This window comes from Elephas maximus, chromosome 4 (genome assembly GCF_024166365.1).
Source record: "Elephas maximus indicus isolate mEleMax1 chromosome 4, mEleMax1 primary haplotype, whole genome shotgun sequence".
In the NCBI taxonomy this organism is placed as follows: Eukaryota; Metazoa; Chordata; class Mammalia; order Proboscidea; family Elephantidae; genus Elephas; species Elephas maximus.
Window position 1 is genome coordinate 104,960,084 of NC_064822.1, and position 567,665 is coordinate 105,527,748.

The window sequence follows — 567,665 nt, forward strand, 5'->3', positions numbered from 1 at the left end:
CTCCACTTTTCTGACAGCTCTGGCTTGCAGCGGCATCTCTCTACTAGCAGCTCGATCCATTTTCCAGAGGGTCAAGCTGAGGCTGAGAAAGGCTTGGATACCCAGACGCTATGTTCAAATGCTCCCCTCCCGCCCCAACACACACACACACACACACACACACACACACACACACACACACACACACACACACACACACACACACACACACACACACACACACACACACACACACACACACACACACACACACACACACACACACACACACACACACACACACACCCCTCCTGTGTGTGCAGCTGGAGCCCCTCTAGGCGCGCCAGGAGTAATCCCCCGCCTCTGCCAAGTACAGGGCCTCCTCCACCTCCGCCAAGTTGCCCAATCCCCCTTCCCATTACATTTTTCCTCGGAGAAAGCGTCTTCTATACCATACACCCCCCTCCCCTACCCTCCTCCGGTCCCTACGGGGGAGGCGAGCCTGCTAGGACACTCTCTGAAAACCCCCAGGCTGACGAGAAAGCCGCCTCGCCCCTGCGCCTGAGTCAGCCGGAGCGGGACAGGGCACCCGCTAGCTGTGCTCCGAGGGGCGGGCGGGGCGGCTGCCTCCCTGCCCCCCGCCCCAGGTCCCGAGGGAAGGGGGATCCCTCTGCGGGAGGTCTGTCCCTTTAAGGAGGCGGCCCTGACTGGGTGTGCCCCGTCTCCATGGTTACCCCGGTGCAGGCGGCGGGCGCAGGAGGTAGGGAGGGAGGCTGCGGCTTCTCCCCGACAGACGGAGGGAGCTGCGGGGACCCGGCGCCGCGCGGAGCCCGAGCAGGAGCTGACCCGCAGCCGGAACGGAAGCCGCCGCAGCCGCGAGCGCGAGGTGCGGCGAGCGCAGCGGGCGCGGAGCCCGGAGCTCGTGGGTGGTGAGGGCGCAAGGGGCCGCGCGCCATGCTCTGGCCCCCGACGGCGCGGACGTCCCCTCGCGCGCGGGCTGCCGGCGGGGCCTGCGAAGCCGGGCTGGGCATTGCTCCCCGACGGCTGCGCTAGGGGGCGCGGGGCCCGGCGGGGGGCGGCCGAGCTGGGCGCCCTCCTCCGGCGCTGAGCCCCCGCGCCCCGGAGGGATGGGGCGGGCGGCCGTGGCCGCCTAAGATGCCGGCCATGCGGGGGCTCCTGGCGCCGCAGAACACCTTTCTGGACACCATCGCCACGCGCTTCGACGGCACGCGTGAGTCCGACCCTCTCCCCACTAGCTCCCTGACAAGCCGTCCCTGTCAGGGCTCCCGCCGGTTCTGTACCAAGACCATTTCGGCCTGGAGCCCGCCTGTTCTCACCCCTTACTGCCCCGCTGGAAGCTAGGACCACCGGCTCCTTCCAGGAGCTGTTTCCCTGAAAGGTTCAGGGTCAGCACGCTCCAGGCGGGGCCAAACGGACAGAGGAGGCTTGGGGCCTGGGGAGCTCCGTTCGCGGGGGCGCGGAACCGGCCCTAGTCAATCTCCCCCATCCCATCCCTGCGTCTGGCGGTGTCCCAACGACTACCCTTGGGGTTGGCAGGGGGAGGGGATCAGTGCTCAGGGACAGCCGGGAGGGCTTGGAAAACAGATTTAGAAACGAGGTTTGCGAATGCAGATCGAGTAGGCGAGACTCAGAGAGAGTCTCGAACTGTTTGCCCGAACCCACCTCATCCCCTAAACCCACCAGCCTTGGGGAGCCCGTCTAGACCCTAGAAAAAGGTTGGAAGACTCCCACAAGGACTTGTGGCGGGGGAGGGGGGGGTGGAGAATGCGTCCTGGGCCTCTGGATCCTGGGATACTGAGCACAGAGAAAGTCGTGAAAGCCTCCTCCTTCACACTCACCCCCAGTGGGGCTTCCCAGCTCTGTGCCTATTGTCCTCCATGGTCTCCGATCCTGACTGGGACGGGGAGCCAATCACTGAGCCCCCCATATGCACACATACAGGCTCCTCCATCTGCTTTGCCTATGCTTGGCTCCTGCAGCCTACTGATTCAGTACCCCCCACTCCCCAATACATTCCTGGCTCCAAGCACCTGTGTTCAGCCACCACTCTTACAACCCCATTCTTGATGGCACTCAGTAATTCCTGAGCCAAGTCAGGCAGCTGGGGCTCAAACAGAGAAGGCAGGATGAAAGGTGGCCTGGGCTGCTTTCCAGTCCAGGTGGGTCCCAGTGGGAGGAGCAAGACTGCCAACCTGGCTACCTAGTGGGTGAATGAGCCTGGCAGAGATAAGAGTGGGGCTGAGGCTAGCCTAAAGCTGGTAGTTTAGTCCTTTGGGCATCCCCACCCCACCCCTTACCCCAAGCTGCTCAGGACACACTCCGAAAGGCACATTGCCTACCCAGGCTGCCTTTACCAACCTCAGTGTTCACACATGCTGACTGGCGAATGCACTTATGTTCACGCTGCTAGGAGCCAGCCCTTGCAGGGCATCGGCAGGATCCCTGGGCTTTGTAACACACACTCATCAGTTGCAAGCATTTGGGAAAGGAGGGGTGGTAGGGCCTCCCCGCTCCTTCACCTCAAGCCTCCTCTGAGAGGTGCTCTCTTACAGACAGTAACTTTGTGCTGGGCAATGCCCAGGTGGCGGGGGTCTTCCCTGTGGTCTACTGCTCGGATGGCTTCTGCGACCTCACCGGTTTCTCCCGGGCTGAGGTCATGCAGCGGGGCTGTGCCTGCTCCTTCCTCTACGGGCCAGACACCAGTGAGCTTGTCCGCCAGCAGATCCGCAAGGCCCTGGACGAGCACAAGGAGTTCAAGGCTGAGCTGATCCTGTATCGGAAGAGCGGTGAGGGGCCACCTGGTCAGCCCACCTCACCTGTGCAGCCTCCCAGCCTGGCACCCACCCCATCCACTGTCCCTGCCTACTTTCCATTCCCATCTTCTCTGTCTCCCCAGCTCTTCCCATCTTCCCATACACCCATCCGCCATCTACCCTCTTCCCTCACCCACCTCTTGTCCCCAAACCCCCTCTCCCATCCTCACCCAGCCTCAGCCTCCACAAAATTTCCAATCTTGGGTTTCCAACCCCAACAGAACAGACCCCCTGCCATCCCCCGTCTCAGCAGGACAGATCTATGAACACACATGTGGGCAGTCATTTCTGCTCCCCCTTGCCTTCCCCCACCCTGTTCCATCAAGCCCTGTCCCATGTGGAACTGGGCTGTCACTCCCTTCCCAGGAAAGTCCTAGGGTCCTGCTTGGGGCTTGGCCAAGGGTGCCACTGGAGCAGGCCCTTGGGCAGGGCAGGGAATGGAGGTGGACTGAGTCTATCTCTGTGCTCAGGGCTCCCGTTCTGGTGTCTCTTGGATGTGATACCCATAAAGAATGAGAAAGGGGAGGTGGCCCTCTTCCTGGTCTCTCACAAGGACATCAGTGACACCAAGAACCGAGGGGGCCCCGACAGCTGGAAGGAGACAGGTGGGTGCCTGTGGGGACATTAAGTTAGCTGCCGTGGCTGGGGGTGTTGGGTAGCGCAGGTCTGTGAGGGGCCTCGGTGCCCAGCCTAGGCTCAGCGTTTCCTGGGTCCCCCCCCCTTGTACTTACTGACCCCAACTGTGGCAAGCTGAGAGGTCTGTGCTGTTCTCATCTCTTCATGGCCAAGTATGGAAACATTTTTCCTAAATAGACTAGTTGAGACAAAGTTGAAGTTTTTAAAAGTCAGTTTTACTAAGAAACTGAAAGCAGACAAACTCCACTAGTGCCTGTAAAGTGCCACCTTCTGACCAGATAATGAGATTGAACACAGACCCACCTGCCCGAAGACCCACAGGCCTGGTGCCTTTTCCTCACAGCAAACCTGACGGGGAAAAAAAAGCCCTGCCCAAAGCCTCTTTTAAGTTCTTGGGGTCTTTCTCCTCCAAGGGTTGGGGCAGGACTTTGGGCAGGTCACAGAATTGTCATCAAAAGCTGCTCCAAGGCCTCTTTGCTACTTGGGGGTGCTGGGGACACTCACCGTTGCTGCTCCTCCATCCCCTGCCACGGGTCTGCCTCTCTGCTGTGTAAGTCTTCATTATTCCCCTCTGACCCCTGTGCTGGATGCAGGGTTCTTGCCCTGAGCCCCTGCACTTCTGCTTGATGGCCTTCCGCTGGCTCTGCCCTCGGCGAATGTACTCACCACTATGAACCACCTCCCCACTCTGTCTACCTATGGAGATAGGCCTTTCCCTGTGGAGATTCTCTCCTGCCCAACCTTGACCTCAACCTCCTTCTCTTGGAAGCAGGCCCTGGGAGAAGAAGTATCTGTAAGCCTCCACGGGACTGCCCAGCACCGGGGTTGGCAAGTGTCCATGGGAAATAAGGAATGCCTGAGCCCCCAGTTCTGAGCAGACTGACTGGTCAGTAGTCAACCAGACCAGTCAACGGACGAGCAACTGATGTCCTAACCCGAGACCCTGTGCTGGGTGTGTGGGTGCTCCCCCCATTTTCCTCACGGCCCCTCTTTTGCAGGTGGTGGCCGGCGCCGATATGGACGGGCTGGAGCCAAAGGCTTCAATGCCAACCGGCGGCGGAGCCGAGCTGTACTCTACCACCTGTCTGGACACCTGCAGAAGCAACCCAAGGGCAAGCACAAACTCAATAAGGTGGGTTGAGCGCTGGTGAGGGAGGGGTAGAAGAGGGGCAAGCTGAAGAGCTGGGGGAGTGAAACTGGACCAGTCACAGAGAAGTGTCCAGAAGATCAGCTGGAGCCAGTCAGACCCCTCCCGCAGTTTGGGGGCTCGGCACTGAAGGAAGGGTGTCAGGGAGGGGAGTCTTGGCCTTGGTTCAATCTTGGTTCCTCCCCTAAGCAGCTATGCAACCTCAGCTAAGTTAGTTGACCTCACTGGTTCTCAGTTTTCTTGTCTATAAAATGGGGGCTCCAATGCGTATGTCAGAGGTTGCTGTGAGAATGCAGGGGAGAACGCCTGTCCCAGACACTATCCAAACTCAGCCTATGCCAATCTCCTTCCCTCCCTGCCTGGACCTGCCCTGCCTCACCCAGGGGGTGTTTGGGGAGAAGCCAAACCTACCTGAGTACAAAGTAGCCGCCATTCGGAAGTCACCCTTTATCCTGCTACACTGTGGGGCACTGCGGGCCACCTGGGACGGCTTTATCCTGCTCGCCACGCTCTACGTGGCCGTCACTGTGCCCTACAGCGTGTGCGTGAGCACAGCCCGGGAGCCCAGCGCTGCCCGCGGCCCCCCCAGCGTCTGCGACCTGGCGGTAGAAGTCCTCTTCATCCTTGGTAAGTGTGCTCTGTGCCCCCACCCTGCCTCAGGCCCAGTGCCGCACCAGGCCCAGCCCTGGCCTTGATGGGGGTAGTCTGCATGGCTCCCAGCACCCCACAGTGCCAGCTGTGCTCTCCCCAGTGCCCCCACCTGTCTGTGACCTGTGAGCTCTGAAATCAGACCTAGGTTTCAAATGTGCCTCTGCCACTAAAGTGTCATATAATCATGAGCCAGTAACACAGGACTCCAAGCCTTAGTTTCTCCCTTCTTAAAATAGGCATAGCAATGCCTGCCCTTTTGAGTACTCTAAGAGCTAAATCAGAGGACCTGGGACAGTGTTAAGTGCTGAGGAGGTGTCCAGTAAAGGGTGACCCCCAACCCTGTGGTGACTCCCACCACAATTACCCACAGATATTGTGCTGAATTTCCGTACCACGTTCGTCTCCAAGTCGGGGCAGGTGGTGTTTGCCCCAAAGTCCATTTGCCTGCATTATGTCACCACCTGGTTTCTGCTGGATGTCATCGCAGCACTGCCCTTCGACCTGCTACATGCCTTCAAGGTCAATGTGGTCAGTGTGGCTGGAATGGGTAGGTGGGCTTTGGGGTGGGACAGGAGGGACCAGCCAAGGGGTGACCACCCTCCCTCCCTGCCCCTTTCTTAGTATTTTGGGGCCCACCTGCTAAAGACTGTGCGGCTACTGCGGCTGCTGCGCCTGCTCCCAAGGCTGGACCGGTACTCACAGTACAGCGCCGTGGTGCTGACCCTGCTCATGGCTGTGTTCGCCCTGCTCGCCCACTGGGTGGCCTGCATCTGGTTCTACATTGGCCAGCGGGAGATTGAGAGCAGTGAATCCGAGCTGCCCGAGATTGGTACTGAACGCTGTGTGTGTGTGTGTACATGTGTGTCAGAGGAACATGTCTACTCAAGTATGTGTGTGTGTGAGAGAGACAGAGAGAAATATAAGTACAAATGTGTATCTGTCAGGGGCATGTTTTTGTGCTGATACAAGGTGTCAAGGATACGTGTGTAAGTGTGCAGATACGTGTGCCGATATGTATGTACCAGAGGAACATGTACAAGTAGGCATGTGTTCATTAGGGCAATGTGAGTGCACGCAGGTGTGTGTTTGTGAAAGGAATGTGGGGCTGGTGTATGTGTGTGGCAGAGAGAATGTGTGCAGGTGTGAGTGTGACAGAGGCACCACCACCCATCTTGGCCTCCTGGTGGCCAAACCTTTGTCATATTCCTTAAGCCGTTGCCTAGCCGGAAGCCCCACCCCTCTCAGCGGAGGGCTGTGCAGCATTCCTGATGCCCAGGGCTTCCCACTACCTTGACCCCAAGGTCCCTGCCCCATTCTTGCCCTTTCTCTCAGCTCCAGTCCGAATCTCATTCAGCTACTTCTCAGCTCTCTTCCAGCCCCAAAATCTACCTTTTCTACATCCCTCTGGTGTCTTCGCTCTCCTTCATTTCACCTTCACTTTCACAGCTGCCTCCCTCGGCTCACCTCCCACTCACGTCTTAACTCCTGCCAGGAGGACTTCCACCCCCACCTCTCCCCCCAAAATGTCACCTGGAAGGTCATGGTAACCTTCTGGGGCCAGGCCTTCATTCTCCTTGAAGTCTGTGTAGCACCTGACCCTGCTAACCCTGTTCTACCTCTTTGCAGAGTGCAGACCTCCTCTTCATCCAACCCCTTGCCCCGTTCGTCTTCCTTCCTCACCTCTTTCTCCCTTGGCCATTCCACTGGTGCCACTATGAACATCTCAACTTCCATCTTTTCTCTCACCAACTCCGAACCTCATTTCTAGCCATTTCTAACCCCCGAAAACCTACAGGTCCAAAATTGAATTCACTTTCTTTGCCCCAAATCCCCCAGCCCTCCGTCAGCTTCCCAGTAACTGGCTTTATCCCTCATCAGAGAAAGTCAGAGAGGAGAGGCCAGCCGCTGAGATAGCCGCTGCTCATGGACTGTCTGCTCCTTGGGGGTACCAGGCATCCAGGGTCAGCCTTAGAAACCCAAGCTGATTGATGTTCAGGAATGCTGAGGCTCCTGTGAGCCCTCTCTCCCTCCCAGCTCCCAGGAGACTGAGTGTGCCCCAGGGCCCACTTGGAGATTTGCCCTGAGCGCTGGAGTTGATGAGCACAAGGACCAGGACACTCCTTGGCAGTGTTAGGTACTTGTCGCCTGCCCTTCCCAGTGAGAGTCTGGGGTCAGGCTGCCCTGGAGTCAGACATCCACCAGGTGAGCACCGAGTCAGAGAGCCTAAGATGGATAGTGGTGCAACAATTGACAGAGTGGACAGAGACACCTATGTCCCCAGGTCAGCCCCTCCACCGTGGCATGCCCCAGACATCCTTGGTCTTGGGTACATGCAGCCCCTCTCTTCCTACCACCTTGCAGCAGCTGCTGAATGATGTTAAGAACACCTTTGTTTGTGGTGTGGTGGCATGGGGGGCATGGGGGCTGGCTGACTATAGATACACCTGGTAATTCTTTCACCGTTAGACTCTAAATTCCGGGGTGGTTTCATTCTATTTGAAGCTGGCACTAGTCCATATTTGGGAAGTTTCCAAGTCCCTCACATCATCATCTCCCCTTCTTTCTTCAGGGAAACTGCCCCCGCCCCATACACTTGTCAGCCAAACCCAGCCCTCCCAAGGCTGAGCCCTGGGTGGGAAGAGCAGTCCCATGCGGGCGCAACTCTGTGGGGGAGTCTTCCTCACTTAGGTTCCCCATCTCCACTGCACGTGATGTGGACACCAGATTCCTTCCCCAGAGTCCCATTAGCCCATTGCTAAATACTAAGGATGGTAAATTCAGAGCATCTCTGAGTACAAGAGCTACCAGCCTCCAGAACCCCCACACCCCACCCACATAGGGGCTCCACAGTCAAGACTGAAAGAAGCCACTCTGCCACCCTCCCCCATCCACCTCAGCCTGCTTACCCTCCTCCCCTGGACAGTTGGCTTCACTCTCAGAACCAGCAACCAGCGGCTGAGTCGACTCTGACTCATGGTGACCCCATGTGTGTCACAGAACTGTACTCCATAGGGTTTTTAATGGCTGATTTGTGGGAAGTAGATTGCCAGGCCTTTGTTTTGAAGCGTCTCTGGGTGCACTTAGCCGTCAAACCTTTCGGTTAGCAGCCAAGCACATTAACTGTTAGCACCACCCAAGGACTCCCTCAGAGGCCCAACTCAATCGTGCAGGTGACAGGTTTTGCACACTCCATTGCATTCTCACAGCACACCTCAGGTAGCTGGAAGGCGAAGTCTCACCTTGGTTCAGGCCTTAATACATTCCCCGAAGTTCCTTAGCCTGGAATTGGATGCCCCCAGCGCGAACCCCACATTCTAGCCAAACTGAGCTAGTTGCCTGTACTTTTCTTAGAATTTTGACTTCTGGATTTGGCTCATGCCTTTTCCTCAATCAGAAATGACCCCTCTCAGTTTCTTCTTATCAAAACCCTACTCATATTTTGAGGCCAGGCACAAATGTCCCTTCTTCCAGGAAGCCCTCCAGCCCTAGCTCCTAGCACTTTGCTTTGAGCCGCTCATATGGCACTTGGGATGTATGCCCCTCTGAGATGTCCTACCTTACGTTATCTGCTCCTTTCCAACCGGAAGTTTCTTTGAGTCCCTCAGCTCCTGGCACTCGGTGTTGCTGAATGGATGGATGGGTGAGAGGCGGGGTGGGGATCATAGGGATCAGCATGCATAAGGTGTTGGGGAGAGTGGGGGGGGGCAGATTGCATGTGGGGGGGTGGGGTCACCATGCAGTCTGCAATCCAGAGCCACACCCCACACCCCCTGCACTACCAGCTGTGGTCTCCAGCCTAGGTCAGCCAGTCTGCCCTCTCTCTCTTGCTCCCATGGCCCCGAGCTCTGCCAGGACCCTGGGACTTCTGTGGGCCCTGCGAACCCCTATCCTAAATCCTAGAATCGCACAACCTCTGGCTAAACTCCGAGTGACCGCTGGCAGCCATGGGCTCATGAGAGACCCCAGTAAGGCCAGGCCAGAGAAGGTGGGGTGAGGCCAGTGCTTAGCATGGGGGAACTGCGGCAGTCTTCAGCCATAGCCCGCTGGCCCAGTGTGGCCTGTGTCTGATGAGTGCCAGAGTGAGCCCAGCGTGTCCTCATCCCTGTGAGTGCGTGGGGCCTGCCTGCCTGTGGCCTTTGAGGGTGTCTTCTCTTGTGTGCTTGTGTCCATACAAGTGTGTCCCTACCCCGCCGTGTGTCAGCGTGCAAGCACCTGTGTCTGTCACACGCCTTTCCATGCAGATGGCTGTGGCTGTGCCCTGTGACAGTGTGTGCACAGCTGAGTGTACATGTGTCCTTGTCTTTGGACCTTGGGAGGGCATGTGTGCAGCCTGAATGGTGTGTAGGAACATGTCTGTGTGGTGGGCGTGAGGGTGTGTCTGTGAGATTGGGGTTATGTGGCTGTGGGGGAGGGGATGAGACTGAACGTGTACATGGGTGGTGCTTTCTGAAGCAGGTGGGCTCAGAGAAAGAGGAAGAGGAGGGTCTTCACCATCTGACCAAGAGGACAGACTGTGGTTGTGCACAGTGATCCCCTCTGGAGCCAGGCCGGCTACCTGGGATTAGTGCCAGCCACAGGCAAGAGGGGCATAAAACCCCTTGCTCCATCCTTGGCACCAGTGGAAGCCAGCTGGGGATATGGCAACTTGCTTTGTTGGGACTTGGGGAAGTGGACTGAGGGGGGAGTGAGGTGTGCTGGGCTGACAGAGAAGAGGTCAAGTGGCAGGAAGCCATGGGGAGGTGGATCCACATCTACATGTCCCTCACCCCCTGGGGTCCCAGTGGGCACCCACAGTCCGGCAACGTGGTCCCACCTGCTCAGGCCCTCTCCCTGCCCGTCCCCAGGCTGGCTGCAGGAGCTGGCCCGCCGCCTGGAGACCCCCTACTACCTGGTGGGCCGGAGCCCGGATGCAGGAAACAGCTCTGCCCAGAGTGACAACTGCAGCAGTTGCAGCAACAACGAGGCCAATGGGACAGGGCTGGAGCTCCTGGGTGGCCCGTCCTTGCGAAGCGCCTACATCACCTCCCTCTACTTCGCACTCAGCAGCCTCACGAGCGTGGGCTTCGGCAACGTGTCCGCCAACACGGACACGGAGAAGCTCTTCTCCATCTGCACCATGCTTATCGGCGGTGAGTCCGGGCCCGCTCGCGCCCACACACCCTCCTGCCCTCCCACCTCCGACTTCTGTCCCCTCCCTCCCCACCTCCCCCAGGGGCCAGGGGCCAGGGGCCAGAGGCTCTTCTGCTTTAGGGGGTCTGTGGCACACGAGGCTGGAGCGGGGTGAGTCACAATTGTCTGCAAGACTCCCCACCACCCAGCAGCCCATGTGCCCTGTCTAGGAGTGTGCCAGGAGTGGGAGAGGACAGACATGTCCAGCATGGTGTCCGCCGGGCCAGGCCAGGCCCTGTGGGTGACCCCCTCTCGCCACCCTTCCCAGCCCTGATGCACGCTGTGGTGTTTGGGAACGTGACGGCCATCATCCAGCGCATGTACGCCCGCCGCTTTCTGTACCACAGCCGCACCCGTGACCTGCGCGACTACATCCGCATCCACCGCATCCCCAAGCCCCTCAAGCAGCGCATGCTCGAATACTTCCAGGCTACCTGGGCTGTGAACAACGGCATTGACACCACTGAGGTGCGGCGGCTGCCTCCAGGGCTGGCCCTTCTCACCTTAGCTTCCTCAAGGGTTTGAGACTTGGCCTAATATTGTCTGGAGTGGGCGTGGGGAGTTGAGGGATGCAGACTTTTGGCCTCCTTGCTTTAGCTTTCTCCTGGGGGGATACCAGCACAGGACACAGAGCAGCCACAAAGGCTCAGAGGCCCAGCCCCAGCCTTGTGAGGGCCAGGGGCTTTGTGCTCACTGAGGTACCAAGCCTGAGGTCTAGAGGAGGAAAGTTGGGGTGCTCGTGGGGGGCTGAAGTGATGGCCCGCATAGCTGGCTGTACCCTGTGTAGAGCATGATGCTGGCAGAGGCGGCTTCAAGGCCCCTCCCACACCTGCCCTTGCTCCTGAGGCCTGCTGGTGGGAAGGGGCTGACTGGAGGCTGCCACCCCCAAGCTAACCCCCTGCCTGCCTGCAGCTGCTGCAGAGCCTCCCAGACGAGCTGCGTGCCGACATCGCCATGCACCTACACAAGGAGGTCCTGCAGCTGCCCCTGTTTGAGGCAGCCAGCCGCGGCTGCCTGCGGGCACTGTCCCTGGCCCTGCGGCCTGCCTTCTGCACGCCCGGCGAGTACCTCATCCATCAAGGCGACGCTCTCCAGGCCCTCTACTTTGTCTGCTCCGGCTCCATGGAGGTGCTCAAGGGTGGCACCGTGCTCGCCATCCTAGGTTTGTGAGGGCAGGAGAGAGGGCAGGGGGCTCTGGGGGCTGTGGAACATGGCCCTGATCCAAAGGAAACCCAGAGAGGGGATGCACGCAAGGCCACCTGGGGAGAGGCAGCCAGGATGAAGCCAGGAGCAGCCCTGGGGTCCTGGGCAAAGCTCAGAGAGGACTCAGTGGCCACAGGTGGTAACACAAGGAAGTAGACAAGGACTCGTGCGTGTTCTTGGGCCTCAGTGAGTGGAGGTCAACCTTGCGTTTTCCATGAGTTTGGCTTCTAGACCTAGATACAGTTTATGGCAGGACTCTGAGAAAACTTTGTCCTGACCACTTGAGTGTGTTGGCAATCTTTGAGAAATTATGAACAACCGAGGACATTCAGAAGGGCAGAAAGATCAATTTTGACAATTTCAGACTGCTCAGTCCAAAGACTAGAATGGATTATTCAACAGCTGGTTTTCAGGTGTGGAGACAAAGGAAGCCATGTGGCTGGAAGCTGGCTGGGTTCTCTGAGAGCATCTCTTCACTGATGTCAGGCACCATGTCTCAGAATAGTCACGGTCACTATTCAGCAAAGATGGAGCCACAAGAAAGACCATGTCCTGTGCCCCGGGCATCTCCTCCAGAACGTCCCAGCACCAGGACTTATGCCATTTTATCCATCCTGTCCCTGCCCACATGTTTTAGATGAGCTATTTCCCCTCTTAACTTGGAGGCTCTGGATACCCCAGTGAAAGCCTGATTCCCTGACCCAACCTGGTTTACTTTTTGCCGTCACCCTCCCGTGCCTCCGCCTGCCTCCTTAGCAGCAGCACCCAGGTATGGCCTGCCTGATCTTGACAGCTAAGGCTCACCACTCACTCCCCCAGTGTTATTCTGGCCCCTACCTCCACTTATGAACTGGCTCCACCTGAGCGTATGCAGTCAGTTGTGAGGGAGAAAGGAGGCAAGATGGAGAGGTGGGCTGGGCGACGGTGACATGAGGACCTTGCGGGGGCTTGATCACTGAACCTGGAGGTTGTGGCTGAGATGCCTACCTGGAGGGCAGTCGTTGTTCCCCGGGACCACAGTGGCACAGGGCTCTGTCCTTCGTCCTGTCTCGTTTCTCATTTTTATCTCACCTCTTTCAAGAAGATAAGAAACACACTTCTCCCACTTCCAAATGACAAAAAGGAGAAAAGAACTCATCCATCAGGTGATCACACTGAGATCCAGACAGCTCTCAGAAGGAACCAGAAGAATGGGCTGAAACCAAGGAAATAAAATCTAACAGGGATGGGTTTTGCACTTAGGCTTGAGCAAAAGTCCGTGGATATTTATGTAAAGGAGGCCACTAAACTCGGTGTGTACTGCTGGCAGTGTAATGCGCCCACGAGAGGGAGCCGTCTTACCCCCTGAGGATAAGGAAATGCTTTCTAGTCCTGTGAACTGTCAGTCAGCAGGTTAAACTCCTTGTGAGGGAGTGAGTGCTCTGCCTAAGACCAGAATGCTGGCCCGTCTTTGTTGGGAGTGACCTATAGGGGACTCTTGTCGGAAGGGGAGACAGGGAAATTAGCTTTTACCAGTCATTTATAAGCTAGACATGTTATCTACTTGAGCTCACTTAATCCATGTCCCTGGACAGAGTCACCCACTTTTCTTGATTCTAAGACACACGTTTTCCCCACAATTTAACATCACTGCAATTGGGATACAGATTGTAATCGGTGCCACTTTTACAATCGTTGTCAGCCAGGTGGCAGTCTCAGCCAAGTGGTGGGAAGACCCTCCATTGACACCTGGTAAGATCAAGACAGTATCATGGACTCAATTAAACGGCAGTCGGGAGGATGAAGTAACTTGGCAAAGGCCACCCAGCTCTGATGTACCATGGTGCCACGCTGGCCATCACACTCCACCGCTGGTTCAAACACTGCTCTGCACAAGCTGCCTGGATTCCCTGTGGTGCTTTGAAAGTCAGATTAGGGAGTCTCTGTGGATATTATGAGGGTTGTAAGGTTGGGTTGAGGCCTGGGACTCTCATTGTTTTAACTTCCCCAGAAATTCTGGTCTACAGATTTGAAGACCACCTTGTCTCTCAAAGCTAAAATCCTGACGTGTTTCAGCACAGTGGTTTTGATCTTAAATTTATTTGGAAGTTCAGGGCACAGACCTTTCACTCCTAGCCTGTCTCGGAGCCAGTCAGGCAGGGAGCCACTTTGTTCCTGTCTGTCCTGGCTCTGCCCTGGCTCTAACAGGGCTCCACAGTGGGTCCCTGCTGAAAATGCCCAGCTTGGGGAATGGTAGCTCACTGGCCTCCAGCTATCCTTCCCTTCCCCTGTCCTTCCCTCTTCTTTACTTGGTGTTGAGGGCGAGGCAGGCTGACCTCTGCTTCCCCTCTCCAGGGAAGGGAGATCTGATCGGCTGCGAGCTGCCCCGGCCGGAGCAGGTGGTAAAGGCCAATGCAGATGTGAAAGGGCTAACGTACTGCGTCCTGCAGTGTCTGCAGCTGGCGGGGCTACATGAGAGCCTCGCGCTGTACCCTGAATTTGCCCCGCGCTTCAGCCGTGGCCTCCGAGGAGAGCTCAGCTACAACCTGGGTGCTGGGGGAGGCCCTGCGGAGGTGAGGGCACTGGGTATGTTCATAGAGGCATGGGGTGGGCAGAGGCTGAGGCTTGTGGTGGTGCAGTGTGTGAGGGCATGGCTCTCTGGGAAAGCCCCTGCACACGGGGGCAGCACTCTGCTTGCCTTTTCATACCCTCCATCTGTCTTTTAAGGCTCCTACCCAACCGTGCTTAGCCGCCCCTGCCCTCCTTGCCCCATCTGAGACAGCCTGGCCCTGTCCAGAGTGAAGTCTTGGGGGAGGGAAACGAGTCCACTGGTAACAGGCAAGGAGCCTCAGAGGCTGCAGGGATGTAGCACTGAAGATCGCCCTGCAGCTTCCCCTGCTCCTTCAAGGTGCAACAGGGCTGTTCTGAGGGGCTTTGGAATTTTTCTGGATTATGTCATTAATTTCAAACCAGTGTTCAGTATGGAAAATTCAGTCAGCCTGAGGTGTGTCCACATTTGGCTAGAATTTTGAGGGGCTTGGCAGCTTTGTGGTGGGAGCACAGAAGCAAGCCACCCCTCCTGACTGGGCCTCTTCTTTAGCAGAGTGGCAGACGCTAGACGTTATCTCTTCTAGGGGAGCTGAGGGTGGGGGATGAGTGGGTGGCAGAGTGGCCATCCAAGGCTGATTCCCTGTCCCCACTGCCCCCAGGCAGATACCAGCTCCCTGAGTGGCGACAACACCCTCATGTCCACACTGGAAGAGAAGGAGACGGATGGGGAGCAGGGCCCCGCAGCCTCACCAGCCACAGTTGATGAGCCCTCCAGCCCCCTGCTGTCCCCAGGCTGCACCTCCTCATCCTCAGCTGCCAAGCTGCTGTCCCCCCGGCGAGCTGCACCCCGGCCCCGTCTAGGTGGCAGAGGGCGGCCGGGCAGGGCAGCAGCATCGCAGGCTGAGCCTGGCCCCTCTGCTCACCCACGGAGCCTAGAGGGGCTGCGGCTGCCCCCCATGCCATGGAATGTGCCCCCGGATCTGAGCCCCAGGTGAGTGGTGGAGATGGTGGGCCAGTGCCCTGGTGCCCATTCTCCCAGCTTACGCCTTCCCAGACTGCCTGATCCTTTAGGAAATCTTTCTTGGCTCCTCCATTCTCCCTGCTGCCCCCAACCCACCTCCCGGCCAGGTGCACGGTCCCACACTGCGCTGTATTCTCTTGCTGCTTCATGTTGCTTGGCTCCCCAGCCAGACTGCCTGTTCTTAGGGTGGGGGCCACATGCTACCTTCCTCTGGGGCTTTGTGGCCTCTGAGTGTGGCCCTGGGGTGTCCTGTTGTGAACACCACAGTGGCTGCCTGTCAATTGATTAGTTGTCCTGGTGCCTGGGTCTGCAGGGTAGTAGATGGCATTGAGGATGGCTGTGGCTCCGACCAGCCCAAGTTCTCCTTCCGCGTGGGGCAGTCTGGCCCAGAGTGTAGCAGCACCCCCTCTCCAGGACCAGGTACAGGCTGGCGGGGCGGGGAGTCGGGGGCTGATTGATGGGCAGCCCATTTTCCCTGTGAACTTGAGCACTGTTGGCTTGTGAGCCACCAGTGTTAGAGAAATCAGCAGGGTACAAACTGCCTGAAGCCTCTTGCCCTCACCCACCTCTGCTGTTTCTTGCATTTGGTAGTTAAGGCCAGGCCCTTGGTATCAGGCATACCTGGCAGCTGGGTTTGGATCCTTACCCAGCGTAGCTTCTCTGAGCCCCCGTTTTCTGTGTATGAAATGAGTGGTTGTGCATGTAAAATAAGCTAAAGTAGCTAAAACAGCACAATGCCTGGCTCACTGCCGAGGTGGGGGGGGGGGGGTGGCGGGGAGATAAAAGGCCTGGGAACCAGAGCTGAAATGGCCCCAGGCCAGGTTGCCTGAGAAGCGGCAGGTAATGAGCTCCTAGAAATGGCCATTTCCCTGGAGGACGGAACCTGAGACAGGTACAAAGAACAGCTTCGTGAGAGTGAGGGGAGTACCAGGCAGCATGACCGAGGTTGCTGGGAGGTGTTTTCCCTGCCCCTGGCGATTTGGGCAAAATTTAGCAGCTTGGCTAAGGCCAGACATTGCCATGCCCTGTGGTCTGCTCTAACTGGGCAGAGACCTGGGACCTCACCCTGTCTCTCCTACCTGCCTGGTTGTTAACCGTTTCACTGTCCACAGAGAATGGCCTACTCGCTGTCCCCCTTGGGCCCAGCGAGACGAGGAATGCAGACACACTGGAGAAGCTTCGGCAGGCGGTAGGTGAGGGGCAAGGTGGCGGCAGGGGAGGGGGAAAGGGGCAGGCCTCGCTGTTAGCTGAGGGCACTGACTCCACTCTCAACTGCCTCCTCCCTCCCCCCGCAGGTGATGGAGCTGTCTGAGCAGGTGCTACAGATGCGGGAGGGCCTGCAGTCACTCCGTCAGGCCATGCAGCTGGTCCTAACGCCACACGGGGAGGGGCCGTGCCCAGCCAGCAGCTCTGGGCTCCTGCAGCCTCTGTGTGTGGACACTGGGGCATCCTCCTACTGCCTGCAGCCCCCAGCTGGCGCTGTCTTGAGTGGAACTTGGCCCCACCCTCGCCCAGGGCCCCCTCCCCTCATGGCACCCTGGCCCTGGGGCCCCCCAGCCTCTCAGAGCTCCCCATGGCCTCGAGCCTCGGCTTTCTGGACATCTACATCAGACTCAGAGCCCCCCGGCTCAGGAGAACTCTGCCCTGAACCCAGCACCCCTGCCTCACCTCCCCTTCCTGAGGAAGGGGCTAGGACTGGGCCCCCAGAGCTTGTAAGCCAGGCCGAGGCTACCGGCACCAGAGAGTCCCCGCCAGGGCCAGGAGGCCTGGCCTTGCCCTGGGACCCCCACAGCCTGGAGATGGTGCTTATTGGCTGCCACGGCTCTGGCACAGTCCAGTGGACCCAGGAAGAAGGCACTGGGGTCTGACTGCAGCCCCAGAACTCAGTGTTGCCAGACATGCTGCCATCTGCTGTCTGCCCAACCTCAGGGTGGAGGAAGGGGCAGCAGCCACCCCGGACTCCAGGCTGCCTGCTGGCTCAGGGCAGTGACCAGGACCCTCAGCACAGAGTGGGCTGGAGCCTCAGGGGCAGGAATCTCTGGGCCCTACGCCTGGGCCCCTCCTCAGCCTGTTGCCCTGACCTCCCTTCTTCCTCTGCAGGCTGGAGGGGTTCTGCCATCTCCTGCATGTGCCCCTGCCTCCACCTGTCCCCATGTTTTTTATATTTAAAAATAATAATAATAAAAGAAACTACCTTTGGAACTCAGTGCTTTTTATTTACAAAAAACAAAACAAATGAAAAGTCTAAAGCTAGCTGGAGACACAGGAGTGGGGCTGGAAACCTTGGGGGAAGAGAAGAAGGGCAGCCTGCAGAAGAAGGGGGGGTTCTGGCTCTAGGGAAGCTGGGGGGTCCCAGCCTCTGCCTGGCTTCCCAATGGCCAGCCCTACCCTCCCCAAAGGCTCAAATCCATGGGCCAGCAGTTGGGTCTCCTGCTGCCAACTGAGCAGAAGGCTGTTCCGGGAGCAGAGTTCCCAGTTGAAGGAGCTGGAAGGGTGGGGGAGAGCAAGGCCAGTGAGGGCCCAGAAGCCTGCCACCATCCCTCACTGTGGTGTGATCTTGGCAGCCTCAGCCCTGATGAGGGCAATGAGGTCCTGGTTGATGAGGAAGACGAATCGTAGGCTGGCGATCTGCAGGTGTGAGAAGGCTGGCTCAGGACAGAGTGGGGGGCTAGAGGCCAGGCCCATTACTGGCTCCCCACACCCCTAGTCTCATCCTGGCCCTTCCATCTCCCTCCCACCCAGCTCACCTCCACCACAGAGTTGTTGCTGAGGCGCCATTTGGAGCCACACAGCACAGGCCGTCCATCGATGTAGATGGGCCGCCGGCCCTCATTGGCAATGAAGAAATCACCGTTGTTCTTCAGCTTGATGACACCTGTGGAAGCAGAGGGGAAAAGGGGGGTTAGTCAATGGAGGAAGCCAAAAGAGAGCCAGAACCCTCCATGTACCAGCTCTGCATCTGGAGCAGCTTCCTGGGGACAGAGCTGGAAGGAACATCCTCACACTTCTTCCTACTGGGGGCAGGGGTGGAGGGGTACCTTGCTTCCGGGAGATCTTCCAGGCTGGACCCTCCAAAGACAGGTCCACATCAATCTGGTTATCCTTGGTTGCTCTGCCCAGGGTGATCTGGGGAAACAGGGCGGGTGAGGGGTGGGACCTGAGGAATGGGGTCAGGGGTCCACGTAGGCAGGGATGAGTGAGGAAACAGGGACTAGACACAGGAACGGCAGTGAAGGAGAGGACTGCTGGGAGGGCCTGCCTCACCTCCCGAGAGCGCATCAGGTACCGCACCATGCGGCCCCGCAGCACTGCCAACGTCTGGTTGTCGAAATCCGGAGAGCTCATGCCTAGGAGAAGAGCAGGGTTAAGGAAGGGCCCACCCCAAAGGACCCAGGGCAAGGTCTACTAAGGGACAGGAGTCAGGGGCCTGGGAAATGACGGTGTACTCAGCTAGGTGACAACAGGGGCTCAGGATGGGCTGAAGGGTGATGAAGACTGGCCCCTGGTCCCCTGGCCTCCTCACCTGTGATGCTGTCTACTAGCACCTGCCACTTGTGCAGTTCCTGCTCCAACTGCCGAATCTCTCGCTTCTGACGCCGGTCAGCCACCGTCAGCTCTGGGGTGAGGTGGGGTGATAAGGAGACACTCCAAGGTCACCAGTGCCTTGTACTGGTTCCCTGCACTCCGGCAAGTACTTCCATCCCCTCACTGCACCCCCCCACCCCCACTCACCGTGTTCTAGGACCTCATCTCGCATGTCCCTGAGGAGTGAGAAGGCAGTCAGAGGGGGATGAATTAGAATTAGGCTCCACTTCTAGCTCACCTGCCATCACCACTTGGGTCCTACCTGGCTCATCAGGGTATTCCCTAAGCCTCTTTGGCCAAGTAACCTAGACGGCTGTTCCTCCAGCCTCAGACTAGCCTCCTCCCCTGGACCTGGCTAAGACAGAGGAGACTAACAGGGTCCCAACAGGAGGGGAGGGGCTCAATAGGGGACCAAACACCAACAGCTATGGCTAGACTCTGAGGCTGAGTCAGTTGCCAGCAGCGTGGTGGGCTTGGCAGCCCGGGAAGCCTTACCCAGTGGGAGGATATAAGCTCCTCTCCACCCCTGCCGGCAGCCCCAGCCACTCACTTGAGTTTACTGTCATCTATCAGGTCCTCTGCATCAGAGAAGTTCAGTACTTGGTCCCCCTTGGGCAGCGGCTGCACTGAACAAAGGACAGAGGAAGGGTCAGCACCGAATCTCCTACCAACCCCAGGATGCTGAGCAGACAATTGAACTAAGCGGGCACAAGCGACGAAGACCGAGCACATGTAAACAATTTAGTGCTGAAATCAACAAACGTTAACCTGACATCGTATCAGGCTGCACCCCAATTTGGCACAAAGCATTCCTGGGGTCAGCTGAGGGCAGAGGTGATTCTAGAAAAAGAAGGAAATTAAAACTGACCTTTGCATGTGGCTTTTCAATGTGCAACTGGCTCTCATTTCCATACTTTTCAGTTAAGTAAGGAAGACACTATTAGCTCCGTTTTGTAAATGAGACAACAGATATAGAAGGCTTGAACTATTTCACTGTAGTTTGTGACAGAGCCAGAAACCAAGTCCTGCTTTCCTGGTTCCACACCCAAAATGTTCCTTCTACTACATCATATACCCCCACATCTTCCGCCACGCCCGTGAGGGGCTGAGAGGCTTGTGCTGGTCAAGTACCACTCAGGAAAGGAGGCAGCCTCGGGGAGCTGCTCCACCTTAAGCCAGTGTTTGTCATGACTCCTTAATGGATTGTGAAATTAATTTCACTTTTCAAAAGGTGAAATGAAATAGGAGAGTTAATATCAGAGTCCATGACATATGTTCAGGATAAACAGTGTTTCATGAAAGTTTTTCAGGTTTTTTCTGATCAAAATGTAAAGGGTATTGGTGTCAAAAAAAGATCTGAGAACCTGTCTCCAGGCCTGCCGTTCCCAGGACTTCCGCGTCAGCTCTGTAGCAGTGCCACCAACTAGCGCCCATGAAACTCTCCGTTGAGGGATGTGAAAACAGCTGAGGTGTCGTTACTGCCTGCAGGGTGGTGCTGCTGCTGTGTAGGAGCCTCAAACGTACCTTTTCCTCCCCTTCCTCAAGTCAGACTACAAGGGGAGACAGGGTGCTTGGGGGCCAACCCCACCAGCCCCTCATGGTTACCTGAAATTCTACCAATCTAAAATTCAACTGACTTTTAACAGCTAAGCAGTACATCCTCTCCGTTCCTGGAGAACCCTAGCTCTAAACAGCAAAGGAGACATCGAATCCCCATATAAAACTCTGGAAGGGAAAAAATTAAACCTCTAAGTTAAGGCTTTTAACTAAGAAATAAGTTTACACAAAATAACTTTTGGATTAGGAAAGCACTTACAAGATGGTGATAAAGGAGCTAGCTGATTTGTTGGCAATGGCAGCAATACTCAACCTTATCTGGTTTCTCTTCTCTCTGGGAATTCAGTGACACCTGAGCCCTGGGCAAGAACCGGAAGTTTGGATGCTGCAGGACTAAAGAGGGCTGCCCCATGGCACTAAATCTGGGGGTCTTTCAGAAGGAAAAACAGGGCTTCGCTTAGGTAAGCAGCTTTGTAACAATTCCCCTGTAAGAATGTTTCTTGATAACCAGAAGCCACAGGGACAGTTTCATGGTTGCTAGCTAGTGGGAGCTGCTACAGAGCAGACACTAAAGTCCTGTTAGCAAGGCCAAGCGGTAGAGAACAAAAGAGCTAAAATACTATGTAGTGAAAAGTTTTTCAATAAACAGTGAAAAACTATATCGAAGGCAGTGTGCAATAACGTTCAGAACGCAAGAGCTGAGTACGTACTGTGAAAATCTGAGCCTGAATCACAAACCCAACTGAAGAGTGTCTACTTGTCACAAGGAGAGCAAGAGCTTTCTTGGGGAGGAAAGAAAGGAAGCAGAGAGCATGCTCACCCTGAGGAAGGCGAAAGACAGAAGTAGCTGGCCCTGAGGAAGGGGACAGACAGCGGGAGCCGGCCCTGAGGAAGGGGACAGAGGGAGCTGGCTCTGAGGAAGGGGACAGACAGAGGGAGCTGGCCCTGAGGAAGGGGACAGACAGAGGGAGCTGGCCCTGAGGAAGGGGACAGACAGAAGTAGCTGGCCCTGAGGAAGAGGACAGAGGGAGCATGCCCTGAGGAAGGGGACAGGCAGAGAGAGAGCTGGCCCTGAGGAAGCGGACACAGAGGGGGCTGGCCCTGAGGAAGGCGAAAGATAGGGTGTAAAGTCCCAATGGAGACTTCTGGACGGCCTGAAGCAGCCTGACAACACTGCCTGGTGGGAGAAGATATGGGACACGGCTGAGCTTAGAAAAAGTGGCAATTATCCCAGGGTGGGAAACAAAGAGAAGACCGAGCAGAAAGTAGACTTTCACATTTTGCTCATATGTGAATTGTCACTGAGAAAGAATATATTCATGTATTATTTGTGTAACAATAAAATGTGGTAGGAAAAAATACCCAGAAACAGAAGTGGTAGACAGCTCCACTATTTAGGCATTTTGCTCAGGACTCCAGGCAATTTTCGCCCCCCTTACCATGATGCTGAAGGCCTCTCCAGCCTTGTTCGCTCTCTCTAGAAGTAGTTTTTGTTGGAAGTGAGGTCAAGAAGACACAGGGGCCACTGAGGGATTTGTTACAGGACACCTGAGGGCAGCCGTGCCCAGACCACTTCGTAAACATGCATGCACGCACATACATGCTCTGCCAGCTCCAGCGGCCAGTTACCTGTCTGGTCCTCCAGCAAGTAATACTGCTTCATGAGCTGCCAGTGGGCTTGCAGAGCCTTGGCAGTCCGGGCCAGGTAGAAGGCATCAGGGTGTCTGTGCAGCAGGTCCTGGAAGGTCTCCAAGGTGGGCTGGCTGGTCTGGAGGGCAAGAAATACACTTTAAGCTCTGCAGTGTCTGGGTTTCCTTATTCCCACCAACCAACAATACTCACGAGGAGCTAGAAGGGGGACAGATATAGTCCCTCAGGGAACCAGGCTTGGCTCTTCCCCAGAGCCCTGTCCACAAAAGCCCTGCAAATGGATGTGTACCTGAACAGCACACCCCAGTCTACTCAGGCAACGGGGTCATCCCACATGAGTAGTTTCCCAGGTAGTCCTACTCCCCACCTAACCCTCAGCCTTACCGATCCCACTTTGCTCAGCAGTTGCTCTTCAGCCTTGCTAAACAGGGCCTTGCTCTGGATGGCTGCAATGGCTTCTGGGTGCAGCTGCCTCATGGCCTGGCAAGCCAGCCTGGGCAGAGGGAGAGGCAGAGCTTAGGGCAGGGTTGAGGGGAGGATGTCAAGCAATGTGGGCTTCCTTATTTCCCCCGAACCTACAGGCCTTTGAGATCTACCCCCTCAATAGGAAGAGTCCAAGGCTTAGCATAGCACCTGCAGCCTCATTGGTTTGTCAAGTAAATGAACAGGGAACTGAAGCTCCTATGTTCAACCCAGTGAAGGAGATTCAAAGGTACAATCCCTGGAGGCCCAGTCCTGGGGCAGATCTTGAGATCAGTGCTGCTCCCTCCCCAAGACATTCCTCCTTACTTGGCCAAAGCTGCCACCCACCAGCCACTGCCTGCCACCTCCCATTTTCCTGAGCTGAGCCCTGCCCATTTCCTGGTGTACCAGGGCCATGGCTATAGCTTAAGTGGCAGCAGGAGCTGTGGAGGAGGATGAGACGGGTGTTAAGCATCCAACCAAACTCTGAAGACATTAAACTAAATGACTGCGGAGGAGGAAGAGTGTGTATTGTGTGCTCATGCACATAGATTTATTTGGAACCCTGGCTGCCAGAGCTGGAAGGGGCTTTGGTGTTCTTCTCGTCCAATTCCCTCATCTTATGGAGGAAAAAACTGTGGGAAGTCAGCGAGGAAAGGCTGGGAGGAGACCTGCCCAAAGCCGCACTGCACATTGTAGCGGAGCCTGGGCTCCTGGTGCTCATTCTGACATTTTCTCCACGCTATCTCCTCTGCCTGCAGTTGCTCCTGGCTTCTGGCATTATGCCAGGACTAGCAGGGGTGGAAGTGGGAAGGAGCTTCCCTCTGAAGCCTGGCAGGTCTCAGAATCATCTCAGAGAATGCAAAGCCCCAGAAGCCCTGCCTCCTAAGCCCCTCCCTTGGGCCCCGGTACAATTCTCTTTCCTCCAAAGGCTGAATTCTGGTGTCCCCAGTACCTCCCCAGCGCTGGAGTCACCCCTACTCACTTGGAGATGACAGGATCGTAGAGCAGGGCATACCAGCGCTCCTGGACTTCCCGAAGGGTAAAGCGGCAGCTGAACTTTACGCCCAGGTGGACAGATGTCAGGTCATTGGTCTGCAAGGCCCCAGAGGGGTTGTTCCAGCCTTAGAGCTGTGAACCCTTCCCTTGCCATCCACAGGGCATTCCCAGGCTAGTTTGGGGGCTGGGAACTGGAGGCTGGGGAAGGGAGGTGGTGGCAAGCACTACCTGCAACACAGCATTAATGAGCAGGAGGTCATCCGCAGGCTTCCAGCGGCCCAGATCCTTGGTCACCTGAAGTGGCTGTTTGCTCTTTTTCACACGTTTGGTGAGTCCAGGTGCGGGGGCTGGGCTGGGAGGCACAGGAGTGCTGGGGGCCTTGGATACCTGGGCAGAGGATAGGAGCAGAGTGAGTGCAAAGCCAGCACTGGGCGGCTGGGGCTTCCGGCCTAGAGTTTGATGTAGTCTGTGGCAGCCCTAGCCCCAACAATAGGAAGCACAAGGAGGAAGCTCAGCTTGCTTCCTTCTAATACCCCCACAAATGACTTCTACGTAGTACTTGACCATATGGGGTCTTCTCTGCTGATGGCACACCTAATCCCACAGTGGAGGATGGGAGGGGGATACCGGGAAAACACTCTTGCTGCTACGGCGTCTGGGGCCAGAGCAATGCCACCTGGGGGTTATTTTTACACCCAGCAATGCTGGGAACAGACTGCTTGCTCCCAGAATAGATGCACGCTCCATGCCTCCCACACGGAATGTGATACAGGATGCACTGGCAGGGTGGGGGGGTGCAGCAAGAAAGTGGGAGTAGGGAGAAATGGGCTCCCAGTTAGAGGCATCAGAGGCTGGAGCTGGGGTGGCTTGGTCCTCTCACAAGCCTCCCTGTAGACCTCCTGCCAGCTGGCAAATGTTCTGGGGAAACATGAAATCTGGGATTGCCCCCCACCCCTGCACCCCCAAGCCCTCACCTTCTTCTTCTCACTAGAAGAGGGTTCGCTCCCTGAACAGCGGCCGGGTTCCACCCCACTGGCCCCCTTTGCCCGAGTAGAGGACTTGGCCAGGCTGCTCTCCACTAGCTCATCATCAAACTTCTTCCTCTTGATGAACCTGGGGAGGATCCTGCCCAGTGAGCATTCCTTAACCATTCCCAGTACCCACTCACACACACACACACCCCTTTATCCCAGAGCCAGGCTCAATGGGGCACAGAACTGTCTACTCCACCTCTGAGATCCTAGGGTACTGCACCACAAAGATTTCACATCAAGGCCTAAGATCTACCCCCTCACCCTTAGTCCCACAGGGAGGGATTTGTAGGGACAAGAAAACCCCAAGACTCTGCCAATGCTTAGGTCCCAGAGGGGCTCAGTTAGCTATTCCCTACAGGAGAGAAGGCAAGCAGCACCTAAAGCCACAGATCTTCTTCTCCTTCCCAGTCCCCGGCCCTCTTAACCTTTACTACCTGGAGGAGCTTCTCCGTTTAGGAATGGTGCCCAAGGCCTGGGAGGAGGCCCGCTTCTGCCCTGCCAGCGACTCTTCATCCTCTGAGCGGCTGGCAGTGCCTGATGCCATCAGGGATGAATCTAGCAGCCCCTGGGAATCTAGAACAAGAGAAGTGGTGAACTCAGGCCTAAGTACCTAGCAGGCTATAAGCCCCTGCATATGGGACCCCTCCTCAGTCCCTTTTGCCTGCCAGCCTCCCACTGCCTCCTTGACACTTGAAGTTTTAAGGTGGGAGTTCCTCAGCCATCCAGATCCCATCTGGGCTCAGACCTGGCCCAGACCTTCCATGCTGGGCAGTTCTCCCGGTGCCAGTGTCATGTCGTGCAGCACATGGTGCTCAGGTCAGACTGGTGATGCCGACACACCGGGCTCTGGGCATAACTGCTCCCTCTGCCATCAAAATGCAGCCATGCCAGACAGCGGCAGCTCAACAGCGAGTCAGTCAACTGTGGCCTCTGCCGAGAGGTACGTGGGTGGTGCTGGCCCAGGGGGAGGTGGCAATGCCCAGCCAGGACCGAAAGACACACATGCCAGGCACAGGGCGGAATCAGCAGATGTTTTGCGCCCAAGCGTTTGGGGAGCTGGCCCGGCCTCATACTACCTTTGTCCATTCTCTTACAGTCCCAAAGCCACTGGTTCCAAACCACAGGGCCAGGAGGAAGGGTCCCACAGGCTCATCCAAGGATTCTGACCAGGTAAGCGTAGAGGCTGAGAGGAAAGTCTGCAAAGGAGAAATGTGGCTCTCTGAGCTCAAGTTTCCAGCCTAACCACCTTACACTGGCACACGCTCCCCAAACCAAAAACCAAATCCACTGCTCTCAAGTCAATTCCGAGTCATAGAGACCCTACAGGACAGAGTAGAACTACCCCCATAGGGTTTCCAAGGCTGTAATCTTTTTTTTTTTTTAATTGTATTTTAGATGAAGGTTTACAGAGCAAATTAGTTTCTCATTAAACAACATACATATTGTTTTGTGACACTGGTTGCCAACCCCACATGTCAACACTCTCCCCTTCTTGACCTTGGGTTCCCCGTTACCAGCTTTACTGTCCCCTCCTGCCTTCTTGTCCTTGCCCCTTGGATGGTGTGCCCATTTAGTCTCATTTTGTTTCACGGGCCTGTCTAATCTTTGGCTGAACGGTAAACCTCAGGAGTGACTTCATTACTTAGCTATAACGGAGTCTGGGGGCCATACTCTCGGGGTTCCTCCAGTCTGTCAGATCAGTAAATCTGGCCTGTGTGTGTGTGTGTGTTAAAATTTTGTTCTACATTTTTCCCCAGCTCTGTCTGGGACTCTTATTGTGCCCTGTCAGAGTGGTCGGCAGTGGTAGCCAGGCACCATCTAGCTTTGCTAGACTCAGTCTGGTGGAAGCTGTGGTAGTTGTGATCCGTTAGTTCTTTAGACTAATCTTTCCTTTGTGTCCTTGGTTTTCTTCATTCTCCCTTGCCCCAGACAGGGTGAGACCAGTGGAGTATTTTAGATAGCTGCTCACAGGCTTTTAAGGCCCCAGACACTGCTCACCAAAGTAGAATGTAGGATATTTTCTTTATAAACTATGTTATGTCAATTGAGCTAGATGTTGCTGGAGATCATGGTCCCCAACCCTCAGCCCAGTAATTCGGTCCCTCAGGGAGTTTGGATGTGTCTATGGTGCTTCTGTGACCTCCACCAAGGCTATAATCTTTAGGAAGCAAAATGTTACATGTTTCTCCTGAAGAGCCCCTGGTGGATTCAAACTGCTGACCTTTCCTTAGCAGCTGGAGCTCTTAACCACTACTCCACCAGGGTTTCCATAGGCTCCCCAGGGTCCCATAAACTAGGGAAGACACTGGGAGAGGAAAGGGGCACAGGCCCTATTATGTCAATACAACCCGTACAAACTAGTAACGAACGCCACTGGCATTTTTGAGAACATGACAAAAGCTATGGACTCCAGAAAAATGTACAAACACACACTATTTTAGGGGGCTCACCGACCCTCTAATGTTATGCATGGCCCCTAAGTTAAGGGCCTTGACTATAAATTAGCAATAAAGGATTCTTGGCTCACTTTTTCTTTTCCTTAGCTGCTCGCTCAGCTCAACAGCACCACTTTTCCCCTCCAGACCAAAGTAGGGAGAAGGAAACAAACCGGTTACTACCCCTCCTGAGAATCTGCATTTTCACCCCTGATATACTGATCAGAATCTGCATTTTAACAAGATCCCCCCAGGTGATTCTTCCAAAGACCAAACCAAACCCAGTGCCGTGGAGCCGATTCCGACTCATAGCGATGGCTATGAGGTGATTCTTCCGTATAACAAAATTTGAGAACCACTGTTCTACTCGGCGGTTCTCGGAATTGGTCCCTAACAGCATCATTAGCATTGCCTAGGAACTTGCTAGAAATGCAAATTCTCAGCAGGGGTTTAACTGGAACAAACTGGTTGAAGCCCTGGAAGGAAAAGCAGATTGTACTCCAACCAGTCCAGATCGACTTCCCCGCACCACCCCCCCCAATTGTAGCTCTGGCTAAAGATTTAGTGGGTGGGACAACAACAAAAAAAAAACGCCGTTTTGGAACTGCGTGAATACCACCCGCCCCGGGGGCCCTCATTTCTAGCCCCCGGAGAGCTCAGTTACAAGGCGGGGAGGTGGGAGGCGGGCGGAGGGGCGGCTCCATTTGCGGGTCCGCCCCGTCTAACCAGTCCGGTTCTTAGCTTAGCCTCTGGTCCTGCTCCCAGGTGCGCTGGTCGCGCCGCTTGAAAGGATTTCGCTAGGAATCTCGACACCTGGGGAGAGGGCAATGGGACCTATTCTTGCTGGTAGACTGAGGCTAGGTGTGCACCCATTTCTCTTCCTCGGCCCTCCGCCCCTCGTTCTCCTCCGAGACCACACCCATGGAGGGGAGATGTCAGTACAGGTCTGTTTCAGGGGCTCAGAGTAGGAGTGGTGATGAAGTCAGCTCTACAACTCAGAAGAAGCGCACCGAGTGAACCCTGCTGCCCTCCTCGCAGCCATGGTTTAAACGCCATCGGTTGGGGGTGAGGTGGCAAATTCCAGGTCAATTCTCATCCCACCTTCTACATGTCACACTTGCGCATGCGTACCACCTCAGGCCAGCTTCAAGCCCACTCCGGCCCACGCATGCGCAGGTTTTCGGGGCGCTACCGGGGCGGGGCCCCAAGCCTTTTGGGGGGTCGTCCCCGGAGGCACTCTGAGAAACTTCTTTTCACCCCCTAACTCCGCTCCAAACCCTCAGAGGTGGACCACGAAGTCTTACCATTCCTAGGCTGCCAGCTCCAACAATTTCTCCGCGGCGACAGCAGCAGCCGCAGGGCCAAAGCCGGCTTCCGTGAGGTACATCTACTTCCGGGTCTATGAACTAGGGGCTGTACAATCTCTTCCGGTTAGTGCCGCGTGAAGGAGGCGTAGCCATGGTAGTGAGGAGGGTGTCACCTTTTTGCTAATAGCCTAAAGTGAAAAAAAAAAAAAGTAAAGGCTTCCCGAAATGGGACATCATGTAGGGAAATGTCAAGGGTCATAGGCTCCAGAGAGGAAACCCGGCTTCGGAGAAAGGGAAAGGCGAGACTGGGAGCGGAGTGGGCTCACGGACGAGGCGGCGCGGCTGAGCGACGGAAGGGCGGGGCGAGCCGAGGAGATGCTGGGTGGTGGGGCGCCGCTGAGGGCGGGGCGGAGGCGCCTACTCAGTTTTTGATGCCGAATTACTCGCGGTATAGGAGTCCGTGTGAGTTCCGCAGGACAAGTTATGTAGTTTTAAAATTCTACCAACGGTTTTTGAGAAACCACTCTGTGTCAGGTCCTGTGCTAGGCACAAGACAGATGATGTTGAGCTTGCTGTAGCTGGGAAGATGCCACATACCGAAGGGGCAGGGAGGTTGCTGCTTAAGGAGCAGGTGGAGGGTTGCATTCCTAGAAGTAGAGAACCTGGGAGATGGAAGGGGCCGGAGTCCAGCGGCTCCCATCGGCCCGACCTGGACTGCTGATGGGGGGTGGGGGGAGGCTGTTTTGGGCTCCGGGAGGTAAGAGGGAGAACCTATGGAAGCACCTTTAGAGGAGAGTGCTCCGGAGGATACCTTGGGATGAGAGAACGAGCCTGTTAGAAAGGTTGGGAGACTGGGGCTGTGAGGCTGCCCTGGGAAACCATAGGAACAGTTCTGTCAAGGAGGGGTTTTATGTTGCCCTGGAGGTGCGCAAGAACGTATCAGCTCCAGAGAAACAGATTTCAGCTCAGAATAAGAAAGTTCCAATGCTAAAGCTGTCCAGCAGCTAGGGCGGGTCCTTTCAATGGAGATATCAAGCACACATCACCTGGATGTTGCCAGGGGATTCAGGTGTTAGACAGGAGACTGGCCCTTCTGGCCCTGACAGTGTATGATAGCCCTCTGCTTAAGAGTCCCCACCTCGTTTATTGTCCTGTGATCGTGCTTACGATATATGTACTTAATTTTCCATGAAAGATTGTAAGCTTTCTGAGACAGTGTGTGGTGGACTGAATGGGCTATACTAGATCAAGGAGGCTGTGAAGGAGGCCTTCTCTGAGGAGGTGACAGTTGGCTGGGATTTGACAGTTGATAAGGAACCTGTCATGAAAAAAAAATAGGGTAAGATGACCCGGGCAGAAGTGACAGCATGGCTCGGAGGTGGGAAAGAGTTCAGTGAGCTGAAGAACAGAAAAAAGCCCAGTGTTGCTGGAGCAGGGTGAGCAAGGAAAAAAAGGAAGGAGATGAAAACAGAGAGGTCATTAAGGGCAGATCACATCAGCCCTTGTTCATGATATGGATTTTAAGTCTTTATTCATAGTTACTGGAAAGCTCTTAAAGGATTCCAATCCAGGGCTTGATATGATTAACTTTTAAAATAATCCCTCTGGCTGCTTGTGGAGAATGGATTGTAGGGGGCCACAGAGGAAGCAGGGAGATCAGATAAGGTGCTGTTGCAGCAATCTAGGCCAGAGGTAATGGCAGTTTAGCTGGGTTGTGGTGGCAGTAAAAATGGACAGAAACTGACTTTGAGATAAATTTTGAAAATAGAATCACCAGGACTTGCTGATGGATTGGATGTGGGATATAAGGAGAAGGGCAGAATCAAGGATAAGACCTAGATTTTTGGCCTGAGGAACTGGGTGGATGGTGGGGCCCCTTTCATAATTGATGCAGAATCTCACAAGCTACCTCACAAACTCCTCCATGATCCCAGTCCAAGTCCCCATTGTCCATCATCTCTCACCCGGACTACTGCAAGAACTTCCTAACTGCCCTCGCTGCTGTCATCCTTAAATTCCTTCTCCAAAGTCCTCATAGCAGCCATGGTACTCCTATTAAAGTGGAAGTTGGCTCATGTCATGCCTTCATTCAAAATCTTCCAGTGGTTACCCATCTTCCTCACAATAAAACCTCACAATCTAGCCCCCATTACCGCTCTGACTTCATCCTTTGCTCCTCTTACTTGCCTACACCACCACCCTTTTTATAATTTCAGCCCTATCCACTACACTCCCTGACCCCTGCTTTGTTTTTCCCCTGGCACTTACATTGTCTAATGTATCATTTATTTATTTTTATGTTTAATATATGTTCTCTACCAGTAGAAGTAAGCTCTATGAGGACGGGAATTTTTGTCCTGTTTACTGCGCTAGTAGGCACTTAATAAATATTTGTTAAATTAATTTACTGAAGGAGAAGTCAGTGGGAGGAGCAGGTTTGTATTGAGCCAGAAGTGAAGAGTTCTGTTCAGACATGTTAAGTTTGAAATGGCTTTGAGGTATCCAGGTGAAAATGTTAAATAAAGAGGTGTACTCACAAGTCGGGATGTCAGGGAAAAGGCCTGGACTGGAGATACACTGTTGCTGTTGGTAGCTGCTGTTGAATCAGCCCCCAACTCATTACAACCCCAGGCACAAAGGAACTAAATGCTGCCTAGGCCTGGGCCGTTCCCATGATCTTTTGCAGATCAGACTGTTGTGATCCGTAGGGTTATCATTGACTGATTTTTAGAAGTAGATTGCCTGGCCTTTCTTCCTAGTCTGTCTTAGTCTGGAACCTCTGCTGAACCTGTTCAGCAACATAGCAATACTCAAGCCTCCACTGACTGACAGGTGGTGGCTGCACGTGAGGTCCATTGGGAGGACATGCCTCAAGGAGATATTTATTAGGAAATAATTTTGAAGATCTAGATGCCATTGCCTAGGGAGAGAGTGTAGATAGAGAATGAAAAAGGCATAAGACATGCCTGGGGCACTCCAATATTTAAGTAGAGGAGTAGCCAGCAAAGGAACAAAAAGAAAAGTGTGGATAAAAAAGAAAAGCTAGAAATGGCACCAATCATTCAGCCTCTAAGTAACCATCCCTGGTTCCAGGGTAGGAGTCTTTCACAGTTCCGGAAGTCTTTTTCCCCCACCCCCATAGGAACAGATGTGGCTTACAGTGGAGGCCATATTGATGATTTCTCTTGGATATTTGCTCAGCTGCTCAGGGCCCCAGGCTCCTGGAGGATTAGAATACAGTGGTTAAGAACACAGGCTCTGGAGTCAAACTGCCTAGTTTTAAACCTCAGCTTTATCACCTACATAGTGTTCAGTGGTGGAATTCTCACCTTCCATGCAGGAAACCCAGGTTCTATTCCTGGCCAAGGCATCTTATGTGCAGTTGTAGGAATGTACCAGTTGTGCATGAGCTACATTTCTATGCCTCACTTTTGTCATCTGTGGGGAAATAATAGCACCCCCTCCACAGAAAGGTTCTGAGAAGTAAGTCACTTCTTAAACAAGTAGGTGGTATGTAGCAAGTGTTCAAAAATGTTAGTTTTTGTTACTGTTATTAGGATTTGTGTCTCAGTATCTCCTGCCAGGTGGTCTGAATCTAGGACCCAGGTTTTGAATCCTTGACCCAGGTTTGACAGCCCTTCCACACTCCTGTGCCCTAGAGCAAGCTCCAGAGTTTCCCTCTCACCTAAGGCTGTTACCTCTGGAGACCCAGTCAGAGGATACTACTTTTGCCTCAACTGTTTTATTATCTTAGCAACTCTAGTTTAATAACCAGTACAAAATAACCAGTTGCTGACCAGTACAAAAATTACCTTTGGATTCACAATGCATTTTAAGTCAGTCTATAATACTTGATATTGGCACACTTTTTTCCTCTAAAGGAAAAGAAACTATTTGCAAAGGAAGATTCTCATACACAGACTGAAACCCTGCAGAATATCAACCCCCAGGTTAGAGAGTCACAGATGAAACTTTAAGAAATATACTTCTTTAATATGACATAATTTACACTCTCAATCCAAAGCCAGAATCATGCTTCACGAGGAAACAGATTATCCCCATGAAAGCTATGGCCTCCGTTGTAAACCACATCTACTCAAGGATGGCCCAGAATTATTATTTAGCATTGCTTTGTAGGTGCTGGCCTGCATGGTCACAGAATAAAAAGCAATGAGATACAAAAACTAGATGATAAGAAGTTATTTATAATACGATAGCCTACCTGGAAAATCGAAATGCATTGAAACACTAATACAAACGGTAAGGTAGTTTTAACAAAGTGTGTATAAATTAATATATAAAACTAATCAGAGTGATGTAAGCAAAATTGCAGAGTAGGCAGCTCCAAGCTTCAGTCCTTCAGACAAGCACTGAAAAAAAAACCCAGCAACTGTCAGATTCAGTTTTGTCAAAACTCTCGAACAAAGAGTGGAAGGTTTGCAGCAACCAAGCAAATGCTGAATCAAGAAAAAGGCAACTTCCAAAATGGTAGGAAGAAAGATCTGGAAATAGTAGTGGTGGTTACACAACATTGTGAATGTAGTTAACACCACTGGATTGTACACTTAACAGTGGTTAAAATGGTAATTTTTATCACATTAAAAAAATTTTTATTGGTCGGAAATAAGCTGTTCAATTAAAAATTGTAGGCCTTCAAGAGCACTGCTCAACCACCTAATTTCACTGACCCAGTGTGAATGTGTGGATGTCTGGTGCCTCCCAGGCCCTAGGCTGCTGGGACCCAACTTGGGTTTCCTGTAGCTCAGGACTTTTACCTTAGTCCAAGGGTCAGAAAAAGCAGCAGATATTCAAGAAGGTTAATAATTTGATAACCTCCAATTAATATTCTTGATACACTTGTTCAAATTTATTTGCTGAGTGCAGGGAATGAAAAAAATTCTCTATTAATAAAAAAATGTACACCTCCTCTAAAAAAAGTAGGAAATCGTTGTGGCATTTTTACTTGCCCTTTTCCCACTTCCTCTCCAGCTCACTTTCTCCACCAGTTCTCTGTCAGTGGAAGCTTTCCTGTTGCTGTGATGCTGGAAGCTATGCCGCCAGTATTTCAAATACCGGCAGGGTCACTGTCTTAGTTATCTAGTGCTGCTATAACAGAAATACCACAAATGGATGGCTTTAACAAAGAAAAATTTATTTTTTCATAGTCTAGCTGGCTAGAAGTCCAAATCAGGGCATCAGCTCCAGGGGAAGGGTTTCTCTCTCTGTCAGCTCTGGGGGAAGGTCCTTCCCATCAATCCTCTCCAGGACTAGGAGCTTCTCCGCACAGGAACCCCAAGTTCGAAGGATGCACCCTGCTCACAGTGCTGCTTTCTTGGTGGTTTGAGGTCCCCTGTCTCTCTACTCATCTCTTTTATATCCCAAAAGAAACCGGCTCAAGACACCATCCAGTGGTAGATTGAGTCCTGCCTCATTAACACAACTGCCACCCATCCCCCCTCATTAACATAACAGAAGCAGGATTTACAACACATAGGAAAATCATATCAGATGATAAAATGGTGGGCAATCACACCATACTGGAAATCGTGGCCTAGCCAAATTGATACACACATTTTGGGGGACACAGTCCAACCCATGACAGTCACCCAATGTGGACAGATTTTAGGGGAGCTTCCAAACTAAGACAAGGAAGAAGGACCTGGCTGTCTACTTCTGAAAAGACTGGCCAGTGAAAACCTTATGAATACCGGTGGAACAGTGTCTGATATAGTGCCAGAAGATGAGCCCCTCAAGTTGGAAGGCACTTAAAATATGACTGGGGAAGAGCTGCTTCCTCGAGGTAGAGTTGACCTTAATGACATGGATAGAGTAAAGGTTTTGGGACCTTCATGTGCTGATGTGGCACAACTCAAAATGAGAAGAAATGACTACAAACATCCATTAATAATCAGAACTTGGAACGTACAAAGTATGAATCTAGGAAAATTGGAAATCATCAAAAATGAAATGGTATGCATGAAGATTGATATCCTAGGCATCAGTGAGCTGAAATGGTTTAGCCATTTTGAATTGGACAATGGTATGATCCTCTTTGCCAGGAGTGACAAATTGAAGAATGGTGTCACATTCATTATCAAAAGGAACATCTCAAGATCTATCCTGAAGTACGGGGCCCTAGTGGCTTAATGGTTAAGAGCTCGGCAGCTAACCAAAAGGTTGGCAGTTCGAATCCACCACCGCTCCTTGGCAACTCTATGGGGCAGTTCTGCTCTGTCCTCTAAGATGGCTATGAGTTGGAATTGACGGCGATAAGTTTGATTTTGGTTTTATCCTGAAGTACAATGCTGTCAGTGATAGGATACTATACATACGCCTACAAGGAAGACCAGTTAGTACAACAATTATTCAAATTTATGTACCAACTACTAAGGCCAAAGATGAAGAAATTGAAGATTTTTACCAACTTCTGCAGTCTGAAATTGATCAAACATGAAATCAGGATCATTGATAATTACTGGTGATTGGAATGTGAAAATTGGAAACAAAGAAGGATCAGTGATTTGAAAATATGGCCTTGGTGATAGAAACGGTGCCAGAGATCGCATGATAGAATTTTACAAGACCAACGACTTCTTCATTGCAAACTCCTTTTGTCAACAGCATGAACGCCTACTATATACGTGGACCTCGCCAGATGGTATACACAGGAATCAAATTCATTACATCTGTGGAAGGAGACGTTGGAGAAGCTCAGTATCATCAGTCAGAACAAGGCCAGGGGCTGACTATGGAACAGACCATTAATTGCTCATATGCAAGTTCAAGTTGAAGCTGAAGAAAATTAGAGCAAGCCCATAAGAACCAAAATACAATCTTGAGTATATCTCACCTGAATTTAGAGACCGTCTCAAGAACAGATTTGATACATAGAACACTAATGTCCGAAGACCAGATGAGTTATGGAATGACATCAAGGACGTCATACATGAAGAAAGCAAAAGGTTACTAAAAAGACAGGAAAGAAAGAAAAGACCAAAATGGATGTCAGATGAGGCTCTGAAACTTGCTCTTAAATGTAGAGTAGCTAAAGTGAACAAAGAAAATGATGAAGTAAAAGAGCTGAACGGAAAATTTCAAAGGGCAGCTAGAGAAGACAAAGTAAAGTATTATAATGAAATGTGCAAAGGCCTGGAGTTAGAAAACCAAAGGAGAAGAACACACTTGGCATTTCTCAAGCTGAAAGAACTGAAGAAAAGATTCAAGCCTTGAGCTGCAATATTGAAGGATTATATGGGGAAAATATTGAACAACACAGGAAGCATCAAACGAAGATGGAAGGAATACACAGAGTCACTGTACCAAAAAGATTTGGTTGACGTTCAGCCATTTCAGGAAGTAGCATATGATCAAGAACTTTTGGTACTGAAGGAAGAAGTCCAAGCTATACTGAAGGCATTGGTGAAAAACAAGGCTCCAGGAATTGACGGAATGCCAAATGAGATGTTTCAACACACTGATGAAGCGCTGGAGATGCTTACTCGTCTATGCCAAGAAATTTGGATGACAGCTACCTGGCCAACCGAGTGGAAGAGATCCATATTTGTGCCCATTTCAAAGAAAGGTGATCCAACAGAATGCAGAAATTATCAAACAAAAATATCGGTAATATCACACACAAATAAAATTTTGCTAAAGATCATTCAAAAGCAGTTGCAGCAGTACATGGACAGGGAACTGCCAGAAATTCAAGCTGGATTCAGAAGAGGACATAGAATGAGGGATATCATTGCTGATGTCAGATGGACCTTGGCTGAAAGCAGAGAATATTGGAAAGATGTTTACCCGTGACTTATTGACTATGCAAAGGCATTCGACTGTGTGGCTCCTAGTAAATTATGGATAACATTATGAAGAATGGGAATTCCAGAACACTTAGTTGTGCTCATGAAGAACCTGTACATAGACCAAGAGGCAGTCATTGAACAGAACAAGGGGATGTTGTGTGGTTTAAAGTCAGGAAAGGTGTTCATCAGCCATACTTATTCTACCTGTATGCTGAGCAAATAATTTGAGAAGCTGGACTATATGAAGTAGAATGGGGCATCAGGATTGGAGGAAGACTCATTAACAACCTGCAATATGCAGATGACACAACCTTGCTTGCTGAAAGTGAAGAGGACTTGAAGCATTTACTGATGAAGATCAAAGACTATAGCCTCCAATATGAATTGTACCTCAACAAAAATAAAACAAAAATTCTCACAACTGGACCAATAAGCAACATCCTGATAGATGGAGAAAAGATTGAAGTCATCAAGGATTTCATTTTACTTGGATCCACAATCAATGCCCATGGAAGCAGCAATCAAGAAATCAAAGAGATTGCATTGGGCAAATCTGCTGCAAAAGACCTTTTTAAAGTGTTAAAAAGCAAAGATGTCACTTTGAGGACTAAGGTATGCCTGACAAGCCATGGTATTTTTGATTGCCTCATATACATGGGAAAGCTGGACAAGGAATAAGGAAGACCGAAGAAGAATTGATGCCTTTGAATTATGGTTGTTGTTGTGTTCTTGTTAGGTGCCGTGGAGTCGGTTCTGACTCATAGCCACCCTATGCACAACAGAACGAAACATTGCCCTGTCCTGAGCCATCCTTACAATCGTTGTTATACTTGAGCTCATTGTTGCAGCCACTGTGTCAATCCACCTTGTCGAGGGTCCTCTTTTCCACTGACCCTGTACTCCGCCAAGCATGATGTCCTTCTCCAGGGACTGATCCCTCCTGACAACATGTCCAAAGTATGTAGGTCGCAGTCTCACAATCCTTGCTTCTAAGGAGCATTCTGGTTGTACTTCTTCCAAGACAGATTTGTTCATTCTTTTGGCAGTCCATGGTATATTCAATATTCTTTGCTAACACCACAATTCAAAGGCATCAGTTCTTCGGTCTTCCTTATTCACTGTCCAGCTTTCACATGCATATGATGTGATTGAGAATACCATGGCTTGGGTTAGGTGCACCTTAGTCTTCAAGGTGACATCTTTGCTCTTCAACACTTTGAAGAGGTCCTTTGCAGCACATTTACCCAATGCAATGCGTCTTTTGATTTCTTGACTGCTGCTTCCATGGCTGTTGATTATTGATCCAAGTAAAATGAAATCTTTGACAACTTCCATCTTCTCTCTGTTTATCATGATGTTGCTCATTGGTCCAGTTGTGAGGATTTTTTTCTTTATGTTGAGGTGCAGTCCATACTGAAGGCTGTGGTCTTTGATCTTCATTAGTAAGTGCTTCAAGTCCTCTTCACTTTCAGCAAGCAAGGTTGTGCCATCTGCATAATGCAGTTTGTTAATGAGTCTTCCTCCAATCCTGATGCCCCATTCTTCTTCATATAGTCCAGCTTCTCGGGTTATCTGCTCAGCATACAGATTGAATAGGTATGGTGAAAGGATACAACCCTGACGCACACCTTTCCTGACTTTAAACCAATCAGTATCCCCTTGTTCTGTCCAAACAACTGCCTCTTGATCTATGTAAAGGTTCCTCATGAGCACAATTAAGTGTTCCGGAATTCCCAATCTTCACAAGATTATCCACAATTTGTTATGATCCACACAGTCGAATGCCTTTGCATAGTCAGTAAAATACAGGTAAACATCCTTCTGGTATTCTCTGCTTTCAGCCGGGATCCATCTGACATCAGCAATGATATCCCCGGTTCCACATCCTCTTCTGAAACTGGCCTGAATTTCTGGCAGTTCCCTGTCGATGTACTGCTGCAGCCGTTTTTGAATGACCTTCAGCAAAATTTTGCTTGCGTGTGATATTGATATTGTTCAATAATTTCCACATTCAGTTGGATCACCTTTCTTGGGAATAGGCATAAACATGGATCTCTTCCAGTCAGTTGGCCAGGAAACTGTCTTCCATATTTCTTGGCATAGACGAGTGAGCACCTCCAGTGCTATATCTGTTTGTTGAAACATCTCAATTGATACTCCATCAATTCCTGGAGCCTTGTTTTTTGCCAACGCCTGCAGAGCAGCTTGGACTTATTCCTTTAGTACCATCAGTTCCTGATCATATGCTACCTCTTGGAATGTTTGAATATCGACTAATTCTTTTTGGTATAATGACTGTGTGTATTCCTTTCATCTTCTTTTGATGCTTCCTGCGTCGTTTAATATTTTCCCCATAGAATCCTTCACTATTGTAACTCGAGGTTTGAATTTTTTCTTCAGTTCTTTCAGCTTGAGAAACGCTGAGCGTGTTCTTCCCTTTTGGTTTTCCATCTCCAGCTCTTTGCACATGTCATTATAATACTTCACTTTGTCTTCTCGGGCTGCCCTTTGAAGTCTTTGTTCAGTTCTTTTACTTCATCAATTCTTCCTTTTGCTTTAGCTGTTTGATGTTCGAGAGCAAGTTTCAGAGTCTCCTCTGACATCCATCTTGGTCTTTTCTTTCTTTCCTGTCTTTTCAGTGACCTCTTGCTTTTCTTCATGGATGATGTCCTTGATGTCATTCCACAACTCATCTGGTCTTCGTTCACCAGTGTTTAATGCGTCAAATCTATCCTTGATATGGTCTATAAATTCAGGTGGGATATACTCAAGGTCATATTTTGGCTCTTGTGAACTTGCTCCAATTTTCTTCAGTTTCAGCCTGAACTTGTATATGAGCAATTGATGGTCTCTTCCACAGTCGGCCCCTGGCTTTGTTCTGACTGATGATATTGAGCTTTTCCATCGTCTCTTTCCACAGATGTAGCCGATTGGATTTCTGTGTGTTCCATCTGGTGAGGTCCATGTGTATAGTCGCCGTTATGTTGGTGAAAGAAGGTATTTGCAATGAAGAAGTCGTTGGTCTTGCAAAATTCTATCATTCGATCACCGGCATTGTTTCTACCACCAAGGCCATATTTTCCAACTACTGATCCTTCTTCTTTGTTTCCAACTTTCGCATTCCAATCACCAGTAATTATCAATGCATCTTGATTGCATGTTTGATCAACTTCAGGCTGCAGCAGCTGATAAAAGTCTTCTATTTCTTCATCTTTGGCCCTAGTGGTTGGTGCATAAATTTGAATAATAGTCATATTAACTGGTCTTTCTTGTAGGCATATGGATATTATCCTATCACTGACAGCGTTGTACTTCAGGATACATCTTGAAACGTTCGTTTTGACAATGAATGCAACACCATTGCTCTTCAAGTTGTCATTCCCAGCATAGTAGACTATATGATTGTCCGATTCAAAATGGCCAATACCAGTCCATTTCAGCTCACTAATGCCTAGAATATCGATGTTTATGCATTCCATTTCATTTTTGATGATTTCCAATTTTCCTAGATTCATACTTCGTACATTCCAGGTTTCAGTTATTAATGGATGTTTGCAGCTGTTTCTTCTCATTTTGAGTCGTGCCACATCAGCAAATGAAGGTCCCAAAAGCTTTACTCCCTCCACGTCATTAAGGTTGACTCTACTTTGAGGAGGCAGCTCTTGCCCAATCATCTTTTGAGTGCCTTCCAACCTGGGGGGCTCATCTTCCAGTACTATATCAGACAATGTTCCGCTGCTATTCATAAGGTTTTCACTGGCTAATGCTTTTCAGAAGTAGACTGTCAGGTCCTTCTTCCTAGTCTGTCTTAGTCTGGAAGCTCTGCTGAAACCTGTCCTCCATGGGTGACCCTGCTGGTATCTGAGTACCAGTGGCATAGCTTCCAGCATCACAGGAACACGCAAGCCCCCACAGTATGACAAACTGACAGACACGTGGGGGTGAATTATGGTGTTGGTGAAGAATCTTGAATATACCATGGACTGCCAAAAGAACGAACAAATCTGTCTTAGAGGAAGTACAACCAGAATACTCCTTAGAAGCAAGGATGGTGAGACTGAGTCTTACATACTTTGGACATGTTGTCAGGAGGGATCAGTCCCTGGAGAAAGACATCGCGCTTGGCAGAGTACAGGGTCAGTGGAAAAGAAGAAGGCCCTTGACGAGGTAGATTGACACAGTGGCTACAACAATGAGCTCAAGCATAACAACGATCGTAAGGATGGCACAGGACCCAGGCAGTGTTTCATTCTGTTCTGCATGGGGTTGCTATGAGTCGGGACCGACTCGATGGCACCTAACAACAACTACATGGACTGCCAGAAGAATGAACAAATCTGTCTTGGAAGAAGTGCAGCCAGAATGCTCCTTGGAAGCAAGGATGGCTAGATTTTGTCTCAAGTAATTTGGACACGTTATCAGGAGGGCCCAGTCCCTGGAGACGGACATCATGCTTGGTAAAGTAGAGAAGTAAGCAAAAAAGAGGAAGACCTTCAACAAGATGGATTGACACAGTTGCTGCAACAATGGGCTCAAGTGTAACAATGATTGTGAGCATGGCACAGGACCGGGCAGTGTTTCATTCTGTTGTACATAGGGTCGCTTTGAGATAGAACCAACTCGAGGGCATCTAACAACAACAGCCCCAGCTCCATGGCAGTCTTGAAGATGGCAGCCACTGAAGTGTGGGACCCGGGTCCTAGAGGGAGCAAAACAGACCTTATTTGCAAATTATTGTGTTTCTCTGTTTTAACCTGAAGGATTGACACAGGCACTTATCAGTGTTTTGGCTAACATGGAACCCACTCAAGACAGAAAAGCGGTGGGCCTTGCTGGAAAGCATTATAAGGCATTCAGAAAATCCACAGCTACCTGGGGCAAAAAAATTACAGTTGAGACAGACAATGTTCTTAGTTGCCACAAGTTGATTCTGACAATTTTACAGAGTAGAACTGCTCCACAGGGTTTTCTTGGTTGTAATCTTAACGGAAGCAGATCGCCAGGCCTGTCTTCTGAGAGGTACCGCTGGGTGGGTTCAAACCACCAACGTTTAGGTTAGCAGTGAGCCCAAACTGTTCGGACACCTAGGGACCTACATATAATGGACTGCCTAAAGCCAGGAGAAAAAGCAGGGAAATTAGGGCATTCACAAGCAGGAGTGAGTCCTGGGGGATTTAGAAAATCACACACAAGTCTTGGAAATGAGGCATGCTCAGAAAAGACCTGAGAAGACCTATGCATCACCACTGGCTGATCTATATGCTCAGTAGAAGCAGGAAGTGAAGGGTGAAGCAGAATTGTAAACAGCCTGGTTAAATGTTAAAGGAGTGTCTCAGCTCAGAGCCAATCCACAAAGACTAGGAGAGGTGTTTTTTATTTTATTTTTAAAAAAGCAGGATCTCAAACATAGGCATATGCCCAATGTTCACTGCAGCATTATTCACAATAGCCAAAAAGTAGAAACAACCCAAGTGTCCATCAACAGATGAATGGATAAACAAAATGTGGTATATACATACGATGGAATATTTTTCAGCCATAAAGAGAAAGGAAGTTCTGATACATGCTAGGACATGGATGAACCTTGAAAACATTATGCTAAATGAAATGTCAGACACAAAAGGACAAGTATGATCCTACCTGCATGAAATATCTAGAATAGGCAAATACATAGAGACCAAAGACCCTCAATGAGATGGGCTGACACAGCGGCTGCAACAATGGGCTCGAACATGGCAATGATTGTGAGGATGGCACAGGATTGGGCACTGTTTCATTCTGTTGTATGTAGGGTCTCTATGAGTCAGAATTGACGGCATCTAACAACAAAGACAAGGTAGACTGGTTATGAGGAGCTGGGAGGAGGAGAGGATGGGGAGTTATTGCTTAAAGGATACTGAGTTTGTTTGGGGTGATGAAAAGTTTTGGAAATAAATAGTGGTAATGGCTGCACAGAGGAGCCCTGGTGGCATAGTGGTTAAGAGTTTGGCTGTTAACCAAAAAGGTTGGCAGTTTGAATCCACCACCCATTCCTTGGAAGCCCTGTGGGGCAGTTCTACTCTGCCCTGTAGGGTCGCTATGAGTTGGAATCAATGCAACAGCAATTGGGTTTAATGGTTGCACAACATTGTGAATATAATTAATGTCACTGAATTGTACACTTAAAAACAGTTAAAATGGCAAATTTTATGAATACTTCATCACAATTAATAAAGAAAAAAAAACACTAACAGTCAATTATACAGTATAACAGAATAACCCCTTGCCGTCAAGTTGATTCTGACTCACAGCAACCCTGTAAGACAGAGTAGAACTGTCCCATCAGGTTTCCAAAGAGCAACTGGTAGATTCAAACTGGTGACCTTGTGGTTAGCAGCCTTAGCTCTTAACCACTACGCATCAGGGCTCCGTAACCGAATAAGATGTATTATTTACAATAATAACAAAATTAACTAATCAAGAATAATCTTTACAATAAATGTGACAGATCTAGGTGCCAAAAACTGAAATGCTGTTGAAGGACACAAAAGGTAGCTTGAGTAAATGGGAAGACATACCCTATTTTCGGTAGGAAGACTCAGTATCATAAAGATGTCAGCTGGCCATAAATTAATCTATAAATTTAATACAATCTAAAAAACATACCAACAGACCACATAACCTGAATCTAAAGTTCATATGAAAGAATTCACCTCAAGAATAAATAGCAGGAACATTCTGAAAAAGGTTAATAAGGGGGGAATAGCTCTACCAGATATTAAAACATAAAAAGCTACAGCAATTAATATAATAAAATATAGGGAAAATAGCACATAGGCAATTTGATCAATAGACAGAATAGAGAGTCCAGAAATAGAGACAAAACATTTAAGAATTTAGTATATGATAAAGATAGCACTATCAGTAGGGAAAGATGGATAATACAGTAAAGGGTATTGAGACAATTGTGTAGCCACCGGGAAAAAAAGAATGTGTTATCTCTACTTCAGTCCTTACATGAAAATAAATCCATATGAATCAATTGTGGTTAAATAAATATAAAAGAGTAAAACCATAAATTTATAATGTTATAGTAGAGAAGGTATTTTTCAGAATGACACAAAATTTCCCAAGGCCGTAAAAGAGAAAGATTGAAATTCTGTCAACATAAAAATCTATAATTTCTACAGAGCAAAAACACTATAAACAAAGACAAATGACAATCTGGGGAAAATATTTGCAACTCATACCATAGACAAAGGGACTAATTTGTGTAATATATACAAAATCTCTACAAATCAATATGAAAAAGAATGGAAGTCCAATAAGAAAATGTGGTGGTTAACAGAAAAGGAAATATAAATGGCTCTTAAACATATAAAAAAAATGCTCAGCCTCACTCACAAGAAAACTGAAAATTAAAACTACATTTAGATATCATTTTTCACCTATAATTGGCAAAAAATACAAGTGTTTGAGAATATACCCTTGGCATGCTTGTGGAGAAAATAGGCACTCATACATTCCGGGGTAACTGTGTGTTGTCAATACTTGTCAGAATTGCAAATGCATATACTTTTGGATTCTATATACTTGCACACATGAAAAATAAACTATATACAAAGTTATTAACTATAGTATTGTAGCAAAAGTTTGGAAACAACCCAAACGTCCATCACTAGAGAATTAGGTAAATAAATTACAGTACATCCAGAGAGTGGGATATCATACAGCCAGGCTGAAGAGCTCTCACGAAAGGCTTTATAGGCCATTATTAAACTTTATCCTAAGAGAAATGAAAAGCCATTGAGGGGTTTTTAAGCAGGGGAATAGCATGAGGTGGGCATTTTAAATCTCTGTGGCCTAGTGTCTTAGTCATCTAGTGCTGCGGTAACAGAAGTACCACCAGTGAATGGCTTTAACAAAGAGAAGTTTATTTTCTCCCAGTCCAGTAGGCTAGAAGTGCTGGCTCCAGGGGAAGGCTTTCTCTCTGTCTCGGCTCTGGAAGAAGGTCCTTGTCATCAGTCTTCCCTTGGTCTGGGAGCATCTCAGCGAAGGAACCTCAGGTCCAGAGGATGTGCTCTGCTCCTGGCACTATGAAGTCCCCCTGATTTTCTGCTTGCTTCTCTCTTTTGTATCTCTTAAGAAACTATCTAATCTTGTAGTCCTCATCAATATAACTGCCACTAATCCATCTCATTACATCATAGTGATAGGATTTACAACACATAGGGAAATCACATCAGAAGATAAAATAGTAGACAATCATACAAGGGAATCATGATCTAGCCAAGTTGACAGATATTTTTGGGGGACACAATTCGATCCATGACAACTAGTATGGAGCACAGATTTAAAGAGTAAAACTAGGGGCAGTGAGACCAATTGGTGGCTTAAGTTAGGATAGTCACTGAGGTGGTGGAAACAGGTAAGATGTAGATTCGATAGGACTTGGTGATAGACTGGATGTAGGAATGCAAGAAAGGAGGCATGGATGACTGGTTCCTGATTTAGGCAATGGATGGAGAGTGATGGTTATGCACTGAGATAGGAAGCACAAGTGGAGAAGCCGGTGTGTGGGGGGTGAGAAGGAAAGATGACGAGTCTGAATTTGAATGAATTGAATTGAGGGTACCAGTGGGAAACTATTTGAGATGTTTGGTTGGGTGTTAGGATATATAACTCTATGGCTCAGGAGAGAGATTGGAATTGGGAATAGATTTGGGCATCATCATCAAATAGCTAATGTTTGAAGCCATGACGGGGGAGGATGAAGTCATCTTGGAATATCTGTCACAGGAGGAGAGGAGAGAATCCAGGTACCGGAGTGACCCCTAGAGAACCCAGGCAGAAGATAATGAGCTCCTAGAGGAGATAGAGGAGTGTGGGGAAGGTAGGAAGGAAACAAAGAGTACCACGTCACAGAAGCCAAAGGAAGAATGCAGGAGAGTTTGACTGTCTGTCACTTGTTTGTAACATCTTTGGAGACATAAACTGGGTTGTATTTTTCTTTGTTTTTTTCCCCCCATCTGTCCTACCCTTGCCTTCAATCAGCACAAGATTTTGCACGTAATAAATACATCTGTGAACAAACAAGGGCACGAGGGAGTTGATCCAATGATAGTTGGTTACTTATACCCTTTTAGTGCAAACTTTCATATTGCCCCTCTAATTGGGCTCTTGTATCCATTCTGTAGATTCTCCATGTTGCCAAAGCTACCTTTGTAAAATACAGATCTGGTACTACCACTCCCCTCCTCACAAATTATCAGGGACTCTCCACTGCCTACAGAGGAGAGTACTCTGCTTGGTCTTCAAGCCCATCCCAAATCAATCCCAGACCAGCTCATCTCCTACCATACCTAGGTTCTGCTGCACTGACCACTTTCCTTTCCATAAACACACTCTATACTTACAGTGTTCAATTCCCTCAGATTTCCCCACTCCTGCCACCTGTGGGAGTTCTACCCACCCTTCAACATACTGTTGAAATCCTATGTAGCCCTGAAGGCCTTCCCAGACCTTTTCTGCAGTGAACATTTCCTTCCTCTGTTCTCATGTCACTTTGTGCCTCACTTACAACACTTGCCCTGTACTAAGTTATATGTGTCAGCTCTGCACTATTTACTTCTCTCTCCCCCACACTGGAGCGTTAGGAGGGATTGTGTCCCATTGTCATCACCACACATCCAGCACCTAGCACAGCGCACTCAGACAATAATTATCGAGTGAGTGGATGGATGAATCAATGGATGGATTGTGAGTCCTTGGAGGGCAAGAACCTTGTTCTACTAACCTCTCCAGTGCTTTGCATAGTATGTTTGCAATGAGATCCTTGAAAGTTTGTTTTATTCACTTTTCTACCCACACAGCATGCACAGCATGACACCACAGTAAGTGCTCAATAAATGTTTAAGAAATAAATAAATGAATAATGATTCATTTAATTTGCTCTCAGCAGCCTCCTGAGAGACCAACAGCTTTGACAAACAATGTTTCATGAGTGCTCCTGCCACCTCTGACAGGCTGCCTTTGCAGGCCAGTGACAAGCCTTGTCATGTAAACATGGCTGTACCGAGGGATTGTGAAGTGTGGCAGACAGACCGCAGTATGGCTGTCATGGTGGTTAAGCATTTAACACAATGAGACGTGGCTCTCCAGGCAGAAACACAGCCCGGAAGAAGCCTCAGAGGCAAGAGCAGCTCAACTAAGGAAAGAAGGGATCATCTACTCTTAAGAGAAAAGTCTGATTTGATTCCTAATTTTTTTTTTTTTTTATGTGCATAGCCCTCTGTGCTGGGGGTGACTAAAGCTGTGAAGGCAACTGGGCACCTGCTCTTAAAGAGTTTAAGGCCTGGTGGGGCTGAGAACAGGCCCATCAGTTATCCTGGAGCAAAGGCGAGATTGGCCAGTGCTGGAAGAGAGCCCCCAGGAAGGAGGGGGGTCTCGGGGAAGATTAGGGGGCGGCTTCATGGGGAGAGGTAACATTTGAGCTAGTCTACTAAGCTTTCCTGAATGCAATGAAAATTATTGCAATAGCTTTAACTGGTCTTCCTGCTTCCCCCTCCTGGTGTTCGACCTGTTCTCATTCTGTGGCCAGAGGGATGCTGTTGAAGTGTAGGTTAGATTATGTTGCTTTTCTCCTTAAAATTCTGCAATGGCTCCCTATTTCATGTAGAGTAAAAATGAAAGTCCTTACAATGGCCTACTAGGCTTTATGTGCTCTATCCCCCAGTCACCTCTCCAGCATCTTCCTTCCGTCCTCCTACTCACTGTACCACGCCAGCCACGCAGGCCACTCTACTGTTCTGTGAAAATGCCAGGCATGCTCCTGCCTCAGGCTGTTCCCTCTGCCTGGCACACTTTTCCCCCAAGATATCTCTATGGCTTTCCTCCTCACCTCCTTCAAGTTTTCATTCAAATGTCACCTTCTGTGGAAACAATCCAAATGTCCATCGACAGATAAATGGATAAACAAAATGTGACACATACATACAATGGAATATTACTCAGCCATAAAGGGAAATGAAATCCATGCTACAACACGGATGAACTCTGAAAACATTATGCTAAGCAAAGTCAGTCACAAAAGGACAAATGTTGTATGATCCCACTTACATGAAATATCTAGAATAGGCAAATGGATAGAGACCACAGTTTATTAATGGTTACCAGGGGCAGGAGAAAGGAGCCCTGGTGGTGCAGTGGTTAAGCACTCAGCTGCTAACTGAAAGGTGGGTGGTTCGAACCTACCAGCCACTCCATGGGAGAAGGCTGTGGCTGCCTGCTTCCATAAAGATTACGTCTTGGAAACCCTGGGCCAGTTCTACTCTGTTCTGTAGGGTCGCTATGAGTCAGAGGAATCAACTCAATGGCAACAGGTTAGGTAGGGGTGGGAGGAAGGGGGAGAGGGGAGTCATTGTTTTGGAAGCACTGAGTGTCTGTTTATGGTGATGGAAAATTTGGCAACGAATATTGGTGATGGTTGCACCGCATAATTAATGTAGCTGATGTCACTAAAGTGCATAGGTGAAAAATGTTAAACTGGTGTTACGGATTGAATTGTGACCCCCCAAAATGGGTATCTGCTTGGCTAGGCCCAGATTCCCAGTATTGTATGATTGTGCACCATTTTGTCATCTGATGTAATTTTCCAACGTGTTCTAAGTCCTACCTCTATGATGTTGATGAAGTAGGATTAGCAGCAGTTATGTTAATGAGGCAAGACTCAATCTACAAGGTTAGGTTGTGTCTTAAGCCAATCACTTTTGAGATATAAAAGAGAGAAGCAAGAAGAGAGACATGGGGACCTCATACCACCAAGAAACAAGAGCCAGGAGTACCCGTCCTTTGGATTCAGGGACCGCGCACTGAGAAGCTTCTAGGCCAGGGGAAGATTAATGACAAAGATCTTACCCCAGAGCCAACAGAGAAAAGACTTCCCCTGGAGCTGGCGCCCTGAATTCAGACTTCTAGCCTCCTAGACTGTGAGAAAATAAATTTCTCTTTGTTAAAGCTATCCACCTGTAGTATTTCTGTTATAGCAGCACTAGGCATCTAAGACAATGACAAATATGTTACATATATTTTTATAACAACAATTAAAAAAAATTGCTTAGGCAAAAAAAAAAAAAAAGTCACCTCAGTGAGGCCTTCCGTGACCTCTCTATTTTAAATTGTAATTGCTGCATTCTGGCACGTTGTCCCTCTTTTAAAATTTGCTTTTCTCTCTAACACCTTTTTACCATCTGACATGGTATGTATTTTACTAATTTATTTTTGTTTGTTGCCTGACTCTCCCCAGTAGAATGTAAGCTCCATGAAAGCACTTTTTAAAAAAATCTATTCTATTCAGTACTGCATCCCTGACACCTAGAACAGAGCCTAGTATTGGGTGTCCAGTAGACGTTCGTTGAATAAATGAATGAGGACATGCATATGTTTGGGGAAGTCTGCAGGAAGGTTCTCCTGGTAGAAGGTTCTCCTGGTAGAAGGTTCTCCTGGTAGAAGGTTCTCCTGGCAGAGTGCCTAAACAATGGTTGCCTGAAGAATCATTTGCAAGGACAGATCTCTGAACTGCAGAGCTGAGGATGTGGTGGGGGTGGGAAACAACCCTAGGCTGAGGAAGAGAAGACTCTGGCTGGCCACTACCAACTGCCTGCAGAATCCAGATGTCCACAGGGTGGGTCAGGAATCCCTTGTCTCTTTCCCCTACCTTTGGCAGACTTACTCTACACATCAAGCCAACCATCTTCTCAGACAAATCCCACCCCATTTCAGTTGTATCCATCTTTTCAGTAGTTCTATACTTTTAATTCCATCTATCCTTATCTTTTTATAAGGATAAAAAAGAAAAAAAAAATTTTTTTTTCTTTTTTATCCTTATCCAGGCCAGCTGAAGCCCTTTAAACAAGCACTTTGCTGCCTCCTTGTGGTTCCTGTGGTGAAGGCATGCTCTTCCAGAAACTGAGACAACAGGGGCCTACACAGGAATTCTTGGAAAGGGGGCTTCAAGAGAGAGGTGGAAGACAAACCTGCGTCTTCTTGAGCCCATGGTGGCTCTGAATTATTGACATCTGCCACCCTCACACAGACACTGCAGCCAAGAGCAATGACCATCTTCTCCAGCCCTGACAGGTGCCAGCTGAACTCAGACTTTGGTGATCTCTGGGGAAAGAATTTGAGGCAATAGATTCCAGAGCCTGCCTTGAGTGGTCTTCAGGTCAGCGACCAGTATGTCCAGCCTCCATCTACTCTCAATTCAAAGCATAGTCTTTGAGGGATGATGAAGTCACACCAGGCAGTGTGTGCAAAGAGGGGATGGGATGGATGTCACACAAGAGGGAGGGGTAGGGGCTGTGAAGAACTGGAGAGCCCATACTCTATCGAAAGGATGCTGCTCAGTTGAGCCACTGTAGTTCCAGCCAATTGTTGTTTTTTCAGGTAACAGAAACCTACCTAAGCTAATATCAGCCTCCAAAGGGGGACTGTTTTAGAATGCTACTCAGTTATGTTGTGGACCCTTAAGGCAGGGATATAGCTGGACCTCAGGAACCATCTGGCTGGAAAAGTTTCTGATGAGAAGACTACTTTATTTCTTAATTTTCTCTGTAATTTTTTCTTTCTGATTGCTTTCAAGCTTTGGTTTTCAGTTTTCTCTTATCTTTTTGGTTTTTAGCAGTTTGCCTGTGATATGCTTAGGTATGTTTTTCTTTGTATTTTCTTACTTGGGCCCTCTGAGTTTCTTGCATCTGTGGTTTATTGTCTTTTGTGGTGCGATGCATCGCTTTTGTTGGCTTTTCTAGCCATGGTCTTCTAACTCCCACCAAATGACTGGGCAGGACTGTGCAAATAGGGTAATTGTGGCCCACCAAAGGGTTTGGTCAGTCTTTCCATCCCACTGGGCTTTAGGTGAGCCATCCCAGATGCAGGAGAGAGAGGATCCCACCACCACTAAGGAAGAACAGCCAGGAGTGGAGAGCACGTCCTTTGGGTCCAGGATCTCTGTGCTGAGAAGCTCCTGGAACCAGGAGACAGAGGAAGAGAGATGTGGTGGCAGAGAAACAACAGCAGGAGACAGCATGTTGGGCTTCCTGGCCCATGGAGCAAGAAAGCTGAGTGCCTTTGGGCAGGAGGCTTGCTGGCAGAGTCGAGTGCCTCTGGGCACTTATTGGCAGGGCTAAAAGAGCTTTGTAATACTTGCCTGAGCTGAGGGCCAGAGAGAGGCATACCTTGGCCTGTTGATCTTGATTCTCTTTCCCCCTTGTGAAGTTAGAGGTCAGACACTGCCCCCATGCCATTTTTACATCTTTCATTAATTCTGGAAAATTCTCAGGATTATCTCTTTAAATTTTTCTTCTGCCCCATTTTGTCTACGGTCTCCTTCTGGGAGTTTAGTTACATATATTGTAGACTATTTGGTATTGTCCCATACCTTTTGGGTGCTCAATTTGGGTGTGCTGTTTGTTTTTACTTTTTTTGGCTACAATTTGAGTAATTTCTGTTGACTTATCTTCAAGTTCATTGATTATTTCCTCTGCTTTTGTCCAGTGCACTGATAATCAACCTGCTGAAGGAATTCTTCACCTCTAATATTATGGTTTCCACTTCTAGCATGTCCAGTGAATTCTTTTTTATAATTTTCTACTCTCTGCTCAAATTCCCTATCTTTAATGCATGTTACCCATCTTTGTCACTAGACCAGGTCCTTTAACATATTAACTATAGCTATTTCAAAGTCCCCAGTGATAGTTACATCTCAGCCATATCCACCTCAGGTCATAGAGTCATGCTCCTCTTTTTTCTGATTTCTTCCCTCCCTGGCTCTTTGACTGGGTTGTTTTCAAAAGGATTTTCTCTCTTCCACCTCATCAAGGCCTTCTTGAAGGTCACAGTTAGAACTAAAGTAGACTCTTCCCTCATGTCTCCTTCTACATTAGTGTTGGTTCCTCATCTTGGAGGCCCCTGAGGCCATGGTCATGCAAGCAGAGCTATGGCCAACCCCCAAATCTGTCTTGGAGAAATACTCCAAGAAATAATACTTCCTGTGCCTTGGCTTCCCTAAGGTTTTTTTTGGGGGGGGTGGGGTGGGATGGGGTGGGGCGGAGGCAATGTTTTGTTTGACCAGATACATCAACTTTGCTCTGAAAAAAATGGGACTTGGGTATTATATCCGAGAACCTCATCACAAGAAAAACACTGTATATATATACACATAAAACAAACAAAAAAACCCATACATACATACAACTGGTGTATGTATATATACCACTTGCTGGTCAACTCTGACTCATGGTGACGCCATGTGTTTCAGAGTGGAACTATGCCCCATAGAGTTTTCAATGGCTGTGACCTTTCAGAAGTAGATCTCCAGGCCTTTCTTCTGAGGCACCTCTGGGTAGATTCAAACTGCCAACCCTTTGGTTAGTAGCCAAACATTTAACTGTTTGCATCACCCAGGGACTCCAATGTGTATACACACACACACACATAAGTATACATACACATATCTCCATGGTTTTCAACTCTCTTTGCTTCACGTCTCAGCCCATCCAGGCCTTCTTTGCCTTCAAGGAGGTGAAATCGTTGACAAAGCAGGAGAAGAATCTGTCAGGCACTCTGCTTGACAGGGAGCCTGCTAGAGAACGTCCAGAGAGTCGAAGTCCTCCATCATCAGAGCAGGCTTAGCCACTAGGTACCTGAAGCACAGTGCCAAAGGTCTATGAAAACATATGAAACCTTTAAAATGTTATTGGTGCCAAAATACAAAAAAAAAAGTAAAAAATAAAAATAGTATCAAATGCTTATAAAATATAATGTTGTTAGTTTCGTTCACTGTCAAATTTAATATTCAAAATATTCTCATTACATTTATAAAACTTATTAAATTTGTCTCTGTGCACGATGCTTGCTAAGAAGCCACAGCCACCTACACATTAACTAACTTACTCATAATTGAATAATTTCCAAAGCAAAGTTACAAAAATCCTTTCAAACTATTTACAGCAATAAATTTAACGTGAGGACATGTTAATATGTCAGATATGAGAGGGGTGAGGTGCCTAAAAAGAATGAGCCTGGGGTCTGGGAGGCTGGAAATGGCCCTGCCCTGGACTGCCACAGCTGCCCTCTGTGCCAGCTGTGTGACCTGCATCAGGACTGCCTCTCACCTTTTGCGCCTCACCAGGATGGCACAGGACCAGGCAGTGTTTCGTTCTGTTGTACACAGAGTTGCTATGAGTCGGAACCGACTTAACGGCACCTAACAACAACAACAACAAGGCGTTCCTGTGGTATCTTAAGACATGGCCCAGAAACCAAATCCTGCCCTGACATCATCCCACGGCCAGCTGTTCACCCCCCACATCTCCTTTCTAGAGTCTCAACCTTGACTTGGAAGCAAAGATGGGTGCCCATCCTAAGAAACCAAATCACTGGACTGGATTCTCTTGAGGACAGCCATCATTTCTTCCTTTTTTATTGTTGTAAAAAGATACATAATACAACATTTACCAATTCAACACTTCACATAAACTAAAACCAAGCCCAGTGCCGTCGAGTCGATTCCAACTCATAGCGACCCTATAGGACAGAGTAGAACTGCTCTGTAGAGTTTCCAAGAAGCGCCTGGCGGATCTGAACTGCCGACCCTTAGGTTAGCAGCTGTAGCACTTGACCACTACGCCACCAGGGTTTCCACTTTTCACGTATATACAGTAATTTGTTGTTGTTAGGTGTCGTCAAGTCAGTTCTGACTCATAGCAACACTGTGTACAACAGAATGAAACACGGCCTGGTCCTGCGCCATCCTTACAATCATTGTTATGCTTGACTTCATTGTTGTAGCCACTGTGTCAGTCCACCTCGTTGAGGGTCTTCCTTTTTTCCGCTGACCCTGTACTTTACCAAGCATGATGTCCTTCTCCAGGGACTGATCCCTCCTGACAACATGTCCAAAGTACGTAAGGTGCAGTCTTGCCATCCTTCCTTCTAAGGAGCGTTCTGGTTGGACTTCTTCCAGGACAGATTTGTTTGTTCTTTTGGCAGTCCATGGTATATTCAATATTCTTTGCCAACACCACACTTCAAAGGCATCAATTCTTCTTCAGTCTTCCTTATTCATTGTCCAGCTTTCACATGCATATGATGCAATTGAAAATACCATGGCTTGGGTCAGGTGCACCTTAGTCTTCAAGGTAACATCTTGGCTCTTCAACACTTTAAAAAGGTCCTTTGCAGCACATTTACCCAAAGCAATGCATTGTTTGATTTCTTGACTGCTGCTCCCATGGGTGTTGATTTTGGATCCAAGTAAAATGAAATCCTTGACAACTTCAATCTTTTCTCCGTTTATCATGATGTTGCTCATTGGTCCAGTTGTGAGGATTTTTGTTTTATGTTGAGGTGTAATCCATACTGAAGGCTGTGGTCTCTGATCTTCATTAGTAAGTGCTTCAAGTCCTCTTCATTTTCAGCAAGCAAGGTTGTGTCATCTGCATATCACAGGTTATTAACGAGTCTTCCCCCAATCCTGATGCCCTGTTCTTCTTCATATAGTCCATCTTCTCAGCTTATCTGATCAACATATGTATGGTGAAAGGCTACAACCCTGACCCACACCTTTCCTGACTTTAAACCAATCAGTATCCCCTTGTTCTGTCCGAACAACTCCCTCTTGATCTATGTAAAGTTTCCTCATGATCACAATTAAGTGTTCTGGAATTCCCATTCTTCGCAATATTATCCATAATTGTTATGATCCACACAGTCGAGTGCCTTCGCATAGTCAATAAAACACAGGTAAACATCCTTCTGGTATTCTCTGCTTTCAGCCAGGATCCATCTGACCTCAGCAATGATATCCCTGGTTCCACGTCCTCTTCTGGAACTGGCCTGAATTTCTGGCAGTTCCCTGTCGATATACTGCTACAGCCGTTTTTGAATGATCTTCAGCAAAATTTTGCTTGCGTGTGATATTAATGATATTGTTCAATAATTTCCACATTCAGTTGGATCACCTTTCTTGGGAATAGGCATAAATATGGATCTCTTCCAGTCAGTTAGCCAGGAAGCTGTCTTCCATATTTCTTAGCACAGATGAGTAAGCACCTCCAGCGCTGCATCTGTTTGTTGAAACATCTCAATTGATACTTCGTCAGTTCATGGAGCCTTGTTTTTTGCCAATGCCTTCAGAGCAGCTTGGACTTACTCCTTCAGTACCATCAGTTCCTGATCATATGCCACCTCTTGAAATGGCTGAACACCGACTAATTCTTTTTGGTATAATGACTCTGTATTCCTTCTATCTTCTTTTGATGCTTCCTGCGTCATTTAATATTTTCCCCATAGAATCCTTCACTATCGCAACTCGAGGCTTGAATTTTTTCCTCAGCTCTTTCAGCTTGAGCAAAGCTGAGCGTGTTCTTTCCTTTTGGTTTTCTATCTCCAGGTCTTTGCTTATTTCATTATAATACTTTGTCTTCTTGAGGCGCCCTTTGAAATCTTTTGTTCAGTTCTTTTACTTCTTCATTTCTTCCTTTTGCTTTAGCTGCTTGATGTTCGTGAGAAAGTTTCAGAGTCTCCTCTGACATCCATGTTGGTCTTTTCTTTCTTTCCTGTCTTTTCAATGACCTCTTGCTTCATGGATGATGCCCTTGATGTCGTTCCACAACTCGTCTGGTCTTCAGTCACTAATGTTCAGTGCGTCAAATCTATCCTTGAGATATGGTCTCTAAATTCAGGTGGGATATGGTCATATTTTGGCTCTTGTGGACTTGCTCTGATTTTCTTCAGTTTCAGCTTAAACTTGCATATGAGCAATTGATGGTCTGTTCCACAGTCTTGTTCTGCCTGATGGTACTGAGCTTTTCCATTGTCTCTTTCCGCAGATGTAGTCAATTTGATTCCTGTGTGTTCCATCTGGTGAGGTCCATGTGTATAGTCGCTGTTTATGTTGGTGATAAAAGGTATTTGTAATGAAGAAGTCGTTGGTCTTGCAAAATTCTATATTTTGATCTCTGGCATTATTTCTATCACCAAGGCTGTATTTTCCAACCACCGATCTTTCTTTGTTTCCAACTTTCGCATTCTAATCACCAGTAATTATCAGTGCATCCTGATTGCATGTTCCATCAATTAATATACAGTAATTTAGTGACACCGATTACATTACATTAAACATGTTGTACAGCCATCACCAATATCCACTGCCAAATTTTCTGTCACTATAAACAGACACTCAGTGCTTCCTAAATAACGAGTCTCTCTTTCGACAGGGGTCATTGCTTATTTGACTTTTTTTTATTATACCTCGTCCCTAGGCAAGGTCTGGCTGGATGAGTGGAGACTGAGTGATAGACCTGGCGGATAGCTGTTTGGGTAACAGCGAGGGTGGGAAGGTGCTACATAAGTGCTAGCTGAATGAATTAACCAAAATAGTGTCTTTACTGTATTGATCAGCCGATTGCAGAGATGGATGCCTTAGCTACCATCTAGATCTGAAGCCTCCACGTCTCCATTTCTTCCACTCTTGCCTCCCACCCAGGGATGCCTGGCTCTGACTTGTATCCCGTGTCTCCTTTTGTTTTTATCTTCTGAGTGTTCGTGCTCATCATCTGCATTATCAGTTATTTATTTGTCCATGTTTTGATTACACGAAGAGTACTGACGCCTGGCTAGTCCCTGGGTAGGGTAAATGGTTAATGCACTTGGCTGCTAACAGGAAAGTTGGAGGTTTGAGTCCACCCAGGTGCCTCAGGAGGAAGGCCTCACAATCTACTTCCAAAAAATCAGCCATTGAAAACCCTATGGAGCACAGTCCTATTCTGACACACATGGGGCTGCCATGAGTTAGAGTTGACAACTGTTTTTTTCATTGACACCTACTATGTGCCAGGCACTAATTATGACCATCTTGGCTCCCTGGTTCCCAAAGGACAGAGACAACACTTGGGAAATCTTTTCAGACTGGTGCCTAGTTCAGCGTCTAGATGGTACTGGACCTAGTTCCAGAAATGAACCAGGAGGTGTGGGTTTCAGAAATGAAACAGAAAATTGTAAAAACAAACAAACCTCTATTTTATTAAAAATGTACAGTTTGGGGACTGAAGGAGGGAAGTAATGTTTCTCAAAGTTCTAGGACCACTTAGCAACACCCAGTGTCTGTTTAAAGGCACCCAATGGGCACCTGCATTTGTAACAAGCTTCCCATGTGATTTTTAGTCACCCTGAAGTTTGAGAATCACTGGCTATGGGATAGGGTTTGGACTGGTACTGTCTTGGTCCTTCTGCTTTTTTAGGGTTCCAGGCAGGGAATCGCTGGATTTTTTGTGTACAAGCTCAGCTGACTCATCTGTGGATTCCTGGCTTTCCTTCCTTTGGGTTGTTGAGGCACTGAAAGAGTTAATACAGTTACAGGTGGAGGAGCAGCCAGGGAATGTGAGCACCCATTCAGCCCACCCAAGAGCCTCCCTGGTCATCTCTGAAAGACAAGCCCCGAGCTGGGCCAGAGGTGACCCGGACATGGAACTGCTTAACTCAACATTTCTGCCAAGTCCTGGAGACTGTGCTTCTCTTCTTATGAATCCTCCCTCTTTTTTTTTTAATTTTTATTGTGCTTTAAGTGAAAGTTTACAAATCAAGTTAGTCTCTCATACAAAAATTTATGTACACCTTGCTATATACTCCTAGTTATTCTCCCCCTAATGAGACAGCACACTCCTTCTCTCCAGTCTCCATTTTTGTGTCCATTCGGCCAGCCCCTAACCACCTCTGCCCTCTCATCTCCCCTCTAGACAGGAGATGCCCACATAGTCTCATGTGTCTACTTGATCCAAGGAGCTCACTCCCTACCAGTATCATTTTCTATCCCATAGTCCTGTCCAATCCCTGTCTGAAGAGTTGGCTTTGGGAATGGTTCTAGTCTTGGGCTAACAGAAGGTCTGGGGACCATGACCTCCAGGGTCCTTCTAGTCTCCGTCAGACCATTAAGTCTGGTCTTTTTATGAGAATTTGAGGTCTGCATCCCACTGCTCTCCTGCTCCTTCAGGGTGAATCCTACCTCTTGTCTTACTTCACAGAATACCTTTCTTGCCCATCCAGCTAATCTCTTTCCCAGATGCCAAGACACCAAGCCGTCTCATCTGTCCCGAGTGTTGGACATGTGGGTAAGTCTACGCTTGAGTGCATCTTGGAGCACACACGTGTACCGGCGAGTACTCCACTGTGCAGAAACAGGCCCTGAGCAAGGCAGGGCCTCGCAGTTAAAGATTTTCTGCAACTGCAGACAGCATTTGGTGTGTGCAGACACACACAACTACCTGACCTGTCAGGCAGCGAGCCCCAAGGCTGATGCTTGTAAGGCAAAGCAGAGAAGCCCTTGGAGAAGAGGGCCTGCTGGGTTTTGAGGGACAGAATCTTCCTAGTGTCCCAAAGAGGGAGAATGGATAGCCCTTCCCCACATGCTGAGAGTGTGTCCCACTGGGCCTGGAGATGGGATGGGCTGTCAGTGACATCAGACTAGGAAAACAGGGCAGTCAGTGGGTGAGGTCAGTCCTGCCTATGACACTGGCCTGTGCTGTGAACAGGACAGCATAGCCAGGGGAACTAGTGAGGTCTGCCACGCTGCAAAGTGTTGAGTGACCTGGACCCGCAGAGGAAGTGGACATGAGGACTCATGGGGACCAGGGGCAGGTGGCCAAAGAGAAGATGCACTTTGGAGAGTGGATGCAGAGTGTCTCCAGGACACACACAGCAGGCTCACAAGAAAAGCAGTACAAACCCCACCCCTGAAACAACAGTAGCCCTGACAGTGTCAGAGAGCTTCTGTTAGAGTGGCAGGCCCTTGGGCCATAATAATGGGATTCCAAGAGAACATGGGAAGCCCTTGCACTGAAACATTGGGGACCAGCCTGACGCCCAGGTCGGGAGCGCCAACCTGGGGTGCAGATAAAGAAGCAGGGGCAGCTAGACTTTGCTTCTATATCTGGTAGTGGGATAAATTGAATAAACTTGTATAGAGTTGGAAAAGAGGAAGAAAATTGTATTCACCTAAATTCCCTTAGAAAGGAAAAGCTGTCTTTGCTGGGAACAATATTTTGATACGTGCTTAGGCTAGAAGCTGAGATCCCGGTGGAGGCCTGGGTATGGGAGGAGCAGCTCTGCTTGAGACATGAAGAAATTTTAGAATTTGGCATGCTACAGCAAAGAAGGAGGGGATGAGAGAGGGAAAGAAAGAGGGCCACTCTGAAGTGCTGTTCCATATGAATTCCTTTCCCCATCATCCCCTTAAATTTTGAGTTACTGAAATCATGAAATGTTTGGGGTCAAGCAGAGTGTGTGCACGCATAAATTTACGTGTGGGAAGGACAAAGGGGTTGGCCTCAGGTTCAGACAAATGCTGGGCAGAACCCAGACACTGGAAGGATGCAGAGATGAGAGGCAGGAGGCGCTCAGAGAGGTGAGCCAATGCTACGGGGAGGATCTTGGGCAAGTTTAGCCAAATCTCCAAGAGGTGTGACCCCAGCTGACTTCTGTGCTACTGAGCTCTGCCACTGTGTTGTTTTTATTATTCTCCTTTCTGTTTGCTGTATCCAAACCTCCAGTTAAAAACAAACAAAACAATTAACAACATACACACACATACCTTGGGAACTCTTCAGAAACTGAAAACCAGGTATTTATCCGCTAGGTGGGGGCAGTGGTAGTTTAGTGGTAGAATTCCTGCCTTCTGTGCAGGAGACCCGAGTTCAACTCCCTGACAATGCACCTTAAGTGCAGGCACCACCCATCTGTTAGTGGAAGCTTGCATGTTGCAATGATGCTGAACAGGTTTCAGCAAAGCTTCCAGACTAAGACAGTGCAGTGCGATGGATTGTTTTTATGTGGCCTTTCCCACCATGGTCTTGTAACATGGTGCAGATAAGGTAATTGTGGCCCACTAAGGGTTTTTTTTTTTTTTTTTTGGGCTTGAAATAAAGCATCCCAGAGGCAGGAAATAGAGGATCCCACCACCGCCAAGGTAGGACAGCCAAGAGTGGAATGTGTCCTTTGGGCCCGGGATCCCTGTGCTGAGAAGCTCCTGGAACCAGGAGATGGAGAGAGCTGTAGCACTGAAATGGTGAGAAGTGGTAGCAGAGAAATGGCTACAGGAGGGACCAGCAGAAGACCATGCAGTGAGTGAGCTTCCCGGCCCACAGAGCGAGAAAGCTGAGTGACTTTGGGCAGAGGGGGCCCTGGTGGCATGGTGGTTAAGTGTTAGGCTGCTAACCAAAAGGTCAGCAGTTCAAATCCACCAGCCGCTTCTTGAAAATCCTATGGGACAGTTCTACTCTGTCCTAAAGGGTCGTTATGAGTTGGAATTGACTCGAAGGCAATGGGTTATTTGGTTTGGGCCAAGGCTTAAGTAGGGTGCCTCTGGGCACTTAGCGGCAGGAGCTAAAAGAGCTTTATAACATTTGCTGAGCAGGGCAGAGGCTGAGGGGCCAGAGAGAGGTGTACCTGAGACACGCTAGGAAGAAGCTGTCCTGATGGAAGAACTGTATCTTGAGTGTCCCTGAATCTGAATTGTAACCTTTTACTTCCCTAATAAACCTCAAAATCATGAGTATTGCCTGAGTTCTCTGTGTCCATGGCAATGAATTATTGAACCCAGCTAGGGAGTAGAGTGCCATGTGAGGGATGGTTGGTGTCAGAATTGGTAAAGATAGTGGAGAAAGGAGGCATATCTGACCTGCGCCTTATGGGAATCAGCCTTGGGCTATTAATCTTGATTCTCCTTCCCCCTTGTGAAGTTAGAAGAGGTCAGATGCCACCCCCATGCCATTTTTACAGACAGACTAGGAAGAAAGGCCTGGTGATTTAATTTAAAAAATCAGCCAGTGAAAACCCTATGAACTCTATGCACCTGGAACAACAGAGGACAAAGGAGAGTCAGGAATAGGAGGAAGATATGGAATGTGTGGCTAACTGCCTCCGTGAACAACTGCCTCCTTTGCCAGGAGATCAGAAGAACTGATGGTGCCCAGCTACCATTAATGAACATTTTGACAAAAGATTCAAATTTTCATGGAAATCCAGACTTCTTGGAGCCATGAAGGTTGAATGAACCCCTGAAACTGTCATCCTGAGATAATCTTTAAACCTTAAACCGAAAATATCCCCTGAAGACTTCTTAAAACCAAGTAATAGTTTAGCTTAACTAGCGAAAAATGTCTGCATTGAGCATTATGCTCTTTTAATAACTACAGGAGATTAAACTGACACCACGAACTTGAAAGATTGTATAAGAACCTTAGGGGGCAGTGAATTTATGTTAATGGGGGAGGAACAACTCAGAAAAGGAGGGTGAGAATGGTTGCACAACTTGAAAATAAAAGTGACGTCACTAAATGGTACATGTAGAAACTGCTGAATTGGTGTATGTTTTGCTGTGTATATTCTTAACAACAAAAAATAAATTAATAAAAAAAAACCCTATGGATCACAACAGCCTGATCCCATTGTGCATGGGGTTGCCATGAGTCAGAGCCAACTTGACAGCAGCTAACAACCACAGCAATCCATTAGGTGGGCTATAATGCTGATGTCCATCTGGGACTCTCAGGCCTGTTTCATAGTGGAGGCATAGCCAGAGACTGACTTTCTTTGATGCTCCACACCACCCTGACTTAAAGAATGCCCTATCCTACCATTGATGACTGCCCTGACAGGGAACACAACAGACAATCCCTGATGGAGGAGAACAGTGGGATGCAGACCTTAAATTCTCGCAAAAAAGACGACTTAATGGTCTGACTGAGACTAGAGGGAACCTGGAGGTCACGGCCCCTCTGCTAGTCCAAGACTGGAACCATTCCCAAAGCCAGGATTGGACCGGACTGTAAGACAGAAAATGATACTGGTGAGGAGTGAGCTTCTTGGCTCAAGTAGACACATGAGCCTATATGGTCAGCTCCTGTCTGGAGGCGAGATGAGAAGGCAGAGGGGGACAGGAGCTGGTTGAATGGACATGGGGAATACAAGGTGGAGAGGAGGAGTGTGCTGTCTTATTAGGGGGAGAGCAGCTAGGAGTACATAGCAAGGTGTATGTAAGTTTTTGTACGAGAGACTGACTTGATTTGTAAACTTTCACTTAAAGTACAAATTAAAAAAAAAGAATGCCCTATCTGGATGGTGGCAGCAGTACCAGCATCTTGCATCCCTTGGTTCCGGTTAGGTCTAGTCTGGCAGGCATCAGTGCCCTCTTCCTGCCGGGGATCTTTAATTGGGCCATGGCTGCAAGAGCAGACAGGATTGGTGATCTAGAAAGGTTCCTTGAAAGAACCTTGAGTTCTCAACCTTCAAACCAAGGTATCAATAGTGACATCTTCAAGTTTAACCTTCGAGCCTCTTGTTGGCTTCCTGAGTCCTGCCTCCCTCCTCTGAGCTGCTTTTCCCAGGGACACTTCTTGAAGACAGTGAGGAGATGAAAATGTCAAAGATGGCCCCGGCCCGAGTCTCTGATGTATCATCTGACTCAGGGTCTCCCTCATCTCTCCATTCCTATACCTGGCTCTCCCACAGCTCTGGGGCAAGATGCAGCTTTTGAGCAATTCATATGCAGCCCAGGAAACAAGTATGAAGGAAAAACTTCTGTAAAGTAATACTATTTAAGTCTTTTGAGAAAAGTAAAGTGGTACTGATGTGGGGACTCAAGCTGATGGCAGGTAAGCATCTCTCTGCTGATGTAGGACAATATATGATGTCATGGATTGAACTGTGTCCCCCCAAAATATCTGTCAACTTGGCTAGGTCATGATTCCCAATATTGTATGGTTGTCTACCATTTTGTCATCTGATATGATTTTCCTATGTGCTATAAATCCTACCACTATGACATAATAAGATGGATTAGTGGCAGTTAGATTGATGAGATCTACAAGATTAGATAGTGTCTTAAGCCAATGTCTTTTGAGATATAAAAGAGAGAGGTGAGCAGAGAGACATGGGGACCTCATACCACCAAGAATGAAGAGCAGGAGTGCACGTTCTCGACCAGGGGAAGACTGATGACAAGAACCTTCCTCCAGATCCCAGAAGAGAAAGCCTTCGCCTGGAGCCAATGACTACTAGACTGTGAGAGAATAAATTTCTCTTTGTTGAAGCCCTCTACTTGTGGTATTTCTGTTATAGCAGCACTAGATAACCAAGACACATGCGGTCGTTACTAATGTTTGGAACAAGACCTTTTGGTTCCTTATACAGGGACAGTGTGCACAGTGGCCCCTGCCCTTGGCGGGCAGGTCCCCCTGAATCCAGATGGACCATCCAGGCTTGCACTTACCAGGTCTTGAGGGACGTCAAACTTTTTTGGTAGGAGGAATGGACATCCAGTGCCAACAGCCGGGGAATGTCTGGGTACCCCCCTAGCTGGTCCCACTGCAAGCTGGGGGGAGTCTTCTTTTCTATTGGATGGCTGGAAGAGGCCACATCAGTCTTCCAGACAGCCTCCATCTGACTCCCCTGGTGGCTGAGGGGCAGAAGGGTAAAAGATACAAGGAGTTAGACACAGAAAGAGACTCAGAAGTAACAAGCTCTCCAGGACCACAAGGCCTTGTTTTCTTCCCTTCTCAAAAAGAATTTGTCACCACCCTCCTTGTACCCCTCACCTCACACACTGACTCTGTTTCACCTCCCTGGGCTCCTCTGGCTGAGGAGCTACTGGAAGAGGCCGCCATGGTAGCCCTTGTGGCTTCAGTACATGCTCTGGGGCTGGAGCTCTGAAATAGCCACACTAGGGTAGTTGTGGAAGTGGATCTTCTCAGCTGCCCAAAGGCTCATAACTCTGAACTAGCCACACTAGGGTAGGTGTGGATGTAGATCTTCTCGGCTGCCCAAAGGCTCATAGGCATCTCTTTTTAAGCCTGTGGGAGTCACATGGTGGGAAGAATCAGGCTTGTTTATATGGACAGACCAATGGCAGGTGCTAGATGGATGCTCAAAGTAGAAATTGCCATCAGTTCTCAGCTGTGGGTCCTCAGAGTCTTTCAGTTGCATAGTTTGAAACACTCTGGGTCAGGTTGGCCCCTGAGGCCCACAGACCATGACATACATGCTTCTCTGGGTCTGTGGGCCAGAGCTGGGCAGGGCAGTGGAGAAGACAGATGACTTGCAACTCGTGGCAGTGAGCTCTCCTTGTCTGTGCCCTTGCTGAGCCACCAGCCCCCCAGTCTGGCCACCCCTGTACCTTGCCATCTGATATCCCCACTCATCCAGCTGGCTGCCCCCCTGGCTTCTCTGTACCTACCGGGCCATCCTCAGGGGCACACATTCCCGCTGCTTGGACATAAAGTGCTCCAGGGGCTTCTTGCAAGAGGGGCCACTGGAACGGATGTGTCGGGGGAAGGCTGGGGGCGACTTGCTTTTCCTTGGCTTTGGGGAGGTGACCACAGGGGTGTTTAGGTGAACGTTCCACTCCAGCTGGAGCTAGCGGGACCAGCAGAGAGGCATCAGGGAGACAGAAAGTTATCCGCTCTCTAGGGTGGCAGTGGTTAAGAGCTACAGCTGCTAACCAAAAGGTTGGCAGTTCGAATCCATCAGGTGCTCCTTGGAAACCCTATGGGGCAGTTCTACTCTGCCCTATAGGGCTACTGTGAGTGGGAACTGACTCAATGGCAATGAATTTGGTTTTTTTTAGGGTGAGGGGAACCATTGCCTGACTGTTGGTGTCTGTGCTGGGCTTGGGCTGAGCAGAGAGGGTAAGGCCTAGGGAGTCCCTCAAATTAGAAACCTTGGGGCCCTGGAAAGATCTCTGAGAGCATCTGCAGGGTACATGGCATGATGTCAGGTTGTGTCTCGAGTGCTCTGTGTATATTTTCATGTGGTTCTGGCCCTGGCATTGGGTGAGGAGCTAGGGAAACCCTCATAACCAAAGAATCATCAGATGGTCCCTTTCCTTCTCAACTGCAAAAGCAATTTTGCAAGCCAAGACACCTATAGGAGATTATCAGGACTGATATAAGGTGCTATGAAACTGAGTTCGAAAAAATTTCCATGCCAAGGCCCTTCCAACTGCCTGATGTCAACACTTGCACTGAATCCCGCGGCATCCTGCCTCCCCGTCTTAGGCCAGTGCTCCTCAGGACTCCGGAAGGATACCTCCTGGCTCAACTCTTGGGGAGATATTAGCAGGTTCTGAGGTCACTGCTTTGAGATTCTCCAATCCCTCCAAGCTGCTGGCTATCCCCCTGGGACCATGTCTCTGTCTATTGTAGCAGAGGAAAGAGTAGAGGAAACTGAAGCCAGCCCTCCTTTCCATAAGCTTCCTGAGCCTCAAACCAAGAGCTGAGGGCTGCTCGTCCCAAAGATGTTATGCTGGAGGATCTACAAATGAAAGATTCTAGCAAGAAAAAGTCCAATATACCATAGCTAGTGCAGAAAGCTTTTCCTGCCACATAAAAGGATAGCTATGGATGTAAACTTAGTGCTTGTATGGTAGGGACACAATTATTAATGATCCCAAAGAGTATTCATTCTTACTTGCTGGGTTAGTTCCTGTTTTCTCCTGTGTGAAGAATCTGGACAATGGGCAAAACAGCAAGGAAAAAACTAAAAGAACCCAGAGAAGAAAAGTCCATATATACCGTAAGGAATCATCAAGATAGGGAAAGACAGGAGTCTTCAATTCCAGTATCCAAAAATTTTAGCTATTATCTCTTTGGCCTTGTGGGTTTTGGCTTTTTATAAAATTTTCAATGTAAAAAGGACTGCCATATAGTAAGTTTACTTTTAAAAAAATTCAGTGTATAGACAATTATTGGTAAATACATGGATCCATTGTCCCTCAGGGGTCCATGGCCCATAGATTAGCAATCACTTATCTAGACTAAGAGAATAAGGAATTTGGGTATCAGAGAATTTTTTGGACTTTAAGAGGTTTTCTGAATATGGAAGAATGGGAGAGTAGAGAAAAGGAAAGAGAAAATAAGCACTACTAGGATTACAAATTGGACCTCTTTAATGTTTTGAGTGACACAATTAAAGATTGGGGTTATTTTCTAATTATTTTTTGTTGTTGAGCCTTGTATTCCTGAATGGGATACAATGGCAAAACTGGATGATGTAGGGCCCTAGGATGTATTTGAGTTACACTTGATATATGAATGCTAGAACCATGCCTATACATTTTGAAAGGTTATCCTACTGAGCTCTGCTAAGGCAAATTGGGTGAGTTCTTATCTAAAGAGTAAAGTTTTTCCTAGTGTTAGTTCACAGTAGGAAAATATGGGTTCTCAGCAAGGAAGTGAAAAAGATGAGGGTAGGTGTTAGGTAGAAGGAGCGAGGAAGTGAGACCTTCCATATCTGCTGACCTAGACCAATAGTTCCTAACTCATGGGCTATGGTTCCTGAGGAGCAATAGATTGTTTTCAGAGTCCAACAATTAAAGTGCATACCAAAAATTGTTTACTGAGTAAATAAAAAGTAAAATTATAGTACTATTAAATAGGAATCCTTGAAACTTTTAACATTAAAAGTGAATCTTAATAGTACAGGAGTTTTTTTAAAAGACGTGTTGTTAGTTGCTGTTGAGTCAGCTCCAAATCATGTTAACCTTATATATAACAGAACAAAACATTGCCTGGTCCTGGCTATAATGGAATAACAGGGACCAGATATACCTTTCCACCTTAAACAACTAATGAACCAAAAAAAAATATATGAAATAATGATTTTCAGACATTGGACAATAGGCAGTGATGGTCAGTGATCCTTGACTGAAGGGAAACAGTGAGGTGAGAGCTACTATTGCCCCAGCTTACTGCCTGGAGAGAGTGTCTAGGCTGTAGCATAAGGAAGTGGAACTCAAACAGAGCTCAGTAGCCTTGCTGAGTTGAGGAGACAGAGATCGGAGTTCAGGGAAGCCAAGGTGACTAGAATTTGCAGAGTAGAATGAGAAAATAACAGAAATTGTGCAGAAGGAAAGCTCCAAAGCTCTGAAGAGGGGTCCTCTCAAATCTCTGTGCATGTATCTGAGGAAACTACCAAGGCTGGAGGAGGAACCACTGGAAAGGAAAAGGCAGACAATCTTCAGAGTTCACACATGGCCAGGAAGAATGTGTGTCCACATATCTTTAACAGACTAAAACAAAAAAATGTCAACCTAGAATCTTATACCCAGCAAAAATATCTTCCAAAACTGAAGGCTAAATAAGGACTTTTTCAGTCATACCAAAGCTAAGAGAATTCATTGCCAGCAGACCAGCACTATGAGAAATGTTAAAGGAAGTCCTTCGGGCAGAAAGAAAATTATGGAGCATTGGAATAAAGTGCATTGGGAATGGTAAATATGTGGATAAATAAATTTCTTATTGTCTAAAAATATATTGATTATTGATTGTCTAAAGCAAAAATAATAACAATGTATTATGGGATTTGTAACATATACACAGCTAAAATGTCTGACAATAGGACAAAGGCCAGGAGGAGGAAAGGGATGTACACTGTTGTAAGGGTCTTATGTTATATGTGAAATGATACAATAATATTTGAAAACAGACTGTGATAAATTAAAGATTTATATTGTAAATCCTAGAGAAAGCATTAAAAATAACAAAACAGAGTGGTATAGCTAATACATCAAGAGTGGAGATAAAATGGAATCATTAAAAACCCAATTAATCCAAAAGAAGCCAGAAAAAGAGGAAGAAAGCAATTAAAGAACAGGTGGGACAAATATAAACATAGAGCAAGATGGTAGATTTAAACCCAACAAAATTGATAATCACATCAAACATAAATGATCTAAACCCTCCAAACAAAAGGCAGAGATTGTCAGATTGTATAAAAAGCAAGACCTAACTATATGGTGTCTACTAAAGACTCAATTTAAATATAAAGACATTGAAAGGTTAAAAGTAAAAGAATGGAAAAGATTTGCTACACAAATACTAATCAAAAGAAAGATGGAGTGACTGTATCAGTATCAGACAACAGAGAATTAAGAATAAGGAATATAACCAAGGATAAAAGGGTTATTTCATGATTAAAGGCCATTTTTTCAAGAGTACGTAACAATCTTATATGTGTATACCTAATTACAGAGCTTCAAAGTATACGGAACACAACTTATAAAACTGAAAGTAGACAAGTCCATCATTGTAGTTTGAGATTTCTACACCTTTCTCAATACTTGAGAGAACAGATAGTCAGAAAATCACATAGAAGACTTGAACAACACTGTCAACCAACTAGACCTAACTGATATTTATGAAACATGTCACCCACCAATAGCAGAATATGTTGTTTTCAATTACATATTGAATATTTACCAAGAAAGACCATATTTTAGACAAAAAAAAGTAAGTTTTAATAAATTTTAAATGACTGAAATCAATGTATGTTCTCTGATCACAATGGAATTAAACTAGAAACCAAAAAGAAAGATGGCTAGAAAATCCTCAAATATTTGTAAATTAAGTAACACATTTCTAAATAACCTACAAGAAAAAGAAAAATCATAAACGAAATTAAAAACTATTTTGAACTAAATAAAAATGAAAACACAACATATCAAAATTTGTAGGATGCAACTTTGGTGAGTGGCGCCCGGGGTCTTAAAAGCTTGCCATCAGCCATCTGAGATGCATCAATTGGTCCCAACCCACATGGAGCAAAGGAGAATGAAGAACACTGAAGCTACAAGAAAAATATTAGCCCAAGACATTGTGCTGAGTGAAATAAGTCAATCACAAAAGGACAAATATTATGAGACCACTACTAGAAAAACTTATGAAAAGGTATACACACAAAAAGAAACAATCTTTGATGGTCACGAGGGAGGGAAGAGGTGGAGATGGAAAAACACTAAACAGAGAACAGCTAAGTGGTAACTTTGGTGAAGGGTAAGAGAATACACAATACTGGGGAAGCCAGCACAACTTGACCAATGCAAGGTCATGGAAGCTCCACAGACACATCCAAACTCCCTGAGGGACCAAATTACTGGGCTGTGGGCTGCGGGGACCACGGTCTTGGGGAACATGTAGCTCAACTGACATAACAGTTTATAAAGAAAATGTTCTACATTGTACTTTGATGAGTAGCATCGGGGGTCTTAAAAGGTTGTGAGCAGACATCTAAGATATTCCACTGGTCTCACCCCTTTGCGAGCAAGGGAGAATGAAGAAAACTAAAGACACAAGGGAAAGATTAGTCGAAAAGACTAACAGACCACAACTACCACAGCCTCCATGCCATGGATTGGATTGTGTCCCCAAAAAGTATCTGTCAACTTGACAAGGCCACGAATCCTAGTATTGTATGATTTTCTACCATTTTGTCATCTGATGTGATTTCCCTATGTGTTGTAAAACCTATCACTATGATGTTAATGATATGGATTAGCAGCAGTTATATTGGTGAGATCTACAAGATTAGATAGTGTCTTAAGCCAATCTCTTTTAAGATATAAAAGAGGGAAGCAAGCAGAGAGGTGGGGACCTCATACCACCAAGAAAGCAGTGCCAGGAGCAAAGTTCAGCCTTTGGACCCAGGGTTCCTGCGTGGAGAAGCTCCTGGTCCAGGGGAAGATTGATGACAAAGACCTTCCTCCAGAGTTCGCAGAGAAAGCCTTCCCCTGCAGCTGACGCCCTGAATTTAGACTTCTAGCCTACTAGACTGCGAGAGAATAAACTTCTGTTTGTTAAAGCCATCTACTTGTGGTATTTCTGTTATAGCAGCACTAGATGACTAAGACACTCCACCAGACTCAGTCCAGTATAACTAGATAGTGCCTGCCTAGCAGCACTGACTGCTCTGACTGGGCTCACAATAGAGTGTCCTGGACAGAACTGGAGAAAAAGGTAGAACAAAATTCTAACTCACAGAAAAAGACTAGACTTACTGGCCTGACAGAGACTGGAGAAACCCTGAAAATATGGGCCCCAGACACCCTTTTAGCTCAGTAATGAAGTCACTCCTGAGGTTCACCCTTCAGCCAAAGATTAGACAGGTCCATAAAGCAAAATGAGACTAAAGGGGCACACTAGCCCAGCAGCAAGGACTAGAAAGCAGGAGGGGACAGGAGAGCTGAAAAAAAAAAAAAAGAAAATATTAGCCCTAGAGACAAAAGAGCCACATAAATCAGAGACTCCATCAGCCTGAGACCAGAAGAATTAGATGGTGCCCTGCTGCCATCAATGACCGCCCTGACAGGGAACACGGCAATGAGTCCCTGATGGAGCAGGAGAAAAGTGTGGTACAGAACTCAAATTCATGTAAAAAGACCAGACTTAATGATCTGACTGAGATTGGAGGAACCCTAGAAGACATGGCCCTCAGATGCTCTGTTAACCCAGAACTAAAACCATTCCCATAGCCAACTCTTCAGACAAAGATTAGGCTGGACTATAAAACATAAAATAATACTCGTGAAGAGTGTGCTTCTTAGTTCAAACAGATACATGAGACTAAATGGCCAGCTCCTGTCCAGAGGCAGGATGAGACGGCAGAAAGGGACAGGAGCTGGTTGGATGGACACAGGAAACCAGAGGTGGAAAGGGAGGAGTTTGCTGTCACATTATAGGGATTACAATTAGGATTGCACAACAATATGTGTATAAATTTTTATATGTGAAATTGAGCCGTAAACTTTCGCAAGCACAATAAAAAAAAAATTGTGGGATGCAACTAAAGCAGTGCCTAAAGGAAAGTTTATAGCATTAAATGCTTATATTAAATAAAAAAAGAAAGATCTCAAAGCAATGATCTAAGTTTCTAATTTAAGAAACTAGAAAAGGAAGAGCAAATTAGGCATGAAATAAGCAGAGGGAAGGAAATAATAAAGATAAGAGCAAAAATCAATGAAATGGAAAACAAAGAAATGATAGAGAAAAATCAGTAGAACCTGAAATTAGATTTTTGAGAAGATCAATACAGTTGTTAAACCTCTAGCCAGACTTATCAGGAAAAAAAGAGAGAAGACATGTTACCAATATCAAGAGTGAAAAGAAGGAATATCACTACAGATTCTGCAGACATTAAAAGACTAAATAAAGGAATATTATGAAGAACTTTATGGCAACAAATTGAGATGAAATTAAAACAATTCCATAAAAGATACAAACTACCAAAGCTAACTCAAGAAGAACTAGAAAACCTGAATATCTCTATATCTAGTAAAGGATTTAATTTGCAGTTGAAAACTTTCCCAAAAAGAAGACTCCACACTCAAATTCTACCAAACATTTAAGGTAAATTAAACTACACATTTAAATAAGGCATAATACTCATTTTACACAAACTATTCCAGAAAATATAAGAGAAGGGAACATATCCCAGTTCATCCTATGAGGACAGTATTATCCTGATACCAAAACCAGACAAAGACATTACAAGGAAAAAAACAATATGACAGACCAGTATCCTTCACGTAATAGATGTAAAAATTTTAAGCAAAATTTCAGCAAACCAATTCTAACAACAGATAAAAAAGATAATACATCATGACCAAGTGAGTTTATCTCAGGTATACAAGATTGATTTAATATTTTAAAATCAATAATATGAAAATTGAAAGCTCAATTTGTATCATTAATAACAAATAGTAATGTCGGTTCTTTAGTTTTTTTCTTGTTTTTTTTTTTCCTTTTAAGTGACAGGCTTGCTTCATTCACTTTTGAGAAAATATCTGCCTAATACAATCTTTCCACCTTTCTTTCAAGTAAAAATGGTGCTCCATGAACAAAGCAGTTCAGTTTGCAATTCACACAATCCCTTTTCCTCGAGACAGTCCTTGTACTTTTATATGCTGCAGAAGTGCTTTAGGCATATTTCCCATGTTTCCACATAGAACATTAAAAAGAGGTGTACTTAGGCATTGAGATTAATAATTTCTAATGCTTCATCTATGTTATGGATTGAATTGTGTCCCCCAAAAATGTGTGTCAAGTTGGCTAAGCCGTGATTTCCAGTACCGTGTGGTTATCCACCATTTTGTGACCTGATGTGATTATCCTGTGTTATAAATATTAATTTCTGTGTTAATGAGAGAGGATTAGAGGTAGTTATGTTAATAAGGCAGGGCTCAATCTACAGGATTAGACTGTATCTTGAGTCAATCTCTTTTGAGATATAAAAGGGAGAATCAAGCAGAGAGGAGAGGGACCTCATTACCACCAAGCAAGAAGAGTCAGGAGTGGAGTGTGTCCTTTGGACCCAGGGTCCCTGCGCTGAGAAGCTTCTAGACAAGAGGAAGATTGATAACAAGGACCTTCCCCCAGAGCCAACAGAAAGAGAAACCCTTTCCCTGGAGCTGGCACCTGGAATTCGGACATCTAGCCTCTTAGACTGTGAGAGAATAAATTTCTGTTTGTTAAAGCCATCCATTAGGTATTTCTGTTATAGCAGCACTGGATAACTAAGACTAATATGCCTAAGTAAAACATTTGACATTCCTAAGTGAAAATGCCTTTTTTTTTTTTTTTTAAATCACGAGTTTGTGGGGGAGACGAATATAATGACCACTGGTACAATTTGGTGCCACTGCCTTGATTTATGCTAAGGTGCCACTGGTTTTACCCACTACTGCTTTTGCACCATCAGTGCAAATGTCAACTCAGTGAAAAAGGCAAGTAAAATCTTATTATCATGAAAATAGTTCTGACCTCACGAAGCCCCTCCAAGTGCCTAGGGATCCCCAGGGGCCAGTGAACAACACTTTGAGAACTGATGATCTAATGTATAATTTGAGAACACATTGCAAACTGAAGGACAAAAGTTTCCAAACTGAAAGGACCGACTAAATGCCCAACAAAATGGACTAAAATAGGCCCACATCAGGCACACCATCATAAAATTATGGAATACTGGAGACAAAGAGGATTCAGCCAACTTGCAGAGAGTAAAAATAGGTCAAACCTAAAGGAGTAGGACTCTCAACAGCAACACCAGAACCTGGAAGACCATGAGCAATGCCTTCAAAATTGTGAGGGAAAATTAATTCCAACCTCGGATTCCATGCCCAGGAAACTATCAATTAAGAGTGAGGGTAGATATTAAATAAAGACATTTTCAGACAACTAGGGTGTCTCAGTGATTTTACCTCCCATGCATTCTTTGTCAGGAAGTGAGTGGAGGAGGTGTTCCACCAAAATAAGGGAGTAAACCAAGAAAGAAGAGACCTGGAATCAAGAACCTAGGGGAGCTGACCCAAGAGAGAAGCAAAGTGAGTCCCCAGCATGAGGGTGTAGGTTGATCCCAAGATGACCAAACCAAAAAACAAACCCGTTGCCATCAAGTCAATTCTGACTCATAGTGCCCCTGCCCCTATAGGAGACAGTAGAACTGCCCCATAGAGTTTCCAAGGAGGGCCTGGTGGATTCGAACTGCTGACCTTTTGCTTAGTAGCACTTAACTGGTATGCCACCAGGGTTTTCCCCAAGATGACAGTCATGCAGTAAACCCTGGAGAGCAAGCCAGGAGCAGGGCGGACATAACCACTGGGGAGGGAGAATTCTAAGACAAAGTCAGTACTGAAGGACAGCTACCCCCACCCCTCCAGGAGGGTCTTTTCTTCCATAGCTCTTTTTGAAGGGTCCCTCTCTCTTTCTATCTTTCAAGATTGGAGGAAGTCACCCTTCCTTACACTCCAGTTGCCCACCCCCCCACGTCACCTGTGGTTCAGAGATTTTAACCTGTGCCCTCATTTCCCATCTGTTTCAGGCAAAGTCACACCCCCAGATCCCCACTAGGCTCCATCTCTCCTGGCTGTGCTTCCTTTGCTGACACAGAGGAGTCGCAGGGCAGGAGGCCCACCTTGGGGAATATGGTCACCATGCTGCTCAGACATTCTCGGCGCTTCTCCTCCAGGTCCTTCTGTTTTTTTGTCCAGGTCTGCAGCCTGAGGTTCTGTAGGCGGTCAATGTTTTCCAGGAAGATATAGAGGCTCTGGGCCTTGTAGGTAGCCCCAGTTATTCTCATGACTTGTATGTGGTTGATCACTTCTTGTCTAGGAAGCGAAAAGAGATTAGTGGGTGGAAGCCAGAGGACCGTGAGTTTAGGAGACCCTGCTCTCAAACCACGGACACCTCAGGTTCCCATTAAACTCTAGAAATCATCCTCCTTTCTTGTCACTGGGACATTCGTCCAAAAGGTGACCTGGCCCTCCCCGCCCCAAGTCTGTTAACCAGGGATGACTCTGTTTTCTGTAATTCCAGAAGCAATAAGAAAAACAGAAGTAGGTGAGAGCTGAGGAAAATAGGGAGCAGGGAAGTGGGAGGTGGTATCAGAGGAAGAGCCCCTAGGAAGAGAAAGTAAAGGAAAATGGGGAGCACATATCAGGTGGGTTATGGACAGGGTGATAGGAAGGAATAGGGAACTGGGCTTAGAGGAAAAGCTCACTATAGGGAGGCAATCTATAAGTGCCCTACCCCCCCATACCTTCAAGGGTTGCCCAAGGCCCTGTGGCCAGGCATCCCTTGCCAGTCCCCTCCCTCAGGGAGACCTTGTCCAGGCCTCATCCTCCCTTGCCCCACTGTCTTCTCTCCTGTTGGATTTTGGCTCTGTCTACACATCGCAGTGGGTGTGGGTGGGTGCCTGGTGGGTGTGGGTGAGCCCGACCTACCGAAGCCTCTGGAAGCGTCTGTAGGTGGCGTACTTATGGCATAGGTACTGCAGCCTGAGCAAGTTCAGCTCCATGGTGGTGGTGGTAAGCTCCAAGGCCTTGTTGCGCAGGTAGTGGGGCAGCCCCAATTCAGCCTCCTTATTCAGGATCTCTAGGTTCTTCCTCTGGGCCTCCATGTCCATTCGGTACACTTTCTCCTTAGGAGATACCAAGGATGCCTGCAAAGAGGGCCTGGTCACCTTTCGGATGGATGTCCCAGTGACAGGAAAGGAGGATGATTTCTTGGGCTTTGTGCGAACTCGAGATGTCCGTGGTTTCAGGGCAGGTTCTGCTGAACTCACGGTCCTCTGGCTTCCTGGGGCAGACTGCGGGATACTAGGGGATCTGGGCAAGTATGACCTCCTGCCCTGGCGAGCAGACTGGACCCGGCTTGAAGGAGGTGCCAACGATGGCTCTGCCTTCTCCAATTCCCTCCATCGACTGGTGGGCATGAAGATCATCCTCTCTATGTCCTCCCTTGGCTTCTCTGACTCCCTCCTTGGGCTCTCTTGCTCCTTTTCTGGCTGGATGAATCTCTGCCGCTGCTCCCTCACCGTCTCCTCCATCTCCCACTGCCGCAACTTCTCCTGGTGCTCCTGCTCCTGCAGGAACCACTTCTTCTGCCGCTGCAGCCACATCTCCTCCTCCTCCAGCCACTGCTGCCTCCGCCTCTGCCAGCTGAATTCCTCCTCCCAGGGCCCCTCCTCACTCTCTGAGGACACCTTTCTGGAGCTCTCTGGGGACTGCTGCTTCCTAAAATTGACCTTAACTTGGAGTTCTCCCTTCTCCTGGGCTTCTTCCTGGAAGAGATCCTCCTGGTCTTCATCTTTGTGATCCAGCCTTTCTTCCACCGGTCTCTCCCCTGTCTCAGGAAACTTATAATCCACCGAGGGTGGTGATGCAGGTGGGAGGCTTTCAATGTCCTTGCTGCGGTACACATCTGCAATCCTTGAATGTGTGGCCATGGTGGAAAGTGGCTGATATGCTGAAGGTGTACCATCACTGTCCCAGGCTGTAGCCATGGGACTTGGAGAATGTGGTAAAAACAACTGTTCCTCCTTCTTGGGCTCCTGTTGAGAGACCAAGACTTTTGTTGGGAGCTCCATGACTATTTCTTTCTTTGGAAGGGTCTCTTTCTCAGGAGGACCTGGAATGTCAACAAAAGTCTTGACCAAGTCTTCTGCTTGACCTCTAGCACTCTGAGCTTTCTTCAGCTGGAATTCTAAGGCATGCTTAATCAGAAGAAGGTCATGGTACTTTCCCCCGAGAATTTCTACCTGTTTCAGGAGGGCATCCCTCTTGTTCTCAAGGATTTTGAGAGACTTCTGGAAGTACAGCCTCTGGCTGCTGAGCTCTTTGGTCATCTCTATTTTCATGTACCTGTACTTGGTCTCCAGGGTCCTATTCTCCTGATGTTGGAGGATCAAGGCTTTGTTGAGGTTCTCCACCACGGCAGACATATACCTGATGGCCCTGACCTCCCCCTTATTGAACATGGTGGAGTCCAGGAGCTCCTGCAGCATGGACTTTACCTCAGAGACCCTTGAGCAAGTAGTTTGCTTGTCCTGGAGCATCTCCTCTGGGCTCAGTGGCTGAGGTTCAGGCGGAGATTTTTGCGGGCTCTTTTCCCGCCAGCCCTGCCAGAAGGTGCGTTTGGACACTGGGGGCGGGGGGGGGGGGAGGTGAAGAAAACAAAGGCAACAAGCTCCCATGGGGCCCAAGGATTATACTGATTCTCCAGACCCTGCTTGGCTAAAACTCCCATCTAACCCTCTTAGGGATTTGGGAAGAATAAGGTACTGGGGCTGTACTCAGGCCAGGGAGGTGTTATCAGGAATGCTCTCTGCCAAGCCCAGAGTGTGCCAGGGCCTACCTCTCAGACTGTGCCAGTTCCACAGAACCACAGGGTCTGGGGTGGCTGGGACTAGTCAATCCAGTTCACTTCAACTCAACATCCTCCTGATCTGCCATATTCCCCTGGAGTAGTTAATTTTCTGATCATGCCACCTTCCAGGCTCAGCATCTATATTTGGCTCCTTATTTCCAATATCCAAACTCTGGAAGCCTACCTGACTCTTAAGAGTCCACAGGACCTGGAAAGCTTCATTTGTCTTTTCTGTTAATATTGGACTGTGTTTATAAAGAATTTATCACATTGTCCTGCAACTGTTCACATTTTTTTGTTTGTTTGTTTAATTAGTCAAGTTTTTTGTTTTTTTTTCTCCCTGATTTGGAGGGTTCTGGATTCCTCTGATAATCTGACAAAAGCAGTGTACCCTCTCCCCAGGAAAATGCACACAGAATGTGCACGCTGGGCTCAAATCCATTCACAAGCCTTAGCTCCTCAAGGGCTGGATCTTGGTCTAGGGCTGGTGGAGTGCTGGCCTCAGAGCACCTATTCATTTTACCATTCAACAAAAATCACTGGCAGAAAACACAGTGGCTAACTTTGGATGAGAAGCCAAAGGAAATACGGAAATTAAGTGATATTGAAGTTAAGCTAGCATCTAGCTAGTATTATCAGGGAGACCATATGTCCTAGTAAAGAGCTTGAACTCTCAAATCAGGTAACTTGAGCTTAATTCCATTCTTCCCACTTGCCTTGATTGAGCAAGTCTCCTAACCTCTCAGTGCCTCAGTTTCCTCATCTGAAAAATAAGAATAATCATAGCATCTACTTCATAGGACTTAATTAGATCATGCTTTTCTACTGCCAAGCACAGTACCAGGTACCTAGTAAGTGCTCAATAAATAATCCCTTAAAAAAAAAAAAGACTGTGTTACAGCCTTTGCCCTCCAGGATTTTATAATCTAGCAAGGAAATAAATCGACTATACAGATAACTATATTCCAAGATATAATATGGCAAGGATTGTAGAAGAGATTGTCTCCTTCTCATTGACCTTTCCCTGCCTCTCCCTTGACCCCCAGTTGACCTTTCATGACTGATAATGAACTAGCTAGTGAGAATCAGAGTGGTAACACACTAATATTAGCTACTGGTTATTAAGCCTCGAGCATGTTCCAACCATGTTCAAAGCACGGTGCCCGATGACTCACACTGTATTAAAGCCTCCCTACAAACTTGCAAGTAGACAATATCCTCCTCATTTTACAAATGAAGAAACTGAGGCTCAAAGGGATGAAGTAATTTGCCCAAAGTCACACACCCAGAAATTGGCAGAGATGGTATTCAAACTTGAGTCTGTCTGACTCTGAACCCCATGCTCTTGAATAAGATTAAGAAACCAGAAAACCTACATGTGGGATAGCTTTCTTTGTGGTCCCTTCTCTAACTTTCCAATTTCTCATCTGCAAAATGTGTTGTTGTTAGGTGCCATCGAGTCGATTCCGACTCATAGCGACCCTATGCACAACAGAACGAAACACTGTCCGGTCCTGCACCATCCTTACAATCATTGTTATGCTTGAGCCCGTTGTTGCAGCCACTGTGCCAATCCACCTCCCTGAGGGTCTTCCTCTTTTCTGCTGGCCCAGTACTTTGCCAAGCATGATCTCCTTCTCCAGAGACTGATCCCTCCTGACAACATGTCCAAAGTATGTAAGACGCAGTCTCACCATCCTTGCTTCTAAGGAGCATTCTGCTTGTACTTCTTCTAAGGCAGATTTATTTGTTCTTCTGGCAGTCCATGGTATATTCAATATTCTTTGCCAACACCACACTTCAAAGGCATCAATTCTTCTTCGGTCTTCCTTATTCATTGTCCAGCTTTCACATGCATATGATGTGATTGAAAATACCATGGCTTGGGTTAGACGCACCTTAGCCTTCAAGGTGACATCTTTGCTCTTCAACACTATAAAGAGGTCCTTTGCAGCAGATTCACCCAGTGCAATGCGTCTTTTGATTTCTTGACTGCTGCTTCCATGGCTGTTGATTGTGGATCCAAGTAAAATGAAATCCTTGACAACTTCAATCTTTTCTCCGTTTATCACGATGTTGCTCATTGGTCCAGTTGTGAGGATTTGTTTTCTTTATGTTGAGGTGTAATCCATACTGAAGGTTGTGGTCTTTGATCTTCATTAGTAAGTGCTTCAAGTCCTCTTCACTTTCAGCAAGCAAAGTTGTGTCATCTGCATAATGCAGGTTGTTAATGAGTCTTCCTCCAATCCTGATGCCCCGTTCTTCTTCATATAGTCCAGCTTCTCGGATTATTTGTTCAGCATACAGATCGAATAGGTATGGTGAAAGAATACAACCCTAGCACACACCTTTCCTGACTTTAAACCAATCAGTATCCCCTTGTTCTGTCCGAATGACTGCCTCTTGATCTATGTAAATGTTCCTCATCAGCACAATTAAGTGTTCTGGAATTCCCATTCTTCGCAATGTTATCCATAATTTGTTATGATCCACGCAGTCGAGTGCCTTTGTGTAGTCAACAAAACACAGGTAAATATCCTTCTGGTATTCTCTGCTTTCAGCCAGGATCCATCTGACATCAGCAATGATATCCCTGGTTCCACGTCCTCTTCTGGAACTGGCCTGAATTTCTGGCAGTTCCCTGTCGATATACTGCTGCAGCCGTTTTTGAATGATCTTCAGCAAAATTTTGCTTGCGTGTGATATTAATGATATTGTTTGATAATTTCCACATTCGGTTGGATCACCTTTCTTGGGAATACGCATAAATATGGATCTCTTCCAGTCAGTTGGCCAGGAAGCTGTCTTCCATATTTCTTGGCATAGATAAGTGAGCACCTCCAGTGCTGCATCTGTTTGTTGAAACATCTCAATTGATATTGCATCAATTCCTGGAGCCTTGTTTTCCGCCAATGCCTTCAGAGCAGCTTGGACTTCTTCCTTCAGTACCATCGATTCCTGATCATATGCTACCTCTTGAAATGTTTGAACATCAACTAATTCTTTTTGGTATAATGACTCTGTGTATTCCTTCCATCTTCTTTTGATGCTTCCTGCGTCGTTTAATATTTTCCCCATAGAATCCTTCACTATTGCAACTCGAGACTTGATTTTTTTCCTCAGTTCTTTCAGCTTGAGAAACACCGAGGGTGTTCTTCCCTTTTGGTTTTCCATGTCCAGCTCTTTGCACGTGTTATTATAATACTTTGTCTTCTCGAGCCACCCTTTGAAATCTTCTGTTCAGTTCTTTTACTTCAAACAATTCTTCCTTTTGCTTTAGCTGCTTGATGTTCGAGAGCAAGTTTCAGAGTCTCCTCTGACATCCATGTTGGTCTTTTCTTTCTTTCCTGTCTTTTCAATGACCTCTTGCTTTATTCATGTATGATGTCCTTGATGTCATTCCACAACTCGTCCGGTCTTCAGTCACCAGTGTTCAGTGCATCAAATCTATTCTTCAGATGGTCTCTAAATTCAGGTGCGATACACTCAAGGTCATATTTTGGCTCTCATGGACTTGCTCTGATTTTCTTCTGTTTCAGCTTGAACTTGCTCATGAGCAATTGATGGTCTGTTCCACAGTTGGCCCCTGGCCTTGTTCTGACTGTTGATATTGAGCTTTTCCATCATCTCTTTCCCCAGATATAGTCAATTTGATTTCTGTGTGTTCCATCTGGCGAGGTCCATAGTCGCCGTTTATATTGGTGAAAGAAGGTATTTGCAATGAAGAAGTCATTGGTCTTGCAAAATTCTATCCTTCGATCTCCAGCATTGTTTCTATCACCAAGGCCATATTTTCCACCTACCGAGCCTTCTTCTTTGTTTCCAACTTTCACATTCCAATCACCAGTAATTATCAATGCATCTTGATTGCATGTTTGATCAATTTCAGGCTGCAGCAGCTGATAAAATCTTCTATTTCTTCACCTTTGTCCCTAGTGATTGGTGCATGTATTTGAATAATAGTCGTATTAATGTGTCTGTCAGTTTGTCGTACTGTTGGGGCTTGCGTGTTGCTGTGACGCTGGAAGCTGTGCCACCGGTATTCAGATACCAGCAGGGTCACCCATGGAGGACAGGTTTCAGCTGTGCTTGCAGACTAAGGCAGACTAGGAAAAAGGACCTGGCAGTCTACTTCTGAAAAGTATTAGCCAGTGAAAACCTTATGAATAGCAGCAGAACACTGTCTGATATAGTGCTAGAAGATGAGCCCCCCAGATTGGAAGGCACTTGAAAGATGACTGGGGAAGAGCTGCCTCCTCAAGCAGAGTCAACCTTAATGACGTGGATGGAGTAAAGCTTTTGGGACCTTCATTTGCTGATGTGGCACGACTCAAAATGAGAAGAAACAGCTGCAAACATCCATTAATAATCGGAACCTGGAAAGTACGAAGTATGAATCTTGGAAAATTGGAAATCGTCAAAAATGAAATGGAACGCATAAACATCGATATCCTAGGCATTAGTGAGCTGAAATAGACTGGTATTGGCCATTTTGAATCGGACAATCATATAGTCTACCATGCTGGGAATGACAACTTGAAGAGGAATGGTGTTGCATTCATCATCAAAAAGAACATTTCAAGATGTATCCTGAAGTACAATGCTGTCAGTGATAGGATAATATCCATACGCCTACAAGGAAGGCCAGCTAATAGGACTATTATTCAAATATACTGCAAAATGTAGGCGTTGGATAATCTCAGATCCTTCCTAGGCCTGATAGGAGTAAAGTTCCAAAGTCCAGCCATGTTGTTGACTGACCGACTCTAGAGCAGCCAAATTCTGGAAAGTTCTGGAAGGGTGTCTGGCTGAACTTCACCAGACTTCTTGGTGCTACAGCTGTTTGGTGTGAGGAAAGAATGTTTCTCATGTTCTAGATGCAAACTCCAGCATTCCTGGTCTTCTAGCCTCATTCCCCAGAACCACTGAGAGGCCACAGCTCCAGGGAGCACTCACAGAGGCCTGTCTCTACATCACCCCTACCTCTGGCCCTGATGGACAGCTCAGAACTGCTCTCACCACTCCCACCCATCTCAGGTAAAGCTTTTGTTATGGAGGAAGGTAGGAGAGACTGCTATAGATGCTACTGTGTGGCTTCCTCCCTGAGATAGCATTCACCCCACCCCCACCAAGCCCCTTCCCAGGTGCTCCGAGAACATACTTTGTGTCTTTTTCTTTTGTTCTTCAATGAGAGTGGAGCAAAGGGAAATAAGAGACTCAATGCCACCCTTGGTGGCGATGAGGGACAGAGGCAGTACTTTCTCCATCACCTCAATCCATTCATCCAGGGCTTCCTCTTCCTTCTCACTCTTTCTGTTCCTGATCTCGTAGGTCAGACTGTCACCTGGAGAAGGAGTGGGAGGTTCAGACTGAGAACAGTTAGTCCTCTAGGGAGCCCCAAGCAGCCCTAAGCAGCCCTACAGCACAGAGGTGACGCTGGCAGTCTTTGAGATTGGGTTGGTTTTCACCTCGTATTAACTGTACGATGTTGGGCAAGTTACTTTATTTCCCTGATCTTTAGTCTCGTTGCCTGTAAAATGGTTGGGTGAGGATTGAATGAGATAATACATGTGAAATGATTACTATGAGGTCTGCCATGTAGAAAATACACAATAGATATTAAATATGCACTGGTGGCTCAATAGTGAAGCTCTGACTGCTAACCGAAAAGATGGCAGTTTGAACCCACCCAGCAGCTCCATGGGAGAAAGACCTGGCAATTTGCTCCTGCAAAGATTACAGCCAAGAAAACCCTATGGGGCAGTTCCGCTATATCACAGGGGGTTGCTATGAGTTGGAATTGACTCAGTGGCACCTAACAACAACAACAACATAAGGGCAGGTATGTGCCTGTCTTGTTATTGCTTTATCCCCATCGCACAGTCTAATAGCTGGACATTCAAATAAATTAACTGGAGTTGACAGCCCTGCTTAGTTCCTGGGGGCCATACTCTCAGGGTTTCTCCAGCCTTTGTCAGATCGGTAAGTCTAGTCTCTCTTTCTGAGTTAGAATTTTGTTCTACGTTTTTCTCCAGCTCTGTCCGGGACTCTCTATTGTGATCCCTGTCAGAGCAGTCAGTGGTGGTTGCCAGGCACTGTCTAGTTGTGCTGGACTCAGTCTGGTGGAGGCTGTGGTACTTGTGGTCCATTAGTCCTTTGGACTAATCTTTCCCTTGTGTCTTTGGTTTTCTTCATTCTCCCTTGCTCCAGTGAGACCAGTGCAGTATCTTAGATGGCCACTCACAAGGTTCTAAGATTGCAGACGCTACTCACCAAAGTAGAATGTACAAAATGTATAAACTATGTTATGCCAATTGAGCTAGATGTTCCCTGAGACCATGGTACCACAGCCTTCAGCCAGTAATTTGGTCCCTCAGGGAATTTGGATTATCTATGGAGCTTCCATGACCTTGCCTTGGTCAAGTTGTACTGGCTTCCCCAGTATTCTGTACTGTCTTACACTTCACCAAAGTTACCACTTATCTATTGTCTATTTAGTGTTTTTCTCTCCGTACCCCTCCCCTCCGTCGTAACATCAAAGGTTGTTTCTTTTTATGTATAAATCTTTTCATGCGTTTTTATAGTAGTGATCTCATACAAAATTTGTCCTTTTGTCATTGACTTATTTCGCTCAGCTTAATGCCCTCCAGATTCATCCATGTAGTAAGATGTTTTGTAGATTCATCACTGTTCTTTAGCTAGTGTGGTTTTGAATTTAGTTTCTATCTTGCCATTTAAAAAAAGGTCCGTGGGTGGCACAAATGGTTTACACTCAACTACTAATGTAAAGGTTCACACCCACCCAGCAGCTCGTGAAAGAAAGGCCTGGCGATCTGCTTCTATAATGATTACAGCTAAGAAAACCCTATGGGGCAGTTCTACTCTGTAACACAAGGCCACCATGAGTCAGAATTGACTTGGTGGCAACAGTTTTGATTTTGCTAAAAAAGTAAGATGTCATAACTAATCCATAACTTCATATATGCAGCTAATGTCACAATCTATTATGCTTTGGACAATTATGTTTGTCCCCCCTGGGAAGCAGGTATGATGTGTAGTGACATGTGTGTGGGTTGTTTTACTGGGGGGGGGCACCGCAATGTGTCTGTTCTCCCTGCCCTAGGCACTCCCCTCCTAGCGAATGCCAACCTAGGGGGGGAAAGAAGGAGACTGAGCTGGGACCAGTGACTTGTGGGGAAAGCACCGGCCCCAGGATTGTACCCAGCCTGTAAACTCACCCCAGTCACCCAGCCAGCGGAGAATTTCATACAGGTGCTTCTCTTTTGTCTTAGCATCTTTGGAGAAGGAGGCAATTTTCTCCAGCAAGATGAATCTGTTCTTGCCCTTTTGCTCCTTCTGGTGAGATTTTGCCTTTTCTTTTAAATTATATCCTAATTCTTCCTGGAAGCGGTTGATGACACCATTGACATTGTCCAAGATGTCTGCAAGCTGAGTAGAAATACCCTATAGGGGAAGCAGCAGATTATAGTGTTTAGGGGTGTGATGGGAGTGAGATGCTACCTGCTAGTAGTGTGACCTTAAACAAGTCACTTATCCTCTTCAGCCATCCTATTTGTAAAGGGGATCATTATAGCACCTATGTCACAGGGTTGTTTTTTTTTTTTTTAATGGTGCTTTAAATGAAAGTTTACAAATCAAGTCAGTCTCTCATATAAAAATTTATATACATCTTGCTATGTACTCCCAGTTGCTCTCCCCCTGGTAAGACAGCACACTCCTTCTCTCTACCCTCTATTTCCGTGTTCATTCAGGCCAGCTTTTGTCCCCCTCTGCCTTCTCATCTCCCCTCTAGACAGGAGCTGCCCACAGTCTCATGTGTCTACTTGAGCCAAGAAGCTCACTCCTCACCAGTATCATTTTCTGGCTTCTAGTCCAGTCCAATCCCTGTCTGAAGAGTTGGCTTTGGGAATGGTTCTAGTCTTGGGCTAACAGAAGGTCTGAGGGCCATGACCTCCAGAGTCCTTCTAGTCTCGGTCAGACCATTACGTCTGGTTTTCTTATGAGAATTTGAGGTCTGCAGCCCACTGCTCCCCTGCTCCATCAGGGATTCTCTGCTGTGTTCCCTGTAAGGACAATCATCGGCTGTAGCCCGGCACCATCTAGTTTTTCTGGTCTCAGGCTGACATAGTCAGCCTGATTTATGTTGCCCTTTCTGTCTCTTGTGTCATAGGGTTTTTGTAAGGATTATATGGATTAATATTTGTAAAGCACTTAGAACTGTGCCTGGCACATAAGTTATCGTGATGATTATTGTTATCATTTTTATTATTAAGACCAGGTCAGGAAGGGAAAGCAATATTAAAAATCTACAGCAAGCCTTTCTTTAGAATATCAGAACTTGCTGGCAACTTCTGGACAGAAGATTGGAAAAATCAGGGCCCAAGAAACCCTCAGGGTCAGACGCTCAAAAGATGCTCAAGAGGCTCATGTACAGGGTGCTTCAAGCCTTTGGCCATTCCCTCTGCCCCTTTGAGCTTCCAGGTCTCAGCTTTGGTGATGCCAGACAGGTTCCCAAGAACAGACCTCGAATCAAGAGCTCTGGGCCCCTCCTCCTCCCTTTCTAGGAATCAATCACCACTATGTGTCCCAGGGCTATCCTGGAGCTTCCTGCCCCCTTCCTTCGATTCTTGCCCCTTTCTGTGGTCTACTCCCTTCCTGGTACCAGCCCTGTCTCAGGGGGGTGGTTTGACCCCAGCTCAGCCCTAGACGGTCCAAGTCTAGGAGGCGGATATTTCGTATTAATCTATCTGCAAACCCAGGATGCCAAGTATCCTAGGATCACTGTGGGCCCAGAGCTGTAATCTTACTCAAACCTGGGGTCATTCCTGTCATGGATTGAATTGTGTCCCCCCAAAATATCTGTCAACTTGGCTTGGTCGCGATTCCCAGTATTATATGACTGTCTGCCATTTTGTCATGTGATGTGATTTCCCTATAGTGTTGTAAATCCTATCACTATGATGTTAATGAGATGGATTAGCAGCAATTATATTGAAGAGATCTACAAGATCAGATAGTGTCTTAAGCCAATGTCTTTTGAAATAGAAAAGAGAGAAGCAAGCAGTGAGGCAGGGGGACCTCGTACCACCAAGAAAACAGTGCCAGGAGCAGAGCATGTCCTTTGGACCCGGGGTCCCTGCGCCTGATAAGCTCCTCAACTAGGGGAAGATTGATGACAAGGACCTTCCTCCAGAGCCAAAAGAGAGAGAAAGGCTTCCCCTGGAGCTGACACCCTTAATTTCAACGTGTAGACTATTAGACTGTGAGAAAATAATTTTTTTGTTAAAGCCATCCACTTGTGGTATTTCTGTTACAGCAGCACTTGATGACTAAAACAACTTCCCAGCCTTCACATCAGACCCCAACAGAAGGGTGCCTCCCTCATCTCAGGGGTTACCTCCTGAGCCCGAGTCAGCTGAGCAGCCTCAATCCTCGAGATGATGGCTTTCACTGATGTGGGGGTCACCAACTGTGGGGAGTTGTCCTTCTGCATCTTGGGTCACTCTGAAAGTCACACAGATGTCCTGTGGCTCGGGTACACAAGCCTGGATGTACGATGTTGGCTGTTTTGGGGTTAGGGGCCCTGAGGTGGCTGCTGGGCACCCTCTGCCCAGCTACAGCTCCTCCCGTAACTGCCAGACACCGGGTTCCAACTGACCCTCCTTTCCCCAGTGACATTGTTTAGTTGGAAGAATGACTCCCTGTCCATTATCTGTCACCTAGTATATATTAACCTGACTTGACCTTTTCTTTAAACTAATACGTTACGCTCCCAAACTAAACATTAATGGCTACGAATAGGAAAAAGTAATTAGAAGTTCCAAAGAGAACTTGCTGTTTAAAAGTGTGTTTTGTTGTTGTCGTCGTTTTTTCTGCTAATTAGAGCCAATAAATAAATGGGAACATACTTGCATTTTGCACCAGGGATCAAGGCTCGAGCAACAGTTTAACTTACTAAAGGTGGTAACCATGGAAAAAGATGTTAAAACAAATGTTTTAAATGGTCCTAGAACTGTACCTGGCACATAGTAGGCCCTTAAAAAATATTTGTTGAATGAATGAATGTATAAGTACAAATTTGTATATATACATGCAAATTATTATTCCTTAACGACTAAAACAATTCTCATTTAAATTAAATATTGTAAGTTCGGTCCTTAGTTGTACCATGACAACTCAGTAACTTGTCACCTGACACTCACCTCTCAACATATTATTGTCATGGTCATGTTTCACATATTATCATTTTATGTAAAGTAAATTCTTTCATTGGCTCATTCACTCAACATTTATTGGTGACATTCTATGTGTCAGACATGGGGCTAGATGCTGGAGATACAGAAATGGGTGAGACCTAGCTCTGTTTTTGAGGCACTCACACCCCGGCTTATGGATACCTGTCTATCTCTACATCCATCTATCTGGTACTAGATGATCCTTTAATCCCTGATGATTTCAGAGAAGGTTATAATTTACAAACAACTTGTTCAGCCTCAGAAACATGTGTGAGCCAACTAAGGCTTAAAGGGTGTGATGGTTTTAGGTTGTGTCTCAGCTTGGCTGGGCCATGATTCTCAGTGGTTTGGCAGTTATGTAATGATGTAATCAACTCCATGATGAGATTGGCTATGAGCAGCCAATCAGCTGAAAAGGAGTTTCCCTGGGGGTGTGGCTTGCCTCCAGTGTATAAATGGATGTTCCAGCAAGGCTCTGGTTCTGGATCCTGCATCTGGCTCATCATCATCTGACTTCTGGTTCTTGGGACTTGAGCTAGCAACTCACCTGCTCATCTTGGGATTCAACAACCTCTGCAGCTGGTGACCCAGCAACTTGCCATATTGCCTGCTGATCCTGGAATTTGTCAGCCTCTGCAGCCCGTGAACCAGCAGCCTGCCCCCTGACTTCCCAATCTTGGGTTCATCAGTCCCTACAGCTATGTGAGTCGGGAGAAGCCTCTAGTCTGACCCATGGACTTGTGACTTGCCAGCCTCTATAATACTGTGAGCCAACTCCTTGAACTAAATCTCTCTATGTATATACATGTACATGTGTGTGTACACACACACACACACACACACACACACCTCTCACTGGTTTTGCTTCTCTAGAAAACCAGCCTAAGATGGAGAGCAACAAGATTTGCCTAAAACTACCGAGCTGGGAAGTAGAGTCAGAACTTCAGTCTGGTTTCCTTGCTCCCAATCTGGGTCCATCCTTCCTTTCTTTCTCTTTCTTTTCTCCTTCAAAAAAAAAAAAAAGTTTTTATTTATCTAATAAACATTCAGTGAGTGTTAGCTAATATATTATTTTCATTATTAACTACATTTTGATTAGCTGACAAGCTCCCATTTCCTCTGACGGCAGAAAACTGAAACTTACCAATTCACAGTACACTGTCACTTCCAGTTTTAAATTCAGTCTCTTTAGACTAAACATTCAGTCGGTTCAGGAGTTGTGCCTTCTCCCTTCTCCTTCCCTTCCTTCTTGTGGGGATCTAAGTTTTTGCCCTCTAGAAAGTGGAGCAGCTTCTTATTGGTAGTCCTTGGCTTTTTTATTCATGTTGACTTCTGCTAAGATACGTAAGGATCTCTTTCCATTGGCCTCTGATTCTGCTTTATGTATTTCCTGCTATATTTATATTCCTGTGGCTGTATCCACAGACCTCTGATCCCTTCTTGTCTCAGTATTAGAGAGTCTCTTCCAGAGCCCAGGTCTTGCAGAAAAAGCCTGCCCTGCCTCAGAGAGCGATGCTACCCATGCAGCTTCTGTTCCAGAGAAGCTCAGCTCTAAAAGCCATTGCTGTGAGCATGTGGCCAAGGGGCCCCTAAAGATGATTTAGCCACCCAGGAGAAAAGAGACAAGAGACCATTTCCCAGCTATACAAAGGGCCACACAAAGTGGGGCTCCAACATGGGTACTGAGCAGATCCTGGACAAACAGGAATATGAAAGGGAAAACAAAATGCAGTTTTTCTTACCTGAATGCCCATCACCATTCAATAAATTGTGGTATATTCCCTGGGGTAGAAAGGGAGCATAAAGGAAGGTGCTGGGCATGTTTTGTCTTGAGCAAGGCGCCGGCTTCACAGGTGGGCTCACTTTGTTAAAGTTTAGCCAGAGTACCTTTGTTCTGTGCACTTTTTCTATATTCATATGTCAATAAAAAGGTTAAATTACAACAAAGGCAGAGGTTTCCACTTCTAGCCAAGGTGGAATAACAGATTTACCTTACCACTTCGCATTAAAACGGAATGAATGGTGCGTGCGATTTGACCAAGAATTCGGCTGTCAGCACGAGCACCAACTCCTCTGAGGCACGCAGCCGTGCTCCCCTCACCCCATTTGCCCCCCCGAAGTCCGAGAGGGAGCTGGCTCCCGGCGGAGCGGGGGCGGGGCGGGAAGCCTGCCTGAGGACCGGGAGCCGGGACCTTCCAAGCCCTGCCACTCCGCAGGGCTCGGGAGAGGCGCACCGGGAGTCCAACCCCCAGCAGCCCGCGACGGGGGCCTCCTTAGTCACCTCCTCCCGTCAACATAGCGGAGGATCGAGTTCTGAAGATCAGAAAGCTTCAAAAGTGCACACGCCTATTGATAAGGAAGAAGCCCTTCAGCCTCCCGGCAAGAAGAAATGTGTGTTAAATTCACATGATGTAGACTTCAGTTGGCAAGCCCAGGCCCTGACTCTACAAGAGGCGACAGAAACCATTTGAGTTAATCTCTTTGAGGACACCAATCTCCTCTATTTGGAGCCCTGATGGCAACGTGGTTAAGAGCTACCCCTGCTGCAGCTAAGCAAAAGTTCTGCAGTTCAATGCAGTTGTAATCCATCAGCCGCTCCTTGGAAACTCTAGTCGGAATCAACGGACAGCAACGGGTTTGTTTGCTTTTTTACCTCCTCTCCTTAAGGAATCCCTAGGTAGTGCAACTGGTTAACAAGCAGGTCTTCCCCGAAAGGCTGGACGCAGGATAAGTGCATACCAATAAGCAAAGTACGCAAGGTCCCTGTTGTGCCTTCCCACCAATCTGCAGTGCACAATTTCACCTGTTCCCCACCGCATCAAAGATGTTGTGAAACCCATGTGAAATTGCTCACCACAGATTAGCCAGTAAATACAATTAAACCCATGCCTACCTCACTCAGCGCAAGCCGATGTGTACCGTGCTTACTGGTTAACCCTTATTGGTTAATCCGCCCCTGGTTGGAGGGTCAAGTCTACCCAGAGATGCCTCGCAAGAAAGGCCTAGTGACTGAAAACCCTATGGAGCATGTTCTACTCTGACACCAGGGGGTCACCATGAGTCATGGTCAACTCAACTCCCACTGGTTACTGGTTACCTCCTCTCCTTACTCTTTTCCCAAGGATGTGCAACTAGACAGGGGGATGGGAGGCATTCAGGAAGGATGCAGCTGAGCTCCTTCAGCCAGTGTTCTGGATGATAGGAAGGACTCTTCCTGGAGCTGTAACCAGCTTAATGGAGAATGAGGTGCTGTCTGGATTTAGCTGCGTGTGTGTGTTGCTTTGCTTTTTCTTTTAAGAAGGCTGCATGACTTTCCTCTGTAACATAGGTAGTATATGAGACAATCAACACAATTCCAAAAGCCTGAGAATTATTTTCATATAGAGACTCCAAGATTAACTTCAGTTTGCATACTATTCCTGAGTGTTTTAATTATTCTGAAGACATCAAATTTGCTGAGTTATAGGAGGAAAGAATATTTACTTATTATTTTAGACCTGTCTGTACTGTTTCTTTCTTTTTTTTTTTTTAACCATGTGTACATTTACTTTTTTTTAAATAATACTACATGATCCCACTTATATGAAATATCTAGAATAGGCAATTGTATGGAGATCAAAGTGTATTAGTGGTTACCAGGGGTGGGAGGGGGAAAGGAAGACAGTGCCTAAGGGGAGACTAAGCTGTTAAAGTCCGTGGAAAAATTCACAAACGGTTAATAGTAATGGGTGAACGTAGGGAATATAATTAGTGTCTCTGAGCTATAAATGTGAAGACTGTTGAAATGGCAAGAGTTTGGTTACCTATACATTTACCACAATTAAAGAATAATTAATTAAAAGTTATGTAACGACAACGACAAAAACAAAAAACATAAGGGAAAAAATTAAGAGAAGATCCATTAGTTGCATGGAAGGGCCTGGCGTGCCTAGCATACCAATCTCTGTCCTTCCGATTAATCTCATTTTTAGTGGCAGTTACCGAGTGGACCGTGCCTGTCAACAAGTTTGTAGCTTTTCAAAAACTTAGTTGGTGTTGAAATAGAAAATATTTAAGGTTTGATGTTCTAGTTCTTTCAGTAAATTCCTATCGAAATCATTCAGAAACTAATTTGTAGAGTGTAACATTGTTTGTAAGTCACAGAAAATGTATGATGATTTATATTTAGAATTTTTCATCCCAGGATTTTAAAGTGCTTTTTCAATTTTTTTAGCAAATATTTTTATAACTTCTTTGTAGTAAGATGATAAAAATAATTACTTAATGAAAAAATTTAAAACAAAGGTTATTGCTATCATATATAGAGATTATACTGTATTTTTTCCTTTATTGTTGTAAAAATATATATAACACCACATTTGCCAATTTAACAATTTTCAGCTGTATAATTTAGTGCTATCAATTATGTTAATCATGTTATGTAACCACCACCCATAATCACTGCCAAATTTCCCATCACCATAAACAGAAACTCACTGTTTTAATGTATTTAAAAAATATATATACTTCATTGTATGTTTGGAGAAAATTTACACAGCAAATTAGGCTTTCATTTTCTATATATATTATTCAATGACATTGGTTACATTCTTCACAATGTGTCAGCATTTTTTAAAATAATTTTTATTGTGTTTTAAGTGAAAGTTTACAAATCAAGTCAGTCTCTCACACAAAAACCCATATACACCTTGCTACACACTCCCAATTACTTTCCCCCTAATGAGACAGCCTGCTCTCTCCCTCCAGTCTCTCTTTTTGTGTCCATTTCGCCAGCTTCTAACCCCCTCCACCCTCTCATCTCCCCTCCAGGCAGGAGATACCAACATAGTCTCAAGTGTCCACCTGATCCAAGAAGTACACTCCTCACCAGCATCCCTCTCCAACCCATTGTCCAGTCCAATCCATGTCTGAAGAGTTGGCTTCGGGAATGGTTCCTGTCCTGGGCCAACAGAAGGTCTGGGGGCCATGACCATCGGGGTCCTTCTAGTCTCAGTCAGACCATTAAATCTGGTCTTAATGAGAATTTGGGGTCTGCATCCCACTGCTCTCCTGCTCCCCCAGGAGTTCTCTGTTGTAGTCCCTGTCAGGGCAGTCACTGGTTGTAGCCAGGCACCATCTAGTTCTTCTGGTCTCAGGATGATGTAGTTGCTGGTTCATGTGGCCCTTACTGTCTCTTGGGCTCGTAATTGCCTTGTGTCCTTGGTGTGCTTCATTCTCCTTTGATTCAGGTGGGCTGAGACCAACTGATGCATCTTAGATGGCTGCTTGCTAGGGCTTAAGACCCCAGGCACCACTCTTCAAAGTGGGATGCAGAATGTTTTGTTAATAGATTTTATTATGCCAGTTGGCTTAGATGTCCCCTGAAACCATGGTCCCCAGACCCCTGCCCCTGCTACGCCGGCCTTCGAAGCATTCAGATTATTCAGGAAACTTCTTTGCTTTTGGTTTAGTCCAATTGTGCTGACGTCCCCTGTTCAGCATTTTCATTATATACTTTTTTTTTTTTTTAAACAGGTGTAAGACAGGGAAACAGGAGAGGAGATGAGCAAAAGTACTTTTGGAAACTGGGAAGCAGATGGATGAGTCGTTACTGACTTAGACTAGAGGAAGTCGGAGCCTAAGGCAGCAGTGGGCAACCATATGGCAAACGGAATTGGCTGTGCCAGGCCGGAGATTGGCAGAGTCTCATCTGGGGTGTCTGACAACCCCCAGAAGGGAAACCTGAGGTGCTCACATCAGAGGTTCCCAGACAGATCCCCTTGCAGTGAAGCTGCCGACTGACAAGGCCCGCCCATGTACCTGAGTCAATGAAGCACAAACACTTCCAATCAGCTTTCTGATGACTCATCTTTAAATTTAAGTGGACACCAAGAAAGACCTCCAATAAATGAATCCAACATGAAAGACCAAAACAACAGAATGAAGGAATATGGAGCAAAAAATACAGAGAAGAAAAAAAAAAAAAAATCAAAACCCCAAAACTATCATTAATAGCTCCCAAGATAAGTTATTGCAACCATAAAGCAAAAGAGACTCTGTAGAAAGGAATATTAGGAGAATAAAAATAAAGTGAGAGCAATAACAATTCTTAAAATATTGAAAAAACTCAGTAAAAGAATGGGAAGATAAAGTTAAGGAAATCTCCCAGAAAACGAAGAAAAAAGGTGGGAAATAGGAGAGAAAAATAAGAAATTAAAAGGACTAGTCCAGCAGCTCCATCATTCAAATTATAGGAGTTCCAAAAAAGAAAGAAGAGAGAAAATGGAAGGGAGGATATCATTAGTGGGGTGATTCAAGATTATTTCCCAGAAGTGGCAGAAAACAGCCTCTCACCAAGACATGTTGTTGTTGTTAGGTGCTGTCGAGTCAATTTCCACTCATAGTGACCTCATGTGATAGAGTAGAACTGTCCGTAGGTTTTCTAGGCTGTAATCTTTCTGGAAGCAGGCTCCCAAGTCCTTTTTCCCATGGAGCCGCTCAGTGGGTTCAAACCGGTGACCTTTTGGTTAATAGCCCAGTGCTTAATCATTATGCCAAAAGAGCTCTTTCACCAAGACATATCACTGTGTAACGCTGGAGACAAAGAGAAGATCAGAGAGGGGCAAAAAGTCACAAAGAATAAGGATTCAAAAGGCTTCGGACTTCTCAACAGTAAAGATGGAAACTAGACAATAATGTAGCAATGCCTTCATAATTCTGAAGCAACGTGATTCCCATCTTAGAATTTAATACCCAGCCAAACAATCAAGTGTCAGGATGGAATGACAATGTTAAACATGCAAAGTTTCAAAACAGTTTATCTTCCAAGTACCCTTTCTCAGGAAGCTTCTAGAGGATGGTCTCCTCCAAAAAGAGGGAGTAAATCAAGAAAGAGAAAGTCAAGGGATTTGGCAAATAAAAGATCCAACAAAGAAAAAAGGCAAAAGAAAGAGGCAAAGAAAATGCCCTAGAGGATATGAAAGGAGATGATAGGATACCAGAGTTATTATAGAATTAAATTTGTCACATGGGAGGCAGATGGATTCCCTGTGGGGAATGATGTATAATTGATGGGCAGAGGGGAAGCAAAAATAGCTAAGTCCTCAGCCCCCTGCCCCTGTTATTTGTGGGGCTAGGACAAGACTATAAATGGAGACTCACAGACTATATGTCTAAATATTTTAGTGTTATAAAATATAAATAACTATAATATTTATATAATCACCATATGTATAATTAATAATTACAATATTAAGGAGCCCTGGTGGTACAATGGTTAAGCACTTAGCTGCTAACCAAAAGGTTGGCAGTTTCAATTCACCCAGAGCCTCCACCTTTGAATTGCGGTGCTGACTCCCAAAAGAACAAACAAATCTGTATTGGAAGAAGTACAACCAGAATACTCCTTGGAAGCAAGGATGGCAAGACTTTGTCTCACATATTTTAGACATGTTGTCAGGAGGGATCAGTCCCTGGAGAAGGACATCATGCTTGGTAAAGTAGAGGGTCAGCGAAAAAGAGAAAGACCCTCAACGAGACAGAATGACACGGTGGCTGCAACAAGGAGCTCAAGCATAGCAACAATTGTGAAGATGGCACAGGACCAGGCAGTGTTTCCTTCTGTTGTGCATAGGGTCATTATGAGTCGGAACCTACTCGATGGCACCTAACAACAACTCTGCAAGAGAAAGGACCTGGCAATTTGCTCCTATAAAGATACAGCCTAGAAAGCCCTGTGGGGCAGTTCTGTTCTGTCACATAGTGTTGCTGACTCGGAATTGACCTAACGGCACACAACAATTATAATATTATAAATATAAAATGTTGTAAATCAAGCTAACTGTGAAATAAAATATGTTCTAAATTCCTAACTCTACAAATATACCTTCAAAAAGACCTGGAAGGCCAGGTTCAAAATTACTATCTTAGAGTTCCAGGCTATAAAATGGCCACCCCCCGGCCCTGGCTTAATTCCCTTTCCTTCTGTCCTTGGCTTCTCCTGCACTGAGAGCCTCGTACAGGGTCCAACTTGTGCTCACACTTCGTGCAAACAGCTGCCCATTGGCTTCCCCTCAGGCCTAGGAATACCCACATCATCAGCAAGGTCTCCTGGGGAGGGCAGATCCAAGGAAGAAGCAGAGAACTCCAGGAAACTCAAAATATGGTCTAGTAGGGAGTAGGTGGGCTTTGGATGGGCCTATCCCCTTGGACTCCTCACCCTATGGCGTGGGCCAGAGATATGGAGGTAAATGCCAAAAGAAACAGCTAAAAGAGCTGAACATGATTGCCTCTGGGGAAAGGAAGTGATGGGAGGAGGATTCTGCTGTTTTTCTTAACAAATCTTATACAATTATTGAACTCCTTAAAATATGTGTCTGTATTCTATGAAATTCCTAATGAAAAAAAGAAAAACTAAAAAAAAAAATGCAATTGATAAAAATGTATGGAACCTCTGAACTACTTTTGCTATACCTAGAGTTCTCAGTAAAAGTTTTTGAAAACCAGAAGACTGGCCCTTTATTTAAGGAGTCCTGGTGGCATGCAATGCAGCCCTGGTGGTACAGTGGTTAAGAGCTCAGCTGCTAGATAAAGGTCCTTAGTTCAAATCCACTGGCTGCTCCTTGGAAACCTTATGGGGCAGTTCTACTTTGTCCTATAGGGTCACTATGAGTCATGACGAGTTTTGTTTTGGGTTTTTGGTGGCACGATGGTTAAGCACTAGGCTGCTAACCAACGGGTAAGCGCTTTGAACCCACCAGTTGCTGGTGACAATCTGCTCCTGTAAAGATTACCGGCTAGGAACCACTATGGGGCAGATCTGCTGGAAAACAGTATTACTATCAGTTGGAATGGACTGGACTCCACAAAACAACATGGACTTCATTTGGGGCCATCTAGTACTGTTGTGATTGAAACCAAAATGAAATTCCTCTCTACAGCAGCCCCAAGAATGATAGGCCCTTCTCATTTGTCACCTTTAATTGAGGACTTCTTCGTACAGGTTGTTCTCTTAGCTCTCCTCTCCTAGATTCTAAGCTCCTTGCAAACTGGAAACCTGTTCATACCTAGCACGGTACCAGGCACAGAGTGCAGACTCAGATAAGTGTTTCATGAAGGAAATAGGAAGCATCTTTACCCAGGCTTTGGAGGGAAGGTGTGCTATCCCTTTCTCTACCCGTATGCTTGGAACCCCGCCAGTTATTAGCCCTGAGGCCTACGGCACAGTCCTTAATTAAATAGCTTTGAGTTTGTTTCCTTATCTGCGCAACGTAATAATATTTACCTCACATTTAAGATTGAGCCTCTGTTTTCTTCGAGTTCGCCGCTTGGCGGGTGAGTCAGATTCCAAAAGGAAGAACTTCAGGTTCGCGCGAGAAGCACGTGTGCGCTCCAGGCGGGCAGGGATTTCGCTTCCTTTCAAAGAAACTGCTGTATGCCCAATAACTGGAACAGTTTTTGGCACATAATAGGTGCTCAATAAATATCTGTTGGATGAATGAGTCCATTAAAAAGTTCTAAAAATAACTACGCATCAAATTAAAAAATGCTTTGCGAAGAATAAAGATAGCCCTATGTAGGAAATGAATGCTGCAATCCAGCCCCGATCTGGCGGACCGAGGTCTGCAGGCGGCCGGCGAGAAGGGCGGAAAGGCAGGGAAGTTGCCGAGGCGCTCGTCGGCCGGGGACCCGCGCCCAGCGCCGCTTTGTTCAGCCCGGCGCTGGGCGTCCAAGTCGTCATCGGAGGCCTGGAGCAGGCACGCCCCGCCTCCCGGGTGGGCGGGCTCCGACCCCGACGATCAGGGGGCGGGGCCTTGCTCTCCGTGCCGGGGGGCGGGGCCGGGCCCGGGCGCACCGGGCCGGTCGGGGGCTCGACTCGCCGGCGGGAGCAACCGGAGCCGGCCACGAAGGGGTGCGACCCCCCACTGGCCCCGCCCTCCCGGCACCACCCGTCCAATCAGAGCGGCTTTTACTGGCGGGTGGGCCGAGCCAGCCCAGCTGCTCGGAGCCTCTGGCATGGTAACGTCCCTGCGCGGGGGTGGAGAGGCCCGGGGCGGTCCCACAGCGCCCCCTGCGGCCCGGGTCGGGGTTGGGGGGGCGGCGAGGTCACCAGGGGTACCCCGAGACCCCAGGGGAGGGCGAAGGGAAAAAGGGGTTAGGGAGAGAAACGAGGGAGGGGGATGGGGCGGGGATTTGGGGGAGAAGGGGCGGGGGAGGCCATGATGGAGGATGAGGGGGGGTGGTGGTGGTGAGGGAATTGAGGGGGACGAGAGTTGCTGGACTGGGTGAGGAGGAGGATGGGAAGTAAAGGGTGGGTTTGCAGAAAAGGTCGGGAAAGAAGAGAGGGGGCGAGAGATGCGGGAACCTCGGGACAAGCGGAAAGCTGGGGACCACAGTTTCCCCTCCTGGAATATTTGGCGTGCCACATGTCCTTCCTCCAGACCCAGCGCTTGCTCTCTCAGGAAGCCCTTGAGTACCCCTTAAGACCATTTGGGGTCCATTTCCCCGCATTTGCAAGACATTTTCTCCTGAGGTGAGGAAGGGGCTACTGAGGAAAGAGAGGCTGTCGTCCCCACCCAATTCTTGGTGGTCCAAAAATGGAAGTGCAGAGGCCCATTGGTCCCAAACCTGGCTCTGCAGTCAACAAACTGTAACAAATCGTGTGTGACCTTGGGCAAGTCACTGCCTTTCTTTGGGCCTCGATTTCCCATCCATTAAAAAAAAAGAAGAAACTGAATGAGAACGGTATCTCAGATCTCTTCCAGCACGAAAATGAGGTGATTCTTGAGGAGGAAGTTCAGGAGTAGGGGTTTTAGGACATTGGGGAAGCAGAGGAAAGAAGGGTGAAGATGGGGGCGAGGCCTCCAGGTAGGGCTGGAGAAAATCCGCAGGGATGTGGGGGGTTCGTGGGCACAAAACCTGCAAAGCTGGCGCAGGTTAGCCTTGCCTTGGAGTCATGCTGGAGGGTGGAAGAACTCCAGGAGTAGAGGAGGAGGTTGAGTCTTAACCGAAGGATGAAAACCAGAAGTGACATTCTGTTCTGCAGAGGGAGAGTGATGAGGAGATGGCAGGATCAGAGGGAGGCAATGGGGAGATATTTTCTAGTAAGGTAGCAAGTATTCTTGGGGAGCAGGAGGAATAAATACTAAGGCTGATACAGAGAAGTGGGGACTAGGATGGACTTAGAAATAGCGAAGGAGGGGTTGAGTTACCAAAGGCAGCAGGTAGATAGACCTCAGGGTAATCAGCTGGCCCCCAGCCTCCATGATGTCTTTTTTTTTTCTTTTTCTTTTTAATGATACCTATCTCTCTCTCTTTTTTTTTTTTTTTTATCTCTACCTTACAAACCCCTTCAGGGGTTGAGTGAGACCAGGCCTACCTTGAGGTCACCTGGTTCCCTGAGGATTTCAGGATTGTTTGAGAATTGGATTTAAAAGAAAACAGGGAAATGAATCTGGATATGGTAGAGATATTACCTGTGGTACCACCATCCTTGCTGGGAAGTAACTTTATGGAGTAGTTGAAAGCATAGGCTTTGGTGTCAGACTTCTTGGATTCCAAACCTGCCTCTACTATTTAATCTCTTAGAACCTAGGGCAAGTTACTTAATCTCTTTGAACATCAGTTTGTTTATAATAGTGACCTCTAGGATGGTTGTGAGAATTAAATGAATGGCAAGGTTTGGCTCATAATAAGTGCTCAATAAATATTAGTTATTAAATATTAGCCGTCGTTATTTCCTCTTTTGATTCTCTTTCTTCTTTCTCTCCATTCTTGTCCTTTTCTCCTTTTGTTCTTCTGAATCCTCACTTCTAGGCTGCCCCTTAGATGTGGAGGCAGAGAAGAATTGATTGGTGGGGGGCGGGTGGGGGGCGGGGAGCTTTCACTGGCCCAGGTGGACGCACGATGATCAGGCAATCGTCTCTTCATTGTCTCTTCTTAACCCACAGATGTGTTTTTGTTCCAGAGAAAACACAAGATCTGCTATTTCAGCTCCCTTTCTTATTCTTCAGATACTTCAGTTACTTCTTCAGATTCCCACCCAGAAGTGTAATAAGGCCCAAAGTCTTACTGTCACTACAGCAGGTGGAGTAGGGGCAGAGATGTTTCAGGAAAGAAGGAAGGTACACACACGTAGTACAGAGGGACCTTAGGGAAGGGAGGGCATTGGATGTTCTGTGGTAATTTACATATCCCATGATTCTATCCTCTGTGGGGTACTGTCCGACATAAACCAGCCAGGATCTCCATCCCAAGTTGGAGATGGTCATATGCAGTCCATTTTATATTACTTATAAGTAGATTTTCCCATGCCAGAATTTGATCCCAGTTCTCTTTTCCCAGTCACACAGACCTTCCAAACTGCCTCTCTCATTAGCTTGTGCTCATACAATTTATGCAAGTGTACGTGGGCACACATGCACGCACACATTTGTTTCAGGATATTCTAGTATGTAAAAATGTAATAAAGTTAAGGGTGATTCTGCATTTTATCACAGCACTTTGTGTGCAGGGCCATGACTAGGCACTCAGGAGGTTTAAGAGAAGGAAACTCAATCCCTAATTATAGAGAAATCCCCACCTGAGTGGGGAGAGGCAGTTGTAGCTGAAACATCTAGCAGACATTCACAGAGTAGCATGTCATTCTGTGCAAAGTAGTACAGCGTTTATCCTGAGGGAACCCAGGTAGGAGTGTGTATATGTGTGGGGGGTAGTCATAAAGATACGGGAAGGAGGTGAACACTGGATCATCTTGAAGAAATTAAGACAAAAGTGGAATAAAAGAAACACACAGGTGTAATCTAACAATTCCTGTGCAAAGAGGAGGAGGGAAGCCATTGAGTCCGGATGAGTAAAGAAAAGTGTAGGGTAGGCCTTTGTTGAAAAGTTTTGAATGCTTGATGAGATATTATGTAGGGTGGGCAAGAGGAAGCCACTGTTGGGTCTCAAGCAAGAAAATGTTGGATACTTGCTGATTTAACCATATGGGTTGCAAGGAATATGCTAGAATAAAAACAGACCTGCTTCCTGTGGCAGGGACTGTGCTTTTAAGGGAGGAGGGCTGAAGGGCAGATTGGATCCAGTCCTGTCTCGATCCCTAACCAGCTATGGGACCTTGGACTGATTATCCCTCTTAGCACCTTGGTGGATCCCACCAGCTCTGACATTCTGTGTTCCCAGAATAGCTACTAGGCCTTACCAACGGCCCCTGCCTATGTTTTGTGGGACCTGCCAAGACTGTTCAGTCATTCAGTCAACAAATATTGATTACCAGCTACTGTGTGCCAATAGGGAGTAGTGAGGAAAATACAACAGAGATATCGTATTAAGGTGAGTGAAAACAAAGTCTCTGTCCTCATCTTAGAGTTTTCAGTCTAGCAGGGGTGGCACTATTTCATTGATTCTGAGACTCACATTTTAACGTTTCTAAAGGAAGGATGCATCTTAGAATCGATGAGGTATCACAATTTAATTACCTTCCTGAGGAATCGATGATTGCTAGGAGATGTGCAGAATATGTACATGAGGTATGTGGAGTTGAAGACTGTAACAAGCAGAGGTGGTTGTCTGAGGCAGAAGGACAGAGAAAGTCAGTGTGGCTGGAGCAGAGCTGGGAGCTCTGTGGGTGAGGCTGGTGAGGCAGATAGGGAGCAGACCCCACAGAGCCTCACAGGCCCTGTGTGGAGTCTTTGGTTTTTACCCTAAGAACAGCGGGAAGCCACTGAAGAGTTTTAAGCTGGGAGCAGCGTGGTCTGATGTGCATTTTGAAGAGCTTATTATGGCTGCAGGTTGGAGTGGATGTGGGGAGACCAGCTGGGAGGCCATTGCAATAGGTCAGATGAAAAACAATGGTGGCTTGGACAAGAGAGGTGGTGGTGGTAGAGGCAGAAATGGAGAGAAGTAGATGGATCCAAATCTTTGGGAGGTAAAATTAACAGGACTCAGTAATAGATGGTGAGGAAGAGGGAGGTGTGGAGAGTGATCCACACGTTTCTCTCTCGGACAGCTATATGGATGGTGGTACCAGTTTCTGAGGTGGGGATCCTAGAGCTTGGTAGGACCCAAAGATGGTTACATAGGATCTGGGAGGTTACACAAATGATAAAATACTGTACACACACTTTGCTTTTTTCACTTGATAATATATCTTAGAGATTGTTCTGTTTTGAGATAGTAGCATCTTCATTCTTTTTTATGACTGCATAATATTCCATTTTATGTTTGTGTATAATTTTATAGTTACAGTCCTTTACTGATGGGTACTTAGACTGATTCCAATCTTTTGTTACTAAAAATAATGCTGAAATGAAAACCCTGTACACACATCATTTTGCCCATGTAGGGCTACATCTATAGGATGAATTCTTAGAAGTGGAAGGTTCTTTATAGAAAGATTTGTTCATTTATTACTTCATTTGATATTTACTGAGTGCCTTTTTTATTATGTGCCAGATACCATGCCTGGTGCCAGGAATCCAGCCACTAATGAGTTAGATATGAACCCTGCTTTCATGGAATGGTGGTAGTGGGGTACACATATCCAGGCAAACATAATAATTACAAGGTTGTGTACATTTTTTTTTAAGAAATCAAAAAGGTGAGGAAATAGAGAAAAAAAATGGAAGAATCTACTTTGAACAGTCAAGAAGACCTATTAGAGTAGGTAGTATTTGAGCTGAGAACTAAAGGACAGATGTGGCCAGCCGTTAGGTATAGGAGGGAAAGACTTCGGCTCTTCCAAGCCTGTACCCTCAGGGGATAGGTTGAAGATTTATAGGGGAGTGGGAAGCCACAAAGAGGGGAGCAGCACTAGAGAGTTGAGGTAGGTGGTTGGGAGTGGATGAGATCAAAGAAAGTAGGTAAGGTCAGATAAGGGAGGAGGCTGGTAGTGAAGAGTTACGGAGACTAGTACTGTTTATGAAGGATTAGTGAATACTTGTGTTTAGGGGGTTTTGGGATTAGATCTCTGTAACTGGGTTGATTCAGGTAGGGAACAGGAGAAGTGGACCCTCCCTCTCTGGATACTTGAGAAATAAAAGAGACCTCTGCTGAACTGGTTTGAGGAGGGCATAGCCTTGCCCACAGGCAGAATGGATGAAAAAGCCTTGGGAAGAGCCAGTCTGTGCCTGAAGTGAAGCCTGTTCCATCTTTTCTGTGACTTTAAAAAATGGAAACTTCCAGAATGAGGACGGCATTGGAGAAGCCCAGCCAGCTGGCTCTGGCCTGGCAGAAGAGGGAGCAGACCTACCCAGAGCTCAGAGCTTAGGATGGGCAGGACATTGGGCTTGGAGATTCTTCCTCTGGCCTTTGTGCTCCTTTTTCATCCTCACCCCTTCTGCTTCCCATCTGCAAAAGTCCATCTCTGTGCCCATCCTGGGTCCTATGACTTTTCTCTCCCTCAACAGTCGGTTCCCGATTCTGGTCCCCGGCCCCCAGCAGCGCCTGCCCCCTTCCCACCGGGGCCCCCCATGATGCCACCACCCTTCGTAAGTTTTATGTCTTCCCCTGGGCTTGGCTTTTCCAGCCTGCACCCCTAGCTCCCCAGCCCCTAGCCACTGCTGCATCACCAGCATGGTGTTCGTGGAATGCCCCTTCTGCTGCGTTGGAAGAGGGATGGTTTTGCCTGGGCCTTGGGGTGGGCAGAGCTGCTGTCAACCTCTTAGTTCATAAGGTTGACAATTCCCCCTTTGTGTTTTTGTCCTTGAGACACTCTGGGGCTGGGGTGAGAAAAGTGGAAGGGAAAAGACCCTATTAGTGTGAGGGCAGGGTGGGGCTGTCTTTCTCTTTCACTGCTCCTTATCTGTGCTCTTCAAATATGCCATAGAAGTCGGGCTGGAATAGCACTGGTGGTCATCGAGTTGGAGAACGGGGTTGGGAGGCTGGGGATTGGGGAATTTGGGTGCCTGGACACCTGCCTTCTGTCCCTTCATCTGAGAGGACCTCTTTGGGGAGAGCTGCTGAAGAGGTAGAGCCTTCTAGCTGCAGTCTGGTGGCTGTTACACTTGCCTTTTCCCTCTCTCCTCCTTGCCTCTCAAAAGCCACTTGCTTGCCTGTTAGATTCAAAGGATCCCCCAGTTTTCAGTCTTTCTCACTGGTGAGGAGGGAGGCAGTTCCTGTCTTGTGCTTCTCAACGTACAACCTGAGTTGTCTCAGAGCCAGGGACGGGGGATGGGGTGAGACAAGTGAGCATTTTCTGACAGGTCCAAGGCAACGTCTTCTCTGCTTAGTGTCTCTTTCTTTCCTTATTTCCAGATGCCCCCGCCAGGGATCCCCCCACCCTTCCCTCCAATGGGGTTACCCCCCATGAGTCAGAGGCCACCAGCCATTCCCCCCATGCCACCTGGCATCATGCCCCCAATGCTTCCACCAATGGGGGCGCCGCCACCACTCACACAGGTAATCCTTCTCTTTCTACCGGGGGCCTCAGAAAACTGTCAGTTTAGCTGGGGGTAGAGATGAGAATGGGATTTGGGCTTTGGAAGTTGGGGATGGGAGGGGACTTTGGGCCAGGCGCATATGCATTTGTCCGCTGAATGACTGGAGCAAACTCTCAGGTTCAGCTGAGAGCACAGAGCCCAGGGATTGCCTGAGGAAGTGCCCGAGTGAGGGGTCATGGCCCCAAAGGGATCTCTGAGGACCCGTCTGGGCAATTTGACTCACACAGACCCTGTCCAGCCTGTGCCTTTCCTGGCCTTACCTCGGTAGCAGGTTTTTATCTTCTTTGTATCCATAGATACCAGGAATGGTACCTCCCATGATGCCAGGGATGCTGATGCCAGCAGTGCCTGTCACCGCAGCGGTAAGAACCGGGGGCTAGCAGGAAGACCCTGTGGGTCTGACTTGCAATACAGGGGAAATGGCTGCCATTCTTTCTCTCTTCTCATCCTACCTACCCTGGTCCCCAGCTCAATCCCCTGCACTCAGTTCCTTCTCTCCAGCTGTGTACTTGGCTCTTCAAGTTTCCCACTCATCTCCAAAGTCGCGTGCATCCTCTCTTGTTACTTCCCTTGCTGTGCCCAGCTCCCTGGGACTGCAGCATGCCGAACACTCTTTACCCTCACAGAGAGGTGCTCTGTGGACATCCGAGTACAGTGTCTTCTTCCACATCTTCTTTGTCTCTGGAGGAGGCAGCAGTACCCAGAGATCTGGCTGTACCTTCTTGTGCTGTTGTTCAGTGTAGAGTCTGGGTAGGATGTAGAGTGTGGCATCCACTGTGGAAGAGATGGGCTTCAGGAGTCGACTCAACAAAGTACTTTTGCTTGAGGAAAGGAGCTGCCGTGTGATTGTTCCCGAGATCCTAGAGCCGTGGCCCTGGAGGGTGGGGGAAGTCTGTTAGGGAGCAGAGATCCCTGGGAGCCAGGACACACGGATCCTGGCCTGGCCTGCTTCTCTGTCCCCATGGCCTGGGTCCTGGGGGCCACTGGGCTTGGCCCCAACCCTTCCCCCTCCTCTTTCTTCGGCAGACGGCTCCGGGTGCGGACACCGCCAGCTGTGAGTCTTCTGGGGGCCTGTTCCCCCCAGGCTCGGAGGTTGGGGGGTACAGGGGAAAGGGGACCGTGGACTGGAGCCCACCCTGGATCATGCCTGTTGGGATGCCAGGGAGCCTGGGATGTTGATGGGAGTAGGGGATATTTATTGGGATGGGATAAGGGAGGATGAGGTGGGGATAAGATGGGGGTTGGAGCAAGGACTTAGGACATTTTCTTTGGCTTCTTTTCTAGCTGCTGTGGCTGGGACAGGCCCTCTGGTGAGTTCTTCCAGCTAGGAGGTTTCTGGGTAGAAAGGCTGAAAGTGGGTGGGGGTAGGGAGGCTGATGGTTACGTTTTTGGGGTGGGGAGGAGAGCCTTTGGGAGAAGAGCTTTGACTACTGTTCTGTGCCCCCCTCCCCACCAGAGGGCCCTGTGGAGTGAACATGTGGCCCCTGATGGGCGCATCTATTACTACAATGCTGACAACAAGCAGTCTGTGTGGGAGAAGCCCAGCGTGCTCAAGTCCAAAGCAGAGGTCCTGAGCGGGGCTTTCTGGCCCTTCCTTTTGGCTTCCCTGACCCTTCCAAGTCCTTGGACTCCCTTGATCTCTCTAATCCTAACCTCTGACTGCCCTCCAGCCTCCCTGGAAATGTCACCTAATATCTCAGGAAGCCCACCTTCCCCCAGGTTGAGCCAGGCCAGACGGCAGCTAAAGACTCCTGTGGCCTCTACCCATTGGGTCCCCTTAGCTCCCCGACTGTGGCTGGAGGGTGTGCCCAGCCCGCTGATACCCCCTGACCCTCCTTTTGCAGTTGTTGCTGTCCCAGTGTCCCTGGAAAGAGTACAAGTCAGACACAGGCAAACCTTACTACTATAACAACCAGAGTAAGGAGTCCCGCTGGACCCGGCCTAAGGACCTGGATGAGCTGGAGGGTAAGAGGTCTTGGGGGTCAGGAGAGTATGGGCCTTGGCAGGGGCTCTGGTGGGGGCCTGGCTACCCTGTGACTGACCTTGCTGTCTTTTCCCTTTGCAGCTCTGGTCAAACAAGAGTCTGCAGGGTGAGTGACTCAGCTACCTTACCCACCTGTCCACCCATGCTTGGGGCCACTTGAGGGGAGGGGTGAGAGCAGATTGTCTCTTCCATTATCCCTGCTCCATGGGATCAAGAGCCAACCCTATGTTTCTTGTGGAGTGGTCTCCCCTGACCCAGTCTTTCTCGGGATGGAGAGACCAGCCATCCCCTGACCTCCTCTTTTTATGCTCTACTCCTGGGTACTGCCCTTCTGGCTCACCTGCAGGAAACAGCAGCAGCAGCCACAGACACTACAACCACAGCCTCCTCAGCCACAGCCTGACCCCCCACCTGTGCCTCCTGGTCCCACCCCAATGCCCATGGGCCTTTTGGAACCTGAGCCAGGTGGGAGTGAAGATTGCGATATGTCCGAGGCTGCCCAGCCCCTGGAGCAGCAGCAGGAGAGCCCCAGCAGGTGAGGCCTGTGCCTCTGTGGCATCCCAAATGCTGGCCTCAGGCTCCCAACCCCTGATCCTGGTGTAGTCCTTGACTTCTCCAGGGCTTCTCTTGAGGGATGTGACCATCTGGGTAGGACTTCTAGAGGGTAGAAAGAGGTTACTTGGGGAAGCAAAGGGAATGGTATTACTGAGAATGCAGGGCACTGGAAGCTTTGGGAGGTGGGGGGTCCTGTGGCTGAGTCCCCTCTGTCCCCTAGTTCTGCTGGACAGCATCAGCCACCACAGCAGGAAGAGGAGGAATCAAAGCCAGAACTAGACAGGTCTGGCCTCAGTTGGAGCAACCGGGAGAAGGCAAAGCAGGCATTCAAGGAGCTGCTGAGGGATAAGGTGCCAGGGGTGGGTGGGGCTCCCAGGGAAGGTCTGAGGACTGGAAGTGGGCAGGCCCCATGACCTCCGCCTGCTCCATTCCAGGCTGTCCCCTCCAATGCCTCGTGGGAGCAGGCCATGAAGATGGTGGTCACCGACCCTCGTTACAGGTACTCCTGGGCCGAGGGAATCAGGCCTTCCAGACCCTGTTCTTGAGAGCACCTGGGCCAGGGACTCCCTAAGCTCAACATTCAGACCCAAAGAGGCCAGAAGCAGGAGGGTGACAGGCTTGGGTGGGGGTGCCAGGGGAAGAAACGGGAGGGGAACGTTCTGACAGGAGACTTCAATAAATGCTTGTTGAATTGAATTGAATTGAATTGCATTAATTGGGGAAAGAGGGTTCTGGATAAGGCAGAGGCCTGACTACAACTTGAGAACCCCCCTCACTACCTCTCACCCCCACTCACATCCCAGGGATCTGTCCTGCCTCCCTGTGCCCTTGGAGCCCCTGCAGCCCTGCTGTGCCTATGCATGGAGCCTCACTCAGCTCTGTGGAGACCCATCCCCATGTCCCCTGTGACTCCACGTTGTGAGCTGTGCAAGGTGGTTTAGGCCGGTTCCTTCTGTCCCACTCCACCTTCTCCACCCCAGTGCCTTGCCCAAACTGAGTGAGAAAAAGCAAGCATTCAATGCCTACAAGGCGCAGCGGGAGAAGGAGGAGAAGGAGGAAGCCCGGCTAAGGGCCAAGGAAGCCAAGCAGACCCTGCAACATTTTCTGGAACAGCATGAGCGCATGACCTCCACTACTCGCTACCGGTCAGGGGCCTGGGCTGGGGTGGGGCCTAGGAGACCTGAGAATACAAGGTCCAGAGTCTTCTAATCTCTGCTTGACTACTCATAGTCCATGTGCTTCACAGGCGGGCAGAACAGACCTTTGGGGAGCTGGAGGTCTGGGCTGTGGTCCCTGAGAGGGATCGAAAAGAGGTGTATGATGATGTCCTCTTCTTCCTGGCCAAGAAGGAGAAGGTAACGGTCACTGGGCCGAATCCTTCAGCCCCAGTCTCACGCCTTTGCTTTCTTAGGGCCCCTAGTCATTCTTCTCTTCCCCAGTGTCCCAGCTCCTGCCTCGGAAGCTGGTGTGGCATTTGTGTATCCCCCCGCTTTTGCTCTGGGCCTACAACCCTAGGTAGGGGAGGGCAGGAAGCAGCCTCAGAGGGGTGGTCTGCCACCTGTGCTCCCTGCCCTCTCTGGGACATGAAACCCTTGAGCCGGGCTCTCCTCCTGGGATTTCTCAGCTGACCTCCTTTCCCTAGCTCCACCCCTGCCTAGACCCACCGAGTAGCTTTGACCTGACCTGCCTCACCCTGATCCTGTCATTCCCTAGGAACAGGCCAAGCAGCTGCGGCGCCGCAATATCCAGGCCCTGAAGAGCATCCTGGATGGGATGAGTAGTGTCAACTTCCAAACCACATGGTCTCAGGCCCAGCAGTACCTCATGGATAACCCCAGCTTTGCCCAGGACCATCAGCTACAGAGTAAGCCTGGGTCTCAGCTCCTACCTGTCCCTTCCCCTTTCCTCACATACGTTCCTCTGCACCCGCCACCTTCCAGGATGTCCTAGGAGTTCCCAGCACCCACTCAGCCCGTGTACCTCTCGAGACTCTGAGGATCCCCCTCCTCCTGGAGTCTACTTGTTGACCTGGACATTGTGTGTCCTTGGAGGAAGGGCTTGAGGATGGGAGTCAGAAGACCTGAGATGATGATTTTTATAGCTCATGTGAATATGGTCTTAAGTTGTCATAGCATTGTGGGCCTTAACTGGCCACATATGTTATAATAAGCTGTTGTTGGCCTGTAAACACTGGCAAAGTCAGAAATTGACCTTCTGAAGTTACACCAAAATTTGATTCCCTGAGACGTGAAGCCTTAGGCCCTGAGATAACCAGCTTCTTGTGAAGACTTCTAGTAACTGAATTTGTAAGAGCCGAATACTTGCTAACTTTCTCTTATACAATTAATGATCCCCCCCCCCCACCCGCCGCCAAAACTACCCTGTTCCGGTAGTCTTTCCCATGGGAACCCTCTCCTCCCCATTTTCTGCCACTCTGGGTGTCTGCAGGGGCAGCATCCTTGGAACACCAGGGGTGCTGGGGTCTGAGAGGGTGTCCCTGCTGGGGCAGTCCCTCTGAACTTCCTCTCTGTGGTAGACATGGACAAGGAAGATGCGCTGATCTGCTTTGAGGAGCACATCCGAGCTTTGGAGAAGGAGGAGGAGGAGGAGCGGGAGCGGGCCCGGCTTCGAGAGCGGCGCCAGCAGCGCAAGAACCGGGAGGCCTTCCAGGTATCTTTGCTGCCCTTCTAGATAGAATTTCATATCTGCCAAGAGCATGGCCAGGCCACCTGTTTTGTCTACGTATATCCCTCTCCATGCTCCACTCCAGGAGGCTTCCCTGCCGGGATCTCTAGCCCCTCTAGACCGCACCATGCAGGAACTACCAGCAGAGGGCACCCTAGAGGCACAGCTTGGCAGCTAGGCCATATTTACAGTATTTCTTTTTGGTGTGGGGACTCAGTCAGGCGTAGCTTATCTCCCTCCTTGAACTGTCAGGTTTCTGTTTCTTTGCCTCCCGAGCTGGCTCTTTCTCATTTTTTTGTCTGTCTCTTTCCGTATATTTACATTCACTCCTTTCGTATCGCTCCTTGCCTCCCCATCCATATCTTGTATCTCGTCACACCTGCCTCCTTGCCTGCATTTCCTCATCTGGATTGCCCTGCCTCTCCCTCTGCTGTCCCTTCTTTCCCTCCCATGTTTTTGACACTGCTCTCTCCCTATCTCATTCTTTCTATAACTGGCCTCTCCTTGCCCAGACCTTCCTGGACGAGCTACATGAGACAGGGCAGCTGCACTCTATGTCCACCTGGATGGAGCTGTACCCAGCGGTCAGCACTGACGTCCGCTTTGCCAACATGCTGGGCCAGCCGGGTAAGGCAGCTGGGCTCCCCCTTCTCTGGCCTGGCTTCCTGCCCCGCTGGCCTCTTCTGCACCCCCACTCCTTGGTCCTGTCCTCGACCCTACCCTGGGCCTTGGGAAGCTGCCGCCCGCCAGGCCCCCCTACCTCCCTCCCTCGCAGGCTCCACCCCTTTGGACTTGTTCAAGTTCTATGTGGAGGAGTTGAAGGCACGCTTCCATGATGAGAAGAAGATCATTAAGGACATTCTTAAGGTAAGGCCCTAGGGTTATGGGTGGATCCAGGCTGGGTGCAGGGTCCACTCCCTGAGTAGGAGTCCCAGTAAGTCATATTTTATAGAAGCATTGCATCTCAGTTCAGCAATACCTACTATGATTCCTTACTATGCACTAGCTAAGAACCCGTTGCCGTCAAGTCAATTCCGACTCATAGCGACCTTGTAGGACAGAGTAGAACTGCCCCATAGGGTTTCCATCTTTTTCCCACAGAGTGGCTGGTGGTTTCAAACCACCGACCTTTTGGTTAGCAGCCAAGCACTTTAACCATTGTGCCACCAGGACTCCTTTTTACTGTGCACTGGGGAGACAGAAATGAATAAGACAGTTTCTGCCCATAAGGAGCTCATGATCTAATAGGATGGTAGATATGAAAACAACCATGCTGAGGGGCAAGTGTTATACAGAGATGGGGGGTCAGGAGATTTGACATTTGAACTACACCATTACGAATGAGTAGGTGGAGGAGGGTGGAACATTCTGTGCACAAGGAGCAAGGGCGGGGGGTGAAAAGTGCATGGTGAGTTTGAAGAGCAAGAAGCACAGCTAGTGTAAGCTGGTAGCCTACAGGTACGTTCTTCCTGGCCTATATAGTATACAGTGTTTTAGGAAAAACTTGGAATTCATTGCTAACTTTTTAAAATCAAGAGATTGCAAATAAAAAATCTGGATTTTTTTTCATCTTGGGAATTTGGATTATCTAGCTGCACTAGGCTGGTTTTGTAAGGCATTTGGTGGACTCAAGCTGAGGTGCCACTTCCCTTTTAGAAGGGGCAAGTCTCTTTATTTTTGCCACTGTTTGTTGCATCCCTGACAGAGGCACATGTCCGCTGCCTTTTGCAATTGGCGCTGTTGCTTTTCTATACTGGAGAAATATTTCTCAATATCCATGTTTATCGAAGGTAGAAAAATGAGGAAATGAGTGATAAATGAAGAGAGGCTTGTGTTTCAAAAAGAAAAAAGCAGGAGGAAGCATATGTCTTTGTGGAAGTGAAGAACATTCAAATGCATTTGATGAGACGCTATAGTACAGTTGTTAGGAGTAGACTGCCCAGGGACCTGCTTACTAGTTGTGTGACCTCGGACAGGTTACGTAACCATTCTGAGCCTCAGGTTCCTTGTCTGAAAAAGAGTTTTTCCACCAAAGTACCTCTAATTTCAGAGGAGGGTAACCTGGTACCCAAGGTGAACGGGGTCTAGGAATGTACCTAGAAATGTCCAATTGCACATAAAGCATTTTTCTGAGGTCCTGTGCTTCACCTTACAAATTCATGCAGGTTTTGCACTTTAATATCATCTTCCTGCTTGATTAATATAAATTTAATATTTTAAAATTACTTACGTTTAGGTAAGATGTATTGTCCTGTGGCTTCCTCAGTTTTTCTGGAACCACATACCCCAGTTTATAAGCAGAGCCCTGGGTATAAAATGCCTTGACTGCTAAACTAAGAAATGTGGATTTTTATCTCTTAAGTAGCAAGGAGCCAGCGCATGATGTGATCAGATGGCTGTCTTAGAAAAGCCACTGGTCATAGTGTAGAGTGGTGCCTCTCAGATGGGGGTGCTTGTATCCTTACAGGGTGGTGGTATTTGCGGTGGTAGGAGGACAGTTTTTGAAGCTACAAGATCCTAAAAGTAGCAAGTAATTCAAATAACTTGAGCTTGAGTTGTCCTCTTCTGACACCCCTAGACGTCTCCCCTGCTGTTGGGGCTACTTGATAGGAAAGTCTAAGAACCACTGGATGCCAGAGGCTGGGTTAGAGGTGTAGGAGAGGTGAGCAAGGATACCCGTCAAGAGATTGTTGTGGGAACCTGGGTGGGAGATGAGCTAGGCCTGAACTCGGGCACAGACAGTGGGGATGGCAGATGGGGAGAGAGCTTTAGTGCCCAAATTGTGTTTCTGAGACTCCCTAGGTTTCCTCAGAGGTACCTGGCGACAACCAAGGGGGCACTGAGTATGTGGGGGCTCTATGTTCCTTTCCTCTTTTCAAGTAGAGCAGCTCTTATTTGCATCGCTATTATGCATTGAGGTTCTACATAAGATTTTTATTGAAAAAATGTCTCTGCTTTTTTAAAAAAATGAAAGTTTAAAACCAATAGGATAGAGCCACTCAAAGGTAGAGGTGACAGATTGTTTTGTGAAATTGAGGAAAAAGAAGGATTTGGAGCTAGCATGGGTAGATGATGGCATCATTGGGAAAGATTAAGCAGGAAGACCAGGTCTGGAGAAAATAGGAATTCCATGTGGGGAATTAGTCTCAAATGCAACCTGGGGCAGGGAAGAATAATTAAATACTATATTTTAAATAGAATGATCATAAAATGGAAATATCTCGTCCAGGATGTTCAAATTTTATGGAGTAGCTAACTTTTAACCACTGAGTGGCTGGTACTGCTCAAGGCCTGCAGGGGTTCTGTCCTCGCTGAGTCCTGTCTCTCCACGCCACCCAAGAAAGAAACTTCTTTAGAGTCACCTCCCTGCTCACCCTCTCGGGCTCCGACCTACCAAGGGGAGACAAGCCCAGGAGCCCCTGTAGCCCCCAACCAGCCAGGCGGGCTATGATGGCACCTCTCATTCCCAGAAGATAATGGAGAGAGTCCCGGACTTGGAGCAGCAACAAAACTGAAGATCTGGGCCTGGGAGGCTCATGGAGTGGGGCAGGGGCTCACAGGACATGCATTCTCTTGGGATCTGCTGAATTTGAAGTGTCTGTGAAGTATCGGTCTAGTAGGGGTCTGAAAATCAGGAGACAGGTGGGGAATGAGATCGCTGGGGAGCGCATAGATCAGGTAGTAGAATGGTACTAAGTGCCCTTCTCAAGGGAACATGCACATGCAAGAGAGGGTGGTAAAGAGGGGTGAGAAAAGGGAGGCCCCTCAGAGAGGGGCATGTTGAAGAAGTCAGTCAACAGCAGAGGCCCAGATTAGTGAGGACTGAGACAGCGCCCTTGGATTTGATATTAGGACATGAGTCACTTTGGGGGAGCAGTGCCCATGAAGGGGGTGGAGTTGGGGTAGAACAGGCTTGAGTCAGGTAACTCCTTGCTGTTTGTTGGCTCCAGGCCCTCAGCATAGTATCTCTGAGCCTCTTGTTTCCTCATTTGTAAAATGGGAATAATCTACATGCAAGATTGTGAGAAATAACATTTGTGAAGTGCTGTGCTTATAGTAGGCCCTCCACAAATTAAGTGTTTATTCCTTTTCCTTTGTGCTTTTCAAGAGATTTTGAAACAAAGGGAAAGAGGCAGAGGTTATCAACTTCAGGAAGGTATGAACAAGATGGAAGAAGGATGTTCCAGGTGCAGTGAGGTTTGTGTGTGATGTGAGGAGCCAGTGAAGAGGATGAGATTGAAGTTTTCAGTTCCCTAAGAGAGAGGGAATACTGTGTGTGAGAAGGACTGAAGAGTGTGGGTTTTGAGGAAGTGCTCTTGGGGAGAAGCAAGAGCACAGCCTTGACCTCAGGGGGAGGCCAGAGAGTGGAAAGGATCGGGGCCTGTGCCCCAGCTGAGGGGACGACCTGACTCAGGAACCACACATCAGACTCCAGTCATACCACTTACCTCTGTGTCATCTTGGGCCAAATTAGGGAGCTTTTCTAAACCTCTACTTCATCGGGGAGTGCTTGGAGAATGTGAGGTGTTTTAATGTTGAGTTGCACACCTGATGGCCTTGATTTCTTCCGTGGAATGAGAAGTGGGTGTGGCTGTAGTGCTTAGACGTACCGGCTTTGGTGCTAGAAAGATTTGGGGTAGATTTCTTGCTCAACCATTTATTAGCTATGAGACCTTGGGCAACTGCTCTAATTTCTCTGAACCTTGGTTTCTCCTTCTGCATAAAATTAGTATAATAGGACCTACTCTTAAGTTTAGATACATATGAGAATTAAATGAGATAATGTATGTAAAGCACTCAGCCTGGTACCTGGTACATAGTAAGCACTCAATAAACATAGGCAAAAGGTGCTTGGGAGAGTGAAGTTTGGGGACAACGTGGGGACCTGCAACAGATGGTGAGAATGCACGGAAGCATTACTGAGCAGCAGGACAGCCCAGCTGGGGCCTCAGTTTTAAGCCAAAGGAACAAAGAGCTAGTTGTGAGACTCAGGCGTCAATCAGCAGACAAGGAAGGAGAAGCAAAAGGGTAATGTCATGGAAAATCTTGGGCCCCCCACCCCCATGTAGCAAACTCCCTCAGCTTCGTATGGCTGGAGGTATCCAAACTAAGGGTAGGCATGGGGGCTGTTGTCGGATGAGAAGGACCTGGACAGCTTGGTTTCAGGGCATGTTCCAGGCCTGTGGATCTCTTCTGGGGGAAGGTGGCTTTCTGAGCACCATGCAGTCCAACAACTCTGCCTGCCCAGGAGGCCAGCTTTGGGCCTCAGGTGGTGGTACCCTCAGCTTTACGCGCTGCTGTACCCACAGGACCGGGGCTTCTGCGTGGAGGTGAACACAGCCTTTGAGGACTTCGCCCACGTCATAAGCTTTGACAAGAGGGCTGCTGCGCTGGACGCAGGCAACATCAAGCTGACCTTTAATAGTGTGAGGGGCCAGACTGGGCTGGGTGGGCCAGGGTTGTAGCTGGGGCTCAGTTTTCTAACTCATCGTAGTGTCTTGTTCCGCTCCTTGCTCACTACCCAAGTTGAGGGGGATACAAGTAGAAGCCCAGGCTCCAACTTCCCACCTAAGTTATGCCTGGGTGGGACCTGGGCACCCACCCTCTGCTGAGTGTGTTCTGTGTCCTTTCTGCCCTCAGCTGCTGGAGAAAGCGGAGGCCCGGGAGAGGGAGCGGGAGAAGGAGGAGGCACGAAGGATGCGGCGCAGGGAAGCTGCCTTTCGAAGCATGCTGAGGCAGGCCGTGCCTGCCCTGGAGCTGGGCACTGCCTGGGAAGAGGTCAGGACCGCAGCCTGGCACCAAAAACCAGCCCCTCAACCCTGAGGGCAGCGGTACTTCTCGACCACTGAGGGCCCATCCCAGTCATAAGCACAGCTGCGGGCCAGCTCCAGTCCCCTCCTTTCTCCATCCCAGCCCTGCCCTGTGCTCGTGGCTGTGTCCAGGCTGGGCCAGGCCGGGTCTCATCAGCAGTGCTCTCCCCGTTCAAGGTCCGTGAGCGCTTTGTGTGCGACTCAGCCTTTGAGCAGATCACCCTGGAGTCGGAACGGATCCGGCTCTTCCGGGAGTTCCTACAGGTGCTGGAGGTGAGGCAGGGCTCCTGTCCTCTGGGTCTTTCTCAGGTCCTTGACTCCTTAGGCCAGCTCCACAGATACCTCAGTGACTTCTCATCCCTAGGGCCCTCCCTCCTCTGGTCAGTAAGGAGGAAGGACAGTTCTTAGAGGGCCCTGGGACAGCCACAGGCCCTAGCCTGAGGGAAGGAGACCAGGCCAGATTTTAGGTGCTAACCAGGGTGCCTTCCTCACCCCCTGTGTCTGCCAGACCGAATGCCAGCACCTCCACACCAAAGGCCGAAAACATGGCAAAAAGGGCAAGAAGCACCATCGCAAGCGCTCCCACTCCCCCTCAGTGAGTTGTGGGTAGAAGGGATGTGGGGTGAGGCTAGATTGTATGGGGGAAATAAGAAACATTTTTCTCCTTTTTTTCTGTATATCGCCTCCCTTGGAGGGCAACTCGAGGATTCCTTTGTCCCTGGATCCTCCTCTCTGCCCTCAAGTCCCAGACTTCAGGGCCCCTGGAGGCTAGAGACCTGCGCTGACATGGCGCTGAGGTGCTCAGGGTCTGCTCATCTGCCCAGGGCTCCGAGTCAGAAGAGGAGGAGCTGCCCCCACCGTCGCTCCGGCCCCCCAAGAGGAGGCGGCGGAACCCTTCGGAGTCAGGCTCTGAGCCCTCTTCCTCACTTGATTCTGTTGAAAGTGGGGGTGCTGTCATTGGGGGACGGGGCTCCCCATCCTCCCACCTCCTCCTCGGATCAGGTAAGCAGTTGCTAGGAGCCTGGGAGCTGGAGAAGTGTTGGGAGCAGAGAGGGAGGGGCCAGGTGAGCCTAGGAGGAGAGGAAGCCTTTGTGAGCCCCAGCCTGCTGGAAGGTAGAGCAGATGGGGGAGTTGAACCTGTGGGAGAACAGGAACAACTTCCTATCCCTGGCCTGGCAAGATACTGGGAGAAGGAAGGAAAACTGGACTCACTCAGACTCCTGCCTTAGACCATGAGGTCCCCTGTCTGTGAAGAATAAGAGGGTTTTTCTTCTGTGCAGCAGAAAAGAATGAGCTCTCCCTTCTTATTAGGGATTTTTCCATCTTTAGATCACGGCCTTCGGAAAGCCAAGAAACCAAAAAAGAAAACCAAGAAGAGACGACACAAGTCTGTGAGTAGAGAAGGAGCTTCTACCCAAGGTCCTGTTGCCGTGTGAGACCTCCGCCCACCCCCTCCTTCCACTGTCCCTCACAGGGACTGAGCAGGTGGGCTCTGGGCTCTTACAGAACAGTCCTGAGAGTGAGACAGATCCTGACGAGAAGGCGGGCAAGGAGAGCGATGAGAAAGAGCAGGAACAGGACAAGGACAGGGAGCTCCGGCGGCCAGAGCTCCCTAACCGTTCCCCAGGCTTTGGAATCAAGAAGGAGAAGGTGAGAGGCAGGTGCCCTGGCCCCACCCCTGCCAGCACTATGTCTCGGCCTCTGTGGCTGTGGTCAGCCGTGCCTTTGCCCCAACAGACCGGCTGGGACACATCGGAAAGTGAGCTGAGCGAGGGTGAGCTGGAAAGGCGGCGGCGGACACTCCTGCAGCAGCTGGATGACCACCAGTGACCCACGGGTTGTTTTCTGCTCCTAGGTCATTCACACCATCTGCCCCAGGCTCCTCCTCAGCTGGGTCTGTGTCCACTTTTCTTAAAGTAACCCCCCCCAACCATTGTTGGCACCTCTCAAGGTTGCTCTTGGTATTCAAGGGCCCCCCACCTCCCAGAAAACTAGTGCAGGCCTTGCCCTCAGCCCCAGACCAGAGCTTGGTGGTATATGCTCTGTGGGGCGGGTGATGCCAGTAGATAAAATGTGAGAAAAGGTCTTCACCGAAGAGTGACAGGCTGATGGACACAGCCTGGGTGGCAGAGGGCAGGGTCTTAACCTCCTTCCAGCATCAGTGCTTGCTCCTGCCCGCCCTGGCCCGGGGCTCCACCACTCCTTCCTCCAGCCCCAGGGCCCAATGTATGTGTGGTTTTTTTTTTGGTTTTTTTTTTTTTTTAAATAACAATATTTATAACATGATCAGTGGCTCTGTCTTCTCCATATGCTCCTGGGGCAGGCTGGGGGCTGGACAGGTGTACGCATGCCCAGCAGAGGGCGCCAGTGTCCCACAGGCAGGCCTGCCTCCCTTTGTGTGGTTGGCGCCCACCCAGCCTGGCTCCCCTTCCCCCATGCTTCTGAGCTCACATCCCGTGAAGCAGATGTGGCTCCTCCCAGTCTCCTTTCTCCCTGTCAGCCCAGGTCTGGCTAAATGGCTACCCTAGTTTGCCAAACTCAGAAAGAGGAGACAAAGTCAGGCCTAGTGCTGGGGTTTATGTACAAGAGAGAAGGGGAGGTACATGTACAAAAAGGAATGGGCCCTGCATTCCTCTCCAGGGGCTGAGAAGGAACTGGCAGGGAACTGAGCAAGTGGTCAGCTAAGACCACCTCGCCCCCTCCCCCCACAAAAACCTAGTTGGAGAAAGAAGGTAAGGATGCTGTTGGCACACCCTTTCTCTAGCTGTCCTGGGGCTGGTGCAGAGAAAAGCCCTACTCTTTTGCCTACTTCTGCCAGGACAGAGCCGGCCTAGACTGAAACAGGCCAAGGGATAGGGCAGCGAGCTTGGCGTCTGTCCTCTGCCCTTATCACTAGGGCACAGCTGGCTGGGGCTCAGGCTATGGAGGGCCTTGCTCCTGGTAAGAGATGATTTGAGATTGGCAGGGGCTTGGGTACTAAGCCTGGATATTTCTGGACCAGAGCTGACCCACAGAGCTGGGAAAAGAAAGGAGAAAAAGAGATGTTGCTTTCTCCTCTCACCCCTCTGGGCTCTAGCGAAGAGGGGACGGTGCCCTTGTAGAGGCTAAAGCTGGGAATGGTTTTTCCCAGCACTGCGTTGACCCTTGACAACCCTTCGGGAAATGAAGTTAAAGGCCTTGGGGCAAAGTGCAGTACTGGAGGCACCAGGGAATTGCTGGGCCCCTAGGTTGAGAGACCGGCACAACCTCTGCTTGGTCCTTGGCTGATTCCAAGGTTCCAGGTCCACTGTTTGGACTAGCAGGACTCTTTGAGAGTTGAAGTGCTTCTGCCCCTCCAGAGGGTCTCAGTGGGGGCCTGGAGCCCGAGGTGGGCTGCTGGGTGGTACGGCACTCCTGGCTTGATGTCGAATGACAGTGGGCTGGCAGTGGTGGCCTGCGGGGAAGACAGAAGCCTGTGAGCAGGAAGGGAGGCTGGGCCTGGCCCACCCGCCATAGGGCCATAGGAACAGCGCCTTTAGGGACAGCCCCACAGGCAGGGCCAGGGAGGAGCCAGCCACGAGATGGTTAGGGAGAAGCTTAAAAAGGCCCCGGAAGGAAATTGCTGGGCTCCATCTTCAGAGAATCAGGTGGAGGATGACCAGAGGCCCTTGGGCAGTAGGCAGAAACAAGGCAGACTCAGCAAGAGCCAGAAGCTAGGAAGAGACCTTGGACTGACTAGCTATCAAGAAACAGGTCCAGGAATATCTGATTGCCCCTGGGCAGGAGCTACTGCCAGAGCTCTTGTGAGAGGAAGCCACGGGGAAGTGAGGATAAAGGCTACCAATGGAGCCCCTCAGCCAGAAACAGGGCTGGTCCTACCTGCTCTAGCCTAGCTTTCAACCCTTGTCTGGCAACTCCCTTCCCCTTGGGTCTTAGTAGAAGCCGTGACAGCATTAGTGGGTAAGATACCATTCCCCTGAGAGCACATGCAGGGGACAAGCCATGCTTCTCAGAGCATGGAGCATGCAAGGAGAGAAGTGTGTGTCCCCAGCAGCGGAAAGCTGCCAGAGAACGACTCCAAGTCATGCAAAGGAGGGCGGAGCCTGTGGGGCCCAGCAGGAGTCCTTGGCGGTGGGCGTGCAGGGGGCAGCTGTGGTGCCCAGTACCTGTCAGGGGCCCCAGCTTTGGGGCTTAACAGTTTGACTCATCATGGTGGGCTGCATCGCAGAAGAAACGTGAGCCCCTCTTGGCAGTACGGGCCGTGAAGGGAACACTCTTCAGCACTATGGCCCAGGAGAGAGACAACAGTGGTCAGGTCCCATGGAGGTAGGGGTGGGAGGAGAGCCTGAGACGGCTGGGCTGGGCTTTGGTAGCCGGGGTCAATGGCCAGGCCCCAGGGAGGGAAAAGGGCCCCACCTGTGATGATGTCCTCAATGGTACCATCCTTTCCCTCATACACAGGCCGGTGTTCCTTGGCCTGGCGCCGCCTCAACTCTGCAATGAGCTCCTGCTGCTGCCACTTGTTCCGCTGGGATGGGGTCTAGGGCCGAGCATTTGAAGGGGAAGGGAGTCATCACTACCCTATCATAGGACTGGTTCCTTCCCCTAGATGCTTCTGAGGATGCCCCTGATGGTGCACTGCAGCCCCCACCCCCACCACTGCTTCAGAATCCTCCTCCCAAACCCCCTCCCACTTCCTTGCAGCCCCATCTCCCCTCCCTCCCTTTGGACTCTAGCCTTCAGGCCCTCTGGGTGGTCTCTCTGCTTGGTTTCTATCTCCCTCTCTAGTGTTCTGCTCTACCCCCTCCTGATCCTTTGTCCTGCCCTCCCCGCCAGGCCCCAGCTCTTGGTCCCACCCACCTTGGCATCCAGTTTCTTGGCTTCCTGAGCCAGCTGCTTCTCCCGCATTACCTCCTCCTGCTTCTTCCGGGCTTCATTTTCTTGTTCTGCTTCCTAGGAACCATGAAAGGTGGGTGGGGGTAAGGCTTACACGCTGCGAGGGGTGGGGCTAACACTGAGGGTGGAGAGTGGGTGGCAGTGGGATCAACTAACCCCAGGTGGCCGTCCTCTGGAGGGGCACTTCCTGCCCCAAACAATGACAGGAAGGGCCTGGGCCTCTACCCTGCCTACCAGTTCACAGCTAAGAGGCCTGTCACCAGCTTGGATCACTCCCTCCCCAGGACTTAGAAGAGGAGCTGGAAAAGGTCTAGACTTGAAGCCCTGCCCTCTCTCCCTCAACCAGTTCCAAATTCCTCTTAAAAGTCTCTCTTCTGCTTACCCTGTAAGAACGAATGAAGCGGACAAACACTGGGAAGAATACAGAAGGAGGTGTAGTCTTGGGACTCTCACCAAAGTATCGAACAACTGCATTGTAGGCCTCCTGGGGAAGAAGGGGCCAAAAGGGTCAGCGAGGCTGGAGGGAGCACCCCAGCTCTCACACCAGAGACACGAAGCCCACGGGAAGCACAGTCCAGGACCAAAGGGACAAAAACCAACAGCCCCGAGCCCCTGTGAACTGGAAGGAGGCTGGGGCTCCCAAAGCACCTAGAGTGGGTGTTTCTAGAAGACGACTCCCTGTCACCCCCACGCAGCCAGCCACTTGATAAAAGTTCTCTGATGCCAAGAACCATAACTTAAGCCCACCTATAGGGGCATTGCCCCTTAGCCCTTGTGCTCCCACCCGCCTCCACCCTGTGCTCGCCTCAGCTGTCTTGGCATCTCGCTGGAGTTTGTCCAGTTTGCCTTCATTGGTGCTGAGGAAGTTCCGGAGGACGCTGTTGTCGTGTAGACTGCACTCCCGCCGAATCAGGTCCATGCCCCGGCCCAACTCCTTCACATCTAGCAGCACGTTCTCCAGGGACACTGTGGTCATCAGAGCCCTGGCTGAAACCTACCCAGGGCCAGGCATGCCCACCTCCCAGCCCAGGGCTACAGCAAGCTCAGGCCCTTCTCACACTCCTGCTCCCCGAGCCACCCTTAGGGACATACAGAGCGGTACACGAAGCTAGCTGAGCTAGCCTGATTTGAGGAAGCAAAGGAATGGAGGCTGCGACCCAAAGAACAAGTTGGCAAAGGATGGCAAGCCAAGAGACTGCTAGTCTCCAAAACGTAGCTGCCTCTGGCCTGCTCCAGTTTTCATGGGTGGGGCAGAAATAACAGCTACCTTATGTCTGCAGGCCTTTATGGTTTTTCTAAACTGTTCATGTACGTTATGGAGACGCCCAGAGTCTCCCGGGGTGGGCTTGAGGGAGTTGGGAGTAAAGAGGCACTGCCCCCTTCCTGTTCCTGCTCCCACCATGCTGAGCTGGGAAGAGCTGGGCCAGGCCTGGAGCCCAGAGGAAGGCTCCCTCTAGGCTAGCCCCTGTCCATGGCCCCTGCAGAAAGCTTTGAGGTGATCAGAAAGAAGAAACAAGCAGACCCAAGTGTTCCCTCTCCTCATAGCTTCCTGGGATTGTCCTGGGTTAAATGTGAGAACAGGCTTGCCCGGCCAGGCTCCCCTCACCTGCTGCAGCCTTCTCCACAAAGTGCAGCTCATGCCAGAAGTTAGCCAGGTCTGGGTATTTCTCCTTCACCGTCAAGGCAATGAAGTGCAGCAATGTCATCTTCCGGTCAGTGGACTTGGTGTCCAGCAGCTGGTAGGGTGTGGGGACAGTTCAAGATGACTGAGCACCCTGCTCCACAGCCCCTGCCCCTCGGGCTTCCTGGCTTCATGCTCCCCACCATCTTACCAGATCCAGGCTCTGGAGCTTGAAGCCATACACAGCTCCCCTCTTGCTGCTGTTCATGTAGTTCCCTAGAGCAAGTATGATCTGTCCAAAAGATGCATGGGAGGCAGGTCAGTCTAAGCCCTGAGAGGCTCCTTCCTCCTCTCCATGTAGCCCAGGGCCCCCACCTAGGACCTGGGAAGCACCAGCATCCCCATCCATAACCTCTGCCCACCTCCAACATCTGCTTCAGCTTCTGTGAGGACTTGACGGAGGCGGAGGCAGCAATGATGGCATTGAGTTGCTGGAAGGAGAGATGAACAGCTGATAATCCCCAGGCTGGGACAGGGCAAAACCAGAGAAGGGCTGGAAGGACTGGGAGCACAGGGGAGGTGGAGGAGAGAGGTCCAGAGGGGCATGAACTGGGGCGAGGATGTACCGGTGTGAGCATCTGCAGGTTGTCCTGGAAGTTGCCCAGGAAGGCCATGCCAGCCATTCTCTGGGTCAGCCGCTCCACCTTGCTGAAGAGCAGCATGAAGCGGTCCTCAGCCGCCAGCTCCTCCAGGGGCTGCCGCTCACGCTCGTATTGCCGCAGCAGCTTCACCTCGGCCTCTGTGGGCAGGAAGCGCATCAGGCACTCCACGAAGTCCACTGGTAGGGTCTGTAGGTCAAATCTGTGTAGAAGGGGGGGACTACCTCAGATCTCATATTTGCCTACTTTTCCCCTTGTCCCTTTTATTCTCCAGCTTCTGGAAGGACTTGGGATGAGGGAGGATTGTGTACAGTACCCAGGGCACTATTTTTCTCCCTCTAGGCCCTGAAGTGGACCAACTCTCACACTTCCTTCAGGTCCTAGTTGAGAAGGCTCTAGGAAGCCTTCCTCAATCATGAAGCTTGGCTACACGGTCCTGCCTGTTCCCCAAAGCTGCCTGTACCTCTGTCATCTTGGTGGTTATCACTCAGTGTTACAGGTCTGTTACCATAGACTGAGAACTCCTGGAGCGAAGGTCTGGGCCGAATCCCTAGCCCCTCATACAGTGTCTGGTACATAGTACAGATGCAGTAAGTTCTGACCAAGCCAATGAATGACTTAAGAGGGGTGAGGCAGTTCTGTTAGATGCCCTAGGTGGAGAGCTGGGCTGCCATCTGAGTGTGGAGCAGGGCTAGGTCAGCGGGAGCCTCACGTGTGGATGGCCCTGCAGATCTCCTCGGCTGAGCGGCCGGCCTTGCGTAAGGTGATGGCCAGGTTCTTGGCACGATTGGCTTCCAACAGGGTCACCTTACTGGCAGCCTTTTGTGCTGTCTTATTCTTGGAGCAGATGAGGTCAAGGGCAGGGCCCTGGGCTTTCGTCTTGAACAGTTCTTCAAATTTGTCCAGGTCGAGGTCCTAGCAAGAGTAGACAAGAAAGGAAAATGCTGTGGCCTCATGCAGAGGAGCCCCTAACAGCACTCCCAGCACTGGCCCAGTTCAGGTTCATGGAGCTGGCCCTGGCCCCACCCTGAGTTTGAGGACTCTTCCAAGGTGAGGAGATCTGGCTAAAAGGACAAACCTGGTCCCAAACCCAGCCCTCTGGACCCCGGCCCTGTTACCTCTAAAATCTTCTCATCATCAAGCTCACTGAAGACAGTGCCGCTGATCTGGTTGGGTTTCAGTGCTGTCCAGTTGAAGACAGGCAGCCGGAACTTGGTCTTGATAGGTTTCTTGATTCGAATGGCTAGTTTGGGGACAGGATCAGTGAAGCAGGGGCCAAGGGACATGCTCCCCTGGTCTCACAAGCACTACCCAGAGCCCTGGGGATACTCACCTGACAGGCCCACTGTCAATACCACAGAGGGAGCAGCACCAGGGAGAGGTGGGGCTGGGGGACACTTGTCTAGGGGAAGAAGAGATGGCATAGTGACCCAGAGTCCGAGAGATTCTTCAGAGGCTTCCCCACACTCCTGCCATTCCACCTGTCCTTAGAGACTCGCAGGGAAGGATGCTGCATGGCCTCTCTGGCCAAGCTGCTCAAAGGAGTCCCAACTCTTCAAGTGTGGTTCTTGCTAGTCTCCGACCCAGTTTCTCCTGCTATTGTCTAAGGCTTCTTGCTGGCTGTCTTCAGAGGAATTAGGAGAAGCATCTTCACAGTCCTTACAACAGACCCACATCTGCCCTTGGGCATGCCTTCTAGTAACTTCGTTGTCGTGTGCCATCGTGTTGATTCCAACTTGGTGACACTGTAGGACAGAGTAGAACTGCCCTATAAGGGTTCCAAGGCCATAAGCTTTACAGAAGCAGACTGCCACATCTTTCTCCCATGGGGCCGCTGGTGGGTTCAAACTGCCTATCTTTCGCCTCCCTCAGTTTCTAATCCTCCCTAAGCCTTCTCTCACCCTGATTTTATATCCTTCCAGCCCTTAAATGATGCTGTTTTCCCAGTTTCTTTCTGAGGAAGGCACTGCTGACTAGGGTTTTGGCCTGGCTCCCACATTGGGATTGCCCACCCCTCACCCCACCAACTCCCAGGGGTCTCGGTTACCTGGTAACGGGGGAGGTGGAGGGGGCAAGGGAGGAGCTGGTGGTGGAGGCAGAGGTAGGGTCTCCTCAGGGGGCGGGGCTGGGGTCAGGAGGTCCAGATCGGAGGGCAGCATGCCCTCACTCGGCTCTGCAGGGCCTACCCTGGCCAGAGCCTCGCTGCCCAAAGACTCCAGGCCCTGGACACTTGGCTCCAAGTGGCAACGGCGCTGGAAGGCCTCCTCCTTTTCTTTAATGAGCCTCCGCAGGGTGTGCACCTGGTGGCTTGTGTTCTCGTACGTCTCCTATTGGGCAGACAGCACCATTAAGGAAAGAGTGGGCTGAAGGGACAGTAGTCATTGCCCCAAGGAGTGAGACTGGGCCAGAGGATTTCCTCCCAAGGATCTCTTGACTAGGGTCTCTGTAGGGTGCCCAGAAGCAGAGTGGCAGAAATTCAAGTCGGGGACAGAAACTGGAGTATAGCAGAGCGGAAGAGGTAAGCCTGAGAACCTGCCTGCCTTCACTGGTACCTCAAATGTCCTTCCTCTGTTCCTGCCTTATTCTAACTGCACTGGTCCTTCAAGGCCCAGGGAAAAGGCTACCTTTGGGAAACTCTCTTGATCTACCAGCCATCTGATATAACTGCTCTCTCCAGAGATACTGGAGCTCTCTAGAGCCCTTTCTGCCTCATTATCGCTTTTGTCTCATTTGACCTTGTATAATCCCTAAATGGAAAGCTCCCTACGGGCAGGACTCTGTCTTATCTAGCTCTGCAACTTCCATAGCTCCCAACAAGACCCTTAGCAGGAACTTGGCAAAAATATATTGCATTCAGTGGAGCCAACATAATTGTATTATGGAAGAAAAAGTAGGTTGAGGGCACAATTTTATAACTAACAAAGTTAGGTGAGAAATCAGAAGAGACTGAAATGTGAGGAGCCACTGTTCTCCCGATTTAGGACACCTGGGTCCAGGGGCTACTTTGACCCCTTACAATAAGCAGGCAAGGAAAAGGCGGCAGGATAGGCTGGTAGGGGAAGCCCTGGACTGGGACTCCGGAGTGCACTTGGGGGCCCTGTCTGCTCCCACCGTCTTCTGTGTGTCTCTGGTCCACTCTGGCTTCTGCTTCCCTCTCCAACTAAAAAATAGGGTGCCTCAAGGGTAAGCCAGATTCTAGAGGACTTGACATGCCTCAGAAAATAAAAGTGAGATCACCAGGCACTGAACCAGTCAGGGCCTCACTCCCCGTGATTACTTGGTACCTTGATGCTCTCTAGCTCCTTCTCCCGCTGCAGCAGCTGCTTCTCTAGCTCCGCCACCCGCATCATGTTCTCATTTTCTAGGTCCAGAAGCTTCTCTGTGAGCTGCAAGATGAGAAGGGCAGGTTTGGGACTCGCCCTAAAGCCTGGGCACTCAGCACAGCCTGCACTCCAGCCAGGACCCCAGCCTAACCCCTCCACCCAGAGCCCCAAAGGCTGTTTGGCCAGGTAGCTCCCGTAAAACATCCTCATGGGCCCAGAGTCTGACACCATGTAAAAATAACAGCAGAGACCAGGTAAATGGCCATATCCTGGCTCTACGAGCTTGGAGCTGCCTCATGCCCAGCCCTGGCAGTCAGTGTGTGTTCAAATCTGTGAATGATCCGGGGCATCAGGTCAGAGCATGCACTAGAGCCCCAATCAGTTCTGAAACTTCCCTGGGGCTTAATCTGAGGCCAGCGGCTCGGTTCAGGATTCCTGGAACTTAGATGGTCCCATTGTCTCTCACTCCCCCCAAACTTGGCTCTGGCAGGCAAGACCACTCACATGGGACACGTGCTCTTCCAGCTCCTCCACCTTCTCCAGGGCCACATTCTTGGTCTCTGCATCCTCCAACAAGCCTCCCACATCAAACACGTTGTCCAGGTATGCCTGGATCTGTACCTGCAGCTTCTCGCTCTCTGTGTGCCTTGACTTCTGGGAGAAAAGCAGAGACAGTAGTAGTTGGGGGAGCAGGCAGAGGACCAAAGGACCCTCCTGAGAAAGACTTCGTCCTCATCATCCTCCACTGCCACTTCTACAAAGCTCAGGGAGCTCCTATTGCTGGCCATCTGTCAGATTCTCGCTCCATGGAGCTGCCTGACTGGGGAGCCCTCTGCACAAAGGCCTGAGTCCCAGACCACAGAAGACAGGTAGGGTCCCAGGGGCATGCAGGACCAGGATCTTGTTTAAAAAACAAAAAACCAAAACCTTTGCGATATGGCTCTGCTGCTCTTCTGACCCCAGCTCACCTTGTGGGGACCACAGCCCAGCTCACCTGCAGGAACTCCTCCAGCCCCAGCTTGGTGAACTCATACTGCAGGTGGACCCGGAAGTTCATATCCTCCACTGAGTGCACCACGATGTTGATAAACTGCATGCAGGCCACCTGGGGAAGCAGCAGCCCAGAGGGGCAGAGATGAGAAGGCAGAGGGGAGACCCAAGAGACAGGGAGAGAAGGCAGCTGTTAGAACCATCGTCATCAAGAACAGATGCACAAGAACAGATGGATAAATCAAAAGGAATGAATGAAAAAAAGTTCAGTCTTTCTGGGAGCAATACAGTATTTGAACTTAAGAAACATCAAACTTAATATTCAGCATATGAAGATAAAAGTTACGTGAAACATAGATGTAAATGAAGACACAGCTCTCTGGTTTCCTTTGTACGTCATCTGGTGATTCTTGAGACAACCCTACCTAGCTAAAGACCCTGGGCTGAAGGGAAGAGCCTGGGAAAGGGAAGGGAGCTCAGAAAGGATCCGACCAGGAACGATATGGGCATGGTAAAAGAAATAGATCTGAGACACCCAAATGACACCATCTTGAAGTTTCTAGAAGCTCTCTGGGGTGTGCAGGTGGACAAGGTGCATTTACTGGCTACAGAAAATCCTTCTGGGTTCTACACAGAATATCAAAATACAGTGTTGGTCTGGCGCCCGTCCTCAAGGAGCACGTGGCCCTGGCTCCTCACCATGAAGTCGATGTTGCTGTCCTCATTCCGGAAATACTCCATCAGCTTCTCAAAGCGGTGCAGCTCCTTGCACACCTGAACAGGCAAACTTTCTCAGTGAAAAGATCTGCCCCAGTCAGAACCCAAGCCCCTGAGCCCCAGCTCCCAGGAACATTAGTGGAAAAGGTACTGGTTCAGACCAAGTTCAACCAAAACTCTATGAAGTGGGCCATTCAGGACACTGTCAAAGAAGACCTGGGACCTGGTCCTGGACCCCTTTGCGGAGGGAGCTCAGTAAATCTGTGCCCTTAGGCTGGGTTTTAAGTGCCTCTGGGCTAGACCAAGAAGAAACATGTGAGGTCTGATATTGCCTAGGCACCAAAGGCAGGAGGAAAGCAGGGAAGAAGACAGTCAGGCACTAGCTGGGGCAGGCATCTGAAGTCCTAGGAGGGATGGAGGGGAGGGCCAGTGTACAGGAAAGCCCCTCTGCTGAGAGGGGTCCAGAGGCTCCTCTGAGCCTCTAGGCTTCAAGGAGGAAGAGCTATTTCCTGGCTTGAACAATGGAGGCTAGGGAAGAGGTCCAAAGAGGAGGAAGGGGCGGGATCAGCAGCTGTGGCTGGAGGTTGAGGAATCCTATGTTCAAGCAGATGAGGGTTTCCGAGCCAGGCCCAGAGGCTGGGGCAATTCCAGTAGGAACTCCCTCTCTGCACCCCAAGAACAGCCGACAACCCAGGAGCCAGCTCTTGCTCGCCTTCTCCCCCAACTGCAAACACATCTGCTTTGGGTTCTACCAGTAAGTTTGCTGTATCAGAACCACCTGGGGAGTCTCTTAAATACAGATACCCAGTCCTCCAGTGGGTCTGCAGTGGGGCCCAGCGATCTATATTTTTAACAAGCTCTCCAGGTGATTCTGCTGCATGGCCAGGTTAGGACCACTGACTGGACTTCTGAGGGCATCCTTAGCTGGCTAATCAGGAGCTTCCCTGGCACAAGATCTGGTAAGACTGATGTTCTGGTTTTCGCAAAAAAAGAAAAAAAGGGGGGCGGTCTTGTAGGGAGGGCAGGCTGCTTAGCCAAGCACTGGGATGTTAAAATCACTGAAGATCACAGGAAATAATGCTTACCTACCTGTCTTGTCAATGTCAGGTAGCTCCCCTCCCCACAGGCACACATACACACAAATGCAAGAGACTGACCTCTTTGAAATTGTCAAAGGCAGCAAGAATGATCTCGTGTCCTCCCCGCACCAAACACACGGCTGCCAGGAGCTCCAAGACAAGGGCTTTGGTCCTAAGGGGTGAATGAGAAAGATTAACACCCTGCTCCCCAACGTGGCCACTACCACTCACTTCCACAACTGGGTGAGCCTTTTCTGAGAGTGGAGTCAGTCTCTGTGGTGAGGGGAGGTTTGGGAAAGAACGGAAGGGAATGAAGGCTTCTGCCCGCACTAAGCAGTGCCGACCAGAGGGAGGCCAGAGATACCACTTCTCCTCCAGCAAGGGTGAGGTGGCAGGTCTGGGCTCTGAACCAGCTACAGGATCTCAAGGCCAGGCAGGGCTTCTGTCAGGGACAAGTGAGCCCAGACCTCCAGAGTCCTGGGCAGGGGAGGAGGGGAGGAGAGGGAAGAAGCTCACCTTGGATTCTTGTTGTTGAGACTGAGTGCAATTTCATTGACAGCATGGGGATGGGACATGACCAGGTTGAATCCATACTGCAAGGGGAAAGGACAGGAGAGGAGGCCTCGATGGTAGGGAAGGTAGATCCCATGGGAGCTCCTTGGCTGTAGACCCTCCAGCAAGCCTGCCTTTCACAGGTGGGTGCCCTCCTAGCTCTCCTGGTTGGCAAAGCAGGCCGACAAGGTTGAGCACTCATGGCTAGTGCTGCCCCCTTACCTGATAGTTCATGATGGCTCTGAGACAGAGGATGCAGACGTGGACATCATCCTTCTGGCTCACCAGGCGGGAGTTCTTCAGGGCCCTGCGCCCAGGGAGAGTGCTATACCTGGGGGAGAGGGGCCAGGCAGTGAGGGGGTGCCGAGGCTGCTGGGGAAGTGTCCAGGAGTGCTCACCATCACACAGATAGCAGGCTGCCCCTTAGACCGAGGAGAAGAGGGGGAAAGGGGACTGTGTACCAACAGCCCAGAGAGCAGGGTGCAGGCAGCAGGGCAGTCAGTCCTGAAACAGGCCTCTGTCAGCAATTACCCAGGATCCTGGCTTTACAGTCAGTGCCTAAGCCACCCTAACTCACACAGATCCTCCAATAGGTTCAAAATATAAACAGTAGGTGTACAGGCCTTTTTGGTCCTGGAGATGCATCCACAGACACATTCCTTTGAGCCTTCCCTCCTCCCACTTCCAATTGCTGCATCTTCCACACATTGCCTGGGGCTCAAGCACCTTGGCTCCCATCCGACTTCTATGTGCCAGAAAAGACAGAGCAGATCCTCAGAGGGCTACGGCTGACTCTGCCACCCCTTCAGTGATGCTTCATGAAAAAGAGAGGAAGCACCAAATAGTATCTGAGCATGCACGACTGAGGAAACATGACTAGAACGATGAGCAGTGTCAGAGGGACACAACCCAAAGGCGTGCAGGAGAAAAGCATGGCCACGAGAGAGACAGAGACCAAGGGAAGGGCCACCAGACCCTGGGTGGGAAAGGGCTCTGAGAAGTCATCTGGTCCATCCACCTGCCTCCAGCCAGGACGGCTCTTAAGACACTGCAGACAAATGAACACGTTGCAGCCTTGGAGAGAAAAGGCCTAAAGGAAGACAAAGTGAAGGGAGGTAAGGGGCAAGCATGTTGGGTAGAAGCTGGTCTCTGAGCAGCAGATGGAGCAGAGTGAAGAGCTAGAGGGAGACAGACATGAGGGCAAGAGCTGGATTACCCAGTAAAGACCAGGAGCTGTGTGAGGACAAGCCACTGCCCAAAAGGCCCGGGAGGAAGGGCAGTGAGAGTGAGGAATGGAGGGGCCCCAAGAGAGGGGGCAAGGAGAGGGAAGAGCTGGGACCCCAGATGGGGTGGGTACAGCCAAGGACTATGTACTTACCCAGGACAGATCGCTGGGCAGTCAAGGAGACAGAGAGGACAGACCAGAGACAGACTGGCAGGCAGAGGGCAAGAGAGCTGAGCCTGGAAGCAAGAGTGGTGGGAGATGCATGAGGACTCACCGCTGCTACCCAAGGTCTGGACTGGGGACAAGGGTGAAGGCAGGCGAGCAGAGCGAGCACACACATACCGGAGCACAGACTGGCGCGCAGAGCGAGCGAGGCTGTTGGTGAAGGGGGCCGACAGGGCGCTGGGTGGCTGCAGGTCCTCGATGGACCTGCTCCAGGACCGGAGCTTGTCAAACGCACCATCGTCACCGCTCTCCAGACCCTCAAAGTCAAACCTGGAGCATGAAAGGACACACAGGCGCACACACAGGCACATACACAAGAGAAACTCAGTGCCGGCCCCCCAGCCAGTCCTCCCCGGCCTTAGGCCTCTAAGGCAACAAGAAGCAAGGGCAGCAAGAAGAGAGAGCAGAATTGGGCAGCAGAGACCCAATCCTGGTCAGAAAGCCTCTGACACAGGACAGGTCAGAGCAGGACAGATAGAAACCAGGAGAGGGATCTGAGGAGATGGAAGTGCTGACTGAAGCCAACTCCTCTGCCTCCCTCAGTGGCCAGGTGACTCCAGGAAGAGTGCTTCCCATGGGCCCAAAGGGACGTGGGCAGCTGGCAGGCTTTCTGCACTCCCAGCCTTGGAATGACTATCTCAGAAGGTCTGTAGCTCCCATGAAGAATCCGCCCTGTGGAAGGGTGGTGGGGAATGGGCCAACAACAGGTCTTGCTAGCTGGCAAATGGCAGCAGCCAGAAGGGCCTCTCACTGCCCTGAGGGAGCCCAGTTGGTTCTAAATTGGGCTCATGAGGGCAGATATGAATGGAAGGGAATGGAGCACTTGGCAAATCCAGAGTAGGACAGTCCTCTATGTTCAGGAGGAGCACATGACTCTATCCCAGCACTAGGTCTCAATGACCATGCTTTATGTGCTCCTGGTTACTTGAGTTTTCTACATTTTTCTGATATAGTGGCTCCTTGGGCTTCAGCTTCCCCAGGGGAAGAAACTACAGCCAAGGACTTGGACTGGAATCCTGCAGTCTAGTCCCTGCAGGAGTTGGGATGGCTTCTCTGTCACTTCCTGCTTCTGGGACCAGATGTCTCTGCATCAGCAGCTAGTGAGTGTAGTCAGGGTAAGGAGGGCAGCCCGAGAACACAAACCCATGTGGCCTTCTCCCTTCTACATCCTCATGTCAGGATACATCTGCCTCTGAGAAAAACCCCCACTCCTCTTTCCTGTCCTTCTTTTGCCCATAAGTCACTGAGGACTAAGTGAGCATCTCCTACAGGTTCTTCTCCCCAGGGAGCCTTCTGCTCAGACATGCATATCCCTGAGGTCAGAAGGCACAAAGGCGGAGGCTTTCTGAAATAGAAATGACATCTGTATATGACTGAATGTTCCAAAGGACAGCTTGCCAGTGGCTTCCCTCCATCAATAATAATATTCCCTAGCACTTGTACATGCAGCTTACAAATAAATGCCTTCACTCAAACCCTATTTGGCCTCACCCTTTCCTCTCAACCCTTTCCCAAACACATACTCTACCTTTTCTCTAAATCTTTCTTTTTAAAACAGAGCTGAAGGTGCTGCCACGGATACTTCAATGCTAAGGTTCCAGTGTCTTTCTGGTTTAAAGCAGCTGGGATTTATTTGTTTTTCAAATAAGACAGATAGGCTTATTTGGAAAAAAAATGATCTACATCTTTTTACTATAAAAGCTCTGAATTAAAAAAAAAAATCACTTCAGCAAATATTTTTCATTTCTTTCTATAAAAAGAGTGGTTTTTAAAGGCTTAGGGGCATCATGAGGCATGCCTTGTAGGGAAGGGAGCAAAGAGTGGGCCACTCTTTGGTTTTAACAGGGACTGACTTTTTTTTTTTTTTTGACCTGGAAAGGCGATAGAGGCCAAACCTAGGTGAGGTGTTGGTTTGAATCCCTAAGGATATGAGACTAAAGGCCTGCTGGACAAAGAATGGCCAAGGGGACAGAGACATAGTAAGAAAAGTACAAGTTTAAGCTAAGGCTGAGTCCCTGGATGGAGGGGTTTCCTTGGAGGAGAGGCTTTCAGCACCAAAACTGGAAAAGTCATGGGCAAACAGGGATGATTGGTCACCCTAGGACTGAATTACATCTTAGGTGTAAGTCTGAATGTGTTAGCCATCCCGTGAATTATCACTAGAATCCCTCTTTCCATACAGTCAGGTCATTATGCTAGTGTATGCCACCTTGAATAATAATAATTAATACTAAAGAGGCTACCACAGTACAGACCCGGTGTGTTTCAAACACTACTAAGTGATTTACACACATTATCTCATCTAATCCTTACAACAACCTTGGAACGTATATCCCCGTTTATAGAAGAGGACACAAACTTGCCTGAGGCCACACAGATAGTGAAGGACAGAACTAAGACCTAAACGGTTTTGTATGATTCCAAAGCCCTTGTTCCTCCCCCATACTACAAGGACTCCTGGCTGCGCTTACTTGCTCCCGGCAGCCTCCAAGCCCCCAACCTGAAGGAGGCTCCTGGATGCTTCACGTTCAGCCCAGGTCAAAGGTCACGCTCACTGCCCCTGCGGCTCTTCAACAACCACCTGGAGTAACCCTCTCAATTCTGGAGACCTGAAGGGGCTTCCTGAAGACACAACTTTCCAAACCCAAAACTCCTTGCCGTTAAGTCAATTCTGACTCATAGCGATCCTATAGGACAGAGTAGAACTGCCCCCATAGGGTTTCCAAGGTTGTAATCTTTACAGAAGCAAACTGTCAGATCTTTTTCCCACAGAGCGGCTGGTGGGTTTGAACCACTGACCTTTCAGTTAGCTCCTATGTGCTTTAATCACTGTGCCACCAAGGCTCCTCAACTTTTCAAAGGGGAATGAATTCTACCCGAGCATCCCTCCCAGAAGCCAGGATACTTCCTTAGATTCTTCATACTCTGGCATTCAGATCCTTTGGGTATGACTCTAAAATCCCTGTCCATATCTCTTTCCCTGTGCTTCCCAACACCGACCTACTCCAGCCAACTGGTGTTCTTCATTGATTCCCAGACATCCCTTGGCTTGCCTGTCCACTTCCATACCTCTGTTCAGGCTATTCCCTCCCTTCCTGGGATTCCCATTCCCGTCCTCACCCTTGAAATAAAATCTCACCCCTCCTCATCAGATAAGAATGAGACTGTGAAAAAAAAAAGAATGAGACTGTGCCCTGCCCACCCTCAGCCCCAGTGGTACTCACATGACAGAACATTGGGCAAAGGACAGGTAATCCACCAGCACATCGAGGCCTTTGTTTTCATCATTCAGAAACTCCCGTACCCATCTGCAGGCAAAGCAAATGCAGTGGAAGGGGTCTGCTGAAGGAGGTCAACAGTGAGGAAGGTGAGGGGCCTTTGACCCAGCAACACCTCCTCCCAGTTCCCTTTGGGGCTTAGCACCAGGCTGGAAAACTCCTGGAAATCAGAACCCATAGCAAACCCATCCATGGTCCCATCACTGACCTGGACCTCCCCTAGGCAGGGGAGCCAGGAAAGGGGAAAAGTACAGGCCTTATTTCTTTTTTCTAATACCATTCGCTTTGTCATGTAAGCGTTCCAGCGAACAACCTTCCATGTACTGCCTGCTTAAGGGCCAGGGCCCTGGCTCACTCGTTTTCTGTACCCTTGGTGTCTAGCACGGGGCTAGGCACATTGTCCTCACTCAGTGTTTGATGGAAGAATTGGGGAGGTATTAAGAGCATCCACACAGGCCCGCAGAACTGTATTTGAAGGATGCTTGGCAGAGGCCAGCAGGTCCCAAACTTGACCAAAGTCTCAGTCAAGACACAGGCAGGAAGGGATACAGAGAGAGCTCTGCCATATTTGGCCAAAGGGCTTTCCACTGAGCTCAAGGAATGGTGTTTTGGGAAGTAGTGAGCAAGAAGGATGTGTGGAAGCTCTGTGTTCAGTCAGTGAGTTTGGCAGAATGAGCACAGGCTGGGGAACAGTCATAAACTCAGATAACTCCAGAATGGCTATGGCCACTATGAATCAGATCGAGGACTTGGACTCCTCCTCCGAGGAGGCAGGAAGGTAGACAATAAGGTACCCAAGGATAATGTACTAGGGTATTTTCACCCTTCCTCCTTCAGGCCTTTTGGGCTGAGATATCCCTGGAATGAAAGTCAGGAGGAAATCAGGAGGACCGTCACATAACAGGTTCATCCCACAGAGCACAGAAACGTAAAACTCTCAGAATGAAACCCTTACTCTGAGTGCTCTGTTCCCTCAGAATGCCTGGGGGTCTTTACAGACCTGCTGCATCCAAACTGCCCTCCAGGCCCGCTTCTTCCCCACAGCTGGGACAGAGCACCATGTCTGTCGGCCACACCCTGAGCTACAGAGCGGGCTGGGGTCCAGCACCAGGCCTGGCTGAGATTTGGCAGCAGGCTAAGGCTGAAGCGGACTGACACTGGAGCTGCCTGAAGTTAGCTTCCTCTCTGGGGGCTGACAGGCCTCCCGTTTCCTGTCTGTCTGCTCTCCAGCTCCCCACCCCCTTCTCATTTCCTGTCTGAGTCTACACTGCTATTTTCGGGATCTTGACGCTTAGAGGAGAGGTTAAGGGGCATTTAGGCAAGGCAGAGAAACCAATACAAACCAGTAAGAGAGGAGTAAGCTGGCGAGGCTCTGGAATCCCACTTCCCACCCCCACCCTGTTCCAAGTCCTGAGAGCTCCATCCTCCTGCCTCTGCACACCCAGCTTCTATAGGCCTGGGCTGATCAGGCAATGACCCACGGAAGATCATCCTCTCCCAACCCTGCCCTGGGTTCCTACCACCTTGGAACATCCACACACCAGCCTGACAGCCTGACAAGCTCTTCCTGCCCAGAGATCCGGGAAGGATCCTGGCCCTCCCACATAAATTTACCCAGAGAAGCCACAGTTCAGACAACAGGGAATCTTGAAATGCTAGCACTGAGCTGTTCCCTGGGAACCAATGACCAGGTCCAGACCTCTAACTTGTGTGCCAACTGCCAAGAGGCCCCAAGGAGGCCCTGGGCCTGGGAACAATGCTACTCTGGCCCTAGCTGCTGGCCAGCGGCCAGAGGGGTAGGCAGCAGGTAGAAGGGGTGGGCAGAGGGGACTGTCACGTACTACTCTGTGGTCCTCTCCCTACAAGGGCAGACCCCCGTCCCCAGCAGGACTTAATATGGAAGACAGAGGAGGGCCTGAGAGGGAGGGAGGAAAGGTCCTGTGGAGTAACACAGGGTGGTGGGTTGTGTTCAGAGCTGCCATCTGTGCCACTCTTGCCCTCACACACAGGGTAACTGAGGAGGCCCTGCCAGTTTTTCCTTCTGTGAAGGATTCACCAAATAAAGGTGGAGGTTTGGTCACACATTTCCCAGTAGCTTGGCTTTCAATGTCTGTTTCACAGATGACATATGGAAGCCATACTCCAAACACAGCTACCAAAGCCAGGAACCATCCTTTTCCTGTTCTCTCCTATGCCATTTCCCCTGTGACTGCTGCTGTTGCAGCTGGCTACATACAGGTGTCTCCTACCCTACACAAGAGCCCTGGGCAGGCTTGGCCTGGGGGAAGACAAGTGGGCGGCTGCGGTGAGCAAAAGTGGAAAGACTGATGATGTCACCTGGCTCTTTCCACCCTGGTCTCAGGAAGCCTGGGAACCTGGGGCTGGCACCTGCCCAGAACCCCTATCCCCACCCCAGGCTTGACTTCTCACCACTAGGCTTTCGACCTTCATGCCAGGCCCCTCTTTCAGGGCTGTACCCCTGCCTGCAGGTGTCAGGTGTCCCTCACTGCCCTTTGCACACATGTGCACGCGCACACACACACACAAACGCATACTCTCTCTCACTTTCATTATACATACTCTTGCTGGTTACAGTTTTATAAAACTGAGGCCACTGTCCTCTTTCACTGTGCATCATGCACGAGCCCCTCTGCCTACACAGCAAGTCCTGGTTCCCCACTCCACCCACCCACTGCCATCGAGTCGATTCTGACTCACAGTGACCCCACAGGGTTTCCAAGGCTGTAAATCTCTACGGAAGCAGACTGCCACATCTTTCTCCTGTGGAGCCGCTGGTGGTTTCAAACCGCTGGAGGTTTTGAACCATCGACCTTTTGGTTAGTAGTAGATTGCTTTAACCATTGCGCCACCAGGGCTCCTGGTTCCTCACTCAGAAGCTGGAAAAAAAGACTCATAAAGTTCCTTGGGGCCTTGGCAATGGGTTGGTATCACTGGGGTCTGTGAACTCAAAAGACATTCGACTCCTGGTCCCCACTACCCTAGATCTTCTTTCCTAGTGCCTCAGGATGTTTCTTCTGCTCGTGAACTAAGGTTTTGTCTTCTCCCAAATAAGCAAATAATCCTTCTGGACACTGAATAGTCCAGGAACTAGGCCTCAGCTTCCCAGTGTAATATTTTACCCCCACTCTCAGCCTTCTCTAGGCCTCCCCTGGCCCTGCCCCAGGCCACAGGCAGACTCCAGTCTCAGCTGCTATGAGAATGTCTTCCACTCAAAGCCACAGGCTGAGGCCCCCAGGAGAGGCCCCAAGCTTGCCAGCAGAATCCAGTCAGCAGCTGGCAGAGTTGATGGGGCAAAGAGCCAGAAAAAGGAAGCTCTGGGGAGCCAAAAACCATTCAAGGGGCAACTCTGCTCCACGGCAGGGAGGAAAACCAAGCCAACCATCCTCAAATAGATGATACTAGATCCTGCAGGGCCAAACAACAGGTTGGGACCAGGTAAAGAGGCTCTAATGGCCAAATCCGACTCACCCAATGTGGTTGGTGCGAAGCGAGATCTCCAGCTCCCTTAGTACTTTGGTTGACTCCTGAACTCTCCTCCTGAACTTCTGTAAACATTGAATTTTCTGTCACAGATGGAGGCCCCAGTCCAACTTCATAGTACAAACAAAAGGGGTGGAAGAGGAAAGGAAGGGATGCAAGGGGGCAGCTATAGGCCTTCCTTCCATGATTTGCCAGCCGCTCCAGGCCCATGGTCTCAAGACCCAGAAACTCAACTCCCATTGCTCAGAAGCAGGTGTCCTGCCCCCAAGACAAAGGGCTTGGCCCCAGATCCCCCAGAATGACAAAAGGCAGCAAAGCCAGGCCAATCAGCTTTGCACTTCACCTTCCGAGTTACACTGGGGTCCAAGAAGCTCTGAAGTTTCTGGATGTAAGTGTGGGGAGGATTCTTCACCTGGAATCGTTCCTGTAAGGGAAACATGCACATGTGTAGACACACAGACACCCAAAGTACTGAGAAGGGTGCTCAGGAAGCAGACTCCTCAGAATGTTCACGGTAAGGGGAATCAGCCTCCCTAAGTTGTTGCCTGGCCCTTAACGTGGCTCAAACCATAGGTTCCCGCTGACTTATCCTCAGGTATTTCTCGTCTGTTATCTTCCTCTCTTCCAATAACTGCTCCTTGAACATAAATTTTCTTCTATGTCAAAAATAATTTTAATCACGATGGTTGTACAATATTGTGAATGTAATTAATGCCACTGAATGATACACTTCAAAATAGTTAAAACTGTAAATTTTATTATATATATTTTACCACAGAAACCCTGGCGGCGTAGTGGCTAAGTGCTACAGCTGCTAACCAAAGGGTCAGCAGTTCGAATCCGCCAGGCGCTCCTTGGAAACTCTATGGGGCACTTCTACCCTGTCCTATAGGGTCACTTTGAGTCAGAATTGACTCAAAGGCAATGGGTTTGTTTTTTTTTTTATATTTTACCACCATAAAAAATAAAATAAAAAAATCATTTTAAGAGTCTGCTGCTTGCTTAGAAGATGAAGGGATGATAGAGCTGTGAACAACCCTAAATAAAGATATCCTTGGGAAAGTTGTTCACTGCCTGGCCAACTGATGAACAGGGGGCTAGGAGGGGCAGGCCAAGGGGAGGGGAGTTTGGCCTTGAAGAATCCAGTTTTTTCAGCCCTGAACCTGAAGTTGGGACTGGACTATTTTTGCAGTCAACACAGTTCAGGGCTGCAAACACACTTTCTGCCTCTTGCCCAGGCTCCAAGCCCCAACAATCCAATGCGACCGCAAACGCTTAAGAATGCTTTCACTTAGAGCTTCTGTTAAGGGTGATGGAAAAACCTGGGAATTAGTGACGGTTGAACAACAGGATGAACACATTTACTGTCTCTAAACTGTACACGTGAAGACCGTTGAAATGGCAAATGTTTTGTTACCTATATATTTACCACACATACAAAATATATATACATAAAAAGAAAAGAATGCATTCAGCAAGTATCCCCTCCACCCGCTTCTACACAGAGCATGGGACCAGGGCTCTCTCACTTCCCCAGAGCTGGGTGGGACCTCAGGCTTCAGAGATCATTGGGTCCAACCCCCTCATCTGATCCAGAAGGAAACTCAGGGCAAATGCTTAAACATTCTGGTCCTACAACTGAGATATCTGAGGAGTTAGAGGGCAGAGGGGCTGGAAAGGGTGCAGGAAAATGGTGTAATGTTAGAAAATAGCACTTAAAAATAAAATTAAAGACCCACCTGGAGCAAAGGCAAAGGAAGAACACCAAGGTCACACGACAATTAAGAACCCAAGAGACAGAAAGGGCCACATGAACCAGAGACCTACATTATCCTGAGACCAGAAGAACTAGTTGGTGCCCGGCCACAATCGATGTCTGTCCTGTTAGGGAGCACAACAGACAACTCCTGAGGGAGCAGGAGACCAATGGGATACAGACCCCAAATTCTCATAAAAAGACCATACCTAATGGTATGACTGCGACTAGAGGAATCCCAGAGACAATGCTCCCCAGAACTTCTGATGGCACAGGACAGGAACCATCCCCGAAGACAACTCATCAGGCATGAAAAGGACTGGTCAGCAGGGGGGAGAGAGATGCTGATGAAGAGTGAGCTAATTAAATCAGGTGGACACTGGAGAGTGTGTTGGCAACTCTTGACTGGAGGGGGGATGGGAAGATAGAGAGAGAGGGAAGATGGCAAAATTGGCACGAAACGAGAGACTGAAAGGGCTGACTCAATAGGGGGAGAGCAAGTGGGAAAAGGGAGTAAGATGTATGTAAACTTACATGTGACAGACTGATTGGAATGGTAAATGTTCACTTGAAGCTTAATAAAAATTAATTTTAAAAAATAAATAAAATTAAATTAAAGAAAATAAAGGAAGATTTGAGAAAGAACTGAAATTATGCAATCTAGAAACAATGTCCAGGTTATCAGTTAATGAACCTCAATACCAAAGGGCTATTGTTCTCCAAACTCCAAGGAGGTGCAGGTGCTCACCAAGTCCTCTTAGTGCAGAACAGACTGGAGAAGGGACTTGGACTAGGATCCCTAGCTTAGGTCAAGCAGCATCACTTGGGTGGCCACATAACTTAATGGTTAGCACACAGACTTGGAGTCAGCTGCCTGAGCCCAATCCTGGCTCTACCACTTACCAGTGTTAGGTAATTACTAAGACTCAGTGTCTTTATCTATACAATGAACAGTGCCTTCCTCATAGGGTATTTTGTAAGGATTAAATGAGATACTTCAGTATATATAAAGTGCTTGGTTCATAACACCAAAAACCAAACCCATTGCTGTTGAGTCAATTCTGACTCATTAGCGACCCTATAGGACAGAACAGAACGCCCCATAGGGTTTTCAAGGAACACCTGGTGGATTCGAACTGCTGACCTTTTGGTTAGCAGCCGTAGCACTTAACCACTACATCACCAGGGTTTCCTGGTCCATAACAAGTACCCAATAAATGTTAGCTATTATTATTTTCTTTAGAGCTTGAAAAGAAATACAAAAAATTACTTTGTGCATGACAAAGCTCCATGACAAAGTACTGGGTAAATAACACCTGCCCACACTCTGTGCCAGGTATTTCTGTACCTTCCAAGAAGTAAAATTAGACTCTCCTAGCCCTGCAGACAGGCCTGCCTGAGTTCATGGACTCATAATCTTCAAATGCATGCAGGGGAAGGAGCAAGGCCATGGGTGTGAAAAGATCTCACTTCTGAGCTAAGAAATGATCTCTACATTCTCTTGCAGCTCTAAACACTAATCATGTACGAAGAACTCCTAGTCCTTGACTGTTCTGAGATTTGTAACAGGAGACCAGGGGGTTGGCGCTTCCCATTCCTAGAGGCCTGTAAATATAACGAGGAAAAATCCTGCTATTTGCCAGGTCAGCGCAGAGAGTGATAAATCATCTTTTGGCATAACTCTAACTCTGGAGAAGGTAGAAAGAGGCTCCACTGGGAAACATACCAAACTCCTCCACAGAAGACCCTACGTCCCAGACCTACATAAACCACTGTCAGGCCACTATCCACTGAGAAGAAATCAAGGTAGCTGTTTGAGGGAGCCAGAGGGGAGCTTGGGAGGACAGGTAACCCAGCACTTCCAGACTTTTGTTTTCATCATTCAGAAAACTCCCTTGCCCAACACCCTGTCTGTTATGAGAGTCCTCTTGGACTAGTTAGTAAGCACAGACTGAAGCCCTGCACAGTGGCAGCCCAGATCAGGGTTCCCCAAGGGACCCCGGGACTGCAGTCAACACTTTTGGCCCTGTTGCCTCGTCCATCCCAAGACAGAGCTCCCCACCTCCCTGACCTTCCCCGAACTCCATACCTGGTCACAGATAAGATCCCACTTCTTCTCGTTGTCATACTGCCGCAGCAGCCGGGCCTTGTCAGGAGGCAGGTTCATGGAGCTCTGAGGAAAGAATCTCAGTCAACAGAGCTAAAGCCTTGACCCCACCCAGAGGGCAGAAAGGCTACCTTTCCCCTCCTGGGCCCTCAGACTTCACCCTGACATGCCATCTCTGATATGGGAGGCTCAGAAACGTGTGACAGTCCTTCTTCCCCTTCATATTGCATTGAGTTTGGTGGAGCAAGGTTTCCCAAACTGCAGGTCATGGAATCAATTTAGTGGGTCAAGATTAACTTAATTTTAAATGAAAACAAACAAAATAAAACAGAACAGAATAGGACACAAAATACCAGAGTTCAGTGCAAATAGTAAAGATAGTGTTTTGTTGCTTTTATAGTTTATACATATACATACATGGGTCATGTTGTAAAATGTATTTCTTAACATAGGGCAGGTCAAAAAGTTTGAAAGTCAACATTTAAAGCATAAAAAAAAAAAATTTTTTTGTTTTTTTTTACTTTCAGTCTGAGAGATGGTGACCTTCCAGCAGCAGCCACTTGCACGGGCAGATCCTGGAACACACACAGCCTGTGAAGCTGTTGCAACGCCCCTCTTTTTCTCGTATCAGCACACGAGAAGCACATTAGCATAAAGATAACTGCTCCAATTTTTTAGGAAATAACTTATAAAATTATAGTACTCTGATTATTAGTAGCAAATTACTTATGACACACCTCCCAATTAAGACACAGCAAAGTGTCCTGACCTTTTGTTAAGACATTCTAACGCAGTCTACATCATTGACCAGGAATCATTTTATTCTGCTCACTCTTGCTTATGAATGAATGAATGAATACAAGTGTAAGTTAAGTGAGTGAAGCCTAAGGCATCCATGAATGAACCCCACCCATGCCAGGAGCCCCGCCTTTACCTCCCTCCAACCAAGCCTTTCTTCCAAGCAGCCAAGCTGCCTTTGTTCCAGGTCACAGCCCTGCCTCTAAAGGCAGTCTGACGCTTTAATGGAATCACTACACCACCCCCCTACTCCTGAATCAAATATGATCTCCTACCTGAAGTATCACAGCCGTGCGATAACCCACGTGACTCGCCACAAATCCAGCCTCTACACCAACACACCAAAGGCCACCCAGAGGGCCATTCCTCTCCTCTACCTGCTGCTCCAAGTTCAGCAATAACTCCCTGGTAACCCAAGCATGACCACTTGGTTTACCAATGTCTACTCCTTGACAGCCTCGTCCCTGAGGACACGAATGGTGTGTGCCCAGGGTCCCCAAGGAATCACACAGGCCTTGCGTTATTCCAGAAGAAGCTGAAGTATCCTGGTAATGGTTCCTCCATTTTCTAAGAGACTGAAGGAAAATTCTTAAACAGCATTTATTTCTGTCATACTAATCCATTTTATTATGCACTTATCTACACACATACTACAGAGTCCCTGGGTGATGTGAAGGGTTAAGTGCATGAATACTAGCTGAAAGGCTGGCAGTTTGAACTCACCCAGAGGCACTTCGGAAGACAGGTCTGGTGATTTGCTTCCAAAAGGTCATAGCCTTGAAAACCCTATGGAGCAGTTCTACTCTGCACGCAAGGTTGCCATGAACTGGAATCTACTGGACAACTAACAACGACAACAACACGCATACTATTAAACTAGCTGTATACTCATCCTCATCCAGCCCCTAAAGGACTTTGTCTATTGTAGTGTCCACTCCCCACCATAATGTCTAATGCTATGACATTACTCCTGATAGAAAATAAGTTAGCGGTAAATCTATAGTTAGGACCTCTCAGTACCGAGCTATGGGCCCATCTGCTGGCTGGAAACAGGGTCACTATGGCTCAAAAAAGGAAGCAGGGTTGGGTTCTCTGGTCAGAGTTTAGAAATGGAAAAATTTAGGAACACAGAAGGGGGGCAGGTGAGAGAAGACGAGAAAGAGAAGAGACCACCAAATCCCACCTCTCCCCATGGTTTTTGCTGCCCCTTGAATCTGCCAAACCTGCTGCAACGTAGCATAGTTGGCTGGACAAACACAACCCCAAAATGTGAAAGTGGCTTCAGAGAGAGCCGCTTTCCCAAGGGCCAATCTCAACATGTCTGTGTGGATAGCAGGACAGGAGTGGGAGGCTTCAACAAAACAAGGACCCAAAGGTCAAAGGTGGGCCCAGGGCAAGGTCTCCAGCCTAACCAGGTCCAGCTGCTGCCAGTTGAACCCAAATCAGAACTGAGAAGAAACAGTCCTCAGGACTGGTTCTGGCTGTGTGCACATCCTGAGCACATCACTGTCATCTGTCTGTTTGTCCCAAGTCTATACCATGCAAATAGTTTTCTGTTGTCTCCCCTGGAGGAAAGCTGCTGGAGGTGGGGGCGGGGGAGGGGAGGCTGTCACTACTGAGGCAGACATCTCTTCCTGTCTACACCAACTTCCTCCCTCAGCCACCTCACTGTCAGCTGCAGTGGCCTCACAATTCCCCACCAGGCGATTTGGTGGGGAAACTCTTGGTCCCCTCTGAACTTCAAAGACAGAGCAAAGTCACCCACTTGGGCTCTCTAGTCTAAAAGCACGGAAGAGGCACATCAAAGACCTGGTCAAACTTTAGGTCCTCAGGGATGATGGACCCCAAAGAACAGAAGCAGGAGACAGTAGCAGAATAAGATTTGACCGCAGACCCACATCCTCCAGTCTAGAGTTCTGGGTGGCACTTTCTGCACAGTATTTCCCAGCCTTCTATGCTTCTTCAGGGCTGAAGCGTGGTGGGGAAGGAGGTAGCTATGGGGAATTCCCCCAGCCTCCAGTATTCTCACCAGAAATGGTTCGCTGACTGCAGAGTGGGAGCCGCCAGTAAGGGAGGCAGGACCAGTCCCAGGTTGGGGCAATTCTCTCCCTGCCCAGACAAAAGCGTCAGGGCTCTGCCTCCACCTGATAATGTGCATGAGTTGGACAGGGCTCCAGTGTCCTGAGGAAGCCATTCTGCCCTTAGGAAGAGCAACTTCCTGAGTTCCGGGGACAGCCAAGGAGGAAACGTGGCAATGGTTTGTTCTCCTTGACATTTTTCTTCAGTGGTTCAGCTATGTGCAGAGACTGTGGGCTCTCAGAAGGCAGAAAATGAGCTTTGTTCTTGCTAACTCCTTGTTGAGACCCAGTAGTTGGGCCCATACCTCAGAACTTTGAGGTCTTAACCACAGGTTTACCACCAACTTAACCTCCACTAGGGGCATGTCATGGTATTAGACATTATGGAGGCTGGAAGAGCAAAAAGGAGACCATAGTCTTGGAAAAGAGAGGGCACTGAATGTAAGGTCAGGGGGCCCAAGACCAACTTTGGGCTCTAAGAGTTATCGAACCTCCATGGAGTCATTCATAAAATGGAGATAATCTCACAACCTCACAGGGTTTTGTGAAGTTTAAATATTTTATGGCTATATGTGTCTAGAACACTGTGAGTGTTCAACACAGCTCCCTTCTCCTTCCTCCTGAAAATTGTGGGTAACGTTCTGACATTCCAGGAACCTGCCCTCTTGCTTTGGGGTTTTCTCTGTCTCTGGCACTGTCCTTCATTCAGCAACTGCTTCTCAATGCTCTGACTACAGAGCAGTCCTTTACCCCTTCTTTGACCCCTCTCTGGTTTCCTCTAAGACTAGGAAGCAATTTAAATACCACCCTTGGGTGAGGGGGACAGGGTAGACCCGGGGGAGGCAGTAAGGGAGACAAGTCACAGCCCACACAGTCACAATGGGAGATGGGAGAAAAAGGGCAAGATGAACTCAAATTGAAAGTAACTCTGGGACTGATTCCTAAATCAGAGCGAACCAGTGAGAAGTCTAACAATAAAAACCTATAATGGGAAGAAGCAGAGAGGGGTGGATGTGATGCTTCTCCAACAGCGCTGCTCTGGTTTCCTGCCAGTTTGAGGCCAGACAGATCTCCCTGCTCTGTGGCCAATCTCCTCCTGGGTTCTGTGTGAACAAGGGCCCAGTCCCTCCAGCAAGCTTTCCTTACTCCGACCCACCCCTGCTCCCTGTGCCCCCACCCCCCGCCACAATCAGCCTCAATGAAGCCAAGGAGGAGGGAGGTGGCTCTGGTAATAGAGGTTCCCTTCGCTTTCCTGCTCTGCACCCCCAGCCCCGCTGGCCCCTCCTCATTTCCTTCCACTGCAGGAGAAGGGAAATGCCGGCAGGGTTTGGAGCTTCCTTCAAAGCTGTGGTCCCTGCTCTGGGACTCGCCCCTGACTCTGCCAGCCTTCTTGGGCCAAGCCTGGGGAAAACCCAACAGAAATAGGAACCACCAAAAAATCCCAACTGTTTCTGTTGGTCCCTGTCAATTATGATAAATCTTAGCAAGAGAGACAAAAACCCACAGCTCCTCTCAGAGATGGGAGAGAGATGTCTAAAACTTTCCTGCAAAGGGGATTTTGGAGGCTTCAGGAAAGATAAGCAGGGGCTGTTTATTTTGAGCAGATATAAAACATGAGCTGATGGTGTTATTAATGTTTTCCCCTGTCAGAACTGCCTCCCCACCAAGTTTCCTATGGTTGAACACTTCTCCCAAGTAGGGTAGCCACAGTCCCCCAGGCTCAGCCTGGTGGGGTGGGGAGCCTTAGGAAGCTGAATCTAGAACTGCCCCAGGATGAAATGAAGAATTGTCTTGGGTACCACATACTTCTCAGCATGCTGTTGAACCCTTGGCCACAGCTGTCACCAAGTCTCCTCTGCGACCCATAGATCAGCCCACTGTACAGATGAATAGAGATGAAAGGGAGTGAGGAGACAAAAAGTTTGGGGTCCAGAAGCATGCTGTAGGAGGAGCTATAGCACCGTGTTCCCGCTCTGACATTCTACCCAGGGTCCCCTCACAAACTAACCAATCTGTCCCCAAGCCAATGGCGAAGCAGGCATCATAAGGCACAAAGGCCCATCCCCAGCTGCCAAGAGGAGAGAGCAACAGCAATGGCTCAGCCTGCCCTCCACGTGTCTACACTGGTGGGCAGTAGGCACAGCTGTGGCCATCTGGGCACTGCTCCGAAAGGGCAAGAGCCCAAGGTGGGAGGTACCAGCTCCTGCTGCCTTGGCCCCCTTGGTGGCCACAGCCAGCCCTGCTGCAGTAGCAACTCCCAGACAATGAGAGTTATTTTCAGCCAGCGCTTTAACACAAGCCAGCTGGCCAGTGTGCAGGGCGGGAGTCCTCCTCCACCCAGCCCGCCCAGACGGCAGGCAGGCCCAGCCCACTGCCTACGCTGCTGCTGGGGCTACGCTGCTATGGCCCCTGCGTCACTGTTTTTGTTTATCTCCTTGTTTCAGCACAGCTCCTCCTAACGTTCTCCTCCCCCCCACCACCAAAATTGCAATCCTATCAAAAGGAACAAGAAATCAGGGACTTTGATCAAAGGTCCAAGAGCTAAAATTAAAACAGGTCCAGACATAGGAAGCACAACAGCGCCTCCAAACACCCACACTTTTCCCCAGTGCTGTGACTGGCTGGAGCAGTGCAGGGGGTGGAAATGGAATGTATCAATGGCCAGATCACACTGCAGCCCCCACTGACCAAGGCCAAGCCTGGCTTTGCTGCCAACCCAGGGTGATGAAGTTCAAGACTCCTCTCCGGAGGTCAGGTTTGGAGAAGATGCCTTGAGACAGGCAACCTGCAATGAACCTGAGTCAGCTGTGAAAGGTTTTGGGAGAACTGAATCCTGTGGCAGAAAGGAAACCACAGGAGCAGTTAATGACACTTGGCTGGAGAGAGAGGTAGCCCCCTTGCCTAGGTGGTGTTAAAAACACTTGAACCATCCCCCCTGCATTCCACAAGGCTCAAGACAAGGAAGGGATGGGTGGAAGTGAGCGGTTACCTCCCTGGTTCTGCCTAACTCCTGGCCTCAGCATCTTAGCTCCCTGGTTTCCCCTCACCTCCCTCCTCACATGCCCCATGTACAGGAGCGCATGGATGCAATTCAACTCTACACACAGAGTTTTCTGTAGGCCTGAGCTGCCCTATCTGCCTTATGGGAAAGTTGCTGGGGCACCTAATGACCAAAAAAACCCCAAACCTGTTGCCATCAGGTCAATTCCGACCGAGGGTGATCCTATAGGACAGAGTAGAACTGCTCCATATGGTTTTGAAGGAGTGGCTGGTGGATTTGAACTGCCGACCTTTTGATTAGCAGCTGATCTTAACCACTGCGCCACCAGGACTTCCTTTGTGACAAAAGGCACCATAAAAGTGGGTGCTTCTTGGCTTAATCGTCTGTAGGTGCTTTGTTGTTGTTGTTAGGTGTCCTCGATTCGATTTTCAACTTATAGCAACCCAATGCGACAGAGTAGAACTGCCCCAAAGGGTTTTCTAGCCTGTAACCCTGGTGGCATAGTAGTTAAGTGCTATGGCTGCTAACCAAAAGGTCAGCAGTTTGAATCCACCAGGTGGTCTTTGAAAACACTATGGGGCAGTTCTACTCTGCCCTATAGGGTAGGTATGAGTCGGAATCAACTCAACATCAAGGGGTTTGGTTTTTAATCTTTACAGAAGCAGATCACCAGGTCTTCCTCCCATGGAGCCACTAGGCGGGTTCAAACCATCGACTTTTTGGTTAGCAGCTGAGTGCTTAACTGGTGTGCCACCAGAGCTCTTTCTGTAGGGGCTTAGGTCTGGTTTTTTGTTTTTAATTGAAGCTATCACTTTGAGGATGAGCTGCCAGGGAAAAGCTAGGCACAGAAGCCGTATCTGGAGAACGTGCTTCTGTGGTCACTGATGACTCTATAACCAGAAATGACTTGCTGAGCAGTCACAGGCCAAGTCCCTGAGCAGCCTGGAGGAAAAAAGAAATGGTTTCACCAGATGTCTGTCTGAGTTCTGTAATTCACACCAGGGAAGTCAGATGAAAGAGAGGTCCTTGAAGGCCAGCATCAATCAAACAAAGAGATGGCTTTTTCCAGATACAACTAACTATACCCATGGGCCCTTTTCTTCGCCCTGGAGGACTCCTTCATTGGACCCTGAAAAGGCAGAGGAATCTGGTCATGTCCCCAGTGCCAGCAAAGCTCCCAGTTCTACCCCCTGCCACACCGTTGGCCTCACACCTGACAGGAGGTAACCCATGCAGGGCTCCCCCAGACACTGGCTGAGGATCTTCCCCCTGGCCAACTCAGTCAGGAAGTACACAATCTCAGAAAGAAGAACTCCTGTTAGCATTTCTTGACTAAGCCCCCAGCCCTAACTGAAAAGCCACTGCCATCGCAACACGATCTCTCTGCTGGCTCCTCAGCCCCTCCTCGCGGTTAGCCAGACCTACACACTCCCTCGTTACGCAGAATGGAAACTATTCCACTGGGGGCAGCCGGTTTTCCAAAGCCAAGGAGTCATGGGGCACAGCCTCACATTCCCTGCAGCCACTGAAGGTTCTCCCTTCTCTTCATGAGATTCTGCTCTTCTGCCTGGAGGGCCCTAATAGGCAGTGCTACCTCTCAAATGACACAGTATTTCTGGGATTACATTCCACAAAGGTGTTTCCTTCTCTCCCCTACGACAGCCACTGAAACCAGTGAGTCTCCCTCCCAGGGTCTCTTGTCCATGCTTTCCTCCCATTCCCATTGTCACCACCTGGATGGGCCCTTAGTGTTTACTCCTGGCCTTCTGATAATCTTCTAGTGGGTGGTCCTACTTCCAGTCCTCTTCTCCCCTTCTACCCTGCACGTAAATCGTGTCTCTTTTTCAGTTCAGAAATCTTCTCTGGCTCCTTATCACAAAGAAAACCTGAATTCTTTGGCTTGCTACTCTTAGTATCTTAAAGTTGCAAAGAGCTTTAAGGCAAGAATCTCTCCAGTCTGTCCCCAGAATCTCTGATCAGCCTCATCCTCTCCTACTCCAGACTCTCTCTCCTGAACAGCCGCTTTTGCCCCTGATTCTGGAATATACTTGCAACTGATGTTTCCCTATCTTCTGAATCCCCACCTGTTACTATGGGGCAGTGGTGGTTCAGTGGTAGAATTCTCACCTTACATGCGGGAGACCTGGGTTCTTGGCCAATGCACCTCATACACGGCCACCACCTGTCTGTCAGTGGAGGCTTGTGTGTTGCTATGATGTTGAATGGGTTTCAGCGGAGCTTCCAGACTAAGACAAACTAGGAAGAAAGATCTGGTAATATATTTCCAAAAATCTGCCAGTGAAAACCCTATGGTTCACAACGGTCTAATTCGTAATCAATCGTGGGAATGGCACACAATTGGGCAGCGTTCTGTTCCACTGTCAGGGGCTGACACGACAGCAGCTAACAACAAGAACCTATTACTACTTGGCTACCTGACCACTCAGACTAAAATAATCAGCCCCTTTTCTGAGCCCCAAAGCATAATCAATGAGATGAATGACATGGCAGAGACCTGCCTGTTATCCTCCAATCTATTCTCGTCAGTTACCTTAGTAATGAATCGCCAATGTTTAGTTGAGCCCTTTGCAGCCCAGAATTAAGACATTTCCAAGTGTCCCTTGCATTCAGATGTGGCTATGTGACCATATGGGATGTAAGCACAAGTTGTGTGTATAACTTCCAGAAGTGTCCTTAAAGGGAGGGAATATATCTTCTTTTCTCCTTTATGCTTCCGGCTGGTTGGAATGCAGGGGTAATAACTAGAACTTCAGCAGCTATTTTGGACCATGAGGTGACACTAGAAATGAAGTCCACACAAGGTAAAGGAATAAGAGAGAAAATACCTGGTCACTGATACTATGGACCTTGAGCACAAGTTATATACGTCCCATATAGTATCTGGTATTGTTAGTTATATTTTCATGTGTGTGCTTCCTCTATTTCCAAATAGAACATAAATGTCTTAAAGTCAGGAGTCATACATTATCATTCTGATTGACCCTGCTACTACTTCTCCCATAAGTCCCTTGTTGATCCCCTGGTTATTTTGAAGGGGCTCACCACTAACTTCTCGCCAGTCCTTGACACTCCTGGGCTCTCTCTCCTACAGTCTGCCTTATGTGCTATAGCCCAAATCACTTTATATGTTGCTTCTCCCTCAGCAAACTCCCATTTCTCATTCTGTCCTTCAGTTCTTGCTAAAAATCTGAGCCACTCCCCTGACCACTTTTCTGTTTAACCAGACTCACCTTATAGCCTTATAGCCGGTTGAGACTACAGCCTCCCTGAGCACAGGGACCACCATTAGTTTGTAGCAGGTGCTCAGTAAAGATTGGGTGAATTGAATTTCCTCTTCCCCCATCCCGAAGCTTTCTACTCTATTATACCCCAGAGAAATCACCTCCATTCCAACTGCCAGCCATGCCCCTCCTCTAATTCACAACAGGTGAATCCCACCTTCTCTAGAAAATCTTTCATAAGTGGGAGTATCTCCACATATCTAATAATAACTTTAAAGTGTGTTCATGGAGTTGTGACTTAAGGCTAATGTTTATTCACCTTTTCCTGGATATTCAATAAATATCCTTACCACAAACCTCAGTGACACTCCCAGAGGTACTTAACCAGTGTAATAGTTACAGCACTGACTGCAGAGCCAGACTGCCTAAATTTAAATCCTGGCTCCACCACTTATTAGCTGTGTGGCCTTGGAAAAGTTATTTCACCTCTGTGAGCCTCAGTTTCTTAATCTGCAAAATGGAGGTAGAAATAGTACCTACCTAATAGGGTTGCTGTGATGATTAAATAAGTTAATATATGTTAAGCATTTAAATCAGAAACTACCTAGTAAATATCACATATAATGTTAGCTATGTTTTTTGTTTGGGTTTTTTATTCGACGTTATCTGGGAAACAACTACAGCCCAGGGAAGTAAAATTTAATTAGGCCAAGGATTCAAGTAAGGCTTCCTAGAAGAAATGTTACCAGAACTTAGTCTTAAATATCAAGCAGGAGAGAGCCAAAGGCAATGGAGGACAGGAAGATGGTGATATTCTAGGCAAGGAGACAGCAAATATGTGGAAGCATAAAATACCATAACAACCAGGAGTGTGCTATAAAGTGATTCGCTATAATGGAAACTACAGTAGATAGGCAACAGCCAGGTGGCAAAGGATCTTACAAGCTAAGGTGAGTAGGTGGGCATGAGTAGTATAAAAATGATATAATGCTATTAAAATGAAAATAGCAATAAGGACAAAAGCTAACATTTATTGACAGAATTGTGATAAGCACTCTACATGAATTATCTCATTTAAATCTTACAACTCCCATGAAGTTGTTGTTGTTAGGTGCAAGCGACCCTATGTACAACAGAACGAAACACTGCCCAGTCCTGTGCCACCTGCACAATTGTTGCTACTTTTGAGCTCATCGTTGCAACCACTGTGTCAATCCATTTCATTGAGAGCCTCCTCTTTTTTGCTGACTCTCTACCATACCAAGCATGATGTCCTTCTCCAGGGACTGATTCCTCCTGATAACATGTTCAAAGTATCTGAGATGTAGTACTGCCATCCTTGCTTTTAAGGAGCATTCTGGTTGTACTTCTTCCAAGACAGATTTGTTCTTTCTTTTGGTAGTCCATGGTATATTCAATATTCTTCACCAACACCACAATTCAAAGGCATCAGTTCTTCAGTCTTCCTTATTCATCGTCCAGCTTTTGCATGCATTTGAGGCGATTGAAAACACCATGGCTTGAATCAGGCACATCTTAGTCTTCAAGGTGGCATCTTTGCTTTTTAACACTTTAAGGAGGTCTTTGGCAGCAGATTTGCCCAAAGCAATGTGTCTTTTGATGTCCTGGCTGCTGCTTCCATGGTTGTTGTTTGTGGATCCAAGTAGGATGAAATCCTTAACAACTTCAAACTTTTCTCCGTTTATCAATGTGTTGCTTATTGGACCAGTTGTGAGGACTTTTGTTTTCTTTATGTTGAGGTGTAATCCATGCTGAAGACTGTGGTCTTTGATCTTCATCTGTAAGTGCTTCAAGTCCTCTTCACTTTCAGCAAGCAAGGTTGTGTCATCTGCATAATGCAGGTTGAGTCTTCCTCCAATCCTGAAGCCACATTCTTCTTTGTATAGTCCAGCTTCTCAGATTATTTGCTCAGCATATAGATCAAATAAATATGCTGAAAGGATACAACCCTGATGCATACCTTTCCTGACTTTAAACAAGGCAGTATCCCCTTGTTCTGTTTGAACAACTGCCTCTTGATCCATGTACAGGTTCCTCATGAGCACAATTAAGTGTTCTTGAATTCCCATTCTTCGCAATGTTATCCATACTTGCTATGAAGTAGGACTATTATTATCCCACTTCACATTTGAGGAAAAAAAGGCTTGGAAACAGTGTGTAACTTGCCCAAGGTTATGTAGGAAGTATGTGGTGGAACTGGGATTCCAACCTGGGTCTGACTCCAAAGCCTGAGCTTTGCAAACACCATGCAATGAAACCTCTGAGACAATGAACTCTCTTAGCCCTTCTCTTTACCTTTCCAAATTGTATCCATCTTTCAGGACAAATTCAATCACTCTTCCTCATGAAACCTCCCTCAAACACCTCCAGACCTCTGAATACTTCTTCCTCTGAGCATCTGCAGGGTTTACTGCCTATAGTTCTCGTTGGCTTTCATATTCAATCATTCTTTCAACAACACTAGTGTCTTCTGTGTATAATACACTGTGCCAGCTGGGACACATAGTCTGCCTTGTGACAAGTCTTGTATTTTTACAAGGAAAGGGGAAATTAAGGCTTATGAACATCTGCTCTACACCAGGAACACTTTATTTACAAGGTTTCACGGAAAAATCAATTCTCTCTCATATAGTCATTCATCTTTCATATTTGTGCATTATTAGATCCTTGAGGGTATGGACTTTGCCTTGAACACAATTGTTCCTGGATAAGGATGCCTGGCCCATAGAAGGAGCTCAATAAATACAGAAGTTTGCCCATGCCAACAGCAGAGGCCGTATGGGTGGGACAGCACTCTATCTCAGCCAGTGTACTGGCCCAGGGCCAAGGCTTTGAACCAGTTCTTCCCAGTTCAATCATGGGCAAGGAAGCCACACCAAAAGAGACATAAATTTTTAAAATTTGGGTGAACAGGAACCATACCAGGAAAAATTACGGGTCGAATTCCTGCTAAAAAACTTAATCTCCCTCTTAGAAAACAAGGGCAGCATACATGTTGCATAGCAACGAAATCTCTTGCCCGCTGGGTTCTGCATGGAGTTAGAAACAGTTGTACTGGCTCGTAGATGGCAGACACTGCATGGCTTTGAATGTGTGTCACTCTCCTCAGTCCCAGCAATAATCCAGTCTCATGCATCAGGCTCCTGAAAAGGTTCACTATGCCTCTTCCATTCCAGGGCTTTGACCCATAGTTTTTTCCAATCCAGTTCCAGTTCATCTAAACTTAAAAAATTCAGGTCTCTTCTGGTTTTGCTTTGTCAGCCATGACTGAACCAGTTCGAACCAGTTCGAAGCCCTGCCTGGGACTGAGCTTTGGCTTTCCAGGAGTCTCATTATAAATCCAGGAGCTTATTATCAAGTCATAAAATTTAACGAATCCCTTCCCACTTCCAGACTACTTGCGGGAGGAGCATGACTCCTGCTTTACAGAAGCATAAACTGAGGCCCAGCACAGACACACATTTGTCAAGTCATATCAGCAGGGGAGAGGCACCACAAGTCCTCTCCCTCTCCTTGCTTTTTCAATTGCTCTCAAATGGGGGTATGTCTTTAGTGTCTCAATACTCCTGTCCTCTTTTGGGAGGAATCATAATAACCCCAATCTGCTCTTGATCCATGAGCTGTTCTTCCCAACGTTGTCTCCACTCATGCCTTTAAGGCCAGAGCTTGACACAGAGAGCATGGCTGCCCACACCTCAACTCCTTTATTGAGTTGTCCCCAGCTTCTTCATATCTCATTTAATTGTCTAGCTAAAAAGAAACACACAAATAAAAAAACACTTCTTTGGATTTAGCCTTCTGAGAGTTCCCCCTCCCTGACTCAAAGAGGCCCAGAACCTCTTCTGCTCCTCAAATGTTCTAGCTTCTTAAGTGCGATATTGACTCAGGGGCTAGGGAAGGAAAACATTACTGAACATATATTATATGCCAGGCAATTTTCGCACATTATCTCACTTACTGGTCTCAATAACCACTGAAGGTAGATGTTATCACACTTGTTTACAAATTAAGAATTAAAGTAAATTAAGAATCTGGGGTCAACTGACTCAAGGTCATACAAAAAGTGGCAGAGCCCACATTCAAACCCAGATGTGTACACTTCAACATTCAGGCTTTTTCTACCATGTCCTGCCATCTCCTTACAAAGAAGACAAATCTCCATTTCTAACTTGGGAAGGTCCAACTGAATTTGTCTGACTGGTTTTGGCTGGTCATTAAACAGTGCTTCCCTGCCTACAGGATTGGGGTGAAACCAAGTAAATGAAGTATGTGTGTCAGGCATCTGAAATTCAAGGCTTCTGTCACAGAGCAAGAAGGAGACTATATAGAGCAAAGAGATATCTTAAATCTGAATGGCATGTTAAAGTTTTCAAAGTACTGTAGATAATAGCATGGACTTTGGAAGCAGGAGTGACCTGTATTGGAATCCTGATACTTTTCATGAGACAACTGGAAAATTATTAAATTTCTCTGGATCTCAGCTTTTTCATCTATAAAGTGCAGATTATAACATCCACCTTTTATTTAAGGAGTCCTGGTGGTGCAATGGCTAAGCATTCAGTTGAAAACTGAAAGGCTGGTGGTTCGAACTCATTCAGCAACTCTGCGGGATAAAGACCTCGCAATTTGCTTCTGTAAAGATTACAGCCTAGAAAACCCTACGGGGTAGTTCTACTCTGTCACGTGGGGTCGCTATGAGTCAAAACTGCCTCAACGACACCAAACACCGCCTCTTATTTGTAAGAATTAAGGGGTGAATGTAAAGGATTTTGTATCGTGCCTGCCACAGAAGAGCTCTATAAATGGTAACTAGTCCAGGAGTCACATCTGACTCGTTAGCTTCTAAGTACATGTGCAAAATACAATTTCATAGTATTTTAAAATAAATAAAAGAGAGCATATATTGTTGAATAGCATAGGTTAAATGTATGTAGAGTACAATTCCATTATCTCACGGCCCTTCGAAAGACTGAAGCACTGAGACACCGACAGCAACCCAGGGACTTCACAGTAAAGCTGAGGACAGAACTCGGGGGGCAGGGGGGGGACACATGGTAGAGTCTTTTGAGGCCACAGTTTTGTTATCTGTGGAGAGATTTGTAGGAGATTTTGCTAGGTTATCTCTAGTGTTCCTGCCTGATCTAAAATCCTCATTTCCCCAGTGGTTTACTGACTTTCTCAGGTTAATTCTGTGGTCTGCAAACCTGAGATTCAATTTGTCCCCTAGCTAATTATTCTTCTCAACAACTGTGCTTCTTTCCTTGTGAAATTACATAAGATCTAAGAGCCATCTTTCCCAGTCACCAAAGGTCTATGCTGTCTGTAGGAATGTGGCGAAAGGCATGAGAAGTTGCAGCCTCATATTTTATTCGACCAGTAGACATTGATGATGCTCAAATACGTACTTCTAACCCAGGCTTCTCTTTTGAGCTTCAGTTTTAAATATCCAACTGCCCATTAGACATTCAGACTTCCACAGGCTCCTCAACCTCAAGGATCTCAAACTGGCCTCATCCCTTTCCCTTCTAAGGTACTTCTCCTGTGTTCTCTTAACTGGACCTTACTAACTGTTCTCTTTCCATGGGCCTTAGGACCTCCAGAATTAGGGTAACCCTGGGCTTCTGTTGGCCTGCGCTTTAGCACATTTAGTCACTGGTGCAGCTGTAGAAGGGACTGGCTTTAAGTCTTCTGAAATGGGAGCTTTTACTAAGGTCAGAACAGCCAGCACAGGCCCGCCAAGGTCCAGACCTGGATCTTCTAACTAATCTAACCAAAACCCAGTGCCATCGTGTCGATTCCGACTCATAGCGACTCTGTAGGACAGAGTAGAACTGCCCCATAGAGTTTCCAAGGAGCGCCTGCTGGATTTGAACTGCCGACCCTTTGGTTAGCAGCCGTAGCACTTAACCACTACGCCACCAGGGTCTCCCTAACTAATCTAGCAAGCTAGAAACCTGCATTTCCTCATCTCCCCAGTCCCAGTGTCAAATCTAATCAATCACCAACTCTCGAAATTTAATCTTTTTAACTACTTATCAAATTGATCTCACCAGCTCCATCATGCAAACCAGCCCTGGTTCAGGCTCCCACTGTCGTCACCATACTACCATAGGCTTCCAGAGGACCACCTCCAATTCTGATGCCCTCCTTGGTTGCCAGAGTACCCTAACCACAACTTAAGATATGGGCCCACCACGCTCCTACATAACGCTTTACTGGAAGTTGCAGTCTTCAGCATACAGTCTCTCCAGCTGGCATTGAAGCCCTCCTCACCATGTTAGCCTTTACCTCCCACCACTCTCTGCCTCACACTTCAACAGCACTGAGAAGCTACGTTAGGATTCTCTGAACACGTCATACTATATCTCTCCTTGATGCCTCTGTTCATGCTGTCCCCTCTATCTGGAATGTCTTCTCTCCCACACTTCTTTTTGACTCCTAATTACCCTTTTAGCCAGATTTCCTCCTACAGGCAATACTCCCTGAGCCCCACCTCCCCTCTGTGGTCTTCTGATGCTTTCTGCATATCTGTACCATTGCACTTACCAAGCTGTGCATTATAATTATGTTTAATGTGCTTGCCTCCCCCTCTAAACTGAACTTCTGGGGCAGGCACTATCTTACTCATCTTTATTTCTTGGGAACTTAACACAATTCTAAACGCTCAGTAAATGTCTGTTGAGTGAATGAACACTAGGCTGCATTTGGTGAGTCTCTGAAGGCTGGTATCTTGTCCCTCTCCCTGTCTCCAGGCAGGGAAGATGACAACGTAAGCACTCTCAGTTCAGTGCCTCAGAGTACTGATGTGAATCTTCACCTGTCTCGCCACAGAATAGGGTGGGAGTAAGTTCTCTGCCCATTTGTCTCCAAGACAATCAGAAGCAGCCAGTAGTGTTATTATAATTTAATGACACCATCTAGGCATTCCCCTGAGCATTTTTAGGCCACACATGCTAGATTGTTTCTTTAAAATCCTTGGAGAGAATCAACTGGGAAGCCAAATGCCACCAAACACTCTAGCTGGCTATCCCTCAACTCCCGAGGTTATGCTCACAACTTTTGACAAAGACATTCTGGGGAAATGATAGATAAATGCTTTGGGAGCCCACCAGGACCTGTTGCTCCATAAATGCAAAAGAGATTCTTAATTCCTTAGTCACCCACGATGCCAGCAGTAATTAGCCAAGCCCAAAGGGAGGAATTAATAGCTGGTGGCAGAGTGGTTCAGTGCTACGGCTGCTAACCAAAGGGTCAGCAGTTCGAATCTGCCAGGCTCCTTGGAAACTATGGGGCAGTTCTACTCTGCCCTATAGGGTCGCTATAGGGTTGTTATGAGTCGGAATCGACTCGATGGCGCTGGTTTTTTTTTTTTTTTATTGGACCATCAATCTGGACCTTGTGCTAGATGCATCAGAAAATAATCTGTAGACGTGTGCATTTCACAGGGAAGCAGGATTCACCAAGTGCCCTGCCTGCCAAGGGCCTGGGTATAATGAGTGCTTGTGTGATGCTGATTCTGCTGAGCAGCAAGTAAAAACAAAATAACCACAACCACAAACAAGAAATCTGTCCAACTGAGGGGGCCTAAGCACACTCTGGATACAGAGTTTCAAACAAAGATGGTCTTTCCCATTTAGATATCTCTGTTCATTCATTCTAGAACATTGCCTCGGCCTTACTCCAAGGCTGGCATTGAAAGAAAGGCAGCGTGTGGTCTCCAATCTGCAAAGCCCAGAGTACGCCACCCCAGAGTACAGGTCAATACAGTCCCAGGAGCACTGGTCTGGACCTTAGCAGGCCTATGCTGGCTGTTCTGACCTCGGTAAAAGCTCCCAGTTCAGAAGACTTAAAGTCAGTCCCTTCCACAGCTGCAGCACTGACTAAATGCACTAAAGGGCAGGCAAACAGAAGCCCAGGGCTACCCCAGTTCCAGAGATCCAAAGGCCCATGGAAAGAACATGACAAGGTCAATATCATCAAGGAGGAAAGCAGGGTGACCAATGTATGGTATTCAGTTCAATGATTTTACAACTTTAAGATACATAGAACTAATCTTTATTTATCAACAATAATTCACATTTCTTGAATATTCTCGTTAGACTCCTCAGTACCAAATCCCTGACTTCAAGAGGTTGATAGTCCTGGAATACTTCTATTTATAATTTATTGAGCATTCACTGTGTCGGATACAGTCCTAGTTCCTTTGGATAGCCTATTTAGTCCTCACAAAATCCTAAAAGGTAGGTGTTATGATTCTGAGATTCACGGAGGTTAAAGAACTAGCCCAAGGTCACAGAGCTACCAAATGGCAGAGCAAGGATTCAAATCCAAATCCACTGAGCCCCAAAGTTCTTGCAAAGAGCCTGGCTGAGTGCCCAGTCACCAGCTGAAGGAATTGCTGCACTCCTTGCAGCTGTTTCCCCAGGCCAGACTTCATATTCCTCTTTTAGCTGCAAACACAGGGTGACTTCAGGAAATCTTGAGAGAATCAAGCCTGTCGGGCCCTGGACAGACATTTACTTACAGTTAATCAGCACCCTACCCAGCCCTGCAGAAAGTTCTGACAATTTGAGTGGGGAAGAAGCAACCATGGGCTCTTATTGGGGCCCACCTGGGGCTAGAAACCAGCTGGGCCCCCAGCCGAGCACTGACTCTGACCTCCCGCCCAGACTGGCTGCGCTGCCATAAGAAGCCCTTTCCTTGCAGACATGGCCCTTGACTTTTGGCTTTTCTCTTGGACCTCCAAAAGTGCCTGGCCATCTTATCTAAAACATGGCCCCCATTACTCTTTATCCCCTTACTGTACGTTGTTTTTCTTCAGCCACTTATCACTACCTAATATTATATATTTGTTGTTCTCTTCAACAACAATGTATATTTTATAGCACATGAACTTTGCGTCTTTTGTTCACTGTGGTATCCCTAATGCCTAAAGTACAGAGTAAACACTTGATAAATGTTTGTTGAACGAATGAATAAATGGACAATCAAAAGTTTAAAAATTCTACTTCCATCCCAGTGGGCTACATGAGCAGCAAGCCTGAATTATGCCTACTTCCCAGGAAGCCCCATCAAACCTGTTTTTGGACTCTCATGGCCCCTCCAAATAGCTGCCTAAAGTATCTTACATCTCACCTCCAGGCCCACAAACCCGAAACCCGCCCCAGAGCAGGTACTGAAGGGAGAAAATGGAAGCAGATCCTAGGGAGGAGACACATTTCCCCTACAGTTAAATACAGCCCAGGACCTCTGCAAATTAAAAGCTCCCACTTTACTGAATCCACTTGGCTTTAGTTACAGGTCGCATTTTTTATTTTTGTAACCAGTCAACCCACCAAATTATAGGGTCAGACCACTGGGCAGGCATGCCAAACACTGGGGCCAGCCAAGCAGAGGCACTGGGCTTTCTGCCCTGAGGGTGAATACAGGACCCAGGGCTCAGCACCAGTCAAACCTGAAAGGGCAAAGGGCACCATCACCCTGCTGGGCAGATTAGTGAGCAGCCAGATCTCACTCAGGCCAATCTGCTGTCCAGAGGGGAGACAGATTCCAGGATACTCTCCACACAGCCACCAGTGAACTTAGTACTCTAAAGCAGATGAGGCCACTCCCATGCCCAAAGCTCTCCCTACAATTAATATCCGAGCTCCTTACTAAAGCCTATAAGGTCCCACATGATCTAGCCCTGCTTATCTGTCTTATACCTTCTTCGACCCCTACTCAGCATCCTTACTAACAATCTGGCCTTCTTTCAGTTCTTCCAATGTACAAAGTTCTTTCCTGTCCCTAGACTTTGCACATGCTGGTCTTGCTGCCTAGAAGACCCTTCCCCTTGATCTTTACGTGGCTATGATGATGGACTAGGGTGGATGGATCTACAAGACTGGGACAAAGAGACCACTGTGGAGTCTATTACAATAGACCAGGCAAGAGATGAAGACTCAACTACAGCAGTGGCAGTACAGACGGAGAGGTGAGAGGGGTGGAAGTCTAGACTGACTCCCAGTTGTCTGGCCTGGATGACTATCTGAGAGAGGGTGCCATTCCCCAAAATACGATGTGGAAGAAAACATTAGGAGGTAGAAACTGGTTCACAAACACTGTTAGTATGCAATAACATATATTTACTAAGCACCTACCATCAACTAGGCATTGTTAAAAACACAAATTATTTGGTACAAGACAACATTTTACCCTGGAGGAAAGAATCAGCCCAATAAAAGTGGTGACTAAAAATGTAAGTTTATACATTTTTTGGATTTCTACAGTTTAGGGGTAAAATGTAGGATAATTTCCTATCCAGTTTTTCTTAAATCAAATTAATCTGATTCTCTAACCCATGGGGATTGAGCATTTATTTCTCATATATTTCAATTATTCAACTTTTAATGAGCATACCCATGAATGGACAAGGACCACTTACCCACCAATTTCTACAGGCCTCCACCAGCTTTTTCCAGCATCAGGCCCTCTTCAGACAAAACTTTCGGTGAACTAACCATCCACCCTGATCCAAGCTCACCTGTCTGTCTGTAACTAGGCTCCCCTAGGGAAAACACTACATATACGGGAGGCACCTGAGGCAGAGTTCCGGCTGCCCCTCACAGAGCTGCTGCACTGTTCCTCTTTAATCCCCTTCTCATGCTGCTCTCAGGCCTAGAATAGCCTCTTCTCTCCTGATCCACATCTGTCACCTTTAAGACCTGACTTAAAACCCATGTCCTCCTAAAAGCAGTTCCTGATTAGAGATCCTATCCCCTGCTGATCCTTCCCTACCTCTCCAATCCCTCTGTGCTTATAGCTATGCAGTACCCCATCACCTCATGATCTCATTTGGTCTTCATAAAAACATGTAATTGGGCAAGACAGATAGTATATCCCCATGTTATGGATGAAATACCTAAGGTACAGGGAGAGCCTCATAAACAACCCAAGGACACACATTTCACATACTTGTTTTAATTCTCCAACTCAAAATACAGTTCTAAGTGTATATTTTGTCTCTCCAACTTAGATAGCAATCATCATCTTCTAGCTCCTTGGTTTTCTCCAAATCAGTCAGCAATGTGCTGTGTATACAGCAAGCACACAAGACATATTTCTTTAATAAGTCAAGAATAGAAGGAAAATTCAAGTAGAAAGTCTCATAGACTTCTAAGGCCATCTCTGACCTTCACTTAGAGTTGAGCTGTTACTTCTCAACCTAAATCAAGTCTTCTTTGTCACGCTCTCTCTTAGCAACCTGTTCTCTTCCTTCCAAGAACATATTATAATTTGTAATTAAGTATTTATTTGTTTAATATCTGTCATTCCCTCTAAACTCCATGAAGACAGAGGCAACGTTTGTTTTTCACCACTACATTCCCTGTGATATCACTGGCACATAAAAATACTTGAACAGAATGTCCTAGCACCATACCTGGGATTCAAACCCAAATCTGGCTGACTCCAAAGCCCAAATCTTTCCATTACATCTCCTAGCAAAGGAAAACTTGTTCTGGAACTTCCTCTATATTCACAATCCTCTCCAAAGCAGTACTGAGGGCAAGAGGGGACCAACCCTGGAAAGAAGAGGGGATTGTAGTTAAGAATGTGGGCAGAGTCAGAAAGACTGGATTCAAATCCTGATTATACTGCCTACTAGCTGTGTGATCACAGGTGAGCTATTTAACCTCCCTGGGCTTCAATTTCCTCATATAAAATGGAGATAACAATAATAACTACTTCGTAAGGTTGTGATGACTAAATGAGATAACGTATATAAAGTGCTTTGCACGGTGTCTAACCACTAAAAAAAAAAACCACTAACACTCAATAAATGTTAGCAATTAAAATTATTAGCTATCTTTAACTCCTGGGAGAAAACAATCCAGAGAACTTGGCTTACACAAGGGTCAGAGCTACTGAACAGACTTGACTTTGAGAAGTTTAGCTGTAGTGAAGCTCAGAGCTCTGGTAAATGATTCTCTTTGCTGACTGCCTGCTGTAGCTCTGCTAAAGCTGAAGGCACAGCTTTTGCAGGCCTGGGAATGAAAGAGGCTAAAAATATACAACCTCTCTACATCTGGGGGGCCAGAATCATGCCTACATTTAAAGAATTTAAAACACAGTCTCAGGGCAAGACAGTATCTCTTAGGATTCTTTCTACTGTGAAAACTAGTGCCAAGCTCAGTAGAGGGCAGGGAATGGGCTGTGGCCAGTTGTGGACCCCACTGGTGTCCTTTCTCCCTCTTGCTCTCTTCTTTTGACTCAGTACAGAGAATTGAGAGTTTTCTTTCTTTTTTTGTATTAAAAGCTGAATTCCCTTCCCCCTCATTTTTATACTTCCTTTTCCTTTAAAGGAGGAATAAGTGTGTAAGAACATACTTGCAGAAAATTCAATCAACTCAAAAGCTTATAGAATTAAAAAATGAATCACTGTTCAGCCCCTAACCCTATCTGTTCCCCTCATAGATCACAACAGTTAACAGCTTGGTGTTGATTTTTCCAGACCCTTTTTCTATGTATTACATACAAGCAAATGTACATATGTAGCTTTACAAAGCACTATATATATAAAACCTGCTGCCTCCAAGTTGATTTCAACTCACAGCAAGCCTATAGGACAGAGTAGAACTGCCCCATAGGGTTTCCAAGGAGGGGCTGGTGGATTCAAACTGCCGACCTTTTGGTTAGAAAGCCGTAGCTTTTAACCACTGTGTCACTAGGACTCCACTATATATACAGTGTTGTATATACATGCATCTTGGAGATTTCCATTAGCCACAGCCATGTACTGAATGCCTCACCCTGTGCAGGTATTTGACCATATAGTGATAAGCAAACATACAGTCCCTGCTCTCATCGTGTCAACAGTCTGGAGGGACAGATAGTAAACAAACAATTTAAAAGTGGAAAATAAAATAAAAGAATCGAATAGGACGCTAAGATAGAGAACGATAAGGGAGGGCCTCTCTGAGAGATGGCATTTTAAAAACTTAGACCTGAAGTAAAACCTGGACTGAGCCACTGGAATATCCAGGCAAAGGGTATTCAGGAGAGGAAACAGCTTGTGCAAAGTCCCTGACACAGAAAGGAGCTTGTCCAAAACTGAAAGAAGGCTAATGTGAAGCTTGGTAAACAGGAGGACAAGCGAGATTAAAGAGTCCAGCAGCAGCCAAATGATGTACAGCCTTAACAGACAGGGTCAGGAGTTAGCTTTTTTCTTTTTTTAAGAGTGTAAAAAAACCCAAAAACCCACTGCCGTCAAGTCGATTCCAACTCATAGCGACCCTATAGGACAGAGAAGAACTGCCCCATAGAGTTTCCAAGTAGCGCCTGGTGGATTTGAACTGCTGACCTCTTGGTTAGCAGCCGTAGCAATTAACCACTACACCACCAGGGTTTCCAAGAGTGTAAAAGGAAAGATATTAAAGGTTTTTAAGCAGAGGAATGATGCTATTTGATTTATATTTTTAAAAGATTATTTTGGCTGTTCTGTGAAGAAAGGATGGGAGGGTAGAGAGAGGGGTAATAGAACAAATTGGCAGGTCAGCTGCTTGCCCCCCCGATTCATGAGGACCCCATGCACAATGGGACTAGACCATTGTGATCCAGAGAGTTTTCACTGGCTGATGTTCAGCATCACAGCAACATGCAAACCACCACAGACAGATGAGTGGTAGCTGCACTTGAGGTCCACTGGCCAGAATCAAACCCAGGCCTCCTTTTTGGAAGGGGAGAATTCTACTATTAAACCACCACTGCTCCTGCAAAGGGATATACCTTACCACAAAGGGTCCTTAATGGAAGTTCAATCAAAATGTCTAGGGACCTGAATATCTTCCTCTGAATGGGAATCAGCCAAGTTTCAACAAGCTCTCTTTGTTGGAACAAGGAACAGAGGCATCATTTTATCTGAAATGATAACCAGGGCTGCATCCCCTTACAAAGTATCAACAGTACAGCTTCTATCAAGGAGCTCAGCAATAGCCTCTCCTCGCCTAGCCCTCTCTTCCCATTCCCCCAAGATAGAAATCAGGGCTTCCCTAGCAGATCCAAAAATGAGCTTTAAACCCCCAAAATACTGGGTACACATATGCATTGAGGAGGAGGTTAGGGGACACAGATTTAATCAGATTTTCAAAGAAATCTATCACCCAAAAGATCAAACGCACTGTTAGAAGATCTTCCAAACATATTCTCAGAAGAATTTTTACCCTGGCTTAAGGAATTAACCCGGGGGTGGAGGTAGGTCAGAAGTCTAGTACATATACCCCAAACTGCTCCTTGATGAGTTTTAGGGGAGAGCCCACAGTGTAGTACAGGCACTAAACCTAAGGAAAAAAACCAAACTCAAAAGTCACTTGTGGTCAAGTAGAGTCTGACTCACAGCGACTCTACAGGGCAGGGTAGAACTGCCATATAGGGTTTCTAAGGTTGTAATCTTTATTGAAGCAGATTGCCACATCTTTCTCACGTGGAATAGCTGGTAGGTTCAGAGCACCAACCATTTGGTTAGCAGCCCAGTGCTTTAACCACTGCGCCACCAGAGATCCTAAACCTAAGGATCCAAAAACCAGATCCATTGCCATCGAGTCAATTCGAACTTACAACGACCCTACAGGACAGAGTAGAACTACCGCATAGGTCTTCCAAGGAGCAGCTGGTAAATTTAAACTGCCAACATTTCAGTTAGCAGCTGAGCTCTTAATCACTGCACCACCAGGACTCCAACCTAAGGTTCAAAAAAAAAAAGAACCAAACCTGTTGCCATCGAGCCGATTCCGACTCATAGCAACCCTACAGGACAGAGTAGAACTGCCCCATAGGAGTTGCAAGGAGTGGCTGGTGGATTCGAGCTGCTGACCTTTTGGTTAGCAGCTGAGTTCTTAATCACTGTACCATCAGAGCTCCAACATAAGGTTCCAAAAAAAAAAAATTCAAACCCGTTGCTGGGAAGCCAATTCTGACTCATTGTGACCCTGTGGGACAGGGTAGAACTGCCCCATAGGATTTCCAAGCAGCGGCTGGGGGATTTGGACTGCTAACTTTTGACCTTTTGGTTAGCAGTCAAGCTCTTAACCACTGCGCCACCAGGGCTCCAGGGTTACAGCTAATAAAAAGTATACCTTTTGTCTGAGGGCATAATAAACCAAAACCCATTGCTGTGGAGTCCATTCTGACTCATAGCGACCTTATAGCACTCTCACAGGACTGAGTAGAGCTGCCCCATAGGGTTTAAGGGTATAACAGGAATTGGGAAAAACAAGAGAGCACCAAAAACAATGGATCTACCTTCACTTTTACTGCTCTTGAAACTTCATCCCCAGCCGGAACACAAGACAGCAGAGAAGTACAAGGTGATTCTCAACAAAGATGCTATCAGCATTTAGGGCAGGATAATTCTTAATCATGTGGGACTGGCCCACACATCTCTGGCCCTCAGGCACTAAGTGTCAGTAGCACTCAGCCTCATTGTAAGAACCAAAAACACTCTCACTTGTTTCCAAAACACCCTTCAGGGATAATCCCTCCCCCAGCTGAAAACCACTTTAACTTATGGAACTTATACAACAAACATTTGTAGAACCTTTATAAATTACAACATGTTTTCACTATGTTATCTACTTTAAAACCAAACTTTGCCTTCAGTCTATCCCAACTCAAAAGGGACCCTATAGGATAGAGGGGAACTGCCCAGTAGGGTTTCCAAGGAGTGACTGGTGAATTCGAATGGTTGACCTTTTGGTTAGCAGCTGAGCTCTTAACCACTGCATCATCAGGGCTCCACGGTATCTACTTTAAGCACCCTCGAAACCCTGTAACATAGGTTTTATCATCACCCATTTCATAACGGATGAAATAGGCTCAGAAAAATTACAGGCTTTGCCCAAGGTCATTCAGCTAAAAGATCGTAAAGCTGCATTAGAACTCAAATTTTTCTGATTCCAAAACTAATGCTCTTTCTTTCAAGTCACCCTGGGCCAGTGAGAGTCTTAAAACCAGCTACTTCCTCCCAGAACAGATTTTTTTTTTTTTTTAGGTTTCACAAGAAACCTCATCAAAGTATCCAAACAATCAGGCTCACACACAGCTCTTAGAGAAGGGCTGGGCAGTTGGAAGAGGACTATGACACTCCCCATTCTGGATTTGAACAGAGATGAGCAGGTACAGGAGGCAGAGTACATACCCTCCCTGTTAACATTCATTAGGACCCAGAGGCAAGACCACCAACCTCAATTCCAAAAAAGATGGGAGCAGGAGGAAGAGGTGTGGAGAACTGAGCCACCACTAGTATATAACAGCCTACCTTCCTCTACTGGCAAAATCTGCCATTAAATAATTTGGTTAGGCCCCTCTTGGTTCTGAACATTATTTAAAATACCTTTCAAGGACCTCAAAATACTTATAAATTAAGGAGAGTATACATATTAGTTAAGCTGGGCATAGGAGAGAAACTCCTCAAAAAAAACTGTATTCAGATCCTCCGCTACCCAACACAGTCTCCTGTCCCACCACTTTGTTGTGAGGTGATGGAAGACAAAAAAGAGAATCCGCAATGAGGAGGATTCTGAAAGAGAACAGAAGTAGAGAAGGTGGGAGGAAAGGACCACAAGAGCATCTCAAGGACAGGGAGGCAGCTTGACACCTCCACACCTTTCTGGGGGACTCACTGTCCCACGTGAGAGGAAAACAAGATACAAAGATGTGGCTTTGCTGAGGCAAAAAAGACAAAGACAGGAAACGGGAACTCGGGATTTCTAGCTGCTGAGCTCAGCTCTGTTCCAGAATCCACTTTTATCTTTCAGAGATGACAACCTTAAAGCCCCCAAGTTCCCATCTTTAGCTGCTATTCAAACTAGGAGGGAACCCTGGAGTACCCAGTGAGGAGATGGGGAGGCTGTGTAGAGACAGCACCCTCTTATATTAAAAAAAAAAAAAAGTCCTCCCTCTCCTCTGAAGCGCATTTCCGAACTGGAATGAACCCCCAGCCTTTCCCTAGCATTGCTTCAGCTCGCTCAGACTTGGGAGAAATGTTTCCCCCAGAATGGAGGTGACCAGCCCAGCCGACCAGATGACACCAAGCCTCCTACAGCCAACACTGTTCTTTGAGCCCACCTGAGCCAGTTCTGGGGTGGATACTTTGGTCTCAACCACTGAACCAGGGCCCTGACTCTGGCCAGACTTCCCAGGCACTATCAGGGACAGGGGCGGATCTGTGGTCTCATTTCCTCTCCACCTTGGCTTCTTTTTTCACTTCACTGAAAAGATTAGCTATTTCCACCTAGACCACTTCCTGTTCTCACCAGTTGTAGCGCCTGTTTCCCTAGAGACAGAGCTCTGAAGCACTGCTGTGGCTGCCACCTGGACTGTCCCAGCTGTGAACACAGACCCAACAAGTCCTGAGCTAAGGGGCTTTTTCATACCAGATAAGGTGGCAGGGAGAAGAAATTAAGGGGCAGGAAGAAATTCTAAGAATTTCACAGTGAATACACTGGTGTTCATTTTATTATTATTTTAACCTTATATAATAGTTATAGGAAACCCTGGTGGCGTAGTGGTTAAGTGCTACAGCTGCTAACCCAAGGGTCGGCAGTTCAAATCCACCAGGCACTCCTTGGAAACTCTACAGGGCAGTTCTACTCTGTCCTATAGGGTCGCTATGAGTCGGAATCGACTCGACGGCACTGGGTTTGGTTTGGTTTTGGTTATAATAGTTATAAACGCTTTTTCATATGTGAAAAATATTTTATAATAAAAAGCGTGCAAAATGTACACATTTATTACACAGACATTTGAATATGTAATAAATGCCCCACAGTGAGCAATGAACACGAACAAAAAATGGCCAAAACCCTTATGATAAAATGTTCAAAGAAATGCAAAGTAAAATAAGGTAGCATTTCTAATTAATTGAGTTGGCCATGGTTTTAAAAAAGTTAAAGCACCCAGTAATGGTTAGTTTATAGAGAAAGGAAGACATTCATACACTATCAATGGAAAATCTAATCGGTATAACTTTTTTATAAGGCATAGGTCTCCGAGGCCTTTAAAAAGCATATAACCTTTGAGCCAATAATTCCACTTCCAGCAATTTATCCTAAGGAAATAATCAGAGGGGTGTGCAAACAATAATGCATAGGACATTCATCACAGTGTTATTTATAATAGCAAAAGAAATGAATGAAAAATGCAAGGAAAGGCAGTAATAAAATACCGTGTATCTATATTATAGAGTGCTACGCAGCCATGAAACCATGACACAGGAATATTTAAAAAAGAAAATGATTAAAATAGTAAATAAAAAATCAGTTTATAAAATGATATGAATGCTAATTGTAAAAATATATACCTATACATCAAAATGTTAATAGTAGATGGTGAGATTATAGGTGATTTTAATTCTTCTCTTTATACTTCTCAGACATTTCTAAATTTGCTTAATAAACATGTATTATTTTCATAATCAGGAAAAAAGTTTTTCTCAGTCCTTCTTCCTCCCTTAGGGGAAACTCACATGCATTACTCCCTTTTAAAAAAGCCATTTGGAAATTTGTATCTAGAAGCTCAAAAAAATTTATACCCTACAATCTAGGAAATCCAATTTTGGGTTTCTATCCTAATGAAAAAACTCTAAACGTGGAAAAGGCTTTGTACACCCAGCTGTTCATCACAGCATTGTTTATGATAGCAAACAGAAGCAAACAACATTTGTTTTTTTTTAATTTTTTATTGTGCTTTAGGTCAAAGTTTACAGCTTCAGCTAGTTTCTCATACAAAAATTTATACACATATTGTTATCTGTCTATAGTTGCTTTAATGTGACAGCACACTCCCCCTTTCCACCCCAGACTTCCGTGTCCATTCAACCAGCTCCTATCCCTCTCTGTCTTCTCATCTTGTTTCCAGACAGGAGCTGCCCATTTAGTCTCATGTATCTACTTCAACTAAGAAGCACACACTTCACAAGCACTATTTTATGTTTTATAGTCCAGTCTAATCTTGTCTGAAGAGTTGGCTTCAGGAATGATTTTAGTTCTGGGTTAACAGAGAATCCGGAGGCCATGTCTTCTGAGGTTCCTCTAGTCTCAGTTGGACCATTAAGTCTGGTCTTTTTACTAGAATTTGAGTTCTGCACCCCACTTTTCTCCTGCTGTCAGGGACTCTGTTGTTTTCCCTGTCAGGGCAGTCACTGGCGGTAGCCAGGCACCATCTAGTTCTTCTGGTCTCAGACTGACGGTGTCTCTGGTTTATGTGTCCCTTTTTGTCTCTTAGGTTAATATTTTCCTTATGGCAAACAATGTTTTATATGTCCAACAATACAGAGTTGGTTAAGTAAACAAGGGAGCAGTCACTTGATGAGCCATTGTACAGCACTTTAAAATGCTTACAATGACTATTTTAAGAGCCTGGGAAAACTAGAGAAATAACAGAAAGAATTAATATATATATATGTATATATATACATATACACACACTATATATATATTTGTTGTTGTTCTTAAGTGCTATTGAGTCGGTTTCTACTCATAGCAACCCTATAGGACAGAGTAGAACTGCCCCATTGGATTTCCAAAGACTGGCTGGTGGATTCAAACTGCCGACCTTTTGGTTGCAGCCAAGCTCTTAACCACTGTGTCACCAGGGCTCCAAATATATGAATATATTATTATCACAAACCCTATGCAGGGGGAAAAAATAAGGTTTTGAAATACACTGGCTTCGTTTGGTAAAGAAAGTAGAGAAAATATGCATGTTTTGCCACATACTTTCTTTAGACAATGAATATTACTTTAAGAAAGAAAAAAGTTGAGTCTCTCTCTAAGCAACGAAAACATTCCCAAATGACAGGAGTCTACTCCATTGGCTCCAGCCCCCACCCCCTGACCTCATCCAATCTGAGGCAGAGTAAGATGGAAAGGTCAAGGTAATGAGGCCCCTCTCTGTGGCCTAGGGTCTTCTTGGTGGGGTCTCTGAACAAGAAGAGGGCTCCTCCGACCAGCTGCTGTTAGGGCCCTTTTCCTCCCCCAAGTCCTATTCCAGCCTGAACTAATTCACCATAATCCCCAAGACCAGGAAAAAAATTCCACCATGGCGATGTGGAACCTGATCTTTAGCCCCAGTTTTTCCCAGCCCCTCTCTGTGTCAAAGGAGGCCCCTTAAAGCCTCTTAGACAACCAGCACCCAGGGCAGTTTAGCTCCCACATCAACACTACACTTAGAGCAAAGGCCCTGTCCTCAGTCAACACCAGGGATACGTGAGAGGAGGAGTCACGGCAGGGACAGCACCCCCACCCATCACACTACCCCACCCTCCTGCTCTGGAAGCCTCCTTCGTAAGGGACATCCAGAGCTTTTTCTGGCGTCAGAACTCAAATTTCAGTTTCAAATCTGTGGTAAGTCACAAAAAGAAAAATTAGCAGTACAAACACAGGAAAGGCAGATAGCTGTCCTTTTAGAGCCCTTAGAATCCTCTGCCTCCCCTCTCTCTCTAAAGAAAGCCCAGTATCAGCCAAAATACTAGCTTTTGAGAAACTGGGCATGGGTAGTAGTCTAGTTGGGACCAAAACACAGGCTGGAGCTTTATCAGAGCAGAGATTGGCTCCCATTCTCATATTAATAAAGAGGAGCTCCAATAATTGTCCTATCCCCACACTCCCCAACGCCTGACAGAATGGAGCTGCTGCTCAGACATGGGAAAAAAGAAGGATCACAAAGAAACAGCATAACACAGCAGCTTCACAACCTTTTTCACATCAGGGCACACCTAGAAAATAATACTATTTGTACAGAGTTGTTGTTGTGTGCCATCAAGTTGATTCCAACTTATAGCAACCCTATAGGACAGAGTAGAACTGCCCCCATAGGGTTTCCAAGGCTGTACTCTTCACAGAAGCAGACTGCCATGTCTTTCTCTCACAGAGCAGCTAGTAGGTTCGAACCGCTGACCTTTTGGTTAGCAGCAGAGCACTTAATCACTATGTCACCAGGACTCCATGGTACACAGAGTAAATGGTGGAGACTACTCCCAACTAGAGGGGACCAACCGGGGACCTCAGTTACCCCCAGGGATGAGGGGAATCAATATCTCAGTACACCTGTGACTCATCCGCATCACACATCACACAGCAGGGAAGCCTTGGATTAGGTTGTGGGCTGGGTTAGGACTCTCGAGATTGATGTTCTGGACAAATCATCTCATGGCCTGGGACCTCGAGCTCTCCAATCCAGGTTGACAGGCCTGCAGGTCAGATCATGTGTCTGCAACAGAAAGCTGGGAGCCTGTGGTCTTGACTCAGCACTGACACAACTTCCCCCAGCCATGGTATTTTTCAGGGGGGTTTCCACAGACACATAGTGGATGGGGAAGCCCTCCCTGACAGCAGCAGGCATATCCTGAGGCTGAGTATGCAGAATGGGGTAACTGGCTTCAACAGATTTCTGAGCTTAAAACCCCTTTTTGGGAATACAAGTGATCTCATATTTGAGTCACTGCTGAGAGCAGCAAACTTAAAAGCTACCATTACTGAGCATATAGTAGATGCCAGACTCTGCTAACTAAGCACCTGATTTCCAATTTCATATAAATCCACACAACCTCATGTGGGAAATACTATCATTATCCCCTTTCTAAGAAGCGGAAACTTGGACTCAAAGAGATTAAGTAATTTGCTCAAGGTCAAATATCTCTAACTGGATACTATGGAAAAGTATCGCACTTTGAACTGAAAGTCCATATACTTAGCCAGGACACCAGCATGTTGCCTCAACAAACTCCCAAATTGCTTTTCCATAAACCAATCCATTATGGTGAAGCCGATAAGAAAAAGGTGAGAAAAGGACAACTTCTTTGAATGTTTCACGCCATGAAAACAAGAAGCTAATTCATACTGAGTATCTACTAGGTGCCAAGTACCGAACATACATGGGCTCGTCTAATTCTCACAACCTCACCAGGACATGAATTATTAGCCACATTTTACAAATGAGGAAATCTAGGCTGAGGGAGGTTGAGACATTTGCTAAGACAGAGCTCTTGCTTTTTCTACTATGCTATGACTTTTCTTAACTGCTTAGGAAATACACCTGAGCCTGTTTCAGGGCCAACCATTCAACTCACAGCCAGTACTATTCACAAAGGATAGGAGAAACGGCACCTATCAAGAGCACCCAGAGAACTCAAAACCTCAAGAAAGCATGATTAGCCTGTATTGGAAAATTGAGGTAAAATCCCCCCCCCTTTTTTTTTTTACCCCTGAAACAGCTAACTAGCCCTGGCTTTCCCTGTTCCAACCCCCATCAGTAGCAGCTCAGGCACACAGAAACAAGACCAAAACAAAACCCACGAGGAAAGAAATCAAAACTTTATACAGAAAGGAAGGCTTGTAAGTAGGTGGTCCAGTTCCCTGCTTGACTTGGGCTCTCTGGTTAGGAACCAGGATACTACATGCATTTTGTGAATATTAAGCCATCAATCTACCAACTAAACAAATTGGTCAACCAAGCTCCGATGCTATGTGATGGACTTTGGCTCTGAGCTCTCACAACAAACGGCCCCTAGCTAAGCCAGCCCCCCCACTCAGCTCACCTCAGGCCATCCCTTTCTCTTTCTGTGGCTAGCTCATGCCCATTTGCTGGGGGTTTTCACGCCCCCACTGGAGTGCATATTCTCTCCCACTCTTTTCCCCAACAGTTGAGCTCTTGTTCTCAAGGGCACCAAGTCCCAGTCTCTCCTCCTCAGCCTCTGAGATGGCCACAGCACATTAGTAATCAGTGACTCACCCCACCCCCCTGAGGAGGGTGGAGAAATGTGGAGGGCCTCAGGATGTGTGCCCCAGATCCCTGTGCCCCTCTGCACAGCTGGCGGTCAGAGAGGTGCCAGCAGCACCACTTCTCCTTGGAACACCATGGACCCTCTCTGAATTGGCTTTGGTGCCAGTGGGCTGATGTCAGGCTCTCCAACACCAGAGAAGCCAGGATCTCTAGACAGCTTCACTGTTGCCAGTAGATCTAATCTCTCTATTCCAAGGCAGATGAAATCCAATAAGGCTGCTAAGTCCACAACTTACCCCTCCTCACAGGGAACGGCAAAGTTGGCCCATCAGGCCATACCAGTAATAACATCAGCATTAATACTGCCTCTTAGAGAGTTAAGGGAACTGGGAAATATTTCCCCAAGTTTCTCAAAGGTTTACTTCTGTTCGCAAATGTCCCATCAGCTGGTTCACTTTCTATCTTTCTCCAAAACTTCATTTTCAGTTCCAGCATATTCTCTAGTTCTATCCCAATGATACCAGCTCAGATCCTCTCTATCCATTCACCAACCAACATCAATGTCCAATCCCCACACCAAAGAACCCCAAAGTCAGCTCTAAAAATCCATCTATATATATTATTTGGAAGCTACAGTAACACTGAAAAGATGCACAGGCAAAAGAACACAAACCAGCCACTAGGGCTCAACAAGAGAACAAAATGAAAAAAAAAAAGGAGGTGGGATGGTTTGTGTATTGTTTCAGTTGGAAAAATACACTAGTAAAATGGCTTATCCACATGTTCTGCCCTTATAGCAAATCCACTATAAGTTAGCAGGACGCCAGCAGGCTTTAGTCTGAAAATAAGTAGAATGGCATCAGGCTTTACTCCAACCCCTTCAAGAGCTGCCAGCCCCCTCCCCATTCCCTCTCCCCACCTCAAACATCTGGTCTGGGCTGGAGTGGGACCCACTCCCTGGGAACATTAGGGGCGCTCTTCCTTACTTAGGATGAGTGGGCCAGCCCTAAGCTTCAGAAGTCCCCCGCACGAGCGAGAAGAGGGTTTAGGAATGAGAATTCTATGGACCTGGGGCGACTGACTGGGAAGTAAGGAGAGGTGAGAAGGGCAGCAGAAGGGGGACGAGGGACGGAGCAGTACTGATCGGAGCGGGGTACGGCCTGGGGACCCCTCCTCCTCTTAACTGTCCAGTGGTTGAGGCGTCGATCCTGAGCGCCCCCCACCCCCACCCCGAAGATCCTGAGCGTCCCCACCCCCACCCCGACGGGGCTGCCCGGCGGCCAGCGGCCGCGGTGGGTTTCCCAGAAATGCACTGAAGGCCGGGGTCTGTCGGGGGCCCTGAGGGGTAGGCCGAACCAGGGAATCCGCACCAAGTCCCACCCGGAGCGTCGGGACCAGGGGTTGGTAGGAGGGGGAAGGCGCCGGGCTCAGCTCTCTCACCAACACCAGGGCGAACCTCTCCTCCAGCTCACAGGGCTCAGGCATCGGCATCTTGCCGGGCGGCAGCGGCAGCGGGACAGAGGGCGGCTCGCCCGGGCCCCCCTCGGCGCTCTCCAGGTTGCCCATCCCGGCGGGGCCCCCTCGGGGGCCTCAGCCTCCCACCTCCAAGTCCGGGGACCTTGGGCTCGGCCGCTCGGACCCGGCTGCTCCTTCAGCGGCGGCTACCCCTGTCCCGACTCCTCGGCCCCGTCGGGGGACGCCTGGGGCTCTTCGGGTCCCGCAGACGACAGCGCACGGCGAGGGCGGAGGCGGTGCAGCAGATACCAGCACCCAAGAGACCCGCACAGCAGCGACCGGCTCCCGCTCACACTCGCCGCCTCGCCGCTCTCGGCTAGCTGTCCCGGCGCTGCCCCTTCCCGCCGCGCCTCCCCCCCCCACGCCGTGCCTTTTTCCTCCCCCGTCCTAGCTTCCTCCCACCCACTCCCGGCCTGGACTCCGGCTCCCCCCGCGTGCGCCGACTGCAGCCCGCGCCGCGCGCCCCATTCATGCAGGCCCCGCCTCCCGCCCACAGGCCTCTTGTGCGACGCGCCCCGCCCCCGCTTTGCCCGATTGACAGTCCCATTTGCCAATCACAGCGCCTCCCGCCCTCTGCGGCCTCGTGCCTGGCGCTGAGCGCGCCCTAGTGGCCCGGATGAGCATTGAGTTTCTTCGGTTGCAGGCGGGTGTGAGGTGCTGGAGTGGGCGCCGAGAAATGGACCCAGACGTTTTTCACAAAGAGCTCACAGTGTGTGCAAATAAATATAGGGCACAGTGTGCAAAGCTAACTACGAGAGAAGTAGAAACTATTATAATACTCAGAAAAGGGCAAGAGACCACGTCTGTTGGGAGTCATCATGAGGGAGGTCATAGTTGAACTGGGTAGGTTATCGAGGGATAGGGAGGACCTTAACTGACAGGTGAAAGGACATATCGGAGGTGAGGCTCTTAGCAAAATTCAGAGGTTCCTCTGACTGGATGTGAAAATGTACGGGAAAGAAAAGAATCCTGTTCCAGGCTAGGCGGGCTGGTAGGTTATCATTGATGATATGGTGGAATACCTGTTGTTTCTGCCAGCATAGCACTAATCCACCTTCTTCCAATGATAGCGCCCGGTTTCCTTTTAGGGAACCACAGCTCCCCTGTTCTCAGACCAAGTGGAACTGAACTCCGCCCCCATCCCATGAGGCCCCATGACTTAGTCTGAACAATCGCAGCATTTTCTTACCCTACCTCAGAGACTGGCTTAGGGATTGACATTTGACCCAAGCCCAGACTATAAGACTCATTTCCAAGAGTTTCACAATCAGGAAAGGGGCTCTCTCTTTCCATTAGTGCTGCTGAATTGTTCAAATGTAAACGTGGAGTTATTGGTGGCCATGCTGCCATCATACACATTTCTCAAGCTTGTTTGTTAATGAAGCCGAATGCAGAGGAAAACAAAGCTGAGAGAGACAGAGTTCTAATGACATGTTGAGAACCATACCCGAAATTATCACCTAGACTTTTCATTAATTTAGACAACAAACACTTGTTGAAAAGCATACTATATGTCAGATATTGTTTTAGGGGTTGAAGATACATTTGTGAACAAAAAGGATGTACATTTTGTCCCCATGGGATTTACATTCTGAGGAAGAAGAGAGGTAAACAATAAACTAAATAAGTAAAATGTATGGATGTCTGTGATCAGCGCTAATAAAAATAAAACTGAAAAGGGGACAGATGTAGGAAAGGAGTTACAATTTTAAATAGAACAATCAGGGCAAACCTTACTAATAAGGCAACATTTGGGTAAAGATCTGAAGGAAGTGAGGGAGTAAGCATGTGAATATCTGGGAAAATAGTCTCCAGGCAAAGGAAATGGCAAGTGCAGAACATGCCTAATATGTTACAGAAACAGCAAAGAGGTCAGTGTGGCTGGAGCACAATGAGAAACATGACCAGAAGCCACAATGTGTAGGGCATTGTAGGCTATTGTAAGGACTTTGTTTTTCTCTGAATAGATTGGGTAGCCATTGCAGGGTTTTGAGCTGAGGAGTGACATGATCTAACTTATGTTTTAACAGCATTACTCTGGCTCTTGCATTGAAAATAGACTGAATAGAGGCGTGGTGGGAATACCAGTTAGGAGGCTATGACAATAATCCAGGTGAGAGATGAAGGTGGTTTGGACCAGGGTTGTAGCTGTGTAGGTACAGAGAAATGGTCAGATTAAAGCAGAACCGATAGAATTTCTTGGCAATCTGAATGTGGAGGGTGAATGAAAGAGATAACTCCGAAGTATTTGACCTGAGCAACCAACTGGAAGGATGGCGTTTTCACTAACTGAAATAAGAGAAGATTATGGGAGGGGCAGGTTTGATGAGGGAGAGTTGAAAAGGGAAGATCAGAAACAGGGTTTTGGCTATGTTGAGTTTGATTTCCCTATTGGACATCCAAAGAGAGATAACCAGAAGGCAATTGGATATATATAACTCTGGAGATCCAGGCTGGTAACGTAAATTTGGAAATCATCAACCTACTTATAGATGCTATTTAAATTCTTTGAGTTGGGGTTCTGTTGTTTACAACCAAAAAGTGAAATCCCTATCTTTCCAGACCAATGAAACCTTGTCCCATGAAGCTCTACCTCTTCCAGTCAGTTGGACAATCAATCAACTCACAATCTTACCTCTCTTTCCTTCCTTCTACCATAAACATACACTCTCCCAGCTGCTGTAACAGACTCTTCTAGGACAGAGGGGTTATAAGAAGGCTGAAGACGTCTACCAGACAAAAAAAAAAAAAAAAGTAATAATTCAGGAGGAGACATAATTCATCTATCATTTACCCTGGATGCTTAAGGAACATCTAGCAGAAACAAGAGACTTGAGTGGACAGTAAACAGCAGTGTATTCACTCTTGTGTGCTCTCTTGGTTTCCAACCTTTTATTTTCATTTTTGTTTGCCTCGAGCTTAACCACAAAATGTATATACAGTACTCCAGGGTCTTCGGGGGTTTGCTAGGGTTACTGCTTTCATTGTTAACTTCCTGCTCACACACCTTCAATGCAGCCGCACCTCCTAAAGGATAAAGCCAAAACTTCTTAATCTGGTATTTAAGGGTCTGTATCATCTCCAAGCTTCAGTGCCTCTTCAACCAGCTTTTTCTGGCTCTAATCTTTCAAAATTAACTCTATACTTCAGCTAGAAACGTCCATCTCCAAACATTAGTTGCTCATTTTTATGTCTTCAACTTTGCTGCTTGCAACAGCCCCAAAAGGTGTCCACGTTCTAATTCCCAAAACCTGTGAATATGTTACCTTTCGTGACAAGAGTAACTTCGCTGATGTGATTTAAGTTAAGGATCTTGAGATGGGAAGATTACAGTAGATTATCCAGGTGGGCCCAATGTAATCAGAAGGGTCCTTGAGAGAAGGAGATGTGATGACAGAAGCAGAAGTTGGAGTTATATGGAGCCACAAACCAAGGAATGTGGCAGCATCTAGAAACTGGAAAATGCAAGGATTCTCCTCCAGAGCCTGCAGAAGGATTGCAGCCCTGCTAACATCTTGATTTTAGCTCCGTAAACCCATTCTCAGACTTCTGATCTCCAGAACTGTAAGACAATAAATCTGTTGTTTTGAGCCACTAAGTTTGTCGTAATTAGTTACGGCAGCAATATGAAAATAATGTAATCCTGCTGTGTCCCTAATCTGGATCCCTGCTGCCTTCTACCCCACCTATCCAAATCCACCAGGCTCAGCATAATCTTCAGTTTTTAACACAATTCAACAAACAATTATTGGGTACGTATTAAGGTGCAGTAAAGCGATTGACTGCAAACTGAAAGGTCAGCAGTTCAAAACCACCAGTGGCTCCATGGCAGAAAGATGTGGTAATCTGCTTCCATAGAGATTTATAGCCTAGGAAACCCTATGGGGTCGCTATGAGTCAAAAGCAACTCAATGGCAGTGGGTTTATCATGTGCAAAGCATCTAGCTAGAGACCAGTAGATAAAGAACATAGGACACAAAGATAAACAAGAGACACCCTGACTTCAAAGGACCTCACAATCTGAGGCAGGTAAGTCAAGGTAGAGAGGAGAAGGAATATGAATCAAGTTAGAAGGCACCAGATGGGGTCGTTGGTGTTATATTGGTGGGTGCCAGATTTTAAATCTCTTTTTGGAATTCTTCCAAATTTACGTGATCATTACTCATATTTTCTCTGCTATCCATTGGGAGCTTAATTCAACATTCTTCTATATGTAAGATACTGTGCTAGGTGCCATGGAGAATATCCAGATATGCAACTCATGGTTCCTCAACTGCCTTGTATTGTTTAATTTTTGTGTATGTTTTGTCTGGGCTGTGGGGTTATCTGTTTGTTTATTTAAGAAATGTGTATCCAGTGCCTACTTGTTTCAAGTACTTAGAAAGAATCAATAATGAATTGAAATCTTTCTTCCAGGTGCTCACAATCTAGTAGGAAAGAATCTCAAGCTAATGTTTACAGAACAGTGTAATAAGTGTTGCAATAGGGGAGTGTATGAAGCACTACTGAGAAAACTGAGGATGGAACTGTAAATGAAGGCTTCAGGGAGAAGGGAACACTTGATCCAAGGCTGAAGGACGCAAAAATGTGCCAGATGGGAAAGTGAGAATAGTGTGATGAGAAGATGATGAGAGGAGAGATGATCAGGAAGAGAAGAAGGCATTCCTGGATGGGGGAACAGTGCACATGAAAATGGAGACCTATGAAACCAGGGAATGTTTGAGCAATGGTAAGAATTCAGTGAGGCTGAAGCATAGGTGTATAGTGGGAGGACAGGAGATAAAGCTAAAAGTAGGTCAAATGAAGTTCAAGAGGAGCCTTGGGCTCAGCTGAGGAGTTTGCCCTGTATTCTGTACATAGTTCTGTGTCCTATACAATTCTTAAGGATGCTCTTTGGAAAGATTCTTTACTCAAATGTGGGCTTGTTTGTTTGTTTATTTAAACATTTGAGAAAACAGAGAGGTCTACAGCGACCATATGGAGATGATGAGGGCCTGAACCAAATCCGGACAGAGGGACGGAAAGAAGTAAAGTTAGGGAGAGAGATATACCTGAGAGAAAATCAACAAGACTTTGTTACCTATTAGATAATAGTGATATATTTGTACAATGCTTTATAATTTACAATATTTTTTCACATCCATTACCTGATTTGATCCTTACAATAACAATAGGAGGGAGATATTATCATTATTCTCATTTTATAAATGAGTAAATGGACTAAAAGAAGTTAAGTAATATGACCAAGGTCATATAATTAGTAACTGATGTTCCTGACTGAACCCAGGCCTAGGACTCAGGATTCCATGCCATTCTGACTCTCTTGTGAGAAGTGAGGGAGTAAACAAGACTGAAGAGCTGAGGCCACCTCAAGGATGCCCTACTCTTAATCTCCAGAGAAGCCCAGAGTCTCTCTTCCTTCAACTGCTTCCACCACCTTACTCAAAGCACCTTCATTCTTCTGCCCCTCCCTCCCCCACTTCCAATCCAGGAAGTTCCTACATTAATCCCTAGCCTCGTCCTCTAAAGTCTTTAGAAACACACACCTTTTTCTCCATCTCTTTCCTGGAAAGTGTGGGGGGAAATGGGAACACAGATATTTAAAATTTTTTCTTAATAACTTGTCCTGTTACAGATAGAATGTTGGTCCCCTGCTGGTTAATTCCTACCTAGCCATTAAAACCAAGCTTAAGGATTGCCTCTTCCATAAATTCTCCACCAAGTCTGATTGAGAACATAGTGTCCTGAACATACTGCTGTCATATGACAAAATAATCAGATAGTATAAGATCCTTCAGGGAAGGGAGATGCTCCTAGTGTTTAGCAACAGCACGTACTTCATGTCTATTGCTTGCTCATTGAAAAAATACATGACTTCCCACGTATTCACATTCTTCTCACTTGATGGAAGTCCTTTTATTTTTTATCATTCCTCTCAGATACTTTTTTTTTTAATTTAGTTGTTGTTGAGAAAATACACAGCAAAACATACACCAATACAACAGTTTCTACATGTACACTTCAGTGACATTTACAATATTCTCTGAGTTGTGCAAGCATTCTCACTCTTCTTTTCTAAGTTGTTCCTCCTCCATTAGCATAAACTCTCTGCCCCTTAAGGTTCCTGTCTAATCTTTCAAGTTGCTGTTGTCGCTTTGATCCCATGTAAATAGTTCTTAAAAGAGCATAATACTCGAAGCAGCCATTTTTTACTAGTTAAGCTTCACTATTGTTTTTAAGAAGACTTCAGGGGACGTTTTTGGCTTAAGGTTTAAAGATTATCTCAGGGCAATAGTTTCACGGGGTTCATTCAGCCTCCATGGCTCCAGGAAGTCTGGACTCCATGAGAATTTGAAATTATGTTCTGCATTTTCCTCCTGTTGATTAGGATTCTTCTATAGAACCTTTGATCAAAATGTTCCGTAATAGTAGCCGGGTACTATCTAGTTCTTTTGGTCTAATGACAGAGGAGGCAGTTGTTATGGAGGCAATTAGCCACACATTCCATATCCTCCTCCTCTTCCTGACTTTGCTTCTTTCTCTGTCGCTCCATGTGAATAGAGACCAGTTATTGTGCTTTGGATGGTCATTTGCAAGCTTTTAACACCCCAGGAACTACACAACAAACTAAGAGGTAGAACAGAAGCACTAAACATATTATTAGGCCGATTAACCATGAAACCATGACCCTAAACCTCCAAACCAAGGAACCAAATCCCATGAGGTGTTTGGTTATATATAAGCAGCCTCAGCAGCTATACTTTTTTTTTTTTTTTGTCATTGTTGTTAATATATCCATCACACAACTTTTGCCAATTCAACTTTTTACAGTTATACTATTTGTTGACAGCACTTACAATAATTGGCTGTACAACCTTACCCTTAATTAATTCCAGAAACCTGACCGCTAGTATCATTTAGGGTTCAGTATAGGAATCATTGTAGGAAACAGAAGCCCCTGCAAGTATTTTAAGGATACAAGGAAATAAGTCCTTATGAAATCATTTGGAAAGTCTGGAGGAGCCACCTCTGCAATGGAACACGGGAGAAGTGCTCTGTCAGGGAAACTGCTACCTCTGCCACAGTCAGGGAAGGCAGGGTCCTTGGAGATTTCCACTGATAACGGGGTTTTAAAACAAGCAGCTGCAGCTGCAATCCAAGGATCTGGAAGCTCTGATCAGGAAACTGTCCCTGCTACTGCTCTGATGCAACCACCTCTCAATATTTGCAAAGCTAGAGAGTAGACCCTGGATCTGCTATAGAAATATTCCACGTCATACAATACTGGGGAAGTCAGCACAACTTGACCAGGGCAAAGTCATAGAACACATCCAAACACCCGGAGAAACCAAGCTACTGGGCTGAGTGCTGAGACCACGGTCTCAGGAGACATCTAGCTCAATTGGCATAACATAGCCTATAAAGAAAATGTTCTACATTGGACCGTGGTGAGTAGCGACTGGAGTCTTAAAAGTCTGCTAACGGCCATCTAAGATACATCTACTCGTTCCATCCCAGCTGGAGCAAGGAGAAAGAAGAAGACCAAAGAAACAAGGGAAAGATTAGTCCAAAGGACTAATGGACCACAGCTACCACCACCAGACTGAGCCCAGAACAACTAGATGGTGTCTGGTTATCACCACCAACTGCTCTGGCAGGGATCACAGTAGAGGGTCCCAGACAGAGCAGAAAAAAAATATACAACCAAATTCAAATTCATACACACATACAAAAAAAAGAGCACGTTTGTCTGTCTGACAGAGACTGGAGAAACCCCAAGAGTACACTGGAGAAACCCCAAGAGTACACTGGAGAAACCCCTGGACACCCTTTTAACTCACCCTTCAGCCAAAGATTAGATAGGTCTATAGGGCCAATGATAACATATGTGAGGGATGTGCTTCATAGTTCAACCACATATACTAGACTAATGGGCACATCAGCCCAAAAGTAAAGATGAGAAGGCAGGAAAGGACAGGAAAACTGGACAAATGGAAATGGAAATGGAAACGGGAGTAGAGAAGGGGAGAGTGTTGACATATAGCAGAGTTGGCAACCAACGTCACAAAATGATTTGTGTACTAACTGTTTAACAAGAAACTAATTTGCTCTGTAAACTTTCACCTAAATCACAATTAAAAAGAAGAAATATACCATGTCTACACAACCTTGCTGGCTAAGAAAAATAGCCAAGGTAGCAAGATGGCCTTTGTCTCACTTCTGCCTTCTAAATCCCACTGAGTACATCTGATTAGCTGCAAGACATTCTGAGAAATAAAATCCTTGGCTTTTTAGCCTCTGCAATAAGGAAAGCACACTAGAAGGAGATGAGAATGGCTGCTGAATACTAATCAACTATATACACCACATTGCTTGTCTGAAAACTCACCCACTGTCTCTAGGATTCTTCTCTTTATCATCTGCTACTAGGTCTCTTTCTCCTCTCAATACCCCTCTTGCCCAATGCCCACCCCATCTCGGTGGTTGGCTTAGTCTCTGGTCCTGGCCACAATAATCTACCCTGACTACATTTTTCCCTTTTCTGCCCCCCACCTCTGTTCCAAGTATTTAGCTCCAACTGGCCGATAGGAAAATTAGAGTGAGGAATGTGAAAATCAGCAGACACTTATCATTGACCAGTTCCCTCTTCAGGAGCCTCAGTTACAGCTTGCCCAGTCACTTCTATTTCCAGTACCCAAAGGTCAGCTAAAAGAGAATGCGTTGTATTTGTACTTGTTGTACAAATTATGTGTGCGATATAACCAGAGATTCAATTATATGGAAATTGTCAGCCATACACCTTGGAGGGAACTTTAATGAAAATCCTGGCAATCCCTGCCCTACAAATCCATTAAATATATATTTTTGACTTTTAGCTTGGAATAATTTCAAGCTTACAAAAAATTTTCAAGAGCAGCACCAATAACTCTGTATAGTCTGCACCCAGATTTGCCAACCGCTGTTACACACAGTTTTTTTAATCCAGATAAAATGACATTTCTTAACATTCAACAAGCTAATATTTATTGAGTGCTGTATGCCAGGGACTCTGTTAAGTGCTAAGGTGGATGAAAGACATAGTCCTTCTTCACCTCCATGAGCAAAACCACAAGGCAGCCAGCCATTACTATTATAATGGCCGTGAGTAGGGCCATTTGTGTGATAAAACCTAGGGAAGTCATTCCAGGCCCTCTGTGTCAGAATTACACAAGCCAGAACTGCATTTTGGAACCTCATTTTTTGTTTTCATTTGTTTTTTACAATACAGTCTTATTTTACTACAGGCAACCATTCTATCCTGTTTATGGTGCATTTTTTTTGTACTGCAGGTCTACCAAAGAACCGTTTGGTGTGCATGCATTTTTAATTTATGCAATGACATTGGTTATGTATCATTGTGTTTCTTATTTTTCTCACTAAACACTTCGTTTTTAAGATCCATCCATGTTGCTGTGTGTACATCTAATCAGTTGTTTCTAACTGTTGCATAGTCCTCCCTGGTATGCATCCCTCACACTTTTCCTTTCCGCTCTCCTATGGGCTTCTAGGTTGCCTCCAGCTCCTGGACATCACAAATAATGCTGCACTGATCATCTCTCACAGCCTACACCAGACTTATCTGAGAATTTGTTTAGGATAAAGACCCAGGCAGGGATGGAATTGCTGTATCCTATAATATGTGTATAGTCCCTGAGTGGTGTAAACGGATAATGTCCTAGGCTGCTAACTGAAAGGTTGAAGGTTCGAGTCCACCTAGGGCACCTTGGAAGAAAGACCTGCTGACCTACTTCTGAAAAATCACCCATTGAAAACTCTATTGAGCACAGTTCTACTCTGATACACACTGGGTCACTATGAGCTGAACTAGACTCTACAGCAAGTGGCACACTGGCTTAATACGTGTGTACTCAGTTTACATAAGTATTGTCAGAGCCCTTTCCAGGCTTGGCTGGATCAGTCTTGGAAAAATGGTGTGGGGAGGGTGGTGTCTGACCTCCTTTTACTTCACAAAGGGAGAGGAGAATCAAGATCAATAGCACAAGGCTGATTCCCATAAAGTAGAGGTCAGACATATCTCCTCTGTTTACCATCTTTACCAATTCTGACACCAACCTTCCCTCCCACGGCACTCTCTACTTCTCTGCTGGATTTGATAATTCGTTGCAATGGCCACAGAGAACTCACAGACCACATTCACAGTTATGGGGTTTATTAGGGAAGTAGCAGGTTATAATTCAGGTTCAGGAATGCTCGGGATACAGTTCTTCGATTAGGACAGTTTTTATTCAGCCCTGCCAGCAGGCAGGTATCTCTCTAGCCTTTGGCCCCTTGGCCTGGCTTCTGCCCTGCTTGAGCAAGTGTAACAAAGCTTTTTTAGCTTTGCCAATAAGTGTCCATAGGCACCCCACTCCACCAGTAAGCCTCTGCCCAAAGGCACTCAGCTCTAGCTCTGTGGGTCTGCAGCCCTAGCTCCGCCAAGTGCCTGGAAGCACCCTACTCCGCCAGCAAGCCTCCTGCCCAAAAGTGCTCAGCTTCCTTGCTCTGTGAACCAGGAAGCCCACTGAGCTCTCTCCTTCTGGTCTCCTGCCAGTCCCATGCTGCCATTTCTCTGCCACTGCTTCTCGCTGTCTCCAGTGTTACAGCTCTCCCTCTCTGTCCTGGTTCTGCTGCCTCGCTCTGTCTTCTGTGTTGCAGCATCTCTCTCTTTCTCTCTCTCCCCTTGTCTTCCTTGAAGCCTAGCAGGATGGCAAAACTGACCAATCCCCTGGTTAGGGTTCCACACACCTTATTTGCATGATCCCACATCCACGAGGGTGCCACAACTTACTTACATTATTAGCAAGCTATCCAATCCCCTTGGTGGGATACAAGCACCTCATTTGCATAGTCCCACCCAGTCCTTTGATGGAAGGTAAAAAGACCATGGCTAGAAGGACCATAGTAATTCACTGCATCACAAGTCTACTCTTCTACCAGCAAAGTATGAATATTCCTATATCATCACATTCCACTGTCACTTGACATTTTCCATATCTAATTCCATCGCTAATTCTTGGCAGTCTAGTAGGTTAAAGATGTGTCTAATTGTTTTAATTTTCATTTTCTGACTAGTTTGTTTCAACTTTATTGAGGTATAATTTACGTATAAAATGAATCTATTTTAAGTGGACAGTTGGATGAGTTTTGACAAGTATATACACCTGTGTAACCACTGCCACAGTCAATACATCAGACACTTCCATCACCCCTAGAGGCCCCCTGGTGTCGCTTCCCAGTCAATCTTCACATCACTCCCAGCTCCAGGGAACCACTGACCTGTTTCCTGTCATAGTGGCTATTTTATTTTTACCATCTCTTCACGTCCTTGTTAGTTTTGTTCTCTCTTATTGCCTGTTCATATCCTTTGGCCATTTTTAGAAATTAAAGCACTACGGTTTTCTTCTTGTGAGGCCAGTTCGTTTCATGGTCAACCATCACTTGGAAAATACTGGAAAAAACAAAGGACATGGAGAAGAATCAGAATTAATATTTCTTAGTTTGTTGTGTCGTGTAGCTAAATGAAGAATCTACCTAATTTTTCCTGAATGGCAAGTGAAAGGAGGATAAAGGATAGAGAAAGATGAAACTTAAAATGATTCACTTATTGGCACAGAAAGTGACTTAATCAACTCTTATACGGTATGTAGTTAAAAGCAAAAGCTCTGGAATCACACTACCTGGGTTCATTTCTCAGCTCCCACACCCTTGTTATATGGCTTTGAACAAATGACCTCTTTATTCTTAGTTTTCTCATCTACAAAATAGGGATAGTAATAGTATTTGCCTCATAGGGCTTATTGGGGAATTAAATAAATTAATCGATATAAAGCATTTGGAGCCCTGGTGGCACAGTTGAGAGCTATGGCTGCTAACCAAAAAGATGGCAGTTTGAATCCACCAGCCGCTCCTTGGAAACCTTAGGGGGCAGTTCTACTCTGTCTTATAGGGTCACTAGGAGTCGGACTTGAGGGCAATGGGTTTTTTTTTTTGGCTTTATCGAATGAGACAGATTATGGCTTTTCTTCTTCTTTTGCATAAATACTGTGATAAGTGCTAAATTTAAGCTATGCATTGAGTTTTATGAGATTACTAAGGAGCAGTAGCTAAACCAGGGATCTCAAACTCATAAGTTTACAGGAACCGAGTAAATAATTTAAACGAGAAAAGTGGGCCAGTTGTAATAAAAACGTTACTAGAGAAGCGAGAACAAGAAGTATTTCGTTTTTCTCTTAACACTTCCATACAATAGCACAAGCTAAAGATAAAATAACAACTCACTGCTTCATCATCATTCAACACATATTTGTTGAGAACTTACTGTTTGTCAGGCACTTTCTAGGTGCTGGAGGTAAAGCTGTGAACGACACAGACAAAAATCTTTGTCTTCATGGAATTTACATTCTAGTGGGGAAAGACTAACAAAAACAAAATAAATAAATATGTACTATGTTAGAAAAGGATATGTGTGATGGAAACAAGTTGCCAATCTAGTCCAAACTCCCATTATCTTGCATATGTTCTATTCCAAAAGTTTAACTCCTCTCCTGGGTGCCACTCTTTTTCCATCACAACCCACTTGACACAAACTAGCTAGAATGATTGTTTTAAAACACTAATCAAGTTATGTGCCTAGTTCTTTCATGCTAGTTCCTTGTCATTTAGGTTCCTCCTTTGTTTCAGTGATTAGCACCCCTAAAAGGCTCAAGCTGTGAAACCCTCATGTCCTGACATGTCTTCAGCTGGTATCAGGAAACTAGGTAAGGGTAATCATACCATATTACTCCACAACCATCCTGTCAATTTGTTGTACTGTGGTGGCTTGTGTGTTACCATGGTACTGGAAGCTATGCCACCTGTATTTCAAATACCAGCAGGGTCCCCCGTGGTGGACCGGTTTTAGCAAAACTTTCTAACTAAGATAGAGTAGGAAGAAAGGGTTGGCCATCTACTTGCAAAAATTAGCTAATGATAACTTTATGGATCACAATAGAATACTGTACAATATAGCGCTGGAAGATGAGCCCCCTAGGTTTAAAGGCCCTAAACAATGGCCACAACAGTGGTCTCAAACATGCCAAAATTTATGAAGATGGCGCAGGACTAGGTAACATTCTGTTATGTTGTACACGGGGTCACCACAAGTCGAAGCCGACTCAACAGCAACTAACAAGAACATATTGCTGCCTAACAAATTACTCCAAAACGTAGTAGCTTGAAACCAAAAACATTATTATCTTACACAGTTTCTGAGAATCAAGAATTTGGGAGCAGCTTAGCTGGGTGCTTCTGGATTAAGGTCTCTCAGGTTGCAATCAAGCTATTGGCTGGGGCTGTGGTCACCTGAAGACTTGACTGCTTTCAGGATGCCTCACTCACATGGCTGTTGGTAGGATGCCTCAGTTCCTTGCTAGTTGTTGGCAGAAGGCCTCAGTTCCTAGCAACATGGCCCTTTCCACAGGGCAGCTTGAGTGACATCATGGCATGGCAGCTGGCCATAAATGATCCAAGAGAGAGAACAAAGAGGAAGCCACAGGGTCTTCTATGACCTAGATTACAAAGTTGCACACCATCACTCCCACTTTATTCTATTTCTTAGAAGTAAGTCACTATGTCCAGTTCACACTAAAGGGGAGGTGTGATGGTTAACGTTGTATGTTAACTTGGCTAGGCCATGATTCCTAGTATTGTGTAATTGTCCTCCATTTTGTGGTGTTGTGTAATTATCCTTGATTTTTTGTGTTGTAAATCTTAAACCCGTTAATGAGGCAGGATTATCATGGGGTATATCTTGAGTCACCCCGTTAGTAAAGGGCATGACCTAAGTTACATTCTTACTCAAGTCACACCCGTGTTTGAGTCACACCTTTTGTCTTACAAGAGATAAAAGGAGAGAGAAGGGGCCTCACTACCACCAAAAAAGAAGAGATGGGAGCCAAGTGTGGCCTCTGGACCCAGGGTCCCTGTGCTGAGAACCTGCTAGGCCCAGGGGAAGATTGGTGCCAAGACACATGGAGATCTCCAAGGAACACTGGGCCTACAGATGTTGAAAGGAGGCAAGGACCCTCCCCTAGAGCTGACAGAGAGAGAAAACCTTCCTCTAGAGCTGGCACCCTGAATTTAGACTTCTAGCCTCCTACACTATGACAGAATAAATTTCTGTTTGTTAAAGCCATTCACTTGTGGTATTTCTGTTATAGCAGCACTAGATAACTAAGACAGGACAGAGGTTATGCTTCACCTCCTGAAGGAGGCATATCAAAGAATTTCTGGACCTATTTGAAAACCATCACAGTAATGCAAGGAAAACAAAGTATACCAAAGCTTTAAGGATGAAAAAAAGATTTGGGACATCAGTTATGAATAGTGATACAGAGAGTCAACATAGTAAGTAACGGTTATACAAGCTAAAGATAAAATAGCAACCCTTTGCTTCATAATCATTCATTCATTCAACATATATTTATTGAGAATCTCTATTTGCCAGGCATTTTCTAGGTAGTGGAGATACAGCCGTGAACAAAATTGGCAAAACTCTTTGCCTTCACAGAGCTTACATTCTAGTAGGAAGAGGCCAACAATGACCAAAGTAAATAAACACGTAGTATGTTAGAAAATTATCTGTGATAGACACAAGTTGACACTCTAGTCCAAACCCTCATTATCTCACATTTGTTCAATTCCAATAGTTTAGTGCCTTCTCTGCCTGTGTACTATGTGACAGAGGCAGGACCAGAGGAAGCAGATGAAGGTCTGGCCAAGTGTTTGGGGCTTGAAAATAGTGATACAACAGAGGAGTACAGAGTGCTGGGCAACACTGAAGTCATGGATCTGAAGCTCAGAATGAACCTCCAGCATGATAAGTAAAGAGCTAATTACTTCCAAGAATGAAGTAATCTGTGGTAGCTCTTTAAGGAAACTAACTTAATCTATTAGTGTTTTCTGTTCCTCCTCTGTAAAATAGAATTAATAATGCCTGCATTACCTTCTCCATTGAGTTCTTATGCAGATAAAGTGAAATACCACCAATAAAGTGAAATAACAGATGGAAAATTACTTTAGAAAAGTGTGAAGCATTCTTCTAATGCTATTATTGTTATCGCGGCATTCCTGAAAAGTTAAAAGGGGCTGAGCTGGGATTAAAAAACATTGTGAACTAGATTTTTTTGTTCCCATGATCCCCGCCAGTCTTCAGTCATAAAAACAGAATTGGAAAAGAAAGCTCAAATCTCTTCATTTCCGTCCTTCAGATTTCGATAGATATGCAAACGAATCTGAGAAGTGAAAAGGCTCCACCTGAATCTTAAACAAAAAGTTAAACACACACAGACACAGACACAGACACACACACATTTATAGGTAATGGTGTGGATTTTAATGTGTCTCATTTCTGTTAGCTGTTTGTTCTCACGACTACTGGAAAGAACAAGGTCAATGGGTTTGAGAACAGACGGAGGGATTTGTGTTACAAGCAGACAAAGAAAGGTGACAAAAAAAGTGACCTTGGGAAAGCCAGGTCTATCCCTATTTTTGGGGGAATCATGCTGGTCTCCCTAAAGTTTAGACTAGGGCTCCAAGTCATTCCCAAGTTGCCTCCCCGTTCTGTCTAACCTTGCCTTTGTTGTTGTTAGTTGCCATGGAGACAAAAGTGGTGACTCTTCACCACTCCACGTGTGCAGAGTAGAACTGCTGTGGGTTTTCAAAGCTGTGACCTTTTGGAAGAAAGTTGCCAGGCCTGTCTTTCAAGGTGTCTCTGGGTGGGTTCAAACCACCAACCTTTCAGCTAATAGTGGAGCGCTTAAACTTTTGCTACACTTTCTTAAGTCCTCTTTAACTCTACCATACCCTCCTCCCCAACTTCTGGAATGCAGACTCTCTTGCAGTCTTCGCAGCTCCCTCCTCCCCTCTTCTTCCACTCTTCCCTTAAACTCAGGAGCAATTGCCATTTTCTCTTCAAGTTTTTTTTTATTAAAACAAAAAAAACTTAACATTACAGTACATGCTAATGAGAGTTAGTATAGTATATAAAGATTAAGCATATGGGCTCTAGAACCAGACACCCAGAGCTGAAATTCAAGCTCTGTGACATTGGACAGATTATGAAACTATTTGAGCCTCAGTTTCCTCATCTGTAATATAATAATTACTTTTGCCTCACAAGGTGATTGCGAGGATTAACTGAGTGAATACGTGTTAAGCATCTTGAACACTATGTATAGTAAGTCAAACACCATACTTAGTATTGTAGAAAGCAAAGCAAAAGAAAATTAAAATTACCTGTAACCACAAGGGTTTTACTTCTCATTAATTACAAATAGACAAAAAAACCCAAGCCAAACCCATTGCCATCGAGTCAATTCTGACTTATAGCAACCCTGTAGGACAGAGTAGGACTGTTCCATAGGGTTTCCAAGGAGCGGCTGGTGGATTCGAACTGCCGACCGTTTGTTTAGCAGCCAAGCTCTTAACCACTTTGCCACCAGGGACCCAGAAACAGATAACAAATTACAAATACGAGGAAGTTGCAAAGCTTAAGAAATCTTCCAAAAGTCTTTTAATTTTGCTTCTTAGTCATTAGTGGTATCTATGCTCTCTGAAGTAATTGGAAACTCAACAGGCTTTTCCTCCAAATTCGTTTCTGTGGGAGGAGCTCACCAAGCTTTCTCCTCTCCTTGTGAGATCTTCCCTACCTATGCCTCCACCCCCACTCCTTCCCATGTTTAGGGTGACCCACCATCCTGGTTAGCCTGGGACTGTCCCACTTTTAGCACTGAAAGTCCTACATCCGAGGAAACCTTTCAAACCCAGGTAATCAATGGTTGGTCACCCTACATGTTGTCCCCTAACTTCAGGTTTGATATATGCATGCTAAGGATTTTCAGAGTAGGCTAGGTGATAGCCATTTCCCTGGGTCCCTGTCGTACATAGGAATAGTCTCCATGGGCCATTTCCTAAGAGTATTTCTGTAGTTTATGAAAGCCAGATTTTATGATCCCTTGTTATATATAATTTAGCTTGGCATTGTTCTTGTTGTTAGGTGTCGTCAAGTTTATTTTGACTCATGGCAACCCCATGTGATAGAGTAGACCCCATAGGGTTTTCTTGGCTATAATCTTTACCGAAGCAGATCATCAGGTCCTCAACAATTTGTGCCAACAGAGCTCGAAGCTCGGCATTGGGGGGGAAATAAGAAAATAAAGTATGTAAGAAGAGTAGACAGTGATGTGTACCAATAAAGAAGCAAGAGAAACGAAAAGATGAAGACCAATTTAGGAACCTTGTGAGTTTAGATTTTATAACATTGTAAAAGATCTAGAGTACAGTGCATAATACATAGTGAGCACTCTGAGCGTGGTGGCTATAGTCGGGTGCCTCAAATAACATTTCGAGATATTCGCTTTTACCCCCTTTCTATTTGCTCTCATCAAGAAGTTAGTTGGCTTATTGTCTCAGGGGAAATGTGGCAAGCAGGGTAGAGTTGATGGGCAAAAGATACCTGCTAAATATTTTGTTTTCTTGGCAAGATATTCAAGGACATAGGCAAGGTGTTGTGGTCAGAAATACCAAGGGGAGACAAACTTTCACCAAACTAAAAAGGGTTTCCCTCCTCTGGACTGGTGAAAGGACAGGAGAGAGAGGAGAAGGTATGTAGGATCCTGAGAACAGAGGGTTTAAGGCCAGGCAAACTCAAATACCTTCAGAGGTCAGGAGGATAATATGGCTGGGTGAAGCAGGCAGGGTTTGTTTTATAAACATACCATCTCATCTTCCTAAATTGAATTCCATCCACACAGATCCACTCAAAACAGATGCACTTAACGCATACCTAAAATAAGGAGGAATATTCTTTTTTTTTTTTTTTTTTATATTAACATCTTTTTATTTCCATTTGAAAAGTTTGGGAAAAAAAACAGAAAAGTACAGAGAATAATAATAATAAATGCTATGTGTCCATTCTTAGAATTTACAGTTGCTAAAGAGTTTATTGCTATTATTATTATTATTTTTTAGTGCAGTTGAAGTACTCTCTATTCTCAGTGAGAAAACCAGGCTACATGAGAGCTGGGGCAGGTCCTGGGCACTGCCCAAAAGCTGCAGGGTCTTCAGTGGGAGAGGGGGAAGAGGACTCAGGCCTCAGAACAGTCCTCTGCTCACACAGACTGCAAATACAGAGCTAAAAACTTCCTAAAAGTCTCTAGCTGAAAACCAGTTGACCCGACAGGTTCTGCAACAACATTCTTTTAATCACTGGGCGACACTAAAATGCTGACGGAGGACCTAGTTTGAGTCCACCCAGGCCATATTTCTGATGCCTTTGCTAGAGGCCAGTTGTGTGGTATTCCATTATAACATCAAGAACTGGAAAAGGCATCCATTAGTGTCCATACTCTGCACAACTACTGGCTGCTTCAAAACCTTATGGTCCCTGCCACAGAGGTTCCAGGCCTGAGTCAAGGCATTGCCAGAAGTAAATAGGGTCATCTTGGCTTACAGCTGATCTGGTTGAAAGTGGTGTGGTCTTAACTGGCTGTCTCCTGGAAATACAGGGTGTGGAGAGAGGAGTAAGGATGTTGTTGTTGGGTAGTTGTCATTGAGTTCATTACATCTCATAGAGACCCCATGTGTTGCAGAGTAGAAGGCTCCATCTTCTTCAGCACTGCTGGGTGAGTTTCAACGTCCAACCTTTAGATTAGCAGTCAAGTGCAAACCATTTGCACTACCTAGGGTCCTGGGAGTAAGGATAACATCGATAAAACATTGCATTCCTGAAGATCAATAGGGAGAGATACGGGATAGAAGGTCTCAAGAACGTGGTACTTAGTAGCCTCAACCTCCTCACTGGAGGCAATGGGGGGCAGAGGATCAAGCTCTGCTAGAATCACAGAAGATTTTATTACTTTTGCTTCAGATATGCTGAAGCTTCTTTTCCCTAATCTCATTCGCCTCCCATTACCCCCAGAGGCACCTATCATCGTGAATCTAGTGTTCATACAGTCCAAGTTTTTAAAACATTAGCTGAGTATATATTATTAAATCATATACGTTATTGTTCTGGGCGCTATTTTAGATTTACAAAACTAATTACCTAATGTTGCTTGTAAAGGTGCCATTATCATGGCACCTTATTACACATAACAGTAGGTAACTTGTTTTCACTCAACATTGTGTTCAAGATGTGTCCATGTTGATACATATAGATCTAATACATCTGCATGGCTTTTATTGTTTAAACATGTTTCTCAACCTGTGCTTTATTATCTTCCCCCAAAGGGAAAATTTAAATTAATAATAATTTATTAAAATTAAAATTTAATTTGAAATTTCTTCTTAACAAAGAAATACTAAGGAATAACATTTTGTCAGGTAGAGTTGGCTTTGGAGGGTCACTAACCATTGTGATGTCTAAGATTTTTACTCCTCCAAGAACTAATTTCACACCTTGGGGATGATATTGCCCCTATTGAGAATGCATGGTATAAACACACCATTTTTTTTTCTATTTGGTGGACTTGGATTGTTTCTAATTTATTGCTATTTCAAAAAATGCTGCAGTGAATATCCTGAGGTATGACTACTCACACATATGCACTAAAATCTAGAAGTCATGGGATACCATTTTCAGTTTTCCTAGATCTTGCCAAATTGCTCTCCAAAGTGGTTATACTAATTTTCCATTCCACCAGTAGTATATGATTTTCCATTTTTCTACTTCCTCACCAATACTGTAGTTGTCAGACTTTTTTTTTGGCGGGGGGGAGTAGTTGGGAGGAAAGCTAGGGAACTATTTCTCTGAATTTGACCTTCTTTCCTTATTGAATCATGTGATGAATTTTCAGGTTTGGATTAAAAAGAAATCTTTTTTTTTTTTTTTTAATTCTACTTTAGATGTTTACGGAACAAACTAGTTTTTCATTAAACAGTTAGTACACATGTTATTTTATGACATTGGGTAACAACCTCATGACATGTCAACACTCTCCTTTCTCAACATTGGGTTCCCTGTTACCAGCTTTCCTGTCTCCTCCTGCCTTCTAGTCCCTGCTCCAGGGCTAGTGTGCCCCTTTAGTCTCATTTTGTTTTATGGGCTTGTCCAATCTTTGGCTGAAAGGTGAACTTCAGGAGTGACTTCATTACTGAGCTGAAAGTGTGTCCAGGGGCCATACTCTCAGAATTTCTCTAGTCTCTGTCAGCCCAGAAACCTTGGCCTCTCTTTTTGAGTTAAAATTTTGTTCTACATTTTTCTCCAGCTCTGTCTAAGCAGAGAATGGTGAGCCCTGTCTGAGCAGTCATTGGTGGTAGCTGGACTCTGTCTAGTTGTACTGGACTCAGCCTGGTGGAGGCTGTGGTAGATGTGGTCCATCAGTCCTTTGAACTAACCTTTCCCTTGTATCTTTAGTTTTCTTCATTCTTCCTTGATCCCAAAGGGGCGAGACCAATGGAGTATCCTAGATGGCTGCTCACAGGCTTTTAAGACCCCAGGGAGCTGTCAGACTTTTTGATTTGGCTAATCTGTGTGAAATGGTATACCATTGTCCAATTTGCTTTTTACTGATTACTAGTGTGATTGAACATGTTTTCTTATGTTTACTGGCCATTTTGTTTTTTTCTTGGGTAAATTGCCTGCTTATATCTTTTGCCTTTTCTTATGTTTGTTATTAGGAGGAACTAGCCCCTGGAGAAAGACATCATTCTTGGTAAAGTAGAGGGTTAGTGAAAAAGAGGAAAACCCTCAACAAGATGGATTGGCACAGTGGCTAAAAAAATGGGCTCCTTGACATAATCATAACAATGATTATGAGGATGGCGCAGGACCAGGCAGTGTTTCATTCTGTTGCACACAGGGTTGCTACGAGTTGGAACCAACTTGACAGCTCCTAACAACAACAACATGTTTGGTTTTGGTCTTTTTCTTATTGATTTGTAGGAAGAACACTGTACTAGTTATTGTGCCATCCCAAAGTTGATGGCTTAAAACAGCAACCATTTTATTAGGCTCATGGATTAGGTAAGATAGGAGTTTAGACAGGGCACAGCTTGAATAGCCAGGGGTGACTAGATGGCTAGAATCATCTGGAGGCTGGAATCACCTGAAAGCTCCTTCACTCATAAAAGTTTAATGTATGGGCTGGGATGACTCAAAGTTAGGTTCAGTTGGGACTGTTGACTGGAACACCTACACATGGCCTTTTCAAGTGGCTTAGGCTCACAGGATGGCAGCTGGGTTCTGAGAGGGAGTGTCTCAAGAGGGAGTGTCCCTAGAGCAAATGATGTTTCAAAGAGACCCAGGCAGAAGCTATATGACTTTTACAACCCAGCCTTGGAAGTCACGCAACATCACTTTCTTTGTATGTTATTAGTGGAAGCAAGGATGGGGAGACTACGTCTCATACACTTTGGACTTGTTATCAGGAGGGATCGGTCCCTGGAGAAGGACATCATGCTTGGTAAAGTAGAGAGTCAGTGAGAAAGAGGAAGACCCTCAACAAGATGGATTGACACAGTGACTGCAACAATGGGTTCAAGCTTAGCAACGATTGTGAGGATGGCACGGGACCGGACAGTGTTTTGTTCTGTTGCGCATAATGTCACTAGAGTCAGAATCGACTCGATGGCACCGAACAACAACAGTGGAAACAGTTATAAGCCTGTCCATATTCAAGGGGAGGGGACATGGACTCAATCTCCTAACGAGAATAGTGGTGATGGTTGCACAGCCTTGTATATATACTTGTTGGCATTAGGTGCCATTAAGTCACTTTCAACACATAATAACTCCATGTGACAGTGTAGAGCTGCCCCATAGGGTTTTCTAGACTATAATCTTTATGGGAGTAAGTTCCCAGGTCTTTATCCCATAAAGCCCCTGGGTGGGTTTGAAACGTCAACCTTCTGGTTAGCAGCCAAGCACTTAAACATTGTGCCACCAGAGCTCCTTCTCTGTATATACTGAAAACCATTAAATTGTAAATTTTAAAAGGATGAATTTTATGGCATGTCAATTATACCTCAATTAAAAAATGTTTTACAAGATTCATGGGCCTATATGAAGTATAATGATTTATCAAGGAAGATTTAAATTGATGGACAGGAAAGAGATATAAGTTTATTGTCCATATCACAGCATGTCTTTAAACCAAAACTCTTTATAGCGTCCAGGCATCATTTCTTCCTGTTCAGGTTCTAGAAATCATCTCTTCATATTCTTTATTGTCAAATATACTATACTTGTCTAACATCATAAGTCCTACCAGGAGAAAGTAGGAGCCCTAGTATCACCATATCATTCATAAACAAAAGGGGAAATCAATTAGAAAGAGGCCATTGGCATTGTGGAGCGCCAGTTTCAAAAGTCCCTGGAAGAGACCTTGGAGGAGAAAGGTGAGCTACCCTCAGAGGACTGACATACCCCAAAGGAAGGGGTGGGGTGACCACCCTGGGTACCAGTGGCAGGGGTAGGGATGTATGGGATAAAGATGCCTGCTGCCACCCTTTTGTTCTCTGGTGCTGTGGACTGCAGGCAGCTCCACAGTCAGAACACAGATGCACAGAAGAGTACAGGGATCCATACACATGACTCAAGCCCAAGGGTTGTTGGAGGACCGTTGGCAGCCCAGAGGCCTGAACTTATCTTGTATCTGATATGAGTGGGAAACATACAAAATCGGCATGTCATTTGGGAGACCCAATCTCATATGATCGTACAAAAGAAATACTCACCAGCCAGCAGGAGTGATCTGCTTACCAGGCCACCCTCTTGGAACTGAGACCTGGTAACAGGGCTCTGGGATGACCCCATAGGCATAAGTTTCAGAGTTTCTCTGGCGTCCTGGGATTAAAGGTTGGAAAATGCTCTGAAGGGAAGAAACTGGAATCACAGCCCATACAGGGCCTGGTCTAGGCTCAGCCTTGATGGCATTGCTGGCCCTGGCTGGTTCCTGGAAGGCCCTTCAGAACACGAGGCCCTCTGAGGCACAGGACCCAGAGCAGAGGCCTGAGCATAGGTTGTTATTATAAGAAAGTGATTGCTATGTAACTTATGAGGATAAGTCATGAAAAGAATACAGCTTTTGCCTGGCTCTCCATGTCACTGGAATTGCTCACTGTGGAGGACGCCAGTCCTCATGCTGTGAGGAGGAGCAGCCATGTGGAGGAGCCCACATGGAGTGGAACTAAGGCCTCCTACCAACGGCCAAATCCAAATTGTCAGGTCTGTGAGTAAGCCACTTTGGAAGTAATTCCTCAAACCCTAGTCAGGCCTTCAGATGACGGCAGCCGCTGCAAAGTGACTGTAACCTCACGAAAGACCTTGTCAAGCTTCTCTCAAATTCCTGATCCACATAAAACATGAAAGATAATTTATGATTATTATTGTTTTAAGCCACTGAGTTTTGGGGGGTTTGTTACACACAATAAATAAAATGCATAAGACTAAAAGCCTAGAAGTCATCCTTGACTCTTCTCTTTCTCTCACACCGCATATCCAATCCACCAATAAATCCTACTGGTGCTATTTAAAAAATACAGTTAAAAATATACTTGCTTCCCACCATCTCCATTGATATCACTTTGGTGTGAGCCTTCTAATAGCACTGTTTCTACCCTTAAGTCGCCACAGTTTATTTTCAACAGAGCAGTCAGAGTATTCCTGCAAAAAGGCAAACCAGAGTGTACTACTCCTCTTCAGGGGTTATTCTGCCCGTGTATAACTCTGCCTCAGTTTATACCACTGGAGCCACACTGGCCTTCTTATTGTTCCATGTATGCTCTAATTTAGGATCTTTGCACTTGCTGTTCCTTTGATTGGAATACGCTTTCGTTAGATCCTGCATTGCTTAATCCCTCACCTCCTTCAAGTTATTGCTAAAGCATCACTTCTTAATGAAGTCTACCATACCTATCATATCTGTAATTTCTGCCTGCCCATCTCTCGGCATTTCTGATCCCAATAACCCTACTTTATTTTATGGCACTGTCTTAATTATCTGGTGCTGCCATAACAGAAATACCACAAGTGGATGGCTTTAACAGAAATTTATTTCCTCACAGTTTAGGAAGCTAGAAGTCTGAATTCAGATCACCAGCTCATAGGGAAGACTTTCTGTCTCTGTTGGCTCTGGAGGAATGTCCAGATTGATCAGGACAGCCTCTTTTCAGCCCTGTCTGCAAACAGCCCTCAGCCCTTTAGCCCCTTGGCCCCTTGGCCTGGCCTCTGCCCTGCTCAGGCGAGAGTTACAAAGCTCTTTAGTTCTACCAGTAAGTGCCCAGAGGCACCCCACTCTGCCAGGAAGCTTCCTGCCTGAAGGCACTCAGCATTCTCTCCCTCCATGAGTCAGTTTCCATTTCTTACACTGGTCACCTGGTTTTGCCATTTTGTGCCATCTCTGGTGTTACAGCGCTCTTTCTGTGTCTCCTGGTTCTAGGAGGTTCTCAGCACAGGGACCCGGGGTCCAAAGACTCATTCTGCTTCTGTCTTTTCTTCTTGGTTGTACTGAGGTCCCTCTCTCTGCTTGCTTCTTTTTTTTATCTCTTGTAAGATAAAAGGTGTGACTGAAGCAAGGATATGACTTGAATAAGCGTATTGAAAGGTGGTGACTCAAGATACATCCTACCTAATCCTGCTTCATTAGCACACAGAGGTCAGGATTTACAACACACAAAATGGAATATAATGGGATAATTACATCAGATCACAAAATGGAGGATCCTAGCCAAAGTGACATATAGTTTTGGGGGACACAAATTGTGGAGAGTGGGCTAGCTGAAAGCAAATGAAGAGGTAAACAACATGTGAAGAAAAGAGATAAAGAAGATGATGTAACCTAGAGGAGAAAAACAACTTTATCAACAGAAGACACTGAGACCAGCTAAGTCACAAACAAGGACTTATCAATATTAACCAAACGGGCTCAAAGAGCTCCAACTAAGTCGTAAACAAGGTCTTATCAACACTGGCCAAAAGGGCTCAGAGAGCCCCAACATGTATAAAAGAAGGAACGCTAAGACTCAGCTTTGCTCAGAGCATATCAGAGCCACCCTCTTTTGGACAGTGGAGAGGCGGTGCAGACCCTTCACCTGCCAGAGAACTCCTTGTGCGAGAGGTTGATCGACCGAGGTCCCAGAGCCAGCCGAGTTTGGAAGTAAGGGCGATTGGCCTTCGAGCCACCCTGGTCTCCACTCAGTCTGAAGGGAAGTCGATCCCTCCATGACCCTAGCTTGACGAAAGTCTTGCTGAGTTAGAGGCCTGACATAGTGCTCCTGAGCCCAACGAGACAACGCTATCAAGAGTGACAGAGGTCTCCGGACTTTGGACTTTGGATCTTGGACTTTGGACTTTGTTTGCTGTAAGCTTGCTTGCTCTCTCTCTCTTACCCTTTTGGTGACTGAGGCCTCTGGCGACCAGGGTAGCCAAGAACCTGTGTGCTTAATAATTAATAAAGACATTGTGGAAAGACACAAATTGTTTGTAGTCGATAGCGACCCCCTCCTCATTATAAGTACCATTACAGGTACTTATAATATTCTTGTTATGTAATTTATTATGGTTATGGCTTAGTTTTTCTCCCCTTGATAGAATGTAGGCTCTAGGAGGGCAGTGATCTTTGTGTTTTGCTCACTGATGTATCCACAAATGTCTAAAACAGTCCCTGACATATAGTAGGTGCTCAATAAATAAATAGCTTGTGTCTGTCATCACTGTGCAGGCTAAACTCTTAGCAATCTTTTGTTTTAGGCTGTAAATTCTATAATAAAAATCCTGACAAAAGATTTCTTGTGCCTTAAGTAAGGCATGGAAACAGCTGCTATGCTTTAAAAAGCCACATTAATCTAAAGGTAAAAACCTCTGTGCCCATCGATGACCAAGAAACATATAGGTCCTGTTCCCGTACTTTGACCTCAGAACTGTGGCAGAAATTGGGGTGGGAGAGGGAGATAATCCCCAAACAGCCTGCGAATGCATTTGTTTCCACCCTGGTGGAATGGAGTTTAGAGTAAAAACTAGTTTGCATCATAGAATATAAAACTGTATTTATTGCATACTTGAGTTTGTGTATTTCGAATCATACATGTGCATTTGTATTCTTTACTGAAAAGGTAAGTATTCTCTCCTCCATGAAGTGACTGATTACCTAAAACCTGGATTCAGATCTAACCTCTGTAGATCAGATACTTTAAATTTCTTCCCTTATTTTGCCAGGAACTTTTGTGTCCATCGGCCTGTTTCTTCATCTGTAAAATGAGGGGGTGGGGGTGCGGGCTTTTGTTTTGTGGGGCCTGAAACATACAATTTCTGGGACTCTAAGAGTACAAAATTATTAATACAAAGTTATGTAATTAAATTATACAAAATTATGTAATAAAGTGAATAAAGAAATCACTACAGATTTAAAAATGTTGACAAACCACAAACACCACAGGCTTTACAAAAGTAACAATACCTTTACTGAAGATAATATAAAAAATGGTTGCAGCAGTACATCGACAGGGAACTGCCAGAAATTCAAGCCAGGCTCGGAAGAGGATACGGAACAAGGGATATCGTTGCTAATGTCTGATGAATCTTGGCTGAAAGCAGAGACTACCAGAAAGATGTTTACCTGTGTTTTATTAACTATGCAAAGGCATTTGACTGTGTGGATCTTAATAAATTATGGCTAACATTGTGAAGAATGGGAATTCCAAAACATTTAATTGTGCTAATGAAGAAACTGTACATAGACTAAGAGGCAATCCCTTGAACAGAACCAAGGGATAATGCATGGTTTAAAATCAGGAAATGTGTGCATCAGGGTTGTATCCTTTCACCATACTTATTCAATCCGTATGCTGAGCAAATAATCCAAGAAGCTGGACTATATGAAGAAGAACGTGGCATTAGGATTGGTGGAAGACTCATTAACAACCCTCGATATGCAGATAACACAACTGTGCTTGCTGAAAGCGAAGAGGACTTGAAGCACTTACTGATGAAGATCAAAGACCATAGCCTTCTGTGTGGATTACACCTCAACAAGGAGAAAACAAAAATCCTCAAAACTGGGCCAATAAGCAAAATCATGATAAATGGAGAAAAGATTGCAGTTGTCAAGGATTACATTTTACTTGGATCCTTAATCAACGTCCATGGAAGCAGCAGCCAGGACATCAAAAGACACATTGCACTGCGCGAATCTGCTGCAAAAGACCTCTTTAAAGCGTCTAAAAGCAAAGGTGTAACTTTGAGGACTAAGCTGCCCCTGAACCAAGACATGGTATTTTCAGTCGCCTCATATGCATGTGAAAACTGGACAATGAATAAGAAAGACCGAAGAACTGATGCCTTTGAATTATGGTGTTGGCGAAGAATACCAAATAAACCATGGACTGCCAGTAGAACGAACAAGTTTGTCTTGGAAGAATTACAAGTGAGAGTGCTCCTTGGAAGCGAGGATGGTGAGGCTTGTCTCACCTACTTTGGAGATGTTATCAGGAGGGATCAGTGTCTGGAGAAGGACATCATGCTTGGTAATGTAGAGGGTCACCAAAAAAGAGGAAGACATTGAAGGAGATGGATTGACAGGACACAGTGGTTGCAACAATGGGCTCAAACAGCAACGATTGTGAGGATGGCATAGGACCAGATGTGTTTCATTCTGTTGTACATAGGGTCGCTATGAGTCAGAATTAACTACAGGGCACCTAAGAACTACCACCACTACCACTATAAAAGGAGCCAGGGTGGCGCACTGGTTAAGCGCTTGGCTGCTAACCGAAGGGATAAAGGTGTGGCAGTGGCTTTGGTAAAAATTTAGGGCCCTGAAAACCCCGTGGGGCAGTTCTACTGTGTCCTCTAGGATCGTTATAGAGTCACTATGAGTCAGAATAACTCAACAATGGGTTTTGGTTTTTTCGTGTCTAAATCTTTTTTTTTTTTTTTAGCTCCCACAGGTCTGTCAGTTTGTCGTACCGTGGGGGCTTGCGTGTTGCTGTGATGCTGGAAGCTATGCCACCAGTATTCAGATATCAGCAGGGTCACCCATGGAGGACAGGTTTCAGCTGAGCTTCCAGACTAAGACAGACTAGGAAGAAGGACCTGACAGTCTACTTCCGAAAAGCATTAGCCAGTGAAAACCTTATGAATAGCAGCGGAACACTGTCTGATATAGTGCTAGAAGATGAGCCCCCCAGGTTGGAAGGCACTCAAAAGATGACTGAGGAAGAGCTGCCTCCTCAAAGTAGAGTCAACCTTAATGACGTGGATGGAGTAAAGCTTTTGGGACCTTCATTTGCTGATGTGGCACGACTCAAAATGAGAAGAAACAGCTGCAAACATCCATTGATAATCAGAACCTGGAATGTACAAAGTATGAATCTAAGAAAATTGGAAATCATCAAAAATGAAATGGAATGCATAAACATTGACATCCTAGGCATTAGTGAGCTGAAATGGACTGGTATTGGCCATTTTGAATCGGACAATCATATAGTCTACTATGCTGGGAATGACAACTTGAAGAGGAACGGTGTTGCATTCATCGTCAAAAAGAACATTTCAAGATCTATCCTGAAGTACAATGCTGTCAGTGATAGGATAATACCCATATGCCTACAAGGAAGACCAGTTAATACGACTATTATTCAAATTTACACACCAACCACTAAGGCCAAAGATGAAAAAATAGAAGTTTTTATCAGCTGCTGCAGTCTGAAATTGATCGAACATGCAATCAAGATGCATTGATAATTACTGGCGATTGGAATGCAAAAGTTGGAAACAAAGAAGGATCAGTAGTTGGAAAACATGGCCTTGGTGATAGAAACAATGCCAGAGATTGAATGATAGAATTTTGCAAGACCAACGACTTCTTCATTGCAAATACCTTCTTTCACCAACATAAACGGCGACTATACACATGGACCTTGCCAGGTGGAACACAAAGAAATCAAATTGACTACATCTGTGGAAAGGGACGATGAAAAGCTCAATATCATCAGTCAGAACAAGGCCAGGGGCCGACTGTGGAACAGACCATCAATTGCTCATATGCAAGTTCAAGCTGAAAGTGAACAAAATCAGAGCAAGTCCACGAGAGCCAAAATATGACCTTGAGTGTATCCCACCTGAATTTAGAGACCATCTCAAGAACAGATTTCACGCATTGAACACTAGTGACCGAAGACCAGACGAGTTGCGGAATGACATCAAGGACATCATCCATGAAGAAAGCAAGAGGTCACTGAAAAGACAGGAAAGAAAGAAAAGACCAAGATGGATGTCAGAGGAGACTCTGAAACTTGCTCTCGAACATCGAGCAGCTAAAGCAAAAGGAAGAATTGATGAGGTAAAAGAACTGCACAGAAGATTTCAAAGGATGTCTCGAGAAGACAAAGTAAAGTATTATAATGACATGTGCAAAGAGCTAGAGATGGAGAACCAAAACGGAAGAACATGCTCGGCGTTTCTCAAGCTGAAAGAACTAAAGAAAAAAATCAAGCCTCGAGTTGCAATGGTGAAGGATTCCATGGGGAAAATATTAAACAATGCAGGAAGCATCAAAAGAAGATGGAAGGAATACACAGTCATTATACCAAAACGAATTAGTCGATATTCAACCATTTCAAGAGGTGGCATATGATCAGGAACCGATGGTACTGAAGGAAGAAGTCCAAGCTGCTCTGAAGACATTGGTGAAAAACAAGGCTCCCGGAATTGATGCAATATCAATTGAGATGTTTCAACAAACAGATGCAGTGCTGGAGGTGCTCACTTGTCCATGCCAAGAAATACGGAGGACAGCTTCCTGGCCAACTGACTGGAAGAGATCCATGTTTATGCCTATTCCCAAGAAAGGTGATCCGACCGAATGTGGAAATTATCGAACAGTATCATTAATATCACACACATGCAAAATTTTGCTGAAGATCATTCAAAAACAGCTACAGCATTATATCGAAAGGGAACGGCCAGAAATTCAGGCCGGTTTCAGAAGAAGATGTGGAAACAGGGATATCATCGCTGATGTCAGATAGATCCTGGCTAAAAGCAGAGAATACCAGAAGGATGTTTACCTGTGTTTTATTGACTATGCAAAGGCATTCAACTGTGTGGATCATAAGAAATTATGGATAACATTGTGAAGAATGGGAATTCCAGAACACTTAATTGTGCTCATGAGGAACCTTTACATAGATCAAGAGGCAGTTGTTCAGACAGAACAAGGGCATACAGATTGGTTTAAAGTCAGGAAAGGTGTGCGTCAGGGTTGTATTCTTTCACCATACCTATTTAATCTGTATGCTAAACAAATAATACGAGAAGCTGGACTATATGAAGAATGGGGCATCAGGATTGAAGGAAGACTCATTAGCAACCTGCGTTATGCAGATGACACAACCTTGCTTGCTGAAAGTGAAGAGGACTTGAAGCACTTACTGATGAAGATCAAAGAACACAGCCTTCAATATGGACTGCACCTCAACATAAAGAAAACAAAAATCCTCACAATTGGACAAAGGAGCAACATCATCATAAACGGAGAAAAGATTGAAGTTGTCAAGGATTTCATTTTACTTGAATCCACAATCAACACCCATGGAAGCAGCAGTCAAGAAAACAAAAGACGCACTGCATTGGGCAAATCTGCTGCAGAGGACCTCTTCAAAGTGTTGAAGAGCAAAGATGTCACCCTGAAGACTAAGGTGCACCTGACCCAAGCCATGGTATTTTCAATCGCACCATATGCATGTGAAAGCTGGACAATGAATAAGGAAGATGGAAGAAGAGTTGACACCTTTGAATTGTAGTGTTGGTGAAGAATATTGAATATACCATGGACTGCCAAAAGAATGAACAAATCTGTCTTGGAAGAAGTGCGGCCAGAATTCTCCTTAGAGGCAAGGATTGGTGAGACTGCGTCTTACATACTTTGGACATGTTGTCAGGAGGGATCAGTCCCTGGAGGACATCATGCCTGGCAGAGTACAGGGTCAGCGGAAAAGAGGAAGACCATCAAGGAGGTGGATTGACACAGTGACTGCAACAATGAGCTCAAGCGTAACAATGATTGTAAGAATGAATCAGGACAGGGCAGTGTTTCCTTTTGTTGTGCATAGGGTCGCTATGAGTCGGAACCAACTGCGTGGCACCTAACAACAACACATTTTTTAGCTGCATACTCGTTGATTGCCTCTTCATATGACCATTTTGTACTATTTTTATAGAGGTATTAGAAAGACGGCCTGTAAAAAATAGTTTATTATTGATAGTTGAGGAATTTCTTTTTTCAGCTTCACAACTCCGTACTGGTAAGGCCACTTCTGTAACTTTCTCTGAAGTTCTGGAACAGGCGGTGCTCCGTGCTGGGGACAAGCCCTCCGAGAACTCCAGCCCTTTGCTCTCCTTTGGCTTGGTCTCTATGGGGAGCTGCGAGGGGGCAGCTTAGCCAGGTCGTCGCCGCCCTCGTCCCCTTTACCACGCACCCCACGGTGACTATGAGTTTGAAAAGCCGCACCCACCCCACCCCTGGATGGGGAGGTGGTGCCCGCAGCCGCCGAGAACGCCCGCGGCCCCAAGACTGCACTTGGGCTGCTGGGTGACCTCCGATGCTGGGCTGGGGCTGCTGTTTCCTCTTCGCTTTCCTGGAGAATTCGCCGAGCTTTCAAAGGTACTCTGAAACTTAAGCTCTACTAAATTCACGGTAAATCGGCCCCTGTGAGCGCGGTTTCTGAAGTGTCGTTCGTTGGGGGCTCCACTGTGTCTCGGGCGGGACCTGCCGCTCTTCCCTTTCTCCGCTAGAGGCAGCCGGGAACCGTGATCCTTCCTCAGTGTGAAGGAAGGCGGAGAACTTTTGCTACGACGCCTGTTGGTGGCCAGAGTCTAGATTGACAGGAGCCCTAGCTAATGGTTCTGAAATAAGAAGCAGTTGTTTACGCACGTACAGCCAATAGGCCGGCAGGAGTGCGGCCAACGGCCAATGAGGACTGGCCCTACGTAGGACGTGGAGGCGGGGATTTCTTCGAGGGGCGGGCGCTAGGTAAAGAGTCTGGAGCGGACTCTGGGAGAGCCAGAAGTGCATCCGGTGTTGGAGGAGCTGTTGGCTTGTGAGAGACGGGTAAAAAGAAACGTCTGAAGCTGGGACTGGGAAGCCAGGGAGCGAGAGAAGGAAAGGAGGGTAATATTGCCAGGACAGGAGTGAGAGTAGCCTGTGTTTTGGTCGGAAGTGGCCCTGGTCGGCGATGGGACTCCGGAGGGCGGGGAGGGGTGAGACTAGGGAACTAGTGGCGCGCATGCGTGATTGTATCGGCCGGGGGGAGGGGCGGGGAGTGTTCGGGGTCCTGGGGGGCGTCGAGGCTCCCATTCCGCGCTGAGTGCTGGCGCGGGCTCCTTCTTAACGTGCATTTCTTGCTCTGGCACCGGTTTTCTCCTCTTTCCTCCCCGCAAAGTGTAGACGCAGGGCCTTTTGACCCCTTCCTCCTTTTTCCGAGTCGAATGAAAGCGAAACCTTACGAGTTTGTTGTCACCCTCGCCCCACCCGGCCGCTCCCTGCTTTGCAGCGAAGCCTCTGGCCGGGCAGCCTCTGGGAGTGAGGCCGGGCCCGCGGTCCGGGACTCGGAAGGGCCTGGTCAGGCTTGCTGCCCTGTCACGGCGGGGCGGGTGATGTCACACTCGTCTGTGACCGGAGAGACCCATTAGTTACTTGGAAGCCAACAGCAGAGGAGTGAGGTGAGAAGAGACCGGGGCTCGGAGTGGCTTCCCAGGCCCGCAGGGCAGCCTTCTCTGTTCTGATTGGTTACCTTTGGACAGGTGAGGTGGCCTTGCTTTGCTTGGTCCCGAGCCTTGTGGGCGTCTTGTTCAAAAGGCAACTCAGGAAAGGCGTGGCTGGGTGGTTGTTTTTTTTCCTTTGGACGTACTTGCTGGAGCTGTGGTAATAAGTAGGCTTTGGTATTTTTTGATGTTTATTGTGGAATCGCTACCCCGGGCCAGGCCAGGTTACATGACCTACCTCATCAGCCTTTCATTGGCCGAACACCTACAAAAACCCTTCTGAACTTGAGACTCTGTTCTAGCAATGGTTAACCTATGAATGCATCACCCAGTAGAGGAGCTGACTGTGCCAGAAACACAGGCAAGGATTTTAAGGTTGAAGGTTAATGAAGAATGGGCTTTTCTAGTTACTTATTGATATTTATTTGTAGTTTATCTTTCGATTGTGTAGTTTAAGAGTTGTTTCGAGAAAGATTAAGTTGCATGACCGTATTTCTTATAGCTTCTGTGAACTTTTCTTTGTGTAATTAATTTATGAGGTGTACTCTATTTCGTGCTTCCTTATTCCTTTTTGTCTAAATTTTTTTGTTCTGGCCTCAAAAATATGTTGACATTTAGATTCCGTTTGCTGTTTTCCTCCAGTGAGGACATCATTTGAATCCTTGAAATGGAATCTGTAATTTGAATCCAGAGTTTCCTTCTGTTCTTCTTGTGGAAACATGGCTTAGTACCGTTTTTTTCCCTTCTCGCCCTTATTGACCTGCAGTCTTAACTCTCCTAAAGAATGTTGTTGTTAGGTGCGGTCGAGTCAGTTTCAACTCACAGTGCCCCTATCTGTGTACGACAGAACGAGATGCTGCCTGGTCCTGCGCCAGCCCTCAGAATCGTCGCTACGTTTGAGCCCATCGTTGCAGCCCCTGTGTCAATAGGGAAGATAAAATTAATCTAGATATTTAGTCAGAATTTCCCTTTTTTTTTCTAGTTGTGAATATAGCTCATGCTTATTGTAGAAATACTGAAAAATGTAGTAAGAATCAGTGTAATTTTTTTTTTTTTTTTTAAAGATTGTTGGCCTGTGGCTGGGACTGTCTTAATGAAAGCTTACTTTCCTACTGTAGGGTGGACTAGTAGAAAGAGCCCTGGACTTTAGAGGCCAGAAGACCAGGAATCTGGGTCTGGCTCTGCTGTTTATTTAACGTTTTGATATGGGTCGGATCAGTAATTACTAATGTGTGTTTAGCACTTAAAACGTTTCACAGATTTTCTTGCTGACGTTCAGTAAGCTAGTGAGCTGGGGAGAGCAGGTGTTAATCATCCTTATTCTACACATGAGGAAGTTGAGATGGTCTTAGGTGAAATGATTTCCCAAGGTTATATGGTAGAAAATGGCAGGACTTGTGACTCCAAATTCAGTGCTGTGCCACTATTCTGCCTTTTTGAACTTCGTTTTTTAATGTATAAAGTGGTACTGATCATTCTTAAGAAGTCCTGGTGGCGCAGTGATAAAGCCCTAGGCTGCTAACTGAAAGGTCAGCAGTGGGAACCCACTAGCAGCTCCATGGGAGAAAAACGTGGCACTCTGTTTCTGTGAAGATTACTGCCATGGAAACCCTATGGGACAATTCTTCTCTGTCCTGTAGGGTCACCGTATCTATCTGGACGGCTGCAGGGTTAATCATTCTTACCTTTTCCTCGTGGGTTTGGGTGAAGATCGGGGTGGGGGAGATGATGTATATAAAAACACTTTGAAAGTTATAAAATTTTATGTAAATGTAGTCGGTGGTGCCTTCTATAAAACTGCTAGTCTGAAGAGTTTCACTTTGTTTCATAAACTACCCAAGGATTATATTTTCCTTTGGGGAAACCAGAGTAAGAGTGAGTTGCATCGATACCAATAGTGAATAAAAGGGTAAAAAATGAAGATTTTTCATACTGTGACTTTTTAAGAGTTTTCGTAGTGTGACTTTCAAGTCACATAGTGCAGTTTTTTTAATTGCCATTTTAACTAGGATCATGATGCTCTTTGAAATATTTCTTTGCTACTTTGCTTTGACTTTAGAACCTGGTAGAAATATCTTCCATGCCACCCAGTTTTGTTCCCCTAGAGTTCCTAACCAAATCTTATGGAGACTTTTATAGTTGTTATGTTAAACACATTTTTGTTTTCCCCATGACAAATATTCAAGACCAGGAGAGAAAGGCTGTAGGGGTTGGCTTTTAGGGCCACCTGATTGACCCCTGGCAGTAGTAGGTGCTGCTCTGAGCCATCTGAGGAATGTTGATTTGAGGTTACAGTGCTCTTGATCTGATAACGGGGTCTAGTTTTTTTTTTTTTTTTTAATTGTGCTTTAAGTGAAAGTTTACAAATCAAGTCAGTCTCTCATACCAAAATTTATATACACCTTGCTATGTACTTCTAAGTGCTCTCCCCCTAATGAGACAATACACTCCTTCCCTCCACTCTCTCTTTTCATGTCCATTTGGCCAGCGTCTAACCCCCTTTGCCCTCTCATCTCCTTTCCAGACAAGAGATGCCAACGTAGTCTCATGTGTCTTCTTGATCCAAGAAGCTCATTTTTCACCAGTGTCATTTTCTATCCCACTGTCCAGTCCAATTCCTGTCTGAAGAGTTGGCTTTGGGCATGGTTCCTGTCTTGGGCTAATAGAAGGTCTGGAGACCATGACCACCGGGGTGCTTCCAGTCTTAGTCAGACCATTAAGTCTGGTCTTTTTACGAGAATTTGGGGTCTGCATCCCACTGCTTTCCTGCTCCTTCAGGGGTTCTCTGTTAGGGCAGTGATCAATGGTAGCCGGGCACATCTAGTTCTTCAGATCTCAGGCTGATGTAGTTGATGTGGCCCTTTCTGTCTCTTGGGCTCATAATTACCTTGTGTCTTTGGTGCTCTTCATTCTCCTTTGCTCTAGGTGGGTTGAGACCCACTGATGCATCTTAGATGGCCACTTGCTAGCATTTAAGACAATGGGGCCTAGAGTTGCTCTGGAGATTCTTGATTGCTTTTTAAGTCTGGCGGATACTGCGCAGAATCAGATGAAAGTTCTGCTTACAACCTAAAGCGTCAGAAGTTCCTGCACAACTGGAATCCAAAGAACTTGAAAAAAGGGCTTCAAGGGTGAGGGTTGAGTGGGCGGCTGTTTGTTCTAATCTATGCCTGCTAATCATTTGGGCTAAATAAGGTGTTACCGAGAAGGGATTGCTCATTTCTACTTGAAGAAGATTAAGTGTTTAGGACATTGGGGCCTTTTTATGAGTCAGTGTCAGTCAAACAGTTTTTACAGAGAGGGAGAGGTTTGTAGAAATACCGAAAAATACAGAGGAATGTAGTAAGAATCAGTATATGTTAATTTTTTTCTTTTTTTAAATTTCTGTTGGCCTGTGGCTGGAACTGCCTTAATGAAAGCTTGCTCTTTCCTACTGTAAGGTGTCAGAAGTTTCGTACAAAAGCTAATTTATTGAAGGCAATATTTACTTAACTGGCATTCCATCTCCAGTTACTGGCTTGGTTTTGAGGCAGCCCTAGAAGACAGAATTGTGTTTGATAATTCAAAGTTTTGATTCAAGTTAAGGGAGAGTCTGGGACTTCAGGGATCCATGAGATCTGGGATGATCACAGCCCAGCCCTAGTTGAAATGGACTTCCTTGGATTACCCTGAAACAGAACTGACCTACCTTCTAGGGGTGGCAGGAGAAGAATCAAGCTAATGACCATTTGTGTCATCAAATTCTCTACCATATCAGATTATCACTTAAGGGCTATTAGGCTGTCTCAAAACACCTTGCGGCCCTTCGGGACAGGAGGTACAGTGTAAATGTGCTAGAGGAGCTCAGTACATATTAACCATTACTGGTTATTGCTGGTTAAAACGGCTGTGAAAGCAGTTTTAACCAGTAAAAAGATTTATCAGGTTCTTTTAAATTCCTTTAAATCCCCCCTTTCCATTTAATTTTACTCTCATTTGGGCAAATATAAAGTCTTCAGAATATAGCTATTTGTGAGTTAATGGTTTAATAAGATTAAAAAAAAAATTGACAGGGCATATGTAAATTAGGCCTGGGATAAACACCTTCTAAAACTAGACTTTTGAAAGGAAGAATCAGAGGCATTTTCCATAGATTGTACTGAGTACATGAGGGTAATGGGCATTTACACCAATGACAGTGGTTAATATGTACTGAGCTCCTCCTGTGTACAAAGGGCTATTTTAAGTACTTGTTTTATCTCACTTAGTCCTCAACCCTGTTTTTACAGGTGAGGAAACTGATGCACACAGAGGTTAAATGTCAGAAACTTGTTGCACGTCGCAAAGCTAAGGAATAACAGCCAGGTTTCAAACTCAACAGGCTGTATGCTTAACCACTATGCCTGGGACCTGGCTGTATACAAAGTCTGTAAACTATTCAATAGGAAGAACTAGTGAAAAATTACAAACTATTCCCCCTTTTTTAAACCACATGGGCTTTTTCTTTGCATATTAATTTGGTCCCTTCTAGAAGTGTGGGAACAGGCTTGAAGATGGGTGAATTAATAACAGGAATGAAGAACTGTATAACTCACAAACTAACCTTTAATTAAATGATCAACAATATTTCTTCGACTTGCTGGTTTAATGTTGCTAGTATACTGAGATAGCTTCTGTCCTGGCTCCAGCATTCAGCAGACTTTTCTTTTTCAAAGGAAAGGATTTTTTTTTTTTTTTTTTTAATGCCTGCTATGCATGATGGTTTCTGTTTTGCGTCGCTCTTGGCCACTTTGACATGTTTCATACCACTGTACTTACTGATGTTGTAATAGGATTGTGGTTTTTTTTTTTTTTTAAGGCTTGGCCCTTGGTCATAATCTTACATTTTAGAACAAGGGCAAAGAAAGATACCTGGAACAAAACAGCAAAAGATTTAACAGGACCTAGATGACCTAGGGAAACCCTATGGTGGTATAGTGGTAAAGTGCTGCAGCTGCTAACCAAAAGGTTGGCAGTTCAAATCCACCAGGCGCTCTTTGGAAACTATGGGATAGCTCTGCCCTGTCCTATAAGGTCGCTATGTCGGAATCCACTAGACGGCAGTAGGTTTAGGTGACCAATGATAAGAATGTCTGTCTCCTCCTTTCCGCCCCTGTTGCCCCTCCCCCCTCCTAAAAAGGGCAGAAAGAGACCACAGTAATACCTAACTTAAAACAATGTGTTTACTTAAGTTTGCTTTTCTTGGTAAAGCTATGCAGTAAGGTCTCAGTTTTTTTTTTGTTTTGGCTCTGGCAGAGGAGGCTGGCTCAGGGAACCACAGAATGGTCACGCTTCCAATAGAGCTTTAGCAGTATGTGCGTGAAACAGCCCTGGCAAATTTGGAGCTTCCTGTTCTCCTAAGGATAGGAGAATAAAATGAGGCTCTGAACCGAATTAAAGAAAATTGGTAATGATTAACACCTGAATATTTACCCCTGCCTCACAAATGAGTGTAGGCAGATTCTCCTTGACTCCGGAATCACTAGCCACATTGTACTGTTTTACGGTTGAGTATCTCTAGAACTGGGAAGTAGGAAAGAAAATCCAATTTCTAGATTCCTGTACGAGTTGGGGTCCAGGGTGAGACCATGTTGATACTAATTTCATAATGACTTAGATGTGTGTTATATTGAAGCATTTTTTAGCAACTTGTACTTTTTTAAAAACAAAGATTTTCATTTGACTGTGGGACCTCTTTGCAATGTTAGTTAAGTAACTTGGTTAGTGATTTTGAATATGGCAGGCTCCTTTAAGAACAACTGTTACTGGAACTGAAAATACTTTTGATACGGTAGCTGTTATTTTTGAGTTATGAATGCAATTTAATCTTGTTCAGCTGAGTTTGCATATTGGCCATTGAAATGTAGGTATCTTTAATGTGTGGCTTCTGAGTACAACTGGTTGAGGCTGGAAACCTGGTAAGTTTATTCTGTCTGACAAAATTTGAAACAACGATTTTATCTAATTACCTACCTGCACATTAGTTCTTGATGATTTGAAACAGAGCTAAAGTAAACTGTCATATTTCCTTGATTCTAAGACCTTTTTCCCTCACATTTTAATATTTCTGAAAAAATTGTCTTACTGCATTAAATGTATATGTCCACTGCATTTCTCTCCCCCCCCCATAAAGCTGTTATTAAAAACTGCTGCATATGTTTGCATCAAGAAAATATGGTGGTTGCAAAAAAAAAACCTCTTTGCTGTCGAGTCGATTCCGACTCATAGCGACCCTATAGGACAGGGTAGAACTGCCACGTAGAGTTTCCAAGGAGCACCTGGTGGATTCGAACTGCTGACATTTTGTTAGCAGACGTAGGTGTTAACCACTACACCCCCAGGGTTTCCGATGGTGGTTACATGTTTCACTTAAAATTTGGAATATGTAAGTAGTGATGTTGGAAAACTGAAGTTTTTATTTTATCTCGTTCTTGTATGTGGTTTTTGTTTTTTTTTTTTAAACCGCAAGCCACTACTAAAACAAGGAGAAGTTTCTGTTAGACACCTCCAACACACAGCGTTTGATGGTTTTGGTTTTTCCATCAAGAATTTTAAGAGGGCCCCCAAAAGAGGCAGTCGGTACCCCTTGGGAAATGCAGAAGAGCAAACCGGGAAAGAGGAGTCTGTCATTCTCCCCGCCCACAATTTCCACTGAATGGGGTCTAGTTACATGAGTGTTGCCCTTTCTGACTAACACTTCCCTTGGGTATCTGACGATTTACCTGCTCCCCCTACCCCCCTTTTTTAACTCTTGAAATTGGAGGCAAGAGGTGATTTACCGTTGCTGTTTGTGAATTCTAAGAACTTGGCTCTGAAGGTTGCTTCAGTATTGATGCAAGTTCTGTCTAGGGATGTCATTAGGGATGTAATGAAAGCCTTAAACAAAGATACTTTCCAGATGCTGGATTCTGCCATCCTGTAAGTATGCTCTCTAGAGGACATATTCATCATGGTTATGGCAGACTGTGGTTGGCTCTGCAACAGCCTGCAATAATTGCACCATCTAAATCAAGAGGGCCCAGAAGCCCATGACTTAGAGGCCAAAGCAACAGCTTTAGTAGGTTCTGCATCTCGTTACCGTACTTATCCTTAAGAGCAGAAACTAGCCAGAGTATCTAGGTGAGTAGGGATGTTGGTGAGAGAAGGAAGGGGGGGGGTGACAATATTTTTACACAAATAATACGTGTTCTATGTTTATTTGCCAATTGTGCCCTCCCCCGTGAGGTATTTTCGTAAGGCAGCTATTCTAATTTTTTTATAGCGACATGTTAAAAAATATTTGAGAAAGAAACGCAGCCAACATGATTGTTTTAGTTGTGGGAGAGCCTCGGGAATCAAATGGTATTGATGTTTGTGGACTGTGAGAGTGGCATCTCTCCACTGGCCCAGGATTCCTCAGGAAATCGGCTTGGGGTTGTAACTTTTATTGCCTAGATTAATCATGCTGAACATTGATTGGTCTAGGTGCTGATTTGTGAGTAAGCAGTTGGCTTGTCTTTCAAACAGCTTACCTTTTATGTTTGAATCCTCTCCTCCTACCCTTTTTTGATAAATTTGAAGTGGATTTGAGTCTAATAAGAATTTGGAGAGTTTATATTTAGGAAAGCTGAAAGCCCTTCATTGGATTTTTAGCTCTATAGGTTGAACATTATTTTTTGAGGATTGCATGTGAAATAGGGAGCAAAACTTAAGGACCTGATTTTATGGTATTGATATGATATAACCTAGATATAGTTCAGTTTAAAAATGCCCATATATACCCTTTCGAACATATTGGGACAGTTGGCAAAATCTGAGTAAGGTCTATAGATCAGATTATAGTATTGTATCTGATTTTGATCATGGAGATATTTAGGGATAAAGGCACATCCAGTCTGCACAGGTAGAAAAAAATTAGTATTTATGAGCTGCTCTGTATTATATATTGCTATATATAGAGAGAGAACAAAGCAAATGTGATAAAGTATGAACATTCAGGAAATCTGGGTGAGAGTATACAGGAATTCTTTCTACTGTTGTAACTTTTCTGTAAGATTCTAAAAGTATGTCAAAAAGTAAAATACGGAAATAATCCCTTCTGCATGAATTCCATTTTCATAGAGATAGGAACTTGCCTCCTTTTTAAATTGTGAATCTCTTTCAGTTCAATTGTAAAATGCATTAGGTAGAAAGTTACTACATGTACATCTTTAAAATTCAAGTCCTAGTGCCAAAACTCAGCTTTGTTATTTATTTATTTAAATCCTTGAGGTTCTGTGCCTTTCCTGAAGGAATTTTCTAGCATCTTATAAAATTGCTTCATGTTCCAGTGACTGAGTCATTTTAGATTGCTAATTGAGAATTTCTTTAAAAAAACAAACTCTCTTTTAAAGGGGCAAACTACCTTCTGAAATAACAAAGGAAATGATAGTAACCAAATAATTTAGGGGAGAAGAAGATGGGTTCATTTCCTTTGTCTCCTTTAAAGTGGTTGAGTATTATTGCAAATATATTCTAGGAGGAAATACATAAAAATTAAATAGGTTATGTTAAGGCAGTGGGAGTTTGGATATCTTTCTTTTTTCCAAACTTGTATACTGTTACTATTTTTATAAAAAAGTTATTTGTGGTATATCATATGTTCCAGTACCTTTAAAGCAACCTCTCTTCCCGTTCTTGATTCTTCAGAGCAGAGGCTGTGTGCCACAGACTCCGGCACCATGAACATATTTGATCGGAAGATCAACTTTGATGCGCTCTTAAAATTTTCCCACATGTAAGTATTTTGACCTTGACTGCAATTTCTTATTACCTTTCCTTTTATATGTGGTTTCTTTTCCTTTTCCTAGTTTATTAACTTTTGTATTTATAAGCTAACAAATTAACTTTTCTAGACCCCAGAAGAACTGATAGAAGTACCCAGATGCTAAGGGCTGCAGTGTGGTCACTGGGAAGTCATTTAGTTATTTTAGCTTGCATATTTATTGTTCATTATCTTAGGATTTGGCCCATCCTCAGCATTTAAGATTCTTTGTTAACCTATTTTCAAAATGTTCTCTATTTTTTTGTTATAATATGCTCTCTTCAGAGTATCTCAGACTCTTTGTAATATAATTTTCACATATTCCCTGGGAAGGAAAGGAGAGGGAAAACTGATTCTTAGCTTGGAGATGGTGTTGGTCCTGAGTGATAGTTGTTGTTAACATTCTTTCCTAGAACCCCCTCGACACAGCAGCACCTGAAGAAGGTCTATGCCAGCTTTGCCCTCTGTATGTTTGTGGCTGCTGCAGGGGCCTATGTCCATGTGGTGACTCACTTCATTCAGGTAAGAGCAATTTTCTCTCCTGGTTGCCATGGCACAAATTGTGTTAGGAAGAAACCCACTCAGCAAGGTGGCTTAAGCCTGTGCCCCTCCTTAATCCTTATCAGTACTTTGGGATCTGAACTCAGCCAACCATTAAATCAGGGCATATAAATCAGGCCATTTAAATTTTCTGGTAACTGTGCCCCTTATAGATACTGAAAACAGAATTGTCTTAACCCTGACACTGAATGGTATGCTTCCTTATAAGACTTCACTGCAGTGGAGGCATGGCATACGTACTGGGGTTCTTTTGCACAGTAACCTTTTGTCTTTTCCTCCATTCTTCCTCTTTTTTGAGTGAAGTCCGAGTGACTGTGGAGTACTTAGATACAAACCATTGGTTGTATGGTTAATTATCATTTAATTTACACTGATACTGCGTAGCTGGGTGAAGACCTTCAACAACTCATTTGCCTGTATTGAGGGAGAGTTTGGACTAGGCCAGAAGGAGTAGAAGGGACGATTGGAGGATAACCAAAAGAGCTCTGTCTTTTTTTGTGTGTGTGTGTGTGTTTTAAATGATCAAAAAGAGATCATTTCCACATAATCGCAATTCTAGTTCTACACACTGGAATATACTTCAAGTACCTGTCACTTGGTTTACGTCTCCTGTTTCGTGGGAAAGACTCACATATGGTTTGATGTGGGTAGTTGGGTCCTAGCAGTTGTACTGTAGTTGATGGGCTCCTCCATGAAACCAGAAGAGCCTCCAGCATCCCCTGTGGTTCTAACCCTGTCCTTTAAGGTGTTTGGCTTCTTGCCGTAGCCCCTAGTCTTGAGAAAACACTGCCTTTTTCACTGCTTCCAGATTTGAAGCAAATATTAGGAAGTTAAGATGAGTATTTGAACTCAGTAAGGTCTTGTAAAATAAATTTGGAACTTTCAGGTATTTAATTATTGACTCTGGCTCTGACAGGCTGGTCTGCTTTCTGCCCTGGGCTCCCTGGGATTGATGATCTGGCTGATGGCAACACCTCATAGCCGTGAAACTGAGCAAAAAAGACTGGGACTTCTTGCAGGATTTGCTTTCCTTACAGGTATTTTGAAGGGTTGGTCTAATTTTGAATGGGGAAAGTGTATTTTTAGTACCTCTTTCTAAGGCCTGAGATTTGTATCTATTCAGATTTGCTCCAGTTGGCACACACCTATTGTCTGCCTATTCCAGTGATACAATTCCTTCAGAAGAGCCCTCATAGAATCTTCTTTGATGCATCTGACTCCACTCTGGTTACCTTGCCTCACCCTTCTGGTTTCCTCTAACACTGTCCTATCCGATCCTGAATTTGAGTATATTTTGTCAAGTGCTGCTTTTTTATTTCATATAGGTACCGCCTGCTTCCTCATCCAGAGATTAAGCTCTTTATGACCAGGGACTGTGACTTCCACTTTTGTATCCAAAAATAGGCATCGTGTGCTTGAATGACTGAGGTTCAAGAGCTTAGATAGCGTAATTTGTTAATGCTAGGCATGGGACTAAATTAGGCATGAGAATTTGACTTAGTTTGGCCCACACTGGCAACTATCACAGGAGCATCTGTTCTGAGCCTTGCAAACAGTTAATTAAAGCTATACATTGAAATCTCTTGTCCAGGGCACTTTGCTGATTCTCAGAAAAGGAATTTATAAAGCACAGCTCTTTGGAATTACCATTAAGGGAAAACAGGACTCATACTACCTAATAAAAATAATGGCAAAGCAACACTTGAGTTAACACAACTTGTTCTGAGTGACAGTCTGATCTGTAAAGTGAAGAAATTATAGAAAGGAAAGGGATTTGGGGTTAAAGATTTTTGGATCAAGGAAGGCTAGCTTTTTAAGGCATTAACGGGTGGAATTATCAGAGAGAGGCGAATAGGCAGAGTGGAGCTAGAGCAGGTCGTCACCGCGCCCTGGAGTTGGCAGGTGCGCCCCGCCAAACCAGTCTGGCCTTTTTTGCCCCGAAGAGAAGCAGTCCTGCATGACTGCAGGGTAGCTGGCCACAAGGCATTGCTTTACTTATTCTCCCTTTATCCTAACCCTGATCTGGTCCACATTACAGTCTCATGTCACCCCTCAGTGTTTTGCAGCCTTATAATTTAACTTTAAAATATTTGACATGTCTGCTTTTTTTTTATTTTTTTAAATATCTGTTCATTCTAGGGTCACCCATGATTTTCAGCTAAAAAGAGTTTTGCAGTTGTGTCTACAAATAAGTAACTCAGGAGTGTAAATTCTCTTGAAAACAACGGGAGGAAAGAGGAGTCCAGTTTTTTTTTTTTAAGGCACATGGGCATACCTTTGCTATTAATGACCGACTTTTGGATGAGGGTTCTCTGCAAGAGTTGATGCTAATGTTGTATCCTGGTGTTTTGTTTTCTAGGAGTTGGCCTGGGCCCTGCCCTGGAGTTGTGCATTTCCATCAACCCCAGGTAAGTATTTTAGTAGCGTCTTATGTCTTTTAGGGCCCTGATGGCGCAGTGGTTAAGAGCTTAGCTGCTAAACAAAAGGTCGGCAGTTCAAATCCACCAGCCGCTCCTTGGAAACTCCATGGGGCAGTTTTACTCTGCCCTGTAGGGGTTGCTATGAGTCGGAATTCCCTCTGTGGCAAAGGGTTTGTTTTTTTTTGTTGTTGTTTGTGTTTTTTTACCCTCTATGAACATACATTTTGTATATACACTATAAACCTGTAGCCCTCAATCCAGTGGTCTTTTTTCTTTAACAGCATCCTTCCCACTGCTTTCATGGGTACAGCAATGATCTTCACCTGCTTCACCCTGAGTGCGCTCTATGCCAGACGTCGTAGCTACCTCTTCCTGGGAGGTGAGTATGGGCGGGAAAGCAGGGAGAGGGTTTCCCCTCTGGCCAAAATCCTCACTAAGACTCAGTTCTTATCCCTGTAATTCCCTTGTGGCTGTTGGATTGAAATTGAAAGCCTTGAATTTTCTTTTTGGAAAAATAAGGACTGGCCTTAACGGGACTGCTTTACTTTTCTTTGGCTTCTCTGAAGACAGCTTTTTGCCCTCTGTTATAGGTTTCTTGATGTCAGCCATGAGCCTGATGGTCTTGTCTTCCCTGAGCAACCTTTTCTTTGGCTCCATGTGGCTTTTCCAGGTGAGATTTTGCATATAACTTGCCAGCAGCCATTTGCCTCACACTGCTTTTTCTTTCGTAACCCCAAAGCAGGCTACACTAAGAGTCCTCCAGGATGCTCACCTTTGCTGGGCAGTGCTCTTCAAGGCTCCCCGCTAACCCTCCTAGCATGGAGCCCTCTGCTCGGGATGAAAGTGCAGAGTGAGCAGTGGTTGGGCGTTGCTGAGTAAGGAGAAGACCATTTGCCAGTCCAGCAATGGATCCTTATTAAAATGAGGGACGCTTTTCCAGTGACCTGAAAATAAGAGTGCAGAACTGTGTCTAGGGAAATAACATGGTCTTCATTGTAGGCTTCATTTCCCATTAATGTGAGTAGGATTAGTATTTGATAAACTCTCAAGTAGCTGAGAACCAGAAGAAAGTATGTCTTTTTTTCTCCGCAGTGTCTACCTTATGGTAAATTCATCTCATTCTTCTTTAATTAGGCAAACCTGTATGTGGGGCTGGTGGTCATGTGTGGCTTTGTCCTTTTTGATACTCAACTTATTATTGAAAAGGCTGAAAATGGAGATAAGGATTATATCTGGTGAGTGTGAGAACTGGTTTTTAATGAGCATGAAGGGTGAGGCATGCCATTCCACTCCACAGCTGTTTTTTGGATCCTTTTACTCACTTGGTTGGTGGTGGGGTGTTGAGAAGCTGACTCTGGGGGATGGGGTGGGGTGTATGTTCTGCACCTTTGTGGACTTTGAGATATTGGAGAGTGGGGAGTCAGTTTCATGAATTGATACTTTTCTTTCAGGCACTGCATTGACCTCTTCCTGGATTTTGTTACTCTATTCAGAAAACTCATGATGATCCTGGCTATGAATGAGAAGGTTAGTCAGCTCACCATCTGAAGATGAGAGAATGCCTCTGAGCTCAGCATCTGTGTTTACTACAGATTTCAAAACTTGTTCACATACTGTAGGTCCAGGGTATCTATAAGGCAGGCTGCTGAGTAAGAGGTAAACCAGAAGAAAGCCTTTAGCTGATGGAGAAAAAGAAACAAGTAAAAGCAATCCACATTTTCTTACTACCAATCCTGAGATTAGTATTAAAGGGAAAAGAACTTCAGAAAACAATCTATTAGATGAAAAACTTAAAGGCTGTAAAGATAATAATGATAGGAGCCACGGTAGCACAACAGTTAAGCACTTGCTGCTAACCAAAAGGTTGGCAATTTGAACTCACCCTGTGGTTCTGCAGGAGAAAGACCTGGTCATCTGCCTCCATAAAAATTAGAGCCTAGAAAACCCTGTGAGGCAGTTCTGCTTTGTCACATGGGGTCATTATGAGTTGGAATCAATTCCACTGCACAGCAACAACAGAGATAATTATGACTCAAAAAAATATTCCAGAGGGTGTTGTGTAATATTTGAAGCCAGCTTTTGTCAATAAATTGTAGAAGTAGATTTTATCCCTTTGTTAAATTCACTTTTTTTCCAAAGGAGCATTATGTATAGGGTTCAAAAAACCCAACCAAACCCAGTGCCACTGAGTCGATTCCGACTCACAGCAACCCTATAGAACAGAGTAGAACTGCCCCCATAGAGTTTCCAAGGAGCGCCTGGCGGATTCGAACTGCCAACCCTTTGGTTAGCAGCTGTAGCGCTTAACCACTACACCACCAGGATTTCCTGTATAGGGTTAGCGTCAAATATAGTGTAATCCAGCAGTAGATGAACAGATGGAGTCACCACGAGCTTTTCTGTACAGACCCTCTTAGGGAACGGTAGACAGTGCGGTGGTGGTGGAATTAGGTGACTAGGTGGATTTGGTGGTTCTCTGTCTGGGCTGTGCGGCGGCTGCACTGAGCACCAAATCGGCACCCCAGTTCCAGTCAAAGCAGCTGGACTTTCACCTATTTACTATATTGGGCTTCCACTGAAGATCGAATGAAGAGTTCTACTAAATTATTTCTGAATGTTGGCTTATGCCTATGGTACATGCGTCTTCAGGGTGGAGCACTTCCCAGGCCTAATGGAAAGTTGGTGGTCTTGGCCTCTTGTTTCGGTTTTGCTCTCTTAGAGTAGACTGCTAGTCTGCAGCCTTCTGTGGGTGGATCCGAGCTGTGATGGTTGGGAGAAGCCAAAGTGGTTAGGCAGCCCACGTGGTGTCAGGGAGGGTTATGGCGGCGCTGCCTAACTGTTATTCTCAGGTCTGCCTTACTGACCAGCAGCTTTGGGAAGCACCAGGGAAAGAGCTAACATGCCATTATTGCTGAGCTAAGGGAGCATTTGTCATTCCTCTGTACCGTACTGATCCCTTCTAATCCCTAACCAAAGGCAGCTGCTTACTGGCTGACTCTGGAGTTTTAGCTTGAATGTCACATGCCAAAAATTTAATTGGGTGATTTTTCTCCATTTCTAGGACAAGAAAAAAGAGAAGAAGTGAAATGACCACCCAGCCTTTCCCAATTTGACTTCCTCTTCCACCACCCCTCATTTCCTCTTTGCACACATTACAGGTGGCGTGTTCTGTGATAATGAAAAGCATCAGAAAAACTTTTGTACTTTGTGGTTTTCTCTATTTTGAATTTTTTGATCAAAAAACTGATTAGCAGAATATAGTTTGGAGTTTGGCTTCATATTTCTGGGGTTCTTCCCTGCTCCCTTTTCTGTCAGCCCCATCCCTAGACTCTTGCCCTGCTCAGCCTCTTCTCCTGCTCAGGCCACCAGTCCACCATCATGAGGAGTGGGCCAGCAGAGGAAGCAAACACCAGGAGTCCACTTTCCAGTCTTCACCAGGTGGACCTGAACTGTTGGTAGAGAACCACTGCGGCGGCGTTTGGTTTGTGCACAGTTCCCGTGGGGCTGGGCAGTGTGTTTTGATTGGAAAGAAGTTTGCTGGTCCTGTTGTTCCTGGGGCTCATTATTATCTGAGCTTCTGTCAACCTCTGAAAGAAAACGAAGAGCCTCTATTGGTGGATGCTTTGCTTCCTCTGAGCTGCCCAAGTTGCTGCTGGCCTGGCAAACACCCATTTACGCGTTGCCGTCACAAAGGAAACGCAGATTTGTGTGTGTTCCTTCTCCCACCCCTTGCCTGACCCTCAGGGATTCTGCCTGCTTTCCATCCATGGGGTGGGAGGATTTCAGCACAAAGGGAAGACTAATTCTTGTCAGGCATTTATTAAATGGCTGGGTAGGTATGGCAGGGTATAGCATAGAATTCCCAAATTTCTCTTGGTCTTTATTTTTTTTATTTGTTCTCACCTTAGTCGCCAAATGGCCTCTACCAGGTGACTGTGATTAAGAGTCCCAAGAGAGGAAGGATAGGCAGGGGAAAGGTTGAGTCCCCGGGGCTAATTGTAACTAATCCTGCCAGACAAACCTAAATGAGGACCTGTTTGGGGGGGTTTGGGGGGACAAAATCTCTTCTACCAACTGAGTGGTTCTATGTTCAGATCAACCTAATGGGGCTGTGATGACTTGGGAGGTGACAATTGTAACAGTCCTCCAGTACACTTTTCTGTGTCCCCCACCTGGATGTTAATAGGTGGCAGCAGGCCAGAGATTTGAGGCGGTAGATAAATGTCCATTTTACAGGTACACTTTAGTTTTTGGTGTGTTCACCTGTTTCCAGAAATCTACAGCCTTCTTCCAGGCAGATGCCAGGTGACCAAACCTGTGAGCAACCTGAGTTCCTGCAGCTTTGTGGTTGCAAGTGTGAGTGGGCAATACTATTGGAGCTCACCAGATCTTTCTCTGTGTGGTGTCACAGCTGGCACAGAAGGGCAGCATCAGGAACAGCTATGGCTCTGGCTACTCCCAGGGCTTCAGTAAGGGGGACGGAGCCATAAAGCTCATTGCCAGTAGGACACCATTTTTGGCTCTTCTTGTTCACAACCAGAGCCCTGGTGGCACAGTGATTAAGAGTTCGGCTGCTAACCAGAAGGTCAGCAGTTCGAATCCACTGGCCACTCCTTGGAAACCCTATGGGGCAGTTCTACTCTGTCTTACAGGGTTGCTGTGAGTCGGAATTGACAGCCATGAACTTGGTTTTGGTTTTTATTCACAACCAGTGCACAGTTTGACATGGTGGCTCTCTGGCTCCCAGTACACCACATCACTGCCATCCATCCCATGAGTCTCTTCCCAGGCTGTGTTACTCCTGGAGTGGCCTGCTGCCCAGAATGGCTTGCTTCTACAGAGGATGCTGCCCTGTTGTAGCTGCTACCTCCAGCCTCTGGCCTGAGAACTTTAAAGGGACTTCCTTCTTATTAGGCCCCCGTTAGCAACTCTCTGTAAATTAGGTGATTCTCTGCCAGGCCTGAGAATCTGCATTACATTTCCTGAAGCCAAACTCCACCTCTTGTGCTTTTTTGCTTGGGATGAAGGAGTTTTTCTTTAGAAACAGTGCCAAGAATAACAAGATATGAGAAACTACTTTTAAGGAAAATGCCTAACAGTTTTTAATACAGTAATCATTGTAATTACCACTTTCTTTTCTAGTTCCTTGGTTTTCAGCTCAGGCTGCATTCTCTAACTCATACTGTGAAGATAAAGGTGTTTTTGATTCAGAAATATATGAAATCTACATAGTCTTAATTTGTAAAAAATAAAAAAAAAATTCCTTAACCTTTCTTGGTGTTTGTGTGAAATTCAAGGCACAAAAGGTTTATACACAGAAAAAAACAATCTTCGATGGTTATGAGGGAGGGGAGGGGTGGAGAGGGGAAATCACTAGGTAGTAGACAAATGAGAAAGACAATATGGGGAAAATCACAGCTTGACCAAGGCAAAGTCATAGAAGCTTCCTGGACACATCCAAACACCTTGAGGGACCAAATCTCTGGAGCTGAGCACTGGGGGACCATAGTCTCAGGGGACATCTAGGTCAATTTGCATAATATAGTTTATAAGGAAAATGTTCTACATCCTACTGTGGTGAGTAGTGCCTGGAGTCTTAAAAGCTTTTGAGTGGCCATCTAAGATAAATCTATTGGTCCCATCACATCCAGAGCTAAGGAGGATGAAACAGACAAGGAAAATACTAGTTGGGAAAACTAATGGGACCACATGAACCACAGCCTCCAGCAGCCTGAGCCCAGAAGAACTGGATGGTGCCCACTACCACCACTGACGGCTCTGACAGGGATCACAATAGAGGGTCCTGTACAGACTGGGAGAAAAATGCAGAACGAAATTCAAGATCACAAAAGACCAGACTTTCTGACCTGACAGGCTGAAGGAACCACTGAAAGTGTGGCCCCTGAACACCTTGCTAACTCAAGCCACTAGGTCCACCTTTCAGGCAAAGATTAGACAGGCCTACAAAGCAACATGTGAGGAATGTGCTTCTCAGTTCAAGTATACAAGACCAGGTGGGCAACACCTGTCCAAAAGCAAAGACAAGGCAGGAAGGGGACAGGAAAACTGGATGAATGGATATGGGAAACCTGGGATGGAAAGGGGGAGAGTGCTGACGTTGCAGGGATTGCAACCGATGTCACAAAACAATTTGTATAAATTTTTGAATGAGAAACTATTTTGCGCTGTAAGCTTTCACCTAAACCACACACACACACAAAAATCTAAGGCACAGCTGAACATAGGCCTTGGGGTCCTGTCTGGCTTGCTGGCAGGGCCTGGGAGGGTTTAAATTTCTGCTCTAAGTGTGACTAGAAAGGAACAAGGACCTTCTCTTTGGCCGCTGACTCTGTAGTTCCAACTTGCCACAAATGTTAGGAATTTGCTCTATCAAGTACACAGCCCAGGTCTTTTCCAATCCTTTCCACTTCTCCACCTTTATGGTAGCTTGTTTGTAGCAGCATGTGCAATTGGTTCAAGGGAAAGAAGACATCCATTCAGTCTGTATATACTTTTGGTTACCCATTATCGCTAAGCGCTTTTCTAGGACTCATCGGTGAATGAAAAATTCTTGTCCTCATAGAGTTGATATATGATATTACAAGCCAGAGCTTGCATTACAATGTTGTTGCCCATGTCTAGTGTTTTCAGTAGCTAATTTTCTGAAGCAGATCACCCGGCCGTTTTTTTTAGTCTGTCTTAGTCTGAAAGCCCTGCTGAAACATTCACTACGGATGACCCTGCTGGTATTAGAACAACATGCAAGCCACCATAGTACAACGAACTGACCGGTGGTGGCTGCGTTACAATAAGGTTGTTCAATTTTGTGCATCTGTTTGCCCTCTGGTTGTCCTGTTCATTGTAAACAGAACTTCCTGTTAGAATTTGACCATTACTTTTAGTGGTTCATCCAGATTACTCTCAAATGACTTGTTTGGACTGCACATAAACCCATTCCAGCTAAGAATGGCTATTCTTCCCCAACTTGGAAAGTGTTCCTTAAGCATCTTTTCTTGCCCCTTTCTCGCTTGCTAATGTCAAAAAAAGGCCAATCTCAAAGACTCTTTAAAGCTGAATTTTATCCTTGTGCTGCCTTCTATTCTTGGAGGAGGGGGAGGAAACCATATTTTGAATGTTCACAATATGTTGGGTGCTGTGCAAAAAGTGCTTTACATGGATTGTTCATGTAATATTCCCAATAGCCTAAGAAGGTAGTGTCTTCACTAGGTACGGTCAGTAACTTCCAAGGCTACACCTGCAGGCAGTAGCAGATGTGTGTCCAGAATCCAGGTACTCTGTCTTGGAGCCCCTGCTCTTCACTATTAGCCTCTGTAGGTACCACAGGTTAGTGCCTTTTGGTGTCACCCTTTCCATCTTGACCTACATCCTGGAAAGGGAAATGTGAGGTGGTTTGGGCAAAATCTCCCCACCTCCAATTTTTGTGGCCAGAGTCGAAGAGTGAGCACCCTGTTAGTCTTTCTTCCCCCCGCTAGTCCGCCAATTACAAATTACCAAACAAAAGGATAACTGAGTACCTCATTCCAGGCCTAGCCAACTTGCAGGCCTGAACTACAATGAAGAGGGCACTGGCGTGAAGCACAAGTGGAAGCACATGTACCTTGGGAGAAGGGACTATTTTTCTTCATATCTAAACTTACTGAAGAGATCCACGTGCTGTGCTCTGTGCTGGGGATAAAGACGGATAAGATGGTTCCTGCTTTTAGTCATTCACTGCCGAGCAGAGGAGAGCTGCATGTAAACACTGAGTGCTTACACAGGAGTAAGCACAGGGAGCCATGAGAACAGTGGGAGACACTTAGCATGGTCGTTCAGGGATAGGAATTTGGAAATGATACCTGGGAATTTTGATGGGACCTGGGATAAGACTGAATCCTAAAGGATGAGTCAAAGTGAGATAAGCGACCAGGTTCATTTTAAGAAAGGTAGTGCTGGGAGTGGATGTTTTCAGGCCCAGGGATTTTTCACAAGAAAAGGCACAGGAGCAGAATCCAAGGAGCTATAAAAAGATTTTGCTCGGGTGTCAAGTTTAAGGAGGAGACTAGTAGGAAATGTGAGAGTGGGGTAAGCTGGTGCCAAGTAACTGAGGACTTGGTACCTGGGTTAAGGAGCTGACTTTGTCCTGAAGGAATAAAGAGCTGTGAGCAAGAGAGTCTTGAACAATAAAGGGCCTTCAGCAAGGGAGTGGTCAGATAGGCATTTTTTATCTCTAATGACGAGAATAGACTAGAGGGAGAGGGGCCAGTTAAAAGGCAATTATACTCTCATGCTCTGATTGTGGTTTCTGTCTTTTTCCGCTAAAAGTAACCAGAGCTTTTTGGAGAAATGGTGATTAGAGGTGTATGGCAGGAAATGTACAAGGTGTAGCTAAAACGTAATGTGCTAGAAAGCAAATAAGCTATCAAAGATGACTAGTATCATTCAAAAGGGCTCCAGAGCCCACCTAAAGAGGCTCTCAGTGGCCAAAGATGGGATAATTTGAGCATCAGTGAGAACTATAATGGCAATGGATTGAAATAAAATATTTTTAAATCCATAAATTCATGACGATATTCTAAAAAAGATCTCATTGGTCACCTTTAGAAGATGCTAGGAAACCAACCATTTCTGAATACTTGTTAATAAAGGGAAAGAAACAAGCATTTAATCCTTTCTTTTTTAGCACTAGCTGTACTTCAAAGCAAAACAAACAAAGGTAAGTGAAAGTTTCTCTCTATAGAAATACTCCAGCCAGTAAATGAAGGAATTACAGGCTTAGTTTAAAACTATTTTGCAAACCTCTAATGAAATAACAAAGCTAAGCAATAATAAATAGCTATTTTTTTTTTAACATCATAAGAGACAACCTGATATAATGTGTCTCCTGATGAAAGTTAACACCACCAACAATGAAGATTTTTCCAAACAAAGAATTTGAACCTGAATTGCTAAGTTCTGTAAAGCACCACATTACAGGAAAGACAGGGATCAAAGGAAGAAGTGACATGCATCATGGGAATGCAATGAGCAAAATCCAATAAATAGAAAACTCTAAGAGCAAACAATCTGGTTTCTTCAACAACAAAAAGTGGTTAAAAAAAAAAAAAGAAGAAGAACAAAAACAAGAGAAGGGAACAGAGAGATTTATGAGCCATATCAACAAAATGCAATGTTGTAGACCTTGTTTGGACCCCGATTCAAATAAACCGACTTTAAAAGAAAAAGAGAGAGCGAGAGTCAGACAGACAATTGGGGAAATTTGAACCCTGCAGTGGCCATTCTCCAGGATGGCCCCCTAAGGATCCTTGGCCCTGAATTTCACCCCCTGGTGTAGTTCCTTCCCACACTGAAGTAGAGCTGGCATAAGTGACCAATGGAATACTACAGAAATGTGTGACTTCCGAGGCTAGGTCATAAAAGACACTGCGGCTTCCGCTTTGGCTCCTTGGAACCCAGAAGGGGGAAATCAGTCACAGGTTCTGAAGACACTCAAGCCGACTTGTGGAGAGGCCCTCGAGGAGAGGATCTGAACCCCCTGCCAATAGCCAACACCAACTTGCCAAACATTGTAAATGAGCCACCTTGAAAGTGGATCCTCCAGTACCTGTCAAGCTTTCAGGTGACTGCAATCTCATGAGACATTGAGCCAAAACTGCCTAGCTAGATGGTTCCTGAATTCCTGACCCACAGAAACTGTAAGCAACAATGTTTATTATTGTTGTAAACCACTGAGCTACACAGCAATAGGTAACTAATATAAATGCAGACTAGAGAGTTGATGATAGTAAAGAAATATTGTTAATGAGTAATGCTAATAATGTTGTCATGATTATGTTCTTCAAAATTTGCTCTCTTTTGGAGGTGCATACCAAAATATTTGTGGATGAATTAATATGATGTCTAGGATTTACTTCAAAATAATACAGTTGGGTGGTAGCAATAGGTAGAGGAAGAGGAGGGTATAGATGAAGAAATAAATGCTCATGAGTTGATAATGGTTTTAGTTAGGTGATAGACATTTTCACTGTACTATTCTCTCTACTTTTTTGTATGTTCGAAATTTTTTATAATAGAAAGTTTAAAAAAAAAAGTTACAGTAGCCCAGGAAAGAGAAAAGAAACAGAGCAATAGTTATAAGGACAGGAGGAATGACAATAAACTAAAATATTTGGGGAGAGAAATCTCCAGGCCTCAGTGATTGATTAGATGTGAGGAGGTGAGAAAGACAGGAGAACAAAGGATGGTTCAGGTGGTGTGGGTCATGGTCCTATCAGCCACATGATGCTGGACAACTTCGAACAACCTTCTCAGTACTTCTGTGCCTCATTTTCCCGTTTGTAAGATGAGTATATTAACAGTATTTATTTCATAGGATTATAAAACTAAGGAGTCCTGGTGGTGCAACAGCTAAGCACTCGGCTGCTAACAGAAAGATTGGTGGTTTGAACCTACCCAGCAGCTCCAGAGGAGAAAGACCTGGTCACCTGCTCCTGTGGAGATTAAACCCAAGCCTAGAAAGTCTTATGGGGCAGTTCTACTATGTCACATGGGGTCAATATAAGTCAAAATCAACTCCACGGCACCTAACAACAGCAACTGTGAAGAATAAATCAATTAAAATATGTAAAACACTTAGAACATTGCTTAAAAAAAAAAAAAAAACCCAAACCTGTTGCTATCAAGTCAATTCCAACTCATGGCGACCCCACGTGTGAAGGAGTAGAACCGCTCCATAGGGTTTTCTTGGCTGTAAACAGACCATCAGGCCTTTCTTCCACAGTGTTGCTGGGTGGATTTGAACCACCAACCGTTAGTTTAGTAGTTGAGCACAGACTGTTTGTGCCGCCCAGGAATACAGGACACTGCTTAACACATAGTAAAATTCGTAAATGTTAGCTCTTCCACAGGAAGGCACAGGGCTGGGAGTAGGTTAGCTTTGGACTTGTTGAGAGAGCAGTGCCTGTGGGACATCCATGCATATGCAGGGAGCCATTGAGAAGCATTTGGACATGAAACTGGGGCGGGTGGCCAGGGACAGAGATGTGGATAATGTGGCACATTTTAAAACCATAAAAGTGAGTTAGCTCCTTGAATGTCTTCACCAAAAAGGCCAAATGACCTCTTTACCAAATGGCAAATAAGCACATGAAAAGATGTCCAAGATCATTAGCCATTAGGGAAATGCAAATTAAAACATGAGATATCTCTATACACCTATTAGAATGTCTACAACTTAAAAAAAAAAAAAGGGATACTATTAAGTAATAGTGAGTATGTGAAGCAACTGGATCTCTCATACATTGCTGTGGCAATGTGAAATGGTACGGCTTCTCTGTAAAACAGTTTGGCAGTTTCTTATAAAATTAAGCATACACTTAACTATAAAATCCAGCAACGCTCCTACTGCGTATTTACCCTAGAGAAGTGAAAATATGTGTCCATGCAAAAACTGGTAAACAAATGTTCACGGCAGCTTTGTTTGCAATAGCCCCGAAGTGGAGACAACCAAAACGTCCTTCAACAGGTACAGCCACATGGTGGAGTACTCACTCAGCGATAAAAAGGAATGAGCCATACATACATGCACCAGCTTAGATGGATCTCAAGGGCGTTGTGCTGAGTGAAGAGAGTCAATGTCGAAAGATTATATACTTGTGACATCAGTGGGACTGGAGGAATAAGGACCTCTGAAAAACCTATTTCTCCATAAAACCCATGAGAACACTGCCCCCAAAATTGTCAAAATCAGCCTTTTTATGACTTTGGAGTTAATCAAAGGTTTGCAACAATCCGAGGAGCATTTATTCAAGAAAAATGAATCTCAGTAAGATCTCACAATGATCTTCGCGGTGTTTTAACTTGCCCTATTCTCATTCCCCTGTTGCCAGCTCTGCAGTAGCCTTGAAAAACAACAACCCCACAAACATGGTGAAAGCCAGTGGTCTGTCAGCCCCTGGAAGGGGAAGAATAAGTCTGGAGCTTCCTCAAAAGCCCAGTCCCAAGAAGTTGTCATCAAGCCTTCATTGACAGTTGGGTGTTGGCTGCTTATGAGGTGCACTGGTCAGGAATCAAGCCGGGGTCTCTGCATGGAAGGCGAGAACTTTACCAATGAACCACCACTGCTCCCCACATCTACCAGGTGCCCAGTAAACGGCTGTGTAAACATGTGGTCGGGTGAGGAAATGAAGAAATGAAAGGGGAGGCATGGTGTGCGTAGTCAGACCAGGAGAGGGGTGTCCTGATGTCCTGACTTCAGAAGGTTTAAGAAGAGAGAGGCAAACAAGGCCCAGAGATCTTCCGGCTTCTTTGCCAGCACCATTTACCTTAGGACTGACTGCAGGAAGGGCTCCCACCAAGATACTAAGCTGTTGCTGAACTGGTGGGGCCACCCAGAGAAGAGCTTATGTCCGTCAAGTCCACATATCACATATTCATGTACTTCATATTTTGTCTAGTGCACGTAGCAGGTGAATGAGCGTGGGGCATCAAGATTTGGTGCATTGGTCGCAAATGGTGATGGGAGGAAGCCCTGTATTTCTTTTTCTCGCCACAGGGTGGCAGTTTCAGGGCCGCAAACCTCTCAGTCCGGCGCTTCCTACATTGCACCACCTGGTGGCAACATATTTTCCTGATTGTTCTGAAAGAAAAATAAACTCCTTTTTTCCTTAAGTTTTAATGAATCAAAAACAAAAAGTATATGTAGCTAATGAGTATTTGTGATTTTTGGAGTAACTACTGGGGGTGCTCCAGCTGTAGAGAAGCATCACAGTGCTTATTGCGTTCCACAAGTGTCAGCGAAGAAACCTGATTTCCTGGTGATTTCAGCTGCATTAAGGCCCCAGCTGCCCTCTGCCTGGACTTGGCCCTGCCTACTCACCCTCCTGCGTGAATCTTTCTCTGGCACTTATCAGAGATCTCTCTCCACTATTCCTCTCCCTCTGTGTCGACAACACTTTACTTTGGGATGCTTCAGTGTTCCTGTGGGTGACTAGCCACCTTAGTTCCTTGATCTTACGCCCTCCAGTGACTTTCACTTTCACCTCATCCCAGCCATCTGCACCAGATAGAAAAGTCCACTCTTCTACTCTCAGACCACAGCCATCCTTTCTCCCCTTCTCACCTACATTTTGGCTGCATTGAAACCCCAACCCTTAGCCCCTTGATTTTATCCTGCTTCTTTTAATACCCTCCTAGCTTCACCTTGGGGGCAGGGGTAGAATCCCTCAGTGGTAGAGTTCCTGCCTTCCATGCAAGAGGCCTGGGTTCAATTCCCAGCCAATGCACCTCATGTGCTGCCACCACCCATCTGTCACTGCATGCTTGCATGTTGTTATGATGCTGAACAGATTTCAGCAGAGCTTCCAGACTAAGACGGACTAGGAGGAAAGGCCTGACCAATCTACTTCTGAAAATTAGCCAGTGAAAACCCTATGGAGCACAACCAATCATAGGGATAGTGCAAGACTAGGCAGCTTTTCCTCTGGTTGTGCAGAGGGTCACGATGAATTGGGGACTAATTCAGCAGCAACTACCAATAAAACTTGCCTTTCTGTTGTGATTTTGACTGCAGACTCTGGAGGAGGGCTGCCTGGTTTTGTCAAGTTTCTTCCACATACAAGTTCTGACCTTGGGCAAGAGCCTCACTTTCTCATATTAAATTAGGAAAACTCTAATACCTACCTCAAAAGGTTGTGGCAAGGATTAACTGAGTTAATATGTATTAAGCACTAACAACAGTGACTGGCACACTGTAAATGCTATACACTGTGTGTGTGTGTGTGCTGTTTTATGTTATTATTACTCAAGCTGGAGTCTATGGTGAGTCATCTCACCTAACCTCTCACCAGCAATCTCAACTCCCTCATCAACGAGGCCTATCCTTGGGTTAATCCCAAAATCTTCCTTGTCTAGTCCTAGAGCCAGACCTCTGCACCCCGCTACGAGAAGAAACAGCCACCACAAAATCCCACTGTCCTGCAGATTGGTGCCACTAGAGATTCCTGAACTCCAGCCTCTTTTGAAACTCCTGGGCTTGTCCTTAGCCAGGTCCCTCTCCTCTCTCATTGCCCATTCCACATCTTCACCACTCTCCCCGTCCGTATGGTATAAAATTCAAAAGGTGCAAAAGCAAATGGGAAAAGTAAGAGTCTCTGTGGTAGATTGATAGATGTGGCCACAATACTTTGCAGCTCCTCCCATCAAAGGGTGAAGTCTATTTTCTGCCTCTTGAATCTAGGCTTGGCCTTGTGACTAGCTTTACTCAATGGGTCATTAGCCAGTGTTGAGACTGCGTGAAGCGAGTGGAGCATGCAAGTACTTGAGAACCGACTTAAATTTTGGGCTGGAGGTACCTCACCCTGGCCCTGACCACCCTGTCACTAACAAAGGTAACACAACCAGAGGCTTGAAAAGCTCTCCTGCATTGGAATCTGTGCTCTTCCGCTGCTGGGAAACGCTCCACTGCCATGTGAACAAGACCAGGCCAGCCTTCCTGAGGATGAGAGACTCCATGGAGAGAGGCCCAGCCATCCCAGCTGAGGCCCCAGCCATCTGGGGGAGACCGTCCTGGACCATCTAGCTCCAGCTGAGCCATCCCAGACCAGAAAATGCCCAGCCAAACCAAAGAATCATGGGAAATAACAAATGTCTGTGGTTTGAAGCCACTAAGTTTAGGGGTGGTTATTACATAAACAGTAGATAACTGGAACACTCTCCCATCCTGTCCCATAGCCACCCAGTTTCACCCCCCAGAAGCCACCACTGTTGCCAGAGTCTTGAGTATCCTTTTGGGAAAATTTTATACATTTAAAACATATAAACCCAAAATGTATAAAATGTATACATGCATATTATTATTTTCCACACAAATGGTAGCATATGGAACACACTGTTCTGCCCTTGCTTTTTTTCACTGAACAAGATGTCCTGGAGACCTTTCCATGTCAGTACATTCAGACCCGTCCCTTTTTTTTTTTTTTTTTAGACATCTTGAGATTTTTTTAATTTAAATTTCACTTTCATCAAAATAATATATATACAAATATATTTTTCACTCCTTCCCACTGCTTTCTACTTCTCAGAACCAATCACTCTCAACTCCTTTAGCTCTTTCTTTTGCTATTTACTTCCACATTCCCAAGTAACATAAATTATGTGCTCCGACCTTTCAGTTTTAGGTACTATCACTTTATTTTCAACCATGGAAAGTGAGGATTTAACTCTCACACATATGTCCCCTCCTCAGTCACACATACTTTCCCTCTCCCCTTCCTCTCGCTTCATTACTTTGGGCAATTAATAGTCATAATGAAGTTATCATGATGACATAAATATTGCTCACAGCTAAGTCATGTCATGTATACTCTTACTTGTAAACTTTTTATTTTCTCAGAAGTTAATTCATTTTGGGCTGGAGGTACCTCAGTAATTCATTTTCAATTGTTCCCATTATTCATTTTCAACTGCTTGCCCTATTAATTTTCCCTCATTTAAAAAGGCTGTTTAGATTGAATCTGAAGCTCTTTGAGAGAATTGTCTGTGCTTACTGACTGATTCCTCAGCATTTTTTTTTTTTTTGTCACCAATGGTTTCCTTGTTGCCTGAGCTGCTGGATACTTTCCAGGTCTTATGTTATGGGAACCCTCAGCTTCCAGGACAACATTCTTTCCAGATGCTCCTTGAATCTCTCTCATACATTCCTAATTTTCCAGTGTATCTCCCAACCACTGCCTGGACTCCTCCACCTGGATGGCTCTCACTCACCTCATACTCAACAGTCACTTTTGATCCAACGTCTCTGTTCCTGCCACCTGTACCCCTCTGAGACCAGCTGCCTCCACCACACTCTTTCTGCAGTCTGGTTTCTGTCAGAGAACCCCTCCCCTCAGTTATATTTAAGAGCTTAAATTTCAGCTTTAGACATTGGCCATATCCTGACCTTATCACTTAATAACTTGTGACCTAGGCATGCTATTTAATCTTTTTTGACACTCTGTCTCTCATCTGTAAAATAGTATATACTAATACTAAAAACCATTGAATTATACACTTTAAATGGGTGAATTGTATGGTGTGGGAATTATGTCACAATAAAACTGTTATGAAAAATGGAATACTACAGAGCACTGGGAAACCCTGGAGGCGTAGTGGTTAAGTGTTATGGCTGCTAACCAAAGGGTTGGCAGTTCGAATCTGCCAGGCACTCTTTGGAAACTCGATGGGGCAGTTCTACTCTGTCCTATAGGGTTGCTATGAGTTGGAATCGACTCAACAACACTGGGTTTGGTTTTTTGGTTTTTATACTACCTGACCCGTTGCAGTTGAGTCGATTCCTACACTACAGTGCTGTATAAAAATAAATAGTAAAAAAACAGTACCTATTCATAGAGCTGGGGTCCTGGTGGTGCAGTGGTTAAGCATCTGGCTGCTAAAGAAAATGCGGGCAGTTTGAATCCACCAGCTGCTCCTTGGAAACCATGGGGCAGTTGACTTGACAGCAACAGGTTTATTCATAGAGTTGTGGTAAGATTAAATAAAATAATCCTCATTAAAAAGCATCCTATAGTTGCTCAACATAAGTTTCTCATCCCACCAAAATTCTCCTGAAAAAGGCTATATTATGATGGTGGGATTAGGAGTGATTTTTTTTTTTCTTTTCTCTGGATTTTAAATTTAATGTGATGGTAAGCTCATATTTTTTGGTATTATTAGCTCATTTAAATAATTAAAATATTTAAGATAGAAGTTATGCAGCTAAAAATCCCTTATCAAATACATTTTTGTTCTGGTTTAGGTCTCTCAATGGGTAAATTACCTAAATGTTTTGTAAACTTCAAAAATTTCTGACCAGCTGAGCATTGAGTTTAAAAATGACATCTATTTTTCTTTCACTTTGTCTAATTTCAAAAGGAATACACATTTGCAGCTCCTGCGGACCCATAGGTGGCATTGGGGCCCTGGCATTCCTTCCTTGCCCTAGGCCAGCCCTGCCACACCCTACATTTCCTGGTAGAGATGGGCTTGGCCAAGAGCGTTTCAGTCACTCCAGCACCGCACAACACGCATCTGGCTCCAGTGACAGACCATCATTCACCTAGTACCTGCATCTTGCACACACCCATCCAGATGGAGAGCTCTCCACAGCCAAGCCTGCCATCAGGGAAACAGCTGGAGGGTCCTAATCAAACCCAGGACCCCGATCCCCGCTCTCCTACCCTTGGCATTGTGCGGACACCTATGAAGACCAGCACCAGAGAACCTCCAAGCCCCCTGGTGAAGCAGCTGAGTGAAGTATTTGACACCAAAGCCCTCAAATCAAATCTTTCCCCAGAGCGTGTTCTGCCCCTGGAGACACTTTCATCTTCTGAATTGGACTTGCCTCTGGGCACCCAACTATCCCTTGAGGACCAGATGCCACCTCTGAGCCAAACTGAGCTCTCCCCCAAACAGGTGTCTTCCAAGGGGGAAGCAGGACAGCCCACAGAAACCCCTGTGGCCAGCCAGCGCTCAGACAAGCCCTTGAGAGACCTGAGAATCCCCAATCTTCAGGTTCTAAGCATAATAGACAGAAGCCAAACGGCAAGGTACTAGTGAGAACCCCCCTCAGCATCCTGCAGGATGACAACTTCCCCGGGACCCTGACACCACGACATGGTAAGCAGCCTTCTCCCCTGAGGGAAAATGTTAGGGAACTAAAAGAAGGAGCCATCCTGGGAACTGGATGACTTCTTAAAACTGGAAGATGAGTGTGGGAGCAAGGCCAGAACCATAACAAGGAAAATCAGTACTTTCCCTTGGTAGAGAAAGAGCCAAGCCCTGCTTGGCCCCAGCTCTGGAATCACCTGGGGGCTAGTGATGTCCTGTGTTCTCTCACCCCTTTTTCCCTGGGGCACTGAGAAACAGCTTGTTTTCTTTGACTCCCCCTAAACTACTAACTCTGAGACTGAGAGTTTCATTGGGCTTTCTTTATGTCTTGTATATTAAAGGAAGTGATTTAAATATTTTTAATTGTTATATGTAAAAAAAAAAAAGTAACACGCATTCGATGAGAAAACTAGGAAGGACACAAAGGGAAAAAGAAAATCACCAGAAATCCCATGGCTCAGATATAAGCATTGTTATTATCGGCTTTTGTTCCTCTGTTGTTGTTAGGTTGCTGTCGAGTTGGTTCCGACTCATAGCCAACCTGTGTACAACAGAACAAAACACTGCCTGGTCCTGCACCATTCTCACAATCATTGTTATGCTTGAACCCATTGTTGTGGCCACTGTATCAATCCATCTAGTTGAGGGTCTTCCTCTTTTTCGCTGACCTGCTACTTTACCAAGGATGATGTCCTCCAGGGACATGTCCCTCCTGATAACATGTCCAAAGTACGTGAGACATAGCCTCACCATCCTTGCCTTTAAGGAGTACTCTGGCTGTACTTTTTCCAAGACAGATTTGTTTGTTCTCTTGGCAGTCTGTGGTATATTCAATATTCTTTGCCAACACCACAATTCAAAGGTGTCAATTCTTCTTCAGTCTTCCTTATTCATTGTCCAGCTTTCACATGCATATAAGGCGATTGAAAACACCATGGCTTGGGTCAGGTGCACCTTAGTCTTCAAGGTGACATCTTTGATTTTCAACCCTTTAAAGAGGTCTTTTGCAGCTGATTTGCTCAATGCAATGCGTCTTTTGATTTCTTGACTGCGGGTTCCATGGGTGTTAATTGTGGATCCAAGTAAAATGAAATCTTTGACAACCTCAATCTTTTCTCCGTTTTTCATGATGCTGCTTATTGGTCCAGTTGTGAGGATTTTTGTTTTCTTTATGTTAAGAGTAATCCATACTGAAGACTGATCTTTGATCTTCATCAGTAAGTGCTTCAAGTCCTCTTCACTTTCAGCAAGCAAGGTTGTGTCATCTGCATAATGAAGGCTGTTAATGAGTCTTCCTTTAATCTTTATGCCCAGTGCTTCTTCACAGAGTCCAGCTTCTCGGATTATTTGCTCAGCATGCAGAGTGAGTAGGTATGGTGAAAGGGTACAACCTTTCCTGACTTTAAACCATGTTTTGTCCTTGACTCTATACACTTGTTATGTGGTTTACAAATGTGGCTTACTGTGCATATTGTTTTGCAGGGTGCTTTTCTAGCTCAGCTGTATATATATGTGTGTGTGAATATGTATTTTTTTTTTAAGTTTCCTGTCAATAAATATTCTGTTATTTTAAAATGGATGTGGTATTTCATGGTATAAATGTAACCATGGTTTAGTAACCAATCACTTTTAGAAATATCATTATGCATCTCTGATTTTTTCATTAGGATAAATTTCTAGACACAGACTAGCTGAATCAAAGAGTATTTTGGTACTCTGTTCCCATTTCCTGAAACCCTTCGTCAACAAAACTCCCTATGTACATAATCTCTTCTCTGAATGTCCCTTTGCCTTCCTGTGCTATTTTCAGACCATTTTTCCTACCTAAAATTCCTCAGCTTTGAATTTCATGTCATTACACTACACCACCCATTACGCCTCTCTTTTCTACTCATCTACCAATCCTTGGATTACTTCCCTTCATTTCTTGAAGGTTTTGGCCTCTGCCTCATTGTCACTGTCTGGTACTAATTCTGTCCTAATTCTTGGAGATTTCAATATGCACCTAGATAACCCTTCCAATACCTTGGCCTCTCAGTTCCTTGATCTCTTCTCCTCTAATGACCTTGTTACCTACCCTATCTGAGTCACTTACTCCCATGTTCATACCTTGGTCCTTGTCTTTACCAATAACTTCAGCCTCTCCATAATCTTTATTTCATGTGTCCTACCTTTCTTCCCAATATCTTTCCAACTCATTTCTACTAGTCCTCTTTTTTCCATAATTCCTTTGATCCTACTAGGAATTACAATCTTTTGATTCTACCTCCTTCATGTCTCTCTGTTGTCCTCTCTTCCCTTTTTATCCAATTTAAAGCCCATGGTCAATCGAGGGAAACCCCGGTGGCATAGTGGTTAAGTAGGTTCGGCAGTTTGAATTCACCAGGGGCTCCTTGGAGACTCTGTGGGGCAGTTCTACTCTGTCCTATAGGGTCACTATGAGTTGGAATCAAATCGACGGCACTGGGTTTGGTTTTTTTTTTTTTTGGTTTGGTCAATCGATATAATCACTCCTTTGTATGCACCCTCAATTCCCCTGTCTCTCTTTCTCCTTTGTCACATTTATTTGGTAAATTGTAGCCCTGGTTATTCCAACTTTCTGCTTATTCTGTGCCTAATATGACTGGAGAAAAAAACAAAACAAAAACCACACTCATACTAGTATGTCTCACTATAAATTCCTAACCACTAACTTTAAGTGGACACTTCAAGTTGCCTGGTAATCCTGCTACATTCACTCTTCTGAGCTCCTAGATGACTTACTTATACCTTCTCCTCAAACCTCCAACACCTTCTTTCTCCATCATTCCTTTTAGCTGATGACCTTGCTTGTGTTATTTCTCTGAAAAAATAAAAGCAACCAAAAGAGTACTTCTACAAGTAGACACCACCACATATGCTCTATCTACTACCTGCTTCTGTGTCTTCCTCCTTCCTGCACCTATGGATGCTATTTAAGGCCAATACCTTCACTTGTACACTAGAGCCCAACAATTCTCTCATCTCTCTCCTGCATCATCAGATTTTCTCTATTTCATCATTTCTGTAAATCTAAGAACATTCTGTGATTTCTTCTGTCTTTAAGAAAACCTCTCTTAGAACCTGGAGCAGGAACACTCCAATATCAATGAGCACACCTAGTCTCCAGATCTTGGTTACTAAATATCATTTCCCACTAAAAGGAATCAGGGCTCTTTGGAAAAATGGTTGATTCCAGGTCTGGGTCAGGGAAAGTCCAAGATGAATCCTGTCCCAGAAAGTAAGTACATCCCCAAAGAATGATGGGAATTTGTCAAAAAAGACACAGCAGCCAGCTTGAAGGGACTCACACTGGCCAAACGATAGACAATTTGTGCATCAAAATAAATGATAATAGTAACAGATTATAGTGCATTGAATAAAATAGGAAACTATACATCCATACTGATATAAATAAATAAGTAGAAAGTTTGGTGAAAATGAAACATTTACATAGTTTCAAAGTACTTCCCCAGGATGTTCTTATTATCTATAAAAGGAAAAATGGTAAATGTGTAATAGGGAAGCCTTGCAGATGCCAGCTTAATCAAGTGAACATCCTCAGTAATAAGACAAATCAGAATCGTGGCCTGTAATACTCAGACGTGTCAAGGAAAGTCAAAGAATTGTTTCAGATTGAGGGAGACTAAAGAAACATAACTAATTGCAATATGTAATTTAAAACTGAATACTATGGGATCTGATGATTAGATGGTCACAATATATTAATGTTAATTCATGACTTTTATAGTAGTATTGTGGATATATAGGAGAATGCTGTTGTTTGTAGGAAATATACAATATACACTGAAATATTTGGGGAATCCTTATGGGACAGTTCTACTCTGTCATATAGGGTTGCTATGAGTCAGAATCAACTAGATGGCAATGGTTTTGGTTTGGGAGCATTAAGTTGGCAACTTACTTTCATATGGTTTAGGGAAAAAAGTTCTTTGTATCGTACTTGAAACATACTTGCACATTTGAGATAATTTTAAAAATAAGACTTAAAATTATTAATAATCTCTTTTCTTGCCTCCACTTCCCCCTTCCATTCTCTTCTCTCTGCTCCTGAAAAGAGTTGTTTATGCTCCAATTCTTCCTTTCCCATTTGCTTTTGAACCACTCCAATCAGCTTTCATTTCCATCACTGTTCTTGTTAAGGTCACCAGTGACCTGCATGTCGCAAAATCCAAAAGACAATTTTCAATCTTCATCTTGTTGGGCATGTCAGCACAATTTGAGGCAACTGATTACCTCATTTTTCTTGAAACATTTTCTTCACTTATATTCCAGGACCCTACATTCTCCTGGTGGTACCTTTTCAGTCTCTTTTGTTTTCTCATTTCTCTGACATCTAAAGGATGAAGTGTCCAGGGCACAAAGCTCAGATCCTTCTTCTTCTCACTCTTGTGGTGAGCTCTTTCAGCCCCCTGGCTTTAAATAACATCCATATGCTAATTGCTTACTAATTTATATCTTCAGCCCCAGACACTTTTCTAAACTCTGAACTTCTATAACCAACTGCTTATTCCACATCTTCTTTTGGATGTTGTCCAATATGTATTTCAAATTTAACATGTCCAACATTTAACTCCTGATCTTCCCTCCCCCAAGGTTGCTCTATCCACCAGTCTTCTCCATATCAGTGAATGATAACTTCATCCTTCCAGCTGCTCCAAAACTTCTGGAGCTATACTTGACTCTTCTCTTTTCCTCACATCTATTACATTAGCAAATCCTGTTTTTTCTACTGCCTCCACCCTAGTCCAGGCCACCACCAGCTCTCACTTGGGTTACCAAAGAGGCCTTGTTTCCTTCAGAGGCTGGTCTCCTTCTTGCCCTCTAGTCTATTCTCATCGCTTTCCAATGGCTCCCCATTTCACTCTGAGTAAAAGTCAAAGACCTTACATTGGACTACAAGACTACATGATCTCTCGTTCCCATCAAATTGGCTGAGAATAAAAAAGTGTGATAATACTCAACACTGCAGAGGATATGAGGAGATAGTCCCACTTATATATTGTTGGTGGGGCACAATTTGTTAATATCTATAAAAATGTAAATTAAACATACTTTTTTGACATAGCAATTCCATTTATACAGATGTATCTTATGGAAATATACAAGTCACCAAAGATCCATTTGTGATGTTCACTGCAGCATTGTCATGACAAAACAAAACAAAACATAAACCACCTAACCCCCCATCAGTAGGAAACTGGTTAAATATGCGACACCTATTTTTTTTTATTTTTTTTTATACAACGAAATGAAGCCTTGATGACATAGTGGTTAAGAGCTTGGCTGCTAACCAAAAGGTTGGAAATTCAACTCTACCAGCCACTCCTTGGAAACCCTATGGGCAGTTCTACTCTGTTCTATTGGGTCTTTATGAGTCAGAAACGACTCGACAGCAATGGGTATATAATGGAATGGAGATTGCTGGGCTTTGGAAAGATCTCTAAGATGCATTACGTGCTAAAAGAAAGAAGCAGATTAGTAACTATAGAATAATCTCATTGTCTATTAATAGGCAGACATTATCATGCTTTGTGCATGTGCATTTTTATAATGTCTGAAAGGTTCACCACTTAACTGGGATTATACCTGGAGAGTGAGACTGGGGGTCAGGGTATGAAAGAGATGCTTCCTTTTCCTTATATAACATTCTATTCTGTTTCCATTTTTATTCTTACCATAAGCAAGTGCTTTTATAATTTGTCTTTAATAATTAAAAAAAAAAAAAAGCTTAAGCCCTTCCTCACTCCAGGATCATAGAAATACTCACTTGTATTTGCTTCAAATTCACATGGCTTTTAAAAAAATGCATTTATATGTTTCAATTTCCTCAAATATGATTACAGAATGGGGGTATATATCTAGAGTATGCTGCAAAGCATGACTTTTTTTCACATAAACTGGTCATTTATTGTCATTGTCACTACTTTACATAACGGGTCTCCAGTAAATGCAGAGTTGCATGGAGGCGACAGAACAAGTTAAGGTTCAAACACATGAACAATGGGTTCTTATTTTTTCCAACTCATTCCTGTCGTCCCACTTGGCAGAAAACCCCTGGATTGGGCTGAACTTCATGCATCCTCTTGGTCTGCTTGGCCACTCACTCATCCTCAAAGGTGTGCTGGATGGGGCCATACACGTAGCACTTCCCCCAGATCAAGGTGAGCACAGATGAAGAACAGGGCAGTGCCCACAACCATCTTCCACTTGTATGTGCTTCTATTAATTTTTGCAAAGCTCTCGTTGAATTTTAATGTACAATTCAGCTTTCTCATCAATGGAGAGGGTGCTCCAGGCAGCCTTCTCATTCTTTTTCAAGGCCTTCTGCTCGGCAGAAAGGTTCTTGACATGGGCCACATCAGACAAGAGGTAGTCAGGCTGGTTGACATGAGCTGGGACAGAATACTCTTCAGACTTTACGACACTTCTGTGTGCTGGCACACCCAAGGAGGTGGAAGTGGTTTGCTTGCCAATTAGGCTAAATAACCTGGTAGCCTACGTTCTGCTGCTGCAGCCTAGCGGTTTGCCAGCTGTGACTGCTCTTGACCGAAGAATGACTGTTTCTTTTAAAAACTTTTTTGATAAAGAAAAACATTTTTTTGTAGAAAATCTACAAAACGGTAAAGAAGAAAATAAATTCACTGGCCACCCAGAGAAAACCTCAGTTAGCGTTTTGGACACATTTCTTGCTGAAGACAGGGTGTCCAGTGAAGACGAACCTGAAACCTTTATTTACTTTTAAATTTTTATTGTGCTTTAAGTGAAAGTTTACAAATCAGGCCTGTCTCTCAAACAAAAACTTATATACACCTTGCTACGTACTGCCAGTTGCTCTCCCCCTAATGAGGCAGCCTGCTCCCGCCCTCCACTCTCGCTTTTTGTGTCTGTTCTGCCAGCTTCTAACCCCCTCTACCCTCTCATCTCCCTTCCAGACAGGACATGCCAACATAGTCTCAAGTGTCCATCTGATCCAAGAAGCTCACTTCTCACCAGCATCCCTCTCCATCCTATTGTCCAGTCCAATCCCTGTCTGAAGAGTTGGCTTTGGGAATGGTTCCTGTCCTAGGCCAACAGAAGGTCTGTGGGCCATGACTCCCAGGGTCCTTCTAGTTTCAGTCAGACCCTTAAGTCTGGTCTTTTTACGAGAATTTGGGGTCTACATCCAGCTGTTTTCCTGCTCCCTTAGGGGTTCTCTGTTGTGTTCCCTGTCAGGGCAGTCACCGGTTGTAGCCAGGCACCATCTAGTTCTTCTGGTCTCAATCAGGCTGATGTAGGTCTCTGGTTTATGTGGCCCTTTCTGTCACTTGGGCTGAAACCTTTTCATAGTCTTCTGCTGATGTCTTGTTGCCGTGGTGGTGGGGGGGGGAATAGGTGGTGGTGGCAGTTCTGGCAGTTTTGGCTTCTTTCATTTGGGAAACTCAGCAGAACAGTCATATCCAGTGGTAAGGCAAACATTGACTCATTGTTCTTGGAGAAACAGTGAGGTCACTTTAATTCCGCAAGCAGATATTGCAAAGGGTCTGCCATATTGAAGATCAAGGGGTCTTTTAGCCAAACCCTTCCATGGGGTGCAAGGAGGAAACGGTTTCCCAGGAGTGTTTTAAAACTCCTCTGTGCACCCCCTCCACAGGATTATTTCAGGTGGAATATTCTGTCTGCTCTATGCTTGTGTGGAGGACACACACAGTTATGTGGGCTGCTGGGATGGCTTGTCTGGACCTGGTCGCCCCGTAACTGCATGCTGAGGGGATTAGGAAGGAGAGTTGTTCACTTTGGAACGGTTGGTAGGGAAGGACTGTCTGTGCATCAGCTAAGGATGCCACCTGCCCTGATGACTGACAGCCGGACGCTGCCCCCGCCAGGCCACATTGTCCCAGGGACCACAATGTCATCACGCATCAGGTGACATCAGAGAACAGAGCCAGGCTGCAGATGACCAGACCTTGGTGACAGGAATGCAGATTGACCCTTAGGTCTCAGCTTGTGAGAGGTGGAGTCGAGAGTCAAACCCACCATGCCAAGCGCCTTCCGGAAAGGAAAGAGGATAAATATCCCACAGGCAAACAATTCCGCTCTAGCAGGAAATGAGGTGATCCGTCAAGTCCAAACAGAGAAAAGGGCTTGAAAAACCAAGAAATAACAAGTTATGAGAAGGATGTGGACTTCTTTAAGCCTGCCTGGCAGGGGGCAGAGATATGAAGCTTGGTAATATCATACCCAGTCCACAAAAGCAGAAGGGACAGGGGACTAGAGACCTGAGTAAAAGATACCAGTTGCCACTGAGTCGATTCCGACTCACAGTAACCTCACGTGTGTCCGAGTAGAACTGTGCTCCACAGGGTTTTCAACAGCTGTGATTTTTTTTTTAATAATTTTTATTGTGCTTTAAGTGAAAGTTTACAAATCAAGTCAGTCTGTCACATGTAAACTTATATACACCTTACTCCATACTCCCACTTACTCTCCCCCTAATGAGTCAGCCCTTCCAGTCTCTCCTTTCGTGACAATTTTGCCAGTTTCTAACCCTCTCTACCCTCCCATCTCCCCTCCAGACGGGAGATGCCAATACTATCTCAAGTGTCCACCTGATACAAGTAGCTCACTCTTCCTCAGCATCTCTCTCCAGCCCATTGTCCAGTCCCTTCCATGTCTGATGAGTTGTCTTCAGGAATGGTTCCTGTCCTGGGCCAACAGAAGGTTTGGGGACCATGACCGCCGGGATTCTTCTAGTCTCAGTCAGACCATTAAGTCTGGTCTTTTTATGAGAATTTGGGGTCTGCATCCCACTGTTCTCCTGCTCCCTTAGGAGTTCTCTGTTGTGTTCCCTGTCAGGGGAGTCATCAGTTGTGGCCGGCCACCATCTAGTTCTTCTGGTCTCAGGATGATGTAAGTCTCTAGTTCATGTGGTCCTTTCTGTCTCGGGCTCATAGTTATCATGTGACCTTGGTGTTCTTCATTCAACAGCTGTGATTTTTTTGGGAGCAGATCATCAGGAATTTCTTTCGAGGCACCTCTGGGTGAATCTGAACTACCAACCTTTCGGTTGGTAGCTGAGCATTTAACCACTTGTGCCACCCAGGAATGCCAAAAGATAGAGGTAAAAAAGTGGGACTCTAACATTTAAACAAAACCAAGACATCTGTCTTGACTCTTCTCTAGGTCTTATTTATTTCTTTGATGATGATATCAACTAAGAGAAACAGGAAGGAAAGAGGTCAGATGGGGGAAGATGTAGGAAGAAGAAAGAGGAAAGGAGAAAGTCAGGCTGATGGGATCGGCTGGTCTGACCCAACCTTCTTATTTTCTATAGCTGAGGCCTGGAGAAAGGATGCAACTTGCTCAGAAAAAAACAGATCCCAGTGCTCTCAAGCCCTGCCCATTAGGAGTGACCCATAGGCCAAGGCGGAAGATTAAAGTCCAGGTACAAGAAAGCAGTCATGCACCAAAAAGGTGCTACTCTTGTCAGGCTCCATCGCTTCTTGGCCTTGAGCAATCATTGAAACATTCTGATCCTCAGCTCTTCATCTGTAAAATGAGGTTGACGATGCTTCCTCCGGCAGGGCTATTGTGGGGTTTAGGAAGCAGGAGGCTGGGCAATATGGCAGGTACGTATTTTAATGAGGTAGTTATTTCACCACTCTCGGGGAGCAAGGGTGGCTGGAGAGACACTACTGGAAGCAGTAGTATAAAGAGACACTGACATCTTCCCTGTCCCCATACTTCCTGGGCTGGCCTCCAGTGGCATAACTGAGTTTCGAATGGGCCCAATAATACTCTCTGTCCAGGGACCCCTGACCTTGGCTTGGTGAGCCTGTGGTTCCAATACAAAGCAGGACACACTATGTGTCTACCACAAGGCCCCCACCTCTAACCTCCCCCTCCCAGGGCATGCACATCCAGAGTACCAGCCACAAGGCTGGGGGTCTCGAGTGTGCATGCTGCCCAGATGGCCTTCAAAGCTGTATGTCACGAGGAGGTAGCAAGTACAGCTGTGTCAGTGGGGTGCACCTGGACAAGCCACTCCACACCTCGAAAGCTGGGCAAGAGGGAGGCCTTCCTAGGCCCCACCAAGGCTGGCCATTGTGAGAAGGGCTGCTTGCCACCCGGTTCACCTTCAGACCAGTGCCCAGCTCCATGTCCTATGGCCTTCCTATGGCATGTGGACAGTCTGAAAAAATTCCTGGGAGCCTGGACCCTTCCCACAGCCTCATTCCTGGCCTCCCCTTCTTAAACTGAGAACTTTACAGCCAGGGGAACCTCTGGGTAAAATCTGAGGCAGAACTAGGATCTGAGGAAAGCCCAAAGTTTGGGAGAGAACAGAGTGTAGCAACAGCTTAAAACCCAGTTGTGCCTTGCCTTGTAGCAAAAGGATGCTACCAGACACATAACTATCTATCCCCAGCCTCTGAAGCTCAGCATTTGCCTGCTCCGCCCCACCTGCTATGTACAGGGTTTTGAGTGCAGTCCCAGTCATCCTCCCTGCCTCCCTCCCAAGAGGCAGCCCAGTCTCAGTCCCACCCAAGCTCAGTCTCCCCAACCCCAGGTATCATTCCAGGCCTAAGCATGCCCATTTTCTAACGCTTGGTTGCCTTTTAGGATGCTTCCAGTCAGTTCCTCTGGTGGAGGGCTGCTTCACCAGGATGCCTGGGGCAGAGTCCAGGCCCCTGGGGTCCCTCAACCTGGTGCCGTCGCGGTATCTACCCATCTGTCCATCCCTGAGTTGTCCCACAGAACAAGCCAAGTCGGGGGGCAGGGAGGGGCCTCCACATTTTATTAGGGATACGGCAGAAGCAGAGGCTGGAAACAGAGCAGCCGCATTTTTAACGACAGATAAATTAACCGCAGTTTGAGGTTGGGGGTGAGGATTGGGTCAGGCGCTTTAATATTAAAAAAAAAAAAAAAGACAGACAAACGAACCCCAGAGATGTGGGGCAGGGGAGGGCAGCACCATCCAGACAGCAGGGAAGACCAGGGCAGTAAGAGAGAGAAGGCAACTTGTCTCCCTCAGCCCCAAACTCCACCAGCACAGGGGCCTTGCCCTGGCCTTGCGGGGTCTTCGAGCAGGGGAGCAGCCGGGCTTGGCAGAGATGGCATTGCCGGCGGGCAAGAAGCCCAGCACCACAAGATGGCTCAGCCTAGAGTGGAAGCTGGGGGCAGAGGTGCAGTGGCCTTGGGCCCCCAACCCCTCCAAGGAAGAGCCTTACTCTGGATGAAAGAAGGGACGAGGGGTGGGGTCTCTCCCTGAGCTGAGAGCGGTCATCTCATCCACAGCAGCGGTGGGTGGTGGGTTGTGCCAGGGACCCCTTTCACCTTCTTATCCACCTGCCTTCTTGGTCCCTTCAGGGAGGGGCCCCACTGGCCCTGAGGGGGCAGGGCCTGAGCGAAGCCGATCCAGGCTGTGGTTCCCAGCTTAAGCAAGGGCTGTTGTGTGGCACAGACCTCAGCCCTGACTCCCACAGGAGGATAGTGAGTCATAGAGCGAGTCACTGAGGGATTCCGAGGTCTCAAGCCCTGGGGCAACCCCACTGGCCACTCTACCGTCCTCACCCATGTCCGACGTACTGGGGGTGCGGCTACCCCCAAATGCTGGACCTGGGGGTGTAGGGGATGGGCGGCTGGGCTCCAGGCTTGGCTTCCGGTCCACGGGCAGGGCCTGGGAAAGGAAGGAAAGCTTGGGAAGAAGCTCCTCTCCAGCTCTGGGCCAGCCTGAGAGGCACTCACTCGGAGAGGGCATTCTGCACCCCTGACTGAGGGGATGCAGATGGGCCTCCTGAGGTGGGGCATGCTTCAAAGGAAGCCGGCTGGATGTACATCCTACCAAGGTTTGGGGGAAGGACAGAAACCCTTCCCAAGAGGGGTATGTGGGAAGGGCAGGTAGGCAGGCTCCCAGAGGGGCATCTAAGGCGGTCTCGCCTCAGCTCTCCTCCCCAGTGCTGTGCCAAGACTGGACAAGATACAGACCGCACCTCACTGAAGAAATTGGTCTCCTCATGTCACTCCCTCTTGCCCCCCAGTCCTGTTTCTCGTCCCTTCTGACATTCTCACCAGGGGCATCCTGGGCAGTCCCTCCAGTTGTCGGGGCGGGCAGAGGAAAGGGTCAGAGGAGCTGCCAGCTGCCCTTGCATTGGGGAAGGTCCAGTTTTTGGCCAGCTGGACAGGAGGAGGAGGGCCTGGGTCTTCACAGGGATCTGTCGGGGAACAATAGGAAGGCAGATGTGGTGGGTGAGGGCTGTCCGGGGATTCACCCCAGGTAGTGCCCAGGATGTTCTACCCACCTGCCTGGACACTCACCATCAGGACACGTCTTATGGCCCCGGTGGCCCGGTGTCGCGGTGAGCAGTGCAGGGAAGGCCGGCATACTAGGGTGCCGCCCACTCACCAGCAGCTCCTCTACTCCTGGCACCTCACGCTCCAGTGTGTGGGCACGGCGGGGGACTTTGGTAAGGGGTGGGGGTCGAGCTGGGGGTGCCCCGGGTGGGGGCTCCAGCCGTGGTGACTTGGTCTTCGGCAGGTTCTTGCTGGGAGTCCCACTGCTGCCATGGTCTGGGGGTGGGAAGGTCCCAATGCCACTGTCCAGGGTTCGAGTCAAGGAGCCACAGGCTGGGGAGGGGCGGGTAAGGTCCAGGAGGTAAGTCTGTGGCCCACCCATTCTGCCTTCTTCCTCCAGCTTCCTGTCCCAGCCCAGCCCAGATCCCTATTCAGGGCCTCTCTTGGCCCAACAGGCTCAGTTCACAGAACGTGAGCCCAGTTGTCCCTGCCGCCCTCCCCACCACCGCCACCCTCCCCACCGACCCCGCCCCAGGCTTTGGGAGGAAGGCAAACCAGATACCCCTGAAGGCAGGCCAGGGATTTATTCCTGTGCAACCTCAGTGCCCACCTAGTGCTTGGCACCCAGATGGCACAGAGGGTCTGGCACCTGCTACAGTGTCAGGGAAGTGTAACTTGGGCAGGCAGGAGGTGGGGGTGCAGGTCCCATTCTTGGCTCCCGGCCCTGCTGACCTGTGAAGTGTGGGGTGGGCACAGGCTCGGCCAGGCTGTCCTCTGAGGGGATATCATCCCGCCTCCCCGGCTCACTGCTCGGCTGTGGAGTACAGGAGACCTGAGTCCATTCCATCCCACCCCAGCCCCCTACCCACGTGGCTTCTGCCATTGAGTCTGATGGTTCTTGCAATCTGCCTTGCCCTCAGGAAGCCCCCGCCTCAGACCATGAATGTTTGCAGGCCCCAGGGAAGGAGAGCCCTCCAGGGAGTAAGAGATTTGACAGGGCCAAAAAGCTGGCCCCTCTACCTAGCCCCAACTCCAAGAACTTACCTTCCCAGGAGGTTTTCCACAGCCCTGAAGAGGGCCTACCAGTCCATTTCGGGGCCCACAAGCTGGCCAGGGGTTCTTGGGGTCTGAGGACACTGGCTGGAAATCCCCAAACTCAGGCTTGGGCTCCCGCCAGCTTTTGGGTGGCAGCTCCTTGCCATCCACCCTAGGGGCAACAGTATTGAGGAAGTGACGGAGGCCTAGAGAGGGGCTGGGCCCACCAGACATTCCAGCCTCCTACTCCCCACTAGTGCAGGGCCAAGTGAGGCCCTGGGGAAGGGAACATATCCCTGGTGGTTGCCCCCTCCTTTCCCTCCTGTCACTGGGATAAAGCAGAGGCCCGAGGGAAAATCCTGGTGGAAGAGCAGGGCAGGGGAAAGGGTAGGAGAACACCCCCAAAGCTACCCACAGTCAAGCCTAGAGACCACAAGAGTGTTTAGAGACAGATGGGCAGACCTGTCACATCCTGGTCCCTGCACTGATGCACCCTGCTGGCTCCTGCTGAACTTCTGAGCATGCCTGCTGTCCGCACCACACCCTACCCAGGGCCCAGTCTCTGTGACTTTCTGCCTCAGTGGGCCCAGATGGAGCAACCCAAGATGGGGTGGACCCCTTCTCTGAATCATAGCGCCCACTGCTGAGTCTGTGGAGGCGCCAAAGGGCAGGACTGGAGGAGACCCTCCTTGTCCTATAGCATAGAAACTCCTGGGAGACGAGACATTCTTCAGCCCAGACAGGACACAGCACTCCCTTAAGTACCGCATGCAAGGCACTTAGATGGGCCACTGCATCTGATACTGGAGTCAAACCAGGAAAATGGACTGTTGATTCCAGTGAGGATGTGAGTCTCAGCATGTCTGACACCACACAGCCAGCAAGGGGTAGGGCGGGCTACAAACCCTAGGCTTCTGATCTGAGCCAATCTTTCCTCCAGGCTACTAACCCTCAGACACTTTGGTGGCACTGCACTTGACCTCCTGCTCCTTTGACCTCTGGGAAGCTTGAGTTCTCTGGAAAGGTGGTCCCAGCTCCAGACCCAGGTGTGCCCACAATGGGAAAAGCACCCAAAGCCCATCGCACACCTGTCCAATGGGTCCCAGGCCCTCACCTGTTGAGCAGCTGCTGCATGAAGGTGTCTGCACCTTGGTACATGCCAGCCAGCTGGCCCTGCATCTGTGGCCCTGAGGCTGGTCCCCGGAGCCGTGGCCGGGCCCTGCTGCTCAGGTAGGCCTTCTCCTCCTCCAGGGCACGCCGCAAGTCTTCTGCCTTAGCCATCAGTTTGGAGATGTTGAGGCTCTCGGCCTCCAGCTTCCGGGCTTCCATCTTGACCTCCTTCCGGAGCGGGGAGCCCCCACTGGCCCCTTCCTTGCTCTTGGTGGCCTCTGTGCGACGGTTCAGTGCTGGCAGCTTGCTCTTCTTAAGGCCAAACCAGCTGGCGATGCTGCTGGTGTTTCGGTGCTTGGCCTCAGTGCCCAGCGCCCGCTCCTGGCCCTGGAGCCGCAGCACATTCTCCTCAATGCCCTTCATCACTTTCTCCTCGATGGCGGAGTGTGGGGCTGGCCCCTCAGGGCCTTGGTTTGGGTCAATGGGGCCAGCTGCTGGGGGTGTAGGCTGTGCTGTGGTGCTACCACAGTCTGCCCATGGTGGGCCCTTTCCCTTGTCAGGCTTGGGGGACTCCTTATTAGCTGAGGGGGCTCCAGGCCGGGGCACCACCTTGGTGGGTGATTTGGAAGGCAGCTTCGTAGGGCTGCCATGGGGGCTCTTATTGGGCTTGCCCAGGTTGGGGGCTGAGGTTGGCACTTTGGCAGGGGTACGGGGTACCTGGGGACACAGAGCTCCTGCCAGCCGGCTCTTAGCCAGCTCTACTTTGGTGAGGCAGCTCCTTGGTGAGATGGGCTCCAGGTCTACCCGGGCCCCCATTGAGTGGGAGGAATAGACTCGAGCCCCAGGATCCCCCAGGAGCCCGGGTTCCTGCTGCTTCAGGCTGCTTGTGCCTAAGGCCACTGCCCCCCGCAGTGCTCCCTTAGTTTCTGGCTGCTCAGGGGGCCTGGAGGTGGGAGGCATCATGTCTCCAGGGCTCTCCCCTGACCTCCCTGGTCCCCGAACCTTCTCAGTGCCAGGCCTGGCTGGCACCCCATTCCTCTCTGTGCCCAGAAGCCCCTCGGGGCCTGTCTTCAGTTTCCCCAGGGCTGCCAGTCTGTCCCGCAGGGGTGTGTAGCCAGGATCCCCAGGTCGCCGCCCTGCCCCCTGGCCAGATTTCTTGGATGAGTTGCCTGGGGTCCTGCGGCCAGGATGGGGGGACTCTGAGCCTGCCTTGTCCAAACTCTTCTCCTGGGGGCTCCCATAGGGGCAGGATTCTGGGAGGCAAGGGCTGGGAGGGATGCCGGGGCTTCTGAGGACCTCCGGGGCCTGTGGCACCTCCAGAGTCAGTTGTGGGTAGGTGGGCACCTGCAGTGGGGATAGAGGGGGCTCTGGGGAAGGCCCCCTGAAGGTGCCGCGGGAAAGGTCCAGGATGTTCTCATAGCAGGGAGACATCACTGGCCCTGGGGACAGTGTGGTGGACAAGGCTGGCTGCGGGGGTCTGAGTTGTGCAGAGTCTGGGGTTGAAGAGCAGGGTGAAGGGCTGGTGGGCAGGCCTTGTGCCCCCTCAGGGGACAGCTCTCCTCCCCCAAGACCCCGGCGGGCCAGCAACGGGGAGGGGCTCCCATCTGAGCCACCGTTCCGACAGGGGATTCGTGAGTTCCGGGGGAGCTGGGGGCTGAGCTGGGGGCCTCCTGGGCTGGGGACTTTCTCCGAGGCTGGAGGCAGCTTTAGGAACTTGAGACCTCTGGCTGGAGAGGGCAGAAGGGCTCCCTGGGCTTCTCCAGGAGAAGGGGGGCCAATTTGGAGCTTGCTTTTCACCTGAGATAAGGAATGGGGGTGGCCAGGCCGTGAGCCCAGGGGGGCATCCCCCGCACCCATGAACACGCTGAGGAAGGGGAGGGGTCCCTGGCCCTCTGAGGTAGCACCAAAGCCTGGCCTGTGGGCCTCTGGGGTATCCCCACCCCAAGCTGACTTGGGGAGGCCTTTGGACTTGGACAGCTGTGGGGGCCCCTGGTCTGGGGAGGATGGCTGCCTGGGACCTGGGTGGTCCCCGTTGAGTGGGCCTGCAGCCCCCGCCAGGAAGGCCTGTAGGTAAGACTCTGTGTCCTCGAGGAGTTGGCCCAGGTTCAATTGTTTGCGGGCCAGGGCACCGAGCAGGGTGTCAGGGCTGGGTGCCTCATTGGGATCACCTGCCTCATCAGAAGAGGAGGAGGAGCTACTGCCTGGGGCACAGTGTGGGCCAGAGCTGGTGCCCCGGGCCTGAGGAGACCCCCTACTAGGGCCCCAGGGACGGCCAGTACCCTCTTCCTCTCCCGGGCCCCCCAGGAGGCGCTCCCAGTGCAGCAGGCCTCCCAGGCTGCCAGGGCCTAGCAGCAGGTAAGGGGCCCAGGGCGAGGGTTCAGGCTGGGGTGGGCCACATAGCTCGCCGTTGATGGGCTCTGGGGAGCCAGGCCCCTCGCCTGGAGGCTGCCAAGGGGTGGCAGGTGAGCACAGAAGTACGGGGTCAGTCTCTTCCAGGGCTCTCAGCACCTCCAGGATCTGGGCTTTCTTCCTAAGGAATGGGGATAGGGCATCCAGCGCCGGAGGTGGGGTAGCTGGGGGTCCTAGGCCTCCTGGCTGCAGCTGCTGCTCCCAACAAACCTTGGGGGAGAAAGAACATGAGTCCCCTGTGCACCTGGGACCCTATTCCAGGGCCAGACTCTGAGCTAGGCCTAACTGAGTATGTCGGGAGCAGAGCTGGATGGCAGAGCGTGGGGCCGGCCCCTGAGGGTCAGCAGGGCCAGCTGCTAGGGGTGGGGGCTGGGCCATTGTGCTACCATAGTATGCCACAGTGGGACCTTTCCCTTGTCAGGCTTAGGGGGGCTCCTTGTTGGCTAGGTGGGCCTGGTTGGGTCTGTGCTCCCAAAGAAACTGACAGCTCCTGATGTATGGTGGCTCAGAGTCCTCAAGGGTCACTGAGCCCTGGGCACCCCAACTCTTCTTCCTGGCACACCTGGGGTTGGGTTGGCAGCACACTTCCTCTTCCTGGTTGTCCCAGCTCCCCCTCTGCTGTTTGGGTCAGCAGGGTTGACCTCTATGCTTGCCCCAGGGGAGCAAGGCCTGCCCATTTTTCAGACCCCAGAAAGAATACACATACTCAACAAGGAGTTTGATATGGAGTCCCTACACGCAAGCCCAAGCTACATGAGGTCAGCTGGCTGACCCTGCTGACCTGATCCCTGGCAGGAGAAGGGGGCTGGGGACAACTCTACGCAAACCCTTTCCTACTCTTCCCTAGCCTCTTCTTGGGCTCAGTATAATCTGGCATAGTAGTTAACTACATGGGCTCTGGAGCCATACCGTGTAGGTTCAAGTCCTGGTTCTACCACTTAACCACCTGTTATTGAACCTCTAGGCTGCATTGCATCATCTGCAAAATGTGATGGTAATTGTGTTTGTTGTTGTTGCTGTTGTGTGCTGTCGAGTCGATTCCAACTCATAACGACACTACAGGACAGAGTAGAACCGGCCCATAGGGTTTCCAAGGCTGTAAATCTTTACAGAAGCATACTGCTACATTTTTCCTCTCAGAGCAGCTGGTGGGTTGGAACCACCAACCTTTCAGTTAGCAGCTGACTGCTTAGCCACTGTACCACCAGGGGTCCTGTGCTTAACCTCATAAATAAGACTAATGAGATCTAAGTTGTTCAGCACAGTGCTTGGCAGGGAGTAAGGGCTCAGTAATTGTTAGCTAGTACACCTGTCGTACTCCTGATACATCTGCTACAGGGCAGGGGCCAGGGTGAGGATCTGTTTGTCTTAGTATGAGGCTGACAGATAAGGGTTCCCACCTCCAGCCTGGACAAGCATCTGTGCACCAGCAGGTGACCCCTCCCCTGGGACTCGTTAGGAAACTGCAATGAGTACAGACCTACTAGCCCCTAGCTGGTGAAGCCACAGACCACTGCGCCCCGTCCTCCTACCTCTCTCTGCCCAGCACAGCGCCCCACAGGCAGTGAGGTGGCTGGTCCCTCAGTGGAGCTCAAGGAGAGGGAGGCTGGTGGCTCCAACGGCGGCTGGAGTGGGGTGAGCGGGATCTGCAGAGTGGGAGGCAGTGTTAGCACAGCTGCTGTCTGGTCCCAGTGCTCCGCTCCCTGACTGAGCCAGGCCTTCCTATCCATGTCTATCCTTCAGGGACTTTTCTGGCTCAACACGTGGCTCTTGCTGCTGTTCCCACCAACTCATAAGAGGAGCCGCAGGAGACCATGGCACAGGTAGATTTAAAGATAGTGCAAGGCCCACGTGGCAGGACAGTGGGACCAATCAGGGGGCTTTGGACAAAGAGAAGTGCCCCTGGGCCTGGGGGGCAGTAGGCAGTGGGCAGGTCCAACCCTGGGTGCCCACCTCAATTGCAAGACTGCTCTGCTGGCTGTGGCACTTCTCTATTACATGGGGCTAATGAGAAGGCAAGCAACCCTGGTGGCACAACAGTCAAGCGGTCAGCTGCTAACTGAAAGGTTGGCGGTTTGAACCTACCCAGCAGCTCTATAGGATAAAGACCTGATAATCTGCTTCTGTAAAGATTACCGCCAAGAAAACCCTATGGGGCAGTTCTACTCTGTCACACGGGGTCGATATGAGTCAGAATTAACTTGATGGCACCCAAAAACAATACGAAGGCCCTTCCTGTTCTGATCACTGTGATTCTAGGGTCACAGGGTGGCTGCAACTAACAGAACAGGCATTTGCTGCCAAGTTCTGGAAAAGAGTCAGAGAGATAGCAGGGAGTTATCATTTCTGTCTCTCCCCGCTGGTCTCATGTGAAACATCTACTCTGAGGATTACCGAGGTAGTGTTTAATCATAGGCCCCTTCTCTCTCAGTCCCTGAGAATATAATTTCCTTCTCCCAGGCGTCTTGGCTAGAGATGAGTCAGCTTTAACTCTTCCCTCTCCCTCATTCCCCACAGCCATTAAAGCCTGTCTTGGCAGTGGCTCTCTCCCCACTCTGTCCCTCTGCAGTCTGCCCCTTCAGCCCAGACCCTCTTGCCTCTGGTGTGGATGCTGCTAAGCACCTCAACCAGTCTCCCTGACCTGGGTCGGTGGTCCCTTCACTCTCCTGTGTACATGGCAGCCAAAAGCATCGTAGTGCCCACGCCCACCCACTGCCCACGGAAACCAGTCTGAACTGCGCTGGCATTCCTGACCCCACTGGTTCTTCTCGTTTGATTTCTCTTTCCCTTCATGCATCCTTTGCTCCAGCCAAGCAGAAGAGCTTGCTGCTCCCTAAGCTTTTCTGCCCTCGGAGCTCTGCTGATGCTATTCCTCCCAGGAGTCCATTCTCCCCAACTTTTAAAAATTTTTTCTCCTTCAAGGCCCAGGTCCAATGTCACCTTTTTAAAGGAGGCTTCCCGAACCCTTCCCTGGACGATTGGGCAGTACTTATCACACTCTGCTTTGTAGCTTGGCTATCTGCAGACCTGTCTTAGCTCCTGGCAGCCCCAGCCTCCAGGGTTACAGTCACCCTGCACAGGCCACAGCCCTTAGACAGGGCCTTGAGATTCAGTCCAATTCCATCCAGGTTTTCAAAGGCACTGCTCACAATAAGAATCCAATTAGCATTTGCTCAGTGGGGCTTCCATCCTCAAAAAAAAAAAAAAAAAAACCGTTGCTGTGGAGTTGATTACAACTCATAGTGACCCTATAGGATAGAGTAGAACCACCCCATACAGTGTCCAAGGAGCACCTGGTGGATTCAAACTGCTGACTTTTTTGGTTCGCAGCCATAGCACTTAACCGCTACGCCATCGGAGTTTCCAACTTAACTAAGAGCACATTGGGCATAACATTAATAATGAAAAATAGCTGTCATTTATTAACTATCTACTACGTACCAAGCACTATAGATTATCTCATTTAATCCTCAAGACAACCTGTAATATAGGTATTTGTATTCCCATTTATAAGGAGAAAAGTGTGGTTCATCAGGTTAAATAATGTACCCAAGGTCATATGGCTAAGAAGTAGCTAAGTCAGGGATACAATCCAAGTTTATCTGAGGCCAAAGTTCAAGCTCTTTCCATTATGTCATGTTACCTCTGGGGAAGATAAATCCATTTCCCAAAACCCCAAGAGGTCCCAGGATTGATTTAAGAAAAACACAAATGAGTTAAGGGTTATCTACACCTCTGTTATCATCAGTCCTAGAGAAGGGCATGGATGGTGAGCTTGGCCGAGGGGTGGCGTGGGATGGGCCTCTGGGGATTCCAGGGTGAACCTGGCAGCAGGTAAACCTGGGTCTAGGAAAGCTGCAAAGTCATTGCTGCTGATTCAGACCCAGCTCTGTGCTGGCCTGGCGAAAGGGGCTCAAGAAAGTCTAAGGTGATAAGCGGCTTTTACTGTGAGGGGCCCAGGGCTTCCCAGTGAATGGAGGGGTTTTGCAGTCAGTCAGACAGACACACACATGCAGAGGAGGTGACTTTTTTCTTGTTACAGAGAGAACCAGTTGTTTATCTCAAGTACTTGGAGCTGCTCCTGGTCCCCCCAACCCCCATGTCTCACCCTATCGTTGGGGGGTTCTTGACAGAGTAAACCCAGGTGACACCTGGACTCGGCCCAGGAATCATTCCCAGTAGCCTCCTGCTTTTCCCAGGTCAGGAAGGTATCCAGGCTAGAAGCAGAGACCAGTGTCTGCAACAAGCCTGTGTGCCCGTGGGCAGGTATACGCAACTATGCACACAGAGTTATAGTGTCCTGACCTCTCTGTGACAACAAACACTGGGCTGCCTTACACTTGGCTCACCCTTATGCCCCTGGCCAAGAAGCAGCAACGTCAGTGGCCAGAAGGGCCCTTTGGGAGCTTGAAGTAATTGCATTTCCAGCCTCCACCCATCTGCCCACATAGGAACAAGCATGACCTTCTCTGTCAACAAGAACGGATGCCATCCTCTGGGTGGGGAGACAGCTAAGCTTGAGAGGACTCAGGCAGCTTTTGCCCCTCCTAAGACTGAAATCTAGCAGGCTAGGCCAGTCTTCCCTGACGGCCATAGCCCCCCAAATGGATGAGGGGTGGCTAATGGCCTTCTTCTGCAGGTGCTTGTGGGAAGAGGATGATGATGATGGTGGGGCTGGGAGGTGAGGAGGAGGGAAAGAAAACTGCATATGCCCACCTGAGGAAGGGAGCCTGTTGTTAGCTGGAGTTTCTGCTGAAACAGGGCACTCAGCATCTGGTTCTGCCGCTCCAGGTCAAACACTCTCTTCTTCAGCTTGATGCATTCCTCCCTCAGGTCCTGCCCCACCCAGAACGGGGAGAGGCAGAGAGGATGACAGGGAGAGTGACGGGAGTATGAGCACAGTCCTTACCAGAGTAGCAGGCACGGGCTCTGCCTCTGAGGCCCCAAGATTCCTGCTGTGTCTGCCCTCCTCCCCACCCTCCTTCTATGAAGTAGTGAGCCTGCCTATTTGTAGTTACAGCATCTTCTGGAGATGGTGAATTCCCTAAATATACCACCCCTGGTGGAGGTATATCTCACCCCCTTGGTACCTTTCCCCTCCCTGAAAACAATCTCCTGCCTCTTAGAAACCACTCATCAAAGAAGGGCCCATTAGGGCAAAGGAAGGTCTGCCGGTCAAAGTGTCCATATGTCAAGAAGTTATTCACAGTACTTACTAAATATTTAGATGCCATCTTATGCTTGCAGCATCATCCTTGCTTTCAGGGTCTTTACAACCTGGTGAAACCAGCTGGGGCCAGGGTAAGGGAAGGATTCAAGCCCCAATCAAAGCTGCCATAGCTTAAAGAGACCTGGCCTTACCTAGTCCCATTCCTGCCTCCAGGTAGAACAGTACGGACCTGCCCAAGGCAGAGAAGGGAGGCAATATTTCCTCTCCACCATACCCTCTCCTCTAGCCTCTATCCAAGGCTTAGCTGAGCTGCTCAGGGCCCCAGGAAGGACCTCGCCCTCTCCCCAGGGCATCTTGGCTTGAAGATGACAATGTGTGCTGTGGCCGCTCACCTTCTGGTTCAGCAGTGCCTGCACCACATGGTTGGCAACCTGGGGACAGAAAGCCCAAGGCAGAGCTGTCAGCTGGCCTGGCCTCTGCCTGGAGCAGACCAGCTGTGCCCCTCCACCAGCACCAGCCCCATTACAGACCCCACAGACCTCATCTAGACAGCGCTCATAAGTCTCCCGCTGATTCTCATTGGCCTGGGCAAGTGCGGAGTTCTCTGCCTGTAGGAGGGAGGGAGGAAGAGGGTAAAAAGGCGGCTTTGGGATCATTCTTTCCCCAGACAACTTCCTTTGGGGAAGGGGAGACAAGGAGTCCACTAGCTACAGCCCTGCCCCAGCTTTTAGCTCTGGCTGGATTCTCACATGGGTAGGCAGCACAGATGGGCAACGGGCATCAAGATGGCAGAGTCCAGGCGAGCTGGTTTTCTGTAAACCCTGAGTGAAGCCTGGGAGGCTGGAGGGACTCCAGGAGGAACTGAGATGGGAGGTGCCAAGGGTAACCAACCCTTATTTCCCTGAACAGTGGGTAGAGAGGGCTGGAGTGGGTAGGGCAGTGTCTTGAGAATACAGTGGGTAAAGGGTCTGGTGTGAGGATCTGTCCTCTGGCCCTCCATTCCTGAGCCCCGAGTCACCCAACCCTTTCCTCCCGTGGCATCTGTGACCCCCGCCAGAGAGCCAGCAGGGGCAGGAAAGTGGGGAGAAGAGGGTAAAGATGCGAGCCAATCGGGGTCTAGGGCATCACCACCCTTGTGCATGCCTCTTGACCCTGAGCCGGCCCCTGGGCTGGAGCACTGAGGGCAAGAAAAGGACTTCTCAGAGAAGCTCTGCTAACTAAATGTCAGCTCTGCTCCAGCTGGCAAAGGGGGCTGCGAGGAAGGCCCACTGCACCCACAACAACCCAAACAAACCTCAAAGGAAAGGGCAGCTGCCTCCCCCAGGGCAGTGTCCCACCCTGCCCCATGCCCTACCTCTAGCTCCCGCAGTCGTTGCAGAAGCTCTTCACAGGTGCCTGGCTCCATGCCGCCCTCTCCACCCTCTCCTAGCCTTGGGTTTCCAGGTCCCCTGGCTGGCTGGTCCATGGTCTCCGACATCAGGTCCCAGAGCAAGTGAGAGAAGCCCGGGCAGGCTACTCCAGGGCACGAGGAGGAGGTAGTGGAGGAGGCAGGGGACAAAGATGAAACTTGTCAGTATTCTCAGAGTTTAGATCAGTGTGACCTGTATGCCACATACACTGTAACAACTCAGTGTTGGGCTGCGACTCTCCTTGCCATGGGACACAGACGCTCTTCTCATCTCAAGAACAGAGACCATTGTCTTACAAACCCTACACTTGTACACAGAGTCCCTGCGTGGTGCAAACGGTTAACACACTTGGCTGCTAACTGAGAGGCTGGAAGTTGGTGTCTACCCACAGGCACCTCGGAAGAAAGGCCTGGCAATCTACTTCCAGAAAAAAAAAAAAGCCACTGAAAACCCCATGCAGCACAATTTTACTCTGATATACATGGGGTCGCCATGAGTCGGAGTTGACTCCATGGCAACTGGTTTGGTACACTTGTTCATGTCTGACCACAGATCATAGACACTGGGCTAGGAGAGGAGAGACCTGCATTCTCAGCTGGGATTGACCTCCAGCTACCAAGCCAGCTAAAACGTCTATGTCCCAGTCTTTCCATCTGTAAACTAACAACAACATCACTTAATCTTACTCAGTGGCTGCAAACAAAGATCAGGCCTGCGAAAGTGAATTGAAGAAGTTATAAAAAAAAATTTTAAACATGAGGCTATTATTACTCATAACAGTAACAATAAAACAGTTTTTAAGATTCTTGAAACTAATTTAACAGGTAAAGCAACTAGGGTTTTGTCCTGATGCTCAGTGGGCTCATCTGTCCAGGGCAGGGACACATTTTAGGTACTGTGTGGATAACCCTGGCTTGTAGCGGAAAGGCTCTGCCTGGCTGTGCCTACTATGAGCTGGGTGAACACATGGAAACTTGCTCTTTCATTCACTTGGTCAAACTGAGCCTCAGTTTCCTAACTGTGAGAAATGGGTAGAATTCTTCCTTCCTCACAGAGTCTTTGTGAGAGTCAAACATGATCATCGATGGGAAAGCACTTTGAAAACCAGTCTACAAAGGCGGTGTTGATATTTCCTGGGAATATGTGGAGAAGAGATCTAGGGCTGGAAACTAGTGACCTGAGTTCTGGTCCTGGCTCTGGCACTCACTGGCTATGTAACTTAGGGTTAAGGCCCTTGTGCTCCCTGGGCCTCCATCTCCCTCTGGATACAGTAGGAGGTGGCCTGCATGCCTCTAAAGCTACTCCTTTCCAGCTCCAGCTGTTCCAGGTGCCCCCACCCCCGGGGGGAATGAAGGCCCCTTCCAACCAGAACCAGCCTCTTTGTGCATGCCGTTCCCTCTGCGGGGGTCTTCTGACCCTTCCCTTTCCACTGGGCTAGCTCCAGTCAGTCTTCAGGGCTCCTCCTCCAAGTCTGGTGTAGGTGCCTCCCCTACTTGGTTCTGCAACAGTCTCCCCGACCAGAGTGTCAGCTCTGGGGACAGAGACATTGTATGCACTCCACTGCCCACACTCACAGCTCCTGGTGTGATATCTGGTAGGAGTGTAGAGACAGACTGATGACTAGACAGACTAGTTTGAGAGACTAACCACCACACTCACAGGGTTCTGACCTGCATCTCACTATGTGAAGTCCCCCTCACATGTACCAAACTGATGCCTCAGTTATTAGTGGTGTAATCTGGTTAGTCTTCATCTTGCCCTTGAATCTGAGGTTCGATTTCTCTGCTAGAGACAAATGCAGATTTCCTTCTTCTACACAAACACTGTGGAGGTCGCCAGGAGGTGGGAAACCCTCCTTTCTGTAAAAGGGAGGAAGTTCCTAATCCACCACTGACTACTCCCCTCCCTGCCCCATTGAGGCTAAAATATCAGAAAATTTGGCTAAATCAGCAACTATAAAAACACTGGCGTAAATGAAAACAACAGCACATCCACGTAACATGTGCAGATGAAACCATGTGTCACTGTAATTAGGTAGCAGTGACAGCTCTGACCGGAGTGCATCTGAAGGTTCGAAAAGTAAGAGGATTAGAGCTTTGGGACCAAGGAAAAGGGGTCCCTCAGCAGCTCACCGACAAAGGCACTGAACACTCCCTACTCCACAGTGGCATCACTAGGGGGGTGCAGGGGATGCGAGCTGAACTGGATGACACTGTGACAGGGGGTGACACCAAAATGACTGTCTATAAAGATATGCCTATAGTTAGTTATAACAAAACATTTTCCATAAGCCCAGCTTGCATGTGTCAGTATACCCACAAGGCTAAAACTCTATGCTAACTTATTTTTTGAACCTTCTAATGTATTCTGGTTAGAGCTGTCATTATTACCCAATTACAATGATGTTTCCAATCACGTGGTTTCATCTGCATACACCGCAAGCACGCACTGTTGTTTTCATTGCTGCTGGTATTTTTATGGTCGCTGATTTTGTCAAATTTTCTGGTGTTTTAGCTACTGTGGTAATTAGTATTTGCGAACCTGTATCAATAACTTTTTTGATGATGCAGTAGTAATTAAAGGAAAAGGAGGAGTGATATACGGGAATCACAATTTACAAGTAACATTACTACAAAAAACATTACTAAGGATTCTCTATGGTCTGGTATGGGAGGGGGTTCACTGGGGAAGGGGTGACACCAACCCTAGTGACACCACTGCTACTCTCCACAGCGGGGCACAGGGCGTGCTTCTCCACACCTCCGTCCTCCTTCTTGGATCCCCATCATCTGTGTGCAGGCCCCAAAGCCCCTCACCTCTCTGTCTCCTCACCAGGCGGGTACACTCGCTCTTGCAGCCAGAATGGTCACCTCGCCTGTGGAAAAACGCAGGGAGATTATTTCAGTTACGCATTCCACAAACATGTGTTGAGCTCTTCCTGCTGCTGGCCAGGCACTGGGACACAGAGGGAAAGAGGACAAAGTTCTGCCTTTATGAAGCTTCCATTCTATTGGGAAGACGGACACTATCCAGGTAAACCATGGACATACAATGTCGGGTCGCGGTAAGGCACTGAAGAGGTGACAGTTAAGCAGAGACCTGAGTGAAGTCTGGACGGTATCCTGGATTGAGAAATGCATTCCAGGCAGAGGAAACAGCCAGTGCAAAGGCCCCCAGCGCTTGGCCAGGAGTACTCAGATGATGGATGAGAACGAACAGCAACATGCGGGCTTTGTGGCCCTTCCACAAATAGGCATTGTTGTCTTTAATCCTCCCAACCACAAGAGAGTTAAATGCTATTATCACCACCTGTATTTTAGATGTGGAACAGGAAGTTACACTTGCATATACTGAGTATATCCTGTGTGTCAAGCAGTGTGTTGGCACTTTCTCATGCATCACCACATTTAATTCTCCTAACAACCTTGCAAGGGAGGGCTGTAAAGAGCTCACCGGACAGTTCCCGGGTTTTCTTCCTCTCCCTGCACCACATGGCCTTTCTGTACACATAACCGGTGTGCTACAAATTCCTTACATCCTGTGAGCTCCTTACAGCCTTGGCGCTCTCTGTAGGCAGTGCCTGGCATGGACTTCTCTCTCGCCTTTGCACTGGACAGCTCCAGGTTAGAATCCTGACTCTACAGTTGATCTGGGCAACTTACTGAGCCTCTCTGAATCTGTTTCTTCACCTGTAAAATGGCAATAAGAATCCTTATCCCAGGCTATGAAACACACCTTGGCAAATTTAAGAGAAATCATGCAAAGTACGCTCTCAGACCACGCTGGAATTAAACTAGGAATCAATATCAGAAAGAGAGCTAGAAAATCCCTAAATACTTGAGATTAAACAACACGCTTCTAATTAACACCTGGGTCAAAGAAGAAGTCTCAACAGAAATTAAAGCATATTTTGAACCAAATGAAAATGAAAACTTACCAAAACTTGTGGGATGCAGCAAAAGCAGTGCTTAGTGAAAAATTTATAGTGCCGAATGTGTATTTTAGAATACTTAGCCCAGAGGGTTGTTGCAGGAGTAAATGAGATAACGCGTGTAGAGTGTATGTAGAGCGCCCCTAGACTCAGTAATTGGAGGCCTTCATATAATCACATCCCGACATGACATGAATACAGTGCAAAGCCCTGGGGTTGCCCTGGAGCCTGCTGCCTACCCTATCTGTTCACACAGGCTGACTGAGTCCCAGTCCCCTCGCCCTGGAGTTTCGGCTCTATGGGTGCCTGGAGGTCTCTGAAAGCACTATCCTGATCCTCCCTTCCCTCCGTGGCCTCCTCCTCCCCAGCCCACTCCCTGCCAGCCCTCCAGCCCCAGGGCCAGCTCAGCTTTCACTCTTCTCAGCCTGATACCATAGACAAAGAAAGTGGTCGGATTGTCATTTTTTTTTTAAATATAATTTTATTGCTGTTGAGAATATACATAGCAAAACATACACCAATTCAACAGTTTCTATGTGTACCATTTAATGACACTGATTACATTCTTCCAGTTGTGCAACTATTCTTACCCTCCTTTTCTGAGTTGTACCTCCCCTCAAAACATTAATTCACTGCCCCCCCAAGACTCCTATCTCATTTTTGGAGTTGCTGTTATGAATTTGATCCACAGAGAGTTCTTAAGAGAGCATAATGCTCAAGGCAGATATTTTTTACTAGTTCAACTATCGGTTGGTTTTAAGAAGACTTCAGGGGATATTTTTGTTATTAATTTTTTAAAAATTATACTTAGATGAAGGTTTACAGAACAAACTAGCTTCTCATTAAACAGTTAGTACACATATTGTTTTATGACATTGGTTAACAACCCCACAACAAGTCAACACCCTCCCTTCTCAACCTTGGCTTCCTTATTACCAGTTTTCCTGTCCCCTCTTGCCATCTAGTCCTTGTTCCAAGGCTGGTGTGCCCCTTTAGTCTCTTTTTGTTTAATGGGCCTGCCTAATCTTTGGCTTAAGGGTAAGCCTCAGGAGTGACTTTGTTACTGAGCTAAAAGAGTGTCAGGGGGCCACACTCTCGGGGTTTCTCCAGTCTCTGTTAGGCCAATAAGTCTGGTCATTTCTTTGTGGGTTAAAAATTTTGTTCTACATTTTTCTCCAGCTCTGTCTTGGACCGTCTATTGTGATCCCTGTTAGAGGAGTCAGCGGTGGTAGCCAGGCACCACCTAGTTGTACTGGACTCAGTCTGGTGGAGGCCGTGGCAGTTATGGTCCATTATTCCTTTGGACCAATCTTTCCCTTGTGTCTTTAGTGTTCTTCATTCTCCCTTGTTCCAGAAGGAGTGAGACCAGTGGAGTATCTTAGATGGCCACTCATAGGCTTTTAAGACCCCAGATGCTACTCACCAAGGTAGAATGTAGAACATTTTCTTCATAAACTATGTTATGCCAATTGAGCTAGATGTTCCCGAGACCATGGAACACACAGCCCCCATCCCAGCAATTCCATCCCTCAGGGAGTTTGGATGCGCCTATGGAACTTTCATGACCTTGTCTTGCACAAGTTGTGCTAGTTTCTCAGGGGATATTTTTGGTTCAAAGTTTAAAGATTATTTCAGGGCAATAGTTTCAGGGGTTCATCCAACCTTCATGGCTCCAGGAAGTCTGGAGTCCATGAGAATTTGAAAGTCTGTTCTACATTTCCCCCCTTTTTGATCAGGATTCTTCTACGGAATCGTTGAGCAAAATGTTCAGTAATGGTAGCTAGGCACCATTTAGTTCTGGTCTCATGGCAAAGGAAGCAATCAGCCACACATTCCATATCCTCCTCCTATTCCTGACTCGCCTTCTTCCTCTGTTGTTCCAGGCAAGTAGAGACCAATTGTTGTGCCTTGGATAGCTGCTTGTAAGCTTTTAAGACCCCAGGCACTATCCGTCAAACTAGGAGGTAGAACAGAGGCACTAAACATGTTATTAGGCCAATTAACTGGGATGCCCTATGAAACCGTAACCTCCAAACCAAGAAATCAAATCCCATGAGGTTTTTGGTTGTACTGAAGAAGTCCTAGCAGCTACTCCTTTTTTTTTTTTTGTCAGTGTTGTAAATATATCTAACACACAACTTTTGTGGCTGGATGTTTTGGGGGCAGGGTAGTAAGCAGTAGAAGAGGAAAATACTTCCTTCTGAGTGTGTCTATGTGTACGACAGTGGGAAAGCGGGCTCCTGAAAATATTTAGAAGGAAAATCTGTAATACTTATTTTTAACACTCTTTAACAAGCCAAAGTCCTTTGTTATTTTAATACCATAAAAATGTATCATATATAACTTAGTTTTCTCAAAACATTATCATGTTTGATTTATTTAGAAATGTATAGGTTTGGAAAAAAATGAAAATAATTCAGGAAATATCCTCTTTCCCCATACACAAATAGGGATTAAAACCAAAAAAGGCCTCGGGGAAAAAAGTGGTAGGGGCTACCCACTGTTCAACTCATTCCACACTCACCCTATAACTCCAGTCTCCAGATCATCATTCCCTCACTCCAGCCAGCAAACATCCACTGCTCCATGAGGCCCCAGCTTGCATGGTCCCCAGCCATTTATCACCAGCTTTTCCCTCAATCGCCTCACCATTGATTTCTCTGATTGAAATGGTCTGGGAAGAGAGGGTTTAGGGTAGGGTGGAGGGGCAAGACTGGGGAGGGCAAGAAAAAGTGAAGGAAAGGAATGGGTTGAGTAGGGCAGCATCAAAGGACCAGAAAAGGATAAAAATAAAGCTAGTTTCAGAAAGCCCAAGTTTTTGTGTTTTTCACACAAAAACAAAAATCAAACAAAAGGCAGGAGTGGTTTAGGAGAAAAGCTTTTCCTTAAAAAAAAAAAAAAAAAATTCAGGTTAGGAGCAAGGCCCAGATTATGAAAGACTGGCTGTGCTGAGGAGGGTAAAGACCCAACACCCTCCATAAAGCCAACCTCTACTCTGAGGCTAATTAGGAATTTGGGTCTCCTGAGTCAGGGTTTTCTGCCTCAATTTCATGGGGAAACCCAGGTCAGCTCCCCAGTGTCTCTCCCTGCTGGGGTCATTGGGGCCCCCCTCCCCAGGGGCCAGGTGCCCTCCTCTTCCCTCAGGACCCACAACTCCTACTCACAACCTCTGTGCTCAGCAGACCTGGGGCCTAGATCTGAGCCTCTGTGGATCCTAGGGCGGGGGGCCCAAGTCCCCTTGCAAATTGGGGGAGACCTTGGGCTTAAGCCCAAGGGCAACAGTTCTTTCACAAGTGTCTTGTATACTCTGGCTAGGCCTAGCAGGCGCAGGAAATGTTGGCTGAAGGAAGGCTGTGTGACTCAGCCCCACTTTGTGGGAACAGCTTTTTGCCCTCACAGCCAGGAGGTGTGGGCCCACCCAGGACAGAGGGGGCCTTCTCTGTATCTCCAGGGCTATCACAGCAGAGGGAAGGCAGCAGTCTGCCCAGATTATGGAGAAGTCACAGGGAAGAGGCCTGCATTTAAACTTGGCGGTAGGGAGGAGCACATGGCTCTGAGCCAGACCAGAGTTTGGTTCAAGGTTTTTATGGTAAAAAGAAAACTTCCTGCTTCTTTACCCTCCTCTAGGGAATCAAGATCTGGAGAGATACTACCACTTCCACTTCCCAATCTGAGCCTAATCAGGAATTTGGGCCGTCTGAGTCTGGGTTTTCTGCCTCAATCTTATGAAAATAACCGAGTCAGCACCCCAGTATCACTCTCTGCTGGGGGTCAGTGGGGTTCCCCTCCCCAGGGGACAGGTGCCCTCCTTCTCCTCCCTCAGGCCCCATAACTCCTTCTACTCACAGCCTCTGTGCTCTGCCGACCTGGGGCCCCCAGGAAAACCCAGGCTTGGGTTTTTCGGGATGACCCTGGTTTCAAACATTCCTCCGGTGGTCCCACGACACAGCCCAAATTTTGGGTCTAAAACACATGATGCACTCCAGACTGGAGAGGGATGGAGCTACAGGGGTGGGAGCTCTAACTTGAACTGGAGGCTTCTCCCGCCAGAACTGCCAATGGGCGGCCCCTCCCCTGACAAAGGCCTGATTCAGAGGGAGGTGACCTCAGTGCGAGGGGAGGGACGAGGGAAGAAGGGAGGAAGAGCAGGGCCCTCTTTGGCCCAGCCTTCAGTTGAGGGGATGGGGGGCAGTTGGTGAGTATCCAGGACACGCGGAAGGGGGAAACTGCCACTTACGAGTCTCTGGGTAACCTGGGGATGTGGGTGATTGAACCCAATTGCTGAAATCTGAAAGACCACTATCTCCTCAGCCTAGTCAGCCACTTGGGGTATTGGCACTCCCTTCTCCTTCAAAACCAGGAGAAGACAGGGATCTCACAAGAGATTTGACTGTCCTGGATTTCAGTCAGACCGCATGGGAGCAGGGCCTGTGGCTCCCACTCCCTCTCCAGCCAGGGCACAGGCAAGGCCCTTCCCTGAACTCAGAGTCAAGGCCTGGGAGGAAGGGGTGAGGGCTGTGGGGACAGACAGCAGACAGGGCCAGAGAGGTGGCAGCAAGCCTGTCTCCCAACCCCCGCCCTCGCCACTTTGGCAAGGCTTTCTGGCTCCTGATGAGCCCCTCACTCACCAGCTGTTCCCCCCAGAGTCCTCTAGGGAGAGAAGCCAGGAACCATGAGGGGGGAGGGGTGGGCAGCTGTGGGAAGGCAGAAATGAGAATCTCACTTTAGTAACAGAATCATCCATAACACTAACAGTTTCCCCCTCCCCTAGCCTCCCCCAGCTGCCTTCTGGAATCTCTTTTACCAGTCTCAGCCCATCACACCCAAAACAGACTCCACTTGTAAACAGCAACTTCTGGACCCACGGCAAACACTCCCTTTCAGCCAAGATCAGTCCTGGACTGCCACGGGATGTGGGGTGGGGTACAAGGACTGAGGTCTGGCTCCCAAGGGTAACCTTGGCCTGAAAGTGGGCACCTCAATCCCTGGCCCAAAGCATCTTTTAGTCCTAAGAATTCCAAGAGGTCTCCCCCACCCTCAGGGAAAGAGCAGCAGACAAGAGTTTCCTTCCCTTCTCCTGACAACTGGCACCAGAGACACAATAGCCCTTCTGAGAGACATTTGTCCTTAGGGAAGGGGTCCCCTGTATCACCCCTCCAACTTCCTCTCCACAGGCAAGCCAAGGGCCTCTACTACCATAGTGTGGGTTCTTTCAAATCAACACTAGGATCAGTCTCCTGACCTTCCAGGCTGGGGGGTCGTGGAGTGAACCCAAAAGGCTTCCAGATTTCAACATCTCTTATCTCCCCTCCCCCAGCTCCTTCATGCTCCCTCTCTCCAAGGCATAACCCATAACAAAAATAGCAGCTGTTGAGGGTGGGGAGAGGGAAGGGGCTACCACACAATGGGTTTATTTATAGGGCCAACACACCAGGGGCTCTGCAGTCAAGCAGCCTAGGTCTCACTCCTAAAAGCCCAGCCTGGCCCATCCTAGCCCAGCACAGGTACTGGAAAAAGCAATAGTCCAGAAGGCAGAAGGCTTAAGAATCAAGTCCCACTGTGCAACTTACTGGTGGTGTGACTTTAGGCAAATCACTCTCTCAGGGTCCTTCACGCCACGTAGATGTTGTTCTAGAGCCCAAAAACAACCCCAAACCAAACCCACTACTGCTGATTCAATCCCGACTCACAGCAACCCTATAGGACAGAACAGAACTGCCCCATAGGGTTTCCAAGGCTGTAAATCTTTCTGGAAGCAGACTGCCACACCTTTCTCCCACACAGCAGCTGGTGGATTTGAACTGCCAACCTTTCTGTTAGCAACTGAACACTTTAACTACTGTGTTACCAGGGCTCCTTAGTTCTAGAACAGTAGTTCTCAACGTGTGGTCTGGAGACCCTGGGGGCCCACAAGTTCAAAAGTATTTTCACAATACTACAAAGACATTACTGTACATGTCTTTTAAACTCTCATTCTTTCATGAGTGTACAGTGTGGTATTTCCAGAAATGACATGATGTATGATATCCCAACAGAATGATTACAGAAGTAGATAGGAGAAAACAGCTGCCTCTCTATTAAGCCAGACAGTAAGTAAGATTTGCAAAAATGAAGACCAATGCCACCCTTTTCACTAATTTTTTTTTTGTTTTGGAAAATATAATTGTTTTTAATAAAATATGTTAACATACAATGAGTATGTTATTTTTAAATGAATTAATTAAATCAATGTTTAAAACTCTCAGTTCTCATTTATACTACAGTAAATGTCAGTGGGTGTAACCCATATAAGCAAAAGCTCTTTGTAAAAGGGGCCTCAGACCAAAGAGAACTGCTTTTCTAGAACAGTGCTGTGCAGCAGAAACGTCTGTGATGATGAAACTATTCCACTATGTGCTGTCCAATATGGTGGCCACTAGCCACATAAGGCTACTAAGCACTTGAAATCTGGCTAGTCCAACCGAGGAAGTAAATTTTTTATTTAATTTAAATTATTTAAAATTTAATTTTACATAGCTATCTGTAGCTAGGAAAGCCTGGTGGTGTAGTGGTTAAGTGCTACGGCTGCTAATCAAAAGGCTGGCAGCTCGAATCCACCAGGTGCTCCTTGGAAACTCTATGGGGCAGTTCTACTCTGTCCTATAGGTTAGCTATGGGTCGGAATCTATTTGACAGCAACGGGCTTAGTTTTTTGGTTTTTTATATGTAGCTAGCTGTACTGGACAGAGCAGTTCTACAAGATTCCTGGGATTACTTGATTTGAACGTTCTATGTCAATGTTTCTTTCCATAGATCCTAGGGGGTGGGGAAGAGACAAGACTTGACACTCATTCCTCCATCAAAGGAAAACCAACTCAGCCAGATCGTCAGAACTGCCTGGCTATCCCACCAATGGTTAGAGTTGCTCTCTCATCCTCTGCAATGACTGTTTTATACCCCGTCGCCTCTGCTCAAACTTCCAGCCCAGCACCTCACCTCCTGCTTACCCAGAGGAATAAAGCCAGCAGAGGGAAACTCTGTCAAACCTGCCACAATCTCTCTGTTGGAGTCAGAATCTTCCCTGCCTCCTCCCCCACCTCCTATTTCAGCAGAGGGGCTGCCCTAATCCCAGCTTAGGAAGGTCCTTTCAGGTGTGCCCCAGACCCTCCTCATCTGTGTCTTTAGTATCTCCCTCCTGAAGGGATCTTTCCCATCAACCTTGAAAACTGCTCAGGTGTCTCTCATCTTAAAAACAATCCTCCCTTGTCATTCCTCCAGATACTGCCCCTCCAAACACTGCCAAACTTCCCCAAAAAGCCACCTTCACTTGTCACTCCTTCTTCAACCAGTTCCAACTTTAGCAGTAACCTTCACATTGCTAAACTGAGATAGTATTTTTCAATCCTTATCCCACTATGCCTTCTCAGGTACGAGTACCTCTGGTGACCGCTGCCTCCTGGACAAATTTTTTTTTTTTTAACAGCTTTATCCTGAGTGGCACAAATGGTTAAGCACTGGACTACTAACTGAAAGGGTGACAGTTCAAGCCCACCCAGAAGTGCCTTGGAAGTAAAGCCTGGCAATCTGCTTCCAAAAGGTCACAGCTATGAGTCGGAATGGACTCGACAGCAACTAACAACACTGAGATAGTTTGCATACGATACAAATCACCCATTTAAAGTGTACAGTTCAAAGGTTTTTCAGTACATTCACAGATATGTGCAACCATCACCCCAGCCAATTTTAAAACATTTTCACCACCCCAAAAAGAAACCTCACACTCTTTAGCTATCACCCTCTAACCCCCCCGCCCTAGGTTAACTACTAATCTATTTTCTGTCTCTATAGATTTCCTTGTTCTGGACATCTCATATAAATGGAATCATATAATATGCACTCTTTTGTGATCGGTGCCTTTCACTCTGCATAGTTTTCAAGGCTCATCTGTGTTGTGGCATGTATCAGCACTTCATTCCTTTTTAAAGACAAATAATATTCCATTGTAATACCACATTTTATTTGTCTGTTGATAGATACTTGGTGTGTTTCCACCCAGTGGCGGATTAACCTGTAAGCAAGGTATGACCCAAACCAAACTCGTTGCCGTGGAGTCGATTCTGACTCCTGGCGACCCTATAGGACAGAGTAGAACTGCCCCATAGGGTTTCCAAGGAGTGGCTGGTGGATTCAAACCGCCAACCGACCTTTTGGTTAGCAGCCGAGCTCTTAAGCCACTGCACCACCAGGGCTCCAAGGTACTAATGGGCTTACATTAAGCCAGGCACACACAGGTTTACTTCTGTTTACTTACTAATCTGTAGTGAACAATTTCCCATGGGTTTCAAAAACAGGTGAAACTGTGCACTACAGATGGGTAAGTAAGCACAAATAAACCCATGCATACCTTGCTTATTAGGTAATCCGTCCCCGTTTCCACCTTTTGGCTATTCTGAATGATGTTGCTATAAACGTTCACATACAAGCTTTTGTGTGGACATGTTTTCATTTCTCTTGGGGTATATACACAGCAGTGGAAACGCTAGGTTATGTGATAACTCTATGTTTAATTGTTTGAGGAACTGCCAGACTGTTTTCCAAAGCCGCTACACTATATTACATTCTCACCAGCAGTGTATGAGGGTCCAGATTTCTTAAATTCCTAACACTTATTATTATCTTTTTGATTCTAGCCATCCTAGAGGGTGTGAAGTGGTATCTCATTGTAGTTTTGATTTACATTTCCCTGATGACTAATGATGTTGACTATCTTTTCCTGTGCTTATGAGCCATTTGCATATCTCCCTTAGAAAAATGGCTATTCAGATTCTTTGCCCATTTTTAAATTGGGTTGCTTTTTATTGAGTTGTAAAAGTTCTTTATATATTCTGGATACAAGTTCCTTATCAGATACATGATTTGCAAACATCTTCTCCCACTCTGTGTGTTGTCTCTTCACTTTCTTGATAGTGCTCACTTCTTCCTGGATGACTTTTCACTCCTATCTTCCACTTCTATTTCCATGTGGTTTGTGATCAACTACTAAGTGAAAGGTTGGTAGTTCAAATCTACCCAGCGATGCCATGGAAGAAAGGCCTGGCAATCTACTTCTGTAAGATTACAGTCATTGAAAACCCTATGTCCAAGTTCTACTCTGAAACACATGGGGTTGCCTTGAGTCAGAATCAACTTGACAGCAATGGCAATGTGTTACTTTCCACACACAACCCCATCTTATATATACTTTTTTTTTTAAACAGACATGGTAGCACACTCTTCTCACTGCTCCTTACCCTTCTTTAGCAGAACAATTCTTCTTTAAATGGAACCACAAATTTTATTCAGATTTTACCATTTTCCCACTACTGTTGTTTTTCTGTTCCAAGATCCAACCCAGGATCCACACTGTATTTAGTCACCATGTCTGTTTAGTCTCCTACAGTTCTCAGTCTTTTCCTTATTAATCACAACCTGGATGTCTTTTCCTTATTAATCACAACCTGGATGTTTTTGAAGGGAACTGGTCAGGTATGTGAAAAATGACCCTCAATTTGGGTTTGTCTGATGTTTTCTCAGGTTAGATTGGGGTTATAGATTTGGGGGACAAATACCACAGAGGCCATGTGCCTTTCTCAGTGCATCATATCAGAGGTACATAATGTCAATATCAGAGGTATATAATGTTGATATGTCTCACTACTGGTGATGTTAACCCTGACCACTAGCTTAAGGTGATATCTGCCAGTTTTCTCTGCTATAAAGTTACTATTTCCCTTTTGCAATCAATAACTACTGGGCAGGGGGAGTGTGATATTTTGAGACTATATAAATATCATGTTTCTTCTTAAATTTTTGTCCATTAATTTGAACATTCCTCTGTGGATCTTGCCTGCAGCACTAATTACTGTGGTGTTCTAATGGTAATGTTTGATTTTCTGCATTCCTTTGACATTTATTAAATTGCAACTTTTTCTAATTTCATAAATTTTCCTTTTCTAAAGGAAGAGTTGTCCCTTCATTCATTTATTTATCTAATCATACATTTATATCACGGATATTTATTTTATTCTTTGGGTTCTATAATCCACTTACTTTGTAATTCAAATTCCAGCTTCGGCCATTGGGGTTCTTTCAGGTTGGCTCCAATGTCCTTTAAACATAACTTTTTGTTTTCATTTCTTAGCACTTTTTAACTTTCTGGCACCATAAGATACTCTAAGACTTACCTTGCATTTTCCCTGCCCAGCCACTTTTCCAAGGCGTCCTATCAGAGCTATCTTCTAAAACTACGAATCTGATTGTGCGTTTCCCACTTCAAATCTTCCCATGACCTACCACGGCTCTTGGGAAAGGCAAAGCCCTCAGTGCGACCCTGGAAGCCCTGAGCCATTTTTATAAAAAGCCTTCCTGGACTAATGCAGCCCACACTGATCTCTCTTCTTAAACCACCTCCTGCAGGCTCAGGATTTCAAAAAGCAGTGCATCCTGTTCTCTAATAGTCCCCTGTGAGGAGGAGGGGCTTCCTGTCTTCTGCTAGAAGGGAACGCCCTGCCAAGGGGCTCTGCCTGTATTTCTGCACTCCCCCCCGTGCCCTCTGCCAGTGCAGCACTCCTGCCAACGGACCGCTCCCCCACACAAGGATTGGTGATTTTTCACACCATCAGGAATAGAAGCAGGAAGAAGGAACACGTAAAAATATACAAGGGACTCATCAGGTTCCCCAAAAGGCCTCCAACTATTCCCCACCCAAATGGCTCTGAAGACCCACATGACAAACCATACTAAGGAGTGAGTGAGAGACATATCCAGATTTATCCCTGACATTGATATGACATTTTTGAAGCTCCCAACCCACTCCCAGGCCTCGGTGACTCCCTCTGACAAATGGGACTAACCTATTCATTCTACAGATATTTCTGTATGAGATATTTCAGTATGAGATATTTCAGTATGAGGCACAATGCTAGGTGTGTTGGGGGCAATTCAAAGATAGGTCAACTCTTCTCTGACTTCTTAAAGTTTTCAGTCTAGTAAGGGACATAAAACATGCAGGTAAATAGTCACTATGAAGTAATTTCCACAAGAGAAGTCTTTTGGAGCACGTAAAAAATCAGGAGAGAAATATTAAGCTGGAGCTGGAACAGTTTTCAAAGTTGGAGGCATCATGTGAACTGAGCCTTTAAAGATGGGCAGGGTTTAGACTCCTGGGTGGCGCAACCGGGTAAGCACTCAACGACCAGCTGTAAGGTTGGCAGTTTGAACCCACCCAAAGGTGCTTTGGGACAGGCCTGGCGATCTGCTTCTGGAATGTCACAGCCTTGAAAACCCTACGGAGCAGTTCTACTCTGAAACACATAGGGTCACCATAAGTCGGAATCGACTTGATGGCAACTGATAACAACAAACAATAACAGGGTTTAGATACATGGGAAAGGGAAGGAGGTCATCCCAGGCAGGAGAAGTGTAAACAAAAGTGAGGTGGAAAACTCTCTGGGTGTATATGGAAACAGAATGAGTCAGTGTAGCTGGATCCAAGGGCATCTGAAGGTGAGTTTCCTGCTCCCCTGGCCCATGCCAGTAACCAACGCTCTCCTGCCTCCTGGTCGAATAAGAAAGCCAGCATCTTTACAACATCCTGGTGTAACCAGAGGCATGCCCTGGGTCCCACAGGAGGAACCAAGGCAGAGAGGCTCTGGGAGGTGATGGTGGAGACTATAGCAGAGCCAACCCCTGGAATGCAAGCTACCTGCTCTCAATCAGGGACAAAAGGGGCCTAGGAGGCAGCATAGCCTGTGGGCTATCAAGATGCACCTGCAGGCCCAGGAGAGCTGGGCACACACCCTCCCAGTCCCCCATACCCAGCTCCCAATGCCCACTCTCCCAACCTTCATCTCCTGGCTTCTTTCTTCAAAGGGAACAGGCTGTGGCCAGCTAAGCACCTTCTATGCAGCTCCAGTGCTGACCCAGGGAGCTCTATCCAGCCAGAGCCTAGAGGTGATTTCCTAAACTGCCAGCCCTGCTCTGGGAGGAGAAAGCAGCTCTGATTTTCCCTCAAGCCCCCGCTGGGCTCTGCTCTTGTATGTGGCCACAAATGGGGGTCAGGCTTTTCAGATTCCCCTTCTGGCTCAGCCGTGCTGCATGAGTCTAGGTGAAGCCTAGAACCCCTCTGGGCCTTGTTTTTTTTTATCTGCAAAATGGGGTGAGCTCTTTCTGGCTTCTCTCTCCCTGCAAGAAATAGATGAGATGGATGAGATCACGTCTAGAAGAGACAAGACAGGTCCCATAGTGTGGGGTGTGGGGTGGGGGAGAGGTGCTCAGCAGGATCTTTAGGGAGAAACCCTTTAGGGCCTGCAGGCTTCCTAGGGAAGCAGTGGGGGAGAGAGGAAGGCACAGGCAGAGCCAAGAACTTTAGCCTTCTTCTAGCCCCAAGGACAGGAAGTGAGGTGCTGTCTACAGAGGAAGTGAGAAGCAAACACCCCCCAATTTCCCCTCAGTCTACAGGGAAAAGCAAGGCTCCAGCTTCAGGAGCGTGAAGCCCCAGAGCTAGGGAAACAGGAGATGGGGTGGAGGTAGGGAAGAAGGCATTATCAGCATCATCTGGCAGAGAAGGGGGCCTCTTGTCTTTGACACAAGGCTCAAGGAGCCCAGGATATCCCACAGACTTGGGGAGGAGGAAGAGAAGCCGCTAAAGTCAAGTTGAGAAACTTAGCTTTCCATCTGCCGCCCTGGCCCCAGACTCCCGCTCCCCAGCACCATGCCATGTGCCTCGCCACGTGCCTCCCCACAACACGCGCGTGCACACATGTACACCAAGAAGGGGCAGGTCCTCTGATTATTTGCTCTTACGACACGTGTCCTTTCTCTGCAGCCCTTATCACAGCTGTAATTTTATAACTGTGGGCTATCGAGCTACACTTGCAGGCCCAAGAGAGCTGGGCACATGCCCTCCCAGTTCCCCCATGATCACCACTGTATCCCAGAGTCCAGCACAGTGCTTCACACATAGTAAGTTCTAAAGTATCTGTTGGCTGAATGAATGGGCTGGCCGAAGCTTGCGAATTCCTCAGGCTGGTCTTGGCCTAACCCCTGGTATCTGAATGACGTTCAGTGTAAGAAAGTGGATGAACCCTGCTCATGGCCTGGGGTCAACTTGGGGACCCTGGGGCGGGTGGTAAAGGCCAAAAGCCTGACAGAGGTGGTGGGAGAAAGCCACACACACCCAGCTATTGCCGATAGGGCGAGGTGTCAGAAGAAGACGGTACACATTTGGGTAAAGCGAAAAAATAATATATATTTGTATTTGCTTGTATCTGTGTAAAGAAACTGTAACGATATGTAACAAACTAATAAGTGCTTATCTGATGGAGAAGGGGATGGAAGTGGGAGTGAGATTTCTCAACGTATGTCTTTATATCATTTTGATTTTTGAACCATATGAAAGTGGTTTCAAGTGAAAAAACTTTACAAAATGTCAGAAGGAATCAAACCACTCAACTAGTTGATTTCTAAAGCCCCTCCCAGCTGTGGCCATTCATGGTTCTCAGTCTCGTCCACTTTTACCCTGCATCAGGGAAGTAATGACCAGGTCCCTGGGATGAGGGAGCGGGGACAAGATCTGGCCAGGTAAGTGTTGAGACTCTGACCAGGGACACCAATGATTTACTCCTTTTCTTCCCAGAAATCTCTCCCTGGGCTAGGAAAGGCTCTCCTAAGCCCAGAAGTTGGTCAGGGCCACTTTCCCCTGGGTAATACCTGGGTTCCTTCTAGATCCCTGGGAAGGGGGTCAAGGTCTGGCCAAGGGCAGAAGCAGAGGTGGAAGGGTGGGCAAGGGCAGAGTCTGGGGCAGGTGGGGGTAGGATGGTGTATGCGACTCCTGGAGTTGCTGCAGGTAGGTTCTGGGGGTGTCTCAAGAGAGCTTCACACAAAAGGGCCAATTACAGCCCCCACAGCAACCCAGCTGGGGTTGAGGTGAATCAGCCCCTGGGGAGTGAAGTTACTGAGAGCCCCAGGGCCACACTCCAGGAGTTCCAGCACCTCTCACTGCCCTGTCCAGGAAAAACCTCATCAGTCCCCCACTCAGACGGACTACAGGCAGGGATAGTTTCAGACTAAACATCACAAGGGTGAGAAAAACTGCAGACCAACGCCCCAGGCAGCACCCACCACCCAAGCCCTGCAGACAATAGCAGGAACAGCAGAATAGGGTCTTCTTTCTTTTCAAAATTATAAAGAATTTAAAAAGTTCAGTGATTACTGGAGAACTCCCAGATCTCAAGGACCAGCATAAGGTTCAGGAAGCTGCACCTGACTGGGCTCTTTTCAGTGGCTGTTGGGTTTTTAGAAATCAGTAATAACAGCAATGATAATTCACCTTAATAACAGTCTGGCACTCTCAGGCCACTTTCATCTCCTTAACTCCCAGAGCTGGGAAAATGGTAATTATCGAGCAGGTGCCACACCCCAATGATGGTGTGTTATGAATCTATCAGCACAGGCTTGGAAACTGAGGCCAACAGAGGATTTCCCCTCACACTGAGCTAAGGATAAAAAAAAAAAAAAGGATAGAGGTGCCAAAAGCTGCTGGGCAGTGGGGAACTGAAGGCACTGACCAAATCTGCTGTGTTTTAGGAAAATGCTGAAGGCAGGGGCACTACTTCCATGGTCATCTAGACCTGGGTTTGGGTAGAAATACCCCAAATGTGTTCCAAGCCCCCTCTCCAGGCTGCAACAGGGCCTCTGATTTTGAGGCTGTGCACCCACCCACCTAGAGCATGGCAAAGCAGGTTGACAGCTGCTCCAAGCCTCTCTGCCATCTCTACAATGTGCTCTGGCATCCCAGGGTAAGTGAGGGCACAGCCCTCCACACGGCTTCATGCCACAGGTGCAGCCCATGAAGTGGTAGTGGTGGTGGATCAGATCAAGAAGCGGGGAGACTGCTTCTTGGGGACCCAAGAGCATCTCTGCAGCCCCCTTCCATCCTTAGCATTGACCCTAAAATTATGAGATCTCCCTTACAGCAGGAACCCTGGTGGCTTAGTGGTTAAGAACTTGGCTGCTAATCATTAAGAGGTCAACAGTTCAAATTCACCAGCTGCTCCTTGGAAACCCTATGGGGCAGTTCTACTTACTGTTCTATAGGGTTGCTATGTGCCAGAATTGACTTGACAGCACCTAACAACAACAACAACCCCTACAGCAAGGCCTGCCTGGTCACTGCTGTAGAAATCTGCAGAGGAAGCCTGGCTGGCCTGTGCCCTCTCCCAAGAGGGCAGTGGAGGATGGACAGGGTCACAGGAGACCAGAGGTCTTTTCCCACTGTGGCCATGGAGGCAAACAGCAGAGACTCAAAGCAGGATGACAGGTAAAAATGGAGACTTTGCATCTGCAGATTCATCTATGGCTTACTGTATGCCTGGCACTGCAAGAGATGCCGGGGACTGACAAAATCTCAGCTCTGGGGAAACGATAAGGGCCAAGCCAGGCAGCAAGCCATGCCCTTGTCCTCTAACACTCCAGGGGCAGTGTCTGGGGGAAATATTAAGGGTGTTGTTCTAAGGGATTTGCAGTGTTTTTCTTCAGCATGTTAAAGAGCTGACCATAGCCCCTAGAAGGCCCTGAGATAATACTCTGACCCTCAAGGGCCCAGCTCTCTCTAATGTCAGGTTCAAGAACCACTCTCTCTGCTTTAAATTTGGTCAGGGCCCCTCATGCATGAGAAATAAGGTAGAATGGTCCCATGTAAAACAGCAGACTGCAGTCAGGAGCCCTGCCTCTGACACTCATCACTGTATGAATCACTTCCCCCTCTGGACTTTAGCTTCCCCATTTTTAACACGAGGGCGTTGGACTAGACTGTCTCTAGGATTCCTTCCAGCCTATGACTCTACATTGTTTCGATGTAGTGGCAGATCCAATTGATTTACATAAATTTGCATATTCAACCAGAAATTCCGAACTCCAAGTACAGAAAATCCAATCAGTCCATTAGTACAACCAGACTGGGGCTGGAAGTGCCTGCCAGGTTCTGGCGATGGTGGTGGTGAATTGGAGAAAGGCCTGGCAGGGATGCAGGGGCGTGAGGGGGAGGGGCATTTGTTATAGAAATGCAGTTCTGGTGATCCAGGATGGATGGGGCCAGGGACACCCCTTTCGCCATCAGACAAGGGTCTTTTCTCCTCCTGTTTCTAATAAGCCCTCCAGCTGGCCAGCCTCGGAGCCACACCCCAGGAGGGCACAGGAGCCTCTGCTTAGCAACAGATGCACCCTTCACTCTGACAGTGACCCCACCACTAACCACTTTCAGAGAAACTGACTTCCCCTTAGGAGTATCCATTATCCATGAGGAAGGCTTCCTTGGAGTTTAACCTAAATACCTCCTGCTACAGCTTTACCCCTCAAAGACAGCAGGGCCCAGGGCAGTGGGATCACCAAGCCCAGGTGGGTCAGCAAAGGAAAAAAGCAGTGCAGGAGAATGGGCCTATCTCTAGGCAATGCCGAGGCCTCTCTAACCATCACCTCTCCTTCAACATTCCCCTTGGCACCTGGGAGACCAAGATGAAAACAAACAAGAAGAACGTGAAGGCCTTTAACTCTTGGGCTGGAGAGCAAGTCCCAACCTGGAGAGTCTGACTCCTGAGAAAGCCCTATACCCTGGAGGGAAGGGGCCTGGGAAATGTGGGGTGGGCAGCCTCACCATGCTGCTGCTGAATTGGGATGGCAGGGTCTGGGAGCCTGGGTGAGGGCATCAGGCATGATTCCCTAGTCTCTTGGCCGGGAGCTGAGCATAGGCGTGCAGAGGTGAGGTGGGCAGGGTGAAGGGGTGTAATGGCCAACACAGTGGGGCCCTCCTTGCCCTCTGCTCATAAGAGGGTGGATGAGTGTGCTGTGCTTTCTGGCCCAGATCGCAAAACAAGTCCCAACAGCTGAGATGCAAATTGTCTCCTGGGAATCTGCTTACCCTGCTGGCCCTTGGCTGCCTCCTCCTCTCCCAGCCCCTCCCCAAAGTCCCAACTCTACGACTGGCACTGCCAGGATGTCTCACCGGAGGCGTTGGTAGGTGGGCCAAACCCAAGCCAGCACGAGTTCATACCCCAAGGCACTAGGGATGCGCCGGGCAATGGCTGTTCTCAGGCAGGATGAGGGAGTCTGCTTTTCTCCACCCAAGGTTCTAATCTTAAGTAACTGCAATTTAGAACTACATCACCCAACATTTTTAGTTCTCTACACTGTTCAGGTCCTGGCCAAAGGATCTTTCTCCCCTCCAGATTCACTCATCAGTGGAACTACACAATGTCCAAAGTGAAAGGCAATGTTAGAGCTTTCTAGTCCAACTCCTGAATTTTACAGATGGGAAAGCTGAGGCCCAGAGAGGCAAACCGTCTTGGCCAAGGCCACCCAGCAAGCTAGGAAAGTCAAAGTTTTTGACTCTCAGTCCACAGTGATAACAGCTTGGTCCTCAGACATATCGGTTTTTGCTTGCCTATGGAAAAAGAGCCTTCTTCCCTGTAGCCCAAGCCATCTGCATCTCCTGGTTCCCCCTCTCCCTGAAGGTCTGAGCTGGAGAAAGATGCTAGAGAGCTGAAGCCACTCATGCGTAGGCCATATACTTCAAAAACAAAATTCAACTATGTGGGAAAATCTGTCCAGATAGGAATGTATGTGGTTTCTCTGGGGGTAGGAAACTCACCAACCCCAAGTTTTTCTTAGGAAGACAGGGGACGAGTTCGAGAAGTGAATTTTGATATCCCCCTTCCCGACAGACTAGAGGTCTCAGGGAGCCAGCTGGTATAATGTTTGTTAGAGAGGGTCTGCAACAAGGCAAGTGGGCCAGATTTATTTTCCCCAAAGACCACAGAATGGTTAGACCTTCACCCCATTTACTGTCCCCCAGGACCACCTCTATTCCAGCTTCTGCCTCCAAACACTTCCTCAGGATGACAATTATTCTTATGCAGAGGACCCACTACGGGGAAGGGTAGAAGTAGTAGGGAATAAGAGGGACTGCTTCTACAGCCAGGGAACCCCTCAGTCCCAGACCCCTGGCTCTTCAGGAAGGCGGGTACTTCAGAAGGAGCAGCTGGATGGACTCGGCTGACCCAGAGCTAAGACACTTCAAAAGCCAGGTTTGTGGGAGGTGAGGGCCCTCTGTGCCTTTGTGGCGGTGCCAGGGCTGGAAAAACCGCGGGGCCTAGGGCCCAGGATAAAGAGAAGAGGGCTAGGGTCCGGACTAGCCGCTTTCCTAGTCCGGCCAGGCCAGAGGAGTGTCAGGCGCTGATGAATTCTCTGCATTCTTCTGGCACCGCAGAAGAGCCTTTACCCAGAGCGCCTTTACTGCAGGCGCTCTCCTGGCCCCACTCCCTGCCCAGCCCTTCTCCCTCCCGCAGCTTTTCCCTAGCGTTCAGCCCACCGGGTTCCTCTCCTCCTTCCCGCTGCCCCTCAGAGCCTCCGAACGGTTGTTCTGGGAGACCCAGGTCTCTCCCCGCCCCCCCATCCCACCGCCCCAGGCTACTGGGTCTGGAAGGAGTACTAAGAGGAGCCCCAGCACGTCTCCGCGCCTGCGCTTTGGGTGGAGCCCCCCCCAACCGGGCACCGCTAAGCTGGGCTTCAGCACAGAGGGATGCGGATGGGGTGGGGTGCTCAGCCGAAGCAAGGTCAGTGCTTTAAAAGAGGGAGGGAGATCAGCCCCCGGAACATCCCCTTCTCCCGAAAGTTTCCCTTCCGGGGCCACGGAGTGTGCGCGAGGATGGCGGGGGGGGGGGGAGGCGGGAGGGGTTGGGTGGGGGTGTACAGAGTCCTGCCGGACCCCCAGGGGAGAGTGCAGCGGGAGGGAGGGGCTGGCAGTAAGGTCCGGGCAGGAAGCCGTGCAGCCCCTTCAGCCCGAGGCTGCCAAGAGAGCCTTACTTACCCCTCTGCCCCCACCCCCCGCCAACTCCTCCTAACCCGGAGCTGGCAGACCCCGCCACCCGCGACCCTTTACATTCCAAGGAGGCCCAGAACTCACCGAAATTAGGTGTTTAGTTGGGCCAGGGCAGGCCGGATCCGCCGGGTCCATGGCCGCAGCTCGGGGGCGGGGGGCAGAGAAGGGGGGGTGCTGGGGCTGTCTCTTGATGTCAAGGCTTTAAAGGGGCCAGTGAGCCCCGCCCCTCGCCTAGACCCCGCCTCTCTCCTCCCGCGCAGCCAATCCACGTTCACCCTGGATGCGCGCCCCTCCCAGCTCCCTCCAGATGTTCCCAGGACGAGAGCAAAGTCTGCCCGGCCAGACCGCGCTGCTTCCGCCCTGGGGGGAGAGCCTCCCCTCCCCCTCTAAACACAAACCCTCTGCCCAGACCGGGCTTGGCCTGGTAAACCTACCCAGTGGCGGGGTAGGGGACGCCGGGCTGGGCCGATCGGGGAACGGGAGAGGTGTCGTCTAGAGCAGAGCAAACTAAGTACCTGCGAGCGGGGCCACGGGCATGCGCGTCTGCTTCTGTGGGGCTGGGCGTGCACGTGTATAAGTGGTTGTGAGCGTTGGTGCTTGTAATTTGCCATCCTGCATACGTGTTGGGTGTAAATCTATAAGAAAAGGTTTGAGTGCCTCCTTGGCCTTAAATGCCCCCGCCGCCTCCCTTTTCCTGGTTCAGGATCGGGTCCTCCCAGCGATCCGGAAAACTGGTCACTAGGAACAGGCTCCACACCTCTGAGCAGTGCTAGCTGTTTCCTCACTGGTTTAGGAGGAGGGAAGCTTGGGCAGAAAAAGGATACAGTCTTGTTCTCAGCCACTTGCTACCTCAGTGAGGACAAGTTCCTTTTCTGAAGAGGAAAAGCAAACAGTCCCCTCAGGCCCCTGCAGAGCCTCAGAGCTCCCTTCAATAGCATTCTCATTGGTCCTTGGTTAAACACCTATTTGCCCTTGTCTAAAGATACCCTATAATCCTCACAACCTGCATTGTTCTGAATGGCCTAGAAATGCAGGTTCTGAGCTGGGTTCTGCAGAGAGCCGCAAGGATTTCTAGGCAGAGTCTCTGCCCCTGTTATTGAAACTGTTTCTGTTGCAGGTACACACGAAGCCCTGACCTACAGCAACATAGTAGTCCAATAAACAAACATAAAAAAGCTGAGGGAATGAGAGGTGCTCAGATTGGCTAGGATCAATCAAGGGCCCATCTCTGAAGGATGCTTCTTATTTAAAATGTGATTTGAAGGGGAGAGAAAAACATGAGTAGGATCCAGGCAGGGTAAGGGCACAAGGAGACTCAGGTTGGAAATCACAAATCATATGCATTTGGTAGTGAGCAGATCACCTTGGGAGAGTGGGAGAAGTTAATGGAGGAGGTTTAGTATAAAGATCAGGATGAGGATATGGATTTGACGATAGAAGATAAAAATGTCATTTGAGTTCTTGAGCATAAGGGTAGCTTGATAAAAAAATTGCCTGAGGGCAGTTATTGTTGGAGCCTAAAAGATGTCCTTTGTCAGTTTGTTTACTGTGGTGGTTTGCATGTTGATGTGATGCTGAAAACTATGCCACCAGTATTTCAAATACCAGCAGGGTCATCCATGGTGGACAGGTTTCAGTGGAGCTTCCAGACTGCGATGACTGGGAAGAAGGATCTGGTGATCTACTTCTAAAAAACTGGCCAGTGAAAACCTTATGAATAGCAGCAGAACATTGGTATAGTGCTGGAAGATAAGCCCTTCAGGTTCAAAGGCACTCAAAACAGGACTGGGGAAGAGCTGCCTCCTCAAAGTAGAGTTGGCCTTAATGACATGGATGGAGTCAAGCTTTCCAGTCCTTCATTAGCGGAGGTGGCACGACTTAAAATGGGAAGAAACAGCTACAAACACCCATTAATAATTGCAACATGGAGTGTACAAAATACAAATCTAGGAAAATTGAAAGTTGTCAAAAATGAAATGGAACATATAAAGATCCATATCCTAGGCATTAGTGAGCTGAAATGGACTGGTATTGGCCATTTTGAATCAGACAATCATATGGTATACTATGCCACGAATGAGAAATTGAAGAGGAATGGCATCACACTCATCTTCAAAAAGAACATTTCAAGATCCATCCTGAAGTACAGTGCTGTCACTGATAGGTTAATATTCATACCCCTACAATGAAGACTTCATAGCGACCCCATAGAGTTTCCAAGGAGTGCCTGGTAGACTTGAACTGTGGACTTTTTGGTTAGCAGCCATAGCACTTAACCACTACGCCACCAGCGTTTTGCTACGAGTTGGAATCGACTTGACGGCAATGTATTTGGTTTTGGTTTGGTTTACAAGGAAGACCAGTTCATATGACTGTGATTCAAATTTACATACCAACCACTAAGGCCAAAGATGAAGAAACTGAAGACTTTTACCAACCGCAGTCTGAAATTGATCAAACATGCAATCAAGATGCACTGATAATTACTGGTGACTGGAATTCAAAAGTTGAAAACGAAGAAGGACCAGTAGTTGGAGAATATGGCCTTGGTGATAGAAAGATGCCTGAGATCTCATGATAGCATTTTGGGGGACCAACAACTTATTCATTGTAAATACCTTTTTTCAATCAACAACATAAAAGGTGACTATACCAGATGGAATGCACAGGAGTCAAACTGACTACATCTGTGGAAAGAGATGATAGAGAAGCTCAATATCATCAGTCAGAGTAAGACCAGGGGCAGACCACGGAATAGACCATTAATTGCTCAAAGTATGAATCAAGAAAAATTGGAAGTTGTCAGAAATGAAATGGAACACATAAAAATTGATATCCTAGGCATTAGTGAGCTGAAATGGACTGGTATTGGCCAGTTTGAATCAGACAATCATATGGTATACTATGCCAGGAATGACAAATTCAAGAGCAATGGCATCTCATTTATCATCGAAGCTGAAGTTGAAGAAAAGTAAAACAAGTCCATAAGAGCCAAAGTACAACCTTGAGCATATCCCACCTGAATTTAGACACCATCTCAAGAATAGATGTGATACATTGAACACTAATGACCAAAGACCAGACAGGTTGTGGAATGACATCACAGACATCATACATGAAGAAAGCAAAAGGCCATTAAAGAGACAGGAAAGAAAGAAAAGACCAAGACGAATGTCAGAAAAGACTCTGAAACTTACTCTTAAACATAGAGTAGCTAAAGTGAAAGGAAGAAATGATGAGGTAAAAGAGCTGAAAAGAAGATTTCAAAGGGCAGCTTGAGAAGACAAAGTATTATAATGAAAGGTGCAAAGACCTGGAGTCAGAAAACCAAAAGGGAAGAACACACTCAGCATTTGTCCAGCTGAAAGAACTGAAGAAAAAGTTCAAGGCTTGAGTTGCAATACTGAAGGATTCTACAGTGAAAATATTGAATGATGCAGAAAGCATCAAAAGAAGATGGAAAGGATACACAGTCACTGTACCAAAAAGAATTGGTCAACATTCAACCATTTCAGGAGGTTGTACTGAAGGAAGAAGTCCAAGCTGCACTGAAGGCATTGGTGAAAAACAAGGTTCCAGGAATTGACGGAATACCAATTGAGATGTTTCTACAAATGGATGCAACACTGGAAGCGCTCACTTGTCTATGCCAAGAAATTTGGAAGACAGCTACCTGGCCAACCAACTGGAAGAGATCCCTATTTGTGCCCATTCCAAAGAAAGGTGATCCAACAGAACAGGGAAATTATTGAATAATATTAATATCACACACAAATAAAATTTTGCTGAAGATCATTCAAAAGCCATGACAGCAGTACATTGACAGGACATTGCCAGAAATTCAAGCCAGATTCAGAAGAGGACATGGAATAAGGGATATCACTGCTGATGTCAAATGGATCGTGGCTGAAAGCAGAGAACACCAGAAAGATGTTTATCTGTGTTTTATTGACTATGCAAAGGCATTCAACTGTGTGGATCATAAAAAATTATGGATAATATTGCAGAGAATGGGAATTCCAGAACACTTAATTGTGCTCATGAGGAACCTGTACATAGACCACTAAGACGCAGTCTTTCAAACAGAACAAGGGGATACTGAGTGGTTTAAAACCAGAAAAGATGTGCATCAAGGCTGTACCCTTTCACCATACTTATTCAGTTTGTATGCTGAACAAATAATCTGAGAAGCTGGACTATATGAAGAAGAACGTGGCATCAGGATTGGAGGAAGACTCATAAGTTGCTTTACGCAGATGACACAACCTTGCTTGCTGAATGTGAAGAGGACTTGAAACACTGTGAATATCAAAGACCACAGCCTTCAGTATGGATTACACATCAACATAAAGAAAACAAAAATCCTCACGACTGGACCAGCAAGCAACATCATGATAAATGGAGAAAAGATTGAAGTTGTCAAGGCTTTCATTTTACTTGGATCCACAACCAATGCCCATGGAAGCAGCAGTCAAGAAATCAAATGATGGATTGCATTGAGCAAATCTGCTTCAAAAGACCTCTTTAAAGTGTTCAAAAGCAAAGATGTCACTTTAAGGACTAACGTGTGCCTGACTCAAGCCATGATATTTTCAGTCACCTCATATGCATGTGAAAGCTGGACCATGAATAAGGAAGACCGAAGAAGAACTGATGCCTTTGAATTGTGGTGTTGGCGAGGATATTGAATATACCATGGACTGCCAAAAGAATGAACAAATCTGTCTCGGAAGAAGTATAGCCAGAATGCTCCTTAGAAGCAAGGATGGCGAGACTTCATCTCACGTACTTTGGACATGCTTTCAGGAGGGACGAGTCCCTGGAGAAGGATATCATGCTTGGTAGAGTTGTGAGTCAGAGAAAAAGAGGAAGACCCTCAATGAGATGGTTTGACACAGTGGCTGCAACAGTGGGCTCGTGCATAACAACAATTGTAAGGATGGTGCTGGATCAGGCAGTGTTTCCTTCAGTTGTACATAGGGTCAGTATGAGTCGGAACTGATTCGACAGCACCTTACAACAACAACAAAGGATGTCATGTTGGTTGCTCCCACCAGCTCTCTCATCTTTTTGCTTTTTAGAAAAATTTTTTTTTTACTGATTTCTCTGTAACATAAAATAAAATGCACAGATCTTAGAGGTGTTCTGTTTGTTGAATTACAACAATAATATACACCTATGCAACCAATACCCAAAACAAGATACTAACATTTTCATCACCCCAGAAAGTTCTCTGATGCCCCTTTATAGTCGATTCCCCTGCACCCACCACCGCCTTCCCCCAGTAACTTTCTTAATTGTTTTGTCTGTTCTTGAATTTCACATAACTGGGATCATATAGTATGCAGTCTTTTGTATCTGGCTTCTTTAGCTTAGTATGTTTTTGAGATCCATCCATGTGTATCATTAGTCTATTTTTTATTGCTGAGTAATATTCCAGTATATGACTATATCACAATTTATCCATTCTTCAGTTGATGCATATTTAGGTATCTCAGGTTTTGGCTATTATAAATAGGGGTGCTTTAGCAAGTTTTTTTGTGAAGATATGTTTCATTTCTCTTTCTCATCTTATTTCTTGACAATAAAAACAATAGATAGTGGCATCTTTGGAACTGTGCAGTATTGATTAGTTTTTGTTCATTCAAGCATCCAACATTTATAGGACTAGTGGGATAGTCCTCGGATTACAACAAAAATTAGACATGGTCCTTTCCTCAAAGTGCTTAAACCAAAAACCAAACCAAACCCCGTGCCGTTGAGTTGATTCTGACTCATAGTGACCCTAAAGGACAGAGTAGAACTGCCCCATAGGGTTTCCAGGGAGCGCTGGTGGATCTGAACTGCTGACCTCCTTTTGGTTAGCAGCCATAGCTCTTAAGCACTGTGCTACCAGGGTTTCCTTGAAGGGCTTAAGAATCCAGTAAAACCCTATATATCTGTTGCATTTCAAAACCATGGGGTGGAAAACCTTACAAGTTTGCCATTTCTAACTATTTTTGGATGTTTCCAAATAACTGAATTTTTAGAAGCAAATAGAACATCTAGATGGTTTTACTTTTCATCCAGATGTTTACTCATTTAGTAAACTGCCAGAGCATCTGCATTTGTCAGAGCAAGTACCCGCCCTCCTTACTTAAAGGATCTTGCACACTTGATAATTTAGGCATTCAGATTTTGGCAGATTCTCTCTGCTTCACAGACCTTCATCCTTTCTGACAAGAGGTGAAAGAAGTGTAGCTATCATTGCTCCATGATACTTTCTACCCTTGATGAGGCTTAAGACACCTTTATTCCTCAGTGGTATTATCTACTTAAATTGTTGAAAATTGTACAGAAAGCCCCAAGTTGGTTCTCTACCTTTGTTATATATCACTAATCATATATTGTTCTTCACTTGAGTTCCCTGTGTTACAAAACAAACTAGGTCTCTGGTTCCTGCAAGCTGCTGGTGGCATAATCTAACCATGCATATAGTGCTGATGACTGGTAGATGGCTTCACAGAGAACCACCTCCTCACTGCTCACTTTGAATAGGGTTCCTTGCTTTGAGACTATGTGGTCATTCACTCAGTGTTGGGGAATCTTCATACCTCAGAGCCTGTAGCCACTTAGCCACTGGGTTACGTTGGTTGATAAGCTGACCCCAATTTAGAACTCTCAATATTAGGAGATGGTCAGGTTGGTCATTTTAATAACATGGTTATTTTCTAGGTTGAAATGACTCTGAATGCATTCTTGATGTCTCTTCTGCTCAGTAAGAGGAAGAAAGAGGCTTGGGATAGGCTGATGTTTTGTCCTTACGCTAAAGAGGAATAGATTTTTGCCACTGCTACTTAATCCCACATGAGACAATCATGTTCCTTAGGTTCTGACAGCATTACAGTATGTGCTTTGAAACCTACCTGGCACAGATATGATGGCTCCATTTTCATTATTCAAACACTCTCATTGAGTCTTTATTATATGCCAGGCACAGTGTATATAATATTAGATAGCTAATATAAAGTTAAATGTGGCATTTGATGAGCAATGAGATTGGAAAAGTAAGCAGTGGGAAGATCATGCTTTATCTTAATGCTGAGACTTTGGTTTTAAGAAGGGCGGTGGCATAATCAGATTTGTATTTTAGAAAGATCACTGTAGTTGCAGTGTGGATAACAGATTAGAGAGAGGGAGACCTGACAGAAGGTTTTTGCAGTAATTGATGGAGAAAACGAGAAAAAATGTGGTCTAGACTAGGTAAGTGATAGTGGGGATGGAGAGATGACTCCAAGAAATAAATAGCAGTAGAGTCAATGGGTCTTGGGATTAGAAAAGGAGGGAAGGACAGAACTAAGTCAAGATCTCTGGACTGCGTAATTTGCAGATAGTAGAAAACACTGTAGGAAGAGCAGTTTTGGCAGATGTGCTCGCTTCCTTAGATGTTGACATTGAGCTGCCTGGGGGACATTCAAGTGGAAACGGCTATCGAAGATGCCAGAGCTTCACAAAAATTGTGTGCTTCAGGAAAAGGCTGCGTATAGAACTCCTCAACCCTCAAGGCACCATGAGCTCCCTCTGACAGAAAGCAGTCCTGTTATGCAGGACTGCTGTGAAAACATCATGGTTTTCTATGTGTGCCATGATATGGAAAAGGTTGGGAAGCACTGAAGTGGGTTGTTAGATAAATAATTCTGAATCTTGGGCTAGAGATCTGGGCTAGAGATAAGAGATTTTTGAGTCATTAGAACATAGGTGGTAACTGAAAGAATTGGATGTGTGCTGTCACCAGAGCCCAAGAAACAGAGGGTTTCAAAAAAAGAAACAAACTAGTTCCTGATGTTGCTGAAGTCAAGATGGATCAGGACTGAGGTATCTCTGCTGACTTTAGCTATACATCATTGGTGACTCTGGCAAAACCAGACTTTGAAAAGTTGAGAAAGATGAACAAAGTAAGGAATGGAGACAAAAAATGTTTAAAACCCTTTCGAAAATTGTGGCTAAGAATTCAACATTCATTCACGATAAAAACTCTCAGCAAAATAGGAATAGAAGGAAAATTCCTCAACATAATAAAGGGTATTTATACAAAGCCAACAGCCAACATCACCCTAAATAAAGAGAGCCTGGAAACATTCCCATTGAGATCGAGAACCAGACAAGGATGTCCTTTATCACCACTCTTATTCAGCATTGTGCTGGAAGTCCTAGCCAGAGCAATTAGGCTAGATAAAGAAATAAAGTGCATCCAGATTGGCAAGGAAGAAGTAAGAGTATCTTTACTTGCAGATGACATGATCTTATACACAGAAAACCCTAAGGAACCCTCCAGAAAACTACTGAAACTAATAGAAGAGTTCAGCAGAGTAACGGGATACAAGATAAACATACAAAAATCAGTTGGATTCCTCTACACCAACAAAAAGAACATCGAAGAGGAAATCACCAAATCAATGCCATTTACAGTAGCCCCCAAGAAAATAAAATACTTAGGAATAAATCTTACCAGAGATGTAAAAGACTTATACAAAGAAAACTACAGTACGCTCCTGCAAGAGACCAAAAGAGACTTACATTAAGTGGAAAAATATACCTTGCTCGTGGATAGGAAGACTTAACATTATAAAAATGTCTATTCTACCAAAAGCGATCTATACATTTAATGAAATTCTGATCCAAATCCCAATGACATTCTTTAATGAGATGGAGAAACAAATTACCAACTTCATATGGAAGGGAAAGAGGCCCCAGATAAATAAGGCATTACTGAAAAAGGAGAACAAAGTGGGAGGCCTTACTTTACCTGATTTTAGAACCTGTTACACTGCCACAGTAGTCAAAACAGCCTGGTACTGGTACAACAAAAGATACGTGGACCAATGGAACCAAATTGAGAATCCAGACATAAATCCATCCACATATGAATAGTTGATATCTGACAAAGGCCCCAAAACAGTTAAGTGGGGAAAAGACAGTCTTTTTAACAAATGGTGCTGGCATAACTGGATATCCATCTACAAAAAAATGAAACAAGACCCATACCTCACTCCATGCACAAAAACTAACTCAAAGTGGATCAAAGACCTAAATATAAAATCTAAAACAATAAAGATCATGGAAGAAAAAATAGGGACAACATTAAGGAGCCCTAATACATGGCATAAATAGTATACAAAACATTATAAAGAATGTAGAAGAAAAACTAGATAACTGGGAGCTCCTAAAAATCAAACACCTATGCTCATCCAAAGACTTCGCCAAAAGAGTAAAAAGACTACCTACAGACTGGGAAAAAGTTTTTAGCTGTGACATTTCTGATCAGCGCCTGATCTCTAAAATCTACATGATACTGCAAAAACTCAACTGCAAAAAGACAAATAACCCAATTAAAAAATGGGCAAAAGTTATGAATAGACACTTCACTAAAGAAGACATTCAGATAGCTAACAGATATATATGAGGAAATGTTCATGATCGTTAGCCACTAGAGAAATGCAGATCAAAACTACAATGAGATTTCATCTCACTCCAACAAGGCTGGCATTAACCCAAAAAACACAAAATAATAAATGTTGGAGAGGCTGTGGAGAGATTGAACACTTATACATTGCTGGTGGGAATGTCAAACGGTACAACCACTTTGGAAATCGATTTGGCGCTTCCTTAAAAAGCTAGAAATAGAACTACCATACGATCCAGCAATCCCACTCCTTGGAATATATCCTAGAGAAATAAGAGCCTTTACATGAACAGATATATGCACACCCATGTTTATTGCAGCACTGTCTACAATAGTAAAAAGATGGAAGCAATCAAGGAGCCCATCAATGGATGAATGGATAAATAAATTATGGTATATTCACAGAATGGAATACTATGCATTGATAAAGAACAGTGAGGGATCTGTGAAACACTTCATAACATGGAGGAACCTGGAAGGCATTATGCTGAGTGAAACGAGTCAGTTGCAAAAGGACAAATATTGTATAAGACCACTATTATAAGAACTTGAGAAATAGTTTAAACTGAGAAGAAAACATTTTTTCGTGGTTACGAGAAGGGGGAGGGGGGGAGGGAGGGAGGGAGGGTGAAAGAGGGGCATTCACTAATTAGGTAGTAAATAAGAACTACTTTAGGTGAAGGGAAAGACAGCACACAATACAGGGGAGGTCAGCACAGTTGGACTAAACCAAAAGCAAAGAAGTTTCCTGGATAATCTGAATGCTTTGAAGGCCAGAGTAGCAGGGGCAGAGGTCTGGGGACCATGGTTTCAGGGAACATCTAAGTCAGTTGGCATAATAAAATTAAGAAAACATTCTGCATCCCACTTTGGAGAGTGGCATCTGGGGTCTTAAATGCTAAGAAGCAGCCATCTAAGATGCATCAATTGGTCTCAACCTACCTGGATCAAAGGAGAATGAAGAACACCAAGGACACAAGGCAATTATGAGCCCAAGAGACAGAAAGGGCCACATGAACCAGAGACTACATCATCCTGAGACCAGAAGAACTAGATGGTGCCTGGCTACAACCAATGACTGCCCTGACAGGGAGCACAACAGAGAACCCCTGAGGGAGCAGGAGAGCAGTGAGATGCAGACCCCAAATTCTCACAAGACCAGACTTAATGGTCTGACTGAGACTAGAAGGACCGGTGGTCATGGCCCCCAGACCTTCTGTTGGCCCAGGACAGGAACCATTCCCCAAGCCAACTCTTCAGATATGGATTGGACTGGACAATGGGTTGGAAAGGGATGCTGGTGAGGAGTGAGCTTCTTGGATCAGGTGGACACTTGAGACTATGTTGGCATCTCCTGCCTGGAGGGGAGATGAGAGGGTGGAGGGGGTTAGATGCTGGCGAAATGGACACGAAAAGAGAGAGTGGAGGGAGAGAGCGGACTGTCTCATCAGGGGGAGAGTAATTGGGAGTGTGTAGCAAGGTGTATGTGGGTTTTTGTGTGAGAGACTGACTTGATTTGTAAACTTTCACTTAAAGCACAATAAAAATTAAAAAAAAAAAACACAGGTAATCATTCTTCTGGTATTCTCTGCTTTCAGCTAAGATCCATCTGACATCAGCAATGATATCCCTGATTCCATGTCCTCTTCTGAATCTGGCTTGAATTTCTGGCAATTTCCTGTCAATGTGCAGCTGCCATGGCTTTTGAATGATCTTCAGCAAAATTTTACTTGCGTATGATATTAATGATATTTTTGGCTAATTTCCAAATTCTGTTGGATCACCTTTCTTTGGAACAGATGCAAATATGGATCTCTTCCAGCTGGTTGGCCAGGTAGCTGTCTTCCATATTTCTTGGCATAGACAAGTCAGTGCTCCCAGCGTTGCATCCGTTTGTTGAAACATCTCAATTGGTATTCCATCAATTCTGGAGACTTGTTTTTCACCAATGCCTTCAGTGGAGCTTGGACTTCTTCCTTCAGTACTATCGGTTCTCGATCATACGCTGCCTCCTGAAATGGTTGAATGTTGACCAATTCTTTTTGGTACAGTGACTCTGTGTATTCTTTCCATCTTCTTTTGATGCTTTCTGTGTCACTCAATATTTTCCCCGTAGAATCCTTCAATATTGCAACTCAAGCTTTGAATTTTTTCTTCAGTTCTTTCAGCTTAACGAATGCCAAGCATGTTCTTCCCTTTTGGTTTTCTAACTCCAGGTCTTTGCACATTTCATTACAATATTTTGTCTTCTCAAGGTGTCCTTTGAAATCTTCTGTTCAGCTCTTTTACTTTATCATGTCTTTCTCTCACTTTAGCTACCCTATGTTCAGGAGCAAGTTTCAGAGTCTCTTCTGACATCCACTTTGGTCTTTTCTTTCCTTCCTGTCTTTTTAATGACCTTTTGTTTTCTTTATGTATGCTGTCCTTGATGTCATTCTACAAGTCATCTGGTTTTGTGTCATTAGTGTTCAATGTGTCAAATCTGTTCTTGAGGTGGTGTCTAAATTCAGGTGGGATATACTCAAGGTTATATTTTGGCTCTCATGGACTTGTTTTAATTTTCTTCAGCTACAACTTGAACTTGCATACGAGCAACTGATGGTCTGTTCCACAGCCCCTGGCCTTGTTCAGACTGATGATATTATTCTTTTCCATTGTCTCTTTCCACAGATGTAGTCGATTTGATTCTTATGTATTCCCTCTGGTGAGGTCCACATGTATAAAAAAAAAAAAATTTTTTTTTTTTTTTTTTATAGTTGCTGTTTATGTTGTTGAAAAAAGGTATTTGCAATGAAGAAGTCGTGGTCTTATGGAATTCTGTCATGCGATCTCTGGCATCGTTTCTATCATCAAGGCCACTGTCTTAGTCATCTAGTGCTGCTGTAACAGAAATAACACAGTGGATGGCTTTAACAAAGAGAAATTTACTCTCTCACTGTCTAGTAGGCTACGAGTCCAAATTCAGATCATTAGCTCCAGGGGATAGTTTTTTCTGTCTGTTGGCTCTGGAGGAAGGTCCTTGTCATCAATCTTCCCTCGTCTGGGAGCATCTCAGCGCAGGAACCTCAAGTCCAAAGGATGCGCTCTGCTCCCATTGCTTTCTTGATGGTATGACGTCCCCCTGTCTTTGTGCTCTTTTCTCTCTTTTATATCTCAAAAGAGACTGGCTTAAGATGTTATCTAATCTGATAGATCTCATCGATGTAACTGCCATCTTATTACATCACAGTGATATGATTTACAACATATAGGAAAATCACATAAAATAGTGGACAATCACACAATACCGAAAATCATGGCCCAGCTAAGTTAACAAGACATTTTTTGGGGACACAATTCAATCCATGACAGCCATATTTTCCAACTACTGATTCTTCTTGTTTCCAACTTTCTCATTCCAATCATCAGTAATTATCAATTCATCTCTATTGCGTGTTTGATCAATTTCAGACTGCAGTTGGTAAAAATCCTCAGTTTCTTCATGTTTGGAATTAGTAGTTGGTGCGTAAATTTTAATAATATTGGTATTAACTGGTCTTCCTTGTAGGGGTATGGATATTAACTTATCACTAAACAGCATTGTACTTCAGGATAGATCTTGAAATGTTCTTTTTGATGACAAATTTGATGCCATTCCTTTTCACTTTGTTATTTCCTGCATAGTAGACCATATGACTGTCTGATTCAAAATGGCCAATACCAGTCTATTTCAGCTCACTACTGCCTAGAATATCGATCTTTAGGCGTTCCATTTCATTTTTGATGACTTCCAATTTTCCTAGATTCATACTTTGTACATTCCACATTCTGATTATTAATGGATGTTTGCAGCTATTTCTTCTCATTTTGAGTTGTGCCACCTCATTCATGAAAGTCCCGAAACCTTGACTCCATCCATGTCATTAGGGTCAACTCTACTTTGAGGAGGTAGCTCTTCCCCAGTCGTATTTTGAGTGCCTTCCAATATGAGGGGTTCATTTTCCCTCACTATATTAGACAATGTTCCATTACTATTCATAACAGTGTCACTGGCCAGTTTTTTCAGAAGGAGATCACGAGGTCCTCTTCCTAGTCTGTCTTAGTCTGGAAGTTCTGCTGAAACCTGTCCACCATTGGTGACCCTGTGGGTATTTGAAATACTGGTAGTATAGCTTCCAGCATCACAGCAACATGCAAGCCACCACAGTATGACAAACGGGCCACTCTTAGAGGTTTTGTTACCTTGTATGTGTATATTCATTTTAAAAGCTTAAAAAAATGGGATCTGACCACTCATATTGTTCTGTACCTTGCTTCTTACACTTATTTTGTAGACCTTTCCATATTAGCATATATAGATCTACCTTGTTCTTTTTAATAATTGCATAGTAATTATTTTATGGCTGTACCATATTATGCATATTTCCTACTGATGGGCATTTAGGTTGTTTCTAGCTTTTCACTAGTATCAATAACTGTAGTGGGTAATACTGTACATACATCCTTGCATATTTATGTGAGTGTATCTACAGAATAAATTCCTAGTAGTGCAATTGCTGTGCATGTGCCTTATAGATTTTGATAAATATTGACAAATTGCCCTCCAAAACGGTCATGACAATTTACATTCTTGCTAACAGGGTATGAGAATACCTGTTTTCCCCAAATTCTCATCATTGTGGTTTTAAAAAATTTGTGAATTTTGTTCTAAGTGATGAAAATGTTCTTTTATTGTTTTTATTTGTTGTAATTCATTGTTTTTATTTCTTGTTGTAATTAATGAGGAGTAGGATTAAACAGGTTTTCTGGTGAGTATCTAAGGAGTTGTTTGGGACAGGTGCCACTTGGCCTTGTACCTCAGTCTCATTGTAATCGCAGCCCCTATATTAGTTTCCTATTGCCTCCATTAACAAATTACCACAAATTTAGTGGCTGAGAACAACATATTTATTCTCTTACAGTTCTGGAAGTCAAAAATCTAAAATCAAGGTGTTAGCAAAGCTGTGTTCCTTCTGGAAGCTTCAGGGGAGAATCCGTTTCCTTGCCTTCTCTAACTTCTAGAAGATGACTGCATTTCTTGGCTTGCAACTCTTTCTCACATCATCCCCATCTCTTGCTTCTGTGACATCTCCTACTGCAGTCAAATCTCCCTCAGCCTTTGTCTTATAGAGACAGTTGTGATTACATTTAGGGCTCATTGGGATAATTGAGGTTCATCTCATCTCAAAATCCGTAACTTAACACATTTTCAAAGTCCCTTTTGCCATCTAAGGTAATAGTCACAGATTGTAGGGATTTGGGGGCCCTTATTCAGCCTACCAGAGTCCCTTATACATCCCCTTGTGCTCCTTGGTAAAGGGTGGTGCAAGAGAGCAACAGGGTCACTTGGTTTTTGTTTCAAATTGTTCCTAAATTAAGAACTGTAGAAAAGTAGATAAATCCAGCTCTGTAACCACTGTGATCCCTGTGATCACATAAACTGACCTCATTTCCATTAGTAACAATCACTCCCTCCCAGCATTGCTTCATTTAAAATGCACTGTAGAGCTGAAGCTGAACTCCTTAAGACTTCTGAAAAATAAATCATTAGAGATAGTAAGATTCATGTTTTCCTTACAGGACTTTTATCTAACAAGCATAGTTGTGGTCTTGGGCAGCCTGAGCATGATCTATGGCATACTTACAGGGTATAATGACACTTTGTTTTTGTCTAACACTCTATATTCTACAAAATACCTTTATATTCTTTAGCCCATCTGGGCATAAGAAAAGCAAGGTCTTGTTATTTCAGTTGTACAGATGAAAACTGAGGTTCAGAGAGGTCAAAAGACTTAAACAAGGTGGGTATACAATGAGTTACTTGTAGATCTTGATTCCAAATCTGAGGTTTCTTTCTGCTGCTACCATCCCCAGGCCAAATCCCAGAAGGCTGGGAAGGACCCAATTGGTTGTAGGATTTTAGTCCTTTTTTTTTTTTGGAGTTGGCCTTGGCATCCCTGCCTCCTTAGCATGAAACAGATTCAAATCCACTTTCAGGAGGTCCTACCCAAAGGTCAAAGCTAGGAACAGATTGGAAATTTAAGGAATTCAGGGGGAGTTAGGGTGCTGGCAAGTCAAGGGTACACTGTAAGGGTAATCAGGTCTGAGGAAGAATTAAGACTATCTATCTTTGCTGTGGAGCCTGGTGGTGCAGTGGTTAAGAGCTATGGCTGCTAACCAAAAGGTACGCAGTTTGAATCCACCACCTGCTCCTTGGAAACTCTATGGAATAGTTCTACTCTGTCCTATAGGGTCGCTATGAGTCAGAATTGACTCAACAGCAGCAGGTTTTTTTTTTTTTTTTTAATCTCTGCTGTATGTGGCTGCCAGCTCTCAATTTTCCACCACAGCACGAGGGGCGAGCCTGTTTAACTTGTAGTCAGCAGCAGGGGCACAACTCAGGTATTCGACATAGGATTAGGTGACTTCTGTGAGGGGAATTCTAAGAATATCAGAGATTGCTAAGGGTGGACTGGCTGGGCCTTCTGTTCCCAGGCCTGAACACATAATTTGAGGGAGCACAGTAACGCTGAAGTCCATGTTCATACACTACACCTGTTCTCTGGTGTCTCTTCCGAACCTTGACTTCTGTGACATCTCATGACACGGCAGCTAAAGCTGATTATGGAACCATACTGCTTGGGTTTAAAGCCCAGCTCTGCTACTTACTAGATATGTGGCCCTGGGACACTCAACCTCTCTATGCTTGTTTCCACATCTGCAAGATGGGGATACTAAGAGTACCTACCTCATACGGTTTCCTTTTTTCTGTTTCTAATCAGACCTTTTTTAGTTCCTCTTTTCCCCCTCACTCAATAACTATTTGTGGCCCTCAGACCTAGGACCTGGTACTCTCCTACCATATTCACTTATTTTTGAAATTTAAGTCACTCTCAATCACTCTACATGACTTCCAGATTTTTATATCCAGTCTTGATTTGTTGTCCTCTCCCAAATCACCAATAATCAAGGCTTTGAAATGAACATTTTATCTCAAAGACATGTTTGATAAAACATATCTCAAACTTCCATGCCAAGGGTCAAGGTTATGTCCCTCTCAACTTTCTAACTTTCCTCTATTCTCAGGGTTTCCTGTGCAGTCTTTGCCCAATCATAGATCTTCCTTTTCTTCTCAATAACTGAATTCAGGTGGATGTCTCTTTTGTTCATTCATATATTCTTTCAACAAGTAGTTCCTGACCGCGTGCCATGTGTCAGGCATTGAGTCCTGTCGTATGGGGAAAAGAGGCCCGTGAGCAATTACGGTATGTAATTGCTGTAATAGAGGATTCTGTGTAGCCCTCACAAAAATGTAGTGAACAAATGCAAAGTACCAGAGAGTTGGGAAAAATTTTCCCAAAAACGTAAATTTAAACTGTCTTTTAGGACAATAGTTCTACCAGGTTGCAAGGTGGGAGAACTGGAGGAGAGGGAAGGAGCAAAGGGATGGCTTGTACTAAGTCCGAGATATAAAAAGACGTGGCAAGTCTAAGTGGCAGGTGAGAAGTTCAGTGTGGTTGCTACAGGGAAGAGAGGCATGAAGGCCACGGTATGGGATTTAGACCAGTGCTACGTGATAAAACTTTCTCTGATGATGGAAATGTTCTATACCTGCAGAGTTCAATTATAGTAGCCACTAGTCACATATAGGGTCGCTGTAAGTCGGAATTGACTTGACAGAAACAAGTTTGGTTTGTGGAACCCTGGTGGTGCAGTGGTTTAGACCACGACTGCTAACCAAAAAGGCTGGCAGTTCTAATCCACCCACTGCTTCCTGGAAACCCTATGGGGCAGTTCTATTCTGTCCTATAGGGTTGCTATGAGTCGGAACAGCTACTGAACACTTGAACTGTCGCTAGGAAGACTGAGGAACTGAATTTAAACTTTGTTTCATTTTACTTAATTTAAATAGCAAGTGGCTACCAGATTGAAGAACATAGGTTTAGGTACTGGATAAAGGACAAGATTCTAGAGTCTAGAAAGCTACTGAAGATTTTTAAGCATAATACTAACACAATTAGATGTTTGAGAAAGAGAACACTGGCAGGAATGCATAGAATGGAGCAGGTGACTTAACACAGAAGCCTCTGGTAGGTGCCAACCAAATGGATGGAATAAGTAGGATTTACATGTTATTGGTAGGATTTACCAGACTTGGTAATCATTTCGGTGTGGGGACTTTAAGTGAGGAAAGACTCAATGGAGGTAGATGTCACCAACTGAGATAGGATTGGGTTGGGAATGAGGGTAATGAATTTAATTTTAGGATAAAGTTCTAACTGAGGTACCTAAGAACTGGGAGTAGTGGTGGTTTGGTGACAGACAGGTGGTGGCTATGTACAAGGTACCCTGGCTGGGAATCAAACCCAAGTCTCCTGCATGGATAGGATGGATAAAAGCAGAATTTTCTTATCCACCCCAGACTCACAGGGCATTTTCAACCACACTTGTCATTTTTATTACATACTACATATACTTTTATAAATTATAGACAATCCCACTTTATTCATTTCGTTTGTACCAGCTGGATGTTGGGTTAATTATCTAAGTTTTTAAATGTCTTTTAAATGCCAGTCAGTGCATCTTGGAGACTTGACCTGCTAATCTATAAAGATAAGATGCTTTTCCTATTAACCCTTTCCTTTAGCCAGGCCAGTGACTCTTCAAGCAAGTACAGAAAGCTGAGGAAGCCAGGTCAGATTGAAGGATCCAGGGAACTGATACATTCTAAGGCTAGCCTGGTCTTTATAACTAACCCCCAAAAGCAGGCCCTTCCACATCCCAAAACCAGGATTACTTTCTCTAGTCCATCTCAGATAGCTCAGCTCATTGCTCCACGGATCCATTCTCCTCAGGGATTGTCCCAATGGTACTGATTCTTTCAAGTGCATGCCTTGGACATTTTGCCAAAACCTTCTGCCAGGTTTTGAGGCTGCCCAACTGTTAAGGAGTCAAGAAGAGTCCTTAATTCTCAGTGTAAAACCTTTTCAATATCTCTTTTCCTGGTCTTCCCCTCCTCCCATCTTACTGTCTCCAGAATCTTAATCTTTTCCTTTCTTTTCCTTCTTCTATCAATGATTCAGGGATCAGATGAGTCTCTATGGTCTGTTTTGCCTTGAAGAGCAGAAGGCTTCGGTCCCAGCTGGTGTTGCCAAAGCAGCATACTAACTCCATGCCATGGTCCTGAGTCAAGATCTGCACAATCTGATTGGCCATATCACCTCGGATAGCAAGGGAGTGGAAGTGGTCAAAGTTATGGAGGCCCAGCTTTCGGAGACGCCTTGCAGCTGCCCGGTAACATTTCCAGGGCTGTGGCTCCACAAGGAGGTAGCGGCAGAGAGAACAGAGGTGGGCGAGGAACTCCCACAGGCCCTGGTCCCCATGGTTCAGATGAATCCACATGGTTACTGACATGCAGAAGCCAATGTCAAAAATGGAGCGTCCAAACTGGCTTAAGAAAGAGCTCAAGAGAACCTTCCGGGTCCTTTGATTCATGAAGTCCAGAGTAATAAAGGTCAAGGCATCAGGAAAAGGGCATCCTTTTTCAGCTCGCTCCACCAGGACTGGATCTATGTCACAGCAGAGAAGACGAAATTCTCTTGAGGCATCTGAGCAGGTCTCCCCATCACGTAGGAAGAGGAAGTGTTTGTATAGAGCCACACTCAACTCCTAAAGGAATCCAAAAGAGCTTTGTCATTGCAGCTCTCAACCAGTGAATGGAAGAGAAATTTATATCTCTTACCCTCCCATTGAGACAGCCACTGATTCCTGGCTTTATAGGATGTGGAGCTCCTAACCTATACCTAAGAAGGTTAAGTGAAAAGTTTTTCAAGAGCAGGTTCTCAGCGCCCTCCAGGGGTCACAGGCTATAATGCGTCATCTTTATATCTTCCTGACACCAGTGGTAGATTCTGTTGTATAGTTGAAAGTTATAGCCCAATGGATGCAGCAAAGAGCCTAGAACAGTATTTCCCTGCTTAAGTAATATGCGGGTAAACCCATTACCTTTACTCTTTTTTTTTTTTCCCAGGAGTGGGGGAATCTCAGACCCCAGGAAGGAGAAAAGGGCTACAGATGCATAAACAGTGTTCCTTAACAGGAAGGTGAGGAACACAGCAAGGCACCATCTTATAAAAACCTGCTTCTTGGACCAGAGGTTGGGGAGATCTATATTTCAAAAAGTCCACAGCCAGCCTTTACTTTACAGCTTCAGTTTTACTACCTGTCTTATGCTTCACCAGCCCCTGACACTTATTCTGCTTCTGTACCAGTCATTCCCAAAGTCACTTCTGACCTGCTTCTAGCCAAATCCAATGATTTATGATTTTCACCATCTTAGTATCTTTTTGGCTCTTAAGTCACTGTCTCCTTTTTCTAACTTTAATTTCTATAACCATTGTAACTACCTCAAATTCGTGCTGTTCTACAGTTTTTTGAAGGCATTTTCCTATTCACTACCTCATTTGCTCTGTGCGGCACTCCTGTGAGGAAAATATTCATGCCTTTTGTGCAGGTGAAGAAAATGTGGTGGGGAACAACCCAGATGTTCAATAATAGTAGCAGGGATAAATAAATATGGTATATTCCTTAAGGTGGGATGCTAAACCAGTTAAAAATAAAGGACTTCAGCTTAGTGCAACAATATGGATGACTCTCACAAATACATAATGCTGGATGAAAAAGCAAGATGCAAAAGAAAATGTATGGCAAGCTTCATATACGTGAAGTTCAAAAACAGGTAAAAGTAAATTATTGTGTTTAGTGAGACAAAAATACTATAGTAAGCTATAAAGGAAATGATAATAAAAGTCAGGAGTTCATGATCAGGAAAAGGCATAAAACGGACTTTTGGGCTACTGCAATGTTTTATTCTTGATCTGGACAGTAGTCATAAAGATGTTTGCTTTATAATTATTCATAAACTGTAGATTTACGCTTTTTGCACTTTTTTGTGTATGCAGCATAATTCACAATAAAACTGTATTTTAAAAATTATGTGACTTGTCCAGTGCCACATGGTTATCACATGACAAGACTCAGGCTACCTGGTGGAAGAGTGGTTAAAAGCTTGGCTGCTGACCAAAAGGCCAACAGTTTGAATCTACCAGTCCTACTGTCTCATAGGGTCACTATGAGTTGGAATTGACTCGATGGCAATGGATTTTTTCTTCTATACCTGGCTTCCCAAACTTTCATGGGCATTCAAATCACCTGGGATCTTGTTAAAATAAAGATTCTGATTAGTGGATCTGGAGTGCGTGCTGAGATTCTGTATTTCTAACAAGCTTCCAAGTCACGCCCATGCTGTAGTCCATGAACCGCACTTTGAGTCGCAAGGCACCCTATCACCCTGCTTAATTTTTTCCCATCTCTCCATTTGCACTGTCTCCCCTGTCTCATCTGATCTTGGGTGTGGCCCAACATTTAACTGGTCACTTCACATCAGTCCCTCCTCCACTGTATTTCGTTACCCTCTCCATTTTCAATTCTCCAATCCTAGTCAATCCACCAAGATTCTGATTCAGCAGGCCTAGAGTAATAGCTTTTTAAATTAAAAAAATTTTTTTTTAATTAAAAAAATCACCCCATAAATTATGCCACATCTATGCAATGAAATATTATAAAGGTGTTAAAAAAGAATGTAGTGATACGACTGATCGCCACATTATTAAATGAAAAGGCAAGGTGCAGAAGAGTGTGCTACTATTTGTAAAACTAAAAGGGGATAGTTACACACACACACAAATGCTTCTAAGGATACCAGATAAATTACAAACAGTAGTTGCTACTGTGGAGAGGAAAAGGAGGGCTTAGGAGCAGGAGAGGAGCTCACTTTTCACTATATACACTTTCGTAATTTGAATTTTTCTTTTATCAAGTGCAAGCATTATTTTTTTTAAGTACAAAATTAAAAAGCTCCTAAATGTACATCTGGGTTTGGGGACCACTGCTTTAGTTAATTGCAACTATGTCCTTGTCTCTCTAATGTGCATCTATACTACTCTCAACCTTAAAATCTGATGGTTTTCTAATGCATTTCATGAAATCCCAAGCCTTAACTCCAGCCACTCTTTTCCAGTGCCTTTCCCTCTGATTTCCCATATATCACAGTAGAAATGTTTGCAGAGGACACCTGAACACCCAGCCATCTGCTCATTCCATCCTTTGAGTCTGCATCCAAAAGTTCCCCTCCCCCTTAGCAGCAGTGTCCCTCCGCCAAAGTCTCTTCTACCCAAAGGTCATCAACACGGTAAATTCAACTGTCTCCACCTTCTGCCTCCGGTGGTGAGGGCTGTGGAGTGAGGGTACGAATTTTTACAAAGCATTTGCAATCCTAAGGTCAGACTGCCTGCTCCTTTAGGATATCCCTGAGGCTACAAAGAGGTGTCAGAGACACATTTCGTTATTTTGCATATGGTTTAACTATAATCATTATACAACTGAGAATTCTCTGCAGTTAAGAATATGTGGCAATGCCTCCCTCCTCTACTTCCTCCACCAAGATGCTGTATTTTCCTTCTCGATCCTCTTCACTGAACTTCGTTAACTCATTGCTTTTTTTTTTTTTTTTTAACTCATTGCTTTTTAAATCAATATTAACTTGGCTCCAGGGGGGCGTCCTGCAACGTATGGCACAGATGAGTCTTAATTCCACGCACGATTCTGTTAACCCTGGTTTCTCTCTCCCAGTAAATCCGTCCCAACCTCATGCTCTCCCAACTTGCGGCTCCGAGAGCCTATTCTCCCCAGCCAGGTCGCAGGAAGCCTAGATACGGTGCTCCTCCCTACTTGGGGTTCAGCTGTAAAGTCTGCGAACGCCGGGGCGGAGATGCAGAAATTCGAACGTAGTTGAGAATGACTGCTCCCCAAGATCCCTAAGAGAGATAGTGGTGGGATCCTGGCTTACAGGCGGCAGCAGCATGGGGCCGCTCATCGCTACGCCTTTAAGCTCATTCTGGGAAAGTTTTGATGGGTGTGATGCCACGCCCAATGCCTCAGTGGACATTGAGGCAACCAACTCCTTGGCTCCTCAACCTTGGAACCCAACCCCCATCACTCACCCCGGAATTACACCCCACGTCGAGCCCCAGTATAGGCCTCGTTTCAGGACTCTCGGGAGGGAAGAGTTGTCGAAGCAGCTCCGGGGGCAGGAGGCGGAGCCGCTGCTCTGGAGGGTGGAAGCGGGAGTACTGAGGGAAATTTCCGAAAGGGGCGGCCCCGGGTTCCCGAACGCGCGGTCCCTCCTCCGCCGCGGCCTCTTCACCGCCCCCGGTGGTCTGTTTCGTGCACGCCGCCATGAGCCTGGGCTCCGCCTCTGGGTCCCCGCGGAACCGGAAGCCGGGAACCTGTGGCCGGGCGAGCGCCGTCGCGGCGGCCAGTGCGCGTGCGCTGAATTGCAAAGGCCTTGACGCGGCTTGGTGACGAAACCTGCGGTGGACGGCACAGGCTGGAGTTCGCTGAGCGCTCGCGGTGTGCGCACCGTGCTGAAGCGCGCTGCTTCTGTCATGTTATTGGATCGTCACCACAGCCCCAGGAGGTGCTTAGTAATATCCCCGTTTTACAGGTAAGGAAGCATGCACAGAGAGGTCATGTGATTTGCCCAGGTTTGAAACTCAGGCTACTTGACCCAGAACAAAAAACTTGTCGGGATCTTTGAATTTAATTGTGGGCCACCTCCCTTCCTTTACAGATGCATAGAGTGAAACCCAGAGAGAAATTACTTGTCCAGGGTCAAACAGTGAATCTGTGACAAAAGAACTTGGCAACTGGTTCATCTAGGAAAAGGAGCTACCAGACTTGGGAGTGCCAGGTGAACAGGGGCAATTGTAGACTTGTGAGCGCCTTAAGGGGCAAGGAGTATGCCGTAAGAGTGCTTTCCAGGCGCCAGACATTGTTTTAAGCCCTTTATATGTGCTAACTCACTTATTAAATCCTCTTCTGTGAAGAAAAAACATTTTTTTTTTCTGTGAAGAAAAAACATAATCATTATCCCCTTTATATGTTGTTGTGTGCCTTTGAGTTGATTCTGACTCACAGCGACCCTATGTGACAGAATAGAACTGCCTCATAGGGCTTCCTAGGCCGAAATCTTTACGAGGGCAGATCACCCGGTGTATTCTCCTACAGAGCTGCTGGTGGGTTTAAACTGGAATCCTTTTGGTTTGCAGCCAGCACTTAGTCATTGTACCACCAGGGCACCTTATCCCTTTTATATAGATGAGGAAATTGAGGCACAGTGAAGTTAGTAACTTGCCCAAGGCCATACAGTTAGTAGTGATAGTACCAGGATTCGAACCCTGGCAGTCTCCTCCAGAAGGTGTGCTTACAACTACCATGTTATTCTCAGCCTTGAATCCCCTATGCCTAGCATAATGCCTGGTGCAGAGTTGCTCAGTAATTGCTTGTTGAATGAACTCAATAGAGGATGCAGGAAAGCAACTAAAGCCAATTCTGTTTTGGGAAAACTAAGATGGAAGGGACAAGGAGCTGAACTGAAACAGACATTGTGGATTGGAGTTAGGCAGGATATGGGCTAAGCCACAGAGAAAAAATAGAGCTGGTAAGGAGAGAGACTGAAGGGTCAGCCTAGCTAGCAGGTTCAAGTCAGAAGCCAGGGTGTCCCAGAATATCCAGCAGGGTCAGCCAGGGTACAGCTCATCTTTAAGGGGCCTCCTGCTCCCATGAGGCTAGCAATTTACTGAACTTCTTCTAAGGGACTGAAGTGCAATCAGGGGTTAAAATGGTCCTGTTTGTTTTCCCTCTGTGCTTTTTCCTGTCCCTTTTCCTCCTCCTCGTCCCATTTCTACCTGATCTGCCATTTCACTAATTATAAGGTTTAGGGACATAAATAAATGACCAAAAGCCACAGTGGAATTCAGTAAATCACAGTACCCTGCACAGCTTCCAGAAAAGGGAGGGAACAGCAGCACTCGCACCATTTCCCTCTCTGGTTTTTGACAGATTTTGGTGAGCTAAAGTGACCGCTTTCTGTCATTAGATGATACTAGTATAAACACTTGACAACTCTTAATTTTCAAGGAGCTAGAATCACCTTGCTTTTGTTAACATGTTTGTTTTAACATAGTATATTTTTGCCACTAAAGACTTTAATTTCATTGAGGACATGGACATGTTTTTGCGTTTTTGAAACACTGTTTATCAGAAGAAAATCGGCAACAGGTCTGGGTGGTGAGGGGCAGATTCCTCTTGATCATGGGGCTTCTTAAGAAGCAAAGATAGAGATAATCCAGGTAATGCCACCGATGACCTGAGATGCCCACTCTGGTGACTTTTCTGGTGGCGCAGTGGTTAAACTGATTGACTGCTAACAGAAAGGTTGGCAGTTTGAAACCACCAGTGGCTCCGCAGGAGAGTGATGTGGCAGTCGGCTTCCGTAGAGATTTATAACCTGGGAAACTCTATGGGGTCGCTTTGAGTTGGAATTAGTGGGTTTTTTGTTGGTGACTGTCATGGATTGAATTGTGTCCCTCCAAAATATGTGTCAACTTGGTTAGGCCATGATTTCCAGTATTGTGTGGTTGTCTTCCATTTTGTGATTTTCCTATGTATTATCATAATCTCTGCCTGTGGTTAAAGAGGATTAGGGTGAGATGTAACACCCTTGCTCAGGTCACATCCCTGATCCATTGTAAAGGGAGTTGCCCTGGGGTATAGCCTGTACCACCTTTTATCTTACAAGAGATAAAAGGGAAGGGAAGTAAGCAGAGAGTGGAGGACCTCATAGCACCAAGAAAGAAGCACCGGGAGCAGAGCGCTTCCTTTGGACCCAGGGTTCCTGCTTAGAGAAGCTTGTACTCCAGGGAAGGATTGATGACAAGGACCTTCCTCCAGAGGCAACAGAGAAAGCCTTCCCCTAGAGCTGACACCCTGAATTTGGACTCCTAGCCTACTAGACTGTGAGAGAATAAATTTCTCTTTGTTGAAGCTATCCATTTGTGGTATTTCTGTTATAGCTGCACTAGATGACCAAGACAGTGACTTTTCTAACCTGTGTCCATTTTTCAGAGCCTGATCAGTCCAGATGGCCTGACAATACCCAGCTTCTAGGCCTGTAGCAAAATACCCAGCCCTAGCACCATGAATAGCTGTAGCAGCACCTAAGAGTGCCCTCTGCACTGTGATCGGCCAGGTTTTGTGGAGTCTGACACACAATTGAGAGGAGGGAGCTCTTTAAAGAAAAAAAAAACCCAAAGTAGAAGTGCAATGATAGGTACAAAAGTGAATACTTATTTAGACTGAGAAAATAAATCGCAACAAATCACAAATTTTAAAAAGCTGACAAGTACCACAACCATCACAAAAAAAACCCATAATAGTTTGATTAATTAACTGCCAGTTACACCTGAATATTACTTTTCCCTGTCTTTTTGGCTGCATTCTCTTTGATTGCTTCTTCATATGACAACTATTTGATATTTTACACAGAGAGGCTAGAAAAGTAGTTCAGTCTTTTCTTAGCATGATGGATCAATTTGGTCTTTTATTATTTGATAGTTTAGAAAAGGTTCTTTCAGTTTCACAACTTGTTATTGGTAATGTCATATAAGTTTTTGGGTTTGCTGTCAAATTAGGGAAAAACCTTGACCAAGTTTCCTTTATCTATAAGCTGGAGAATATCAGAACATTTCAAATTTTCTTGTGCAGAAACTAATCTTACCACACTTAAGTGGCTTTTTAAGGAGCAGAGTACAACTTAGGATCAGGAAGCATGAGGCAAAGTCTCCCTTCTTCAGTGCAGGTCAGCTCTCTCAGCTCCTCTAGACTGTACAGCCCTCTTCTTGGCCCTGCCATTTGTTGCTGCCAGCTCTGTCCCTAAGCCCCGTTTGGGCCTGTCACTGTTTTCAGTGTTTATAGCCCTTGACCCATGTTATAGCTCTTTTAGGAGGTTCTTTGCTTCCTTTCTCTCTTCTTTGTTCCTTCTGCTTCATTCCTGCTGCTTCTTTTCCTGCTTCTTTATGTCTGACAAAAAACCTCTGTGGGGCTGGCTGCGTAAATACACAGATTCATTGTCAATTTCAAGGCATAGCACTCCCACCAGGGCCACGAACTGATCAGTCCCCTCTTGGTAGGTCACAGACACTTCATTTGCATAGTAGGCTACAATCACTTCATTTGCATAGCCTTAACAGATCACTGCAAGGTACATTCTGATCACAGGGCAGGCTGCAGCCCAGGACCAAACAAGAAGTATCCAAGGAAGTTGTTTACGGCTTACCCAGGAAATGTCAATAACCTGGCAAAAATAACAAACCCTCTGAGATAGAAAACTCAGGGCTTAGGGGAGAATCTCAAATTGTTTTTCCAAAGGACCACATAAAGGAACTCATTTCACCACGCGCACATACTTCCAGTGCCAGGTGCACGTTTATATATATATATATATCTTTTTTTTTTGGTGGGGGGAACTATAAAAATATATCTATATTTTTATGTTAGGGGTGTAGAAAAGAAAGCAGTCCCTATACTGGGTCCTATTCAGTGGCAGGTTCTTATTCTATAGGGTTATGGTAGACTTTGAGGAAATAAACATGTTTGGAAAAATCCAGGTGTAGTTGCTTTGTGTGTTGTGATAGATAGACGGAATGAAGTGTGAAGGCCACTAACACCCTTCATCTTGCCCCAGTCAATGTCGTGGAACCCTGGGGCAGAGAAAGCATCACTCTCATTCCTGCTTCTTGGGACTGTTGTGGGTCACATAGTGTTAGAGGATGGCAAAGCAAGAAGAGCGACATGCCTGGCATGTTGGCGAAGATGGTGAGCTGTATATCCCTGATCACCCTGATCAGCTCCACGTTTATGTCTTGATTTGACCTCTAGATGTGCACCTTGAGGTCACAGCACCAAGTTCGTATGGTGGGTGGACAAAAGTATTTCTGGCAGCTATTCCTTCATCTGGATGATGGGTAATCACGCAATTATGTGTTGTAGGATTATAAACCATATGAATATAACCCAAACTGAGTGTAGCCCCAACTAAACTTCCCCTTAGCTGGATCCCCAAAAAGCCTGTGGCCACTCCAGTGCCACAAGGGGATATGTGAAGGAGGGAAGTCGAAGTAGAAATAGCAGTCTTAACCAACTACGGTTAAAATATCTTACTTTTGCAAATTTTACAAACATTTTGTAAACACCTTGCTAGGGCCTTGGAAAAGTCCTGTGTGCAAGTGAGGACCATGAAGCTTGAGCTTCATTTGCTTCACATAAATCCATCTCAGCCTTGTACAAAACATGTACCCAAGGATGGTTAAAATGAAGAGGTGTATGTGGAACTGGAAATACCCAATTTAGGAATGACTCAAATGTCTAACGGCTTCTCCTTCCTGCCAAAGGAACCTTGTGCAACTGACATACTGACCCAGAGTTCAGCCCATATTACCCTCCTGTTCTGTCCCTCTCTACTGACACCCAGATCCTTTGCTCAACTCCTGCTCTCTACCTCACTCACTGCCTCTAGTGTAGGGCTCAGGGGGCCTCAGAATTGAGGGTTAAGCAGGAATTTATGTATATTTTAAAATCCTGAATCTTTTCTCTCAAAGAAACAATATTCCAACAAGAAACTCATACTTAAACTTTTGGAACACAACCTATTTACGAATTGGAAATTTACTCTTTATTATAGTTGAAAAATTCTACAGTTAGTCCTTGTCAGAGTTTAAAACCACTTAGGAATAATAAGTGTATAATTTATAAATAGAGTGTTATAGCTGAAAAGCAGCTAAGAAAGCACTGGGCTAAACCTCTCGTTTTCATACAAGGAAACTGAGATCCAGGAGGTAAAGGCAGTTTCTCCAAAAATAGGACCGAATTAGTGGGGGTAGGCTAAATTCTGTAACAATCAACCCCAAATCTCAGTGACTTACCACAAAAAAAAAACAAAACACAATAAAGGTTTATTTTTCCTTCATGTCACAGCCCAATATAGTTAGTGAGAGAAGGGGACTATCTTAGTTATCTAGTGCTGCTATAACAGAAATACCACAAGTAGATGGCATTAACCAACAGAAATTTATTTTCTCACAGTTTAGGAGGCTAGAAGTCTGAATTTGGGGTGCCAGTTCTAGGGGAAGACTTGCTGTTGGTTCTGAAGGAAGGTCCTTGTGTCTTCCACTTTTATTTCCTGGTTCCTTGGAGATCTCCATGTTTTTTGGCATCTATTTTATCCATCTCTACTTTCTTTAAGGAAACCCTGGTGGCATAGTGGTTAAGTGCTATGGTTGCTAACCAAGAGGTCAGCAGTTTAAATCTACCAGGCAGTCCTTGGAAACCCTATGAGGCAGTTCTCTGACCTGTAGGGTCTCTATGAGTTGGAAGCCACTCCACAACAACAGGTTTGGTTTTGCTTGTTTTTTGTTTTTCCTACTTCTTTAGCTTACTTGTTTGATCTCCTTTATATATCAAAAGAGATTAACTCAAGACACACCCTACACTAATCCTGTCTCATTGACATAACAAAGAAAACCCATTCCCAAATGGGATTATAATTGCAGGCATAGAAGTTAGGATTTACAACACATATTTTTGGGGAACATAATTCAATCCATAGCAGGAGTGGAGGAAGTTCTGCATCTGAGAGACAATAGGGACCCATCTGGAGGCTCTGCTTTCCCCGAAGGCCTCTGGGTCCTCTGCATCTGGCTGCAGATGAGGGAGGAGAGAGCCTGCAGAGTCTCAAGGGAGGATATAGAGGCCATATCCAGAAGAGGCATTCACCACTCCAGTATATTCCCTTGATCGGAACTCAGTCCCATCATTCACCTGGATGCAAGAAGGGTGGGAAACAGTCTGGCAATGTATCCAGGAAGAAGAAAACATGGATTTGGGAGGGAGGTGTAGGAAAGGATGAAGGGAGAGTATATTTGTGGAATATTGAACAGAAGATAGGCACTGGGTTTTTGCACATTATTTCATTTAAACTTGTCTAGACTTCAGGTTCTTCTTGTTACCGTGTAGGTTTTTGTTTTTGTTTTTTAAACCTCAGTCCTACCTGGAAGGTAAAATTAAAACAAGGATGTTTCTCATCCTTCATCTCTCTCCCAAGACACATTTTAAACCCCAAGTGAATAATTAAGCCAACAATCCAACTTCACTACTGAGAAGAAGGAGAATCTTCTGGACAGACTTCCTATAGCCCACTGTTTTCAACCTAAACCATTTTCTTGTCCTTTTTGAAATCCCACAGGACCTGTAGATGATTAGCAGCTAATGCCCTCATCTGTTTTCAGAATCCCTCCTTTTTCCCCCTGAAATAAATAATTTTCATTGTATCAGTCAGGGTTCTTGGCTGCAACCAAGAGAAAGAAGCTCTGGTTTATAAGTAGAAAAAGAGTTTATTAAAGGGATATACAAGATTCATAGATTTTAGAAGGAAAGCGGGAGAACCAGTCCTGAAAAGACATAAGAGATTTCCAGTTAATTAAAGGTGGTGGATTGAAAACACATACACACATTATGTTTGTTCTGAAACTCCATTAAGGACAAAGAAAATGGGAAAAAGGACAACAGCAACAATATGTGGAACAATGGAAGGTAGATGGTAAGTGGCAATTGACTTAGCAGCCAAGAAAGTGACTCCTAAGCCATTAGGGCAGAAAGAAGAAGCACAAATCAGGCGGGGCCAAGATGGCAGAGTAGTCAGATGCTTCCTGTGGTCCCTCTTACAACAAAGACCCGAAAAAACAAGTGAATTGATTATATATGACAGTCTAGTAGCCCTGAACATCAAAGGCAAAGTCAAGGAGTTGGACTGAGGAGCAGGGGGATGGAGAGACAGTTCAGAAGCAGCAAGGATTTGCCAGGCCTGACCTGGTTGGCACTGTGCAGTCTGGATCAGCCAGTGCATGCAGGCTGAGCCAAGCAGTAATGCTTGGGACGTGTTTTCCACACCAAGAGAAAGCGAGTGGTGGAGAGTCTCTGTTCAAGCCTCCGAAACCGGGGAAAAGTGATGCTGAATCTGCAAAAGTTAAGTGCAAGCGTCTAACATACCTTGCGGGATCGAAAAAAGTCCTTCTCCTTAATGATCAGACTGGGACTAGAAGGACCCCAGAGGTCATGGTCCCCAGACCTTCCCCAGAACCATTCCTGGGGCCAACTCTTCAGACAGGGATTGGACCGGAAGATGGGATCAAAAATGTTACTGGTGAAGAACGGGCTTCTTGGATCAAGTAGACGCATGAGACTGTGTTGGCATCTCCTGTATGAAGGGGAGATTAGAGGTCAGAGGGGACCAGAAGCTGCCTCAATGGACACGACGTGAAGAGAGTGGAGGGAAGGAGTGTGTTGTCTCATTGGGGGGAGGGCAATTAGGAGTGTATAGCAAGGCGTGTTTAAATTTTTATATGAAAGAGTGACTTGATATGTAAACTTTCATTTAAAGCACAATAAAAAATTAATTAAAAAAAAAGTCCTTCCCTCTGGGAAGTACCTCTCTCCCACTTACCCACCCCCACCCTGCTCTGCTCCGGTCTGGTCCAGCTTCAGCAATTGCTGCACCCCTTGGGCCAGAAGTGGGACCCATCACACACCCCAAGCCATTCTCCCAGCATTGGAAAGGGAACAAATTAACAAACAGGAAAAAATAATCTGCCAGCTCCCCTAAGCTGGGAACTCAGGGCAGGCACAGCCCCTTTGCCTAGGCATAGGCATAAGGGATTCATGAAGTTTGAATGCTTTTAACCCCTGCCTAGAACTGTGTGGGCCCATTTCAACAGTGTAGGCCCTCATTAACACAGTGCAGCCCATTCTCATCTGCAACAGCTAAGGGGGAGTAGCAGATTCATGACATTTGACATTACCCTGCCCGTTAAGGAGGGTCCTTATCTACTCACATCAGGGGCCTGAGGACTGGTGGCTCCATCCACTCTACCTAGCCACCTCAGGGGTCTGAGAATAAGTGGTGCCTCCCAGGTTTTACGGCCAAGAGCGTTGGGTGCCCATAGTCCAGCTGCAAAACTCAACCACCTACATGCTCTAGGGAGCAGGGAAAATGCCTTCCACCCTGTCATGGATTGAATTATGTCACCCCAAAAATGTGTGTGTCAATTTGGCTGGGCCATGATTTCCAGCATTGTGTGGTTGTCCTCCATTTTGTGATTGTAATTTTATGTTAAAGGGGTTAGGGTGGGATTGTAACACCACCCTTACCCAGGTCACATCCCTGATCCAGTGTAAAGGGAGTTTCCCTGGAGTGTGGCCTGCACCACCTTTTATCTCTCAAGAGTTAAAAAGGAAAGGGAGCAAGCAAACAGGTGGGGACCTCATACCACCATGAAAGCAGTACCAGGAGCAGAGCGCATCCTTTGGACCCAGGGTCCCTGCACCTGAGAAGCTCCTCGACCATGGGAAGATTGAGGACAAAGACCTTCCTCCAGAGCTGACAGAGGGAGAAAGCCTCCCCCCTAGAGCCAGTGCCCTGAATTTGGACTCTTAGCCTACTTAACTGTGAGGAAATAAATTTCTGTTTGTTAAAGCCATCAACTCGTGGTATTTCTGTTATGGCAGCACTAGATGACTAAGACACACCCAGACACTCAGGGGCAGCCATCAGCCACCTACCTTACTCAGCACATAACCACCTACTGGAGCCAGATACCTGTGCCTACTCTAGTCTCCCCTACATAGCCCTGCCCATCTAGAACTGTAGGTGAGAGCGTGTACTACACACTTGGTGACTGATGACCTGGACACCTGAGTTGAATTCACACAAGAAAAGTAAACTCCTGGGCTTATGTACCTAGAAGCAGTTCTAACCACCTGGTGATAGGATGTGAGAGCTTCAAAGATGCCAATAATCAAGGTGGCTCGCATGACCAACCTATTTGGGCATATCATAACAAAACAAAACAAGAAGCTAGGACCCAGTAAACAAACATAAAATAAATAAGTGTAATAACATTGATGTCTCAGAGACAACAGTCAATATCAAATCACATAAACAGGCAGACCATGGTGGCTTAAGCAAGAGACCAAAACAATCAAGAAAACTCCTGGAGGAAGAGAATATCTGGGAGTTATCCAGAGGCAGAATTCAAAAGATTAACATACAGAGCTCTTCAAGAGATCAGGCAAAACACAGACCAAGCCAAGGAACACAAAGACAAAGCAACAGAGGAACTTAAGAAGGTTATACAAAAGCATAATGACAAATTTAACAGGCTGCGAGAATCCATAGAGAGACAGCAAACAGAAATCCAAAAGATCAACAATAAGATTTCAGAATTAGACAACTAAATAGAAAGTCATACGAGCAGAATTGAGGCAACGGGAGTCAGAATTCATGAGATTGAAAATAAAGCACTTGATACCAATTTATTTGAGGAAAAATCAGATAAAATAATTTAAAAAAATGAAGAAACTCTAAGAATTATGTGAGACTCTATTCAGAGTAATAACCTACGAGCGATTTGAGTACCAGAACAGGGGAGGATAACAGAAAATACAGAGAGAATTATTGAAGATTTGTTGGCAGAAAACTTCACTGATATCGTGAAAGATGACTAGATGTCTATCCAAAAAGCTCATTGACCCCACACAGGACAGATTTCAAAAGAAAGACACCGAGATATAATCAAACTTTCCAAAACCAAAGATAAAGAGAGAATTTTAAGAGTGGCTAGGGATCAATAAAAAGTCATCTATAAAGGAGAGTCAATAAGACTAAGGTCTGCCTACTCAACAGAAACCATGCAGGTAAAAAGACAATGGGAAGACATATATTAAGTCTTGAAGGAAAAAAAATTGCCAGCCAAGAATTATATATCCAGCAAAGCTGTCTCTCAAATATAGCAGAATTAGGACATTTCCAGATAAACAGAAGTTAAGGGAATTTGTAAAAACCAAACTAAAATTACAAGAAATACTAAAGGGAGTCCTTTGGTTAGAAAGTCAATAACATCAGATAACAACCCAAGACTAGAACACAGGACAGAACAACCAAATATCAACCCAGATAGGGAAGTCACAAAAAATAAATCAAAGCTAAAACACTGAAAATAGGGAAACAGATGTCAATACATAAAAGATGACAACATTAAAACAAAAAAGAGGGACTAAATAATGTAGTCATAGAACTTTCATATGCAGAGGAAGTCAAGGTGATGTGAAGAAAAAAAGATTGGTTTAAACTTAGAAAAATAGAGGTAAATATTAAGGTAACCACAAAGGAAACTAATAATCCTATACATCAAAATAAAAAAGAAGAAAAACGTAAAGACTCAGCAAATACAAAATCAACAAAGATGAAAAGAAAATACATAAAGAAAAACGACTCAGCACAGAAAGTGAAATGGAACAAAGTGTCAACAACACACACAAAAAAGACATCAAAATGACAGCACTAAACTCATATCTTTCAGTAATTATGCTGAAAGTAAATGGACTAAACGCACCAATAAAGAGACAGAGAGTGGCAGAATGGATTAAAAAAACACAATCCATCTATATCCTCTCCACAAGAGACACACCTTAGACTCAAAGACACAAACTAAAACTCAAAGGATTGACAAAAATATATCAAGCAAACAACAATCAAAAAAGGGCAAGAGTATTAATCTCTGACAAAATAGACTTTGAGGCTAAATCCACCACAAAGGATAAGAAAGGACACTATATAATGATTAAAGGGTCAATACACCAGGAGGACATAACCATAATAAATACTTACACACCCAACGACAGGGCTCCAAAATACATAAAACAAACTCTGACAGCATTGAAAAGAGAAATAGCTCCAAAATTATAGTAAGAGACTTCAACACACCACTTCCGGTGAAGGGCAGAACATCCAGAAAGAAGATCAATAAAGACCCAGAAGATATAAATGCTGCAGTCACCCAATTTGATCTCATAGACATCTACAGAACACTTCACCCAACAGCAGCCAAGTATATTTTCTTTTCCAATGCACATGGAGCATTCTCCAGAATAGACCACATATTAGGTCGTAAAGCAAGCCTTAACAGAATCCAAAACATTTGACATATTGCAAAGCATCTTTTCTGACCATAGAGCCATAAAAGTAGAAATCAATAACAGAAAAAGCAAGGGGAAAAAATCAAATATATGGAAACTGAGCAACACCTTGCTCAAAAACTACAGGGTTATAGAAGAAATCAAGAACGGAATAAAGAAATTCACAGAACCAAATGAGAATGAATGCACATCCTACCAGAACCTTTGGGACACAGCAAAAGCAGTGCACAGAGGTCAGTTTACAGCAACAGATGCACACAGCCAAAAATCAGAAAGGGCCAAAATCAAAACATTAAGCCTACAACTCGAACAAATAGACAGAGAGTAGCAAAAGAAGCCCATGGCACCAGAAGAAAGGAAATAATAAAAATTAGAGCAGAAATAAATGAAACAGAATAGAAAAACAACTGAAGAGTTAAGAAGACCAAAAGCTGGTTCTTTGAAAAGATCAACAAAATTGATAAGCCATTAGCCAAACCAACAAAGAAAAACAGGGCAGCATGCAAATAACCAGAATAAGAAATGAGGTGGGCAATATCAGAACAGACTCAACTGAAATTTAAAAAGTTATAACAATACTATGAAAAATTGTACTCCAACAAATTTGAAAACCTAGAGGAAATGGACAAATTTCTAGAAACACACTACCTACCTAAACTAACACAAACAGAGGTAGAACAACTAAATAAACCCACAACAAGAGATTGAAGAGGTAATTAAAAAGTTCCCAACAAAAAATATCCCTGGCCCTGATGGCCTCATTGGAGAACTCTACCAAACTTTCAGGGAAGAGTTAATACTACTGCTACTAAAGGTATTTCAGAGCATAGAAAAGGAAGGAATACTCCCAAACTTATTCTATGAAGCCAGCATAACCCTGATACCAAAACCAGGTAAGACACCACAAAAAATAGAAAATTACAGATCAATATCCCTCATGAACATAGACACAAAAATCCTCAACAAAATTCTAGCCGATACAATTCAACAACATACCAAAAAAAAAAATTTTTTTTTCACCATGACCAAGTCGGATTTATGCCAGGTAGGCAGGGATGGTTCAACATTAGAAAAACAATCGATGTAATCCATTACATAAATAAAACAAAAAATAAGAACCACTCGATCTTATCAATTGATGCACAAAAGGCATTTGACAAAGTCAACACCCATTCATGATAAAAACGCTCAGCAGAATAGGAATAGAAGGGGAATTCCTCAACATAATGAAAGGCATTTATACAAAGCCAACAGCCAACATCATCCTAAATGGAGAGAGTCTGAAAGCATTCCCCTTGAGAATGGGAACCAGACAAGGATGCCCTTTATCACTGCTCTTATTCAACATTATGCTGGGGGTCCTAGCCAGAGCAATAAGGCAAGAAAAAGAAATAAAAGGCATCCAGATTGGTAAGGAAAAAGTAAAAATATCCCTATTTACAGATGATCTGATCTTATACACAGAAAACCCCAAAGAATCCACAGGAAAACTACAGGAACTAACAGAAAATTTCAGCAAAGTATCGGGATACAAGATAAACATACGAAAATCAGTTGGATTCCTCTACACCAACAAAGAGAACGTTGAAGAGGAAATCACTACATCAATACCATTTACAATAGCCCCCGAGAAGATAAAATACTTAGGAATAAATCTAACCAGAGATGTAAAAGACCTGTACAAAGAAAACTACAAGACACTACTGCAAGAAACCAAAAGAGACCTACATAAGTTGAAAAACATACCTTGCTTATGGATAGGAAGACCCAATATTGTGAAAATGTCAGTTCTATCCAAGGAGATCTACGGAGACAGTACAATCCTGATCCACATTCCAGTGACATTTTTTAATGAGATGGAGAAACAAATCACCAACTTCATATGGAAAGGGAAGAACCCCCAGATACGTAAAGGATTACTGAAGAAGAACAAAGTGGGAGGCCTCACACTACCTGATTTTAGAACCTATTATACTGCCACGGTAGTCAGAACAGTACTGGTACAACAACATACACATAGACCAATGGAACAGAACTGAGAATCCAGACATAAATGCATCCACCTAGGAGCAGCTGATTCAAAAACTAACTCAAAATGGATCAACGACCTAAATATAAAACCTAAAATTATAAAGATGATGGAAGAAAAGATAGGGACAATGCTAGGAGCTCTAATACACAGCATAAACAGAATACGAAACATAACTAACAATGTACAATCACCAGAAGAAAAACTAGATAACTGAGAGCTCCTAAAAATCAAACACTTATGCTCATCCAAAGACTTCACCAAAAGAGTGAAAGGACAACCGACAGACTGGAAAAAATTTTTTGGCTATGACATATCTGATAACGGCCTAATCTCTAAAATCTACAAGATACTGCAAAGCCTCAACAACAAAAAGACAAATAAATACCCCAATTAAAAAATGGGCAAAGGATGAGTGAAATAAGTCAATCACAAAAGGACAAATATTGTATGAGACCACTACTTTTAAAACTCACGGAAAGGTTTACACACAAAAACAATGTTTGATGGTTATGAGGGAGGGGAGGGAAGGGGATGCAAAAACACTAAACAGAATGGATAAGTGGTAACTTTGGTGAAGGGTAAGACAGTACACAGTACTGGGGAAGCAGCACAGCTTGTACAAGGCAGGGTCAGTGGAGGCTCCATAGACACATCCAAACTCCCTGAGGGACAGAATTACTGTGATGGGGGCTGTGGAGACCATGGTCTCAAGAAACATCTAGCTCAATTGGCGTAACATAGTTTATAAAGAAAATGTTCTACGTTCTACTTTGTTGAGTAGTGTCTGGGGTCTTAAAAGCCTGTGAGCAGCCATCTAAGATATTTAGTCCACGGGCCTCACCCCTTCAGGAGCAAGGGAGAATGAAGAAAACTAAGACACAAAGGAATGATTAGTCCAAAGGACTAATGGACCACAACTACCATGGCCTCCACCAGTCTGAGTCCAGTACAACTAGATGGTGCCCAGCTACCACCACTGACTGCTCTGACAGGGTTTACAACAGAGGGTCCTGGACAGAGCTGGAGAAAAAGGTAGAACAAAATTCTAACTCACAAAAAATACTGGACTTACCAGTCTGACAGAGACTGGAGAAACCCTGAGAGTATGGCTCCCAGACACCCTTTTAGCTCAGTATCAAAGTCACTCCTGAGGTTCACCCTTCATCCAAAGATTAGACAGGCCCATGAAACAAAACGAGACTAAAGGGGCACACCAACCCAGGGGCAAGGATAGAAGGCAAGAGGGAACAGAAAAGCTGGTAATAGGGAACCCAAGCTTGAGAAGGGAGGGTGTTGACATGTTGTGGGGTTGTTAACCAGTGTCACAAGACAATATGTGTGTTAACTTTCATGAGAAGCTAGTTCTGTAAACCTTCATCTAAAGTATAATAAAAAAAAAAAAGGGCAAAGGATACGAACAGGCACTTCACCAAAGAAGACATTCAGGTGGCTAACAGATACTTTAGGAAATGCTCACAATCATTAGCCTGCAAAACCAAAAACCAAGCCCAGTGCCATCGAGTCAATTCCGACTCATAGCAACCCTATAGGACAGAGTAGAACTGCCCCATAGTTTCCAAGGTGCGCCTGGCGGATTTGAACTGCCGAACCTTTGATTAGCAGCCGTAGCACTTAAGCACTACGCCAACAGCATTAGCCATTAGAGAAATGCAAATCAAAACTACAATGAGATACCATCTAACTCCAACAACACTAGGATTAATCCAAAAAACACAAAATAATAAATGTTGGAGAAGTTGTGGAGAGACTGGAACACTTATACACTGCTGGTGGAAATGTAAAATGGTACAACCACTTTGGAAATTGATTTGGCACTTCCTTAAAAGGTTAGAAATAGCAGTACCATATGATCCAGCAATCCCACTCCTTGAAATATATCCTAGAGAAATAAGAGCAATCACACGAATAGATATATGCACATTTATGTTCATTGCAGCACTGTTCATAATAGCAAAAAGATGGAGACAACCTAGGTGCCTATCAACAGATAAATGAATAAATTATGGTATATTCACACAATAGACTACTACGCAACGATAAAGAACAATGATGAATCTGAGAAACACTGCACAACATGGATGAATTTGGAAGGCATTATGCTGAGTGAAATTAGTCACAAAAGGACAAATATTGTATGAGACCACTGTTATAAGAACTCAAGAAAAGGCTTAAACACAAGAGTGAATATTCTTTGATGGTTACGAGGGTGGGAAGGCAGGGAGAAGGGAATTCACTAACTAGGTAGTACACAAGAATTAGGTGAGGGGAGGGACAACACACAATACAGGGGAAGTCAGCACAACCGGACTAAACCAAAAAAAAAAAAAACCAAAAGCTAAGACATTTCCTGAACACAACCAAACACTTCTAGGGACAACGTAGCAGAGATGGGGGTTTGGGGACCATGGTTTTGGGGGATAACAAGGTCAGTTGGCATAACAAAATTTATTAAGAGTATGTTCTGCATCCCACTTTGGTGACTGGCATCTGGGGTCTTAAAAGCTAGCAAGCGGTCATCTAAGATGCATCAATTGGTCCCAACCCACCTGGAGCAAAGGAGAATGAAGAACACCAAATGGTGCCTGGCTACCACCAATGACTGCCCTGACAGGAAACACAACAGAAAGTCCCTGATGGAGCAAGAGAAAAGTGTGGTGCAGAACTCAAATTCATGTAAAAAGACCAGACTTTATGGTCTGACTGAGACTAGTGGAGCCCAAGAGGACATGACCCCCAGACTCTCTGTTAACCCAGAACTAAAACCATTCCTGAAGCCAACTCTTCAGACAAAGATTACACTGGACTATAAATCATAAAATAATACTCATGAAGAGTGTGCTTCTTAGTTCGAGTAGATATACGAGACTAAATAGGCAGCTCCTGTCCAGAGGCAGGGTGAGAACGCAGAAAGGGATAGGAGCTGGTTGGATTGACATGAGAAACCTGGGATGGAAAGGAGGAGTGTGCTGTCGTATTATAAGAATTGCAATTAGTGTCACATAACAATATGTGTATAATTTTTTTTTATTGTACTTTAGATGAAGGTTTACAGAACAAACCAGTTTCTCATTAAACAGTACACATATTGTTTTATGACATTGGTTAACAACCCCACAACGTGTCAACATTATCCCTTCTTGACCTTGGGTTTCCTATTACCAGCTTTCCTGCCCCCTCCTGCCTTCTAGTTCTTGCCCCTGGGGACTAAAGGGCCCCTGTTGTCCCCCTTTAGTCTTGTTTTGTTTTATGGGCCTGTTTAATCTTTGGCTGAAGGGTGAACCTCGAGAGTGACTTCATTCCTGAGCTAAAAGGGTGTCCGGGGGGCCATACTCTTGGCGTTTCTCCAGTCTTTGTCAGGCCAATAAGTCTGGTCTTTTTTTATGAATTAGAATTTTGTTATACATTCTTCTCCAGCTCTGTCCGGGACTCTTTATTGTGATCTCTGTCAGAGCAGCCAGTAGTGGTAGCTGGGTACCATCTAGCTGTTCTGGACTCAGTCTGTTGGAGGCCGTGGTAGATGTTGTCCATTAGTCCCTTGGACTAAACTTTTTCTTGCATGTTTAGTTTTCTTCATTCTTCCTTGATCCAGGAGGGGTAAGACCAGTGGAGTATCTTAAATAGCCGCTCACAGGCTTTTAGGACCCCAGAGGCTACTCTATGTGTATAACTTTTTATACGAGAAATTAACTTGAGCTGTAAACTTTCACCTAAAGCACACACACACACAAAACTATGAAGTCCTGTAAAATTTCAAGAATCAGTAGCAATAGACGCCACTGGTATATGAAGAAACGGTGTGTCTCAAAGAAAGAGAAATTATTCCTGTCAACAAACGGTGCTTGAACAATTAGATATCAATAGGAAAAAAGGAAAATGAACCTCAACCTACACCTCACAGCATATACAAAAATTAACTCAACATGGATCATAGATTTAAATGTAGTACATAAAACTAAAAACTTTTAGAAGAAAATAAAGGAGAAAGTTTTTGGGACCTAAGGCATGATGAAGAGTTCTTAGACATGACACCAAAAGCACAATCCATAAAGGAAAAAAAAAAATGAATTGGAATTCATGGAAATTAAAAACTTTTGCTTTGTGAAAGACCGTGTTAAGAGGATGAAAAGACAAACTACAGACAAGGAGAAGATATTTGCAAACCACATAGCTAACAAAGAATATGTAACTAGAATATATAAAGAACTCATAAAACTCAAAAGTAAAAAAACAAACCAATTAGCAAATGGACTAAAGACCTGGAGACATTTCACTGAAGTGGATATACTGATGGCAAGTAAACACAAGAATAGATGTTAAACGTTCAAAAAAAAAAAATATTCCATTGAGTTGATTCCAACTCATAGTGACCCTATAGGACAGAAGAGAACTCCCCCATAGGGTTTCCATGGAGTGGCTGGTGGATTTGAACTGCTGACCTTTTGGTTAACAGCCGAGCTCTTAACCACTGGACCACCAGGGCTCCTTCGCTAGCCATTAGCAAACCCAAACCAACTCGCTGCCACTGAGTAGATTCCAACTCATAAGGACCACATGGGGTTTCCAAGGCTGTAAATCTTTCCAGAAGCAGACTGCCACATCTTTCTCCCTCAGAGCCCCTGGTGGTTTCCAACTACTGACATTTTGATTAGCAGCCCATCTCTTTACCCACTTCAGAGAAATACAAATTAAGACCACCATGAGATACCCTATTTGCTGTTGTGTGCCATGGAGTCAGTTTTGACTCATAGCAATCCCATGCGACAGAATAGAACTGGCTTGTCTTAGTTATCTAGTGCTGCTGTAATAGAAATTTGAGTGGGTGGCGTTAGCAAACACAAATTTGTTTTCTCACAGTTAGGAGGTTAGAAGTCTGAAATTAGGGTGCTGGCTCTAGGGGAAGACTTCTCTTTCTGTCAGTTCTGGGGAAAGTCCTTGTCTCTTCGATTCTATTCCTTGGCTCCTCGGTGATCTTCATGTGGCATGGCATCTGTCTTCCCCTATGTCTCCTCTCTTGCTTGCTTGTTTAATCTTTTATATCTCAAAAGAGATTGACTTAAGACACACTCTACACCAATACCATCTCATTAACATAACAAAGAAAATCCATTCCCAAATAGGATTATAACCATCACCAAAAAAAAAAAAAAAAACCTTTGCTGTTCCGTCAATTCCAACTCCTAGTGACCCTATGGGACAGAGTAGAACTGCCTCACAGGATTTCCAAGGAGCAGCTGGTGTATTCGAATTGCTGATCTTTTGGTTTGCAGGCAAGCTTTTAACCACTGTGCCACCAGGGCTCTATAACCATGACAGGGGCTAGGATTTACAACACATATTTTTGGGAGACACAATTCAATCCATAACATACACCAGAGGGTTTTCTTGGTTATAATCTATTAAAACAGTTTTATATGTAATATCGAAAAATTGGAAATAACCAAAATGTCCTCAGTAAATGAATGGTTAAACAAACTGGAGTATGCATATCATGGACTATTACTCTGCAATAAAAAAGGAATGAACTACTGATAACAAGCAACCACTTGAATGGATCTCAAAGGCATTATGCTGGGTGGGAAAAAAAACTCAAAAGTGTCAGATTCTATCTATATAACATTTTCAAAATGGAAAATTTATAAAAATGATAAAGAGATTAGTGGTTGCTAAGGGTTAGGGATAGTGGGGAGGTGGACGTGACTATAAAGCGGTAACTCAAGGGAGATATTTGTGGTGATGGAATAGTTCTGTATCTTGATTGTAGTGGGGGTTACATGAATCTACATGTGTGATAAAATGCCACAGAACAATATACACATGTTATATTGATGTCAATCTCTCAGTTTTAATATTGTACTATAATTGTACAGGATATAACCATTGGGGGAAACTAGGTGACAGGTACATAGGACCTCTTTATACTACTTTTGCAACAACCTGTGCAGCTGTAAGTATTTCAAAATAACAGTTTTTTTTGTTGTTTGTTTGTTTTTAAAGAGGAGTTATTGGAGAATTAGTGTAAGAAGCAGTTAATACTTCTTCCACTCAACCCACCATTCAACTGCTCCTCTCCAACCCCAGCAGCAAAGTGGAGAGGGTAAAACAAGGTTTCTGGTCTGGCGGATGACAGCCTACTGGAGGCAAGGATAACCTGTTGCAAACAGGAGGATTAAGTGAAAGTTTACCCATTGAATGTTGAGAAGCTCAGGTTTCTTGCCCCACTACTTTCCAGATCACTGGTAGCCAGGCTTAAACACCCTTCAGGTGGGGCATAAGCCTTTCTGGGGAACCTGACCAGCTCAAGAGAAAAGATCTAAAAATACTGACATCAGGGATTCTCTAGGGAAGTGGCCCAGCCAGAACACCAGCTAGTGAAGCCCATGGAGACAAGCCCCACTAGCAGCTCAGAGCTTCCAATCTGCTTTTTTAGTCCCTCACTCTTTGTTTTTTAAATGGAAAACTTCAGCATATGTGAAAGTAGAGAATGATCTATCTTCAAACAATTATCACCGTACAGGCAATCTTGTCCATATATCTACCCACCCTGCCTCCACCCAAATTATTTTAAAACAAATCCTAGATACCATATTATTGTACCTGTAATTACTTTCATATATCTCTCTAAAGTTATTGTAGTTAGGTGCTGTCCAGTTGGTTCCGACTCATATCGACCCTATGAATAGAATGAAACACTGCCTGGTCCTGCGCCATCCTGACAATCATTGTTACGCATGGGCCCATTGTTGCAGCCGCTATGTCAATCCATCTCGTCAGGAGTCTTCTACCTTTTCGCTGACCCGCTACTTTACCAAGCATGATGTTCTTCTCCAGGGACTGATCCCTCCTGGTAATGTGTCCAAAGTACGTGAGACGGTCTCATCGCAATCCTTGCTTCTAATGAGCATTCTGGCTGTACTTCTCCCAAGACAGATTTTTTTTGTTCTTCTGGAAGTCCATGGTATATTCATTATTCTTTACCAACACCATAATTCAAAGGCATCAGTTCTTCTTTGGTCTTCCTTATTCATTGTCCAGCTTTCACATGCACATGAGGTGATTGCAAACAGCATGGTTTGAGTCAGGCGCACTTTAGTCCTTAAAGTGACATCTTTGCTTTTTAACACTTTAAAGAGGTCTTTTGCAGCAGATTTGCCCAATGTAATAAATCCTTTGATTTCTCAACTGCTGCTTCTGTGGACATTGATTGTGCATCCAAGTAAAATGAAATTTTCGACAGCTTCAGTCTTTTCTCCATTTATCATGATGTTGCTCATTGGTCCAGTTGTGAGGATTTTTGTTTTCTTTCCGTTGAGGTGCAATCCATACTGAAGGCTATGGTCTTTGATCTTCGTTAGTAAATGCTTCAAGTCCTCTTCACTTTCAGCAAGCAAGGTTGTGTCATCTGCATAATGAAGGTTGTTAATGAGTCTTCCTCCAACCTTGATGCCAAGTTCTTCATATAGTCCAGCTTCTCGGATTATTTGCTCAGTATACATATTGAGTAGGTATAGTGAAAGGATACAACCCTGACACACATGTTTCTTGACTTTAAACCGTGCAGTATCCCCTTGTTCTGTTCCAACGACTGCCTCTTTGTCTATGTACAGGTTCCTCATGAACACAATTAAGTATTTTGGAATTCCCATTCTGGAATTCAGTGTTATCTGTAATTTGTTATAATCCACACAGTAGGATGTCTTTGCATAGTCAATAAAACACAGGTAAACATCTTTCTGGTATTCTCTGTTTTCAGCCATGATTTCATCTGACATCAGGAATGATATCCCTTGTTCCATGTCCTCTTCTGAATCTGGCTTGAATTTCTGGCAGTTCCCTGTCGATGTCCTGCTCCAACCACTTGTTTCTAAAGGTAAAGACTCTATTTTTTAATATAACCACAATACTATCATTACCTAAGATGCTTTAACAATAATTTTTTTAATGTCAAATATATCCTGTAAGTGGTAACATTTCCTTGATTTTCTCCTAAATATATATACATATATATATGTGTATGTGTGTATATATATATGTATATCTGCAGTTGGTTTATTCAAAATAGAAGATTTACATAAGGCATTTTGTCGATATGGCTTTCAATGTATAGGTTCCCTCATATGGTTAAGAACTCGGCTGCTAACCAAAAGATCAGCAGTTTGAACCCACCAGCTGCTCCTTGGAAACGCTCTGGGGCAATTCTACTCCGTCCTGTAGGGTCGCTATGAGTCAGAATCGACTCAATGGCAATATATATTTATTAACCTTTTAACTTATTTGTTGAATAAATTGGGTATTTTCTCCTGTAGAGTTTCCCACATTCTGGATTGTAAGAGTCATTTAATATGTTTCTTTTCTTCTTCTTTTTTACAGTTTGCAATTACACCTTTATTTGTATGATTATATTAATGCCTGATGACTCCATCAAGCTGGAAGCTCATAGGGTCAGGAACTACCCAGGCACTGCACACTGAATTAGTGTGTCTGAGTCTGGCTTCTTCTACATTTAATAGGTTTCTTAACCCTTGTTCTCCTATAAACTGTTGGTTAGTTCTAGAGGCTTGATCAGATTCAGGTTTGGTTTTTGGTAGGAAAACTAGCCAGGTAGGGGTATACTTCCTGTTGTATCACATTAGGGAGCCCTCTCTTACAGTAGAGCAGATGGCCCAAGATCATCAGTCATTTGAGGAAAGCCCCTAACATAAAAGACACGAGCCAAAAAGCCTAGAAAAAAAGCAAGTTAGAGGAGCAAAGACTAAGACTGACTATAAGGAAAGGCTGGCCATCTACTTCCGAAAATCGGCTAGTGAAAACCCAGTGGATCGAAATGGTCTGATTTGCAACCAGTCATGAGGTTGGTACCGGACCAGGCAGCATTTTGTCCCATTGTGCATGGGGTAACCATGAGTTAGGGGCCGACTGGATAGCAGCTAACACCAAGTCCTGACTAACCACCCCCAGGTGATGCTCTCCAACCATGCAGTCTCCTCTGCCTGGGCCCTAGGGTTCTGGTCTCCCCCACACCCTGCCCCACAGTTTTTCATTACACCCATGTCCCTTCTATCTTTTGCACTTGGCTCCACCTTCATTTCTAACTGCAGAGACAAATCTGTTTAACCTTCATGACCTAATTTCATCGGTTAGTAATTTACATTCATTGCCACCTTTTCCTGCCAGTACCCCTTGACTGAGTCCCTGTCCTCACCATACCACTGTTTTCTAAAACATCAATGTCATGCTTAAGAACAAACCCAAGGGTCTCTTATTGGTTCTCAGAGTTCCTTTCTGCATTACCAGTCCTAAATTTCTCCTCCTTTTTGAATCTATTTCTTCTTCTTGATTTCCATGATACCTCTCTCTCTCCCAGTTTTTTTTTTCACATATCATTGTTTTATTTTCATCATTGTACTTTTTTTTAATAAATAATATTTTATTGTGTTTTAGGTGAAAGTTTACACAGCAAATTTGTTTCCCATTTAATAATTTTTATACAAATTGTTCCATGACATTGATTACATTTTTCACAATGTGTCAGCATTCTCATTATTTCTGTTCTGTTTCCCTTTATCTAGCTTCCCTGCTCCTCCTTACCTACTCATCTTTGCTTTATGGTAAATGTTGACATGTGGTCTCATATAGTTGATTATTTAAGGGAGCATGGTACTCACAGGTGATAATGTTCATTTTATAAGCCAATCTAGTATTTGGATGAAAGGTGACTCTGTGAGTAGCTTCATTTCCAAGTTCAAAGGGTATCTTAGGGCGATAGTCTTGGGGGTTCCTCTAGTCTCTACTGGTCCAGTAAGTCTGGCCTATTTTAGGAATTTGAGTTTTGCTCTACATTTTTCTCCCATTCTGTTCGGGACCTTATATTGTGTCCCTGGTCAGAATGCTCAGTAATGGTAGTTGGGCACCATCTAGTTCTTCTGGTCTCAGGCTATATGAGGCCATGGTTCATTTGGGCTGTTAGTCCTGTGGACTAGTTTCTTTTTTGTGTCTTTGGTTTCCTTCATTCTCTTTTGTTCCAGATGAGTAGAGACCAAGAGTTGTATCTTAGATGGCCACTTGCAAGTTTTTAAGACCCCAGATGTTACTCATCAAACTAGGATGTAGAACACTATCTTTATGAGCTATGTTGTGCCAATTGACCAAGTTGTCCCCCGAGACTATGGTCTTAAACCTTTTAACCCAGTAAGACAGCCCTTCAAGGTGTTTGTATATGTCTAGTTAGTCTCTGTAACTGTGCCCCCTATATACTTTATTATATAAATGAACATATATGTAGCGCACACAAACAAGTATATGCCTACAGATACACCTATACATGAATATGCATGTACTCATATTTGCCTTCCTATACGCACGTATACATACATACCTACCTGTGTAACCACACACATTTTTTTTCTCAGTTTGTTTTTAATCTTTCCTGATTTTTTTCTCTCACTGCCCTTTTGTTTCTTCTTCAAAACGAATGTATTGTCCCAGCTTTTATAATGTATATGTATTAGTTTTATAATCAGAAAAAAAACAGTACATGTTATTACAAAGAAAGGGTAGGAAACATGTCTCCAGGTATCCTTGGCTTCTCCTATTTATTCACCATGGACTTAGCATTTGTGATTTTTTTCTAAATGCTATTTGAACCTACTTATGTTTTCAGCATGTACCAATGTTGGTGCATAATGAGTTCCACAAGGTCACCCTGCTGTACAAAATATTACTTTATAGACTCTTACATTTTTTTCATCATCTTTCAAACCAAAGTGATACCTTGCATTCAAGAATTTTATAAGATGGGTTCAGTGTGTGTCTGAGGCAAGATCTGTGAAAGGACGCAGTGGGTGGAGAATGGCAGCACTTTGGGGCTAGTGGGAGGAAGAGGAGCTGGTGAAGACTGGGAAGAAGAGATAAAAAACCATGCCCCCTATGGATGCCAAGGGAGGACAGATCTGACTGCGTCACTTCCCTGCCTTCCTACACACACCACATACAATGGTGGGACAGGGATAGGACAATCACAATAGATGCTCTGGTTCCAAAGAGAGGAAATGTGAGGCTCACAAAGTCACTTGTAGCAGTTCTGAACTCCAGCTGAGCATGTTTCAAGTTCCTTGATTAGGGTCCAGTATGACTCCCTGGGAATGATTCTCTGCAACTTTCTCTCTTTTTTTAAAGTAGTTATTTTATTTTTTTGTTGAAAATATGCACAGCAGAACACACACCAATTTGATAATTTCTACATGTATAATTCAGTGACATTGATTATATTCTTTAAGTTGTCCAACCATTCTCACCCTCCTTTTCCAAGTTGTTTCTCCCCCATTAACATAAACTTGCTGCCCCCTAGGTTGATATTCTGTGGCTCCTAACTCTACCCTTCCACCTCTTAGTTTTGCCTTCAGAGTCAGCCTTTTTCTTCCACAGAAAATAGCCCATATTTGCAGCTGAGTAGTTTTCTCAGCCTGTTTTCTGCCCATTGATGTTCAGGAGTCCAAAAATCTCTTTTAATTTTATACTGTCTCTGTTCCTTTCAGTTCAAGTTGATGGCACTTCTACCAATACAATTGTCTTTAAAACTCTGTGGTCTTCTATGAATCTTATTGGGGATCCTTCCATTAGACAAAAACCATAATCATAAATCTCTTTAATACAGGGCGTTCCCTATCTTGGGCCCCTAGTGAGGCTGCTAAGGGATAATATTCTTAAGATCCTTAGAAGCCTTAAGAGCCATAGGTGTACTTCTGTCTGAAAGGCTCTAGGAGGTCATAACAAAGGGTTGCATAATCAAAATTCTGGCTTTGTCTTTACCCAGAGGCCATGCTTTCCTAACAGTGCCCTGGATTTGATCTTTGCCCTCAGGTCCTTTATTACTTTATTACTTTGAGAATTCTTTGCTGGCTGAAAAGACTGTCCTGGACCCTTTACATCTCTTCCAAATTCTGCTTGAAAACAGTATAATTCCTTTTGTAACACTTCTCTGACCATTTGTATCTTAAGACATAAAGCTAAAATAAGCCAATGAATATTTTTAACATTTCTGCCTGGAAATCTTAGCCAAGATCCATCAGTTCATTAGTTACTTTTTCTATTTTTCACATTAGTGCAGACAACATCTAAACTTACCATTACTACATAATAAGGGTCTCCATTCCTTTACCTTCCAATAACATTTTCCTTGACTTTCCTTCAAGCCTTCACCAACAGTCTCCTCAAGGCCCCTCCAGCTGTCCATAACAGTCTCCTTGAGGTCTCTCAGGACCCACCACCTGGGCCCAAAACCAATGCCATATGCTTTAAGTTTTGCTATGGCAGTGTCTCACGTCCAGGTACCAAATTCTGTTCCAGTTTCCTATTGCTGCATCACAAACTATTTCAAACTTAGTGGCATAAAACAATAGCCATTTGATTATGTTCACAGACTCTGTGGATTAGAAATTTGGGCAGGGTACAGAGGGAATGGTTTGTCTACACTCCATTTGTCTTTTGCCTCATTGAGGACTCAGGTGACTGGGGGTGGCTGAAATGGCCGAGGGCTGAAACAGCTGACATTAGAGAATTCACTTCCAAGATGGCTCCTTCATTCACATGTATGCCACCTTGGTACACATGGCTGGAGGGTTGAGCTCAGCTGGAACTCTTGGCCAGAGTGTATACACATGGCCTCCTGAGTGTGGTGGCCTCAGGGCAGCTGGACTTCTTACATAATGGCTCTGGAGGAAAAGGAGCTAACAAAGGGGAATAGAGCTAGTGAGAGACAGGGTGAGGCTCATTCCTTTTGACAGGGTTTTCCAGACAGAACAGAGAGGCACCTGACCCTGGAGAGGGTTTGGGATAGTAGGCTGGGAAGGAAGTCTGTCTTGGCCATCTGTGAGATGAGGAGGTGGGGGAGGGGGGTGCGATCAGTGAGAGGGTCGACGCAGGTTTGCTGGAAGTAGCCAAACTTGGGTGAAAGCAGATGGTGTCTGTGAGCTGGATCTGGTCAGCTCAGCTCTGGAATTTCTCCAGCTCTACTTGGGAGCTGGGAATGGGAATGAAGAGCCTCAGTGAGAGGACTATCCCAGGAGTCGGGGGTGTATGCCATGGTCACCATTTGGGGCAGTAGCTGCCAGATTGGAGTGGATGGTGCAGTGGGTTGAATAACACCCTCCAAAAGAGATATGCCCAAGTCCTAACCCCCTTACCTGAGAATATGACCCTATTTAAAAACAGGGTCTTTGCAGATGTAATTAAATTAAGGATCTTGAGCTGAGATCATTCTGGATTTAAGGTGAGCTGCAAATCCAATAAGAGAAAGGAGAGGGAGATTTGAGATACAGAGACACAGAGGAAAATGCTCTGTGAAGACGGAGGCTGAGACTGGAGGGCAGCCACAAGCCAAGAAACGCCAAGGATTGCTGGCAGGGAGGGAAGCATGGAATGGATTCTCCCACAGAGCCTCCAAAAGAAACCAACCCTGCCAACACCTTAACCTCAGGCTTCTGGATTCCCCAAATGTGAGAGAATAAATTTCTGTTGTTTTAAACCACCCAGTTTGTGGTAATTTGTTACAGAACCCCTAGGAAACTAATACTGATGTACTTGGGAGAAGAGAGTCATGGTGAGGTTGAAGGGCTGGTTGGAGGTAGGGGGCCGGGGGGAAAGATAAGGGAGCCCAGCGCTGCCTCAACCCCTATTGAGACTGCCCCATGCTTTCCTTTCCACCAGTTCCTGCCCTTCGGCCTTTCCCACTCTTCAAGCCCTGATGCAGAGGATTCCCCTTTTCCACTGTTGCATATTCTCCTAGCACTCCCTTCTTCATAGGGACTACATTCATGAGCATTTACTTGGGATTCTCAGCTAAGCAGGCTCGAGCTGCTGTGCATGTTTTCTCTTCTGCGACATGGTTGGTGTTTTCTCCTTCTGTCTCTCAGTGCCTGTGAAAGTGCCTTGTACACTTGTTCCATCCAGTCGATTGCCATGCGACTGCGTGTGTTACAGAGTAGAGCTGCCCCGTAGGGTTTTCTTGGCTGTAATCTTTACAGAAGCAGATCGCCAGGCCTTTCTTCTGCAGTGCCACTGGGTAAGTTCGAACTGCCAACCTTTAGGTTAGTAGTGGAGTGTAAACCGTTTGCGCCACCCAGGGACCTAGGTTTTGTACATGCTTAATAAATGTCACTTATTCTCTCTTCAGAGTCCCCTAACTATTGCTCTAGCTCCTCTCCCTGCTCCAGCTGAATTTATACCAAAACCTTCTCAGAGGTGAGGAGAATGTCTCCCACTGCCCCGGTGTGATGGTGTCACCCTCCCACACTGCCTCCCCAGCCCTAAGTCTCCCACAGGGAATGTCTCCCCAGGTCATCATTATTCCTGGTACACTCTGATCCCACTCCCAGTCAATAGCTCGTGTATAACTGCATCTTCTGCTTCTTAGTATCCTCTTAGGTAAAATGAAAGGAAGGAACCCTGGTGGCACAATGGCTAAGTGCTCGGCTGCTAACCTGAAGGTCAGTGGTTTGAACCCACTAGCCACTCCACGGGATAAAGATGTGGCAGTCTTTTCCCTTAAAGATTACAGCCTTGGAAACTATGGGACAGTTCTACTCTGTCCTATAGAGTCTATGAGTCAGAACTGACTTGACGGCAATGGGTTAAAACGAAAGGATTGGAATAGACTCATTCTTTCATTCCTCCATTCATTCAAAAGCTGTTTATTGAGACTATGTGCCATAAGTCCTGTGAATTTAAGGGTGAAGGAGGCACAGTTCCTGCCTTCAAGGAGTTCAAGTCTTACAAAAGCAGCAGAAGGATCTTGGATTAGGTGGACACTTGAGACTGTTGGCATCTCCTGCCTGGAGGGGAGATGAGAGGGTGGAGGGGTTTAGAAGCTGGTGAAATGGACATGAAAAGAGAGTGGAGGGAGAGAGCAGGCTGTCTCATTAAGGGGGGAGCAATTGGGAGTGTGTAGCAAGGTGTGTATTAAGTTTTTGTGTGAGAGACTGACTTGATTTGTAAACTTTCACTTAAAGCACAATTAAAAAAAAAAAAAAAGCAGCAGCAGTAGCAGGAGTAGTTAAAATGCAGCCAGAGTGGTACAGGGCAAAGGGGGGTCTGTGGAGGGGCTGGCCAGGACACCTGGGGGGAAGGACTGAGAAGAGCTTCATAGGAGAGGTGACCCTTACGCTGCTGCTCTTGAGGATCTGTCCAGGCACAACCACAAATTTTCCTTCCAGGGAAATGGATCTTGGCTTCAAATAAGGAGGAATCTTCTAACGGTCAACAAAAGAACAGGCGTCCATGGAAGGTGGGGAGTCCCCTGTCCAGGAGGAGCCTGTAGCAGGGTGTCACAGGTATAAGCTCTGGGAGTTCCTTCCAACTCTGGGATCCTAAGAGCCTATGTAAAGCGCTCATTTAGCAGGAGGATCACTTTTTTTTTTCCCCACATAAAAACAAATGTGGAGATTTAATTACCTACACTGAGACCAGCAGTTCTGGTGTGAAACCTTGACAGTGACTCAAGAGTTAAACTGCGCACATACAGACTGCATGAACCATCGGAAGTTTACCCAGTGACGAGCAAAAGAAGGCACAGGAAATGGCTCAGGTGTCATAATTACTTTTATTCTTATCTCCAGGCAGCCACAGACCCCTGGAGGTGAGGCCAAGGAAGGGGACAGACACAGAACCCTGGGAACCTTGTGGGAGCTGAGACCAGAACAAGAGAAGTTTTAACTGGGGGTATGGCAGACAAGACCTGTCCCTGGTGGTATATCTCTGCTCTCAGGCCCTCAGGAGAGCAGCTTGGGAGGGAACGTTGCAGCAGGGTAGTTCTGAGCAGCCCACAAAGTAAACAGTGTCAGGGGATGCAACAATCGTTCGACCAAATGGAACAGCCAGTGGCTGATGAGCAGAGCTGTCTGGGAAAGTCAGAGAAGAATTGGGAAAGAAAAAGCTGGCGGCCACATCCGGTCCCCAACTCCTGGGCCATCCACCTCTCAGTTTCTCTCCCACAGGAACAGGCCCTGCTTTTCCTGAAATAGCCAGAGGGGGGCAGCAAAGTGCTTGTGCAAAATCTCAACCCACCCTTGAAAACTGACAGACACCTGGGACTTGCCCCAGGAGGTCCAGGGAAGGAGAGGGGTAGAGGCTTTTGGAACGAGGGTGTCTGTCCTCGACTCCTGTGAGAGGAAGAGCAGGGGACAGAAGAACAGGATTCTTGGAGTTTCCCCCAGATGATACAGAAGGAGCCACACATGTGCCCGGGAATTAATAGGGGGAATTCAGGGACTTCCACGTGCCTCCTCAGCCCCTAATCTACAGCCCCTAGGAGAGGAACTCATCTGTCTCCCCCTCAACAGGAGACCACCAGCCTCACATCAAAGATGGTCAAATTCCTGGCTGCCTCTAGCTTAAAATCCAACCTACCACTTCCCAGGCCCAGTACCACCCCTGCCAAAAATGTGAGAGGCCAGCTAACTCCCCTCCTCCCCTATAGCCTGTGGTACCTGCCCAGCTTCAGTTTCTCATGACCCTGCATTCCTGTTCCTCCACCCTTCCTCCTTCCAAGACCCATTCATGTGTTTCTGTGCCTTCTCACTTCCTGCACTGGAGGTGGGACGCAGGAGCCTTGGCTCTGCTGCCAGCTGAGGGGTGCCCTGGACCCCTTTCTGGACCCAGCATATCTTTAACAGACTCTGCTGGCCTTCCCATCGCTGCAAAGGAGCCCTCTTTCAGATGGCCGGGATCAGAGCTCTGGTCTAATTGTTTATTGCCAAGGGATTGCCCCCTCCCCCAGGCTTTTGGAGTTCAGCCTCGGATAAGCTTCTCAATCCCCAGTTTCTGTATAAAGTATCCCCGGAAGAGGCAGACTTGGAGAAGTGGATTCTGGGATGAATGACCAGGGCCCAGGCTGGGAGTAGCAGGGCAGGGAGAGGTAACCCCTTGAGAACTGGGGCCAGGGATGAGGGGGAACAAAGGAGGCCTCAGAGGAGAGGTGGCAACTGGGCAAAGAAGTCAGTGGAAAGAAGTGTGTTGCCCCCTCCTCCCCCCACTTCCACTCTGGCCATAGTCTTCCACCTCACTGACAGGAAAACAGAATCACAAATAGTGAGAGACATTTGCCTAATACCATGCGCCTGCAGCCAGCGAGAATGGGAATCAGAAACCAGAAAACCTGCCTCCTAGAGCCCTGGTGGTGCAATGGTTAAGAGCTGGGCTGCTAACCAAAAGGTCGGCAATTTGAATCCACCACCCACTCCTTGGAAACCCTATGGGGCAGTTCTACCCTGTCCTGTAGGGTCGCTATAAGTCAGCACATAACAATCACAAGAAGCCTATGTCCCACCCAAAGAGCCTATGTCCAGAGGGTGGAAACTTCAGAGTGCAAAACCTGGGGAGGGAGAGGTGGGAGGCCAGGGGTGGCACTGGGGACAAATCCTCAGAGACCCTAGGCCTAACCCCCCAGCTCTCCAGGCTCCCAAGCAGCTCATTCCAGCCCTATCTCTTCTGGGGGTCAAGAGGCCTGTCTTTTGAGTCAGGCAGCTGTGGGTCTGAGTCCCAGATGATTAGCTGGTATTGACCTTGGACTTGTTACCAAACCTGAGCTCCTCAGTTTTCTCCTCTGCAACAAGCATACACAGAGGGCTGACTCCAGGATTGCTGTAATGGGTTAATTTAGACCAGCATCCAGTGGGCAGCCCACCGTGCTCATCCTTGCCTTGATCTCATAGTTCCTTCCCGCCCCACCCCCATCTATGTTCCTTCTCTCCGCAAATACCCAGTATGGAACAAAACTTCAAGTGCTTCAGCAATATTTCTTGAAAGCCAGAAATAGGACAGACGGGGAGGGGTGGGGCAGGGAACAGACAAATAACATACCTAGTCACCCTCCCCAGGGGCAAAGAGCCCCCAGCATAGGGAGGTGAGAGGATAGCCCTGAGGGAGAGGCCGTGGGAGGTCATGGTATCCACCGGAAGCTTCCTTGTCTCCACCCAGTAAATTTCCACTGGCTCAGAGCCGGCTGCACGTGCTGGCTGCACGCTCCTCCCAGGCACGGCATGGCCCCTGGTTCCCTCCCCGTTGGCGCCCGTGGAGGGTTGGGTGGCTGACGCACACCCTACCTGAGATCCCAGCCGCCTGGAGGCTGATAAGGAACCCCAGCCTCATCACATGGGACCAGCTGGAGGGATTGGCCCTGGCTGTTAACATCAGCTGGTCAGCTTCCAAACTGGGAGATGAAGAGATAAGGAGTCAAGGGGGTTAGGGACTCTGGGCCCAGTGGCCAGGAAAGCTGGGGGCAGGAATGTGGGCACTGCCAGTTGAGGCCTCAGGAGGCCTGGCAGGGGATAAGCCAGCAAATGGCAGCAGGTGGGGGTGGGGGTTCAGGAAGTAAGATTGCAGAAAGGGCCCAGCACAGTCTTGGCAAGGACTGTGGGCAGGGCAGGGTACCCTCTAGATGGGGTGGCCCAGCCGGTGGCAAGGCCCCACCCCCAGGAACATCCAGCCCTCTAGGGACCAAGCACACCTCACTCAGCCTCAGACCTGTGAGAGCAGCCTGGGGGTCCAGAGAAGAGGGTGAAAGGATGCAGGTCTCAGTCCTGCAACCGCAAGGCCTCCCAGGTGGATGGGCCTCAGTGCAGAACCCAGGTCTCCCAGCCGGCTGTGCTGCCCACACCTCCCTCAGGGCCCCAGGCAAGCCCACACTTACGAGCAGGGTCTACTGCCCCCACCTCCTGTCCCAACAGTGCTGTGTCTGACACGGAGGGTAAGCCATGTCGGGTGGCACTGACTTCCTGCTGCTCCCCCACCAGAGATGAGAGAGGGTGGGCAGCCACTGGGTCCACCCACACACCCCCACATCCTCCCCCAACAGAGCACCCTCCCCTCTTCTTCCAGCCATTCCCCTCCTCCTTACAAAGTGTCAGTGCCTGACCTAGCAGGGACAAAGGGAGGAGGTAAATTGGACATGCAACAGTTTGCCCCAAGGCAGCCTTAGGAGGAATCTTGGTGGGGGTGGAGGTCTCAGCCAGACTCCTGGGGTCTCTTTCCTACATCTAGGGTTCTGCTGGGCTCCTCCCACTCACCCTCGGGTCCTCAAACCCAGAGGAGCAGATGGCAGCAAGTCACCAGTCTCGACAGTCCCAGATTGGGAGATGTAATTGGGGGGCGGGGCTGATGTGACCTGGCCCCCGATGGCATATGTACAAGCTTCAGGGTGCAGATAAGGGGTGGGCTGCAGGGAGTGAGCTCTGGTCTCGGGCTGGGCTGGCAGCTAGTTTTGTATCTGGACTTGCAGGAGCAGGAGGAGGGTCAGAGGACCAGGAAAGGGGCATTCTCTGGAGGAAGGCGGGGGTGGGGAGGGCTCCTCAATCCCTGTTGGTGCCAAAAATCTGCAGGAAGAAGGTGAAGATATAGATAATGTCTAGGTAAATGTTGAGGGCTCCAAAAATGTACTCCTCGGGGCTCAGCGAGTGGCGGCGGTTGCCCATCAGCAATTGGGTGTCAAATGCCAGGAACTGGGGAAGAGAGAGAGAGAAGTCAGAAAGCCTGGTTGCTGTGACACCGGCAAAGGGGGTCCAGCTTCCCCACCCAGGCCCACCCCCAATTTTGTTACCACCTGCTTTCTGGCTACTCAGTGACCCTCCTGTGACAGATGTAACCTGGAACTGTCCCAACACCTTCCCTCCCTAATTCAATTTGACACCCATTTACTGAGCACCTACTATGTGCCAGGCACGAAGATACAGTAGTGAGCAAGACAGACAAGATCTCTGCCCTCACAGAGCTTACAGTCTAGTGGGGAAGTAACGGTAAGTGTGAGGAGTGGCGCCAAGTGGCACTGGGCTGATAACAAGGGACCTGACCCAAGAAAGTGAGGGATGGCTTCTTGGAGGATGGAACCTTCCTGTCATTCCCTCAAGGCCCTGCTCTTCGAGGATAAATGAGAGCTTTGAGCAGTGGGGAGTATGGGCTGAGTGTTTGTTATCTGCCACTGGTCCAGGGGCTTTGCATGCATTCGCCCTTTTAGTCCTAATAACATCCCTATCAAGTATGGATTCTATTATCCCTAGAGGAAATGGGGGCCCAGAGGTCTTAAAAGCTTTCGAGCAGCCATCTAAGATGCATCAATTGGTCCCAACCTCCCTGGAGCAAAGGAGAATGAGGAACCAAAGGAAGAACCAAAGACACAAGAAAAATATTAGCCCAAGAGACAAAAGGGCCACATAAACCAGAGACTCCATCAGCCTAAGACCAGAGGAACTACTACCAATGACTGCCCTGACAGGGAACACAACAGAGAGTCTCTGACAGAGCAGGAGAGCAGAACTCAGATTCATGTAAAACAAACCAGACTTGATCTGATTGAGACTGTAGGAACCCCAGAAGACATGGTTCCCGGAGGCTTTGTTAACCCAGAACTAAAACTATTCCTGAAGCCCACTCTTCAGACAAAGATTAGACTGGACTATAAAACATAAAATAATGCTCCTGAAGAGTGTGCTTCTTAGTTCAAGTTGATACACGAGACTAAATAGGCAACTCCTGTCTGGAGGCAGGATGAGAAAGCAGAAAGAGACAGAAGTTGGATGAATGGACATGGGAAACTCGGGGTGGAAAGGGGGAGTATGCTGTCACATTATAGGGATTGCAAATAGTATCGCATAAAAATATGTGTATAAATTTTCATACAAGAAATTAACTTGAGCTGTAAACTTTCACCTAAGGTACAATCCAAAAAAAAAAAGAAATGGAGGCCCAGAAATATTAAGTAACTTGCCCAAGGTTATACAGCTAGGAAGTGGCAAAGGAGGATTTGAACCCAAGCAGACTGGCTCCAGAGCTCCTACACTTAACCATTTTGCTCTGTGGCTTATGGGCAGCAAAGGCAGCACACAGAGTTAATGGGTTCCCTCCAGGTCACAGGCTCTCCCCTAGGGCACCTTCTCCGTCTAATGGACTATGAACAGTTATTCCCTCCGAGACAGCTCCTCTCTGCCACCTCCTACTAGTCCTTGCCACTGTCTGCATGGACTCCCACCCATCCCACACAGCTTTCCTGTAGAGTCCAACCCTGGGGGAACAAAGACCCCTTGAAGAAGCCTGTGAAAGTAGCAGGCATGGTGCACTTTTCTGGGGAGAGAAGCTGGAAGTTCACCAGTGTCTCAAAGGTTATGAACCATTGGTCCACACAGGGTTGGAATTCTTTAAATCAATCCACATTCTTGTTAACTGGGCTGTGCCCAGCTCTTCCTTCACTTGTGTGTGAAAGACCTGTGCTTCTTGGGTCCTCTGAAACTCGTTCTTTATACAGTACATATATAGAGAACCACAGCTGTGTGCCAGGTACTTGCTGAGAGCTGAGTAGACAATGAGGAACACAAAACAGAGCTTGTTGTTGTGTTGTTAGGTGCCATCGAGTTGCTTCCAACTCACATCGACCCCACGTACAACAGAACGAAACACCACCTGGTCCTGCGCCATCCTCACAATCATTGCTGTGTTTGAGCCCATTGTTGCAGCCACTGTGTCAATCCATCTCGTTGAGGTTCTTCCTTTTTTCCGCCGACCCTCTACTTCACCAAGCATGATGTCCACTAAAACCCATTGCTGTGAAGTCAATTCCGACTCCTAGCAACCCTATAGGATAGAGTAGAACTACCCCATAGGATTTCTTTATGGAAGCAGACTGCCACATCTTTCTCCTGTAGAGTGGCTGGTGGGCTGACCTTTCAGTTAGCAGCCAAGCGCTTAACCACCGTGCCACCAGAGTGTGGGATACTTAAACATAATTATAGTAAAACTGGGTAAATGCTTTAATAGTGGTATAAGGGCTGTGGAGAAGGGAGCTACTGATTGTGTAGGAGGAAGGTGTTCCAGGAGAGGTGCCATTTTACCTGGTGCTTGAAGGATTAGTAGGAGTTTGGTAGACTGAGAAGGCCTAGTAAAGACTGGAGGCCTGAGGGATATGAGGTAAAGATCCAAGAAGCTCAGTGTGGCAGGACCAGAAATGGGGAAGAAATAGAGGGAGAGGGAGGCTGGGCCTGACCTTGAAAAAAAAAAAAAGCTTGTACTTAATTCACCCTGCAAGTTAGAGGCACACTCAGCTCCCTTTTCTTCATCCCAGCCACCAATTCCTTGATTTCTGGGGTCCGGACTCCGTGGAGTTGCTTTGGATGCAGCCCCATGGAAGCCTGGGAGAATCATTGCCTCAGTGCCAGAGCCCCCACACACAGGAGGCCAGAGACTCCACCATGTGGAACTTTAAAACATGTCACCCCCTAAGGTATGGTGGCGGTAGGGGCAATTATGAGTATGGACTTGAAATCAAATTGCATTCCGGTCTCAGCTCCTCTACTCTGTAGCATATGACCCCGGTTTTTGTTTTTTTTTTTTTGAAGGAACTTAACCTCTCTAAACCTGTGAGTCTGTATCTGTAAACGAGAGATAACAGTGTATGCCTCACAGGTTGTTTTGAGAGTGAGATAATGCCGACAAAGCGCCTGGCATGGTGCCTGACACATGGCAAGCCCTTAATGAATGGTGGCTATTAATGTGGTTTTATTGTTATCATCTGCAGAAGAGAGGTGCCCTCTGGGGAACTGCTGATGGGACTCAGGCGTCTCCTGCATCTCACCAGGGAGGCAGAGGTGTTACTACGGGAAGCTGTGTGGCCCTAGCAGCAGGATCTGGGTCTAAGGGAAACCAGAAAAGGGAGCCACAGTCAGGGCTGGGGGCTGTGCACGGGGTGTGTCAGACTCTCTAAGCTCAGCTGTGTTGAGGGGAGGGCACATGAGAACATGGGACTTGAGTCACAAAGCCTGGGTTTGAGTGCTGGCTCTATTGCTGAGCAGCTGGGCCAGCCACTAGACCTCAGTGTCCTCATCTACAAAATGGGTTGGTGAAAATGCCCACCCATGGTGTGGTTTTGAGGGTTAACTCAGTGTACATGGCATCAACTGTTTTTATTCCTCAGTAATGTTTTGCTCTATTCTATTCTGCCCCTTCTAAGTTGGATTCGGCTTCCTAAGTAAATTTTCCTTCTGTAGCAAGGAGCAAGCAGAGGGGTGACTCAATGATACGGGCTGCTTAGCCGTCACAGCTGCCAGTGTAAGTTAATAAATTGCCGATCTGGCTTATCAATCAGTAGCTTGCTTGGTTGATTTCCCAGAGCCTCGTCACCCCTGGGTGAGCTAATGAAATTGAATCTCTCAACCTAAAAGGCTTGAGCCTGACTGGGCCTGGAAGTGGCCCCTCCAAGGAGTACCTGCCCAGGAGGCCTCCCAGAGCAGCCAGCTGATTTTTCTCTTGGAGAGAAAAGAAATGAACTGATTTCTGCTCTTGCCCTTGGCCTATAGCCACAGATGCTTATCTACATGGTACTATCTGGGATGGCCTGCCCCAAATTTCAACCCCACCTCCTGGCACCATGCATCACTGTAACCTCATGTTTGTGAGTCAGCTGAAGGCCTTCCATTCATTTATTCCCAACAACATTTGTTGGGCACCTACTATGTTCCAGGGAATTTGCCCTCACAGAGCTGACAGCTGAATGAGGGCAAAAGGCATTATTATGGAGATGCACTCCAGGGGAGAGTAATCTGCTGATAATCCCCTTGGGTGATGGTCCCAGTGCCGTCCAGTCTAGTTGATTCTGACTCCATTGTTAACTCGCATCTTGGTTGAGAGCAGACATTTTGGCTATAATTAGCATCTTAGCAATCAGTTAAGATCTTAGGTGATAACTCCTTTGCCTTGAGACCAGACATTTTGATCAAAGATTCTATAGGAGAATCCTGATCAAAAAGGGGAAAATGCAGAGCTGAATTTCAAATTCTCATGGAAACCAGATTTTCTAGAGCCATGGAGGCTAGATGAACTCCTGAAACTACTGCCCTGAGATAATCTTCAAACCTCAAGCCAAAAATACCTCCTGAAGTCTTAAAACCAAACAGTAGTTTAGCTTAACTAGTAATGAATGTCTGCCTTGAGAATGTTGCTCTTTTAAGAACTACATATATGGGATCAAACTGACAACAGCAACTTGGAAGATGAGATGGGAACCTTAGGGTGCAGTGAGTTTACATTGATGGGGGAAGAACAACTCAGAAAAGGAAGGTGAGAATGGTTGCACAAGTTGAAGAATGTAATTAATATCACTGCATTGTACACATAGAAACTGTCCAACTGATGTATGTTTTGCTGTGTATATTCTGGAGACTCTGTTGGGCAGTTCTACTCTGTCGTATAGGGTCGCTATTAGTCGGAATCGACTCCATGGCACTGGGTTTTTATTCTCAATGACAAAAATAAATTATATAAAAAAAAAGATCTTATAATTATGAGCCCAAGAGACAGAAAGGGCCACATGAACTAGAGACTTACATCATCCTGAGACCAGAAGAACTAGATGGTGCCCGGCCACAACCGATGACTGCCCTGACAGGGAGCACAACAGAGAACCCCTGAGGGAGCAGGAGAACAGTGGGATGCAGACTCCAAATTCTCATAAAAAGACCAGACTTAATTGTCTGACTGAGACTAGAAGAATCCCAGCAATCATAGTCCCCAAACCTTCTGTTGGCCCAGGACAGGAACCATTCCCGAAGACAACTCATCAGACATGGAAGGGACTGGACAATGGGTTGGAGAGAGATGCTGATGAAGAGTGAGCTACTTGTATCAGGTGGACACTTGAGACTGTGTTGGCATCTCCTGTCTGGAGGGGAGATGGGAGGGTGGAGAGGGTTGGAAACTGGCAAAATGGTCACGAAAGGAGAGACTGGAAGGAGGGAGCAGGCTGACTCATTAGGGGGAGAGTAAATGGGAGTATGTAGTAAGGTGTATATAAGTCTATATGTGAGAGACTGACTTGATTTGTAAACTTTCACTTAAAGCACATTTTTTAAAAAAAGATCTTAGTTGAGAGCTAATGACTGCGTTGACTGCCAATGCCTTAAAGGGACAGCAGGTACTTTAGTTAGCAGCCAGCTGAATACAGGACCTGGCAGGAAGAGCATGTGGGATTGGGACAACAGGTAAGAGTAGGACCAGGATACAAATAACTAAATAGTTCTTTCATACATAGATCTCCCGGTGGTGCAAACGGTTAGTGCTCAGCTGCTATCTGAAAGGTTGTCAGTTCAAACCCACCCAGCAGTGCTGAAGAAGAAAGGCCTGCTGGTCTGCTTCTGTAAAGATTACAGCCTGGAAAACCATATGGAGCAGTTCTATGCTGTAACACATGGGGTCATCATGAGCCTGAATCGACTTAACAGCAACAGGTTTGGGGTTGTTTTGGTTTTCACGTGCTAATATTTTCTTATTCTATCAATTTGCCCCAGAAGAGGGTATTATTATCATGACTTTGCAGTGAGGTAAGGTGTCTCAGAGCAGGTCATGGCTTGCTAATGGCTGCTTCTCTAGTGCTGCAACCAGATCCCCGGTCTCCTGTCCTGGTAGAGACAGGGGTGGGTGGGGCAGGCTTGTGGGAAGGAGGGGCAGGCGTGGAGGGCAGAGGAGCCAAAGGCAGACCTTCCTGGTCCACCCAGCTGGCCAGGTACCCCCTGGCTACACACTGGCCTGGCCCTGCTGAGACCAGTCTGCTGTCCTCCCTGAATGTGGTCCCAGAGGGCAAGACTGAGGGTGTAGGAAGAGCCATGCCACGGAAAGGCCAGCTCAGGGTCACTGACAGATGGGCACTGAGTATAAAAAGCTGAGGTTGCAGTGTGCTGAATCAGCATTAAAAATAGCATGTGGGCCATGAGCGTCCTAGAGAAATGCCAGTGTGAGGGCACAGAGCAGCACGTCCACAGCTGCTCACCGCAGCGCTAGTTCTAACAGTGAAGCACTGCAGACAGCCCCAAACCCTGCCAACTGGATTGCATGGAGGTGGAGACATCTCCAGTGTACGCTATTATGAACAAAAGCGAGTTGCAGAAAATCTGTATCATACGATGCCATTTATGTTAACAAACAAGCCTCACAAAACAAAACTGTATCCATCATAGGAGCGTACATAGCAAATACCTAGAAAAATGCGTATAAAAAGGCCTGGAAGGACAGACACTCAAGTGACCACAGCAGTTACCTCTGGGGAGGGCAATGAGGGGCATGGTCAAAACCACTTTTGCTTTATTTGCATTAAGATTTTTTTCTAATGAAAAAAAGTATTCACATATTATGTAATTAAAAATAAAAAAAGAAGAGGTAGGAATAACATGGAAGAACTGCCTCGTGAACACTGTCGTTTCATCTTCATCACAAGCCTCTGCAGGGGCTGCATTCTCACCTCCATCAGGTGGCTGAGGAGACTGAGGTGCAGCCCATACAGGAACTGGCCCACCTGACACAGCCAGGAGAACAGCTCCAGTCTTCTGACTCCAAATCCCAGTCTCTTTCCACCAGGTGACACTGCTTTAAGTGTGTGTGTAGATGTCGTCTGTACTTTGTGGGTGGTATGTGCTTTGTGTGTCGTGGTGGCAGTGTGTGTGTGTGTAGGTGTGGTGTGTTCGTAGGTGTGGTGTGTGCTTGGTCATGGTGGTGGTGGTGTGTGCTTTGTGTGTGTGGTAGCAGTGTGTATGTGTGTGTAGATGTATGTGTGGTGTGTGTGTAGGTGTGGTGTGGGCTTGGTTATGGTGGTGGTGGTGGTGTGTGTGGCGTGTGTGTAGGTGTGGTGTATGCTTGGTTATGGTGGTGGTGGTGTGTGTGTGGTGTGTGTGTGGTGTGGTGTATGCTTGGTTGTGGTGGTGGTGGTGTGTGGTGTGTGTGTAGGTGTGGTGTGTGCTTGGTTATGATGGTGGGGGGTGTGTGTGGTGTGTGTGTATGTGTATGTGTATAGGTGTGGTGTGTACTTGGTTATGATAGTGGTGGTGTGTGTGTTAGAAGAGTGAAGGAGGTGGGACGGGAAGCTAACGGAGCTTCTGGCCAACAGCAACATAGGATTCTTGTGGGGGTTACAGGGAACCCTGAGCCCACCAGGACCTGCCACCATTTTTGGAGCTGGAGGGTGAACCTGGGCTTTGGGGATTCTTTGCAAAGAGACTACCAGCCTTAAATCCTTGTGCCCTAGGGCGGGACACAGGAAAGCACGATGAAGCAGGGGAGTGGAGGTTGACACCTGGGGTCCATTTCTTGGCGGGTGCCAATAGAAGATACTTCTGTCCTCTCCCTTGACCTGAGAGTCAAAAATGGAAACAGCACAGACAACATCTGCATGCAGGCCTGGGCCCTGGAGGGAACCTCAAGGAGGTCTCAGAAGGAACAGTGTCTAGCAGGTATATGAGCCAGAAACCCTGGCCCCGAATGAAAGAGAGTAGTATATGTGAGTGTGTATGCAACAGCCCAGGTGTGGCTGTAGAAGGGCATGTGTTTTAACACAATGTGTAAGAACAGAGACTGGGGAGTCACACTGAACTGGGTTCAAATTTTGGCTCTGACCTTAGGTAACTTACTACTAGTAACAGAAAATCCCAGTTGCCACGGAGGTGACCCCCTGTGTCAGAGTACAACTGTGCTCCACGAGGTTTTCAATGGCTGATATTTTAGAAGTAGATTGCCAGGACTTTCTTCTGAGGTGCCTCTGGGTAGACTTGAACCTCCAGCCTTTTGGTTAGCAGTTGAGCATGTTAACTGTTTACACTACCCAGGGGCTCCATTACTACTAATAGGTAATGCTTATTGGTCACTGATTATGTGCCAGGCACTGTTCGAAATGTTTTACATATATTAATTCATTTAAAAGGCACAATGACCTATAAGGTGGGTATTATTATTATCTCCATTTTACATAAGAAAACTAAAGCATAGAGCGATTATGTAAAGTTGATCAGTCTACACAGAATGTGGCAGAGATAGGATTTGAATCTAGGTGCCCTGGCTCCAAAATCTGGTGTTCTAAATTACTAGGTCAACATTCACAATAAGGGTAAAAGTGACAATCTATTGAGAAACTACCATGTACCAAGTGCTAGGCTAAGTTTCTTCCCACCCCCCTTCACATATTATCTTCATTAATCACTACAGTAGCCTTCTGAGACAGGTAATATTAGCCCCATTTTAAAGATGAGGCACAGAGAGGTTCAATAATTTGCTCGTGGTCATACAGTGGTAAGAGGATGAGCTAGATCTTGAATCTAGTTCAGGTGGAGTGCACCCAGCTACCTAGGGAGCTTCACCCACTTCACACACTCCTCCAGCCTGTCTGATGGCGTCTCTTCCTGGTTCTGCCGTGGAGAATCACCATCCTGGATGTGAGAGCAGTGTTTCTTCCCCTCCCTCCCTGCCCTACCCCTGCATACCAGTGTGGATGCTCCTCTTGCCCTGCTCCTGCCTTCAGTCCCCCACTCCCCCTACCCTGATTTTTTTTTTTTGGGGGGGGGTGGAGGAAGGAGAGGCCTTCCTTCACCTTCTCTGGGTTGGGTTGTTGTCAACTTCGGATTTGAGCAGGGCGTTGGTTCCTGAGGATTCCTCAGGGAGTGAGACAGAGGTGAGGCTTGGGAGGGGGACAGCATACATTTTCCCCTGAAGGAGCAATTGCTGGTCAATCAGCCCAACCCTGGGGGGTTTCCAGAGGGTTCAGGCTGAACTTCCAGAGGGTTCAGGCTAAACCTCAGGTAGGATGATGTTAGGGCTGTTTTAGTGGGGGAGGGTGGCAGAATAGAGGAGGTTCTCAGCAGACAGATCTCTCAGGCTCATGTAAACCATGGAGACAAACAGCCTCTAAACTCTTAATGAAATAAAGGTAAATATAAAATAAAATGTATTGTATTTGTGTGGCCATTTTTACTTTCAAAGTGTGTCCATAATTGTGAAGAAGGTAGGGCATATGTTCATGACCCCCACTGGAAAACCAAGGGTGCTAAATGGTGAGGGTGGGGTGGGGGGAGACTGGAATTTTTTTCCAAATTCCCCAGATGTTATATGAGTTTGGCAGGATGGTCGTGTGTTGGTGAAACACTGATTCCCTGTTGGCGCTGGACAGAAGACCCCGCTGCGAGCCTAGCCTTAGGGGTGCCAGAAGGTTGGGCCTCCTGCTGTAGGGGAAGCAATCTGAAGGGCCCCTCGGGACTTCCATTTCCAGTTTGTGAAATGAACAGGGAGACAGAGCAGGAAGAAGGCTAGGCTGAGAGGACAAGTGGGCTTTTACCCTAGCTCTGCTGCCAACACCGCTTTCTGGGCCTCAGCGCACACTCCCTGAGAACCCTACTAGAGACTGAGGGCAGATGGCTGTGTGCCCCTGCCAGGGTCAGGAGTCAACACTCTGCCTCGGAGGCCCAGCACCTCTACAAAGTGTCTTTCTACACAAGTTTCACTCGCCCAAATGCCATCAGCCCTGAACCATCCAGTACTAACCACACATGTTCTCCCTGCTACCCGGCCCCTGATTCTGGGACGCTACAGTGGCTTCCTGTCTCCCAGCCTGTGCCCTGTCCACACAGCTTCTGGCTGATCCTCCTTAAACTGCAGTGACTGTGATATTTCTCCCCTGCTTATCAACTGTCCGTGTCTCCTAAGGTCCCCAAACTGGCCAGGCTGGGCAGTGAGGGGAGAGTTGTGCTCCTCTTAAGCCCTTCACCTATTTCTAAATAAAAGTCCTATGCTTATGCCTAGTTTCTTCCCTAGCTCTCTGGCACTTGGCGTCCTGATTTACCTGGCTTGGAGGCCTTAGTTTCCCCAAAGTAGGACCAACTCCGAGGTTCAGCAACTGGCCCAAAGTCATGTGGGCACTGGAGGCTCAGTTGAAGCTAGAAACCAGCTGGCCAGGCCTTTGGTCCTGCTGCCTCTCTCTTTCCCTGCCCCAGCCCCTCTACCCTGCCCCATCACCCCAGCCTAGCCCAGACCTCATGCTCCCCTGTCTGCCTTTCTAGGAGCTTCTACAAAAAAAAAAAAAAAAAAAACGCCTAAGGAGACCACCTGGGAGGGAAGAAGAGGGTGAAGCCACTCTGAGGCCAGCACCTTCCTGCTGACTCATCCACTTCCACTAGCATCTGGGTTCTGATCCCAGTGGGGCATGGGTGGGACCGGAAACCCAGGGCCTCCTGAGAACGTACTAGGGCTAGACATGGGTGAGGCCTAGGAGGTGCCTGTCCCCCAAGGCTGGGCCAGGGCCCTAAGAAGCTTTAGCTGTTTTGGCCCCCAAATCTCAGCTCAGTCCCGCTAGGGGGCCTGTCCTCAAAGATGGCAGAGTCTGTCAGGGGAGGAGCTGAGGTTTCCAGGAGAGAAAACCATTTGGTTCTTATAGCCCCTCCGACGCCCAGCTGGTGGGGGTTTTGGGGGGTGGTGCCCCTGGGGGCTTGGAGCCTCCTCTGACGCTTCCCCTTATCCCTTTCTCAGGCCATGCAGAATGCATTTGTAATCCCTGCCTAGCTGCAGTGCTGAAAGTCCCCCTTACTGAGAATCCCCCAAACTAGTATGGGAGAATGGATTGAGCAGGGAGCATGGGGCTCTTGTTCTCGGGATGGGCTGGAGCTAGGGGACCACGTGATTCCACAGGACAGAACTGATGCTGGAAGCAGGTCGGAGGTGGTTTAGGGCCTTCTGAGTTGGGGTTAATAGCAGGGCATAGGGACCTTAATTCATGTGTCACTGGGCCTCCGAGAGCCTCTGCCCACCTGTCTCAGAGACAGCCTGAGGGAAGAGGTGGGAGGTCAGTCCAGCCACCCCCTTCTCAACTTTCCCCTACCCCACGGGATCCAGGGGACCTGCCACATGTATTCCCTCCCAGTGAAAATGAAGGTGGCCAGGGGCTGGAGCTGGGAGATTCACTGAATATGCTCCTAACCATCGTTTACATAAGCTGCAGGTTGATCCCAGCCAAGAGCATTTGGTGTACTGATCTGGTAAGGAGATCTTAGCGGCTAATTAGGCTCTGTGGTTCCTCCTCCCTGGTGACTCACGGAACATTGACTGGCGTAGCGCTGAAGTCAACTGTGCAGCTGATGCTTTCTTGCCTTCGCTCTGACAGCACCTCTCTCGGCCTGGCACTGCCCCTCACCACATCTCTCAGGCATCCACTCATTCAGCAAACATCTATGGGCACCTACTGTGTGCCAGGCACTGTTCTAGCACCAGGGACGCAGCAATAAACAAACCAGACAAAAATCCCTACCCTCAAGGAACTTAAATTCTGCTGGAGGGAGACCAACAACAAATAAATCAGAAAAATACATGGTATATCAAGGGATGAGAAGTGCTATGGAAATAGACTGTGGCGGAGAGCGAGTGTGAGGGCAGCACTGGTAGGAGGCCATTGCAGCAACCCAGGCAGGAGCTGATAATGACTTGGGCCAGACTAGCTATGAAGGTGGAGAGAAGTGGTGAGATTCTGGAGAGAAGGTGGAGCCAGATGTGGGGTGTGAGAGATGGAGAGGTTGAGGATGTCACCAAGGCATTTGGTCTGAATGACTGGAAGGATGAAATTGCCATTCTCAAAGATGAGGAAGGCTATGGGAGGAGCAGGTGTTTAGGAAGAGAGCAGGGGCTAGTTTTGTACATGTTAAATCTGGGGTGCCTGTTAGATTTCCAAGTGGGGATACTGACTAGGCAAACTGGAAATTCTAGTCTGGAATTCAAGGAGAGATCTGGGCTAGAGATTTAAATTTTAGAATCAACAGCATAAAAGATGGTATTCACATCTAGGAGACTGACTGTCATGGATTGAACTGTGCCCCCCCAAAATATCTGTCAACTTGGCTAGGTCATGATTCCCTTGTATGATTATATGATTATCTACCATTTTATCTTCTGATGTGATTTCCCTATGCGTTGTAAATCCTATCACTATAATGTAATAAAATGGATTAGTGACAGTTATACTGATGAGGTCTACAAGATTAGGTAGTGTCTTAAGCCAATCTCTTTTGAGATATAAAAGAGAGAAGCGAGCAGAGAGACATGGGCACCTCATACCACCAAGAAAGCAGTGCTGGGAGCAGAGCGCGTCCTTTGGACCTGAGGTTCTTGCGCTGAGATGCTCCCAGACAAAGGCAAGACTGATGACAAGGAATTTCCTCCAGAGCCAACAAAGAGAGAAAGCCTTCCCCTGGAGCCGGTGCCCTGAATGTGGACTTCTAGCCTACTGGACTGTGAGAGAATAAACTTCTTTGTTAAAGCCATCCACTTGTGGTATTTCTGTTATAGCAACACTAGATGACTAAGGCACTGACTGAGACCCCATAGGGAGTGAGCTGAAGAAGAGGAGTCCGGTGACCCTCAAACCAAAAACCTAACTTGTTGCTGTGGAGTCGATTCTAACTCATAGTGATCCTAGGGTCCTCCACTGTTTAGAGGTATGGGAAATGAGCCTTGTGATCAGTGAGGCAAGAGGAAAACCAAGGGAGTATGGTGGCCTGAAACCCAAGTGCAGACAATGCTTCGGGTGGGGGTGGTGGGGATGATCGATTTTATCAAATGCTGCTGAGGGCCAGGTAAGAGGAGGACTGAGAATTGACTGCTGGGTTTAGCAACATGGAGGCCACTGGTAACCTTGATGAAATCGTTTTTAAGAGAGTTCAAGAGAGAATGGAAGGAGAGGAACTAGAAGGAGGGAAAGGAGGGAGGGAGAGAGGGAGGAAACAAATTGGAAAAAATAAGTATAGATTCTCTTCTAAGGAGGTTTGCTACGAAGGGGGCAGAAGGTGAGGGGGGTGGGTCAACAGTGTTTTGTGCATTTTTTTTTCAGATGGGAGAAATCAGAGCATTTTTCTGTGCTGATGGGAATAATCCAGCAGAGAAGGAAATACTGATGACACAGGAGAGAGGGAGAATTGCTCCCCAGCCTTGCCCCAATGCCAAACCAATAAAAATTGTCCTGTTGGAGGGAAGATCATAGGGATGCTGGCAATAGCCCCAGGCTGGGCACAAAACACCTGGGTCCTGGTCCTAAATATGCCCCTTACTGGCAGTGGGGCTCTGAGCCAGCCCCATAAGCCCCAGGGCTTCCAATGTAGAAAGCAAGTTGTACAACATCAGCTCTGCCTCCCTCCCTGGCTTGTGGTGGAGATTCAATGAGGCAATAGGTGTGAAAGTGCTTTGTAAGATGTGACGGGTGGAACAGACGGTTGGGATTATTTTTATTATCCTAATAATGCAAGGGACTATTAAACAAATTTAAGGGATTACTGTTCATCCAGCCCCATTTGTATGCATAGCCTCCCTCCAGACCTCACACAATTGCTGAGACCTGATCTGTGTGAAGCTAATTCCAGGCCCTTCACTGATGCTCACCTCCTCCCACCCTCCTGCAGCCTCATTTTCCCTGGTTTGACCAGTCTTCTGTCCCTGGGCACATGCTCCTCTCTGAGACCCTCTTCCCTCCTAGCCTGATTGCCCACCCTGTCCTTAAAATAGAAACTTCTCTTGAAGGTGTTGCCTGCAGGAAAAAGCTTTAGCCCAGGAGCCAGAGAAGTTAGTACCTCAGGGTTATCAACCATCCCTATTTGCCCAGGATTTAGGGTTTCCCTAGGGAGTGGGACTTGCAGGGCTAAAACCAGGAAATTTCCAGGTAAATTGGGATGAGCTGGTCACCCTAGTCTTGACCAAAGCCACACTTGGTTGATTTGCCATCACCCTACTGAGAAACCTTGGACAAATCACTCAACTTCTCTAGGGTTCAGTGCTGTCGTCTGTAAAAGGAGGTGCTTGGAGTTTCAGTAGATGATCCCTTTTTAGTCCCTTCAAGCCCTGACGTTCTGAGCCTGGAACTATTTATTCATCCCACCAATATTTACTGCCCCTAGGAGCCACACTCTGGCGCCCCTGCCACAGCCCACACCTCACTCATAGTAGGTGCTCAGTAAAGACCTGTGGAGAAGATGAATGAATGGACCTACCATACTCCCACTTCTGGCTTGATCCCTATCCAAAACACTCAAATCTTTGCTCACAGTTCTGACCCCACCTTTTCCCCACTCTGCACCTCCAACCGGTCACCCACAAGTCTCTGGAGCCTGTGATTAAGCTGGAACTCTGATCAGACTGAGTTCAGCTGAATGTTCCAATGAGGGAGAATAGAGTCTTGTTACTGTCCCCACTAGCAATGCATGCTTACCTTGGGACCCCCCTCCCCAAGAAGATGACATCGCCCTGGGCCTGCTCACCTAGATGGATCCTGAGCACCACCATGTTCACACATTTGGAGCCCACCTGAGCAAAGGGCCTGGGTTGGGCTGCTCCAGGCAAGTGTTCCCAGTCCTCTGGGCATCTGCTTCCAGTCTACCCATCCCCCTCCACAACTGTCCTCAGATCCCAAGTGGGGCTTGGGAGCCAGACTGTCCAGGTTCCTAATTTGGCCCCATCACTTCCTAGGATGCTGTATGACCTTGGGCAAGTGATTGAATGTTTCTGAGCTTCAGCTTCCTTATTGAAACTTGATGATATCAGTACCCACACCAGTTGCTATCAAGTCGATTCTGACTCCTGGTGACCCCATGTGTGCAGAGTAGAACTGTGCTCCACAGGGTTTTCATGGCTGTGAACTTTCTGAAGCAGATCGCCAGGCCTTTCTTCCAAGGTGCCTCTGAGTAGGTTTGAATCGCCAACCTTTCAGTTAGTAGCTAAGGACTTAATTGTGTGCACCGTCTAGGGACCCAATGGTAACAATAGAAGCTAGGTTGTAGACTTATGGTGAGGATTAAATGCACGTGGAGAGTTTGCTTGAGGAAAAGCAAGTGCTCATTAAATATTAGCTATTATTGTTACTTTCATCATAATTATTGTCATCAACTCTCAGTTCCCAAGCCTGAGAACAACAAAGAACAAGCTCAATCTAACACTGTGTCTCTCACAGGGGGCTTGGAAGTTCCCTTGCTCCAAGAAGCCTTCCCAGATTATCCCTAGGAGAGCAACTACTTACTTGGTCCATGTGGCCAGGACACCTCTACTCCCCCACCCCTACAAGCAGTGCTGACCTTCCCAGGAGGGATGGCTTCCTCTTGCCCAGCTCTGCCTCAGTCTAAAGCTTCAGTCCTGCTGTAACGACCTTCACCTCCCCCTGAGCAGCTCTGCTGGTTTGTCTTAGAGACCAGATGTAATTCCTTGGACACAGAACTGAGCCCAGCCCTGAAAACAGGTGCTTTGGAAGGGTCCAGGGAGGAGGACTGTAAGGAAGACAAGGATGATGGAGGGGCCTGGGGAGACAATCAGAAGACTAAGAAGGCAGAGCCCTCAGGGAGCCAGGCCACACTCACCAATGTAAACACGCCTGCACCCAGCACTGCGTACACTGCATGGAGCCAGGGGACCTGTGAGGCAGAGGCAAAGTGGACTTAGAGATGGAGAGACAGGGTGGCGGGGCAAAGGGGCGGGGAGGAGGGCTCAGTCCAGAGAGTAGAGGATGTAGGATAGGACTCCCTCCCCATCAGGCCTCTCTCTCACCATCCAGGCCTCCCCAGCTGTCCCTAAGAAGCTCCAGGACCCAATGGGGTCCTTGAGCCTTTGTGTGTTCATGGTGCGTGGGGTAGCCCCAAGATAACAGAGATCATGAAGGGGCTGGCAGGGTAGCTCCCAAAGCTCCCAACCTACCCAGGAGCTTCTTCCCTCAACACACAGCCTCAGGCTTAGGCAGACGAGGATGACATATCCCACTGGGGCTGCCATCCTCCCAGCCTTGTTCTGATGGGGGTGCTGCTCCCACCTCTTGGTGTGTGCTCATCCCTGTCTGATAGAGGGTCTATCTGTCCCTCTGTCGGGGAGCTCCTTGGCCCAACCTATGGGGGCAAGGGGTTCGGATGAAAGGGGACAAAGACTTGAACTCAGAGGTGGGTAGGAGGCCGTCTGCGGTCCCTGCCAGCTGTGCACAATGGGATTGCCTGCAGAGGCTGAAGCAGCACCCCTTCCCCTCCTCTGCTCCCCACCCCCAGGTCTCAGGGCCACCCGGCTGTGTCTGCAAGCTCTGCAGGAGGTGCCACATCAGCCAAGCCCTCCACAAGGTACACCGCCAGAAGATTCCTGGAAACCCAGGAGTCCCATGAGCCTGATCTGGGTCAACAAAGGGTTCTTTGAAGCTCTGGGAGCCCCTTCCTGTAGCCACCTCCCTATCGTAGCTACACAGAGGGCCCCCAGGCCAGCTCCGGCCCCTCCCTTAGTCAACAGGATCCTGGGAAGAGCCAAAGAAATGCCAGTACAAATCCTGATGTCCTGGACTGGGAGCCAAATACCCTGAGGCTGGGCAGGATGGGGCAGAGGAGGGGTGAGGAATGCTACTCCCAGCCCCACAGAAAAGGGGTGATGGGGGAGCACGTGCCAAACATGGCTAAGAGTGGGGTGGGGTGTGAGCTGAGGGACCACTGCCCTGCCCACTGAGCCCCCAGCAGGGGTCCAATAGCTCCCTCCTGAGTTCCCCAGGGCTCAAACCTCAAGCCCTTCCTGTGATATTCCCAATCTGTCCCTATCCCCATCTGCAGTGACCTGGGGCTCCTGGAATGGGTCACTGAAACAGGGCAGTCATCATCAGATTTCCCCAGGGCAGGGTAGACATGTCTAAGAGCTGAGATTTGGTGGGCCTGTCGCCACTCTAATAGGCAGGGGTATGCTGAGCCCCACAGCCCCACCTCCCACCAGTTTCTGCCCTCTGGCCTTGGCTGGTCCCCCAAAAGCCCTAGGAGGTTGATCCTGTGGAGTACTCCCTCCTCTGCCCGGGGCTTAAATGCCCCCTGCCCTCCCTCAGCCTCACCTCCACCGAGAGGGGAGGATGGGAAAGGTGAAGCCGGATGTGGCTTGTGGAGCTGGGCAGGTGCCCAGACCTGCCAAGAAAAGCCACCTTGTTTGCTTAGCTCTCTGGCTGCCCACACAGCCAACACGCCTGTGGCAGGTGCCATGAGGGGCCAGACTGGATTAATGGCTGTGGGGCTTTGGCTCTGGGCCTTCCTGGAGGATGTAGAAGGGAAGAGCACCCACACCCAGCAGGCCCACTCCCTCCCTCCCCAGGGGCCCACGGCAGTGGGGGTGGGGTGGTGGTTCTGGAGACTCACATATTGGAAGGGCAGGAGAATGGCGAGAATGAGCCCACTGAAGAAGAGAGTCATAAGCAGCACGAAGAGCACACCCTGGCAGGAAGTGAAGTCAAACTGCGGGGACAGGAAGGTGTCAGCTGCCGGCCCGGTAGGCCCGCATAGAGCAGCTTGGCATTTCTAAGGGCCCCAATCAGGCAGTGTGCTGGCCAGGGGCTGAGGCCTAGACAGCAGTCTGGGGTCCTGTGCTCAGCCCCAGAACCCGGTGCTCCTCCCTGCCCTCCCCAGGTGGCCTCCCTAGACCCAGCTCACCTCTTTACCTCTTCCCAGCCCTAGTCCAAGCTTGGAGCCCCCACCCCACCCCAGCCTCAGCCCGGGGTCACTGCCCACAGGCCCCAGATCTGACCTTGGTCTGGAAGCTGAACATGGTGACTGAGAGGCAGACAAGGGCCGTGATACCCAGGCACAGCAGCACAGACATGGTGTTGTAGTAACTGCAGGACCATCAGGCCAAGGGGTCAGCTTCCAGGTCGGTTTGGATCTCCCCAGCCCTCCTTTTCTGCCAGGACCTGATCCCACAACCTCTATCCAAACCCTATCCCCCTTTCTCCTTGCTCTCTACATTCCCAGCCTTTCCACTGGGCCCCCTCCCCAACTTGCTTACACTAAAAATCACCGTGAGAAGGATCTTTAACAGATAGGAGAGGTCACATAGGAGCAGGGGTGGGGAAGGGATTGTGCTGGTACCTGGAGGTGGTTTGCAGGTAACTGCATGACCATGACTCTGGGTCTTATAAGCTGCAGCTTGAGAGGTATCACCTTGCTCTCTACCATCCTCCACTCCTACCCCATTGCCCTGGCGGGATCCTGGGGTCACTGTCCAGCTGAGTGTGTGAGAAAGCTCTGGGACAGTGTTTTTTGTCTGTTTGAATCCCATCCCCATCCGGATACTCCCAGGAGGGACAGTGTTTGAGGGCAGCTCCCCTCAGGGTATGGCCAGTCCCTGACTCCCAGCCTAGCCTATGGCCACTCTCCCCTCCCTCCCCATCTGTTCCCTTTACCTGGACAACATCCCAGTGAGGTAGGCCATGGACAGTGTCTGAAAAAAGAAAGCAGGGTGAGGGAATGTTCCAGAACTCAGACTCTGGGGGCCAGCCTGGGTCTCCACCCCTTGCATGTCCCATTAGCTCTGAGTCTGCTTCACCCCTGCACATGATTACTTCCAGAACTCAGACTTGGCTAAGGAGCATCCCTGACAGGCCTTTTGCCAGCTGTTTCTTTCTTTCCCATTGTTGCTCTTCCTCCCTTACTAAGACCCCCCTCCTCTCATTCACTGTCCACAGCTCTAGGATGCCCCATACAAACCTTAAAAACAAAATCACATTGAAGAGCAACAGTGCATGGAAAGGGGGAAGAGAGAGCAGAACTTCTTTGCAGAAAAACCAAAAACCCAAACCCATAGCCGTCAAGCCGATTCTGACTCTTAACAACTCTATAGGACAGAATAGAACTTCCCCATAAGGTTTCCGAAGCTGTAAATCTTTATGGAAGCAGACTGTCACATCTTTCTCCCACGGAGTGGCTGCTTGGTTCGAACTGTTGACCTTTCGGTTTGCTGTCAAGTGCTTTAACCACTGCGCCACCAGGGTTCACTCTTTGCAGAAGTGGGGTGAAAACACTCCTAACCTCCAGGGACCTCGCATTGGACATCCCCAAACCAGACTTCCTGGGTCTCAAAGCCCACCCTCTTTCCCTCCTTCAGCTCTGCTCCCAGCCCACCCATCCATATATCGCCCCCAGCCCCTTATCACTTACAAAGACGGTCAGAAGAATCAGGTTCCAGGGGAAATGCCTCCTGTAAGACAAGCCAGGGTTCAGAGCAAAGTCGAAGGTGCCAGAGGCTGCAGGCTGGGTCCCTGATACAGGGAAGGGGTTTCTGCCTGGCCCCAGCTACATTCCTCTGACCCATCCCCATGTCCTCCATCTGCCCCTGTCTGTCCTCCCCCTACCTCAGAGGTGCCAAGTAAAGGAGGGAGGGGCAAGCTTGCTTGACAGAGGCCCAGAGAAGGATAGAGCCCTCCCAAGGGGGCACAGCACACTGGTGGAAGACAGGGCTGAGGCACAGCTTCCACGATGCTGCTCATGTTCCCAGAAACCATCATCGTACCTGGGTCCAGAGCAGCAGGCCAGGGTCAGGTATGTCACAAAGAACACAGCGCTGAGAGAAACAGATGGATAGGGTGCATCAGTGAGTCCCTCTGAGGTCCCTCCACCCAGCTCCCCCTACTAATCCAACTCTCTGACACCCCTGCCCACAGGGCAGCGAGGAGGGTGAACAGAGTGAGGAGGGGAGAAGGCCATGGTCATCCTGACAGTGGGCCGAGTGGTACTCCAATTCCAAAAAGAAAGGAAGGGGATAGGATGAGCCTGCTTCTAGAAATACACTCACTCTTCACTTATCAACATGATTAGGTTCCAAAGACCAGGTTATTATGCAAAAGTTGGCATTATGCAAAAATGGAGGATGACCACATCAGATCACAAGATGAAGGATGACTACATCACTACATAACTGCCAAACCACTGAGAATCATGGCCCAGACAACTTGACACATAACCTTAACCTTCACAGCCAGTGTTACTCTTGCCTCACACCTTGGGTTTTGCTACTGCCAGACATACATTGTTAATGTGCGAAACTGTCGGATAGGAGATTTTTTACTATTGTCGTAAATGCAAAATGTCAGATAACAAGATAGTTGATAAGTGAAAATCAGTTGTGTTGAATGTTAGGTGCCGTGGGAAAGCTGTCCCTAACCACCCAAACTGAAGTGGCCTCTCCAGACACTACATTACTTAAAGCAAGAAGATGGGATACAGTATTTTCTATGTGCCAGGCACAACTCTGAGTGTTTTGTAAACATTAACTTCATCCCCTTATCTTCTCTATACAGTATGTTCTTCACTTTACAGCTGAGGCACAGAGAGGTCAGGTGACTTATCCAAAGTCATATAGCTACCGCATAGCCAAAGCAGAATTAGAAGCCAGGCACTCTGGCTTCAGAATCCTTGCTTAGTCACTGTCTCATTCACACCCTTCACAGCCCTTCTCTGCCTGTAACTATCTTGTTAGTTACTTCTTTGTTGGTTAACCCTATTAGACAGTAAGCTCAGCAGGGCCAGTGCCTCTGGCACAAAGCAGAAAGTGCCTGTGGAATGAATTGCTTGGATCCAGTGCAGTGTCCAGTGAGAAGCTGGCTGGAGCTAATGGGTAGCCCAGAGACAGGAATTGAGGACTGAGGACCTTCTGGAGAGCAGTGGAGGCTGAGGCCAGTGCAGGAGGTGGAAGACAAGGGCTGAGGACCCAGAGGCGAGGCCCACGCCTACCCAGATTGGTACCACATCTATTACATGGTCTTCAACCCCTAGTGGGCCCTCAGTGTGGCACTGCCACCTTTCCCCCTCTCCCTCCTCAGTTCTCCCATCATCCCCCATGAGAGCAATTCCAAACTTCCTCCCCCATCTACAAACCTCACAGCTGCCTCACTTCCTCACAGGCTGGCCTGATGTATCCCAGAAAAATTCCAGAAGATGAGGTGGGGCTCCTGCATGAATCACATCTATGTGCTCTCTGATCCCTCCTCCCATCCCAGGCAAAGCTCCCCAACCTGGGCTTTGGGTACCCGTCCTCAACTGCCATGGCCATCTATAATATCTTCAACCTTCTCACTGGTACCTCTTCTCCACACAAACCTCCTCGCTTTAACCAGCATCTTCCCTGGCTCTGGTTACTGCCACTTTATCCTTTCTCATAGCCAAGCTTCTTAAAAGAGTTGTCTCCACTCAATGTTTCCTCTTTCCCAGCTCCCAGCTACTCCTCAACCTAACAAAGCCAGCCTCAAGCCCATGTTATAAGAGCTGGTTTTGCCATGTCACTGTGACCTTGTTGAGTCCAATTGGCACTTGTCAGTCTTTACCTTACCTGACTTCTAAATAACAATCACTCCCACTGCTTCCCCTGGTTCCACATGACACACTTTTGGGTTGCCTCCTACCTCCCTGGCCACTCCTTCTTAATACTCTGCAGGGCATCTCTGAATATGCCTGGTTCCTTCAATCCAGGGTCCTGGCTGGGCTCTTCTCTCTTTACACTCTCCCAGGAGCGGGCAGTGGGGTGGGAAATGGAGATGGTTTATTCACGTAACTCCTTTTATCAGGCAAACGCTCATGACTCACACCCATATTTCCAACCTAAATCTTCTTTCTCAACCCCAGGTTGGGAAAATCCAACTGCCTACTAGGCAGACTTGGCTATTCAGAAACGCTTATAACTCAGCAGTTTAGAAGTGAACTCTTCACGTTCCCTGCCCCTTCTCCTGTATTCTGTATTACAGAGACCTAGGCATCATCCTTGATTCTCACCCCACCCTGGCCAATTAATCACCTGGACCTGTTGATCCTCCTACCCAAAAAAAAAAAAAAAAAGCTCTCAAATCTGTCCCCTTCTCTTCATCCCCACTACCCTCACTGTAGATGAGGTCTGGACTGTTGCAGGAATCCATCTGGTCCTCCCGCCTCTAGCACCACCTTCTACCCTCCAAGCTACAGTCAGATCCAATCACATGACTCCTCTGTTTAAAACCCCCAAAGACCCGGCAATGTCCTGCATGACCAGTGGGCCCTGGCCCCTCTCCAGCCCATCTCTGATGACACTCTGCCCCCTCCACTCTGCCCTGTAGTCACGACACACTCTGCACCCCCTCAACTTGCCCTCACACACTGCTCTTGCCTGGAAAGGTTGGCAAGGACACCTATGCCTGGGCTAGAGGGGCTAACCCCCCTACCCTGCAGGTCTGCTTATCTGACTCGCTGCCCAGATGGAGCACATGGGGGGACCAGCCCGAGACATTCATTTTGTATTCCCAACATCTAACCTGGTGCCTTACTTCTGGTAAAAAAACAAAACAAACAAACAAAAAAACCCATTGCTGTTCAGTTGATTCTGACTCATGGTGACCCCATATGTTACCCCATTAGGGTTTTCTTGGCTGTAATCTTTACAGAGGCAGATCGCCAGGCCTTTCTTCCGCAGCACCACTGGGTGAGTTCGAACAGCCAACCTTTTGGTTAGTAGTCGAATGCAAACCATTTGTGCCATCCAGGGACCTTAGTACTTGGTAGGTAGTCTCTAAATATCTGCTGAATGAAATGTCAGACTATGCCAAAGAGCCATGTATACAGGGGTTGAGACAAGCCCATTAAACTTGGTGACTAAGACACCCCTATCTTAACCCTTTCCTATTCTTCATCTTCTTCAACGGTTCTCAAATAATGTGTGACTATTGTCATAGTGATTGGGAGGTTTTACCGGTTTTTTTTTTTTTTTTTTTTAGTCTTAGTGCTAGGGGACTCTAAACATCCTGCTCCGTGTGGAACTGTCTTACCCCAAATGCCAATAGGGCCCTGGCTGAGAAAAACTCTGGCATCTGCTCTCTTCTGATCTCGAGGCGCTGGTCAGTCACTTCAATAATGAGATAACAAAATACCCTTGTCTGTGTGTATTCTGAGTGAGGGTCCTGTCACCCTGGCTACACTGGAAGCTTCCCGAAGACGAGCTTCTGGTTTCCTTTTCTCTCTGGTCCATATCTCTTTAATCCTCAAGAAAAGGGGGCAGGAGGAAGGGCAGAGGGACTGAAGACATGGGAATTATGGCCCAGCAAGTGGTCAGGAACAAGGCTTTAGAGCCAGACAATCCTGCATTCAAGTCTCAGCTCAGCCACTACTATTGTGTGACCTTGGGCAAGGTACCTAATTGCTAAGCCCCAGTTTCCTCATTTGTAAAACAGGAATAATGGTACCAACGCACTGGGCTGTTTCCAGGCACGAAGGCAACAACGCATATTTAGCACAGGGCCTGGTTCTGTGAGCGGTTATTATTCTAATTAGAAGCTGGCTGACTGACAGCTTCCTGGAGAGGCTCTGACCCACCTCTGCCCTGGCCCTGGTCTCACACTCTGCCTGTTTTTTTTCCCCTCACCCCCAGCCTTTACTCCTTCCCTGTAGGTAATCCTGCAGCTCCCGCTGAGGCTCAATGGGAACTACCAGACAATAAGGTGAAAACCCACTGAGAGAGATGACTGAGGCCTTGAGAAAGCAGGAGGAGAGAAGGCTGCCATCCCAGGGGGCAGAGAATGAGTCACAGAACAAGTGAAAGACTGACTTGCACATCAGAGCCTGGGTTGGAGCCACAGGCTGTTCACAGTGTGTGTGTGTGTGTTGGGGGCAGGGGGAAGGTGAGGCTCAGGTAAAAGTCCAGCTTCCAAATCCAGGGTCCTCCCTGACCTTGTCCTGCTTCAGGACCTGGTCCTGGGCTTGGGGGAGACAGTTGAGCACAGAGGGTACGTGCACCATTTTTGCAACAAAATGACGTGGGTTTTAATCATTGCTATCGCTGATTACGTGTTGGATTATTGCTGAAATGTGTCGGAATAGACTCAATGGCAACAGGTATTGCTGATTAGGAAGCAATAGCTTCTCTCTGAGCCTCAGTTTTGTCATCGTAACACGGAGGGAGTAAAAGAATAGCATCTGTCTAGGATGGTTGTTGTAAGGATCAAATGAAAAACATATGTAAAGTGCTTAGTACAGTGCTTCACACCCAAGAAAAGAAGCAGCTTTATTCTTATTGCTATTGTTGTTATTCTAAAGGGGCTGAGCCCTAAGAGGACACTTGGTGTGTTGGAGGAGGTGAGACCCACCAGGACTCAGAGGCGGAGGTAGACTCAGGGGGCAGAATGGATAGAGCTGAGGGGCAGGGAGCAGGCAGGGCAGAGCTCCAGGTAAGCTTCCTGGAAGAATAGGGCAGCACCCTGGTGGTGAAATTCCCAAGCACATTTAAGACTTTGGGGCACCCCCATGAAAGCACACAGCCCATGCCCACTTCCGACTTACAATAATGATGTTCCCTCCTCCCCTACCCCCACGCCTCGAAACTACCCCAAACTCCTGAGCCAGAGGAGGAGGGAAGGGCTCCACATCTTACCACAGGCTCTTACCTACCCCCCCATGGGGTGGGCTCTGCCCCCACTTCCTGGGCCTGCTCATTCCTGGGCTCTCCCCCTGCCATCTTCTGCTCAAAGCATGGGGTCTCACAGGCCCTCCCACAGAAGGCTTGGAGAGAGGCCCGGGGACTCCGCGCCCGAGTTCATGGGGCACCTGAGGCTGCCAAGCAGTGCTGACGCGCTGGGAGCCATGCCAACCTGCCATGTGGGCTGGCCTCGGAACGGTCCCTGGGGGCTCATTAGCTTTACCCTACCATGCCTTCCAGTTCCCCAAGGCACATGTCTCCCTGCCTGGTCTGCAGACAGCCCTCTGCCCCGCACCCTAAGAAAGGCTCTGGGTGTAAATGTCTTGTCTCTGAACCCCCAGCCTGACCAAGCTAGCTCCTCTCCTCCCAGGAGCCCCAGAGGCCAGAATGAGTCTGCTTCCTGCCAGGCTTGTGTGAACTCCAGGCACTCTGGGACCACTGTGGGCTCAGTGGTCCAGGGGCTGAGCTCACCTCCATACCAGCTCCCCTCCAGGAACAGGGCTAGAAGAGCCGTGGATGGGCATTCATAACCTACACCGTGTAAGCCCCACTACGCTCCTAGACGTCCTAGGGTCTCCATACAGAGCTCCCCAGCCCTCGGCCAGTCTAGTCCCTCGTGTACCAATTGTACCACCTCCATTCTCACTTCCATGTTTTTGCTTAAGCCATTCCCTCCCTGGGACACTGCCCCAGGCCTCCTGGCCCATCTTCTGAGGCGAACCCCCCCGGTGTGGACTGAGTGTTCTGGTATACAAGGCTCACTCCTTCCCCCTTCTGCTGCCTTTTACTGCCCGCCCCTTCCCACGCAGAGGGCTCCTCCCCAGCAGCTCCAGGACAGGGCTGGGCCCGCAATGGGTGCAAGGAGGAGACTGTGGCCAGAGCAGTTCTATTCTGAGCCCCAGGTGGTTCTGGCCTGGAATTATCCAGAATGATCCCTGAATTGCCCGGACAGGATGGGTCAGAATCACTCACACCGTCAAACCTTTTTACTCAAGTTCTCTGCCATGTTCCTTAAAGAATATAGGATAAATAGGAGCCAAGTGGCCCATGGGCTGAAGGCAGTCAACTGAGCAGAGTGGCTAAGAGCGCAGGTCTTAACTTGAGTCCAGGATTCGGATCCCAGCTCAACAACTGACTAGCTGTGTGACCTTGGGCAAATTACTCAACCTCTCTGAGCCTCAGGTTTCTGAGGTAAACATATAAGTAGAGTTAAGGATAGAATGCCACACTGTACATCCAGCACATAGAACAATGCCCAGCCCTTACTAGGCACTCCATAAGTGGTAGCTATTATGATTAGTAATTCATAAGCATTAATAATAATATTAATAAGAGTAGCAACATTATCATTAGTGTGGGACAAAGTATCCCAGCCCCCCTCAGGGCCAATGTCTAGGTCTCTCCAGCCAGGGCCCCAGCCCCACCCTTCCTTCTTTGTGCAGGCACCAGAACCTACTCCCCACCTTCTCCCTTCCCCCTCAGATCCTAATACCCCGAAAGGTTTCTCTGGACATGCTCTGAATCAGCAGAACTGGGGCATCTGTGAGAACAGTCCCTACAGGGTTGGGGGAAGCCATGAGCTTGGGATCTGTCAACAGAGCTCCTCCTTGTACCACTGATGGTCCTCTGGAAGGAAGCCTGGGGGACCAGGGCATACTCACTAGGATGCCCAGTACCAGCCTGGGTTGGCCTGGACATAGCTCTTGACGGGATCACTGCAGAGAAGGGAGGGAAGGAGAGAGTCAGAAATTAGCCTCAGTCTCTATTTTGGTTCAGCATCTGCCTCCCCACACAGTTCACAGGATTTGAGAGGAAGAAAGAGGGAATGTAGCCCCTGGAGGCTCAGGGGGCCCCAGCTCTCAGTCCCAGGCTATGGGCACCTGGAGATGCCTGGTGTGTGGCAGGTGGGCCTGAGATGCCCGGTGTGGGGCAGAGGGACCTGAGAGAAGTGACTGCCTCACAGTCACCTGCAGGTCCAGTGGTACTTGTGCATCCAGACCCCGGGGCCCACTCTGGACAGAGAACTCCCCACCCGTGTGCACTCTCTGAGGTTATTCCCCACATGGAGGGTCATCTTATGTGCCCCTGCAAAAATTTCTTCAGGCAAACACTCCAATAGAAGTCTGATTCTGTCTCTCTGCCCATGCCTGGCCACTGCCACTCCTGAAAGGTACCAGTCCATGTTGCCAACTCACCAGAAGGTAAAGAGAGCCACAACACCCAAGGTCACCAGCAACTGGATCAGCAGGATGGTGTAGACCTAGGGACAGAAGGGAGTTCCACTTAGCTTGGGGAGCCCTGTGAGGCCTATAGGCTCAGCCCACCAGCAAGGAGCCCCCAGCCTCCCAGTGGCTCCATCTACATTCCTCCGGGTCCACACCCTCCTTTCAAGGGATCATTGGAATTGGCCCAGGACAAAAGGGGAGAAAAGACCCCTCCAGAGCCCACACCCACAGGAAAGGGGCCCACAGTATCCTGAAAGGAAAGACAATGTGCTTAGGCCACAGCAGGGGATACTAGGTGAGAACTAAGAAGACACCTCCCGATAGGTGCTGCCAGCTGGGATTACAAGAGAAAGTAGGAGGGATGGCGTGCCCCTACTCAGGCAGGGGGCTGGGCCAGGGTCAGCTCAAGGGTCTCTCCCTGACCCGGTCTCCCAATTCTGGACTGTTGGGAGAGGCAGTTACCTTTCTGATGAAGACTCGGCGAACTTTCTGGTCATCCCAACTGAAGGTAGTGAAGCGCTCGAGGCCTCCAGAGGGGAAACCACTCTCATAGTTGGAACTGCCTGGGGTGGGCAGGTGAAGGGGCTATGAGAGGCACCCTGAACATATAAATACTACCCCAAGAGCCATCAGCTCAGAGCTGCCTCATTGTCAGACTGACCCTCTGGGCCTGCCGAAGCCCTTTTCTCCAGCCCCTTTTGGAAGCATACACCCCACCCCACCCCACTCCCAAATCCCTCTCTGGTCACTTCTTGCTTTCCCTGCTCTGGATCCTGGGAATGAACTGTCATCTCCCCTCCCCCCACCATGACCACGGCTCCCAGGGGCCAAACTGCCACACAAATGTGACCCTTCCATCTGGTTCCCCAACCCATCTCCCTGGACACTGGCTCCTTTGTAGTGGGAGTCAAGGATCAGAGAGGGACATCCACTCTTCCCAGGCTACCTAGCACATCCCAGGGCCTCTCTCTGAGGTCCTTGGGGCGGGGACTGGGGACTAGTTGGATGTGGAAATGTGGGCAGAAATTAGACTGGCTGGTGCTCCTGCTGGGAACCAGGACTGCGGGAAGGCCTGGGAGGGAAAAAGAAGCCAGGACAAGGGCGAGCAGTGGGGATGTGGATGGGATGAAGACTCAGGTCACAGTCCCAGAACTCAGGCTTTCAGAAGAGCACAGGCCCCACAGTCGGACAGACCCAAGTGTGGATTTACTAGCTGTGTGATCTTGAGCATGTCACCAACCCTCTCTGAGCATCTTTTCTATGATAGGGTCGGTGATACCCACCTCAAGAGGACTAAAGGAGGTAACAATGAAAAGCCTATGGCTCTGTGCCTGATGGGGAGAATGCTGCCCTCAGATCGACATTCCCAAGTCCTCAAACGTGCCCACGCCGCCCCGGCCATCTCCCCGAGATCATCCCCTCACAACAATAGCCTCCTTCTTGATCTTTCAAAACAAGCAAAGCTGACCATGGCACTGCTCTGCTAGGAGCTCTTGGGGCCCCACTGCTCCTTATTCAACTTCAAATTCCTTTTCAAAGCTTCCACGGCCTAGTGTGAGCAAGGCCCTCCTGTCCACTGCACTTTACTCCCTCCCACTTTTTCCAGCCTGAGTATATTTTTCTCAGCCACAAGCTCTCTTGCCTCTGGGATCCTGCATGTTGTATTCCTTCAACTCTGAACCCTCTCTTCCATGCCTCTTCAGGGACTCAGTGTGGATACCCCTTCCTCCAGGAAGCCTTCTGTGATATCAGAGTTAAGCGAGCTGCCCAGGCCTCTATCACTGCATCTACTTGACTGTGTTGTAGCCATGTACAGAGTCAGCTCTGTGAGGGCACAAATCAGGCAGGTCTTGCAATTCAATGCATTCTCAGAAGTTAGCACAGTGCCAGACACTGTGCACACTTAGTAAAGGTTTGTCAACTGCTGACTGAGATAAGCTTTCTCCCTGTCCTGACAGTTCTTGGAAAACACTCCTTAAGGCAACCAAGGTATGGGAAGTGAGGAAGAGGGAGAGAGGTGGACCCACTGCAAGCCTGGGGCCTGGAGACCCTCACCCTCTTATCCATCACCTCTGCTTCCTGTTCCACCTCCTCCCTGCCAAAAGCCCAAGTAGCCAGGCCATGAAAGGGGAGAAAAGAAGAGGGAAAGCAGTCCTGTGGGTTGTCTGGGGTAGTGAGAAAGGTGCCCATGAATGCCAAACCTTCATTGATCTTCCAATAGGTCACAGTAGGGTAGGTATGGGCGCGGGGCTGAGGGGGTTTGTGGTAAGAAGTATAAACCATGGTGGCCAGTCCCTGTGAGCAGAGGTTCTGTCTGGGGCATTGTCCCTGGGATCCCTTCTAGAATCTTACTGTTGTTGGGGGAAGGGGGCCTGGTTGGGAGGCGGAGGTCGAGGGGCTGCTAAGTGAGCACAAAAAGGCTGAGGAGGATTTGAGACAGGCCCGTCCTTATAGCTGGTGGTTGGGGGGTGGGGCAAAGCTTCCCTGAGGCAAAGCTCCTCACAGGCAGCTTGACTCAGCAGAGGAGTTCCCACCAGCTGGGGTTCTTGGTCAGCAAGAAGCTCACGGTCAGCCAGCCGGTGAGTCTGCTGTGAATTATGCCAGCTGTGAGGGACAATGAGGTCCCGGCTGGTATCCACACGCCTCCCTCACATCTTGCTCCCCCTCCACCCAAAAAAGGCCTGGGGAACGGAAGAGACAAGGAGAGTGGCCAGCGATGTGGATTCCCAGTGCCCTGGCCCTCAACAACCCTGCGGCCTCCAGGGGACCAGACCAGCCAGTGGGTAAACACTACACATTCTCTCACAGGGTGGACCCGTGGGAGCCAGTCCCCGCTAAGGCCTTGGCCTGCTCAGCCCCACACTGCCCCTTCCTTAGTCTACTCTGACCTTCCTCCTCCTCTTCTCTGCATCCCTTTCTTCTAAGAGGGCCTTTCTAGACTGGCCCCTTGTTTTTCTCCCCCCTCCAACTCCTCCATTTGCCCTAGTTCAGTCACTTAGAAAAATGCCCTCTTCCCCATTCGAGAACATCCTGACTGCAGACATTGCATCTCTCCCTTTTCATGGACTCCTTCTTGAATTACCCTCAGAAGAGTCCTCAGATCATACAGAGAATACAACCCAAAGTGCATCTCCTTCTGGGCAACTTCCTTCTACCCAGCTTTTCCATCTGGACCCACCACTCCCCATGAGGCTCAGCCTCCAGGAACTGAGACACTTACTGGGGTCCACATAGGCCCAGCTGGGATGGAGAGGCACAGCTGTGGGGCCTGGGGGGAAGGCCCCCGCCTTCAGCCCCTCCCCAGAGGTGGCCTCCTCATAGGAGGGCGGGGCCGAGGGCACTGCTGGAGGAGTCTCCTTCTTCTCACCATTTGCCTGCGGTTGCCCCTCGGTCCCGGGGGCCTTGTTAGCCACTGAGAGCTGTGGAGTAGAGGCAAAGAGAGATGGTCACCAGGGAAAGGGAGCCTTCCAACCCCTCCTCACCAGCCCCTCAATACCTGCAACTTCCCTGGATACTTCTAACCTGTACTAGGAGAAGGGGGATGCAGACAAGAACCTCTCTATTTTATAGATGGAAAAGCTGAGCCCCAGGAAGGTCATGGCTGGCCAGGGCACACAGTGGAGCTGGCATAAGACCTGAGGAGGGAGAAAACTCTGAGCATGCCCACCATCAGTGGTCACTATTCCTAGAAGGTTAGCCCCAGAGCGGGGACCTGGCCTGTTTTGTTCTGCTGTTTCCCTGGGGTCCAGGCACAAAGTAGGCCCACAAAAATATTGTTGAATAAAAGGTTCTCTCATTTAGTCTCCCTGCTACCCTACTAGTCATTTTGACTCCCTTTTTTAATTTATTTTGTTGTTGCTGTTGAGAATATACACAGCAAAACATACATCAGTTGGACAGTTTCTACGTGTACAATGCAGTGATATTGATTACATTCTTCAACTTGTGCAACCATTCTCACCTTCCTTTTCTGAGTTGTTCCTCCCCCATTAACGTAAACTCACTGCCCCCTAAGGTTCCCATCTAATCTTTCAAGTTGCTGTTGTCAGTTTGATCCTATATAGATAGTTCTTAAAAGAGCAACATTCTCGAGGCAAAATTCTTTACTAGTTAAGCTAAACTACTGTTTGGTTTTAAGAAGACTTCATGGGATATTTTTGGTTTAAGGTTTAAAGATTATCTCAGGGCAGTAGTTTCAGGAGTTCATCCAGCCTTCATGGCTCCAGAAAATCTGGCTTCCATAAGAATTTTAAATTCAGTTCTGCATTTTCCCCCTTTTGATCAGGATTCTTCTAGAGAATCTTTGATCAAAATGGTCAGTAACGGTAGCCGGGCGCCATCTGGCTCCTCTGGTCTCCTGGCAAAGGAGGTAGTTGTTTGCAGAGGCGATCGGCCACACATTGACTTCTGTTTTTAAATGAAGGACCTGGGGATAAGAGAGAAGTGACTTGTCCACAGTCACAGAGCCACGCATGGCCTACTGGGCTGCAGAGCCCAGGCATCTTCCACTGGAACTGGCCTCTTCCTGCTGGGCTGGAGATGACACAGGAAGAATGGAGAGGGAAAGAACAAGGAGCTAAAAGGGGGAAGGAGAGAGAAAAGAGGAATGGGGACTGTGAAGTGTAGGAAAGGCAAGAGGCCCCAGGCTAAGGGCATGGTCTGGCCTCATCCTACCCAAACCTAGCCTCTCCCCCAAACCCAGAACCGAATCACAAAATGTCACGGCTGGAAGAGACCTCAGAAGGCATCTAGTTTAGCCCCTTTCTTCATTTTATAGAGGAGGAAACTGAGGACCAGAAGGAAATGTGCCAATGGCAAGTTGAAATCTCAAGCCCTTTTATAGTCAGATGTCCCCCTGCCCCACAGTGTCCACCTTTAGCTTTGGTGAGAGGATATGAGCTCTGAGGGCCTGAATAGTGCAGCCAGAGAAGAGAAGATTGGAATGGAGTAGGTGTTATGAAAGCAGAAACAGCAACAAAAGGGCAGAACTTCAGGACATGGAATTTAGGTCCCATTCCAAAAGAACATGTTAAACCTGAGGGGCCATTGAGGAGGCTGCAGAGTTCATTGCAGGGCAATTCTGAAGCATCCCGAAGATAGGCAAGGGCCTGAAGGTCTTGGGTTCCCATTCAGCCCTAGGTCCATTGAACTGGAGGAATCTTTTCCATCCCAAAGAAAGCTTGTGAACTGGGCCAGGAAAGCTGGGGCAAGGGGCAGAATGAACGTATTCACCCAAAGACAAGAGGTAGCATCAGCAAAGTGACTGGTGGGTATAGGGTGGGGTGGAGGGAGAGGACCCGGAGGGGGCAGTCCTCATTTTCACCACAGCGAAAATCCCCAGGCCTTCTTGAGGAAGGGACTCAGAACCCAGGCCTGGGGGAATGAGGCCCTGGCTCATGAGCTTCCTTCCCCTCCCCAAACCCCTTCATCACCCAGACCAGAAAGGTCAAGCCCAGGACAATCCATCCCAGCCCATCAGACCCAGACCAAACAGGAGGCCCAGAGGCCCTAGCCCTCAGGCCTGAAAATGATGATCATTTTTAACTTTGGCCCTGTCCAAAGCTGGTCCTCCTCACTAATCCCCATGCTGCCCCTCAGGCACCTGGAGCTGCCAGGGCCTAGCCCACTCCCCACATCCCGAATTCCCAAGCGAGACCTGACCAACTGCAGGAGGTAGCATCACCGAGTGACATCATTTTGAGGCCCTAGGAGCTTTTTTTTTAGGAGCTTAAAAACAGGGAGAGGAGGGTCTGAGGACCCAGCAAAGATGCCATTGGCTCTGAAGTTCATCTTAGGGACAAGAAGGGAAAGTGTAGAGGAGGTCCCTCTACTAGTTTCTCTGCCCAATCCTTGGCACCCCCAAACAGAGGTCCAGAGGATCCTCCCCCTTTGCTCCAGGTCCTGGCGGTTGTATAATTCCACAGGCTGTTGATGTTACATAACCCTATTAGGCCAGCCAACTCTCTGCCCCAGCCCTCCCCCCATACAATTCAGGCCTAAAACTGAAAAAAAAAAAAAAAAGAGAGAGAGAGAGAGAGACGTTTTATCTGGTCTCATCCAGTTCCATGCCCCAGCCAAAAACAAAGCAAAAATGAGAGCATCCTGATGCAGGGTTGCCATAGTAACCCCCAACCACAGGGGATGTTTCCAGATGTGGAATAATGACCGGAAATTGGGTGGGGAGTGTTTTTTGTGGAGGGCGCAAGATGAGCATGAAGTGGTTGGGTTTGGGATTGGAGAGTTGGGCCACAGGGTCCCATAGGCACTGCCCCTTGGGGCTCATCAGGCATAAACACACACACACACACACACACACTTCTCACCCAGACCCACTCCTTAAGGGTCCTGTGAAGGGTCCTAGGATGCCAAAGCATGGGGTGGAGAGAAGACAAGGGAGAGCCTGAAGGAGAGACGACTCTGGTAAGCGGGAAGAGGCCCTGACTTATTCCTTGAAATGGACCTTTTTGTCCCTTGACTTCAACAGGGACGACAGAGGAGCATTCCAACAAGAGCCAGGGGAGGATTTTTGGAGTGGTCCAGAGAGCTTGCTTGGGATGACAGGGAGGCAGGGGGATGGAGGATGGAGGATGGTGCAAGCAGGGGAAGGTGCCCGTACCTTTCCCTGGGTCATGGTGCTGTCTCTCTGGGAAGGGGTCCCTGAGGCAGGGTCGGCCGCTTGAGTCACCGCAGCCTGCCTGCGTCTCTTCCTTCCTCCGCGTGGGTTCTAGCAACATCCACTGCAACCGGGCCAGGCGGGTAGGAGCATACCATCCAGGCGCGGGGCGGGGGGGGGGGAGCCTGTAGGATGCGACGGAGGACGCTGCGCTGCGGATTCGAGCGGATGGGGGAGGAGGCGCGTTCACCACCCCGCTCCTGCTCCCTCTCCCCTCCTCCCCGGGGACAGCTGGGCGTCGCGCTATGGAGCAGCCCAAGTGAATGGGTGGGGGGGGGGCGAGGGGGGAGGTGCGGGCGGCTCGGTGACACCCGACCAGCTAATGCTGCCTGCCCGGTAACTGAGCCGAGTGTCAGGGCCTAATCTCCACCATCTCTGCCGCTGACAGACTCCATCCGTGCCGCTGCCTTTTCTTCCTCCCTCTTTGGATGTGGCCCTGATTTCTGTCTCCATCACTTCCTCTCTCATCTCTATTTCATCATCCACTGTATAGTGGGAGAATGCCCGGACATCTGTGTACCCTGCCCGGCTTCTAACAGGGATCCTGGGCCCTAAGTTCCTATAGGTTTTTGTGCAACCTATGTAGGTAGGCACTGCTCCTTGCCTCAGTTCATTCACCTGTGAAATGGGAACAATAGACCCCTCCTACCGTGTCTCGCAGAGACATAGTAGGGTAGAATAGGCTTCTTTTTTTGTTTTTGTTTTACATTTTATTGTTGTTTAGGTGAAAGCTTACAAGGCAAATTAGTTTCCCATTCAACAACTTATATTCAGCTTGTTTCACAACATTGGTTGCCCTACTGTCCTTCTGAACTTTGCTTTTAGGCAAATGCTGCCCTTTAGGTCTCATATAGTTGATTGTTCTGAATTGTACATTCCTCACTGGTGTTATTGTTCCCCTGTCTATTGTATGACTATCATGTGATCTCCGGAAGTGATTTCAGTTCCAAGTTTGAAGGGTGTCTAAGGGCCAGAGTCTCCTGGGTTCCACTAGTCTCCATCAGACCAGTGAGTCTGGTCTTATGAGTTTGAATTTTGTTCTATATTTCTCTCCCACTTTGTCCATGATCTACTATTGTGGTCCCAGTCAGATTGGTAAGTAGTGGTAGCTAGGCACCTCTGGCTGGCAGAGGCTGTGGTTCATGTGGTCCATTAGTCCTTTGGACTAATTGTTTCCTTGAGTCTTTGGTTTTCTTCACTCTCGTTTGCTCCAGATGGGGAGAGACCAATTGTTGTATCTTAAATGGCCATTCGCAAGCTTTTAAGATCCCAGTCGCTACTTACCAAGGTAGAATGTAAAACATTGTCTGTATGGATTATAATATACCAATTGACCTAAAAGAATGGGCTTCTGTTCTTTTAACCTTGCTGGGACATTTAACCAGGTCTTTCTGGAGAGTCTTCTAGTTCTGTCTTAAGGCTCTCCAACCCCCTGCCTCCACTCTCAGCCTCTGTCACCTCTGCCTCTATCCCTGTCTCCCCCTTCCCCCTTCCTGAGCCTGTTTCACCGGCTTTCCCAGTCTTGTCCTTGAGACTCAGCTCTTACCAGGCCCTGTTGTCTGCAGCTGCTGCAGTGTCACTGTGATGTTTGCAATCTCAAGAGCTGGGCTCAGGTCCCAACTCGGTCACCCACTGGGCCAGGCGAGCTTGGCAAAGCCCCTTAACATCTCTGAGCTGCAGCAGCCTGCTGTGAAAAAGAAGATGACAGCAGAACCCTGTCCATCCTAAACTGATTGTAAGACACCCCAGTTGTGGTGACGAAAGTACTTTGAAGGTCACAAAGCATGTGAATTGTGATTTTCATGAATTGGGATCTCTCCTACCAGAGCCTCTTGGACAGCTCCAAGGGGTTGCAGGTGAGGACTCATAAAAACTGCCTAAAAAAAGGATCGGGACCTCTTAGATGAAATGAGAAACAAAGATCTGGTGCAGATGGGAGTGGCCAGTTACCTCTGCTTTCCTGTCATCTCCCAGTTACACCCACCTAAAGACTGACCAGAAGATAGGGTCCTGGGTGGGCAGGTAAGTTATCAAAGTCCTTATTCCACCTCAACTCGCCCTTTTCCTCCCATTCCATAACCACAAACTTCCCCACACCCACACTTAAGCCTGGGTCTCCCTGTCCAGGTGGCTCTCTCAACCCCCACAAACCCGAGCCCCTCCTTGCCTCTCTGGCCTCCTCCCTCCCCAGCCCTTGTCTTCCTGACTCACTTTCTCTCCACGTCACATCCAGTCTACAACCTGTCCCCTCTCTCATCCCTTTCTCCCCCCCAGCTCTGCTCCTCCACCCCTTTATCTCACAGGCTGCTCCCTGGCCCCCAGGACTGTTGCTCCAGCTCTGCCTGGCCATTCCAGCTTCTGGCTTGCCCCTTCCTCTCTGCATCTGTGTTCTGGATGTGTTTTCCTTCTCCTATCTGACAGCTCAGATGCCACCTCCTCCAGGAAGCCTCTTTGGCCCCTGTTATGGATTGAATTGTGTTCACCCAAAACTTATGTTGTAAATTCTAACCTCTGTGCCTGTGATTATAATCTCATTTGGGAATGGAATGTCTTTGTTATGTTAATGAGACAGGATTAGTGTAGAGTGTATTTTGAGTCAATCTCTTTTGAGATATAAAAGAGATTAAACGCAATCTAGCAAGTAGGGATCGGGGAAGAGAGATGCCAAGTCACGTGCAGATCTCCAAGGAACCAGGAAACAAGCTGTAGAGACAAGGACCTTCCTCCAGAGCTGACAGAGAGAGAAAGCCTTCCCCTAGAGTCAGTACTCTGAGTTCGAACTTCTAGCCTCCTAAACTGGGAGAAAATTAATTTGTTTGTTAAAGCCACCCACTTGTGATATTTCTGATATAGCAGCACTAGATAACTAAGACAGCCCCCTAATCTAGGAGGCAGTTAGGCATGGTGGTCAAGAGCAAGGCAGCCTCAGTTCAAATCCCAGCTCTTCTACTTAACAGCTGTATGACTCTGGAAAATTTAGTTCTACTCTCAGAGCCTCCGTTTCCTTGTTTGTAAAATGAGGGATATTGATAATATAGACTGCATGGAACAGCTGTATGACTCTGGAAAATTTAGTTCTACTCTCAGAGCCTCCGTTTCCTTGTTTGTAAAATGAGGGATATTGATAATATAGACTGCATGGAGTTGTAGAGAGGATTAAATGACAATATATGTAAAATGCTTAACATGGCACCCAGCACATCATAAGGTCTCAGTGTAAGCTATTAGTATTAGCCTTAAGGGTTCCACAAATATTGTTTAATGAAATAATTAATTTCTAACCTCATAAGGCAGCCCATTTCCACAGTTCTATGTTTGCTCATTCGTTATGTCTGTCGTATGTGTCCCTGAGTAGTGGTTAAGTGCTACAGCTGCTAACCAAGAGGTTGGCAGTTCGATTCTGCCAAGCACTCCTTGGAAACTCTTCGGGCAGCTCTACTCTGTCCTATGGGGTTGCTATGAGTCAGAATTGACTCAACGGCAGTGGATTTGGTTTTTATGTATCTCTGTGTGACATGCTGTGGCTGAAAGAAGCTTTGGTGGCTTGAAGAGGAGCCAGATTTACAGGCTTCCTTCATGGGGGATGAGGTCCATCCAAGCTCACCCCTTGCAGAAAAGGGATGGACAGTGCTGGGGAGGGGTGGGCAGGCATGAGCTAGTGGAAGGGGTGTCTGAAGGGAGCTGGGAAGGTTGATGGGGTCGCATCTTTGAATCCTGAGTTAGGGGATGGACTTTATTCTGTTAGCACCAGGAGAAGGGGAGGGGCTTCAATGTTTTCTAAATGGCGGAATGACATGTTTCAAGTCGTGCTTCAGAAAGATCAAACTGCTATAGTAATTTTTGTCATTACAGCATTTTCTCAAACAGGAAAGAAAGAAGGATTCGTCTGACAGCACCGTGTGGGAGGGATTGAGAGAGGGAGAGACTGAAGGGCCATGAGGAGCATGGAGATTTCGTGACAGAAATTTGAGCAAACTCCAGACCATGTGCCTCAGCTCAAATCTGGGCCCCGGGCAAGACAGTTAACCTCTCTGGGACTCATCTCCTCATCTATAAAATGAAGGTTGTGAGAACTAAGTGAGTTAATATTCGTAAAGCACTTGGAAAGTGCCAGACATATAGCAACCAAAATCCAAGCCGAACCTGTTGCTGTGGAATCGATTCCGACTTACAGTGACCCTATAAAACAGAGTAGAACTGCCCCATAGAGTTTCCAAGGCTGTAATCCTTACAGAAAAGGTTAGATTTTGGAAGGAGGCTGCCACATTTTTCTCCCACGGAGCAGCTGGTGGATTCAAACCACCGACCTTTCAGTTAGCAGCTTAACCACTGCGCTGCCAGGGCTCCTTGGCGTATAGCAAGTGCCCTGTAAATTTTGATAATTAAAAAATGAAACGGGACAGAAAATATGGAGAGAAGCAGAGAGCTTGGGACAGGGTTGACAGGACTTGGAAGAGGCTAGATGTAAGATGGAGGGAAGGTTCGGAGGCTAAGTCTGTGGGAGAATGGTGCCATTATTAAAATGAAAGGCAGTTGGAGTGGGGTCAGGTTGAGCAGAGGTGTCTGTGGGATGCCCAGGTGTAGACATCCCATAGGCAGTTGGCAGTTGGCTAATGCCCAGGAAAGAGATCTGGCAGGGCCTCTTTACTGCACAGCTCCAGGGGCATCAGGCCCTTTGTATTCTGTGGGAATGACACTTCCCTCCCACCCCGGGCCTAACTCCTGGGATTTCTGGAGTTGAACAGTGTGGGGCCTCAGTCCTGGGCTGCATTTAAAGGTGGTTTGGAACTCCTTGGCTCATTAGCATGTGGACAGTGGCTGAACCACAGGAGTAAGTAACCAGGCCAAGGTGAGAGCAGAGAGGTTCGAAGGCCATTTGGCAGTGTTCTCAGAGCCGCTCTATGTGGGGTGGGAGGTGGGGAGGTTGTGGGCCTATCCTTTTCCTCTCCCTCCTTTCAGATGTACACCATGGCAGCCCATCCTGCTTCCATTCTGCTCTGGTGGCCAGCCAGCTCTGTTTGAGGGAAGTGCCAGGGAGTGGAGGGGGCCAAGGTGTGGATAGAGGTAATGCTTTTCATTTTATAGCCCTGGAAGTGAAAGGCCAGAGAAGTCAAGTGACTAATCCAAAGGTACATGACATGCTGGGGGTGGAGTCATGGGGAGAAGAGAGTAGATTGACCCCTGTTCAGGGACCAGCACTTGTGAGCAGACTGAGAGGGCTTGAGTGGCAAGATTCAGATTGAGGGTAGGGAGAGGAATAGGGAGTTCCTCAGACCTTCTAGGTGGACAGGGTGGTGGGCACAGTCAGACCTGTCCAGACACCCCTCCACCCAAGATCGTCACAATACTCCCATAAACAGACCCACACCCAGCCTGCACCATTCCCTGCCCCCGTGGATGAAGTGAGAACCTATATTGTTGAGGCCGTCGATGGGGAAGGCAGAGCCCAGGTCCCTAATGACAGACAGGTTTCTCAGGGTGAGTCAAAAGAGGTGGGTGATCCAGGCAAGCTCAGGCATCAGGCTGCTCCCAATGTGCCCTTCTGGGTGTAATTGGGCCTCAGCCATGGCTACCCCCACAAATTTAAAAGTCTGTTGTTCCCCTGTAGATTCCAGGCTAATGATGATGGCTCCCCCCCAATCCCTGACACTGCTATCCATACAGGCCCTTCCTATCTGCCCCCTCTCCTCCCCGGCCCCTGTGCTGGTCAACCATAGCCTGGTTGCACAAACCCTCACCTGGTTCCTACCCCCTCACCCACCTCATCCCATGACACATTCCCCAGATACACCCTCCAAAACACAGGAACACGAAGCCTTTGGCAAGCATCAACATCCTGAATCACCCTTCTTCGTAGGTGCAGGGATTGCTGGGTACGGTGTAAAACCATGTATCTGTCCTTTCTCCTTTCTCTCTCCCCTCCTCCTGCCATCTACTCCTTGGTTTTTGTTGGGAGCAGGGGCAGGGGGAGCTAACAGCAGCCTTTGCAGGGGGCAGTGTCCCACTGAGTGCAGGTTTCAAGTCTCCTCACCCCAACCCCACCTGCTTTTGGCAATGTCAAGAAGTAAGACTCAGAAGTAGGATTGGTTCAGTTCCCCTGCAGAATATAAAACCCAAAAAATCCCAAACCCATTGCCGTTGAGTCAATTCTGACTCATAGCAACCCTATGAGACAGAGTAGAACTGTCTCATAGGGTTTCCAAGGAGCAGCTGGTGGATTTGAACGGCCGACTTTTTGGTTAGCAGCCATAGGTCTTAAACACTGCGTCACCAGGGTTTATGGAAAAAACAAAAGTTTTCAGGAAACTGGTCAAGTTCTAATCCAGGCTTAGCCATTCATTTGTAGAAGGTCCTTGAGAAGTCATTTCCTTTAGGTGTCTGTGCTCATTATAGATTGAATTGTGTCCCCCAAAAATATATGTTGTAAATCCTAACCCCTATACTTGATGTAATCTCATTTGGGAATAGGGATTTTCTTTGTTATGTTAATGAGGCCATATCAGTGTAGGGTGTATTTTAAGCAGATCATTTTTGAGATATAAAAAGAGCAGATCAGGCACAGAAGCAAGGAAGCACATGTGGAGAAAGACTGATGCCACGTGGAGATCACCAAGGAGCCAAGGAAGAGAGGCTGGAAGAGATGAAGATTTTCCCCCGGAGCAGATAGAAAAAGCCTTCCCTTAGAGCCAGCGCCCTGAATTCAGACTCCTAGCCTCCTAAACTGTGAGAAGATAAATTTCTGTTTGTTAAAGCCACCCACTTGTGATATTTCTGTTATAGCAGCACTTATAGCCACCCTGCCCAGTTCTTGAAATGGTCACAGGTTCTGTTACCGTCACATGTTGTGTCATGTGTGTGCATTTCCGCTCCTCCACCAGGCAGGAAGCTCCTTAAATGTAGAGACTGTGTATCTGGACTCTTCCAGACCGCAACCCATCCCCTGCACTTGGTTGAGTTCAGTGGTGAGGAATATAGGCTTTGGAATCAGATTCATTTGGAGGCAAATTCTGACTTTGTCATTTACTAGATGAGTGACCTTAGGCAAGTTGCGAAGCCTCTCTGAGCTTCAATTCCCTCATCTGTAAAATGGAGATTTGTTCAGTAATTCACTCGTTTAACTGATATTTCTTGAGGGCCCACTACATGTTCAAGCACGATGTGGGTATAGCAGTGAGCAGAACAGACACAGGTCCCTGCCCTGTGGAGCCTACTTTATATTGGGGAATATTAGTGCCTGACTCAGAGGGTGATTGTGAGGACTGAGTGAGCTAACACATGGACAGGACTTAGCACAGTGCCTGGCACCTGGTAGGCCTGACATGTGAGAGCTGTTGCTGTGAACATCCATCCAGAAACACGTGTTGAGGGCTTACAGTGTGGTGGCCCCATGCTAGGTGCTAGGGGGACCAAGATGTAGAACACTCATCTGCACTCTCAAGGAACCCACAGTCCAATGCACCTACTGTGTGTCAAACGGGCACCATCTTTATCATTGCTTAGAAGCCTATAATCAGCCCCAGCTTGTACTGCATGCTACAAAGCACCATAAAACTCTAGAATGTCAGGTGACAGCTGCTTGTCCCCTCATATTCATTCAGAGAAAGCCGTACATGATTGATGATTATTAACTGTGATTTAGGGGGATTCAGAAGGGGGAGAGGTTATATTTGGTTGGGAGATCAGAAAGCCTTCAAGGGAGGTGGGTTTGAACTGCATCTTCAGGAAAAGAGTAGGATTCAGTAGACAAGGACAGCGGTGGCACTGGAGACAGCTGCCCATAAGGTAGGGTTTCAGGGACTCTCCCTTTTCAATCTTCTACCCTTGGCCAAGACTATACTAGGTTCAAAATTCCACCACTGGAAACTCATTCCTTTGGGTAAGTATTCAGCCTCCAGGGGGACCCTGGTAGGGGGTAAACTGTCCCCAAAGGAATAACACATGGAAAGGTGGTCCTGGAACATGGACGGAGTGGTGGGGAGAAGAGAAGGAAGCAGTGGAGACCCAGGGGGGAGCAAAGGGGCCAGAGGGTCTGGTGGGAGCCCTTGATGTACCAGACATGTCTCTATTTGGTGCACGACTCAGCTGGGAACAGCTAATTCAGGACCTTCCATAACTGACCCAGCACTGCCCAGCTGTGGGAGGCTGGACTGGGTCTTTGGGAGGGGATGGGTGGATGTTGGTGATCTTCCCACCAACTCTTTCATCTCCATGCTAAGCACTCCCCTCACCCACCTGGGACTTGTTGGCCCTCCCTACGGTGCCCGCAGGAGCTGAGTGATGCCAAGTCCAGGCAGCAATCCAATCGTTCAGTGCAGTTTGGTCCAGCAGCATTGTGGGCTGCTCCTCCCGTGCATGGGTGGGGTACCAGCACTCATTCACTCAGCAAATGTCTATTCACCACCACATCACCTATGTGTCATGCAGTGAACTGGGCACCAGGAGTTCTGAAGTGAGCAAGAAACCCAATCCCTCATGGAGCATACGGTCTAGAGGGGGAGGCAGAACTTACAAACAGCCACACAATGAATATATAATTACACATGGTGGCAAGTGCCCTGAAGTAAAAGCCCAATTTGCCTTAAGAGTTGCCATTCAGTTGATTCTGACTAATGACAATCCCATGTGTGTCAGAATAAAACTTCTCTAGGGTTGGGAATGGCTGACTTTTTTGAAAGTAGATCACCAGGCTTTTCTTCTGAGGCACCTCTGGGTGGATTTGAACCACCAACCTTTTGGTTAGCAGCCAAGTGCATTAACCATCTGTACCACCCGGGGAGAGTGCCAGGGTAATAATTTAGATTGGGGAGTCAGGGAAAGCCTCCAGGAGATCTGAAGGGAGAGGTAGAGTTGGTTAGGGGAAAGTGCTCTAAGCAGAGAGAACCCCACGGGCAAAGGCTCTGAGGTGGGAAGGGGCTTGGGGCATTAGGTTCCCATAAGGCATTAAAGAAGGCCAAGGGGGCTGGAAGAAGAAAGTGAGAGAGATTCAGGTAAAAGGGAGGCAGGGAAGTCCACACCTGGCTTCACAGACAGGTTAGGACTTTGGGAAGTCATGGGGGTGGAAGGAAGGCATTGAAGACAGAGAAGGTGACCCGCTCAGATTATACCAGGGAGAAGTGAAGACAGCTGGGCTAACATAGAGACAGTGAAAGTGAAGGGAATTCCACAGATCCCGGGGGGAAAATATCTAGGGTTTGGTGAAAGATTGCCTGTCAGCAGAACGTAGACAGAGGGAGAGATTTCTGGCTTGAGCAGCGGGGTAGGGGGTGGTGGTAGTGTTACTGTCAAGTGGATTTCAACTCATAGTGACCCCATGTGGTAGAGTAGAACTACTCCATAGGGTTTTCTCAGCTGTAATCTTTACCGAAGATCACTAGGCCTTTCTCCTGCTGAGTGGATTTGAACTGCCAGCCTTTTAGTTAGCAGCTGAGCACTTAACCATTTGACCACCAGGGTTGATGGAGATAAGAAAGACAGAGGAGGGTGGATCTGGTTGTCTCTGGAGCTTTGTCACGGTTACCGAGTGACCTTGGTTTAATCCCAAACCTCTTCACTCTCCAGCAGTGTCATGTGACTGGGGCAGTAATAATAGCTCGCATTTTTTGAGCACTTACCATATGCTAGGCACTGTGCTAAGTGTACCACATGGATTGTTTCATTCAGCCCTAACAAAGAGGTAGGTCCTCTTGTCATTTTATAGATCAGGCAACCGAGATTTAGAGAAGTTAAATAACATGTCCAAGGTCACACACAGCTGGCAGATGATGGAGCCAGCTAGTCAGCCCTCCCTGCAGTCAGACGCCAGAGCCCAGCTCCCAACCACCGTGCAGGCCTGCTTCTAGAACCTCTTCCTTCCCAGCTAAATGGGGTTAATGGCAGCTCCTCACTGAGCTGAGAGGATTAAATGATGAAAGCAGTACTCCCTGTGCAGTGTGACAAGCTGTAGGTACTTAACAAGTGCCACATCCTCTCCCTTCCTCCTGAGCTGAAAGCTCCGTCTCATGAGCCAGGAGCTTCATAAATATGTCAGCGATATCTGTGTAGTCAAGGCAGTGAGGCCTGTTGTCTGCAGCGCTGGTGACAGTGAGGTCTGGGAGATGTCTCAGGGCCTGCTCAAGTGTTTGATCAGCTTCATTTTCAAAGTAAATCTTTTCGCTGAAATAGCTGACAGTCACTGGCATGAGACAGATCTGCAGACTTCTTCTGGAGAGAGGCCGGAGCGTGAGCCCTGGCCAGGGTGCCATTTTCCAAAGAGGCCGCTCCCAATGCCTGACAGCTATCCGCGGGCTCCTCCACCTGCACACTCACGCCCAGCTGCAGACAGTGCCAAAGCCTCTGTCACCCTGGGGGTGACGGAGGGGCTGCAGGGAGCCCAGAAAAGAAAACCAGGAGAACAGGTTGCATCCCCAGAGCAGGGGCTGAAGCCAGAATTGAGGGTAAATTGACCTGCCTCTGAGCCTCTGGGGAAGGTTACATTCAAGAGAACGCAGCCTCTGACACCTTCAGCCTACCCAGGTGGAAGAATATAGAACCTCTCAAGGTTGGGAGAGAGGAGGGAGTAGGATGGGGATGAGGACTGGGCAATGGGGCCTCTCAGGTGCCCTCTGGCTTGAGATCTTTGTGGTTTTAGACATTGGGGATGCAAGCCAGGGAGGGGAGTCTTGACTAGGTCACCAAGAAGAGAAAAGAACAGGATTCTGCAGGACCCTGAGGCATCTAGCCTATTTGGAGCCCGGGGCTCTAGCTTGCCTAATTTATCCATTCCACAACAGGTATAGAGCCTCTATGGTGTGACTGACACTGTGCCTGGCCCTTGGGGATGCTGGGATGCAGACCCTGCCCCCAAGATGGTGGAGGAAAGATAAAACAGGCTCACAGTTAAGCTCAGTACCAGGGCCTTGTAGAAAGAACCGTAAAAGAGGAAAGCAAAGCCTTTCAGAGGAGGCTGAGAAGCTCTCAGGGAAGTTGGCATTTTAACTAGGCTTTGAAAGACTGAATGAAGAAATTTTTAAGTGTATATTAACACAGATTTTTCCAGTTGTGTACATGCTTATGATAAAAAAAGAAGAAAAGTGTAAAGAAAATGCAGAGAGGTAAAAAGAAGAACATCATCACCTAGTTCCAAAGCCCAGAGAAAATCATATTCAAAATAGAGGTGTGTCTCCTTCTGGTCTCTTCCATGTGCACTGCCCTCTTTTTTCACTTAATTTTGTAGCTTATTTATATGCGAAGGGTAGCATTTTGGCAGGTGGAGTTGGAAAAAGAGGAGGAAAGGCATTCATAATGTAGCAGACAGCAGGGTGAGGGCATGGCATCTCTGGGCTCTGTACGTGCCCACATCAGGGATATCCGAGCCCAAAGGCTGGACACTTGAGCTCCCCAGGCCCCCAGGCCCTCAGCTCTCTGATTGGTTGATATGCCACACCATTGCCCAACTTCAGTCCATCTTTCTGTTTGACGCCCCAAGCTGGGGTTCAGGGCAAGGACTGCAGCCACTCTGCTTCCTGGCAAAGTCTCCCAAGGAGGACAGAGCCTGTTTCTTGTGAAATGGAGTTGAGCTTCGAGCTCCAAAACTAATGAACAGACCAAATCCCAGGAACAATAATTTATACCTGTGTGGCCAATATGGGAGCCACTAGCCACATGTAGCTAGTCCAAACTGAGGTGCGCTGTAAGCGTGAAGTGCACACTAGATTTTTTTTAAAGACAGCACTAAAAAATTTGCAAAATATCTTATTTGTAATATTTTGAATTGATTAAAATATTGATTGATGACATGATTACAAGTTGATTACATGTTGAAGTGATAATATATTGGGAATATTGGTTAAATAAAATGTATGAGCAAAATTAATTTTACCTGCTCTTTTAACTTTTTTAATGTGGCTGTTAGAACAAGTTAAATTATATGCATGACTTTCATTTGTGTGTCACATTATGGTTCTTTCTATTGAACAGTGTTGATCTAGATTGAAACATCCCCCACTCTTCTAAAGGAAAACTCACAGGGAGATGTTACAGGGGAGACTCAGATGGAGAGGAGTTGTGACACATTGGAATGGGATCAATCTAGACTAAGCTGGAAATGGGGAGGGACTCAAGGGGGGTAGCCCAGCCTGAGAAGACCTCCGAGAAGAGGGGAACATGGAACAGGCATTTTCTCTTTCACCCTCGTATTTCTGTTTATGTGTCTGCCTCCCTAGTAGCCTGTGAGCTCCGTGAGATGGGTTAAACCATGTCTTATCCATCTTTATAGCCTCAGTGCTAAGCACAGAGCCTACCATGTAATAAGTATTTGAAGACAGGTACTGAGTTAATGAGCGAGGAGGGATAGATGGGGAGAGAATCCCGGCAGCGAAGAGCTGTGCCAAGAAGGCACCGGGTCTGCCTGTGTGGCTCTGGTGCTCAGAGTATTTAGAGAGCTTAATCCTTAAATCCTTCAGATTATAATCTCCCAGAGAGCAGGGAGACCAAACCCTCTACCCACATACATGTTCGTGGAAGATGGAAGACAACCGGGAACAGTGAGGACACCCCAGGGTCATTGCATCCAGCCCTCTGCCTCTTTGCCCCCTTCTAAGGAGCAGATTCTTCCCACTCCTGCTGGCAGCATTGGTGCTCCGGCCTGGTCCCCCAACTCCTGCCCAATGTAGATGTGTGTACACACACCTGCGAGAAAGCTCAGCAGGTCTCTCCCCACTCTGGCTGCGATGGGAAAGGCTGCTAGTGCAGCCCGGGAAGGAGGAAATGTTCCCACCTGGCACGGCTATGATCCCACTTTAAGCCTCTGCCCTGACCTTGCTCTGTTCACGGGTCAGAGACTCTCAGGAGCACCCTCCTCACACACCTACCTCAACGCTCAAGGTGGGGTCCCATCACAGGTTCTCACAGTTTGAACCCCAGTGGTTCAGGCAGGGCTGTGGCAGGATCAGAGAGAGCCTATGAATACAGAAAGGACTCCAGAGAGGCTCAGGTGAATGAAGGATTATCACTGCATATTGAGAAGCAGCCCATTGTAGGACTTAAGCACCAGAGCTCTGGAGCCAGAAGCCTGGGTTCAAATCTTAGCTCCTCCAGTTGCTGTGTGGCCTTGAACAAGTTAACTAACCTCTTTACACTTTAGCCTCCTCACCTCTAAAATACGCATAATGCAAGTCCCCTGCTCACAGGGTGGTTCAGAGATTCGATAACTGAAAACAAATATGACTGAAAAAAAAACGCTGAGAGCAGTGCCTGGCACATAGGAAGCACTCAATAAATGTTGATGAATACTAATAGACCTTCTAGCACCTTCATTTTACAATTGGAAAAAAATTCTCAGAGCGGTAATAACTAGATGCAGCTGTAATGACAAAATGGTTTATATCATTAGGCTTTTTCTTTTACTTTTTTTTTTATGGAAAATTTTAAACATATACAAAAGTAGAGAAAAAAATAATACAATGAATTACCATGTACCCAGCACCCTGCTTTGATGATCTTCAACTCATGGCCAGTTGCATTTCATCTACCCTCCTGCCAGATCCCTGGGTTATTTTGAAGCAAATCTCAGACATCACATCATTTCATCTGTAAATATTTCAGTGTATATCTTTAAGGAGGAAACCCTGGTGGCGTGGTAGTTAAGTGCTATGGCTGCTAACCAAAAGGTCGGCAGTTCAAATCCACCAGGCACTCCTTGGAAACTCTATGGGGCAGTTCTACTCTGTCCTATAGGGCTGCTATGAGTCAGAATTGACTCGGTGGCAATGGGTTTGGTTTTTGTTTTTTTTTTTTTGGTTATCTCTAAGAAGTGGTTAAGAGCTATAGCTGCTGACCAAAAGGTCGGCAGTTTGAGTCCACCAGGCATTCCCTGGAAACTCTATGGGGCAGTTCTACTCTGTCCTATATGGCCTCTATGAGTCGGAATCGACTCAATGGAAATAGGGTTTGGGTTGGATATCTCTAAGAAAAAAGAACTTTTTCAAAAGACACATGTTATAGATTGAATTGTGCCCTCCAAAAATGTGTGTCAACTTGGCTAGTCCATGATTCCCAGTATTGTGTGACTGTCCACCATTTTGTCATCCGATGTGATTTGCCTATGTGTTGTAAATCCTATTTCTATGATGTTAATGAGGTGGGAAAGTGAGATTAGCGGCAATTATGTTAATGAGGCAGGATTCAATCTACAAGATTAGGTTGTGTTTTAAGTCAATCTCTTCTGAGATGTAAAAGAAAGACTTGAGGACTTCATACCACCAAGAAAGTAGAACCAGGAGCGCGCTTCCTTTGGCCCTGGGGTCCCTGTGCTGAGAAACTCCCGGAGCAGGCGGAGATTGATGACAAGGATCTTCCTCCTCCACAGCTGACACAGAGAGAAAGCCTTCCCCTGGAGCTGGCTCCCTGAATTAGGACTTCTAGCTTACTGGGCTGTGAGAGAATAAACTTCTGTTTGTTAGAGCCATCCACTTGTGGTATTGTTGTTATAGCAGCACTAGATAACTAAGACATCACACTAAAAAAAGAAAAAAAAAAGACATCACACTACCATTATTATATCTAAAAATTAACAATAATTTGTTAATATCATCAATTATCCCATCCCTGTTCAAATTTTCCAGTTGTCTCATTTCTAAAATAGCTTGTTTATTGAAACCAGGATCCAGATAAAGTCCACATATTACAAGTGGTTGATGTCTCTGAAGTCTCTTATAAAATTATAACCAATTGCCATTGAGCCGATTCTGACTCATGGCGACCCCATGTGTGTCCGGGTAGAACTGTGCTCCATAGGGTTTTCAGTGACTGATTTTTTTTCAGAAATAGAAAACATTTCAGTTAGCAGCCAAGCATGTTAACCATTTGCAGCACCACTCCTTTAAAGCTATAGGCTCCCCCCAACCCTTTTTTTTTTTTAATTTATTTGTTGAGGAACTTAGGTCATTTGTACTGTAGAGTTTCCCACAGTCTGGAGTTTGATTGCATCTTCTATCCAGAGGCTTGGTGAGATTCAGGTTCAATGTTTGGGCCGACAACTTCACAGGTGATGTGTGTCCTTCCATCAGGATACACATAATGTCTGATTGACTGATTTTGTGCTGTTAGCAGCCGTTGATCAATGCCTAGATCCATTATTTCATTGTTGTTATTAGGTGCCGTTAAGTCGGTTCCGACTCGTAGCAACCCTACGTACAACAGAACGAAACACTGCCCAGTCTTGTGCCGTCCTCACAATCGTTGTTATGCTGGAACCCATCAGTGTAGCCACTGTGCCAATCCATCTCATTGAAAGTCTTCCTCTCTTTTGCTGACCTTCTACTTTACCAAGCATGATATCCTTCTCCAGGGACTGATCCCTCCCGATAACATATCCAAAGTATGTGAGATGAAGTCTTACTGTCCTCACCTGTAAGGAGCATTCTGGTTGTGCTTCTTCCAAGACAGATTTGTTCATTCTTTTGGCAGTCCATGGTATATTCAATATTCTTCACGAACACCGTAATTCTTCTTTACTCATTGCCCAGCTTTCCCATGCATATGAGGCAACTGAAAACACCATGGCTTGGGTCAGGTGCACCTCAGTCCTTACAGTGACATCTTTGTTTTTTAACACTTTAAAGAGGTCTTTTGCAGCAGATTTTCCCAATGCAATACGTCATTTCATTTCTCGACTGTTGCTTCCATGGACATTGGTTGTGAATCCAAGTAAAATGAAATCTTTGACAACTTCAGTCTTTTCTCTGTTTGTCATGATGTTGCTTATCAGTCCAGTTGTGAGGATTTTTGTTTTCTTTATGTTGAGGTGTAATCCATACTGAAGGCTGTAGTCTTTGATCTTCAGCAGTAACTGCTTTAAGTCCTCTTCACCTTCAGCAAGGAAGGTTGTGTCCAAAAGGTTGGCAGTTCGAATCCACCAACTGCTCCTTGGCAACCCTATGGGGCAGATCTACTCTGTACAATACGGTTGCTATGAGTCAGATCAACTCAACGGCAACGGGTTTTGGTTTATCAGCTCAGTGGAGCCCTGGTGGTGCAGTGGTTAAGAGCTCAGCTGCTAACCAAAGGTGGGCAGTTTGAATCTACCAGCTGAACCTTGAAAACCTATGGGGCGGTTCTACGCTGTCCTGTATGGTCACTATGAGTCAGAATTGACTTGACAGCAATGGTTTTGGTTTCATCTTTTTTATCAGCTCAGTGAGGTAGGAGATATTATCATTCCCACTTTATAGACAGGAAGGAAACTGAAGCAGAGTGGTTGAGCAATGTGTCCAAGTTTGTACAACTAGAAGGTGATAGAGCTGAGACTTGAACCCAGGGCAATATGACTCCAAAGTCCAGTGTACTCTAGTGGTTATTGTGAAGATGCGAGATGGTGATGAGCATTCATTATATGCCTACTGGGCACCATGCCAGGAACTTGGCCTGACTCCAAAACCCATACTCCAAACCAGTACCCCGTTTTCACAGTGCTAGCCTGTAGTTGGTGCACAGTTAATAAGAGTTATCAATAGTTGTACAGGGGCAGTGGTGGTTCAGCAGTAGAATTCTCACTTTCCATGTGAGAGACCAGGGTTCGATTCCTGGCCAATGCACCTCATATGCAGCCACCACCCATCTGTCAGTGGAGGCTCGTATGTTGCTATGATGCTGAATGTTTCAGTGGAGCTGCCAGACTAGATTGACTAGGAAGAAAAGCCTGGCGATTTACTTCCCAAAATCAGCCACTGAAAACCCTCGGGATCACAATGATCCGATCTGCAATTGATCATGGGGATGGCATAGAACCAGACAGTATATTGTTTTGTTGTGCATGGGGTCACCATGAATTGGGGGGCCAACTCACGGCAGCTAACAACAATATCAGTGATTGTAGAAGTAACCACCATGAGATTGAGGGATGGGGCAGAGAAAGCTAACCAGAAAAAAGGCAGGCTCTAGCAGGTGGGAAGTTTGGGGTGGGGCCGAGAGAGTGAGCAGGGCAGTCCTTGGCACTTCCCTTCAGGAATGGAGCACATGGGGCAGTGGGGAAACCCCTATTGCAGCTGCAGCCTTTTTCCCTCCCCAGGCTCACCTGCTATGACCTACACCCCTTGCCTAAGAACTCAGCTGCTCTTGATAAGTTCTAGCTCCACTACTACTAGGATTCTCATCCTAATGCTTCATTAATCAGCAAAAACTGATTGCAGGGAATTTCCTTCTGTTTCTGGCCTAGATGGTCCTTGGTAGTCTTAGAGGGGAGTCCAGTCCACGACCTGCCTGGCTGGTGGGGAAGTCGGACATCCTGGGTGCAGCTGGAAGGGGTGAGGTATCAATAAGAACACGAAGAGCAGCAATAATAGCTATCATTTCCTGAGTACCTACCGTGTGTCAGGCAGGGGTCAAGCCCCACATTATCTCAGTTTATCCTCACAACACCCCTAAAGGTGGGTCCTGTTATCATCTCCAATTTACAGATTAAGAAACAGAGGCTAAGACAATTTAAGCAACTTTGCCTGAGTTAACTGGGTTAGTAGATGGCAAAATCAGGAGTCTAACTCAGGTGGCCTGATTCATCATCACGTACAGGCAGACAAGGAAGCAAGGTACTGCACAGCCAAATAAAAGCAGATAACACTGCCACCAGAAGACTGGAAATTCCCCAGGTAGCAAAGGGAAGGGGCATTCTCGGCAGAGGTAATGGTTTGTGCAAAGGTGCAGAGGCATAGAAGGGTAAGGTCTGCTCAGGGTGATGACTAACTCTGGCTGGAGTGAAGGGTGTATAGGGAGGAGCGGTGGCACATGGGGGAGCCAACTGGGGCCAAGGGGGAAGAACCTTGGGTTCTGGGCCTAGGAACTAGAACTTTGTCCTTGGGCAGTGTGGTTGCCATGGAGGCTGATGAGGGTGATAACTTGGATTCACATGGTGAGCTGTGGTTTATGAGAAGCTCCCAGAAATATGTAATGATATGGAACCCTCATATAAATCCTGAGGGTTAGCCCCACTTTGTAGAGTAGGAAACAGACTCAGAATGGTTATGGGACTTGCTCAGGCCCATAGCGATAGATGACTGGCCTCAAGCCCCGTGCTCTAGCCACCATAGGACATTGCTCTGAAACTCACGGCATAGTGGAAGTGGCGGGGCAGGGACCATCGCTCACCTCCTGATTTCTCCAGCCCTGCTCCTGCTCAGCCTCCTTGAAGGATGTGAGATCACTGGGCTGAGACCCCAGGCAGCTCTGCTAACCAAGAATATGGCAGTAAGTAATAAGAACAAAAACATTCATTGAGCTCCTACTACGATTTAGGCACGGGGTTAGAAAAAACTTGACAGGGAAAAACAGCACCAGCCACTCTCTCTGACAATTAATATTCTGAACTGAGGGTCCCCATGTTGACTAGGAAGGCACCCCCAGGTCTGCCTGAAGAGCTAGAAAGAGCTCCAAAAAACCAAAAGCCCAAACCCACTGCCATCGAGTCAATTTCAACTCATAGAGACCCTATAGGAAGAGTAGAACTAGTTCATAGGGTTTCCAAGGAGCAGCTGGTGGATTCGAACTGCCGACCTTTTGATTAACAGCCAAGCTCTTAGCCACTGCACCACCAGGGCTCCTGACTTAAGCCCCAGGGAGCCCCAAAAGGTGAAGTACAAAGTATGGCCCAGGAAAAGGTATGCTATACTCCGAAAGAACTGCTTGACTTCTCTAATATGTACAGATAGAAACCTGGGGAATACATGTAGGAATGGCTATTAGGGGTGTGGAATAATGGTGCAAGGAATATAAAACTGGATTAGAGTTTATTGATATAAGCCACACTAAGCACAGATTCTTCATTCAATGTTCGAGCTCGAGAGGTTAGGAAAGGATCTAATAGTTTATTTGGTTGGTTTGCTGAAACATGGTTTACACCATGGCCTACACGAAATCAACGTAAAGTACCAGGCCTGCCCTGCTATACTACAGAAGAAGGTATCCAAAGGCTTAGGGAAATTAGCATGTTAAAGTAGGTTTATCAGGTTAGACTTGCAGACCCACCCATAGAGTGCCCAGGGGACACACTTTTTACCACAATGATGAGGAACAAATTTGTGAAGGGAGCCCCAGCATCCTTGAAGACTGCTATGATTGTTATTTTATCTAAATCAGATTTGACAGTGGGAACTACCCTAACTGAATTAAAACACTTAACTACAATAGGGCTAATTGGATCCCACTGTGGTATGGGCCAAGTGACGGCACTCAATTGACAAAGACCTGTGGGGTTGGTTACCATAATGGCCAGTGGACTCAATGCACTAATCAGAATAGCCTGACTTGTATGGATTTATGGCATTGACTACTTAGTCATGGTGTCCCTAGGAGTGAAATAGGAAATCTATTAAATATTTACTTGGTCTGTACAAGTAAAGAATTCTAGGTCAAGTGAACAGCAGTCTAACTCGAATCACCAGAATAGAGAGTCATGGCCCCTCAATCAATTTCCAGGCTTTAGCCAGTTTACAGACTTACAATCCTCTGATTGAAGGGGAGGCCATGTTCCCTTGAGGAAGGACTGCTAAAAATTTATACTGTTGATCTTACTCTTCCAGCCTTCCCCAAAGGGATCTATGGCCTTTTATGAGAGTGACTGTTCATTGGGGAAAAGGAAACAACTAGACTTTTCAGTGATTACTGGATACTGGCTGTGAAATGACACTAATTCCAGGAGACCCAAAACATCACTGTGGCCCACCAGTCTGAATGGGTGTCTTAGTCTTCTAGTGCTGCTATAACAGAAATACCACAAGTGGATGACCTTAACAAAGATAAATTTATTTTCTCACCGTCTAGTAGGCTAGAAGTCCAAATTCAGGGTGTCAGCTCCAGAGGGAAGGCTTTCTCCTCTGTCAGCTCTGGAGGAAGGTCCTTGTCATCAATCTTCCCCTGAACTAGGAGCTCCTTCGCACAGGAACGCAGGGTCCAAAGGACGCACTCTGTTCCTGGTGCTTCTTTCTTGATGGTATGAGCTCCCCTACTGTCTGCTTGTTTCCCTTTCATTTTATCTTTTGTAAGATAAAAGTGGTACAGGCCATACCTCAGGGAAACTCCCTTTACATTGGATCAGGGATGTGACCTGAGCAAGGTGTTACCTCCCACCCTAATCCTCTTTAACCACAGGCAGAGATTATGATTTATAACACATAGGAGAATCACAAAATGGAGGACAACCACACAATACTGGGAATCATGGCCTAACCAAGTTGACACATATTTTTGGGGAACAGGATTCAATCCATGACAGTAAGGGTGTATGGAGGTCAGGTTATTAATGGAGTCTTAGCACAAGTTCATCTCACAGTGAGTTCAGTTGGTGTCCAAACCCATCCTGTAGTGATTTTCCCAGTTCCAGAATGCATAATTGGAATAGATACACTCAGCAACTGGCAGAACCACCACATTTGTTCCCTGACAAGTGGAGTAAGGGCTGTTATGTTAGGAAAAGCCAAGTGAAAGCCATTAGAACTTCCCCTACCTAAGAAAATAGTAAACCAAAAGCAATACCACATTTCTAGAGGGATTCTAGAGATTACTGCCACCATCAAAGACTTGAAGGATGCAGGGGTGGTGATTCCCACCACATCCCCATTCAACTCGCCTATTTGTCTGTGTAAAAAACAGATGGATCCTGGAGAATGACAGTGGGTTATCGTAAACTTAACCAGGTGGTAACTCCAATTGTACCTGCCGTCTTAGGCTGGGTTCTCTAGAGAGGCAAACCAGTGAATCATATAAATACATATACAGATTTATATCAAGGAAATGGGTCACACAGTTTTAGGGGCTGGAACGTCCTGAGTCCATGTGTTAAGCTGGAGGCTTCTCCTGACTCACGTAGCTGCCAAAACCAAAACCAAACCCATTGCCACTGAGTCGATTCTGACTCATAGCAACCCTATAGGACAGAGTAGAACTGCCCCATAGGGTTTCCGAGGAGCTGCTGGTGGATTCAAACTGTGAACTGATCTTTTAGTTAGCAGCTGAGCTCTTAACCACTGTGGGACCAGGGCTCCCACATAGCTGGAGGGGCCGGCAAATCCAAGATCAGCAGGTCAGACAGCAGGCCTCAGGCTCACAGGCTGCTGAGGCCAACGAATCCCAAAATCAGCAAGTAAGACAGCAGGTAAGCTGCTAGCTGAAGTCCCAAAAACTGGAAGTCAGCTGAACAAGAGCCAACTACAGAATCCAGAGCAATCAAAAGCCAGTGAGATTCCACCTATACTGGATGCAGGCCACACTCCTAAGGAAAATCCCCTTCAACTGATTGGCTGCTCATAACAGATCTCATCATGGAGAAATTATATTACATCATATCTCATTATGGAGGTGATTGCATCATTATATAGCTGAGAAACTACATCCAAACTGCCAAGCCACTGAGAATCAAGGCCCAGCCAAGATGACACACAACCTTAACCATCACACCTGCTGTTCCAGATGTGGTTTCATTGTTTGAGCCAATTAATACATCCCCTGGTACCTAATATGCAGCTATTGAGCTGGTCTATGCCTTTTTCTTGATTCCAGTATTGAAGGAACACCAGAAGCAGTTTGCCTTCAGCTGGTAAGTCCAGCAATACACCTTCACTGTCCTACCTCAAAGGTATTTCAACTCTCCAGTCCTATGTTATATTTAGTCCACAGGTACCTTGATCACCTTTCCCTTCCAAAAGATGTCACATAGGTCCATTACATTCATGACATTATGCTGATTGGACCTAGTAAGGAAGAAGTGTCAATGACTCTGGACTTACTGGTAAAACATTTGCTGGTTAGAGGCTGGGAAATCAATTTGATAAAAATTCAGGTGGCTTCCCCTTCAGTGAAATTACTTGGGGTCCAGTGGTGTACGGCATGTAGAAATATTGCTTCTAGAGTGAAGGATGTTATTTCATCTGGCCCCTCACACAATTAAAAAGGAGGCACAGTACCTGGTGGGCCACTTTGGATATTGCACGCAACATATCCCTCATTTGGGTGTGCTACTCTGGCTTATTTATCAAGTGACTCAAAAAGCTGCTAGTTTTGAATGGGGCCCAGACCAAGAGAAGGTTCCACAACAGGTTCAGGCTGCTGTGCAAGCAGCTCTGCCACTTGGTGGCATATGATCCAGCTGATTCAATGGTGTTTGAAGTGTCAGTGGCAGATAGAGATGCTGTCTGGAGTCTTTGGCAGGTGTCTGTTAATGAATCATAGCACAGACTCTTAGAATTTTGGAGCAAAGCCCTGCCATTGTCTGCAGATAACTACTCTCTTTTTGAGAGACAGCTTTTGACTTGTTATTGGGCCTTCGTAGAGACTGAACGCTTAATCATGGGCCATCAAGTCACCATGCAGCCTGAGCTGCCCATCACAAACTGGGTGTTGTCTGACCCACAGAGCCATGAAGTCAGCGTGCACGCACATCACAGCACATCATTAAATGGAAGTGGTATATACGAGATTGAGGCCAAAGAGGACATGAACGCAAAAATACACCGCATGAGGAAGTGGCCCAAATGCCCATGGTCTCCACTCCTGTCACATGATCTTCCCTCTGCAGTCTGCATCTATGGCCTCATGGGGAGTTCCTTATGATCAGTTGACTGAGAAAGAGAAAACTTATACCTGGTTTAGAGATGGTTCTGCACGACAGGTAGGCACCACTTGAAAGTGAACAGTGGCAGCACTACAGCCCCATTCTGGGACCTCCCTGAAGAACAATGGTGAAGGGAAATCCTCCCAATGGACAGAGCTTTGATCAGTACAACTGGTGTTCCCTTTGCTTGGAAGGAGAAATGGCCAGATGTATGATTGTATACTGATTCATGGGCTGCGGCCAATTGTTTGGTTGGATGTTCAGGGACTTGGAAGGAACATGATTGGAAAATTGGTGACAAGGAGGTATGGGGAAGAGATATGTGGATAGAACTCCCTGAATGAGCCAAAGAAGTGGAGATATTTGTGTCTCACATTTGAGTGCTCAACAAAAGGTGACTTCAGCAGAGGAGGATTTTAACAATCAAATGGATAGGATGACGCTTTCTGTGGAGAACAGTCATCCTCTTTCCCCAGCCACTCCCATCATTGCCCAATGGATTCTTGAACAAAGTGGCCACGGTGACAGGGATGGAGGTCATGCACGGGCTCAGCAACATGGACTTCCACTCACCAAGGCCAACTTGCTTACTGCCACTGCTAAGTGCCCAATCTGCCAGCAGCAGAGACCAACACTGAGCCCTTGATATGGCACCATTCCTCAAGGTGATCAACTAGCAACCTGGTGGCAGGTTGATTACATTGAACCACTTCCATCATGGAAAGGATTGTGTTTTGTTCTTACTGGAATGGACACTTATTCTAAAAAAAAAAAATTTTTTTTTTTTTTTTTCTGGGAACACAATACTTCTGCCAAAACTACCATCCATGGACTTACGGAATACCTTCTCCACTGTCATGGTATCCCGCACAGCATCACCTCCAATCAAGGGACTCACTGCACAGCAAAGGAAGTGCAGCAATGGGCCCATGCTCATGAAATTCACAGGTCTTACCATGTTCCCCATCATCCTGAAGCAGCGGGCTTGATTAAAATGAAGGAATGACCTTCTAAACACACAATTACGGCTCTGGCTAGGTGGCAATACCTTGCAGGGTTGGGGCAATGTTCTCTAGGAAGCTGTATGTACTCTAAACCAGCATCCAATATGGTGCCATTTCTCTCATAGCCAGGATTCATGGATCCAGAAATCAAGGGTGGGAATGTAAGTGGCACCACTCACCATTATCCCTAATGACCCACTTGCACAATTTTTTGCTTTCTGTCCCTGCAACGCTATGCTTTGCAGGTCTAGAGGTCTTAGTTCCAAAGGGAGGAATGCTCCCACCAGAAAACACAACACTGATTTCACTGAACCGAAAGTTAAGAATGCCACCCTGTCACTTTGGGCTCCTCACGCCTCTAGATCAACAAAGAAGAGAATTACTGTATTGGCTGGTGTGATCAATCCTAATTACCAAGGGAAAATTGGACTAGTATTATAAAATAGAGGTAAAGGAGAGTATGTCTGGAATACAGAAGATTCCTTAGGACGTCTTATAGTATTACTGGGGTGCTACAGATCACTTTTGTGTGACCTTTCTAGCCATGGTCTTGTAACTCCCACCCAGGTGATTGGCCGGGACTATGCAGATAGGGTAGTTGTAGCCCACCAAAGGGATTAGTCAGTTTTGTCATCCTACTGGGCTTGAAATGAGTGAACCCAGAGGCAGGAAAAAGAAGAGCTCACGACCACCAAGGAAGGAGAGACTGGCAAGAGAGATCTGCAGGAGATGGTGCAGCAGGCTTCCTGGCCCACGGAGCGAGAAAGCTGAGTGTCTTTGGGCAGAGACTGAGGGCCAGGGAGAGGCGTGCCTTCGAGCACAGCTGGGAAGAGGCTGTCCTGATGGAATAACTGTATCCTTGAGTGTTCCTGAGCCTGAATTGTAACTTGTTACTTCCCTAATAAACCCCACAATCATGAGTATGGTCTGTGAGTTCTGTGTGGCTATTGCAATGAATTACTGAACCAAGCAGAGAAGTACAGAGTGCCATGGGAGGGACGGTTGGTGCCGGAGTTGGTAAAGATGGAGGTGAGAGAAGGCATGTTTGACCTCTGCCTCATAGGAATCAGCCTTGGGCTGGTGATCTTGATTTCCCTTGCCCCTTGTGAAGTTAGAGGTCAGATATTCCCCCCATGGCGTTTTTACAACTACCATGCCCTGTGATTAAAGTCAGTGGAAAACCTCAGCAACTCAATTCCAACATGACTATTAATGGCCCAGACTCTTCAGGAATGAAGGTTTAGATCTCCCCATCAGGCAAAGAACCACAACCAGCTGAGATGTTTGCTGAAGGCAAAGGGAATACAGAATGGGTGGTGGAACAGGGTAGTTCTAAATACCAGTTACAATCATGTGAGCAGTTGCAGAAAGGAGGACTGTAATTGCAATGAGTATTCCTTCCTTGTATGTGTGTATCAAATATTGTTGTATCTTCACTTATAAAATGTGAGATGTAAACAGGGCTATTCTATTTTTTGTTGTATGCATGTTAGTTGTATTATGTTAGGCACAAGTATGGCTTTGTAATTGTCTTCATTTAGAGATTGTGTATGGTTTAAGGAGAGGTGTACAAGTGCCAAGTTCACAAGGAGTGGACTGTGATGGTTTAGGTTGTCAAATTGGTTGGGCCAAGATTCTCAGCAGTTTTGGCAGTTATGTAATGATATAGTTTAGGTGTTATATAATAATGTAATTTGGCAATTATGTGATGTACTTATCCTCCATTTTGTGATATAATGTAATTACCTCCGTGATGTGTTCTGCCAATCAGTTGTAAGGGGAGTTTCCTCAGGAGTGTGGTCTGCATCCAATATACATAGATGTTCTGGCAAAGCTCATTGGTTCTTGCTTGCTCTGAATCCTGCATCTGGCTCGTCATCATCTGGCCTCTTGTTCTTGGGACTTGAGGCAGCAGCCTGCAGTACTGCCTTCTGATCTTGGGATCTGTCGGCCTCCGCAGCCCTGAACCAGCAGCCCGCCATCCGATCTGCCAATCTTGGGTTCGTTAGGCCCTGCAGCTATTTGAGTCAGGAGGAGCCTCCAATCTGATGCCTGATCCACGGACTTGTCCATCTCTACAACCGTGTGAGCCATTTCCTTGAGAGAAATCTCTCTCTCTATATATATATATGTAACCCATTGCCATCGAGTCAATTCTGGCTCATAGCAACCCCTACAGGACAGAGTAGAACTGCCCCATAGAGTTTCCAAGGAGTGTCTGGTGGATTTGAACTGCTGAACCTTTGGTTAGCAGCTGTAGCACTTAACCACTATGCCACCAGGTATACATATTTATACGTGTACATATATACATATACCCTTCACTGGTTTTTCTCCTCTAAAGACCCCAGCCTAAGACACTTAATTTACAAAGAAACTCACACACATGGACAAGAAAAAGAGTAAGTCCAATCAGTATAATAGCTAATACTTAATGATCATTTCCTATGTGCTAGACATATAGGGTCACTATGAGTCAGAATTGACTTGATGGCACTGGGTTTGGTTTTTTTTTTTTTTTTTTTTGGTGGACATGTTTTAAGTACATATGAGTTGTATTTATCTTTGAGACCCTGGTGACCAGCTGTGAGCCAGGTACATAGGAGGTGCTTGATAAACGTATACTGGTGGAAAACTTCGTAAATACTACAAGTAAAGAGACCACTTTTGCATGGGGCTAGGCCTGACATTCGGTAGGTACCCATGAGAACTGAATTAGCGAGAAGACATAGTCTCACCCTACTTCCCCGAGGGTGCTCCATCACCCAGGACTCCTAGCACAATAAATCTGCCCCACGCCCTCACTCTGCTCTTATCTCCACCCTTCCACTGTGGCCCTCTTACCTGTCCAATCTGTTCCCATATATTTTTGAGTTCCACCCTGGATGGGATCTGACATATCTGTTCTCCAAGTTTTCTGGTCCTCAGATGCCCAGGGGTAGTGAATGGCATCACCTTTTGAACTCTGTGCAGCCCCCAATGTGGGCTGCTCATTAGTGGTAAATGGTGATAACAATGAGGAGGAAGAGGAGAACCCAGTGTTGTGGCTCTCTCTGTTCTTGTGACTCCCAACTGATGTGTGTCCCTGTACCCCTTGTTGGGTAAAGGGGACAGCAAAGGTGGATGGGGTCACTCCTTCCCCATTTTCTCATCCTTCCTTCTGTGCTGGGAGGGAGAAGAGTGAGACTTAGACAAGGAGGTCAAACTGGACCACACAGATGAGGTGAAAGGGATGGGGCTTCCTCTGCTAGCATCACAGCAACATGCAAGACACCACAGTGCGACAGACTGACAGATGGGTGGTGGACATGTGATGTGTAGGGCCTTCGAAAGCACTGAGCCAGAGCAGGAACCCCTCTTCCCTGGGACTAAGTGCAGTGCTGCATAGACCTTAGGGCACAGAATCACAAAACCTTAGTCTTAGAAGGACCTCAGTGGCCAGTCAGCCCTTCCCACCACTCAGGTAGCAAATCTTCCACACGTGGTGGCAGATGCAGATTTGCTATGATTCTAATGAAGCTTAAGCTTCGTGGCCCCTCACTTGCATGGGCCTTGGCGATGTATTCATGTGGCTGTCTATTTTTATAGATGTTGTAATTTTGTATTTTTCTTAAGGAGCTTCTCCTAAATTGTATAAACTTCAGGATCCACAAAATCCAGATCTACCCACCTCTGCAAAAACAAAACCAGTTGCCATGAAGTCAACTCAGATTCACGGCAACCCCGTGAGTCAGAGGAGAACTGTGCTCCACAGGGTTTTCAATGGCTGATTTTTCAGAAGTAGATTGCCAGGCCTTTCTTCCAAGATGCCTCTGGATTCCAAGATGCCTCTGGATGGACTCAAATTCCAACCTTTCGGTTAGCGGCTGAGCACCTTGAGCATTTTCACCACCCAGGGACTCTGTGGTGACACTATTCTTTAAGCACGAACTTATCTCAAAGGAACATTGGATTTCAAGTCAGAAGATCTGGATTAGATCCCCAGCTTTGCTACAGACTAGCTGCGTGACCTTAGAAATAATAACAACAGCTAATGTTTACTGGAGGAGCCCTAGTGGCACAATGGTTAAGCACTCAGCTGCTAACCAACAGGTTGCTGGTTTGAACCCACCACCTGCTCCATGGTAGAAAAGACCTGGTGATCCGCTCCCTTAAAGATTACAGCCTAGGAAACCTATGGGGCAGTTCTACTCTGTCGTGTAGGGTCGCTTTAAGTCAGAATCAACTCAATGGCACATAACAACATTTATAGAGCTTTACTATGCGTCAGACACTATTCTAAGCCTTTCATGTGTTTTATCGCATGTAGAGCTCAGAATCATTTCTCAAACTTTCAAAGCTTGTTTTCTCTTCTGTGAAGTGAGACAGCACTCACTTATACTTCTCCCTTGAGTCCCATGCATCTGCTCGAGGGTGGTCCTGTCTTACTCTCCCTGTGTCCCCAGTGCCCAGCACAGTGTCTGGCCCATAAGAGTATGGGTTGATTTCTGAACTTTTAATTCTATCCCATTGATTTGTTATGTCTATCCTTATGCCAGTACCACAAAGTCTTGATACATGATACATAGTACCACTCCAGTTTTGTAGTAAGCTTTGAAATCGGGAAGTGTGAGTCCTCCAACTGTGTTCTTCTTCTTCAAGATTGTTTGACCACTCTGAATTACTTTAATCGAAGGAAAACTATATCAACAAATACTACGCTTTGTTGGTACTTGTCTTGTAGTGACTTGTATTCAAGTGAGGGAGCCTTGGTGGCGCAGTGGTTAAGTGTTTGGCTGCTAACCAAAAGGTAGGCAGTTCGAATCCACCAGCTGCTCCTTGGAAGCCCAATGGGGCAGTTCTACTCTGTCCTATAGGGTTGCTGTGAGTTGGAATCAACTCGAAGGCAATGGGTTTAGTTTTGTTTTAGATTCAAGTGAGTTCACTGGGATCACCAACATCACTGGAAGATGAAGCTTGTTGAGGGCTCAAGAGAATTTCCCATGCCCCCTAGGAAGGAGCCTGGGACTACAGTGGAGCTGAGTGTATGCTGAATGAATGAGCAGATAAATAAATGAATGCTATTGAGTCGCTCATACACTGCCATGGCCACCATGACAATATGCCTGCTCATATTCTGATCAGAACCTCAGCAAACATCCTCAACAAAGAAGGGCTTAGGAAATGCACTCATTAGACTCGGGGTTACACCTCTATTGACAATTGTAGTCACGTGTTGTTTCACCTGAGGTTTCCTTAGTTTATTGTAGTCATTATAATGCTTGTCAATAAGAGAAAAATGTGCCCGAATTACTTGAGGAATTATGTGTGAATTGCATACTCAGGCACTCCACACCCAGGGCTCAGCCTCAGTCAGTACTGAAGCACAATGACAGATCTTATCAAAGCATCAGAAAACATTATTGGCCTTCACGTCAGCATGCCAAACAGGATTCTCAATTAATCTGTTAATGATCTTTCTTTGTTTAGAGGGATTAGTCCTAATCAATTCTAATGTACACTCTATGCACAAATTTGTCCCATAAGTAATCCTCTATCCAAGGCATAGAGTCCCTGCCCTCGAGGAGCACCCAGTCCAGGAGTGGAGGCAGCACACACACATGGCTCCTTCGAGTCCGTGGGCTGAGTGTTAGGTCGCACGGTGGGCCCAGAGGAGGAGGGACGGATTAATCATCTGGGACACAGGTGTCAGGTCATCTTGGACATTTGAACTGAGCCTTGAAGCAAGCCTAGGATTCTGCCAGGTAGCAACAAGGGCTAGAGGGTTGCAGGCAAGGTGGAAAAAGTGTTCCAGGCAGGAGGAACAGGTAGAGCAAAGGTGTGTTCACAGGCACATACTTGCACCAATACACACTCATATGCTCAGATGCATTCTTCTCCAAGACCTGGGCCAGTAGGAAACTGTCTGAAAGATGTTGTTCTGCCCACCTGTGGCAGCCCACACACCAGGCTCTGGGTTCCACCTGGCCTTTCCTCAAGGGAGCATTTAATGTCTGGGGCCCCCTGCCTTCCTTCCCATCTGTGGAGGCCCTCTCCCTTTCTCCAGGCTGGCCATTTCCCTCAGGGTACTTGTTGTTGTTAGTTGCTGCCAAGTTGATTCTTACTCATGGAGACCCCATGTGTGCAGAACAGAACTGTTCCATGTTTTCAAAGCTGTGAACTTTCAGAAAAGCAGATCACCAGACCTGTCTTTTGAGGCACTCTGGGTGGGTTTGAACCACCAACCTTTCAGCTGGTTGTCAAGCATTTAAGCATTTGGGCCACCCGGGGACTCCTCAGAGTCCTTACTCACTGCTAACTGAGGCACAAATTCCAGAAGGCTCGATGTGAACTGGGCCAAAGATTACATCCTGATGAAGCTCTGGTGTTATAAGATACAGAATTTTCCACTTGCCTCTGATGGGGCCTTTGGCTGACTGGTCAAGCTATGGGGGCAGGGAGAGCCTCCTCAGGGCTGCAGACTGCTGATGGTGGTGTGACTTTGTCCAATATTTAAAACAGTAACTGCTTGCAGGGCATTGCTTAGAAACAGTCCCAATGTACTTCCTTTCATCAGTCAATGGCAAGTGTTTATTGATCACTTACTTTTCAATTTTTTTTTTATTGAAGTAATACAAACATGTATTAAAACGCATGTATCATTAGTGTAAAACCTAATGCATTTTTACCCGCTGAACACACCACTTCACCAGAACCCGGATCAGGAAACAGAATATCACCAGCACCCCAGAACTCCTCTCGTTCCTCTTTCACTCACCAACTTCCTCAAGGAGGGGTAATGACTGTCTTGGCTTGCAGCAGCATAGATCAGTTTTGCTGGCTTTTATACTTCATATGATGGAATCATGCGGCATAGACTCTCCTGGCACTTACTCTTGAACAAATGAATTGGTCAAAGACTCTGAGGAGGGAAAGCAGGAGGGCACTTGAAAGACTGGCTCTTTTGAGGAATGTTGTTGTTGTTGCTGCTGTTGTTAAATGCTGTGGACTTGTCTCCTGACTCATGGCAATCCCATGCAAAACAGGATCAAACCATTGTGATCCATAGGTTTTTTGTCTGTCTTTGAGGTAAATATATAGTAACAATTTGCCATTTCTACAGTCTTCACACGTACAGTTCAATGACATTGTGTTCATCATGTTGGATCCATAGGGTGTTCATTGGCTGATTTTTGGAAGTAGATCACCATGCCTTTCTTCCTAGGCTGTCTTAGTCTGGAAGCTCTGCTGAAACCTGTTCAGCATCATAGCAACACGCAAGCCTCCACTGACAGACAGTACATTGGACAGGAATCGAACTTGAGTCTCCCACGCGGACAGTGAGAATTCTACCATTGAACTATCACTCTACCTTCTAATGAGGAATAAACTCATTGCCATCTCATAGCAACCCTACAGGACAGAGGAGAACTGCCCTATAGGGTTTCCGAGGAGCAGCTAGTAGATTCGAACTGCCGACCTTTTGGTTAGCAGGTGAGCTCTTAACTACTGCGCCATCAGGGCTCCCTTATAAGGAATAAAAAAAAAAAAAGAAACCACGAAACCTGTTGCCGTCAAGTTGATTCCGACTCACAGAGACCATATAGGACAGAGTAGAACTGTCCCGTAGGGTTTCCAAGAAGCATCTGGTGGATTCAAACTTTGTTAGTAGCCATGCTTTTAACCACTGAGACACCAGGGCTCCTTATGAGGAATACTCGTAAACCCATTGCCATTGAGTCGATTCCTACTCATAGCAACCCTATAGGACAGAGTAGAACTGCCCTACAGAGTTTCCAAGGCGTGCCTGGTGGATTCAAACTGCCAGCCTTTTGATTAGCACCTGCAACACTTAGCAACTACACTACCAGGGCTTCCTTTATGAGGAATAATAGGGGCCTACAAATGTAAAATCAAGTAAATCGCAGGTATGAGGAGTCTCTGCAGTCCCTGGGAGACTGGAGGGGACAGATGGCCCCACTTTGGTCCAGGAGTGGGGGACTTGTGTTCACATTCTATATCTAACCCAATTTGCTATGCAACCTTGGGAGAACCTCTTTCCCTCTCTGGACCTCAGTTGCACCCTCTGCAAGGGTTGGGGTGGATAATGGTTTCCTACCTTTTCACTTTCAAAGATACCTTCTATTTTCTATCCTCACCCTCCACTGCTGCTATGGACCTCATGCTTTGAAAATGTTGCCTACTGAGCAGGCCACATGTAAGTACTGATTAATTTTGTCATGGGTTGAATTGTGTCCCTCAAAAATATGTGTCAACTTGGTTAGGCCATGATTTCCAGTATTGTGTAGTTGTCCTCCATTTTGTGATTGATATAATTTTCCTGTGTGTTGTAAATCTTAATCTCTGCCTGTAGTGAATAAGGCAAGGTTAGATTATGTTACAGAGAATTAGGGTAGGATATAACACCCTTACTCAGGTCATATCCCTGATCCAATGTAAAGGGAGTTTCCCTGGGGTGTGGCCTGTACCACCTTTTATCTTACAAGGAAAGGGGAGTGAGCAGAGAGTAGGGGATCTCATACCACCAAGAAAGCAGCGCAGGGAGCAGAGCGTGTCCTTTGGACCTGAGGTTCCTGCACAGAGAAGCTCCTAGACCAAGACCCAGGGAAGACTGATGACGAGGATCTTCCTCCAGGGCCGGCAGAGAGAAAAAGCCTTCCCCTGGAGCTGATGCCCTGAATTTGGACTTCTAGCCTACCAGGACCTGAGAGAATAAATTTCTCTTTGATAAAGCCATCCACTTGTAGTATTTCTGTTAAAGCAGCACTAGATAACTGAGACAAACTTGTCTCCCCAATTCTTGTTAACTGGCTGATGCATGGAGCAGACTCAGATCTATAGGAGATAGCAGCAGTGCCACCCTGAGTTGATAGAATTCCGGTCAAAGGCAGAGACTTTTTATGGCTGAGTTACCTAATGGCAGCCTCGTGTCCAGGAAATGCCCAGAGCCTGATGCATCCAGTGAAATATAGAAAATAACTTGAGAATCCCCATCCTAGCCTCTGTGCAGCAGTGAACCCAAGAACCACTAATGAAATAGTCACTAAGTTTCCCTCCAGCCCTGAGAAGCCAAGGGCCTGAGGGTTGCCCAGCTCCCTCTAGAATTGACTGCAGAGCTGTGGGGTATGGGCCCCCTCCCCTGAGGGCCTCCCTCCCTCTCAACCTGACCTCAGCCCCTAACCACACCCTGCACCCTTTACTCCAGCAGGCCTTCTGCCCAGCCTATTGCTGGACAATCCTCAGGGGTCAAGGGCTGTCTCATGTTGCTCCAGGGGACTATTTGGAAACTGCTGATGGAATTTGGTTCCTGGGACACCATGATAATTGCCCTGTGCAGCCCCACCAGACCAGGGAGAGAACCTCAGTGGGCTCTTTAAGGATGTAGCCTAACCCACAAAGGCTGCCTCCTCTGCAATGGGGCTCCAGGGCCTCACTCCCCTCAGTGCACTCTCAAGAGCTCTCTAGTTTCTAGTCCATTTCTGTCCATGACCCAAGGATGGAGTGAAGTCTGCCTGTGGACAGGAACTGTGTCCCCTGATGAGGAGCCAGGACCATACTCAGAATAAAACAGAATCAGGCTAGAACTGGGAGCAGAGAAAAAGGGAGGGAACTTAGCTGGTAGGACTTGGTTAAAGAAGCTTCTTGGAAAATGGGTCTCAAGCATGGATGTGGAAGGAGGAGGGGGCAGAGCTGTATGCAATGAGTGTCCCAGGACAGGCAGGTACAGCTTGGACAGTCCCTGTGCTGTATTCTGAGAAGCATGAGGATGTGCAGGGGACCCTAGGGGGTCACCTTTAGAGGAATGGAGTAACCAGAAGTTCCCTGGGGTGGTGAGGTGGGGAAAGGAGAGGGGTTCAATTGTTTAGGGTAGGGGCAGTGTGAAATGAGTCTGATGAGAACTTGGAACTTCACATGAAGACATGTGGAAGCCTTCGTTGGACATACCTGGGGCAGATAACTGGATGGACGATGTAGAACAACCCACCCATCCAGCATATATGATTCATCATTGTCTTCAAGTCAAGGTGCTGGGCCTTTGTGCAGTGAGGTGTGAAGGGGCTTGACGGATAAGGCCTGAGACGTCTCTTTAATAAGAAGTGGGGCTTGCCTGCTAGTCTACCTGGGTAGCCTTCTTGAAAGAGGAAAAATTTCTGAAACAGCATGACAAATGAGACGGATGGTTTGGTTATAGGAGGAAATGAATGGCGTGTGTGTGTGTCTGTGATTGTGTATGTGAGAAACAGAGAAGGAAGGAGACAGAGAACACTATTTGTGCCAGTTTGCCTAACTTAAGAAAGTAGAGGAAAGGAGTAGTTTGATGCTTTCTCATTTAAAGAAAAAACACTTCTTTTTTTTTTAGCATACAATGTGGGCTGGTGTAGCTCTAGAAAATAAGAGTGAATAGTTGTGACTCTTACCCTCAAGGAAGGCAAGACATTCTAGTGCAGCAGGCAGATAATGGAAAACTCAACGCAGTAAGGATATAGAACTTGAGAAAGGCTATGAAGGAGGTGGGAAAATGTCTAAAGTCAGCTGTGCCTGAATTGTGTTTTGATGGATGATCAGGAGTTCTCCAAGGGTGAACTGGAGTATGTGCTCACAGGTTCAAAGGCCCTATGAAGAATCTGATGAAAGTCATTGTCTTAGTTATCCAGTGTTGCTATAACAGGAATACCACAAGTGGATGGCTTTGACAAAGAAAAATTTATTCTCTCACAGTGTAGTAGGCTACAAGTCCAAAATGCAGGGCATCAGCTCCAGGGGAATGCTTTCTCTCCTCTGTCGGCTCTGGAGGAAAGTCCTTGTCATCAATCTTCCCCTGATCCAGCAGCTTTTCAGCACAGGGGCCCCAGGTCCAAAGGACACGTACTCCTGGCTCAGCTTTCATGGTGGTATGAGGTCCTCAACTCTCTTATAAGAAATAAAAGGAAACTCTCTTTCTTTTAATCTCTTGTAAGATAAAAGGTGATGCAGGCCACATCCCAGGGAAACTCCCTTTACATTGGATCAGGAATGTGACCTGAGCAAGGGTATTACATCCCATCCTAATTCTCTTTAACAAAATTTAATCTTGCCTCATTAACCACAGGCAGAGAATAGGATTTACAACACGTAGTAAAACTATATCAATCACAAAATGGAGGACAACCACACAATATTGGAAATCATGACCTAGCCAAATTGATACACTTATTTTTGGGGAACACAATTCAATCTGTGACATTCCACCTTTTGGCCCCCCAAAATTCATGTCCTTATCACATGTAAAACACATTCACCCCATCATATCATAGCAAAACTCTTAAATCAACTCCAAGTTCAAAATCCAAAAATTCCTGTTCATTTATGAAATCTAGAATACAAGTTATCTGCTTCCGGTACAATGGTACAACAGGGAGGCACAAACTAGACATTTTCATTACAAATGGGAGAAATTGGAGAGAAAGAAGGCATAACAGACACCAAGCAAGTCAGCAGAACACATTACACTAGCCCTCAAGGTTTTGAAAAGAATCCTCTGTTCTCTGAGAGCATTTACACAATGGCCCCGTCCTCTAGACTCTAGGTATTAGCCAGAGAAATACACACACATTAACACACACATACACACTAACATACACACATTCCATGGACCTCAGAGTGGGATCCCCAAAGGCCCTGATGTCAAGAAGAGCACAGCAATGATCAAGGACATTGCCTCGGATCTCTGGGGCAAGCATGAATGCCAATGACAAGGACCCCAGGCAGAGCACAGCCTGCCTGTGGGCAGTAACATGGGTGCTGGATGCAAAAGTGCAACTCTGATAATATGACAAGGCTGCCGGTTGGGAGAAGAAGGTATACTTCAGCAGACTGGTACTCAGTGTGCTGAGAGTAGGATGGCATTGGTGACAGGGAATATGTATGTGGATGATGGAGACAGGACACCTGAGTGGTGGTTAAAGTCATGATGGTGGGGATAGCAGTGGTGGTAGTGGGGTGGGGTGGGGGGCAGCACGGGATGGTGTTTAAGCACAGGGGCTTCAGGGTCCAGCAGGCCTAGGTTAGAATCCCAGCCAGGAACTCAAAGACGTCCAGGAACTCAGCCTAGAACAGTGTTTCCTCAGGGTCTGGGGAAAGGAGAGGAGCTTTCTCAAAGTGTATGTGCCACCCCCACCCTATTTCCACCCTGCATACTTCAGACAATGTGAAGGGTGGGCGATTGTATTGTGAGAAGCTCTCCAGGTAATTCCGGTCCATCCCTGCCACTACATCTTTCTCCCCCAGAACTACTGTCCTGGAAGATCACTTAAAAAGGGACAAGACATTGTGTCCCTGGGCTAAATTAGACTACCTGCAATTCAGTCCAGGCCAGCCCAATTTTAGTGAACTAGCCCGTTCATTCAACAAAGTTCTATTGAGCACAGAGGCAGCCCTGGTGCCCATGGTGGGAGGACAGGCCAGAACAGAGACGACTACAATGTGGTGACGAACTCTGCAATAAGGAAGGTTGAGAGTACTCTAGGAACACCAGGGAGATAGTCATGGCTCCCATCAGGGAAGGCTTCCTGGAGGAAGAGTAGGCAGGAGTCAGCCAGGAGTGTGCAGAAGGCCTTCCAGAAAAAAGAAACCACCTGTGTGCAGCCCCAAGACAAGAGAGAAGTCCAAGTAATCCCAAGTGTGCCTGGGTGGTGAGAGGGGGTAGACCAGGGGGTGCAGTTTATCCTGCAACCACAAGAGCCAGGAAAAGTTCCGAGAAAGCCTGGGGGTGCCACCGTTACTTTAGTTGCAGTCTGAGGGATAGACGGGCCTGGAGAGAGAGACCCCCTCAGGCCAAAGGATGGATCAGTTGAGATCTTGGCAAGAGATGCTGAAGGCCTGAAGGAAGAGAGTGTCCATGGGGCCACAGACAGCAGCCAAATCCCTCAGAAACACAACGCCAGATATGGCTGACTCTTTCGAAAAGGCCTGCACTCCCCATGCACCAGGGACCTGCTGGGGGGATTATTCTGGAAACTTTCTGCCCAGCCACCACCATCCATTGAGGGCCCTTGTGGCTGTCCAGCTTTTCCCTATTCTCTTTTGTCTCTCTGCTTCCTCTTCCCTCCCTCCTGAATCTTTCCACAGAGTCCTCTGATAAACCTTCCTATTCCTCAATGTCAGACATCTCCTCCCTCCTAGCTGCCATTGAAGTTCAGTTCTCCTCCTGTGTGACACAACACCCACATTAGTGTTGATGACCCATCTAGCCTCTGGTCTTCAGTTCTCTAACTTTTACTTCATTTCAGTCACTTCCTTCCACAGCCATACCCTGGAGCTTGTCTCTCCTAAAATGCCTATACCTCTAAAGGCTTAAATGAAAACACTCCACTCCTGGGCCACAACTTTCTGTGCTTCTCACTCAGACCCACTCATCCCACACACCTGTACCAGTGTCTCACTCACCTAGACCTCCAGGCCCTCCAGCCTCTACCTTCTCCCCCCTCAAATCCCTCTGGCCTTAAGTCTTTCCCTGTCTTCTACCCCCTGCCCAGTTGCCCTTTACACCCACCCAGAAACACCGGTGGATAGAACTAGCTGCCTTCCCCCATTCCCCCCTGTGCTACTGGGCCTCACTGGAGAATAGCCACCATGGAGACTCCTGGCTTTTTTTTTTTTTTTTAATTATGGCAAAATACGTATACTGTAACATAAAATTTTCCATTGCATTTTTATTGTATAGTTCAGTTGCATTAATTATATTCGCAATGATATGCAACCATCACCACTATTTCCAAAACTTTTTCATCACCCCAAACAGAAATTCTGTACCCATTACCCTGTACCCCATTCCTCCCTCCCCCCAGCCCCCGGTAACCTCTAGTCTACGTTCTGCCTATGCCTTTGCCTGGACAACTGGTTGCCTAGTCTAGATATTTCATATAGGTGGAATTATACAATATTTATTCTTTTGTGTCTGGCTTATTTCACTCAGCATAATGTTTTCAAGGTTCGTGCATGTTGTAGCATGTATCAGTACTTTATTTCTCTTTATGGCTGAGCAGTATTCCATTATCTAAGGAGCCCTGGCGGCACAGTGGTTAAGTGTTTGCTAGCCAAAAGGTTGGTAGTTCAAACCCACCAGCCACTCCACGGGAGAAAGATGTGGCAGTCTTCTTCTACTCTGTCCTATGGGGTCGCTACGAGTGAGGATGGACTTGATAGCAACAGGTTTGGTTTTTGGTTTAATATTCCATTGTATGTTTGTATCACATTTTCTTTATCCATTTGTCTGTTGACACACATTTGGGTTGTTGCTACCTTTTGGCTATTGTAAATAATGCTGCAACAGACATTAGTGCACATGCATCTGTTTGAACCTCTACTTTCAATTCTTTTGAGTACATACCTAGGAGTGGAATTATTGGGCCATATGGGAATTCTATAGGGTCGCTATGAGTTGGAATCGACTCGACAGCAGTGGGGTGGGTTATGGTAATTCTATGTTTAACTTTTTGAGCCACTGCCAAAATGTTTTCCACAGCAGCTACACCATTTTACAATTCCATCAGCAATGGACAAGGAGTTCAATTTCTCCACATCTTCACCAACACATGTTATTTTCTGTTTTTTTTATAATAGCCATCCTAGTGGGTATAAAGTGGTATCTCAGTATTTTTTTTCAATATCTTATGGTGATATATATAATAGAGAGAGAGAGAGAGTCCCTGGATGGCACAAAAGATTAAGCATTCAACTACTCACTGAAAAGATTGGCGTTAAAACCTTCCCAGAGGCTCCTGGGAAGATAGGCCTAGCAATTTGCTTCCAAAATGCCACAACCTTGAAAACCCTACAGAGCAGTTCTACTCTGCACATGTGTGGTTGCTTGCCATGAGTCAGAATCGACTCAATGGCAGTTAACAACAAATGTATATTTTTTGGTATACTTTTCCTTTACTAAGTTTGGTATAAAAATTCAGCAAATTTATATATATATATATATGTATATATATATATACACAAACAATAGTTAAAGTTGTGTGTCAACATGGCTGGGCCATGATTCTCAGTGGTTTGGCAGTTATATAATGGTATAGCTTGGCAGTTATGGAAAGATGTGGTTATCCTCCATTTGTGATATAATATAATCACCTCCATGATGTGATCTGATGTGATCAGCCAATCAGTTGTAAGGGGAGTTTCTTCAGAAGTGTGGCCTGCATGTAATATATATGGACATTCTTGCAAAGCTCACTGCCTTTTGCTCGCTCTGGATTCTGCATCTAGCTCATCATCATCTGACCTCTGATTCTTAGAAATTGAGCCAGCAGCCTACTGTATTGTCTGCTGATCTTGGGATTCATCGGCCCCTGCAGCCTGTGAACCAGCAGCCTACCTTCTTACCTGCTGATCTTTGATTTGTCAGCCTCTGCAGCCTGTGAGCCAGAAGCCTGCCATCTGACCTGCCGATCTTGGGTTCATCTGTCCCTGCTGCTTCGTGCATCAGCAGAAGCCTCCGGCCTGATGCCTAACCCACAGACTTGGAACTTGCCACCCTCTACAACCACGTGAGCCATCTCCTTGACATAAGGAAATAAATGTGTATATATATATGTATGTGTGTGTGTATGTATGTATATACGTATATGTGTATGTATATATATACATACATACACACACATACATATATGTGTGCGTGTGTGTGTCTGTATGCTCCACTGGCTTTGCTTCTCTAGAGAAACTCAGCCTAAGACTATATATACATATACATGTATATATCAAAAGTCTGCCATTTTACCATTTTTAAGTGTACAATTTAGTGACATTAATTACATTCACCATGTTGGGCTACCATTATCACTATCCATTTCCCAAAGTTTTTCGTTACCCCAAACAGAGACTCAGCACCCCTCAAGCAATAACTCCCCATTCTCCCCTTCCTCCAGTAATAAACTTTTGTCTTTATGCATTTGCCTATTCTAGATGTTTGATTTAAGTTGTATCATGCAATATTTGTCCTTTTGTGTCTCGCTTACTTTGCTCAACGTAATGATTTCAAAGTTCATCCATGATTCAGGACCTTATTTTTCTTTATGGCTGAAGAATATTCCTTTGTATAGCCATATCACATTTTGTTTATCCATTCATTTGTTCATGGACTCATGGTGGTTTTGATTTACATTTTCATAATGACTAGTTGGAACACTGGTGGCGCAGTGGTTAAGAACTTGGCTGCTAACCAAAAAGTAGGCAGTTTGAATCCACCAGCTGCTCCTGGAAAACCTTATAGGGCAGTTCTCCTCTGTCCTATAGGGTCACTGTGAGTCAGAGTCAACTTGAGGGCAAGGGGTTTGGGTTTTGTTTTGTTTTAATGACTAGTTATGTTGAATATCTTTTTATGTGCTTATTGGCCACTTTATATCTTTCTTTGGGAAAATGTCTATTCAATTCTTTGCCCATTTTTTAATTGAATTGTTTATCTTTTTGTTGTTGAGTTGTAGGTGTTCTTTATATATTCTGGATATTTTACCCTTATCGGATATATTATTTGTAAATACTTTCTCCCATTCTGTAAGTTTTTTTTTTTTCACTTTCTTTATAATATCCTTTAATGAACAAGTGTACTTAATTTTGTTGAAGTTCAATTTATCTTTTGTTGGTTGTACTTTTGATGCTATACCTAAGAATCCACTGCCAAATAAAAGGTCCTGGAGATTTACCCTGTGTTTTCTTCTAAGAGTTTTATAGTTTTTAGTTCTTATATTTAGATAGTTGATCTATTTTGAGTTAATTTTTGTATACGGTGTAAGGTAGGGGTCCAACTTCATTCTTCTGCACGTGGAAATCCAGTTGATCCAGCACCATTTGTTGAAAGACTATTCTTTCCCCCATTAAATGGACTTGACACCTGAGTTGTGTGGGTGGAAATCTCAGAATCCCACTATTCTGTCCTCAACTATGAGGATATAGCAAATCTCCACTTATTACCTCTTTGTTCAGTTCTAACACCAGCTGCTCAGCAGCACTTCTCTGACCCTAGCCACCAAGATCTAAGTTAGATCTCGAGTTAAAAGAAAACTGTGCTTCAGACAGCCAAATAAGCAGATGCCAGCTGCAAGTCTGGGAATCCACACTACACCCTCACTTCTGACCTGCTGGCTCCCACTCCTCCTTTGGGTTCAATAATTCGATGGAATAACTCACAGAACTTACAGAAGGGGCTATACCTATGATTACAGTTTTACTGTAGGAAAAAAGGATACAAATGAAGAGACGCATAGGATGAGGTCTGAGAAGATTCCCAGAGGGAAGCGTCCATGTCCCAAAGGAAGCACTACCCTCCAACATGCATCAATGTCTTTTACCAACCAGGGAACCCATGGAGCTTCCATGTCCAGAGCTTTTATTGGCTTCATTACATAGACATGATTTTGGATCAGCCCCCACATTCCCTGAGGTCAGCCGATAGCAGACCACGTGGTGGTCAGGCCAGCCCCCTCCCATTAGTACAAATCTCCAGGTGTGGTCTAGAGGTAAATTTCAAGAGTTTAGAGTTATCTCTCAGGAACTAAGGACAAAGGCCAAATTACTTGAGGTAAAGTAACTCTTTACATTACCCTTGCAGAAAATCAATGGGTCATATATACATGGGTTTATATATGGACTTTTAATTCTATTCCATTGGTCTATATATGTATCCTTACGCCACTACCACACTGTTTTGATTACTCTAGCTTGGTAGTAAGCTTTGAAATCAGGAAGTGTGAGTCCTCCTACTTTATTCTTTTTCAGCATTGTTTTGGATATCTGGGACCCCTTGAAATTTCATATGAATTTGAGGATCGGCTTTTCCATTTCTGAAAAAAAGGGAGGGGGAGATTTTTACAGGGGTTGTGTTGAGTTTGTAGATTGCTTTGGGTAGTTTGACATCATAACAATGTTAAGTCTTCTCATTCATGAACACAGGATGTCTTTCCATTTATTTAGGTCTCATTTAATTTCTTTCAGCATTGTTTTACAGGCTTCAGTATATGTCTTTCATTTCCTTGTTAAATATATTCTTAGGTATTTTATTGACTCCTGGACTCTTATCTCAAACAGGCTGTTTTCACTGCTCCCTCCTGGCCCTCTCTCTTTTTTCCATTGCAGCTATTTCAAACTCGCTCCAGTCCCTTCAAACCTCCACCTCTGCAATTTCCTGGCATGTGATTCATTTATATCTTCTCTGCAAGCATTTCTTGGAAAGCCCACCCTGTGCAGCATTGACCTTGACTCATGTTCGACCTTGACTCATGTTCAACCTTGACTCAATTTCAACTCAGGCAGCTGTTCACACGTGGCACTTGATGTCTCCGATCTTAATACCAAGAATTGGCCTGGAAGCAATTAGTCTACAGAACTAATGGCCCACACAAACCACAGCCTCCACGAGCCTGAGACCAGAAGAACTAGATGATGCCTGGCTACCACTGACAACCACTCTGACCAGGGACACAGTAGAAGGTCCCAGTCGAATGGGAGAAAAATATAGAACAAAACTCAAATTCATAAAAAAGACCAGACTTAATGGACTGATAGAGGCTGGAGGAACTCCTGAGACTATCGCCCTAAGACACCCTTTTAACCTGGACTTGAAGCCACTCCCGGAGATCACCTTTCAGCCACACAACAGACTGGCCTATAAAGTGAGGAATTTGCTCCTTAAAACAACTAACGATATGAGACCAAACCAGCAACATTGCCCAAAAGCAAAGATGAGAAAGCAAAGAGGGGCAGGGAAACTGGAGGGACAGAAACGGAGAAGACAGTGTAGAAATGGGGAGGATGCTGACACATTGCAGGGATAGTAACTAATGACACAGTATAAATTACTATGAATTGTTGAATGGGAAACTAAACTCCACCTAAAACATAATAAAAAGTTCAAAAAGAGAATTGACCTGGACTTCACCCTTCAACTCTGCCTCACCTCCTAAACTACCTAGGAGTTTGGCTGTTTCTCCTCATTTCCATCTCTGGCTTCTATTTGTCTCATCCTGACCTGCCAATGGGATCTGTCAGTGGTAATGACCATGAGGAGTCGTGGTGGTTGTGAAGGTGTGATGCTGGTAGTGGTGTTGATGGGGAAGCTGTTTGAGATGGGGTTGGTAGGGGTGGTGACTCTATTAGAAGTTCCTTAGGAACATTTGTTAGTTTATGCACTCGATAAATATGTACTGAGCACCTATAATGTGCCAGATACTGAGCTAGGCTCTGGAGAAAGCATTAGGGAGCAAAAAAAAAAGCGTGCACAAGGTTCTCTTTTCTCTCCTGGAGCTTACAGTTTAGTGGAGGAGATATCCATAATATATAAATGTCATGTTTATGACCAAAACAAGTGCTAAACCAGGGTAGTACATGGTCGTCTGAGAGCATGTAATGAGAGGACTTGGTTCTCGTTGAGGAAGTGACGTTAAGTTGAGATCTGAAGGATAAAAATGTTAACTAAGAGAGAAAAGTGCATCTCGAGCAGGAGGACCAGCATGTTCAAAGGTCCTGTGGGTGTTGGGAGAAGAAGCAGAACCAATATATGCGACAGAAATTCAGTGTGTGCAAAGACTGTGCAGCACACACTTTTTCTTTTTTTTTATTGTGGTAAAATACATATGTCTTAGTTGTCTAGTGCTGCTATAATAGAAATACCATAAATCGGTGGCTTTAACAAACCGAAATTTATCTTCTCACAGTTTAGGAGGCTAGAAGTCCGAATTCAGGGCACCGGCTCTAGGGGAAGGCTTTCTCTCTCTGTCAGCTCTGGAGGAAGGTCCTTGTCTCTTTGAGCTTCTGTTCCTGGGCAGTCTTCACGGGACTTGGCATCTGTCTTTCCTCATCTCTGCTTGTTTGTTTAATCTCTTTTGTATCTCGAAAGATTAACTCAAGAACACCCTATACTAATCCTGTCTTACTAACATAACAAAGAAACCCATTCCCAAATGGGATTATAACCACAGGCATAGAGGTTAGGATTTACAACACATATTTTGGGGGGACACAATTCAATCCATAACAACACATAATATAAAATTTACCATTTCGACCATTTCAAAGTGTAGAATTTAGTGGCATTTAGTAAATTCATAATGCTGTGCAACCATCACTACTATCTAGATCTAGAAAATTTTCATCGCCCCAAAAGGAGGTCCCGTACCCCTGAGGCAGTCATTCCCCATTCTTTTCCCCCTCCCTCCAGTTCCCCAGACAACAGCTAGTCTGTTTTCTCTCTCCACAGATCCGCCTCTTCTGGAGTTTTCATTTTATTGGAATCATACAGTATGTGGCCTTTTCACTTAGCATAATGTTTTCAAGGTTAATTCACGTTGTAGCATGTATAGGTACTTCATTCCTTTTATGGCTGAATACTGTTTTGCTGTATGGATGTACCACATTTTGTTTATCCATTCATCTGTTGACGGACATTTGGGTTTCCATCTTTTGGCTATTATGAATAGTGCTGCTATGATCATGGGTGTACAAGTGTTTATTTAAACACCAGTTTCAGTTCTCTTGGATATACACCTAGGAGTGCAATATACACATGCTGGGTCATATAGTGTTTTCTATGTATGACTTTTTGAGGAACAACACACACTTTTTATGGCACTTGCTTGGCATTACCTAAATTCAAGCAGTGATGGTGAGGCAGGGAAGAAGGTGACATCTGAGAGGAAACACTGTTTTTGTTTCTTCAGTGTTTACAATTTCTTTTCAACTCAGGTTGCTTAAAATGGAGGAGAATGGGCTGAGAGGGGCCACCTAATAAACTGCCTATAAATTGTCAGCCCCACCATGGCAGGAATCTTTGTCAGTTTTGTTCCCCAACATATCACAAAAGTCTGGAACAGTGGTTGGTACATGGTTGGCGCTCAATAAATCTTGTTGCATGAGTAAATACAGTGAATTGTTTCAAGTGTCGCAAAATACCAAGAACACAGTCATCCGTCATCTAGAACCAGAGAGAACGGACAACATTACAGCCAGAAGGGGGGTGGTTCGATAATACAAAGGACTTCCCAGTGCCACAGGCCCCCAGCTCTTGGGGAAACTTCCACTCCTATTTTTTGAGCACCACCCATTTACAGTACATTTACAAGTATTTACACTAAAGCTCAGAGAGCCTGAGTGGCTTTGCATTGTGAGTGGTAGAACGGGAATCCACCCCCATGCCGCTGAACATCCAGGCCTTGCTCCCTTAGAGGGGTCAATGGCCCCACCATCCCAAGACCAACCCTCAGCCCTGAGTAGGCCTGGGAGCATGGTTAGCCTGAGGGATACCTGAGTGCCCCTCAGAAGACACTTTGCAGTTTCCTCCCCCGCCCAGCAGAGGCAGGACGGTGGGGGGAAGGCTGGCAGTAGAGCATGCAAATTGGAAGCTGATATTGAATTGCAGCAAAATGAGCAGAGGATTAGGTGCCCCACCTGGACCCACCCCCAGAGAACACTAAGGCCTGGGCTGGCCCTCATGAGAAGCTGGCAGGGCCAGTACCAGGCGGAATCATGGCTGGATGAGCAGGGGCAATGAGGTGGGGTGGGTAGGCACACAGGCAGGAAGACACCTGGGTTCCTCTTAGGCCTTCTTCTCCTGGGCCTTCCACCCGCAGCCTGGGCATCCAGCATTCACAGAGCTCCTCCTGGGTTCTGAGGGCAGGGTTGTTGGTAAGAGCCAGCCTGAGACTTCATCCCAGGACCCTGCCCTCATGAGTGTGGGGGAGGGAGATAGGAACACACCCCAATGCCCAGTCGGGGGCAGGGTGGGAAACGCTACCTTGGGCAAGTCAGTCAAGGAAGGCTTCCTGGAGAAGAATGAAGGTTGTAGGACTGGGCTGGGATCCAGGAAGATCTGGGTTTGAATTCTGGCTTGGCCATTTCTTAACTGTTCGACCTTGGGCAAATATTAGTTCATTCATTCCACAAACACTTTTTGAGCATCTACTCCATGCCAATCACGTGTTAAGTGCTGGGACTACAAAGGTGAATTAGATACGGTTCCTGTCCTCCGACCTTACTGTGAAGAGGCGTGTAAGCAATCATCTGGGACAACATGACCTGTGCCATAATGGAGGTGTAACAGGGCGGTGGAACAGGGCGCCGTGGGGTGGGGGCAGAAGGGGTGGTGGCCAGATTAATGTCGTTGAACCTCCATTTCTTAATCCATAAAATGGGGTTTGTACCTACTTCATCAAGTAGCTGTGATAACTGGTTGAGATAACGAGGGTGAGCATGGTACAGCATGGCATGAGGAAGGGCAGGACAGGCCTGGAGGAGAGACCAGGGAGGGCAGGAGGGAGCCAAGGTGGGAGGAAGAGGCAGGTGTTTTATCTGGCAGCCCTACATGGAAATCATATAGCTCAAGCCCTGTCCCAGAACTTCAGGGACCCTGTGCCCTCTGATGTTTCTGGGGCTTCCTGAAGGGCCTGAGTCCCCCTCGCTCCCCCCTCCCACCAGCTTGCCCCCTGGGGCCATTGTCCTCACTCTGCCCAGCTTCATCCCCGCTGTGGATCTGCCCTGTCCCTTCTCCTTCATTCGGCATGGTACCAGCCACACAGGCTGTGGTACATGACCCGCTTCTACCAACCTGTGTCAAGAATGGAAAGGCTTTTGCAGCTCACCTCAGAGTAGGAAACACACTTCACGTCAACTGTCAGCACTGTTTCTGAAATCCTGTCAGTATGCCCCATCATTGGGTACCCTCACCGGCCCAGGCTCCCCATAGACACACTCCTCCTACCTCCCTTTTTCCAGGGTTCCAGCCCACTTTTCTTTCAAGTCACCAGCAAGTAAACCTAAATTCTTGTTTCTTTATTGTTCAGAGACCTACAGTTCTCTTTTTCACTTCCTTCTCATCTTATTTCAAGGGATGAGGTAGGGATTCACTTTCACAGTCAAAAAAGGCTCCCTGGCCCAGAAGGCAGAAAGAGCCACATAAACCAGAGACTATATCAGTCTGAGACCAGAAGAACTAGACGGTGCCCAGCTACTACCAATGACTGCCCTGACAGGGTACACAACAGAGATTCCCTGATGGAGCAGGAGAGCAGTGGGATGCAGGTCTCAAATTCTCATAAAAAGACCAAACTTAATGGTCTGACTGAGACTGGTGGGACCCTGGAGGTCACGGTCCCTGGACCCTCTGTTAGCTCAAGACTGGAACCATTCCAGAAGCCAGTTCTTCAGACAGGAATTGGACTGAACTATAAGACAGAAAATGATACTGGTGAGGTGTGAGCTGCTTTGCTCAAGTAGACGCATGAGACTATGTGGGCAGCTCCTGTATGGAGGCGAGATGAAAAGGCCAAGGGGGACAGAAGCTGGCTGAATGGACACAGAAATACAGGGTGGAGAGGAGGAGTGTGCTGTCTCATTAGGGGGAGAGCAGCTAAGAGTACATAGCAAGGTGTGTATAAGTTTTTGTAAGAGACGCTGACTTGATTTGTAAACTTTCATTTAAACCATGATAAATGAAATAAAATAAGCTCCCTGATGTCAGACTACTAGGGTTCCAATTCTGCCTACACATTTAATAGCTGTGTGACCTAAGGAAAGTTACTGAAACGCTTTCTGCCTCACTTTTCTCATCTTTAAAATATGGATGATAGGCAAAAGTTTATTAGTGGTTACAGGGGATGGGGGGAGGAGGGAATGGGAGTTATTGCTGAAGGGGTACTGAGTTTCTGTTTAGGGTGGTGTAAAACTTTTGGAAATGAAGAACGGTGACAGTGGAACAAGACGGTGAAAGTAATGTCATTGAACTGTATACTGAAAATGGTTAAATGGCAGATTTTTGTTGTATATATTTTTAATATGATAAAATTTTAAAAATTTAAATGGGATATTTAGCTCATGGGATTGTTGTGTGGGTTAAGAAAGTTAATACATATAAAAATATCTAGAATAGTACGTAACAGAGTAAGCACTAAATATCTGTTAACATTATTACAGCTATATCCATCAGCTCCAAAATATACCATTTTCACAATTTAATGTCTTTTTACAATCCATGGCATCTTCTAGGAGCTGGGAGTGGTGATCACTGCCCATGCATAACCTAAACTTGGTCAGGTGAGTTCCATTCTTCCTCATCCCTACACCTGTTCAGTATAACTGCTGTTGAAAATGTCAAAAAGATTACACTGTGGTTTAGCATTTAAACAAAGTTATTGTGTATACAGAAAGGCGTGGAAGTAGAAGAGCACAGCAAGAATTTGATATAAGGGAAGCAAAGAATTATTGAAAAATGACTGCAATTCCATATTTTCCTGCAAAACAACAGCAGGAACCTAAGGAAGGAAGAGCCCCACCAGAGAAGAAACTGTGCTGTATTTTATTACAGCACTGAGAAAAGGGCAAAATGATGACTATCATACATGAAGCAAGAAAATGCCCGCAGTAAAACTTACAGAAAGGATATTCTTGGAAAGAAATTCTGCAAACAATAGTGGACAACCTTTTAAGAAATCACCAACGTCCCTGATGACACACAGGGTGAAATTATGTAGAAAACCATCAAGGAGTCTGAATCAAAGAAGGACTCAGGAAAGTTGAACTCAGAATGTGGAGAAGTTTTAGGAATATTTAGCCAATTCATTTTGTCTAATATCCTTTTTCATGCATGCACAAGAGTGACTTCGTTTTTAAAAGCCGATATCTAAGTAAATTTAAAAGAATTGTTTAGTAGTCCAATTAAAAAATGGGCAAAGAAAATGAACAGACACTTCACCAAGAAAGACATTCAAGCAACTAACAGACACTTGAGGAAATGCTCATGATCACCAGTCATCAGAGAAATGCAAATCAAAACCACAATAAGACACTATCTCACCCAGGCATTACTGGCACTAATCAAAAAAACAGAAAATAACAAATGTTAGAGAGGCTATGGGGAGATTGGAACTCTTATGCACTGCTAGTGGGAATGTAAAATGATACAACCATTTTGGAAAACGATATGGTGCTTCCTTAGAAAGCTAGAAATAGAAATACCATATGATCCAGCAATCCCACTCCTAGGAATATATCCTAGAGAAAAAAGAGTCTCCACACGCATAAACATGTGCACACTTATGTTCATTGCAGCTTTGTTCGCAATAGCAAAAAGATGGAAACAACCTAGATACCATCAACAGATGAATGGATAAACAAACTATGGTACATACACTCGATGTAGTACTGCCTAAAGATAAAGAACAATAATGAATCTGCAAAGCATCTAACAACACAGATGAATTTGGAAGGCATCATGCTGAGTGAAATAAGTCAATCACAAAAGGACAAATATCAAATGAGACCACTACTATAAAAATTCATGAAAAGGTTTACACACAAAAAGAAACAACCTTTGATGGATAAAAAGGAGGGGAGTGGTGGAGATGGAAAAACACTAAACAGACAATAGATAAGTGGTAACTTTGGTGAAGGGTAAGACAGTAAAACTTGTACAAGGCAAGGTCATGGAATCTCCATAGACACATCCAAATTCCCTGAGGGACTAAATTGCTGGGCTGAGTGCTGTGGAGACCATGGTCTCGGGGAACATCTAGCTTAGTTGGCATAATATAAGATATTCCATTGGTCTCACCCCTTTGGGAGCAAGAAGAATGAAGAAAACTAAAAATACAAGGGAAAGATTAGTCCAAAGGACTAATGGGCCACAACTACCACTGAGGCCAGTACAACTAGATGGTGACCGGCTACCATCACTGACTGCTCTGAGAGGGATCACAACAGAGGGTCCCAAACAGAGCGGGAGAAAAATGTAGAACAAAATTCTAACTCAAAAAGAAAGACCAGGGAGAGTAAGTGGGAGTATGGAGTAAGGTGTATATAAGCTTATATGTGACAGACTGACTTGATTTGTAAACTTTCACTTAAAGCACAATAAAAATTATTAAAAAAAAAAGAAAGAAAGACCAGACTTGCTGGCCTGACAGATTGGAGAAACCCTGAGAATATGGCCCTTGGACACCCTTTTAGCTCAGTAATGAAGTCACTCCCGAGGTTCATGCTTTATCCAAAGATTAGAAAGGCTCATAAAACAGAATGAGACTAAAGGGGGACACCAGCCCAAGGGCAAGGACTAGAAGGCAGGAGGAGACAGGAAAGCTGGTAATAGGGAACCCAAGGTTGAGAAGGGAGAGTGTTGTCATGTCATGGGGTTGTTAACCAACGTCATAAAACAATATGTATACTGTTTAATGAGAAACTAGTTTTTTCTGTAAATCTTCACCTAAAGTACAATAAAAATTTAAAAAAAAGAAATGTGTGAAACTCAAAAAAAAAAAAAGACCAGACTTACTGGTCTGACAGAGACTGGAGAAACCCCAAGAGTATGCCTCCAGACACTCTTTTAGCTTGGTAATGAAGTCATTCCTGAGGTTCGCCCTTCACCCAAAGATTAGACAGGCCCATAAAATAAAACAAGACTAAAGGGGCACACCAGCCCAAGGGTAAGGACTAGAAGGCAGGAGGGGACAGGGAAGCTGGTAATGGGGATCCCTAGGCCAAGAAGAGAGAGTGTTCACATGTCATGGGGTTGTTAACCAATGTCATAAAACAATATGTGTACTAACCATTTAATGAGAAGCTAGTTTGTTCTGTAAACCTTCATCTGAAGTACAATAAAATAAAAGAATTATTTCAATGATAAAGTGCTAAATGATAAGAAAACATTTTGTTAGATTCTAGTTGGTAGTGTGTGCTACAGCTGATGACAGCATGGACTCAATAAGACATGGTGTGGTGATCTTGGTAGACAAAGTGCAGCCCCCACTCGGAGGAGCTCCACTGGCCACCTGGAGCCTTGGGCATGAGCAGGGCTGGCCCTTCCTCCCTCTTACACAGAAAAGTCACATGTGGGAGTACAGTCATGGTTGGGGTCCTCCCCTCTCCCGAACTTGGGGCTGGAACTTGGGCCTGAGTCCTGACACCCACTGTAAGCTGTGTGACCCCACAAATCACAACCTCTCAAAAATTCACTTTCTGTCTGTAAAATGAGGTCCACAGATCAGATGATCTCTAAAACTCCATCTGGTGAGTGGGCAGGCAGGGGTGGGGAGTATGAAGTCTATGGCCCCCACTCTAGACCCCCACTCCATTGGGATTTATCCCAGTATCTTGTGGGGAGTTGGGAGGTAATTATTGGGTAATTATCTACATTCAACAGAGGTTCGAGCACCTACTGATGTGTCAGGCACTGTTCCAGGCACTGGGAATACATCAGAGAACAAAATCCACAAAAATCCCTGCTCTCTTGGAGCTTCTATTCTGTTTGGGTCATTTCCTTCTTTTTTCCTCCCCTTCCTCCTCCTAATAGCAGGAGTCACAAGCCCTTACATATATTTATGATGAATTCTCAATTGCAAAATACCGACTCCATCCTCACAACAACTTTGTGGGGTAAGCATCATTATTCCCAATACCCAGATAAGGAAACTGAGGCTTAGAGTATGACCCAGCAGTGTAGGTGTGGTTAAAAAAAAAAAAAAAACTCTGCAGACCAGGTTCCAGGCCCTGTTCAGCCACTAACTTGTTGGACCACCTTGGATCAGTCACATGCCTTTCTTGGGCCTCAGTTTCCCCTGTTGATACAAGAGGGGCTCCATCTCCATTCTATACTCTCTAATCTTCCTGGGACTGGGACTTGCCCAGGGACCCGCTGGACAGGAGAGATAGAATAGGGGTCAGAACCCAGGCCTCCTGACCCCACTCTGTACCCCACTCTTTCCTTAAGTCCCTGGGAGAGACAAAGAGAAGGCATTTCTCCAGTAGCAGAGCTGGTGGGATTAGGGAAAAGCTGGGGAGTGGAGTTGGGAACTCTCTGACTCGAAAGTCTCCTGGGCTCCAGTGGCCACAAAAACATCATTGACAGGAGGTGGCATTGCCCAGAGGCAGGACTGAGTGGGCACTGAGGCCAGGAAGTCACTTATCAGGCATCCCAGCCTTTTGGAGCCTGCACAATTCATTGCCTACAGAAACCCCTTGACTTTGTGGTCTTGGTGGCTCTGAGCTCTAGGGCATGCTTCTGGAACCCTAACATGTGAGTTTGGGGAGACCTGTTCTCCTCCTCAGATTATATGTGGTATTACTAATAATAACTGATATTTATTGAGGGCGGACTGTGGGCCAAGTGCTGCTCTGAGCACTCTGCATACATTATTTTATTTAACCAAAACCTCAATCCCACGAGGTAGGTTTTATTATTATGCCCCGTTTTGCAGACAAGGACAAGAAGGGTTAAGTCACAGAGATGGAACAGGGTGAGGCTGGAATGGAGCCAGTCGACACCAGGTTGACTCTATCACCCAGGTCCAGGGTCCCAATGGCCACTGAAACCCTCCCCTGCCTCCAGGCTATGGGAGCTACTATTTGGCTATGGTTCCAGGGAGGAGGTGAAGAAAGCTTAATGATTTATGGATGATTGACTGCAAGAAAGCAAGCACAGAAAAAGACACAAAATCTTTATGCCTTAGAAGATCTGTCACAAGCTAGCTAGTTGTTTTCCATCCCTACCAAGAAGGAAAAATTGGAGGTCAGACAGCAGGAAGAACTTCCTAGTCATCAGAAGGGGTAGCTTTGACATCTCTCATGGTCAATTTTGGGTGAGGTGTTGGCACTTCTTTGGCCAACAGTTTGAGTCAGAGAGAGAGGGTTGCACACATCCCTACATGGGTCCCCATTCACAGAACCAGATGGGGGTGGGAGTGGGGGTAGGGAGAGGCCATGGGGCAGCAGCCCGGGGGTAACGGAGGGAACAAACACGGAAAACCAGGGGACGTCAGTCCTTATCTGGAGCTCATTAATGGGGAACATTAGTCAGCTGTGAAGGCCTAGATGGGCTGATAGGCATGCGGGTGGGCCAGTGGGGAGTGGGGGCAGTGGGCAGCCATTGTAGGGAGGGGGCAGGTCTTGGCCTAAACTCCACCTCTGTCCTACGTGCCCAGATTCAGGCTGGAAGGACCCTATAAATGCCCAAGGTTGGGCCTCCCCAGAGACCCTGAGAGAGAGCTAGAGAGCCATAAGCCTGCTGCCCTGAGACGGCTAGGCCAGCCCATAGAAGGCTCCACAGCATGTGGGAGCTCCGGTCCATAGCCTTCTCCAGGGCCGTGTTCTCCGAGTTCCTAGCCACACTCCTCTTCGTCTTCTTTGGCCTTGGCTCAGCCCTCAACTGGCCGCAGGCCCTGCCCTCTGTGCTACAGATCGCCATGGCTTTCGGCCTGGCTATCGGCACCCTGGTGCAGACTCTGGGCCACATCAGCGGGGCCCACATCAACCCTGCTGTGACTGTAGCCTGCCTCGTGGGCTGCCACGTCTCCTTTCTCCGAGCCACCTTCTACTTGGCTGCCCAGCTGCTGGGGGCTGTGGCAGGAGCCGCCCTACTCCATGAGCTTACGCCACCAGATATCCGTGGGGACCTGGCTGTTAATGCGGTGAGTAGTAGAACCTCACACGGGGTTGTTCTTTGTAAAGGATGAGGTGGCAGAGACCAGCTCTGGGTAGGGGTCTGGGTGGGCAGAGAGGGAGAGGGAAAGAAAGGCTGGAGCCAGGAACACAGTCACCATAGAAGAATCAGTGTAAGACAGGCAATAACGTCAGAGCACAAGTAGGATACAAACGAGTCTGCTGGTAGCATCTGTCCTAACTTTCATGGACAAAGAGCAGCACTGAGGCATCAGTGACGCCAGCGTTACAGTGAGGGCTGGGCTAGAACTCATCAAAGGACAGAGTCCCAAAGCAGACCTTTTTTTTGAGCTGGGAGGAACCTCTGAGTGCTAGTCACAGGAGTCTTCTGGGAGAAAAGGGATCAAGTGGTTCCTTAGCATTTACTGTGTGGTGGACCCCATAGCAGTTGCTCCTCACAAGCCATGCACTGACCCCTCACAACAGCCCTGAGAGGTAGGGATGGGCATACCCATTTCTTAGGGATGTAAAAACTGAGGCTCAGAAACGGGAAGTGTCAGAGACAGCCCTCAAACCCATGATCTTCCCACGTGACCAATGTCCCCTCTCTCAACCGTCTTATAAGTCTCATTTTGCAAACAAGGAAACTGAGTCTCAGAGAAGAGACATGATGGGCTAAAAGCTCCACAGTTTGTCAATACTAGAGACTGGAACCCAGGGAAAGGTGCAGGGGCAAGGTCTCTTCAGACCCTGGAAAACATCCCTGGAGCCAGCGAGCTACGTTCTGATTCCATGGTACAGTGTAATCGGGCCGCTTGGGGAGTGATGGTGATGCTGTAGCCATCCCCCTTGGCTCCACCTCTCCTGGGCCACCCCTTCCTCCACCTCTCCTGTGCCTGTGCAAGGCCTGGGACTCTGAGTGGCTTGGGTGACAGGGGATGGCCTGTGTTCCCCTCACCACGACTCTCACTCGCCCCCATCCCAAGCTAGGACAGCAGCTGCCTCTTTTGGGTCTCAGTCTCCTCCATTTCCTGGCCCACTCTGTCCTTGGGCCACTGACGAAGAGCTCTGATGTCTCTATGGTGCATTCAGCAGGGCCCTGCACAGTCTCTGTGGCCACCCCCTCCTCTACACGAGTGGCCCTTCCTCATGCAAGGGACGGAGGTGTCCTAGTTGGGGAACTTCCCTCTTCCTCCAAACGGGAAGCATATGAGGCTGAGGGCCTGGGGCTGGGAAAAGGATAGAGTGGCCCAAGTGGTGAACAGACTGAGGAGTGTGCCCATTTCCACTAAGAACAAAATTAGCTCAGTTTGCAGCAAGGAGAGGTCTGGTTAGACTGAAAGAGGAGCTCACCGACTGTGCGGCCAAAAAGGCCTTGGGATACAAGACTGAGGACTCTCCTTCTCTTATAGCAGGGGGTTGGGGGCAAACTGAGAGGCCAAGCCTACTCCTGCCTAATTTCACAGCTGACTGGGGCCCTCAGAAGGGAAGGGCCTACAAAAGTTCCCCCAACCTATTGCTCAGCATTTACCATCTTGAGGAATGGGGGAGAACCCTGCCTGGCTGGAATTGGGCAGGGGCAGGGTAGGGAGAGCTGGGATGACCCCCAATGTTGTCCCAGGTGTCCTCTAAGGACCCTGGGAAGGCCAGCTTGGCCACTGGACAGTTACCACTGATGTGCACCTACTCTGTGCCAGGCCAGATATAACTTCATCCTTGGTACACACTGTAAGGTAAAGTCTGTGATCCCCCCAACCCTGACTGGTAAATTGTGGCTCAGCATTCAATTGCCTCAAATGACAAAACGAGTAAGTAGCAAAATGGACCCAGAGTTGTCTGACAGCAATCCTATGTTCACATCGTCTCCTTGAAGGCAGCCATTTAACAACAGAAACGGAGCTGCAGCTCCACCCTTGTCATCTCCAACCCTCACATAGTCCCTTAAAAATTTTTTTGTGTTGTTTTAAATCTGCATTTTACAGAGAGAGAAACTGAGGCTGCAGTAAACAAAATCGAACAAGTCAGAAGCCTCCAAAGTGTCTTCCACCAAAGCTCTTTCCATTGCCCCCCACTAGAGCCTCTACCATTGAACAACAGCAGGGATTTAGGTTGGACCCTAGAGAGACCCAAGGGCACCAGCTCAACAACTAGGACACAGGGGTGGGGGTGCAGGGCCTGGAGAAGAAGCGTGGGAGCTGAGATCTGTTGCAGCTCCACCTAGCGTGATGCCCAGCCCCAGAGGGCAGGGTGTAGGGCCCCAGATGACAAAACCAACCTAGGGAGAAATCCAGTGCTGGGCACAGCCCAGTTATGAAATCAACTCTTTGCTAGGTCCTGAAGTTCCCTCCTCACTCAAAGCTAGGGGAACCACGGCCACACCGCATGGGTGTGGAGGCATCATAGTACAGGGCTCCCTTGCCCCCACCCCAACCTCCACAGAAGAAGCAGGGAGCAAACCCACAGTGCCAAATGAAAACACAGTGGGGAACAGGCAAAGCTTAGAGGAAAGTTGTATGCTGGGCACATGGAGAAAGGGGGCACCCTAGGACCATCCCCCAGACCCAAGGCCTCAACTGCCACTCTCTAGACTCTAGACCCCAGTTCTCTCATTACACCAGTATTTTATGACCTAGACAGACAGGAAGGCCTTCCTGTCACCTGGCCAAAAAGTCCCTACTGCGATCGAAACCATTTCCCTTCTTTTTCTTCAGGAAACAGAAAGTCTGGATCGCAGCATCTTCTTCCTCTCACACTTTAGGTACATAACACCCACCACCAAATCTAATGGGCTATGGAGTCAGTTTTCCTACCTCTGCCTGGAGGACCATGGGTGGACCTGGGGTCCACCCCCTGCCCTTAGGCCAGGGCCCAAAAGACTTCAGTAGCTTGAGCTAAGGTGGCTGTTAAGCCCAGGTGTTCTGGCTCCCAGCCTGGGGGCCTCTCTAGAGGCTCAACTACAGGTGAGCAGGAATATGGAGCTAGTGAGGGGCTTATGTTCAGTGTCTCCCCCCACCCTGTCTCTGTCCCCAGCTCAGCAACAACACAACGGTTGGCCAGGCTGTGACTGTGGAGCTCTTCCTGACGCTGCAGCTGGTGCTCTGCATCTTCGCCTCCACCGATGACCGCCGCGGAGACAACCTGGGCACCCCTGCCCTCTCCATCGGCTTCTCCGTGGCCCTGGGCCACCTCCTTGGGGTAGGCCATGGCCACTGATTTCAGCCTCCCTGGAGGGACAGACATACAGATCCTCCCCAAAGAAACACACACACAGACCACTCTAGAGACAGACACACAGAACCCCAAAAGTGACAGACACAAAGACCCCCAGAGGGACATATACAAAGCTCCTAAGACAGTCACGTGGACAACCCCTAGACGGGCTGACACCCAAACACTGCAATGCACAACTATCACTCCAGCCTCAGATGAATACAGGGCCCTGTAAATATAACATCTTAATTATCCATTGCATCATTTCCCTTTAGTTTGTCTCATCTCCAACACTCAGACTGGTTGATCTCAAATTAAACAATAGAGAGGGGAGCAAGGACTCCATGCCCTGTCCTGATCTCCCTTCTCTCCCTGACCCCCACCTCCCTTTGTAGATCCACTACACTGGCTGCTCCATGAATCCTGCCCGCTCCCTGGCTCCAGCCATCGTCACCGGCAAGTTTGATGACCACTGGGTAATGGCTGAAGCTCACTCACCTTCCCCTCCCAGAAATTCATCTCGGAGGGAGAACAAGGGCTGGAATAGAGTGGTCCTGGGTGCCCCAAACCCTCCACACTCCTCCTGGGGTCCTGCAAAGCCTTGGGTTCCACTCTTGAAGTCTGATGCCAAAGACTCAGTTTCCACATCTGAAAAAGAGGATAATAGTTCTTACCTCATTGGCTTCTTCGGAAGATTAAGTAAGATTACCCATGTAAAACAGATCACACAGTGCCAGACGCTTAGAACTCGATAAATAGTAATATTTATAATATAGCTATTTATTATTATTTTTTTTTTTAGTATGTGCTAAGTCTTTTTCTAAGTGTTTTGCAAATATTAACCCCTTTAATGTTCATAACAATCTTCAAAACAAAAACAAAAACCAAACCCACTGCTGTAAAGTTGATTCCAACTCGTAGAAACTCTATGGGAAAGAGTAGAACTTCCCCATAGGGTTTCCAAGGAGCAGCTGGTGTGGATTCTAACTGCCAACCTTTTGGTTAACAGCCCAGCTCTTAACTACTGTGCTGGTGGCACAGTGCTGGTGGCTTCCAAGGTACTATTATAATGAAAGGAAACTGAGGCACAAGGAGGTTCACAAGTTCACAAGTGGTAGAATCAGGATTCACACCCAGGCAGTCTGATTCAGAGTGCGCGCCCTTAACCACCACACTAGCACGTGTTCCCCAACAGTTAGTATTGTCATCACTGCCAAACCAGTTGCCATCAAGTCCATTCTGATTCATGGTGACCCCACGTGCATCAGAGTAGAACTGTGCGCCATAGACTTCTCAACGGCTGATTCTTCAGAAGTAGATCACTAGGTCTTTCTTGGAGACCCCTCTAGGAGCCCTGGTGACACAGTGGTTAAGGTTCTGCTGCTAACTGAAAGGTATGGCAGTCTGCTCCTGTAAAGATTACAGCCTTGGAAACCCTACGCGGCAGTTCTACTTTGTCCTATAGGGTCGTTATGAGTTGGAATGGACTCTAGTATCAGCACCGTTAATCGTTTGCACCACCCAGGGACTCCATCAATAACTACATGAATAGGTATTTTATTATATTAATGGCGTGTAAGACCCCTTTCCAACACAAAGGTGCCGGTAAGTGGGGAGAGGAGAATGTCCACAGGCGCACACTGGGTTTTGCGAGCTTGGTGCAGATGAGGAGGGGTTCAGTCCCCACAATGTGTACCACCCCTCGTCCTGGCCCCACACCCCAGGAGCCATCCCGCATGGGCTGGGCCCGAAAAGGGAGACCTGCGCCTCCTGTGCGCGGTGCCAACCCGCCCCCACCTCTCGGCCCTAGGTCTTCTGGATCGGACCCCTGGTCGGCGGCATCTTGGGCTCCCTCCTCTACAACTATGTCTTGTTCCCTCACTCCAAGAGCCTGTCAGAACGCCTGGCGGTGCTGAAGGGGCTGGAGCCGGACACTGACTGGGAGGAGCGCGAGGTGCGGCGGCGGCAGTCGGTGGAGCTGCACTCGCCGCAGAGCCTGCAGCGTGGCAGCAAGGCCTGAGCGCGCCCGCCGGCCGGGGCCTCGAGGGCCTCCGGACGGAGGCTCGGAGGAGCTCGGAGTGGCTGCCTAAGGGGCCGAAGGTCGCGCCCCGGGCTCGAGGGCACCCCCCAACACCCGCCGGGCCCAGCCCGAGGCGGAAGAGCCCACCCTGTCCCTATTCTCCCCCAGGTCAGAAGTTGGTCCCCAGGGCAGAGTAGCAATTCCCAGGACGCGCACCGCGCCGCTGGCCGCTGTGAGCGGGGTGGAGCGGGGGACGCTGGGCGGGGAGGGAAAGCGCAGGGACTTCGGAGTTTTGGGGTAGCGGGCAGCCTAGCAGCTCTTCTGAGGCTGTAGGCAGCGAGCGGTCGACCCACTGGCCTCACGAAGGGAGCTGGAGACTTGGGGACCGAGCTGGTGAGGGAAGGCGGACAGGGGTTGGGGGGCACTTGGCTCTGAAGAGCCTGCACTCGGGTACTGGGTGGTGTGGGCGTGGAGTGTACAGACCCCAGCCTTGGTGCATTTAGGAGTGGCACATACGGTTTTGCTAGTGTGTGCATGCCCCCCTCCCCCCATGTCTCTCTCTCTCCAGGCACAGGACTGTGCATGCTCCTAAGTGTGAGGTGCTGCAAGTATGCACGGCTGGGCCTCTCACTCCCCCATTGTCCCTTTTTAACCTCTTCCTCCCCCACGGCAATAAATCCACTTCCTCTGCAGTGGAGGAGTCCTTGCTGCTTGTCAGCCCCATGAGCTCCAAGGAAGTGCTCCCCAGGAGAAGAGAAGAGTCTGGAGGGCACTGATTTCCAACCCCTACCCTGACTCTCCTGGAAAATTCCCCCAAACTGCAGCCCTGGGCCACAAGACTTGCCAGGATCCGTTGCTGGAGGCAGAGAGATGCCAAGCAGAGAACGGCTGCCCCAGAAGTGGCCTTTGGAGAAAGGAGGGATGCCTGGCCAAGGACGTCCTTTCTACCCTGAAGGAGGACCTCTCCAAAAGGGGAAGCTGGCATGTGTGCATGTCTGCATGTGTGTGTGTGTGTGTGTTTGTGTGTGTGTGTGCATGCTATGTGTGCAGGAGACCCCATCCTTCGGGGGGGGGGGCCCCAGACGCAAAGATTAGCCTCCTGCTGCGACAGAAAAAACAAAAGCCCTTTGTGGGCCTCTGGCCTTTGTCTTGGGAGAGGGAGAGATTTGCAACTAGACACTTCTTGAAAGGAGACACTCATTTCGCAAGTAAGCTCTTTCACCCAGCACACACCTATGGCCAGCTGGGCAAGGCACTCAGGCACTCAGCCAGGGACACCAGTCAACACCCCTCCATCATCCATCGCATGATTGCCCTCTCCCCCAGGCAGCAGCTCTTCCTCACCAGGAACCTCTGTTACACTTCCCTCCCTCCCTACCTTCCTTCAGCCCTATGCCCCCACACCCACCCTTACCCCACCCCAACTCCTACCACTGGACATTTCTGTGAAGAGAACAACCTGGTGCTCTCAGGACCAACCCACACACAAGAGAAGGGAAATGACTTGTCCGCACAGCGGCAGGTGTGAGTCTAGAACCCAGACTTCTAAACTTCCAGACCAGTGCAATGGCTCTCAAATGAGATTAAGTGAGATGATGCATGTAAATGTGTCATGTGAGCTGTAATTCCTAATACCATTATCATGAATTATTAGGGTCATTTTTATTATTTCTGCTTCCTGGGAGGAGCCACAGATGGTCTTGACCCTCAGCCTCCTTAACCTGGATTGGTCATCAATGCCAAGGAGAGCCCTGGGAGCCTGAGGCCCAGGCAGAAGAGGACAGGTTTGAGGCAGACCCATCCTGGACCAGCCACTCCCTCTCTATATCTTCTGACCTAGAGCTCATGCTGGCTTTTCTCCCACCCCATTCTCCCACCCCCACACTGTCCATTCTCTTTCTCCCTGTCCAGCCTACTGCATAACTAACCTAAGATCACACCTTGGATTCCCTTCTCCATGCTTTCTGTCATCTCCATGCTGTCAAGGCTTCTGTCTCTGTCTCACAGGCAACGTAGCGAAGGCTACCTGAGCATCTGTGGTGCACCAGGCACCGAGTCTCCAGCCCCTGCTCCCTGACTCTCTTCAGTGATGGACTGCGTGTCAGGAGCATCTCTGTAATCATGACCCCACCCCCACTGCCCCATCCCTCCTCATCTATGCCCCTTCCTGCCTTCCTTGATCAAAGCTCTCTTTGGGGTGAGAAAAGGGCTGCCCTGGGCCATGGGTACTATGGAGATGACTTTCCTAAACCCTCCACTGCTGGTAACAGCCACCTGGCCGCACTACGGAGGGAGGGGTCAAGTCAGAGTCCAAGGTGATTTCTGGGGCTATATTCCTGGTAGCTGAGTGTTCTTGCTCTGGACGTTCAAAGGCAGTAAGGACTGTGAGCCTAGCCTGGATGTGTCTCAGACACCTCATCCCCATCCTACTTCATCCCAGGAAACCCTTCTGGAAGGTGTCAAGAATTTCTGTTTCTGCTCCACTTCCTGGATTTCACTGAGGTCAGAGGTCAAAAAAACCTGAAATCAGATTCGTTGCCATCAAGTCGATTCCAACTCATAGCAACGCCATGCATTAGAGTAGAACTGCTCCATAGGATTTTCTTGGCTGTAGTCTTCATGGAAGCAGATCACCAGGCCTTTCTTTCATGGCATTGCTGGGTAGGTTCAAACCACCAACCTTTCTATTAGTAGCCATCACAAACTGTTTGCACCACCCAGGGGCCTTTCAGAGGTCAAAGCAGGATTCAGAGTGATAGGAGTGGAGGAGAACTGATACCTGTTGAGCATCTGCTGGGTACCAGCCACTATTCTGGATGCTTTACATGCGTTAGTTTATTTAATCCTAAAATTTTAAGCAGGTTAGGGAAGGACAATGGCTCCCAGCCGGGCAGGGTCTTACTATTTCCAAAGCACCTTCTTATCCTGTCCTGATTATCTCCCAACCCTGTGAGATAAGCAGAGCAAATATTATTCTTCCCATTTTATAGATTAAGAAACTGAGGCTAAGAAACTGGCCTAAGGTCACACAGCTAGTATATACTGGAGCCAAGATTTGAACTCAGGCCTCTTTGTTCAAAATCCTATGATCTTTCCACTCAGAAGTCAAGGGAGACCAGGTCTGCACTGAGGCAAGTCCTGGGCTTCTCCTGGGAGCCCCTGGCAAAACCCAAGCACCCAACTGTGTCTGCCCAGCCCAGCCCACTGTTTTGTGGTGGCCACAGAGCCTTGGGGAGGGCAGGAGTAGGTTGGAGGAAATGAGAAAGAGCATAGGGCTGATGTCTGCCCTTAAAGAGCTCCTAGTCTGGAGCAGATGGCGTTCAGATACACCCCAAACCAGACTGAGGCAGGGCAGCATGGAGGTCAGTGGAGAGACCTCCAGGTTCCTGAGCTGGAAAAGGTTCTGAGGTGAGGGGAAGAGGTGGCTGACCACTGGGTCCCTGCAGAATTCATTACTGCTTTGTGCTAAATGACTTTGCACCTGCAAATGTTGCTTTGATGTTCTTTTGTATCTTTAAGATGTGATTTTGTATGCATACAATGCCTCCCAGCTAGATTATAAGCCCTCTGGAGGCAGAGATCCTTCCAGTTCTTCTGTGGCATTCCCTTACCTATTTCCCTCATGCATCTTGTCTAGCACAGTGCTCTGTATATAGTAAGCACTCAATAAATGCTCATTTGATCAGAATATGTACCTGTAAATGCTGTTTCTTCCACAACTTGGAAATAGTCAATACAGTTCAAGGTGCCAGAAGATAGACTGGTACCTCATGAGTTCCCCAGCCCAGAGCCACTGTTAGGAACGGTGCACAGGGGATTTCAATATTGAATAAGAAGCTGAACTATGAGGCCTCTGGGGACAAATTCCATCGCCTCTGAGGGAAGGTCCAGTTTGGCCAAAATGGGCATCCCAGGCTTTGTAATGCAGGTAGCACCATGGAGAGGGCACTGAGATATGGGCAAGCTGTGTGGCCTCCAGAGAGCAGAGAATATTCCCTTTTGGTCCTCCTTTCCCCCACCCCATACATTGGCTGCAGCACTATGATGGGAAGTCAGGGTCAGGACCTCCAGGGTCTTGGACAACACCTAACACTGAACATGTCCAAAACTGACCTCCTGGTCTTCCCCCAAAACCTGCTCCTTCCACAGTCCTCCCCATCTCAGTCAGTGGCAACTCTGTATTTCCAGTTGCTCAGGCCAAAAAACTTGGAGTCATCCTTTGCTCCTTGTTCTGTCACACCCCATGTGAGATACTTCAGGAAATCCACCAAAATGGATCCAGAATCTCATTGCTCTTCACCACCTTTCCTGCCTCCATCTGGTGCAGGCCACCATCATCTCTCCCTGGGTTACTGCAATGGACACCACACCAGCCCCAGCAGTCTGGTCTCAGTGCAGCTGTAGAGTGATTGTGTTAACAAATTTGTCAGACCACATCAGTCCTCTGCTCGATGCCTCCCTATTTCTCTCAACGTAAAGCCCACAATCCTCACAGTGGGACACTAGGCCCTATACAATCTGCCCACCTCCACTACCTCTCTGTCCTCACCTCCCATACTCCCCTCCTTGTTCACTCCGCTCCAGCAACACTGGCTGTTCTCTCTGCCTGGACTGTTCTTTCTCAGGGTATCTGCATGGTTCCTTCCCTCTCCTCCTCCGAGTCTTTGTTCAAATGTCACTTTCTCAATAAGACCTGACACCTCATTTAAAATTACATAGACATTCCCCCACTCCTACCATATCACGCCCGGTCTTCCTTAACATGCTTTATTTTTTCCATAGCACTTATCAGGTTCTATCATAGTATGTAATTCACATATGCCTATTGATTACTGTCTATCTCCTTTCACTAGAACGTAAGCTCCCCAAGGGCAGAGATTTTTTTGTCTGTTTAGCTTACAGCTATATCTCCAGTGCCTAGAACAGTACCTGGTACATAGTGTGCACTCAGTAAATCTTTGTGGAATGAATGGCCCTTTCCCAACATTGGGGATATGTGGAGCCCTGAAGGCATCTCTTGCTTCCAATGACCCTATCATTTCTTCTCCCAGCCCAGAGGCCCTGACCCTTCAGTTTCTCCCAGAGAATGCAGGAGTCCCTATATCAGCAGAGGAGTCCTGGTGGTGCAGTGGTTAAGCACTCAGCTGCGAACCAAAAATGTCAGAGGTTCAAATCCACCTCCTCTCCTTCGGAGAAAGATGTGGCACTCTGCTTCTGTAAAGATTACATTCTTGGACATCCTATGGGGCAATTCTCCTCTATTCTATGGGGTTGTTATGAGTCTGAATTGACTCTGTGACAATGGGTTTTTTAATATCAGGAGAGAAAAGGAAGAGGCCCTCCTGATAGACTCAAATACCCCCTGCCACAAACGGGAAGACCCTTCCCCTGCCCAGGAAATCCCAGGGAGTCATTCCTCCAGGACTGGTAGGGCACGGTGGAGTGCTTGGAGCAAAGACGATTTCAGAGATAGTAGATCCAGTAGTTTCTTGTGACAAGCCAGGGACAGAGTGACCCTGATGTTTAGAGGAAAATGGCAGGGACCTCAGGCACAGGCCTGGGAAACACAAGCAGCTCTCCCTCTTTGGCTGCCCCAGGCCCACTCTTTGTGACCAAGCCTGCAGTTGGCAGCCTGCGGTTCCATCTCAGGGCTGCCACTCACTGTGTGACCATGGGCAAGGCAATAACCTCTCTTGCATCTGGGTTTCCTCACAGGTAGCTTAGAATTAGACCACATATTGGGGGCCAAAGACCTTTGTTAACTCTAAAGGACTGAACTCAAATCCTTGGTGGCCCAGTCTCCTGTAAGCACCGCCCAATCCTTTCCACTTCAAGACAATGGACTTTGACATCTATGGATTCATGGAGACAGTGTCTGGGAAGAGAGGATGAGGTGGAAGAAGGTGGAAGGGCACAGAGTAGGGGCAACACCCTAAGGGCCCTAGGGTCATCAGGGTCATCATCCTAGTCTGGGCCAGGCCCACCCGAAGCCCTAAACCCCAGGCCCAGGAGAAAATAAATCCTCAATACAGCTGCCTTGCTCTGCTGGGAGCAAGGCCCCAGGACCCATCTAAGAAAGGACACAAAGACCTGCCAGAGAGATGTGGGGGAGGAGGTGATCCAGCAGGAAATGCCAGAGCAGAGTGGCAACAATAAAGGGGTTTCTTTGGCCCCTGTTTTCTTTGGCCTCTTAGCTGCCACGGAGCCCAGAGCTTGCTCTTCCAGGTCCTAGGCTTTCCTCCCAGCCCCTCCCCTCAGCCTCTGCCTGACAGACTGACAGACTGACCTGTTCTCTCTCCACTACATCCTCCAGCCAGGAGCCTTCCCTACAGTTTAGCACCACGCAGAACCTACAGTGAGCTTTTAAAGTTATAATCACAGCACAAGGAAACTTTACTGAGCTTAACTTGGTACCAGGCACTGTGCTAAGTGCTTCTCAAACACATTTGTGTGGGATGAAACTGTCCTTAGTGCAGCTTCCCTCAGGGGCTCCAGGGGACGGGTCCCCACCCCTCCTTCAAATCCTGGAGAGCCCTCCAGCCTCATTCCCCACATACCAAACCTGGAGAAGGGAAGAGAGAGGGGTGAGAGGGCAGAGGAGAGATTAGGCACTGGAAGTGTCACCCAGTCCAAGTGTGAAGGACTTGACTTTTAGGGGACTGAAAATAACCAGGTGTAAGACAGACAGACATGGAAAATGAGGCAGAGACAATGAAAAGTACAGAAATGAGAAGAAGCCAAGAAAAGGTGAAAGAGAGAGTAGATAGAAAGTGAGAGATGAATGGAGAGACTGAGAGACAGAGAAGACAGGAAGACTAAGGCCGACTAAGAATGGAAAAGGAAAGAAAGGGGGGGGGCGGGGGGGGCGGGGAATTGAGAGTGTGAGAGACAGAGAGGAAAAGAGGGACCTAGTGCCTAACAGACAGAATGACACAGATAGAGGGAGAAAGAGACTGAAGGGGAAAAAGAGGCAGAGATTGAAAATCGGAAAGAAACCAACCCAAGTGAGGGTTTGAAGGAAGAGAAGAGTAAGAGACTAAGAGGAGGAGGAAACGGGAGACAGATGGTGGGGGGCTTCCGGCAGGGAGGCAGCAGAGGCCCATTCAGGGCACCGAGGCCAGTGGCGTCCCTGCACCCTCCCCGCACGCCGGCTCCAGCATCCAGAGCCCCAGGACAAAATCGAGCCCGGTCGTGCCCCTTCCCTCCTCTCTACAAGGTGAATTCCCCCCAACCCCTGCAGGGACTCGCTGGGATCCCCAAGAGGGCTGCGTTCCTGGAGAGATTGGCACGGGTGTCAGGAGACGGCACAGAGGGGCCCTCTCTCCACCGGCCGCCGCCTCCTCCCGGGACCGCCCGGTTACCGGGCATCGAGGATTGCCTATCGCCGGGCAGCCTGGCACGGCGCCTACTTTTCCCAACGCCCCCGCTCTCGCCCGGGAGGCCAGCCCCGCCCGGGGAGAGGCCCTGGACTGCCGGACCGCCCCGCAAGGTTCAGCCCGGCCGCCCGCCCCCGCCAACGCGGGGAGGGAGCTGAGTGGCGTTGCTCTCAGAAAAGCGCATCACTTCGGCGCAGCTTGGGGTAAGGCCGGGTCAGGATGCCCGGGTCGCAGGAGGAAAAGGAGGAGCTGGACCAAGAGCCCGAAGAGGAAAAAAGGGGAAGGGCAAGGACTGAGATAAAGGCCCAGAGGAGGTAGACGGCCGGAGTTCCTACCGGGAAGCCCAGACCGAGCAAGACGTCCCAGAGAAACCGGGGAGAGGGACTGGACGAAGGCGCGGAGAGAACGCGGGAGCCACTGGAGCGCACCATGCGCGGGTCCCCTGCCGCCTGGCCCGTCTGCACCGCCACCTGGGTCACGTGGCCCGGGCGGGCCCGCGGCTGCCCCTGCGGGGGGGCTTGCAGTAGGCCCGGGCCCGACGTTCCGCCCTGCGCGAGGCTCTGTCCTCCGGGCGCGGGAGCCGCCCCCTGCCCCCCCGTGCCCGGCCCCCTCCGGGCCGCCCGCCCACTATATAGCGCACCCCTGCAGGGCCCGCGACAGGCCACCAGGCAGGGAGTGGACGCGAAACAGCTCGCAAAGCCCGAGACCCAGCCCACCGGCCCCACCACCGCCGCCCCGACGGGTGCCACGCGCTGCGGCCGCCGCTGCCAGGCCCCCGCGGCCACCATGAAGAAGGAGGTGTGCTCCGTGGCCTTCGCCAAGGCCGTGTTCGCCGAGTTCCTGGCCACCCTCATCTTCGTCTTCTTTGGCCTCGGCTCAGCCCTCAAGTGGCCGTCGGCGCTGCCCTCCATCCTGCAGATCTCGCTGGCGTTTGGTCTGGCCATAGGCACCCTGGCCCAGTCCCTGGGGCCCGTGAGTGGAGGCCACATCAATCCTGCCATTACCCTCGCCCTCTTGGTGGGCAACCAGATCTCGCTGCTCCGTGCTGCCTTCTACGTGGTGGCCCAGCTGGTGGGCGCTATTGCCGGGGCGGGCATCCTCTACGGGCTGGCACCACTCAATGCCCGGGGCAACCTGGCCGTCAACGCTGTGAGTGCCCACATGGCTGGGGGTGGGAGTCAGGACCCTGGTGGTGGGCTTTGGGCCAGGCCGAAAGAATGGGTGCGGTAGAGGGGACCAGTACACATCTGTGCTAAACCAAACCCACTGCCTTTGAGTGGATTCCAACTCAGCGACCCTATAGGACCCATGGGGTTTCCAAGGAGCCGCTGGTGGATTGGAACTGCCCACCTTTTGGTTAGCAACCGAGCTCTTAACCACTGCACCACCAGGGCTCCAAGCCCATGCTAGGAAGGCCTAAGATCAGAAAAATGAATCTACAGGTCTGTGTGTCCCCCACTCAGTCTCCCTGGTCCATGTCCACACCCCTTTCCCTCATGCGGCCCCATCCTGGCCTCTCTCCTAGTGCCTACTGCCCCCTCCTTTCCTGACTTTACTTCTGTCTCACTGCTGATTTCTACCTTCCTGTGGTCCCCTTACATCTCCTCTCCGCTCTTCAGTGAGTGGAGTAATGGAACCACCAGGGAGAAGTGGGTTGTAAACCTGGGTTCGGGTGACCTTGGCTTCTCTGTGCTTCGTTTTTCTCAGCCATCCCATGTTGTCGTTGTTGGCTACAGTGAAGTCAATTCTGACTCATAGCAACCCCATGTGACAGAATAGAACAGCCCCATAAGGTTTTCTAGGTTGTAATCTTCGTAGGAGCAGATTGCCAGGTCTTTCTCCCTTGGAGCTTCTGGGTGGGTTCAACCGCCACTGTTTCGGTTAGCAACCGAGAGCTTAGCTGTTTGCACCAGATGGTCACACCTACCACAGCAGATGTCAAGGAGGTTACATTTAGAACACACGGATGTGAACACCCTAACATGGTGCCAATGCCTGGGGTCTCTGTTGAATATTGGTTCCTTGCCTCCTATCCTTGCCCTGCTCCCTGCTGCCTCCCTCCTCCCAATGCCCCAGATTCAGCCCCCACATCCCATGCAAACTGGGTTCATTAATCAAACACAGAGGAGGATTTTCTCAGCCATTGTCAAGCCGTGAGTCAGCCGCATCAGAGAGACAGGTTTGAGGTTGGCACCAGCAGCTGGTCAGGCATGGCAGGAGGCCTGGGTGGGGGTGCAGAAGGCAAACTGGGCAGCTGCCCACAGGAGGAAGAGTGAAATGCCAGATTATGGAGGTTGGGGGTTGGGTAGAACTGTTGACTGGACTGTGTCCAGGCAGAGTTCCCCCTCATACTCTGCTCTTTGGCCACAGGACCTAGCTTCAAGCTTTGTGCAAACTGTAAAAGTACGACGTCATGTCTTCTGCAAATGGCTACCCTGAGGTGACATGTATGGGGCTTGGTTGTGCTGAAGGTGTGGGGTTCAGGAGTTCCAAATTCCAGGTGTTTGGGCCCTAGGTCTCCTTAGGGGCCAAACTCTTCACCGAGCCCCTGGCCACAGAGCCTGAAGAAGGCAGGGTGCTGTGGGGTCCTAACTCACCCTCCCTGTGCAGCTCAACAACAACACGTCGCCAGGCCAGGCCGTGGTGGTGGAGATGATTCTGACCTTCCAGCTGGCACTCTGCGTCTTCGCCTCCACTGACTCCCGCCGCACCAGCCCTGTGGGGTCCCCGGCCCTGTCCATTGGCCTGTCCGTCACACTGGGCCACCTCGTGGGGGTGAGCAGTGTTGCCACCTCAGCTGCGGTTGGGGGGAGCCACTCAGGACAAATAAAGAGGACCCTTGGGCCAATGAGCACAGCAGACTTTGAGGCCTAGATTTGGGCCCACTGGACCCTGGCCCTGGTGGTCCAGGCTTGATCACACAAAAAATGTTCCTTAGCTTAGGAGAGATAGAGTGAGTGGGATGGGGTGGGACTGGGGACAGGGAGTCAAGCCCAAGCTCAGGACAGAAGAGAGGAGCAGTTGGGGTGGAGTCCATGGTCAACAGGGTAGCTGGGATCCCTGGAGGAAGTGGTCGCCAGCTTAAGAAACTGGGGACTTGGGTCAGGCTGAGCACTGAGCTGCTGTGTGACCTTGGGAGAGTCCTGAGCCTGTGTGAGTGGATAAGGACCTTGCCCGCCTCACTACCTCCCTTTTTCTATCCAGATCTACTTCACCGGCTGCTCCATGAACCCAGCCCGCTCCTTCGGACCCGCAGTAGTCATGGACCGGTTTACCCCTGTGCACTGGGTGAGCCTGGGCCCTCTCCCAGCTCCCTGTGATGAGGGTCCATGGCAGCTGAGACCTAACTGGGCTTTCTGGATGCTGTGGGCCCAGAGCTTGGGGCTGGGGCCCAGGAATTGGTGGTTGGAGAGAGAAGGGGACACAGGAGGGGATAGCATGTGGCCAGAATAAGGGCAGGGGTGGGGTTATGTGGCCTGAGCCCCTGCAGACAGGGACCTTGTAGGAGAGCTCTGTGTGTCTAAGCCTCTGGGGAAGGGAGTTTGTACCTGTGTCAGCCTCCTCTGAGGATTCTGTTTGTCCCTCTGGGGTCTGTATATCTGTTGTCCCTGGTGCTTTGTTTATCTGTCCCTGTTGAGGGAGTTCAGAGAGTCTTCCTGTGTGTCTGCCCCTCTGGACAATCTGTCACCTCCTTTGAGAGCTTATGTTCTCCCTCTCCAAAGTCTGCGTCTGTTCTTCTGTCTCTGAGGATCTGAAGGTCTCTGAAGGTTCATTTGTCTCTCTTTGGGGGTATGATTGGAAAGGACCTGTCCCTCTGGGGATCTGTCTGTCTGCCTACCCTGGATTCCTATCCCTCTGTGGTCCATGTCTTTGTCATTGGGGATGGAGAGGAGGGTCAGCGTATCTGTCCCTGAGGTGGGAGGAGGTCTTTCCCCCTGGAGATCTAGAAGTCTATCTCCTTTGAGGATTCCTGGGTGGGTCCTCTGGTCTCTGAGGCCTGGCACCCAGCCCCCTGACTCTGGCCTTGTCTCCACCAGGTATTCTGGGTGGGGCCCATCGTGGGGGCTGTTGTGGCTGCCATCTTCTACTTCTACCTGCTCTTCCCCAACTCCCTGAGCCTCAGCGAGCGTGTGGCAGTGCTCAAGGGCACGTATCAGCCGGAGGAGGACTGGGAGGTGCATCGGGAGGAACGGAAGAAGAGCATGGAGCTGACCGCCCACTGACCAGTATCAGGCAGGGGCCAGCCCCTCAGCCCCTGAACCACAGGGGAAAAAAGAAAAACATATGACAACAAAGCTTCCTTCCCCTATAGCCGGGTCCTTTTGGCTGGGGAAGAGGTGCTGGCTCCTCAGGCTGCACAGCTAGAGCTGGGAGCAGGAACCCATGACAGGCTCCTGGGGTTGGGGTGAGGGGTTGGAGCCTGGTGGAGAGGGGTCTCTCTGGGACAGAACAAACTGCTGCTGTGAGGTCAGGCCTCAGAGATTGTGAATGCGGCAGGAAGCTCCCAGGCTGCCCCAGGGCCAGGCCAGGAAGGGGTGGCCTATGGTCTGCTCTCTCCACCCTCCCAGCTCCTCCTCAAGAGCCTGAGGGATCGCAGCCCTTGTGACAGCAGAGGCAGGTGGACCCTCCCCTAGAGCTCCTGAGGAGGAACACAGACTGGTTCATTGAATGATGCCTTATTTATTTCTGGTCAAAGACGGGTGGGGCAGGGCTGCTGGTGTTTGAGGTGCGGGCTTCTCAATAAATCACTGATACTCACGTGCTACCTTCGTCTCGCCTCAGAAGCTTCTTGAGATACCCCGCTCATCACCTCTCCTCTTCATCTTCTCATGCCTCCCCCCAGTCTCCACAGGGCACAAGGGAACCCCAGGACAAGTTCTCTGTGGGAAGACTGAGAAGCTGAGGCCAGGGGAGGCCTAGAAAGTCAGAGGGATGGGGAGAGAGAAAGAGGAGGGGTCAGTGGAAGCAGAGAAGGAGGGGTCCTCGCCTGCGTCACTCACCACTCACCCCTCCCACTTCAGCTATGTCAAGTCTCTGCCACTTGAGGGCCTGGCACCAGCACCAGGGTGTGCCAGGCAGGGTGAAGAAGTGGGCCAGCCGGCAGCCCCTTGAGATGCCAAGAGGGTGACCAGCTAGGTTCTGTCATTGAGGAGGAGGCACCACCCTGGACTCTTTCCTCTGCACCTTGACATCACAGAAGGTGCCATTTTGGAAGCCTGTGCTCAGAGGGAGAAACTCTGCATGTGCACACACACACACACACCTATAGAAGCCACACCAGGCCCAGCTCTTTTCTGAGTCCCTTCTTTCCTGCCTCTGTCCATCAGTGTTGCCACTGTCTCCCTTCTGAGCCCATAGCTCTGTCCTTCCCTTCTCCTTGTTCCATTGCTACTGACAGTCCTTAGACAACCTCCTTAAACTCTCTGAGCCTCCATCTCTAGATCTGTAAAACGGGGGTTTAAATCTTTCCCTCACCAAAAAAACAAAAAGATTCCTTCACAGTTGTTTTGGCGATCAGAAGAGAGAATTATAGCGCCTGAGACAGGTTAGCTCCCCATGGATGAAAGGGTGGGAGTCTAAGACTCAACAACACAGAATAGTTTTACCTACTTCATGGGTTGTGAGGGTAAAATGAAATACTGGATGCAAATAAAATGCTTGTGCAATCAGGGGCAGGCAGCTCAGAGCAAGTACTTAATAGGCTAGTGTGAAAAGAAACCAGCACATACACACACCTCATCTGGGACCTCAGCCACACTCCTTCCCTGTTCTGAGCCTCTTCGAACCTCTGCCCCATATTGCCTCCCCCTCTGGTCTTTGATTTTGCCTCAGAAAAGCAGGGGCCAGTAGGGCCAGGAGCTGGACTGGGTGAGAGAAGCTGTAGACCCTGATTAGTGAGGGTCAGTCCCAGGGCCTAGGAGTATCATCTAGTCGATTCCAATTCATGGCAGCCCCATGTGTGTTCTGCTCCATAGGGTTTTCAATGTCTGATATTTTTTGGAAGTATATTGCCAACCCTCTCTTCCCGGGTGCCTCTGGGTGGATGCAGAGGTGGATTATCCAATAAGCAAGGTAAGCATAGGCTTACCTGTGCTTACTTACTAATCTGTAGTGAACAATTTCCCACATCTTGGATGTGGTGAAACCCATGTGAAATTGTTCACTATAGATTAGTAAGCAAGAATAAGTAAACCCCTGTTGGCCTTGCTTACTGGGTCATCCACCCTTGTCAGGGATTGTAAATTTGAAGAGAGGCTTTGATTCTATAGGAAGGTACTGTGGGGTTGGGAGAGAGAGAGAATCCAGCCATACCTAAAATCATAATTTTTGATACAGTTGAATATATGTGAAATTGTTCACTACAGATGATCTGGTAAGCATCATGCTTACCTTGCTTACTGGATAATCCACCTCTGGGACTTGAACCTCCAGCTTTCCATTAGCAGCTGAGCCATTTCCACCACCCAGGGATTCCAAAAGACTTTGTTGTAGGCATCTGTATATGGGAGCTACAACCGTTCCTGTCCTGCCTCCTATGCTTGCTGTTTGCCTTTGGGTTGATTCCAACTTACAGTGGCCCTATATGCCAAGTAGAATCGCCCCCATAGGGTTTTGTAGGCTGTAATCTTTATGGGAGCAAATCTCATGCAGAGCAGCTGGGCTGGAAGCGCCAGCACTAAGCCATCGCCCCACCACGGCTCCTACCCCAGTAGGCATAAAAAAAAAAAAAAAATTAACACCAAATAATAGAGTGTGCGTGAGAACCACAGGGCCCCAGAAACAGAGCTGCTCTACCCCTCTCTCCCTCGCTCCTCCAGGGCTGAAGAGGCTGGCTGCAACTGCCAGCTCCGGCCAGCAGGGGGGGACCTCGTCCGCCGGATCTGCAGCTACTACTGCGCTCCGTCTTCCACAAGTCCTGGGTCTGGGCTCAAGTCAGATGGAGAGGTGGAGAGTGGGTAGGGGTGTAGGACACAGGGAATCTTTCAGTCCTGGGTGCCCTGGAGCCGCCAGGAAGCCGCCTACACCCATTCTACCCCCGCCCCACTATCTCGAAGGGAGTGCAGGAGAGAGGAGAGCCCTCCCCCTCAGTCAACAGAAGACTCTGGTACAGGCAGAGCGATGACTGGGAAACTGGCCCGGCCACTTGCGTTCCTTTCTCTGACGGGCCGAGCAGTGGGCCCGGGGGGTACAGACCCTCTGGGGCATGTGGGGTACCCAGTTAAAGGGCGTTACAGGCCTTGAACTTCCTGCGGGTGAAATCTGCCCGGCCCGCGCGCAGAGTTCAACTTGGGCTTTAGGCAGACAAGTTTCGAGTGGTTAGAGATGTGTGGCCAGCAGGGGGCGCTGTGCCACCTTGGTGTTTGATTCTTCCATTTTCCCATTTTCTGCTTGGATCCGTGGGTTTGCAAAGACCTGTGTGCGCGCGCGCGCACACACACACTCACATACACCCCTCAGTCAATCTGTAGAGCCCAGAAACACGCCTCTGGGAGGTAGGAGCAGCATAGTCACCTGACAGGCAGCTGTAGGCAGCCAGGTGTGGAGACTTGGCAAGAGGCCTGTGAGCATGAGTGAGCTCCAGGCTTGGCACTAGAGCCCAGGACTGGCTGGGTCTGGGAAGGTGCTGGCTGGGGCAGGCAACCCAGGGCTGGAGGATGACCTGGTCAATGCCCACCTGGCCTCAGGGGGTGAAAGACCTTGTCCCAGGCCAGGCAGGGCTCCAAGAAGCTCTGCTTCAGGCTAGCAGGGTACGGGACTGAGGCTGGACTTCATGTTCTCAGAGCAGGAGCTGCCTCAGCAACCAGGACCCTTCCACCCAGCCAGTCCCCATAGCTGTTCACTGGAGAGGGGGAGGAGAGGGACAATCCTCATAAACACTTTCTGACTCAGAGGCACTGTCCTATCTACCAGCAAATTCACTCCTAACAGCACCCGGGGAAGTGGAAATTATTCTCCCTTTTTACACATGGGGAAACTGAGGTCACAGAAGTTACAAAACTGGTCAGGGGTGCAGTATACATGGCAATGTTTTTGCTTGTATTGTTTTATCGGAAACCCCGATGGCGTAGTGGTTAAGTGCTACGGCTGCTAACCAAGAGGTTGGCTGTTCGAATCCACCAGGCACTTCTTGGAAACTCTATGGGGCAGTTCTACTCTGTCCTATACGGTTGCTATGAGCCGGAATCGACTCGACCGGGTTTGGTTTTGGTTGGTATTGTTTTAACAAAAGCTCTCAACAGATAGGTATTACTGCTGTTTGGTACCTGTTTTATAGTTGCAGACGTGGAGGCTAGGTAAAATGCAGAGACTGGTACAAAAGTAAACATCTATATAGGAGTCCTGCCTTGGTCACTGAGCACAAGGCAGTGTCTGTCCACCAACCCCTGTACTGAGAGGAGGGGGAGGGAGGTGCTCTTCAGTTACCCTGGGACAGCCTGAGGCAGGGAACCTACTGTACAAGGGAGGATTTGCCCCCGCACTGCCCACACGGCCACATTCCTTCGTTCATTGAGCATTTATGGAATGCCCCCACTATGCTGGGCAAGGTGGAAGTCTGTACTGCAGCAGTGGGGCCAGTGAGGAGGCCGAGGCCAGAACTACCCTCCAACTTTGCTCAAACCCAGCTCCTCTATGAAGCCTGCCCTGATTTTGCTGGAGAAGGAGATCGGGGCAGCTTTCAGAGAACTGGACTTTTGTAAAGTCTTGAAAGAGAGACAAAGGCACTCCAAACTCCAAGTACCTAGGGCTCTGAAGCTCATTTTGAGGAATTAAAAATATTTGGCCTGGCAGGAGTAAGGATAGGCAGGGTGGGCAGGGAGAGGGAGCCGTCCTTGTTAGACATGGATATTCCCACTTGATCCTGAGGCAATGGGGAGCCGTTGAAGGAATTTGAGCAGAATAATGAAAAGATCAGCTTTGCATTTTAGAAGAATCATCTTGGCAGTGGAGGAGAGTGGTGTGGAGGAGCATGAATGCAGCCTAAGAGCCCAGAGAGGAGGCTGATGCAGAAATCCTGAGAGAGATGGTAAGGGCTGGACTAGGCCAGGAGAAGAGGTGTCAGACATGAGAAAGCAATGTCAGGTACCTGGGCACCCACTGGGTGTGGGCAGAGGGAGAGGGGGGTATCTGAATGACTCCCAGGTTTTGGTCTGGACTCCTGGGTGCATGGTGGAGTCACTCAGTGGGAGAAGGAGAAGGAGGGCCGGCTGGAGGGTGAAGGGTCCAATGTGAGCAGCGTGTGGGTCTGGAATTCAGGAGAGAGGTCTGAGCTGGAGACAGTCATGTGCATCGACAGCCTGTGGAGGCCACAAACACGAATGAGGCTGCCCGGCCATCTCACGGGAAGTGAGAAGAGCACTGGGCCAGAAGGGACAACACCAATCTTTGAGAGTGAATAGGAGAGGAGCCAAAAAAGGAGACTGAGAAGAAGTCCTCAGAGGTAGGAGGAGAGCCAGGAAATGATGGTGTCTCATAAGCCAGGAAAGGAGAGGCCTTTAGGAGGAGGAAGTGGTCAACAGTGCCACAGGCCGCAGCGGGCCAAGGGAGGTGAGGGCTTAAGAGAGGGTCACAGTGACCTTTGCCAGAGCAGTTCCATTGACCGGCAGTGGGGGGAAGCCTTGGTCCTTATGAGTCCAAACCCATGATTTTTCCACTACTCTGTGATTACTTGGGCACAAGGAGCCAGGAGGGAGAGAGAAGTAAAAACTAGGGCTGAGACTGGGAATGGCCAAGAGAGGGCTCCGGGAGCTCCAAGGGAGCCAAGAGCATGAGAGAGGACTTACTTTGGACACAGGAGAAGGGCTGCCTTTTCTTCAAGGCCAGAGGGCAGTAGGTGAGGGCATGAGCAGCTGTTGGGGGAGGTTTGTGGCTGGGGAGGCAGGATGGGAAGAAGTCTTGCCTGATGGCTTGGCTTTCTTGGTGGGATAAGAGGCAAGCTCGTCTGCTGAGGGAAAAGCCAGGACGGGTGGGGTACTTGAAGAGAGAGGGGAAGGTTTGAAGTAGGCCTTAGAAGAATGGAAGAGAGCCCACGGTGGAGTGTGTATGGATTGCTGAGCAGAGCTGAGGCCCCTGCTGAGGCCAGTCATGGTGGCAGTCTGCACGGCTGTGTGGTTTCCCCCAGCAGTGCTCAACAGTGCAGACCAGTCAGGGGTGAAAGGGTGAGGAGGAGGAACATGAGCAAGAACAGGGAGCTAGGACAGTGGGGGTACCAGCAAGAGGGTGCTAGAGGTGAGATGCCAGGGGATCTGACTAGAGAGGGTGGGGCAAAGCCAGGACAGCTGGAAGAACAGAAGGGATGGGAGAGGGGTTTTCCTGAGATTGAGACAGGGCAGGGAGGATAGACAGAGCCTGTGGTCAGAATTGGGATGTTTCATTTGAAGATTTCAGAGGACTCAGTGGGAGCAGGTTATGAGAGCCACCAGCTGAAATGAAATGACCTGACTCCAGGAGACCAAGAAGCTTTCATTCATTCATTTATTCAACAAATACTTATTGAGCACTTTGTTGTTTTTAGTTGCCATCACGTCAATCCCAATTCATGGCGACCCCAGGTATGGTGACCCCGTGTGTTGCAGAGTAGAACTGTGTTCCATAGGGTTTTCAAGGCTGTGACCTTTAGGAAGCAGATTGCCAGGCCTATCCCCTGAGGTGCCTCTGGGTGGGATTGAACTACCAACCTTTCAGCTAATAGTCAAGATCTTAACTGTTTGTGCTACCCAGGGACTCCTAATGAGCACTACTATGGCCAATCCCTGAGCAAGGCACTACAGGTAGGGATGAACAAAACTTGGTTCCTGCACCCTAAGGGCTTCATCACTTTGCTGGGGAGACGCATTAACACCAGGACAGCCCCCTGCAGTGACTGTAGTGTACAGAATGCCAAGTGTGGTGGGAACACACAGAGGGGTTCTCACACAGCCAGGGGCAGCCAGGAAAGGAGCAGGTGATACAGAAGCTGAGCCTTACGGCTTGTTGGGAGTTACCCAAGCAAAGGGTGAAGAGGAGAGAGAGCATCCTACAAGGAGGGGCACCTATGGACTGTTCCAAAAGCACTGGCCATTTGGTGAGGCAGAAGGGATGAGGCAAGGGGTGGGGAGGAGGAGCAGAGGTCGGGTCCCAGAAGGTGAGGAGCTTACAGTGGGGATGGGGAGGCCTTGAAGGGATTTTAGCAGGGGAGCAGCGTGTTCAGATTTGCCTTTTAGAAAGATCACTTGGGCTGCAGTGTGGAGAATGGATTGGAGTGGAGCAAGCGAGCTGGCAGAGATGGGCGGAAGGCTGCAGGGCAGCTGGGTGGTGAGGAGATGGCACAGGCAAGGTATTTAGGATTCAAAATCAGAGGACTGGATGATTTTATTGGATGGGGGAGTGAGGGAGAGAAAGGTTAAGGACACTCCCAGGTGCCACCAGCTGAGCTGGAAAAAGCAGGAGTGAGTGGGGGCAGGGAGGGAAATGAGGAGGTCTTTTTGAAACAGGTGTGTTTGACGAGCCGGAGGGCACCAGGGGTCACCCACTGGCAGGTAGATATGCCCAGGAGTGAGGTCAGGGTGCCCACATGTGGTTAGGAGGTAAAGACTGTGTTGTTGTAACAGCTGGGCAGATTCTTAGGGAGTATCTTTGTTAGGGAAATAACCTTGATCTGCTACTGGGGGGTAAGAAGGGAAGACCCCAGGGCTGGGTGACCTTGGGGCCAGCATGGCCACAAAGATGGTTAAGCTTCCCTGTGAGAAATGAAGAAAATTTTTTGTCCCCTGAGTTGGAGGAGGCGAGCAAAGAACTGGGGGGCAGGGAAGGGAAGGGGAAACCCAGGGAAGGCAAAGAGAAGAAGGGAGAAGTGGACGAAGGGCCAGTGGGAATTCCTGGGTGGTGGGGGGCTTATAGGGCCATTATAAGAACAGAGGTGCCCAACACCATGTGTGTAATTTGATGTAGTTTAAGTAGCTGTAGAATAAATGCCTCTTCCACCCCCCTCCTCCATCCCCCTCCTCTACCCCCCTCCTCCGCACGTTGTCGTCATTGTTGTTAGGTGCCATCCGGTAGGTTCCGACTCATAGCAACCGTATGTACAACAGAACAAAACACTGCAGGGTCCTGCGCCATCCTCACAATCGTTGTCATGTTTGAGCCCATTGTTGCAGCCACTGTGTCAATCTATGTCATTGAAGGCCTTCCTCTTTTTTTGTTGACCCTCTGCTTTACCAAGCATGACGTCCTTCTCCTGGGACTGGTCCCTCCTGATAACGTGTCATTAGTAAAGATTATTCTATCCACAATTGCTTTCTGTGAATGTGGTTTTAGGTGGAAATGAAGGAGAGAGCTTCATTTCTCATCTGAGCTTATGGGGTGCAGAATAGTTTCAGCCCTTTTGGAGGCAGAAGCTGGGGTCGAGGGGGCCTGGAGAGCAGGAAGCCTGAGGAACTTGGACTCACAGGGCTGTGGGGTCTGAGTGACATCCAGGAAGTGGACACCCTGGAGTCCCATGAGAACTGCTGCTCCTTCACCTGAAGCTTTGGGACCGGGCTGTATCCACAGCAGGCCTGTCCAGCCTTAGAGATCCCAGAGATTCCAGCTCAGCACCCAGGACCGCCCCCCTCCATACCTGTCAGGTGAGCTCAGGATAGAGCAGGTATGTGAGTGCCACCCCTCACACCACCCCCACGCCTCCCCCCACCCAAACACACATAACCTGTCTGCCGGCTCCCTGTCAGTCTGACCAATACATTCCTTGGGGTACCAGAGTGACGGACAGATCTGCAGATAGGGGTCAGAGAAGCCGGCAAGGAGTGACCAGCCAGAGTCAGCAGGAGACCAGAAGAGACAGGGGAAACCAGAGACCAGAGAAACGGAGGAAAGCCTGGGAGCAGAGGACCTCAGGCTAACATGCTGGTGTGCAGGCTCTGGACAGCCATCATCAAGGCGCTGTTTGCAGAGTTCCTGGCCACAGGGCTGTATGTGTTCTTTGGCGTGGGCTCGGTGCTACACTGGCCCTCGGCACTTCCCTCCGTGCTGCAGATTGCCATCACCTTCAACCTGGCCACAGCCATGGCTGTGCAGATCACATGGAAGACCAGTGGGGCCCACGTCAACCCCGCTGTGACGCTGGCCTTCCTCGTGGGCTCCCACATCTCCCTCCCCCGAGCTGTGGCCTATGTGGCTGCCCAGTTGGCAGGGGCCACTGCGGGGGCTGCTCTGCTTTACGGGGTCACGCCAGGAGACATCCGAGGGACCCTTGGGATCAATGTGGTATGTGCAGGGAGAGGCTTATGGCAAGTGAAAGGGCAGGGGGGTCTGGCTGGGCCAGAAGGAGGGAATCCAAACAGGTGGCAAAGATGGGGGGCCAAGGCTCAAGGAGGAGACAGGAGGAAAGGACTCACCCATGTGCTCCACGCCTGCTCCAGGCTGGGCCCTGGAACACTGGTCTTAGTCCAGGCAGACTAGGAATGGGATTGTGGTACAGTAACAGACAGAGAAGAGAGAAGCCACCCAAGGGGATGGAGTAGGATGAGAACCAGGCATTTGGAGATAGGAGCAGCTGAGGGAGGGCTGGAACTGCTAGTGCGAAAGGGTCCCGGTGGGCACTTCATTGTCCTCCCCAAGCCACACCCCATGTCCACTTCTGTCTCTTCCCATGTTCCTCCCTCCCATGTCCTTCCCATGTTCCCCCCTCCCATGTCCTTCCCATGTTCCCACAAATACCTTGAGGCCTCACTCCTTGATTCCTGCAATCACCCAGATCTCCATCCACTTCCCCCAGTCCCCTCCTTCCACACCCACCCCTAGCCCTGTCCCAGCCTCCTCCCAAACATGCCTCCCAGCTTCCCTGAGCTTCTCTTCCTGGAACACTGCCCCCACCCACCTCTGGGGTGGGAGGGGTGCCACTCAATTCCACAGGGAACAGGTGTCCAGGGCTGCCCTGAACCCCACCTTACAGCTGAAGCTGTGAGGTGGTGAGGTGTCACCCCTTACAGCTGAGGAAACGAGGCCCAGGGGTTCACCTTCCCGTGGACAGAGCCTGCGTCTGCTCCAGCGTGGTGGTCCCTTCTGCTCAGGTCCGGAGCAACATCTCTGCTGGCCAGGCTGTGGCGGTGGAGCTGGTACTGACTTTGCAGCTGGTGCTCTGTGTCTTTGCTTCCACCGACAGTCGTCAGGCCTCGGGCTCTCCCGCCGTCATAATTGGGATCTCAGTGGCATTGGGCCACCTCGTTGGGGTAAGGGATAAAAAGGACACAGGGGGTACTGTGCATTCACTTCTTCCCTGGGGAAGCTGTGGTGGGCCAAAGGCCAGGCAGTGTGCTTCCCTGAGCCCCCGTGCCTTGGGGCTGAGGCTGTGCCCCACATTCTAGATCCAGGACACATGCTGCAGAGGCCAAGGGTGGGGCTGAGGTCTGAACAGGGCAAAGGGACTATCCCCTCACAGGCCTGCCTTAGGCCTCCTCAACCCCGACCTGCACTTGCTCCCCAGATCTACTTCACCGGATGCTCCATGAACCCTGCCCGCTCCTTTGGGCCCGCTGTCATCATAGGGAAGTTCGCAGTCCACTGGGTAAGCCCCTTTGCCGGCAGCTATAGGGAGGGGAAAGGGCTCGAATCAGGGCGACGGGGGCTGTGGGTTTCACCAGCAGGGTCCACAGAGACTCAGGGAGACAACCTCTCCCTGCCACAGATCATCTTGACCCCTGCGGGAGGTTTCCCTAAACTCAGAAGACAAGGGTGTGTATCCTGGCTGTACTTCCTTTCGCTCTAGCTTTCACAGCTCTGGGGACCCAGTAGACTGGCAAGAAGTGAGCCAGGACAGTAACTGCAGCCTTGGCCCAGGCCTCAAGTCCCTGGCTGCTTCCTTATTATTCACTTCCTCCAGCTGGACCAATTTCTAAGCTTAGAAAAAGAAAAAGACAAACAGAAATAGACCCACACAGCAGCAGAGACAAGAGCAGCAATAGTCAGGACTCCTGGCTGAGATGGGGAAGACAAGAGGGAAGAGGCATGAGAGGGTGAGGAACCTGACCCCTGGCCCCAGCCACTGCTGCATAGCCTGAACCCCTCCTTGGAAGGCAACTTTCCCCTATTTGTGTGGATGCAAGAGACAGGTCTCAGGGTTCTCAAATTTACCACCTTGTAGACAGCTTGAGGGTTCCTCAAGACCAAGCCAGCACCAGAGAAGCACCCAGGGGTCCCAAAGCCACCCCATGGTTCTAATAGCTTACCGGGGGGGTATCTACTTCTCTCTGCCTCCTCAGATATTCTGGGTGGGACCCTTGACAGGTGCTGTCCTGGCATCTCTGATCTACAATTTCATCCTGTTTCCCGACACCAAGACCCTGGCCCAGCGACTGGCCATCCTCACAGGCAGCACTGTGGAGGTGGACAGCATGGTAGGGGTGCACCCCCAGAAGGAAGAGTCCAAGTCCAGTCCAGGCAACACCGAAATGGAGAGTGTGTCAGATGACATGGACCTCGGCCCTGACCCTCAGGCTTCGGAGAGGTGACCTAGAGGTGGGCAGTGTGCCTTGAATAACCTGACTTGAGGTTTCCCTGGTGGGCTTTGCATAGGTGCATGGAGAGGCTTGGCCTCTTGTCCCCACAGGTGGGCAGGAATGCCAATCCCTGTCCCTGGCACTCCATTTCTAGATAAAAAGACTCAGGGGAATGCATCTGTCCAGCTCCCTGTTTCTAGGCCTTTGCCATCTCTCAGTTTACAGAGCAGAGGGAGGGAAGGGGAATACATGTTTGCCTTCCCTCTCTCACCCTTTTGGATCACAGTGGGAGTCCTGGGAAAGGGGAGTGGAGCCGAGACATCGCTCTGCTTAGGCTGAGGACTTCAGGGACCTTGGGGAGCCATAACATCTAGCCTCACCTTTGGGGAGAAGGGGCCAGGACTTACTAGAAGAACCAGGTCCTGAGACAGCCTTCTGAGCTCCTCAGGGAAGAGTTTCTGTCTTTGGTGCAATTTGGGGGCCATGGGTGCCCCTTCAGACTGGGGGCTTCCTGAGGACAGGGATTGCCCTCCCAATAGATCCTCATTCCTCATCCCTCCAAATGCCATTGGGAAGAGCTGACACAGAGAGGAGCCATCTATGGGGCCAGCAGAAGGGCAGATATGGGCAAGGGAAGGAGGGCCTAACATGCCTTTTCCAGGACAGGCTCTTCCAAGGTGTTTGTCCTACCTCCCTCTCCACAGGCCCATTTACAGGAACTTTCCAGAGAAAGGAAGTCTCTGTCCCGTCCTTGAGCCAGAAGAAGCCTTTTCCAGCCCCAGACTCTCAGCTCAATTGGGATCCCCAAAAAGATGTTGAATAAGTCCAAAGGATGGTAAGAACCCTGGGAATGACCCAGGAAACCAAGACGTGGGGTTCAGTATGTTGTTGGAAGACTAATGGAGTCTCGGTTTGTTAATACTTGAAAACTGCTATAAATCTACTCTGTTCACGGTTTGGGGTCTTATCTAGATCTTGGCTTCCCCATCTGTAAAACGGGCACAACCCTCCCCCAGGAACTGCTGTGAAAACAAACAAGAGATTGGAAAATGTTTTTGGAAGTTAAAATGCTAGAAAAACAACCCCAATAAATGATGATTATTGTTGCTGTTACTGTAATTATTGGGTTTGAACACAACTGCTGTTGGTAATGGGAGGGAGGAGGGAAGAAAGGAGAGAGGGAGATGATGGGGGGACATGGAAATGAGTCGGTTTTTCTCTCATTTCATTGGCTTCTCTTACCAGGAGCCCTGCCTCCTTGTCTTCTGGGTCTACTGACCTGGGAGCTTTGTGGGTGTGGGGTGTGGGGGTTGGGAGGGGCCCTGGAATAAAGAGACAAGCCAATAAAAGTCAGTTCTTTTCATCTCTATGGTACCCATCACCATGGTACCCTGAAATGCAGCAGCCAAATCCATAAAATAGATACGTCCCCTCCTGGGATGTTCCCAAGGGGCTGGGGATGGGAGAGGGGCTCCCAAAGTCTTCCAAGGGCTGGCTAACAGAGGCCAACCTGTGACCAGTGCAGTAGCTGAGCCTGCCGGGGCTTGGCCCAAAGCCATGCTCAACTTTCTGTATTATTGCCCATACAGAGTACTGTTCCCATCTCTCCAAGTGGGGCCCCACTCATCCATCTTCACAATGTCTCAGAGCCAGGGCTTTCTGTGCCCTTTTCCAACCAGGGACAGCTCTGTGTGTGTGCGTATGTGTGCGCACGTGTGCGTGTGCACACAGAGGATGTGATTGACTTGCTAAAGGTCACCCATCTCAGTACCACAGCCCCCTAAGTTTTCCTCAGCTCCCAGCTTAGAATTTTCCAAAATAGAGCTCCAGGGGTGCTCATACCATGTGCAGCCAGAGGAAGGAAGGGACCAGGAAGTTGAGGGTTGATGAGGGCAAGGGGTAGAGCTCCTACAATAGCTCTTAAGCTCCTTGACAAATTATCCCTGCACCTCCCCAGAGCCAAGCACACACTGGGTGCTCAATACAAGTTTGATGAATAAATGACTGAGGCTAGGCGGCTGGGGAGGGGAGGGAGGGATGGCAGTCATTGATCAAGAGGAGGAAAATTCAGGAGGAATGGTTCCAAATGACAACAGTTGAAAGCCTAAGCTTCCAGGTAGGGACAGCTGGTTAAGAGGGGGCACATCAAGCCATCAGAGCCTCCACCCACAGCTTCAGAGCAGGCCCTGTAACTTCTGCCCTGGCAACTACAGAACCCAAAGGGCAACTGTGACCACCAGAGAGAAAGCTGAAGCCCTATTTTTCGCTATTCTTACAGCTATTTGCCCTCAGCATAGACCAGTGTGAGAAGAGACATGCTTACTGAGAAATGAGGAATTAGGTTAGAATCTCAAGAGCATTGAAGGTTAGACATAGGAATTAGTAACCCAAGGTTAGCTCCTCCTTGGCTGGAGCCCTTTAATAGGACAGTCTTCTGCCATCTGTTTGCATGAGGGAAGGGCTGGCCTTTGGGGAGCCAAAGCTCAGGTCTTCCAGCCTGTGGAAAGGAGGCTTCATCCACCTCATCCCTGAGCCTGGGTGAGGGGAGGACAGAGACCCAACCAGGCTGACCCTGGGTGCGCATTCCCTTCCTCCCATTTGTCAGGGGAAGTTTTTAATTAATGGTGTGTAATCTGATCTGGCCCTTCTCCCTGCTGAGCACTGCCTTCAATCAGTGGAGCCATCTGCAATTGCAATTCATAATTCACCAGAAAGGGAGGGGGACTCGGGATGGGTGCCTTGGTGATTAACACAATTAGCCTTTTATGTTGATGATTGTCTTAGCAGGAGCAGATGAGGCTGAGCTCAGGGCCTACGCTGTCTCTTCCCAATTGGCTGGCATACAGCCCCTCTCCACTCCCTACCCCCACTGCACTTCTTTAACCTACTACCCCCAGGTATGAGGAGGACAGGCCTAATCTGGGTCCATGCTGTGCAAGGGGAAAAGCTCAGGAAGGGGTCAAGGCTGTGGGATACAGTTGGTGTCCTCAGGCTGAGGTGAGAGGAGGATCATGATCCAAAGACTTTCACTTTCCAAAGAAATCACTTGGCCTAAAGGATCCTATGCACCCAAAGTGAAAAAAAAAAGGACTATAAAAGGATAGTATAGGGGTTAAGAGTTTAAATGCAGGCTCAAGCACTTAAGAGCTATGTAAACTTGAGTAAGTTACCTAAGAAGTCTGAGCCTCACTTTCCTCATCTGGAAAATGGGAATATTAATACATACTTCATAAGGGTGCTGGAAGAACTACATGAGATGAGCCCTATATATTTCCATCAGTGGTAGCTATTTTTGCCATCATCATGGTAGACTGCCATCCCCTCTGCCAATGAGTGCAGCGGCTTCGCCTCTAGTTTCTAATGAGGCCCAGGCTATAACTAAAGAAGTCATCATGTCCTTCCCAGTGCTTGTGATAAGGCAGAGGAAAGAGGAGTCAGGAATCTAATACAAGGAAGAGAAATAAGGGCCTTCTCAGGACAGAGGAAATGGAGCACTTGGAGTGATCGTGGCAGGGAGAGTTGGCTGGGGAGAGATTCAGGGAATGAGGGTACGGAGGCTGGGTGGGGAGGTAGAGGGGTGAAAAGAAGCAGGACTTTGAGGATTTGGAATATCCTATGAAAGCTAAGTAAACAAAAAAGGAAGCAGCCATCAGAGCAGAAGGTTTAAGAGGTAGTACAGATCAGAATCACTGAAATTGCCCAAGGATTGATCTATAGTGAGGGCAGGTGGTCTGGAACAAGCTAATGGGGATGCTGATGGGCGTTCCAGTCCCTCTGGGCCCACAGCGCTGTTCTCCATGACCTGGAGCAGCTCCTGAATGTTCAGAGAACAGGCTCAACGAGAAAAGAGCTCTACATGAAGAGAGATTTTAACCTACAGCTTAATGGCAGGCCAGAGAGGAGGACAGGGAGGGAATGAGGGAGGGAAAATGTTAAAGGCTAATCAAGAAGCATCCGGCCAAGCTGTGGCCACTCTGGGCAGCTGAGGCAGGGGGCCAGCACAGCCAAGATGTGTGATCACTTCCCAGGGAGAGGCCACTACACTGAGCGCAGTCAGATAGTTAGCAAAACCTGTGGAGAGGAGGCATGGTTAGTAAAGGGCATTCACGAGGGGGGGTCCCTATGGCATTAATTAATAGGCTGTAGTTAATTTTTTTTTTTTTTAGTTAATGGGCGGAGCCCTGGTGGTACAATGGTGAAGCACTTTGCTGCCAACCAAAAGGTTGGCAGTTTGAGCCCAACAGCCACTTGTCGGGGGGAAGATGTGGCAGTCAGCTTCTGTAAATATTTGCAGCCTTGGAAACCCTATGAGGCAGTTCTACTATGAGTCGGAATTGACTCTTCAGGAATGGGTTTGGTTTTTTTGTTGTAGTTAATGGGCAGGAGGGACCAGACCCTGGAGAAGGACATCATGCTTGGTAGAGGGTCAGTGAAAAAGAGGAAGGCCCTCAACAAGATGGACTGACACAGGGGCTGCAACAATGGGCTCAAACATAGCAGGACAGAGCAGTGTTTTGTTCTGTTGTACATTGGGTTGCTATGAGTTGGAACCAACTCATCAGTACCTAACAACAACAAATGGGCAGGAAACAGGAGAAATGAAAAACAATGCTTCATTCAGAGCTCTGATCAAGCTAGATAAAGAAACAACTATTATCAGAGTTGGGGGTGGAAGAGGACAAAGACAGATGCAGGGACCAATAATCTGCACCTGCCCCCCCCCTCGATGGCACTAGTTTTTTGTTTTTTTTTTTTACCCCCAAGGGCAGATGGAACAAGGTCCGGACAGGCCAGGGCCCAGCTTGGGGTCAGAGGAGAGGCCAGAACAGCAGTCAGGAAGGAGTATTCGGTTCTGGAACAACAGGCTGGACTCCTCTGCCCGGAATATTCTGAGTCCTCTCTAACTGCCTTATTCACAGCTCAAATGTCATCACCCCTGAGGCTGTCTAAGCCTCCAGCTCCCTCCCTCCTTTGAGCTCTCAAAGCACTCTGCACTACAGTGTATTGAGGGTAACGAGTGCCCAGGGCAATCTCTAATTCGTGCCTCCCCGCTCCCCCATTTCCAAGATGAGTAGATGTTGGTAGCAGCCATGTGTCAGCAGAATGCCTTCTCCCCTCTCCTCCAGCTGCCTCAGTCAGGTGCCTTTCATATTTGTCACGCCTCGGAATGTCACTCTGTCCCTAGTCTGGCGCCCCCTTGGACTTGCACCTGGGGGCAAGCGGCCCCCTCTGCGCCTGCCCCCCCACCTCTGCTGTGCATCCACCTCTGTCCTGGCACTAAACACATTACTTCATAGTTACTTGAGCGCCTCTCTCTACCTAAACAGGAAGACCTTTTTAAACAGAGTTACATTTTAGCCTGCTTCTCTCCTCTCAGGGCAGCAGGCTCCTTGACTTTACGCTGTCCTTCAAGGCCAGCCTTCCTTTGTTAGTCCTCAAACCATGGTCTCTATCTCTAAAGAACAACGCCCCACCCCCACCCGGTAGCCCTTGGTGTTCTGGATCTGGTGAACAAATTGGACAAAGGATTGCAATAAACTTTCCCAAACACCTGCCCAAACAGAATATCTAACACCCCTAATCTTTTTTTATTGTGTTAAAGCACCTTTACTGTTTCAGCCCTGTACTGTAATTGTAGACTCCTCCAGGATCTCCTGTTATTTTAGTCATAGCATCACTGATTCACACTGTTTTGTTTGTCCTTCCCTGCTCTTGGGGTCATGCCTGGGACAGACTTTTACCCTATTCCATAGGTTGTCTGCTACTTTGTGCCAGGGCTTTTGGGCTGAACCTTGATTTCCTTGATTTTCCTCTGCTGCAGCTTCCCTCAGACCTGGGGAACTCCCTGTTTTAATATCTTTGACCCCAGCAGGTTCCCTGGCCTCCACATCTGGTCCACAGCATCTCTCATATGAACAGTAAACATTTCCAATATTGATTATAAAATGTACCACTATCTTATCAGCCATGAAGAAAAAAAACACTGCACTATACTTGAAAGATGCCACTGATAATATACCCCAATTCTCAGAGATATTAAAAAATAAAGGCAAAACTTGTGAGAGCCGGAACTCAACGGACTGCCTTGTTCTTCTGGGTCTCAAGTTTTCCGCCTTTGATAGGGTGCAACTTTTCTATCACACTTTTCTATGGCTATTAGTGGAAAATATTTGAGTTTTCCTTCTCTGACAAGTTTCCACCTTACACAGGTTTTACTCTATTTTTTAAAGTGCATCTTAAATCAATGAAATGATCATTTCTTCTTCAAATCATGGCTCTTTTAATTGAGTTTTAATATTGGAGGGTCTCAAATCTTCTCCTTACTCTAAAGTGGATACCCTTGCCCTGGAATGACCTCGACTCCCACAATCTGTTGCTATACCAGCTTTTAAGTACCCAGGCCACCCCTCATGTGAACACCTCCTCCTTCCCCAGTGCCAAGGAGAGTCCACTGCTGGAGGGCTGCCCCAAAAGAGAAACCCACTTTTTTCATGAAGGCAAAACAAAACACAACCACTCCACGCTGAGACCACAATTTTGAGGAGATAATGGCCTAGCACTCCAATACCATTTATCCAGCCACTTCCCACCCTCCGGTTACGGCCCCAGAACTTTCAGGGCAGCAGCATGAGAAGATGCAGAGATTAGTCATTTCCTCCTAATCGAGCTAAGACAGCTCTGCTAAACTGCCCACTGCAGGCAGTTCCCATTAAAGCAAAGCAGCTGGAAAGGGCTTAGCCCTTTAACGCCAGCAGCTGTATTCCACAGTGCTGCTGTTCTGCTGAGGGGCTGGATTCTGTCCAGAAGCATGAGGCGTTTAGCTCCAGTCAATGTATATTATGTATATTAACCAGGGAAGAGAGGGCAGTCAGCTTCCTGGGAGATGGGGAGGCGGTTCATTTAAGCGCCTCCACCCCCTGGCTTTGCTTTCCAATGAGGAAGAAAAATCCCAGCCCCTTCGTGTGTCTCTCTTCTAAAATCTGAACAAAACTGTATCATCTCAGAGGCAGTAAAAGCTTTCTCTGTGGCAGGAGTGACTTCATCTTAACTCACCCAAGGAAAGATCCACTTGTTAGTTTTGACAGCTAAAAACAAAAAGACATTAGGCCACTAACCACTGGAATCATTCTCCTTTACTGTGGTTTTTTTTGTTTTTTTTCTCGGAGGTCAAAAGTACTCTTCTGACCCCAGGTATGGACAAAGCAGACTGACTACTACCTCCTCTTGGAGAGTGCTGAGCCCTAGGGTTGATGAGGAGGAAAGCTGAACAGCCCTCAGAAAGCCCTGGCACAGAGCAGGCTGCTGAAGAGAGATCACTCGTAGACTTCTTACTCAAAGCCAGATGGTGAACATGAGACAGGGTGAGAGCTAATGCCACTTAGGGGAAAAGCCAATAAGCTAATCCGCTGACACATTTCTAGAAGCAGGCTGACGGCTTTGGCTCAGAGACTCGTCTGTTCTTGGCTTTGGGCTTCAGAGCACACAGGATACACATGGGTGGCCTGAGAACACACTACCATCAGAGCATCCTGAAGCGCTCACACCAGCTTGGCCTCCTCCTTCCACACAGAAAACAGCCCTGGATCACCTCTACAGGGCAATAATCCCAACCATTAAGAAATCCTCCTGTCCTCACTGATTAAGGGTAGGGTTGCATAAGCAAGTGTTGTTAACTGCTGTCAGTAAGTTGTACACCTGTAAAAAGTTAAATGGACAAAAAAAAACCCCAAATCTTCCTGTCCCAAATGTTTTTCCCAGCAGTTTGGGCTCCCTGTTATTTGAGTCATCTGTTGAGGGAACTACTTATCTACAAACTCCTAGAGGACAGAGATGGTGTCTTTCATATCCCAAGTAATGGCAAGTGTTGACTACATCTTTGATAAACAAACAGATTTCATGGAGTGTGGCAGAACAGGAACAAAGCACTAACTTTCTTGCTCATATAGCCCTCTGTGGAATCCAGGGCTCTAGGCTGCATGGATTCATAAGTTTTTACAGTAACAGGGAGAGCTCCTGAATTGTAAACAATCCTCTCTTCTCTATAGCTTTGCTCACTTTATAGTTGATTGCTTTGCAAAAGAACAAGATCCTTCCTTGTATAGGATACAAATAACACTGGCTCCAGGCTATTTACTAACATTTAGATACCTAATTACACATTAACAGGCCCCACAGCGCTGAAGAAGTTTGAAATGGCAAGCACCATGGTTGAACTCCAGACTAGGAGCTGTAATTTGGTTTTTTTTTTTTAATCCCAGCTAAACTACACACCAGTTTGTGGAGTTTGAGCCAAATCACCTCTCTGAATCTGTCCATTTGGGATAACATCATCTGCCCTGCACACCTCACGTGGGTGTGGTGAGATCAAGTAAGATGATAAATGAAGAAAACACTCTGTACACTGTAAATCACCATGTTAAAATTCCTAGAGGCTTTGCCAGGAATGGTTCCTAATTTTCTGTCTTCACTGATGACCAAAGAAGACATTAACTGGCAAGGGCTTCACTGGAAGTCTAAATATCCATTTACATGTGTCTGGGCCTAGCACACAGATGGTGCCCAGCTATGTGAGATGGGCAAGTAGTAATGCCATAGAAAAAAACAATGCTACTAAATTAAGCCTGGCAAGAGTTATAGAGGGAGAAGGAAGACAAAAGGAAAAATCCCTGCTTCCAACTACAAGGCCCTGAGAAGTGGCTTCCTTCCCCATCCCACATGACTGCAGAGGACAAAGCTCCCACACACTACAAGGTTATTCCTGGTGACATCAAGCTGTCTTCCACCTGACTTGGTGAATAGAAACCATCAACAAATACCGCTCTGAGAATCAGTGTCTAATAAATTACACTTAGGAACCTCCTGGCCTGGTGCCTTTACTTATTTACAAAATATACCAGCTACCTCGGCAGCAGATAAAAAAAAAAAAAAAAAATTACTAAGTTCTTAGGTTAAGTGGCCATTCTCCACACCCTGTTTACATTAAAAGCACAATGGCTAACATGCCCCAACTCTGCATGCTTAAAAGCTTTTCACACCAGTGGCTGAAATCTGAGTCATCACCAGGGCTATCATCAAAGCACATTTATCGAGAACCTACTGTGTGAGCTGTGCCGACTTTAACACTGAACTCTGTACTACCCTTGCTTCTCAAATCTGAACTTCCACAACAGCTCCTTCCCTGCTCATGCTGAGAGCCTTAGAAAAGGTGATGCATGATTAAGAAAACCACTCAGCATACCGGGCACAGCAGAGGGTCCTCCAAACACTTCTCCAATAGAAAGTCATGTATCATATATAGATACATATATACACACACACACACACACACACACACACACATACATCTGAAGTTTGAAGTGAGCAGGTAGGCTCCACCTTAACAAAATAAAAACATCAGGCATGATAGTCTTTGTTCCTGCACTCATTCAGCTCTCCTTGTCATTTGTGTTACCCAACAATTTAAGCAGGTTCAGTTCCCGGCCAAAAATGCCTTTTTTTCCATGGTAAATTAATTGAGCACCCTATAGTCCTCCTAATTGAAACTCAGGTATCTTCTTGCACAAGACATAAAATCTCATGGCCATTTCCTAAAGACATTCTCCCCCTCCCCCGCCCCTCTATCGCTGCAAGCAATGAATTCAGCTTCTTAAGGGAGGGGAAATAATTAAACATCTAGTAATAAACACAAATTGTTGCTGCTGAATCAAACCATGTGATGCTTGCCCAGTGAAATAAACATCAAACTCAGGAGTCTTACACAGACTGATGGAGAAGGGAGATAAACACCACAGTTTAAAGATTCTGGTTATTAGCAAGTGGGATAGTAAAGTTAAACCATATTATAGGTGAAATAAGAGGCAGGATCAGAAAGGGTTGAGAGCAGATGGGGTGACAGCCACTTCAAAGCAATGGACCCCTTTCCACATCAAGGAAGCATAATTTTTTTTTTTATTAACTTTTATTAAGCTTCAAGTGAACGTTTACAAATCCAATCAGTCTGTCACATATAAGTTTACATACATCTTACTCCGTACTCCCACCTGCTCTTCCCCTATTAGTCAGCCCTTTCAGTCTCTCCTTCCGTGACAATTTTGCCAGCTTCCCTCTCTCTCTATCCTCCCATCCCCCCTCCAGACAAGAGCTGCCAACACACTCTCAAGTGTCCACCTGATATAATTAGCTCACTCTTCATCAGCATTTCTCTCCCACCCGCTGACCAGTCCCTTTCATGTCTGATGAGTTGTCTTCGGGGATGGTTCTTGTCCTGGGGATGGTTCTTGTCCTGTGCCGACAGAAGGTCTGGGGACCATGGCCGCCGGGATTCCTCTAGTCTCAGTCAGACCATTAAGTACGGTCTTTTTATGAGAATTTGGGGTCTGCATCCCACTGATCTCCTGTTCCCTCAGGAGTTCTCTGTTGTGCTCCCTGTCAGGGCAGTCATCGATTGTGGCCGGGCACCAACTAGTTCTTCTGGTCTCAGGATGATTTAGGTCTCTGGTTCATGTGGCCCTTTCTGTCTCTTGGGCTCCTAGTTGTTGTGTGACCTTGGTGTTCTTCATTTTCCTTTGCTCCAGGTGGGTTGAGACCAATTGATGCATCTTAGATGGCCGCTTGTTAGCCTTTAAGACCCCAGACGCCACATTTCAGAGTGGGATGCAGAATGTTTTCATAATAGAATTATTTTGCCAATTGACATAGAAGTCCCCTCAAACCATTTTCCCCAGACCCCCGCCCCTGCTCCGCTGACCTTTGAAGCATTCATTTTATCCCGGAAACTTCTTTGCTTTTGGTCCAGTCCAATTGGGAAGCATAATTTAATCAAGAAAGCCCTCGAGAGTCAAGCTGTTCCACATGAAGCACTGTTATAGAAGTTGAAGGTAGGTATATATTTCCCTTAGCTAATATCAGAATTATTTTCATGGCTAAGATCTCTTGGCCTAGCCCAAAAACCGAACAACTGTCTGCCAACATTTGACACGCAGGACCATTTCCTTTTTCGCTAATGGGCCATCAGTTCCTGCATAGGGTAGTCTTGCCTTCACTAACGTTATACAATCCATTTACTTCCTCTACATTAGTGACTTAAAATGCACCTTGGGGAGATACTACAGAACAGCAAATATGGAGCCAGGCCAACACTAGGCTTGCAAACATGAGAGAAGATAGCATCTAGGACAAAGTTTAAAAACAGAAAAAAACCTAGCAGGGATGTGTGTGTGAAGGGGAGTAAGGGGAGATGGGACCCATCCTCTGTCAATTTGCTGAGGCAGATGGGACCTGCTGTGAGAGCTGCCACCTCCTGGGAACAAAGCCAGTAAGTTGCCTCCTCTCTCCATAGTTACATATTAAGCCTGCAACTGTTTACACTCAATCTCAGATACATTCTGTTCACCAGCGTCAGAGTTCCAAGAGCAGGTGCCCTCAGTTAATCATCCCAGCTCACTCCAGAGTCACTTCCAGCAGTGAAGGATGTTCCAGGCAGTCAGCCAGCCAGAGTCGATTTTTTTTTTTAATCTACACTATTCTGGTCCCTAAAGACTTGTTTAAAAACTTTGTTGTTTAGTTTATTCAAATTAGAGGAAAACAGCCACAGGACAAATCTGAGACTCCAATGTGGATAACGAAAGAGACTGAATAAGAAATGAAGAGGCAATCTCCTGGTGGTAGTAAGGTTGGGTGGGTCCAGAGAATGGGAAATAAAGATGAACAATCAACTCAAATCACTTTATGAAAGGAAAATATTTTCTAAAAGGCCTGGAAAGTTTCCCAAGACAAGAAAATCAACCTCATGCTCATTTTGAAAAAGCTATTTATTTTTTTCCAAATATGTGTTTTACAGACAAGGGTCAATATGGGTCAGAAACATTCTATACAAGAAATCATCTTTATAGACATATAATGGAAATAAGAAAAAGCTCACATTTATCTAGATGTGGCTATGTTCCACGGGAGATGTGGCTATGTTCCACGAGAAGATTTCGGCATCCAAAGTGCAAAGACAAAATGATTGTGGCTTTTCTTGCCACACAAAATATTGACAATCTTCCCTTACAGCCTACTTTTAATAGTTAGTTGGGATGCCAAACAGACAGCACACTGACCTCTAGAAGTAGGGCTCTAGTGGACAAGGTAAAGATGGAGCAGGGTCAAGCATCAGGAATGAATTCAACTTTAGAACAAACTGGCTTTGACCTCAACCAAACCCAAAGTCCTGCCTGAGGCCCATTAGAGATAAATACAAGTTTTAGTATCACATTTACAAGGCTGTGCCTATTAACACTATTAAGAGTTAATCAATCCAAATTAAAGCTTAGCATACTTTCATCACTAGTTCCAACCTCACCCTACCCCATTTTTATGAAGGCTCTCCATGTTACAGCTCAACTCAAAATGGGAGAAAGGGAACTACTGAGTTCTCAGGGGGAGCCATTCTAAATCCCCCGTCCAACCCTTTTCTTTACTCTGTCCTCCCACCTTCTACCCTAAGACAAGCCAGTCTTACCAAAGAGGTAGGGTTTCTATCATTGTCTTGTGGAAATTAGTTCTAAATAACACCAGAGAAAGGTCATTCCATGAGCAGCATTTGGCTTTATGCCAAAGGATGTTCCCCTAGTCCCCTCCCCCAAGAAGAATCACAATGAATTCCATACTACTGCTTCCACCCCTGCAAAGATCTCCCACCTAAAAGTTCCAAACAACCACCACAAGGTGTTGATATGTTACTTGAAGAGAAGGAGAGGGAGATACATATAGTTTTAATAAAACCCTCATGCACAATTAAACTTGATTAAAAGCTCAGAGAATGCTAAAAGTAGTAATGAGTACAGGAGGCTGCAGAGCAGAGAGTACAGGTGCGCCCTTTTCTTGCAGTCGGTAAATGCTGGGGAAGTTTGACAGGCAGACATGACTTCACTTGAGCATTGGAGAAGCAAAGAAGTTGCCTTGTCGTCCTAGATTGGTGGCAGACTTGCTTTTGCTCCCAAATCTAAAGAAAAAGAGAATGACATGAAAAAGTATTCTATAAAAATTGTTGAATAAAAGCAACTATAGCATCACTTGATACAATCAGCTAAAAGTAGGAAATTCTAGATGCTACTATGCTGTAAGCTACTCTTAAAGGTCACCTGAAATGAGGAAGGGGAGACAGTAAAGATTCTTTAGACCTTTTTTTAAAAAAGTCCAACTTTTCTTTCAATAAGCTTCAACACGATGGGAAAGAAGTCTGAGGAAGCAGTCACCTTTTATTGCCCTAAGAAGGCCAATTCTCCATACCTGGGAGTGTTCTTGGTGAGGGTGGAGCGGACTCTCTGTGACAGGGAGCTAGACGAAGGAGTCTTGAGGAGTTGATGCTCAGGAGTGGTCACAGGCCCCAGCAAACTCACTATTATCAAAGTTTAGAAATATTTTTAAAGAGGAGGAAAAAAGAAAGCACCCTTATACGTGGCCAGTTTTAAGCTGAATACCCTGTGAAGCACTGAAGAGCTGAACTCAGAGACTTAACAAAGTCCCAGAGATCACTTGTGTCATCATTTCGTAACCCACTAGTGTATCTTTTGAACCATGCACGCAGCTAATCAATGAATAGCTGACATTTGGTATCTGGTTTAAGCTATTTTCCAACTCCAACCATCATAGATCTAATATCTGAACATTTGGTCTTACCTATACTAATTTTTTTTTTTTTATACTAGAAGAAACAATATACTTCCTTGAAAAGGAACTTTTAATGATGAAAGAACAGGCCTCAATACCAGTGAGGTTAGAATGAAACCAACCAACTCAGACATTGTTGGTGGCAACATAAATTGCCCAAAGCCTTTAAAAAAAATCAATTTGCTGAAACATATGAAGGAAGAGACATAAAAAATATTCAAGTCCTTCACAAAAATAGAGGGTAGAGACAAAGGAGTGTGCCGTCTCATTAGCGGGAGAGCATCTAGGAAAATATAGCAAGGTATATATGAATTTTTGTATGAGAGACTGACTTGATTTGTAAACTTTCACTTAAAGCACAATAAAAATTAAAAGAAAATGTTCTGCATTCCACTTTGGTGAGAGGTGTCTCGGGTCCTAAACGCTAGCAAGTGGCCATCTAGGATACATCAATTGGTCTCAATCCACCTAGAACAAAGGAAAATGAAGAACACCAAAGATATACAGGTAATCATGAACCCAAGAAACAGAAAGGGCCACATAAGCCAGAGTCTACATCAGCCTGAGACCAGAAGAACTAGATGGTGCCTGGCTACCACTGATCATTGCCCTGACAGGGAACACAACAGAGAATCCCTGATGGAGCAGAACAGTGGGATGCAGATCTCAAATTCTCGTAAAAAGACCAGACTGAATGGTCTGACTAAGATTAGAAGGACCGTGGAGGTCATGGTCCCCTCACCCTTTATTAGCCCAAGACTGGAACCATTCCCAAAGCCAACTCTTCAGACAGGGACTGGACTGGACTATAAGACAGAAAATCATACTGATGAGGGGTGAGCTTCTCGGCTCAAGTAGACACATGAGACTATGTGGGCAATTCCTGTCTGGCGGCAAGATGAGAAGGCAGAGGAGGACAGGAGCTGGTTGAATGGACACAGGGAATACACGGTGGAGAGGAGGAATGTGCTGTCTCATTAGGGCGAGAGCAGCTAGAAGTACATAGCAAGGTGTGTATAACTTTTTGTATGAGAGACTGACTTGATTTGTAAACTTTTGCTTAAAACACAATAGATAAAAAGAAAAAAAAAAATCAAGTCCTTTAATTCAGCAAGCCCACTCCTGGGAATTTATCAGTAGAGAGAAAAAAGCTATACACATATAATGTTGACTGCTGCATTATTTACTAATTACAAAAAATTGAAAAATACCCAACAGAACATTAAAGTAAATTATAGCTTACATCCATAAAAATGATAAAATAACTATACAGTAACACAGAAAAGATTCTCACAACATACTGTGTGAAATAAGAACAAATTGTATCTAAACTATTATTAAAAAAAGAAAAAGTTTCTTACATCTATATAAAATTACATGGGTATAAAGAACGTGAAGGAGAACTCAGAAAAGTGAAAAGTTATTAGAATGGTACAGCTGTACAAATTTTTCTTTAGTGTTAGGATTTTCAAAATAAATTCAGTTTTTATTGAAGACTGTGAATTTCAAACAGCTCTAACAAAGGCAGGGAGAGGGCACATGCCCAAAACTAGAGAGAGAGCTCATGTCCTTTAACAAGTGCTCCTTAGGGCTTACCTTTAATATCTGGTGTCTGTGGTGTTGAAAAGGCATTTGAGTTTTCAATGACATGCATGGGGTCAATGTTCTCTTGCTCCACCATCATAAACTGACTCCAGTATTCCAGTGGCAGTGAAAGCAGGCGCTCTACCACCTAAAAGCCACCAAATATGTTACCAAACTTCCAAAGCTCAGGGCTTTACATCCCAGTGTTCTCTCTCCATATAAGATCCTATGGACAAATAAATCTTATTCCCAATTTATCTTGTTATACAAATTCGTATATATTCACTCTTGCCTACCTTAGGTTGACGCTTGATGTCCTGTAACATTGTCACTGGGTCTGGATTGGGCACAGCATGGGCAACTATTGTAGGGCCAAAAACTTTAGCCAGATTGGCAACATTCATTTTAGTGTTTGGACTCTGAGCCACTCTAGGCAAAAGAGTATTAAATTAGAAGACGCCTCCTCCACTTAAACGCAGACCAAAATATTTCTACAAGAAAACAATTCACCCCTCGTGCTCCCTTCCTAACACCCAGCCCACGTTATCTTCACCTTGAAAAACTCCCTAACTCCCAGAAACCAGTGTCTGCTGTGCTTACCTCTGCAAGTGAATCATAAGAAAAGCTAATGTGTCCCTGTTGGCTTGGGGCAGTTCACCCACAGCCTGGTACATGGCAGCTATGCTGTTGTCCTCATCTGGGATTTCTGTAAATGAAAAGAAAGCACCAAGAGGCCTAGGCTTCTTTCCCTTGACAGCGGGCTTCCAAGTTATCGACCACAAAGTCTCATCCATACAGTAAGCTTTTGAAACTTCTGATTAGGTTCATGTCTACATCATACTCTAGTTTCATTAACAAGCAGGATACTGGCCAACAGCTCAATATTGGAAGTCAGAGCTTTAAAAAAAAAAATCAGCTCTGCAGTTAGGAAAGCAGCTGGCAACCCATGTGCTAAGAAGAAACGTAACTGCAGTGACTACAATTATCAAGAAGGTATCCGGTCATTTGTAAAACATATTTGAGGGCCTTCCATGTGGCAAGTACTATTCTAAATGCTGGGAATAAAGCAAAACTAAACAAAGTCTCTGCCTCATGGAACATACATTCTATTAGAAGAGTGAGTCAAGAAAACAAATATGTATCAGGCAGTGATACATAAGATAAAGAAAATAAGGCAGGCAAATGGGAGCTGTTATTTTAGACAAGGTGGTCAGGAAGAGGTGTTTCTAGATAAGACACCTGAAGCGAGACCTAAAAAAAGTAAAGGAGCAAACCACGCAAGTATCAGTGGTAAGAGTGTTCCTGGCTGAGTCAATAACAATGTGAAGACCTCACGGCAGGGTGTAGGCTTGGTATGTTCTAAGAATTGCGAGGATTACAGTGTAACTGGAGAGGAAGGAAAGAAGGGAAGGATGTTGAAAGAAATTATGTTGGCGATGTAACCAGGAACTGAATCATATAGGGCCTTTTGAGTCACGTTAAGGACTGGGTTTTATTCTGACTGATGGGAAGATAAGCCACTGAAGAATACTGAGGACAGAAGGGACAATGTCTAATTTAAATTTCAAAAGGACCACTCTAGCTTCTGTATGAGGAGCATACTGTAGAAGACAAGAGTAGAAATAGGAAATCAGCTAGTAGGTCTTATAACACTTCAGGGTGAGAAATGTTAAAAGCGGTAGTAGTAGGAGTGATGAGTATCAAATTTAAGATACATTTTGCAGGATAAGATTCACCAATGAATTAGACATGGGGTGTGGGGAAAAGGAATGAAAGATGGTGCCAAGTTCAAAAGAACAACCTAAGAACTGACCAAAAAATAAATAAATAAAAAGCAAAAAGAACAAAAAACTCCATTAATACTTAATACAAGGAATACAGTTTAGATAGGAAGTTAGATAATAAGTTTAGATACGAAGATGACAAGCATGGGGAACACTGTATACAGTTATTCATTCATCAAACTATTTGAGCATCTACTGTTTCAGGCACTGTACTAGGCACAGGGATAAAGTAGTACAGACAGTTCCCAGGTTACAAACGAGATCTCCTCCTATTTGTCTTTGAGTTGAATTTGTAGGTAAATTGGAACAGGTACATATGATTCTTATTTAGTCTCAGTTAGTCAAATGTTTGTCTTAATATATAGTACATATTTTATGCATATAAAACACTTAAGAAACATTTCCAAACTGTGCAATATTTTCATGAGCATCACAAAGTAGTGCATGTGTTCATTACTATAAACCACTCTATTTAACACAAATTTTTAATATAACAGGCCTTATGGCAGTCCGTTCTTACACAGGAGTTGCCCGTAAGTCAGACATTTGTAACCCAGGGACTGTCTGTAAACAGAAGAGTGAAAAATTCCAACCTTCATGAAACTTACTTTCAGGTATTAAGATCTGCCCTTACCTGCTGCTTCCATAAAGGTCTTATTCAGTCGAAACGTCAGAAGTGGTTCTTTGAGGTTTCGAAGGAAGTCTTTCAAGAGGCTACAGATAGCATGGATGTCATCCACTTTGCTGAGGAGGGGTACAGTTTTCACTCGGAGGAATTTCTCTTTCAGCTCTTTTACTGTCCGGTCACAGCCTGAGATCCTATACAGGCCTTCCTATCATAAAATGATACTTTTATTTAAGAACCTCCTAATTACTAACACAAACAACAAATTCGCCCTCTCTTGGGATTGACTCTTACCTCAGTCAGTCCTCTCTGCTCAATCTCATTTACACAGTGGACAACAATGGAGGGGATCATTGGAGAAGTCTGAGACACAAAATCTGCCAGCATTCCCTAGAAGGGGAAGAGTCTGAAATCATTATTTATACCAAATGTAAAGAAACCAATCTCCAGACTAATACTCAGGCTAGGACATCATGCACACTTTAAAATTCCATTCCCAAAACATGTATGAGAACAGAGACTCTCAATTCTTTTTCCTACCTCCACACCAGAAATGACTTATGGTCATATACACCACATTCTCCTATGAACAAGTAATAAGACCACCAGCTGTAACTCTACCCCCGTTCATCTTTCCTACTCAAGCAAGGGCATCAGAGAGCAAGCAATAATGAGATTACAGATATGGCCTTTAATATAATCTATTACTCTAAAAAAGGAAAACTTTTTTCACTTTAATTATTTTTAGTAAAAAAAAAAAGTACTTAACACATCTCACAGTTGATCATGAACCAAATCTATTTGGAGGGGAGAAGTGCATGGTTCTATATTAGAGTATAGAAAACTCATTTTAAAAAATTATATGCACGGAATTAGATCAGGGAAAAATAACATTTTTTCTGCTTAGAGGTTGGTATCAGCAGTCATTTTGTTTTGATTCTTGCTAAAGTTGTTTGTAAAATAAATAATAATGGATTTAAATAATTTTCAGGAATAGGCAACCTAATTTTGATAGCTTAATATGGAATATCTCTAACATAAAAGAACATTCACCGATGAAATTATATGATGACTGGGATTTGCTTCAAAACTGGACAGGGTTGGGAGAAGAGACAAGTGTATCAAGATTGGGCAAGTTAGTAATTGCTGCAGTTGAGTGACAGGTACTGCAAGTTAACTGCAATATTGGCTCTATTTCTGCGTATGTTTCAAATTTTCCAAGATAGATAGAATGAGGATAAGAGGGGAAAGGAAGAAGGAAATGAGTAAAGGAGTTTGATTCTAAAAGGCTATTAAACAGACAAACCTAGCCAAAACTATGCTACAAGTTAACATTTTATAATTTCTATTCATTATTTGTGGAAGGGATACATATTTAACATCATTAATTTTAGAGCAAAACCTAACATTAAGTCTTTGAAAGCCTAAAGAAGCCATAGCACAAGGATGGCTCCCACAAGTCATACCTCTCCTATCTTGACAGGCGTTCCTATCAGGGTAGGAATGCAGGGAAGAGGACAGCGTTCCCGACATTCTGGATGAGAGACCACACGACAGTCTCGACACTTTAGGGATAGCTTGCCAAATTTTATCCGCTTTCCACATGGAACACAAGATTCTGGTTTAATAACCTAAGGATAAAACGGGGCAAAAGGTACAGAGTAGTATGAAATACAGGTAGGTCCCTGACTTACAACAGGGTTCTGTTCTGACAACTTCATCGTAAGTCGGTTCTGACGTAAATCAAATATCTTATTTTTTTTTTTTTTAGTTTTCATTATTATCAGTATCAATGAAGTCAGCATCTGTGTCAACAAAGTGGGCTGTTGGGCTGTATACAGCTCAATTGTCATATGTCGTTGAACACTGCCCAACCTTCTGTTACAACTCCTAACACCGAGTTCATGGTAGACCAAGCCACAGTATGCTCTGTGGTGGTGTTGTGAACAGTAACTCATAAAACTGAACATCTGCGAGTGAACATTTGAGAATGGTTTAACATCAGCAAATTACGCACTGCAACACTGTACACAGTACATATTACTAATGATAAAGATATATTAAAAAGCAAAAAAAAGGAACGTTGTAAATGTGGTTCTTTTTAACTTGAACACGGGGGTCAAGCCAGGGACTGCCTGTTCAAGATTATCATCACCATCAATTAACATTTATTGAGCACTCAGTATGTGCCAAACAACTTTCTAAGATCTTTACACATATTTACTCATGTAATTCTCACAATAATCTTATAAAGTGGGTTTTGTTTTCTTCATTTAAAAATAAAGAAACCACAGCAAAAAGAGATTAAATAACTTCCCTAACGTCATGCAGCTAGCTAGGAGGCAGCAGCATTGAGCGGTAGAATTTATTGACAAAGACTTAGAAAACCTAGACGTTAAATCTGCCACTAACTGTCATATGACTCAAACAAGTCAATTAACTCCTCTAAGCCTCAGTTTACTTCAGTTTTCATAAGGAAATCAAATGATACAAAGTTAAAACATTTCGAAAATCTAAGGTGCTATGCTCAAACATAAAATGTAAACATGAATCACTAAAAAGCACACACGATTGCTTCTGAAAAGTTGTTTACTTTAATATTATTCACAGAGTGGAAAGACACATACCTTCTGTCACCAGCAGTTACCCCTGGAGAATGAGATTAGACTGGGAGGAAGAAAACTGCATTTACCTTTATAACACTCAAAATCTTTTAAATTTGTTCCTAGTGTACAATTACTACTTTCATAATTAAAAAACTTATGTTGTGCCCAAAAGAAAAGGAGCAATCCTAGATTTACCGTTTTAGAGACAAAGTCATGCAAGCGCATCCCTCCGTTACTCTGTGGTGTGCTGGAACTGTTTGTCTCAGTTCTGGGCTCCAGCTGCCTGCTGCTCAGGGTGGAGTCACTGTTCCAAGGTTGTAAAGCACCTAGAGAACAAGCAACTTTAAGCTTTGTATCTTCAGTATTGTGTTCCTTCTGAATTTTAACCCAAATTTTAATCGGTAGATAAGCCATACTCTGTAACCATAACCAAAAGTAAGTATCAACAGCTATGCAAAAAAACAGCTTAAAGAAAAACAAAAGTTATGCACTAGCTGGCAAGGCCAAGGCTAGCAATCCAAAGGTAAAGCGTAACACAAGCAGTTCTCTGGTCCTCTTTAAGCGGCAGTAAGAAACTACCCAATACATCTAATTCCTGCCTCAGGAGACTTCTTTCTAAGATATCAACTGTCTCAAATTTCACCAGTTGTTTTACACAGGCAATTTAGCCACACACCCAACAGACCTGTCTTCCTTCGGCTCCTGGTCCAATATGGCACAGTCTCAATAGTGGACACAGCTTCAATGGGCCCACCATCATTGGGAACAGTCACTGTAGTTTTTGCAACTATGGATTCATTCCCCTAAAACAAAAGTAGCAATGAGGGACAAGCAAACATAAAATCTTATTCCACCCCCCCCTTTTTTTTTATGGGGTATTTGGAAACCCTGGTGGCATAGTAGTTAAGTGCTAGGGCTGCTAACCAAAACGGTCAACAGACCACCAGCCACTCTTTGGAAACTCCATGGGGCAGTTCTGCTCTGTCCTATAAGGTTGCTATGAGTCAGAATCGACTCAACAGCAATGGCTTTGGTTTAGCTGAACAGGGTATTTGGGAGTGGTTAAAAAAAATCCCTAAGTCTTGGTCAGGACTTAAGCCTCCAGCTCAAAACAACCTTAAATTGAAGTCTCATACTTATAACACAAAACATAGGTCACAGGGGTATACATACAAATAACTAAGAATCAAACATATAGGCAACAGACATTTACATAATCAGAATAATTTCATTCATTATAGATAATAAGGATACTATTACATAGGAAAACTTTCACCCAACATCTCTCTCAAAATAACACAACAATGCTGACTCAAAAGGATTTTTAATGCTTGGGGCTACTCATCTCTGGCGTGTTCAAAGCCACAATTCTCTCAGTCTGTCTAGTCTTACCTGGTCTACCGTGGAGCCAATGGAACGCGTTTTCTTTATAGGTCCAGGTGGACCGTCAATAAACTGTCGGCTATTAGAGCGCTAGAGGGGAGCAAAGTCCAATAATTTTAGTGCCAAGTAGAAGAGCTGAAGCACAGAAAATAAAATCATTCCATCACACAACTTAGATGCAAGTCCTAAGAGCCAGAACTACAGTAAATAACAACGTGTGCTCTCTCTTATTGCCCAGTTCTATATGAAGCTTAGAAACTCTGGTAGTGCACTGGTTGAGAGCTATGGCTGCTAACCAAAAGGTTGGCAGTTTGAATCCACCAGGCACTCCTTGGAAACCCTATGGGGCATTTCTACTCTGTCCTATAGGGTTGCTATGAGTTGGAATTGACTCGACAGCAATGGGTTTTTTGGTATATGAAGTTTAAGTTGTACCAACACAAAAATGCCCTCGGTGCCCTAGAAGAAATGAATGAGCTCCGGAGAAATTTAGATGACAACACTAGAAAAAGTAGAGCTGTAATCCTATCTAAGGACATGAAGGCTTTGGAAACACATTATGTACCCTAAACAAGCACGCAGATAGATCTCTGTATATTCCATTATACACACATTGCATCTAAAGCTTACATTAGAGCACAAAAGTCCGGCATAAAAGTTCATATGACAACTCAAAACAAACTTAAGCATATCCTTTTCTACTCTATGAATGAACTGAGATGCAGCCCAGACCAGTAAAACAGGACAGGATCCTAGGATCCAGTACTGAGTTACCACCCTAAGGAATATCAATACCCACCCCCACCCGCCATGTTTACAATGGCTAGAACAGTTACAGCACTGGGTCACTGGGTTAGAGCAATATGTTAGGAACACCACATCATGGCAAAACTTCCAGAGAAATTTTATTGTTACTTTATAAAAAAATAAAAACCAACATACCCTCTTTTCTCTCTTCTTCAGTTTGAAAGTTTTCACCAAAGAAGAATCCCAATCCTGTTGACAATTACATTGCATTAATTCCTTTCTTTGGTTAGAGCTCTCCTTGTAAATTTACAATGAACTTTAAAGGTTTCTTGAGTCCAGCTACCTAACTTACAATTTGTGGAGAGAGGGAAGGGAGGATCTCTACTGCTGTAGCTATACAGCTATAGTAAGCTAACATGCTTTCTTTTGGAAATTGAAGCTATTATAATAGAATCATGAATCAATACCACAGAAGCAAGAAAAGGTTAAAGAATCAACTTCTGCTGTGATTATATCCAGTGCCTGGTCCTTTATTTCTGATTATTTCTGTAATTAGTTTTAGAACTTACAAAGTGTTAGGCACTATACTGATCCTGTTAGATCTGATTCTTGCCCTCAAGGGATTGCTACTATCTAATAAGATGGTCTGCACAATGTTGCCACTTAAACAGTTCTACTTTAAGTTTTATGTCTCTCAATCATTCCTTTTCCTTAAGGCCCTAAAAAAGATGTTCACCACTGAAGAATTGTCTTTTACTGTGGTCTGGTTTCACTTCACTTATTTCAACCATTTGCAATCATTTTTAACAGCTACCTGTGGTTTCCTTACTTTTGATAATCCCTGAAAACAGAATATCCAGAAACAGAAGTTGCTTATAGCAGTTTAGCTATGTGCTTATAACCATGTAGTAGCTTAGCTAAATAAATTTAACCTCCCCAATTCAAGGTTGAGTAATCTGGCTACTGTCTGTCCGATTCAGCTTCAAATACAACAGATATCACATCATAGGTCTAGCTCCAAATCAACTAATAATATGTTCTAGTTTTATTATACACCCCAGAGCTAATCCATATAATTCCTTATTTCAAAAAGGTGATGCCTAATTTTTCTATCCATGAAATAGCAATTATTTCCTTAGTCAAACATCGAATTTGGACAGAAAAATTCTAGCTACATAACAAGTAGCTGCCACTTGTTTTGCTATCATTAGAAAACCACCCACCAACAATGTCCACTCATCTATTGTGTTATTGGCGAGCTTTCATTTAGCAACAGGAAAAGATACACAAACCAATGGAACAGTCTCCTAAATATCAAAGATTAAAATATCAGGAGATTACCCTTTATGTGGAAATACCACCATAAATTAAGAGAAATGCACTGCCCCATAAAAGCAGAGTAACAAAGAGTTTAAACGCATTAACCGCTGTTGGTTAAAGCATCATATAGTGCCTAGAAACTCTCATCACAGTCTTCTGGCTCAGGTCCCAGGACATTTGTTTCCTTCTAATTGCAAAGTATGGTTAAGTTCACCTCAAGAGCCAAACTAATTCAGAAATAAGGCACAAGTCTATTTACCCAAAAAGTAGCAAATAAACTCCTACAGTCTGGAGCCGTCGTGGTGCAGTGGTTAAGAGCTTGCCTGCTAACCAAAAGGCTGTCAGTTCAAATCCACCAGCAGCTCCTTGGAAACCCTATGGGGCAGTTCTACTCTGTCCTATAGTGTCACTATGAGTTGGAATCAACTGGACAGTAATTGGTTTTAGATACAGTCTTGCTAATTCTTTGCTTGCTTGCTGGGGCTTTAATAAGGCAAGATATAATCAATTAACACATGCAGCTTACAGATCCTTTAAATAAAACTAATAACCTTATGACAAATCCTGAATTCTATACTCCCAGTTCCAGAAACTAATAGATAAGCCAGTCTCTTACAGTCTGTGACAATTTATATTTTAAAATGCTAGCTCAGAATGTACAGCACATCAACTATAAAACAGTAACAAAGGCTGTTCAGGAGAGGACAGGAAAGAGATTCCTGAGGGAGCAGGGTTAAGAAAAGTAGGTAATTCTCAGACATCAAAAGTTCATTACCAGCGATTCATCAGTCTTGTCAAAGCTGATATCTGATAAAATGGAACCAGATTCATCAATGGTCGACAGTCTAGACGAGTGAAACAACACAGTGTTAGACACAAGACCCACCAACACTCACAAAAAGTCCCACTGGGCAGGTAACATCAGCAATTTCAGAACAGTGTCTTCTCTATGAGAACTGCAAGCAAATCCTAGCTGTGATGGGTTGCTTCTTATGGTTTTCATGGGGGAGTGTGCATGTGTGCACAAGCACACATGTAGCACAGTTGCTTTTTAACAAAGCTCTATAATAGCAGTTGGAATACAGTCAGGTATAGGTGCTATTCTCTGCTGAGTGTGTACTACAGGCTACTAAAAATTCACAAGGCAGAAGACTGAAGTTTAATTTGATCCCAGTTGTGGTTGCTTTCTACAAGACAGAGTATTACCAAGCATTGGCTTTTTAAGAAATTAAGCCCGTACATCTTCTTAGTTATAAAGATTCCCCATAAAACAAGGCAACAAAATAAATAGCTCTGAGAATGCTGACCTTACTTATTGTATTGGGGGTGTTAAATTCAAAACCTGGTGGAGACTCTTTTAAACAGTGATGCAGTGGAACCAAAATTACTCTCTGGTCTTGGCTCACAGAGGTCTTTCTAAAGTAGAAGAGCTGCAAGAACTCTCTGGAGAGTAAACATTGAAAGTATTGCTGAACTGCCACTTTCACCCTTAGGTTTCTAGGCAATGTACAAGATTAGTTATTCATGTACAAGTCGGTGCCAACATCAAAATTTTATCCATGGTGAAACAACCTCCTAAGGGAACATTTAAAAATAGGGCGGAGGTCTCTGTGCCTTTATTTCCCACCCTTTCTCCAAAGTCTTTCTGCTTTATGCAGCACACACTCCAGAAGCTGTACATCTGAGAGTTCACATAACAAGAGCTCTGACAGCTGTGTAGCTTGTGATCAGATAACAACAGATGCAGTTCCCCCACCTTTTGTTCCCAGCATTGCCACTGGATGGTTGGCCCCTGTTGAGAAAAGCCAGAGCTGATTTTTGCTCTTCGCTTAGTTGAATGCTGCCAGATGTGTCACACATGAGCATCTCTCGAATCAGCTGAATCTGCCGTTCCTACAGACCACAGCAGAGTCAAACATCATAACCAGCCAGGGGAGGAAGCTTCACCTCAAATTTATGGGACAGGCAGACCAGAAGACATTAAAATACAGCATTATGCAAATGGGCCTTCAGGAAGACTGCTACACCAATTGCATATTAATTCACATCAAGACCAGACTGTCTCTCTGATTTCTAACTGGCAAAAGGAACTCCATTTAGAATAGTGGGATTTCTGCTATAAAACTTCTGGATCAAACTGCTAATCCAAGAAGAGAGTAATGCAAAATGAGAGCCCCAAAATAGATTTCGCATAGCAAGAACACTTTAGTGTCATTTGATCAGGACAATTATTGGCTTCTTCTACAGATCAAAGCAGCCACCCACCTTTCTAAATGGTGGAGCAAAATGCATGAAAATGGATACAAAGCTGTAACATACTGGAACCAGACAATTTAAGTTAAGTGAGGCATCTAATGCTGTACCAAGATGGATTAGTCCCTCCTAGTAAAGGCTTTCCTTTGCACCATGACCCACCCTGGTCTATCAAAATGATAGTGTTCTATGTCAGTCACATTGCTCCACTCTGGTTGAATACACCTAGCCCTTTACTCTGATTTAGAGAGCAGTGATGAACGATTTAGAGTTGTACTGCCTGTATCAATAACAAACTACTAGCTATCGATACAAGCATGAGCATAGTCTGAGTAGCACTTATAATCCAACAATGAGGAATGTCCAAGTACACTAGGCTATCTCTGCCTTTCTAATTCTTTAAATTCTCACTTAGAAGTTTTGTCTCAAGTAATATTTTCAAGTCTAAAGGAGAAAAAAAAAATTTAATTTCAACTTAAGAAGATTCCTAGTCTGCAATCTCAGCTCTAATAAGCCGTTAATGGACAGGTCACATTCAGTTCTTTCATGTGGAAGAGGAAACCAGGGTCTATCTGGCTTCCCTCTGCCCCATCATCATAGTTCTAGCAAGCCCTAGCACAGAAAACAGTACACACCAGCTTTTCGCAGTCAGCCTCAGCTCGCTGTCTCCGTTTGATCTCTACATCCACCTGGTTGCGTGCGTGCTTCAGCTTAACATCCAGAGCACTACGCTCAGTCTCTGCTTTCATCAAAAGATCCTTGTATTTCCCCAACTCCTGGTCTGTTCTCTGCCATTTTCTACGAAAATCCTCAAAGTCCTTTGCCAACTGGATAAATTCTGAGGAAAGAGGGAAACTTTAATAATTCAAGCACCAAACAGAGTATAAATGTTCTAATAAATGAATCCTATGGTTAGCTTTACTCCAAATACTTAACTAAAGGACTAGCTGAACTACAGGCAAATCCAGCTGAAAATAACCAGGAGGAGATTCTGGGACCCTGGATATATGTTCACCACTCCGGATGAGAGCTTTGAGGGGAGGAATTCCTGTTTCAATAGGCCACTTACTTTTGGCTTATCTAGTGGCATCCGCTATGGAATAAGTAATTCATTAGTCACCTGGCTCCAGATGTACCAACACTGAAAGCTTCTGAACAGAAGGCAATCAAAGGGGGACACCTGTGGGGCAGCTGTCACACACCAGGACAGTTACAGCCATAAAACAAAAACAGCCTCCTTTATAGTCACGCGTTGCTACGCCAGAGATGTTAAACAGCAAATTCAAATGTAACTGCTGTAATGTGCTCCCGTAGATGTAGATTAATACTATAGATGTCTAGGCCTGCAATTCCATTCAGCTATGTAATTATAAAAATATTGATTTGAAAGTAAAGAGCCAATTTGCTTTTGCTGTTTAACACTGCCCTGAAGGGTACGTAAACATTTCAGTTGGAAAGACACGAGAAGATACCAGCTTTTGGTGAGTCACCGGTAACAGAATGTGAACTCTTTTCAAATGTCTGCAAGAGAAACCAATGCTTCCAAGGCAGCACCTCAAAGTAAGATAACCCTGGTAAGATTCATTCTTATTATCTGATATTGTCCAAACCTGCTCTTCTACAATGTATTTGCAAAGGCACCTTACAATTTCTAAATAACCTCGATCTATCTCTAAGCATCACTCCTCACCAGCATCACGGAAGAAGTTTCAAGGTGTGTATCTGCTTCTGGTCAAACTAGCCCAGTTCACAGCTGTAACTAGGCCAAACGCACAAAGTTAGCAAATTCTTAGGTATTAAGGGCAATTTTCCTACTTGAATGTAACCTAAGAATATAAGAAATAATAGTGTCCTTTTTAAGCAATTTTATGAATTTGACTAAATTTCAAACTTATGAAAATTAGGATACCAATTCATTCTTAGTATCTTGAAAAATCAAGTCTTATATATAACAAAAAATTTCAGTTTTTAGCCAAGCAATAGATTTTATTAGTAAAATAGCATATTGTGACCTATTTATTTTAGAAAATGTAAATATTAAGGGCTCCCCCCCCCAACAATTAAGTATTATTACAATTCAAATAGCTTTAAATGATATGCTGGTTTAGCTAACAGTTTGGAACACATAACAATGTTTTTTGTTTTTTTAAAGAAAAAGAAAACAAGCAATGTATCCTTTTGCAAATTTAACAATTTCAACATCATAGATTCACAAGGGAAAAAATTAAAAACAAGAGCTGGTTATTTGGGTGTGTTCACTCTGACAATTCAACAAGCAACGCACTTTTCTGATGTATGGAATAACGCAGTTTCAAAAAATAAGGAACAAGAAACACATTTTCAACTACAGAGTCTAAAAAACTTTTTAGCTCCACACTGTGGTCAATTAAATATTTCTAAATATAGTGTTGCATACACTCAAATATTTACTGAGCTGAAAAACAATTTTGAGAACGAAAAGGTTTTCACCTGACCTAATTTTGTTCTTTGTTCTTTAGGATATTCTTTCTTGGAAAATCTTGAGTTATCATACCTATTCATTGTTAATTGGCACACATTACAGATGGAACCGAATTGGACCAACTTGGAACTCAAACTAATTAATTAGCTCATTTCAAGGAAAGAATTTCTATTTTAAGACAAATGATTAGATTACTGGTTCAGTTCAGTTTGCGACAGAACAAAACCAGACATTTGCATATCTGATTAAGACATTCTTTTTACATACAATTCTGTTATAAACTAAGTTTGTAGCATTGGGTCAAAAGGGCACTTTGGACCACAGAGCAGGAAATATTTGATTGTGAAGATCAATAAACATGGCATTTTTTGTCAGTTTGTGAATAACAATTCGGCTTGGTATATTCCGTCATGAAGTACACATTCAAAAGATTTATTAAACTCAAACAAAAATATATGCATATGCATACTGTACTAAACTAAACCCAAAGTAAAGCACATTCATCAAAAAAAAAAAAGAAGGGAAATTTCCTTAAAACAAATTGAGAATAATCTTTGATTCATTAAAGAAAAAAATCCGAAGTTGGTTCATAGTTCAGCAAATAGATTAATGCAGTTCCAGAAATCCTCATTTTTCAGTTTATTCCCCCCAGGGCCTCTGTCCCCCAACTACCCCTCTAAGCTTCTTAAGGGCAGGGATCTTTTTTGCTTTTTTATCTCCAGTGCCTTACACTCTTTCCAGTATATCATGAGCACTCACATATTTGTTGAATGAATGACTTGCTGTTCAGATGAAATTTAAACTCCAGGTATCCAAGCCCAACTCACCAATCTAATCGAACTTACCTCCTCCCACTATATAATAAATACCCTCTCTCTAATTAATCCAGTTTGTCCCTGCCCCCAGAACACACCTGTGTTCATTTCTGCCTTCTCACTTGTGATCAAGCCATGCATTCTAACTGGAATGCCCTACCTATTCTTTATGTACCCATTTTTCAAGTCCAATCTGCTCTATGAAAGCTTTCTTTGCTCATCAGTTTGGCCCACATTAAATCTTTTTAGACGTTATAAAAGCATATATTTTGATACTTGTATTATTTTCCATTTCCTGATGATGAATCTTGTCTCTAAAACTTAAATAATCTTCTTGAAAACAATTTCCATGTCACATACCGTACATAGCGTAGCACAAACCTAGAATAATGTCAGTACACAAAAACCACCTGAGATAAATATTAAGTTATATTTATTCCTAATTTATACACCATCAAAAAAAGTTCAAGCACATTTCATAACATGGAGGAACCTGGCAGGCATTATGCTGAGTGAAATTAGTCAGAGGCAAAAGGACAAATACTGTATAAGACCACTATTATAAGATCTTGAGAAATAGTATAAACTGAGAAGAACACATTCTTTTGTGGTTACGAGAGGGAGGAGGGAGGGAGGGTGGGAGAGGGTTATTTACTGATTAGATAGTAGATAAGAACTATTTTAGGTGAAGGGAAGGACAACACTCAATACAGGGAAGGTCAGCTCAACTGGACTGGACCAAAAGCAAAGAAGTTTCCTGAATAAACTGAATGCTTTGAAGGTCAGCGGAGCAAGGGCAGGGGTTTGGGGACTATGGCTTCAGGGGACATCTAAGTCAATTGGCAAAATACTATTAAGAAAACATTCTGCATCCCACTTTGAAGTGTGGCGTCTGGGGTCTTAAATTTTAACAAGCAGCCATCTAAGATGCATCAATTGGTCTCAACCCACCTGGATCAAAGGAGAATGAAGAACACCAAGGACACAAGATAATTATAAGCCCAAGAGACAAAAAGGGCCACATGAACTAGAGACTTACATCATCCTGAGACCAGAAGAACTAGATGGTACCTGGCCACAACCCATGACTGCCCTGACAGGGAGCACAACAGAGAACCCCTGAGGGAGCAGAACAGTGGGATGCAGATCCCAAATTCTCATAAAAAGACCAGACTTAATGGTCTGACTGAGACTAGAAGAATCCCGGCAGTCATGGTCCCCAAACCTTCTGTTGGCCCAGGACAGGAACCATTCCCGAAGACAACTCATCAGATGTGGAATGGACTGAACAATGGGTTGGAGAGAGATGCTGATGAGGAGTGAGCTACTTGTATCAGGTGGACACTTGAGACTATGCTGGCATCTCCTGTCTGGAGGGAAGATGGGGGCGTGGAGACGGTTAGAAACTGGCGAAACGGTGACAAAGGGAGAGACTGGAGGGAAGGAGCGGGCTGACTCACTGGGGGGAGAGTGGATGGGGGTGTGTAGTAAGGTGTATATGAGTTTATATGTGAGAGACTGTCTTGATTTGTAGACTTTCACTTAAAGCACAATAAAAATTATTAAAAAAAAAAGTTCAAGCAACTTATAAAATAAATATAGAAGATAAATGCCACATAGATTGGAGAAAACAAAATAACTAGGCTATTAAAGTCATTTTACTTGAATATTAACTTTCACTCTGATCTTTCAGTAACCACAGCTTTAAAAAAAACTCTACAAAAAGAAAAAAGAAGAAATATATGATGAAAGGCAAGAATAAAGGAGTTAGGGGATACTTAGGCATGAGAGGAATTCTCAGAATCTAATGAGAGGACGGGGACCTGGTGGTACAGTGGTTAAGAGCTACAGTGTGCTATGGCTACTAACCAAAAGGCTGGCAGTTCGAATCCATCAGCTTACTCCTTGGAAACCCAATGGAGCAGTTCTACTCTGTCCTTACAAGGTCGCTATGAGTCAGTATTGACTCAACAGCAAGGGGTTTGGGTTTTTTGGTTTAAGGAAAGGACAGACACTGGTGTGCTTGCAGAAAGGAGATTCTAGGATCTAGAAAACCCCGAGCAATTTTAGTTTCTGAAAAGCCAATATTTCAAGTTAGAAATGGGGGAGGGAGGTGCACCTCTAAATTTTATAATAGAAATCAATGAGGAGATAGAATTTGTTAAAAGAAATTTACTTATAAAATAAGGGTACCTACGAAAATAAATATCTTGTATTTTTGTATGGCATAATCTCTTCCAAAAGTATTTTCACAACTAGTAACTCATTTTATCCCTAAATCTTCATAGCATAACCACAAAGACAAAGACATTTAAATTCCTATTTTAGCAGTTAAAAGCCAGCAGTTAATTATTGAGGCTACAAACCTCCGATTCTTCTCTCTGCTCCCACATCCTATCAGCTGCCTTCTCCTAGCAATCTTAAAGTAATCTCTTTCAGCCATTTTCCCTGATTTCCATCTTCACAACCATCTTTGCAGTTAGGGCTCTTATTGCCTCTTCCCTGAGCTATGGCGAACGTCTCCTAATCGGTTTCCTAGCCTCCACTTGTAATGTGGCCTACATCTCTGCCAAGTTAATCTTCCAAAAACACAGCTCGGAGTATGTCACTCTGTTATGGGTTGATTTGTATCCCCCTAAAAGATATGTTCAAGTCCTAACCCCAGTAACTGTGAATGTGACCTTTATGTGGAAACAGAGTTTTTGCAGACGTAATTAGTTGACATGAGATCATACTAGAGAAGGTGGGCCCTAACCCAGTATGACTGGTATCCTTATAAAAAGAAAAGACACAGAGACACAGAGGGAAGAAAGCCATGTGACGACAGAGACAGGGACTGGAATGATGCATCTATAAGCGAAGCAACACCAAGGATGGCAGGAAACCACCAGAAGCTAGGAGACCATTCATCAGAGCCTCCAGAATGAACCAGCCTTGCCAACACACTAATTTCAGATTTTTAGCCTCCAGAGCTGAGAGAATAAATTTGTTGCTTTAAGTCACCCAGTTTGTGGTACTTTGTTACTATAGCCCTAGGAAACTAATACACACCCCTCTTACTCTTACTCCCCTCAAATTCTCTTACCTCCACTCCTGCTCTCTCCCTAACCTAAAATGCCCTCATTCATCTCTGGCTGTCGGGATCCTACCCTACATACAAGGCTCAATTCAAACTCCACTTTTCTCTGTGAAACCATCTATTTATCCCTTTCCCTCAACTCAGCATGTGCTAGAAGTTGTGATAGGCTCTTACTAAATATTCGCAGAATGAACCTGAGTTTTAAGATCTCTAATTCAATATCCTTTCCACTAGACTCTAAAGTAATCCATCTTCTGAGATGATGTGACCTCAAAGAGAAGTCTAATTAGTATGCCATCTCGGTTACTGAGCTGGTACCAGATGACAGGGTCATGCAGCAGCTATCAGAGACAGAAAATAGAATATTGTTTTGAAAGGCCTGTAAGTGGGTAAGTGCTATTAAAAACATCAATCAAATTAAAGAAAATATTGAACTAGATACTGTGGGGAAAAAAGTTTAAGGCACAGTTCTTGCATTACTTTTACACAAGTGAGGACGACTAGAACATTTACTAAATTGTTGTTGTTAGGTGCCGTCGAGTTGATTCCAACTAGTAGTGACCCTATGTATGACAGAACAAAACACTGCCCGGTTCTGTTCCATCCTCACAATTGTTCCTATGCTTCAGCTCATTGTTGCAGCCACTGTGTCAATCCATCTTGTTGAGGGTCTTCCTCTTTCTTGCTGACCCTCTACTTTACCAAGCGTGATGTCCTTCTCCAGGGACTAATCCCTCCTGACAACACGTCCAAAGTATGTAAGACGCAGTCTCGCCATCCTTGCTTCCAAGGAGCATTCTGGCTGTACTTCTTCCAAGACGGATTTGTTCGTCCTTTTGGCAGTCCACGGTATATGCAACATTCTTCACCAACACCACAATTCAAAGGTGTCAATTCTTCTTCAGTCTTCCTTATTCACTGTCTAGCTTTCAGATGCATATGAGGTGACTGAAAACACTATGGCTTGGGTCAGAGGCACCTTAGTCCCCTAGGTGACATCTTTGCTTTTTAACAATTTAAAGAGATTTCTTGCAGCAGATTTTCCCAGTGCAATGGATCTTTTGATTTCTTGACTGCTGCTTCCATGGCTGTTGATTGTGGATCCAAGTAAAATGAAATGCTTGACATTCAATCTTTTCTTTGTTTATCATGATGTTGTTTATTGGTCCAGTTGTGAGGATTTTTGTTTCATGTTGAGGTGTAATCCATATTGAAGGCTGTAGTCTTTGATTTTCACCAGTAAGTGCTTCAAGTCATCTTCACTTTTAGCAAGCAAGGTTGTGTCATCTGCATAATGCAGGCTGTTAACGAGTCTTCCTCCAATCCTGATGCCCTGTTCTTCTTCATATAGTCCAGCTTCTTGGATTATTTGCTCAGCATACCGACTGAATAGGTATGGTGGAAGGATACAACCCTGACGCACACCTTTCCTGAATGTAACCCATGCAGCATCCCCCTGTTCTGTCGAACAACTGTCTCTTGATCTGTGTACAGATTCCTCATGAGCACGTTCAGTGTTCTAGAATTCCCCTTTTCTGCAATGTTACCCATAATTTGTTATGATCCACATAGTCAAATGCCTTAGCATAGTCAATAAAACACAGGTTCCCTATCGATATACTGCTGCAGTCACTTTTGAATGATCTTCAGCAAAATTTTGCTTGCATGTGATATTAATGGTGTTGTTGTTGCTGTTAGGTGCCGTCGAGTGGGTTCCAATTCATAGTGACCCTATGCACAACAGAAGGAAACACTGCCCAGTCCTGAGCCATCCTCACAATCATTGTTATGTTTGAGCTCACTGTTGCAGCCACTGTGTCAATCCACCTCGTTAAGGCTCTTCCTCTTTTCTGCTGACCCTGTACTCTGCAAAGCATGATGTCCTTCTCCAGGGACTGATCCCTCCTGACAACATGTCCAAAGTATTTAAGATGCACTCTCGCCATCCTTGCCCCTAAGGAGCATTCTGGTTGTACTTCTTCTAAGACAGATTTGTTCATTCTTTTGGCGTCCGTGGTATATTCAATATTCTTCACCAACACCACAATTCAAAGGCGTCAATTCTTCTTCGGTCTTCCTTATTCCTTGTCCAGCTTTCACATGCATACGATGTGATTGAAAATACCATGGCTTGGGTCAGGCGCTCCTCAGTCTTCAAGGTCACATCTTTGCTCTTCAACATTTTAAAGAGGTCCTTTGCAGCAGATTTACCCAATGCAATGCATCTTTTGATTTCTTGACTGCTGCTTCCACGGCTGTTGATTGTGGATCCAAGTAAAATGAAATCCTTGACATTCAATCTTTTCTCTGTTTATCACGATGTTGCTCACTGGTCCAGTTGAGAGGATTTTTGTTTTCTTTATGTTGAGGTGCAGTCCATACTGAAGGCTGTGGTCTTTGATCTTCATTAGTAAGTGCTTCAAGTCCTCTTCACTTTCAGCAAGGTTGTGTCATCTGCATAACACAGGTTGTAATGAGTCTTCCTCCAATCCTGATGCCCTGTTCTTCTTCATATAGTCCAGTTTCTCAGATTATATGCTCAGCGTACAGACTGAACAGGTATGGTGGAAGAATACAACCCTGACACACACCTTTCCTGACTTTAAACCAATCAGTATCCCCTTGTTCTGTCCAAACAACTGCCTCTTTATCTATGTAAAGGTTCCTCGTGAGCACAAATAAGTATTCTGGAATTCCCATTCTTCGCAATGTTATCCATAATTTGTTATGATCCACACAGTCAAATGCCTTTGCATAGTCAATAAACCACAGGTAAACATCCTTCTGGTATTCTCTGCTTTCAGCTAGGATCCATCTGACATCAGCAGTGATATCCCCGGTTCCACGTTCTCTTCTGAAACCAGCCTGAATTTCTGGCAGCTCCCAGTCGATATACTGCTGCAGCCATTTTTGAATGATCTTCAGCAAAATTTTGCTTGCATGTGATATTAATGATATTGTTCTATAATTTCTTTAAGTTCTTTTACTTCTTTAATTTTTCCTTTTGCTTTAGCTGCTCGATGTTCGAGAGCAAGTTTCAGGGTCTCCTCTGACATCCATCTTGGTTTTTTCTTTCTTTCCTGTCTTTTCAATGACCTCTTGCTTTTTTCACGTATGATGTCCCTCCACAACTCGTCTGGTCTTCAGTCACTAGTGTTCAATGCGTCAAATATACTCTTCAGATGGTCTGTAAATTCAGGTGGGATGTACTCAAGGTCAGATTTTGGCTCTCGTGGACTTGCTCTGATTTTCTTCAGTTTCAGCTTGAACTTGCATATGAGCAATTGATGGTCTGTTTCACAGTTGGCCCTGGCCTTGTTCTGACTGATGATATTGTTTGATAATTTCAGCATTTGGTGAGATCACCTTTCTTTGGAATAGGCATCAATATGGATCTTTTCCAGTTGGTTTGCCAGTTAGCTATCTCCCAAATTTCTTGGCATAGACGAGTGAGCACTTCCAGCACTGCATCCGTTTGCTGAAACATCTCAATTGGTATTCTTTCATTTCTTGGAGCCTTGTTTTTCACCAATGCCTTCAGTGCAGCTTGGACTTCTTCCTTCAGTACCATTGGTTCCTGATCATATGTTACCTCCTGAAATGGTTGGGCATCAACCAATTCTTTTTGGTATAGCAACTCTGTGTATTCCTTCCATCTTCTTTTGATGCTTCCTGTGTCATTTAATATTTTCCCCATAGAATCCTTCATTATTGCAACTTGAGGCTTGAATTTTTTTCTTCAGCTCTTTCAGCTTGAAAAATGCTAAGTGTGTTCTTCCCTTTTGGTTTTCCATCTCCTTGTCTTTGCACAGTCATCATAATACTTTACTTTTTCTTCTTTGAAATCTTCTGTTCAGCTTTTACTTCACCATTTCTTCCTTTTGCTTGAACTACTCTATGTTCAAGAGCAAATCTCAGAGTCTCTTCTGACACCCATTTAGGTCTTCTCTTTTTCTCCTGTCTTTTTAATGACCTCTTGCTTTCTTCATGTATGATGTCCTTGATGTCATTCCATAACTCGTCTGGCCTTCGGTCATTAGTGTTCAATACATCAAATCTATTCTTGAGATGGTCTCTAAATTCAGGTAGGATATACTCAAGGTCATACTATGGCTCTCATGAACTTGTTTTAATTTTCTTCAGTTTCAGCTTCAACTTGCATGTGAATAATTGATGGCCTGATCTGCAGTTGGCCCCTGGCCTTGTTCTGCCTGATAATAGTGAGCTTTTCCATTGTCTCTTTCCACGTATGTAGTTGATTTGATTCCTCTGTATTCCATCTGGTGAGGTCCATGTGTACAGTCGCTGTTTATGTTGGTGAAAAAGGTATTTGCAATGAAGAAGTCGTTGGTCTTACAAAATTCTATCATGCAATCTCCAGCATTGTTTCTACCAAGGCCATATTTTCCAACTACTGTTTCTTCTTCTTTGTTTCCAACTTACGCATTTCAATCACTAGTAATTATCAGTGTGTCCTGACTGCATGCTTGATCAATTTCAAACTGGAGAAGTTGGTAAAAATCTTCAATTTCTTCACCTTTGGCCTTAGCAATTGGCGCGTAAATTTGAATAATAGTTGTGTCAACTGGTCTTCCTTGTAGGCATATGGATATTATCCTATCACTGACAGTGCTGTACTTCAGGATATTTACTAAATTAGGTATCAATAAAAAATCTGAAATAGGAGAGGATGGCAACAAAGAGAAACTGGTTCTCTTAGATCACCTAAGTCAATGCTATCAGCCTCACCTTCCTTTCTTGCTAATCTACTACTGCCCAGACTGTCCCCTCTATCAAGACTTCCCCAGCTCTATACTCAATTCCAATCCTTTATTACCAAGCATCAATTATATGAAGTAGGTAAAAGCGGATGACTGGCCCATCTTTCAAAATGAAGTGCCATTTTTTTTCCCTTCTGCAATTGAAAATGTTTTCTAGAACACAGAGAAAGCCCAGGATGAAAAATGTGGACAGCTACTATTCTAAAAAAAAAAAAAAAATGCAACGTCCTTAGAAATTCAGAGATTTTACCCAGTTTATGCTACAAATATGAAATTGGCAACTTATGCCAAGTATTCAGTGGAAAGAGAAGCCTAATAATGAAAAAAAGTCTGGGTAAAACCCACTTAAGGGCACCTGTAAAAAAAAAGTGACCATTTAGAATGAGTGCCCATTAAGCTTTGACTATGGATAAGTGGCCACGTGGTTTTGTTTTTTTTTTTCGATGGCACTGGGTTTCTGGGTTAGGTAACCCCAGTGAAAAGCAATTTTAAAATTGGAACACACTTCAGCTTTGTAGAAAATCCAAATCTAAAATCTGTTTTTTCTCTTTGCACAGGCCAGCTCAGAATGACTTACGAAGTTCATTTCCTTCACTGAGAATCTCCACCCGGCGCACAAGCTGCTCAAACAGATTCCGCAAATTCAGCATTGTAGACTCCATCTTTCTGCCAAGAAATCAAATATTCGTTAGGGGTCCTGTCTTCTTCCACACACAAAAGATTTAGTAGCAATCCAGTACACCCAGCAGAGACTCACATCTGGACTCTTCCCTTTGTAGCTATCACAAGAATCTCAAGCCAACAACTGATGTTTTCTGTGATCCTTATAACAAAGTTGGAAAGTTTAAGGCTGATTTGAAAATCTGAAAAGCATTTCACAGATCTCTGAATATAATATCCCCTTCCTGCCTACTTTTTCCCCTGCTCTGCAATCATTTTGGAGCTGAGAAGTAAACAACTAGGGATTAGCATATCAGCTGATTATTAGATGGCCAACTATAAAATGTGATTCTTAAAGTCAAGCCTATTGACTAACATAGCACTTTTGCTACTTTAATCCTTCTGGACTTTGAAGACCTTCAATGTAACTTAAAAGCTTTATTTTTTATTTTATTTTTAGCTAGTGCCCCTGTTGCAACTGCCTTTTAAAATGCAGGACATGGTCAGCACATTTTCTACCAACTGCACATATGACGTCACACAAGTGATTAAGTGGGTAAATTGCCAGCTCAGCAGCACAAGAATTATTTCTGTAATGCAGGCCTCTCTGCTGGACTGTGTGCAGGGACTATGTCTAATAAATTTATACTAAGTATAGGCAAAGGATTATGTTGTACCACACCGTGGCATCAGAAACAATACACCACCTTCACAGTTAGAAGGGCAAAGGAAAAATCATTTGCTACTGTGTTCTGTGTAGTGAATTTCAGGCTTCATCTTACCCCCAAAGACCTGCTGATATTACATTAAAAACGGTATCCTTACAGACAGTTCTGTTCCAGATAGATTTGAACTGGGAACACTTTGAGGAAATAAGATCTTCCTCTAGCAGTTAAGAAAGAAAGACATCAACTGGATGTTATGAAAATTATCTCGAGGAAATGAAATAAAAACCAAATTTCATTTGAAAATCTAATGTCTTCAGAAATACCATTAAAGAATTCTTATGTTTCTCCTAAACACTCCTTCAACATTATAGTCCAGGTCCTTATTTCGTGCATCTAAATAAATTTTAAGAACTCTTTTATGAAGGTTTAGTGATTTTACAATGTTTATAAGATTGTATCCTAAACTGTGAGGGCAAAAAAGGGATAAAGGTAAAAAACAACAAAGGACAAAGGAACATATATAAACATAAAGATATTTTCTATTAAATGCTGCAAAATTATCCATTTGCACGTATATGATGATTGCTCTAATAGAAAAAACACTTCCTAATTCTAAGCCTGGATGCAATAGATACCTGAATCAGGGCCGGAAACCAAGATCTCAAATGGTAATGTATCTGTTCCAAGCTACATAATCACAGCAAGCTGCTAAGCAACCAGACCAACAAATGTATTACAAAGCTCTTTCTCTAAACTAAAAACAAAACTAAAAGAATAGCATTAAAACAGGCAGGAAGAAATCTGGAAGTCATGGAGATGCCTATGGACTTAAGAATAAGGCAAAACAGGCAAACATACTCAAGTGCTACGGGACAAAAGCTGGGGCAGGGCATTCAGTAGCCAATTTGAATGATGATTTACCTTTGGATTCCAGCAGAAATGGATGGCACTGATCAGCAGTTTTAACATGGGGTACTGATTTCTATTATTTCAGCACTCATCTGTATATTTTCTGAGACTATAGGACAGTGAGCTCAGTACATAGGAAAACTTCTATTCACCCAAGAACACAGAAAAGGAAATTTTCATGGTGCAACTAGGGTACTGAAAACTGATTGTTTAAAAAAAAAAAGCATAGTCACCAAACCTGTGGCCTCCTCTCATATGCGTATGATATCCACCATCTTATCACTTGCAGGTTGTCATCTCTCATTTTAGCTGACTTCCCTGTCTCCAGTCTTTCCTGCATTGCTTTGCTCAGTTGGTCCTCAGATGCATACACACTGTACTCTTACTTAACTTTCCCATATGTTTCTGGAGCCCTGGTGGCACAATGGTTAAGAGCTACAGCTGCTAACCAAAAGGTCGGCAGCTTGAATCCACCAGCCGCTCCTTGGAAACTCTATGGGGCAGTTCTACTCTGTCCTATAGGGTCACCATGAGTCGGAATCAACTCAACTCCAACAGGTTTGGTTTTTGTGTTTATATGTTTCTACCCTATGTATCAGGCAGACTGTAAACTTCTTCAGGAAAGGAACCTTCCATTTAGCACTAATGTACTACTTACACATACACAGAGTATTTAACACAAAGCTTACATGCAAAATAAATATTTAATAAATGAAAGTCAGAGGAACACAAACACACCACATACACACATTATTGTCAAAAGAATTTCCATTCTACCTGAACATCAATGTGTAGTATAGAGTCAAACAAACAAAAATAAGTTTAAAAAAAGGCGGGGGTGGGGGGATGGGGACAGAAGTCCTGAATAAAGCTTTAGCCCCTCTATTTACCAATAGTATAAACTTGAATAAATCATTTAATTAGATTCTGAGACTCATCTATAAAATGGGAACAATAAAAAACCGAATTTATTGCCATTGAGCTGATGCTGACTCATAGTGACCCTATGGGACAGAGCAGAACCGCCCACAGGGTTCCAAGGCTGTAAATCTTTACAGAAGCAGACTTCACATCTTTCTCCTCCTGCAGACCAGCTGGTGGGTTCAAACTGCAGACCTTTCGGTTAACAGCCGAGTGCTTAACCACTGCGCCACCAGAGCTCCCTGCATTATTTACCTCACAGGATATTATGAGCTAATGTAGGTAAAAACTTTATAATGTATAAAGTGAACCTTACTATAAAAATATAAGGTATTATTAGAGTGGGTATGAAGTGTAGTTTTGTTTATTTTTAACCGTTGTTTACATTCTAGAAGTTGTTGGGTGCCATCAACTCAATTCCAACTCATAGCCACCCCATGTAACACAGCAGAACTGCCCCAGAGAGTTTTCTTGGCTATAATCTTTACAAAAGCAGATCGCCAGATCTTTCTCCCTCAGAGTCACTGGGTGGGAATCACCAAACTTTCAGTTAGCAGCTGAGAGCTTAACCACGGCACCACCAGGGCTCCTTTACATCCTAGAACAAGTAATTCTCAAGTCCAGTTTTTTCCCCTGTCTCCATATAAGGATATCACTAAATTCAGAATTTTAGACCTTTTTTTTTTTTTTTAAACAGTGCTGTATAGTTAGAAATATTTACTAGGTGCCTCCAAATGAATTCAGGCAATAAATTAGACGCTTCGCATATATTTCTTCTTTAAATAAATGTGACTGACTTAAAAATCTCCATTTTACAATGAAGAACTAAGATTCAGAGGCCTTAAGTAACTAATAAAGGTTGAGCTCACATTCAAACCCAGGTCTGAGTCCAAAACCTATGTTCTTTTCTACTCCAACACACTGAAAAGATGTTATTAAAAAATCAGTTAGACCGTAATAATATGTTGCAGTCTCAGACACCTCCCTCTAATCATAACATGTCATCCAAACACAGATCTAATCTTTTTATAACATATCTGGAAATCAGATCAAGAAGAATCAAGAAACTTGCAAAATTTCACCAGGTCTAGACTCTTAAACAGGTCCATAGGTGACACAAACAGTTTATGCCCAAATGCAAACCTAACAGCTGGCAGTTCAAACCCACCCAGCAGTACCGCAGAACAAAGGCCTGGTGATCTGCTTCCATTAAGCCAAGAAAATCCTATGGAGCAGTTTTACTCTGTAACACATGAGACTGCCATGAGTCAGGATTGACTCAACAGCAACTAACAGCAATAGGCTCTTAAACAGTTCTAGATAAGGCTTGTTGATTCTGAAGAGTTAGTTTTTCCTCTAACACAGGTTTACATAGGATAATCCAAAAGCAGCACTAGCAAAATATAATCCTCTTTTCTTTATATGCTGGGGAACCACATATTTTTGTTAACATTACAAAAGTGACTCTTAGGAATTATTTATAGATGATTAAAATATTTTCTTGCATGAGTACTAACTCTGATATTGCAGCCAAATTCTAACTCAAAATGTTAAAATTTACTCATCCTATTCAATGTCAATTGAAAAAGGTCTTAATCTTCCTGGTGGGTTACATTTTAAACCTCATGAATACTTCTTTATCTCTCCCCCTTTATTCTTTAGCTCCATAGCTAGGAGATACACTAATGCGAGAGGAAACAAAAACAAAGTCATATTGTAGTACGTTGCTTTGCAGCTGTAAAACAGCTGTCACTTTTCACTACAGAGGCGGGTACCTTTCGGGGAGGCTGAAATGATCCCTGTATGTAGCAATGAAATCAGTTTGTAGAGCCCTTTAAACAAAAAGGTGCTAGAAAATCTCAGCTGTTACTGATGGGGAGCCCCAGAGGTGGAGAAGTCACTGTATTACAAATTCTCAATCTGTGAGTATCCCTAAGGGAGCAATTTGGCATCACCATGAAAGAGTCACAGCTTGATGTGATTGCTTTGGGCCCCCAACTTAATTTCAATCACCCAGCCAAGAGACAGACATCGTCCTTCAGATTAACAGACTATTACAGATTTTACTGCAGGATATCCTGGGAAAAGTCTCTATTCCCTTCTTCCTCCGTCTACAAACAACATTATTAAGAGACCTATACATCAGGTTTTTTAGATGCATCAAGGGTATTAATTACTGTAAGATAAAGCAATAGAAGGCTGCTTGGGTATTTCAGAAAACACCTCTAATGAAAAACATTCTCAGGAACATTGCTAAATCTGAAGATTCCCAAGAAATCAACAATGCGAGTTCTCTGTTGCCAAGGAAAACCATTTCCAAAGACAATCTCAATACTACAAGACTCTTTCATATGAAAGCATTTCAGAACAATTCTTTTCCCCAAATGCCCAGCTTCTGCTTCACCATATCGAAAGCCTCTATACAACTGGCAGGCAGAAGGAATATCTTGAAACCAAATGTTCTTATGAGCAAATCTATTGCAGAAAGAGTAAACAGAGCATCCTCAGTCCAACGAACATGAATGAAGATTAAAATAAGGAAAGGGAAGAGCTGAATTGCTGTTTTTCAGAAAACTATTACCAGTTCACATATTAAATTCTCTTTTTTCTCCTCTGTGAATTCTTCCCATTTTGAAGTCTCCCTTTCTTCAAGGTCTAGTATAAATCCAACCAATTCACTGAAGCCTTCCCTACCATTTCAGTCCAAAACGACCTCTTTATTATCTACAGCACTCATGTGGCAGATATAAAACACTACCTATTGTTAATTTTCTGCGTTAAATAAAATTTTTTTAATAGTGAAACAAAAACCTCACCAGCGAAACAACTATATGCACACCCCCTTCTAATCTTTGACCAATATGCACTCATATTTCATCAAGTTGCAATCATCAGGCAAAACAATTTTGTGCTTTGCTTCCTATTGTGCTTCCACTAAGTTTCAAAAAGTTGATGAACAAGCATTTGCTTAACCATTCTCTTCTTTGGACATTTAGGTAATTTCCAATCTTCCAGTTCCTCTGCCTGGAATCTTTCACATGGTCACTGCCTCGCCTCCTTCAGGTCTTTATTCAAATGTCACTGTCTCAGTGAGGTCTTTCCTAACCACCCTATTTTAAATCACAACCTTTTCCCAAACACTTCTCTGCTTTATTTTGCTCCAAAGCACTTTTCTGCATCTAACATATTACATATACATTTATTTAGTTTGTCTTTTCTGTCTTCTCGCTCGAGTTTAAGTTTCACGGAGGATGGGATTTTTGTGTTTTGTTCCTTGCTGAACCCCTGGTGCCTACTATAGTGCCTGATACTTGGTAAACGTTTAATATTTGTTGAAGGAATCAATTGAAAACCCTGTGGACACATATTTTTCTTCAGATAGCTGTGTGTTCCTTATAATAAATTTCCAAGGCTGGGCTTATTATATCAGTGGGTAAAACGTTTTATGGTTCTTGATAAATATTGTCAAAACATTTTCTAAAACAACTATACTCTCAGTGGTACATAGGCCTACCAGATTCACCATATTCAATTATCTTTTTAAGTTCTCTCTCCCCACATAAAGTGCAAGCTCCTCTGAGGCAAAAAAAAAAAAGATTGTCTTATATTAATGCTTTACACTTATTAAATACCTGTTGAATGAGTAAGCTATAGGTAAGGCGCTTTCTCCAAACTTCTCCAATAACACCAAAAGCTTATTTACCTCCACATATTAAAGAGAAAGAATATGCCACTTATTTAAAAAAAAAAAAAAAAGGCTTATCTACTCACGCACCCCACCCTTCAACACACACCTCCGCCTACGACTGAAAGACAGTGAAAAGGAATGTATGAAAGTGTACTGGGAGCCCTAAAGGGGGCCTGAAAACAAGGGAGGGGAGTCTCACTTCAGGCCGCCCCCGCCTTTCATACACCAGGTTTTTTCACTTCGAAAAAGCCTTGTTCCTTCGAAAAGGATAGGGTTATTACCCCACTCATTCCCAAACTCGTTATTTAAGAGAGAGCCACTTTTTTGAGCGGCTTCTGCCTTGTTAATTTACACCACCTCAAAAACACGCCCCGGGCTTCCCACAAAACACGGCGCCAAGGAAGAAGCCCCCTACTCTCCCAGCCGCCACCCCTTGGTTTAGTCCGCCCCTGCCCCGGGAAAGCCCCAGTGGAGGGGTTGGAACTGCCGGCCTTTCCCCCCGACCTCGCAGGGGTCAAAGGTTACCCCCTCAGGCACTCTCCCTCCTACCACAAATCCAGCGATACACGTACCTTTTCTTCGCAGCCCCCAGCGCTCACTTCGCCGGGGTCCGCCAGGCCCTACCTGGGCGGTCTTTCACTTCCCTCCGGGCCTCACCCAACGGCAAAGCAGAACCGCGCCGCCAGCTCCGGTTTGAAATCCTGCACCAACCAATCACAGAGCAACTTATTCCTCCCACACTACCTCTTTACGCTAAGACGCACGCACCATGGCCGCCACAGGAGCTGGGGGAACGGATAGAGGACTGGGCATGCGCATTCTCTGAGACCGACGCCAGTAAGGTAGCCATTTTGACTAAGGTCAACAGGTTTGTTTTTTTTTTTTTTGGCACCCTTTCCCGAAGTCATTCAGACCGCCATGTTGGCTAAGGGCAAGTGGTACCTCTTAAATGAAAATGATACTTGGTCTCATCATCAACCCCAGACAGGGAAACAAGGCTTTTGAAAACTATTAATTGAATAGTGTTACAATGGGAAGAATTTCAGAAGGAGATAAAACAGCAATCATTTGCAACCATATTTAACCGAACTATTATTTCCCCTTTATTCACTGATGCATTCATTCAGGCTTTCATTTGACACACATTGTCAATTTCGCTAGGCATTGTAAAAAATAAAGATGATATGGTCTCTGCTTTCCAGTAGCTACAAATGGAGGAGACAGCTCAGAGAAACAAAATTAAATACAAAATGAAAGTGCTATAATTCCATTTAACAAACGTTCATTTAGAACCTGGAATGGTGCTAGCACAGGGGCTTTTTTTTTTTTTTTAACCTCAACCTACAATGAGAAATACCTTTTGCATTCAGCCAAGTATCAGAATTCTTCTTACCCTTACTACTTGTGGAAATCCTGGTGGTGTAGGGGTTAAGTGCTACAGCTGCTAACCAAAAAGTTGGCAGGTCAAATCCACCAGGCACTCTGTCCTGTAGGATTGCTGAGTTGGAATCAACTCAATGGCAACGGGTTTGATCTTCTTTTTTTTTTTTTTACCACTTGTAATGTACCCCGAACTTTTCTATTCCTCTCTCCCACCCCTAACTCATTGAATTTACTCTTCAATGAGTATGCTAGGGCATACAAAAGGAGTCCTGGTGGCACACCAGTTAAGCCCTTGGCTGCTAACCGAAAGGTTGGTGTTTTGTATCCAACCAGCTGCTCTGCTGGAGAAAGACCCGGCAATCTGCCTCTGTAAACATGACAGCCAAGAAAACCCTACAGGGCAGTTCTACTCTATCACATGGGGTCACTATGAGTCAGAATTGGCTCAATGAGCACCCAACAACAAGGGCATATAAGAAGCAGTGTGGTTTAATGGAATTATCACAGGTTTTATAACCAAAAACTTGGCTCCATTTTACAAATACCGATTGAGCACTTCTGTGTGACAGGCATACCACTGAATCAGATGCATTATCACTGTTTAACCCGTCTGTACCTACTTGCTTCAGCTACAAAACAGAAATAATAATAACACCATCCCTAACCTACAGGTTTATTCTGAGATCAAACAAGATAGTATGGATGACAGTACTTTATAAACTGTAACATACATGTTTATTAATATTATTAGGAAAGTGAAGAAGAAAGGAAAATTAACCATACATATATTATTCCATTTAATCCTCCCAACAGACCTTCAAGGACAGGAGAGCTCATTGCATTATCCTGTGCCTCCTTAAATACCTATAATACAATGGAATAAGTACTAGAACACAGATTTGTGTAAAGTGCTTTAGGAGCACAGAGAGGAAGCAATTAATTGTCTGGGAAGTGGGAGTGTTAGAAAAGCCTAGAGAGACTTGATATCCAAGCTGGGCCTTGAAGTATGAATAGGAATTTACCAGGTAGCAGTGGAGAGGGGGGAGGGAGGGGAGTAATTCCTGGCAATGGGAGGATCATGCGATTTCAAAACCTCTGAAGAATAAGGCAGATGCATATTTAATAAATAAACAAACAGCCTTGTAAAGCTTTAAGGCTGTGAAGGAACATTTAGGTGAAGGAGATTCAGTGGGTGTGATGTGTATTGGGCAGCTTTGGCCTGAGGAGGGGAAGGACAAGACGGCAAAGTAGATTTGGGCTAGGAAGGGATTGGACTTTATCCTGTAGAATCCACAATGACAGGACAACGGGGCTTTTTACACTGAGGACTGACTTGGCTGGATTTGCATTTTAGACAGATTAGATGCTTAGGCAGCATGGAGGATGATGAACTGGGGCGGTGGTGGGGGGGGATCTGAAGGTAGACTCTCACCATAGAGCCAGAGAGAGAGCACAGAGCTGAATTCGGCCGGTGGCAGTGGGGACAGAGAGAGAAGGGGACAGACAGGAGAGATATTCCTTCAGTTGGTAAAATCAAGCGAATTTATTAGATGATTGGGGATGAGTGAGAAAATGGATTTAAAATGACTCGGCTTTTCCTTCTCCCTCACGTCCCATATCCAATTACTACTGAGTCCTAACCCTAAGTAAAGGAGCCCGGGTGGTGCAGTGGTTAAAGTGCTCAGCTGCTAACCAAAAGGTCAACAGTTTGAATTCACCAGCCGATCCTCGAGAGAACCCAGTAAACCCAGTGCCGTCGAGTTGATTCCGACCCATAGAAAGATGTGGCAATCTGCTTCCGTAACGGTTACAGTCTTGGAAACCCTATAGGGCAGTTCTTCTCAGAATCTACAACAACAATAATCCTAGGTACTCTTGAATGTGCCCACTTCTCTCCTTCTCATTGTCACCATCCTAGTCCAATTCGGTAGCCCAAGCCACAACTGAAATTGTTTACCCCACCCATGCATTCTTTAAGCCTTGAGTAATTCTTTTCAAAATGCAAGTCTAATCATGCTTTTTCCTGGCTTAAAATTCAATGACTTCAAACTGTCTTCTCAATAAGAACCAAAATTCTTAACAAAGCTCTCTTCCTGGCTCTTGTTTACCCCTCTAGCCATACTTTCTGCCCCTCTGGCTTTTCCAGTTCCTCAAATGCACCAAGCTACTGTTCCTACCCAGAACCCTACCCTTGCTGCTCTATCTGCCCCAGCACTCCTCTCCACCTCCACTGTTCATCTCCTGGTTAAATTCTGCTCCTCCGTCTAGGCACCTGAAATGTTTACCACCTAGCTCAGGGAGGTCACCTGGCCTGGCTCCATGCCTTTGCTGTCAGCTCCACTAGCACCCTGTTCTTCCCCTTTTCATACATGTCACCTTATTTGTTTGGCTGTACCAGTTAGTTATATGGCCTCCACAAGTCATTTTTGCCTTGGCTCATCACCTATAAAATGGAAAAATAATACCTATTTCATAGAGTTGTTGAGAGAAATAATACGATATCCATACAAAACATCAGCACAGTGCCTGGCACACAGCAAGTGTTCAGTAAATACTCCTTATTTTCCCTGCTAGACTGTAAACTCCCGGAGGACAAGAGATGGTACTCCTCTTTTTTACTGTTGTATTCTCTTGCTTTTGCAGCTCCAACAAACAGCTGTTTGAGTGAGATGAAGTGATTTGAATTCAACGGGATGGTGGTAGCATTCCACCCCGCACCCAAATTCATGCGTCCCAAATGAGGCATGAACATTGGAAATACCGTCCCTCCTACCTCTCTTTCTATCCAAGGTATCACTACACCCCTCTCTTTCCATTCAACCCCTTTCCCTGCTACACCAGTCCAGTGAGGAGAAGAAAGCAATGAAAGGTGAGGGGTGTGTGTGTGTATCTGTGTCTGTGTGTGTATCTGTGTGTGTAGAGAAGCAGGGTGTCCTGAACTATTGCTCTCTGGTTCTCTGGGTAGGTAGGCATCCTGGGGCTGCACCTGTAATGGAAAAAGAATGGGATCTGGTGCCATAAAGTTTGGATTCGATTCCCGGCTCTCCCACTTATTAGAGGAAAGTTCTTGACCTGGTTATTCAATCTCCCACGTCTGGCGAAACCCACTCGCCGAGTGGTTCTGAGGATACAGAAAAGTACTAATGGCAGTGAAAGGGTTTCTTTCCTGGAACGCACCGTCCGAGGGTCAGTTATTATCATTACATACGGCCCTCGCAGCCTGGGCAGGAGGCAGGCGTGGTGGAGTTGGCCCGGGACAGCCAGCACCCGACCCCGCCCCGCACCCCGCCCGCGGCACCGCTTCCTCGCCCCCGGAGCCGCTGATGGGATTTTATGCTAATGGAGTCGACACCAGTGGCCGCCCGAGCGCGTTCGCGCCCCGCCACCCCCGCCTCTCGAGGGAAGGGCCGCCGGCCTAGAAGTCGCAACAGAGGAACTGTCCCCGTCGATCCCTGAGCAGTGGGCGGGCGGAGACCCGGTCCTGGGCTGCGGTCCGTCTGGCCATTGACCAGTGTTTGTCTTCATTCCCTCTCTCCTCTCGGCTTGTCTCCCGGTTCCTTCTCATTTGCTCTCTGTCTCTGGATTTCTCACTTCCTACCACCACTCTTGGATTACTCTTCCCCCTGTCAATTAAAGGAGTCCTGGTTGTTCAGTGGTTAAGCGCTAGGCCACCAACCCAAAGGTTGGCAGTTGGAACCCACCATCTACTCTGCGGGAAAGAGATGTGGCAGTCTGCTTTCATAAAGGTTTACAGCCTTGGAAACCCTGTGGGGCAGTTGTACTCTGTCGTATAGGGTCGCTACAGCAGTGTGTTTGGTTTTGGGTTTCTGTCAATTAAACCAAGGAGTTTTGAGCACTTCCTATGTTCTAGGCAGTGTCCTAAGCACAGGGGGGAGGGTGGGGATGAGGTACAAAGACCAGTGTATAAAAACTGAATTCTCGGCAGAGTGTGGGGGTCGGACCATGTTCTGGGGGTTCAGGGAGAGAGAGCTGACTCCCGGCTGAGAATCGAGTTTACCTGAAGAAGGGGCATTTAAACTGAGCTTTGAAGGATGGCTAGGATCCCAAGAAGAGGGGAGGGGCGGGGCGGGGGGTGCAGGGACTGGAGGCGACGTGAACAGTGTGTGTTAAGAGAAAAGCGAAAAGTCGATCCACCGTGGCTGAAGTGCAAGGAACTTGGTTGGGGGGGGGCAGGAAGTAAAGCTGGCAGGAATTTTGAGACCACAGTGTGAGGGACCTTGAATACCAGGCCACATAAATTTAACCCTCCAGGCACTAATGAGCCATTGAAGGCTTTTGAACAAATGACATGCCTGTGCTTCTCCTATTTCTATGAGAGACAGTATAGTGTTTAAATGCATGAGCTCCAAAGTTAGACTGCCTGGGCTCAAGTTCTACTTCCACCACCTGTGATTTCGTGTGATGGGCAACTTCTTTGTGCCTCAGTTTCCCCATCTATTAAATGGGGATGATAATAATAATGTAAAGGGTTGTTGGGAAGATTAAATGAGGCAATGTCTGCAAAATTCTTAGTATAGTGCCTAGCATACAGTAAGTGCTTCATAGCCCACTGCCATTGAGTCAATTCCAACTCACAGCAAAGCTATAAAAAATATATATATTTAATGTAAAACTACCCCACAGGGATTTCAAGGCTGTGAATCTTTATGGAGACAGACTGCTGCATCTCTCTCCCTTGGAGAGGCTGATGGTTTCCAAACACCGATCTTTCCGTTAGCAGCCGAGTGCTTTAACCACTGCACCATCAGAGCTCCTTCAAGTGCTCAATAGGTGTTAGGTATTATTATGTCTCCCTGCTTCTTTCCTCTCTTTCTTCTGCTGCCCCTTCCCTCATTGGAAAAAAAAAAAGAAGGAAACATTCCCAAATCTGCGGTTTCCCCATATTTAGCAATCACTCTCGCACACTCAGTAAAGTGTTGAACTGAATCAAAGTCTAATAAAATGGAGACCCTTCAGATCTGCTTAGGGAAGGAGGTGTAGTTATTTAGGTTCTGATCTCATCTCCACTAGATTCCAACCTCCTTAAAAACCGACCACAGCTTTTTCACCCCACCCTGTCTCTAAAAGATCTGACCCTCAATAGATCCAGGCTGTGTACCTGTGATTTTCCATCAGGCTTTATATAGAAGCTCCTCCATACCTTTATCCGGCCTCAGAATCCTCTGAAGGGTTTGTTAAAACCCAGATTGCTGGGCCCCACCCTAGAGTTTCTGATTCAGTAAACGTGGACTGGGGCTCAATAATTTGTATTTCTAACACATTCCCAGATGAAGCTGATGCTACTGATTTGGGGGCTACACTTTGAGAACCACTATCCAGCGGCTCCGCAGCTGCTTCTGTCAAGATTACAGTCTAGGAGACCCTATGGGCAGGGACGGATTACCCAATAAGAAAGGTACCAACGGGCTTAGTTGCGTTCACTTACTAATCTGTAGTGAACAACTTCACATGAGTTTCACCACACATACCTTGCCTACTGTAAGCCTGTGCATACCTTGTTTACTGGTTAATACATTCCTGCCTATGGGGCAGTTTTACTCTGCCACATGGGGTCGCTATGAGTCGAAAACCGACTCGAAGGCACATAACAACTACAACAAGCTCTGTAATAGATGTGTTGAATGGCTATACCCAGGAAGGAAAAGTAGCCTCACCGTCCCCTTCCCAAGATTTGGTCACCAAAGGCCAAAACATGTGGACCCAAAGCTTAGAATTATGGGGAGTGGGACTGATGGAATTTTTTTTTTTTAACTTCCCAGATAATTCTGATAAGCAAACATGTTCGGGACCCACTGGCCTTCCACTGTCCCTCATCCACCCCTCCTCCCACACACACACTCCTGTCCTTCTCAGCTAACACTGGCCCTGAGCAAGGGCCACTCCTTGCCTGGACTTTACTCAGGAGACACTCTGCTATTTAGGTAAATAGTAACAGCAAGTACCACTTCTACTGTTAACCCTGAAAGTCCTGCAAAGAGCCAGTGGTACAAAGAGCTAGGACTCCAGAGTCAGACCTGGAGTCAAATCTCAGCTTCCTCCCTCTCTACTCAACCCTCACCTGGGCTTCTGTTACCTGGAGTGTTAAATGAGAATAATGGAACCTACTTCATAAGGTTAGTTTGAGAATTAATGGGAGGTTATAGATGCAAAGCTCCCTTCCTCAATCACTGCTATATCCTCAGAACTTCACCATGTATTTTCTCATTGGATTCTCCCAATAAGTAGAAAAGGCATTATTCTGTTCCCACAGGGAAGGACATGTTCTACTTATTCTATTCCCATGGGGAAGGAAATATTCAACTGTTGGTTCCCTTTCATTTTACAAATGAGGAAGCTGAGTCTCACAGAAGTTAAATGACTTGCCTAGAGTCTGCGCAGTCAGTATATATGGGAAGGGGCTTGAAGCTGCTCCTCCACACTCACCCCTCTGGTTATTCTTTTGACATCTCCTCACCTTATGTCCCTTTTGAAGCTACTCTAGGCGTGTTTTACCTAAATTCAAATGACAGGGTAGGAGTTCCCAGCACCTTTTGGAGATTGTCCTCTTCTGCTGCCCCCCAAACCCTCTGCTTGCAACTTCCTCCTTATTCAGTCCCCTGCAGGACTGATACTAAGGAGCCCTGGTGGTGCAGCAGTTCACTGCTTGGCTGGGCTGCTAACCAAAAGGCTGGTTGTTCAAACCCACCCAGCTGCTCCACGAGAGAAAGACGTGGCAATCTGCTTCCATAAAGATCACAGCCAAGAAAACCCTATGGGGCAGTTCTACTCCATCTCATGGGATTGGTATGAGTCAAAAATTGATTCAGGGGCACCTAACAACAACAACAACAGGTCTGATACTGGCAATCCCTGTGGCAAATTTCCATCCTGACTTCAAATTCTGATGCAGCTCCCCTTTTCTAGCTGTGTGAGTTTGAACAGGTCTCTTCCCCTCTCCAGGCCTCAGTCTCCTCATCTGTAACATGAGGAGTGGTTTAGATTTTTGGCTCCCAAGTTGTAGCAGCCTTGAAATGATCACAAGAGATTCATCCTTTGGACTGAATAAAGACTACGTGTAACCCATCTGTGTGTAACTGATTTATACACGTATGTGACTGCTGGGAGATGAATAAAATAGAAATGAGTTTTAATGATATGATCCAAAGCTCAGTAATTATGTATTTTCTCCATCAAAAGTTATTAAAAATTCAACTACTATCATGTCAGAGCCAGGGAAAATTTTTGGAATTAAATTTGTTAGAAACGGCTGGTCTAAATATCCCCTGAAGGTCCTTTAAGCTGCCATCCTACACAGCCACCAAAAACCAGTTGCTGTAGAGTCTGTTCCAATTCATGGAGACCCCATGTGTGTCAGAGTAGAACTGTGCTCCTTAGGGTTTTCAATGGTCAATGTTTCAGAAGTAGTGCCAGGCCTTTCTTCCTAGAACCCTATGGGTAGACTCGAACCTCCAAGCTTTAGGTTAGCAGCTGAGCTTGTTAACCATTTATACCACACTGGGACTCCATGCAGTCACAAAGGAGAAGAGATTTTGGGCCACCACAGGGCACTTCGGCCCTTGAAGTGTGGAAACTGTGGCCCCTGGGGAAGAAGCTTGCTTCAAACTGGGAGAGGGGTAGGGCCAAGTTTCCGATCTTCGGTCTACAGATTACAGTTGAGATCTCTAATACCAAGGCTCTGTAAGGGAGATGTAGCTCCAGAGCTGTGGAGATAAGGGGCTCAGAGGGGACAGTGACCTGCCCCAGGTCACACAGCACTATGTATATACCCTTGCACAGGGGCTCCTGTGGTACTGAATGGTACTTCACAGCTGGATAGTCCTTGAGTTCAAGCTCCAGACTTGCCACATAGAAAGTTTCTCAAATTTCACCGCAGCTATCTATAGGGTCGCTATGAGTCGGAATCGACGCGACGACACTGGGTTTGGTTTTTGGTTGGTTATCCTCAGAAAGGGGAAAGGGACTAAGAGGAATGAAGGGTACCTAATGGCAAAGGTGGCCATGCCAAGTTAAAAGTCCTCCACATGAACCGTGGACATTCAGGGAATTGATGGAGACCTGGAGTCAGGGAAGCCTTTCTGGAGGTGGACTTGAGGACAATCAGAGAGGAGAGGGAAAGTCACTAAAGCTGAGAGATCTGTCTGAAAAGGGGTAATTATGAGAAGGCCTTTGCCAAGATTCAAGGCCTGTCTTGCCTGGCAGTAGGAGGCAGCAACCAGAGGCCATGGCTGGAAGGGAGGACAGGAGAAACCAGCACTCTTCTCTCACCATCCCTCCTCAGTGAACCCTGCGCAGAGGGCTGACCCAGCTCAGACTCTCCAGTCAGGAGTTTCTGTCCTGGAAGGGCCACAGAAGCTCAGATAGAGTACACACACACAAATCCCCAGAGGCTGAGGTAAGGCCCTAGCATACATAAACTCAGAATACAGAAAACTTTCCAGTCCAATCTGAAGGTGCACTCAGACAGACAGATGGTCTCTGTGATGGGACATAGGGACTCTACCCTGAGACAGACAGACACACACATACACATACACACAAGTTCAGGGTTAGTTTTAGCAGGACAAATGAAGAAGGAGGACAAATGATCCTCAGACCACAACACTGGACTCTGCCTGCTTCACTCCTGCTCTACATGAGCCATTCATTCCCCCTCCCTGGCCAAGCTCCACTCATCTGCTGCTCCTCCTCATGGCCCCCCAGCTGACCCCAACATCAAATTCCTTCGCACCTTCACTGTGCCCCACCTTGCCTCTCTCCTCCTTGCCTGGTCTCTGGGCACCATCCCTGTCTCCCAGGCCAAGTGTACCCCAAGCCCTGCTCCATCCGCCCCCACTTCTGGTTCTTCCTGGATGCCATTCTGAGGCTGGCCAAGCCTGAGCGCTCATCTACAGAAAAGCCCAGAAGGAGAGGCAGCCAAAGGAGCAGGAGGCATTCATATTGGCAAGGCTTCACTGGGCAGCAGAGAGGGCAGCAGGACAGGCAGGCAGGCCAGCCATCCTGAGAGCGTAGGCACACCCTGTCTTCCTCATCTCAAAAGGACTATCTCCCAAGCTTGGAAGTTTGGCTCCAATACAGGGCACACAAGGACCCCTGGTGGCACAACTGTTAAGTGCTCAGCTGCTAATTGAAAGGTTGTCAGTTCGAACCCACCCAGCAGATCTTCTGAAGAAAGACCTGCTAATGCTGCTTCTGAAAATTTATTTAGGAAACCCTATGGGGCAGGTCTCCTCTGTCACATGGAGTCTCTGTGAGGTGAAAATCAACAAGAGGGCACCTAACAACACAGGGCACACACACACCTGGGTCTGATCCCTGTCTGTCCTGCAGAGATCTATCTTCCCTGTCAGCTCCCCCAGGGCCTGCTTCCTCATTGCCCACCAATCCTTTCCATCTGTTTTCACAGGGGAACACTCAGTCATGGGGGTGTAGAGGGGCTGACTTCCTCCCCCCCCAAAAAAAGACTCCCAAACTTTTGAGTCTCTTTCAGCCTTCTAGAGAAAGGCCATATCAAATCTGAGATCCCTACAGCTGCCCCATTTATGGCCCAACCCCTCTACCTCCCTCCCATCTAGTTCCTTCTGCTCCTCAGTGCCTCCCTTCCACCTCCATGAAGCCTTCAAGGCTGGGAGGGAGGTCAGAATTGGAGCCCATCCTGGCAAAATGAGAAAAGATTAGAGCAATACATTTGCTGTCAGTGGCAATAAGGCTGCCTGAGCAGGGGAGGAGGAATATTTTATTTCAGGCTCTCCAGGGGTCTTGATGGAGGAGCACTGGCAGCCTGCAGCCTCAGGCCTGATGGAGCACAGAGGGCCAGTCCCAGCGCCAGCCAACTGGGGACCCCTGAGTCCCAGCCCTCTTATCTCCATGTCGACCCCATCCTCCACAGTTACCCGCAGGGTTCCAGCTCCCCCGTCTCTTCCCTCCTTTCATTTCTCCCTCTCCACTGCCAAACTTATTTCCTGCAGCAGTTTTCTACCCGGTGCGGGTGATGGAACAGAAAGAACACTGCTCTGGGGGCTGGAGACTGGGCCTGGGTTCTAACCCCCTACTGCTTCCAAGCACTAAGGGACTTCATGCAAGTCATTCAGCCTCTCTGAGCCTTGGGGCAGCAGGGGTAGGGGAGAGAACATGGCATTTGGCATCCCAAGACCTGGGGTCATCTCAACCACTCACTGCTTCATTGGTCTTGGGAAACATCATTTATACTCCCTGAGCTCCTGTTAATTCATCTATAAAATGGGAGTGAAGCAAATAATAAGGCTTATGTCCTTGGGTGGTGCTGAGTCCCAACAAAGCAGTAAAGAATTGTGAGAAGAGCACGGTCTCCTTACTACTCGGAATCGTGCTATGTTCCGTGACCGGAGGCTGAGTCTGGGCTTCACAAGGCTCCAGAAGAGATCCAGCTCTAGGATCCCAGTTCTGGGTTTTGCTCTCCACAGTGTGGGGAGGGCTAGTCCCTCTGGGAAAGGAGGACCAGGTGATTTCTTGGTCTTACAAGCTGGTCTGATGAGACCAGCTCTTAGCTTTCCTCTGACCAATCCTGAAAGACATTCTGGGGAGGTTGTTTAGAAGCAGCCGGCCACTATTGTCTCCTCCCTAACTCCTCCCACCCTCATTTCCACAAGTGAAGGGTGCCCCCTGCAGTCGTGGCAGCTCTGCCTGGATGCAGAGCGAAACAAACAACTTTGGCTCAGGTGAATGGCCAAGGTGCTGAGGAGGAGAGGGTACAGGAGGCCAGGGATGGCACTGACATTTATTGAGGAGCCACCACATACCAAGCACTAAGCAGTGTTTTTCATACATCTGGTCTGTAACCACCAGAGGACATAAAGGTTGAATAGCTTGCCCGTTGTTACCAGCTAGAAGGAACCTAGGTGGGCCAGATTCCACCACTCCATGCTACCTCCTGCTGGAGCAGAGGACTAGAGGCCTCTGTCTCATGGCTGAGGTGGCCCCACATGGCTGAGCTGGCAAACTTGGCAGGACTTTACCCATTTGCTGTTGAGTTGATTCTGATTCAAAGCGACTGTCTGTATAGGACAGAGTAGAACTGCCCCACAGGGTTTCAAAGGCTGTACGTGTTTAGGGAAGCGGACTGCCACATTTTTCTCCTCCAGAGGTGCTGGTAGGTTTAAATTGCAAACCTTTCAGTTAGCATCTGAGTGCCTTAACCACGGTGCCACTAGGGCTCCTTGGCAGATTTTTAAACCATAGTTTTCTCATCTGTTAAAGAGGGATAGCACTTCTTGACTAATCTAGCACAGAAAATGCTTTGGAAAGTGTAAAGCCCTGCACAAATTTATAATGCATTATACCTCCATGAAGGAGCCCTGGTGGCACAATGATTAGGTGTACAGGTGCTAACCAAAAGGTTGGCATTTCGAATCCACCCGGCAGTTCTGTGGAAGAAAGACCTGGCAATCTGTTCCCATAAAGATTATAGCCTAGAAGGCCCTATGGGGCAGTTCTACTCTGTCACATGGGGTTGTTATGAGTCAAAAATTGACTCAATGGCATCCAACAACAGTACCTCCAGGCACTCCTTTTCTGGTTCCAGCCTCATTTCCCACTGCTTCCCTGCATGACCTTCTCCTCCAGCTAAGTCAACTCACTTCATTTTCCGTCTGAAACAAGCTGATTCATGTCTTCCTCTTTTCCCAATGCCTATCCAGATCTAACCAATCCTTCAAGGCCTAGATTAGAGGCCACCTCCTCCATGGGGTCTTCTCTATCACCTCAACCCACAGTGGCAATAAGCATAGGCTGTCTTGACTTAGCATTAGCTTTTTTTTTTTTTTTTTAAATTGTGGTAAAAGATATACAACAAAACATTTGCCATTTTAACCATTTTTTAAGTGTGCAATTCAGAAACATTAATTACATTCACCGTGTTGTACAACCATTTTCAAATGGTTTTCATCTCCCTAAACAGAAACTCAGTACTCCTTAAGTGGTAACTCTGCATTTCTCCCTCCCCTAGCTCGGGTATCTACTAACAGACTTTGTCTCTGTGTATTTGCCTATTCTGGATATTTCATATAAGTGGGATCATACAATATTTGTCCTTTGATTTCTGACTTATTTCACTTAGCACAATGTTTTCAAAGTTCATTCATGTTATAGCATGTATTTTGCTTTATGCCTGAATAATATTCTATTGTATGTATGTACCACATTTTATTTATCCATTCATCTGTTGATGGATGCTTGGGTTGTTTCCACTTTTTTGCTATTGTGAATAATGCTAAAATGAAATTGGTGTACAAGTATCCCTTTGAGTCACTGCTTTCAATATTTTCAAGTATATAACTAGGATTGCCAGGGCTTCACTGTTTCTTTGCAGGACCTCTGTAATATCCAACCAACTGTTCTCTTGTCTCCCACCCCCTACGCTATGTGACGCCTCTCGTTCCTGGTTCTTCTCCCATCTCTTTGACCAATCTTTCTCAGTTCCCTTTGTCTTTTCATCCTCCTTTCCTACCTCCCCTCCTTCTGTTCACCCTTTAAATTTGGGTGAACCCCCTAAGGCTTTGTTCTTGGCCATCCTCATAATGGTAACACAATAACAAGAGCAAAGTAAAAACAACTAAGATTTAATGGTGTCTAAGTTGACGCAGTGGGTTTGGCGTTTTGGTTTGGATGGTGGCATAGTGTTTAAGGGCTGTTCCGCTAATCAAAAAGTTGGCAGTTCGAATCTACCAGCCACTCCTTGGAAGCTCTAGGGGGCAGTTCTGCTCTGTCCTACAGGGTTGCTATGAGTCTGAATTGACTCCGCAATGGAGTTATAAGGTACAAAAGGAGCCCTGGTGGTGTAGTGGTTAAGCACTTGACTGCTAACTGAGAGGTCAGCAGTTCAAAACCACCAGCTGCTCTGCAGGAGAAGGATGTGGCAGTCTGCTTCCCTAAAGATTTACACCCTTGGAAACCCTATGGGGCAGCTCTACTCTGTCCTATAGGGTCGCTATGAGTCAGAATCAACTCGATGGCAATGAGTTTTTGGGTATAGGGTACAAAAGATCTTCACATGTATTTTTATTTGATTACATGAGGTAAGCTATTATCCTACATTTAATAGAAGTCAATTCTAACTCCATGGAGTCTCTGAAAACTGTTTTTCCTTTTTTATTTTCATTGCCACTGCCCTAATTCAGGCCCTTAATACCTCATCTTAGGCCCCTGCTTCAGTGCCTGGCTGACAATCTTAGTAGTCGATGAGAAGGAAAGGATGTAGTTCCAGTCCACCAACTGACCAAGGGCTTTAGACTTAACTGAATCAGACCAAGCCCCACTCAGAACAGTAGTTACACAGTGGGCTGTACTGTGAAGATAAGGTACTCAGAACTAGAATCATTTTAGGGAAAATGCTAGGGTCACAAACAAAAAATCAGAACCAGTGACTGGTCAGAGAGTAAAGAGGATAGTCCCTGATGGCAAAGGGTGAAGAGCTGCATAACAAATTCCAGGAGGATCTCCTTGAAAATACCTCCTGCCAAGACTTGTGTGACCAGTGCCAAATCATGCCCAGTCAATTCAATCTGCCATCTCGGCCCATTGAAGAAGGTAAAGTTCAACTCTCTTGTTTAAGTCAGGAAAATCCTACCCCTGGGAAGAAAATAAGAACAAAGAAAATAATACTAGGAATATTGAATTAAAAAATCTAAACTTGTGGCATTGTTTTTGTAATAGGTTTTTAAAATCATTGTGGATATTATGTGTTTTGTCAGCTTTTAAATGTGTTTAAAGCTTTTATGAAAACTTGATGTATTAGATTTATGAAGAACTTAATTGATTTCATTTGCAATCAATGTTTAAATATTTGGAGAAATATAATTTGCTAAATTCATAAGTTCTTAATTTATTTGTGGTATAAGTATGAGAATATTTAGGGGAATGTTAATAATTGAATAGAGATTAATAAGTTGGATATCAAAGTACGAAAAATAATGAGTATTCCTTTCCATACCCTAAAGGGGCCTGAGACATTAAAGAATTTATCATCCTAAGTTTCCCATCTCTGATTTCTGCTGTCTTCAATTTATTCACATTCTATTGCCAACACCTCTGAGCCTCCATTTCCTCATCTATAAAATGGAATGATAATACTATCTATCTAAGAGGATGGCTGTAAGGATTTAATGAAATAATACACACGTGGTACTTAGAACAATGCCCAGCACCTGGAGGCTCCATAAATGTTGGCTACCTTTATCTTCCCCCAATACCACTTTGATCATGCCACCTTCTGCTAAACCCTTCCATTGCTCCCCAGGGACCCCAGGACAAAGTTCAAGGTCCTCCATAGAATATTCCAGACCTTTATGTCCTCACCCCTGCCATGTGAGCAGAAGCAGCAGGGACCTGCAGGCTCCCCGGGGCCAGTGTCCCCATATTCACCGGCCTGTGTAGACCGTGGGAGCAAGGGAAACTGAGGAACCCAGCAGCCGGCAGATTCAGGGTTCCCCGGGGCAAATGGCAAGAAGATGGCAGAGCCAGATTCCAGGAGCATGTGGAGCTGGGTGTGCTCAGCTCGACATTGGCCCAGCCATTCAGCTCCTCAGTCACTCAACATTTTTTAAGCCATTCTGCGCCAGACCCTGTGTGAAGACCGGAAGACACCAAGGCTGGTGGTTGTTCCCAAAGAGGCATGCCCATGTGCTCGGAGCCCCTGTGTGTGCACATCCATGTGCCCACGTGTGCGCCCCACACGGCCCCCAGTCCCAGCTCTTGACAAGCCGCGCCGTCTGTGCGCCCAGGCTGAGAGGGCCGCCTTTTACCCTGTTTCCAAACAACTCTCTTTTCCGCGCCAGTGCCGCTGCCTCTCCCGTCTGTTTGCCCCTCGCCTCCTTCCTCTGTTGGGGCTGCCGCTGATGATGAAATTTGGCTCGCAACACCCTCTTCCTCCCCTTCCTGCTGGCCTGGGAGAGGATTAAGCCGCTGGAGTCTGAAATCGGAAAGATCCCAGCTTCTGCTCCCCAGCACCTCCCTACGCACCCTCCCCCTCCCCGCCCATGCAAAACCAGAAAATTAATCTCCCCTTCTGCTTGTGATATGGCGGGCTGCATTACAAGCTGGGCGTCGAGATAAAGCGGGGAACCGGGGGACGGCTGCCGAGCGCTGGGGCCCCGGGTGGGGCCGGCTGGGGAGATAAAGGCCTCCCAGCTCCATGAATTATTCACCGGCACTGCTTCCACGGGTTTGGAGGCCGCCCTGAGCGCTGAGATTGCGCCTTCCAGAGAGGCCTGGCTAGGATGGGAGAGGGATGATGGGGAGGGGCGGCAGGCTGCAAAAGGGTGCCCTTGTGGGCAGGGCAGGGAGGGGGACTGTGTTTAGCTGGTGGACTACTCAAAGACACAAGCGCCCTGCAGGGCCAACTGATGCAAGGAAAGGAAGGGGTCCCCAGGACTATGGGACCCCCAGACCCATCCATTGCCCCAGAGATGCCCCTCATTTATGCAACAGACGGAACGCTGTTGAGTATCTGCAATGACCAGGTTCGACCAGGTCCTGGCACCCTAGTCAGTGCCTGCCCTTAAGGTGCCCACAGTACAATGCAGCTACCGAGTGCTGGGCGCTGGGTTTTGGATCTGAGCACAGTGCACTCACCAGGCTTGCTTTGTCCACAATCCTTCCCCCCTCCCCATCCTCTGGAAGTCTAGGCAGTCACTGCCCATTCAGGGGGAGCACCCCACCTTGGGGGTAGAGTGGGAGGAGGGCAAAGGAACACAGACCTGCTCCGAGGGCAGCCAGAACCTCCAAAACAGAGAAACCAGGGCAGGTGATGCAGAAGGGAATGGGGAGCACTGATGCTGGGGTAGGGGATTAACCGGGGAGTTTCCTGGAAAAGCTAAAGCCCCAAGCACTCTCTAAGCCTTTTGTTCCTCTCCTTCTCAAAGACCTATCATTTTAAAGCTCGGAGGGATCTCTCTCAACATCTCTCTCTTTCTCTCTCTTTACCCCTCTCTCTTGTTCTCGGTCTGTCTTTCTTTCTCCACTCCTCCCTCCCTCCCTCCCGGTATAGTGCACCCATCTGCCCTTTTCATCTCTACCTTGGCCCCGATTTCATCACCTCTCTCTTGCTGTGTTTCTCATCTCTATATATAGTCTCTTTAAGGATCCCTCCCTTCCAAAGCTGCAACTCCCCAAATGACATGATGACACACAATCGGGGCGTGTGATGAAAGAAAGGTGGCCATTTATCAGTCCCTCTGCAGTTGTTGTTGTTAGGTGTCGTCAAGTGGATTTCGACTCATAGCAACCCCAAGTGTGCAGAGTAGAACTCTTCTATGGAATTTTCTAGGCTGTAATCTTTATAGGAGCAGATCGCCAAGTCTTTCTCCTGTGAAGCATCTGAGTGGGTTCCAATTGCCAACCTTTTGGTTAGCAACTGAGGAAGAAAAGAAGGGTCTGGCATGGTCCTGGATGTGAAGACCCCAAAAGAGACAGCAGCATAGGAAGAGAGCCTCCCAGAGATACACTGGCATAGGAGAGAGACCTGAGGCTCCCAGAGTCAGGAAAGAGACAGGCTAGGAGAAGATGGGGACACGAGGAGCCCCCTTCAGGACTGCAGAGTCAGGGACTGGCAGGCAGACTTGAACTCACTGACTCTAATAGCAGACATGGAGCCTTGCTTTCGTGATCCAGTGAACAAGACACATTTACTAGGACCCAACATTGAAGTTGGAGAGGGTTGGGTGATGAGGGGAGTGGAGGAAGGTGGAGAGTGAAGGGGCACAGGAGAGGAGCAAGAGGTGAGGTGGGGAGGTGGAAAGAGTAATCCCCAGGAAAGGCCATGGCATGGGTGGGAAAAGGAGGAAAAGCTGAGAGGATATTAGAGGGGTGAGGGAGAAGGGAGAGAGGATAGCACAGGGCCCGGGAGAAAGGGCGAGGATAGCAGAGAAGCAGGGGGGCGGTGAGAGGAGCATTTGGATGGGAGAAGAGAGAAAACGGGGAGAAGGTGAGGGTCACTGGGGTGATGTAGAACCCGGTGTGCGGGAAGGGTGTGCTGATGGGTCCCCTCAGCCTAGGGTCCCCAGCCCCTTTCCACCACCTGCTAATTAACTTCCTAATTGTCTCTGCATTTGCAGAGCTGGCAGATGAAGTGGATGCAGACAGATTGGGGTGCGTGTGATTTCACGCACGGGGAAGCGAAGAAGAGCTGACTAGGAGTCCCGGGAGGCCTCATCTCCCCCTCCCGGGTCTTTGGGAGGCTGGAGGGCGCTTCTGCATCTAGAACAGATGGGGCCATCTGCAAGGGAAGCATCCATGGAGAATTCACCCCCATCAGCTTTTCAGGAATGATAATAATACTTGCCACTATTGATGGAACGCCAACTACTTACTAGGCACACATTGTTTCATCAAGGTGCACATTAGCCTGATTTTATGATTTGTGGAGAAAAGCAATGCTCAGACAGGTTAAGTAACTCACCCAGGATCACACAGCACTGGTGTAACAGAGCTGGGATTTGGATCAAGCTTGGCACACTGCCAACACCTTTGGTGGGTCCTGGCTAGATACCTCACAACGGAGAGTATCTCCAGGCCTATTTCCCTCTTAGCCTCAGGGGAGAGAGGTACCAAGGACTAGGAACTGCAGCGGCCAGAAATGAGGAAGGAAATACGGACCAGAACCTGGAAGGATGAAGAAGGAACCAGGATCTGTCACAACCTGGACAAGAGGTAGGTGGCCCAGAGAAGCAGAATGAAGCAGTGGACACTAATCACAGTCCTTGAATCCCTCATGGGTTATCTCACCCATGTCCCAGTGACACCAACTTCCTCTTTTCCTCATTCGTGCCCCAAAAACCCTTGTCAGGAGGACTTATACCTTCTGCTACTCTACACTGGCAACCCTGGCCCATCTGTCTATTTTGCCCTCAGCCTTTGCAGCAGAGTCAGTTGTCAACATGTTCATCTCCTCTTTGACACTGGGAGATTCTGAGGGCAAGGACAATGCCACTTTTTGCCCTGTCTGAGGGGCAACGCTGAGGTTCAACACAGGAAAGCCTCAGTGGAGGTCTGCTGAAATGCACAGATGGGGAGGACCCATCTCACCTAACTGAAGAGGAAATAGCAGCATGAGGCATTTAGGTTGTGCATAAGAAAGAACTTCCTAAGGCTGGGGCCTATGATTCAGATCCATGGATTCTGAATAGCGAAATTTCTCAAAATTGGCTGATCTTAAAAAGTTGGGATATGGGGGCCCCACCCCAGAATCTCAGCTAGAGATTCAGACTTAATATCTAAGGTGGGGCTACAGCATCAGCATTTTTAAAAGCTCACCAGGTGATTTAAAAATGCAGCCTGAATTGAGAAACACTGCCTTAGATTCTGCTCTGATTTGGCCAGGCTGGTTGCTTTAACACTGGATTCAAATACTAATACTAATAGCTATTATTCGTGGTGATAAGCACTTTCCATGCATAAGCTTATGTAATCCTCAAAAAACTGTGAAATTAATTTTATCCCCATCTTATAGATGAGGAAGCTGAGGCTCAGAGAGGTCAAGTGACCTGTCCATGCTAATGAATGGCAGGGCAGGTCCGGAAGCTGTGATTGCCGATTCACACCTCCAACCTTCCCCCAAACTCCTCCCCGGGCTGCTGGTTGGCCTGGATGAGTCCTCGCCTGCCTCCACCTCACCTCATTACCTTCCCTCCACCCCCGCTGCTGCTCCCTCAGTAACACCCCAGGTGATTGAAGCAATTTGCAGCCCTTTGAAGAAGCTCAGTGTGTCACTCAGCCCTCCGGGGTGAGGAGGTGGGGAAATTACAGATGCTCCAAGACAGTCTCCCCTCCCCCGAGGACATTTAGGATTTAGAACCAGACTCTTCCCGATGCTCCCCAGGTCCCTGTTCCGGGGCTTCCTAGGTGGAATTCCTACTCTCAAATGCCCTCTTGGGTTGTTCCTAAGTATCTGGGAGAGTCCTGCCACCCAGTGGCTACCCAGGAACATGGCAGCCCCTCCGCATCGCTGTAGCTGCTGGACAGCTCCGCAACCCACCTTTTGGTTAGCAGCGGTAGCTCTCAACGGTATGCCACCAAGGTTTCCAACCCAAGACTAGAATGGACTATTCCCTCATTGTTTTTGGACGTGCCACACCCAGATCCCCAGTAAATGAGTCCCACCCTCCCTTCTCTATAGTCCTAAGCCCACAACCTCTCCAGGACCCTCAAGCTCCCTGCCCTGGCCACCCATGTGCCTCCTGCCCCTAACCCCTCACAACTTATCCAACTTCTTTCCATTGTGCTAGTCCCTTCTCATTACAGGTTCTTTCCTCTACTCTAAAGCTCCGCCCCCCCCATGTCCTGGAAACAGGCCTCTCATCTTCCTTCTCTCAGGGCTGCACTAGCCTGCGAGTACCCGCTAGAGATGGAATCCTGGTCCACACACCCCCCTTCTCATCATCTGACACCATCAGACCTCAACAGCCTCTGTGCTAAGAGCCTCTAATGTGCATCAGCAAATTAACAACTTCCCCTTGATTGCTCCTTTTCTGTTAATTGGATACAGAGGGCCCCCCAAGGCCTCTCAGAGAGGAGGAGGAGAAGGAGCAAAGGGGAGAGGTGAGAGCTACAAGAGCAGCCCCCCAGACTGGGTTCACTGCCCCAGACTCCTACTCCATCCTACCCCCTGCATCTTTCCTCACCCTGTCCCCCTCCTCTCAGTCCCTTTGCCCATCTCCCTACTTCTCTTCAAATTCTCTTGACCTCTGGCTACTTCTCCCTCCTTCTCTCTGTTCCTTTAGAGATTTAAGGCTGAGGGGCTGCAAGCATGCCCCCCCCAGGCGACTCCAGGGCTACAAAAGGAGGTCTGGGTACACGTGTGTGTATGTGTCACATGTAAATGGGGAGCATGGATAAGAACAGGTGAATATGTGTAAGCCTGTGAGTGCCTGCCGTTGTTCCAGGCCTCTGGGATGCGTAGGTGTCTGTGGGGTGTGTGTGTGGCTGGGAGTGGTGTGGTGTGACTCCGTACTGTATGTGTGTGTGTGTGTGTGTGTCCCCACATGGGCAAGTGCTCGAATCAGTCAAGTGTGACTCGGAGCTCTGTGTGTGTGTGCGTGTGTGTGTGTGCGTGTGTGCGTGCCACCAGAGGAAGCAGCAGCTGAGAGGCAGGAGCATCGATCCGAAGGAGACAGCGCGGGGAGGGGGACGCTGGGGGCAGACACCCTCCCTCCTGCGCGCACACACGCGCGCACACACCACACATAGTCACATCCAAAAGCCATAGGGCCTCGGAGGCAGAGAGACGGCCCGGGGCCGGAGGGAGGCAGTGCTACCGAGAGCCGCTGGGAGGAGGGGGCTAGCCAGCGGGGGGAGCCCTCGGTCCCGCTCCCCTGTCCGGGCGCCCCGCGCGCACACCGGCCCAGAGACACCCTCGCAGACACTCGTAGGCGCGCACGCGCACCCTCTCCCTTCCCCCTCCCTCCCGCCGCCTCCCGGCCGGACGATGGATCCCTGCAGATCCCGGGGCTGAGAGCACCGCGCGCCGCGCCGAGCCGGGCCGGCGGACGGAGCCGAGGCCAGCGAGCGAGCCAGCGAGCGCGCGCGGGCGGCAGAGCTGAGCCGAGCCGGGCAGGGCGGGTAGCTTCCTGCAGGGCTCTGCGCGGCGTGCCGCGGCAGTCGCCGCTCCGGCTCCGGGCCATGAGCCCCTCAGTGGCTCGGCGCTGAGCCCGCGTCCGGCCCAGCGCCCCAGGACCCGCCGCCGGCTGCCGGCCTCCCGAAGCCCCCTCAGGTGGGTCTCCGATGCCCGTGCCTTTGGCCGCGGGGCTCCCCAGCGCCCTAAGCCCGGTCTCTCCTGCCCTCTCGCTTTCCCCAGCTGCTGGGGCGGCAGGGTGGCTGGGGCGGGGGGCGGGGGCCGGGCCAAGCAGGGGATCTGGCTGCGACGAGAAGCCGGGGGGGGGGGGGTTGCGTCTGGGGCGGGGACAGTTCCCTGTCATAGGGAACCGCCCCCACCCCATTTCCGTCCACCTCGGGTTGCCCTCCACTCCCACCGCCACCCCCAACCCCCCCCCAAACATACACACATGCAGCCTGCGCCGACATGAGAACTGAAGGCACCCGCAGGTGAGAACCCAGGCTGGGCGCCTCCCCAGATATAACCCACCTCCCTAGGGGGCAAAAGGGGAAGGGTTCTGGCCCAGGTTTAGTTAACAGAGGGAGAGCCCAGTCCTGGGGACACTCTTGACTAAGGGCTCTTGACCCCAGGTTCAGCCCATCTGAGGGAGTTTTTCCCTCCAGAATGGGGTGGACATTCCTGTCCCAGAGTAACCCCACATCTGGAGGGAACTCCTGTGCCTGCCTGCCTGTGGGAACATCAGGACTTCCCTCTCACCCATAGTGACTGCATCTGGGGTCTGCCCTGGCTGGGGAAGCTTTTCTGGGAGAGGTTTCTCTTGGCCTGATCAACCCCCGCCCCTGCCCCCCGCCGGCCCCCTACCCTGAGAACCTGCATTTGGAGGAACCCTGTCCTGGGAGTGTGTCCCTCTGCCAGCACCTCTGGGCTCACACATCAGGACAGTCTCCTCTACCCCAGAGGCAGTGACTTCTGGAAACAGGAATTCTGGATGCATTTGGAAGGGCCCCATCCCAGGACAATGACAGACTCCTCCTTCCCCAGGACCCCCTTGGCCAGGATGGAACTGAAGGCTGAGGAGGAAGAGGTGGGTGGCGTCCAGCCGGTGAGCATCCAGGCCTTTGCCAGTAGCTCCACGCTGCACGGCCTGGCCCACATCTTCTCCTACGAGCGGCTGTCGCTGAAGCGGGCGTTGTGGGCCCTGTGCTTCCTGGGCTCACTGGCTGTGCTGCTATGCGTGTGCACCGAGCGTGTGCAGTACTACTTCCACTACCACCACGTCACCAAGCTCGACGAGGTGGCGGCCTCCCAGCTCACCTTCCCTGCCGTCACGCTGTGCAACCTCAATGAGTTCCGTTTTAGCCAAGTCTCCAAGAATGACCTGTACCATGCCGGAGAACTGCTGGCCCTGCTCAACAACAGGTGGGTGGCTCCCACCCACCCTCCAGCTCCACTCCTGGAGTTGCTTGAGTCCTGACTACCAGGCATGCCATCAGAGTGCTTGCCTCCCTCCCTGTCCCACAATACAGACCAGCCAACTCTGCCTTCCAGCCCTCCCCAAACCTGCCACTCAAAGCAGAGGAGTTGGGGTCCTGCTGAGCACCCAATTAAAGGCACCCCATCTCTGATCCCAGCACAGTCTAAAATAGCTCTGCCCCCACTCAACCAGATTTGTGAGACATCATCACGCTCTCTGGAGTGACATTCCTACCCCCCGCAACTATGTCTTGACCTTCTCCTCACTCCAGGGATGGGGGAGGGGCTAGACCATCTTTAAAGTATAAAACCCATTGCTATCAAGTCGATTACCGACTCATAGCGACCCTACAGGATACAGTAGAACTGCCCCGTAGAGTTTCCAAGGGGTGCCTGGCAGATATAGAGACTATAATATAAAGCCATAGCTCCTGCCCCCCTCTCTCTGCCCATTCCACCCTTATCCATGCTCCCTCTTTCCCATGTGCTGAGATGTGCTACTCCCTGGGCAGCCACTACAAATCCTCCTGTCTTCTCAGACCCCATGTGGCAGGTCCTCTGGACATGCCCAGCTCTCCTTCCTTGCCCATGTCCAGGCCTGATTCCCAAGGGGAGGTGCTCCTCCCCCACCCCCCAATTTGGGTATGGGATGTTGGAGGCCAAAGGGAGGCAGGAACCGAAGGTCATGCTGATCTCTACACCGCTCACCCTTGGGCTCCAGGTATGAGATACCAGACACACAGATGGCAGATGAAAAGCAGCTGGAGATATTGCAGGACAAGGCCAACTTCCGCAGCTTCAAACCCAAGCCCTTCAATATGCGCGAGTTCTATGACCGTGCGGGGCACGACATTCGCGACATGCTGCTCTCCTGCCATTTCCGGGGCGAGGTTTGCAGCGCTGAAGACTTCAAAGTGGTGAGTGAGTCCCCTGGTGTGGGCCATTACATCAGCCTGGCCCCAGAGGAGCAGGAAGAAGAGGAGGAGGAGGAGAGGAGCAGGCTACTCTAGAAGAGGGAACTGTGCGTCACGCCTCTACCAGGAAGGGTTGTTGCTTAGCACAGGGGCACATTTGCTCAGTGTGAGGGCCTGACCTCAGGCTTGCATCCATGATGGTGGAAGAGTCTGTAGCATACAACACACACATGCACACACACACACTCCCACTTCTAGACCTTACCAAGCTTACCTTCTCTGCCATACACAGGTGATAGAGCTGGAGGTAATGGTGGGTAAGCTTTGGCCTTGCTATTTGGAGTGAGGTCCAAGAACCAGCAACATCAACATCAGATCTGGGAGTTTGAAAGAAAAGCAGAATTTCACCACCATCACCCCACCCCCAGTGCTACTGAATCAGAATCTGCATTTACTTATTATAATTCAGATCTGAACACACAAAGTTTGAGAAGCACTGTGAAACATGGGACGTAAGGGAAACTTGCTCTTAAATACACGTCATTCTCTTTGGGCCAGCCTTCTCATACACACACACACATGCATGCACACACGCACACACGCACACACATACACTATTTAGGCTTCACCCAACTCTCATTGTCAGAAAGAGCCGCAGAGCCAGGCCTGAGGAAGGGAGATGATTCAGGATGCACAGTCATGGCTAAACTGGAGTCTCCTTTCACTTCTTAAGGTGGAGATGCCCCCACAAACACCCTACACCCCATCAATGGGACTGCCTTAAAGCGAGCATCCCAGGGAGGGTGTGGGGGAGCCTACTTTGGTATCGGATGTGCCAAGTGACCCTGGATGAGACACACAGATTCCTAAGAAGGGCTACGAACCAGGAAGAGGGTAGCAAGAGACCAGAGCTAAAATCATGTATGAATAATAACACTAAGTGAGAGGATAGCACTTGTAATTCTTCAGAATAATTGCCAGGCTGTCCCTCAATTCTCTTTAATAGAATCAGCCATATTATCTCCATTTTATAAATGCTTGGACTGAGGTACAGAGAGGTACAGTGAGTTGCCCAAGATCACAGAGCTGGTTACTGACAGATTCAGGATTATAATTCATGCCTCCATAAGTCCCAGCGCGTTAATAGTGCTGACCCTGGAATTATTGTGTCCATTTCCAGTTCTTTCACTGCTCTTTCAAAACCCAGTCTCCCCTAGGCCACTCTTGCACTCCGTGCGTACTCCTAACTTTCCACTCTCCAATCTCCCTTTCTCTCTCTGCTCATTTCTTTCCCAACTTGCTTGCTTCCTCCCAGCATTGTGGAGACATGAACTGTATCTGTTCATGTAGAAAGGCTGGAGCCATGGTAATACATGGTCTTTCCTGCTGAAGTGACACAGGACTTCCCAATCTCTTTAAGCCCTGCTCTTCCGACCCATTTCATGGGACTTTGTCCATCCTCCTGGACAAACATTACATGACCACACTTCTTGCTGAGCCAAGATGATGGGAATGTTAGCCTGGATGCAAGCACAACTTCCTTACCTCTTTTCCTTCTTTATAACAGGAGAGTCCTGGGTTCCCCAGAGCCTGAGACCAAGTGGGTTCCCAGGCTCATCCACCAACCATATTCCCAAGAGTAGTAGAACTGTAGGTGAAGATGGAAGTGAAAGCCAAAGCCCTCCCCCATCCCAACACACCTCAAGCTGCAGGCAGAAGGGACCACCAAGAAAGCTGGAGAATTTGACTCAACCTGGGAAGGTGTTAAGGTGTAAGGTTGAGATACAGTTAGTCTATACAAAGTGCTCAGTTGAGGCTCCATTTGTCCGTTGTGTTCAGAAGGATTGTAGTGGTAATGCTGAGGCATATTTGGTTTATGGTAATGAAGATACTCAAATGTGATTGGCCCATGTTGCTGAGGGGACAATTCTAAGCAGCCAGATGGAGATATGATTGCTTCACAATTTCTGAAGTAATCTCAGTTCTTCCTCATACTGGGCCTGCAGGCCCCACTGTGGCACTTCTTGTTTTGCAGCTGTCAGGGAAAACCTGGTCTTCATAGGTTTCTCAGCCTATGTCAAAGACCTAGCCCTGAATCTGGGTAGACCCAAACCACTCAGCCCGCCTTCTCCCTCTACCCTCTCTGGTTGACCTAACTGGCAGCTCCTTTCCGCGTCAAGGACTCTACCACTTCTGCTCAAACATATATTCCAGATGTGAGTCCTTGTCTGACATCTCCTTGGTGGAGAAGAAAGTCCTTAGCAGTCTCCTCCAGCTCCCCTGTCCCAAGGGGCCTGGACTCTCCCTACCTGGTGCTCCCTCTTTCTCTCCTTTCCTTAGTCTCATAATTAATATCTGATTCTCCTTGTCCTTCTTCTGCCAGGTCCAGAGGTTTGTGGGGGTGTGTATCTAGGTCCTTGGCAGTTGTGGCACTGACAAGAAACATCTGTCGGTAGGGTTAGGACTTAGGGGAAAACATCTTGGCAGTCTTCTGCAACCTGGAGAACAGAGTTCTTAAAGAGGTCCATGCCCTCACTGAAAGTGTTTGCCAGATATAGTACACATGGGTAAATGTAAACTCTTCTGTGGATTCCCAAGGGCAAACCTCATCCAAACAATAAGAGCCCACTTCCAGGAATGGAAAAGTTGCAGCTGGAGGCTAGGGGTTGCTTCGGTCCCTCAAAGCCCTCAGATCCCCTGACTGGAGTCTGCAGTGGCAGAAAGATCCTCCCAGATGTGCTTTCGAATCCAGCTCTACCACAGGGGATGGACTGGTGGTCACCGAGTGTTTGACCAGGGTCCATTCCCCCAGATGTGAGTCAGCTTGGGAGCGTGAGGGTGAATGTGGGGAGCCTTGGCTAAATCTGGAAGAAAACTGGTTTAGAAATGCTTTGGAGCTAAAGTGGCAGACAGACAATGGGTGGAGTACCCCCACAGCAATTGGGCTGGGTAGGCTCCCTCCTGAGCTACCAAAAGAGCAACCAAAGGCCCAACTGCGGGGCCTCCTCTTCCCTGGCCATCTCCTTTCCTTCCTGGTGAGATGCTCGGTTGCCAGGGCAACAGGGTCTGAAACTCCACTCTTCCACCCTACCTTGAGGCCAGCCAGGCCAAGGCAGGGCAGGGGTTCTATGGAGGAGGGCTGGGGGTGCAGCTGTCTGGGCGGGGGCTGGGGAATGAGCACAGTCGCAGCTGGTGCCAGCCTCCAGCTGCACCTTATCAGTCCCTGGCAGTGGGAGCTGCTGATGTGGCTGGAATGTTGAGCAGCACCAAGGGGAGGGGGCTGGCAGATGGTTGCTCAGTCTGCCCTATGCCACCTCCCCTCCTCCAGCCGAGATCCAGAGCCTTTACATGGGGGAGAGAGAAGCAGGAATTCATTTCTGGACCCTGGAAGAGAAGGAAGGGGAGAGCAGAGAATGGAAATCCTGGGGCTGAGTGTGCTGTGGGTATAGTAGTCTCTCTTGAGAACTGGGAGGAACTGGGGGGCAAGAGATAGGGGGCCAGGAATCCCTGGAGGGCCAACAAGGGTCTCCCCCAGGGCCTTGGAGTGGGGAAAGGAATCCCCCAGAGGGGAAATGGACTGAGGGCATGGGGCACAGAAATCCCCCTAGGGTTTGATATTCCCTCCTGCATCCTGGAGCCCCTGGGGAGGTGAGATGCTGACATGAGAGGCCAGTGTGGGTGGGTGATCCTGGGACACAGAAGGAGAAGGGAGAGGTAATTTGAAACCAAGCAGAGCCAGGGATGGGGGGGGGGTGTCCCATGGTGAGCCAGGACCAGCATGGGAGCTGATATGCTCCACCCCTTCACTGACACCCACAGACAACGAGTCCCTGGGGAGGGTTACAGCAGGGTTCTGTTCCCTCCAGCCAGGCAGGAAGTGTGGGGTGCTGCTGCTGAGAGAAAAAATTGCCCAGACAACAGAAAGAGTCATGGGCTACCCCACCCAGGGCCTGAGTGGTCTGCTTTAGGGGAAGTGGGAGGCATGCACAGACTGCAGAGGGTTAAGAGAGACTGGAGTGGAGAGTTTAACTTAGGAATTCTTGGATACCCCTCCTGCCTTACCCTTCCGATCTCTAGGAAGTGCATGAGCTAGATATAGGAGGTTGGGAAAAGGAGACTGGGGTGGTGAAGGGGCAGAACAAATTGCAGGAGTCCAGGGGATCCCAGGTTGGTGTCTCTCTCTCCCTTTCTCTCTCTCACATACATACTTGCACAAACATCCTTTAGGTAACTTGGATTCCCAGCCATTCCTGACTCTACTCCTTTCCCAGACTTCCATCAGCTAAGAGGCCACTCTAGCTAATAGATCTCCTGGCCATTGGCTAAAGTAATAGGAAATTGATGTAAGTAACTAAGTGTCTCTGGGGGCAGAGCCCAGAAAGGAGGGGTGTGGAGGAGGAGGAGCACTTCCAAGCTTTGGGTCTTCTCCTCAGCCCAGCCTGTGGAGAACTAGCCTGCACCCAGTGTGTGGTCAGGAGCAGAGGATGAGGCCTGAAGAGAAGTTGTGCGTGGTGGTTGCATCTGAGCAGGCTTCCACTTTGTGGAAAACAACTTGAACTTTGGGAGTGGAGGTGAAGATTAACTGTTGGGAATGAGGAACTGGGGTTGGGGAGTGTCGGGCTTCACTTTGTTGAGTGCTACTTTATTCATTCCTGGAACAGACAGAACCACTTATAAGTGCCAGGCCCTTTGCTGGGTGCAGGGGTATGTACAGTGGTAAACAGGCAGACTCTGTCCCTGCCTTCAGGGAACTTAGAGTTCAGTGCAGGCCCAGAGATGAAGGGGTTAAGGGTTCTACTGAAGGAAGTGGTTGGGCTTCTGAGCAAGGAGTAATGTGGTAGAGATGAGGGGACCCTCAAAATCTAGGTGTGGTCCTGAATTTCTTTCTAAACTCCCCTGCCCAGCTCAGCTATTCAGAAAATTCCAGTTTTATAGAATGTGCTGGTGTCTGACCCACCCCATCCCACCCTCCCCATCTGATGAACCAGCCCTGTTCTCTACAGCAGGAGTAATTTTCCTGCCTTGGCCCAGGCCTCCCTACCGCCCGTGCCCCCCGCCCCCCCAAAGCCTTCCGTCATCTTCAGGGAGCCTCTCCCTCTGGCTGAGAAACTTCTAGTCAGGACCTTGGGTGGAGGCTCTGGGAGGCAAAACTGGGAAAGGGCAGCAAAAACGAGAATTGATACCTAGTCCAGGTGGAGAGGATGGGGCTGGCCATTAGGACTCCTGGGTTCTATTTTGGACATAGTTCCACCTGGCTCCATATCTCAGCTTCCAGGCCCGTTGCTATTTTGCAAGGGTAGGGGGGAAGCGCTCAGCACTTCGTTAAACTATCTTTGTTAAGGGCTAGCCCCTCCTTCAGCCTCTCTGGGGCTCTCCAGGTAGGCCCACACTGGTTCATGTGTAGGACCAACTTTCCTGGCTGCACGTATCAGACAACATGTCCTCATGGAAAACTTAGAAATGAGGATGAAGCTGCTGTGTATTCACACTGAAGTGATGTTCCCTTGAGAAACTGTAAAGACAGAGACTACACTACCCCAGGGTTTCCAAGGCCACTCCTGAGGGAGGAAGAGGGCAAGCTGTGATCTTTCTGAGATCCTCTGAGTTCTTGGAAAGAAAAACCTCTCCCACCCTTCACTTCTACACCCCCTCTGTGTGGCTGACAGTCTGGGGGCCTGGGAGGTTTGGGCTGAGGAGCTTAGTGTTGTATGTCTCTCACTGGTGTGTCAAACCAGTGTGCCAGACTGGGAACATCCCTAGGGAAGAGCCTGCTGCAGTGGCCTTGACCACGGAGAGCAGCCAGCCCAGCCTTCCTCCTGACACACTCACTGCATATGTGCCCAAGTGTGTGAGCACAAGTGTGCACCTCTGTGTGTGTCTGAAAGAGAATGTGGATGTAGACAAGAGTGTGAATTGGAAGTGTGCGGATGTGCACAGGGACACACATACCGAGCTCGGTACGTATGGCTGTGGGAGAGGGCTTGTGTGTAGGCAAACCTCTGGTCTCATGTGGAGCACATACCAGCAAAATTATCATCTCTTTCAGCTGTGCTTTGCTGTTGACAAATTCCCTGTCATGCTTTAGCTCATGTGATCCTCATAATTCTGGGAGGCAGGAAGGATATTAGTATCTTCATTTGAAAGATGAGAAAACTGAGGCTCAGAGAGGTTATGTGACTTGCCTGAGGTCACACAGCCAGTAAATGAGAGAATGGGACCTTGACCTCAGATACTCTAAGTCCAGGTTCTTTGTGTGTGACTGTGAGAGCAGGATTGTGTGGTGGACAAGAATTCCCAGGCTCCCCAGGTGCCCATGCCCTGTGGTAAGGCAGGAAGGGAAAGGAAAGGGTGCAAGAGGGAGATCCTAAGAACCCTGCCCCCATAGCCTGAGTGCACCAAGTCTTTTGACCCCTGTGCCTTTTCATTGCACCATCTGGCCAAGCCCCAACCATAGATGAATCCACCACTGGCTTTCCTCAGGGTGGCACTAGCACAACCAAGCTCTAGCAGAGGAAGTCACACAACAGGGGAGCCTGGTAACACATTGTGTTGAAGATCAATATCTTTCAATGGACCTGCAGCATTGTTGGCAACCCCACCATGTTTTCTGGTCAGCTTGCTCTCTCCAACTACTACTACAAACTTCTCCATTCTTCTCAAACAGCTACCTTAAGACCTTGCCTCCCCCTTTACAAAGAAAACAGAAGCCTCAGACAAGCTCTCCCCCTTCTTCTGGGTACCAAACCCCAGGGGGACCATCCATCTTATCTAGGACAAAACATTGACCTATTCTTTCCATTCCATCCCCTTCTGCCTTTTTGGGAACTTTACCCTAATAAAGTATGTCTCTCCCTCCTCTACAGTCAGTGGCTGCTTCTCAAGTAGAACCTTTCCATCAACATTGAAACACACTAAAGATTCTTAAAATATGTAACTATAATGACAGCTAACTTTTATTGAGCACTTACTTTGTACTGAAGTCCCTGGGTGCTGCCAACGGTTTGCACTTCACTACTAACAAGAAGGCCCAAAGCTTGGAAGTGCTCCTTCTCCTCCCCACCCCTCCACCCTAAAGGTTGGCAGTTCAAAACCACTCAGCAGCACCACATAAGAAAGACCTGGCAATCTGCTTCCATAAAGATTATTGTTATTGTTATTTGCTGTTGAGTCAATTCCGACTCATGGTGACCATAAAGATTACAGCCAAGAAAATCTTATGGATCGGTCCTACTCTGTAACACATGGGGTCAGCATGTGTTTTTTTTTTTTTGTTTGTTTTTTTTGGTACTATCTATCAGGTTTTGGGCTAAGATAAAGATCAAAAAGCAAACCTCTTTCAATTTTACAGCGCCCTCCAATTCCCATACTATGTCTTTGCTTCTTCACAAAGTTCCTAAAAGTGATGTACATATTCCACCATCTCTGTTTTCTTCTGTCTCATGTATTGTCTAATCCACTCCAGGCTGTCTTCTTCCCCCATCCCCACCACTCCACCAAAATGGTTCTAGCTAAGGCTTTTAGTGACTCCCATGTTGCCAAATCCAACAAACACTTTTTTATCCTTGATCTCTTAATAGCATTCAAAATAGTTGGCCATCATCTCCTTTTTGAACGACTGTCTTTCCTGACAACCACACTTTCCTGGTGTTCCTCCTGCTTGTAGCCACTCCTTCTCATTCTCTGCCAGTTCATTCTCTTCTACTTGGCCATTAAATGTTGGCACTACTCAAGGCTCAGTCCCAAGCTTTGCTCTTCTTTTAAATTGTAAGTCTACCGCTTGATGAATTTTTACATTGGTATACGTGGGGGGTGAACGTCATAGAGTATATGTATACTCCATCCAGTATATACTCTTTTGTGTCTGCCTTCTTTTGCTTATGATGATTTCTGTGAAATTCAGCCACTTTGTTGTTTGTAGCAGTAGTTGGTTCTCTTTCAATGCCATGTAATAGCTCATTATATGAATATACCACAATTTATCTATTTGACTGTGGCTAGACATTTGGGTTGTTACTAGTTTTGACTAGTATAAATAAAGCTACTATGAACATTTTTGTACATGTCTTTTGGTTGACATATGCACTCATTTATTTTGAGTATATAAGTAGAAGCTATGGCTAAGTCATAGGGTAAGATTCTGTTTAGCTTTTGTGGATACTGCCAAACTAGGCCTTTCTTTTTTTCTATTTTTTTTTTTTACTTGATATTCTATTCTTGGGCAATCTCATCTTCACTCATGACTTCAGTTACCATCTACACACCGACAACTGCCAAATTTATATCTCAGCCCAGCTCTCTCCTCTTAGCATCAGTACCATTGGCCAATTTCTCACTTAACATCTCCACTTGGATGTCTCAAGGCTCCCTAAAACCAGCATGTACAAAGCCAAATTCATCATCTTACCTCCTAAACTAGTCCTTTACCTGCGTCCTGATCTGGTGAGCCACCCTACCATCCACCCAGTTATGCAAACCAGAAACCATCCCTAACAATCCATCTTCCTCACCTCCCTTGACAGAGTCTCCCCCATCTTGCCTCCTAAGCATTTCTCCAGTGTATTCTTCCTCCTCTCACTCTACCAACCTGTTCTAAGCTGCTCCATTGTCACCTGTACCACTGCAGTGGCTGCTTAACAGGTCTCCTGGCAGCCCTGCTGGCTCCTCCAGCCCACCCTTCACTCTGCAGCCAGAGTAGTCTTTTCAAAATCCAGATCTCATCGCCTGGAATAGTTTCACAGGTTGTCTCACATTGCTCTTGGACCACAGTCTTTGCTGTGGCCTTTGAGGCTCTACGTGGTCTGGGTCCTGCCTGACTCTCCAGTCTGCTCTTGCCCACCTTTCTATCCACAACAGCCTTCTCTCAGACCTCTCTCCTCGGGGTTTTTTCATAGATTCTGTTCTCTGTCTGGACTACCCCCTCCCTGCAACACATACATGCACACAGACCTTTACCTAACTACTTCTTTAGATTGTAATTCAAACATCATTTCCTCAGTAAATCCTTCTTTGATTCCCCAGTCTGGGCCAGGTTCCCCTGACATTCGCCCCCATGGAAACATATTATTTCTTTCATAGCACTTATCATAGTTTGTAATTAAACATTTATTTTTGTAATTTTTTTAAATTGATGTCTGTCTCCCCCATTAGACAGTAAGCTCCATGATTTGTCTCCATTGTGTCCTTAGCTCATAGACATTCAGGAAATGTTTGATGAGTAAATGAGAGAATGAAGAATGAGGGATTTGGAGATGGATGACTCAATTCTAGTCTCAATCCCACTACTTGCTCTTGGTGCCTCAGTTTCCTCATTTGTCATATGGGGGTGAATTTACGCACATCTGCATATTTCACTGAGTTGTACAAGGATCCTATGAGATATCAATTGAAACCCACGAGCTATTCTACAGATGTGTGAGCGGTTAGGTTCAGAAAGAAACAGAGAGAAAGCCAGAAACTATATAGTCATCACACATAGTTGACGAGAGGCATGGGGTGGGGAATGACATGGGGGAGGGTTGTGTCCATGGACAGAGGATTCAGAATTGAGGAGAGTTCTGTGTGTATTTTTACTTGGGGTCCTTTGTGTATGCTTGGGGGGCACGTGCTGCTGGATATTTCCTCATCACCCCATTACTGTGAAAACTTTGGATTTGTCACTGGAACTTAGATGATGGTGGGAGAGACTGTTAGGCGAGCAAAGATGGAGAAGGGAGGAAGTACAGTTGTGTGTGTGACTGTTTCCTTGTTGCTCCACAAAAGGTCTATGTATTTGTATAGTGATATGTAGGTGTGCAATGTGGGTCTTTGTGTTGGCGGGGGGAAGAGCTGTCCAGCCAACTCACTGTCCTTTACATGTGTACTTGCCCTTCTCCCTGGTGGGAGCCTCAAGCTAAAAGCTCCCCCTGCCTCAGTTCCTTCCCTCTGGAAGTCCAATCTACTTTCCCTTACAGGACAAGTCTGAAGGAGGGTGGCAATGCCCTCTATTGGGCACAGAATGCATAAGCAGCCACAGCGTGCCCACTTCAAGACTCAGACTGGGCCTGCTGGCCTCCAACCCAAGTCTGGAACATAGTTCTAGAACGTGTTATGAGGAGATACAAAGAAGGCATACCATGCCCTCTGGGAGCTTAAGGTCTGGTAGGGAGGAAGAAAATGCACACAGGACAGGGAACAGAAAAGCCAGAGGACAACAGCAGGGGCAGGTGGGGAGGCTCTCTCTCCTATCTCTGCAATAACCTATGGGTGTTCCTATCTTCTCACTTATCTGTCTCCAGCCACTGTAGCATTAGGGATTCCTGGTCTTTCCTTTTCCTGTTTCTCTGCGTGGTCTCTGGGTCCTACTCTTTTATTCTCACAGTCCCTCAAGGAGCTCTTGGCATTACCCACCCCTGAAGGGCCTTGAGCAGAACTGGACCCATCAGTCTTTTTCCTGGGTGGACACTAACTATGCCCCACAGAGTCAGGGAAGGCTTCTTGGAGGAGGTTATGTATGAGTAGGATCTTGAAAAATGAATAGGAATTTTCTGGATGTAGTGAACAAGCCTAGTGTGTTTGGAGAATGGGAAGAAGGTCATGGTGGCTGGACTGTATGCTGGAGGGTAGAGAGGTAGGAGGTGAGACTGGAGGGTAAATGCTTTCAGCTTGCAAAGACCTTGTAGGTCCTCCTGAGGGGTTTGGATTTTACCCAGAGATACTGGGGAGTAAAAAAAGGTCTTTAAGCAGAATAATGGTCAGAATTACAAGGCATGGACTGAGTGAGGAGAGACTGCAGGGAGGCAGGGAGATAGGGAGACCAGTTGTGATGCTGTTGTTTAGGCAAGAGATGATGAGGCCAGTCTGAGGCCAGTGTGGTAAGGATGGAAAGGGGCCAGATCATCAAGGCTCCTCTTCTTCTGGGGCCTCTGTGTCCCTGGCAGCAAAGCTGAGGCCAAAGGTCCCACATCAATCAGTTCTGCTGGAACCTGGCACCTTGCCTCCTATCCCCAATATGCCCCAGGATCTCTGCATGCAAATGGAAAAGTGAAGGTGTGGGAACAGGGGAGAGAGGAGAAAGAGGAGGGGGAATCTGCCTGGGGTTGCGGGATGGTAAAGGAATGGAGACATCCCAGGGGACTTGTCCAGCCCCCAGTGCTCCTCCTCTGGCCCTATACAGGAAGGGTTAATCCATTTTACCTCCCTCTCTCCCTCTCCCTCCCTCAGGTCACCTTCTTGGCCCTGGAGAGTTGGCTGGTGGCTCAAGTTCCTCAACTAGTAGCCCTGAGTAATCAAAGCACATAGAGGGGCCAGGGGCCTGGGGGCATAAAATGCAAATTGAGGGCAGAGGGAGCCTCAAAACTGAGGGAATGGGGGGTCTGCGAGGCTGATGGTTTGGGGAGCACCCCAGTTTCATTGCCAGTACTCCCCACCTGACCCAGGCCTGTCTCTGCTCTGATCTCAGTTTCTTCTACCCACCAGGAGAAAATTCCTCGAGCTCCTCTCCTGTACTGTTAGGGGGTGGGCAAGCTGGGAGGGTAGTGGGAGCTGCCAGGAAGCTTTTCAGCTGCAGGAGATGGGGTCCCTCCCCCCAGTGCCCAGAACTGGCCACAAATGGGTCTGTGGTCAGTGAGAGGCCTCTGCTAATGGAACCTGGGCTGCCCCACAAGCCACAGAAAGGAGAAGGGGGGGCAGTCCTGGGGAAAGTGACCTAAGTGCAGCTCAGCATGGGGGAGGGTGCTGACCTGAAGTAGAGCTGGAGGTCAGGGGAGCAAGGGGAGGAGAAATGGGGGTCAGGGACTGGTTGAGGGAAATTGGAGGTCAAAGGCGTGACTGCAGGGGAAATGAGTAACTGAAAATAAATTGGGGTCCAGGAAGCGATTGGAAGGGAATTGAGGGGGGTCAAAGAGATAAGTAGGGGGGAACTGGGTCTAAGGGTATATCAGGGAAACCGGGGGTTAATGAAATAATTGGGGGGACTATGAGTCAGGGAATTAGAGAGGAATCAGGGATCTGAGAGAATGCCTTTAGGGTGTTTGGGGCACAGATATCCTAGAGGAATAACCTGGCCAGGAGAGAATGAGGGGACTCAGAATTGAAGTATAGAAACTGAGGAAAGAGATTGTGGATGAGATAGCAAGAGTGTGTATATTGGGGGCAGGGGGAGAGTTGCTGGGTGCTTGAGGTCATCCTGGCAGTGGGTGCTGGGCCAACCTCACCTCAGTAAAATGAGGACCAGGAGCCCCAGCCCTAGGCTGGACCCCTGGAATCCTCTAGAGCTTTCTACTCTGTCTTCAACCCTCTCTGTCCTGCTGAAGCTGGTGAAAGGAAAGGGGCTCCGAGCCCCCCTCCTCCCCATCAGCCTCCCTTTCTCATTGCCATCAATTATTCATCAGCCCAGATTACCGCCCTCCCTGGCAGGCCAGGCTGGTCCTCCTCTCACGCCCCGCCCTGCTTCAACCACATTGCCACAGAGGCCTCAGCGAGGAAGGACAGCCAGCCAGGCTCAGAGACCTGACGGATAGGCTAGGTGACTGGCACTGCTGGATCCTGCCTGGGATTGCATCCCTTCCCCACAGCACCTTCCCCTTTCTCTTGCCAATACCCTGGTACCAGGAAGCCCCCGAAGAAGATGCCTATCCAGATCTTCTGCTCTGTGTCATTCTCCTCTGGAGAGGAGGCTCCAGGGCCCTTGGGAGATGTTTGGGGTCCCCGCCAGCGGCAGCAACGGGCTAACTCAGAATCCAACGAGGAAGAAGAAGAGGAGAAGGAAAAGGAGACAGCGAAGGCGGAGGCCAGTGAGGGGGATTTGCCTGTGGACTTGGTGGCCTTTGCCAAGAGCTGCACACTCCATGGTGCCAGCCACGTCTTTGTGGAGGGGGGTCTAGGGCCTAGGCAGGCCCTATGGGCAGTGGCCTTTGTCCTGGCACTGGGTGCCTTCCTGTGCCAGGTAGGCGACCGTGTTGCTTATTACCTCAGCTACCCACACGTGACTCTGCTAGATGAGGTGGCCACCACGGAGCTGGCCTTCCCGGCGGTCACCCTGTGCAACACCAATGCTGTGCGGCTGTCTCAGCTCAGCTACCCCGACTTGCTCTACCTGGCTCCCATGCTGGGGCTGGATGAAAGTGATGACCCTGGGGTGCCCCTTGCCCCACCGGGGCCTGAGGCCTTCTCTGGGGAGCCTTTTAACTTGCATCGGTTCTACAATCGCTCCTGCCACCGGCTGGAGGACATGCTGCTCTATTGCTCCTACTGCGGGGGGCCCTGCGGCCCTCATGACTTCTCGGTGGTGAGTGGAGGCCCACACCTGGCACAGTACCCATGGGTGTCTGCCACAGTTCATCCTGACCATCACCTCCTGGGGCTGGTGACCATGCCACCCCCTCCACCTGGCCTGCTCAAGCTCTGTGACTTGCCCCAAAGAGTCCTGGGCAGAGCTTGCCTGGGAGCCCCAGGATCTGGTGCTAGGCTGATATTCCCAGAGCTACATCAGTACTGTTCTCCCTTTTGGAATCTTGAAATATATCTGTATTGGTTGGTAACTAGTTGCTGCCCTGAGGCACCTGGTGTTTCCCTGAATATCCTCCAGCCTCTCCAGCCCTTCCCCAGACCTAGCTGTGACCCAGCAGGGCCCCAGGACCTTGCTCCACCTGTGAGGTCAACCTTTGATCTATTGGTGGGTGCCTGCACCTGGCCAGTTGTTAACTATTTTGACCGTCACCCCTGGACTGAGCTGGAGCAGGTGCCATCCAGTCTCTGGAGGTGCAGGATCAGGAGGTGGAGGGGGCAGGGCAGCAGGGGAGGCAGCCCCTACCTCCGACCCACCACGCCCCTCATCAGCATGTCAGCAGCTCCCACAGCAGTGAGCACCCTTATTTGTTCTTCCTGTGCTCCCTCCTCCAGGCTCCCTGCTCCCTGTCCTCTGCTGGGTATATGAGTGTGTGTGTGTGTGTGTGTGTGTGTGTGTGTGTGGTGAACAACAGGCCTCCTCTGAATCACTTCTCTCCCCTCCAGCTCTGACCAAGGAACCAGGGACCTCTTTCTCCTTGGGGAGGTCGGCCCTGGGAGAGTCTGCCTCCCTCTCAGCCCTCCCACCCAGGGACCTATTGAGGTCTGAGGTACTGGCCAGCACCCCATCTTCTCTCTAATCTGGCTTCTGGCTCTGTCTGGCTGGACTCCTTTCCTGCCCCCTCTCCCAGATGCCCAAGGCCTTCCCTCTCCATACACCCATCTATTAGTCCCTGGCTTCTCCCTAGTGTAGGAGCAAGTGGGTATCATCATATAGTGCCTCACGGACTGACTGCAGACAGGCAGGGACATGGAAGATTCTGGCCATTGGACCTCAGGCAGGCCAAGAGGTAACAGGGAGATGGGAGGAAGAGGGTTCCTCTGGGCCAAAGAGCAGACATTTCTCACCCAAAACCACCAGGTGGCAGCAGCAAACCTCTGCTTAGCAACACAGCCCTCTTTAGGGCTCCCAGCCGGCATTAACCACCTCAAGTTGCAGTGTAAAGTCTGGGTGTCTGGTCAGCCTGGAGCTGAGTGTCACGGAAACTGGTAGTGGGGCGGAGGGATTTGAAGTCCTCTGAGCTATCTCTCAGGCTCATTTCTGGAGAGACCAGAATGTTTTCTGGTTGGGGGTGGAGGAAGCTGTTCTAGAAAGGGGGTAGGGTCAAAGACTATTTCCTAGCTATTCCCATCCCCACCCCTTGCTCAAGTCTACCCTGAAACTCTTTGTCTCTCCTTTTCTCTGGGCTGTGTCTGTGCTCACTTTATGATTTGCTTTCTGGACTCTGTCACCACCCAGCAGTAGTAAGAGCACACCCACCCCACTTGTAGGAACTTGGGACATTTAGGGAAGCTGTGGTTAAAGGTCCATGAAGAATTGGCTCGCTCTTCTCTATGTGGCTATGTAATAAGAGCTGTGATAAGAGTCACACTGGGGCATGGAGTGGGGAGAAAGTTGGGAAGCCTGCCCCACAGCTGAGAGCTCTTCTGAGGCCTCCACAGTTCTGCAAAGGGATGACCAAATATGCTACGCTCTGGGCAGTCAGTCCCAAATGCCTGGTGAAACAGTGCTGGAGCTTGGGTGGTCATGGTCCTTGGCATGGCAACTGGGTCTACTTTGGGGCCCTAGTGCCTAAGGGACAGGAACCCTGGTGGTATAGTGGTTAAGAGCTACAGCTGCTAATCAAAAGGTCAGCAGTTTGAATTCACCAAGTGCTCCTTGGAAACTGTATGGGGCAGTTCTACTCTGTCCTATAGTGTCGCTAAGAGTTGGAATCGACTAGCAGCAATGGGTTTGGTTTGGTTTTTTGGTCTATGGGACAATGATGAACATAAGGGGCTAATTGCTGGAGGAAACCAAAAAGCTTAGCTTAGTTTGGAGGCTGGTCTTGGGGAGAGCAGGATTTCAGATGTCTGGGGTGAAATCCAGAAGAGACGAAATGTTTCAGAAGCGCCCCAGGAGCTTGAGCCTGAGGGGAGGAGTTCAAGGAGGGACTGGGGGTCTGGCAGTGATAGTTTCTTAGTGAAGGAGGCATATATGTCATGGTCCTTGCAGGGAAAAGCTTGCTACTCAGACAGTTCAATGAAAAGACTTTAACAAGGGACTCCTTACAGAGTTGTGCGCAGGGTTAAGGAAACCACGGGGGAGGCTGAGGCACTGACAATAGTTGGAAATTGTAGCCCTGGTGGCATAGTAGTTAAGAGCTCCGCTGCTAACCAAAAGGTTGGCAGTTCAAATCCATCAGCCACTCCTTGGAAACCCTATGGGGCAGTTTTACTCTGTCCTATAAGTCAGAATCGACTAGACGGCAACAGGTATGGTACAGGTATAGGGTTGCTATGAGTCGGAACTGACCCGACAGCACCTAAAAACAACATCAGCTGAAGAAGTAGAGAGAGGAAACAGTGCTATGGAGGGAGGCCTGCTGCAGGATCTACAGGCACTGATGGTGAAACCACTACCAAACTACGGAGGGATGAGGAGTGGGGAAGGATGAGTACCTGATCTCTCTTTCCTCACATCCTCTGATCCTATTCGGATGCCTCCCATTGGCCAAACCCAACTGGAAGTCCATCCAGGTGGCAAGCGAACTCAGGGGTCAGCTTTCCAGGCCAAACAGCAGGGCAAAGAAGGGTGGAGAATGGGTGGGAGAGGGGTGCAAATGGAGAATGAGTTGTACAGAAGGAATCGTTCCTGAAGGGTGTTGAGATGCTAGCAGCTCGGGGGGCCTGGGAACTTGCTGGGTAGGGATGCTGGCAGGACATCAGGCTCTCCACTCTGCTCCAACAGGTCTTCACGCGGTATGGGAAGTGCTACACGTTCAACTCCGGCCGAGATGGGCGGCCACGGCTGAAGACCATGAAGGGTGGAACAGGCAATGGGCTGGAAATCATGCTGGACATCCAGCAGGATGAGTACCTGCCTGTGTGGGGGGAGACTGGTATGTCATTCTCCTCAGGGGCCACCTGGTCCTGGGCTCCATCTCTCGCGGCTCCCAGACCCAGCCTCAGCGAGGGCACTCCTGGGCTCCATTGTGGAGCCTGAGGCAGAGCTCAGGTCCTTCTCCCTTCCTCCCAGCATCTCTGTCTCCTGACCCTACCTGTCTTCCACACTCACATATCTCTGGCTCTCCCTTCTTGGCTCAGTTACTCTCCAAGGTAACCAGCCATCCTTTTCCATCAGTGGCTGCCACTTGCTCTATAAATAACTCCCTCTCTTCTCTGGTTGCCTGCTGTCTGTCTGGTCTCAGAGGCCTTGGGGCAGAGACAGATAGGAGGGAAGGGAGGGAGTCTGAGATAGTAACAATCTGTGAAAAGAATCTGAAACCCCCAGAATATATAACAGAAGCCAGGTAAGAAAGGAGGCAACAAGGTTGCAGGGGTCATGGAGCAGCAGGGGACTGTTGGATCCAGAAGGAGGCTAGGGTGGGCTAGGACGCTACAGACCTCCCAGCCAAAGCATATGCTTGCTTATTCCCAGGAGATGTAGGATGTCCCCAGCTCTGAAGGAGACTAAGGAGTCTGAAGCCCTCCCAACACACACACCCTTCATTCCCACAGATGAGACGTCCTTTGAGGCGGGCATCAAAGTACAGATCCATAGTCAGGATGAACCTCCTTTCATCGACCAGCTGGGATTTGGTGTGGCTCCAGGGTTCCAGACCTTTGTGGCCTGCCAGGAGCAGCGGGTGAGAGGGCCACGGGAGGCTATCCCCAGGGTGTGGTGTTTAGGGGTCATGATGATGTGGTGGGTGGTCAGTAATGGGAGGGACAGATGAGCTAGGGCCTGGATGGTCATCTGGCTAGTTGGAAGCATGAATGATCTAATGAACGAGAATGCTGTATAAACTCAGAGCCTGCAGAGGGAGAGGGGGCAGGACTCCTGAGTTCTGAGTCTTATTGGAGAAGCACACTAAGGAGACTTGGGAGAAGTCCCCACATCCTCCCCCCCAGCTCCCTGGCTCTCCCAGCAGCTCATCTATCTGCCCCCACCCTGGGGCACCTGCAAAGCTGTTACCATGGACTCGGATTTCTTCGACTCCTACAGTATCACCGCCTGCCGCATTGACTGTGAGACGCGCTACCTGGTGGAGAATTGCAACTGCCGTATGGTACACATGCCAGGTCAGGCCACAGAGCTCCGAGCACAGTCCTAGGGCCCCTTAGCCTGCCCCGCCCTTCATCAGCTTCTCATCCATCAACCTCCTGCCAACCTGGAAGCAAGACCAGCTGGCTTCTCCCTACCCCATTTCCAGCCTCAATCCATACCAATCTGGCTTTCGTCTCTCTGGCCTTAATTCCTGCCTGTAATGGGGAAGGATTGAGTCCACAAGAATGGGTGGGAAGGGTCCAGGAGGGATAGACTGTATGTGTGTGTGGCGGGGGGGGGGGGGGGGTTCAGCTCAGGACAGACAGGGAGTTGGGCTAGTTCTACCCTCTCATCCTCTATAAGCTTCTATATTCTAGGCCTTTGGCACTACCACCACTACAAAAAAAAGACTCCCTTAATCTCCGCCCTGCAACACTGTCTTTTCTCCCCTGTAGGGGATGCCCCATACTGCACTCCAGAGCAGTATAAGGAGTGTGCAGATCCTGCTCTGGGTAAGTGCCCCTGCGCTGGACAGTCTAGGGGAGGAAAGGAGGTGCTGCCAGCCACATACGCAGATATTTCAGACCAAGCTCCCAGAGACTTCAAATAACTCCTGGACCAGGCTTCACCCTCCCCTTTAACAAGGCAGGGAACAGCATTACAGAAGGCCCCTATGAAAAATTAGTGGGGTCACCTGGGAGGGGCCCTCACCCCCACTCATCAGCACCTCAGGTGGTTGACCCTGCAGGGACTTGAAGGAATGAGATTTAGAATTAAGAAATACTCATGGGGAGGCTGGGAGAGGATCAGCAATGGGTGGCCACCCGGCTGAGGTGAAGGGCAGGAAAAGAGACGGGGGGCCTAGGGTTCCCTTGGGCAAGGTGCTGGGAGAAGACCACCACTCAACTGGCGCCTCCCACCTGGCTCGGGTGCAGATTTCCTGGTGGAAAAGGACCAGGAGTACTGCGTGTGCGAAATGCCCTGCAACCTGACCCGCTACGGCAAGGAGCTGTCCATGGTCAAGATCCCCAGCAAAGCTTCAGCCAAGTACCTGGCCAAAAAATTCAACAAGTCTGAGCAGTACATAGGGTAAGGGCTCTGACTGTGACCTTAAGCTGGGGACTATGAAGGGTATGAGGGGTCTGATGGGAGACAGGCAGGAGGAAGCTGAGATGACATGGGGAAGGCCCAAAGAGACTGGGGTGGGTATAGAGGGAAGATCAAGTCAGAATAAGCAGGAGGAAAGCCCCTTTCTCCCCACTCCCTGCTTGGTCTTCTATCTTCATCCTCACTGCTGTAAGTGTGATCAGTTCACACTTCCCAGTGCGCATAGTATCTTTTTGTACAGAACATATCCTTTAACCCTCAGCAACCCCACAAAGCAGGTAGCTCCATTAGCATCTCATTTTATAGATATGGAGACTTAGATTCTGAGAGGTTAACTTGCTAAGGTCACCCAATTAGTAAGGGACAGAGATATGACTTGAACCTAGGTCTCCTCCCCCAACCCCACTGCAGGGAGAACATCCTGGTGCTGGACATTTTCTTTGAAGTCCTCAACTATGAGACCATTGAGCAGAAGAAGGCCTATGAGATTGCAGGGCTCCTGGGTGAGCTACTGATGGCACCTGTTCCCTTCCAGTGCTACGGACATGGCCTGGCCCCTACCACCCAAAGCAGGGTGCTTACCTCTGTCACAGGAGGCTCCCCCACCCCTAGGGGCCTTTCCCCAAATCCTATTGTCTCAGTATGTGGTGAGAAGAGGAGGCTGACACTTCTCGTCCAAAAACCCACTGCTGTCAAGTCGATTCCAACTCATACTGACCTCATAGGGTTTCCAAGGCTGTAAATCTCAACAGAAGTAGACTGCCACATCTTTCTCCTGCAGGGAGGCTGGTAGTTTCCAACTGCCGACCTTTCAGTTAGCAGTCCATTGCTTTAACCACTGTGCCACCAGGGCTCCAAGGCTTCTTTTAGAGACAGGCCTATGTCCATGAGCGCCGGGCAAGGGGTGGATGTGGGACTATCGTACATATCCCTGAAAGTTGGCCCAGACACTGAGAGTGTTCGGTTATTTTGTAAACAATTGTTTTTCCTGAAATATTACCTGTTCTAGAAAAGTAGAAAAATGCAGAAAAGCATAAAAAAAAAAAAAAGAGTGCCATCGAGTCGATTCCGACCCATAGCGTATATAGGACAGAGTAGAACTGCCCCATAGAGTTTCCAAGGAGCGCCTGGTGGATTCCAACTGCCGACCCTTTGGTCAGCAGCCGTAGGACTTAACCATTATGGGAAGAAAAGAAAAATCCCTCTAGAATCTGGCTTTGCGCTCCTTCTGTACGAAGGCTACCAATCCCCTTGCGAATACGACCTGCCCACCCCTGTCCCAGTGAGCCCGGCTGGCCTCCAAAGTGTCCGGACCCCACTGACCTCCCCGCCGCTCCTGCAGGTGACATTGGGGGCCAGATGGGGCTGTTCATCGGCGCCAGCATCCTCACGGTGCTGGAGCTCTTTGACTACGCCTATGAGGTGAGCCGGCTGGGAGGCCCGGGGCCGGGGCCACGGGGGCGGGATTCCAGCCCACCCACCCCCACGCTGCACCCCCATTGCAGGTCATTAAGCACAAGCTGTGCCGACGAGGGAAGTGTCAGAAGGAAGCCAAAAGGAGTAGTGCCGATAAGGGCGTGGCCCTCAGCCTGGATGACGTCAAGAGACACGTGAGGGAGCAAGCGAGGGGCGCCCTCCCCACCGCCTTCCTCCCCCACCACCCCAGGACCAGCCACCCCGCCCTTGGCCTCTTCTCTCCTTTCCCTCCCCCACGCCCCAGAGCCCCCTGTGGCCCTTCCGATAACCAGTCCCTATCCTGTGCCCTTCCCCTAGAACCCGTGCGAGAGCCTCCGTGGCCATCCTGCTGGAATGACTTACGCTGCCAACATCCTACCTCACCATCCGGCCCGAGGCACGTTTGAAGACTTTACCTGCTGAGCCCTGCAGGCCACTGTACCAAAGGCCTAGATGGGGAGGGCTAGAAGAGCAACGGGGCCTGCTAGCCCCATCTGTCTTGGGGACTCACCCCCCACTCTAAGGGCAGCCCCCCATTCCTAGGCAGTCCTTTCTTCTTGTCTGTGGTGAGGAAGGAGTCTTGACCTTAGGGTCTTCTCCCTGCCTCTATTCCATTCTTTTAATTTTTAACAAAACTAATCTAAGAGACACTAAAAAGAGAGAAAGGGGCAAGGGACCTTAGGCTGCCCCTCTCTGCCCCATGCTGCCTCCCCCAGCTCCCAGCCTGAATTCTGTCTGTCTGGCTGTCTGTCATCTGAGTGTCCACCTACATTTGCTGCCACCAGTCACCAAAGTCCTCTCCCAGTGGGGGGTGGAGGGGATTCCCCCCGGGGTCTGTAGTTTTCCTGAAACCAGAGAATGTACCTTGAGGGGGAGGGCTAGTGGAAGGGAGCTTCCCCAGCCTTAAGCGACCCTCTCAGCCCAGTGACCTACCCAACCCCAAGTCTCTGGGCAGGATCTAAGACCCCAGTCCCATCCCCTCACACCATGTGGAGTCTTTAGGGGGCTGGGTGGGGGGATTCACTGAAGAAGTAGATATGGGGGCAAGGTGTGGCCCTGGTGCTGTAGGCCACATCCTGATACCTACAAGCTCACCCTCACCCCAGAGCTGTAGCTGCTGGAGAGAAATCCCAAGAGACAGCCTCCACTGTCCCATAAAAGACCCCGCTGGTTGGCTTCCAGCTCAGGGAGAGGAGCACTGGTGCCTGACCTCACTGGTCCGTCTCCCAGGGGCCCCTGCAGAGGGCCACATCCATAAATTTTCTTATGGAACTCCCCCAAGTCTGCTTCCCCAACTCCATTTGCTTCTCTCAACAACCTCATCTGCATTTTCTATTTCTATATGATACAGACTCTATATTGCTATATCTCTGTATATACTTCCCCCAACCTTGTCTGTCTCCACCCCATCCCCTCTTGTCTCTGAGAACCACCCGCCCCAAGATCCCCCTTGTGTGTCTCTGCCTCCTCCCTGGTCTCTGAATGCCTTCGCCTGTATAAAGAGTTGGACTCTCTCCCCTGGTGTCTGTACTGTGTACACACATCCCTCTGAGAAGCACAAGGAGACGACACGCGCATTGTAACCTTCGCACTGTCTTGGTGGCGACATAAAGGAAGCTGTGAATCACAAGCTCTGCCTCTTTCTGGCCTCACCCTCTCCCCCTATTCTGGGCACCCTCTGCCCTCCCTGCAGCCTTAACATTCCCGTCCCCTGCTCCATCCACCCCAATGCCCTTTGCCTGGCTGACTGCAGCCTCCCCAGGGAAGGGGTTGTAACAGAGATAGTCCTTACCCAGGAGATGAAGACTGCTCTGGAAATTAAGCCAAGAAGAACTTTTCCCAAGCTGGCAGCCTTTTTTCAGATACAAAAGGGAGCTGGGGATTGGTAACTCTCGCAACTGGGCAGCAGGGTGTAAACAGGCAGAAAGGAAGGTCCCCAGTCAGTGGCCTTTTCCTCCTTCTGGGTGCCCAACCCCTTTCTCTCTCTTCATACCCAAGCCTACCACTCATATTTTCTGGCGAGGTGGGCTTTGGTAGTAGGAGGAAAGAGACAGGCCTAGAGGGGGAGTTGAAAGCTTTGCTGTTCTGTTCCTCTCTCCTTAATGAGAGATGAGTGATGGAGAGGGCCTGCCTCCCTCACCCCCCACCCCCTGTCCCAGGCATTCCTCCCAGGCCAGAGTCCCAATCCCTTCCTAGGTGTTTTCTGCTCAACTGTCTCTGGGTCTCCAACCCCAGGACAGGATCTGTGGGCAGGTCACCTGTGCATTGGCCTGGAGTTGGTGAGTAAGGCTGTCGGATCTTTGGGAACTCTTTGTTTGTAGGAGTTGCTTAGAGACCAGACCTCCCCAAAGGGAAACAGTAGCAAGGCCAAGAAGTGTGCAGTGGATGGGGGAACAGCAGGCGGGACTCTGCGTGACGCATGCGTCTGGTCTAATAAACTGGGTTTCAACCATCTCCTCTTCAGTGTTGTTCTTCACTTATTTGAAAGGTAGTTAGGTCTTCCCATGAAGTGCTTAGCACTGGACCTTAGCTTGGGGCCAATCAGAATGAAGAGTAAGGAGAGGGTTTGATTGGGAGGTCCTGATGCTCTTGGGATGGGGCAGGCTGACCATCACGAGGGAATGGTTTGAACTAGTTTGAACTACAATACTGGGCAGGGAGAGAGGGAGGGGTCAAAAGCAACAAAGACCTCAAAGAGAAGCTCCACCACAAAGGATTCCTTGAAGAGCTGGATCAAAATTCAAGATACACTGGAATGTTAAATCTGGAACGAGTTAGGTTAAAGGTCAGGGACAAAGTTGGGCTGAAGTTCCAGTGTGAGGTGGTTATTAAGGCACTTTATTTTTTATCCGTGGAATGAACTACGGGCTAGGAGCCAAGAGATCTGGATCCTAGGAATGACTCTGCTGTAACTTGCTGGTTGACCTTTGCCAAGTCATTTACCCTCTTTGAGCTCAATTTTCCCGTTTGCAAAATGGAATAAACAGTGCGTTCCTCTCCTCAGCCCCCCAGAGTTATAGCGGTAAGGGAATGAAACGGAAGATAATCAAAGCGCTTTGGAAAGTTAAAAGTACTGCGCCAAAATGAAGCATTTACTCCGCCACCCTCTTCAGAGGCTTAGGGCAGGGTCTGTGAGTGCCCTCTCCAGGTCTTTCTCTTCCTCCGGTCGGCCTGGGGGCGCCCTCTCTCAGGGCCTCTCTAGCCTAGAGTTCGTCTCTATGGTTTTCGACCCTGGACCATGAAGGCGGGAGGGAGTGGTCAGCGCAGCCTTTTCCGCTGGTCCCCCCCACTCTAGCCCACAGTCTTGCTGCCCTAAGCCTCCCGAGCCGGCCGGCTGGCCGGGCTGACAGGCGGGCGCTCGGGGGGCGCGCAAGGGGCGGGGGGAGTTCCGGTTCCGGTTCTTTGTGCAGCTGCTGCGGCGGCTCCAGAGAAGATGGCGGCCCGGGCGGGTTTCCAGTCGGTGGCCCCGAGCGGCGGCGCCGGAGCCTCAGGAGGGGCGGGCGCGGCGGCCACCCTGGGCCCGGGTGGGACTCCGGGGCCCCCAGTGCGAATGGGCCCGGCGCCGGGTCAAGGGCTGTACCGCTCCCCGATGCCCGGAGCGGCCTATCCGGTGAGTGGGGCAGGAGGAGGGGCGCGCGGGCCGGGGGCGGGGCCGAGCGGGGGCCTGGGAGTGACAAGGGTGCGGGGAGAAGTAGGAGGGACTCTCCTGGAAAGATTCAGGCCCGGGGTGGGGATGGGGGTGGGGAAGGCAGTTGGGAGGAAAGTAGGGGGAGCAGTTAGCATCCCCACCTGCTGCTAGGGGCATTGTTTCCGTAGGAAGTAAGGTTATAGGATCAGCGTGGATGAAGTGGGGCCACTAGGGGTGGGCATTTGAGGTCTGGAGTGCAGAGAGGCTGGAGCAGCTCCAGTGCCCAGAGGAAGACAGAAGGTAGAGCTGGTAAATTGGGGTCAGCGTTTACGGAAATAATAGCTGGCAGAGTCAGTGTGGGACTAGAGATGTTTGATCTGTCAGATCCAAAATAGATTGGGGAGAATTTTAGTATAAGTTGGCTGTATTCTGTGGAACCATGATTGGAGTGGAGGAAACCTAAGTTGCCCATATTTCAAAGAGTCAGAGGGCTCTCGCCTCATTTTCCTCCACCCCACACCCCAGTCCTGTTTTGTTCAAAGAACTCAGGCACGCCGAACTTTCCCTTTCCGGATGAAGTTAGCAAGGAAGGCCGTGACATCTCTGGGTCTTCTCCCCTCCATAGAGACCAGGTATGCTGCCAGGCAGCCGAATGACACCTCAGGGACCTTCCATGGGACCTCCTGGCTATGGGGGGAACCCTTCAGTCCGACCTGGCCTGGCCCAGTCAGGGATGGATCAGTCCCGCAAGAGACCTGCGCCTCAGCAGATCCAGCAGGTCCAGCAACAGGCAGTCCAAAATCGAAACCACAAGTAAGATGACCCTGGGGCAGAGGGAGGGAGGGAAGAGGTCTGTGAGGACACAGGTGGGAGTACTGTGAACCAAGAAGTGGTGGTGCTGTGTCAGCAGCCTGGTGCGTGCTGGGGAACTCATTCTGAGAATGCCTCATGCTGCTTGGAGGCAAGGGGGTTCTTTGACTTGAGAGAAGCTTTGCAGCCCCTCCACTTTATATAAATGGAGATGCTGACAGCTTGTTTTCATGTTCTGACTAGTGCCATCCCAACCTCATAACAGTATTTATTCCATACAGTGCAAAGAAAAAGAAGATGGCTGACAAAATTCTACCTCAAAGGGTGAGTCCAGGCTGTAGATCTCCCTGAGAGTGTAGTGAGTTTGAGAATAGAGATGGTCAGCTCTAGATGCCAATTATATCTTTCTGTTCCTAAGATTCGTGAACTGGTACCAGAATCTCAGGCCTATATGGATCTCTTGGCTTTTGAAAGGAAGCTGGATCAGACTATCATGAGGAAACGGCTAGATATCCAGGAGGCCTTGAAACGTCCCATCAAGGTAATGCAGGAGAGCGCTAGGCAGAGAGCTGAAGGAAAGGACTCGGGAACCTTCAGCAGGCTTAGCATGAGAAATTAAAGGCGCAGCACAGCTCTCCTTGGCATTTAAATTGCATCTCTCCCTTCCGCCTACAAACTGAGAATTACATTAGGAGCATAAGAACAGAACAGCGAGGGGGAGGAACTTTTCATGTCCCTAGCACCAGAAATACATCCTGTCCATGTTTTTGTTACAACTGCTTTGCTGCCTTTGGGATCTGGCACCCTGCATGACTTTATCCCAGTGTATGCACTCAACGCTCAGATCAGTGGCCTGTACTCCCCTTCTCGGTGGACTCTCCATTCACCCACCCCAGGGACTGGATAGACAGTAAGCCAGATGTTAGGAGTAATTTTGGGGTTTGGGGAGACCCTAGCCTTCAGCATCAGACCACTGAAGCCCCGCCATCAATCCTGTTTCTGCCTTCCTCAGCAAAAACGGAAGCTGCGAATTTTCATTTCTAACACTTTCAATCCGGCTAAGTCAGATGCCGAGGATGGGGAAGGGACGGTGGCTTCCTGGGAGCTTCGGGTAGAAGGACGGCTCCTGGAGGATGTGAGTTCAAGGTCAATGGTGGTCGGTGTCTAGGGTGGGAGCTGTGGGGAACAAGCAGTGTTGTCTGGTCAGCAGGAAGCCTGACCGGTGCTTACAATTCCTGTTGGGAGCAGCAGGGAGAGGGGAACTCTGTTCCCTGCACTGGAAGACAATGGTTCTTTGTGTCTGGCTCCCACAGCTTTGGCCCTCACTGTGGTAGCATATCGAGAACCATATTGTCCTAGGATCTGATTTGTTGTTTACGTTCTTCCTGGTGCTGCTGGCCATTGGATTTATCAGTATCTGCAGAATACTTTAGTTTTTTTTTAATTTATTTTTAATCAAGTGAGTCTGCAGTTGGCATTTGAAGCCATGATTTCCTCTCTTGAGTCGTTGAGGTCCTTGATTCCTATTGAGGCATCTCCCTTTTTCCCAGCTTTTATTGGAGACACCTCGCTGTTAAAGTGAGATAGATTTCTCTGGCAGGCTCTTGTCATTTCATAAGGAGCATCAGCTGACAGGTGGTAGCCCCCAAACTTCCCACTCTAGCGGCTCCTTGGGGAAGCTCACCTTTCTCTCATTCCCTTATACTTTGTAGCTCTCTATTTTTAGATTTTCACAGGCAAGCTTATTTGAATGCATGTTTGTAGGAGAACCAGGGCTTGGTATCAGAGGCTTCTTCTTCTCTATATGAGTCCAGTCCATCTGCTGATGTTGTCATTCCATCCAAATAAAGCTGTTTTTTGTTCTGGGTGCTTATTGCCTGTGATTAATTGCCCCTCTAGAGTCAGGCTTTCCTTTGTTCAGACTTGCTTTGTTGTTATATGCAATGATTTGGCTTAACTAGCCTCATTTCCCGTGGGGAAATGAGGTGGGTAAGTCAGTGACCCAGTGCATATTACAGGCTGCTTCTCCAGGGTTCCATTGCTACCGTGACTGGTTTAAGAGCTATTTAGAAGATATTTCTGAATGTTTTGCCATTGCTGTTGTGGGTTCCTTTTCTATGGAACTTTGTCTTGGGAAGTTTCTTCTGATCTATTCTAACATGAGCTCTCCTCTCCTCTCCTCTAGTCAGCCTTGTCCAAATATGATGCCACCAAACAAAAGAGAAAGTTCTCTTCCTTTTTTAAATCCCTCGTGATTGAACTGGACAAAGACCTGTATGGGCCAGACAACCATCTGGTAGAAGTGAGTAGTTTCTGCCTTCTAGGCTTTAACTCTGTGACTGGAGGATGGTGGACTTGGGCGTCAGATTTTACTTGGGGAGGTGTAAATTAAAGGGTTTCCCCAGGTGTACAGTACCACCGTTGTAGTTTGCACATTGACCTCCAGGTGGCACTAGCTGTGTTTAGTTCAGGTGCTGGGCCCAAGAGCACTTGCAATCTAACTTGTAACACTTTTTTAATGTTACTATTTTGGTTGCACAGAGAGGTCATTTTCTGCCCCCACTTTCAAGAGAAGTTCTAATGGTGGCTTCTTGTACATTCCAGGCCATCTCTGTGTCTTGCTCGTTAATAATGGTGAGACTTATCCACGCACCATTCCTACTTTTTCCTGGTAGCAATTGCTATAGTTAAAGGGATCGTGTAATAGTGTACTAGTATTTGTCGAGGTTACGTTTATAGATCTTGCACTTCCTATTGGTCCTTGCTCCATTTAGATTCCAAATAATCTCCAAAAATCTTTTATTGTGCATAATTGCATAATGTTCTGAAGACCATGTTAGTATTCATGTTGCAGAAGAGCATGCTAGTGACAGAACCAGAACCAGAATGAGACAGTGCAGCACTTCAAGTAAACTTAACCAGCGCCCTTCTTTCCCAGTATAGCCATAGCCCCTTAATCTCAACTAATAAGAGACATGGGAAGGTCTTTACCATTTAATAAGGGAAGTAAGTGATGGACTCAATAGCATTATGTAAATATATTTACCTTAATTTTATAGTAGTAGAGCATAAACTAAAACCATGGCAACCGAGTTACTGTCAAGTTGATTCCAAACTCATGACGACCTTATAGGACAGAGTAGACCTGCCCTATAGAGTTTCCAGGGAGCAACTGGTGGATTTGAACTGCTGACCTTTCAGTTAGCAGCTGAGCTCCTTAACCACTGCACCACCAGGGCTCCAATAATAGAGCACAGTGACTAAGAATGGGGACTGTAGAATCAGACAGAGCAGAGATCAAATCGCAGCTCCACAACTTCCTGGTTACTTGGCATTACTCAGGTTACTTCACTCTTCTAAGCATTAGTTTTCTCATCTGTAAAATAGAGTAGTGACTGTCATATGGATATTGTGGGAACTGAATGAGATAATCCAAGTAAATGGCTTATAATATTCTTGCACATAGTATTTAATAAACAATAGCTACATTATGTTACCATGTACATGTGTATTATCTGCTTTGTGGATAAAATTATCACTGGAAATTCAGGCTAATTTAAGTGTGATTCTGAACAGTCAGAATTAACAGGCTCATCTGTTACACATAGACATTAATCCCAAAGCCATATGCAATTAAAAAAAGTCTCATGCTACTGTTCTTCTCCAGTAGCCTCAGTAATGAAAAATTGAATATGCAGTCATTACAAAAGCTCTTCCCTCCCACCCTAGCTCTTCCTCTGGGAGAGCACCCCTTGACATCTTCCTCTCTGTAGTGGCACAGGACCGCCACTACGCAGGAGACTGATGGCTTCCAGGTGAAGCGGCCAGGCGATGTGAATGTACGGTGTACTGTCCTGCTGATGCTGGATTACCAGGTATTGTGTGGTGGTATGAGGGGGTCTAGGTTTCACAGGCACATCCCATCAGCAATTCTGGCACTGAAGGGTTTAAGTCTAGCTATGAATAATTTTCCACCAGACTTTTAAATTTACCTAAGTATAGATAGGGTTCATCTCTTAATTTCTCCCAGTATTTTCCTGCTCTAGGAAAAGTGCCACATTAATGTTTATTGAATAGGTTGAATGAATTGCCATGCTAAGTACCACATATTGCAGGTAGACCCAGGTCACTAACTTGTCCCTATGCTCTGGTTCTCTGCAGCCTCCCCAGTTTAAATTAGACCCTCGCCTGGCTCGGCTCCTGGGCATCCACACCCAGACCCGTCCGGTGATCATCCAAGCACTGTGGCAATACATTAAAACACATAAGCTCCAGGACCCTCACGAGCGGGAGTTTGTCATCTGTGACAAGTACCTCCAGCAGGTAAATAAAAGACCCTTTCTATTCTGTCCTATAGGGTCGCTATGAGTCGGAATCGACTCGACAGCACTGGGTTTTGGGTTCTTCTGCTAGAACCCACTGGAGTACTAGTGGTGCTCAAATGCTAACTTCTAACTACTTCTCTTTCCCACAGATCTTTGAGTCTCAACGTATGAAGTTTTCAGAGATCCCCCAACGGCTCCATGCCTTGCTTATGCCACCAGAACCCATCATCATTAATCATGTCATCAGGTAAGCATGTGTCTGGTAGGCAGCAGTGTGCTGAGGCTGGCTTTAACTAGCATGTGAGAGCTGATTGTTAAATTTTCAGGAATTCTGCAAACAAGCTATTAAATAGCCATTAAGAACTTAAAATTAAGTACATTGTATTAAAAACAAGGGTAATGTATATTTAACTCATCATTTCCTACTTACTACGTATTGCTATTATCTGTGTTTTCAATGTTACTTGTATCTGTTGTATCTGCATGGTGGAAATAGTATATAATGGCACGCAATTGCACATCTCTTCCCAACTCTGTGATCAGGTGCACAGTGTTGATAACTTGAAATCAGCCATGGAAGAAGTATTTAAACTGTAGAAATTGGCAATGCTACAAATCAGCGCTTTTTTTTTTTTTTGCTTTGAATAATCACTTGTAAACATTTACCAGCTCGCCACTGACAGGAGGGGTCAGCAGCAATCCTTTCTCTGGATGGTTGGGCATTCCCATCTGAGATTTTAACTCCATTACCTGCGTCCACTTTTTGTTCAGAGGATAGGGGAGCAAAGCATTTCCAGGCAGATGTGGAGTAAAGGAAGGTACTTCCTCTTCGGAGCAGCATCTCTCTGTGGTTGCATATAGTCTCTTTGCCTTCTTTGCCATACTCTGTGTTACTGCATGCAGCTAAAAGCCTTCCTTTCTTTAGACCCTGAACCATCACTCAACCAACAGTAACTCCTAAAACGCATAAATTGGGTCATTAGAAGTTGTCCTGTCTTGTATTCTTATGCTTAGAAGTTAGACCACTTCTTATTTTGTTGTGTCTGTGTTTTGTTTGAATTTATTTTCAGGGTTAGTTTTAGTTTAAACAGGAGAAAAATACATAAGATACTGTAGCAGAGATTTCCTCTAGGGAGGTAGAAACTTACTTTTCACTGTGTATCTTTTATACTATTTGAATCTATTATCATTGACTTTTTTTTTAGACAACTTTATCGAGGTGTAATTTATACACGTACCCATTTAAAGTATAGCTTAAAGACTTTTGGCAAATGGATACACCATGTAGCTGCTACCACAATGAAGATATAGAACTTCAAAAGTTCTCTCATGGCATTTTGCAGCCAGAAAAACCCGTTCCTCCTTCATCCACAGGCCATCTTTTTGACCCTATGTATAATTAGGTTTTAGGGGACAAGCCCTTTACCAGGCCCCTTTGGTTTCCTTCCCCAGTGTTGACCCTAATGATCAGAAAAAGACTGCTTGTTATGACATTGACGTGGAAGTGGATGATACCTTGAAGACGCAGATGAATTCATTCCTGCTGTCCACCGCCAGCCAGCAGGAGATTGCTACTCTAGACAACAAGGTAGGGGCCTCTGCCCTGGATAGTTTGGGTGCCATCAGCCCCTATCATAGCTTCTAGGCTGCTTCTGATGCTTGTTACTCATTCAAAATATCTTGACCCCCAGTATATGCCAAGCACTGTGCTTGGTGCTGGCTGGAGCCAGACACACATGAGTTTTCTGACTATGTTTTTTAATAGCTTTGACCCTCTTTTTTTGATCTCTGAAATAGAGACTATAATACCTATTTTATAAGGTTGATGTGAAGATTAAGTGAGATAGTATGCTTGTAAAGCACATGACACTGTGCCTGGCCCATAAAAGTAGCAAGTGGTAATTTTTGCTACTGTTATTATCATTAACGTCATTAAACATAGCCTCTGCTAGTAAAGCCACAAACGCTCTGGCAACAAGAAGAACAGGGAAACTTTCCTGGAAGAGGTGATGCCTCAACTAAACCTTGAAGGACAAAGTGAGAGTTAACAGAAGGGGAGAAGGATAGTGGTGCTTGGGAGAAAGGGAGTAGAGGACATTCCAGAAAGAGGGAACAGGGTGTGTAGAAGTTCAGAAATGGGAGAGAGCCCGGCATGTTCAAGAAGTTCAAGCTATTTAGCATGCTGGATATAGCATAGGGTGCCAGGATGGGAAGTTTCAGAAGAGGAAGCTGGATAGGGAAGCAGGAGCCAAATCATAACAAGAGCTTTCATACAGGGAATACTGGTTAATACCTCACCCTAAGACTAAGGGAGCTTGTTAAAAGATCTTCACCAGAGGAGGGATTGATTCTATTTACATTTAGAGTGATCACTGGCAGGAATGCACAGAACGAATTGAAAGAGGGGAAGATCTGGAGGCAAGGATCCCAGTTAGGAGGCTTGGTACGGTAAGCCATGGAAGGTGTGTTAAGGGCCTAAACTTAAGGATGGAAATAAGTAGACAGCTTTGAGAGATAAAGTGGGATTGAAGGAACTTGGCCACTGTTTGGATGGTGGTAGGAGGGGAGGGAAAAGGAGGCATTATGACAACTCCCAGGGTTCTAGCCTGGGTGGATAGTAGTATTCACTGGGCTAGAGAACAGAGGAAGAGGGAAAAGGTAATGAATTTAGTTTTGGATACATTGACTTTAAGGTGCCTTGAGATGTCAGGAAAGCAGCTGGATTGGTTGGAGTTTAGAGAATAGATTCTGGACTGCAGATTAGCCTCTCAGTGGTAGTGAAAGACATGTAAGTAGGTGAAATTGTCAAGAAGAATATTTAAAATGAGAACAGAAGAGAGCTGAGAAAAAGTCAGGGAATCACAGCTTTCGATATAGCCCTCTATACCACTTCTTTTCTATCAGAGAGTGTTTTTGGACCCATTTGTGTTGTGGATTAAGTATCCACTGTGTAGCTTTTGGGAGCCCTGGTGGCACAGTGGCTAAGAGGTTGGCTGCTAACCAAAAGGTTGGCAGTTTGAATCCATCAGTCTCTCCTTGGAAACTCTATGGGGCAGTTCTACTCTGTCCTATAGGGTTGCTATGAGTTGGAATCGACTTAATGGCAATGGGTTTGGGTTTTTTTATGGGTATAGCTTTGTTCATTGTGGAGCTTAAAAGGAAAACTTCCCTCACATGGGGTGTACAGAGACCCAGAAACAAGTGCAGATTACCTAAGGACAGTGTTATACATGCTGAAAGAATGCTGAGTGCTGGAGCAGCTGGACCTTTGTGCAGTTTTGCTGTCTCTGGGCAACATGGTATGTCTAAGTTGGAAGTGGCACATGAAGATGCCAGGCTGTGTCTGCCATTTAACTTTGTGTTTCCCCAGTTTGAAGATGTTACGACTTCCTTTTCCTCTTCCTTTCAGATTCATGAGACGATAGAAACTATCAATCAGCTGAAGACCCAGCGGGAGTTCATGCTGAGCTTTGCCAGAGACCCTCAGGGTTTCATCAATGATTGGCTCCAGTCCCAGTGCAGGGACCTCAAGGTAAAGAACAAAGGAAAGGTGCGGAGAGACGCATTTTCTTTACCTCTGTAGCAGCTGGTAGAAGAGCCTGAGGGGAACGTGAGGGACCAGATTTTCATTATTACATTTCAGGGTTCATTGTACAATTAAGTAGCTAAACGGAGGCTGACCCATCAAGTGTTTATTTAGTGCTTATTATGTGCCATCACCGTGCTCCATATTGTAGGGGATACGGAAGTAGAAGACCTGACCCCTGCCTTCAAAGCAGCTCACATTCTATTTGGAGAAACTAGACCTAGAATACATTGAAAAGTAGTAATCCATTTAAGATATTGATCTTACTGGTGTCTGTAATATAATTCGAAAGAGAAGGGAGATCAATGAGGCTAGAATAGCAAGAGAAAGCTACATGGAAAATTTAGTAGTTGAGGTGTTTTCCAGAGAGGGGAGCATTCAGAAGCTCAGGCAGGAAGGTAGGAATGAGCACAGAGTGTATAAAATATGCCCTCAGTTCTTCCCTGTGGTAAGTGTGACTACAATTACAGAGGCCGAGGACCGGAGCAAGGAAAAGGGGTGCCAGCAAAGATTCCTGAACAGGACAGTGACTTGTCGATAGCAGGGGTGTGAAGGAAGGAAACAAGTCTGTTCTCTCCTGCCCCTATGTCCCTTAGACCATGACTGATGTGGTGGGTAACCCCGAGGAAGAGCGCCGAGCTGAGTTCTACTTCCAGCCTTGGGCCCAGGAGGCTGTGTGCCGATACTTCTACTCCAAGGTAGGTACCTGGGACGATGCACAGGGGAAAATGACAAAAGGCCGGGGTTCTGTACCCCTGATGGGGATCTGCACCCCTAATGGGGGTCAGTAGTGTTAGGTACTGACTTTTGGTTTGTCTCATCTTCCACTCCTTAAACTATTGTCTCCTTAGGTGCAACAGAGACGACAAGAACTAGAGCAAGCCCTGGGAATCCGAAATACATAGGGCCTCACCCACAGCCGTGAATTGGCTGCACCGATTCTTTACTTGGACCCTGTGCTGCCTGCCTTGTAGCACCTGCCTTGATCTTGGTTGGGGCCTTCCAGGGGATGCTGTTGGTTCAAGGACAACACCAGAATGAAGAGGGTCTCACATTTCTGTCTTACAAGGAACCTGTTATCCTCTTCTCCCACCCCATCCCTTCCCAGCCCCCAGTTTCCTTTTGCCCCACAGAGTTCCCATGTGCCTCTACCCTCCCCTGGCCTACATAGGACCTCTAGATAGTGTTAGAGAGAGAACCTGTAGTGGTAATCAGTGCTCTGAATGGATTGGGCCTAAGGCCAAGTGGTCTTCAGGGGGACCAGCTACACTGATGCTGCCCTTCAGAGACCCAGGAGTTGGGAGCTTTGTCCCCTTCTCCAAGACTCAGGCCTGGGGGGCACTCTATAAGCTAGTTAATCTTGGCTCTCCTGATAAAAGAATCCAATTTCCTTCCTTCCCTCCATAGGTTCAGAGCAAGCTCTCCCTTCACTTACTACCCTCTAGCACTAAAGGAACCCTGACTCTTGGGCTCTGCTGAGCCCCAGGTCAGTCCCAGCCCTGTGGATTGGCCTGCTACCTTAGTGCTTCTCTTACTCCCTAGTAGGGGGTCCACATCAGTATTGGAGCTTGTTCCTTAACTGTTGCTCCCACCCAGCATATTCCCTGCCGCTGCCCTTTTTAGGATTCCCTCATATCTGCGTTTGGGCTGGAGAATTTTGCCTTCCCCTGTCAGAGCCCCAGGCATCTAACCCAGGGTACTGTCATTGCTAGCAGAAGCTATTCCTGCTATCGCTTGGAGGCGTGACTCATTCGTTCACTCCACCCCCCCTCCCCCAATCCCTTAAAGCAGAAACAGGCCCAAAATCAAACGGGTAAAAGCCCTGGGCCATCCCTGTCTTCCTGTCCCTTTTCTGCCCAGTTGACACGCACTGGTGGCTTCTAGGGCACTGAGGAGTGAAAGCGCCTAGGGCTGGAGAATAGCTCTGAGTTGGGTTCATGACTCTTCCCTACCCCTGCCTCACAGGATTGTGACTCCCTAGCCCCAGCCCTCAAAGCTTCAAACCCCTCAGGTAGCAGCAGGACCTTGTGATCTTGGCCCCTTGGAGCTGAGATGGTTTTGCATCTTTCCAGGTGAGCCTCAGATTCTTCCAGGTTGTATCACCCCCAAGTTAGCATATATCCAGGCTCGCAGACTCATCACAGCAGGGTGGGAGACAGCTGGGCACAGAGGGGGAATTCCGTTCAACATGGGCTCTAAACCCACAGAACTGACAGCCCCTGCTTCCCCACCCCCTCCTCAGGCTCCTGCGAGCACATCCCCTAGTCCCTTATCCCTGCCTTTTCCATACCAGGGACAGAATTTTCTCCCCATTTTCCCCTTCCTGCTATTATCCTTCCCCTCCCTTGAAAGGTTCTCCCCACAGTGGCACTGTACAACCTGTCCCTTGGGGCAGCTGAGCCCTGGCCCAGCTCCTGGCTGGAACCATGAGAAGGAAGCTCAGCACCCCTACAGTGTCCCTGCTGAAGACAACTGTTTATATTAACTGAATGATTATGTTTTTTTCATGGACCAAAATTTTTTTTGTACTGTCCCCTTATTGATGTCACCCAGTTTTAATAAAAGAATCTTCTGAAGGATGGATACACCCTCTACCTGCTGAAGGAGAGCTCCTGGTTGAGCTCTTAGTCATCCAATATCTGTAGCCATGCTTCTGGTGTGTGTGCATTTATTTTACAAATATTTATTGAGTACCTGCTGTGTGCCAGGCATAGTGCTAGGTACTGGGGATACAGTGGAAAACAAGGTTCCTACCCAGTGAACCTCAGGTTCTCACCTTACAGGTTGCTCCATCAGCTCCAGTGGTCTGAACAAGCCGGGTGGTGTTTGGATCGTCAGGCTTCACTCTGGATCTGAGAGTCCTGCCCCACTTCCCAAGTTAGGCAGGTACCTGACAGATCACTTGGCACTGCTGTCTTCTGCCTTGTCCTCTTCTGAGCTCCCCAGAGCATAGAGGTCTTCCTGGCTGGGGTGAGCTGTCCTTGGGTGCCTGTGATCCCTTAGGCTTGATGAACCTGAGCTCTTCTAGAAACGATAACTTTTCCCCCAGGGTCGCAATTTAGATATGGGCCAGGACCTGAACAACCAGAGATTTTTGCTTTCTGTCTTTGCCATTCTCTTAAGGGGTCCATGTTTTTGGCCCTGAGTAAGATTTCAGCTCTTAAAACCACCATGGAAGTGCTATGTTGTCACCTTGTACCGTAGGCAACCAGCCCCTCATTGTCAAAGAGTTTGGAAGACCTGCTCAGAAGTGATTATTCTCATTAGCAAAAGCATGAAATTTTGTTTCAGGTCTCTACTGTCCACCTGCTGGCTTATTATTTTCCTCCATTGTAGCACTAACCAGCTTGGTTCTACCCAAGAAGGGGTTTAGAATATAGGATGAGCATAGTCACGTTTCAAAGCTGTAACTAAAAAATTATCTCTTGCTTCCATGGATGAGAACATGCAAGAATTGCCTGTAGTATGTGATCAGACCCACCAACCTCTGTTCCCAACCTGGAACTTGGGGGCTTATCAGACTTGTGTAGGGAGAAGAACTTATTGGGGTGATAACTTGGAGTGGAAAAAATTGATGTTAAGGGCATTGAGATGGCATCTCTTTTCACCCAGGCTAATCACGTAATAAATAGCTGATGAACCACCATTAATTTCAAGCAAATAATCTACAGTTTGCTTTTGGGAAAAAAACTAGTGGTACAGATAACTCCCTGTGACCAGCCAATCCTGAATCTGCACCGTCTTTATTCTTAGATAAATGAGTAAATTCTTAGTTTCCATACTACCTAAAATGATTGTAGGGGCAAAATGAGAAAGATGAAAGCATTCAGGCAAAAACAAGGGGGTATTTTATACATAAACATCTATTCTTTGATGTTCCCATAATATGTGCTGGGGACAGAAGCATCCTTTCTCTTCTACCACCCATAATCAGTGCACCCAGCTGGCAGCCTGGCACTAGTGCCATTCTCTCAGTGCCAGTGCAATAAGTGAGTAGATCTGTGGAAGACAGCCTCTGTATTGGATGCAATTTTGTACTAAGGAAAACTGTCAGCTATTGATTACATGTATGTTCTTACAGGAACTCCCTGGCCATGGGAAAAGAATATGGTGGGCTTTTCCTGAGCAGTCCCTGGAACTCAGAAAATCATTTCTCCCTAATCTTGACCTGTCAATTTGCCCTTACCCAATGGTTGCACACAGAATTCTCTCTACCCCAGTGCTTATCATTGTCACTGGCCAGCAGCAGCCCAGGGGAGCGGAAACACCCACTCAACAGTTAGCCAAGCCAGGAGGTCAGAACATGAGCACACTGTGGTCTCTGCCCTCTAGGCCAAGGTGCACAGACAGCTGGAGTGGCGGGCCTCTTGCCTCACTTCAGATCAGCCTAGAAACCAGAGCTCCCTCTTAGTTAGATGGCTGTGGGTGATGGAGATCCCTGGAACTGCTGAATGTGTTCCATTCTTCTCTCCCCCCAAAATCACACACCCCACTTACTCTCAATTGCTGCATTCTGAGACCACAAAGCTTTACAGAGGTCACGGCTACCCCTGAGGGAAACTGCTGCCTTAGGCCCTGCTTCCCTTCTCCTTCTGGCTTCTGCAAACTAGCTATTATCCTGAGGCAGGCCCTAGTCTGTACACCAAAACCAAACCAAACCCATACCCATCAAGTGGATTCCAACTCATAGCGACCCTATAGGACAGAGTAGAACTGCTCCACAGAGTTTCCAAGAAGCCCCTGGTGGATTCTAACTGCTGACCTTTTGGTTAGCAGCTGTAGCTCTTAACTATATGCCACCAGGGTTTCCCCTAGTATGTACGGTAGCGCAGTAACTTGGAAACCCAACACAGAAGGAATTATTGGAGTTCATGGCCTTTCTAAGACAGTGTACAATTTGGCCACTTTTCTCTCCACTCCTCTTAAGCCCAGAGTCTGCAAAAGGAGAACTGAGCCACTTGGCATCAGAGCCTTCTAACTTTGACCTTTCCCACCTTTCCTTCTTGGAAGTCATTCAGGCAGGGTCATTTGAGGTGGACAGCCCCACTGGTGAGTCCCTGACATGACCACTGTGGGTTACGTGGGTGACCAAGATGACCTTGTTTCTTGGGGATCCTGGAGTCATTCTATCCTTGGGCTGGCTTGTGCCCAAAGCAGGGCCTTCCCTCCGCAGTGGTCTTATCTTTCAAAGTGGGCCCACCTCCCACTCCGACAGCCCTGCAGTGGAGCTGCTGTGGGGCCAGCAACATGTGGTCTCTCACTGCTACAGGACAAACCTGTAGAGCTTTCTTGGGGGCGCTGGGAGGGCATGAGAGAAATTTCGACCTTTGAAAAAAAACATTCTCATATCTGCTGCTAGGGCCTAGTACAATTTATTCATATTGGGGGACAGGAGGGAGTGTGGGGAAATAATCACTTGCTCCTTATCTAAAAAAAAAAAATTTTGTTTTCCCTTATCTGGGCTATTTCTTGGCAGACCTCAAAATGAAACCATGGGGCAGGGAGTGAAGTGGCAAACTGGGCTGCTAGGAGGCGTGGGGCCAAGGGAAGAAGCTTGCCAACACCATCAGCTGGCAAATGTCAAAGGAAAAGCCAGGTCTGTTCTCTGCTCCATTCCAGTTCCCCCACCTGTCTCTACCCTTTTCTCCTCTTTCCCTGGCTCTGCCAGACTCCCTCTCCCTGGGCGCACGCCTCCCCACCCACCCCTTGAGGGTGGGGCTTGACTGCACCCACGTGTTGCGGAGTTAAATGCTCCTAGCCAGCAGAGGAGCTGGGGAGTGTGGGACCGAGCTGGCTTGGGAAGAGAAGCAGCACCATGGCTGGCAAGAAAGTCTGCATTGTAGGCTCCGGCAACTGGTAAGCAGCTCTGTCATAGAGGAGCTTGGTGGTGGGGGAAGGGGGAGGCCTAGCAGGCAGGAGGCAGAGAGAGGGTAGGAAATGCCCTCAGGTTCCTGTTCCACCCTTGCTGCTTTCTGCTCCTGTGCCTACCTCCCCGCCCCCCCAGGAAAAACGGTGTCCAAACCTCCCCTGGCTCTTGCCTGCTGGGCAGCTGCACCTGTTCTCCATAGAAAGGAAGCCTCCAGAGTGCTCCCCACCTGAAAAACTGCTTGGGTTTGGGGAAGTGGGGAGATCAGAAGGGCTGGCCCCCTTCTCCAGCAGCCAAGTGTAAGATAGACTGAGTCTCCTTTCTACTGCTAGGTCACTGGGGACACACTCTGTCATGGGGGTGGGGTTGACAAGGAAGGCAGCAAGTAAATAATCTGATGGGTTGCTGTGAGATCCGGAGATGGAGCATTGTCCCTGTCTCCTGACGAGTCGGGTGACATTGTTCCCTCCCTCACACCCTCACTCCTCCACTATACTGTCCCCCCACTCCCCCCACCCCTGCCCACCGTCACAGGGGCTCAGCCATTGCCAAGATCGTGGGTGGCAATGCAGCTCAGCTGGCACACTTTGACCCACGGGTGACCATGTGGGTGTTTGAGGAAGACATCGGGGGCAGGAAGCTGACAGAGATCATCAACACGCAGCATGAGAATGTTAAATACCTGCCAGGGCACAAGCTGCCCCCCAATGTGGTAAGCCCCAACACCTGGCAAGGGAGGGAGGAAGCTGGAGGGAGGGAAGGCTGAGGAGAGTCAGAGCACACACCTTACTCACCAGTTGCTTCTTGCTGAGAGGGGGCCATCTCAGGTGAGAGCTGGACTTGGGAAGCATCTCAGGAGGGCTGCTCCTGCAGAGCACTCAAAAAACACAGCCCCCAAGCGGCTTCTCTGGCCTCTTTCTGGGACTAAGGAGAACCTGAATGCACCTTTCTCCCTCCTTACAGGCTCCCAGGTGGGAAAGGGAGGAGGAGAGGATGAGGAAGTTGGTCTCCATGGCAACCAAAGATTGGTTCTCGGAGCTCCCAGACTTGGGCTCCAGGTAGTGCCCACCTCGAGCTTTAATCCTGTTACTCATTCACTGGGTTAGCAGGCTTGGAGGCTGCTACTTGGACTTAAGGTCTTTAGTCAAATCCATGTGGCTCTCTCACCACCTGGAAAGGGGGAGCCGGGGAGGGAGCAGGAAGGCCTCAGGGTTGCTCTTCCCAGTTAGGGGCCCTAAGGAGCAGGGTGATGAAATCTTACCCAGTCTCTACCTTCTGCCAAGCTGGGGCGTCCTTTGGCCTCCCTCACTGTCCCACAGCCAAGGGCTAGGAGAGAGCTGGGAGGAGGTTTCCAGGAGTCCTCAAAGAGCTCAGGGAGCTGAGAGGGAGTAATGGCTGGGAAAAGGGAATTGAATATCTTGTTCCTCCAAGTTCAGCCACTTCCAGATTTAGTCCTCAAACCTCCCTTTCTTCTCTTCCACTAGCCTCAGTCTTTGGTTCTCAGATCTCCTGAATAGGGTTCCATAGGGGCTGGGAGAGGAGGTCGTCACTCCCACAAGCACCTGCTCACCCCAACAGGTGGCTGTCCCAGATGTGGTCCAGGCTGCAGCAGATGCTGACATCTTGATCTTTGTGGTGCCCCATCAGTTCATCGGCAAGATCTGTGACCAGCTCAAGGGCCACCTGAAGGCAAACACCATTGGCATATCTCTTATTAAGGTGCCAGCGACACCTTCATATTGATGGGGTTGGGACTAGGGGTGTGCAAAAAGAGAACAGAAAATGGGAGTAGGCCAGGTGTTTTCAGACAGAGGACAATCGGCTTTGGGAAGGCTTAAGAAAGCAGTCAGATGCTGAGGTCTGCTGAGATGAGGGAGGTTGATTAGGAAGTAGGCAAGAGGTTGGTCTGGAGGCAGCATTCTTAGGGGGTATAGAAGGGATGCCTGGGGGGCATGAAAAGTAGGCTGGTTTGAAGAGCATCAAAGGGAAGTTGGTTCAGAGCAGTGACCACCGGGATGGAAGTTTGATTAGGGTACTCAGGAGGGGAGCTGAGAGATGTTGAGGGGCTGTGTTGCCTTGGAGAGGTAGGTTGGTTGAAGGTATGTGGAAGGGGAGTTTTCAGATGGATTCATTTTTCACATGTTGTCTACTTTCCTCACAAGTTTTAGTTGGGTTGAAATGGGGTAGGACCTCTGAGGAGGGACACAGTTAAACACCGCACTTGGAAGGGGCAGGATTTCTGGGTGGGAAGTCCTCATTTGGGCATAAAGGGCACTTGGCCTGAGCTCCATCCTGTGCCCAGGGGATAGACGAGGGCCCCAGTGGGCTGAAGCTCATCTCTGAAGTGATTGGGGAGCGCCTTGGCATCCCCATGAGTGTGCTGATGGGGGCCAACATTGCCAGCGAGGTGGCTGATGGCAAGTTCTGTGAGACGACCATTGGTGAGAGCCCCTGCCTACCACCCACATACACCATGCAGCTCTGGTTGTGTCCCCTCCCCATACTCTTTCCCACCCACTTAGTCATCTCTTTCCCATAAGGCAGGGACAGGAAGAAGTCCCAAGTATCAGAGGAGAGGGAGGGTTGGAATAGCCCTAGGGAAGGGAGTTGGAGGTCCTGCTTAGGGCAGGTGTGGGAAGAACAGTTAGAATCCTCCCTCTAAAGCTTTGTCCTCTCCCCATTTTAGGCTGCAAGGACCCAGCCCAGGGAAAGCTTCTGAAAGAGCTGATGCAGACGCCCAATTTCCGGATCACTGTGGTGCAAGAGGTGGACACAGTAGAGATCTGTGGAGCTTTAAAGGTGAGAGGGGCACAGAGGAAGTCAGAGAGGTGGGATAAGGGCCCAAACGAGGGCCCAGCTTAGCTACCCAAGGTTGCTGGTGCTCCAGGCTCACTCTTGGGCAGTTGCTCCCTCTATCCACCAAGCCCCATACAAGAAAGGAAGAACTGCAGTAGCAAGGCCAGGGTCACTCACCAATTATTCACCATCAGATATTGGGGCCCTTTCTTCCCTTCTCTGTCTAGCCCTTTATGGGCCACCCCTGTCCCTAGTTCCAGGGGATGGTTCAGGGGGAAGAACACGTGCCCTAGGGGAGTTCCCAGGCTAATGGAAATCAAGATATACAGGACACCCAGACAGTGTGATGGCCACAACTATAGATGCTATGGAACGCTACTCAGAGCTGTGGACATGAGGGCTATAGAATAGAATGGTTGTGGATGAGAAGGCCAGCTGGAGAGAAGAGTGGTTTTCAGAAAATGTCCTCAAGGATGGAGTATGGGGCAGGGCTAGGGAGCCAGGAAGCATAAGTGCAGGCTAAGAGAAGCAGGGTACAGCAAGTAGGAAAACCAAAAGGTGGAAGTAGTTTAGGGCCCATATATTATACTTCACTTATTCAGTGGATGTGCCATGGCTGATGTAAGGAGCATGAGGCAGGTGCTGAAGGCTCCAAATAATGAGGAATCCTCTTCTCACTCATGACTTCTACTCCTCAAAGAATATAGTGGCTGTGGGCGCTGGCTTCTGCGATGGGCTGGGCTTTGGTGACAACACCAAGGCGGCGGTGATCCGACTGGGGCTCATGGAGATGATTGCCTTCGCCAAGCTCTTCTGCAGCGGCCCTGTGTCCTCGGCCACCTTCTTGGAGAGCTGTGGTGTTGCTGACCTCATCACTACCTGCTACGGAGGGCGGAACCGCAAGGTGGCTGAAGCCTTTGCTCGGACAGGAAAGGTGTGGCCCAGGGAGAAGGAAGAACAGAGGGTGGGTTCTGTCAAGGTAGAGGTGCTAGGCAGGCGATACCTGCAGAGCACAAACATTAAGACTATTTGAACATTCTCACCCCTTCTTTCCTCCTAAGACCTCACCTACCATCTGAGCCCCAAACTCTCCACCTCCTACTGACAACCCTCCTCTCCCACTTCCAACCATTCTACCCCACCCTGTTTCCTTCACAGTCCATTGAGCAGCTGGAGAAAGAAATGCTGAATGGGCAGAAGCTGCAGGGGCCCCAAACAGCCCGGGAGCTACACAGCATCCTCCAGCACAAGGGCTTGGTGGACAAGTAAGTGCTGCAACCCCACTGGTTGAGGGAGCCACAGCCAGGAGTGTTCTCTGTCCACCTTCTCCCTGCACCCTCCACAATCTGTGAAATGGGAGAGGGGGAAGTATTACCTGTGTTTACAGATAAAGAAGCCAGAATTGGAGAGAGTCTGTGATATGCCCATCACCCCTGGTAGTTCAAGTCAGGAAACTGGATCTTCTGAACTTCTTCCAGTTTAGTGCTCGTTACACTACATCACTTGGCCCCTTTCTGTCCTTTTGTCCTTGTCCTCTGCTATGGAGGTTGGAACTCTGGGGGATCAGGAACAAGCTCACCTGACTATACCACCTCTTTGTCCATCACCCCCAGTCTGAGCCTCTCCCTCAAGGCCAACCCTTCCCTCCCTCCAGTCCTGTCCTGGGTGCTAAGGTGTGAGGAGGATGGTCTCTGCTCCTCGGTGCTCCTTTTCAGGAGAGAGCTGGAGAGACTGGGTTGGTCAGAGCAGAGCTCTGTTACGTAAGAAGGAATCCCAGAAGAAGAGAGTATGAAACAGGGTTCAAAAGATCAGCTCATGGCTGATCAGGGTAAAGCCTCTTGGTAAGGAGAGCAGCATGGGCAAGAGGATGGGAAGAAAGGAAACTGGGAATTATTAAGCACCTTCACATATATAATCATTTCTTCATGACTTTGTTATATAGGCCCCATTTTACAGTGTGACACTGAGGCACAGAGAGATTAAGTGGCTTGCCCAATTGGAGCAAAACCCTTAAGCCAGGGAATCTGCAGGCAAGTTTGGTTAGATAGGGAGCAGAACAATAGGCAATCTGACCCTAAAGCCCAGGACTAACCCACCCGGTAAAAGCCCAGGACTAGAAAGTTAAAATTCTCAGCAAGTGTAAATTGAGAGGCAGAGTCAGCCTGAGCTCAAAGATGGGAGGGTAGGGGAGTGGACAGAAATGGGGTAGATAAGTGTGTTGTTGGGAGGTAAGAGGTGGTCAAGGAGTGGGGGGAGGTTAAGCTGGGTCTCTCCCTCCCCATTCTAGGTTCCCTCTGTTCACGGCTGTGTACAAGGTGTGCTATGAGAGCCAGCCGGTGGGTGAATTCATCCACTGCCTGCAGGATCATCCAGAACACCTTTGAACAAGGCTGGGCCCAGGCCAGGCTGCTACTTTACCCCAGTGAGGACGGGTAGAAGCTTGGAGCACCTGGCCACCAGGATCTCCAGCACTCCCCATGGAGCAGCCTTTTCTCAGCTTTTCACTGAGCTCTGGGGCTCAGCTACTCACCTCGAGATCCTGAAACCCCAAGAAGCCTGCAGCCTCTTGACACCACATCCCACCAGAAATGGAGTACCCTGTCCCTCCCCAGATGTGGGGCTTTCTCACTGTCCTCTGAGAAAGACAGAATCAAGCCCCATTGCTGCCTGCTTGGGGAGCGTGTGCATGGAGGAGTGCAAGGGGAGAAGGAAGGGCCAAGACTGCCAATTGCTGCCTCACACAGACCAGGAATCCTGTCTTCAAGCCCAGTTAAGTGGCTAAAGAAGTACCTCAGCCACAGGAGGGATGAGGCAAGGGCTGCCAAGGAGAGATCTGGGCTTTTGACCTTACATAGGCCCCAGGGACCCCTTGGCTTTGACCTCTGCCAGGCCCAACACAGCATAAATGGATCTCAGTGTTTGTTAACAAAATACAAAGATCTCAAACAACCCCCTTCTAGCTTCTCCTAGCAACATCTGCGTTCTCAGAAACTTCTGATCATCCCCTTTCCCCCTCCCCCAGGCTGTGCTGGCACCACAGTTGCTGCCACACTGGCATCTCTGTCCCCAGGGCTTGTCACTCTCCCCAGAGACTTTCTGGTTCCTAGTTCTTTGCCAGCTCCTCCCCACTCTGTGTGACCTTTCCAACCAAGCCTTCCCTCCCCCTCCCCCTCAGCACCCTCTTTGGGGGGCAGGAACTTAATCTGCTGACAGAGCTATACCTTTGCATAGCAGGCTTGGATGGCTCAGCTCCCTGTGACCTTTGTATTTGCCCTGCCTCCCTTGGTGGTGCTCCAGTGGGGGAGGTGTCAGCAGTGCCTCTCCTGCTGCTGTCTCTCTGGAGGACATCCCTGACTCCACCCCTCTTCTCCTCCCAAATCCTGTACCTCTTTCTCAGCTGCCCCCAGAGCAGCTGAGACAGCTAACCAGGATCTGACATCTGGAGGCCACAAGGGAGAGGGAGCAGCCCAAAGACGGTGCAGGGACTGGGAGGGAAGGGTGAGCAGGTTCCCAGGTGGGTGGCTCCTGATATTCCAAGGCCAGATCTCCTTGGTTGAATGAGGGCCTTTTCATGGGATATTGACCACATTGGTGCCCAAGGAGCTGGGAAACTCAAGGAGGAGGAGGGAGAAAATAAAACCACCTGACCTCTTGGGTTGAGGAAGGAAAACCAGGAAGGGGAGGAGGGAGAGGAGTGTGCTCTGCACTGGCCTTCCTCCAGGATAGGGTGACAACAAGGGAATGTCACAGGTCAGCAGCCTGGGCCCCTGGCTATAGTCCTTCAGGGCCCAGAGGCATCTGCCACAGCCAGCAGAGAGTCTCAGCTTCCTGTGTGGCAACACCTGGCACACTGTGGCCCTGGCCAGGATTACGTTAACCCTTACTCCGTACCAAACCAGGGAGGCAGGCTCCTCCCAGCCCCTAGCCTTTGAGTTCAGTCTTACCAGTGAAGGGCAGTCGGGAGAGTGAAGGGCACAGTCACCCCAGGTCTAGCTGGGCCCAGGTTGGGCACTGAAACTAGAGATGCCCCTCCAGGAGGTCAAAGTAAGGCCAGAAAGACTAGCTCCTTCTCCTTGGCTGGGAACTTTCTAGTTACTCAAACACCTTCGCCTGCGTTTGTTCACTCCACAGTTAACTGTGAATAGAGGCCTTCGAGTAGGGCCTACTTGTCCACCGAATAAAACGTGTTTTTTCCAGAATTGGGGAAGGGAGCTTCAGTGCATGTGGCAGTGCATAAGCTGTCGTTTGTCACTGCATGTCCGTGTTAACTCACATCCCAAAACACAAATTTTTGTTAAGGACAGTAAAGAAAAAAATACCGCCTCAACAGTCACTGCCACTCTCGGGCCCCCAGGGGCGGTGTCCATTCAGTCTCCTCCCCCTGCCCCCTGCAAGGGTCCCCCACGCACCTCCCCACAGGCTGGTACCCCTTCCTAGCCTTCCGGCGCTCCTCAGGGGTTGTATCACGCCTCCGGGAGGTCACAAACAGGACGTCGGAGGCTCGTCCCCCGTGCCCACTGCGTCCTTGGTCATGGCCAAATCTGCCGCATCCTCTGCCGTTCCGGCCTCGCGGTGCGCCTCCGGCTCCTACCTGAGCTTGGTCAACACATCTGCTAAGAGGAGAGGGCAGCTCCGGGCTCTAGGGGGCGCGCGGTCCACTTCGGAGGGGTAACTACGAGAGAATCTGCCCGGCTAGGGCAGACGTCTCCGCGCCGTAGGCTGGGGATTCGTTATTTTTCCCTAAATCGGAGAGAAAGGGAAGTTTATCCTACTGTGACTGACTATCCTAAAAGTTCCGGCTCCAGAACCTCTGTCACCAAAGTCCCTCTCTCCGTGGAGAATGACTTGTTGTTAGGTGCCGTCGAGTCGGTTCCCACTCATAGCGACCCTGTGCACAACAGAATGAAACACTACCCAGTCCTGCGCCATCCTTACAATCGTTGTTATGCTTGAGCCCATTGTTGCAGCCACTGTGTCAGTCCACCTCATTGAGGGTCTTCCTCTTTTCCGCTGACCCTGTACTCTGCCAAGCATGATGTCCTTTTGCAGACTGATCCTTATGAATAGCAGCGGAGAACGACTACAACTCCCAAAATTCAGCGGGCTTCTCAGACAGAAAGTCTCGTCTGAGGATGCGCAGTAAAGATGGCTGGTCCGGAACCCGGAAGTGCAAAGGAGGCAACCAACCGGAGGAGCATCTGGCGCGGGTTCCCGCCTTAGTGGGTAAACTTGTTCCGTGTCAGGTGCTTTGTTTTCTCTCTCTCCTGTTGGGAACCGAATCCTAGATAGTAAACAGGACAGGTGGGAGGGACAAAGGGTCGCTTTCTGCACACGCTAGCTGTTCAGGAGTGTCCCCGGGCCGCTACCCTCACGGCTTTGGTTCCGGGTATTACGTTCGGTTGCGGTAGGGAGTTGTGGAGACGGTAAGAGCGATACGCTACCTGCCGCGGCCTCTGTTGCGCAGAAGGGAGTGGCGGCATTCAGGTACGCCACCTGCAAGGGCTGGGCAAGGGGCCTCCTATCCGCTGAGTGCGCGCCCACTTTGGGCTGGCCTCTGCTTACACAGACTTCTACCCGCCTACGCCACCCAGTCTTTAGGCCTCGGTGCCCTTGAGGTCACGGGCGTTATTCCGCGAGGGCCTCGACCTGCGATCTCCACTGCTTCCAGCCCACCCCGTTTGCAGACGCAGGTCAGCCTTGCTAAAGCGCAGCGGTGATTCTGTGAAGCCTTGACTCCAGGTTTGAGTCTTTGCCCTCCACGCTCTGACACCAAATAACCCCTTCTTGCCTTATGGTCCACTGCTTCGTGACTTCCACTTTCGGGCATATTCTTTATCTCCTAACACTCTTTTGCTGCTTTCAACTCCTGGACTTCTTCCTTCCTTTGCTCAGCTGGTGTAAAACATGCTCACCCATCTAAAAAGACACCTTTCTGCTAATTTTTCTTGAGCCTCTGCCCAGGCTTGGCTCTAATCTGAACTCTCACAATGCCTCTTCTCTCTTCTGGTCATATACTGCCTTCTACGTTGTTTCACAGATTTTGGTACATATCTTATTCCCGCAGACCATAGCTCTTTTAAGACAGAAGCCATGTTCTCAGCGACTTTTGTAGCACGATGTGCTTTAAGTTTGGAGTACAGGCAGTCCCCAGATCACAAACGAGTTCGTTCCTAAATCTGTCTTTAATTCTGAATCTGTCTTTAAGTGAAATTTATACCTAAGTCGGAACAGTTAAGTACTGTTTGTATCTAACTTCGGTTAGTCAAATGCTTGTCTTAGTATACAGTGTACCTTTCAGTGCATAAAAAAATTAAAGAAACACTTTCAGATACACTAAAACATCTTTAACGTAATACTACAGTAATAATAATAATATTATTATTGCTTCTATCTGAGCTTCTAATTTCTTTTCCTGGGCCATCCTGGATCTTGATCCATCCCTCCACTCTCCACTCCTTTTCTCCTCGATTTTGATTTTGATGCTAGTTGCAAAGTAGTGCTCATTTGTTATTATGAACCATTGTATGTACCTCAAATTATTAATATAATAGGCTTTACTTGGGTTGGTTTATAACTATGGGTTTTATGTAAATTGGGCATTCGTAATCGGAGACTGCCCGTAAAAAAAGATAGAGTGACTCTGAGCTGAAGTAATGGGCCCATTTGAGGGAATGAGTTTTCCAGAGAGAAACCTGATCCTTGATTCTTCCTGTTTGTTGTTACCTGCCTTCGAATTGGTCCCAACTTGTGGCAACCCCCATGCATAAGGAAACT

At 47.2% G+C, this 567,665-nt stretch overlaps 17 protein-coding genes, 2 long non-coding RNA genes and 2 pseudogenes across 62 annotated transcripts in view; 13 read left to right on the forward strand and 8 right to left on the reverse strand.

Annotated features, from left to right (window-relative positions):
• The first annotated feature begins 560 nt into the window (after nt 1-560).
• On the forward strand, nt 561-17,364 carry KCNH3 (potassium voltage-gated channel subfamily H member 3). 3 transcript variants are annotated; one of them, XM_049883032.1, is made up of 15 exons: nt 561-1,210; nt 2,553-2,786; nt 3,284-3,418; nt 4,448-4,581; nt 4,980-5,223; nt 5,618-5,775; nt 5,869-6,076; nt 10,092-10,376; nt 10,685-10,884; nt 11,329-11,578; nt 13,954-14,171; nt 14,808-15,139; nt 15,483-15,589; nt 16,282-16,358; nt 16,465-17,364. In XM_049883032.1, the coding sequence occupies exons 1-15, from the start codon at nt 1,135-1,137 to the stop codon at nt 17,035-17,037; spliced, it is 3,231 nt and encodes a 1,076-aa protein (XP_049738989.1). In that variant the 5' UTR covers nt 561-1,134; the 3' UTR covers nt 17,038-17,364. The 3 variants fall into 3 exon arrangements, with proteins under 3 accessions (XP_049738989.1, XP_049738990.1, XP_049738991.1); XM_049883033.1 differs by having other exon boundaries at nt 1,190-1,210; nt 2,557-2,786; XM_049883034.1 differs by having other exon boundaries at nt 1,191-1,210; nt 2,582-2,786.
• Nucleotides 17,365-17,367: 3 nt separating this feature from the next.
• Nucleotides 17,368-25,623, reverse strand: MCRS1 (microspherule protein 1). 2 transcript variants are annotated; one of them, XM_049883052.1, is made up of 14 exons: nt 25,533-25,623; nt 24,891-25,029; nt 24,397-24,535; nt 23,651-23,809; nt 23,409-23,518; nt 22,346-22,454; nt 21,941-22,079; nt 19,305-19,380; nt 18,902-18,930; nt 18,693-18,785; nt 18,434-18,516; nt 18,208-18,295; nt 17,917-18,044; nt 17,368-17,797 (listed from the first exon to the last, which is right to left on the reverse strand). In XM_049883052.1, the coding sequence occupies exons 1-14, from the start codon at nt 25,540-25,542 to the stop codon at nt 17,711-17,713; spliced, it is 1,389 nt and encodes a 462-aa protein (XP_049739009.1). In that variant the 5' UTR covers nt 25,543-25,623; the 3' UTR covers nt 17,368-17,710. The 2 variants fall into 2 exon arrangements, with proteins under 2 accessions (XP_049739009.1, XP_049739010.1); XM_049883053.1 differs by lacking the exon at nt 25,533-25,623 and adding an exon at nt 25,202-25,292.
• A 2,674-nt stretch (nt 25,624-28,297) lies between these two features.
• FAM186B (family with sequence similarity 186 member B) lies at nt 28,298-95,656 on the reverse strand. Of its 8 annotated transcripts, none has more exons than XM_049883045.1 (10): nt 95,022-95,656; nt 92,093-92,332; nt 84,922-85,028; nt 82,742-82,967; nt 80,665-80,847; nt 73,580-75,278; nt 72,772-72,964; nt 63,266-63,444; nt 62,303-62,488; nt 51,221-51,680 (listed from the first exon to the last, which is right to left on the reverse strand). In XM_049883045.1, exons 3-10 carry the CDS (start codon nt 85,015-85,017, stop codon nt 51,620-51,622), a joined length of 2,823 nt encoding a protein of 940 aa, XP_049739002.1. In that variant the 5' UTR covers nt 85,018-85,028; nt 92,093-92,332; nt 95,022-95,656; the 3' UTR covers nt 51,221-51,619. The 8 variants fall into 8 exon arrangements, 6 of the variants coding, with proteins under 6 accessions (XP_049739002.1, XP_049738998.1, XP_049739000.1 ...); XM_049883041.1 differs by lacking the exon at nt 51,221-51,680 and adding an exon at nt 51,991-56,373; XM_049883043.1 differs by lacking the exons at nt 51,221-51,680; nt 84,922-85,028 and adding exons at nt 51,991-56,373; nt 86,678-86,764.
• On the forward strand, nt 95,566-115,457 carry PRPF40B (pre-mRNA processing factor 40 homolog B). 4 transcript variants are annotated; one of them, XM_049883050.1, is made up of 26 exons: nt 95,566-95,755; nt 101,143-101,223; nt 101,990-102,133; nt 102,471-102,536; nt 103,201-103,228; nt 103,459-103,484; nt 103,631-103,741; nt 104,019-104,139; nt 104,240-104,264; nt 104,505-104,693; nt 104,934-105,063; nt 105,148-105,212; nt 105,694-105,858; nt 105,960-106,068; nt 106,427-106,577; nt 107,250-107,383; nt 107,911-108,025; nt 108,174-108,265; nt 112,708-112,824; nt 113,039-113,176; nt 113,386-113,481; nt 113,717-113,803; nt 114,033-114,210; nt 114,520-114,599; nt 114,715-114,858; nt 114,946-115,457. In XM_049883050.1, exons 1-26 carry the CDS (start codon nt 95,753-95,755, stop codon nt 115,036-115,038), a joined length of 2,688 nt encoding a protein of 895 aa, XP_049739007.1. In that variant the 5' UTR covers nt 95,566-95,752; the 3' UTR covers nt 115,039-115,457. The 4 variants fall into 4 exon arrangements, with proteins under 4 accessions (XP_049739007.1, XP_049739008.1, XP_049739005.1 ...); XM_049883051.1 differs by lacking the exon at nt 101,143-101,223; XM_049883048.1 differs by lacking the exon at nt 95,566-95,755 and having other exon boundaries at nt 97,633-101,223.
• A 173-nt stretch (nt 115,458-115,630) lies between these two features.
• On the reverse strand, nt 115,631-172,883 carry FMNL3 (formin like 3). Of its 5 annotated transcripts, none has more exons than XM_049883038.1 (27): nt 172,452-172,883; nt 139,099-139,182; nt 135,597-135,677; nt 135,242-135,318; nt 131,699-131,782; nt 128,592-128,744; nt 127,247-127,355; nt 126,989-127,065; nt 126,551-126,644; nt 125,376-125,450; nt 124,681-124,791; nt 124,191-124,337; nt 123,648-123,749; nt 122,411-122,690; nt 121,697-121,765; nt 121,482-121,606; nt 121,076-121,278; nt 120,331-120,565; nt 120,127-120,195; nt 119,916-119,996; nt 119,690-119,819; nt 118,889-119,049; nt 118,466-118,567; nt 118,048-118,140; nt 117,604-117,727; nt 117,354-117,470; nt 116,554-116,641 (listed from the first exon to the last, which is right to left on the reverse strand). In XM_049883038.1, exons 1-26 carry the CDS (start codon nt 172,575-172,577, stop codon nt 117,379-117,381), a joined length of 3,084 nt encoding a protein of 1,027 aa, XP_049738995.1. In that variant the 5' UTR covers nt 172,578-172,883; the 3' UTR covers nt 116,554-116,641; nt 117,354-117,378. The 5 variants fall into 5 exon arrangements, with proteins under 5 accessions (XP_049738994.1, XP_049738997.1, XP_049738995.1 ...); XM_049883035.1 differs by having other exon boundaries at nt 124,191-124,340; XM_049883037.1 differs by lacking the exon at nt 117,354-117,470 and having other exon boundaries at nt 115,631-116,641; nt 124,191-124,340.
• A 24,728-nt stretch (nt 172,884-197,611) lies between these two features.
• TMBIM6 (transmembrane BAX inhibitor motif containing 6) lies at nt 197,612-222,359 on the forward strand. 4 transcript variants are annotated; one of them, XM_049883057.1, is made up of 10 exons: nt 197,612-197,905; nt 213,991-214,078; nt 214,519-214,627; nt 215,583-215,703; nt 217,026-217,074; nt 217,368-217,465; nt 217,677-217,756; nt 218,221-218,321; nt 218,538-218,613; nt 220,148-222,359. In XM_049883057.1, the coding sequence occupies exons 2-10, from the start codon at nt 214,023-214,025 to the stop codon at nt 220,169-220,171; spliced, it is 714 nt and encodes a 237-aa protein (XP_049739014.1). In that variant the 5' UTR covers nt 197,612-197,905; nt 213,991-214,022; the 3' UTR covers nt 220,172-222,359. The 4 variants fall into 4 exon arrangements, with proteins under 4 accessions (XP_049739014.1, XP_049739013.1, XP_049739015.1 ...); XM_049883056.1 differs by lacking the exon at nt 197,612-197,905 and adding an exon at nt 204,564-204,652; XM_049883058.1 differs by lacking the exon at nt 197,612-197,905 and adding an exon at nt 204,589-204,641.
• Nucleotides 222,360-234,096: 11,737 nt separating this feature from the next.
• Nucleotides 234,097-245,981, forward strand: LOC126076325 (cell division cycle-associated protein 3-like; annotated as a pseudogene).
• Nucleotides 245,330-303,589, reverse strand: NCKAP5L (NCK associated protein 5 like). Of its 12 annotated transcripts, XM_049883067.1 has the most exons (16): nt 281,426-281,475; nt 281,076-281,134; nt 266,728-266,793; nt 264,624-264,773; nt 260,985-261,043; nt 258,114-258,271; nt 257,299-257,367; nt 257,152-257,190; nt 256,306-256,425; nt 253,122-253,235; nt 249,185-251,799; nt 248,080-248,242; nt 247,768-247,849; nt 247,060-247,368; nt 246,814-246,956; nt 245,330-246,421 (listed from the first exon to the last, which is right to left on the reverse strand). In XM_049883067.1, exons 6-16 carry the CDS (start codon nt 258,234-258,236, stop codon nt 246,209-246,211), a joined length of 3,990 nt encoding a protein of 1,329 aa, XP_049739024.1. In that variant the 5' UTR covers nt 258,237-258,271; nt 260,985-261,043; nt 264,624-264,773; nt 266,728-266,793; nt 281,076-281,134; nt 281,426-281,475; the 3' UTR covers nt 245,330-246,208. The 12 variants fall into 12 exon arrangements, with proteins under 12 accessions (XP_049739024.1, XP_049739025.1, XP_049739019.1 ...); XM_049883068.1 differs by lacking the exon at nt 266,728-266,793; XM_049883062.1 differs by lacking the exons at nt 264,624-264,773; nt 266,728-266,793.
• On the reverse strand, nt 294,872-303,801 carry BCDIN3D (BCDIN3 domain containing RNA methyltransferase). Its single transcript, XM_049883072.1, has 2 exons — nt 303,513-303,801; nt 294,872-300,120 (listed from the first exon to the last, which is right to left on the reverse strand). Exons 1-2 carry the CDS (start codon nt 303,747-303,749, stop codon nt 299,476-299,478), a joined length of 882 nt encoding a protein of 293 aa, XP_049739029.1. The 5' UTR covers nt 303,750-303,801; the 3' UTR covers nt 294,872-299,475.
• Nucleotides 303,707-326,856, forward strand: LOC126075401 (uncharacterized). The gene is made up of 3 exons (XR_007517201.1): nt 303,707-304,015; nt 325,242-325,358; nt 325,859-326,856. It is a non-coding gene; the product is annotated as an uncharacterized LOC126075401 (long non-coding RNA).
• A 6,213-nt stretch (nt 326,857-333,069) lies between these two features.
• FAIM2 (Fas apoptotic inhibitory molecule 2) lies at nt 333,070-427,152 on the reverse strand. Of its 5 annotated transcripts, none has more exons than XM_049883076.1 (15): nt 388,511-388,590; nt 383,242-383,329; nt 371,940-372,080; nt 370,337-370,545; nt 366,941-367,139; nt 364,183-364,283; nt 363,691-363,755; nt 363,157-363,210; nt 356,576-356,626; nt 356,224-356,263; nt 355,470-355,507; nt 354,815-354,902; nt 354,430-354,525; nt 352,648-352,701; nt 333,070-336,978 (listed from the first exon to the last, which is right to left on the reverse strand). In XM_049883076.1, the coding sequence occupies exons 4-15, from the start codon at nt 370,349-370,351 to the stop codon at nt 336,829-336,831; spliced, it is 951 nt and encodes a 316-aa protein (XP_049739033.1). In that variant the 5' UTR covers nt 370,352-370,545; nt 371,940-372,080; nt 383,242-383,329; nt 388,511-388,590; the 3' UTR covers nt 333,070-336,828. The 5 variants fall into 5 exon arrangements, with proteins under 5 accessions (XP_049739033.1, XP_049739034.1, XP_049739035.1 ...); XM_049883077.1 differs by lacking the exon at nt 388,511-388,590 and adding an exon at nt 384,629-384,669; XM_049883078.1 differs by lacking the exons at nt 383,242-383,329; nt 388,511-388,590 and adding an exon at nt 427,070-427,152.
• LOC126076326 (uncharacterized) lies at nt 370,526-395,352 on the forward strand (annotated as a pseudogene).
• On the forward strand, nt 422,986-428,591 carry LOC126075405 (aquaporin-2). Its single transcript, XM_049883080.1, has 4 exons — nt 422,986-423,390; nt 426,392-426,556; nt 426,967-427,047; nt 428,382-428,591. Exons 1-4 carry the CDS (start codon nt 423,031-423,033, stop codon nt 428,589-428,591), a joined length of 816 nt encoding a protein of 271 aa, XP_049739037.1. The 5' UTR covers nt 422,986-423,030.
• Nucleotides 428,592-436,175: 7,584 nt separating this feature from the next.
• On the forward strand, nt 436,176-440,762 carry LOC126075402 (aquaporin-5). Its single transcript, XM_049883073.1, has 4 exons — nt 436,176-437,116; nt 438,578-438,742; nt 439,172-439,255; nt 440,005-440,762. Exons 1-4 carry the CDS (start codon nt 436,397-436,399, stop codon nt 440,188-440,190), a joined length of 1,155 nt encoding a protein of 384 aa, XP_049739030.1. The 5' UTR covers nt 436,176-436,396; the 3' UTR covers nt 440,191-440,762.
• Nucleotides 440,763-448,211: 7,449 nt separating this feature from the next.
• On the forward strand, nt 448,212-452,517 carry AQP6 (aquaporin 6). Its single transcript, XM_049881539.1, has 6 exons — nt 448,212-448,569; nt 448,701-449,206; nt 450,013-450,171; nt 450,426-450,506; nt 451,201-451,456; nt 452,142-452,517. The coding sequence occupies exons 2-5, from the start codon at nt 448,844-448,846 to the stop codon at nt 451,447-451,449; spliced, it is 852 nt and encodes a 283-aa protein (XP_049737496.1). The 5' UTR covers nt 448,212-448,569; nt 448,701-448,843; the 3' UTR covers nt 451,450-451,456; nt 452,142-452,517.
• Nucleotides 452,518-463,260: 10,743 nt separating this feature from the next.
• Nucleotides 463,261-496,160, reverse strand: RACGAP1 (Rac GTPase activating protein 1). 3 transcript variants are annotated; one of them, XM_049883082.1, is made up of 17 exons: nt 495,947-496,160; nt 489,106-489,190; nt 478,028-478,230; nt 476,896-477,032; nt 475,915-475,984; nt 474,015-474,068; nt 473,082-473,162; nt 472,375-472,492; nt 471,885-472,015; nt 470,550-470,714; nt 469,378-469,473; nt 469,093-469,291; nt 467,275-467,380; nt 466,971-467,103; nt 466,687-466,822; nt 464,710-464,818; nt 463,261-464,422 (listed from the first exon to the last, which is right to left on the reverse strand). In XM_049883082.1, the coding sequence occupies exons 2-17, from the start codon at nt 489,188-489,190 to the stop codon at nt 464,347-464,349; spliced, it is 1,899 nt and encodes a 632-aa protein (XP_049739039.1). In that variant the 5' UTR covers nt 495,947-496,160; the 3' UTR covers nt 463,261-464,346. The 3 variants fall into 3 exon arrangements, with proteins under 3 accessions (XP_049739039.1, XP_049739038.1, XP_049739040.1); XM_049883081.1 differs by having other exon boundaries at nt 489,106-489,194; XM_049883083.1 differs by lacking the exon at nt 489,106-489,190.
• A 21,057-nt stretch (nt 496,161-517,217) lies between these two features.
• ASIC1 (acid sensing ion channel subunit 1) lies at nt 517,218-541,431 on the forward strand. Of its 2 annotated transcripts, XM_049881541.1 has the most exons (12): nt 517,218-517,515; nt 518,401-518,778; nt 519,554-519,749; nt 536,020-536,170; nt 536,790-536,917; nt 537,203-537,353; nt 537,774-537,830; nt 538,254-538,407; nt 538,837-538,928; nt 539,768-539,847; nt 539,931-540,035; nt 540,199-541,431. In XM_049881541.1, exons 2-12 carry the CDS (start codon nt 518,417-518,419, stop codon nt 540,301-540,303), a joined length of 1,581 nt encoding a protein of 526 aa, XP_049737498.1. In that variant the 5' UTR covers nt 517,218-517,515; nt 518,401-518,416; the 3' UTR covers nt 540,304-541,431. The 2 variants fall into 2 exon arrangements, with proteins under 2 accessions (XP_049737498.1, XP_049737497.1); XM_049881540.1 differs by lacking the exons at nt 517,218-517,515; nt 518,401-518,778; nt 519,554-519,749 and adding an exon at nt 532,351-533,010.
• Nucleotides 541,432-543,085: 1,654 nt separating this feature from the next.
• On the forward strand, nt 543,086-553,168 carry SMARCD1 (SWI/SNF related, matrix associated, actin dependent regulator of chromatin, subfamily d, member 1). Of its 2 annotated transcripts, XM_049883084.1 has the most exons (13): nt 543,087-543,490; nt 544,134-544,321; nt 544,600-544,642; nt 544,737-544,859; nt 545,331-545,453; nt 546,504-546,620; nt 548,092-548,193; nt 548,480-548,641; nt 548,793-548,890; nt 550,096-550,231; nt 552,053-552,175; nt 552,826-552,927; nt 553,081-553,168. In XM_049883084.1, exons 1-13 carry the CDS (start codon nt 543,314-543,316, stop codon nt 553,132-553,134), a joined length of 1,548 nt encoding a protein of 515 aa, XP_049739041.1. In that variant the 5' UTR covers nt 543,087-543,313; the 3' UTR covers nt 553,135-553,168. The 2 variants fall into 2 exon arrangements, with proteins under 2 accessions (XP_049739042.1, XP_049739041.1); XM_049883085.1 differs by lacking the exon at nt 545,331-545,453 and having other exon boundaries at nt 543,086-543,490.
• Nucleotides 553,169-558,004: 4,836 nt separating this feature from the next.
• GPD1 (glycerol-3-phosphate dehydrogenase 1) lies at nt 558,005-565,102 on the forward strand. The gene is made up of 8 exons (XM_049883086.1): nt 558,005-558,085; nt 558,630-558,807; nt 559,674-559,814; nt 560,398-560,536; nt 560,782-560,894; nt 561,592-561,825; nt 562,050-562,156; nt 563,179-565,102. Exons 1-8 carry the CDS (start codon nt 558,045-558,047, stop codon nt 563,273-563,275), a joined length of 1,050 nt encoding a protein of 349 aa, XP_049739043.1. The 5' UTR covers nt 558,005-558,044; the 3' UTR covers nt 563,276-565,102.
• Nucleotides 558,803-565,987, reverse strand: LOC126075410 (uncharacterized). The gene is made up of 5 exons (XR_007517202.1): nt 565,301-565,987; nt 562,267-562,446; nt 561,486-561,894; nt 559,666-559,778; nt 558,803-559,490 (listed from the first exon to the last, which is right to left on the reverse strand). It is a non-coding gene; the product is annotated as an uncharacterized LOC126075410 (long non-coding RNA).
• A 94-nt stretch (nt 565,988-566,081) lies between these two features.
• LOC126075409 (cytochrome c oxidase assembly protein COX14) overlaps nt 566,082-567,665 on the forward strand; it is a 5,085-nt gene continuing 3,501 nt past the window's right edge. The window contains exons 1-2 of one of the 5 annotated variants that reach the window (XM_049883089.1): nt 566,142-566,375; nt 566,483-566,630. The gene's annotated coding sequence lies outside the window, so the exon portion shown is untranslated. The other 4 variants (XM_049883090.1, XM_049883092.1, XM_049883088.1 and 1 more) reach the window with 4 other exon arrangements.

Excerpts from the sequence above, each read along its gene's own strand:
- KCNH3 (XM_049883032.1), top strand. The coding sequence starts at position 1,135 with ATGCCGGCCATGCGGGGGCTCCTGGCGCCGCAGAACACCTTTCTGGAC. Across the intron at positions 5,224-5,617 it reads AGAAGTCCTCTTCATCCTTG|ATATTGTGCTGAATTTCCGT; the intron begins GTAAGTGTGCTC and ends AATTACCCACAG. Across the intron at positions 10,885-11,328 it reads ACGGCATTGACACCACTGAG|CTGCTGCAGAGCCTCCCAGA; the intron begins GTGCGGCGGCTG and ends GCCTGCCTGCAG.
- LOC126075402 (XM_049883073.1), top strand. The coding sequence starts at position 436,397 with ATGCGCGGGTCCCCTGCCGCCTGGCCCGTCTGCACCGCCACCTGGGTC. Across the intron at positions 437,117-438,577 it reads GCAACCTGGCCGTCAACGCT|CTCAACAACAACACGTCGCC; the intron begins GTGAGTGCCCAC and ends CTCCCTGTGCAG. Across the intron at positions 439,256-440,004 it reads GGTTTACCCCTGTGCACTGG|GTATTCTGGGTGGGGCCCAT; the intron begins GTGAGCCTGGGC and ends TGTCTCCACCAG.
- FAIM2 (XM_049883078.1), bottom strand. Across the intron at positions 363,211-363,690 it reads GTGGCTCTCTTTACCTTCTG|TGATCCCGTCAAGAGCTATG; the intron begins GTGAGTTGGCAA and ends CCTTCTCTGCAG. Across the intron at positions 336,979-352,647 it reads GTGCAGGCGTGTTTACATTG|TTCCTGGCATTTGACACCCA; the intron begins GTGAGTGTGGCC and ends TCTCTTCCCCAG.
- BCDIN3D (XM_049883072.1), bottom strand. The coding sequence starts at position 303,749 with ATGGCGGCGTGCACGAAACAGACCACCGGGGGCGGTGAAGAGGCCGCG. Across the intron at positions 300,121-303,512 it reads ACGTGGGGTGTAATTCCGGG|GAGTTGAGTGTGGCTCTATA; the intron begins GTGAGTGATGGG and ends GGATTCCTTTAG.
- TMBIM6 (XM_049883057.1), top strand. The coding sequence starts at position 214,023 with ATGAACATATTTGATCGGAAGATCAACTTTGATGCGCTCTTAAAATTT. Across the intron at positions 214,628-215,582 it reads TGGTGACTCACTTCATTCAG|GCTGGTCTGCTTTCTGCCCT; the intron begins GTAAGAGCAATT and ends TGGCTCTGACAG. Across the intron at positions 215,704-217,025 it reads AGGATTTGCTTTCCTTACAG|GAGTTGGCCTGGGCCCTGCC; the intron begins GTATTTTGAAGG and ends TTTGTTTTCTAG.
- FMNL3 (XM_049883035.1), bottom strand. The coding sequence starts at position 172,577 with ATGGGCAACCTGGAGAGCGCCGAGGGGGGCCCGGGCGAGCCGCCCTCT. Across the intron at positions 135,319-135,596 it reads ACCCCAGTGTAACTCGGAAG|AAGTTCAGGAGGAGAGTTCA; the intron begins GTGAAGTGCAAA and ends CAATGTTTACAG. Across the intron at positions 121,279-121,481 it reads ATGATGAGAAGATTTTAGAG|GACCTCGACCTGGACAAATT; the intron begins GTAACAGGGCCG and ends TACTCTTGCTAG.
- GPD1 (XM_049883086.1), top strand. The coding sequence starts at position 558,045 with ATGGCTGGCAAGAAAGTCTGCATTGTAGGCTCCGGCAACTG. Across the intron at positions 560,537-560,781 it reads GTTCTGTGAGACGACCATTG|GCTGCAAGGACCCAGCCCAG; the intron begins GTGAGAGCCCCT and ends TCCCCATTTTAG. Across the intron at positions 560,895-561,591 it reads AGATCTGTGGAGCTTTAAAG|AATATAGTGGCTGTGGGCGC; the intron begins GTGAGAGGGGCA and ends TACTCCTCAAAG.
- MCRS1 (XM_049883052.1), bottom strand. Across the intron at positions 23,519-23,650 it reads TCATTAATGCTGTGTTGCAG|ACCAATGACCTGACATCTGT; the intron begins GTAGTGCTTGCC and ends GGGGCCTTGCAG. Across the intron at positions 18,517-18,692 it reads GCTAGTAGACAGCATCACAG|GCATGAGCTCTCCGGATTTC; the intron begins GTGAGGAGGCCA and ends CTCTTCTCCTAG.
- NCKAP5L (XM_049883069.1), bottom strand. The coding sequence starts at position 258,236 with ATGTCGGAGACCATGGACCAGCCAGCCAGGGGACCTGGAAACCCAAGG. Across the intron at positions 253,236-256,305 it reads CAACAGGCTCCCTTCCTCAG|ATCCCGCTCACCCCACTCCA; the intron begins GTGGGCATATGC and ends CCCACTCTGCAG. Across the intron at positions 247,369-247,767 it reads GCCCACCCCACACTTCACAG|CCTGTGGCTCCTTGACTCGA; the intron begins GTCAGCAGGGCC and ends GCCCCTCCCCAG.
- ASIC1 (XM_049881540.1), top strand. The coding sequence starts at position 532,351 with ATGCCTATCCAGATCTTCTGCTCTGTGTCATTCTCCTCTGGAGAGGAG. Across the intron at positions 533,011-536,019 it reads GCCCTCATGACTTCTCGGTG|GTCTTCACGCGGTATGGGAA; the intron begins GTGAGTGGAGGC and ends CTGCTCCAACAG. Across the intron at positions 537,831-538,253 it reads GTGTGCAGATCCTGCTCTGG|ATTTCCTGGTGGAAAAGGAC; the intron begins GTAAGTGCCCCT and ends GCTCGGGTGCAG.
- FAM186B (XM_049883042.1), bottom strand. The coding sequence starts at position 85,017 with ATGCAGAAGGACAACTCCCCACAGTTGGTGACCCCCACATCAGTGAAA. Across the intron at positions 62,489-63,265 it reads GTGCCCCTGAGGATGGCCCG|CCACCAGGGGAGTCAGATGG; the intron begins GTAGGTACAGAG and ends TCTGCCCCTCAG. Across the intron at positions 56,374-62,302 it reads TTGACGTCCCTCAAGACCTG|TGCCTCAACAACCCAAAGGA; the intron begins GTAAGTGCAAGC and ends TAACTCTTTCAG.
- RACGAP1 (XM_049883082.1), bottom strand. The coding sequence starts at position 489,190 with ATGGAGTCTACAATGCTGAATTTGCGGAATCTGTTTGAGCAGCTTGTG. Across the intron at positions 467,381-469,092 it reads GACCTTTATGGAAGCAGCAG|AAATCCCAGATGAGGACAAC; the intron begins GTAAGGGCAGAT and ends TTTCATTTACAG. Across the intron at positions 466,823-466,970 it reads ACATCAAGCGTCAACCTAAG|GTGGTAGAGCGCCTGCTTTC; the intron begins GTAGGCAAGAGT and ends GGTGGCTTTTAG.
- PRPF40B (XM_049883048.1), top strand. The coding sequence starts at position 101,005 with ATGGGCAGGACATTGGGCTTGGAGATTCTTCCTCTGGCCTTTGTGCTC. Across the intron at positions 108,026-108,173 it reads CAACATGCTGGGCCAGCCGG|GCTCCACCCCTTTGGACTTG; the intron begins GTAAGGCAGCTG and ends CCTCCCTCGCAG. Across the intron at positions 114,211-114,519 it reads CCACCTCCTCCTCGGATCAG|GGATTTTTCCATCTTTAGAT; the intron begins GTAAGCAGTTGC and ends CCTTCTTATTAG.
- SMARCD1 (XM_049883084.1), top strand. The coding sequence starts at position 543,314 with ATGGCGGCCCGGGCGGGTTTCCAGTCGGTGGCCCCGAGCGGCGGCGCC. Across the intron at positions 545,454-546,503 it reads AAGGACGGCTCCTGGAGGAT|TCAGCCTTGTCCAAATATGA; the intron begins GTGAGTTCAAGG and ends CCTCTCCTCTAG. Across the intron at positions 552,176-552,825 it reads CCCAGTGCAGGGACCTCAAG|ACCATGACTGATGTGGTGGG; the intron begins GTAAAGAACAAA and ends TATGTCCCTTAG.
- LOC126075405 (XM_049883080.1), top strand. The coding sequence starts at position 423,031 with ATGTGGGAGCTCCGGTCCATAGCCTTCTCCAGGGCCGTGTTCTCCGAG. Across the intron at positions 426,557-426,966 it reads CCCTGGGCCACCTCCTTGGG|ATCCACTACACTGGCTGCTC; the intron begins GTAGGCCATGGC and ends CTCCCTTTGTAG. Across the intron at positions 427,048-428,381 it reads GCAAGTTTGATGACCACTGG|GTCTTCTGGATCGGACCCCT; the intron begins GTAATGGCTGAA and ends TCTCGGCCCTAG.
- AQP6 (XM_049881539.1), top strand. The coding sequence starts at position 448,844 with ATGCTGGTGTGCAGGCTCTGGACAGCCATCATCAAGGCGCTGTTTGCA. Across the intron at positions 449,207-450,012 it reads GGACCCTTGGGATCAATGTG|GTCCGGAGCAACATCTCTGC; the intron begins GTATGTGCAGGG and ends CCTTCTGCTCAG. Across the intron at positions 450,172-450,425 it reads CATTGGGCCACCTCGTTGGG|ATCTACTTCACCGGATGCTC; the intron begins GTAAGGGATAAA and ends CTTGCTCCCCAG.